We start from the raw sequence: 576,716 nt of genomic DNA, 5'->3' as shown, positions 1-576,716 counted from the left end.
AGCATGAGACAACCACAGAGAAAAAATAAGAGGAAACAGGAAAGGAGAGTGGGAAGAGATGAAGAGAGAGGAAAGTGAAACAGGGTATAGTTATGAAATCAATATTAGCATCCATGTACTTCAAAAGTTTTGTTGTTTAGGTTTAGCAATTGTAGGGTCCTCTGTGTATTCACAGTCTCAGAAAACTGTTTACAAATGATGACAGGCCCTAAGATCTTCCAGAAAGCACCCGTGTCATTTCAAGTTGTCTTGTTTTTTTTTGTTTTTTTTTCTGGAGTACTATTGTTCTTTGCTGTTGAAAGCACAAATGTGAACCTTTAAATGCCATAAGCAACACAGAAAGAAGCCCTGGTTCTCTGCGATTACTGTCTTTCAATCTGTTATTATGTTCGAACAATTGTACCAGGCATTTCTTGAAAGTGGTTTCTTTCTGACAACCTGCAATCTGTGTATCCCACAAAACTTTGGTTTTATCCAATTTCATCCGATGTTTTGGTGTGAAATAATTCTTAAGATCTTCATAAGGCTTTTTGAAACCAATTGGTATGAGTGTGAGAACATATTTGGTATTCAGAATAATTCAATTCAGCATCTTTCTTACAAGTTGCTTTATCATATATGAAGAGTTAATTTGCAAGATAACTCATGTTTTTTCATTGTGTGTTCCGGTTAACCAGTTAAAAACTGCAGTTGGGTTTATTTTTATAATGTAAAAACATAACCAAAACATACTAGCTAACTAACAAAATGAAACACAATAAAAATCTAACAATAAAAATTGATGAACATAAAATAAAAATAATAAAAAATTGAGTTATCTGTTTTTGTACAAATAAACTCCACACACACACACACACACACACACACACATATATATATATAATTTAACACTAACACAGTCCTGCATCATATTTGCTGAATAAAATCCAATACTGGTTTCTTATTAATTTAGGAATGCTGATTCCCAGAATAGTTTTGCTCTAGCATGCCACACTTTGTCACAAAATGTGATGTGCATTTTGTGTCATTTTTGTTTTCAACAAACATTAGCAAGGAAATAATTATTGTAATGTATTATCAATCACCAGAAAAACTTCCACAATCTTCCTCTAAGCATTGAACTTTGAACTGTTTGTTCAATATATTCTCAATCAGTTTTCACATGAATGACACGAATGATTCTGAAGACTTTTCCCTCTCTTTTACAGATTGAAAACTTTTTTGAAACTTTATGGAAACTTTTGTTGTTGCTGTTATTTTGGCTGTTAAAGTGCATTAAAGCTGATACATGTGTATTATAAAAACTGTATTATTTGTTTTTATTTTCTGAAAAATGTTCTGTATGTTATCGATACAATATGTTGAGGTTTGGGTTAGCATGTAAAATGTTAAAGTTTATGCGAGTTAAGATTATGATCAGATTAAGGTTACATGTTTTAATTTAAAGGGACTGGAGATAAGGTTTAGATTTTAGGCTTGGCAGTCAGTAGCAATGACCAACACAGAATGCTGATTCAGTAACTACCTGTATGACTAACTCATAAGCATGGAGAGTACCCACTTCTGTCTGGTAACTGGTAAAAGGTGAATGGGTAGTTAAAGCTTTTCTGTCACCCAGATAGGAACGAGACTGTCTGAGTGATCGCTAGAACCACTGAAACTAATTAAATGTTGTGAGCACCAAAGAGAGGGGTCAATAAAAATAATGAATGTCCTTCACTTCAGAAAAAAGGGTGAACCGATAAAACTATGTTGGTCAGCTCAGATGGTCAGCTCCTCCTGGAGCAGAGACAGGACAGAAATGCACTCATTCGCAGAAGAAAAGAGATCATACGATGCTGGAAACTCTCTTCTCCTCTTTGTGTTGAATCTCACCGGGAGCGATGCTTGAAGTGTCCAAGTAAAAATGATCTATGAGTGCTTTGTCAGAGCAGAGGCCACTGGGACAGACAGCAGAAGACAGTTATCCAGAAAACAAGCTGGAGTAATGTACATGACAGGAGCTTTTCAGCGGCTTGGAAAGCTACATTTCTTTGGCTTCATTTCTCTTTCTCTCACAGTTGGAGTCTTTCACTCTTTCACTTCTTGAAGGTGTTACATTTTAGTGAGTGATATGGATTACTCACAGCGTCATGGCAACAGTTACCGTGGAGAGGAGTGGGAGGGGTTAGGGTTGTCTGAGAAACAGTCCTCTTACCGTAAAGCAATGTGAATGGGAACCAGCGGCAAACTTAGTCAAGGTCACAAACTAGCCAATCAAACTTGATGTTTTAATGCTTCAGGCATTTACTAGTCACACCTCCAACTGTTTGAAGCACTTTGCATTTCTTGTGCGCAAGTTACCGGTTTATTGTGATATACACTCTTCAAAAACCATTGAGGAGAAACCTGCCCTCCTTATTTCTGCTTAACTTTGTACCTCCTTAAATATACACTTACCTAAAAAATAATTTGGCTGTCATTTTAGAATAAACTGCAGATTTGAAAGTGCTTGTTTTGTGGACCAGTTTTGGTGGAGACAAATGTGAATTTTGTTGATGTAAATTTAGGGTTATATTAAATTTAAATTTAATATGTATTTATTTAAATATGGATTATTTATAGACTAAATAATGTACTTAAAATAAGTAAAGTTAAAACATAAAACTACAAAAATTAAGTTACATTTAAAAAAATCTAATTATATTAAAATAAAAAAATTCATTAAAGTCACAATGGTTCAGAATTTTTGGGTGGTGTGTACATTATTATTTTGTTTCAAATCCATCACTGAGATTATAAATGATTTATTTGGGATTCTTAGACAATTCTTCTCATTGTATGTCCCTCTTTTCAGATCTGTAGCCGGTTTTGTCCACAGGATTAGTGGTGCTTGTGTGTATAAATATGTGGATGTATACATCAGTTAAAATAATTCTGTTTTTAATAGTGCCCCAAGTCATTTTCTTAGACGGCAGGCACACACACACACACACACACACACACACAAATGCATTCACATTGGGCCTGTCTCTCTTACTTAAGTGCTTAAAACTACACTACCCCTCTGTGTGGCTTCATAAAAACGCATATTTAAAGAGCACAGCCTGGACATTTAAACCTCCCTAAAGGCTTTAGAACCAAATCAATGGATTCCCACAGACAGAGCTTGTCGTCTTCTCCCCCCTACACACTGCCAGTTAATGGCGGCCAATCTTGAGTCCAAGAGAAGTCAAGGTGAACCCCATCAGACACAGGCTGTGAGTTTAATGCTCTGCTCTGCTCCTGACACACACACAAACACACAAACACACACGCACACACACACAAAGACACACTGATAGAAACGCACTGCGCACAGCTGCACACAGAGATTATAGTTAATGCTCAAGCTACTCTATGGTCAAGCCCGGAGGAGGCTGACAGTTGTTTTGATCAGAGGGAGACTTGGAAGAAAGCGACGGAAGGATGGGGGAATGGAAAAGAGTGAATGAGCAGAAAAAATTGGATGAGCTCAGAGGAGATTTGTGATATGTTGATATGTGATATATTGGCTTCTGAATAATGTTACACAATGCAATATCTACATAATGATATGTTCACAAATATTAAACCAAAATGTCTTTGAAACATGCAAAAAGTGTTATGATGCACTTTGTTTTCCTCTCATCTTCTTATTTGCTCTGTGTGTGTACATATACACAATGTATAAAATGGGGTGATTATTATCCTAAGAATTTATTAGGAGTAATTATTATCCTAATAAATTGGGATAATGTGTGACCCTGGACCACAAAACCAGTCTTAAGTGTCTTTTTTTTAATTGAATATACAATAAAATCGCCTTTGAATTTGTCCAAATGAATTATTAGCAATGTATATTACTGAATTAAAATAAGTTTTTATCTATTTGAAATAAACAAAATAGTTTCATGGAACATAACTTTACTTAATATCCTAATGATTTTTGACATAAAAGAAAAATCTATAATTTTGACCCTTACTATGTTTTTTTGGCTATTGCTAAAAATATACCCCAGTGTCTTAAGAGGTTTGGTGGTCCAGGGTTAAATATTTCAAGCTCTAGTTAAGCACAAATGTTGATGTAGCAATATTGATATAGCATGCACAGCACTTATCTATAAAATATGTTACATGATAAATACATATTTATTATATATTCGAACTTTTCTTTTGTAGTATTATATATTGAGTATATTCTATACGTCACATTTCCTGTAAGTGCAGTGTGTTTCGTTAATATTATGTTAATGCTTGTGCCAATGGTTGATTGTGACTGAAATAGTACAGTGAGATTTCTGACTAGCTGATCCTCCACAGATGCTTTTCATTTGCTTGTGCATCAGGGTGTGTTAGTGAGGCTGTTCTCATAAAAGGCCTGACCTCCACTTTGTCATAGTCCATTATAGAGATATAAACCAAAGCAGAACTCCAAAATACTGCAGACCCTTTTCCTTCCTCTTTGGCCACAGTAATTGTGTTCTTTGCCCTATATTTTTTTTTTTTTTTTTTTTTGCGAGTTCTATTATTTCTGCAGTAATGATAAAACACGTAATTATGGGAAGTGTGACGGTGCTGTCGTGGTAATAATTAGAAGTGTGATTGCTGCACTGCGTGCATATGTAATTTTATCATCTTATACACACACAATGGACAACAAAATCACAGTTGAATTCACACGTGTGAAAGCAGATTTAAAGGTTCAGCACGGATATGTCCATGCTTTTCATTAATATTTTTGAGTATTGTATCAAATTCTTATATTAACTGCACATTGATCTTAAATGCTATTTGTGGAGGAAATTTTATTTTCTGTATTAATTGCTTCTCTGTACTAAAGAGTGTTCTTTAGACTGTCATGTTTCAGTATGCTTTGAGTTTTCGATGAGCTGAGAGATAACAGGAAATCTATTTAATGTGAATGTGCAAGACAAGTGTGTGACAGGAAATGTTATTTTTTTCCTCTTTGTTGCAATCTACATTAAACCTGAATGATTGTATGTATGTAGACCTTTTCCTGCAGGAAAATAAATATTCAAAAGACTTTTGTCTCATACCTGTAATTAAAAATTGCCACGGCACTATTTAATCTAAACAGGCATCCCATGTAAATTATTCTATATAGTAAACACTGGATGGATGGATCACCATTTTCCAGCATGAATAACTTCACAATTATTAACTAATGCATTTAATGGCCATTCTTCATTTAAAGACATTCTTAGACAGCTAATGACATCAGAAAGTATAACCTGAAGGACACATGCTTTAGACAGCAGACAATACTTGACCACGCTGCTCTTCTGAGCCGCTCAATGAAATGTGTTTCACTCAATAAAACCATTACAGACACAGGAAGGGAGAATTCTGCAGGTCTTTGAGAGCGACGGAGAACACATTACAGCAGCTCCTAGTGACACATCCATCATATTTTAAATCTTAAAGGTCACTAGGTTTGGACTCTACGGCTAGATGGAAACTGTTGACCTTGACACATTGAAACTGTAGACACACACACAGGTGATGCATAAACCCATATTATTATTTAAATATGATACAGCCCAGGCCCACTTTGGGTGGTGCTCAGTGAGACACTGAATACATGATTTCACCCCCCCCCCCCCCCCCCCACACACACACACATTCACACTTCCCCCACTCACACACTCCATTCGTGAAATATTACCTAAGCAGGTGATTCAGTATTTTCCAGTGACTAACCGATACTCACATCTTACCTGGCATTTTCCAGTGCTGTGAGAAGGAAACCTGCAGAGCTGTCCAGAACATGGCAGGTGAGACTCATTTCACACACGTTTTACACTCCGACTGTGTGATTTTCCATCAATACAGCAATATTTGCTGCTTCCAGTCAGGCTGTTTCAAGGCCTGAAGAGAATATTATTGTTCGCCATATGGGACAGCATGAAGTTCATTCTCATTTTGCGTCACTGTTCCTATAAAAAAAAAAGAAGAAGAAGAGAGAAGCACCATATTGCTGCACGAATCTTTCTTTCTTGTCTTTTACTGGGTTCATTAAAATGAGCTCGGCTTTGTGTTTCACTGCAGCAGCTGAGCGCTGACTGTGTAACTTCGTTTTCTGCTTCTTTATAACGTCCTTCTCCTTGGCCGCTTTCTCAGTCAGAGAAAAATCAAAGATAAAGCTGAACTCCAAATATGTGGACTCGACTGTATGGTATAAAGTGTTTAAATAGGTATATGTGCGTGTTTCTACTTTTTTGGTCATTTTTTTGTCATTTTTCTACTTTTTTGGTCACAAGTGCCACAGGAAGCTAAATAATAGAAGTGTTAATTTGCTTCAAAATAATAGTTTGATAGTTTGTTAACCCTCATGAGTTTCCAAACTGGCGTGGCTCTTTTTCTCTTCTAGAATGGCAAAGTAGAAAAGCTATGAATTTTCCATGCTCTTTTTCTATACAGTGAAAGTGATTGGTGACTAAGTACTGTCAATCTCAAGCACATAAAATATCATAAAAGTGGCCAATATGACTCATGCACTATATTCTGAAGTCATACAATAACTTTGTGTAGAGAACAGGCTGAAATGTTTCATTATTTAGTAAAATTCTTGTCATAAAGTGAGGTTGACATCTGTGGAAATTCATAATTTTTATTTTGGTGTTCCACTGAAGAATGTAAGTCACACAGAATTCAAAAGACACAGCGATGAGTAAATGATAACACTGTGAACTCCATTTGGCAAACATCCACTTCCTGTCGTGAATATCAATGTGCATATATGAGCGGCGTATGTTGTTTTCACATTTCTGTGACTGCAGAGCGAATAGGAGGGTTTGTAGTAACTAGAAAGGAATGCAATACTCAACTCATTTTAATGAAAGTCTTTCACTAAAATCTTTCCATTAACATAACCTCTCAGTCATGTCTGTTTTGGGCCCTGAAACAACAGCACAGCCCCTAGAAATAACCAAGCAGGTTCTCTGGTGTCCCAATATTAATGTGAATTACTTTGGTTTCTGTGCAACCATGAGCTACATAAAGCTTCTTTTATGCAACTCCAAAATGGAGCAATATTTTGTATTCCTCATTTTTTCTTTTAAACTGTAAAACACACTTCCTCCTCATGACCAGCCCCATATTGTCACAGTAAGCTAATTTCAACAGTTGCTTTACTTCTTGCTCTAGCTCCTTTACTGAAGCTAAAAGCAGTCAAGAGAGGACACAGTTAGCATTTTAAAGTGGAGGGAAGCCCTGTGTGAATAGATTAAAGCAGTGCTGCCTGAGATGTGAAGACAGACACTTTCAGTAAGTCAAGAAACCGCCTCATTCACATCAGCTCTGCTAAACAGTTTAGTGGGTTTTGTAAGACCAAACATTCCAGTGAGACGTTGATAAAAGCTTGACGTTGTACAGTTGCTTGTCAATGGCAGAAAAGTTGGAAATTAGAGATATTGGTTCCATATCAGTTATTGGCCATTATTAGAGTTTTATCCTTTGTTGATATTGGATATTTAATTGCACATGCTTGTTTTCACTATTTTTTACATTAAGATTAGCTTTCACCTAATGATGCCTTAGATTAAATCTTAAAATCACGAATAAATCAATAACGCTTTTAAACATAATCTTTACCTAACTGTATTTTTTACAGGAAAACACTGGCAGATATGGTTTAATTTAGTAAAAATACAGTAAAAATGTCAACAATTACAGAAAAACCTGTAAATATTGTAGTTTAAAACTAATTTATAATTGCTGTCTCGCCAATTCAAATGCATTTTACGACGTGTCTAATTCATACGAATTTGTACAACCACTGCATTTATGTGCAATTTCTGTGAGCAGTAAGTTTAGGGGTGGGGCTAGGGTTGGTCCTTTATATGAATTCTTATGGATTTGCCAACTTGTAAAATACACACATAAATTTTTTTTGACAAATTGTACGAATTGATACGAGTGAGGTCTTACAAATTCATATGAATTAGCCACTTAGCAAAATATGTACGAATTGCCGTGAGATCAGGTTGTTCAAACTGGTAAATCAGTAGCCCTTTTCTGCTGAATTAAGACCATAGTGCTAATAAAACATTTTTGTACCTTCAACAGATTAAAAATGACCACAATAACAGGTGGTGAATATTTAACAGTATTTTTACTGTGTTTTATAGTTAAATTACAGTGATTTTTTTAACAGTATATGGATGGAATATTGAACCATTTTGTAAAACAGTTTACACGAAGAGTGCCATTTTCCAGGCTTTTGAGCAGATGTCTTTTGCCCCCATCTCCCGATGAGAAAGGTGTTGTTTTGATGCTCAGTTGCGTGGTCTGGTCAGCATGGTGCTGTTTCTTCTGAAATCACAGCTGCAGGCGCAAGCTGTGACCTCCTCACTCTCAGTCACAGGGGGCAAAATGTCCATGAGGAAACTTTGATATGTTAGCTCTTCAGAAAACAGATAGTGTCAACAAAGAAAGAGATACTTGCTGTAGAAGTGGCATTGTGTAACCACAACTTTAGTTTCTGTTTTTTACAAAATCCTAACTAGGCAAAAGGTAACTGATGAAACCTTTTTCTAGGGAAAAGGTTAGCTGTTAACTGTTAGCTGTTCACTGGTTTGAGAATTGATTGGCATGAACTGTGATAGTGCAGAGCTGGTGATGAGCTGTGAGCATTGTTATTTCGGCTTGCTCAACTTCTCATTCTGCATATTTTCCAGCTGAGAGTGTGCGTGTCTATGCATGAGAATATGTGCCTGTGTGATTTGTAATATCAGAAGATCTGCTATGCTAATTTTCCATTCCTTTGATCTGATTGGAAGCCACTAAAAACTGTTGAGGACCATCTGGAAAGTACCTGTATTTATGAGAGAATAACAAGAGCTGAAATGTCCATGTGGCGTGCTTTGAACATCAGTTTCTCTGCACACACATTTTTGAGATGTTTGAGTGTTTTTTAATTCATTGCTGAATTCTTAAGCTCAGGGATGCTGTTGGTCAAGACTAGGGAGTGAAGGGGTTGTTTTGGAGAGCACAGTAGTGGAATTCTCTGTCGGCTTGAACCAGTAACAATACAATTTTTTTTTTAAAATGCATACTTTCTAGGCCTAAGTTTGAAGTGAAGTTCTACAGAGATGATGTTAGAGTTAGTGCTGGGATATGCTGCTGGTTATGTGTGAACGGTCGTGGTGCTTCTTGAGTAGTTTTAGGAGTGGTTTTGGTTTAGTGTGGTAATCAGTGTGTGACTTATTCAAAACCTTTCAGGGGTTAATTAAATTACAATTGTTAATTGTAATTTTCTAGGTGCAGTAAAGTGCCACTAGTGCAGTTACTGTAGCTAACATCAACTCACTGACACATTTTAAATTCTAGCCCAAGCGTACGGTCAAATTCATTCAAATTTACACAGACAAAAATGACTATTGTAGATCGTCTACAGTGTAACAATGTATGAAGCACAGGTTACACATAAAGCAGTTTTCAACCCCATCAGTTTTCTGTTGGTCAACATGGCAAATCTACATGACCAACTTCAAGCCATTGGGAAATCTGGGTGTGTGAATTCCTATTGAAATGATGGGATTTTGAACATTCAAAGAAAAACATCTTTGTCATGTTGGTTTTTACTGTTTTGCAAGTTGAGCCTGAGTAACATAATTTCCATTTTTTTATTAACCAACCCTCACAAGAAAGCAAAATGAAAAAATAAAAAAGATCGGCGGATATTATAGACCAAATTGAGAGAAGATAAACATCTGTCATTATTTTATCTTTGTTATTAACATATAAAACAAACGGTGCTTTTTTTTTTAAAGATACAATATGTATATTTAGCAGCTGCATTCAAGAAATTGAATAAACATAAAAATAAAACACTATATACACTTCACTGTGTAAATTATACAATGATTCTTTCTAAAGCAACTGTATTAAAGCTCTTCAGTCAAGGGCAGCAAGTGATTTTGTTGTTTTATTAATATAAAAGACAGAGTTTAATGTGCTCTCAAGTTGTTTTAAATGAGTTTCTTTCTTCTGTTGAACACTGAAGAATGTGGGTAACAGTTGCTGGTCCCTAGTTTTCCTACTATCAAAGTCCCTGTGGACCAGTTAGGATACCCACATTCTTTAAAGTATCTTCTGTTGTTTTCAGCACAATAAATAAATTCATACATGTTTGGGACAACACAAGGGTGAGTAAATAATGATTTTTGAGTAAATTAATGTTTGAATATATTTCACTTTAATGACAAGCGGCAGCAAGTCTAGAACCTAGGGTTGCCACTTACACCCCCCCCCCCCCCATATACTGTAACACATATATGATAATTTACTGTTCTTCTTAAGACTTGTTTTCATAGACTATATATTGAATATTAATGTTTTTAAGTATAAATAAGCAATGTCAAAAGGCCTAATTAAAGTCAAAGAAGATAATTTTTAGATAGTGATACAAATGCACAGGGTTTGAGCAGCCTACTGTTGCTATAGTAACCTCCTCAGATGAACTTTTAGCGGGTTTACCCAAATGTTATTTGTAAACACTGTTAAAACACATACTTGTATCCTAAACAAATATGATAAGACCCCCAAATTTTGAAGGAATTTAAGACTTAATTAGGGGGGTCAGACCTCAAAATAATGAACATTTTGGTAGGAAAATGTTAGAATAGTATTAGAGCTATGCTTTTTCCTCTCAAACACAACTAACATTTCATAAAAAAGCCTATTGCACCTGTATAATCAAAGATTTTACAATGAGAGTTCATTTGATTGACAGGTAAAGAGAGTCTAGCCATGCTTATGCTCATAATCACTATGCTAATGACAGGGTGTTATTCACAAGGAGGTGAAAGCGTAGGCTAGAGTCTCTCTGAAAGAGGCCAACACAGGTTAAGAACAATAACTTGATGCCATTATAACACTCCTGTTAACAGATTTATTCAATGTGTGTCTGCCTTCATTTGTATAAGCACAGAATGTAGACAGTATGTTAAATGAAAGTCTTTGATTTCCATTGAATATCAGCATTAGGCCCTCAGTATGTGTCCAGTCAATTAGAGGTTACCTGACTGAAGCATGCTGGACTAAGCTTTACTTTAGATCATTTTATGTTACAGAAAATCACAAAATAGTATCTTGATATAATGACCCATGGACTCTGCTCACTCTTCATATGATGAGCGATCAAACACAGGCAAATTTTTCCATGAAATGTTCTGGTGAATGTTGCACGTCGTTCAAATGACTCCCTGTGTCGTGCTAAACGAGAGGGTTTCTGATAATTATGGTAATTACCTTTTAAGTAGCCGAGCCCGAGATCATTAAACGTTCTTACGTGAATATGAAACGGTGGTGCAATGTGTGCTGCGGAGCTGACAGCTCCTGTGGTCTTGCATGCCCACTCAAACCTTTCTGCTCAACAACCCCCTGCCCTTTATTCACACAGACACACGCAGACAGTTGCACAGAAATCTGTCCCTTCATCCCATCTTCTTCTCTCCTCTATTCATCTCTGGTCCCTTCTGCACATGACAGACCGCAGCTGGCTTTGAGTTCTGTCCCCATTACTCCCCGTCTTTTCTTTCTTTTTGTTTCGCATGCACATGCTGGCATACACATACACACACACACACACAGCAATTATCAAAGGCAATGAGACTGTTAGGTTGATGGATTGCCTTTTATAAAGTTGCTGGATTAGAAAGACCTGAGTATGGGAGTATTTGCATGAGTGTATATGAGTTTCATCTTCCTGTTTCATCTTTCTGGTCATTGCTGGGTAATGTTAATGGAGTTGTAAACAAATGATTTATTTTTCCATTTAATCCTGCCAATAGCCAAGCAAATCACATCATTTATCTCATTCATGTATTATGTAGATGTTTTTTTCTTTTTTAAGTGGTATTTCATAAATCCCGATAATCAAAATTTTAAGTGTATTAAGCTTTTGATTATTTAAAGGAATTGTTCTGTTTCTTTAATTATTGAACATTTCGATAATATAGTGTAATGTAATGTAACATAATATACATTCTTAAAAATAAAGTGCTTAGGTTCTTCACAGCGATGCCATAGAAGAACACATTTTTGGTTGCACAAAGAAACATTCAGTCAAAGGTTCTTTAAAGGATCATCTCTTTCTAAGCTTTTTAGAATCTGAAGAACCTTCTTTCGCCACAAAGAGCCTGTTGTGAAACAGAAAGGTTCTTCAGATGTTAAAGGTTCTTTATTGGACCATTTAGACAAAAAGGTTCTTCTATGACATCGTGAAGCACCTTTGTAATATAATATTGAAAGAAATGTGATGGAAGTAAGATAAACTGCCACTTACACTAACATTATGCTCAACCAAAGCTACATTTAACTAAAAATACAATAAAAATAGTAATACTGTAACAAATATATAATTACAACTATAACATTCGTTTTATTTAATTTTATTTTTTAATAAAATTTTCAGTAGTCATTACTCCAGTCTTCAGTGTCACTTCTTTTTTTGTGCTTAAGTAACATTTCTTATTATTATATATGATGAAAACATTTAACACTGCTGCTTAATTTTTTTTGTGGGAACCATGTTCCATTTTTGCAGGATTCTTTAAAGAATAGGAAGTTCAAATGAACAATATTTGCAATTGACAGGTCTAGATGGAAAGGTCTCCAACTGATAATATAAATCCAGCTGTTTTATATAAAACTCTATTATTCTTTGAACAAGTGTTGGTTTCACCAACATGGTTTGTATGGTCCTCACAATATAGACCTGCTTTGATGATTACGGTGAAAATGGTATAGTTTTGTTGGGTCATGTGGACTGGAGAAGAGAAAAAAGTATAAAATTATATCAGTAAATACATACAATATAAGTAATGCGCATTTACTTACTACAACAAATTTGCAAAAAGTGATCTGGTTATGTTTAATGCTCTACCATCAACTTTACTGATGGCTAAGGTCAAAAAAGTAAAGTCATGAAATGCACAGACACACTGTTTTTCTCCCACATTCATTGAGTCTGTTTCCTGAGTATGTTATTAGTATTTCTGTCACACAAAGAGGACAGGGAGGTCATCAGTGGTGGCGGAGGTCATGCTGACTCACTCCTGAGGGTCAGTATTTGGCTGGTTAGCATGGCCCAACTAGCCAGAACTATATCATCCAAGCCAAAAGATTCTTTGTGGTGAAAGAAGGTTCTTCAAATTATGAAAAGGTAAAAAAGAGATAATTCTCTAAAGAACCTTTGACTGAATTGTTCTTTTTACTTTGTATTTTTCTTTGTCATTTTCAAGTACAAAATAGCATCTTGAGAAGAAAAAATAAATAAATTTACTTGAGGAGAAAAACGATTACATTTGTTTTTGGAGAATATATCTTGAATTATATTGTTCCCAACACATTGTTTCAAACAAGAAAATACTAATTGTCACTGGGTTAAGAAAAATAAAGTTAACTGAAAACAAGTCTTGATATCTTAAGAATGTTTATCTATTTTTACAGGAAAACAAGCTACTGTAAAGATAAAATTAATAATCAGTTTTGAAGTGTTGGGTTCAGTGCAGGGTTATTAATAGCTGTACAGTACGTCATATTTGTAGCTTCAAATGTTTCACAGATTTGGCCAGAATAATGATCAAATTGCCAGAGATATGAGCATGCCCTTTGGGAACAGATATGGGTGTGTACTGGGAAAAACTATTCTGTAAACACACACATCCAAATTTACATTTAAGCATTTAGCAGACACTTTTATCCAAAGAGACTTACAGTGCATTCAGGCTAAACATGTTTTTTAATCAGTATGTAAATCAGTATCTAATATCGTAGCCAATATGTACAGTGCGTGCCTGCAGAATCTGTTGGACCTGTACTGGATTTGAAATATGATGTTTTCAGTTTAAAATTTTAGCCTGTATGCTTTTTTTGCAGGTTACTTGATGGTAGTAGAAAATACTTGTTTACTCTTCCACAAAAGCCTCAGTGTTGTTTGGGTTTATTAACTGGGTGTTCTGACACTCCAGTACCATCTTGGGGATCATTGCAGTTTTTAAGACATCATACATTTAGTTATGATGATCTGACTCAGTATGTAATAAAAGACATCAGAAGTGATTAATCGCTACTGTTAGTCTTAATGGAACTTATTGGCAGAAAGCCTCACAGTCACAGCAGGGGTTCAAGTACAGATGTTAGACACACACACACACACACACACACACACATACGCACACAATGACCCAGTAATTGGAATAATACTAAATCCCATGACTCCACAGCTGATCTAAGCTCAAATTGCTTGCAGCTGAGTACACTCTTGCTGGATCGGTTTGGTTTGTGTTGCTGGTTTGTCTTTGGGTGTGCTTGAACCAGCTAGTTTCCTTCTCAAATATTGGCAGCTCTCACAGCTAACTTAAAAAATCTGTCACATTTTAATGGAATGGCAGTAAGGAACATTTTATAAACTGTTCGGATGCAAATCGCATGGCATATAATCAAGTTTTTTTTTTCTGGGACGTGGCCATAGATGTTTGTTTCCATTATCTAATTGGCTCTTAAACATGTAAACATTCATACACATGTATGACAACAGACACAGTTTGTGCACACCAATATACAAAACCAATGTCTGGAAAAAAAATTGCAGATATTTAGGCCTCTTTTGATTTTAAATTATAATAATATTCCACTAATATTTACTGTAATAAGATTTTTTTATCAAATAAATGTGGTAGTCAGAAGTGACTTCTTAATAATAAATGAATAGATAAATAATATTGAAATATCTGTCCCCAAACTTTTGAACAGCTGTGTGCACCTTGTTACTGGGGCAGTTCCCTCAAAGATACCTCCACTGTACCATTAAATATTAGTCGTAAAGGTATTTGTGCCAAATCTACCCATAGCCTAGTATTAGTACACCTTAATGTACGGAAGGTTACAGCAGGTGAACCTGTGAATGTCAATGTCAGGTGAGAAGCTCTCATAAATATCCCAGTACTGTAAATTATATCACTAAATGCAAATATATTCGGACCTATACCAGTAAATTTAATTTTGATGGTGTTGTGTGTATGAGCTTTGTGTGCACATGATTCTCTTTTTCATTTTTCAGTAATCTTTCAGATGATTGGTGATTGGGAGAGTAGGATTAGTCAGGGTATAAGAATATAATTTGTGATGTAATTGCAATATAATTAATTTCCTGATTATTTACACATATCTACTGACACACATACGAGTGTGTCCAGAATCAGCAGAACGACTCCAGTGTGGTGACTGCTGTCATGACCTCTGGCGCTCTGTGCTGCTGACACGGTTTGGTCTCAAAAAGAGCAGCACACAACGCCCCTGAAGGCAAAGCCAGACCCACTGAACCTCAAACATGCACACTAACATCTACACTTGTGATTGTAGCAATAGTTGACCCAAAAATGAACATCCTGGCATCATTTACTCACCCTGATGTTTTTCAAAACCTGTATGATTGTTACTGTATACTTCAGAATACAGGAGTTATTTACTTCAATTTCTAGGCGTTTTTTTATTTTATTTTATTTTTTAGTTTTAAGTATTGATGCACCGAAATTTAAATTATTATGGTTTTTTTGCATTTTTTCCTCCATTGTAGGATTATTTTGCCATTTTTTTCACCATTGCATAAATTAAATAACCAAAATGTGTTTTTTTTTCTGCTTTTGTCTTGCTTTAAAAAAAAAATAATAATAATAATTACAAAACAACAATTAAAAAATATTTTCTTAATCCTTTTTTTTTTTTTTTTTTTTTTTTTTACATTCTAGAAGACATTATACCAAAGCATAATTTAACTTATAATTAATAAGTTAGTAAAATAATATTTTTTGGTTATTTTGAGACCTGCATCAAAGACATTTGATGTCTTTGCATGTCTTGCATTTGAGACTTGAGATCATGCATGTATTTTTTTTACTGTACAAATAAAGCCAGCCTTGCTTAGCAGAAGAGAATTCTTTTAAAACATTAGAATATATTACAGATCCCAATTTGAACACTATTTGTGAATGTTATAATGAATGTATTAATAGAACTGTTGTAGAGTAATTATGATTATCATTATTATAGTCCTTTTAATTTTATATTACAGAACAACAGTAAAATTACAATACAAACATTTATGAATTTTGATGAGTTGTTGACTTTTCTGAGCTTTTATTTAGGTAGAAACCCGCAGAAAGATCTCAGTGCTTCTTTTTGTTGACAACAGCATGTCAACATGTCTTTTAAAAAAATTAAGCAACTGAAGAGTAACACAGTTTCAGCAAAGTTTTCCTCATGCTTTGGACTTTGAATTTGAATGCATTAGAAAATATAACACTCTGCTGTTTATTCTGCACTTCAATCATCACATACAGTAGCCTAACCACAAGCAGCAGCCACCTCTTCTTCTCAACGGAGACATGTCATACAACACTAAACCATCTCTCGCTGTCGGTTCTTCGTGTTTGTAATGATTTCTCTGATAGTTTAAAATTTTGCTTATTTTTTATTATTTTGGTGAAAGAAAAACCTCAACATTCTGTCACAACTTAATATGGGTTTGGAATGAGTCAATGATTACAATTTAAATTTTAGTTTAAAAAATCCTGTTTAAACCATAACTTGAGGTTTTACTTATTTCACTGACACATCCTGCTTCGATGACTAACGTCCAGTTGCACTTACTCCTATTCTCATAAGATGCTTTGAATGGCTAGTCATGCACCACATCAAGTCTGCAAACCCCCCTCCCTGGACCCCTTCCAGTTTGCATATCGGTCCAACCGCTCAACTGATGAGGGCATCGCCACTGCCCTGTGCCTTGCGCTGCTTGATTTAACTTTTATATTTTATTTTAATTTTTTTTTTTACATGTCCTTATTTGTATATTTGTATATCTGTATTTATATGCTCCACTGTTAGTGTTATCTGTATGCACCAAGGGTCTGAGAGTAACGCAATTTCAATTTTCTGCATGTATGTGCTGTACATGTGGAAGAATTGACAATAAAGCAGACTTTGACTTTGACATTGAATTTGACAAATGCAATGTAATATAATGTAATGTATAATAATATATGTTCTTGGTTTGGTAATGCTTCAGTGAGTCAGTAGCAAAAATATCAAACACTGCTCAGACATAGAGATTTATACAGGTTTTTCATCCATAAAGAAGAGAAAATGCACATGTACACACACACACAGGACATATTCACTGTCAGCATGTCACCAACAGCGCAGAAGACAAACAGGTTTTGTGTCACATTAGGTCTGAGTGAGATGAAACTGCTGAGTGGAAAAGGTGGGAGAGTAGGACAGCTGAGAGTTATGAGACTTGGCTGACAGGAAGAGCCTGTTAAGTTATCAAATGTTATCAAAGAGAGACAGGAAATATTTTTGTCATGTTAAGAGATTAGAACACCCCCTCCCTGTTTAATTGCAGATCCAAAGAATATGGCCTCATTATATGACTAATAGTGTATGAAAGAGAGAAACAGCTCTGCATTCTGACAGAATCTTTGTATAATGCATTTTTTCAGTTTGTCAACAAAATATTACTCAGTAACTGTAATTATATTCAGTGGTTGGCCTTTTCACCCTTTGTTCAGAATGAGTAAGCTTTCATTTTTGCAAAGTTCCCTGTGGGGCCTATAGAATTATACAATTACAGAATTAGCAAATTATAATGTTATATTCTTATGGAGCTTATAATATGACAAAACAAATATATGTAAATTTGAATTATTGTCTAGACAAAAGCAATCTGTACTGTTTGAATAGCTCATAAAGCATGTTTGACTGTAGATCTAGTAATGTCAACAGGTTTGTGTGAAGGTTGGGTACTGCAAATATCATTGTATTTGTATGAATACTATTAGCTCAATTTGTGTATGTGAAAAAGATAACGGTAGTTTAAACGGGCATTTTTACACATCAGGTTTGAGAGAGACTGTGAGGGCAAATGAGGGATGAGTAGAGAAACTGAGAGGGAAGGAGAGAAAGAGAGAGAAATCTCCCTCTGGCCAAAATGAACAAGAACTAGGCCACGCTGTACCACACCTGAGCAAAGCCAAAACAGCTGATGCTTCTTTTTTTTATTTACCTTTTAGATTTATGGAGAAAAAAAAAAAAACTACTGTAACTTTGTTTTTGCATGGCAAAGCTCAGCGTCCTCTTGTCTGACCATAGTGGTGTCTGAGAAGCAGCAAGAACGTAACTTCTTGTGTATATGGCAGTGTGTTCAGGAGTTTAGGTTGCATCACTGTGGCTGAGCTCCTCTGGGTTTCAGATGTGGCCTTATAAAACACACCTCTGAGCCAAATGCAGATTAATGAAACAAATTGTTTCAAACAAAAGAGCCTGAGCAAATATTTGCACAAGCCTGACATTATTTGCCACACCTGTCTGATTCCACAGAGGAAAAATCATCTTAAAGAAATCACTCTGTTGGATTAAACAAATTTTTATTTTATTTTATTCCATGTATTATTTTGTTTTATTTGACTGTGAAATGAAGGCTTGCTTATTCCTATATAATGATCTAACAGTTTGAGTGCGTGAGAAAAAGAGAGTATCAGTTCACTAAAGACCACCAAAGGTGAATTCTCACCTGTGCTGTAATTCAGAGCTTCATGCCTCTATGGCGCCTCTGTTGACATAATGTGTTATTGCAACCAAACAAAAAAAGCAGGTATGCAGCAGGTAAGCAAGAGACAGATTACTGTAAAATGCTCTCCTTTTTTTATGCAGATATGTAATGATTTGCCTTTTTTTTTATCATGCGCAGTAATATTATAAATATATAAAATTAAATATATATATATATTTTTTTTTTAGATAAATATATATAGGCTATATATAGCTTAAATACCAGATGAATCAGCTTTATACATGTATCAGTCGTGTTGCTCATGGAATTAAAAGCAAAAGGGTTGCGTTTATGAAAGGGTGAAGATCAAAGAAATCTGCTTAGGTTTTAATGAAATGATGCAATTAAGATGTAAATTAGAGATTAAAGTGCATGTGTACGCGCATACATGTGAACTATTAATTTGTTCATACTAATATTTGTTTCGAATTAGTCTAATTGTGCGAAAAGTTAGTTTAACGAAGCTGAAGAAATTCAAAAAAAAAAAAAAAAATCGAATTAAACGTGCTGAACCTAAAAAAAAACTGATTCGAGGAATGAGTGTGATTTCCCTCTTTACTACTTACAGACAACCCCGTTCATCATGGAATAGCGTGGCTTATACAGCCGGCTGGAGAGGTTGCAGTATAGAAAATGAATGAGATGTCGAGTGTGTGATGTATTACACCACTACAAATGAAACCGGTATTGTACCACGTGGTCACCGTGACTGATAATTCATTTATTGATCATCAGTAACGCGGATAAGGGACCGTTTGCGTTCATACATGTGTGTAAGAGAGGGCAACAGCGGGAGAGGAGAAAAAAGATAAACGTTGAAGCATGATCCCTGCTCTCCTCTTTCTCTTCCCGAACGCAGAGCGCGAGGCTCCGCTGCACGCGCGCGCGCACACTCACACACACACTGACGCACCCAGTGACACACACACTGAACCAGCAAAGAGAGGGAAGAATGAGGAAGAACTCGCACGCACATTTCATCTCTCACAGATTTGCAGATAAAGCATCAGATATTTGATCGCTACGGGTCTGTTTGGGGAAAAACACGCGTATATGGAAATCGGAGGGTGCATTTAATACTCGCGTGGTTCTCTAATCTTTCCTGCATCTCCTATATAAAAACCTAAAACTAATGAGAGCTGGGATACTACTGACGGCTTCCTTCACGCACCGTCACCGTTAACACTCCTGCTGCCGTTTTCCCACAGACTGACTACTTCACGGAACACCGTTACGGTAAGAGGACCTTCTTAATATTTATATATTATGGGTTTGCATGTAGCAATGCTGGCGATATCGTTGCACGAGGGTTAATATGGTGCCACCGGCAAACCGAGTATCACATTCACATCATCATTACGGAGAGTGACCCATACAGAGGTGCGCTCTCGTGCCCGTCCGGTGCGGTCCGGTCCGGTCCGCAGTGGCTCGCGGGTGATGCTTTAACCGGCGGTTCGACTTCACCTCGTTTTACGGGATTCTGATGGGCACATGAAAGTTGTATTAAACACTGGTTGCAAGATCCCCCGCGATCTATGAGCACATCACGAAAAAAGCCCTTAAAGCAACCGTGGCCAACGTTTATCCGAACAATAAGAGCACCCAAATAAGAAATGATGCGCGTCCGCATCGCGTACGATGTGGGATAACAGATGTTTCATCAGTGGATGGGGTAGAGGTGCTGAATGAGAGCAGTAGGTTGCGGTAGATGTGAATGAGAGTGAGCGAGTAGATTTGAGCAGTGCTGAATTAAAGCGCTCTGTTTTCGATTCTTTTGCATTCTAGATCGCTAAACTGACCGAGGTTAAACGATCGTTCAAGCTACCGAAATGCGTATGATTACATAATTATGTAGAGGCATCATAAAAGCTTAGTGGTTTTGTTTCATGTGAATGTGTGAGTAATGTATGCAAGCTTTTGCTGTGCACTATGCCCATTGATGACTGCAGATATGAGTGTGTGTGTGTGTGTGTGTGTGTGTGTGTGTGTGTGTGTGTGAGACACTGTGGGTGTGTGCCCATGCATGTGTTTTGCACCATGATAAGTGTTTTTTCTTCTTGCCTCAGAGGCAGACTGCCACCCTTTGTATGATGGTGCATTTTGCAGGCATTGATTTAAGTAAGGTCTGCTTACTTGCAATCAAGCACCATGCAGCATCCCAATCTGAACCAACTGCTCTGGACAAATAGCGAGAAACAACTAGAAGAATGTAACTGAGCACTATAGGCTTAAGGGAGCATGTGGACTTGTTTATGCATTCTTGTTGAAATGAACCTGATGATTGAATTGATAAACAAATTTGACCCTTAGATAATCTAGGACAGATGCTCTAGAATGAGTTTTTTTGTTTGTTTGTTTGTTTTACCTGACATTTTGGGAATGTGCCTTTCAGCAAATGCTGATGAAATGTTCCAAAAATGTCAGCCTTGAATCAGTGGCGTAATAGCGCAACAGTTTTTGAGAACACGTGTGTCGATGTTTGTTATTGATCAATGTCCTGGTTTCATTTCAATAGTTGCTTGATCTTTATTTTCTCTTCATCCCACTTTTCTCTTTCTATTATAGCAGAAGTTTGCCACCGAGTAAGGAATGATGAGGCATCGTGAGACCTCCCCACGCCTCTTCCTGAGCTTTCAGTGTCTAGTCATCATGGTGATACTTCTCTGCAACGTCCACCATGTGACAGCGGAACATGCTTCAGACCACAGCCAAGATCATAGTTCTCCTTCCAACAAGTCTTTGAGCTGTGGTGGGTCAGCTACATGTGCCCCAGGAGTCATCCTTCCGATGTGGGAGCCCCCAAATCCTTCGTTTGGAGACAAGGTAGCCCGAGCCACAGTTTACTTTGTGGCAATGGTATACATGTTTCTAGGAGTATCGATTATTGCTGACCGCTTCATGGCTTCCATCGAGGTCATCACCTCTCAGGAAAAGGAGATCACCATTAAGAAATCCAATGGTGAAACGACCACTACAACTGTACGCGTCTGGAACGAAACTGTGTCCAACCTCACCCTCATGGCTCTGGGGTCTTCAGCTCCTGAGATTCTGCTCTCGGTCATTGAAGTGTGTGGCCATAACTTTGAAGCCGGTGACCTCGGACCCTCTACCATTGTCGGCAGTGCAGCTTTCAACATGTTCGTCATTATTGGAATCTGTGTCTACGTGGTGCCCGATGGAGAGCATCGCAAAGTGAAACACCTGCGTGTCTTCTTTGTCACCGCCACTTGGAGCATCTTCGCTTACTTGTGGCTCTACCTGATCTTGGCTGTTATCTCGCCGGGTGTTGTCCAGGTGTGGGAAGGTCTTCTCACTCTTTTCTTCTTTCCAATTTGTGTGGTCTTTGCCTGGATCGCTGACCGCCGCCTCCTGTTTTACAAGTATGTTTACAAGCGCTACCGAGCTGGCAAGCACCGAGGCATGATCATCGAGACGGAGGGGGACCGTCCCCTGCCATCCAAGGTAGATATCGAGATGGATGGGAAGATGCTGAACTCTCACGCAGTGGACTTCTTGGATGGAACTCTGGCTTTGGAACTGGAGGACAAAGATCTAGATGATGAGGAAGCAAGACGTGAAATGGCGAAGATCCTGAAGGAACTGAAGCAGAAACATCCCGATAAAGAGGTGGAGCAGTTGATTGAACTCGCTAATTACCAGGTGCTCAGCCAGCAGCAGAAGAGCCGTGCATTCTACCGATGCCAAGCCACCCGCTTAATGACCGGAGCAGGTAACATTCTGAAGAAGCATGCGGCGGACCAAGCTCGTAAAGCAGTGAGCATGCAAGAGGTTCGCAGTGACACTGGAGAGAATGACCCGATTTCAAAGATCTTTTTTGACCCTGGCTCTTACCAGTGCCTGGAAAACTGTGGAACCGTGGCAGTGAATGTGATCCGACGTGGAGGCGATCTCAACCAGATGGTGTCTGTGGAATTCCGCACCGAAGATGGAACCGCAAACGCCGGCTCAGATTACGAATTCACAGAAGGCACTGTCGTTTTCAAGTCAGGTGAGACGCAAAAGGAGATCCGAGTTGGAATTATTGACGATGACATCTTTGAAGAGGATGAGAACTTCCTCATCCACCTCAGCAATGTCCGTGTACTTCACGAGGGTGATGAGCCAGAGACCACTGAAGCCAATCACATGGAGACCATCGCAACTCTCGGTGTGCCCTCTACAGCAACAGTCACCATCTTTGACGATGACCATGCTGGAATCTTCACCTTTGAAGAGCCAGTCACCCACATTAGTGAGAGTGTGGGTGTCATGGAAGTGAAGGTACTGCGTACGTCTGGTGCCCGTGGGGTGGTGTCACTGCCATATAAAACCATTGAGGGAACTGCGCGAGGAGGGGGAGAGGACTTTGAAGACTCCCATGGTATTCTGGAGTTCCAAAACGACGAAATCTTGTAAGTCATAATCTCTATTTACAGTAAAATAAATATTATTTATATATATATATATATATATATATATATATATATATATATATATATATGGGTTCCTGTCCTGATGGGTCACTACTAAAATATTATAGTTAAGAAGAACTGTGTAAGACAGTATGAATATAATTTGTGTTAGGATAGTGCCCTGTCAGAGCAGGAATGTAATGCATGTAAGATTTTTTTGAATTGTATGTGCTTGATGGAGCATCATGCTTGATGCTAAGTTTTTTGCTGTGTGACATCAGTGATGTCACCGTGATATCAGAAGCATTATGTGCAAAGAGCAGCCGATAGAGGATGTCATCAAAAAGAAACTCCCCATATCTACTTCTCATCTTCTTTTCTTCTCCATCTTTTTATGTACAGTATCTTTCACAATTCTCTCGCTTTATATTTCAGCCTCAAAGCCTGATTCCTCAGTCAGTGGAAATGATAGTGATTATGATATTCTGTTCGGCAGATGTTTTGCTGTTTTATTTTCTGCTTATTTATTATTTTATCGACTGCTTTGTGTAATCTTCGTAAATGTTTAATGAGTTGTCTTTTTGCTTTTGACTACAGCTTCTGACTCAAGTTTGTTGTTTCTCAAGATTATGCATGAATGCGTGTTGTTGATCTTATGAGTATATTCCCTGTTAAACAGCAAAACATCTTAAACCAGACTGAGCTGGTTAGCTGGTCTTGTTTAGTCCTGGTCAGGCTGGTTTATGGAGGCTTTGGGCACTTTAGGTAAACCACGCTAGGAGACTAACTTAACCCTTTAAGCCCTAAGGCCATTTTTGCCTCACTGAAGTTGTTTTTTTCTAAGATACACAAAAATAATGACTCGAAGACTATAGCAAGGAGAGTCAAAAGGTTGGTATTGTTTGATAGAAAACTTTCTGTACTTTCAGCAGAAAAAAAAATTATTACAATTATTTCATTTGGACATTCTCATGCTGAGAAAAAATGTAAGAAAAATTTGAGTGCTCAAGAGATATTTATCATATCTGTCTTTTTTGACATTCAGTATCTCAGGACAGAAATAAGGTAGGAGAAAAATTATTTTTGATGATGTTCCTCAGCACGTTAGCAGTATCTGTTACATATTTTGTGGTGATAGCATAAAGTATCCAAAAAGTACAGTATCTTGTAACAAAGCAGACCTTTTTGTTTAGCTCTTGATTCATTTTAAAATGAATTTTAAAAACTGTTGTTTTCTGAGTGCCATACACAAAAATAATGAATCATAACTTCAAGACCATAGCAAGGAGAGTCAAAAGGTAGGTTGTATCTGATTATATTTTCTATGCATTTGAATATTCTCATGCTGAGAAATAGGTGATGGAATGTAAGAAAAATTTGTGTGGTCAAGGGAAATTTTCATATCACCCCTATTTGACAATCAATATCTCATTAAAGAAATAAGGTAGGAGAAAATTACATTTTTGGTGATGTTCCCCAACATGCGTGCTGAATGTGGATGACATTTTGTGGTGATATCATGAAGTAATCAAAAATTACAGCAATTACAGCCCTTCTCTTAGCCCTTTAAAGTTTTGAAATTGTTGTTTTGAATTTTAAGTAATGCCTCACTCAAGTTAAGTCAAAGCCCCAAATAATAATAATAATAATTTGTTTTATTCTATGCAAGACCTTTCAAATGACATATGACTATCTGAGCTGTATTTATAAAAAAAAATGTGTAAATTATATACAGGTGCTGGCTCTGTGGGAAGTTGTGGCCTAGTGGTTAGAGAGTTTGACTCCTAACCCTAGGGTTGTGGGTTTGAATCTCGGGCTGGCACTACCACGACTTAGGTGCCCTTGAGCAAGGCATCAAACCCCCAACTGCTCCTTGGGTGCTGCTGCATAAATGGCTGCCCTCTGTGTGTGTGCACTTGCGATGGGTTAAATGCAGAGCATGAATTCTGAGTATGGGTCACCACACTTGGCTGAATGTCATGTCACTTTTTTAAAAATTAGAATATCATAAAAAAGTTGATTTATTTAACTAATTCCATTCAAAAAGTGAAACTTGTACATTATATTCATTCATTACACAGACCGATGTATTTCAAAGGTTTATTTATTTTAATTTTGATGATTATAACTGACAACTAAGGAAAATCCCAAAGTCAATATCTCCGAAATTTTGAATAGTACTTAAGACCAATACAAAGAAAGTATTTTTAGAAATCTTGGCCAACTGAAAAGTATGACACTGAAAAGTATGAGCATGTACAGCACTCAGTACTTAGTTGGGGCTCCTTTTGCCTGAATTACTGCAGTAATGCGGCGTGGCATGGAGTCGATCAGTCTGTGGCACTGCTCAGGTGTTATTAGAGCCCAGGTTGCTCTGACAGTGGCCTTCAGATCTTCTGCATTGTTTGGTCTGGCATATCGCATCTTCCTCTTCACAGTACCCCGTAGATTTTCTATGTGGTTAAGGTCAGGCAAGTTTGCTGGCCAATTAAGAACAGGGATACAATGGTCCTTAAACCAGGTACTGGTAGCTTTGGCACTGTGTGGAGGTGCCAAGTCCTGTTGGAAAATGAAATCTGCATCTCCATAAAGTTGGTCAGCAGCAGTAAGCATGAAGTGCTCTAAAACTTCCTGGTATACAGCTGCGTTGACCTTGGACCTCAGAAAACACAGTGGACCAACACCAGCAGATGACATGACACCCCAAACCATCAATGTCTGTGGAAACTTTACACTGGACCTCAAACAACGTGGATTGTGTGTCTCTCCTCCCTTCCTCCAGACTATGGGACCCTGATTTCCAAAGGAAATGCAAAATGTACTTTCATCAGAGAACATAACTTTGGACCACTCAGCAGCAGTCCAGTCCTTTTTGTCTTTAGCCCAGACGAGACGCTTCTGACGCTGTTATTCAAGAGTGGCCTGACACAAGCAATACGACAGCTGAAACCCATGTCTTGCATACGTCTGTGTGTAGTGGTTCTTGAAGTACTGACTCCAGCTGCAGTCCACTCTTTGTGAATCTGCCCCACATTTTTTAATGGGTTTTGTTTCACAATCCTCTCCAGGGTGCGGTTATCCCTATTGCCTCCTCTCTATTAATGTGCTTGGACACAGAGCTCTGTAAACAGCCAGCCTCTTTTGCCATGACCTTTTGCGTCTTGCCCTCCTTGTGAAAGGTGTCAATGGTCATCTTTTGGACAACTGTCAAGTTTTGAGTTGAATTTTCTGAGATTTAGTTGTCAGTTGTAATCATCAAAATGAATGAACATTTGAAATATATCAGTCTGTGTGTAATGAATGAATATAATATACAAGTTTCACTTTTTGAATGGAATTAGTGAAGTAAATCAACTTTTTGATGATATTCTAATTATATGACCAGCACCTGTATATATTTTTTTCATTTATTAGCAAATAAATCGACACTTTTTTGAAACCTGAGCTTTCAAATGATGTCCAGTTTTTGTTAATCAAGGCAGTGGTTTGGAAAAATATGATTAGTAATATTGATGCAGAGGGGGGGCTCTGGTACACGTCAGTTTAGAGAGACTGCTCAATGCCCATTTAGAGTTGATCAAAAAATTACATTCTTAAAATGATACCTTTTTTTAGTTATTTCATTCATGGGGTTGCTTAGTCATTTTTATTGCCAGCGGGATACCTCTGGTTAAAAGGGTTAAACCAGCCAAGTCCAGTAAGCTAGAATGGTTTAAGCTAAATTGCAAAGGTTCCTTGCCATGTGACCCATGGATTTCTCATGCTGACATTATGACAACATACATTTTCTATGCTACAGATCTTCGTGTGAGTGTGTTTTGTTGTTAGCTGACAAGCTGTTGCTTGACATGAGAGGGAAGCCTCAAAGCTATCTCAAACATATCTCTTGCACCTGAGCAAAGGTTGTTGAAAGTGAATAATCAGCCCATCTGCATAAGACATACGCTAAAACAGAAAATCGTCCATCTGCCCTAGAATGCAGTACAAGGCGTTAGGCAAGCAGATTGACCGATTGTAACAGGCCATGTATATTTTAACCAGATTCAAAGCAGATGTTGACAGTCAGACTTTTAGGGGCCTGTTGGCCAGTTGCATACTTTCCATAGAGCAAAGCTGTGCGTGCCTTTTAAGTGGATTTTAATAACACTCCTGTAACGAAAGGATGAAGGGATAGAGGGTGTGTTGTGCGCTGTACAGGACTATAGACAGAATCGGGTCCGCTTGCAGCTCAATGCTCATTCAAAAACTCTGATGTTTTGATTTCCTTAGGATCTTAAAAATTTCCAGAACATATAATTAGAACATTATCTCAGCATTCTGGAATATGAGTGTGGAACAAGACTGGAATGCAGGGTTACCTCACTGTGCAGGACCATGATTTATTGCACTTTCTGAGTCCTTTTGGAACAGTTTGGACGCTCTGTTTACTAAATACACCCCTGTGAAAGTTATTCACTCCAGAACAGTGTTTGACCATGCTTAGAAACATTCCGGATGTCAGTGAAAGAAGAATGCACTGCCAAAATCTCTCTTTAGTGCCAAACTGTTAACATCACAGATGTGCTTGCAGTCACACAACTTTTAATTTCATCACATGCATGTGTGGTCTCGTCTCACTGTCACACGAAAGATCATCTAGATTCAAACTCATGTGGTAAATATCAGTTCAATGTGCCCTTTATTTTGGTGGCTTCTGGGTGTAATGGTTGTGCTTTGGTGGTGTCATGGGATGTTAAGAATTCCAGGCCAGACCTCATGGAGGGAGACACGGCTGTGAAGCACCATCGTGCTGCGATGCCCTTGAACAAAACCCAGATGCAAGGCAGAATGCATTGCTCTGGAAAATGGAAAAAATGTAATGAGAAAATAGATGATCTACATCCCAGAGCCAGAGGCAAACTCCACCCTAATTTCAGTGTTGCAGTTTGGAAGAGAAAACACAGATCTAAAGTTTGAGCTCCTCACAGGCCTGTGGTTTCTTTGCTCCCATTGGTTTATTCCGAGAGTCAGGAGCACTGGCATTAACTGATAAGCAGATTTCAGCAGAGCTAGAACACCTGTCAGACACAATGTCCCACGCATCCCCTGATCATTGCTTGTTTGCTAATTAAATATTTGGCTTACTGATTATTCTTAGGGCTCACAGTCACAATACATTAAAACATTTTGAGAAAATTCACAGATTCTCCTTGAGTCTGCTGATGAATGTTTTATACGGTATCAGGTTCTGTTGAATTTAATGTCATTCGTGTTTTTGCATTTAATGTCTTTAACTTTCAGATTCAACTCATGAATTTTTATAAATTTAATTTGATGTATCACATATAATAAAGTATTGCAATTTAAAATGTAACAAAATGTAACTCTTAGTCAAGGCAAATTTTGAATATTGACTCAACAAAGGTTTATTTTAAAGTTTTGTATATATATATATTGTATATATAGATTTGTAGACCTTACTGACAGATGGATAGATGTTTTAAAAGTTCACTTTTATGAATGTGTATTTAGTTGATCTATTTAATCCTATGAAATAAATGATCTTTTGTGGATCTGAATGGAAGAACACTTCCAGTTCCAATTCAGCTTTGAGTGATGTGGCTATTAAGTTCAAACTTCAACTCAACACTGAAAGGATGCCAGTTATTCAGTTCTGAATTTTGCTCAACCCTGGTTTATATTCATTTCCGCCAGATCTCACTTTAAAAATATTTGCCAGACATAAAATATAATACACAGGGTCACAGTGTACACAGATTCAGAGAACCGCTGCATTATCAGTTCTAACTGGTATTTTGACATTTGTGTTCATGAAATGCCAGGGCAGTGGGGGAGTCATGCTAAAGCTTGTACATCTGTTATTTGCAGGTTTGCACATGGTCATCCAGGTTTATTTTATGTCATTTTGAAGCAGCCATTGTTAAGATGTCCTTGAGATCAGGTTTAGATCAGATAAAGCAGACAAATTTATGGGATAATGTGTATGAAAAAAAACAAAAAGCATGCAGGTGTAAGTAATAAAACGGTATGACAGATGACATTTGTATCTGTATCAGACAACTTAATCATCAGACCGTCCCGCTGGACAGGCTCAGAATGAGATGAAAGATGGAAGAAATGAAGGCTAAACATAAGGGAGATAGTAATGTGTTGAGAAAAGATAAGTCATTTTTTTCTACTTTTTGTTCTAGAAATACAATAGGTTAATTGTAAATATTTTATAGTTAATATTAATTTAGTAAATATCGAATTGTTTTTCTTGCATATTAGTTCTTGCTCTTCTATTTTATGTCTCCACATTTTGTTAAACAAAACAATGTTGTCATGGATAAACCTCTGAAAATAAAAGTTTTTAGGAGATGCACAAATAACAAATTAAAAAGACGTTTTCTTTTTCTATGTGATTTTATTTAGAAGACTTAACATTTGTGAAAGTCATTCTTGCAGCTTGACTTACTGCCTAAATGGCAAGTGAGTTTAATGACCTGCCAAAGCCAGTTTTTGCTTGGTAATTGTCGATTCTTTTGGCACAAAGTAAAGAAATAGGAAGAGTAAAGAGAGAAAGGGAATGAGAGAGACACAGGGTCAGGTTTGAAGTGTTAATCTGCCTTCTCTTATTAGAGCCAATAACAGCTGCAAGAAAAAGAAAAGAGTATTCACACACACAGAAACACCACATGCAGACACAGGCTCACACACACTGGGAAGCAGCCGATCCTATACAGGGGTCATTCTCACACCATTATGAGTAAGGAGGATTTTGGTTAAATTTGGTTAGATTTTAGATTTAATTAAATTGTGGTGTGTATACCATGTGTTTTATATACACAGTATTTTAACAAGATTTGAGATTGGAATAGATTTTTAGTAATGCAGTGTGTCGGTACTAATAGTAATCACTGAATAATTCTTATGTATATTTTGTTTAATTTTAATAAGTCTTTTATTTATTCATATATATATATATATATATATATAATTTCTTTTTTTCTTTTCTTTTCTTTTCTTTTTTTTTTTTTAGAAATTGACTCAAAATACAAAGCTCATCAGCACTGAACTGCCATATTTGCCCACCAGATTTAACAGTCTTAAAAGATACAAATCTTCAAAATGTAACAGAATATTTTAGCACAGACAAGGCAAAATTAATAGAAATGTTTAAGAGATCACAAGATTAAGTTAATATCACTGACTTTCTACAGTTATAATCAATAACATTTCATAAACACTTTTTTGTGAGCAGGCCATCAAGATTTGCAACGTGCCTCTTGTAACATAGTGCAGTGATCCATTCATTCACACAAACACACACACACACACACACACACTCATAGACATGCTTGCACACTCTTTAAATGCTCATAAAGGCTATTATCTGTCTCATGAATTACAATTAAGAGTGATATTATTCAATTAAACGTTGCAGGAAAAATATTTTTTCATTATTTGCCATAAACTAATGGAGCAAAGAAAATAATCCCACTTCACCTGGAAGTGTCATTCATTCATTTGAAAGCCATTATGGTATTTAAAAGTAATGAGTGCAGTTGATTACTGCTCTTAATGATGTGGAAAGCCTGTAATATGTTACTGTGTATAATAGAACTCCATTAAATGCTAATAATGAAACCAATATTAACCAAGATTTCATATTGGTCTCCTCAGATACTTTCCTATTCTCTCTCCTTCTGTCTGCTAGCGTCTGTCTTTCTGGCCCTGTCTCTTTTTCTCACTCTGACAGTGGCATGAAAAATGTTGCATTCTGGGCAGAGAGTGTGTGTCTGTAATGAGAGGGTTATTAACAGTGATGTTTCGATTAGCACACGAGCTTCCTGTGCAGGTGGGAAGGGAGTGTTTCTGTCAGATGTCCTGAACTCTCACTCACCCCCGAGAGCTGAGTCAAGCCTCACTAATGAACACCCCGACATACTGTCACTGTCACCCGCGCTCCAGTCCCCTTTCAGCTCTATCAGCGCTTTTTTGCCTTCATTTCCTTCTTCCGTACTTGCTTTCTATCACTCTTAAGAACTATAATATTTAGTGCTTAAGGATTTGAACAAACACCTGTCCTTAAGTAATAAATACCACATATGGAGATCAGATACAGTATATAATGTAAGTAAGTTATTTAAATTAACTACTGGTATTGATCATGGATACATGTAAATTAATAAAAGTAATAAAAGCTTTATAGTTTAATAAGAATATATTTCTGAGAATATGTATTAACTTCCCTACTTTTGTGTGTGTATGTGAAAAGGTGAGTGTTTATTGTCTTTCTGGTTCATGTTTCTCTCTCGGTGTGTGTTGGAGCTCACGCGTGTGTGTTTGTTTGTTATGGGTCACTCTGGTGCGAGTCCTTTCTCACATAGGTGGGTGAGAAGGTAATAGGGGATTGGAGAAATGAGAAAGAAATAGAAAATGAGAAGAGGATAAGGCAGTGGATTGTTTGTTGTGTTTCATCTTCCCTGGCAGGTGCTGAGCAAACAGGTGGGGATTACTTCTGCCAAAACACTGCTATTACTATTTACTGTAACTAGAGAACACACACTGTGTGTGCGTGCTTTATTCCCCTTAAGAGTTTCTTCTTTTTGACCTGAAATATTACAGGAGAACACTAACAGTAGTCACACAGATAGACCGGATGCTTCTTTTTAAATCGGCTTCCTGTGCTAGAAGTGAATTGATTTACAGAAGTAGTTTCATAGTAGTTGGACATCACAGAGTAGGACCCTTTACACTGTCTCTGCTTCTCACTTTCTCTTTCCTACCTGGGCCTTGTTCAGATGTTTTATGTTTATACATGACCCACGCAGATTTCCGCATGAATTGAAATGCCCATCATGCATGCATATGCCAGTTCCTTTTTTGCTTGTTTATGAAATAATTTGTTATTTTTTTCAGTTGCCAGTGCAAGTGCAATACTCTCAGCTGTATTCAATGCAATGTTTTAACAACAACCATTTTACAGAGTCCTGCAGATACGTATTTAATAAAATAGGTGCAGAAAAGTTGGGAAAAGTCTGCTGATTTAGTGTGGGCCTGAACATGAAGGGGGAAAAAATCACTCCTTCATCCAGTCACTCGGAATGAATGTGTCTGGATTAAAAAGGAAATGGTTAAAGGGTGCATATCATGGAAAACAGGCTTTTGCTTGCGCTGGTGAAATTGCAGAGTTTGATGTAATGCGTAGAAAATACACTAAAACACTGTTCATACGGGGCCAGTTTTCTTTCCTGAGGAGGTCAGGTAGATTTGTATTGCATGCACACTGTGTGATTTTAATCAAACATGTTGTTTTTTCACCTGCACGACCTGTACAAAAAATTGCTTACTCTTTTTTTATTGATTTATTGTTCTGTTTTTTTTGTTGTTTTTGCTTTCATTACTCAAGAGGAATATCAGTGATAGTAGTCAATTATTTTTTCACAGCATTACTCATTTATTTTGATCGTCATTGAATACTGTCATTAATGCAAATTTTGTCACATTACTGGTGCATCTTCATTACATAATTAAATGCTTTGCAAACTTACTGAGTAAAATGAAATATCTTTATGAATAAATAAATTAATTAAAAGATTGTTCACACTAAAATTTAATTTCTTTCATTGTATAAACATCGTTTTTTTATTTTTTCATGGAAAGACATACAGGTCTGGAATGGCATAAAGGCGTATACATGATGACAGAATTTTAATTCAGAGTGAGCTTTTTGGTTGATCCTATTAATACCAACTCGAATGAATCAGTGCACAAGATGGAAGTTAATAACTTTATTCTTTTCACTTGCTTAGAAGTAAGCCAGTCATAACAGAAGTTCTTTGGAAGTCATAAAGGTACAGCACAAGAAAGAAAAAAAAAAACCTGAGAATGGAAGCGGGTGGAAAATAGTCATCAGAAACTGAATTATGGTGCAAGAAACCTTTTGCAACCAATATAAGTTGACTTCAGAGGAAAAAAAAATAATAAAATGCCACAAAAGTGTGAGATATGACCCCCTTAAATCCAGAGCGGTGCGTAAGGCTCAGTCAGGAGCAGTGAGTTAGTGTGTTTGTCTATATGTATAAAGAAAGAGAGAGAGCTGAACTTACAAAAAGTCATCACTAAGCAACAGACGTGATGGAGTGGCTGCCGTTCTACAGGTTACAAATGAGGAAAAAGAAACGGGGAGAAAATAGCACTGAGAGGGAGGCAAAAAAGGGGTGCTTTTTAAATGAGCAAATGGTGCATGTGGAAACATTGGCATGGTTCTCTTTAAAGATTAGTGGAGCAGGAAAATCCTGCTGCCGGTGGAGACCGATCCCCCTGGATTAGATCAATTTTACACACCTTTACCAGACTTATGACACACACACACTTAAACACACAAAGTCTGAGCTATCATCCTTCTTTCAAGTTGGCCTTTCGCCTTCTGCAGTGGAACTTTTAAGCTGCTGATCTTTCTCCTGTGACGTTTCGAAAGATTAAAACTTCCTGCACTAATCTACGGTGGCCCGCAGGTCCCATTTCTTTCCGAACAAATCCAGGCACAGCTAGATGTGGCACTTTTTACGGTGAAGTTTCCCAAGTTGGGCAGAAAGTGAGGGCGATTCCTCTGGCCGACACAAGTGATTTGCTGAATGTCAGTTCAGACGCTGGCCTGCAGCGAAGGAAGGGGCATTAATGCTTATTAACTCTCTGAAAAGGAGGTTATTAAATGTCCCGGGTTCAGTAATGAGCTCAGCTTTAGATTCATGATGTTGAAACAAGCACAAGAAGAGATCCATCCTCATTATAGAAGAACGAAGGCAGGAGAAGAAAAAAGACAGAGAAGGGAGAGAGAGGCAGTATGTTTAGATTCTTATTCATATGTAATATTACACCTTTTTTGGTTGGATTTCAACTTTTAGTTTCATAAACAAGTATTTTGGCAATGTCAAGAATGCTCACACAGTGCAGCATGTGGGTGATCCTTCAGTTCAGCCACTTTTGACTACTTGAGATGTGGAAAATGTAAGCCTATACTTCTATCTATGTAGAAATCAGGATTTTTGAATTTTATGGTTTTTTTGTTTTTTTTGTCAGTTTTTGTTATGTGAGATTGCAAGGATATTGATGTTGCGTATGTTGGTAATATGTGATAACTTATATTATTATTATGATAAGATTTCTTAATATATTTAAAAAGGCTTAATTTATGTGATCAAAAATACAGTTTTCATAATTGTAATTTATTCCTATCATACTACACTCTTCAGTGTCACATGATTCTTCAGAAATCATCCTTATATGCTGATTTGCTGCCCAAGAAATATTACTTGTTATTATCAAATTATCTTTCTTTAAAAAAATTTTTTGTGTAAACCATGATACATTTGTTAATGATTCTTTGATGAATAGAAAGTTCAAAAGGACAGCATTTATTTATTTATTTTTGTTACAATGTAAATTTCCTGCATTCTTACTGAATATAAATATTAATTTCTTCAGTAAAATCTTATTGATACCAAACTTTTGAAAAATAGAGTTTATCTACAGTATATTTAATTGTACAGGGTCTTAGGACAATGAACAAAATATACATTTCTGCCACTTTTTTATAAAAAATGTTAATAGTGTGAAAGTTAAAAAGTCTGGCAAGGCCCCAATCAGTGGATTTCTGTCTAAGTTAACCTTTTAAAACTTTAATTGTACCTCTTAAAAATGAGGAAAAGGCAATTAAAGTGGAACCGTTATAATATATACTTTATAGCTATAATTATTTTTTTCCCAAAGTTTTGTTCTAGGGGATCCTAGTTCCCTAAGTGAAGAATCAGCCCTCTATAGAAGATTAATCGAGGGAGAGATGAGCCATTGTGAGTGTGTGTGCTTGTGTGTGTGTGTGTTTTATGGGTCACACTGGTACGAGTCCTTTCTCACATACTGTAGGTGGATGAGAAGGTAATAGGGGATTGAAGAAATTAGAAAGAAAGAGAAAACAAGAAGAGTCATGTTTAAACCCTTAACTCTTGTTTATGTCGTTGTGTCACACACACAGTTTAAATTAATCAAACACTTTTCATCTGATGTATTCCATTTTATGGAAAGTCAGTGTTCTTATCTGTGTGCCTATTAGTAGTGTTTTACTGTGGTCAAATAAATCTTCTCTTCTTTTTTTGGTACCTCAATATCTCTCTCTGTGTTTAAAGATGCACTGTGTTGTGTGTACTGGTTTAAAACGGCTATTTTATGTTTGTGTGCATGCACACACTAAAAATACAGACAGGGCAAAATAACCAAATCATTCATATTTTTTGCACGCTGTATTTCAGTGAAATAAACTGCATTTTATTCACTGCAATCTTAGGTTAGCCATGCACTGAATGCACACTGAGTATTTCAGTTAAGTCATTGTAATTCTATAGACTTGATTGCAGGTGTGGACTGATGCTGGGTTGATGCATTCTCCACAAACCAGAACTAATCAGCACAATGTGGACTGGTGCTGTGCATATTGCAGCACTTTTGGGTATGTTTATACTGTTACATAATTTGCATAACTCCCTCATGTTTTTGTGAATTTCCCCAGAATGTGCATAAACACTTGAAAATGCATCTGTGTTTTGTGTACATTTCTCTGGATGGATGATCTGGTAGCACATTACTTGTTGAATGTATTAACATCATTTAATGCATTAGTATTATTAAGTAAGGTTTTTTTGATACTATTATATTTTGAATTATCTTTATATCTTCAGTTTTCATTGTATTTTTAAGTAATTTTGTTATGTGCTTTTGTCATTTTATCAATGTATTACTTTAGTTTAGTAATTTATGAGACAGATAATAGCCTTTATGAGCATTTAAAGTGTGTGCAAGCATGTCTATGAGTGTGTGTGTGTGTGTATTGTGACAGTACATATATTAGTGCTGTCAGTTGATTAAAAAAATAACTAATTAATCACAAAAAAAAAAATTAAATCACCTAACATTAAAGTTTTTAAATACACTTTTATATTGCAATAATTTTAGATTCAGTCTATTAATGTAGAAACAAAATAAATATATTTATAGATTATTATTTTTTGATATTTTTTGTTTTGTTTTAACATTTGATAATCAAAACTGAATATTGTTTTAATATTTGTTTAATGGCATCTTTTTTATGACTGATAAAACTGATGTCTCTAGGAAATAATTTTTCCCCTAACATCTAACCATTGACTAAAGCCATTCAACATATCAGTATATTTGAGAGCTATCAATTCTAACATTTATTAGACATAAAAAAAAAAAACACTTCTAATTTAGGTGAACTTGAAACATTCTTGGCATAAACCCCTTATAATAAATGTCATATTTACCTGTACACCTAAGCAAATAGGAAATAAACAGACATTCTATAAATGTATTAAACGCTAAATTCTTAATTAAATATAGATCATTCCTTAAAGCTACAAAAGTTATTGATTTCCTTTTTTTCTTTTGTTTTTCTTGTTTTTTGATTAATAGACATCACAGCGGCTGGGATGTTAGGTTTTTTGGCTGCTATTACTTTAAGAACTGCCGCTGCTGACCATGATGTGAATCTGACACGCATGATCATATTTTAATACGCAATTTAATATTAAATGATACAGGATACAGCACGTGCCGCTGTATTTGTGTTCATTTGTAGATCATTCACTACAAGCACAGTATAACGGCTGACAGGACAGGAAAATCGTACTGACATGTGGCCTGACAAAACCTCATCTGACTGCTGTTCACTGTTGTTCTACTAAATCTGCCTCATCACCTGAACTGGTTCCACGCTCGTTTGACTTGTGTCTGTCGCTGAGGCAAAGTAGAGTGTGTGTCAGAGATATTGCCTGTGGCTGATGCCTTTGACGATAGCAAGACGATTATTATCATCATCATCATCATCAGAGTAGTAGTACTATCTAATTAATATTAGGGCTTATTTATTCATAATATAGTGTACTGTAGGTTCACTGATTATAACGGGTGTGTTTTTAAAGTGCATAAACGTGCTAGACTGAGCTTGTGATGATGTTCTTTGGTAATGTCATTTTCTTTGCTCGTTTGAAAAAAAAAAAAAAAAGAGCTAAAATCAGTCTTAGCTGGTTTAAGTTGGAAGTAGCTGGTTTTAGCTGGCTGTTCCAACTGGTCTCCCAGACACAGAAATTGCACTTTTTCCCTGTAAAAAAAAAAAAATTAAAGCCTATGATATATCTTTAATTAAATTGTGAGGTTATCGTGTTTGTGTGTGTGTGTACATTTGAGTGTGTGCGCATTCAATCAGTGTTTATACCTTCATTTGATGTCTAGAGGGCTCAAAAGGATGTGCTGTACGACTGCATATTCATCCACCTTTTCTCTGTCTCTTTCTCTCAGTCTCTGTTCTCCATTCACCGCTCATCTGGCTTTAGCAGAGTTTTCTAAAAGGATTAGACAAAAACCGTTCACCCTCTATTGACAGAACATCATTGCACATCTCCCATTGGAAATGTGTGTGTGTGTGTGGATCTCTCTAACACACATACACTCTGGGTAAAAATTCAAATATACGCCCCAGGTATGGTAGGCAGTGACACACAGAACATGTCAGAGATAACTGAATGGCAAATTCTGTCTGTTTTTAACTGTCGTTCTCTCGTGATGTGTCATATTTTGAGTTTGAGTACATCTATGGTAATCAAACGGCAGCAGAGTGGAAAAACATGATAAGGTACTGTCGGTTCACACTGATGTGGGTGGCTTGTTACAGAAGCAGGTAGGTCTCTTATAACACCACTTATTCTGTTGTCTGAAAGGTTAAAATGAAGACACAGCAATCAGCCTGTCCTTTAGTCAACACACACACACACACACAGAGTCGCAATCAGTGAATCGTGGGGTTGAAACATGTCAAGGTGCCACCGAGGTCTGTCTGCTATCCTGTTAGTGTCTCTTGGTACTGACTGTCCAGTAGTGGTGTGAATGAGAGAGAGAGTGTGTGTGTGTGTGTGGGTTAGTTGTTAGTGAATTCTGGGAGCACATGCCCTGATAGTGTCTCATTCTGTTTGGTAATCGTTAAGAGCTTTTTAGCTCCACTGAAATGCCAGCTGTTGTTTCTGCTGCCATTTTTATAAGAGGTTTTGCCTTTGCTTGCAATTTGATCAGGTTGTCTCTATTGGCTTACCCATGTTACAGTACTCACACTTAAGTCATTCAAATGTTTATTTTATTTTATTTTATTTTCCAGAGGAAAAGACAGATAGAAACAGTGTTGGCATAAAGTAAGACTAAAGCTACAACATTTCTAGAATAGAACAGACCAGATAATGAGTCTTCAAATAATCTGATGATCTGAAATGTATGTAGGCTAAAATAGGTACAGTTATTCTTGAAAACTACAGTAAACATGCAGGATGCAGATTAGAATTAGTTTTCTTTTCTTTTTTCTTTTGTTTGTGAAACCTCTATGGACTGAATTAATTGTTATTAATATTTGGTTCATTTGGTCATGCTGACATTGCTGGGTAAGATCTATGAACCTCCCAATCCTGTAAACGAATTAATATTCATAAGCCAACTCTATGCCATGGTAGTATTAGTAGTAGATTTGTGAGATCATTATTTTCCCTCAGTTGAGACGTGCTAATGACCAGCTTAATCTATGAAACTTCCAGAATTCACAAACCTAAATGTAGATTTTAATTTTGATCTAATGTGCTCTATCAGGAAAGCTCAGTAACATGGACAAAAAGAGAGCAGATTTTAGTCATGATTACTTGCAAATCATGAACTTTAAGTTTCATGAAGTTTAAATGAAATTGTCAGGTATTATAGGTATATATTTGCCTTGGAAAATATTCTGTTTCAGAATCATTGTTATAAAGTATAGAGATTCTCCAAAATTATACTTATTTACTTGAATCAGGGGACTAAAATTAGAGGGGCCACGGCCCCATGTTGTCTTTAAGAAAAAATTGCGATATGAAAGACATCTCATTTGTGATGTTTTTGTTTTTGTTTAAATAGATGGCATGTGTTATATAAAACAGTTCATCTCTCTCTCTCTTTTTGTTAGTCTTGTCTTTGTCTTACTCTTTCTTTTCTAGTCCTGGCTCAGTGGAGGTTGTCCTGCTTCATTTCCCTATTTCCGCTCTGGCCTGGTTCACAAACGTATTTATAGATGTCTCCTCAGGCCTCTGGCAACACACACGTGTTCCCCTGGTTTTTGTCTTAGATGCACTATCTCCTGATTCAGTAACGTGTAAAGCAAGGTTGGATCTGTTCACGTCTTGCCATGGCACAATAAATGTTCTCTGCATCAGATCAGATGTTTGTGCACTTTCAGTTGTTTTGCAGTAGGGATGTTGTATCGCACTGTATTGTTATATAAGAGCCCTGACAGGTGCAGCCAAGTTTCTTATATTAGAGTGAGAAAGAAAGAGAGGACGAAAGAGAGCGAGAGAGGATATCATGCTGTGCGCAGAAATGCGATAAATGCCAAACTTTCTGTGATAGAACACAAGCACAAGGTAATTATGAAAGCGAGGAGAGGATGCACTCTATGGGGTGCATGGGCGTGTTTGAGCGCTAACGCAACCATCAAGAGCAAGTTATGGAATAAATCTGATAATGTGTGATTGGTTTTTGTTTAGTAGAGTCTATGGAACACCCAAGTGGTTTGTGTGGAGAGGCAACCACAAGCAAAAAATGCACAAAATAACCCTGTTTTACTGCCTTTCAAAAGTTTGTGGTATGTATGATTTTTATTTTATTATTATTATTATTATTGTTGTTGTTGTTGTTGTTTCAAAAGAAATTAATACTTTTATTGAGCAAGGAATCATTAAAGTGATCAAAATTGAATGTAAAAACATGTATAATATTTGATAAAAGATGTATGTGTCAGATTTTTTGTTTGAATAATTTTTTTCTTTTTTTTTTCCTTTTGTAATCCTAGAAATATGTATCATGGTTTCCATAAAAATATCAGCAGAAATGTGTTTAACTATGATAATAATAAATGTTACTTGAGCACCATATATTATGATCATGTGACACTGATGACTAGAGTAAAGTCTGCTGAAAATTCAGCAATTTAGAAATTGTATAAATCGTTTTATAATATTTCACAATATAACTGCTTTACTGTATTTCTGATTAAATAAATAAGCCTTGGTAACCATAATATACACAGACAGATTTAAAATTTTAAATTCACCAATGTCAAAGTCTTTAACAGCATTGATCTCCGATATTGTTAAATGATAATGTATGCTTAGGCAGAAGCCATAAGTCAGTGTGATTTCAGTTTTATGAAAAAATAGATCAAAGTAACGTATCTGATTTGAATCGAAGAACTACAACTCCCATAATCCTGAAATGGGAAACTCTTTAAATCAAACAATCATAGAAGCTGCTGTTACCATAGAAACAAAAACTGCATTGAGAGCAGTGATCTCCTATGAACAATTGGAAATAACACATAATCATATTTGCTTAATTAATATATTGGTTTTTTTTTACTAATAATCAATCTTTTTTTTTATGTACTATCGATTTTTCTTTGATTATGCCATTCACAGTGCTTAATCGGTTGAGCAATGTTTTACCAAAGATATCAAGTACACATTATTCCCCTTTGTCTTGTCTCTTGATTTTCAAACACTACATAATCTCAAAGCTGATTGATTTGGTTCATGCTTTAGAGCACTAAAAATGAATGGGGATACTTCAGGAATTAAAAAGTGGGCGGTGACTACTGCATTGTAATTTAAATTAAAAATATCTTACGAATGGCTTTTTCTGCAAGTGACAGGCTTATACACAATTCTACCCGGACACGCAATTCGTCTTTTGCTGGAAACATGTCAACATTGTGCCTTGTCACATTAGGAGACCATGTTAGCAAATCATTTATGTCCGAGCTGTGACCTGGAAGTTAGCTTGGCCACATTGAGCCCTGGCACATGCAAATTTACATCCTGTATGAATACTTAAACAGCTTTGCATTTGTAGCCTACAGTATGTGAATTTCTTAATTGAGAATTTGTTTGTGTCAAAGGGTGTTTGCAATTTAAAAAAATAGAAAATCTAGTTGCTGAGTTCAGCTTTCTAGACTTTAGGATTGGTGATGCATGCTGGGAAGCCAGAGGGCAGTTTATTCCTCTTCCACTCTTGAAATGAACGACTGCAAGCTGATATATATCCCAGGGACTCACTCTCTCTCTCACTCACTCTGTCTTTTATTTCTAATATCTGTCTTATATTTTTCACACTTTCATTCATTCACCTTATTCTGCCCATTCTGCTTTTCAGTTTTTAAAGGAGAGAGAGAAACGAGGGAGAACATGTCTTAAATAATGAAACAGGCTGAAGGGTAGACTCGGTTATCTGTGCAGACAACCCGGCCCCTCAGGATTTCAAACACACATGCATGCACTCAAACACACACATATGCTAGTTCACAGAAACATTGACGATGAAAGAGAGAGAGATACTGTAGGTGTTCAGATCTGTTTTATTTAAACTGATTAGACAGTTGATGTTGACTGTATGTACAATATGTACACGAGCAGAATAAATTTCAACGCTGACCGGTGTGTACTAAGTAATGTCTTGAAAATGTAAAAACTACAGGTTTCTATGAAGATTAGATACTGTAGAACTGTATGTACAGTATCTAAGTTTAAAAACTATAAAAGTCAATAGAAAGTTCCCACTGGGATGGAAAAACAAACATGTGTGACTGCATTGAAATCATAGGGACCGATAAGGACATGAAACTATTGTAACCATAAAAGATGAACCATAAAATCTGACTAGCGATGCGTAAGACAGATCCTGATTGAGGAAGTGAAACCCAGCCAGGCGACCCGGCTCTTTTCTACTTCTAGAAGAGCATCAGTTGAGGCGCTAACTGTTGTTTGTCCTGGCTGGTGTTCACATCACTTCTAATTGTCTCATTGACCTTCAGTCATTAGTGTTGGAAGAGACGTTCATCGGATCTTCAGCTGCCCACGGCTAATGTCAATGAATATAATCAATCATATTCTGTCGCAGAGAATAAGCCAGGTGTCAGCTGCGCATCGGTGAGCAAGTGCTCCGCTTGAGCTGTGCATTATCATAGATATGATGGTATTGAATGTGACTATTGCGTGTATGTTGCATAGCTTCCTGCAATTTCCATGAATATTCAAGCAGGTTTAAGATGACTAACTAGCTGGTTTATTTTTGGTGTTAGCTGGGGAACCAGTAGAACTGATGTACAAGATAGTTAGACCAGCAGGGTTTTGTTGGTTAATCAAACTAAATAGCCCATGGGTGATTGTTGTAATAAAAACTGTTAACTATGTGCCTTTTTTGTATTCATTTTCTGTTTTTCAGAAAGAAAACAATAAAAACGCTACTTGCATTTAAAGGAATTGTTTACCCTTAAATGAAAATTCTGTCAAAACCCGTAAAACCCGTAACCCATAAGACCTTCATTCATCTTCGTAACATAAATTAAGATATTTCTGATGAAATCCCAAGAGCTTTCTGACCCTCCATCGATAGAAATGCAACTATCATTTTAAAGGCCCATGAAAGGTAGTAAGGACATCGTTAAAATAGTTAATGTGACATCAGTGGTTCAATTGAATGATATGAAGCTATGAGAATACTTTTTGTAAGTAAAACTTATTTGAGTGTGCATTCAAGATAGCACCATGATGCATGCGCTTGGTGCTGCTGATGCAGGAGTCAGCATTCTGATATAGAACCCAGATATGCTGTGCCTTGTTTACAAGCAGAGGAATGCACATGCATGCATCATTGTACTTCCGTGAATGTGTTTAATAGACACAGAAGAGAAGAATTTGTACAATTTTCACAATGTCCTTACTACCTTTTTGGGCCTTGAACGTGTTAGTCATGTTGCTGTCTATGCAGGGTCAGAAAGCTCTCGGATTTCTTCAAACATATCTTAATTTGTGTTCCGAAGATGAACCAAGGTCTTACATGTTTGAGTTTGGTGAGTAATTAATGACAGTATTTCGTTATAGGCCGAACTATCCCTTTACCTAAATTCAAGTTTACTTTCATCATCCACGTCATTGTCTCATGTTTACTTTATAGAATATGTTTGGGAGTGTTCATTAATCAGCTAGCAAAGCGAAATAAAAAAAACACTTTGCCTATGTTCAACACTAGGGAACCAACAAGCACACCAGCATGCAATGAGAACAAACAATGCTGGTTGTTTTTAGCAGAGCTGGGGCCATTTTGCAGCATTTTATTTTAGGTACAGCTAAAATTGGGTTTTGAATAAGTTGATGAGCACAAACACAGCTACAGCTTTATAATCATTCAGATGCACACACAAGCGTGCAACTAATTTGCAGTGTTTACTCAATCACCTTCTAAAACACGCCCGACTAATACAAACAACCCCTTTACATATACACACAGTCTCCAGATACCGTACATACCTCTCTAGATCTCTAGTAAGACAGTTTTTGAAAAGCTTTATTCTAAAACAAGAACTCTCTGTATCAATAAAGTCTGAGATGCTCCATTAATCAGACTGATTAAGGTCCGGCACTAAATCTTACTTCCATTACTGATTCGAGGCCAGACAACCATCACTGCTGCTGTATAATTACAGCAAAGAGATGCTACGTCCTTTTACTGTTCAATAACGCAATTAGACTGAAAAAGGGCTTTCATTAATTTTAAGCGTCCTCTGGCCGAACTAACTTGCATTGCTTCGCTAAATTCAGCAGTAATACCTCTTATTAAACCTTTGAGTCAAATGTGGATATTCAGTGGCATTGTTTTGAAATTTGATTGTTTGAACAGATTTGTGGAATTTGAAGATTTCATGTGTGAAGTCTAGAGTCATGAGTACATCAGCAGAGATTACAACAGTAGGAGGAAACGTGTCATTTCTTTTGTTGCTCTCTGTCCTTTTAGCAGCCTTGTAATTGCTAATAAAATGCTATCTTTAGCTAGCTAATGTTATCTTGAGTTTCCCTACAATGGCTGCAGTGCTGTTTATGGGTGGAATGAACATTTTGGTGTTAAATTGGATCCTTCTGGTGTGCTGCAGAATAATAACACTAATGTAATGGAAAGATGCTATCAGTATAAGTTAAGTTTATTTTATGCAGTTGACCTTTTATTAAGCTCCTACTGTCTTGGTTTGTGTTGCTAACTCTATAGGAATGTGCCGAAAAGAGGTTCATTTAAATGAGCTCACAAATTAGCGAAGAATATTTGATTACCATTCCTAGACAGGTTGGAAGGAATCATGAAATTGTGAAAGAAGTGGTAAATTAAGCACTCTTAAAAAGCAAAGAGACTGCGAATCTTAGGAAAATGCTTATCACAGCCATTTGAAAGCGATTACAAGTGGTAACATCAGTGTAAGTGAACACAACTTTTTCTAATGTTTCTACAACATACTCACTTAGGATAGGATTGGGGATTACATTAAGGGTTTAGGTGGAGGACAGATTTAAGGTTAGGGTGCTCATTGTGTCATTGTCACCCTGGGGATGGTGTAACACGAAAAGAGCAACACTTGGAGAGCGAGAGACTGTGTTTGCTGTGTGTGTGTGTAGACAGCTCTGCTCCTTTTATAACTCATTCCCTGCAGGGTGTGGCCAGGACAGGCAAGGACGGCCACCCGCCACACACACACACACACACACACATTGTGCTTGGGGTCTTGTGTCTGTGTGATCTGAATATTGTCATGATGTGTTGAGACCTTCAGTCACTCAAACTGCTCTGAGTCAGAAAGCATCCAATGACATAGATCTTCCTCCTCTCTCTCCTTGCTTCATCTCTAGCTGGTTCTCTCTTTCTCTGTTTGCTGAGGGCAGGTTGTCCAATCCACTAAGAGGACAGAGACACTGATAAGTGTGTGTATCTGTGTTTGTGTGTGTCCTTCCCGATGGTTCCTGTAGTCTGAGGTCTATGTCCAGTTCTGTCAGCTGAGGCTTAGACCAGCTTTAGTTTGGTTAAGCTTCAGTCTTGCACTGTGAGTGAAACGTGACTTAACCTTGGATGCTGTAATTATAGAACAAAGGAAATCATTCACTTTGTCTTGGTTTCCAGTAAAAGTAAACATTACATATTTTTTTTTTTTATATATTTCGGTAACGTATTTGCTTATTAGCAGAGATTTCATTAATATATCTGTATTAGTCATACTGGAAATATATCAATTGATTTAGGATATTTAATTGTGCATGCTCATTTCCTTGTTTTCTTCATTTAGATTACCTTTGCCACCATGTAAAAATAGTGTAGAATTGTATTATTGGTAATAATATTAGCAATGGATAACATACAATCCTACATTAATATATAATTCACTCTTTTATCAGACATACTGACATGCTCCTGATGTTATTGTGCAGGATTCATCAGTGTTCATTTATTTCAAGAAACATATAAATTATGATAAATTAACTTGTAATAAAATAAAAATTAACAGTAAAAACTTTTTTTTAATAATAATAAAATCACATCCCACCCTGCATATTTTTCTCAATGAATTTCCACTCGGCTCACTCTGGAAAATGTTGAATTGAAGAAAATCTGTTGAGAATGCTGTTTTGACTTTAAAATGTCGCATTAATTTAGCTGCTTTTCAGATCTGAGCATATTTTCCCATCTGTGGTTACTGGAGTTGACTCAGTCATCAGTCCTTCCATCATTCCTTCTTTTCTGTCTCTCTCTCCCTCCTTGAGTGAGAAAATGGCAAACGGATTTACAGCTCCCACAGTAATGAGTGTGAACTGCCGTAAGAGCGGGCCACAGCAGGGGGGAACTGGGGAGAAGAAAAGAAACTAAGTAGGAGTGAGGGAATTAAAAAAAGAGATGGAGAATTAGCATATCCATCTTCGTTTTTTCTTATTAGTGCTGCTGGTGTTAGTGGGTTTAATGGCCTTGACTCTGAATGTGAGAGACCCCTGCTGTCCATTTCTTTGTTTGACTAATTTTGGCAGGCAGTGAGGAGAACAGCTCTGGTCCTATCCAAAAAGGTCATGAGGGCAGAGTCAGGGCTCACTGTAAAGATAGTCGAGCTGTTTTTGAACATTAGGTTGTCCAGCTCAATCGGGTCTTCGCTGGTTCAGTCAAGGTGTTCTTCCAGCTCTACCTGGAGATAGATTTAGAAGGTCAAATTTTGTTTTAGAACATAGTCCCTATCAGTCTAAGGATAGAGTACACTACACAGATTTTACCCAGAATTTAGCTTCAGTTTGCAGTCTGAACAAGCTAGTTGCTGGACGTAAGCGCAAGTCTAAAGATTTTGACAAGTTGGTTTAAACGATTATATGAGTTCACTTCCAGAATAAAAATTTCCTGATAATTTACTCATCCCCATGTCATCCGCGATGTCCATGTCTTTCTTTCTTTAGTCAAAAAGAAGGTTTTTTAGGAAAACGTTCCAGGATTTTTCTCCATATAGTGGACTTCAATGGGAGCCAATGGGTTTGCTGTTTCAATACAGCCTCAAAGGGCTCTACAAAATCCCAGCTGAAGTATAAGATCTTATAAAGTGAAATGATCAGTCAATTTCTAAAAAAATTAAAATGTATATACCACAAATGCTCACAATACATTGACTCTGCGACTTCACATTTACATGATAATGTTGGAAAGGTCACTTTTATTCATACATACATACATTTATGGTAAAAAAAGTATATACATTTTTACTTTTTCGTTAGAAAATTACCAATGGTTTCACTAGATAAGACCCTTATTCATCTGCTGGGAAAGTGTAGTGCTCTTGGAAGCTGCATTGAAACTGCTACTTGGACCTTCAACCCATTGAGGGGCACTTCAGACTATGATTGCATCCAGTCGGAGGATGTCAAACATGTTGGATATTTTGAGCTGATTTTAGAAAACATTGTTTTAATGTGCCATTTGTCTCCTAGCAGCAGTTTTACAAATCTGTCCAAAGTTGCTTATTGTTTTAAAATCTGTTTAGATTTGAAAAGTTGTGCATATATTTAACCATTTAGTCAATATGGTCTTTAATCAGGTTGACCAAGATGGTCTTTAAAATAAACCATCTGCTATTCCAGTTGATCAATTAAACCAATTTGGGCCGGCTCCAAACCACAAGAAATCATGTAAAACCAGCTACCACTCCTGCATTTTCCACCACAACACTCTTGACATCAGCAGTCAAGGTTGTTAACGTGTTTTGGATGGAGAACAGGGCAATTTAACTCTTCCGTCTGGATCTCCTGATGATATTTGGCTTCTCTTTTTGGATGCCGTTTCACAGAGAAAATGGTTAGGGAGGGCTAGTTAAATGAAAAACAAGAAGGATGACAGATGATGCTGAGGGAGGTGAGCAAGATTGCCGTAAATTGTCAGTACTTGAATCGTTGTTGTCATATTCCAGCCCGTCATCTCCAAATAACCGCTTCTGGTGTGCGTGAGCATGTGTGATCTTTTGGAGTGCGTCATTGCAGCCCTCTGCAATATATTACCCAAGGCACAACTCACATCCCAGAATCCTCTGGTGTTCTGCTTAAAAAAACTGCCTTTTTCTGAGCCCTTACGCACACACATATTTACATACGTGCACATGCCATGTCAGTTTGTGTGAAAATCCCCCGTTTCCGTTTCCTCTCATATTCAGAATCCAATTAAACTGCAGAAGAGCTGTAACCCACTCCACTGAACTGATCCCATAATTCATTTGTATCTTTTAAAAATTAGTCTTTTATTAGTTAACTGTGTCAAACAATCTCTTGACAAAAGACTCGTCCTGGAATTCTGACTACAGCCAAATCAAGAGACGTTCACTGGTGAGACCACAGAGGTGGTTTGGAAATAAGTCAGCCTTAGGTGCATCGGGCTTGGTTAGTCTGATGGACTGACTCAGATCAGTTAAACGCCTCCTCTAAGGCTTCACACATGAAAATGATATGACATGTGACGCTGTGACATGACGCATGGTATGCGGACAGCATTTTGAGTTTTTCAGTGTAAGACATGAGTTCATTAGTAAAAAACGCCCATATTTATTTTTGCACCCTTATTTCTGCTTTGCTCTATGACACACGCCTCGTCCGTCTGTCTCCAGAAGCAAAGCGTTCTGGTGGGTGGGCAGAGAGGCTTTCGTTGCTTTAGAAACGCTGTCTAATTGACAGGAAGTCAGAATGTGAAAGATTGCTGTTGTCCATTCTTTTGGGCTTATTTTGGTAAGCGGTGAGGTGATCAGCCTGGCTTTGCTCAAAGGTGGTCCTGAGAGAAGGATGTTCATGGTGAAGTTTTAAGGTGGTCAAGTTATGTTTGGTTAACATTATTGTTAAGTATGTTAACCAGTTCAGCCATGTCTCCACCACTTTACCAGGTTGACCAAAGGAGTGGTCAAATAGGCACAATTTGGCATGTCGCAGTGTTTGAAACATAGCTAACTCAGAAGTCAGTTTCCAACTTTTCTGTTGGTCATTGTGGCAAATTTTCATGACTAATCTGAATTTGTTACGAAGTTTGCATAGAGAAATATTTCACTCTCATACTCAATTCCCGATGGCATGGATTCCTATTGAAATTACTGGATTTTGCCAAGAAAATTCACCAGTGTTAAATACAACCACATCTTAAGATGGTCTACAAGTCGAGAAGCTGGTAGACCGTTTTAGACATCTGCTAGTGTGCTTAAAGGTACAGGTTGTACCTTCAGGTTGTATGAGTAGATTACATGCAAAGTCAATGCAAAGACGTGATCAGACTATGGATCAGACACGATGCGCCACTCTTTCTAGTTGAAGTTTGTCGCAAATGTTCTCATGATTTACAAGTAGTTGAAAACATTAGAGATATTTTTAGTAATCAGCTGGACAAAATATATAACACTAGCCTAGTGGTTTTTTGATATTTTACTGTAAATATCTTACAAATTGTACCTGTAATGTTTAAATTCACAAATACATTTGTGTGGTTCTGTTATTTTCTATCAAAAACTTGAAATCACACCAACTTAAATGTCAAATTTATAGAATGTAATATATATATATATATATATATATATATATATATATATATATATATATATATATATATATATATATATATATATTTGTTTAATAAATAACAATTAGTGTATTTTATTTATAATATTAAAACTATCAAAAACTAAACTGATCTTTAATGGGTACAAAACTAATACAGCTAATGTGCAACCAGATGTTGTATTCTAGTCACTAATAAATTTATTTGTTCCATAGATTAAAGTAATTCATTGCTTGAAGAATTCTGGTACTGCAACTGATTAATCATCTAAACCAGCTCAGACCCGCTGGAAAATATGTAAAATCTACTGCCACCAGAAGCTTGTTTTTTTCTGGATTTTCCAGCATGGGATTCCAACACTTCTGAGAGCATTAAAGCAGGTCTCAGATCAGAAGTCAAGGTCATAACAGTGTTTTGAATGAAGAACGGAGCAATGTTGGTGGAAAAGATGTTTGATTGTAATGGACAAAAATCCCCCATAGATTGTACATTAGAATGTAACAAATACGCACACACACACTTATCAAAAATGCCATGGTTGTTATGGTGAAGCTTTGATGTGCGCATCACGTTTGGACTCTTTTATGTCTTCCCTCACTCCTTCCCTTTTCCTTTTATCTGCTGTAGTTCTTCTCCAGTTATTCACTCTTTTTCTCCAGTCTGCCTGTAACAATGCTCACACACTGAGACGATAGAATATTGGTGTGACATGAAAGTCATTAAGGGTGTACTCACACTAGGCACGGTTGCCTTGAACCGAGCCCGAGCGTGATTATCCCCACTCCCCCGCTGGCCTGCACTCACACTTGCACTAAACTTTCCGGGCCAGAGCATGCTTACGTCATGTGCGAGATAACGGAGAAACCCACTTTCTCTAATATTCTGCTTAAAAAAAAATAGTGTGAGAACACCTTAAGAAATCTACACCAGTTTGAAACACAAAACACAAAAGTTTTTTTCAACAAATGTTTAGTGAAAAAAAATATATTATATACAGGATATATAGCACAAATATCATATACAGTAAATATATAAATTATACAGTAACAGTGGGACACTGGTAAATATAAATTAAAATTGTAATTGAGTAAATCTAATTGTATATCTACTTATTCTCAACATAATGTGATTCGTGACAGTAACTTAGAAAATTATATTTCAAATAAAAAGCTTTATTTCAACAATTATGTATAATCTTGTATGACTGTGTGTGCATACATTTTGCATATGCTTAAATTACCATCTAATCATCACTGTAAAGTGTCCATTCACTCAGTTGGAACAAAGGGAGGTGGAAATTGAATATTTCTGTCTCTCCACCAGCAGAGTTATGAATCAGATCCTCTCTGATATTCGCTTATCTTCCAGTTTTAAGGCCAGCCCTCAGAGGCACCACAAATTCTATGGGTCAGGCTGTTCTGGCTTTAAGAGGTCAATAAAAATTTGTTTACTTGTTGTTTTGTCTTCTTGCACTGAAGATGTGAACTGAAAAACAAAATGTATATTTATGTGCTTATACGTTCACACATATACATGCATTAAATTGAAGGTGAATTGCACCATGCAAATTGTGTTTATCATGACCTGTTGCCATGTTATCTGATTTGCATAATTAAAACAACGGAGATGGTCTGTGCAAATTAATTTTTAGTGAATCAGCAAGAAGGTCATTTCACCTGACCCCATATAAAATTTTCAACACTTGTCTTTAGAATTCAATTTAAATAATTTAAGTGCCAGAGAATGCACGTGGGCACTCAAATCCCAGTAACTGTTACTCAGTAACATCTCCGTGTGTGGAAAGATTTATTTGATTGCTAAATTCTGTTGATACATTCATTAGACTCATGTTTCAGGGACTGATTACATTTGGGCTGGAATTAGCCGTTGCTCCGGTTTCATGGAAAAGAGTCTGGGATATTTTGAGAGGGAATGGAAAATGTCGGAATCCCCCAGGAATGTCCAGACATCCCCTAAACACACACATACACACATACAGTTCTCACAGAAAAAACAAAGTAAAAAAAAAACAAAAGGGAAACCAAATTGTGTTATGACCATTATATGTTTGTAATTTGTCCATTTCTTGATCGAGTTCTGTGTTGTGTTAATTAAAAAAACTACAAAAGCAGCAAAACAAGCACAGTAATCTTCACCATCATTGGCATTCACCAAATTTACAGAATGTTTAAAGATGACTAACCCTGATTAATCTCTCTCTCTCTCACTCTGTGTCTCTCTGTCTCTTGCTGGCACAGCTTCTTGTTTTGAAAAGCTACATAAACTTCAGCATTTTTTCCATGACTTCAGTCTTTTTTGTACACACACACACACACACTCACTCACTCACACACACACACACACACTCACACACACACACACAGCCCCCCTGTGAAACTTCTTTGTCTGGTGTTGCCCAGAGTGCATGAGTTTAAATAATGGAGCAATGTCACCCGGGCAACAAGACCCCCAGAGCCCATCTCTGTTCGTCCTCTGACCAGTGTTTTTGCCTTGTGGAACATGGAATCCAGTGTGCTTGTATGTATATGTTTGTATCTGTATAGCCATCTATTTACAGACAAAAAAAAATTGTTTATTTAATCAAAAATAATGTCATAAATGTTTGTGTTAAGGTTTTTGAGTACCATCTGCAGTGTATGAACATTCAAAGCACGCAAATGCCTCCTTCGTCTTAAATGTGTTTGAATAGCTAAACCGTTTCTAACCTCATTTCAGTGGTTCCCTAAAATGACATCAATCAAATCACACAGCTCTTACATGCCAATACATGGGACTTCTTGTATGTGTGTCTGTGTGTGTGTGTCACGGGTTTACCGTCTAATTGAATCAGGTGATGTAGAAGCAGGAGGGATTACAAGACTATTAAAATGCAAGGGGGCGAGAGAGAATATCCAGTATAATAGAGAACAGCAGCAGGAGAGGTGGACGGACACAGTGTTATGATGATAAAAGTGGAAAGCATCGAAGCATGTAGACAGATGAGAAGAAAACATGTGTTGTCCTGTAAAATCTGATGCTGTTTGATCCAGATGGTTGTCTCAGAAATGATACCCTGCCGTAGAAGAACAGCAGAGAACACACACACAACTCCTCCACACCACATGAAAATGGGGTCGAGGCACTGCTGTTTCGTTGAAGTCCATATGAGGCAAACTCTCTCTCTCTGTATCCTCCACTTATCTATTTGTAGACTTCATTTCATTCCTCTCCCTCTAGTGAACTTCCAGACTCTCTATGTGGGTCCATGTCAGGAAGATGAGGATTTTGTGTGTGTGTGTGTGTGTGTGATTTTCTGTAAATGCAAACCTGGCAAACTGTCAGAGCAGGTTTTCCTGGGACCGCAAGACAAATCTAACTTTGGGAACTTCAAGAAATCCCCCATGAGAAATGATCAGAATAACTGTTCGCACACACACACAGACAGAGACACCCATATACATTTTGTGGAAATATTGATCATCATGTCTATTTTTCTACTTCATGAACTGTTTATAGTTTTATGAGTTTATCTTGTAGTGTACTCTAGGAGAAGGATGTGGGGAAGGATAGGCGGGTTTGGGTTACTGAAGGTAAAGGAGTTGTTCAGACATGAGACACAACTCAAGACCCTCCAGCTGTCAAAAGGGCTTCTCACAATCTGCACCCATTTATTTTGAAGTGGACTGTAAGTACACTCTTTCTAGATTAGTTTGTGGTCCAACCAAGACATACAATTGCCCAGTGTTGAAATTAGTTGGGAATATTTTTTAAGTAGGGAACAATTGTCACCATTAACTAGCTGCTTATTAGCATGCCTGTTATTAAAATATTGGAAAAATTCAAAACAAGCAGCTGACAAAAGTCACACTAAATGTCAACTATTCAGTCAGTACTGAGATGCCATGGTCAGAACCTTGTTTCCGCCTCTCTTTCGGTCTCGTTACTCTGCCAAACGCCTCTGTAGGCTGTTAATTAAATTAAATTACAGACCTGTTAGCTCAGTTATTCATGAAACCCTAGAACATTGAACACAAGTCCAACCAACACACAATGAAGATGCGGACGTGAGATAGAGAAGCGTAAAGAGAAAGACATGTTGGGGGGGGGGAGTATGTGGATTTTTTGGATAAGTTTGGTCTCTGTTGGGACAGTGCATGTGTGAGTGTTCGGATGTGGGTTTTGTTTTGTGCTATTGGATGTGATTTTTGTTTTGTGTGCCTGGGATTTGGTATTTTTATTATTTAGCAGGGATGATGCATTGCTTTAGAGAGAGCGAGAGCGACAGAGAGAGAGAGAGAGAGAGTAAGAGAGAGACTTAATTTCTTGATGTTGGTTTTTTTTCCATTAAAGAGACTGATGTTCCTGCCTCTGCTCTCAAAAAGTCAATTAACCAGAAAACAGAGCCTATTGACAGTTGCCATGGAGAGAGGAGGCGTGGCTACCGGGAACAGCCCTGATAGGTTGTCCTTTCAACAATATTAGTTAGACAGTGTTTGACTGATCAGTTGGTCATGTTATTAATGTTTCGTGCTGCATGTGCTTTTTTTAGTAATGTCTGAGAAGTTTATCTTTGAATATAAGGAGGAAAGTCCAAGAAACAACAGTCCCTATTTATCAAGGATATTCCATAGATTGTTTTATTTAAAGGTTTACTGCAGACCAAACCTAAACCTAAAATACATTTTTTTAGGATTTAAAATAAACATTTTTCACTTTTTAGCTGTGAAAAATAAACTTTATTTATTTGCAAATTTTTGATTTCTTGCTTATTTGAATGATGCTCACACTTGAAGACGTATCGCACAAGTATGCATACTAGAAGCAAGTGTGCATATTAGCCGAGCGTTTTGGTCACACCTTATTTCCATTCCATTTCTCACTATTAACAAAACACTAACAACAAATTTTGATTATTAATAGTTAGTAAAGTGGTTGTTAAGTTTAGGTACTGGGTAGTATTAGAATGTAGAATATGCAGAATATGTTCTTTATAAGTACTAGTAAACAGCCAATATGTTAATAATAGACATGCTAATAATCATCTAGTTAATAGTGAGAATTGGTCTCTACACTAAAGTGTTACCAGCTTTTTTGAATACTACATCTCAAAAGAATAAACACAGTAACAAGATCGTGAGTTGTGTAGTGTGCATTTGGCTTTGGAAAACTCATGCAGTTGTGTTATGATTCTTTCACAACTGAACAGCTAAATGTCAACATTGATCAGCGTTAAACAACAGAGGGGATACATATAGAGAATACTTACACAAATTTAACAAAACACATAAAAAAAAGTGCCTGATTTGACAGTCGTAGCGCTCTTAGAGCTGTCAGTTGCTGCAGCTGGGCCGTGATTGGCTCAGAGCTGTCATGCAGCATGACAGCTCCTCCCACTCAGCCCCTCCGCTGTCATTGGTGCTGTCACACCGACGAGCCATATGGGAAATCTCCGGATCTGAGGAAGTCTGAGGGGTGGTCGGCAGGGAATGCATCCACGGCGGAATGACGTGCGCAACAGCGATTAACACATCGTCAGTTTGCCGAGTGACATTTGTGGGAATTTTTTTGACCTTGTTTCTTTTTTCTCATATCCACCATGTGTTTTAAATTGACAAGGGTGACTGTGGACTCACACCGGCTGGCGCGTGCGTGAGGCCCTGAGAGAGCAGCGATGCGTCTGGCATCCGGTTTAGTGGAACTTTAAAGTGCCCGACTGCTTGAGGGAATCTGGGATGAAGTTGATCAATGACTTCACACATTAATGTCACACTGACACGCTCACTCACCGAGGTAGACGCTCCGTATCATTCCACAACCATTTCGGTGTTAAATGAGGAAATGTTGAGAGTGTGCGTGTGCGCGTGGGTGTTTGAGATGATATACTGGTTTAATTTCATGGGTTCTCTGTGCCTGGAGCTCCACTGTTAGAGTCAGAGAAGAAAAATAAGAGATGAAATGAAAAGGTCAAAGCAGTGCGTAGAAAGAGAGAGCGAGTTAGCACACAGTCCTGCTAGATAGTATGGGTTACTATGAGAGCATCTTGTCTCTGGTTAATCCTTAATCTGGCTGCACAAGAGCAGAACTCACAGCCACATCTCTATCTGTCATAATCGCACACCAGCTTCATATAATCCCATTATATTGAGCACAATCCAGCTGCCTACCATTATTGAGTCTGAACTGCATGTTCTCAATATACTATGTGTGCCTGTGTGAGTATTTATCTGTTAGTGCAGGAGTTTTTTAAGGTTTTTGATGCCAATATCTAGCAGTATGACTGTTCAACATTGGTAATAATTAGAATTGTTTCCTGAGCACCAAATCAGTATATTAGAATGATTTCTGAAGGGTCATGTGACACTGACAGGAGTAATGACTGCTGAAACTTCAGCTTTACAGAAATTAATTAAAATATATTCATAGAAAACATTATTTTATAAATAGAAAAGTTGTTTAAAATTGTAATAATATTTCACACTATTACTGTTTTTTGATCAAATAAATGCCAAGAAAAACTTTTACAAACATTAAAAAAAAACCTTCCGACCCCAAACTTTTTAACTGTACTTTAACTTCTTTAACACTACTGATTTTATTTGATCCTGATTTTATTTCTGTGCCCCTGGGAGTATGGTCCCACATACGGGATTTAGAACGTTCGGTGACGTCACATAACTGCCAAATTCAAACTGTGCCTTCACACGGTTGGCTGGCGCTGAGCCAGAGACAGACGTGCACTGCTCTTGAAATATTATCACAACTATGCAGTATTATTAACCACAAAATGCATATTTTAGGTTTCAGACATTTAAATACACATAAATACTAGTAAAACAATACATTTAAAGTTTGAAAAATACACGCATATGTCTATGGAAGCAACAATAACAAACAGATGTGCTTTATTCAGATTTTATCAGAGACACATAGTGTAAGTAACTATAAAGTTCACTCATCATCACCCAGTTGCTCTTTCTTTAGGGATAATTGACCTCAGTAACCTCAGTTTCCAGACCAGTTCCCATTTCTCTGTAAAGAATTAAGTCAGACATTCTGCAAAATATTTCCCTTTGTGTTCCATGGAAGAAAAAAAGTGGGTTTTCAAAGGGTGAGTAAATAATGTCAGAAGGTGGATCAGTAAATCAAACCATTGGACCAAATGTCATGAGAGCTGTTCAGCAGTGACTCTAGCTGTTAGTATGTTTTAGACAAATCCACGTCGAAACACAGCAAGTAACTCTTTTTTAGTCTTACTAAATGTTCCTATCATCGTGCTCTGCCTGCACACACATACACTCACGTACTCCATAACTCTCTGTGGTATTGTTCATCGCCGCCTGGTTCAATTAAAACGCTGACAGCAGCCACAAAGGAGTGAATTGAATGTTCCAAAAGGTCTTTTTACCATGCCGCCTGAGACACAGCAAGAGAATGAGAGGGAGAGAGAGTCATCAGAAGAGAACAAATGCAAACAGCGTGATTGTGTTCCTTCACAATCAGCCTGATCTCCACTTCTTATCGCTTGTTGCAGCCATGCTAATGCTAATGCTCTCACAACACTTATTCATGCAGCTCCAAGAATGAAATATTATAAGCTCTGTGATTTGTCAATGTGTGTTGATGTGTTTGTGACATTCCCTCGTTCCTTCCAGTGGCTCTGACTTGAGATTGAAGGTCACTTTGGGACTTTTGACCTTACATTAACCTTTTCTAACATCCAGATGTTCCTCTTCATGCAGAGTTGATAAACACTCTTAAAAATAAAGGCGCTTCCCAATGCCGTAGAAGAACCTTTTTGTCTAAATGGTTCCATAAAGAACCTTTAACATCTAAGAACCTTTCTGTTTCACAAAAGGTTATTTGTGGTGGAAGAAAGTTCTTCAGATTATAAAAAGGTAAGAAAGAAATGGTTCTTTAAAGAACGTTTGACTGAATGGTTCTTTGTGGAACCAAAAATGGTTCTTCTATGGCATCGTTGTGCCTTTTAAACCTTTTAAAGCACCTTTATTTTTAAGAGTACGTCTAATAAATGTGTCACTCTCAGCTGTTAATCGGAGGTGTATAAATGTATGAGAGTAGCTATATGTTTGGTCATCTTCGTGTTGGTGTGTGTGTGTGTGTATGTGTGTGCATTGTCGTGTTCGTTTAAATACACCCAAGAAGCATTGATATGGAAATGCACCACTGTCGGTCTGCTTTGCATCCTCATTCTTTCTCTCTTCATTTTATGTTTTCTACAATAACAATTTGCATGATTAGATCATTCAGATTATTATGCACCAGCACAACATGATAAATAAAAACATGTACATACACCCCTCCCCCTCACAAGCTTGAGTTTTCATGTGTGTGACAGTCGAGCTTCATCTCTTGGTTCCCAGAGAGTCTAGGGGTGTGTATTTACACAGAGCGCACCAGGCAGAGTAGTAGTTATCTTCTTAAAGGCACAGTTCACCGTAAATTGAAATTCTGTAATTCTGTCAAACATATGTCATACTTGTATAACTTTCATTCTTCTAAAGAACACAATAAAAAGGTATTTTGCTGAATGTTGAAATTATGCTTAAAGATCAGCCACTATAATCGCCAGTGCATTATAGGTAGGGAAGGAAACCCAAAAGTTTATAGTCTCCCATCCAAGTACTAACCAGGCCCAAACCTGCTTAGATTCTGAGATCGGGCATTGACTCTTTATTTTTTTTTTTTTTTTGCAAGATTATTAGACAGTTTCCAAAATTTCCAAAAGTACTAACCCGGCCTATTAGATAATTACTGAAAAAAATCTAAAAGTACTAACCTGGCCCAAACCTGCTTAGATTTCGAGATCAGACGAGATCGGGCATAGCCAGGTTGGTATGGCTGAAGCGAAGGAGGCTGCAAAGAGAGGGCATTTAATAACCCAGTACTGTGTAAATTCATATAAATGCCTAAACAGTCCATTCGGCAAACCTAAAGTTATAGTTCACCCAAAAATTAAAATTATGTCATTAATGACTCACCTTCATGTCATTCCAAGATATTTTAGATTTAGTCCGAGAGCTTTCTGTCCCTCCATTGAAAGTGTGTGTATGGTATACTGTCCATGTCCAGAAAGGTAAGAAAAACATTCTCAAAGTAGTCCATGTGACATAAGAGGGTCAGTTAGAATTTGGTGGAGCATCGAAAATACATTTTGGTCCAAAAATAACAAAAATGCCGACTATATTCAGCATAGTCTTCTCTTCCGGATCTATTGTAAGCGCGTTCAAGTGTAGTGATATCCGGTTCCCGAAAGAATCACTCGATGTAACCGGATCTTCTTGAACCAGTTCACCAAATCGAACTGAATCATTTTAAACGGTTCACTTCTCCAATAAGCATTAATCCACAAATGACTTAAGACGTTAACTTTTTTAATGTGGCTGACACTCCCTCTGAGTTAAAACAAACCAATATTCCGGAGTAATGCATTCAATCAAACAGTGCACTGACTGAACTGCTGTGAAGAGAGAACTGAAGATGAACACAGAGCCGAGCCAGATAACGAACAAAATATTGACTTTCTGAAAACTGAAAAAAATGACAGAACTGGGTGAACTATTCCTTGAATGGCTGATAATCTGTACTGCTACAACAACTATTGCAGGTTAACATCCATCTTAGGGTGACAAAGGAAGTGGGTCACCATCTTTCCAAATCATCACTGTGGCTTGGAGCAAGACACTTAGCTAGCTCCAGGGGAATTGAAAGTCCTGTCAATTATGGTACTGTAGGTCTATACGGAATGAAAAAGAGCACAGCAGAAGGGAGAAATAAATAGATATTGACCATAAATGACCATAATGCTGTAAGTGGTGGAGTTCTAAGAGATCTCAAAAAAACAAACAGTAAAACAATGAACAGACTAAAAGGCAACTGGAGGTCAGTTATCATCAACATATTTTTTCAGTAATTATCATTTTCAGATGAGGCCAAAGTTCAACCACATTTCCTTTTTACCGGTGGTAGAATTTCTTTTTACAATAGACACAGTTCATGAAATAGTGTGAATGGGAAGCTTTGATCTTGGGTGCAGAGCTACAAATTGGGATTTTCGTTTGAAGCATAACAGATTCTGCTCTTTCAATGCCCATGTCAAATCAAAAAGTACTGTGGTTTGATGTGTCACCACGGGTGTTTATGATTACAATACAAACCCATCTGCCATAGAGGATAAATAACTAAACGGAGCTATTTCAATTTACATCTTGTTATTAGTTTTTGTCAGCAAAAAAAAAAAAAATGTGTATGCTAGTATGGCAGTGCACTCATTCACCCCCTCTCTCTCTTTCTCTCTCAATAAGGCATCTGTGATGCATATATCCACTGATTAAACTGCACACACACTTCATCTTACATACATACTGCTTCGGTGGCTCATTTTGCAGAAAATAACAGAATGAAGGAGATATGTGGTGGATTGTAAGAACAGATGGAGGAATGAGTGGAGGATAATTGTAGCCTCTGTAACCAAGCGGAAAAGAGAAGCAGTTTGGCCTAACAAAACACACACACACACACACACATATACTGTGTGTTTCTTACTGCTCATCACAGCTGTTTGGAATGTTTGGCCTTTAAAATGCATTTAGTTCGAATATAGCATGAATGAGCATTAGGGCTGTAGGATGTTGAATATTCATGATATTGGCAACAATTTTGCTGGTGATATAAGTTGTATATGTGATGAATCATGAATATCACAGTGTTTTTAATTAAATTTTTTCCTGTTAAAGAATTAACCTCATAATTTTATATTGTGACTTTTGAGAGCTCTAGATGTATTTTTTTAATAGTCATTAATATTTAATAGGCTTTTTTTATATCTCAGCCTGGACATTTGGCTTTTTTGTTTTGTAAAGCATTTGACTGGATGCAAATCAGTGTTGTGTAGGGTTATCATTAAAATTCATCATTAATATGAATGATATAATGGAGTCACATAAACTGATAGAGAGTGGTTAATTTATTACATTTCTGAGAATCTGTTCAAGCTGTCGATTTTAATGATTAATTTACACATGCACGCACATGCATGCTAATGTTTTATTGCTCAAAAATGTTTTCAGGTGTCTCCATGTGGAAATTTGTTTTAGTTAATATATGCATGGAAATATTGTTCTTTTTTTTACTCTAAAATTATATTCTGGTTCACATACACAGCAAAGTATCATTCCTTTATTTAGTTTATATTTATTTTTTTTTTGTGTGTGTGTGTTTTAACTGTATTATTTATTTATTTCAGCCATATTTGAGTCTACTAAAATAGTTGTATGATTCTTCTCATCATCCTTTTTAGACACTTCAAAGCAAATATTAAGATAAAGTGGAAATGTCAAGATATCAAAGTACATCAAAAATGATCAAAAGCCAAAAACAGTATATTTTAGCTTTATTTCAAAGAGTAAATGAGATGCTAAAATCAGAGCTTAAATGCCGTGCATGTTTTTCAATCTTAGATACCTTCATGTGACTTAACAAGACAGCTAACAAATGTTGCTAAAACATTACATTGTATTTATCAAGCGGACTAACAAGCTAGTTTTGAATTAATTAGCCACAGTAAAAAAAAAAAAAGCCAATCCTCGACAAACCTGACAGATGGCACAGTTACATGCTCAGCGTGTGGCTGTAGCATTTCAGGTTTGGTAGGAAGCAGTCTGTGAGTGTGCAGTTGTTCCATGCGCCCCCACAACCAGCTGTCAGAGCTAATTCTCATTCAGACTGGACGGTGGAGGTGAGGAGGTGAATTCACTGCTCGCTGCATCCAAGTGGGATAAGTGCAGTGTTTTCCTCTGTCCGTGAAGCATAATGTTTGTGAATTTGAACATATTCTGCCCTTTAAAAGGGGGCTTTAGGTCTGCATGTAGCTGTCATGTGGGCAGTGGGATTGTGGGCTGCATGCTTACAATTTGCACACTTACTGTTTACTGTGCATCATTATGATTAGTGTGTCCTAGATATTGTGAAAAGGGCCAGATTCTGCAGATTGGAATTTTAAGATATGGATCCATATTTGCTGTTTGGGGTAATTTTTTACACAATTCTTTGTGCTTTGAGAGAGAAGACATTTATAATGGTACTTTTTTCAACATTTTAAATAGTAAAACAAATATATGTTTCAAATTTTGGGGTCAGGTTTATATATATATATATATATATATATATATATATATATATATATATATATATATATATATAGTGCTCACCTAGGAGGCTGGATGTATTTGATCAAAAATAATCAGGAACGGTAATATTGTGGAATACTTTAGCACTTTGAAATAACTGTTTTGCAAACTTGTCTTAAATATATCTTAATATATTTTAAAATATATTAATTAAATAATTTATTAAGTCATGGCAAAGCTGCTTGCTTCAGTGTTCAGTGTCACATGGATCCTTCAGAAATCATTCTATAAAACATTCAAGAAACATTTCATATCATTATCAATGTTAGAAACACTATGCTGCATAATATTTTGTGGAAACCATAATCATTTTTTGGAATTCTTTGATGAATAAAAACTTGAACAGTAGGACATTGTTTATGTAAAATAGACATCTTTTGTAACATTATTTAACACACTTAATCAATTTAATTTATCTTTATGAAACAGAACTAGTCATTTCTTAAAAAAAAAAAAAAAACTTTCTGACCCCAACTTTTGAAAGGTAGCCTATGTTATAAATATGTAATATATCATATTGTATATATTGTACTTTAAGTGCATCTTTTAAATGTAATTTCATGATGTGCCACTATGTTGCAATAGTAATGACCATATTAAAACTACTCAAAATACAAAAATGCTCATGAACTTTCCATTCTCAGAATTCTTAGTACAGTGCACTAGAAGTATATGATTTGGGATGTAGCCTTGGTATTGGGTGAACATGAGGTGAAAGTGACAGCAGCGTGGAAAGAAGCAGAAACTAATGAGTACTCAAGGATGTTTGACTGAGGATAGTAAGATGGACAGAGAGTGAGACACTAATCAGTCCTAAAGAGTTTGTGTGCCAAAATGATGCTCTCACTCATGGACTACAAACACACAGGTTGGCTTATGCAAGTAAGGAGGCAATTTCACCGGAAAGCTGACCGGTGCCATCTGTCAATCAAATGAGTGAAACACTCACCTCACTTCGCTTTATCCCACCCTTTGCCATTTTTCGTTCATTTTAAGTATCTCATTGCTGATTTTGTTTTGTTTTGGCCATGTAGATGGTTGCTGGGATGATGACTGGCCTGTGTTACAACCTGTCATTTGGGGGGTTTTAAGTACTTTCATGTATCTGTGTGTGTGTACGGAAATGTTTAAGCAGTCCTACTTATAGCTGATCAATGGTAACTTATGTAGAGTAGCTGTGCAGTCAACCGGAGAGTGTTTATGTAAATCCAGGTCTGAGTTCAGTTCAAGTGTTAAAAACAGGCACCTTTCTCTTCTGTCATATGATAACATGTTCTAGATGTTACAGGTCCACATGCTAACACACACACACACACACAGACACACACGCTAATGGAAAATGTAGTCTAGTGTGATATATGTGCCCCAAACGGTTCCTGGAGGATTGATTGGACCTTCAGTGGAGCTCTATTGAAAAGTGCCAAACCGCTTCAGAGGTTCCATTTTCATGCAGAGCACCTTCCTTTTACCTTTATTCCTTCTTTCTTCTTTTCTGCCTCTTTGAAAGCCTGCTCCTGTGAAGCCTTCTACCTCCTACAGTTATTACACTACTTTGCTCCCTCCATTTCTTTCTCTCTCTCATCCAGATTTTGGCTTATTCCATGGGCTGGTGTTGCTGGATCAGCCTGTGAATAAAAAGAATTGTCTAAGGTTATGAATTACGTGACTCCTAACAATGTTTGGAGCTGTCATTCATTCTGCATTAGGGAGAGAGAGAAGCATCAGACGGCTGGCACTGGTGTTGATCACTGCAATTTGACCTTTAAGATGGAGGTTTTGAGTAGCACAAAGACACAGTCGTTTAGGAGCTGGATTTAGGTGGTCATTACATAATCAATATTTCAATCTTTTCACTTATCGAACAATAGTCCATCCTTGACCAATCAGCATCTTTGAACCCAGAGTAGGACTGTAGAGTAAACTGTAATTTAATATGTATGTTTGTCATTCCAGAAATGTGCATGATATGAAGACACGTAAGTGTGTGTGAATGTTTGTATATGTGTTCTTGCACAGACACAGTTTAGGAGCCTTGTCTTTTTGCAGTTGTTATTGAAGTACAGGTCTGTTTTTTGTCATCTGTCCTCTCCTGTTGATTTTTTTTTTCTACTAGTCTCTGTCTCCTGATAGCTTCCTTGGCTTTCCAGACAACCTTTTGAAATGAAAAAAAAAAAAAACCCCTGAAAAAAACTGAAGATTTTATAATGCATTGGTGTGTGTGTGAATTTCTCTGAGTAATAGTGTTTTGTGTGTATGTGTGTGTGTGACGGTTTGTGTGTGTGTGTGTGTGTGTGTGTGTGTGTTTGTTGCTCTATGACTAATAGCTCTGTGTGTGTGTGTGTGTGTGTGTGTGTGTGTGTGTGTGTGTGTGTGTGTGTGTGTGTGTGTGTGTGTGTGTGAGTGTGTGTGTGTGTGTGTGTGTGTGTGTGTGTGTGTGTGTGTGTGTGTGTGTGTGTGTGTGTGTGTGTGTGTGGGCAGGTGGTACAGTAACAGATGCAGACTCGAAAGACGCACACACAGTGAAAGAGTGAAGGAGGAAGGAGAAGAAGAGGAAAGAGTTATTGAAACATGCCAGTAGGGAAGGACTAAAGAGGGAGTGATTACAAGTTTTCCATTGAAAACTTGAAGTGGTGAAGTTTTAAAGTTCCCCCGGTGGCCTTGGAAAATGAGTTGCTATGACTTCCCTGAACCTTCAGGAAACAAACAGCTCGATGACATCAACATAATAGAACGGAATCGGATTGGCTTTGATTTGATTGACGTTTGCTAAATCCCACCTCTCATCACAGTTCTTTGATTCACAAAGACCAGTTTTTCAGTCCATGTACCGCATCTTTCTCTAAACGTGATGAGATGGAGGGTGTCAGAGTTCTGCAGCAGGTTAAATTAGTTCAGTGGTCTGTGAAAACAAAAAGACAGTGGGAGGAATGCGGACCTGATTAGCATAACCTATTAATTATGCATTAAATGCTCCAGTATGCACTCCGAAGTACCATTACTTGTCATTTAGGAGATGCTTTTACCAAAAGCACATCACAGTACATTGAGTGCATGGACAGTCTCTAAAGCAGAGCTTCTGCAGTGTGCCCCTGCTGGTAGATGTCGGTATTACACCATCATGTGGAGGAAAAAAACATGTTTTTCCATCAGCCACTGATGAGTAACCATGTATTTAGATGAAATAAAAAATGTGCCATTTTTGCCCAGTAATTCAATCAATGAAGTTAAGTTTTGCTAAATGTCAAATTAACCATTAAATAACTATTTGATATTAGTAATGGGGTTTTGATTCATCTCAGTTACATCTTTTGAGTCCATTCAGTAATAACAAAAATTGCTCTGATTCATTCTGCAATTCATTTAGTTACTTGTTTTGTGAATTACATGATTGTTCGTGACCGGTCTCATGATTTATCATTCTAAGTTGCATGTCAACGTGATCTACTAAGAGACATGAGAAATAGTGTGACGTGTGGATTTTCGAAGCAGATTATTTTTGTCAGCTTCCTGGCATCTAGATGTTTTATCAAGCAAAAGAGAAATTACAGCAATATCCTAAAAATGATTTATGAGTGTCAGTAATGTACTTGAAGCATTTAAAGAGAGCTATTGAGATATTGTATTACATTAGGCACCATAGCAATGCATCTCCAGTAGGCTCCTTGCAAGGAAAATTATGTATGGTCATCCGTTATATTTATACATTCATAAATTGGGGATTATGCTGTGTGTAAACCTATAAAACTCTTTTCATCAGCCGAACTGATTGAACAGCATTCCCCATCCCATTGGTTTATCGTCGGACATATTAATTAACAAAGATGTTTGATTCAACTTGGTTCAGTGAAGCGGCATATTTGTTCAGTAACTTTGACCAATCGAAAAGCTTGCCTATTTGCCTTATCTCTAATGCGTTCGGTTATAGTCGGACTTTAAAGGCAGGAACACAAATATGAATCAGTGCATGACACTGATTTGTTCACTTAAAATATTTGATCAAAAACCATTGTTCAGGGCATATATTATATTATCACAGCCACATACTGAACTGTAAAGCTCTGTCATTGGACAGTCACTAAAGAACAACTTGGAGTCAAGTGTTTTGCTCAAGGGCATGATGATTCAGTATCTCTGAAAATCTCTGGTTCGCAGGTTTAGGTCAATCCCATGAGCCTTTTCCAGAGCCACAGGTATCTCAATTTGATGTCAGACACATATAAATAAGTATATTTTCAACATGATACATTTCCACAAGATTCCTCAGGATCTATAGGTTTTATTCTTCTTGCTTGTTTTTTTTTTCCTCTGTGTTTCTTCATTATTGTAACTCGCCCTTCCTCTGCTCCATATTCCTGCCCAAGCATGACTTCATTATATGGAGATTTTAATTACCTTGTTGCAGGTTATTTGCCTATACAGTGGGGTGATGAGTACGTTCTCCCTCTGCGGCTCTCACTGTATGACCTTTGGCATCAGTCAGGCTGAAAACCCATGAGAGGAGAGGCGTTCTAACGGTTTGTAGATCTCAGCTCTCCTATATTCCAGTTAGAAGCAAGGAGAACAGTCATCTCCAAGCTAAAAACATACACAAAAAAAGTGTATTATCTGCATTTGCTTAAATAAAATAATTAAAATTGCATTTTATATTTAGTTAATAATAATAATAATAATAATAATAATAATAATAATAATAATAATAATATATCCCTCTGGGTATAGGTACTCAGTGCACTACTATATATATATATATATATATATATATATATATATATATATATATATATATATATATATATACCGCTTTACTATTTCAATATACATTAAAAATAATTTATTACATATTTTAAATTAAATTTAAATTAAATTTATGCATTTAGCAGACGCTTTTATCCAAAGCGACATACAGTGCATTCAGGCTATCAGTTTTTACATATCCTGTGTTCCCGGGGAATCGAACCCCCAACCTTGCGCTTGCTTGCTTGCTAGCGCAGTGCTCTACCAGTTGAGCTACAAGAACATATTTTGCATATTTTCAAATGCAATTTATGTCAGTTTCTCTCTTAACCAGTGGCACGGGTTTGAGGCAGAAGTAAAGAACTGTCAGATGGAAAGTGTGATTGGAGCGTTTGTAGAAAGCTGTTTATTCTAGTACTCATTCCTCTCTCAGTTGCATTATTGGCTCTATCAGTAGAACGGTGTGAATGGCCTCAGGGTCTCCAGGCCTGTCAGTCTGTTCCTGTTTGTCATTATTATCACACTAATGAGTCGAATTTTCTCTTAAGCAGTTGTGCTTGCCTTGCACAAGATTCAGCTCATTTATCTTTCCTCCACTTCACAAAGTCATTACTTCCTGTGGCAGAGGTGTTACAGCCACATTTGTCTGATGTTGACATGACTTGAGGTGAGCATGAGGATCATCTTTGGTGCTAACAGGAGCAGCAGGGTGGAACGAGGCCTCATCTCAACGTGACTCGAATCATCTGAGGGGCTGCAGGCCGAAGCTGATGGGCCTCATCTGCTCTCGATCCTTGCTGAATTGTTTGGAAATTAGGTGGGTAATGATCTGGTGGGATGGGACTCTACTCTGTTTGATTTGTGTCTTGTCAGTTTGTCTTGAATTCAGCGTGGTCTGGTTAGCCAAGTCCAGTAGCTGCTGGGGTCTCAGTTAAGTGTGTGTGTGTGTGTGTGTGTGTGTGTGTGTGTGTGTGTGTGTGTGTGTGTGTGTGTGTGTGTGTGTGTGTGTGTGACAGACAGTTATGTGGAATATGCAGCTCCGTAGTAAGTGTAATGCAAGGAAAAGTGGATATCGCTGCTCTTCCCAGAAAAGAAATCCAGAGTGAGTGCTGGAACAAGAGAGAGAGAGTGAGATTGCTGTTATTTGACCTCTAGTAAATATATGATGACTTTTTTTTGGCTAGGATGTAGGAGTATGAGTGTGTGCAATAGAGCAGCAAAACAGAATTGGAAACCTCTGCAAATCCTTCAACAAACTGATCTAGAGACACTTGATAAGGAGGATCAAACACACACACACCCTCTCATACATATCAAGCATCTCCATATGTATGTAGAGCAGCTATTGGAGTCAGTTCTAAAGCTCTTATTCTGGGTGGTGCACACTGTTTCTACAGTGACAGTGGAGCTGATATATGTGGGATCTTTAGAGGAGGAGAGGTCAAGAGGTCAGAGCTGAGAAATGCCTCCTTATATGGGCATCCTGAGAATGCAGAAGAGGAAAAAGTCTACAGCACTATGAGTGTGTGCGATGAATATCTATGCATCTGTCTGTCTGACTGTACTGTGCTGTTAGACATTTATTGGATATATATGTTGGAAATTTTTTAAATCATTATAATTTATATTTCTGTAGCATCTTGCTGAATACGCCATCCATCGTGAAATTTCATGTTGCTCTAAACAAATTAAAATATTTGTGATGAAATCCGAGAGCTTTCTTACCCTCCGTAGACAGCGACGCAACTACCACATTCAAGGCCAAGAAAAGTAGTAAGAACATCATTAAAATAGTCCATGTGTTTCGACCTTAATGTTATGAAGCTACGAGAATACATTTTTTGTACAAAGAAAACAAAAATAACAGTTTCTTGACTTCTGTGTCAGCCTTCGACACACATAAGTCTGTCGTGAATGCGTGTTAAAGACTGAGATGGAAGAGAATAAATTGTTGAACAAAGTTGTCATTTTTGTTTTCTTTGCGCAACAAAAAGTATTCTCGTAACTTCATAAACATAAGGGATAGTAATTAATGTCAGAATTTTCATTTTGGGGCGAACTATCCATTTAATAGAAAATGTAAAACTTTTCTTTCTTTGTTTCCTTCTTTCTGTTTTGTCTGTCGTTTTCTAGACAGGTCTGAATGTCTTGTTGTGAACTAGATTAAAGGCCACTGAAGCTCACTCACAGACACATAGCTTTTGTTCAATAGGGAGAAAAGGCAGACAGGGCCGCTGCAGTTCCAGCAGCCCTTGATTTAAGCTCTTCTGTTAGAGAAAAGTGCACAGAGAGAGATGGAGAGACCTACGCAGGGCTGTAAATGAACAGAGAGAAGACAAGAGACGTTATGAAGGTCACGAAGGCACATTTTATTGCAGCTTTTTGTTCCACTGTCTTGTGTTATCCCCTGTTTGTGTGTGTGTGTGTGTGACATGTACAGGCTTGAAGGCATGGATGAGTGTTGCGCTGCTTGCTGTAAGGACTATCAACACATACTGCCATGCTGAGCTGTGTCTGCACACCCTCCCATCGGAACATACTGCAGCTCTTGCAATTAATACATTATTAATGATCAGCAAAACAAAGCTCATGAATATTGAAATGCTTTTATCACTAAGGAGTTTAAAAAGTTCTTCCACTTTACCAGAACACACATACGCACACACAAGCATACATCAGTCTCCTGAGGCACATAGCCAGTTGCCATTAATCTAATTAACTGTCTCACTTAAGACCTGCCCATCAAAACTCACCCGAGAGAGGACGAGAGAGGAAGACACTGAGAAGAGAGAGAGAGAGCGATAGAGAGGGGCGGGGTGAGCCAGATATCAGTAGACAGAAGCAATGGAGGTTTTGAAGTGCTGTGGCTCTGAAATTGGGTCTTCTTGTCATTTCTGTCTCTTGTGACAGTTCAGACTTGAGAAATCGTGTCAAGAACAAAAATCTTCCATTTAGTTTGGATTCACCTTGACCTGGAACGGAGAACTCGGAGAGCAGAAAAAGTGAACCGAACCAAAGAAAGAAAAGATACAAGATACGTCTTCCAAATTAAGGCCACGGAATGCACACTTTTGCACTTCCATCAAATGATAAAAAAAAAAAAAACACTTTTGAGCTAAAACATTTTTTTACAAATTGAATTGTTATGACGCATTTCATTGTGTGATAATTGCAGTTTGTAAAAGGACAATGAGCAAATAGACCAAATATGTCAGAAGTGGGTGATGCTTCATTGTGCCGTCTGACTTGTTTTGTTAAAGAGCTTGAAAATGTTTTAAACACTCACAAATCAGCTTGTAACATCAACAAATTCGAATCGAATCGGAATGATGTTTGTGCTTCAGCGCCCTGTAATGCTCATATTGAAAGCACATAAGCCCGTCTTCTCAGTTTGCCATCCCGGTTTTTCCCTTCCTCTCTCTTCCCCTCTCTCTCCTTCCATTATTCACTAGCAGGTCTCTGCAGCAAGCTCTCATTTCACCCCACTACACCACAATCAATACCTGCACTGTGTGTGGGGGGTGGGGGGTGGGGGGTGGGGGGTGGATAGGCTTAAGTGAGCATGCAAACAGGTCATACGATTTTTGCATGCACACTTGAACACAAGTACAGAATATATTAAAATGAGAGTTTGTGCATTACCTTGCCCTTAGGGTCACGCTGGAAAGGGTTTCATTTGGCCTTTGAGACACATTTGTGCACAATTTTTGTTTTCATTTTCCATAGTTTAATGGTTTTTATGTTTACTTATCACATACAGTCTGAGTAGAAATGCATGTTCTATTTCAGCTGAATCTTAACCATATCCAATCTAGTTTTTTATTAAATAAAATGTTATTATTTAATTAATAATACTGCTAATATTCATATTATTATATTGGTTTTATAAATTATTAGTATTATTATTGTCTGTTATACAGTTTAACCAGAAGATACCTGCACTGATCCAGGCATATTTAAATTACATTATTATTATACCTTTTACAGTTTGGTTAAAATGAGCCGTTTGTATGCTTTTCTATTGACCATGGCAGCAGTAACTCATCAAATGATGGACAAAAGAGTTCTACAGTATATCCATTTCTAAGGAGCCAGTTCAGGTGTCTATACTGCAGTAGTGATTCTATACGGTCTGTGATTTGCACTGTTACCTGATTTGCATAATTCCTGCAGTGAGTCGGCTGCTAAAACAATATTGTTTATTTGCGCAGCATGTGCAAATAAGCAGCGTTATCAGCGGGCACAAATCGTTCTTAGTGAATCTCCTCCCTCTGTCTCACCATGGCACAGGTAAAAGAGCAATTACCCATATAGTTATTCTATATTAATTTTAAAAATGCTCCCACCCATATCCACTCACACACATACAAAAGTCAGCTCGTATTGATTTGGTGCGACTCCTCCTTGTGTTAAGGAGCAGACATGATTTGAATTTTAAAGAGGTTACATTACCTAGCTCCCTCTTTCTCTCTCTTGCTCACTGTCTCTCTTGGTGTAATGTGGCCTTTGGTAAATCACACTTGAAAAGTGGCTCTATTTTGTCTCTTTCCCTGTTGCTAAGCACGGATCTAATTGCTGGCAAATGTTTCTGGACGCTGTAAGCCAAACTGTGTGTGTATGTGTGGTTTTGGCATATAAATTAAGCTAGTAGGTCTGGATCTCATTCCTGTCCAGTTTCACTGACCTGACCCTGGTAAACCTGATCATGGAGCAGATGATGGAGAGACCCAAAGGTGTGTTCACATCACTGCAGTCGCTAACTCACTGTAATGCAGCAGCAGCAATGGGCGATCAGCTGCAAGCATTGCAGCAAAAGTGTATGAGTCCAAGCTTCCTGACTGTCCCGCAGCTGGTCTATAAAACATGTCTGCACATCCTCTAGAAGCATCGATCCAAAGATCATTTCAAACAGGAAGCGGTTGATGAACTGTATAAGCTATATATATATATATATATATACATATATTTTAAAGAGCAGTTTGAAAGTTAATTTAAATTATGTATGTGTGTCGGGAGCTCTTCCGATCAAGGCTACTGCAATGCAGATATGGTAATGAACAGATAATGTCGTATCATTTGTGTGTGTGTGTGCTGCATTGTTCCTCTCTGTGTCTTTCATAAGCGTGAGCATGTGTGTGATCTCATGTCGCAGTTCCTGGTTTCTGGTCAGGCATGAATTGGAGCAGCTTTATGTAACACTCTGATCAGAGATTCAAGACCCCAAGCATATCCCACAAACCCCTGCCCGTTTGGTTTAATCTAAAGCACGCTTTGATTTCCTGCAGGCTCACATTTGAGCTGCTAAAGAGAGACGGGCACTCTTGGAGGGGAACGTGGTGCACACACATAAAGTCGCTGTCATCTACTGTAATGGAATACAAGGAGAGAAATGCTGTATTGAATTCAAAAGGCTTCAAGGTGGGTGTGTTCATGTCCATCCTGTCAAGTGTACTGGGGGTGTGTGTTTGTGTGTGTCAGGTCACCACATGTGCCCCCATTGTGTGGACAATTCAATGGTTTGCATAAGGCTTGATATACAGTGCTTGGTAAATCATGTCTTAAAATTTTTTGATTGGTTTGTTTGAGAGTTAAATTTAATGACAAAATAAATAAACACATATATAAATAAATTCAGAATTATGAAGGTCCACAATGATAAAACTTTTTAAATTATATAAAAAAAAAATAAAAAAAACTTTACCTACACGCTATTTGAAAAACCTTTATCAATAAAGAAAGAAGAAGATTTTTTTTTATTTCAGTTGTCGAACCATTTATCGGCCAAAAAAACTTATGAATCAACTCACTTGAGTCATTCATTTGTGAATCTCATTGCATTATTTACTTAGGTAAATATGATTTATTTTGCTGTCACACTTGAGATTCACTCTGGTTAGATTGTTCAGCCAGTAAAAAGCAGTTGTGAAACCAACACTAGTTGTGAAAGGTGTGAAAGGATGATCTGACAGAGTGTTTAGCAGGTGCTTGTGTGTGTCACATGGTCACACTTTTTCTCATCCAGAGCACAAACTGTTAACATGTTTTAACTGGGGTTTGATAAGTAGTTGACTGCTTGCGAAACACCCGCTGTTATGTGTTCATTCTTTTAAACGATAAAAAAAGCTCGAGAACACTTCTGATTAACATCTCGTCTACAACACAAACACTTACAAAATCACTTTGTTTTCTGTCAGATTCAATAGCCATTGTCTAATACAATTATAAATGTGATACATCATTTGAAATGAGAGAGGGTGATATTAGAGGAGTAATTAAATAAAGCAAGTGTCCAGTAACTACAGATGACAGATGTAACGACAGATGTCAAAGACAATTGATAAGAACAAAAGGTACGAAGAATAAATAGAAAAACAACCCACACACACACACATACTAAAATGGCATGTGCTGTCATTTTGTGTGCATGTTAAAGCAGCTCTATGACTTATTGATGTAGCGTTAAAGCGCTGCCGTGACCTCAGCTGAACCTAACCCACATTCAGTTGAGAAGTGAAGAGGGTCATTCCCACACACACACACACACACACACACAGCTTCCTGCACCTGACAGTGTGGATCTGGAAATAATCTAACACTGTGTTTCTGACATCCTATGGAATTGAAGGAATATGAAATTGTCTTTGAGAAGCGGAAGATAAAAGAGACAAAGATAGAGGGTGTTTGTGTTTATTAGTCTTCCCTGAAGCATATGCCGGCATTTGATAACTCTTCTGTCTTCTTTATTCTTCCATGCATTTTCTTTCTTGCTGTAGCACCTGTGTCTTAATTGAAGATCGATGACTGTTGGAAGTGCTTGTGCGTTTCTGTAAGACTCGGTGAGTCTGGATATTGTTCAGGTGGCGCTGATGTTTTATAACAAAAACATTTTACTGAGCGAAAATGATTTTTCATAATCAGCCTTCTTTAGTCGCCACAGTTTTCAGAGCTTTATCACATCATTTTTCTTCTAAATATTATTTCATTTGTAAACTACATGTATAGCACAAACAATATTTAATGAAACATTACTACAAAGTCAGCCATGCAGCCATGATACTTGATATTCAGTGAAAGAAAAATCAAATGTAGGCCAAGAGAGTCGATTTAGATTTCCTGTTCATGACATCAGGCCAATCTGATATGGTTGGTTGTGGAGATTTTATCGTGGAAATGTTGTGCACTGCGGTTGCTCTCGGAGAAAGGTCATGCAGACATACTGTAGAGCAGCAAGTGGTCTGAATGTGTGTATGAAGGATTTTGTTTCTAGTTCTGATGATGGTTGATTTTGTTAGCTTGGAGATGGAGGTTTGTATTAAGTGTTCCCTCCAAGCATACATGGCTGCATGTGCAGAATTTAGGTAAAACAAAAAATGTGAGAATAAGCTTGAGAGTTCTTGAGTCAGAGCTATATGAATGGCCATTTAAACTGGAGTCCATCCGCACATGAGGCTGAAGCTGTTATAAATCTTGTAAATATGCAGCGCTGACTAATTCACAAGATACTGATTGCATGTTAGAACAGTACAGATTTTAAATTCATACACAAGCCCACAAAAGCAATGCAAATATTATTTGTATTCTTATATTAACGACATCCTGGAATTTTCTTTTTGTAAATAATATGATGGCCTCTAGATAACTATTAGCTGGATTAGAGATGAATATTTACTGTATTATATATATTATTATTTAACAAAATATTTATTTATTTAATTATAGGGCTGTCGATTTAAATTCAATTTGTGTGATTAATTAAAAATTCTTATTGGCAAACTGGATTGCAAAATGCATTATGTTGGCCGGTGATGTTTAATGAAATGGAAATAAAACAAACAGTATATTGACTCGTAAAAGCACTTTGTGAAGCTTATTCAATTCTTTCATCTACAGTAATGTAATGCCTTTGCATTATGATTTGAATAATCAATTCATTTGGTGCCTTTCCTCAGCATATATTGATGAATTTGCTTATCAAATAAAGGTGCTTATCAAGTAAATAAATATATCATGTAATTAGAATTTTGAATTTAATGAGCCTTTTATATTTAACAAATGTACAAATATGAAAAGATATAATTATTCAAGAAAGGATATTTGTAGTAAAACAGTACATGAGGTTTCTTCTAAATATTTATTGATGTAATGAATTAGGATCTGCCCAACATAAATAGATTTTGTGGAGTGAGTAGAAAAATTAGAGCTACTATAGATTGTATCATTGTTTGTGAATGTGTATTTACAGTCAGACTTGTGAGGCTGCTCTCTCTCTCTCTCTCTCTCTCTCTCTCTCTCTTTCTTTCTCTCTTGCATCATCCTCTTATTCTGATGGTCTGCCTGTGCATGACTGCATGCCATTTATCTTTCTTCGTTTTCCCTGGGCCTGTCTTTTCCTCACTCTTTTCTTCCTCTCCCTCTTTCTCTTTCTCTCCCCCTCTCTCCAGCAAAACAATAAAAGTCAGGATAATTGATGACGAAGAATACGAGAAGAACAAGAGCTTCTTCCTGGAGATCGGAGAACCCCAGCTCGTAGAGACCAATGAGAAGAAAGGTGTGGGGCGTGGCCTGAGCCTTGCAGAGGACATACAAATACAACACAGACACACTAAACAAAACTCCAATCTGAACCTTCTCTGCTCTGGATCATCATCGAGATCAACTACAGGCCAAACTATACCATCGACAGATCTCCGGCCAGGCCCTCGCGTGTGCTTGCTTGTGTGTGTGTGTGTGTGTGTGTGTGTATCATGCATGCATTATTCCAACCCCCCTCCTGTTGTCTTGTTTCTGCAGGAAGACGATATCAGTCAGGGTTCTCAATCGAGAGGAGTACGATAAGCAGTGCAGCTTTTGCGTAGAGCTACAGACGCCAATTTGGAGAAGGAGAGGATGGACAGTATACAGAGGTTTCTCTCCCGCTCACAGTGTCTCCTTTGCTTTTTACTCTTCTCTTCTTCTGGGCAGAGTCTCACCTTCTCTTTTTCTGTCCTGGAGTCGGTGCAATGTCTTACTAATTTAATGACTGAACACACAACTTAGCACATTAACACTTATAACGTACACATACAGTAGGAGCCAGATTCTACTTGTTTGAATGTTTCTCAAGGATAATTGCTCCAAAACTGACATTATCACAGTTTACACTGTTTTGAAGTGGACAGAGCTTAAAGCAAATATAAATAGAGGTAGTTGAAAACCCATGTGGGCATATCGTTTATCGCATATCATATTTTTTTTTTTTTTTTTTTTACAAAAGCCTTGCCAGAATCAGAAGAACGTTTTGCTAGACCTTCTCCATATCTTGCTCTTGTCTTTTAGTTAGACTTTAGTTTAGTTACCCTTTAAAGTAAAGCTGTCTTCTGGTGTTTGGGAGCAATAACATGTATCATAAAAGGCGTTGGTATGTGCAAATTAACAGCTTTATTTTAGTATACACTACCAATTAAAGTTTGGAGTCAGAGTTTATATTTATAATGTTCTTAAAAGATATATATACCTAAACTAAGCTGCATTTTGATGATCAAATATACAGCAAAAACTGTAATATTGTGAAACATTATTACATTTTAAGATTATTGATTTCTAGTTTAAGTGCTGTCAAATGTGATTAATTGCGATTAATCACATCCAAAAGTTTTTGTGTAGATAATATATGTATGTGTACTGTATATATATATATATATATATATATATATATATATATATATATATATATATATATATATATATATATATATATATATATACACATACACACAACTACACACACATGCATGTATTCATTTACATATAAATTTATACACAGAACGCACACACATATTTTAATCATTTGACAGCACTAATTTTCATAAACTTTACAATTTATTCCTGTGATGGCAAAACAGAATTTTCAGCATCTATTACTCCAGTTTTCAGTGACAAGTAACTTTTCGTAATATCCTAAATATTTACAATGTTTTATTATTTTATATGCTTAATAATTTTGTGGAAACCATGATTTTGAAACTTTTTATCAGAATTCTTTGATGAATAGAAAGTTCAGTAGAACAGCATTTATTTGAAACTGAATCATTATAAATGGCTTTATTGTCTTAATAAATGTATTAAAGGATAAGTTCACATCCGTAATAAAAATGTGCTGATAATTTACTCACCCCATGTCATCCGAGATGTTCATGTCTTTCTTTCTTTAGTCGCAAAGAAATGAATGTTTCCGAGGTAAACTTTCCAGGAATTGTCTCTATATAGTGGATTTTAACGGAGACCAGCATGTTGAAGATCCAAACTGCGGTTTCAGTGCAGCTTCAATGGGCTCTACAAAATCTCAGCTGAGGAATAAGTGTCTTCTTTAGCAAAAGATTGGTCATTTTCTTTCTTTAGCTCTAAGATGAGCATCCACGACTTCACACATTATATAGACACATTGAAAAGCTTGCGCATGACGTAGGCAGAAGGAGGACCGAACTCCATCTGTTTTTCTCCTCCAAGTTCAAAATCATCCAACATCGTTATTTTACCTTTTTTGAAAAGGGTGTTTGATTTAGTCTTGGCGCGTTTGCTTTGTTTGTGCCTTTCCGGCGTGATTACATAATGCCTAAAGTTATGGACACACATTGCAGAGCTAGTGCTAGATAAGCATTTGTATGGGGTGCCGTTTGTAAAGCGGCTCATGCTGAAAATAACAGCAACATTTTGCCACATTTAGCTTCAAACAATGTTTAAAAAACTGGTATGAATTTTTGACGGTCACTTTTTAGCACATTTACAACAATATTTGTCAACTCAGAGATATTTTAAATAGTTAAACATAAATATTAAATGTTACACCTAAATGTTAAATGTTAAATCTAAATGCTAAATCTAAATGTTAAATCTAAATCTAAATGTAAAATCTAAATGTTAAATCTAAATGTTAAATCTAAATCTAAATGCTAAAGCTAAATGTTAAATCTAAATATAAATGTTGAATCTAAATGTTTCGGTTGAAACTAAATATTTAGCTAATATGCAAAATGCCAATAACCGGAAGTGCCAAAATAAAAGCTTGATGAGGTCAGTGTGTGTGCATCGCGTCAAATAAGTAACGAATAAAAACCATCTCGTCCGATATGAGTGTGGTTAGAGATTATACATTTTTGTTTTGTTTTTTAGAAAATGACCAATCGTTTTGCTAGATAGTACCCTTACTACTCAGCTGGGATCATCTAGAGCTCTATGAAGCTGCATTGAAACTGCACTTTAGACCTTCAACCTGTTGAATCCACTTTATGGAGAACTGAAGAAGGTAAGACGTGAACATCTTCAATGAATGGGGGTTAGAAAATTCTCAGAAAATTTTCATTTTGGAAGTGAACTAATCCTTTAATTTATTTAAAAAAAAAACAACAACAACACAACAACAAAAAAACATAATGTTTACTGACCCCAATATTTTGGATGGTCTTTTGTCTGAGAGTTCTGAGCTCTGATGCTTGTACACATTGACAAAACACTTTTTTCAAAAGAATGATATGACCCTTTAATTTATTGTCATAATCATCTCTTACGCAGTCTTTTTTCTAGTTTACCATATAGGGTGTGCTCAGGATACTTGCAGGTTGAGAAAGAAAGCTTCAAAGTGAACTGTTTAATTTTGTTTCTTCCCAATAATCTTATACTGTAACTAGACACAAAGGAAACGTCAAGACATGCTAGCAAATGAGTTCAGATGCTGGGCTGTAAATCATGAGGAGAGATTAGGAGGGCTAAAAAAGACTCGAGATTTGAAAGCCTGTGTTGAAAGCCAAGACTGTTCGAGTGTGTTTCATCTCACATTTAGATAAACATTTATTTTCCAGGAAACAAAAAACGTCTCTTTTTCCCAGCACCTCAATGTTTTGATGTGTATAAAATGTTTTATATCATATTTAGATTTACTTCTTGACATTCGGTTGTTTTGATTAATGCTGTGTTTTAGTATGATTAATATAAAAAAACTATAAAAGAGATTGAGAGGTTAAAACCTGGAATACAAAAGAGAGAGGAACATCGGGTAGAGTTCAAATCAAATGCAGCTGGATTTGATTATACATTTTTTGATGATGTTTTGCCACTCATCCATACAGCTTCATCAGTGATTAACAAAAAAGTTGATTAAGACACTCAGATGAGTTGCGAATCGTCTTCAAAATAATGAATAATCAAGTCCAGTTGCCTTTGATTAGCTTTACTTGTAAGACATGTGAAAATACTCTGGATGATTCCAAACCTTCATACTGTAATAAATTGAAAATAGATTGTTTAGCATGAAAGAAAAAAGAAAAGAAGAGACTAGAAATATAAAGGACAGCTGAAGAGATGGTTGGATGAAAATGAAAGGAACGGATGGCTGGATTGACTACGTGAGTGTTTGTGCTTGCGTGTGTGTGTGTGTGTGTGTGTGTGTGTGTGTGTGTGTCTGCTCATTCAAGATGTATAGCACCAAGTGTTCGATAGAAAATGATAGCTCTGTTTTCAAGGACAAAACAAGGAAGAGGGAACTTTAGCCTGTTAAATCAATATCAGTTTACACACGCAGACAGTCTTCATGTTGTGTTTCACATCTACAGACAATAGAAAAAATCTGCAACGTCTCATTTAATTACCAAAACTAATCACGGTAACAAAATATAACCAATTAATTTTTACTTGCCCTTACTTTATTACACTGAAGATATGCCACATTTTTTGTTGGTCTTTCAGTTTACTTCCTATGCATCTTTCAGCTTTTTTCTGTGGATGTATCACACTCGCATCTCAGTGATGCTTGCAAATCTCAGTGGTCCCAAACCCCCAGTACATGTAAGAAATAAAAACAATTATTTTATTTCATTGGATTGAATTATTACTATTTAATCATTGTTCAGACAGGTCCATTACAGTTTGGCCATTAGTTCTTGTTTTTGATTTAGAGATTCCTTTACAAAAATAAACAACATTTTTGTGGATAAAATGCAACCAGAGGGACCGAAAACACAAGTGGTGTGCGAGTACATTGTCACTAACTTGGTCTAACTAACAGATGAACAGATTACCCTGGAAAAGATGAACGTAAAGTATTAAGACAGAGAGAGAGACAGTTGCTCTGCCATCAATCTGAGCTGGAATCCTCCACCAATGCCTCAGGGTTCATTTGTGGCTTGAGATTTATTTGTTCCATTAGATATTTCATTCGTTTATGCAGCCTTTTCTGTCTATGAGGCTCATGTTAGTGTTGAGCTTGGGAATGTAGTCATCATAACATTGTTTTATGGCTATTGCTGTTGTTGGCGTAGCCATTATACCAACTGAGCTCGTGAACTGAGAAGAAATATGAAATAAATGAGACAGAAAGAGAAAGTGGTAGAGAAAATACATGTGATGGGACTCAAAGAATTACATTTCCGCTAAAATCACTATGGTGCTGCCCAAAGGATTTTCATTTTCTCCTTTCCCAGGCCTTCCCTTTTGTCTGTCCACATCAGTGTATGCATGTGTCTCTACTGTAACCTAATTGTTTTCCTTTCCAAACCTCATCATACCTCCTTGCCCTTAGGTCTGCGTCTGCTGCTTTCCTTTGACCCTCTCATTTCATTGTGTGTGTGAATGTGGGTGATTGATTGGGCTAAACCCAGTCACATGGTCAGGGGTTGCTTATATCACACACTTACTTACCCAGAATCCCACTGGGACAATAGAAGCTTCACTGCATGAAAGAAATGAAGGAAAAATCTTGCCCCTGACATATTTCTCATATACAGGGTCATAGTGTGGTCTGTGTGTATTCTATTATAAAAGTATGTTTCATGAAATGGACTCATTTTCTACATTTATCAACTAAGATCTGTGATTTTGACCTTTTATAGGAATTTCCACCAAAGCGCCATATTCTTGTGTTCACAGTAGCATTTTCATGAAATGTATTTACACAATCCACTTTATCCACAGAAGCCCATTGATCCACAAACACACTCTAGATGATCATTTGAAATATAAGGTGGCTGGTTTGGCAAGTTTGTTTTCTACTCTCTGACTGGGCTTTTGTTTTCAGATGAGGAGAAAGAGGCGGGGCTGGAAGAGGCGGAGCCTCTGACAGGAGAAGAGGAAGAGGAACGACGCATCGCTGAAATGGGGAAGCCAATGCTTGGAGATCACCCTAAACTGGAGGTTATCATTGAGGAATCTTATGAATTCAAGGTGTGTTAAGTTAGCTACACATTTCCGATTTATTCATAATCACATTAAAGCAACTTTCACATCACATATACTAACCTCATGCTGTGCTAAACCTGTAAAACACAAAAGAAGATATTTTGAAGAATGTAATATGCACATTTGTCCGTAAAAATGTGTTCAATGTTGTTTTGCACCCCTCTTGGTTTTCATTGCTTGCACACATACACAGTTCTTCCAAATATCTGTTATGTTCCGCTGAGAAAAAAATAAGTTAAACAAGTTTGTAACAACATGAAGTTTAAAGGTGCTGTAGGGAACTTTTGTAAAAAAATATTTTTTTACATATTTATTAAACCTGTCATTATGTCCTGACAGTAGAATATGAGACAGATAATCTGTGAAAAAATCAAGCTCCTCTGGCTCCTCCCAGTGGTCCTATTGCCATTTGCAGAAACTCCATCGCTCCAGGTAAAAAATAACCAATCAGATCTGAGGTCCGTAACTTTGTTTGTGTTCAAAATGTAGAAAAATGTATATAATAAACGAGTACACCATGAATCCATTTTCCAAACCGTGTTTTTAGCTTGTCCTGAATCACTAGGGTACATCTATAATAAGTGTTTATATTCAGAATATTTTAGATTGCTTCGGGGGTACCGCGGCGGAGTAACCCAGTACCTTTGTGATTCTTCATAGACATAAACAGAGAGAAGTAGCTTAGGCTACAATGTTCTTCCGCAAGACGCAAGCAGTTCTGTTTATTAACCACTAGAGTGTCAAAAGTTCCCTACTGCAGCTTTAAGTGAATAATGACAAAATGTTTCATTTTTTAATGAACTATTAATTTCCATGTGTATAGTATAAATTTACCAGTTTAGCCAATTATAATGGCAAATGGTAATTATAAGCTCCCATTAAGTTATTAACTGCAATATACTTTAAAAATGTACTTTTTTTATTATTTATTAAGGATCACTTTCAGTTACGAAAGTTTGTTCATATTTGCATTGCACAAACATGACTCTGGGTTGTTAGATTTAAAAAAACAGATTTTCTGTAGAAAAAGGTTCCTTCTTGTTGCTTATAGAAACACAAGATACTAGGTTTCTGGCAGAAGTCTAAACGTTGGCATCTCATCAATCTCCTCCACACACTTCAGGACGATCCACATACACACGCATGCACTTTAGCCCTCACACACTTGCTGTGCTAAAACATACACACACTCCGATCCCACACACACTTCACAGCAGGGCAGTCCAGAGAGAAGCAGTCAGGAGCACTCGATGAACTGTGGTCCACCACGTCTGAAGTGTGTGTCTGTTTGTTTATTCCTGTTAAGATGCACTGGAATATAATAAAGCAGTCATTCATTTTCCTTGTGTGCCGTCTCTCACGTTTCTCTATAGAACACAGTTGATAAGCTGATCAAAAAGACAAACTTGGCTCTTCTGGTTGGCACCAACAGCTGGAGGGACCAGTTCATCGAGGCCATCACAGTCAGCGCTGGTGAGTGTTTCAGTTTGTGAGGAACATTTGGAGGACTGAATTAGTGATTCATTAAAAAAGAACATCTCGTTCGAGGTGCTAATCACTTGTAAGTGTTGCCAGAAGTGCCAGCAAGACTTTTATGTTATTATTGCTGTTATAAAATACATTTTTAATTAAATACTACTAACTGTTGTTTCGACTGGGTTATCAAGGGTGTCCAATCCTGCTCCTTGGGGCCATCTTCCTGTAGAGTTCAGCTTGCTCTGGATATTTCTATATATGTTTAATAAGTGTTTAATAAGGTTCAAGCTAAACTCTGCTGGAAAGTGGCCCTCCAGGAGTAGGATTAGGCATCCCTGGGTTATATACATTGCATCAAGATGCTGTAGTTTATAGTTTGAAAATGTATGTTGAAATTTCTAAAGCACTGTAAAGCGCCCCCTGGTGGCTGCGGTGTTTCTAAAAAAAAAAATCAGTTTTACAGCTTCACCTCTCTTAGGACTACACAAAGGAGTCTCCATTCTCTGTGCAATGGAGAGAAAGAAATTAGATAGAGGCGGAGAAAGAGAAAAACGAGAGAGGGATTTTTTGGGTTTGTTTTTTCTGAAGTAATTAGCACTCGCAGCATGACCTCACAGAGACTGGGGATCATAGAGGCTGCTTCTCTAGCGGTGTAAGTGTGTTTGTGTGTGTGTGTGTGTGTGTGTGTGTGTGTGTGTGTGTGTGTGTGTGTGTTTGTGTGGATCAGGTGTTGGTGACTTAGTGATTCACACTTGAACACTTCTCAGTGTGCCAATTTGTGCTCTGGGGCAAAGCAAGGTTAAAAGCCATTGTGTGTGTTGTGTGTGTATGTGTGTTGCACGTCTGCTGTCAGAACTGACCTGTAATCACCAGTACTGACCAAGTCTTTTCATAAAGTATCTACAGTGATGTTGGTTGTTTTCAAAATAGGTTTTCGAAAAATGATATTACTTATATCTGAAATATCTGATTTAAGTGGGAATTGTTCTTGATAGCCTTTTCCTTCAAATCTCATTCAGATTTGTTAAGAGATTTTTTGGACTTTGGTAGCCCCTGGTCACCATTTACCTTCATTATGGGAAAAAAGCTGCTTGTACATTCTACCTAACATCAAACATGCATTAATCATTTCCATCATTGACAGATGACAAATGGAAAAATTCATAATTTTTTTATCTACCGCCACTGAGAACGGAACAGAAATTTCACCATGATTTTTTATCAGGACACGCAGATATACACATGCACACATACGCAAATGTACACGGATAGGGACAAAGAAGCATAAAAGGTCTGCAGCTAATGGCAGTAAATTGAAGAGTTTAAAGTTTAAAAGCTTTGCTAAATGTCAGACTCTACAGCACAGCGAGATGATTTATATTGAAAGAAAAGGAGAGAGTAAACACAGCATGAGCACTGAGTGTGTGGGGGTTCACTTATCTATAGATTGGACACAAAATTGTCGCCAGAAGGTACATGTGACGCGGACCTCCTTTTGGAGACATTTGGGGATGTCCTTAATTGGACAAATTATAAATTAAGATAAATTAAATTTTTTCATAAATAATTTATAATAATCAAAAACATTTAAATTAATCTTTGAAGGTTAAGATCAGAGTTGTTGTTAACTAAAGTGTTTAAAAAAATTTCAGTAATTTAAATAAAGCGGAAATAAAATGTAATATAAATTTTAGATTTAAAATGGATAATAAGTAAGCTGAAGTGCTAAAATTACTAATGCTAAAAGTAAAGTTAGCTACTGAGCTATAAAATTACACACACACACACACACACACACAGACAGACAGACAATTCAACTAAAATTCAAATTATTAATATACACTATATTTTAGTATATAAATAACAGGTCTACTAACAATAATAATTTCAAAAGTTTACATTATAAGTCTATAGTACTGTATGTCCTCATTTAGGGAAAAAAACATTATCTACATTTGTAAATAATAATAATAATAATCTGTAAAGAAATCTGTAAAGGTCAGTCTTTATAAACTATATTTAGATAGATAGAACAGTATGTTACACAATTTTGCTTCTCAAGTCAATTGATTTTGTTTAAAATTTTTAATTGCATTGTCAATTGTGTATTTATGTCTGCTGACTATGGTCTGAAAGCAAACCGATGCTTTTACTCCCTTCAGACACCCTGATGGACGGCACATAAAGCATCACGTTGACCTTCTCTGTCTCTGTAGCACAGATGTGTGCATATTTACACACGTGTTGCAGTGTGACAGCAAACATCATCGTGACCTTCAAATACTCCTGAGCTGTGATGAAATAAACATATACACAGGCATAAACACATACACTCGTATCAGCTCACATTTCTGTCTGAATCTTCAATAGCGACTCATAATGATTCAGTCTTTAAATCTTTTTAAATTAGTTTCTGATACAGATCAGTGTGAGTGTTTTGTGAATGTTCTAGCCTAAGCATCTACTTTATCCGTAATCCTTTTAATCACAGTGCGCAATCAGGTTTCTGCCCGTGATCAGAATGAATGTCTGAGTGAAACAATGTCTGAATCCCCAGCCAGAGACTTCAGGTGCTGCTGTGAATACTGGCGAGGTTTCTGAACATCCTGTAGCATCTAATCACACTTTAAAGGAACAGCCATACCTGTCAGATAGCACTGTTGGGTGTCTGGAAGCTGCTCTCTTTACGCTCTCAAGGAAACGCAGCACCAACAGAATATCAAACAGATCACAACCTTCCTGAACACACACACACACACACACGCTGTGTGCTGTACATATCGATAAAGGCTTTGTGTGTCTATGTGAAGGTTTCAGCTATACTGCCACGACAGCTGACCTGGTGTGTGTCTTTAAAGTACAATATATAAGTTTTTTATATTTTCTGAAAAAACTGTGCAAAACTCTCTGATGTATTTTAGGTGCACTTGATGCAGCTTGCAGTTGATAGGATGCTGAACTTCTGGGTGATTGATAGGGGTCATGTGGAGTCATGTGGATGAGTCATGTGCCATATTTCAGCACTTAGGGGTTTATTAACCTTCTATAAAGTCATATTTAATTATTTCTCATTACCTTCTTGCAGGTGAGGATGATGATGAAGAAGAATGCGGAGAGGAGAAGCTCCCGTCCTGCTTCGATTATGTCATGCATTTCCTCACTGTCTTCTGGAAAGTTCTCTTTGCCTTTGTCCCGCCCACTGACTACTGGAACGGGTGGGCGTGTTTCGTGGTGTCAATCATTATGATTGGCGTTCTGACGGCTTTCATTGGAGACCTGGCATCCCACTTCGGCTGCACCATCGGACTCAAGGACTCTGTCACAGCGGTGGTGTTCGTAGCGCTGGGAACTTCAGTGCCAGGTGAGAGAGAAAAAAATCATATGCGCCTCCGATTTTTGTGTTTTAGCCACCCATGTTTGTGTTAACATATAGTCATTTATAATAAAATGAGGATGTCCAAGCACTTGTGTGTGTGTGTGTGTGTGTGTGTGTGCATACGTGCAAGGCTATGATTATGATATATCATATAATTATGCACAGTAAAGCTCCTTGCTACATTGCACCTCCATATATTACCTCCATCAGTCAGGATAACTGTTATTTAAAACAGGAGACACACACACACAGCTATGTTCATGTACAGAACACATACACACACTGGAAGAGCAATGCATGTTCCCCATGTTTAGTATTCCAGACACACTGGACTGCTCATAGAGAAAACGCTGAGAGAGCAGGACGCAGAAGCATTCCCCTCTCTCTCTCTAATGCCGTCCTTCTCCCTCTTTACCTCACTCACCCCATTTCTTTTCTTTTCATCCTCTATTCCTCGCCCTTTTGCTCTTCTCATCTCACTGCAGAAAATCATTTTCTTGCATTTGCGTCTCGCTTTCCAGTAAAAGCCATCATACGTGGACAATGACATGCACACACAAGGACATCATTTTCTTAATTGGTATTTTCTCAAAACATCCTCAAAGGGATAGTGCACCCGGAAATGTTATTATTGTCATTATTTACTCACCCTCATGTCAATCCAAATCTGCTTGACTTCCTTTACTCTGTGGAACACAAAAGAAGTTTTATTTTGAATAATGCTTTTTGTTCCATACATTGAAGGTCCAAAACAACAATGGAATAAAAAGTCATAAAAATATGGATTTATTTTTATTTTTAGGTGAGCTATCTCTTAAACAACATTATAAATTTCCCTAAGAATTTTGTTGGCTCTAAATTGTATTACAATGGAAGAAAAAAAAAGGTCCATACATTAAATATTGATTGAGTAGCACAGTTAAATCCAGTATTGAAGAACTTTAGTAAACAGTGTCCCATTTTTAATTTTTATTTAAATCACTATTAGCTTTTTATAACTCTGTTTTATATTAAATTTTTAATTTGTTCTGGTAACAAAATCTAATTCTCTGCATTTATGCAAAACAATCTGTGGAAGTTGGGAGTGTTGCAATATACCAGTGTTTTAACTGATATTTAAGAAATTAAATATTGATATCATTATAATAGGGATTTTGCAATATATATTGTGTATAGGCAATAAGCGTGGGGTTTATAAAAGGAAATAGGCCTGACATCAAATAGGATATCATGTTAATACTACACATGACTATATATAAAAAAAAGCACTGCTACTTTTTTTAATGTGTTGAAATGTTTTGAAAAATAAACATCTAAAATACATATGATTGCTTTAAATTCAATCATAGCCAATAATGTTGGGTATTGCCATTTGATGTGTATGAGCGGAAGCTAATGAACAGCAGCTTGCTTAAGTGTTTTGCCAGCGAATTAATAACACACAAATGCATCCTGTTTGAGATTAATCAGATATATACTATAAACATATTAGGACCTGCATCTTCACAAAACAATGCAAATGCACAAGTGAACTTAACTGTGCTAGTTAGAATTTTTAATTTATGCTGTGAATGTGCTTTTTTAAAAACACATTCTGTTATAATAGTGTTCTCATTATAATGTTATGTTTTTGACAGAATGGTACTGCACATCTTGCACTTAAATGTCTTTTCATTGTTAAAGTGATTCCAGGCATCACTGCATGCTATTGAAGGCAAATGTTTTTATTCATTTAATTCTTTTATTCGTTGGCCAAAAAAGATAAAACACCAAATCTACTTATCATTGTTATTCAATTTTTTTTCTAGATATAGTGATGATATTATTGTCATGATTTTTTTTGTCCAAGATAATCATGTAGTGAATATCATAGGAGTACTACAGATGTTTAGAAAAGTGCTGCTTTTAGTGTGGCTTTTATCCTAGCAGCCCTTGGAGACATTGTACCTTATCGGATAAAAATAATTTATATTTTACCCTATCAGCTAAAATCATGTGAGAGAGAGCATGTGTATGTGTATGTGTGAGGAAGAAACTATTTAATCTATGAGAAGATGTCTTTTCCTTAGTGTTAGAGAAAAGTTTGTTCAAGGGCCTAAAGCTTAGAAAATCGTAAATTTTTAGTCAAGTTTGATTAATTGTTGAAAACTATTTAAAAGAGTAGTTCAGGAGTTTCCTCTATATAGTGGACTTTAATGGAGGCTAACAGATTGAAGGTCCAAATTTCAGTCTCATTGCAGTTTTAAAAGGCTCTACAAGATCCCAGCAGAGGAATAATGGTCTTATCTAGCGAAATGATCGGCTCCCGTCTCCTGATATCATTGTACCTTTTTCGGGATTGTAAAGCCGTTCTTCTGATGCCAGAAGACGAGGACACAATCACTGCAATCACATGCCTTCTTCACCTCGGGAAGATTTGGTGGATTCCTGCTTGTCCCGTAGATGATCTGCTCGCACGCAGATCGGTTTCTTCACTTGAGAAGCTCTCAGCTTTTCCGCCAACAAACAACCGATTCCAAAAATGCGCCCTGGCAAACGGACCGTTTTTCCGTTGTTAAAATTGCAAAAGTGGATTTGGACACGCCCTGAGTGCACCTGCACCGTGCACTTTACACTGTCTTTAGATCGTTAAAATAGGGCCCAATGTGTTCATTTCTATTAAACAATAAAAAATGTAATAGAATAATTATGTTTTATTTTTTAAGTATTATGTTTGTTTAGATGGTCTTGATAAAGTCACAAAGTCTTCAGGTGCCAAAAACAATGAGGTACTTAAACATTTAACTAGTAACAGGTTAAAAATCAAAGTCATTAGTAAGGTTAATGAAGCAAACACTTCTAGTGAAAGATTTACAACCACATCCATTGACTGGTTTTCTGCTGTTTCTGCACAAATTCAAAATAACAAATGCTGCACATTGCATACTGAACGGAGCGTTATTGAGCAGTTAGCAAATGTGCCAATCTTTAGTGGGAGATGAAAAGTCCTTTACTGAGTCCTTGGAAAACAACTGAACTTCCAATTAGCCAAGTGAGGTGCCAGAAACCAGGCGAAGGAAAACGTACAAGGACTGTGATGAGATGGCGTTCACCAATGCTTTTAAACAGAACACAAAGCCTTTAGATTCAGCACATAGTATCTTGAATGAATAATTTGCTCGATTAATTTAAAATGGAAATGGGTTTAATGACTGAATGCATCTTCTGAATGCAGTGCCACTAAAGTGTGGTAATATAAAAAGTTAATTATAATGATTAAATGTTATTTAGTGCGCTTTGCATTTCCCAGAGCAGACATACATCGGCTGTTTGGCTGAGCCGCAGAGGCATTTGTTGTCAATAAAAAACGATATGTGTGGTCGTTGTTCTAATACAAATTTGCGTCCATGTGCAAACGTAAGCAGTTTGAGGTTTATAACAGTTTCAAAGTCTATAGCAGTCTGGAACGCTGATCCGTTTAAGTCCGTAATGATTAACTGCTCCTGAGCGTCTTTCTGGGATGAAGCTTTTCATTGCCATGACACCCACATTAACGGCAGTTGTCGTCCGCACGCTGCCAGGCTCTTTGGCAGGACTTTACACCAGACTGGGTGTTAGCTGAGCCTTAACTGAGAATTTCCATGGTAATGCTATGGAAACGGCTCCATCCATGCTGTTGTTTACAACAACATAACAGGACAGTGATGAATAACGAGAAGGAAAATGTTATTTCAGAAATAAGTACTTAACAGTAAACCCAGCTTTCACTTTATAATGCTGTGTTGTTGAGTCCATTTTTGTCCTTTAAGCACTTTAATGTCTGATTCTGTCCTCAGATACTTTTCAGTTTTGCCGGGAGAGTCTCTAACCTTCACTTTTAGGCAGATGTTGAGTGCTGCCGTAATTACCGTAAATTACCAGATGACAGTTTTGAGCTGTTCACATCCTTGGACTCAGAAATGATTCATTTCTGTGGGAACGCTGATTGTTGAGTGCGGAAAGATGCCTCATGGTGACATTAAAACACCTCTTTAAGCTCTTGATAAATAGCAAAAACTAAACAGCACTTGGTGACATTATGTATAATAAAATGCCATATTAAACACATCTTGAGTTTTAGTTTCTTAAGCTCACTGAGGCTGTACTTATTTGATCAAAAACATGGTTTAAAGAAAAAATTTGAAATATTATTATGTTTTTAAAATAAATGCTTTTTCACAAGTAAAAATATTCTTACTGAGGTCTCAAGTGTCACATGATCCTTCAGAAATGCTGATTTGATGTTAAGAAACAGTTCTTATTATTATCAATGTTGAACATGTGCTGTTTAATATTTTTGGGCAATCTAAAATGTTTTTAAATCTAGTATATATAGTATATATTCTATCATCTTTTTTGTTGATGTTTGTTAATTTGTTTGATGTTTAGTGATCACATTTTTGGGGATATATTTTCAATAGAGATGCACTGCAGGAACACAAATATGTAAATACGAATGTGTGAATATTGAAGTGTTTATCCGCAGGATAGCAAGACCTTTAAATGAGGATAATGGCTCTTTGTGACCACGGGCTGCAAAGAATAATATCAACATATCCAGTGCACTTTGGCAGGATAATGTGTCATGGACTATATTAGCATAACGAAAGAGAGAGAGGAAGATTAAATGAGACAGAGAGGAAGAAAGAGTTAGAAAGGGAGTGTATGTGCATCTAGGATTATTTAGAGGCCTTTCCAGACAGAATGCACAATCAGCATCCTCACGGTTTCTCAGCTGTCTGCAATAGATCACCCTGTTAGCATGCAGCTGTCTCGGATCGAGAGAAACCACACTGTTTAAACAGCAGACAGCCCTCTGATTTCAACTCAAATCAGAGGTTAACCAGGCTCTTATAACAAAATTATATCCTCACCAAAAAAGGAGAGATGAGCAAGAGAGAGAAGATGAGTACTGAGTGTACATACGTGTATACTTGCGTGTGCACTGCGATAAAAAAACCCCACAACTATTATTTTTGTTTCGTTTTCTGAAGAAAGATCTAAACATATTTAGACAAGCAAAAATTACTTGAAGTAAAACTCTTTTAATTACTCATTTTAATTATTGAATGTTAAATTTATATTTTCAATTACTTGTTTTCATCTTTATTTCCTGTTTTAAACATAAGACTCACTTAATGTTGCATTTATGCATTTTTGTTACATTAATGCTTTTTGTGATTTATGACAAAATAAACAAATACAAGCATAAAAATTCTAAATTTTGCTATATTTTGTTTATTAGATTATTTATTATTAAGTATAATGTTACTATAAACCTGTCACAATAGACAATATAAACTTCCTCAGTATGCGCTTAGTCACTCATCTATGTATTTTTGTTTCATTAATGCTCTTTATGTTATGAGGTTGCACTTTTGGAACATTTTCTTATTACTTTCTTATTTCTTTCATCATTTATTTAACAAGTATAATACTACATTATATTTGTATTATTATTTATTATCATGATAAAAAAAATGACTCTACTAATTCCTCTCTTTCTTTCTCTTTCTCATTTTCCTCTCAGACACCTTCGCCAGTAAAGTGGCAGCGATACAGGATCAGTACGCCGACGCGTCTATTGGAAACGTGACGGGCAGCAACGCCGTGAATGTCTTCTTGGGCATCGGAGTGGCCTGGTCCATCGCCGCCATCTACCATAACTCAAAGGGTCACGAATTCAAGGTGGAGCCGGGTAACCTGGCCTTTTCTGTCACCCTCTTCACCATTTTCGCCTTTATCTGCGTGGCGGTGCTCATGTACCGTCGCCGGCCTGACATCGGTGGTGAGCTGGGGGGTCCACGGACTGCTAAAGGGCTGACCACCATGCTTTTCGTCAGCCTCTGGCTCCTCTACATCCTGTTCTCCTCTCTGGAGGCTTACTGCCACATCAAGGGCTTCTAAACACACGTACACGCACGCACTCACTCACACACGCACATTCACACAGAACTACACACCTTCACACAGTGACACACACCATCATGCATTCTGTGGAAAAATTCGCAAAGACTAAAGACTGCAGAGGAAGGCAACAGCGGCGGACTCGGTACCGGGTTCACGGATAATCGTTTTCCGCAGACCATCGGCCCGTTCTTCTGTTCTCTCAATATGCCATTCCTTCATCCTCATCTTCCTCTGTTTGTTGTGTGACTGCATCTGATTGGACGGGGTTTGACCACAAGGTTCAAACATCAAATCTAGACTATAAAAGCTACTATTGTTACCTTTAACTACTGTAGTTGTGCTTTTTTAACCTAAACCAGTATAAAAGCCACGTGGGACTGTGGAATCTGTAAGCTCCCTTCATAGTGCCATGGAACTCTAGGTAATGAGGCTGTGTGTTAAAGGTCTGTTGTCTTAACTGGGACCGAGCGGTACTGTCATTTTGCTCGGGTGATTTTTTCAGACACACTACTTTGTGTTTACAGATGATGTAATCGGAGTGGTCCTAAACAGCTTTTGTTGTTCTCAAGAGCAGCTTGTAGTTCCTGTGAAGGCCAGTTTTTATCCCTTTCTTGCACTGGTGCAGTTCATTCCAGTTCAGAAAGAAAATAATAATAAAGAGAGTGCAGTACGCCAGTTCTAATATCTCCCAGCGCTGAAGCTTTAGAGACCAGAGATGCACTAGTGCAAGACTTTGATTTAAAAGCCTTGATCTGACACACTCAAAGATCCTAAAGTGCTAGCAAAAGAGCTCAATTTTCTGATACAAACACACTGCGGCTTGTTACTGATTTGATTATTAATTTATGCAATTGATGGACCGTGTATGAGGTCAGCGTAGTGAAGATAATCCAGCATGCGACATGCTTTTGCCAACATCACATCGAGAGTTTACAATTACGACTGTTACTTTCCGTCCAAGCATACATTTACGGACACACACTATGAGAATTACGCAAAACCAGTGGCCATACTTTCAGCGATTTGTTCTCAGACACACAATTTGCAAGCATGTATAATAGGTAGTCTTTTGCTTGATTGACTTGCTCATTCAGGTACAGTCAGTCACTCATCTATGTGGAGTTTACGAGGGCACGCTTTCCCTCCAACCCTGCTGAGATTGCTTCTTTGTACTTTGTAGATTCGCTGCATACTGAGCTGTAAGGTAAATCTCATAGAGTAGTCACAATTTTAGACGTAGGTCGATTTTAAAAGCAGACATTGTAGAACTAATCTGAATTTGACTCTTAACATCTTTAGGTTAGCATGGATTAACACAAACTAACTGAAGAAAAAAAAAATTAGCTCTGTTTTTGAAAATGCAATTCCAGGATTTTTCACTCTCCTTTCCCAAGGTCGATTTTCAGTCTTAGTGGGGCAGTAAATATATAAAATCATGTTTCTGGACTGAGCACAGTAGATCTGACGTAGATGTTTTGAACTTCATCTATTGTGTAGTTTGCGCCAAATTTGCCAAAGGAAAAATCTTTCTAATGGAGAACTGCAGTGTGCCACACAGCCCTTGAAGTGGGTTTTGTATTTCCAATCGTACCTTTTTTTACCCACACCAAAAATGTCCTTGCAAGGATAAAGAGGCCTTGGTGACGTTTGTTATAGGTGTTTGTACTGAAGGGATCCAGCCTACAGCTCTTTTACTGCATCTGAACACCTTTTCTTGTAATGAAAGAGTGTTTTTAAAGGGATTCTGTGTTGGGGTTTGTAGTTTCAGAAGCTTGATTTTGAAAGAGAAGAAAAAGCTGTTTATTCTTTCTTTCTTGTTCTGTTTGTTTTATTTAGTTTTACATTTTGAATGAAGGGAAACTATACTGTACCAGCTTCAGGGCATTTCTGTAGGAAGCCTTTGATGATGACCTTCAGTCCCTGATGAAGATGGTCCGCTGTTGCTTGCTAATTCTAAGATCCACAAGAAAGACACTACAAACAAAGAAAGACAAAACCAACATCAATAAAAGACTTTTCCTGAAGCCTAATATCTATTTAACCAACAAACAAACAGGTGAAGTCGGAGTGAAGTTGGTGAAATCATGTGAATTACAGCCATACAAAGTTCTGCCGAGAAGACTTTCACAGACTATTGCTGTACGTGCTGCTCGCTAGCCGTCACACCACCCGACCGCAGGTGCGCCTCTCCGTACGGGGCGTTCAAACTGTACATGGTCTCTACGGTTTATACTATATATGTATTCGCTTTGGCAGAGCAGGGGTCAGCAATTGAGCGTCTGTGCTCTGTGGTCTGTAAATCAGGGTGTGGCTGCATTGGAACCGCCCCCCTGTGGAACCTAGCCCCTCCCTTTACCCCGCCCCCTTGTTTGCCATGTCCATATTTGGAATGTTAATGTGCTTCGTGTTGACAGTGCATGGATGCTAACCTGTCTGTATATAGTACGCAGAATCCCCTTCATTAATGTAGTTGACAGAAGTTTGAAAGCTGTTTAGATATTGCGATTTTTGTTTTGGTTGCTTGTTCGTTTGATTTTCCTGTCCGTAAATTTCATTTGAATGTTTCGTTTTGTTTCATTTTTTTTGTTGTTTTTTTTACTTGCACATGTATATTAAAAAGGCAGTATCTGTCATTTAGTACAGGAGCACATGTACAAACGAAGGAAGCAATATATCAAGGGCCTTTGCTTGGTTGTTGCAATGGTTATATTATTTAACAATATGAAATATTTCATCACCGAAGCGTTCAGGCGTGTATGTATATACTGTACAGGAGAATGAAGGCAGAGTCACAGCTCGGCCGTTATCAAAGAGAGAATACAACGTATTTATTTGAGACTTCAGAATGACAAATATTGCCTTTTGGATTGATTGTTGCATAGAGCTTGTTTTGTTTCTAGTTTCTTCGCTGAGCAGTGTGAGCGTGTGTGTGTGTATGTGTGTGTGCGAGTCTGTGTGTGTTTGTTTGGTCGGTCTGGAGCAGTCTGTGATATTTGTAAGAATTAAGGGAACATATAGTCCATTATTTATCTGCTCCAAGTCTGTAAACTATCTTGCAAAAATCAGTGAACCATCTGGAAAATGTCTGTAAAACATTAGGAGAATGTGTGTGAAGCGTCAGGGTTTGCCTTGTGTATGTCTTACATTCCTAAATCCCCTCTCTCTTCCTCACTGCTCAGATGGACTCTAGTCTTTCAGGGGTTTAATACTAATCTTTGATAATATTATTTCCTCCTCTTCCCTCTCTCTATTTCACTCTCATTCTCTCTCTCTTATCCAAGGCCTCACTAACATCTTGCATTAATATGTCCAGTGAAATGATGTAGGCTGTATGTTGTAAACAATCGCAGTGTATATGTGTAACGGTGTTCCTGGTATTCCTGAACAGTGAGTATATGTGTGTAAATGTCTACATATCACTTATTTATAATGTATAAATTTATAGCATGTACAAAGGTTTGCAAAACCACTTATACTGCAGAGAATATTGTTCTTAACTAGTAATTTTGTCTTGTTTTCCAGTAAGAAATCTAAAATAATTATTTTTTGTTGTTTCAAGAAAAATAAATTATGCAATTTAATGAGATTTATGCTTAAAAAGAAGAGGGTAAAAATGTAATGTTAAGAAGATAATATTTATTCAGGAAAACAAGACAAAATGCATTTTTTTTGCAGTGTAAACAACATGGCAGAAAACTCTCATGCCAAAGCAGGATTGAATGTATTGTATGTAATGTAATAGCTGGTCTAAATGAAGGCTGTAAGTTTTATTATCTTATCTGTCTTGTACAGATCGAGGGGCTCAAATCATTGTGTGTGTTTGATCGCTGTAAGCTAATGCTAAGAGTCATGTTAATGCAAGAGTGTGTGGCCTTGTGGAATAGTATGTCTTACACAGTCCTCTGTCATGGGCTTATTAAAGCTGACTATTTTCCTCCTCTCTCTCTCTCTCTATCACTTCTTTCTCTCTTGCAATTTTCGCTTTATTTCGCACAGTTTTGTTTTGATCGTTAGGTTGTTTTAATTTCAATTGGAATAAGTAAATATGAGATTTTTTTTCGTTTTTGTTTTGATTTATTTTTGTGTTGCACTCAATCTAATAAGATGGACGTCCACCTAACTGTGATTGCTCCCCTAGTACACCTCTACACAGGAAATAAAGTTTGGAATATCCTGTTTAGAGCCAAGTGGCTGCAGTGTGTCTCTTTTTATGATTGTGGTTCTGAATAAGCACACACACACATACGTTACTGATGTCCAGCAGACAGAAGGTGTCATCTTTAATGGTTTTGTGGAAACTTCTTTACTTGACTGCAACGCTGCATAATTTAAAGGGGTAGATTGCCCAAAAATATAAATTCAGGCAGTAATTACTCACCCTCATGTCGAGGTAAGGGTCGGGGTCAGATTCCAACAAAAATATCTTAATTTGTGTTCCGAAGATGAAGGTCTTTTGGGTTTAGAGCAACATGAGGGTGAGTAATTAATGACAGAATTAAAAGTTTTGGGCAACTGAACACTTAGTAGTTACTAACAAATATTAATTAACTACACTATCTAAAGGTGATCAATATTTTATATAATTATTTTTTTTATTCACAAACTTATGGTTGACAACCTTATGGCCAAATTTTCCTCGGCGGATTTTAGCATGCAAAATGTAGTCATTTCAATAGAAATCCATGCTGTAATGCTTGAGGGATGAAGTCACGCAGATTAGCTTGTGACTTGAGTTGTGATTCATGCATCGCTACTGACAATGGGCCGTTCTTCGAAGAAATTTCACTGCAAGGAAATTAATGTAACCACACATTCATTAATGTAACAATGCACACTCAAGACTGCTTAAATCTTTTCCCTCGTCACTGTTGGACACCCATGGGGCAGTCCATGAGTCAATCCATAATTCTGTTCTGGTGGTTCTGGTGAAACTGAACTTGGACTCACCTTGTCTGTTAAAAATGGACTTCAGGAACAGATAAAATTCAAAAGTTTCACTTGTCAGTTCTTTACAAACAAGAAGGAAACAAGGCTTTACTGACCAAATATAAGAGGGCACACTCACTCGTCCTTCAGTTCTGCATGAACAATATGAGACAAAATATCAACTTATATTGTACTGAATAGCTACATAGAAGGTGGTTTCTTTAACATTTACATTTAGACATTTTGCAGATGCTTTTATCCAAAGCAACTTAGATTTGGGGTAAACATAACGCGATTCTTCTTAAACCGGCGAACAGACACTAGAAGTGCCCGGTAATGCTGTGTTTTACCCATTGTTCAAATAAGTACAAGCTAGAAAGAGAGGGAATAAAAAACACAGAAATACATTTCTTTCTTTTTTTCCGATGAAGTCAAGTAGCTTCGAAAGAGATGAATTTTCAGCTGTCGCTTGAAAATTGTCAGGATTTCAGCATTCCGGATGGTGTGGGATGATCCCTCCACCACCCAGGAATGGTGAACGAGAATGTTCTGGAAAGTGATTTTGAGCCTCTCTGTGATGGTACCACGAGGCGTCAAGGGGTAGTACACTCAGAAAGCCATCCCAGATGTTAAGGAACTTTTTAGTTTTTTCAGGTTTTAGAAAAATATCCCTCTTTGTAAAGTTAATGTAATATAAATGTTTGGTATCCACACTCTTCAGAAACCACACAAAGTAAATATGACGATAATCCATACAAATACAGTTAATTTGTCAATACCTTCTGAAGATAGATAGATAGAAAAATACTAATGTTTCAAAACATAAACTTCCTGCCAGTTGTTATATAGAGATTTATGAGTTCATGATTGACGTAAATGTCAGTGTGTTCTGTAGCTCAATTAAGAAGTGACGCTGAAGAACAGTGACTTATGTGCCTATATTGTGGTTTTGTCTCGGTGTACATGCGACAGGAAGTGCGCAAGACCCCAGGTCTGAACACATACTAAAGCCACACTCTCTAATTTATCTTCAGAGTGCTATTTTTTGCTAAGTGTATTCCATAATTCACGTTTAGGAATTCAGATGCTCTGAAATAGAAATATGTCAAAACTTGTAGTGAAGATAATTTAATTAGATATCACATAGTTTATGTAAAATGTAAAGTGTTGCACTCTTTATTGGTATGGAGATTAGTAGGCCTATGTGTATTTCTTAAAATGTTTGCAGTGTTTTTTTTATTACTTAGAAGCACCATAATTAAATTGTAATTCACAGGGACTACTGGACAGAAATGTATACGTTATTTTAAAGTGCAAAGTAAATGTACTAAATCTGCAAATAAAGCTTTGTAAAACCTTAACTTGCATTTTTAAAACACTATGTTGTTATGTTCCATTGATTAATCAAATGTTCTGTCCAGACTTGCAGTTGTAACGCCCATATGAAACAGGTTAAAAAAAAGTCAAAGTGCAGAAACCACAAGTATGGAAAAGGCCCTCTCACTTCTCCTACAAGTTGCACAACAAACTTGCATCATGCTTCACAAAATGTTTTATGTCATGCATGAGAGTTGGCCTTTGGCAATATAGATAGATAGATAGATAGATAGATAGATAGATAGATAGATAGATAGATAGATAGATAGATAGATAGATAGATAGATAGATAGATAGATAGATAGATAGATAGATAGATAGATATTGAGAATGTTTGTTTTGGGGTGGACTATCCCTTAAAAAGGGTAGCACAGGCATTTGCAACTGGGAGTCAGAATGCTTTAAATATTCATTGTTTATTTGTGATTGAAAAGCACCCTCATTTGAAACGCATAGTGCGTCTGGCCTCATGTGAAAAGCCTGGGAAGCCCACTGCAGTGTAGAATGTGACAGGAGGGCAGATTAAAGACTGTACAACTTCATAATATCCACATAGATTCATCCATCATCCAGAACACACAAGTGTCAGCTGTGTTTCTGCTCGTATGCCTCATATGTATCAAAAACCTACAGAATGTTTATGTTTTTAAGTCATTTAGGCTCAATTCATTTCAATTCATGTTTATTTGTATAGCACTTTTTACGATACAAATCATTGCAAAGCAACTTTACAGAAAATTGAGTTCCTACAATATTTAGTAGTAGCTTATCAGTTGTGACTCAGTTTATGTGCGTATGACAGAAATTTTCAGAAAAATTAAAACAAGACGTAGTCAACTAGACGATGAACACTATTAACAGCAATTAGTATATGATGCTGTATGTATGTTAGTATGTTGTTTCAGGGTTAGGATCATCTGAGGTGCTCTGAGGGGTCAACATCATCTCTTCTCAGGTGTTCTGGATCCAGACTGGAGCTTGTGTAAAAATTAATTAGTTTAACCCAAGCTAATAAAGAATAATGTGCATTTGATCAGATCAGACAACTGCAGTCACAAGTTAAGAGATGCATTATTTGAATGCTTGGTGAAAGAGATGTGTTTTTAATCTAGATTTAAACAGAGAGAGTGTGACTGAACCCCGAACATTATCAGGAAGGCTATTCCAGAGTTTGGGGGCCAAATGCAAAAAAGCTCTACCTCCTTTAGTGGACTTTACTATTGTAGGTACTACCAGAAGTCCAGCATTTTGTCCAACTCTTTCAGTAATTTAGTGGGTACAGGATCTAATAAATTTTTTGTTGGTTTAGATGCAAATACATTTATTTAGCTCTTCCTGTTCTATAGTTGTAAAGCACTGCAGTTTATCTTTGGGTGGGATGGATGAAACTGAAGTGTTAGATGCTGTAGAATTTACATTCACTATTGTATTTCGGATGTTATCTATTTTATCAGTGAAGAAATTCATAAAGTCATTACAATTAAACTGTGAGGGAATATTTAATTCCGGTGGCGTCTGGTTATTTGTTAATCTATACACTGTGCTAAATAAAAACCTTGGATTGTTTTGGTTATTTTCAATTGGTTTGTGGATATGCTCAGCCCTGGCAGTTTTTAGGTCCTGTCTATAGCTGGACATTCTGTTTTTCCACGCAATTCTAAAAACATCCGAGTTAGTTTTTCTCCATTTGCGTTCAAGACTACGAGTTTCTTTCTTGAGAGAATGGGTATTACTGTTATACCATGGCACAGTACGTTTCTCTTTAACCTTTTTCAGTTTGATGGGGGCAAAAGTTTCTAATGTATTAGAGAAAATAGTGCCCATGTTGCCAGTCATTTCATCTAGTTCGTGTGTATTTTTGGCTTCAAATAACAGTTGAGATAGATCAGGCAGGTTATTTGTGAATCTGTCTTTGGTGACTGGAACAATAGTTCTGTCCAGACGGTAACACTGAGCCATTTAGTTAATATCACGATACAAGGAAATAGTCTGTAACATCATCACTTTGAGGTATGATATCTATATCAGTAAGATCGATTCCATGCAATATAATTAAATATAGTGGGCGCGGTGACATTTTGCTTGACTTCAAATAGAGTTTATTAGGTCATTAACAAGTCCTAATGCATCTTTTGTATTATCAAAGTGAATATTAAAATCTCCAACAATTAGCGCTTTATCAACAATAAACAAACGGTCTGCAAATCTGCAAATTCTTTTAGGAATTCTGCATACGGCCCTGGTGGTCTGTACACAGTAGCCAGAGCAAGCGATACATTAGATTTCTTTTGCATATCTGACAGTGTAACATTAAGCAGAAGTATTTCAATGAGTTAAACCTGTATCCTGTTTTCTGGCTAACTTGAGAATATTACTATAAATTGTTGCAACACCTCCTCCACGACCAGTCTGACGGGGCTCATGTTTGTAACAGTAGTTTGGTGGAGCAGACTTATTTAGACCAAAATAATCATTTGGTTTTAGCCAGGTCTCAGTCAAGCAAAGTACGTCAAAACTATTATCTGTGATCATTTCATTTACAATAACTGCTTTTGTTCATTTATTTTACATTTTTCTGGTTTAATCACGAATAGATTATTTCTAGATCCTACATTAAATTTATATTTTTTCCTCATTATTCGGGGAACAGATACAGTCTTCATAGATTGGACAGTGCAAGTACTTTTATCATTTAAGGAGGTAGAACAAAAGTCATCGTAGTAGTTATTTGAGAATTGGCCTGCTAGTCATATGGAGCGAAGTGTCCTGGAGATGTTGATCGACAGGAGTTCTGCTCCGACTCTGCTGGGGTGAAGGCCGTCAGCGCGAAAAAGCCTAGGACTCTCCCAGAAAAGATTCCACTTATTAACAAAGAGCAGTTTCTGTTCTTTACACCATGACAACAAACATTAATTTAAAGCAACAGTGTCCTCGTCAAAACGTGGGCAGTGGTCCGTGAACGTCTCGATCAGGCTCCTGAAGTCCCTCTTCAGTGTCTCCGTCTGCCACAGCGTCGTGTTGTTAAGGCTCTCTTCAGCCTTCAGGATCGCAGGTATCTGCACAGAAACATTGAGAACATGACACTGGCTTGTGTCCTCCGCTGTGGATGCACCGAATGCAGCTCTAACGTGTCCTCACTTGCACTCAAAGGTAGACATACATCCGCCATTAAAGCAAGTAACAGTGGATAAAGCAATGGTAATGTGTGTGAATAGAGTATTAGCAATGCAAGTGGGATTAGCGGCAACCACGCTGGCAATGCTACGGGCTATAAGCTAAGTAGCGGACTCGGAAAATCTAAATAAAACTGGTGATAACAAGGCGCTCTGATTGTTTTTGTTGTAGAATATGATAAAGGATATATTCACACATTATAGAAACGTAAATGATGGTCTATAAAATAGATTTTTAATATAAAAAATAGTCAATAAAAAATTATGTGATGGAGCTCAAACTCAATACACATGGCAGCAACAAACAGGAAGTCATTACTCCAGTCTTTGGTCAAATGCTGCCATTTGAGAGGCAGAATATTCAAAATAATCATAAACACCAGTATGTCTAAATGCTTTTCATTAAAGTTTAAAATGATTTGATGTGAAGCATTTATGTCAGAATCAGACTTAATCAGTTGTTTTCAGATCCAAATGCTCTTTATGAGAGAGCATCTGCTGGCGTCCAGACACATCATTTTATTATAGTCATTCTCTTTTCTCTCTCTATCTCTCATTTACTAGTATTTTGCTGCTTTAAATTGCTTTTTAACTATGATTTTAATGAATTCGCAGAAATGATGTTCATTAATAACACAAGCCATTCAGTATTGTGTGTTGTGCGTGAATGTGTGCATTTCTAAACAGATATCATTCAGATAGGACCATCTTGGACCATGTGAAGAGTTTTAAATGTCAAATAAATGGCAGAGCAGTGGTCCCTGCCCTTTAGAGTGTGTGTGAATGTATCACACGATGTTAGAGGGCCTGCCACGGTGACTTGTGTTTAACCAAATAAATGTTAGCAGCAAAGATGACACATAGAGTCATACGAAAGGCTCATCCTGAATAGCTTAAAACATTCTGGCCTTGTTTTTATGTTACACTGTGTTGTTATATTCTCAAACAGTGTTCATTATGTTTTAAGAGGTATTTGATGAGGTTGTTCTCTTTCTGGGCAATTATTCAGCTTGTTATTGAGACGCTTTTATGCAGTTTGTGGAGGCACCTCAAAGGAATTTTTAAATTGCAAATGGAAGTAATAGAAACCAAGTGTCCTTATCCACATATGCAAATAACAACAGGTTTTATTTCATTCCAGGGGATATCTCAGCTCTGAGTGTGTCTGAAGCTGTTTGAAAATGCAGCAGCTTCTTATGACACTACAACACTATCTCTAAATATAATTATTTTGTGAATTGTTTGTCCAATAATTGTTTCCTTGAATCCCACACAGCAGCATCAAGCAATTTACACACAATTTATTTGAGACACCATGCCCATTCCTGGTTTCAATTTTTTGCCTAGGTGAGTAGATGACATGACTGCAAAAATAAATAAATAAAACACCCCTTTGAACACTTTTTCAAAAACTTTGAACACTTTTACAAGTGTAAGATGTCTAGTGAGGGTCAGTGTTTGGCAGTAAGGCATTACTTAGTAACACGTTACTGTAATTTGATTACTTTTTTAGTAATGGAGAAATCTAATGTGTTATATTTTTTTAAATAGTAATTAGAGTATAGTTACAAGCCGAGGTCTCTATACGCTACTGCAGAGACTCGTGTGTGTGCGGGATTCGGGAGAATAAACGGGACTCTAGTAAAATAGAAATATCAAAACATAAAATATCGCAAATAACAAATAAATTGTTATTCATCTATTGCACGAAAGCGACATGAACTAATATAAAATCTAAACGATTAGCAAGTGCAAGTGTATGCAGAGCTTCTATTTAGACTATAACACGTGTTTGCAGCGTTGAGCAATACAGTGCTGAAATTTGCATGCTCATGTTTCCTCTCATTATAACACATGAATTGTAGACATTATGAAATATTAATTATGCATATATTTATTGTGTTATAACAGAGATTTGTGAGATTGCGATGAACTCAGATGCCTTTTAGAGATTATAAATGCAGCGCTCTTTGCTTGCATTCTGCCAAACCATGCACACAGCAGCCACTTGCTTTAGTTAAATAGAAAGTGTTCTGCAAATGTTGATGCTTTAATAACAAATATTTTCATAGAGAAAAAAAGTAATGTAACTAGTAATGTAACTAATTACTAATTACTTTTGAAATAAAGTAATCAGAAAAGTAATGTGATTACTTTTAAAAGGAGTAATCGGTAATCATTAATTTGATTACATTTTCAGAGTAACTTGCCCAACACTGGTGAGGGTATATATTTGAGTTCAATAAAAAAAGAAAAAAGAAAATGTGAAAGTTTTGATAACCATGAGACAAAAGATTTGTTTACCTAAAGCTTCATTATGGTAAATACTAATTATATTTTAAATATTTTTTATTTTGTGTGTGTGTTTTTTTTATTAAACTCCCACTTGCCTCAAAAACACGAGGCAAGTGGAAACACTCTTACACAATAGTAATGATTAAATACATAAATCACATTTAACAATCTAATCCCTTTTGTTAGTTGACAAATCTGAATTAAAACTGATTAAGCAATTCTGTCTCAATTAACATGATTTTATTATTATCATCCATTATGTCGTTTTACAGTAGTAAAGACCACAAACAAACTTTGATTTCAAATAAAATTAACAATTCAGTTAGATGTGTATTTCACTTCAATGATGTATTGTGCTAATACAGATACTATAGAGGAACTCTCCCTCTCTCATTATTCAATGAATAAAATGATTAAGAAAACCCACATGAGTAAGACATGATTGGAGACGTGTTTATTTTTCAGTAATTAGCCCTAAAGCTGAAGTGCTAAATTTCATTACCACAAGATTAACAGTAGCCACTCGCTATTCATTTAGGATGCCCCTTGTCTCAAACCCTCTGTTGTTTAACAGACCATAACAGGAATGAAAACTGGCCATTGCAAGGCTGCATATCAGACCATGGCCTGCCATTTTAAACAATGGAGCACTTTAGTCCATTGCGAGCAGCTAATTATTAGCTAATTATACTGGTTGCCTCTTTCAAAGAAGTATATCAATGTTCTCTTTCTACATGGATACATTTAATACTGCACCTCAATAAAGTGAGGCCAACATTAAAATATATAGATGGAATAAGCAAACTGTGTTATAAAATGAGCTCGAAAAGGAATAGGGAAGAACGCTTTACTCAATAACACGGAGATCCTCTTTAAGGACATAATGTGGCTTTGCTTTGTCGCTATTCTGGGAATAGAACACCAGTGTGCTCTGACCATTTTCTACATGTAGAACTATTATACACTGTTTCAATTCATATGCTACACTGCTCTGCTCTTTTACTGTTACAGCTTTTTCACTATTCTGTTCTGTCACTATTCTTCACTATTGTGCTCTGTCACTGTTCACAATATACAGTAGAACACTATTCTGCTCTGTCACTATTCTATAGGTAAAGCACTATTCTGCTCTAATTATTCTATAACACTATTCTGCTCTGTCACTATTCTCTAGGTAAAGCACTATTCTGCTCTAATTATTCTATAACACTATTCTGCTCTGTCACTATTCTATAGGTAAAGCACTATTCTGCTCTTATTATTCTATAACACTATTCTGCTCTGTCACTATTCTATAGGTAAAGCACTATTCTGCTCTAATTATTCTATAACACTATTCTGCTCTGTCACTATTCTCTAGGTAAAGCACTATTCTGCTCTAATTATTCTATAACACTATTCTGCTCTGTCACTATTCTATAGGTAAAGCACTATTCTGCTCTAATTATTCTATAACACTATTCTGCTCTGTCACTATTCTATAGGTAAAGCACTATTCTGCTCTAATTATTCTATAACACTATTCTGCTCTGTCACTATTCTCTAGGTAAAGCACTATTCTGCTCTAATTATTCTATAACACTATTCTGCTCTGTCACATGTAAAGCAGTGTGCTCTGTCACTATACACTTCTGCTATTGACACTCTCTGCGTGTGGCCCACTATTTTGCTCTCACACTATTCCCTTTGAACTCTGTCAGTATTCTACAAGTAAAACATGATTGTTCTTTGTGACTGTTCTGCATGTGGAACACTACTGTGTGCACCCAAGCATGTGCTCTTTTCTAAAAGCCTATACTTTTAATAAGATTTAATCTCATTGATTAGTCAAAGCTGTTAAAATGTTATCTTTACAGATAATGCCGCAACCAAGCCAGACCTCGGCAAAACAATTCCTTCTGTTATTCTTTGCAGAATTAATTATTAGGCAAAGCATGTATTTTTTAGACCGTGTGCTTATAGCGACACGCAGTGGTGACATTGTGAAATACAGATCCACTAAATCAATTATTTTAGAGGGAGGTTTTTTTTCCAACCACTTTCTTATAGCTACATAATGGGTCATACGGTTATTTTTAGCAGTACGCCCAGCAAGTTCAATGTAGGTTGCGATTGACGTTCATTGCTGACATTTTTGATTGTAAACATGTAAATTTGTTCACCTTAGGACGCAACAAATAGCCTGCGGTGTCTTATTTGTACAGACGTGGGGCTTAATTAGGCCAAAGTCCAATCAGGACATTTAAGCAATTTTTATTTAACGTGCCTTAGAAAAAAACATTACTGGTGTGCATTTTGAGGCAAAATAAAGGCACTGATATATTTTAAAATCAGTCAGATCGTGTTTCTTTAAGTTGAAACAGCTCAGACTTAGATTTTAGTCGGACATTAGTCTTAAGCCTTGTCTGTGATATATGTTTTAATTTCCAGTAAAATAAAGTAGGCTAATTAAACAAAGCCTAGGCTACTTAGCCGCTTCTTAAAAAGTAAAACAGGCCTGTAGCAGAACAGTTAAAACATATATATTTTTTATATGTTTATATGTTTCAGGAACTCGTCAAGGTACAATGCAAATATTTTATTTTTACTTGATGCATTGATTCATTCATACGTGTAAGTCGAGGTTTATTCACATTACCATATTAAGATATCTTTATCAAGCCTTATCATGTAATTATTAAAGTATTATGTATGCATGTGTTGGTTTTATACAAACCAAGCACAGTGTTTATACATGAGACATTTAACATGTGTAGAAGCAGAGGTGAGAAAATGTGGCATTATCTGTGGCGTAAGCGCTCACGCATCTACGCAATTTCCTTGTGTGGGAGAGAGAAACACAAACCTTAAGTACTCTAGACAGCTCACGTCACACTAGCAGATGTCGGATATTCCGTGCAGGAAAAGTTAGAGCAGGTAGTTTGAAGGTTTTCGTGTAGGCTCTATCTACCGGGACAGCACGCGCTCACCGGCGCCGTCCACGACATTTAAATCCAGCCATCGTGTAAAGGTCCTCAGCGATCATCTCCTATGTTTGGAACAATTGTAGTGAAGATGACGAGTTTGAAGGCGTTCACCGAGCCGTTTGGTAAGTAAATCCGCTTGTTTGTACCTGGAGAATACATGCGCTTTATTACATGACATGAGGGGCAAAACGATGGACGTTTTTTTTTTTTTTTTTCTGGTTTGGTTTGGTTTTGTTCGAAAAATATGTGTGTGTGTGTGTGTGTGTGTGTGTGTGTGAGAGAGACATGGGTATGACACAGGTATTACAAGGAGAGGGTGATAACCCATGTCCCCATTTTTCAAAACGCTTATAAGCCATACAGAATTAGTTTTTTTGAGAAAGTTTCCTGTGAGGGTTAGGGTTAGGTGTAGGGTTGGTGTAGGGCAGGGATCCTCAAATCTGGCCCACAAGATCCATTTACCTGCAGAGTTTAGCTCTAACCATAATCAAACACACCTGAGCATCCTAATCAATGTCTTCAGGCTCATTAGAAAATCACAGGTACAGTAGGTGAGTTTGATCAAGGCTGGAGCTAAACTTCGTGGTGTAGGGCGATAGAATATCCAGTTTGTACAGTGTAAAAACCATTGCGCCTATGGGATGTCCCCACTTTTCATAAAAACAAACGTGTGTGTGTGTGTGTGTGTGTGTGTATATATATATATATATATATATATATATATATATATATATATATATATATATATATATGTATATATGTATGTGTGAATAATGAGGACATAACCCATGTCCCCATTTTTCAAAACGGTTATGAATCATACAGAATGAGTATTTTTTTTTTTTTTTTTTTTGAGAAAGTAAAAATGCACAAAGTTTCCTGTGAGGGTTAGGTTTAGGGGTAGGGTGGTGAAGGGCGATAGAATATACAGTTTGTACAGTATAAAAACCATTACGCCTATGGGATGTCTCCACTTTCCTCAAAAACAAACATGTGTGTGTTTGTAGGTTGAGTTGCATCAAATCAAGTAGACTTTCTCATGCTGTGGTGTAAAAGGATAAAAACCTTTTGGTTTTGCTCTGTTTTTATTTCAAAAGACTTGAGTTATTCTTCTGTAGAGGTGACAGGGTTTATACTGCAGTATTTGTGTGTTGCCTCTGTAAGTGTATGGGTGGCCATGCTGAAGAAGATCTGTGCAGAGGGTTTTGCCCTGCAGGATTATATTATGATGTGGTTTACATTTTATCTCTTCAAGTGCATCCCAAGCAAGCGGCTACATGCTCTCTGCATTCTCTGGCTGAGCAGAAACAGTCATGAATGGATTCAGGCCGCACAGGTTTGAATTCGTCTGCAGTACTGACCAGGGTTAAATGTGGCACATTGATCTGTCCATGAGCTTTAGTTTATAGCTGTACTCCTGTAAAAAAAAAAAAAAAAGAATCATGCTGGATTGTGAAAGTTTTTTCTTTTATTAGTATTGGGTATTTTTGCAGTGGGACAACATAACTTTCCATAGATAACATCAGCTCAAGGTGGCCTTTTCGGTTTGCTTACACAAGAGTGTTTCTTGTTTTTTTTTTCCCTGCCTGTACTTTCAGCAGTCATCATGAATGCAGTGAGAAGGCAACATCCTGTTTCAGTTGATGGTATTTCCTAGAAAATACCCTATATTTTGTTCTCATGCTTTCTTTTTCAAGGAGTGTTTAAGCGAACAAAAATTACTTCGTAATTCCTCTGAATTGTGCCTTTCATGTGAATTAGCCGTGGCATTAAACACAAACATTTCCGGCACAGCCAGAGGTTATGCTGCCTGGTGTGGGTGAGACTCACTGTGGTGATAACCACGCATGATCAGTCTTTCCCCTTACTAAACCTCGAGCAACAGAACAGACAATCCATTTTTCGTTCTTTGCTGAAAAAAAAAGATTGAATATAGTAGCACAACTAGCACATGACCTGCTTAAATGACTGCATGTCTATTTGTGGAAATGTCTCCACAAAATTAATCAGCTCTGATTGTGTTAAAGTGTAACAGAAGTACTGACACAACTTTTTTTCTGCATTGTGTGACTTACAGCTGATTGAAGCAGATTATTCTAAGTAATAAAATAAAACACATTAATGTACAAATCGTTCACATTAAGATCAATGTATTTTGATAATTTAGAAAATAGACAGGTTATTTTTTATTTAATGATGACTTTGGTTTAAAAAAAAAAACACTTTTCCATGACTGTACAAAGCTCATCAATATTTTTCAAGGCAAACACCATTCAATTTATGATTAGTCGTTTGTTGCTAAACAACTCACTGTATAATTCTAGCTTTGCATTAAGTATCGCAAGTTGGATCAGAGAATTATTGAAAAGTAAAGATATCTATATTTGAATCTGCCAGTAATGCCACTGAATTACTTGTGCTGTGTTGTCACGCACAAAACACACAGACACACACACACACACACACCTCACACTTCCTTCCTCTCACAGTCACTTAAGTCATTTTCATTGACAGTCCTCTCTATTTCTTTATGCTACTTGTTGGTTCCGTAATGGTATACAGCTTGAGAAGAGTGTGCCCTTAAAGTGCCTTCATTAGCAGAGGAGACTTTTGACAAATCAATTACAGGTGCCTTTTCTCTTTGAATCTTAGATGTTTAACTGATGGTTTAAACTCATGGATTTAACCTTTTCTTTAAAAAAATAATCATCACACTTCTCATCCTCTTCCTTTTCACGTATATCTCTATATTTATATGTATGCATTACTCTCACAAATCAGAAATAGGTCATTCTGTTTATTGGTTGACATGATGTAGTGTTTCACTTTTGGGGTTTTTTTTTCCAGGGAGAGTGGCTTCTGAACCGGTGGAGGACACTGACCCCAGCAGCTTCATTACAGATATGGTATGGTCTTTTTATTTTTCCTAAACATTGAGTTGGTTCATTTATAAGTTAAAGATGTACTTTACTCAGAAGAGATGTTGCAATGTTATGGATGGATGACGTTGGGTAATACCCACTGACACATCAATTGAATCATAAGTTGATGTTTAGTTTTGGTTTGTTATGACACAGTACATGAGTTGTAAACATTGTTGCCTTTCATATTATGATCAAACATAACAGATTATGTAGGTTAGACATGATTTTCATACATGATATGAAAGTAGCATTGAATGGGAGGAGCAGGTTTTGAAACTCACGCTCTTACGATGTTGTGGGACGCCCTCCCTTAAGTCTGAGAGGTTTGTTCCAGCATGTTCTCCGCTCATATTTCCACACATCTGAAAGTTTAATTTTCCTCGCTTCGCTACACTGTACACACCACCTCTCTTCAAATGTGTCCCAACATGTAAAAAGAGGAACAAAGGTGTATTGTTTTCCATGAGGTCTTGATTCCGATGTGTGTGATGTGATGTTTGACCTCTGGGGGTCTTTACTAATGTGTGTGTGTGCTCTTGTTTTTGTGACATATCAGGACACAACTCTGTATGATGACATGGGTATGACACAGGTATTACAAGGAGAGGGTGACTTATGAGGACATAACCCATGTCCCCATTTTTCAAAACACTTATAAATCATACAGAATTAGTTTTTTTGAGAAAGTAAAAATGCACAGTTTCCTGTGAGGGTTAGGGTTAGGTGTAGGGTTGGTGTAGGGCCACAGAATATACAGTTTGTACAGTGTAAAAACCATTACGCCTATGGGATGTCCCCACTTTTCACAAAAAAAAAAAGAAACGTGTGTGTGTGTGTGTTTCAGTCTCTGAGGTCACATTACCCCATTCAGGACAGTGATCCACGAGCTATCAGAGGTATTTCTATTTTTATTTACATTGTTGCTGCTTGTATTGGTAGTGATAAATGTGTAAAGTCATACAATGAATGATTATTTCCATATTTAATCAGTTCCGCTGATCTCAGGTAACAAGAGTGGTGACCTTTGGGTCAGCCTCCACAATTTCCATATAATCGTGCTCAACAGGACATGAAGACATAAAGTGTTAATTAAAGCTCATGGGGTTTATTCATAGAATCTCTGGTTCTCTACAGCTCCTGTAACCCTACAGCTCAGCTCTGTTTCCCCTGGATATTTGTCATCAGCGGTGGGCAGGATACGACAAGTGAGTCTTCCAATTTGCATCTTCCACTGGAAATGAGTTGGGTCTGATCACTTTTTTAACATTATTTGCGGGAGTCACGTACACATTTCTGACATCATCTTTATTTATAGATTCAGACCACTCACTGTGTGCTATACTGACTCTCAAGGAGTTGTATAGTGGACTGTATAAGAAATATGTGGTTTTCATATTAATGCCATAGCCCCCTGTGCATGTTTGACAAGTTAGGAATTTAATATTAACCATTAAGGAACCTTAACCTAAGTATTTTGCTGACATTTTATGAAGACCCTGAAGAGTCATACCAACTTGTGGGAAATGGGCATCCGATGTTCCCTTTAATGTATTTTTGTGCAATCTGTAATACTTAAGCCTTCTTTGTTAAATCTTTAACCTCAATAATACAATAATAACAAGAACCCTTTTTTGTTTTTTAATCACCAGCCTGTGGAAAATGACGGTAGTGAATTTATTCCATCATCATCTGTTTCATCAGGTATGTGTAAATATTAGAAAACTACCATTGTTACCATACACAACTGTATAAAGACATATTGGACACAATGTTATAAAATGGAGCAATATGGTATTAATACGTTGTACATTGCTTACAATAAATCTATACTTTTTTTAGCACATTCAGTTTTAGAATTAAACAGCGGAAATATATATATATATATATATATATATATATATATATATATATATATATATATATATATATATATATATATATATATATATATATATATATCAGTGTTAATACTTGGGTGAGTGAATCCACTAAATTGTTCCATGAGTCATAGCTTAGCAGGGTTGCCAACTTTTAAGTTCAGTTTGGAGTAAGAAGTGTGGAGGGGTCTGTTTCTTCATTATAAATATATTTGTACTTATAGATCCACAGAAGATATGCTGCCCATACATTTTGGTTAACATATTCTAATCTTTTATGTCAAATTCTTATATGTGACCCTGGACCACTAAAACAGTCATAAGGGTCATTTAAAAAACATCAACTCAAAAATTGGCCAAGATACAACTATTTGAAAATATGGAATCTAAGGGTGTAAAAACCCCAAAACATTAAGAAAATCGTCTTTAAAGTTGTCCAAATGAAGTACTTGATGTTTTGATATATTTAAGGTAGGAAAGGTACAAAAAATCTTCATGAAGCATGATTTTTACGTAATATCCTAATGATTTTTGGCATAAAAGAAAATTTTGACCCATGCAATGCATTTTTGGCTATTGTTGCAAATATACCTGTGCTACTTATGACTGGTTTTGTTCTCCAGGGTCACATATTAGAAACTAAATTCACCAATAGGTGGCAGAAAGTTACTGTCATGAAATGAATAATTCCTTGAATCATTTAATTTGTTAAAAAGGACTGATTCATTCGGGAACAAAACAAGTGACTGATGTCTTTATGAACAGGTCATTTAATAATTTGCTTATCCTGGTCTGATGTTGTGTAACTATATTCTAAATATAAAAACAAGAACTTATACAGACAGACATCACATCAGTAACAGGGTGAGAAAATGGAGAATGGTGTGAGAGCATGAAAACAGTGTGAGTTGTGTGAGGGTTGGATATGACTGACAGTGATCACAACATCTGACAAGCCAGTTAAAAAATAGACCTGTGCATTAAAGGGATAGTTCACCCAGATAGCAAAATTATGTATTTAATAACTTACCCTCATGTTGTTTCAAACCCGTTTATCTTTGGAACACAGTTTAAGATATTTTAGATTTAGTCCGAGAGCTCTCAGTCCCTCCATTGAAGCTGTGTGTACGGTATACTGTCCATGTCCAGAAACGAGTCAAGAACCATTTCTGTCAGACGCGTCCGATTCGAGAACCGAGGAGTTGATGATACTGCGCATGTGTGATTCAGCGTGAAGCAAACCGACACACAGAGTGTCTGAACTGAACTGATTATTTTGTTGATTGATTCTGAACTGATTCTGTGCTAGTCTTATGAGCGCGGGTAAACCGAAGGCTTGAATCAAGGGCAATCATCGCAAATGACGCCATTACAAAGGAGAATTATTAACCAGGATGTTGCTGGGAAGTTTGCTATTTTGTTTGATCCATGCCAGCTAAGGGAAATCAAACACTGTCTCTATTAAAAATCCCTGTCCGTGGATAAATGCATCTATTCAGAGCTGTAGAAGTAAACATTGGAAAATAGAGCGCTTATGGAAAACAACTAAACTTGAAGTTCACAGGCTTTATCTTAGAGGGGGGGTGAAATGCTATTTCATGCATACTGAGTTTTTTACACTGTTAAAGAGTTGGATTCCCATGCTAAACATGGACAAAGTTTCAAAAATTAAGTTGTACGTTTGAAGGAGTATTTCTGTTCCAAAAATACTACTTCCGGTTTGTCACAAGTTTCTGAAAGTTTTTTTAGAGTATGGCTCTGTGTGACGTTAGATGGAGCAGAATTTCCTTATATGGGTCCTGAGGTCACGTCTGCCGGAAGAGTGCATGCTCCCGTATAGCAGAGCAATGAGAGGCTGATCACAGACAATCACTGATCAGAGCGAGAGCGTCGTGAAATGTCACAAAAGGAGTGTGTTTTTGGTTACCAGGGCAAGACAACCCTGCACAGATTACCAAAAGAGAAACAGCATTAAGGGACCAGTGGATGGAGTTTATTTTTATAGAGCATCAACAGAGTTGTGCAAGTGTTTGTTCCCTGCATTTCGAAGATGCTTGTTTTACAAACAAGGCCCAGTTTGACAACGGATTTGCGTATCGTTTATTTTTTAAGGATGATGCAATCCCAACGAAAAAGGGTCACGATCGTGTGTTGGAACCGCAGGCGTTGAGTAAAACTGCTTAAAATATCTCTGCCTCCTTGTTAGTGCGTCCGCCTCCCATGCTGGAGACCCGGGTTCGAGCCCCGCTCGGAGTGAGTCGTTGCTGCTGCTGCTCTCGTTCAGTTTCAGCCTCGGGATCTGATTCTGGATCATAAATAAACGGCTGAATCTGACTGTAACCCATGGTTTGTTTTGGATGATGGTGTTTCCCTCACGGTAATGTCACAGCTTCCACATGCTCTCAACGCAAAAGCCTACTGGCGCTCGTGATTCTTTAGCTCCGCCCACACGTCACACCTCCAGCCGGTCGTGTTTTTCCGGGAAAAATCGGCACAGACTATCTTTCTCTTATGAATATAATAAAACTAAAGACTTTTTGGAGTTATGAAGGATGCAGTACTACTCTATAGGTACTCAAGATTAACAGGATATTGAGTGAAAACGAGCATTTCATCCCCCCTTTAGGGAATTAACTGCTTCTCTAAATGAACTCCTGAAAAGTGCCAGAACTACCTACTTCTCTCAGCTAATATCCTCTAATAAGAAAAACCCAAAATTCTTGTTTGATACCATTAATTATATTGTTTCGCCATCTGTTTCTCCAATTGCGGTGCACTCTCTGCCAAAAAGTAATGTATTCCTTGACTTCTTTGTTGAGAAAATTAAGGATATCAGAGCTAGCATTTTACCTCATCCTGCACACAAGGCTTGCACTTTTTCTCTTTCCCATCCACGTTTCTCCTTTAAACTAGTGAGATTACATGATGTTACCACTCTGCTAGATAAGTTGAAGCCCTCTTATGGCCATAGTGATGTTCTCCCGACTTCGCTGTTTAAGCAGGTTTTTGATAGTATTGGCCCCTGTGTTGTAGAAATGATCAATACTTCTCTTTTAACTGGTGTGGTTCCTGACTTTTTTTAAACATGCTATTGTTGAACCTGTTCTTAAAAAGCCCAGTTTAGACCCATTGCAACCCATAAATTATAGGCCTATATCAAAACTCCCTTTCATGGCTAAGATTCTAGAGAAAGTGGTAGCAGAGCAGCTTACTACTTTCTTAGAGATAAATGATATTTTTGACAAATATCAGTCAGGGTTTCGTAAAAAACATTCTGCGGAAACTGCACTGGTGAAAGTTTCAAGTGATATTTTGATGTCAGCTGATTCTGGGAAGCATACAGTGTTAGTTTTACTGGACCTTACATCTGCCTTTGACACTATTGATCACAATATTATGCTTAATAAGCTTCAGGATCTATTAGGGATATCTAGATCAGTTTTAAAATGGTTCTCATCTTACCTTACCGGTAGAAGTTTTAGGGTTTTTATAAATCAGATCATGTCAGATACTGTAGGTTTGTGGAGTGGTGTTCCTCAGGGTTCTGTCCTGGGACCGATTCTTTTCCTTCTGTATATACTTCCTCTAGGAAAGATAATTAGGCAGTTTCTGGATGTCACTTATCACTTGTATGCAGATGACATTCAGTTATACTGTTATACTGTATAAGATCAAGAAGTGGCTAAATTATAACTTTTTAAAACTGAACTCAGCCAAGACTGAAACCTTAATCATTGCCCCTGAGCAGAGCAACCCTCAGATAAAACAACCTATCGGTGCCTTAGGTTTGTCTGTTCAGCCGAGTCTCAGGAGCTTAGGTGTTGTTTTTGATGCTGCCATGTCTCGAAGCAACTTATTAAAAACTGTTTCTTTCAATTAAGGAACATTTCTAAGATAAGAGCCTTGGTGTCAAAGGCCAAGTTGGAGATGATCATTCATGCTTTTATTTCTTCTCGTTTAGACTATTGTAACAGTCTTTGTATTTGCCTTAATAAGAAGGATCTTTGTCGTCTCCAGACTGTCCAAAATTCTGCTGCTAGGCTTTTAACCCACACGAGTAAAAGGGCACATATTACTCTTATTTTAGCTTCCCTTCATTGGCTACCAGTGAAATTTAGAATGCACTTTAAAATTTGGGTTCTAACTTTTAGAGCCTTACAAGGACATCTCTGACCCGATACAGCTGCGTACGTCCTCACGTAGTCTGAGATCTACAGGCCAGAGATTTTTAGTTGCCCCCCTTACACATTTTAAAACTAGAGGGGACCGTTCGTTTCAAGTTGTGGCACCTCGGTTGTGGAACGCTTTGCCTCCTTCCATACGCTGCTTGGATTTTGTGGAAAATTTTAAAACCCAGTTGAAAATTCTTCTTTTTAAAGAGGCTTTTAACTAGACTGTAGGGTGGCCTTATGTGTACTTCTGTTTATTTTTGATTATGTGCTGGAATGTATTTGTAAGTGTTGTGTATTCTACCTATTGTTGTGAAGCACTTGGTAATTTTTATCTGTGAAATGTGCTATACAAATACATTTTACTTACTTACTTACATTACGTCGAGCGCAAAAGAACCGGTGAACCGTTTTCTTCAACCGGTTTATTGAATCGAACTGTCCCGAAGAAACTACTGGTGATCTGAAAACCGATGCAACCGGTTCTTGACTCGTGAACGAGTCAGTCTATTGTTCGTTATCTGGCTCGGCTCGGTGTTCATCTTCAGTTCTCTCTTCACAGCAGTTCAGTCAGTGTACTGTTTGAGTAAATAAATTACTCCGGGACATTGGTTTGTTTGAACTCAGAGGGAGTGTCAGCCCAAAAAAAAAGTTAACAGCTTAAGTAATTTGTGGATTAATGCGTATTTAGAGATGCGAACCGTTTAAAACGATTCAGTTCAATATGGTGAACTGAATGATTCGTTCACTAACCGGATATCCAGACTGCTTTGTTTTGAACTCTCTCTCACAACAGACACAGAAGAGAAGACAATGCTGAATAAAGTGGTTGTTTTTGCTATTTTTGGACCAAAATGTATTTTCGATGCTTCAAAAAATTCTAACCGACCATCTGATGTCACATGGACTACTTTGATGATGTTTTTCTTACCTTTCTGGACAAGGACAGTATACCGTACACACAGCTTCAATGGAGGGACTGAGAGCTCTCGGTATAAATCTAAAATATCTTAAACTGTGTTCCGAAGATAAACGGAGATCTTACGGGTTTGGAACAACATGAGGGTAAGTTATTAATTACATAATTTTGCTATCTGGGTGAACTAACCCTTTAAGTGATGCAGTGTAAAGAGCAACAAGTCAGGTTGGACAGAAGGCTGTTTAATTGTTACGTGATCTTTCCCAATCATTCTCTAGTTCTTCTCCCGGCCTTTAAGAAGCATGTGTAAATTGGGTTTTGGAGTGCTATTGTTACTGTAAGCATGAATTTTGTAGATATCCCAACTTAATGCACTTTATGCGATGTCTGCTTTTCTTTCCCCACTCTGTAGACTTCGGTAAAGAACATAAGGCTTGTAAGGAGTGTTTATGTTCTGCTCCTCCACCCAAAATCAGTGACCTGATGAATGACGAAGACCTTCTGTACACTCTAAGACTGAAGCTCGATCCGACTCACTGCACTGTCAAAAACTGGAAGAACTTTGCAAGCCGCTGGGGAATGAGCTACGACGAACTCACACTTCTAGAGCAGCGCACACACGGTCCCACCTACCAAAGTCCCACTCAAGAGTTCCTCCTGCGCTACAACCAGAAACCTGTCACGGAGCTCACCGCACTCTGTCAGCTTTACCAGCGCATCGATGTGCTTCGATTGCTCCAGAGATGGATGGAGAACGACTGGCCCTCGCGCTGGCAGCAGGCCCATTAGCTGGTACTTAACAATAACTGGACCTCAAAGGAGAAACGTGTTGCTAGAAACTGAAATTCATGACTGCAGGGATGGACAGCAGGTCAGAACACACATTACTGAATGGGTGGTACAAGGTTATACACTGGACGTAGTTTATTTTTTGGTAACCGTTGGCTGGTTTCATCACTCCATATGTAACCATCTGGTTAGCTGTATTAGCTATGTAGTAAAATCAACAAATATATGCAGTAGCACCCCAGCACTTCAGTAGAAAATTGAAAGACCGCTCAGGTGTGATTACTCATTTTCAGATTCTGTCTGGAAATTCTCTGTGATTCCGGTCATACAGAATTTTATTTATTTTAATACAAACAGTCATCTGCTGGCGGTGTGCCAGTGTTGGTGGTCTTATGAAGTGTCCTTTAATTAGTAACATGTACTATAATGAGTCATTGTTCTCAATATCTAAATGAGTTTAAAGACAACTTTTCACCTTTTTTCTTGCCTGCTTTCTAGTAATAAGGTCATTCTAGAATGAATCACACAAAAACTGCATCTCCTTTCAGTGTATAAAAACTGAATCTCCTTCTATGTTTTACATGAATTTGAGCATATAAAACATTGTGATATATATCAAATTCCCATTGCACTGCTCACTGAGCACTTGAATTTAGTATCATGTTTGGTATGAATGGCACTTATTTTTTTATTTTTATCATGAGACTTTTAGAAAGATTTAGCATGTCTCTTAGAAAGGAGTGGTAAAATAGCAGTTTAACTGCAGAGAACAGTGGATCTGGATGTTGACTGGACTTTATTGAAAACATTAGTTTTAAAAATGCAGTGTGGCTGTTTCAAAATGTTTGCTCTAATGTAAATTACAATGCAGGTAGTAGGATAGAATGTGACAATATTACCTCTTCTAAACAAGACTTTAAAAAGTGTTTGGTTTTTGTGCCATGTACTCTACCTAGCTTTTTATTTCCTGTGTCTAAAAATGAAAGCCTGTTTATGTGCATCAGGGGTTCTCTGTTTAAAAATAAAACTTTTATATGCACAGTATCTGAATATTTGTTATACCTACCATTATAGTGTAAATACAAAGTATTTTTAATCTGCAATATATTATGAACTACTGGCATCACTTGAATGATAAAATTTTAAATGCAATAATCACATCATAAACTTTATTGAATTCTTTAGAAACATTTGTGAGATTCTTGTGAGATTGAGATTTGTTTTCAAGAAACACAGAAAGACACACAATACTTAATAGATGTAAAAAAAAAAGTGGACATTTTTTTTTTTTTTTTTTTTTTGCAATACTGACAAATATAAAGATGTACATAACTGGAATGGAAATACGTATAAACAAAAGACTATATATTAGATATTATTACAAAAAAAAGTGACAAATAAGACAGAATTAAAGATATTTAAAATATATAAAGATATTACAAAGCATATTTTCCTTCATTTTCTTGTCAATGTTTTTAAGAAGATACAGTCATTGCACATTTAAAGAGAACTTTATACAATTATATTTGTAACTGAATATAAAAATATGTACCTCTGTCAAATTCTATAATTCTCCTCAATACTCTTCCGATTTTAAAAGTAAACAGCTGGAGTTGATCTTTTTTTATTTTTTTACATATTATTTTACATATGCTCTTTGCAGTGGGTGTGGAAGTACACTAACAAGGGTCTTGGGTTTTATTTAAGGTTCAATCTGTTGGCAAACCAAGCATGTTGTTCAAGCTGAGGGCAATCTTGGCGTCATCTTCATTGCTAGTTGTATCAATTACTGGGTAGTCCTTATCAGCATCAGGCTTTGTGACTTTAAATGTTCCTCTACTCACTTTTGTAGGGCTGCTTGGTTCTGAATCTGTGCTTGTAGTACGCGCATTAGACAATCTCAGCCTTTCCCGGATATCTACACTAGCTGTCTGTCCATTGATCCCAACAGACGGAGAAATAGCTTTAAGATTTGTCTTGACTGAGGAGACAGAGGTAACTGCGCCATTAGTTGTTTTTGTAGGATCAGTACTGAGGTCAACCGCTCCATTGAGTTTTTGTAAGATACTGTCAATGTTGCTGTCAGGTAGTCGGTGAGACTTGAACAATGGTATATTTTGGGGGAGTTTCATTTCTGCAGTGGTACCATCTACTTCTGGTGCTTTAATGTTAAAATCCACATCCTTTGGTTCAGCAGATTTTCTCCATTTGAAGGGCCATTTTACCTTAAGCTTGGAGCCGTCAGCTTCAGCGTTAATACCTGGATCATCGACATCAACCCCAGCATTTGGGAGACTCACGTCAACATCAGGAGTACCAACCCCAGGTGCAGATAAGTTCAGATCTGGTCCACTTACATCAGCAGCAATGTCAACATCAGGAGATTTGACTTTTGGACTGGACAGGTTAAACTTTTTCATGGTTGGGAATTTCAACTTTCCTTTGGGAGCATTGATGTCAACATCTGCTGTGGGGACATCAACATCAACCCCAGCTTTTGGTAGACTCACATCAAGATTAGGAGTACCAACCTCAGGCGCAGATAGGTTCAGGTCTGGTCCATTTACATCAGCAGCAATGTCAACATCAGGAGATTTGGCTTTTGGACCAGACAGATTAAACTTTTTGAGTGTTGGGAATTTAAACTTTCCTTTAGGAGCATTGATGTCAACATCTGCTGTGGGTACATCTACATCAACTCCAGCTTTTGGAAGACTCACATCAAGGTCAGGAGTACCAACCTCAGGCGAAGATAGGTTAAGGTCTGGTCCATTTACATCAGCAGCAATGTCAACATCAGGAGATTTGACGTTTGGACCAGACAGGTTAAACTTTTTGAGTGTTGGGAATTTCAGCTTTCCTTTGGGAGCATTGATGTCAACATCTGCTTTGGGAAGGTTTATATCAGCATCTGGCACTTTGACATCCGCATTAACTGTTGGAGCTGAGAGGCTGAGATCAGGAGCTTCTGTATCAAAGTCAATCTCTGGTGTCTTCACTTTTGGACCGGAAAGGTCAGCTTTTGGTTTCTTAAACGTAATCATTTTGAGCTTACCAGATGGAGTATCTAAGTCTGGGGATTTAAAATCTACATTGGGAACACTGACCTCAGCTTTTGGTAAAGATGCATTTACATTAGGCACACTGACCTCAGCTTTGGGAAGATTTAAGTCAACACTAGGTGAATTTAATTCTCCTTTGAGTTTGGGAACTGCGCGATCTAGATCTGCATTAGCATCCAGCTTAGGCCCAGTCAAATTCATTTTTGGCAAATTTAAATGTGGCATTTTATATTTTCCAGAACAGTCAACATCTGGGACTTTAAGGGTACCATCAGGTCCTTCAAGCTCTGCTTTAGGCAAGTCTAGGTCTACATCTGGCGTGGAGAGATTGAGATTTTGAGACTTTAGATTTCCCCCAATGTTTGCACTTGGAGCATTTAAGTCGGCTTTTGGTAAACCAAGGTCTAAAGAAGGAGCAGAAATGTCACCTTTAACTTTAGGTGTTGAAACACTAAGATTAGGTGCTTTAACATCTACATTAGGTCCTTTGAGTTCTGCTGTGGGCAAGTTTACATCACCATCAGGTGCATCTAGTTTTGGTGTTTTAACCCGGGGTCCAGAAAGACCAAATTTAGGCATCTTAAAGTGAGGTACCTTGGCTTTGCTAGAGGGGGCATCAATGTAAATGTCTGGGGCTTCAAGGTCTACATTTGGACTTTTGACATTAGCATTGGGCAAGTTCAGATCCAGATCTGGAGCATTAAGTTTGCCATCAACTTTGGGTGCTGAAAGACTGAAATCTGGATCTTTCAGGTCTAAGTCTGGTCCATGGAGATCTGCCTTTGCATTGAGATCTACATCTGGACCTTTCATTTTTGGCCCAGATAGATTTATTTTAGGCAATTTAACATGGGGTTTCTTTAACTTTGCAGATGGAGCTTCTATGCCAATATCTGGTGCCGTCACATCAGCAGCTGGAGTTTTAATGTCTACATTTGGAGCAGAGAGATTGAGGTTTGGTGCCTTGACATCTAGATTTGGTCCTTCCAGTTCAGCTTTTGGCAGATTAATATCTATCCCAGGAGCTGACATGTCCAAGTCTGGTGCATGTGTCCCTGCATTTATATCTGGAGTTTTCAGCTTTGATTTATGTAAGTTTAGCTTTGGCATTTTAAAAGTTGAGAACTTGTGCTTTGCAGTCGGAGCATTAATGTCTGGTGCTTTTACATCAACATCAGTGCACGGTAAATTGACATTTCCTTTTGGGATGCTGATATCTCCATCTATCTTTGGTGCAGAGAGACTTAAATCAGGTGTTGAGACACTGGCATCTAAGCCAGCCTCTGGTGTTTTAACCTTCTTGCCAAATGTGTGTTTCTTAAATTTTGGCCGCTTTGTTTTCCCAGAGGGAGCAATTATATCAACATCAGGAGTTTGAATATCTACATCTGGAGCTTCAAGGTTGGCTCTTGGCAGATCAATGTCAACATTTGGTGCATTGATATCTGCATTTACCTTTGAAGCAGAAAGATTTGCATCAACACTCGCCTGTGGAACTTTCATTTTTGTAGTTTTAGCTTTCTTGAATTTAGGAAATTTTATCTTGCCAGAAGGGGCTTCGATATTAGCTTTTGGTGTTTCGATGTCCAGGTTAGGACTACTGAATTCAGCTTTTGGTGAGGTCATGTCTAATTCAGGGGTCCCAATTTCTCCATTAATCTTTGGGGCTGACAGATTTAGATCAGGGGTTTTTAGGTCCGCATTTACGTTTTGGGTGGTTAGATTCACATCACCATCAACCTTTGGTTTTTTACTATGTATACTGAAGGTGGGCATTTTAAACTTAGGTGTTTTAGTATTCAGTTCAGGTTTGTCCACATTAACAGAAACATCTGGGGTGTTAAGTGCAGGGGTAGAGACACTGACATCAGGTGCTTCGAATGTACCATCCAAACCTGCTCCTTCGAGATTTGGTGCAGACAAGCCAAACGTTGGCTTTTTGAACCCTGGGCTGCTGAAGTTAGGTGTGGCATGCTTTAGCCCAATCTGTGGCATTTCTGTATTTACTGTTGGCGTTGAGATGCCACCCTTAAGGCTTGGGGCATTTATCTGTCCATTTAGCCCATTAACCTGAACACCTGGTGCTCGAAGTCCTGGCTCACTGTTCAGTCGAAGATCACCTAGAGACTAAAGAGGAAGATGAGATGAAGTCATGATGAGACTCAATTATTCTCTATTTTTGCTTTTTCTTTAGTTCTCAAGGTTGCTTACCAGTCCTGCTTTCAGATCTTTTGCCGTCTTTAGTTCAAGGTTCTTGTCATAGGGCTCGAGTATTCTGATCAATTTTAGCACTTCATCTTTACTGAGGTGATCCAGATGAACGGTTGCAGCAACAAGCTGATCTTCTGCAAAGGACAAAAAGAGAAAATAAGGTACGTTACAGAATCTATTACTATCATTACGTATGCTTGTTGTATGATTGAGGCAGCATATAGGATACATTTAAGTTCTTTACCTTCCTTCAGGCTGATTGCTGGATTTGTGATTCCTGAGATGTCAACCCCTCCTTTTTCTTTGTCCTCCAAAGTTAAAGACTCTGAGAGGGCATGAATCTTTGTTTCTCCATTCTGCACATGAACAAGGTGACTTACTACCATACATTAGGGTTTTGTTTGTAATCTCATAAATACATAATATTATTTGCAAAAGTAAAAATTATATGTTATGCCATGGCAAAGATGTAATCAGAGGTATAATGAATGTGTGAAATGCAAGGTGTTGTAAACTATTGTTAACCATGTTGAAACTTTCAGCAGACTTTACCATTGAGTCAGACACGCCCTTCTGATTGGCTAAACAAATCTGACTATGCCTGTCGGGTGTTAGGAATATTTTTTGTGTGCAACTCTGTTAAAAATGTTAAAAAATTACCAGAATCTTTAAATTGTTATTTTGGTGAGAGGGTACCTACCATCATGTCTTCACTTCTGACATGTCATGAATACCAGTTTTCAGGAGGTCTGCCAAAACAAAAAGCAACAAGACTTGAAGTAATCTTTATCATTACATTTTAGAACTCTATTCTGTATTATATTTTCATCTAAAAAAGTAGGCTACATTTAAAATTTCCAAGGAAGATGACTGACCTAAAGCCATTCAACAAAACATTGCATTTTAGTATTTTTAGGAACATACAATGGAAGTACAATGACTAATTGTAATTTGAATGTAAGGCCAGTTTTAGACCTGCTCATGTTTCAAGCAATCGTCATATCATCTTTACTCCATAAAATAAGTGCATGGGTGTGCGGTTACTTCCTTGCTTCCTTTTCAGCTTCTTCCCACTCTCTTTGAGACTCTTGTTACATCTATATTGCATCATTTTAGTAGTATTGTATTGTATTTGCTTGGTAATAAAGCAAATCTAAGCACCACTGTTACATGTTTTTAAAAATGAATAAATTGATAGAATTACTATTTTTAATCAAATCAGTAAATAATACGTAAAAATAACAAATATTGAATGTAAGAACAGAAAAGGGAAGTGGCAAGGAAAAGTCAGGAAACGACTCCAGTTTTTCAAAGACAGATGTAATCGGTTGTAATGCAGTTAATCACATTCACCAGATCTCGTAGTGAGAATGTGTTTGTTAAAAAGTGAAGTAAATAAAATAGCAGGATACTAATTGCAGGAACCATGCACACAGTATGCAAATTACAGCCTCTACATGCCCAATTTTTCAGATTTGAGATTATTAAAAAACCTTCTAGTTTAACTCAAAATAAAATGCTTTTTAACTTGGTATTCTGTCATTGTAACAGATTGTGTATGTGTGGTTTGTGTCAGGAATGTTTTAGGAATGGATGGACTGCGGAGAATGAGGCGAACCAGTTTGTTCAGATGAAAGAAAGATGAGGAGATAAATACAAGATCACTCTGTATATCTCTTGGCTTTTTAACCCTCTATATATGTCTTCCATTTTTGTTCTGTGTGTTCTCTCTAAAGCACATTATTTAGACTGCGATTAGAAGGCTCAGATTGTCTTGACAATAAAGTTAAGTTTTCCCCGTCAAGATCAGAACAATAGAATTACTCTGCTCAGTAAAGCATTAAGTTTAATCAGCAGTGGGAATCATCTAATGTTTCAGTTTTACCCACAATCACAACAGTTTCCCAAAGACTTGCATCATCATCTGATGCTAACAAAGAAAAAACATCACTGCTTTCAAAAGTCATATCGTAAGTTATTCCTCATATTTATAATGTGAACATGATGCATGAAAATTTCAGCTCATCAAAACGTTTTCAATTTACAACTAGTATTAATCACTGAAACCTCAATAGACTCACATTTACAACAACAAAGCGAACATCAAACACAAATATTAAACCAGATATTAAAGGAGCTGTTTCAATGATTTGACATGACAAACCTCTATATTCTACAAGTTAGTGAATTTATCAGTTCCCATTAGATGAGGCAGGATGATAATTTGCACTATGATGTTGTTTCCGATTCTGTGTGATTTATTTAAGCACTAGTCAGAGTGAGTCACTTACCCAATGTGGTTAATGTGAGTGTATCTGTAGCCGTTGATGCTGACACCTCTAAACTCCAGGTGGATATGACTATCATTCTCTCTGTCATGGGGTTTCTGTCAGATAAATACATGTGGAGCCACCAAACAGGTTCTGCAGCAACAGCATGACAACCAACCACACACACACACACACACACACACACAACACACACCGAAACTACAGACACAGAGAGTAGTTTAAAAGTGCCTATACATTTACATGTTACAAGTTACAAGTTAAATGCTTTTTTTTATATATTTTATTTGGATTATGATGTGTTTTTTTATTTGTATGTTTTCTACGTCACAGAGAGCTTCAGTTCAGAATTGCCAAAGCAACAGCGATTTGATCAGTCAGTCCCAAAAACGTTCATTTGTTGGTTTCCACATTATAAAGCGGTCATATTTAAGCTATGCTGAGCTAATTGAGCTCGTTTCTAGTCAAGCATGTGGCCAAATATTTAATATTTGTGGGGAGCAAAGTTGTAATTTTGTGGGAGCCATGATTTTTCCTTAAAAACATCTTATGAGAAAAACTAAAGGGTGTCTTTTTTGTTTTGTTTGCAAGGGTTTGGCCTTACAGTCTTGTGCCACACACCCTTAAGTTTTTTCTGAAACCCATATGAATGCATAGCGCTACAGTAGTGTTTCTCAATGTGGGCATTCAGTGTTCTTGCGGGGTGTTTTTCACAAAATTCTGTTCTTTTAAATGAAAAATAAATACAAAATACTGAAATAAAGGTTTAATAAGCACAGTTTAATATGAATAAATACGAAGGAAATGCTGTAACTTTTCCATTTTTAAATGATTATTCACAGTAGTATGTTAATTTTCTGCACTCTTGAATGTTTCTGTGTGTGCGATCTGTATGTTATTTGCGAGCTTGTGTGTTGTGTGTGTGCATGCTTGTGTAGGAAGTTGTGGCCTAGTGGTTAGAGAGTATGACTCCTTACCCTAGGGTCGTGGGTTCGAATCTTGGGCCGGCGATAACACGACTTATATGCTCTTGAGCAAGGCACTGAACCCCCAACTGCTCCCCGGGTACCGCAGCATAAATGGCTGCCCACTGCTCTGGGTGTGTGTGTGTTCACTGCTCTGTGTGTGTGCACTTTGGATGGGTTAAATGCAGAGCACGAATTCTGAGTATGGGTCCCCATACTTGGCTAAATGTCACGTCACTTTGTTTAAAAACATGAATTCATCCAAGAAATGTCTGAGTATCCACAATGCACCAACAAACAAGCTTGAGATATAATCAAAATCATCAACAAGGATAGAAACTCTGAAAAATGTATGTTATTGTTCTTATTTTCAAATCATTTATTTAAAAAATGTATTATTTTTCGTCAATTTAATGGGCCCTTGAATTAATTTCTTAAAAAAGTAATGACCCCATACATTTCAATGCTACTGTTAATATAATATATAATAATATAATAACAGTCCTCATTATATACACAAAACAATAATCAACTTCAAAAGTCTGTGAAGACAATTAGACTGTTTTATTTGATGGGTGGCGGTGAGGGACCTGAATAATAGGTAGTGGGGGTGCTGGCCAAAAAAGGGGGAGAACGACTGCACTACAGAAAGCTTTCAGCTGGTTGTGTTTTAATAGTTTAAGTAGAGGGATAGTTCACCCAGAAATATGAAATCTGACCTTATTCTATGTATCAAGAAGATACTGTGTTTTGAAAAAAAAAATATTTGCACCTGAGTGACTTTCATTGTACTGCCAAAAAAGTAGATTCTTCGGAATATATTCTTTTGTGTTCCACACAAAGTCACACAGGTTTGGGACGACATGAGTGTGAGAAACATTTTAGGTAAATGATCCCTTTAATGTTAATTCAACACCCACAAATGTATTTCAGAAGTCCTTGTTCATATTTCTCAGCACTACTGAGGCATATTCAGTTAAATTAACCACCAAACGTCCAACAGGAAACTGCTGTCTGGCTGAACAATACTGAAAGTTTGAGTCTATCATGAAGTCATTAAGGTGTAAATGTAAGGTGTTAATTTGTTGTTCTGTAATGATTTGCCATTCTGGTATACAATAAAGACATTACTGTAAGAGTTTTTTTTATTATTATTATTAACTGTAGTGCAGTCACATTTCTTAGTAAAAAGTAATACTATCACCCAGCTTGGAACCTTAAGCTCTTGGCAGCAGTAATGGAGCACTTAGCCAATATTTATGGCAGAAAATAGTTTCTATGAATTGTTACAGTTACAAGAAGAGACTGTCAATGCAAATGAGTAACCACTCACCTTCACAATACAAGGTTAGTTGGTATTTGTTCACAGAGAGAATGTGATTTCACTCCTTGGACACTAATCTGTTCTGCAATTGTTAATGTTTACAGTTCAGTACAAAGGTAAAAGTTTATGAATACATAGAGATTTTACATTGCCACGGGATGTAATTCCCGTGGCAAAACAGAAAAACAAATGGAGACATAATTAGCGTAGCTGCTGTTCCAACCAAGTAAAATTATTTCGTTTTAAACCCAAACTAAAGAATAATATAACTGCAGTCCAAAATTTGGAAATGCATTATTTGAATGCTTGGCAAAAGAGATGTGTTTTTAATCTAGATTTAAACAGAGAGAGTGTGACTGAACCCCAAACATTATCAGGAAGGCTATTCCAGAGTTTGGGAGCCAAATGCAAAAAAGCTGTACCTCCTTTAGTGGACTTTGATATCCTAGGTACGTGATGGATTGTAACATGGTAGAAGGCTAGTCAGGTACAAAGGAGCTAAACCGTTAAGGGACTTATAGGGAAGTAATAATATTTTGTTACTGATACGGAACTTAATAGGTAGCCAGTGCAGAAAGTGTAGAATTGGGGTAATATGATCATATTTTCTTGACCTGGTAAGGACTCTAGCTGCTGCATTTGGCACAACCTGTAGCTTGTTTGAGGATGCAGGACAACCACCTAGAAGTGCATTACATTAGTCCAGTCTAGAGGTCATGAATGCATGAACTAGCTTTTCTGCATCAGAAACAGGTAACTTGTTTCGTAGCTTGGCAATGTTTCTAAGATGGAAGAATGCAGTTTTTGTAATATGGGAAATATGGTTTCCAAATTAGACAAGTTGCTGTCTAATTTAACACCCAGATTTTTGACTGTAGAGGAAGTAACAGTACATCCATCTAGTTGCAAATTGTAATCTATGAGATTCTGTGTACTGTTTATTGATCCATTATCTCTGTCTTATCTGAATTTAATAGGAGAAAATGATTGGTCATCCAATCTTTTACATTTTTATCACGCACTGTTAGCTTAGATAATTTAGAAGTTTCATCTGGTCTCATTAAGATATATAGTTGAGATGACTCCCAATTTAAACAGTCAAAATGGTAGCGATCGGACAGGTAGGATCTAAACCATCTTAAAGCCTGCCCTTGAATACCTGCATAGTTTTGTGATCGCTCTATGAGTATGTCATGATCTATGGTGTCGAACGCAGCACTAAGATCAAGTAAGACTAGAAATGAGATGCAGCCTTGATCTGACGCAAGAAGCAGGTCATTTGTAATTTTAACAAGTGCAGTTTCTGTGCTATGGTGGGGCCTGAAACCTGACTGAAAAGGAAGGAGCAGGAAGGAGCACAACTGAGCAGACACAACTTCTTCAAAAAAATTTGACATAAATGGAAGATTTGAAATAGGGCTATAATTTTCCAGTTCACTGGGATCTAGTTGTGGTTTCTTAATAAGAGGCTTGATAACCACCAGCTTGAATGGCTTTGGGACTTGACCTAAAGATAATGACAAGTTAATATTGAGAAGACTGCAGTTTATCTTTGGGTGCGATGGATGAAACTGAAGTGTTAGACGCTGTAGAATCTAAATCTTATTGTATTTCTGATGTTATCTATTTTATCAGTGAAGAAATTCATAAAGTCATTACTATTAAACTGTGAGGGATTATGTAATTCTGGTGGTGTCTGGTTATTTGTTAATCTAGCCACTGTGCTAAATAAAGACCTTGGATTGTTTTAGTTATTTTCAATTGGTTTGTGGATATGCTCAGACCTGGGAGTTTTTAGGTCCTGTCTATAGCTGGACATACTGTTTTTCCAAGTAATTCTAAAAACATCCGAGTTAGTTTTTCTCCATTTGCGTTCAAGACTACGAGTTTCTTTCTTGAGAGAGGGAGTATTACTATTGTACCATGGCACAGTACGTTTCTCTTTAACCTTTTTCAGTTTGATGGGGGCAAAAGCTTCTAATGTATTAGAGAAAATAGTGCCCATGTTGCCAGTCATTTCATCTAGTTCGTGTGTATTTTTGGCTACACATAGCAGTTGAGATAGATCAGGCAGGTTATTTGTGAATCTGTCTTTAGTGACTGGAACAATAGTTCTGTCCAGACGGTAACACTGAGTCATATAGTTAATATCATGATACAAGGAAATGGTCTGTAACATCATCACTTTGAGGTACGATATCTATCTCAGTAAGATCGATTCCATGTGATATAATTAAATCTAGTGTATGATTAAAACAATGAGTGGGCCCGGTGACATTTTGCTTGACTCTAAATAAAGTATATTAGGTCAGTAAACGCAAGTCCTAAAGCATCATTTGTAATATCAATGTGAATGTTAAAATATCCAACAATTAGCGCTTTATCAATGGTAACCAAACGGTCTGAGAGGAAATCTGCAAATTCTTTTAGGAATTCTGCATACGGCCCTGGTGGTCCGTACACAGTAGCCAATGAGATACAATTGATTTCTTTTGCATATCTGACAGTGTAACATTAAGCAGAAGTATTTCAAATTATTTAAACCTGTATCCTGTTTTCTGGGTAACATTGAGAATATCACTATATATTGTTGCAACACCTCCTCCACGACCAGTCTGACGGGGCTCATGCTTATAACAGTAGTTCTGTGGAGTAGACTCATTTAGACCAAAATAATCATTTGGTTTTAGCCAGGTCTCAGTCAAGCCGAGTACATCAAAACTATTATCTGTGATCATTTCATTTACAATAACTGCTTTGTGTGTGCGTGATCTAATGTTTATGAGCCCAAACTTAAAAAATATTTTTTGTTCATTTATTTTACATTTTTCTGGTTTAATCACGATCAGATTATTTCTAGATCTTACATTAAATTTATATCTTTTCCTCATTATTCGGGGAACAGATAGAGTCTTCATAGATTGGACAGTGCAAGTACTTTTATCATTTAAGCAGGTAGAACAAAAGTCATCGTAGTAGTTATTTGAGAATTGGCCTGCTAGTCATATGGAGCGAAGTGTCCTGGAGATGTTGATCGACAGGAGTTCTGCTCTGACTCTGCTGGGGTGCAAGCCATCAGCACGAAAAAGCCTAGGACGCTCCCAGAAAAGATTCCACTTATTCACAAAGAGAACTTTTACTGTTCATTAATTCTACTTAACTCTTCTGTGTAAAACTTTTATATTTATATGTGAATTTTTTTACATACTGCTAGCATAGCATCACACCAAGCATTTTATATTTTAAAACAGTTTTTTTTTTCATCATGATCTTAGAGAAGATTTGTTAGTTTAATTCATAAATGAATGATTTCTTTTATTTTAATTTCAGTATTTTTCAGCTATGGCTTAGCCAATGTTTTCGCCAAAAACTAAACCATTACACACAAAGTAAAATGTAGTGTCAAGTTTAATTCTTCATCATTTCAAGTAGTCTAGTCAAAAGTGCATCTACCTGAAGAATCACCCATTCTTCATTTATGAAGAATGGGTGATTCACCCATTTATGACCCTCATTTGAGCCATTTTCACTGTGTACTCAGCAAAGCTGCTATTGACTGCACTGTCATGAAATCCACTGATATATTACCAAACCTCAAAAGAAAGTGTTTGAGAGAGGAAAGCACCTTGTGTGCTTAGCATAGTGCATGAAGACTGACTGTGGTATTGAGCTTGTGCACATGTTGGGACAAGAGCAGTGCTTTTGCCTTAAGGGAGAACTTTGGAGTTGAGTCTTTGACTTTTATTTATTCGTGTTACATCTAAGTCTTAGCGTCTGGGCTTCAGGTACGAACTTGTTTCTTTCATTGTATCTCTGTAATGAAATAGTCAACCAGCAACCAGGAAACAAAAGCTCTCCTCTAGCCATAAACATGTTAAGGCCTCATTATTAATTAAGAAAGAACCTCATAGTGGTGGAAGCAAAAACACAGGAATGAAAGTTGTCTTCGTGCTGACAGAGAAACAGGTGTCTAAAGGAGTTCTGCACACTAGAGGAGTGCAAAAAGAGCATTTTTACTCAGGTTGGTCCAAGTTGGGAGGTTTTTAGGTCTTTTGTTTACTGCTGTCGCTGTGGAACTATGCTGTGCTTTGAAATGTGGTTGAGCAACTGCTAGTTTAAATTGTGCAAAACACATTTTTGTCATTGCACACACCACCATCAGCTCAGTACTGAATGCTTCAGATACCACTGATCTGGTTTTGACATACTCATTGTTTTAGAAATACTAACAATAAAGATGCAACAAAAAAAATGCCACGAATAGTTCAGGGTACACAAGTTAATTTCTAAGTAACAAACTGTTTATCCAGTTTACATTATGTTCTGACCCTCAGACGACAATTTAATACATCATACAGATTACAAAAGACTTTAGATAAACAACAATATAAATGCATACTTTTAAATAAAACTGGATTCTATGTCTTCAAATTAAGTTAATTTGAAAGAAATGTGCAACTTTTTGTCAACAGAGTCAGATATTTATAAAAAAATATTTATAAAAACAGGCAGTATCCAAGTCAGTTTTCTTGCTGAAGGTCCTCTTTCCATGTTTCACCTTCTGGGTTTAACAATGCCACCAGCTCTGGTGAGTTTTATAGTTTCTAATTAAATATTAAGTAGACATGACTATATTTTATCTCAGTATCTCACAAAAAAAACAAAACAATTGTTTGTGATTTTGACATAATTTTCATCATTTTAAGCATAAGTCCTTTTGTATAAAAAACAGCAGAAAAAACTAAATGGCTCCTGCATTTACATGGGCGATCTGCAAAACATGATTATTATTTTTTTGTCAACAAATAGACAATAATCTGTCTCCCAGAAATTCAGATTTCACATTTTCATATCTTTATCCTCAAGTGGGATAAAAGTAAACATATTTGACTTGCCATCCCTGAAATTGACTACTTAAAGCAGGTTCATTAAAGTGAGGTAAGTGTTTCGTCCTAGTAATTATAGTTCTTCATAGTCATAGTCTCGTACTGTCTAAACCAATTAATGACTCACTGCAAAAAATAATACAAAGTCTATATGTAGTGACAGCATAAGGTCTTTGTTCTGCCACGGAGACTCAGTGACCGCACAGGGGTCAAGGTCAAATTCAGGGTACTCTGAGGTAGACGAGAATGAACATGTTCTTGACTGCTTTAAGATAAAATGTCTCTGTGTTCCAGATTGTAAACTTATTATTGCTTATAGAGATTTCATATTGTATGTGTGGATTGTTCTAGCATTTTCATGTAGCCAGGACATTCATACATAAACTGAGGCTCTAAAATCAATGTATATCCCATATATATACTTGTGGTTTTAGACATGGCACATAGTATCCTTTTAAACTAGGTGCGGCAGGGATTGAGCGTCGTGAGCACACTTCAAAGAATGCCACCACTCCACCTTCTCATTCAGGTATTTGTATCGCAATAGAACTGCACAGCTCAGGACAAAGAGGACAGAAAAAAAACCCATTGTTTTTTTTCACAGATAGTGCACAAGCATGTGTTAATGATGAAGAGATAGCAGTATTGAACTTTCTTCAGATGTGGTCTCTGTGTATAGTTAAAGGTGTTTAAATTGTACCTCGCATGAAAATTCTTTTGTTGTTGTTTTTTTTTTTTGGGGGGGGGGGGGGGGGATGGGGTTCTTCTTTTTAGATATAAAAAGCAATTGAAATTTACCACCGTATTCAAATTCTGTATTGAGTTTAGAAACATTCTGTGATGGAAATGACTATTTAAATCATTTTAAAATAAAACGCTGATTTTGTCTTGTTAATAAATTATTACAATTTATATAAAAAATAAAAAAAAAGGTTAATTTAATAAATGTCCCAGGGACATAAAGTGCCTGAAGTTGAAGAAACAAGATTCTTATCAAACAAAGTGACAGTGAATGTGTTTTACGCAACGAGTTTGTTCTCTGTACATTCCAATATAATCGGTTTCCTCTGAAACAAATTCACTTTTTATAGAACATGAAAACAATGCAAAATTAAATTTTCTAGGCCTATTTCTAATGTCCAAGTTTAGTGCTGGCCACTAAAAGGACAATTGTACATATAAGGCCAACAAGGAACCTTTAGTATCATACCTTTGTTCCTTTTAACCCAGTTTGCTCCAGTGGGATTGCTCTTGTCTCTTTATGAATCATAAATAACAACTGCATTTTGAGAGCTGTTTCCTTAAGAACACACAAGCAGTTGCAGATCCCTTTGGATATGTTGTGTTTAACATGTCCCAGCATTTCTTAAAGCAGTCGTCCTGCTCGGGGCATCTTATATGCGTTCATTACCTTAAATGTGAGTGAGTTAGATGAATTCGAAACACCCAAATTGAAGAGCCAGAGAACTATTTGTATTGAAAGAAAACAGCACTCGTGCTAATAAGTCTCTTAGACTAGAGTGCTTGTGTTTCTCAATGAGCACATTTTTGTGAAACTGACCTGATAAGGTAAAGCATCTTTGTGAGGCGTCTTCTTATGTCGTAAAGGAGGAGTGAGGCATGAGGCATTGCACCTCAGGCATTTGTTCACTCACATACTACATTCCATAGCCAGCCTTACTGTTCAACCCACACGCAGCACAAACACACTTTGACTTATTTAGGTGGAATTCAGGTAAACTCAAATTCCAAATCTGTAGTGCATTGCACACTGCACGTATGGCACGGCTGCAGGGGAAACTTAAATATTTCCTTAAAGACCGTAAATTATGTTTTGAAAAAAAAATAATAATAATTTGTTTATACTGGCTATATAACAAGGGACATGACATCCACATCCGTAATTTACATTTAAATTGAAAATCCATATCGTAAAGCATTTTAGCGATCTAACTGTAATCAATATTTTGACATAATTGAGATTTACATTTTAATTAAAAATTACAAGGTTAAAACCATTTTAAAAATACATTTCAAAAAGTAAAATAAACTTAATTTTTTTAATGCATCAATAACATGCGAGTCACCATGAAACAGAAACGTCTGGATTTTTCACTAGTGATGTGTTTCTGAATTGGATTGTAGAAAGCGGGCGTTACAAACGAAATGATTGAATGAAACTCATCTGAGAATTGAACAAGCTTTTTGCCAAGCCCTCAAACTGCTTTACATGTCATCAGAGAGAAGTCACAGTGAAGAGGTCAGTTTGTTTATGATGTGTGCAGTGCTAAATCATTTATAATTACACTATATAAATAAATAGATTACATTTCTTTAAAATAATCTGGATTCAGTCTGATTTATTGAATAAGTGTTCGCTACATAAAAGCTTACTTATGATTGTTAGAGCTATCTATACGTTACACAGGCAGGTTCAGTGATCCCACACCATTAAAATATCAAATTCATGCATAGCTTGTTCTTAGGATTAAAAATACACTAAATGATACCAGGAAACATATCAGAAAACAAACATTAGAGAGAACCATGTCTTTATTGACTTGAAATTAAAAAACAAATTCATTATACTAAAATGTTTATTTATCATACAAAAATATGAACATACACAGTATGTTTGAAAGACAGTTACTGTTAAAAGAAACGATGATTTGATTGAAAAGCTGACATTTCATTCTGCGATGATGAGAATCTCTTGCTCTGCTTCGGTCAGTTCTGTCATCACATTCTCCCTGACCGGAGACATGGGCTCTCCTTTCTTGCAAGCGCTCAGCTTAAGATCGTCCCTTTAACAAACACATGTAGAGACATTTCAGTACATTCATATCAAAGCATTTTGGTTGTCATATGGCTTTATATGGCTTTAAAATATAATTAAAATGCCAAAAAGTAGGAGAAAGAAGCAGTAATCAGATACTTCTCTAGTTTCACCTTCAAACTGACTTTACATTTAACTCTTATGTTGATTAGCCCCTCCCTCTTCAATCCTGCACTGACTCAGGCTCTTATTATTCAACTCAGGCCTGATTGCATAATGGGAATGTATTTTTCTTTCATAGAGAGCAGGCACCACCCTTCTCTAAACTATGACAATGACTCTCACTTTACCTAAGCAATTAGTTACACCTTTCGTATTCACATATCATATAGGTAACAGCACCACTCCCATTAGTTTAGTCTCCTTGTGTTAACAGGTTTATCCCACTACTGCCCCTGCTGGCCACAGGTGATACTGACAGCCATAAATAAACAGTAGAAGATGAATTGGACTAGCCATCTGCCATGTTGATTCATTTATTTACATAATCACATACTTACACACAGGCTGACTTACTTCTTGAAGCTGAAGGCCCCCCAGAGGCCGCTGATGGTGGCCTGCAGGCCTGGACTGTTCTCATTGTTGACAGTACACTTTTTCCCACTCGCTTTCTTCCTCAGACCGCTGGGTCTGGCAGGAGCGGTGGTCTCGATTTTACTGCCTTTACCCTGCCCACAAGGCTGTTTCCGAGACAACCCTGAAACCTAAAGCACAGGTGTGGGAAGTCAGACTGAGGGTGGAGGTGTGGGGAAAAATCATATCAATGTTTAATCCCCCCCCCCCCACTCCCACACTCTACGGTGTAAGGAAATGGAAATGCAGAATGCAGAGTGTGGTTTTGGGTCATGATCAGACGGACGTGCCTTTGTTCTGTTCAGAGCAGGTTTCAGCTTGTCTGTGGGAGAACTGCTTGGGCTGCTGGACAAATCTGAATCTCTCTCCTTTTCCTTCGGAAAGAATAAATAATAAATAACTGACAAATGGTCAATCCTAAAATTCAATACGATTTTGCTTCAATAAATTAGAAATAAAACACTGAAAAGTAAATCGATCAATTCAATGCTAAGTAAATGCAGTCATTACCACATTGTAATGTACAGTTTAAAACGGAATTATTTATCGTGATGTGCTAAACACCACATTGAATTATTCTAAACTCTAAGTGAGCATTAGATAACAGAAGTTATCTTAAATATAAAATCTATTAAAACGGAGCAAAGTAGCTTGTTAAACATAGTTAAAAATTCAATCCAATAAACATATATCATGCATCCCTAATATTAGAACTAGGGGTGTCCCCGGCTGAGGATTTGCATAGTCGAATCTTGCCGATATTTGATTGATAGTGGAATCATGTGTGCTGGGGGCAGCAGGTTAAATATATTACCAAGAATCAAGTAGTCAGACATTCAAAATAAAAGTGAAAGTGAAGATAATATCTCTTGTTTTTCTGTGGGTGCTCAGCCATTCTGCGCCTACGTTAACAGCATCCAAAAATCGAAATAAAAACAGGCTGAAATGTTTTTTTTTGTTTTTGTTGATCACCTAGGTTATAAAAAGTAGACTTTCACTCAGCCTGTGTCAATTTGAGTCTTGTAAAGATTTGGATCACGGAGAGTGAAACTTAGATCTGTCACAGGATTGGTTGGATTTATTCATGCACATAAAAAAATAATATTTTTTTTTTACTTATTTCTTTTCACATTCTTATTTACAGCATTAGCGTAATAAACTGTAGATTAACTTATTGGGAGAAAACCGATAGTTGAAATCGGACACTGAACACCCCCATATAGACAAAACAGCATGATCCTCGTTTCGTAACACCTCTGTGAATATTCGACTGTGAGATTGGCAGTCGAATCAGGCTCATTCTATCGAAGCATCGAATCTTCAACTGTTCGAGGTCACCCCTAATTAGAACTAAGTAAATTGTTGTAAATTTCTATACTGTAAATTACTATACTACAATTAAGTCATGCAGCAAGCAACGTAAAGGTATAGTTAACCACAAAATGAAAAATCTTCATCCTTTTCATTATTTTATCTGCAAAACTTGAAATGAAGATGTAATGGTAACCGAACAGGGCTGTGTTTCCCAAAAGCATAGCTGATTGTAGCTCCATTGGTTTCAATGGGTCTATGATGTACTTAAGCTTACGATGCTTTTGGGAAACACAACCCAGTTTGGTTACCATTGATTCAAATGAGGAAATGGGGATTTTTTTGGGTGAAATATTCTTTTGTGGTTGACAGTATCAAATATGAACGAATCAAAGAGCTTTTTCTCACCTTATCGGAGTTGTCCTCTATGACTAGGGCGTCCTCCACACCAGCAGAGATGCTGCTAGACTGAGAGAAATATGCACTGTCTTGAGATGGAGGAGACCCGGGAGATTTCTCTGCATCCTCAGTGCCCTCTACAGGAGAGGACGAGAGAGAAAGCCCTGATCCTACCCCAGTGAAGCTGCTCTTCTTTCTGTGGAACTGCTGCAGGGTGGATAACCCTGAAGGTGTGGAAGAGCGGTGTCTGTCTGTGGTGAAGGTGGGTTGTTGTGAAGCAGATTTATTGATTTCTCTGGTGCTTCCTGACCAACTGAAGACCCCGAGACGGAAACTAGCAGGCCTGGAGGAGTGAGATGGTGATGCAGATGGGCTGGACGACTCATCTTTGGCCTGCTCTCTCTCTGGGTCAGGGTCTTGACGCAATGCTGGTGTGTTTCCTTCAGACTGTGAGACAGAAGTCTCTAGAGACGTCGCTGGATGAGGTGAATCTTGTTTTAGTGCGTCTTCGTGTGTCTCTGCCATATTGGGTTCACCATGGCAGAAGAACCTGATGGAGATTACAGTGAGATACAATTTAACCCTTGATTGAGTGTGTAATGAGAAAATTAAGGTCTAATAGTAACTTGTGATAGCAAACAAACTTGTGATGTACACATTGCTTTAGTAAGTATCCCATCGTGCTCATACCTACTGCGCGTGACCTGCTCTCCAGTGCCCTCTTCTGATTGGTTCCTCCACTGCAACAGTGTTGCAAAGCGATTTCGAGGTTGGCCAACTGTGCTACCACACCCCTTCTTCTCCTTAGAAACAATGCAGTCATTGGTCAGCGGCTCAGTGGTGGGCGGAGTTTCAAGACAGCGTCTCTTTGCACCAGCTGAATACTGCCCTAACAGGTCATCCACAGAAAGACTGCTATCTTTAAAAAAGAAAAGAAAAAACATCACATATAAACATACCCAGTTAGCTGTCTTATCAGAATAATCAGTCCCATTCTTGAGATTTATATTCATTGCACCAAGGCCTGCTTACCTTCACGGGGTCTTTTCACCTGTGACTCTCTTTGGGGCATTTTTAGGCTCTGCACGCTGATGATCTTTTCTTTCCCCCGGGTAGGAGGGGGTCTTTTAGGGGTTGTAGGTTTCGTTGGCTGGGTGCTACCTGGTTCATAGTTCTTGCTCCAAATACTTTTCTGCAATGGGACATTTTTGTCACATCTGTCATTCCATGAACTACTGCGAGCAGCTTTAGAGGGCTGGAAGAGAGGAGAGGGACAGCTTAGGTACTTTGCTTCATTGTTACTATTGTGAGTTACATTTAAAAGTTGTACAAATAATTTTCTGTAAATGTCTATTAAGAATTTTAATGAAAATAAGAAATGCTACCTTGGCTACAAACTGAAATAAAAATCTGAAGTACTAAAATTGCTAAAACAAACGGAATAAAATAAATAAAAGCTTATTATATATATATATATATATATATATATATATATATATATATATATATATATATATATATATATAATATAAGTGCATCTCAGAAAATTTGAATGTTGTGAAAAGGTTTAATCTAGATACTAAATTGGACTTTCATGCGCTGAGCTGTAAACTCTAATCATCAAAATTAAAATGTTTCATTTTACATGTAATGAATCTAGAATATTGACTATTGAAATGAATATTGAATATTATCTAGAAATGTTTGATATTAATTTTTTTTAGATGCACCTGTGTGTGGGTGTATATGTATATATATATATATATATATATATATATATATATATATATATATATATATATAAACTGATAAATGACAAGCCTAATAATAACATAAAAATATTCAAATAAAAGTTGTAAAAATATGAAAAAGTTCTATAGTAGCAAAAAATTGGGCTATTCTGCAAAATGTATCCGTAAGTTCAATCAAATATACATTAAAGATGATTAGGTTACCTGAGTGTAAGGTGCGTCAGGGTTGAAGTCATCTATCCTTTGCATTGTGTTAATGTCCATATTCCCAAGAGCCATTTCCAGCCCTTTCTCATCTCCTACATTACTGCATTTAATCAGTTAAGTTAAATTTTCAATCAGAAAGAGCTTTGCAACACAAACATACATTTACCAAAAGGCTCAACTTTAAAAATAGCATCTGCATCTGTCACATTTTAATTAAGTGAAAATGTAAGATCAGCAGTTCCTTTTTAATCAATATACAATGTGTAAAAGATACGTTCCAGCATAGCTGAGGGAAGCGGGGTCAATGTGATCCGGGTAAGGGTTCAAAGGAACCACCTTCCTCTTCAAGGGGTCAAAGACCAGCTGATACAGAAATGTGTTGTTGGCTTTTGTGAACCCCTCAATGTACTCATCTGGCACAGCGATGTCCATCTTCAGGTACTGACCCATCTTCTTTATCACCTGTATGACAGAGACTAATTACTTGGTTTAATGCTGAATTATACTCTAGTTATGCTCACTGGTTACATTTGTTTTCACAATAAAAAGATTGAATAGGTTCTCCACTAAAATATGTTTTAAATGCACAGAAGGACAACAATTTAATGCAATACACAGAACACAGAAGGCAGTGTGTCTCGTGGGAATCTTACCAGAGCGAGAGGGACGTGATAAAGCATGCCGTTTTAGTAATATGATCAGTTGCATATTAAGTATGAGCACATAATTACCTGTTTGTTGTGGCAGTTTAGCATACTAAATAATTCTAACCAACTCGTTTTATTATCTCACCTTCAGAATATCTGGGTTATTTGCCATCCTGAGCAGCTTGCATGCCTTTCCCAGACCAATGCCATATAGAGATGGCAGATAGTCGCAGCCAGAGAGAATGCACATGTAACGGAACTTCTCCTCTGTGAAGATGTTCCCGAGAGACTTGCAACGGCCCAGGTGACACTGATCAATCTCCAGTCCATTACCTTCTTTATCCATCTTTAAAATCACCTTCAAATAATGCACAACAAATTAAATTCTTAAAATTAAATCAAGTTAGTACCCTCACTGTCCTCCAACATGTCTGTCCGCACCACCCGGAAGTCTTGGTAAATATTTTTAGATGCTTACAAAAACTACACTTCAAAGGTTTGGGGTTGGTAAAATAAAAAATGCTTTTTAAAGAGGTTGCTTATGCTCACCATGGTCATTTATATTTGATCAAAATAAATACAGTAATATATTTTTTCCAATTTTCAATAACAGTCTTCTATTTTCAGTCTCACATGATCATTTTTTTTATATTATTAAAATAATAATTGAACTTATATATATATATATATATATATATATATATATATATATATATATTATTTTTTAAACAATTGTTAATTTTTTTGACAATTTTACATTTATCTTGAAAGGACGTTTAGATACTTTCACTGGAAAACAAGACAAATACAGAAAAAAGTGTTTTTTTTTTCAGTGCAGACTTGCATGACACCAGACTGTGGTCAATACCTGGGCCCATATTCACAAAACAATTTATCTTACCACTAAGAGTTCTCCTAAATAGCAGTAAAAGTATTTTTGTAAAAGAGTTCTCTCTTATAACCTATTCACAAAGCTGCTGAGACAAAATTTTACTATGGAATAGAGAAAAGTCTTAAGCTAAGAGTAAGGGCGGGGTTGACCTCGTTGCTATAGATGATGTCAGCATGCTTACTAACTATGCATACAGTGATTGGCTGATAGTCTCGGTCAGAGATTTCTTTATAGAAATATTGAAGAGCGCAACTTTATGTTGCCATATTCAAATAAAGGTTTAAAATAAAAGTGCTACTTGTCACATTCAAAAAAAGATTTCCAAATGCAGGCTACATCTCACTAATTAAACAAGTATAAGTTCAGCTAAATGTCAGCCTCTTACATTAGTGTTAAAACACGTTGTAAAACAGTCTTAGAGCAAAAATTAATGAGTCCTAAATGTAGGACTCACTTGCCCATTATTTTTAAGGTTCTTTTAGCCTTAAGAGGTTTTGTGAAAACACACCCTGGTTTCTAGGCAATGGTTTTTTCGACTGCACATTGCACTGGTACCTTTTTACATCCAAATGCCAGCAGATCCGAGTCCTCTGTGATCACTGCCTGAGCGATACCAGATTTGTTAAGGAACGCTAACTGGGCATCTGCTTCATATGGAGCAACAACACAGTCCACTCCACGCATCCTGGCAGTCTGAAAACCAGAAAACATGCATAAAGAAAAAGATGCAAAACAGAACAAAAAAGGTAAATCTTGATCAATCCATTTCCAATATTGCATAATAATTAACTATAACATCCACTCTCTACTAAACACATTATAGTATATTCATTTCAATAAATGTTTTTTCACTGATTCCAAAACAAATACTGTTTACAGATATCAGATACAATGGTCTCACCTTAATGACATCATGTGCCATAGATGGGGTGATATTAACACTGCGGGTAAAACATTCTCTGGCTTCTGATATCTTTCCCTCCCGCAACAGCTGTTTGCCTTTCTGCAGATTCGCCTGTCGACGCCTGTTAATGAAATATACATTAAATATTCTTAATTTTTAATTAAACGAACAAACTTTTCCTCCAGTAAATATTCTCCTCTTACTCGCGCCGGGACTTCTCCACTTCCTTTTTGGATGGCAAGTTACGTCCATCAAAAACCAAGATTGGCTTAACACCAAAAGAAAGCAGCATATCCACAAACTTCATACAGTATGACACATACCTGATTGGACACACAATGAACGTGAGCATAAGAAATGCACATTTTAACTGGAAAATTATGTTGGAAATGACTGAACTGCTGAAATACTCAGGATATTGCATGCAAATAAATTAAACGACTCACTGATCTGTAGGTTCTCCTTTTGCAAGTTTCTCTGCACATGAAAATGCCCCCTTATGGAGCCAGCAGTATGTGTCCACCGCCACTGTCTGTCCCCTGTATTTCTTCACATTGATAGGCTCTGAGGCATCTTTGATAAACTGCAACAGGCCTTGAATTCCCATGTTGTCTGTCTGGAAGGACAGACGTCTGAATATGATGATTTATCAGAATCCAGCCCGTGTCACTCGATCAGATGAAAACAAAAGTCCCTGATGATAATACAGGATGCACTGAAGAACATAAAAACATCCTCAAAAATCAACGAAAAACATTCCTTAACCGTCCAATCGCGAGGACGTATGAAAAAAAGACAAAAACTATATACACTAACTCTTAACACATTTAATGTTTGTCATATGTCCACTCCACGGAAGACTTCAACCGCCAAATCCCTCCAAAACCAAGACCAAGCAAACTGACAATTCTCGCGAAACTTGAAATTGAACAGCTGAGATAGACAGAATCGGACCGCCAAAGCAAATACCTTAATCATGTGTAGATTCAACTATTTTGTTTTAGTATTTATAAAAAAACACTTACCGAGAGCTTTTACGTCTGCTTCAGTGTCTGACTCCGACTGATGTTACAGGGGTTCAACTTTAGCGGCAAAAACGTGACATCACTACAGAATAAGCCTATTGGTCTGCCTGACAAAGACAGCCAATCACAGCGCAGAAACGTGGAAAAGGCGGGACAAGGAATTCCACAACCTCGGAAATGTTTTATTTATTTATTTATTAAAAACACAGCATTATCAACAGGACACAGGGTGTTTGATAAAGAGACTGAAGCAGTCATAAAAGCCGATAGATTTGATGTGTTTTTTAAAAGTTTCTTTTATATTCTGACTTTGTTACATATAACACTAAGCATATGAGCATATGTATAACATTACACTAACAGGCTGAATGACTGAAGACATTTTTTAACTATGTATTTTGATTACAGTTCAGTCTCACAAGTTCAATTCTAGGGCAGTGTAATGCATTTAATAGCACAGTCAATAACGCTGTCTAAAATTAAAGCACAATATATATTACATAAGCATTATATTTAATGGACTTTAATTTATTATAATTAATGTTATGTCATGTCATATACATGTAAGCCTTTTTTTTTCAGAACGGTCACGGGGTGGTTCCGTCTCGGTGCATTGTACGTGTGTTGTCGGTGCTCGTTTCTGGCGCTGGGTGGAGCGCGTGCCTCCCCTTTCCACTCTGCTCCAGGATTTGACGTGTCTCGTCTGTGTTTTTTTCTGCACTTCCTGCTTCCTCCATGACTGTTTTGAGCCAGCAGTCCCGTCCGAAAGCTGATCGGTAGGAACGTTAAACGTGGCAATGGTGTGAAGGGTGCGCGATCGGCGGCGGTGTGTGTGATTTTGAGTGAAGCCCGAGCTGTTATTGCTGTCAGCCATGCAGTTCTCTCCCACCAACGGAGATTTTACCTTCGTCTCCTCGACGGACTCTGAAGGTACAGTAGTTAAAGGCCCCAAAGCATCCATACGTCTCTTCTCTGATATGTGAATCTGTTTTATGGAATGCAGTTGGTTGTGTTTGTGTTTGTGTTTATGATGTATGCACACATTAATATGAGAATATATCCAAGTTTGTGAATGATCAAGCCTGTATTATGACATGGGTGTTGTTTGTAGACTCAGAAGGGATGCAGTAGTGAGCTGTATTTATCTAAAAACAACCTCTTACCCACCAGAGCTCAGCGGCACCATCGATGCACCAGATATCACACTAAATATGGGCCCTGATTCCACCAGGGACGCTTACGCCACCACCTTCCTGAGACAGAGAGGCTATGGATGGTTGCTGGAGGTGGAGGAAGAGGATTCTGAGGACACAAAACCGCTCTTGTGAGTTCTTGAGACTCAATTTCTGATGCTTGATGTCACATTTGCGTTTGGTTGTGTTTATTGGTTGTGTTTGTGCAGAGAGGAGTTGGACATTGATTTAAAGGACATCTACTATAAGATCAGGTGTGTGTTGATGCCCATGCCCTCGCTGGGATTTAATAGACAGGTGGTGAGGGACAATCCTGATTTCTGGGGCCCACTGGCTGTTGTCCTGCTCTTCTCCATGATCTCCATCTACGGACAGTTTAGGGTGAGATGTGGATCTTTGTATCTTGACCATGAGCAGTATTTTATATGTATAGTGAAGATGCATGTGCACATAGATCTACCATTAAAATGCAAAATAGATTGCCATGGACTGTAGGCAAATGACAAGGTTATCTTCAGTAACATGGAACTAAAATAAAGGATATTTGTTCTTCTAAAACCACAGTCTATTCATCAAATATTTTTAATTTTTAGAATATTTATAAATATTCAGTCTGCCATAATGAAGGGGAGAAGACATTTTTTATTACTTCTCTGTAATTAGTCATAAGAAAATAAATATAATAGTATTATAGTAGAATAGCAGTATTAATATTATATTAAAAACACCATACTAAAGTGACTTTCAGGAAGGTGTGAAGATCGAAGAGAGTAAATATTTTGAATTTTTTTATTTATTTCAGTTTCCTTGTCACTTGCATGATTTAGTTAGTCAAAACAGAAGCAGAAATGCATCGAATTTGGAATATTTCTTAATATGTTATATGTCTCTTTTTTTTTTAACAATCAGGTTGTTTCCTGGATTATTACGATCTGGATATTTGGATCACTGACTATTTTCCTTCTTGCAAGAGTGCTGGGTGGAGAGGTATTTATATTCTGTAAAGCATCAGATAGCATATTATTTTTATTAGTTGAAAAGGATGCCCACTCATGGTTTTTAATTTTATTTACAGGTGTCTTATGGGCAAGTGCTTGGGGTTATTGGCTATTCTTTGCTCCCACTCATTGTAATAGCGCCTCTTCTCCTGGTCATTGGGGGTTTTGAAGTCGTCTCTACACTCATAAAGGTAAATATGAATTTGTTTTTAAAAAAGAATATGAATTATGTATGATATTGATTATATAATATGTAAATATGGATTCCCCCCCAGCTTTTTGGAGTATTCTGGGCTGCATACAGTGCTGCCTCTTTACTCGTCGGTGATGAATTCAAAACGAAGAAACCCCTTCTCATATATCCCATCTTTCTTTTGTACATCTACTTCCTGTCTCTGTATACTGGAGTCTGAATTGACCACAGGCTTTGATTGGCTCGTTGCTTGGACATTGACAAAGAGCACTGTGGAGAGCTACACAGTGGGGATGTTCCATGAAGACCAAGGAGGAGATTCCTTTTTCTTTTTCCCTGTTCATAATCCTATATGCTTTGGGGAATGAGGTGTACAGACATTGGTGTATTTAACTGCTTCCATTTATTTTGGACACAATAAAAGCTGCATCTTTTACTGTGGAAGCCCTGTTTGCAGAGATCCTTCTGCAACCGAAATCTGGAGCCCTGGTTTTACATGATATTTACAAACCGCAAAAGGGGTTGGGGGGGAGAACTTTATATTTTAAAAGATTATGGAAAGCATGATAGTCATGTAACAGAAATTATGTGTCACCACCCACAATGGTGAAATTTTTTTTGGAGTTAACCAGCTGGTGATAAACCGATTTTGTGTTGTTGTTGTAGACTGATCCAATACATTCAAAGAATTCTTGATCTTATCCGTTTTCATTTTTAATTTATTAGTTCTACATGGAAAAAGAGAGTATGCAGGCAGTACAGCTTAGATTAAAAACGTCTGCTTTATATGGGTGCCTTGAATTGGTTGTTTTATATGGCTGTGGTGTATTTTATTTATGTAGCCAAAAAGGAAAGTAAGTTTTTATTTGTAGAACATGCAATTGAAAACAACTTTCTACCTGGTGATGTATACACTACAGACATATGTTACCATGTTAGTGGAGCTAAAACAATTGAGTATGGAAATTGTTATATGTTCATGAATCAAATTAAAATCTATTGACACTGTAATTACACGTTTTGTTGTGAATCTCGTTAATGTCAGAGAATAATAATACTTATTTGCACAATTTATTTCTTAATGTCATATTCAAATGTTTGGTTACTGGTTGTAACAGTAAACGATCAAAAAAGTGATTAAGTATAATATTTTGAGGATACGAGAGTGTTGTATCTACTGTTAAAAACAAGACGCATATCAAAACACTAAAAATTGTGGTCGGATATTTGCTGTCAAAATTCTTGACAGGTATCATGGCAATTGTAAGTTGGTTACTAACAGAATTTTATCAAAGAAAAAAGATTTTAATAAAAAAAATATTTGTTTGACATAATACTTAATAATTAAATGAGCCTTAAAAGCTGATCTATCTATCTATCTTATCTATCTATCTGTTTGTCTGTCTATCTGTCTGTCTATCTGTTTGTCTGTCTATCTGTCTGTCTGTCTGTCGACAGCGCCCCCTGAGGTGCGGCGGACGATCACACGGTGACTACTACGCCAGTTCCGTTTCCACGCAGAGTGTGTGAGTAGAAGGAGCCGCTGGTTTCCGCTCCGCTGATGGTGAATCGCTGCTCCTGCGGTATCGGGAGGAGGTTCAGAGCCCGCAGTGGAAGCGCAGCGGTACTTCGGGATTCAGCTTTAACGTTTTCTCGTCGAGTCGCGTCCACGGAGGAGCTACTGAAAGAGGTGGGAAGGCAAGAAGGGAAGATAGCAGGAAGATGGCGGCGGCGGCGGCGGCCTCGCCAGGCTCGCCGGACTGGGTCGTGCTCAGGGACGGCTGTCTGCGCTGCGATGAAGAGGGCCTGCGGAGTCTGTCCTACCACCCGGCCCTCAACGCCATACTGGCCGTCACCAGCCGGGGCAGCATCAAAGTCATCGACGGCACCTCCGGGGCTATTTTACAGGCCTCGGCTCTGCACGGTGAGTTTCGGTTTGGACGATTTCAGAGGGATTTAACACCCGGCCGGGATCATAGTGCAGAATCCGGGGCTGGACCTCCTCATAGTGGAGACATATGGGAGATCCTTTCCTCCTGTAGCTTGTGATGGAGAAGGAGAGTGTCAAGATAATCCTGATACATAGTGTCTGATCTTCTGATGGTGCTGTGTTGTGGGAATGACTCTTCTCTGTTTGGACTCCTTATGGAGGACTGTGTCAAAAATATTCTGTCCCTATGCGATATTTTCTTGTATGATGGACTGTCGGAGAGTGATCTTTTACTCCAGGGCCTCTTGATAGATCAGTGCTTAAAGATCGACACCTTACTATTCAGGCTCCTGATGGATCGTCCATCACTTCTGATTGGTGTTTTTGAGTGTAATCGCTCACTCTTAATAGAGTTGTTGTTGTTGTTGTGACAATGATCTCGCAGTCTTTTGGCCTCCGGATGATCCTCAATGTTTAGGGCCTCCTGGATCTGTTGTGCTGCCGGATCACTGTAAACATTGCCACGTTATTTGCGAACACACCGTTTATGTACATATCAGTACTGCTTACTTACATTTCACACCACTCCTTGTCTTTATAAGTCAAATAAAGCTAAACCAAAACTCGACCTAAAATCGAATGCGATATCAGGGTAAAGCGGTACTAAAGCTAATCTAAACCGCAAATATCAGCTCTTATTAGTGTGTCCTTTTCGTACTCGGTGTCAGTGACATTTAACCAGTATCTCAATACATGTCAGTGATATAGAGTCAATCTTAATACAGGTTTTGGCTTTTACAGTAAACTCTTTTTGATTTTTGACTCTAAATTAGCTGACAAGAGGTTTAGCTAATCATGCTAACGTTAGCCTAGCGATAGCCTAGCCTGTCTGCTACGGATCAGTCACACTACTCATGTTTATGCCAACCCTGACAGGTGACAGCTATCTCTACAGTTGCGTAAAGTATACATGTTATATTAATTTGTATACATTTTATGTTACTATATTTGGTTTGGGTGCTTTCTCTGCCGGTTTGCTGTTAAACATGTAATTTTGAATGGAATAATTAGTTTTTGTGGCGGTGTTAATATGTACATTGTTGACCTTGTCAGTCTATGCTGAGTGTTTTTTTATAAATTTTTCTGTATGTTAAAGGCTGGGATATTTTAATGAAAGGCATAAATAATTACACTGGAGTTGTGTATTGTTGCCTGAAGCAGTAATATTCACTATGCAAATGAGTTAAACGGGCACTCTTTTAGACATTTCTTCAGTCTCCTAGTTTGTGTCATTATACTTATGAAACTTCTAGCTCATTAACTGTCATAAAATGACACCGCAAGCCCAAATGCTTTGAAGAAAGGACAACTGGACACTAAAAGATGTAAACAAGTGCCTTTGCACCGCAGTGACATATCTTTGAAGGTCTTCTGTCAAATGTGTGTTAATGAAGGTGTATGAACATTTGTGAATGTAGCTGTAAGCCACTTTCCAGGCAAACTCCAGGACCAGATTGAAAGTATTTAAACTAAATGTTGTGAATTTGAGATATAGTCCAGGAATAATATGAAAGGCCAGTATAAGGAGTTGAATTTCATTCATGTCCTTAGCAAAGCGGCGGTTGGAATTACATTAACGGAGATGTGCTGTTCTGTAACCCTCACCATTTTTGAGTTAAAGCATGCTTGTTTATATGAAATGCAAGGAATGATCGGACTCACACAGTGACACTGTAGCACATATGATTCTTTGTTGAAAATCCCTGTGTGAAGCAAGAAGTCTGTACCTTTGTGAAGATAGTAAGCTAGTGTGGTTGGGTTACGTTTAGAGACTTGTGATAGTTTGATATTGTTGGGTTGCAGATGGCAGGCTTCACTAACTAGTCGGTTTAAAAATGCAATTAGGTTATTTAGCAGTGAGTTGCTGGCGCAAAACAGTCAACTCATGCTTGTTTGGATAATATTGATTGGAGAGGTTTTCTCTTTTTTTTCCCTCCTGTTTGTGTAACACAACTACTTAAGCTGATTTGGAGGGTGGCTGTTGCCCTTTCTTTCTCATGTTAAGAAGCTTGATTTAAAATGCATTCAAATGTATCAAATTTAGGTATAAAATAGGTTTTAACACATTGTATTGTTACTGAACAAATCTGCTTTTAAAATTTGGTTCTGCCAACCAGATTTCAGTCATTTTGCATACATCTTTCATGTTAAATGGTGCTTAGATTTTTTTCTAAAAAGGAACAGAATATTTTGGAATGACATGCTGATGCCAGGAGCATTTCTCACTTTTCTTCAATTGGTGTTGGTGAATGTTCTAGATGTTTGTTTTTCAGTTCTGATTTGTTCAAACGAGGGTGTAGCTCAGAACAAGTTTAGTATCTCTTTATTTGCTCTCACTTGAATTCATTCATCTTTTGTTTATTGTAAGAAACTATTTCAGTTGAACACTCCGCCTGAAAGTTTGTGGTCAGGTTTTTTTGTAGTTTTTTTTTTTTTTAAGAGGCAAGTTACCCTGAAGACATTTATCAAGTTACAAAAGATTTTCATTTTACATAAAGATGTTGTTCTTGAGCAGCAAATCAGCATACTAGAAAGATTTCTGAAGGATCATGTGATCAAAACATCATTGGAATTAATATCATTTTAAAATGAATTAAAATAGAAAATAGTTATTTTATATTGTAATAATTTTTTGCAATAATACTGTATTTTTGATAAACTGCGATTACTTTTTAATAAATAGTTATGCATGGCCTTGGGTGTATTATTGCTTTATATATATATATATATATATATATATATATATATATATATATATATATATATATATAAAGCAATAATACACCCAAGGCCATGCATAAATATATATATATTTTGTATTTTTATAATATCTTAATATATTATAAGTACTGTTTAATAAAATATTATTTAAAATTGATGTAGCAAAGTATCTAAATATTGGCATTGAGCACTAATGGTCACCCTCTCTCCTTCTCTGTGTGTTATGTGACAGCTAAACCTGGGGGACGGGTGAGGTGTCAGTATTTCCCAGCCGTGGATAAAGTGCTGTTTGTGGACGATTACGCCGTCGGCTGTAGGAAGGACTTGAATGGCATCCTTCTTTTGGACACGGCTCTCCAGGCCCCTGTGTCCAAGCCAGAAGACGTGGTGCAGCTGGAGCTGCCCGTTACCGAGGTAAGAATCCCTGCATGCACATTTTGTGTATTGATTGAATATGTACAGCATATTCTTTACCTGACCACTATCTGTAAATAGCTGATGTGGTTGTGGGGTGCAAACCTAAACAGTGATGCTTCCGGCATTTTAAACTGCATAGAACCATTTTCTTTAGAATTTGCAGTTGTGTTAATAAGCAAAAATAAGTTGATCACTGATCTTGTTCTAAGAAATTAAAGGTATGCATATCTAAAATGTGAATGATTTCTGAAATATTTGTTAAAAGTATCATTTGCAAGTCTGTCATGCCAGATGGCAAGTAAGTATAGCATATAACAAGTTTCTGTGGCTCATCCAACACTGCACGGCAGGAATTATTGTCATGCAGTTCCTTAGTGTACGTTGTAGGTTACAACTCTGCAAAATGCTAGTTTTTTGAGTGCTCTTGTTGATATAGAGATCACATAACCAGTCTGACAAAGAGTGCTATGCAGACAGACAGGTCCATTGTGTCCTAGGACACTCTGAAAACAAACCTCCCGGCTCTCACCACTTCCTGGTCACATACGGTTCTCTTATGTGTGAGAACCAATGGATTTTGTAGACTGATGAGCATATAACCTGGGATAGTCTGCAACTCGCATATTACTTTTTTTGTGTCTGTTTTTGTCAAAACAAAGGTCATATCGGACATGTTTGATTAGTCTTTTGACTTGTTGAATTGGATGCAGTTATGGATGTTGAGGCTTGGTATTGACTTGATTTGTCATGCATTTTAGGGTCTGCTTTGTGTTGATCGAACCTTCAGGGCTTGCTCATTAGGTCATCTTTGACTGTTGATATGTAAACACATATAAGCTTTTATGCATTGAACAACGCGATGGTCACGCCAGTGAGACCACTCCAAAAATTTAGTCGGTCGCAGTCTGGACACCTGCAATTAATAGTAAATTGATTTTGTAATTTTCTTTAATTTTGTAGTGCGTATGAAAAGGTGCATTTCTATTAAAGGCACATAGGCCTACATGGAGATGATGAGTCAACCCCGGCATTCTGCAACCTCATGTTTAAACCCGACACTGATTCAGAAAGCACTAGTTTATTAATAAATAATTAAAATGTCTTATTTTCCCCCGAAACATTCATAATCATTTTGCCGGTGCTTTGAGGCAATTGCTTTATGCGCGAGCTTGAGCACGAAATAGGTTCTAGCCTAATACACCTGCCTATATATTAAAGTATGGTTAATATATCATTATATTAACCGATTTAATATAAGGTGTGATTAGTTTCCTAGAAAAATCTATAGTAGAGGGCAGGCCTACTTAGCACAAGGATGCACTCCATTTTTTAAATAAAATGCTATGATGACATCACGAAAAGTGCGACAGCTGCAAATCACATCGTTATTGCACTGCACGAGTTATGCATACTTAAGGTGTCAAATGTTATTTATTTATTATTATATATATATTAAAAAGTAAAAATAAAAGTATGGCAGTGACATGCGTATCATTCTTCTAATGCAAATTCAATTCAATTCTGGTCTACTTGCACATATGTCTTGAAATTATATTTTCCAATACACTATAGAGGCCACTGAGGTCAATTGCAGGCCATGAGCTGTTCCTCGTGGGAGCCCAATCTTTTCTGTTAGGTCACACGAGTTAACTTTAGGAGTTCCCTAGCCTCAGACTGAACGAGTAATGTGACTCAACTTGTTGTTCAGCAAGGCCATTCATAAACATGTACAGTGAAATGTGATAACTGAAGTGTAAACATGAGTCATCACTGCAGTGCTGGAAGTAAACCTGTTTATATAGGATTTTTAATAGCATAATATTGGTCGTGATTAGCTTGTTTTTATGGTACTGATTTGACGTGGTAAAAAGTCTCTTATGAGACTGTTTTATTGAGGCATACCTTTTATATTTGGTCTTTCTAAGCTCTGAAGTGGTGTTTGACATCTGTACTCATGTAAAATTACATTGCTGTCCTGCAATTTTTAAGAGTTGTTACAACTCCATTGTTTTGGCACACAAAAATATCATAAATAGTTTGGAAATCTCTAGGTGGAGCCAAGAGATGCAGTCAGGGCTCCAGACTGCGGCCATTTTTTTTGCCAGTGCGACTAATTTTTGTGAGCATTCGCACTGGTGAGACCACCGCGTTGCCCAACTCATAATCTCTGCCATTCCTGTTGCATTTGAAATTCATCAAACGGCAAACTAAATGAAAGCGAAACACAGACCGTTTATCAGCTTGGACCGTGACACAGACAAACTTGTCCAAGCTCACAACAGCTTTAATCGGGAGCCAAAGTTGATTTCGCAACACTGTTACTGCACAGATGCAACAGTGTTTCGAGATCCAGTGAGAAGCATTTGAATTCACCGCACAATGATAAGGTTACTGAGAGATCTCTGTATAAACAACTCTGACATACGTTTTGAAATTATAAAATCACTATTATAAAATATAAAATGTCAGAATTTTACCACTTTTTTGTGTATGAAGTTAGAAAAGACACAAACTTTTCTTCAATTTGCTACTAAATCACACATAATCACTGAAGAAGGTCAGTTCCATAAGCTAAAAATATAATGGTACATTTAATGAGAGTGGAATGTATACATTTTCTGTATATAAAAACTAGATTTTGCACCTGTTATTGTTGTTAATAAAAGTACATTTTGTATGCATCTTAACTCAAGCTTAGTGCTTTACTGTCAAATCTGTAAAAATAAATGAAATAAACATGAAAATTATTAGTAACTGCACTTATTAATGCAAAACTATTTTATGATTAAATTCTTTATTTTGAAAACACCCACACACCACCCCCAGCGCTACCAAGTACCTCATTTATTTTCTTCTCACCTGAAATTCATGCAATGAACATGCTTTTGACAAAGATTTCAATTAGTTTGTGGTCTATATAGTCTGCATCAAAATGAGGTTTGCAATGATGCACCCGAAGGCACGGGTTAAAGACACATTCAGTGACGTCACGATATGCTAATTTGTTTAAATTCGTACCTACGTAATCACCATCACCAAAATTTTACTTTTTTTTTTTTTTTTTACATTTTAACTTGAAAAAAAATATATATATATATAGACCTACCTACCGACCCTTTTAAAAATATATATATATATTTTAAGGACGGCCTGAATAGAAATTTTAAAGGAATAGTGGTTTTGAAATAGTAATCTTGTGTAACATCTTTACTGTTTTGGTTCTGTAATATGTAATGTTTCCTGCAGAAGAAAGTACAATCACTCTTGTTCTATTGGTCCTTTGAGATCCTTATCCCTTAATAATCTGAAGCATTCTAATGGCTTAACACCTCAACACTATCATTTGATATCCACCTGAGAAAATACAGACTCAATGAGGCCATCACAGTTCAGTTGCTTTAACTATGATGGACTTTTGCTTTTGTGTGCTCTGTGTATATGTTTGCATGTATGTATGGATGACTAATTGCTTTGAGGTTTGAATAGATTGTATACGTGAAATACTATTCCTTGTGTTTCCCTGCAGGCCCAGCAGATGTTGTATGCGTGTATGGAGAAGGTGGATGTTTCCAACACTGAGGGTTATGATCTTTTTCTCACCCAGCTGAAAGAAGGCCTGGAGAATACCTCAGATGAGACGGCGGCCAATCACAAAGTGGCAAAGGTTTGTCTAGCAGGAAGGAAGATGCATCATTCAGAAGTCATCTTACTGTTCTTATCATTATAATGTTTCATGTTTAATGAGTTGCCAAGTGTTGAAATCTAGATAGCGTAATGAATAATCAATCTAGCCTACTAAAGGTTGAATGACTATTTTTTTGTGAGTCATGCCTGTTTATGGCTAAAATGGTTATTGAAGTAATTTAAATGTCATGATTTAATTATGATATTAATAAGAAATTGTATTTCTTGTAATTGTAAATTTACGTATAAGAAATGCAACAATGTGGTTCACAATTGTAATAATTATGGTAATATAGCTCACAGTTGTACCTTAATATCTCACAATTACATCTTCATAGTAGGGGTGCTCCGATCACAATCGGCCTCTACTTCATAGCAACAGTTGAGACTATATTTCTCATAATTGGCTTTATATCTGAAAACTTGCTTAATATCTGTGTTTTTTTTTAAATGTCTAATAATTAGACTTTATAGCTCACAATTAAAACTGTTTTTGTTTTTTTAGTTTACTAGCCAGCCTGATATATATAAAGTAAATATTTGTAAAATGACAGTTTTTGAAATATCTGAAAGTACACTCTTGACATAAGTGTCACTCAGTCAAGCATTATAATAAGCAAGTATTAATAATTTTAAATTAAAAGTAATTAGAAATAAACTTGATAACAATGTTTGAGGGCATATTAGTCATTTAATCCTCTGAGGTCTACGGGTATTTTTGGGGCCTGGAAAAGTTTTGTCATGCACAATTACATTTGTGCTTTTTTCAGTTGCTTATAAACATCTAAATGGCTAAAGTCCAATATCATTGTAATCAGCACAAACATTCCAGGCTTTCTATAAATATCTCTCTCATGTCTCTTCGTTGAGTATTCACTGAGTTAAAGTTAATTTTAATGATGTGTTTGTAAATGAAGATCAGCGCAGACAAAGGCTGCAGACAGCACACCTTGTTTGTTATCTTTGTTTTAGAAATGCACAAAGTTTTGTTATTATTATGTTTATATACAAAAAAAGTAGACCCTTTAAAGATTCGATTGATGTATTGCTCTTATCTGTACGATCAAATCTGAAAGTGTAATTTAAGTTATTTTCTGGGTTATCAGGAGAAAATGCCTCATAACGCGTATATGCTTGAATCAACTCCAGAGGGTTAACTGAACATTTTAACTGGACTGGTGGTGGTGCTTTTTTGGTCATTCAGTGTTTCTGTAAAAAAAAAAAAAAAAAAAATTAATAATAAAAAAAATTAAATAAAACTACTGATTCTACTAATAAGATCTGTTACACACACTGTGGATTAATGAACTGCTGGATTCATGAATTTTAATCAGGTTGTGTGCGTTCGCTCGAACTGATTTGCTGAAATCAAAACAGGGATGATAATAAATGAGCGCCAGCCAATTAATTTGCCTTTTTTTTAACATTAGCTCCGCCCACTACCAGAAAACCCAGCAGTTCTTAAAAGCTGAAGAATTCCAAAGAAATGCCGTTATTTTGACAGGAAAATACAACAAAGAATATTGTTTAAATGTAGCGTGTCAATTCTCTCTCTCTCTCTCTCTCTCTCTGCGTGTGTGTGAAAGAAAGCAATGGCGAGTCGTGCACCCTTCACAGTAGATCTTATGGTACGTCAAATACGGGTGCATTGTACATCCATTCAGATGAACTGAAAAACAGCACAGATCACTTGGAGAGTGAAACTCTGAAGCGCTCCATCAAAGTGTTCGGCGAGTGAACATATATCTGTGCTAAACTTCTACTTAACCTCTTAACTCACACACTGGCGAGTAAAATCTGAGAATTTATTCTACATTGGCTAATTTTAGACATCATTTAGTTGCCCAGAGTGAAGATTTGGTCTCATACGCGAGTGGTTAACTCACAATGTAGAGGGTTGATCTTACAATGCATCTATATACATCTCCGTTACATCTTTATAGCTACAACAGCAATTTTATTTCTCTGAATTCTTTTGATATCTTTGGGGCATTATATTTAGCAATTTTATACATTTGGGAAATCATATTTTACAGTTGTTGTTTTTTTAAAGATATTTAACAATTACAACTTCATATCTTACAATCGTTGCTTAATTTCTAACAATTGTGACTTCATTTCTTAAATGATTTACTTTGAAGCAGAAACAGACTTCCATAGAAAATATATTTTTTCCTATCTAGAATTTTTTAAATGTTTGATAAAATGTATATAATGAAATTTATAGCTGGATCTGATGTGACTTTGGCTTGATTTTGGAATGCGTACTTAAAGTGTTCTTTAATCACAGGACTGGTTCCCCATCTCTCACAAACAAACGCTAGTAGTATAGTATTGCTCATCCATTCTTTGTTGTGCAGTGCTGGGATTTGGCTTCATGTTTCAGTGCTGCAGAGCGTCTGGCAAGCTACTTTTCCTTGAATTTGTGGGTCCCATAATGTTGGATTAAAACCTTGCTGCACAGTGTGTGTGGTGACATGTTTGCTGATGTAATGCAGTCTGACTGAGTGTGCGCGCGTATGTGTGTGTGTGTTTGTTATGAAGCTAGAATAGTTGAGTCCTGTAGCATTACAGCGTATAGATTATTCATGAGACGATAGCTCACAGTGACTTATCTGTGGAGACACACGCAGGCTGTATTGAACAGCATTGCTGCAGTGTTCTGAGGTGTATCTGTAGCCCTGCAGTAACAGGAGGATGATCAAAGACTCCCACTAATGCACCTGTGCTGGTGAAGCCTGTCAGAGGGCACTGAGGTCCTTTTAAAGAATCCCTCTGTCTTTATACATATTCTTTCATGACTGCTACTGTAAGAATGCAGTGTGAAGAGCAGAGAGAAACACTCCGCTTACATTTAGAGTAACACATGATTAGGTGTGACTGTGATTTAGGTTGTGTCAGTAGTACTCTATGCAGCAGAAAGTTACTAAATTGATCACTTTTTTTCCCCCCATTTTTGTTTCCTTGCAAGAATTTTTTGGTCTCAGTATAGTTATTGGCATAACTGTTTTACATACGTTTAAGTAAAACATAAAAAATAAAATGTTGTGCAAGTAATAAAATACCAATAAACAGTGTACAACAAATATCAAAATAATTGTAAAATAAAGACAAAACACAATACGAATAAAGTGGTTATATAATAAAATTATGTACAATAACCAAAATACAACAAATGTAAAAAATTACCAAAAAAAACCCTAAAAGCATAAATTAATATATAAAAAATAAATGAGTAAAATAAATAAAAAATAATACAATGTAATATTAAGATTTTAAAGTCTTACATTTTTGAGCTCTTATTGCTGCAGTCTCTATCAGATGCAAGCATGTGTACAGAAAACACACATTTCTTTAGTCTTTGGTGTATAGTACATACAGATTGCATATTTGTAATGAGAAAACAAGAGCATTGGTTATTGCACTGGGAGTCTGCCGCTCCTGTTTTTAAATGGTGTGTTTATATGGATCCCCCATATAGGCTGATCTAGGAACTGTTTTCCCTCATCTACGCATAAGTCATATTCATCTAGGAGGAGGAAGGGAACTGATCCTAGATCAGCACTTTCTTTCTGAGTCTTAAAATAAATGGGCCTCTGCAGTTAATAATGACGGCATGTTTCTCCCCTGTGTCCTCCAAGCCATCAGCATATTACTGCAGTCCTCTTCATGCAGTTTCGCAGTGGACCACAGTATAAACCTCATGTGGTAAAAAAAAAAAAAAAAAGTAAGTGCAGCGTTACCTTGTGTAGTCATCCAAGCACCCTTTTTTCTGTGATTTGGCGGACATCCAGATCGCACTGCTGTAACAATGAGCGTCAGCTACGGTGATGGATTTCTCACGCCGCTTTCCATTGACCCCTGTCAGGCCACTGCACTGGGTTCTGGAGCTCTCCAGGCCCTTGGTGCCTGGAAAGTGCACAGATTGTGTATCATGTTTTTTCATGTTTGAACACTGGAGCTTTTTCTAGGTTTAAATGAGAGTGAAAGTTCAAATAAGCCAGGATTGTTGTGAACAAGCTTGTTCAGACTTGTTCAGACATCTCAGTTTAGAAATATTTAAACACTTTGTCCTGAAATTAGGCAGATCCTAAAGTCTTTGCAGCTGTTAAAAGCTCCTAAAAAAGATGTAGGCCTATTATATACACCATCTTGCATGTAAATGCTGTTTAAATGTAATGACGCCCTCCATCTTTCTAACTTTCCAGTGGGCGACTGTGACCTTCCATCTCCCTCATCACGTGCTGAAGGTGGTAACCAGTGCCATCGTAAACGAGTTGAAAAAATTGAATCAGAATGTCGCAGCACTGTCGGTCGCCTCTTCAGTCATGGACAGACTCTCCTACCTCTTACCGAGCGGCAGGCCAGAGTTGGGTATCGGACCCGGCCGCTCTGTAGACAGGTAAATGCACAGGATAGGGTCACTTCAGTGTTTGTCAGATTATTTGTGATATCATAAAAGCATTCAGAATTGTAAATGTTTCTCAGCTTGAGAATTGACCCTTCGCAAAGACCCACCCCTTTTAGCTACTATTGCTATGTCCAGAAAGCCATGGTGCAGTGAAAAATACATCACAGAGCAAAGAGGACATTGACAACGGCCTTACTTTTTGTATGAAACAAAGTCAAAGCATAAAAATTTTGTCATTTAAAAAAGAAAAAAATTTTTTTTTCAAACAATACAGTTTTGTGGCTCTTTAATGTGTCTGTTCAAGCGGCATGTGAACTGATCTCTTACTACTAGTTACAGCATGAAATAAATATGAATGAACATTAGAAAGTATGTTGTCTCAACCACAGAAAGATGTCAATGCACCATTTTCAAGTTCAACTCTACTGATGCTAATCTACTAACATTCCTGTCTAGTTTCAGTATAAGCTGGTTTTAGACCAACTTGCTCTGAAACCTCTTAAGGCCAGGACAAACCAAGCCGACTTCAAAGAACTAGTGGTGATGAAAGCCGACTGTGTTGTCACCTTGTGTCGGCAGTGTCGCACATAAAACACACTGGAAACCACCCTGCACACCTTTATATGGTGACAGCATGGACAAGCACCGCTCATATTTCCTACAGAAATAAGTGGATTTGAGGATGTAGAATGATTTAAAGTGCTGTTTGTGCTTCTTCACCACTAAAGATAAATTTTTTTGACTTAAGAGTGTATGTGTGATGTTTACAGGTCTTTGATGTACAGTGAAGCTAACAGGAGAGAGACGTTCACATCCTGGCCTCATACTGGCTACAGGTGGGCTCAGCCTGATCCCATGGCCCAGGCAGGCTTTTATCACCAGGTTTGTGTCATTGCCATGGCAGTGATTCTTTTCAGATTTACTGTCAACTTTCAATTTTTCCCCTGCTCAGGTCCTATTCGTTTTTCTTTTTGTGTGGTATGTATTATCTTTGGTTTCTTTTTTCACTATTTGAATGAGTCCTCTTGATGGTCACTGACTGATTGTGAAAGTCTGCTTGTATCACTATTGAAAGTGAAATCATTTTGAGCACAAAACTAAAACTGGGTCAACAAGTTGAATGAATTGTATTTTCTTATTGTTCAGGGTATATAAAAAGAGATAAATACAGGACAGTACCGTCAGGTAATGTTTGAGGTGTCTATTATGAGTTCAAAGACCATTTTATGAATGTTTTGCTTTCGGTTTTATTGTAAAATCAGGGAATTCCCGATTATGCACTGATACATTGGTGCCAAGGAGGGTTGAGCTGTGCTGGTAACCAAAGAGACCACACTACTTCTCTCACCCATGTTCCCTGTTGTCATGCCAACCGAACGAAATGAAGGGAGAATAGTGCCTCTGTGTTGCAGATGAAAGGGTGATGCCACAGCAAAAGGGACATTCTGTTAGTTAAAGAAATAAAGAGTGAAATGGGAAAACGTGATTAATCATGAACTGAAGTTTCTTTAAGGTTAACAGTCTAGTCTAGTCAGTCTAATTAAATGAAATCATGAAACCTGCTACAATATTAAACAGCAGTTTATAAAACATTTTATAAAAGTAAAATTTTGAAAAGCATGTTTAATCAAAAGAAAAAAATAATAATTGTATATAAAATATATATATATATATATATATATATATATATATATATATATATATATATATATATATATATATATATATATATATATATAATTATATAATATTTATTTAAAATATGCATTTTAAGGTTCACAGGCAGTAGGCTATAATAGCACGCGTGACATGCCATTCCCACATACATGCCCGCTCGCACCTCACCTCATGTTTGCGACTGACTGCAAATGACCATAACTGTACTGACCTACTTTTGATGTATCCATCCAAATTTGGCAAATTACATTTACATTCCGCTTTATACAGTAAATAGATTTTTATGACTGGATTCCGTCCATGTTAACCATGTTGTGGAAATCAAAGGGCCCTACATGCTGAAGAGCAGATCAGATTAGCAGTTATCTTAGGTTATAAATTAGGTTCAAAATGTCACAACATGTTTCCAAAGCACTCATTTTGGTGCTATAATGTGTTGTGTTTGTCCCCTTGTATTAGGTCTTTAAATGTGTCTTTGAACTATTGATGATGCTAACAACGGTCTTCTTCCTTCTAGCCTGCATCCACAGGTGATGACCGGGCAATGTGCTTCACCTGCAGTGTGTGTTTAGTTTGCTGGGAACCTACAGATGAGCCCTGGTGAGAAGCACCCCACTTAAACTACAATGTCACACTCAAACATGAACCATAACAAGGGCCAAGAGCTGAGAAAAATCCTCTTTGTGACCATCCTAATAAAACCTTCGATACCTTTTTAGGTCTGAGCATGAGCGCCATTCTCCCAACTGTCCGTTTGTGAAAGGCGAGCACACACAAAATGTTCCGCTGTCCGTCACTTTGGCCACCAGCCCAGCTCAGTTTCCCAGTGCAGATGGTTCGGATAAAATCGTGTGCTATGGGTTCGGAAGCTGCCCTCATTTCCTTGCTACCGCAACCAAAAGGGGGAAGATTTGCATCTGGGATGTTTCAAAGCTTATGAAGGTTTGTTATTAATCTCTTTTGTTCATTTCTAAAGTGGATGAGAATGGCTCAGTACACCTAAACCTCCATGTTTTTCTCAACTGTTCAGGTGCATTTAAAGTTTGAGGTGAACCCATATGACCCAGCCATCCTGAGGCAGCTGATCCTGTCCGGCAGTGAGCAGCAGAGTCTCACAGGCACAGAATCACGAAGACCCACGCTCTCCTGGCTAGAAGAGGCCACCTGCTGCTCTGACTTACCCAAACTAGAGGGAGACAGGTTTTGAACCTACATTTACATACTTAAGTTTTTTTTTTAAGATGTCTTACTCTGTTGTTATATGTATTGAACATGTCCTGTGTTTTTGTACCTAGTGATGACCAGATAGAGGACTCGGACAGTGAAGAGCATTCCAGATCAGAGTCGGTCACAGGTAAAAGCACTTGGACATTGGTTTTCATGTATTGACAATGTTTTTTCAACATACTGTATCTGCACTCAACGTTGTCACCAAACACCCCCTTTTTTTGTTTTCCTGCTTTCCATTTGTGTAGGCCCATTGGGTCAGAAAGAGACAATGGAGGTGAGTTTGGGAGTCACCGCTCTCAGTGTCCTACAGCAGCCTGAGAAGTTGCAGTGGGAGGTGGTGGCCAGTGTGCTGGAGGACACAGTTAAAGACCTGGAAGAGCTGGGCGCCAACCCTCCGCTCTCACTGGGTCCCCCAAAAGCTGACAAGGCTAAGGAGAGGCTGGCTGAGCACCACAACATTCCCTTCCCCTGTCTGCTGGCCGGAGGACTGCTAAGCTACCGGTCAGCAGCTAGTTCTCCACTAGGTCCCCCTCCATCTCGGCGCTCCATGGATAGCCCAGTAAGGACTGCTGCCTCTGAGGGGCTTGCAACAGACCAGGGTCCCATGGAGATTGAGACCTGTAGTCCCCCCACAGACCTGGGCTCCCCGAACCTACCACTACCTGCCCCTGTGCAAAGGACTATGCCTGTACTACTCCTGTACAGCATCAAGGAAGCAGATGAGAAGTCTTCAGGGAAGGTGTTCACCCAGATGAACAACCTGATGAGCAAAGGGCTTCATGAGGAGGGCTTTACTGTCCCACAGATTATCGAGATGGAGTTTGACACACACGAGCAGCTGCTGCTGCAGGACCCTCCCATCACGTACATCCAGCAGTTCGCGGATGCGGCGTCTGGGCTCGGACCTTTGGATGGGGAAAAGTGGAGCTCTCTGGCTCCGCGGCCGGGCTCTCTGGTGCAGTGCTTGCGGTTGCCAAAAGCATTAGAGGAAGAGAACCTTTACGTTGACTCAATCACGCCCTGCAGTGATGGATTACACTTGTTAGTCGGTCTTCAGCCATGCTCCGTAGAGTCCCTTAGCGCTATCAATCAGGTGGAAGTGTTAAACACCCTCAACCGTCTGCATTCGGCTCTCTGTGGCCATCGCAAAGGACAGACATTGGCCAATGGCCATGATGCCCACTCGGGCACCTCTCCTCCACAGACCCCTCTCATCCTGCCCCCTCATGACCAGCAACAGCCCCATACTTCCAGACCTCTAGGGGGTAGTGGTGGCGGTGGCGGATACCTTGCGCTCTACAAGTTGAATTACTCCACCCGCATCGTAACCCTGGAGGAGGAACCGGTGAAGGTCCAGCAGATTCGTGACCCACGGGATGCCATCACATCTCTCCTCCTCCTGCCGCCAGATGTGCTGGATAGCAGAGAAGATGACGGAGAGGAAACTTCAGAGGAGTCTACACCTTCAGGACTCAAAAATGGCACAGGGACCGTTGCGTCTGCAGTGGCAGCGGGCCCAAGCATGGTAACTGCCATTGGGAAGGAAAAGAGAGGAGAGGTGACTGGACTTGGACACCTGGTGGTGACTACGCAGGCAGGTTACATCATGATTTTAGACTTGTCCACCCTTGAGGTGATGGCCAAGGTGGAGCCACCCAAGAAAGATGGGACAGAGGAGATGGACCCCTTCGTCTCTGTAACCTACTGCTCAGGCACCGACCGGCTATGTGCCTGCACAAAAGGTAAGCAACACAGATGCTTTATAACCGGCTTCTTCGTGTCTTGTTCACTAACAAGGGCATATGAGGTGTGGAAGTCCACCATTTCTTTGACATACAGCAAAGTATGATGACCCATACTCAGAATTCATGCTCTGCATTTAACCCATCCAAAGTGCACACACAGAGCAGTAACCACACACACACACCGTGAACACACACTGCAGCAGTGGGCAGCCGTTTATGCTGCGGCGGCCGGGGAGTAGTTGGGGTTCGGTCAAACTCTCTAACCACTAGACCACGACTTTAAACTCTGTAACCACTAGGGCCACAACTTCTCCAAACCAAGTTGCTTACATTCATGAGAAGTGACCTTGGTGAGTCAAGGGTTGGGTGAATTTTTTGTGCATTGGACTGGTTTAATTATATGTATTGCTCTTTTGATTGGCTGAATTAAACAATTAAGTACAGTTTATAAATCTGTTGCTTTGGTCAGTTAATGCCTGCTTTGCTATTGTGTTTTTGAGTATGCATAAATGTAATATATTCCTATGATGGCAAAGCTGGATTTTCAGCAGCTCTTACCCCGTCTTCAGTGTCACACGATCATTCAGAAATCATTTTAATATGCTGATATGCTCCTCAAGAAGACTTTATCACATCTGTACATGTATTAGAATAAGATAGAACAGGGACTTCCATCCCTGGCTTTCAGTTTCGGTTTTCTTGCTGTCCCTCACTGTATTAATGAGTAGTTTGATTAAAGGGTTCATATGATGTTGCTAAAAAGAACATTATTTGGTGGATTTGATGTAATTAAATGTATTTAAGGTTAAAAAAAAAACATTATATTCCACATACTGTACATCATTGTTTCTCTTATATGCCGCGCCTTTCTGAAACGCGTCAATTTTTACAAAGCTCAACATTCTGAAAAGTGAGAAGGGAAAATTCATCATATGACCCTTTTAAGAATAAAATTACTGTTAGATATACTCGCAGTTAGTTAGTTGAACAAGCCTGTAACCCTATGTATAATCCGCATACCTTCCTTGTATACATATAAATTGTGTGGTTTGTTGAAGAGGTTTGCCAGTACTACTATTTTTTTTTTATATATATATATATATATATATATATATAAAGCTATCTGACTGTTTAGTGTTCACCTGATGGATGATAAAACACTTGCACACTTTCATTGAAGGCAATAACTAATTAATATATAGAATATTCAGATTATCATAGATACTCTATTGACTTCTATCTGACCAGAATATCGTCTAAGAATTTTTGCACAAGAAAACCCCATTTTCCGCAGAAAATTTAGAAAGTGTTATACTTTCTAGTTTAGATTTGATATTTTTACTTGCAGTGAACATTTTACATGCAGTTATGCTATTCATGGTTTACTATAAAAAGCTTGAGCACTTGGTCACACAAGTTTCTTTTTTCCCTGTATGAAGGTGGAGAACTTCATTTCCTTCAAATTGGAGGTGTGTGTGATGATATCGATGACGCCGACATTTTTGTCGACGGCCCCATGTCTAATAGGGCAGAGCAATTACTGGACGGAGCAAAACCCACATCAAATCCTTCGAGCCCAGGTATCCAAGGTGAGTGACACATGGAGGCATATTAAACTTGTGTTTCTCTGTTTAACATGGTGCAGGAGGTTCAGATAGTTTATTTAGTTTGCCCCTTCATCTACCTCACATCAGAAATCAATTTGCCCTGTTGAATTGAAATTTGTCTGTTTAAAGCAGCTAATGCTCAGTGTGCTTTCAGGAAAATTGATCATCTGATGTTGTATTTCTCTCTCTGTGAAAATCAAATGATTGTTGTTTGTATTATAAGCTGTGTGTCTTTTGGCAGGAGTTGACCTCCTGGTGGACCAGCCATTGACCGTAGAGACACTTTCTTCTCTGGTGGAACTAACACGTTTTGAAACGCTGACGCCACGCTTCTCCGCAACAGTGCCCCCTTGCTGGGCGGAGGTGCAGCAGGAACAGCAACAACGGCGGCATCCACAACACCTTCACCAGCAGCACCACGGCGACGCCGCGCAACACACACGCACTTGGAAGCTACAGAGCGACAGGTGTGCATTCACAAACAAACCACACTCTTCCTCATACAACATGCACCTGCCCTCAAAGTACTTTTTTGACCTTAAAACACGTGATTATGTGTATAAGAAAGCATGTGTAGTTAAAATCAGACACATGCACATTTATTTATACAACAGTTCTTTCTGGTCCTCAAATCTGTTTGCCAAAAACGGATTTAAAACTGATGTTTCTGTAGACATTTCCCTCCTTTTTTTCATGTTATGTGTAATATCTTTCTCTCTTAGCTCCAGCTGGGATGAACATGTGTTTGAGCTTGTCTTACCCAAAGCCTGCATGGTTGGACATGTGGACTTCAAGTTTGTGCTAAACAGCAGTATTACTAACATCCCACAAATCCAGGTCACACTGCTGAAGAACAAAGCACCAGGCCTAGGCAAAGTGAACGGTGAGTCTCCAATAACCAGAAAACATGCTGTAGAATAGTTCGATCTTTTAGTTTGATAGTTTGATTTTATTCCCTAAATTAATCTTTTGTTGTGTAAAACTTTGTACCTGCAGAGACAGCAGTGGACAGGCAGATTGTTTTCCCATTGTCTCATGCCTTGCACTCAAATGGAGAGAAGAACGGACAGCCACATCTGCATGATTTCTCAGAGGACATCCAGTTCATGGACATCGAGGAGTCGCCAGGTAAAGAGTCCAGATGATTAAGCCGTCTTGACCACCTGAAAACGTCCACTTGTTATGCTAACGTCTGTCACATGTTCTTTAATATTACATCTGTGTCTGTCTCAGGCTCCAGGCTCTGTCCGTTCCTGCAGGAGCACAAAGATGATATCCTGTGTGGGCCCGTGTGGTTGTCCAGTGGACTGGATCTTTCTGGACACGCAGGGATGCTTAGCCTTACAAGTCCCAAACTCCTCAAAGGTTCGCCCGAAAAGTCATCACAAGCCATTTAAAGCAGCCACTTCCTCCCATCCTGCAATATGCCAGAAGATTTAACAAAAAAAAAAACTGTACAGAACTGCAGTGTTTAACTTGTGTGAATATGCAACACAAATTGTCCTTTCATTCCCCTTTCTAGGCATGGCAGGGGGGAAGTATCGTTCGTTCTTGGTGCACATTAAGGCAGCGAATGACAAGGGTCTGGATGAGAGCTTGAGGCCAGTGGTGAGGATGCCCTCAGCCAAACCTCACAGTAGTAAAGCTCACTCGCTCTCATCCCTGCTGCAGAGGGCTCAGGCCACCAAGGTACAGTACAAACACAATTTTTTTTTAATCCTTTGTGTTCATTCAAGCCGTTTCAAAACTGACCTCATAGCTTTGAATGCTGGTTTGGGGCTGATCTTCAGTTGTCTAACTGCTATACAGACCCCTCTAGTGGCTGTAAAGCTGCATTGCTTCATAAAAGAAAGAACTCTTCACTTGATTTGTTCTCTTTGCATAGAGGTAAAGGCCAAATGATGTCCAACATGGCAGCTTTCATTTTCATAACATCTCGCTGCTTTTCAGGAAAAGGCCTCCACTTCTAAAGCAGACCCTCAGTCTGCCCCTAAAAAGCCTGATAACCTGCGGGGCTGTGACTTGCTCCAGGAAGTGTCTGTCACAATTAGGAGGTTTAAGAAAACGTCTGTACCCAAAGAACGGTAAGAGATAGATGTATGCACTATACACTGCCATTCATATGTTTGGATTTATGCTCCCCAAAGCTGCATTTGTTTAATCAAAAAAAAGTAAAACTGTGAAATTCTGATATATTAAAAATAGCTTTTTATTTTATTTTAATATATATTCATATATAATTCATTACTATGAAGGCTAATCAGAATTTGAACATGATTCTTCAGAAAACATTCTAATATGCTGATTTGATTCAAATGTTTCTTATTGTTATCAATGTTGAAAACAGTTGTGCTGCTTAATATTTTTGTGGTCACTTTTCAGAGTTATTTGATGAATAGAACGTTCAAAAGAACAGAATTTCTTTGAAATGTAATTTTTTTTGTAACAACTATCTCTGTTTTCAGATTTGATCTAGGGCTGCAAAATCATTTAATTGTGATTAATCGCATTCAAACTGAAAGTTTGTTTACATACAATATGTGTGTGTACCGTGTATGTTTATGTACACATACAAGTTAAGGGAACATGTGTCAGATTTTTGTATTAAATATTTGATCATTTAGCAGACGCTTTTATTCAAAGCAACATACAGTGCATTCAGGCTAACAAATTTCTACTATAATGTGTTCCCTGGGATTCGAACCCCCAGCCTTGGGCTTGCTAACGCAATGCTCTACAAGTTGAGCTACAGGAACATATATTATACTATATATATATATATATATATATATATATATATATATATATATATATATATATATATATATATATATATATATATATATATATATATATATATATATATATATATATATATATATATATATATATATATATATATATATATATATATAATATCTGTGTGTGTGTGTGTGTGTGTGTGTGTGTGTGTACAAATCTTAAAAAAGTGTGTATTTATATATACATAATGAATATACACAGTACACACACATGTAATATGTAAACAATTATACACTCAAAAGTTTGAATGGTAGTGTATGCAATGCATGTATTAGGTTCCACATTAAGAAAGGAATCACCTTGTTTTAGTGAGGCATTTTAAAGAATACAATATCCAGTCCATTGTCTGAATGTGCTCTGTCTGCTTTTATTTCCCAGAGTGCAACGCTGTGCAATGCTTCAGTTTCCTGAGCTCCATGAAAAGCTGCTAAGAGGTTTGTGTAAGCACGGAGAAGACGGGCAGAGCTCAGAACACTGTCAGAGTCTTATTTTGGACGTTCTCTGCTGGCTGGCAGGGGTCTACTCCAACGGATCCTGCAGGTGAGGTGCCACAGTGAGCTAGTATTTTTAGTCTCTCGATTTTATCTCTTGCCTCTTTTAATGAATTTTATAATACCTCCTCCTTTAGTTTGAGAGAGGGGAAGGAGGGGCTTTTGACTAAAACTAGGAGACGGCTGACGGAAATCATCAGGGCGTGTTTCTTTGAGGCTGGACGCAGTATAGCTCACAAATGCTCTCGCTTTCTTGCACTTTGTATTAGGTGAGTTTGCAACCTCACTGTATTTTTCTGATCTTCAGTCTTGTAGTCTCATTGCAGAACTAATGAACCAGACGGTCCAGTTAACATGTTCAGATACAGTGATGCCTTGTTCACTAAGTCTAATGGATGTATGTGTGTCTGATGTTTCAGTACCGGTAAAGGAGACCCTGGTCAGCAGGGTTTTGGCCAGGCTCTGTTTAAAGCTCTTCTGGATAATATGCCTTATTTGCCTGCTGCTGCCACAGGAGGTAATTATTATAGTTTTTTTTATTAGAAATGTTGAACATGTATAGTGCCAATTAATTTTGTCATAGTGAAAAGACAGTTTCATTCAAAAACATAAGCTATTTATTAAACTATACTACTGTTCAAAGTTTTTTTTGCAGAAATAAATATGCACTTATTTTATGCCTATGTAACTGTCTTTCTCTGTTTTTCAGGATCTGTCTTCTGGTACTTTGTCCTGTTAAATTATGTGAAAGATGAGGACCTGGCCGGGTGCAGTACCGCTTGCGCCTCTCTGCTCACTGCTGTCTCCCGGCAGCTGCAGGACCGCCTGACTCCACTTGAGGCGCTGTTGCAGACCAGGTCAGCTTTATATACTAGAACAAAAAAGCTTTTTCTAAGCATGTCGAAGTGATCGTTTTAAGGAAGTGAAATGGTTTTGTCATGGTCCTCTCTTTTCAGATATGGTCTGTATGGGTCTCCTTTTGACCCAGTACTGTTTGACCTGGAGGTGAGCGGGTCTTCCTGTAAGAATGCCTTTAGCAGCAGCATTGGGGTCCAGTCGGATGAGATCGACTTGTCCGATATTCTCTCAGGTGTGTAAATACATTCTTCCTCAAGCACTTACATTCATCAGTAAAAATCCAAATAGGAAAGACAAACATGTAATGGTTGTTGTGTCTAATGTCAGGTAATGGAAAGGTGAACAGCAGCGGGGCCGCAGAGGGCAGTTTTACAGCTTTGACCGGCCTGCTGGAGGTCGAACCCCTACACTTTACTTGCATCTCCACCAGTGATGGCACCAGGGTGGAGAGGGATGATGCAAGTATGTTCACCGGTACATAACCTACTTTCCTTTTCCTCTCTTTCGCATCTTGTTTCTTTTGCCACCAACCGCGTCATCGCGGACCTCATCTTTAAGGTGTGGTCACACTACATGAAGTTTTGTCAAAAGTGTAGCATGAGGCACAGCTCACATCGATGTGACTTTCAAACCAAGCAGCCAACCAAGTAACTTCTGACAATTTGTATGAGCAACTGTAACCTTTTGCAAAATCAGCAAAAACTGAGCACTGGTTAAGGTGAACGTATCTTTAGCGCTAAAATCTGTTCTTGTTTCCCTTTACGTTCTTCTACAGTGAGCACCTTTGGGGTGACGCCCACAGTGACCGGGCTGTCTGCTGGGAGCGTTGGTGAGGCTTCTACGGCCCTTAGCTCAGCTGCACAGGTGGCCCTTCAGTCCCTGTCTCATGCAATGGTTTCTGCCGAACAGCAGCTTCAAGTTCTTCAGGAGAAGCAGCAACAGCTTCTAAAACTCCAGCAGCAGGTCATACATGAATGCATTCTTCATTCATTTTAATAATCTCAATGTCTTGATTATTTCAGTACTTTGACCTTATGTAATTTGTTATCTTATGAAACAGAAGGCGAAGCTGGAGGCCAAACTTCACCAGACCACCGCAGCCACTGCAGCATCAGGCGTTGTCAACTCAGTGCCATCCAACCCGTCTTCAGCCCCAGGCTTCTTCATTCACCCCTCTGACGTCATCCCTCCCACCCCTAAAACTACACCGCTGTTCATGACACCGCCTCTCACCCCACCGAATGAGGCAGTGTCTGCGGCTATTAGTGTGGAACTGGCTCAGCTCTTCCCGGGATCCGTCATTGATCCTCCACCTGTGAACCTTTCAGCACAGAACAAAAACACACAGAAAGCCAAACCAGTAAGTTCTGAAAACCTCCTCCTGCTTATATAATGATTATTATTTAGCAGGGTTTCATTTTCTCTCATCAAAAATACTCCAAAATGGATTTAAGGGAACATTTTGCATAATAGCAGAGGCTAATAGGTAAGGTAGCATAACATATATGTTATTTTCCTGCAAGGGGCTGTGCGTTATTTACCTTCTTTAGTTGAACTTGTGGGATGCGTTCAGCTAATGTGTGTGGGTATGTTTTCATTACAGAACCCCATAGGAAGTGGCTTGGCATTGGCAATCTCACAAGCCTCTCACTTTCTTCAGCCTCCACCACATCAGTCCATAATAATTGAACGGATGCACTCAGGTACTTCACATTAGCTCTCACACTAGAACAGTGGATCTCAACCAGGGAGCCAGGGCAAACAATAAAGGGCAGCATGCTGGTAAATATCTCTGTTGCGCCCCCGGTGTCCTTAGTTCTGGTTTTTTGAGTTATCTTGAGGCCCACATAGAAGTCTGCTGAGGCCTCCTAGTGAGTCCTGGCTTCCTGGTTGATAATCACTGCTGTAGAACATACTCTGTTTCTTCCTCATTGCGGATCCTCGATCTGTGCGGTGCATTTGCTGTATGGTTTGGTTTGCCAATATCATTTTGACGTAAAGACTGAATGTCACTTTGTAGGTGCAAGGCGGTTTGTGACTCTAGATTTCGGCCGGCCGGTGTTGCTGACAGATGCACTGATCCCCACATGCGCTGACTTGGCCTCCCTTTCCATCGACATTTGGACTCTCGGGGAGGAGGTGGATGGAAGGCGGCTCGTGGTGGCCACAGATATCAGCACACACTCACTGATTCTTCACGACTTGTTGCCTCCTCCCGTCTGCAGATTCATGAAGGTTTATACACATTTAGCATAATCAGATCTGCACAGGGCTCATAGCAGTCTGCTTTCTATAAACTTTAGCACAGACACTATAATTTTTATGTAGAGACATCACTGTCACTCTGTGCCCTTCTCCCAGATCACTGTGATTGGTCGATACGGCAGCACTAATGCCCGGGCTAAAATCCCATTGGGTTTCTATTACGGCCACACCTATATCCTGCCATGGGAAAGTGAATTGAAGCTGATGCATGATCCTCTGAGGGGAGAGAGCGAAGCTGCCAGTCAGCCAGATCTGGATCAGCATTTGTCAATGATGGTGGCCCTGCAGGAGGACATTCAGTGCAGGTCAGTGAGGCTGAAAAGCTGCCAATGGCGTTCAATATTTTAAATGAGCTGCTACTGCTACCATTCAAAATGTTGGGGTCAGCAAGATTTTTTTTTTATACTCTTATAGGTATAATCTGGCCTGTCATCGACTTGAGACGCTACTTCAGAACATCGATCTGCCACCTCTTAACAGCGCTAACAATGCTCAGTACTTCCTGCGCAAGCCCGATAAAGCAGTTGAAGAGGATTCCCGTGTTTTCTCTGCTTACCAAGACTGCATTCAGCTCCAGCTGCAGCTCAACCTGGCTCACCACGCTGTCCAGAGGTTGCGCGTGTCTCTCGGAGCCGCACGGAAACACCTGCCCGAGAGCTACGACCCCAGAGAGCTGGTCCAGAACTCTTCTACGGAGCAGCTCCGAACTATCATCAGATACTTACTGGACACACTGCTCAGCCTGCTGCACTGCTGTAATGGTGAGGGAGGGAACCTTTCCCAACACCACCTCACTTTTTTTCAAATTACATTACATTTGAAATGCCCTTTTAGCATTTCTTTAGTTTAAATGCCAGAATGAATGGTTTCCCTCTCTCTCTCTCTCTCTCTCTCTCTCACTCGCTCAGGTCACTCTGTGCCCTCAGTGTTGCAGAACACGTTTCACGCCCAGGCGTGTGAGGAGCTCTTTAAGCAGCTGTGCATCAGCGGAACTCCTAAGATCCGTCTGCATGCTGGTCTGCTGCTGGTGCAGCTGTGTGGAGGCGAGAGGTGGTGGGGCCAGTTCCTGTCCAACGTCCTTCAGGAGCTCTACAACTCTGAGCAGTCGCTCATCTTTCCTCAGGACAGGTAACACAAACAACACACTCTTGCAGAAGTTGGATAGCATTATCAGAACTATTCCTAAAGGATACTCGGGCCTCATATGTCCCGTCTTTTCATTTCCTCAGGGTTTTTATGTTGCTGTCCTGTATTGGCCAAAGATCTTTGAGTAACAGTGGGGTTCTGGAGGGTTTGTTGAACCTTCTGGACACACTGTTATCCCCTCTGCAACAAACTAGTGCAGCACAGCACCGCAGGACAGAAGGTGAATGTTTGAGAAAGAGTTTTGTTTGTAATGTGTGTCTATGTGCGTTTATGGTTTTGGTACAGATTTGTATGTGTTTATAGGCGTGTTGGATATCCCCATGATCAGCTGGGTGGTCATGCTGGTCTCTCGACTGCTCGACTATGTGGCCAGTGTTGAAGATGAAGCCTCTGCAGCTAAGAAACCTCTAGGGGTTAAAGACCGAGAAAGATCTTTCACAGGTAAAATGATTAAACTTGGTCAAGTATTACAACTGAAAATTCAGTTTTTGTAGTTAACTTTAAAATGTTTTGTATGTTTCTAAAGTCTTTTATGCTCACCAAGACTCTTTTAACGGTAATGTGCATCCTCTTTCCAATCTACCAGGGAACCAGTGGAGTTTCATAAACAACAGTCTGCAGTCTCAGAACCCAAGCAGATCCGCCAAAGGCAACAACAGCAGTTTAGATCGTCTATATTCACGCAAGATCCGCAAACAGCTAGTCCACCATAAACAGGTACATGTGTCTCGCACAAACATCCTGTGCTCATATAATCTTTTCCTTATCATGTATAGTGTGGGTGTTGATCAGTTCTCCTTTCACTGCAGCAGTTGAATTTATTGAAAGCCAAACAGAAGGCTTTAGTAGAGCAAATCGAGAAAGAGAAAATCCAGAGCAACAAAGGCTCCTCCTACAAGCTGCTGGTGGAGCAGGCCAAACTCAAACAAGCCACGTCCAAGGTGAGAATCCAAACTATTGTTAACTCCTTATCCCTTAGTGCTGGGTGTGGAACAGCATTAAGGGCAGCCTTTGAACAGATTGTGACATTAACCCTGTTGTCCTTGTTTCCCCCAGCACTTTAAAGATCTGATCCGTTTGAGGCGGACAGCCGAATGGCCACGCTCCACCTTGGACTCAGAGGCATCGATGACAAAAGAGACCCCTGAGGTGGAGCTCCTTCCCTTCACGCTGTCTCATGAGCGCTGCATCTGCGTCGTCCAGAAGCTCGCTCTCTTCCTCCTCTCCATGGACTTTACCTGTCACGCAGACCTGCTGCTGTTCGTCTGCAAGGTGCAACATACTTTTCGACTCACAGAAAGGGAAAAAAGTGCTTGTTTTGAAAGCTATTAAATTTTGATCCATTAAAAGGTTTAGTTCCATTAAAAGGTTTTGGGGTCGGTTACATTTGACTTCAAACTTTTGGACGACAGTGTTTGTTATTGACCATATCTATCTCAATTGTTCTAAATGAATCTCCTTCGCCTGCTCAGGTGTTGGCCAGAATAGCAAATGCAACACGACCCACAATCCACCTGTGTGAGGTGGTTTCAGAACAGCAGCTGGAAAGGTTACTGCTGTTACTGGTGGGAACAGACTTTAACCGTGGGGACATCTCATGGGGCGGAGCCTGGGCCCAGTATTCGCTCACCTGCATGCTGCAGGACATCATTGCAGGTGTGTGTGTTTTAGGTTTGAAAAGATTTTCTCAGCGGTCCATTGCCTGTCATACATGTTTTATATTAAGATGTTGTCATCTGTTTGCAGGAGAACTGTTGTCTCCAGTGTGTATGGATGGGATGGAGGGGGCGGGGGCAGATGAGGCCGGTGCCGCCTCTTCCTCTGTAGTATTGGATTCCGATGACTCGCTCCCCCAGCCAACCCCCATCCCACTGGTGGATACCATCGATGAGCCTCTGGGACCCGATATCATCGCAGGTACACCTGGGACATCATCCTCTGTGTTCCAAAGTGCGTTGGTAACCCCGTCCGAATAGCACGTCACCTCACACGGACCCCCACCTTTCTTTTGTTTCTGATGTTTATTTGTTTTTTTTCCTCTCTTAGAATGAGCTGCATGTATATTTGCATTGTGTTTGTAATAGAGGTATAATGCAGTGGACAGAAGGTTGGAACAGTGCAGATGATTTTGACTCTAAATACAAGCAAAACCTGTAGCTGCTGGTGATTTTATCATTGGTTTAAATTTGTCACAACTCATTCAAAATGGGTAGGGATGCACGATCGTGATTTTCAAGGCCGATTCCGATACCGATTTTTTACAAGCAAACTGGCCGATACCGATAAATTTATTATTTTATTTTTTTAAGCAACAAACAAGAAAGAAGGAAAGTGTGCATAAACAAGATGTTTATTTGGCATTTAATAGGCCAAACTGGCTTTTGGCTATTGAAAACAATAACCATAACCATCTGAAATTAACAGCAGTAACTGCACAGTAAGTAGCCTACATTCAATACAAACATAGATGGTACAGACATTAGCATTTTTTTTTTTTTTTTGTATTTTGTAATTGGGTTGAAACCACGTAGAATTGGCATTAAATGAAAAGATTAACTGTAACCATGTGAAATTAAAGGCAATAACTGCATAATTCTACAGTCTAAACACCACAAATAACACACATTCAATAAGATGTTTCTTAATCAGCATTCAGTATTTTAGTTTTTAAATTTGGTTTAAAAAAAAAAAAAAGGTCTTCACCAGTTAGACTAAATAAAAGTATGCTATATAAATACATTATTCCAAAATGTTAAAATCAAAAAATGTTGGTTTAATAAAACAAAGATGCAAAGTGTTTCATTCATCCAATTAAAAAATGATTCACATATTTGTTTCTTGAGCCAATGAAAAATACATAACTATTGTCTCAAGTTAAAAAATAGATGTGAATCATTACCCTAAAAGGTTTTAATTGGATGAATAAAACCCTTTTTTTTTTCATTGTGCTACAGCAGGTGATTTTTAAATCAAATTAAGTCGATGTAATTTTAAGGTAAAATAAAAATAATCATCCTATACAGAACTGACGTTTACATCTAGCTTTTCTAATGTGTATGCAAGTTCTTCTTTACAAAAAAAAATTCAGTTTAGTCCGTTTAATTTCTCATCCAACAAGTGAGAAGTTGTGCTGAACACCCCTTCACCGTCTCCGCTTGGACGGGGCTTGGACAGGTACAGTACGCTCGCGCAGCTTCAGTGTGCGCAGGAAATGGACTCATATTTTGTGCGCCAGTACAACAACGGCTGTTCGCCTGTGCCTCAGCCATGTAGCTCTACTGAATAACTGCCCTAGTCCTGCGCACAGATTTCAAAATACTTTCACACAGGTGACATAGAGAATTATTATAATGTAGTCCGTGCACGCGGGCGCACTTCTGGAAAAATCGTCCGAAAAAGACCAAAAACCAACCGATTGCCGATCACGTTTTTTAAGCAAAAACCGTCAGATTCCGATTTATTGCTGATCAACCGGTGCATCCCTATATCCCTGTCAACGATCCACTGTTCTGGCACCCTGTCTTTCTGAGAGGAGTTTTGATGGCCGGACGTCCTAAAGAAAGGCTGTCTGTGTAGTTGCTTCTCTTGGTACACTGCTCTTGCAATATTAAACATCTTTTCGTTGCCCAAAGGTGCTCCTCAACTGTCATCTTTGGAAAAAGATAAAGACATTGACTTTGACTTGCTACAAGACTTGATGGATGTTGATATTGATCCTTTAGATATTGATTTGGAAAAAGATCCACTCGCCGCCAAGGTTTTTAAGGTATGGACTTTGTTCTCATTATCTTTTCCTTTTTTTTTCTCTTTCAGCATTTGGGGTGTAATGGTTAAAACTTCTCATGGTTCTGTGGTAACTGTTTTATTTTAGTACATTGCTAGAGTATGGGCTGTTTTGACCTGTATGCTCTTGACTTTCTCAAATCCATCCAATTACTCATTTTCTTTTCAAATAAACTTTATGATCACAATTGCTGGAAAATACAGCACACCGTTTACAGACATTTACATTGTGAGATGTCTGAAAGTACAGTGATTTAGTGACAGAAAATAACCGTAATTACTATTGAAAGCAAACACATTATAATTCACACACAACATTTATTTAAACCTGGATTAAGAACCCTGGCAAGTGAACTGTTTCACCCCTATACTGCATGTGTTATGTAATCAAAGATTAGTAGTAAAAGTTTGATTGTATGGTTTACACAAAGCCAATGTTTTAACCCCGTTTCAAGTAAAGTATTTTTCAGTTTTTCTCAGAGATGAGTATCTGAGATTGTTTTTTTGTTGTTGTTGTTCTTTATATTCTCCCTCGCAGCCGATCAGCAGTACCTGGTACGATTACTGGGGTGCTGACTACGGCTCTTACAGTTATAACCCCTACACTGGGGGTGTGGGCATACCCGTGTCCAAACCCCCTGCGGCTGCCACCACAGAGAAGCCTGGATCTCAGAACCTCTCCGTGTCTGTGTCTCAGGGTGAGAAGTAAAAGAAATCAATAAAATAAAAAGTATCTAATAAAAGTATAATAAAATCTGATTGCTGAAATCCTTGAATTTTTCTCCCAGCACTGGACGCTCGACTGGAGGTGGGATTAGAACAGCAGGCAGAGCTCATGCTGAAGATGATGGCAACACTGGAGGCAGATGCAATATTGCAGGCGCTAACATCCACATCTCCATCTGGTACAAACACAAAATCATGTGTACAGGGTTCCTACGGTAAAAGAAAATCAGAAGGAAATTATATTCATTTGTTTGTTATTTATGTATTATTTCCAACATTGTAAAAGTTGTCAATTTATTAATCAAATATTGAATAGTGTATAATGAGCATACATTTTTCAATGTCAGACTCAGTTCTAAAACATTCCTTTTTTGTAGAAATTGATCATTTATGAGGTTTACAATTCATCAAATTCATTTTCTGGTGATTGCAGATAAAATGTTACTGGTGTAAAGGTGTGGGAACCCTGTTTTTAAGTTTTTTTTTTTTTCATGAAATGATTTGACTAGTATCGTCCTTTCTCTTCATTATCATTTGTTCCTCTTCTGTGTCAGTGGCCCAGTCTGCAAATGGGACAGATGACTCTCTTTTGCGTGGGGGGTTCCACAGCTCTCCCCCCAGCAGCTGTCTGATGGTACAACCCTCTTCCATTCCCATGTTGAGCACTTGCTTCAACAAACTTTTCTCTTTATTGCAAGTGCATCATGTTCAGGTACGGGCAACGTCTGGTTTTGTCACTTCTATTAACTGAGTTTCCCCTAAAATCTAACCTTGGCATATTTAATTTATTAATTTCTTTTTTTTTTTACAAAAGGTTATTAGAAGTTACACAATGACAGCATCTTTAACTCTTTGTCTGTCTAGTTGGAGTCTTTGCTGCAGCTGTGGTTGACGCTGAGTTTGAGTTCCTGCTCTGGAGGTTCAGAGGAGAGCGGCTCAGACATCTTTCTCTTTAACTCCAGCAGAGTGCCCACAATCCCCCTTAACCAAGGTGTGACATCCACCAAATGATAGAACACTTTGATCTGTGGAAATTATTAGCGTATTTTTTGAGGAGCTTGTATTGTTGATGGCAGAGTTTCTACATGATCTTAAATTGAACAGTTGGTGTTGTGTGTTGCTACAAATAAGGATCCAACTAGTAACCTGCTGGAATCATTTTTTTAAACTTTAAAAAGTGTCAGTCTCACTAGCTACGGTTACCTACACCCAAATGATCTATGCCTATAATTAACTATAATTCTTGTCTCCGTCAGCCTCCATCACCAGTTTCCTGTCAGTGCTGGCCTGGTACCCCAACACTTCTCTGAGAACGTGGTGTCTTGTCCTGCACAGTCTCACCCTCATGACCAATATGCCTGGTAGTGGTGAGTATCTAAATGGCCAAGCCTGGTATTGTTCCTGAGATGTGTGGGTTTTCCCACAGGAAGACCTGCCTTTCTATACATGTGGGTTTTCTCTTCGGGAATCCCGCCAGCTCAGCAGATCCGTGTTGTGTTGCACCTCTACAACCTTATTATAGAAGCAGACAGTCTGGTGACACACTTTCGGATTAACTCCACCGATAATGTGTTTGTTGCATCTGTAGCCTCCAGCAGTGGGATGGGTGTGCAGGAGAGCACAGCCCAGCAGATGGTGTCTGACCCCACACTTGTGCACGTGCTTGTGCGTTTCCTGTCTGGAGGAAACCCTCACGGCACCAGCCAGCACAGCTCACAGGTATTCAGCTTAATGAAGAGTACACGCATGCCTGGTTTCATGATGATATATTTAAAAAAATGCCTCACGTACTCCTGTCCATCTCTCTTTCCAGGTCGGCCCCACTGCAACACAAGCCTTGCAGGAATTTTTAACCAGGTTGCAGGTGCACCTGTCCTCCACATGTCCACAGATGTTCAGCGAATTTCTGCTTAAACTGTTGCACATCCTGTCTACGGAGAGGTAGATGATTAATTCAACATTTACGTAATTAAACTGGTGCTCGTTTAAAATGATTTTATTTGTTTTTCATCTGCTTCTAGGGGTCCATTCCAGTCTGGTCAGGGTCCATTAGATGCACAGGTGAAGCTTTTGGAGTTCACCCTGGAGCAAAACTTTGAGGTGGTTTCTGTGACCACCATCTTGGCTGTCATCGAATCAATCACTTTTCTGGTTCACCACTACATCACTTGTTCAGATAAGGTGGTCTCACGCAGCGGTTCTGACAGTTCTGTGGGCGCTCGTGCCTGTTTCGGTGGCCTGTTCGCCAATATCATCCGCCCTGGCGATGCTAAGGCTGTGTGTGGTGAGACCACACGAGACCAGCTGATGTTTGACCTTCTAAAGCTAGTCAATGCTTTGGTGATGCTGCCGCTGTCAGGTGATCGGGAGTTCAGTGGGAGGCTGCCTCCAGCCGGTGGTGCCACTGACAGCGTTTCGGATGAAGAAAAAGTGTGTGGAAGCAAAGAGTGTGGGGCGGCGGGCACAGCACAGCACCAGGGACCCGCTGCGGGTGTGGCAGACCTGGTTTTGGCCAATCAGCAGATTATGAGTCAGATCTTGTCGGCATTAGGGCAGTGCAACAGCAGCGCCATGGCCATGATAATTGGTATGGAAATGTATTTTAAATTAATAAAATATTAGTAAAAAGTTATATTATATTACATTTAGTGCTGGGCAATAATTAATCGCATCCAAAACAAAAGTTTTTGTTTATATAATGTATGTGTGTGTGTTTTGTGTATATGTATGTATATATATAAAGACACACACAAACACTATTTAGTTTGATCATATTTATATTATTATATATAAATATATTTAATATATAAGCGAGCACATTCTTCTTAAATCTATACATGCATGCATGTGTATTCATATATACATAATAAATATGCACCATACACACTCATATATTATGTACACAAAAATGTTTGAATGCGATTAATCATTTCCCAGCACTAATTATATTATATAATTCATATACATTATATTAGTGTCCCAAAGATTAAATTCATTTTTTCTCTCTCTCTTTCTAGGTGCTAGTGGGCTTCACTTAACCAAACATGAGAACTTTCATGGTGGGCTGGATGCCATCTCCGTGGGTGATGGCCTCTTCACCATCTTGACTACTTTGAGTAAAAGAGCCACATCCGTGCAGGTCATGCTCCAGCCCATTCTCACCTACATGGCCTGTGGGTATATGGGCCGACAGGTAAGACTCGTCACATACAAAATGGTCAGTGGTATAATCTAGTATGTTATGGACTGGAAAAAAAATAAAAAATGAACACATTAAATAATTTTCACATTCTAGAGAATAGACATGCAGTATAAAAAGAATGTCATTGCACCTTGTCAGTGTTAAGTGTTTTTTTTTTTAAATATATTTTACAGGGATCTCTATCAACTTGTCAGCTCTCTGAGCCTTTACTGTGGTTTATTTTGAGAGTGCTTGACACCAGCGAGGCTTTGAAAGCCTTCCATGACATGGGTATGCCAACACTAACACTTGATAAAGATATACAACTTAGTTTGAGCTGGTCTGTATGTTCTGACTCTGTGTGTGTGTGTGTGTGTGTGTGTGTGTGTGTGCATTTAGGTGGCGTGCAGCTCATCTGTAACAACATGGTCACCAGCACACGAGCCATTGTGAACACTGCACGCAGCATGGTGTCCACTATCATGAAGTTTCTGGACTCTGGGCCTGGTAAAGCAGCAGATGGCAGCTTGAAAGCACGAGTGCTTACCTCAGAACCAGACAATGCAGAAGGATTGCACAACTTCGCCCCTCTTGGTACAGAAAGCATGCTTTGAATAAATAAACGTCTATATAAGTATTCAAATGTATTTATATTAATAGTTTATGCTGTTCTCTTGCAGGCACCATCACCTCTAGCAGTCCCACAGCACAGCCAGCGGAGGTGCTGCTGCAGGCCACCCCCCCACATCGACGGGCCCGTTCTGCCGCTTGGTCCTACATATTCCTTCCTGAAGAGGCCTGGTGCGATCTCACAATCCACCTGCCTGCTGCCGTTCTGCTAAAGGAGATTCACATACAGCCGCACCTGGCATCCCTTGCTAGTGAGTGTGCACACACAGTGCAATATTATTGATCCCCACTTGACACAGCAGTATTTTTTATCTGGCCCATATATTAAACTTTTCATACTATTAAGGACGAGCCTAAAATCATTTTTAAAGTATTATTTTTCTCTTTCTTTCCCAGCATGTCCATCCTCCGTGTCTGTGGAGATCAGTGCAGATGGTGTAAACATGCTTCCCCTGTCAACCCCAGTCATCACTAGTGGTCTCACATACATTAAATTCCAGCTGGTAAAGGCAGAGGTGGCATCTGCCGTGTGTTTGAGGTTGCACCGGCCACGGGACGCCAGCACACTGGGCCTCTCACAGATTAAGCTCTTGGGGCTGACTGCTTTTGGAAACACTTCCTCTGCCACTGTAAACAATCCTTTCCTGCCCTCTGAGGACCAGGTCTCTAAAACCAGGTATAGGAAATCATTTGTGACATCTAGAATGATCGTAGTGGTTTTATTTCCTGTTTCAAGCCTCTGTATGTTATAATATCTAATTTTCCTTTCTTTCTTTCTTTCTCAGCATTGGGTGGTTACGGTTGCTGCACCATTGTTTGACTCATGTTTCTGATCTGGAGGCCATGATGGCCAGCGCTGCTGCTCCAACAGCAAACCTCCTGCAGACCTGCGCCGCCCTCCTCATGTCCCCATACTGCGGGATGCACTCGCCCAACATTGAGGCGGTGCTGGTGAAAATCGGCCTTCAGTCCACACGCATAGGCCTCAAACTCATTGACATCTTGCTACGTAACTGTGCTGCTTCCGGCACTGATTTGGCCAGTAAGACTATAAAGATTGTTTCTCATTAATGCCTGACTGCTATTCGAATGTCAAGCAATATCACACTGATTTGTGTTATGTGTCAATTCGGAGAGTTTCAGTTTGTTCATCCCTTTAATGATCTGACATGATGAATTTGTTGGGCTCTCCTTTTTGTTGTTGTAGATCTAAATAGTCCGCTGCTCTTTGGGAGGTTAAATGGCCTGTCATCAGACTCAACTATAGATATTCTCTACCAGCTAGGCACCACTCAGGACCCCGGTACAAAAGACAGGTCTGTTCTTTACATCATAATGGGAAATTCATTCGTACAGCTATAGTGGTTCGTGATGTCATGGATTATGTTTGTGATTGTGTGATAGGATCCAGGCTCTGCTACAGTGGGTGTGCGATTCGTCCCGGGTTGCTGCCCTGAAGCAGAGTTCTCCGTCGAGCTACATGGGTCCAAGCGCTCCTCCCTCACGGGAATATGGGTTGCTCATGCCATCCCCGTCACATCTGCACTGCGTGGCCTCCGTCTTATGGCACAGTTATGAGCTGCCTGTGGACTACGACTTGCCCGGTCTGCTCAACAGAGAGCTTTTCGAGTGAGTCTGCAAGCACACTATCCTTTTACAGTCTTTCGATTCAAAATGTTCAAGGAAAGTTTTGGATGAATGCATGTTTATGCCCGAGGTGCATTTTGGTGCTCTGCACTGGGAAAGGCTGAAAGTACATATTCCCCGTATTCTTCTATATTTCATTCTCTCTTCAGGTATGAATGCTTAATGCATACCGAGTAGAACAAAGTAAAACAACCTTTGCTGTGTACGTGGAGCAAATAAAACAGTGGCAGCCTTTCCCAATAACAATTCGGTGCATAAGTAAATCATGAGGCTGTTTTTAGGCAAGCTGAATTATTAACTCAAGAGTTTCTTGTCTTTTTCTCTGTCTCTTATAGGTTGTTGTACAACTGGTCAATGTCTTTGTCCTCTAACATGGTTTTAAAGAAGGCTGTGGACAGCCTGCTTTGTTCCATGTGCCATATCCACCCTAGTTACTTTTCTCTGCTCATGTCTTGGATGGGTATTGTGGCTCCCACTGCTGCCCAGACAAATGCACAGAACCGTATGGCCATGACGGACGATGGCAAGAAGCAGCATGATTTAAACAGTGCCGCCTCCCTCACAGATGACTCCAAACATGCAAGGACACCAGTAACTGTGCCCACCTCACTCTCAGAAAGCCAGTTGGTGACCCTGGCAGCTGCATCCCAGTCTCCTGGTGCCATCCAGCAGCTGTTGGACTCTGGTCTGCCTTCCTTGCTTGTTCGCAGCTTAGCCGACCTTTGCTGCAACCTGTTGGTCAACGCAGACCTTCCCTTGCCTGCTGGGTTCTCTGGACAGGCAGAGAGACGCTCATACTCACACAACCAACCCTCGTCATCCTCAGCAAACAGGCCGCCGCTGTCTCCTGAGCTGGCAGCGCCCGTATTGCGGTTTCTAACGGAAGTAGGAAACAGTCACACAATGAAGGACTGGTTGGGTGGGCCAGAAGTGAACCCTCTCTGGACAGCACTGCTGTTTCTCCTGTGTCACTCTAGTTCCAGTGGGGCTGCTAATGCCAGTGCAAACAGTGGCAGCAGCAGAAGTATTTCTGGGCACAGTGCATCACCCAGCACCTCACACGCCAGCGCTGCACCTCACACATCAGGGGCGTCTTACTCACTGGTGTCAACGACCCGCAGCAGTGGACTCACCACCCAGCAGAGGACAGCCATTGAGAATGCCGCAGTGGCTTTTTTCCTGCAGTGCATCTCCTGCCATCCAAACAACCAGAGGCTAATGGCACAGGTGTGTTTGGGGCGCTTTTTTGAGTCTCATTTGATGTTTTTCATAGATAATGAAGTAAATCTAACTATATACACATTATATAAAACACACTAAATATATTTACACATACATACACACACACACACACATATAAATGTATATATTTATTTTACCTCATTTAATTTATATTAAAACCAGAATAAATTATTCCAAGATTAGCATCAAGAAATATATATTCACATTATATGTATTGAACAATAGTATAATTTCTATATTATTAATTCCATAATTTATTTGTATAATGCTTTTTGTGTACTTTCCAGAGCAGCTTTACAGAAAATCATACTGTTATGTCTATAATGCATAACTATAGAGCAAGTTTTAGGGCTGGGTGATATGGTGAAATATAACAGTGATACAAGTGATATCTATTTTTCTTTGTTTGTAAAGGTTCTGTGTGAGCTGTTCCAGTCAGCTCCTCAGAGAGGGAACGTCCCGGTCTCAGGGAACATTTCTGGATTTATACGTCGACTCTTCCTACAACTCATGCTCGAAGACGAGAAAGTTACTGTCTTCCTTCAGTCTCCCTGTCCGGTAGGTGATCACACACACACACACATATACGCACAAAATCTTGCAGCATATGCTTTGAAAATCTATCTAAAGCTGAAACATTGCTGTTCTAAGCTGATATTTCATTTTATATAAAACTTGTTTTGCTTGGTTAGTCTTTAAATGATTTATTACTGTTGCTGTAAAGCTCAGAAAAGCTTCTTCACTTACAAGGAAAATTACCCTGACCTTTACATCATCTCAGAGGGATTTAAACCTCCACTGGCTCTGAGCTGCAGGTCTTTCTTTACAAGGCAGATTGTGCTAGGACACCACTAGAGGGCAGATTTATTCTCAAATCCTTGTCAATCATGCAGGAGTCCACACATTGGTGCATATTAGAAGTTCCTGTTCTAAGTTGTTTAGCTGGGGAAAATGGCTTGCAGAAAACAACAACATTTAGCAAATTCTGTCTGGTGTTACTAGTGGTGCTGCAATTACACATTTCACCTTTTAATATAATCTAAATGTTGGAGGACATTACCAGCTCATCCCTTATGTGACATGTAGAGTTATGCTTCTCCTCCGACTGCCAATCCGGAACGAAGCCAAATCGTAAAGACGTAAGATGTCTTTTTTTAGCCGGAGAGTCATTCAGCAGGTCGTTCCTCCAGTAAATTACGGTGGTACTGTGTGCGTTTCAGGTCAGATTAATCGTCTGGCTTTCACAGAGAGTCCCGACAGAGGAGCTCTTAAAAGTTAATGTGTACACATTAGATCAGGCCAGAGCGGTGTACGATCCAGTGCGTCCTCTCAAAGTCATTTTTCCCTTTTTGATATACCTTTAAGTAGTGGTCAACGACTGACGATGCTGATATCTTGAAAAGTGGGGGGGCCGATACAAAGCCGATATAATTTTTCACAAATAAATAAATATTTAATGGAAATATCATTAAATAAGAATTAAACACTGTAACTAACAGGGCACTCATTATTCTGGGAAGTTTGTGTGCATTGGGAATCACATTTTTCAAATAAAGCCAGGGTAACACTCATTTTACTTACAGCACACAGAGAAAATTACATCAATATGACAGTGGGCAAATGCATAATTTGAAATCACATTTTTAAAGTTAAAAGCATTCAATTAACACAGACCAACCGTCACACAGAGAACACGCGATCATGCAGATCTCACCGCTGGATTCGACTAAGTTTTTCATGGTTTGTGAAATTAAATATTCATTAGTCATTTAAAGAGATGTTGTAATGATATGAATGTGTATTTGCCTAATGCTGACGGCAAACCAGAAAGTATTTTTAATGTTTGCCTTTCTATTACTAATAATATAAAAGCAAGATTAGCATCAAGAAATATATATTCACATTATATGTATTGAACAATAGTATAATTTCTATATTATTAATGCCATAATTTATTTGTATAATGCTTTTTGTGTCCTTTCCAGAGCAGCTTTACAGAAAATCATGCTGTTATGTCTAAAAGCAATAGTTGAAATAACTTTGTATACAATTTAATAATTTTTTTTTAACTGTTCTATCGGATTGTTAGACAGACTTCTATCCATATTAGACAGAACTGTTAACAATGAGAGAGAATGTGAGCACTGTTTACTCAGGCGCTGCCGTTTTTAGCTCCGTCAAAATAAAATTCTGGCATGTCGTCAAATAAAACCCCTCAAACACATGGACCGAGCAGAAAAAATCATCGGCTGATGCCGATATTTAAAAAATACGATATATCGGTTGATCACTACCTTTTAGTCCACCTTCTAGGGAAATTAACTTGTCTGGATTGCCCATGCCCATTTTCCCTATAGCTGTAGTGTTAGAAAAACTGACATCATGATCATTATCACTACACAGTCAAATTAAATTTAAGGCAATTTTAAATAGGGATGCATCGATCCGATACTCAGGATCGGTATCGGCTCCAATACTGAAATTCTACATTGAATATAAAAAAACTGTGCTGGTATCGGATTGGATCAGTATCGGCAGAAACTCAGAAATTATAGGTATCGGATCGGTTCTGAAAAATGGTATCATTGCATCCCTAATTTTAAATAACTTTAAAATACAGATTGTTCACAATGTATGCGGATGCGACATAAATCACTTTTTCTTTTTTTTTATGATAACGTGTGATTAATAGCTTGAACTGGAAATTAAATGAAGAAATCAATGCAGAAATTATTCTATATGTGCATTTTCATGAGGAATTGAAGATCTAACATTTTAAGATCATCTGTTTTTGTTTTTCTGTCTTTCTATGCTTTAGCTGTATAAAGGGCGCATCAATGCCACAAGTCATGTGATCCAGCACCCCATGTACGGAGCAGGGCACAAGTTTCGCAAACTGCATCTGCCCATCTCAACCACACTGTCTGAAGTATTGGACCGCGTCTCGGGTATGAGGATATTGTGTTACAATACCATTCTAGAGATTGGGATTTGTAATCTTAAAGAAGTTAAAGTGTTGCTCCACCCCAAAATGAAAATTTTGTCATTAATCATTTACCCCCATGTCGTTCCAAACTCATAAAAGCTCTGATTGTTTTCTGAAAACCTGGAGGCTTGAGACTGTCCCATAGACTGCAGAGTAAATAAGTGTCAATGTCCATAAAAGTTATGAAAAGTTGTCAGAATCAGAATACTCCATCTGCCATCAGACGTGCAATCTGGGTTATATGAAGTGACGGGAACACTTTTTGTAAGCAAAGAAAACAAAAATTATTATTTTATTCAGTAATTCTTCAACGGTCTCCTCTGTGTAACTCCATATCACGTGCTGCATATGCTATTCTGTGTCCTCCGCGCCACAAGAATGCGCGGCTTTATTTCAAATCAAAGCTAAATAGACATAGAAACATCACGTCCTTGTGTGGCAGATGACACAGAAGAGCAAATGCAGTAACGGTGATATGGAGTGACAGAGGAGACCGTTGACAGGAATTATTGAATAAAGTCGTTATTTTTGTTTTCTTCGCTTACAAAAAGTCTTCATGTCACTTCATATAACCCAGATTGCACATCTGATTGCAGATGGAGTATTCTGACGATGATTTTTATACCTTTTATGGACCTTGACACTGTTATTTACTAAGCCTCCAGGTTTTCATCCAAAATATCTTAAATTGTGTTCAAAAGATTAACAGAGCTTTTACAGGTTTGGAATGACATAGGGTGTTAAGTGATTACTGACAATTTTCATTTTAGGGTGGAGTATCCTTTTAATACTTTTAATCAGCAAAGAGGCATTATGTTAATCGAGAAAGTCATTTATATTGAAAGATTCCTGTTAGAAATAATGCTGTTCATCAAAGTATCCTGAAAAGGTTTTAAACGTTGATGATAATAAGAACTGCAGTAGTCTCTGAGATCTATTAGATCCTGCTTTTGCCACGTCTTCAGACTTTCAAGTTCTGATGCACAAAGCAGGTCTGGATCTACCGTGTGGCATGGCCATCAGCATGTGTTTGTGATGAATGGCTTGTCTCCAGAGACCTTGAGCATGGCAGATATAGTCTTCGTTTTCTCAGAAGACGGCAAAAGTCACATTATATATAGGATGTCCTGTCTCTGAGCAGTTCTCATGCTCACATCACTTCCACTGATGGAAGACCCACACAGGAAGTGTAGCATGTTGTTATTGCTATGAATTGGTGTGTCTTCTCAGGGATATTACATCTTTACCATTAATAATTCAGATTATCAGTTAAGCTGACATGTACATCGATGCATATGCCTCTAAAGGGAAATGTATTTTTAGATTGATTGAAGAATGCATACACACATGCACACACTGTGAAATAACATTCAAAGATCTTGCATTTTTTTTAGACACGCCCAGCATCACGGCCAAACTGATCAATGAACAGAAAGAGGATAAAGAGAAGAAAAACCATGAGGAAAAAGAAAAGATGAAGGCCGATAATGGTTTTCAAGACAACTACAGTGTTGTTGTTGCCTCAGGTGCTGTTTATCCCCGTTTTTATATATTCCCTTGAAGTTATCAATCTAATCAAATACCTTTTATTTAGTTTACCCAAGTGGCATCTCTTCTTCATGCTTTGTTTCAGGTCTGAAGTCTCAGTCGAAGAGGGCCTTGTCCACTCCTCCCCGTCCCCCGTCCCGACGAGGGCGAGTCCTCAGTGACAAGCTGGCAGCTTCCTCAGGAGTCGATCCGTCTGCCAAAACCATCAGCGTGCCTGTCTTCCACCTCTGTCACAAACTACTGCCGGGTACAAACACACACTCTTGTTCTGTCACGCGCTCACATTCTGTCCGGTCTTCTCGCCCACTCTGTACTCTTTGCGTTCCCACTCATCTCCCACCCTTTTCTCTTCCATACAGAATAGGATGAGAGTAAAGGTCACCTCAGTGCCTGTCCCTGTCTGCCTGCCACTTCACCTCACTGCATTTATTCAAAGATGCAGAGAGTCTGATGAATGTCAATTTCAAAGCTTCATTCTATCTCTCTGATCTCTCGTTGTCTCATTCTGTCCCATATAAAAAGCCTTTCAGTACTTCAAAAGTGTTTGATTCTTGCTTCACTAATGTCACAAAATAAAAATGGAACAACCAAAGTGAATCTCACTTGTCTCTCATTTGGTAAAAAAAAAGGCACATATCTGATTAAAAAAGTGATTTATTAATCAGTTGGAAATGTTGTTATAAACTCTGGTTGGAATTATTTTCTCCCCAGGTCAGCCATTGCCACCGGAGATGACCTTAGCTCAGCTGCTGACACTGCTGTACGAGCGTAAACTTCCTCAGGGATACCGCTCCATTGACCTGACGGTCAAACTGGGGTCAAAGGTCATCTCAGACCCTGGCCTCTCCAAGACCGATTCCTTCAAAAGACTCCGTACCGAGAAAGGTATGCAGATATCTCAAGCATAGACACGTACATAGTTTTCATTAATGTAAATTAGGCTGAAATAAAATAGAAATATTAGTGCTTATAAAACTTAGAAAATTTGAAATGCCTCCTTTGCAAATGACTGAAATATGTAAAAAATTACAAACAAAATTATTAAAAGATGAAAATGTAGCAAGCTAATTCAGAGTATTAATAATATAAAAATAGCACTGGTCACAAAATTATGAAATCAGTTCAGTTAGATTTGATGCTGTTTTTCATTTAATTTGATTCCACTTTGACTCTTTTGGGTATGTTACGGATACAGTGTCAATTTTTCTTGCCAATGAAAGAAATTCACTCTGCTATTGTTGTAAATTGTACAGGGCTGACTTATTCAAACCAGCAAGTGAAAAACCGTTAGTCTAAAGAACCTGCTCATAAGAATCATTCATTTGGGAATCAGAATAAACACTGTGTGTTTTTGATGCACTAAAAAGAACAGGCTCTTAAGAGCCATTCATTAAGAACTCAGCAGAAAGTGATTTCTTGCCGTTGTTTCGTGATACTCAGTCGTTGTTCCCATCCGAGGTTCTTCTGCAGTTTTAACTTCCCTCTCCTACATATCCCGTTTTCTGGCAGCCTAGGGTAAAATATCCTGATTGGCCTTGTGTGTTTGTGCTTGCGTGTGTGCCCACACATATTCCCCCCTAGTGTCCTGGACCGTCAGATGTCAAACGATTTTGCTTTGCTCTGTCAATGATGTGTTCATGCTCTTTAAGGGATCAAAAAAAGCCGCCTCCGTCCTGACAATGACAGCTGCCTCCCCAGCAGATTGCCAATATTCTTGATTGATTCTGCCCTGTTGGAATGAGCAAATGTTCATACACACACATATATACAGAGTTCCTGTTAAAGCTGATGATGTCAGCTCAGGTGAATGTGCTAACACAGACAGAGTTCTGGATGTCACCTGTGACGGGAAAGTGTCCTGCCAGTGTCCTAATCAGGCACGATAAAACGTCAAGAGAGGAATCTGACGACAACCCGTGATAATCTGAGGCTTTTTCCTAATCAGCGATGACAAAAGATATGCAACAATCCAAGTCAGTCACTAGGATTTTACATCACTAGCTTTGTTTCCATCCAAAGATGCCAATTGAAATTATGCGCAAAACTGGAAAAACGCATAAAACATTTGCGAATAAAGCACCGTTTCCATCCTCGAATCAAAGATAACGAAATCGTCACTTTCTGATAAACTGGCACTAAATATCTAAGAAAACTAAGAGAAGCCATTGAATATAATAATTTCAATTTGTAATACAATAAATTGTATTACGTTTTCAAACGTAAAACAATAAATGCGGTCATTGCCTTTAGAGGTGGATGCCTGCTGTTTGGGAACACAGTCATGTAAGATAGTAATTATACAGAAATATTTTGACAGACTTTTCTCAGGCATTTCAAAATGACCAAAACATATCGATGATGTGAACGAGTTCGGTCCGCTGGTAAATCAGTATAGTGCAAAGTTACATTATTTTTTCAATGCGCATGGTGGAATTTATTCTGTAAATTTATTTCCATCGTAGTTCATGAAAAATGTTACTTATCAGATAAAAAGTTTATCCTACTCAATTGTGCGCATACATTTTTTATGCACACAATTGTTTTTTTGTTGTTTTTGGGGGGAGGGGGGAGGGGTTATGCGATAATCCAAAATGCACATAAAAATAGGGGGATTGGTAGTTTCATCCAAAATCCATCTTTCCTTGTATTTTGAAGGAAAATTTAAAAGTTTTACTAGTTAAACAAAAACAGCTTGACAATTGAGCTTGCAATTTCCAGGTTTCCACTGTTATTGTTACATTAGCTGTTACCATTTTAAAATTCTTGTTTTTAAAATGTATAAAAAAAAAGTAATACTCTTTGTATTTCTACAGCTGCACATACATGCAATTAAAACGGTATGTTTTAAATTAGCAGGCCAGAAAATATATAATAAAATATGTTTAAAATGCATATGTATATATAATGCGCGTGAGATACTTTATATATATTTAAGATTTATTTAAATTCACTATTTTTTTCTGGTTCCAACAGTCTGATGTAGTGGCAGTGTAACAGTACTGTGCTTTCAGTGAGTACAAAAGTGATTTGACAATGCAAAGGTGCCTTGTCGAGACGCAGGGTATTATACGGGTCTGAACTCTGAGCTCTCAAACTGTTGAATTTTCATCTGGAGCTGAAGATCTGGCACTATTTGTTTACTTCGCTTCACTGGCTTTTCCTGAGCACGCTGCGTTGGTTTGTTTGTTTGGCTCAGTAAGGAGTCTTGGAGCAGCCTGTATTTGAGCAGCCCGTAGAGTCTGGCATCAGAAGTTTTCAGTTTAGTGATGGTGCCTGGGGGACTCACCCCACCCTCCGGCTAATTGGCCGTCTTAGCAGAGTCAAATCACTGTTGGCGTACCCAACTCTGCTTCTTTCCACACACTTTCATCTTGCACCCCTCTGTCGAGGAGCTGAAAGGATGCTCACCGGTCCCGGGCTAATTCTCTCCTCTCTGCCTGGAGTCCATCCATCTCTCTTTGGTGGAAGACACTCCAACCACAGGCGGTGTTCTAAACCATTGCTGCTTGTTTCTCTGACTTGCTATCAACCTGTTGGCAATAAGTTTGTTCATGGACACAGACGCCAGACTTGCAAAGTAGGTTTTCTGAGACTTTCTGGTCTGTTGCAGACTAAGATCAAATATGCCCTACTGATTTCCCTTTGGCAGTTGTGGTGTTAGAGTATTTCACAGCTGCTTTGTTCATCTCTCCAGCAAGAGCTTTTGGCTTCGGGTTTTATATTCATCTGCTGTTTTCCTTGCACTGATCTCAACATCAAATAGACAAAGATGTCTGATTCCCAACCAACTAACTGAAATAACAACAAGAGCTTAAAAGAAAAAAAGACTTGAACTGACCCCAAAGCTTAAATTCATGAGTAGTCTGTAAATACTTGTTCTTTCTCAGTCTCACACTTGTTCTGTTGTTGTCCTTCAGAACGGGATGGGACTGAGCAGACTAATGTCCTCTGTTGGAGTCCGTTTTTAGATTGTTTTTAAAGAAGACTCTTATCTTCAACAAGGGTGCATTTATTTAATCAAAAATACAGTAAAGCAGTATGTTTTGAAATATTAAGATTCAAGAAAACTTTTTTGTATTTTAATAAAGTGAAAAAAAAATATTCCTGTGATGGCAAAGTTGAATTTCTCCAGCCATTATTCCATTCTTCAGTGTCACATGACATTAATATGCTAATTCAGTGCTCAATAATAATTTATTTCTTAAAAATAAAATGAAATAACTCAAAGCTTTCAAAGGATAATGTAGTATTTGATGTTTACTAAGAATTGTAGTAGGAGCTTTTAAGCATTAAACCCTTTTTGTTTTATTGTCGGCTGTATTTGGGTCTCTGTAAAGAAATGTAATTGTCTTAACTTGAGAAATTACGTCAGCCGTAAACTGTAAAGCAGGTTTGCGTTTGAGTGTGGATTCATTTCAATTCGGAGTGTACACAAATATTTAACAGCCAATATTTCCTGTGACTTTCTCTTCATTCTCTCGCTCTGATCCTCAATCTCAGTAAAGAAAAAAACTGATTTACAGGAAAAATCTGATTTATGAGAACAGATATGAGCTCTTGTGCAGTACTGCTCTGTTGGACGTCATGGTTTATGATGTGAACAATTGAGACCACTTTATTTACAGCTAGAAGTTTTATGATTTTATTGATGACAGATTGAATGATGCGTTTCCTTTCTGCTCTTTTCCTGTAGATCACTGTGAGATGCTAAGCGGCTGTCCGGATGATGAACCAATGACCCCGGGTGACGAAGGTTTGGATGCTGCAGTAGATGACACCCTTTTAGAGACCAACCCTATCCAGTCCCCCTTGCAGGTTTTCGCAGGTATAGGCGGCTTGGCGCTCATCGCAGAGAGACTTCCCATGCTGTACCCCGATGTTATCCAGCAGGTCAGTATATCTGCAAGCTTGCTCTCTTTACAAAATCAAATCGTCCCACCTAGGTCATTGTTTAAAATATATATTTCTCTCCATTTCTGCTTCATAAGCCTTTACGCGCTCGCCCGGTGACAGTGAACTCGGGTTAGTCAGCATTTCTGTTCATTTGCGTGCCCTCTGAGTCCATTTGTCCGGATCGTTCTGTGCAGGTCAGTGCCCCAGTGGTGCCGTCCACTACACAGGAGAAGCCAAAGGACAGCGATCAGTTTGAGTGGGTCACCATCGAGCAGTCTGGAGAGCTTGTTTACGAGGCGCCCGAGACCATCGCGGCTGAGCCTCCGCCCATCAAATCCTCCGTTCAGACCATGTCGCCTATCCCTGCCCATTCACTGGCGGCGTTTGGCCTGTTTCTGCGGCTGCCGGGATATGCTGAGGTTCTGCTAAAGGAGAGGAAACATGCGCAGTGTCTGCTCAGACTGGTGCTGGGCGTCACAGACGATGGAGAAGGAAGTAAGTACCACTTAAGTACAAGAAGCACCACTTTTGAATTTGTTTACAATTTAGCAATCAATTTTGTTTATATAAAGTGAATCCAGGTTTTTTTTGGCAATATCATTGACTAATTCATATTCACTGTGTGTTGTTCATGCATCCATTAGCCCTGTCTGTGTGTTTGAGAGAGAGATTATTGATTGAAACAGATCAGACTGATGTGGAATGCTGTTTTTTTGATTCCCTCATCAGCAACCCCTGCATATCTGTGTCAACCGCTTAAGTCACTGTCCCAGACACCTTTAGACTCTTCTCTCATATTAAACAGGCTGTTACTAAAGGATAAAGTGTGTGGAGTGTGTATGATGCATATTTCAGCACCAGAATATTAGCACCATCCGTTTTTTTTTTTTTCCTTTGTACGCATAGATCCCGCATGCGCATTGACTTGGTTATGCACTAATCAGTTGTTCCACAAGGTGGCAACACTGGCTCAAGTTGACACTGGCTGACAACCTGAACAACAATATCGGAGACTAACAACAAAAGATGCACTTGTGTGAGAAGGTTATGAGATTGCAAGACTGCAAAGATGTTTTTATCAGTCATAATTTTTGCGCGGACACTGGACAAAGATGAAGTGTTCTAAAGATCATGTGTTGACGGTCTTTATTTGCGTAAAAAAAAAAAAAAAGAATACTTGCACTTGTACAGTGTTGTTCAAAAGTTTTTTTTTTTTTTTTTTTTTTTATAATTTTTAAACGAAGTCCCATATGGTCACCAAGGCTGCATTTGTTTGATCAAAAAATACAGTAAAATTTAGTAATATTAAAATATTATTGTAATTTACAGTTACAATCTATTTAAAAATAATGTATTCCTGTGATGGCGAAGCTGAATTTATAGCAGCCATTACTCTGTCAGACAAGTGAAGCGGCTCAAATAGAACTACTGCATATATGCAGAACTGATCCATTACTCTATTATCCATCATAAATCCTATCATAACCACTTCTACTAGTTCAAACAAACCTTTAGCTGAGAATCAAACTTCTGTAATGGCCGTTATACCCTACAGACAGATACACACTGCCCTACAGGAAGCATTGATTGGGTTACTGTGTGGTTGCTTCATCGATTGGTTTAATTGAGCCTGGATTGGCTGTCCACTGTGTATTTCTGTCAGTCTGGAATGTTGATTGGTCATCCGATTTCTTGATGCATTGGTGGGCTGAATAAGTTTGTTATTGAGTCCTAGAGAAAATGAGATTTTGATTGTTTAAATCAGGTTTTTCTCATCTAGAGACTCTTCCCATTCTCTCCATCTGTCTTTCTTTTTCAAGGTCACATCCTGCAGTCTCCCTCTGCTAATGTTCTGCCCACGTTGCCCTTTCACGTGCTCCGGTCTTTGTTCAGCTCAACTCCCCTTACCACGGATGACGGGCTGCTGTTGAGGCGTATGGCTCTTGAGATCGGTGCGATCCACCTCATCCTGGCCTGCCTATCTGCCCTCAGCCATCACGCTCCCAGAGTGCCCAACGGCAGTGCCAACTCCAGTGAGGTCGGTGTTAACCCACTCACCGAATATGTGACATTTGGTCCACAACAATCATCTTTCTTGTGACAACCATGAGAACAGTAGAATGTAACCACGCAAATTTACATATCAAAGTATTCGATTGTCACACAGTCGACTAAAGATTGTATGAACTACACTGGTGCACAGATTTAAATGAATCTGAAGAAGTATTTAAGGAGTTCGTTTACCCAAAAGTAAAATTTCTGTCATTAATTACTCACCCTCATGTCGTTCCAAAGCCGTAAGAACTTCATTCATTTTCTGAAAACAAAAATTTTCTAATTCTATATGTTCCTTGTGTTAGTAACAGACCACAATAAAGTAATTACTTGTATATAATATTCCTCTTATTCTTCATGAAAGTGAAAATACTAATGCCTGATTTGTGAGCGAGTCGTTCTTTTGAGTTAAATATTTTCATTGATTCAGTTCACATAACCAGTCTGAATAATTCATTCACAACCTGACTGATCGGTTTCAATGATCCAGACTAAAATTATAAGTGGACTTCAGGGGAAAATATAATGATAAAAAAAGGTATGTAACGGCTGTGTTCTGATCATTCGTGAGTGTGTGCAGGGGAAGGAAAAGACTCCTATAAAGACCTTAATGGAGATGTTTCTCAGACTGAGATATGTCATTTTATTAATGACTGTGATAGCCACTCTTTACAGACTGCTGAAGGGCTCTTTATTCAGAGCCCTTGACTTAATGAGAGGTGTGTGTGTGTGTGTGTGTGTGCAACTCATTCAGGTGTAGTGTACAGTAGTTCTAAAACTGAAGGTATAGAGAGGAGCTGGACAGCTCTTTTAGTCATTACATGATTATGGGCATTTTCACGCAGCTGAAATGAAAGCGTCTTCACAAAGGACAACTGCAGCACAATCATAATGAGAAAATAATGAAGAAAAACGACCATCATCATCAGACCCCCAATACCAAAGCAATGACTTTCATCAAAATCAATATTCAGCCCTCACAGACAGGTTTTATTAAAATCTATTTTTTAAATTCCTGTGTTTAAAGTGGAAAAAAAGCATGTAATGATACTCTGTGCAGGGTGGTGTGTCCGTGTGTGGATTTATAGTTTGGTGAGGGGTGGGTTCAGGGCTCAGGATTTGAACAGTGGCCAGTGGTCTGTCAGAATCATAATGGGCGTCCTTGGGGCAGCAGTATTGGCAGAGCAAATATTAAACCCGCTCGCTCTCAGCCGAAGAAGAGCACTGCGGTCAGTGCATATTTATTCTGCGCTCTCTTTCACTCTCCTATTTGTCCGTCCTTCAGTATTTTCACTATCAAGATACTCAGTTGTGATACTCAAGCTGGTTTGAGTCCAGCCTGCAACCATTCCTCTGTTTTCTTCCATGCTCCCTCCAATAAATATCAAATGGTCTTAAGTAAATTACACAAGATGGGATTATGGGAAATGCACCACTCTTCTTTTTACCGTGCTACTAGCCTATTATTCAGCTGATGCACAGCTTCTGACCTCATTGTTTTCCCCTCATAATGTTGTGACATGCTGTCAGTCTTTAAAGCAAGCAGTAAATTTCAGCAGGGCGTCACGTCTGGAACAATCAATGTCAAAAAGCAGAGTGACAAAGTGTGTGTGGAACACAAAGTCTAGAAAACGCGTCTTCCTTTCCTGTCTTTCAATCTCTTTCATTTGGAAGTAGCTTAAAGGATTTTTTTTAATTATTATTTACTACTTTTATTTAGCACAGATGTTTTACATTGATCAAAACTGACAGTAAAGACATTTGTAGTTACAAAAAATTATATTTCAAATAAATACCGTTCTTTTGATTTAAAAAAAAAAAAAAAAAGAAAGAAAAGAAAAGGGAATCCTGAAAAAGAATGTAGCAGCACCGCTGTTTTCAACCTAATCAATCAAATCAGCATATTAGAATGATTTCTGAAAGATTGTGATACTTAAGTTTGGGATAATGGCTGTTAAAAATTCTGTTTGCCATAACAGAAATAAATTACATTTTAAAATATATTAAAACACAAACTGTCAAATTCTAATACTGTTTCATAATATTTCTATTTTAACTTAGATTTTATTAAAGAAATGCAGCCGTATTGAGCATAGCAGACTTGAAGAGCGAAGAACGATTGGGGAAAATGTTAGCAAATCAGTTCATTAGCATGTTAGCGAGTCTTAAAGATACAGTAGCATGAACTTCCAGTTTAATTCTTGCTCTCATGGCCTTTCAGTTTTCATGTACAACTAAACTGTGGTAGTGAGAAAAAGTGTTAAAGGGTTATAGTAGACTCCATAGTGAAACCTCCAGTTGAGTTTGTGTTTGTGCTGCAGCCCCAGGTCTCCAGTGGACATGTCGGTGGAACCACAGAGGAACAGCAGCTGTACTGGGCCAAAGGAACCGGCTTTGGCACGGGCTCCACTGCGTCAGGCTGGGATGTTGAGCAGGCTTTGACCAAACAGCGTCTGGAGGAGGAGCACGTTACCTGCCTCTTACAGGTGTGTGTTCATCGAAATAATACAAATGAGATTTGGAGTTTACATCAGTTTGGTTGTGTGATGGTACATTCTGTGTCTCTATCAGGTTTTGGCAAGCTATATCAACCCATCAGGCTGCGTGGGATCTGGCGAGACCCTCTCAGGAGAGGTCAGAGGTCACAGCAGCTCACTGCTGCCATCTGTCCTGCAGGAATTGCTGAGCCAGTCCTGTCTCATCCCCGCGATGTCATCATACTTGCGCAATGACTCAGGTAGGACTCGTGCCACTCGTGGGATGTGCTCTGTGCTTTCCTGTTTGCTAAATGAAAATGAACACAACTTTTAAGGTGGTTAAAGAGATTATCCAGTGTATCATTTGCATGTGTGCCTGAGGAAAAGAAAAAAGTTCCACCTTGTGCCTCTTTGTGTATGGAGACAGCAGGTGGAGCCCCTGTCTCTTCTGAGTGTCTCTCTCTCTCTCTCTGTCAAACATGTTTTTGTTCTCAGGTTTGAAAGGTATAATTCACCCATTTGCGACATAATAATGTGAAGAAGAATAACAAAAAAAAATGACCAAAGCATCATTGAAGTATTCGTATGACTCTATACACAATATTCCAAAACTCCTAAAGCCATATTATAGCCTTGTCTGAGAAGCAGACTGAAACTTACGTTGCTCAGTCACTTTACTTTGCATGTTTGTGAGAGAAGTAGCAATGTTTGATTTCTTACAGAGTAGAAGAATGCCATTGAATAAATGGTCTGTTTATCACGTTAAAGTCTTGAATACACTACATGATTATGTCTCAATTTCCAGTCTCAATAAATCAAGACTATTTGCCAAAATTTTGATCTGGTCTGCAGATTTTAAGCAGTCAGAGTTGACAGATTTCAGAAAAAATTCATTTTGACTTTATAATACCTTGAATATTGAACATGGGTCCTACCGACCACAATTACAAATCTTTTTAATGGAGTTTTCTAATGGAAAAGACTGACCAGTTTATTGTTTAAAAAAATAGTAGAATGTAGGGTTTAAGAAGAATTTTCAAAAGTCAAAATATTCCCCATAGTATCTCAATTAATATGAACTAATATTTGTTTTGTATTAATAGCCACTAAAGAACTGCTTTGCTGGTTTAAAGAACAAGAAAGTGGTTAATTGTTTGCGTGTGTGTGTGTGTGTGTGTGTGTGTGTGTGTGTGCGTGCGTGCGTGTGTGACTGTGTGTGTGCTCTGTGAGTGTTTATTTCTCTCTGGCTTAATTAAATAAGCGCCGATAAAACGATGAGTGTAGTAATTAGCTCCAGATATCAGCTGGAAGTTTCAACCCTACATTGGCATAGTGTGTGTGACTCAAATCAACGAAAACAACAACACACACACACACAAATGTTCTCTCTTAACACACTCAACCAACAAGGGGAGCAGCAGTTGGTCAATCTCATGAACAACTGAGCCAATAAAACACACACACCATCTTAAAGAGTGTGTGTGTGTGTGTTTTGTGCCCTGATATCCTTAGCTGTCTCTGTGGCAGTGAAACAGGAAATGAGCGTCTCCGATCACCCCTGCTGTAATAACACCCCATCCAGCTGATGAACAGGAGGGAGAAGAGATGAGAAGAGATGGACTACTGCTTCCAAAAAGCATTAAGAAACAGCCAAGGGGCAAATAACAGAGAGTACAAGATTACAGTGTTGAGTACTTTGTGTAGACAGCAACGAGCACTTTTTTTTCATTGAGGAAGTGAGGTCTGTTCTGGCTCACACAGGTGACAACAGTCTGTCCAACTCTCATTGTCTCTCGCTCCCCATCCGGCACGTTCATTTAATACCTTCTCTCAAAGATTATTATGCTCCTTTCTGTCTCTCCCCCCAGAGGGCTTGTCAAACCTGCTGCTTCTCTCGACTCCATCAGCTCTTCTGTATATTTTTATGTAACCTTCTGGCAATAATGTTGATGAATATTACCATTTATTTTTTTATTTTTTTTATTTTTTTGCATTTGATTTATATGAATATTCTGAGGGTAGAATTGGATAGTACTATGATACATCGGAGGAGAGGTTTTGTGAGGTGCAGGGAGTGTGTGAAATTGAACCTGTACACTTTGGTTTGGAACTAGACAGCAAAAATAGCAATAGGAACTATTTAAGAAAACAGCATTTAATAAAATGCATCTTGCAGGAGACAAAGGAGAAATGAGCAGTCTCTGTCAACTATGCAAAGGTGATTGAAATTTTTTTTTATAATAATAATAAATTAAAAAATAAATTATATATATATAATGACCTTTTCCAGAATCTAACACTCACTTAAATGTAATATTTAACACTAATAATTTAATAACATTGGTAAACATAGTATTTTTTTTCTGCTGACTTTGATTTTACTAATTGACTTTCATTGTATGGGTCCAAATTCATTCTGTACTTTCTAATGTTGTAATGTCTAATTTTTTTTTTTTTAATTGATTAGTGTTTTTCATTTTTAATCTAAATAAACTAGTATAGCATTCAAAAATTGTCTCCGGCCGTGAAATGCAAACTTCAGCTAAAATCTTACTGCTGGTACAGTACATTCCTATTATGTATCCATTCATTTAAAAATGCTAGCTAAGAAATCGTCACTATTTAGCATTATTTTTATGTTCAAAAGATCAAGCGTTTGTTTCAATGTGGGTCTGTAGGACATGCAGTTGCTCACTATGTTGTGTTTATTTCCGTTTACTTCATAGTCCCTTGAAAGCTGTTTTCATTACAGGGATCTCACACTCGCCTACACACGGCACCCCTGACATATGCTGTAAAGCGCGTGTTTGAAACAGTGCTGACGTGGTGCAGTCATTAAGTAGGGCAGGTTTTAGAGGTGCTAGAGTCTTTTCCCTGAGTGTAAACAGAAATTATCACTGTGTTCTCTACATCTCTTCTCCCACCCCTTCAGTATGGCTCTATGTTCTCTCCATCTCTTTATTTATCTAGTGGTCTGCACATGGAGACGTTTTACACATTTAGGTAGGCACTTTAATTATGCCATTGTCGTTTTAGCTAAATCCGAAAGAGCTGTTGATTATACCCTTTGCAGAAAAGGCAGTCCCAGAATGCATTGAGATGCGCCCCAAAAAAAAAATGGATGGTGGGCGAATGAATTATGCTTATTAGAATTTGTTTGAGTTGTAACCTGTGTAGAAGTCAATGAAACATCATGATGGTAAGGATGCTATTTATGTGGGGCGAGAAGCAGTTTACTGGGGTTTGGAACAGCTCCTGTATGAAAGGTGGCGAAGGTAATGTTTTGTGTTTAGTCTGTGTGTCTCTGTGTTGATATATTGGCCTGTGAAGAGCAAATATAAGAATAAAGCAGTGATTCATATGTCTTTGACCATCGTGTCACGTGTAAACCTCACGTGGGCGGCTTACACAGGACTGTTGACCCCAGGAAACACGCACATCCCCCTGCATTACGCCTGCAAGCTCTATCTGATATGAATCATAATTTCCTTATTCATATGTGTGTGTCAGGAGGCCATGTCCATCAAAATGCTGGAAGTGCGTTATTTATATTACTCTGAGGTTTGATTAAGCTCTTAGGATTGGCGAAGATGGCTATACTGGGTGCTTCTTGCAGGTGTAAAGGGTTTCATTTAATCTTGAGAGAGGGTTTACACAGATTTTAGACTTGTTATAAGGTCTCTTCTCTATGGGTGTTTACATGTAGCCTACATTTATAATTAAGCAACAGCAGGTTTTTTTGTGGTCTTTATCTCTTTGTCCAATGCATAACTCAATATTTAAAGAGGTGAATACGTGTCACATCAATCTTTTGGTGCAAAAGGCAATCGTCTGATTAATTTGAAAAACAGATTGGTACAATTTCAGTCAGTCATTTATATGACAAAAAGGCTAATAATTGAGTGAAAATGACCTTTTAAACTGGTTTTAAATGAATCTGAGAGCCGGTGTGAAGTGTTCACACTGATCTGAGTGCAGGTAGAGAGGTTTCCCTCTGGTCTGAGAGCTAGTTTACACAGAGGCGTTGTAGTGGGGATTTGTTTTTGATGATAAGCCCTGCAGGTACATGCTGATTTACAGCGTAGGACTTTATTACAGCAGTGCCCTGTGGCTTTGGAATTTATTGAGGGACCTGAGACTAAGCATAAAGCCCTGCTAACATTTCCGCAGGCAGATATTTTGGAGCACATTTCAGCGTGACGTATCGGAACACTCAGATAGAGGGCAAACACACTCACACAGAGAAACAACCCTTTTTTTGGCCAAAAAAAAATCACATTTTCAGGCTTGTTGGTGTTGGTTGGTGTGTGTGAGTTGTTTAGAGTACATTCACATGCATCAGCCATTTCTAACACTCACTATCTCATGTGACAGGAAACTGACCTCTGCATACTCAAAGGGCTTAAAAACACCTTCATAACCACTGGGAAAGATAGATGAAAATATCGACGCTTAGTAACCATCTCTGCAGCAACCTCCTCCTCCCTTAATAATAAACTGTTTGTTATTTTACCTGACAGTATTTATGGTGCGTTGAGCTCTACTAACACTCAAAAACCCAAATGCATGACTCACACCCAAAGACGTGCAGGACAGCACATACGTGATTGGTCAACTCTAGTCTTGTTGAAACAAGACCATCCGATACACCCAAAGCATTTTTCTCACACATGCATGCCAATCACAACATCCCAATCCATAGAATATCATTTTATTGATTAGATCCCCTATGGCACAGTACATCTAGTATGTATTCATGTATTGATACAAAAGCGTTTTCCATTGCACCGAAACAACGTGTCTGACACTGCACTCAAATCAGACAGAAAACACGCACACTCATATTTGTCTGTTTATCTTCCCGCCACCAGTCAGAAAGGAGGAGGAACTGTAGTGAAAAAGTGTCCAAATGTCACCGAACTGCCTGTTCCCACAAGCTCCAGCTTTTCGAACCTGCAGATGGGTCCCGGAGTGTCTCATTCTCTCTTTTGTTCTCAATAGAAAAATATTTCAGAATTCCAATTTTTCCTTTTTATTGCATGAATCTTTCTATTGGTGGATTAAGTGCTGAAGGAGTCATTCGGTCAGCCTGTGATGTTCTTGTGACCAATAGGTTCTTTCTGCGTACGTGTCTTTGCAATTGAAGACAGGCAGTGCTCGATGTAATTCCCACCACCGGGGAAACTCAAGGTCCCTTGTCCCATGACCACGTCCTGCAAGGGCACAAATCCAAGAATCGCTCTCAGTGTGTCCTAAAATCGGTGTTAAACAGGCGTCCATCACATTGAGATTTATATTTATACGTAAAGGGTCAGAGCTCAAGAGCAAATGTCACTTCCTGAGCGGCCAAGTGTCATCTTCCAAATTCTTCTCTGTGAGGTGTCAACCCTTCTGTCATATCTTTGCCCCTCACCTCCACCTGCTCTCACCCCACGTGGATCCTTCTCACAGAGTAGTGTAGATGTAAACAAACACGATGACGAAGAGGTTCAAAAAGGTGCCAATGATTCCCAGCAGGGCCAAGATGGACTCCTCTCGTTCCTCTTTACCCTCTTGCGCCCGAACCTCCTCTATACTGACTGTGGTTGTCCCCATTCTGACCCCCCCGCCTCTGTCTCCAGGGTGCTTATCTGTGGAGAAACAGGAAAGCAGAATGAGACAAACAATCGACAAGACATGAAAGCCTCTTTTTGGCAGCCACCAGAAGCGCTCATCCAGAGGCCAGACTAAACAGTCGGTTGAGCGGTACGGAGGGTGACATTTCCCTCTCTGCTGATGGCCCAGCTGTGAGTGTGGCATAATGAACACAAAAGAGGATGTCTCCCTCCCCACCTCCGTGATGGATTTCCCCCTCAGAAAATTATATTTCCCGCGGAGCTGCTACAACAGGGCGACTCTCGGCAGCTGAGATGATTTACTGTACGTTTAAACCTTCTCACTTGCTGTTCGCTTCTGCTACGCACACTAAATGATTTCTCTTTTTTCATCCCGTCATGGTTTATGGAGCCACATTCGTTGGAGCAGACGTGGAAGTATATACATCCAGGTTCCTACAGCTAGGTACAAGAACATCAACCTCAATAAGCAGCCTGGGGCCAAACGTACAGCTCCGCAAAGTGGACAAGGAAACAGTAGGACAGGAACAGGAAAATAGAGAATGTATAGCTAGAAAACAGGGAGTCTTACCCTACGGCGTGGGAGATCCTGGGGGAGATCCAGCATGCTGTGGGCTCATCACAGGAGAGGCATATTTGGGCTTGCGGCAACATGAGGGCCAGCTGACCAACCGTCTGACTTCCCCATTACCGTAAATGAGGAGAAAAGAGAAATTGAGAGGTGGAGAGAGAAAAAGGAGGAAGAGCAAGTCTACAACAGCATCTCCTTGAGCCGTGTGCGTTACGCAGACAACAATCTCAGTCCCCAACGTCCCTCCCCTTCGCTCTCGCTCTTTCTCCCTCTCCCTCTGGCTTTCTCTCGCTCTTTCTGTGTCAGTATTCCAGTCTCCGTATGTATCACCAGCCCTTCCTTTTGTCCACGCTCATTCAGATATTTTTTTAAGCTTCTCTCCGTTGTTTATTTTTTTTTATTCTTTGCTTGAATGCCTTACACCTTTCATTCAAGAGATGCTTGGAGAAATCTGCTTCCCCCCTCCCTCTTTCTTGTTCTCTCGCTCTCTCCTTTTACTTAAAAAAAATCACTCTTCAGCTCGGTCTCCCCTCCTTTCTCTCCCCTTCCTCTTGCTGTCCCACACTCTCATTCTGTGCTCTGTCACTCTTGCCTATCCAACCCTTTTAGCATCTGAAATTCGGGACTTCTCTGCGTTGGTACCAAATACCGGCCCCTACCTTCTCTCCTTCGCCTCCTCTGCAATTTCTTTCCCTTCTTCTTTTGCGCTTCTTTTTTTCCGTGGGTGTAGAAGAGCTACAGATGCGCGCAAACTCCTCTGGAGGTTCGGCAGATCGTCGACCTGAGGCTGCGAGCACCCCACCCTGCCGGTCTCTGTCCGTTGCCGATGGCAGTCGTGTGGTTATAGGTCCCGTCTTGGAGCCTGAAAGCGGCGTGCATTGCATAACCAAGCAGAGCGACTGGTAACCGCGGAAACAGAGCGAGCGAGGGAGAACGGGAGGGTGGGCGGCGAGGAGGCTCACACGTCAAATGTCTTTATTGCCAAGAACAATGTAGAGCTACTCAGAGAAGAGGAGAAGGATCCTAATGGAGAGGGGGTGTGGGATTGTGGGCACTAATATATATATGTGGGATTTGATAATCACATATTTTGGATTATTTATCCAGTTTTGTCATTTTCAGAAAGTGTACTCTTATGGAAGAATACCAAGACAATGAAAGCCTATATGCATACACATTTTGTGTCTGTTTTTATTAGTAGTGATAGTATAGGCAGGATATGATAAGACATTAGGGCTAAAAGAATAGGAAATGTTGCGAGCTGGATATGAACTTGTGATGGCTACTTAAACACTAATTCTTAATGTTTTTAGAACTTGTCTGCTAACCTATAGTCCAATGCAAAAAATGTTTTTGTTTGTTTTTGTTTTTTTAAAGAGGAAGTACAGCAGTTTCCTCAAACTATGTTGATTTTACACAATCCTTGAAACAAAATAAATTAACTTAAGTAACACTTCTTATTTTGTCATATTGCACTGTCCATTTTTACCTTTTCATAAAGTATAAACAAATTAAGAACAAGTTGGAAAAAAAAACTACCAGTTTGGTAAAAGTACAAAAAAGTAAATTCAAGGTGTTATCTAACAATAAGTCTTAATATTTTATGCATTATTGGTAAGATTTAAGGATTTCTACATACTTCTACTGTGAAACATCAGCGTGCTGACGACATACAGTGCCATTGCGCTACGAACGTCCCGACTTCAAATCCCGACCCAAGGACCATGTCTGATCCTGCCCCCTTCTCTTTCCCACTTTGCCTTCTGTTAGTTCTAATATCTCCTATCATAATAAAGAAAAAAAGTGTCATTATTGTTAAGAAGATAAAAGAGCATCTTTCATAGGACAGTTTAGAAAAAAAATCACATTGACATGTAAAATTAAGTTTGTCCATGAACTTTTGTTTCATGGGCCCCTCACAGTAAATAAATGTTTTTTAAGTGGTCCTTAATGCTGACAGCTTTGGAGCTGAAGTGTGAAAAATGCCATCTGTTTTCTTGTAATCCTCGTCTACAGCGTCTACTTGAAACTCAAATGCAAGCTACCGTGAACACCGTGCACTGACTCACTCTGACCCTTGAGGAGTATGATTCTTGTTTCCTTACTCACCATCACTGGAAATGAAATACAACACAACCTCCCCTCCTCCTCCTTGTGTACTTCTGACGTGTGTGTTAATAAACCATCAACCTCATTGTCCACATTAACATTTGAATGGACGGAGGCAGAATAGAGGATCTGTATACACTCCTTCCCTGCCAAAACCAGTAAAATAAAATCGATCAATGTTATGTGCTACATAAATAAGTTGGTTTACTTCTAGCAGCCCTCGGACCTCAGCAAAGCCAGTTCAATTCTTTACTCTTTCAATCTGAAAGAATCCTGACCCCTGGTCAGGCACACAGTTACAGGAGGTCAATTAAAGGTTTTACCTTTAGGCATTAGGAGCAAAACTGAGTTGTCTGAGAAAATGTGGTTGACTATAGAATCTTGAAACATCATGTGAAAACCAGTTTACTTCTGTAATGTTATTTATGTGAGGGAAGATGATATTCAAAGAGGAAAAACTTGAAAGATTAAAACTTTGTTTTTGTCATTGGGAATTGATTGAATCTTGAAAAGTGGGCACTTCAAAGCAAACAGGAGCCAAGTGGCTGAAGAGCAAGAGCTGCACTATAATTTTTTAATCTTTGTATTGACTCTTAAACCAATTTCTTGGAACCTAAGGTTTTTTAAAGCAGTTGATCTTGAATTAGAGAATTAGACTCTCATATTTTGGGGCATAGACTATGCCCACATTTTTCTATAAAGTGGCCAGCAGAACAACTGTATTTATTAGAATTTTTTAAAATGCATGTTCTTAGGCCATAAGTGTTAATAAATCAGGTCATAAATGATACATCTCTGCTGTAGAACTTCATTGTCAGTGTTTCATCCTGATGCTTCCAGAGGGGCTGTGTGTGTCATTGACACATTTTTGGATACAAGATTCCATAACCAAAAATGAATGATTATGAACTATTTCCTTCATTAATCTTCATCGTAATTATCAGAGAGCATATCTCATGTCAGAAAAAACACCACCCCCCACAAATCTTTTGTTCGCTCTCCATAGCTCTCTCTCTTTGATAATTAGTATCGGCATATTTCAGTCACCATAATGTGCAGAAATTATTGCACAGGCCAATTAAATGAAATTATCATGTGGGTGAATTCCCTCGGTCCCGGGTTCCCAGCACAGTGCCAGAACATTTAAAACGGATCAGACTGAAACCGGCGGGTTGGAAGCCATAAAGAAAGAGGGAGGATTTTTTTTTTCATCTGCTCTAAGTGGAGTTCCTTGTCAATGAGCCGTTGTTTATATTCATTTATTTGTTTGTAATTTTCTCTCTCTGGAGCTGTGAATCATATAATCATCAAGCTGACAGCCGGTGGTGGGCGATTATGGAGCGATCTCATTACTGTACATGTGTGTGACCATAATATTACGAAGCTCTGCTGACTCGAAGATCTGCTTATGTTCTAATATTGATCTTCTGTTAGTATCGGATTCAAATCGCTTAAGACAGAGCGCTTCCTTTAACCTCTAATACACTACGAAAGCGAGGTAATCTCATCCTTAAATCTACAAAAATAATATGGTTTCTGTATTAAGTTTACTGTGATAAAAGACCTTATTCTTGAAATAAGAGCATTTCGAGTTTGATCATTCAGAATCACTTGTAAAATCATTCATACATAATTATTTGTTCATTCAATTCACCGCGGCAATTTACGCAAAATGGTTTTATGAACAATTTACGATTATACTTTTTAAAATGTTTAATACATGCATATATATATATATATATATATATTTTTTTTTTTATATATATATTTTTGCATCTTAGGTTCCAAATTTTCAGTGCCCATTTTTCAGATGGATCCCTGCTCTTGATTCAAGAAGAGTGTTGTTTATATGTAGCTTTTAAAACAGCAGTGGATGGTGTAAAACAGACCTTGAGCAAGGTTCTGCTGAGACTCTCAGAAATGGACATCAGTGAATTGGGTCAGCGCTGACAAGCTTTTCAAACCCGCCGCAACATCCTGCAGGATGCGTTCAAACTCCCCTCGATCAAACGGCAAAAAACGGAGAGAGTGAGTGATGGCTCGGAAACCTTTTAATGGATGTGTGTGCACTCATCTGACGCACATTCCCATTTTTTTTCCCTCTCTTAATCTCCGCCAGGATCATTATAGAGGACAAACTCTGAACAACGCGCACAATTCATATCTGACAGTCAAAACCTGCGAGACTCATTAATTATTGTTCTCTCGCTGAGTTTTGTTTGAGTGTGTGGTTTCTTTTTCTCATTAAGATGTTTGTAGTGAAGGTGTGAGATAATAAGATTCAGCCTGTTTCTTCGCAGCTGTGATGTATTAATATATCTCTTTCTGCTCATTTGAACAGGTGCCCTTTGTAAAGTCATATTCTCCTCTCTCCAAAGCTTTTTGACCGTATGTGTGTGCCCACACAAAATGTCAAATGCCAGTCAGAGGGCTTGTCAAAATTAATTACGTGCGTGGAGCGAGATAGATACCCCCCTTTTTTACCTGGATGGGTGCACGGGAGCTAAATTGGATAAAGGAATAAGAGTGGAGGAGTGTAAGGAAGATGGGAGGACAGGAATGGTATGGTCATTAAAATGAACCAGTCAGAGAAAGTGACTGGACCACGAGATTATTTTAGCTTCGTTAGCCTTCAGTTGACTTTGGTTTATGGACTGTAGGATGCTGTTTTTAAAACTGTTTTTTTTTTTATAGTTATGCTGGTAATGTGGGCACAATTCTAACCTTGGCTCTACATTAGAAATACACAGTTAAAAAGTTTTAATTCAGTAGGATTTAATTTTTTTATTAAATGGGGGGGTACAATGGTGTTTCGGGTATCCAGAGTTGTTCACAGTGTTAAAAAGATGAATTCTCATGCTAAACATTGCCAAAGTTTGAAAAAATAATTTAGAAGAATGACTGAGAATTTCTGTGCCGAAAATCTTCCTTCCGGGTTGGTACAAGTTTCGGCTGTTTTTTTTTTTCCGATCTAGGATCTAATGACATAGACGAGAACGGAAAGTCCTTATATGAGCATTTCTCCCAGAAAAGCGCGCCCGTGCACACATTTGAATCAGATTTCTGTATTTTTGTTGGAAATCAGCACATAAGTGAATATATGTTAATGGAAACAACACGAAACATCAGTATTATAGCTCCGCTCATGGCGCGCCTCCAGGTGCTCAGCTTTTTCCGGAAAGAATCGGAAAGCTGTATTTTTCTTTTATAAATATGATAAAAAGAAAGACACTTTGGATATATGAAGGATGCAGTACTACTCAATAGGTAATCAAGATTAACATGAGATTAGGTGAAACTGTGTATGTACCCTTTAAAAAGTATTTTTATTCAGCAAGAATGCGTTGAAAAAAGACATTAATGACAGAAATTAAAACATTTATTAAATTAAAAAATATTTTCATTTCAAATAAATGCTGTCCTTGGAAGCTGTCTATTCATTCCAGAATCCTGTATTGGGGTTTTCAGAACAAAATGATTATATACTGTATTTTTGTCATATTTCCCCCGACTTTTTTGGGAAACTTAAAATCATTTATCAGCTGGTCAGCCTGCTGTCCACAATCCTACCCTCAATAGTAGACCGATGCAATGTCATTAGAGTCTTTGAGAAACTGAGTCCTCTTCAGATGAGAGAAACGCTCTGAATGATTTAGTGGCTTTAAATGATGCAGAAAGGGAAGAATATGCTTTGTTATCCTTCTGTTAGCTGAAGGTTTTATAGCAGCTTCGCAGAGGAGGAAAATTACAGCCCTGTGGTCGTCGCCATTAGCTCAATCAAACATCCTTGTGCATAAACAGCCTCTGCTGGCACAGGGTTTCCTCAGATACAAGACCGTTTTCCTGAAAATTACAGCTTTTGTGCCATGCCGACACCTCCTCTAAGCGACTTGTACATAAAAGTCTGGAAGGGTGCCACTTTCTCATGAGGGTGTGGATGTTAATGGCCACAATCAGATTGTGCAGGCACCGAAGTGTCTGCTGGCTGACTCCAGTTGTTTAAATAACTTTGGAAGCCACCACCGTTCATTGTAAACTCTGGGCTCAGCTGGATTTATTCCAAAAAGAGTGGCATTTTGAATCTCGGCTCATTCTTCCAATGCTTTTGGTTTTGGTGCTGTACTGGAACAATGACCTTAAATAGCAGGCCTATCCATTTAGTAGTTATGTATACCACCATTAAAAAAAAAAGAAGAATTATTTGTGCCCCCCCCCCCCCCCCCAGGACTCTTGATGAATACAAAGTTTAAAAAAATATATATATTTAAATTGAAGTCCTTTGTCACCTTATAAATGTGTTCTGTCAAATTTGATCAATTTGATTTGCCCTTTCTGATTAAAAATAATAAATTTTAAAGTAAGGTGTGGTGTTGTCTAATGGAGTGATGGGCATATGAATATGACCTGCATAAAAGCATATGAATATACCCTCCTCCTTTGACTCACTGCTCTCTTTTATTTTGCTCGTGGATTTGGCACATGGATCAGGTGATGTTCTGTTCAGTGTGTCGAGTCAGTGGTCCGGTTGTGCCATCCGTCCGTGTCCTGCGTCTCAGTGTTGTCTGTGCTGGAGAGATGCAGAAGTGTGAAAGGGAGATGCAGCAGCGCTCATCTTGTTTTATTCCTCGTTCTCGTGCATTATTGATGGAGCGCTTCTCTGAGCTTTTGCTGCATGTTGTGTCTTCCTTTCCAGCTTTCCCTCGTGTGAAGGATTCTCGCTCGCTCGCTCACTCACACACTCCAGACAGGCGGAGGACTCTTGTGCCCTGAATGATTTGGGAAGCATGATTTTTGTGTCAGTCATTAGACTCGAGGCCCTGTTCTGCTCTGCAAAGCGGCATTTAAAATCAGACTCCTGTCAGCCTGATTTACTTCAACAAAAGTGTGCTAGTGTAAAAATAAATAAATGTGTGTGCGCACACACAGTGGAGTCATATTAGAAGAGGGTATTTTTGTCTCTCTCTTCGTCTGCGTGTCATGAACAGTTATGCATTTCTGCATGTTGTAAATAACCAGATAAAATTTTAACCAACCCACGAGGCAAAAAGCAAGTGTGCATTTCTGTGCTGCTGCTGGTGTCTTGTCCCGCCTGTCCTCGAGATCATTGTTGTCATGGTGACAAAGAGTTTCTACCACATGCTCAGAGAACGGTGACACACACACACACACACACACACATACAGTGCATCCCTAAGGTTTATTCTGATTTCTACATGTTTCTCATGTGTGAATGGGGCCTGTGAAGTGGGTTGTAGTAAACTACTAAATATTAAGCAGCACAACTTTGATATGAAATGTTTCTTGAGCAGCAAATCAGCTTTCTGAAGGAACATGTGACACTGAAGACTTGAGTAATGGCTTCTTAAAATTCAGATCTGCCATCACCATTTATAATTAAATGTTGAAATATACAAGTATTTTAAATAGTAATATTTCACAATTTTACTGTATTTTTTATTTTAAAAATAAACATACAGCTTTGGTGAGCATATGATACTTACCTAACCCAAATTTGTGAAAGGTAGTTCACAGTTAAATGGAGTACTCACAACCACTGTTGGGAACGTTACTTTAAAAAATAATTAGTTATAGTTACTCACTACTTGTTCCAAAAAGTAACTGAGTTAGTAACTGAATTACTCTATAATAAAAGTAACTCGTTACCAGGGAAAGTAACTATTTGCGTTACTGTAAAAAAAAAAAAGTTGCTATACGTCAAAGAATTTTTTTATTTTTATTTTTTAGCAGTTTTCACAAGTCAGTTGAAATAAGTAGAACAGACAGGTGTTCGTGCATAACTTTCGATATTTATTGCACGTCAAAAGACCGCGACAGACAGAGTTTTATCCTGCACTTCAAGTATTATCTTTGTAAGAAAAGTGTTTTGAGCCACTAGCTTTACATTACATGCACGTTCTTGGCTTTGACCACAATGAATTTGAAGTAGCGCTTATATCTCCACTTTGAAAATGCCAACTTTTCATCGGATTGCTCCTGACTTGCCATTTCTGCTGCTGCTGTGCATCTCTGTGTAGCTGTTGGGTGTGTGTGTGTGTGTGTGTGTGTGTGTGTGTTTGGCGCCGCTGGCGCGTGTGCCGGCATGTGTGTAAAAACACTGGCTCTGATTGGCTACCATGAACACATGACTCTGCCTTAACCATTCATAATCGCTTATCTCGTTTTTAACCCACCTCCACACTCGCTGTGTGAACCAGGGGTGCGTTCAGATTGCATAGTTTATTAAATCAATGCATAGTATCGCACCGCATTTAACATTCAGTAACATTAACGGCGTTGTAACGACGGGAAAAGTAATTAGTTAGATTACCCCGTTACTGAAAAAATAACGTCGTTACCTAACGCCGTTCTTTTAAACGCCGTTATTCCAAACACTGCTCACAACTGAATAGTACTGGTGAGATTCAGCTTGAATCAGTTCAGTAACGCTGTGTCAAAATTCTTTAAATATGAATAAATTAGATTTGGCTGTTAAGCAGCTCTACAGAAGACCATAGTGTCATGTATTCAGCTCAATTCAGTTCAAGTTTTGTTCTCATCCAAAAGCATCAGTGCCATGAAATTAATAATATTAATGAAAGTGTCTTTTAGACCCCAACTAAGCAAGCCAAAGGGAACTGGGACAAGGAGCCCAAACTCCATCAAGTTACAAAAATGGAGGGAAGGAAAAACAAGCATTGAGAATCTCTACGTAGTACTTTAAAAGATCAAGAACTACATCCTGTATTCTATGATCTGCCCATTTGTCTTCAACAATCTTTTGATGCACAGAAATATCTGTTTTTAAGATGTCTCTTGAGTGTTCATGAGGCTCTCTCTCATACAGAGCACAGAGCTTGTGTTTGAGGCTATATTGTTCCTTTTAGACAGTAAGCCGATGGAGGAGAGGTCAGTCATAAAGGTCCTCTGGTCCAAATGGAGAATCGTTTAAAGCAGTGGAGCTGTGGATCAGTCTCAGTTTGAGTCCATATGACCTGTGACCCTCAGAGTCTTTTCCTGGGGAAGAGGGAATGGATGGATGATACTGTAGTGTCTTTAGAGCTGCTGTAAGGGACTTTGACATAAGACTGTAGAATGTAATCTCTTATCTTCTTCTTTTTCCTTCTCCTACTATCTGGGGTTCTTTTCTGAGTTTTGCCTGCTTAAATTGTTTTCTCCTATTATCTAAATGACTCTCCTCCCCTTTGTCTTTCCTTTTCTTCTTTTTTCTTTCTAGTCTCTTCTCCTTTCTCCCATTTTCTCTTCTCCTATTTTGTTTTCTTCCCCTACTCTTTTTTCCTTCTTCTTGTGGTCTCCTTTCCTCTTTTGCCTCTTGTCTAATCTTCTCATCTGCTCTCTCCTTTCTTGTCTTCACCAATCCATCTGGTCTCCTCTCCTGATTACTTCTTTACTCCTTTCCTCTCCAGCTTTCACATCTCACCCTTTTTTATTGACTTCTCTTATCTCCATTATTATTTTGACATCTTTAGTGGCCTTCTTATCTGCTTTCTTCTTTCTTGTCTCCTCCCTTCTCCTTATTTCAGGTCTCCTACTTTCTGTTCTCCTTATTTCTCCTCTCCTTCTGCTTCCCTCTTTCCTCTTGTTCTCCGTTCTCTTCTCCTTACTGGTCACCGTTGCACTTGTCATTCCTCGTCTTCTCCGCTGCTTTGTCCTTCCTCTCCTCCTTTCTGGTTTTGTCTGCCGTCTCTTCTCCTGCGTTCTGTTTGTCCCTCCTCTTTTCTTGTCTCCTCTCCCCTCTCCATGTCTCTTCTCTCCTTCTGTTGTTTCTCCGGTTTTCCCCTCCTCTATCCTCTTGTCCTTCCATGTACACCCTCCTCTCTTCCTCCATCTCCGCTGTTCTCTGCGTACGGTGACGGAGGGCAGGGGAGCTGACGTATGTGTCCTCTCGGCTCTCACTAACATTGTTTATCATCCACCCAATCCAGCATGGAGCTGAATGTCTGATGAGGGAGAGAGAGGGCCAGTAAATCAGTTAGTCTGTAAATGAGATGAGAGTGAAGGAGAAACGGTCTGAACTGAGAAGGGCATGAGGAGAATCTGGAACATAGACTGACATTGAGATGATACAACACACTAACTTAAACGCTCTCTGATCTAATGTTTCCTCAAAGTGGGCGCACACTCAAAAGAAATCCTTTGATGAGGCTCCTTCTATCTTTTGATATTCCTCTTTCTTCTTCGAACCACACACACAAGTCACACAAACATGCACACAGTATTCCTGCTCCTTACATTCACTGCACACTGATAATACGAGCCTGATTAAAGCGTTTTGCTTGAAGACCCTCAGTAATCGCTCTGTCTCGTTCCCCCTCATCCTTTATTCTCTCACTGTCCTCGTTCTTGCTTTAAGACTCCGCTGAGCCACTAAAGGATTATCTTGCCTTCTCCAAACAGGAAATGCATATACAAAGAGCCTTCATGCCTCAAACCTCTGGCATCTCAACGTACTCAGGAGAAGATTGATCAAGGGGTTTTTTTTTTTTTTTTTTTGGTCATGTCTGAATTACAAAAAAAGTTGAATCTGTTGTCTGCCCCCCTAACTTTTCTTTATACAGTCAATGCATCTTTTCTGTGCTGTTATGTTGTTTGAGAGGGACAGTTCACAGAAAAATGAAAATTGTCATTATTGACAAACCTGTATGACTTATTTCTTCTGTGAAGCATAAAATATATTTTATAAAATGTCTTCTTTTCATCCATACAATGGAAGTCAGTGGTAACCAAAACTTTTTGGTTTCCAACATTCTTCAAAGCAGCATCTTTTCTAGTTTGCTAAAGAAAGTAAGTCATATAGGTTTCAAATGACATAAAAAAATTTTTTTTTTGAAATAACGTTCCCTTTAGACAGGCATGACACAAGTTTCCTTGTTTGTCCATCCATAAGATGATCATAAGGTGACTTTTCCACATGATGAAACGGCTTGTATTTCTTGTTCAGGAATTCAAACGGTTTAAATCTTTGAAATCAATGATGTTTCCTAAAAACATCTACATTAAAAACATTATTAACCTTAAGCGACTGAAAGTGTGTGTTTGTATGTGTGGATCGTCCCTTGTGTCCTTCTGTCATTTAAGAGATGTAATCGACTTTGTCTTTTATAAGCGTCCTGTCTCTGTGCGTAATGTCTCCCTCTCTCTCTGTCTCCTGCAGTTTTGGACATGGCGCGTCACGTCCCCCTGTATCGTGCTCTGTTAGAGCTGCTGAGGGCCATCTCCACCTGCACCAGCCTGGTTCCTCTGCTCTTGCCACTATCAGGAGACGCTGCAGAGGAAGAGGAGGATGAAGAACGCACCGAGTGTCAGACCTCCGTCGGCATGTTACTGGCCAAAATGAAGACCTGTGTGGATACCTACACCAACCGCCTCAGGTGAGCTCTTCCTTTTAGACACACACGCACACATTCAGTCCATCGGTCTGTCACGCTAATGGACAGAGGACAGACGGAGTGACTGCTGGTGGGTGGATGGATGCCCACCCTGTGACACGCACTGTCTCTGACCTCCACGGAAAAAAACCTGGTTTATACCCACAAGCTGTAACCTGATGCTATAGCCACAAGTCAAAAGCAGTGTTTCACCAGAGGAGTAACACACAGTGATAAATGACTGCTAGATCAGTCAGTGCTCCTGAGCTGCCCCCGAAAAGCATCTAATCCCCAGTGGCCTTCAGACTGTCCTGAGCTCTCACCGTCCCACGCTAGACCATAATTTAGCTTCGGCTTTTTTAGTCTGTGTTTTTGCCAGGATTTTCGCTGAACCCATCACAAAAAACAAATCATGAACTTGATTTTTAGCAATGTATTGTGTATCAGAAATATTTTCTTTTCCTTTTCTTTTGTTTTTCCATTCGTTGTCTCCCCCCCCCCCCCCCCCCCAAAAAAAAAAAAAAAAATTGTTTAATTTACAAATGTTTTTTTTATTCTTTATTTCTATAATTTGTTTATTTTTATTATTATTATTATTATTAAAAATGAAACTAACTTGTTTTTATAAATATTAATTAAAAATACATAATTATTATTTAATTTTTGATTAATTGATGAATTAATTTCCTTTTTTTAAGATTATATAGCATGTTTTATGTCCCTTCAGTATAAGCCTGTGGATTTATTCCGCCTTTTTCTTTTTTTTTTCATATTCTAGGTAAAGCTTGTGAGTCTGATTGCTTCAAGTAATATCACAGCTGGATATGTAGAGTAGTGAGACTGTGATTTGTTATCAGCTGTCATGTTTTTAATAATGGCTTAGTCTTTATGGGTAGCGTGATGTTTATGGCATTGGCCTGTAAGTCACTAGGCTGGCTCTGTCTGAGTGTCTCTGAGAATGCGTGCACCCTTGAATAAAGGAACCATCTTAATTATTGTCCTATGCGTCACCTACAGGTAAAGGTCATTTTTGCCATGCACCCTTTTTCATTTGTCTGTCTCTTTAATTTTCTCTCCTCCTGCTTAATGAAAGATGCATGTTGTGAGGATGTGTGCTTAGCCACGAGACAGATGGATGTTGTTTTTAATGGTTTATTTTGGGACAGGTCACAATCTGCTGCTCATTTGATGCATCGTGTATACTAGCACCTCTCAGGATGCGAGCCTGTGTGTTTGTTTCAGGGTCTGGACAAGTTCTTGAGGACATGCACTTGTTTGTTTCTCTGCCATTGTTGTGGTCACTAAAAAATGAAACATTTCACGTGTACACATGCCAGATCCATAGTTAATTTGTTGGTGTTTACAGAAATGTGATTTTTTTTTTATGTTTATGTGTCCACCTTAGGTCGAAGAAAGACAAAGGTAAAGGGGTGATGAAGAGTGAGACGTCTGATCCCGAGCCTGAAGGCCTCACCCTGCTAGTTCCTGACATCCAGAAGACTGCAGAGATTGTTTATGCTGCCACCACCAACCTACGACAGGCCAACCACGGTGAGAACATCCACCTTAACAGTCTGCTTTTCCCAAACAAAACATGCTTTCTGTAAGAACTGTTTATTAAATAATACGTGGGAAATTACATTTTTACTAACTTTAATTAAAATGCTTAACAAATTGTTATTTAATGAATTTCTTATTTGGACACATTAACTCTCAATTCTTCAGTGCCACGTTTTAGAGTAACTTCATAAAAAGCTTCCTTTTTAACATTTATAATGAGCTTTTTTTTTTTTTTTTTTTTTCACCGAATCAGCATATTAAAATGATTTCAGCTTTTTCACCACAGGAATAAATTAAATTTTAAATATATAAAAAATAAAAGTTTTTTTTAATTGTGATAATATTCCTTAATATTACTTCTGCTGTATTTTTTATTAAATTAATGCAGCCTCAATGGGTGAGTTTTTTTTTTTTACATGAATCAAGTCAAGTGTGTCCAAACTTGTGACTTTTCTCCATTTAACTAGTCATTTCATAACATTTTATAGATATTGAAATGATCTGACCCATGGATGTTTCTGCGTCATTTGGAGCACATTTCACATTAAATGCCCTTGTACAAAGCTGTCCATGCTCTGTGTGTCTGTAGGGCAGTATTTCTTGAGACTTGACACACAACAGAAGCCAAAGCAGGACAGTGCTGGATCTATAGTGGTCAGTCAGGAGAGGGATGGTGTGTATTTCACAGGCTGAAGACACTCCCTACTTATCCGAGGGCCTCGGGGGGGACATGGAGTGACTGTTTGCTTTGACAAAATAAGCCAAAGAGAAACGGCTCTTCAGCACAGAGCCGCTCTCTAAAGCCTGACCGGAGAGTCAGCTTTACTGGGCACTTTCGTTTGTCAGACTACACTTAATCTATGTTGTGCTAATTCTTTAAGATCTTCCATTTGAACCAGCGGCCCTTAGTCATAGTCAGGGATGTTGTGTGATCAGTCCCTTAGAAAAATGGATGTGACCGTGGCAATTCCTAATCCTGGGATTCAAAGCTCTTGAGATAAGTCACATCCATTTATTAACATTTACAGAGACCTCCGTCTGAGGTCCTCTAGACCAAAGCTAAGAGAGCGTTTGTTCCTAGGCAGAAACCCTTGTGGTCATGAGGAGGTTAGGGTTGGAAATAGCAGGAATTTCCACTGTTACGTTGGAGAACCGCATCAGTACATCCAGATATAATAACCATCACCCTCCCTTGGGTATCTCATGCTCTCATTCTCTCCGGGAAGATGAGTGAAAGAAAGGGGCGTTAAACGTGGTGAAGCTGATCGATGCAGCTGTCACCATCCATAAGAAAAAGTCCATATGATTAGAGCAGTGAGACATTCCACTTACCACCCCGTTTAACTGCTTAATTAGTACTCCGGCGTCTATTCTTAAAAAGTACCAGAGACCGCTCAGTCAGGGTGTCTGATTGGTCGAAAGCAGTTTCCTGTAGTTCAATATCGTGCGCTAGTGTGACGAGGTGAGGGTAAATGGAGCTATCGATGTCGGTGGGGTTTTATGTGGCTCGTATCCAAAGCATAGCCGTTATCAACCCTGTTAAGCACAAAGCTAATTTGATCGGCTGACATGGAACATGGGTGTGCAGGAAGGGACATGTGTCTGCAACCAGTGCAAAATGGGCGGAAATGCCATAAAGCTCCTAAATATAGGGAGTTTAATTGTGTTGTAGCTCTAACGGCCTCCATCCACTGGTGACGGTCTGCTGGTGTCGTTGTCATTAGTCTGACGCTGTCTCGATAAAAATCTGAATTGAGAGAACAGAAACGCAGCGGCTCATTTGTGTAACGACACGACTATTTGCGCTTGGTCTCATTTATCAAAGTAACAAATTTGTAGTCAGACACATCTCAAAGGAAGTCTATCATTTTTGCCGGTTGAGCTGAGCTTGAGCTGTATGTTTTGTTAACTGATAGCACAGCTACATATAGGCATTCAGGTTACTTTTCCGTCTTGTAGGGATGTGTTGGTTTGTCAGGGATGAGAGGATGGAAGATGTGACCTACTCAAACACACCCTCAGGCTACTGTGAAACACACATGCACACACTCTTGAAGGATTTTTTTGATGCATCTGTCTTCTGCTCTTTTTTTTGTTTAGAGAGGAAGATGGCTGAAAGTTCTAAGAAGGCAGCAGTGAGGCCCAAACCACTGTCCATCTTGCGCTCAGTGGAGGAGAAATATACAGCAGCCATGAAAAAACTACAGTTTGGTGAGTCCTGAACTACATATCCCAAGTGTTTGACCCATTTCAGTTTCTACTGGGTGAGAGAGAATATTATAGAATTTAATTATTAACAAGAAATTTACACTCAAGTTCATGGATTTTATACATTTTATTGAATATTTTAAAACCGTATATTTCGCAAAATTTTCAACATTTTAAGGGATGCATAATACATTGCTTATCGGCCGATATATGAATCTATTTATTTTGAATGTATGCAGTTGTTCATGCTAACTTTCTCAGTTTTTATTTAGATTGCCTTTGTGTCTCTTAAATTATCCTTTAACAGTAATAATAATTTAGTAACACTGTTAATAATAGTTAATAGTATTAAAATCTACTTAATCACTGGCCAGATTTATCACATTTTTACTTTAATATTTGTGCATTCACTACTTTACATTGTTTTTTTATGTATAATATATCCATTTGATATATTGTTGTTTTCCATCAGATGTTAAGTTGAGACTTAACAACATATTCATTTTATGTTATTTATTGTTGTTATTTTATTTTTTATGTTGATCACATGGCATACAGGAAAACCTAAAATATTAATAAAAAATGAATAAAAATTTTTGTAGGGGTGCAACAACTAATCGATTGTTTTTGTTAATGAAAATCATTTACAACGATTGTCATCAATTAGTTGGGTCTGTCCAGAGTGCATGTACAACTGCAGCCGCTCGCATCAAATTGCTGAATAAGACTGAATAACGCATTTCTGTGGACAAAATGCATCTACAAATATTGGAGGAAACAGAATGAGCTCCTGCAGGAAAAGCACGTGATCCAAGCTGCCCAAAACATGATAAATCTTTACTTTAAGCTTCAAGCTGATGCATTAGCGTAATCAATGGCTTGCCTGTCAGGCGCTTTACAGATACGTGTGTGCGTCCTCGCGCGCAAAAAACTTTTAGTTAACGGTCATATCCTTATCTGTAAATGTCACAAATTCACGCAAGCCTTTCCATTTTTGCATAAAGGCCCACCCTGACAGTCTGCGTTAAGTTGGAATTTTTACTGAAAGAGCACCGGCACGGAGGATACGTGTGTTAGAGATGGAACACAGAGAGGCGAGGGAGACCATATTCAGCGCAAAAAACATTAATTGTGCTGAAATATCTGTTGTTTAACATTATTTAGGTTTAAAAGTCAATATGCAGTGCGAGTAATTTATGAGAGTAGGAACTGTGAAGGGACAGCAGTGTGTAATTGTGTGAATATTAATATCAGATGCTTTTACAGGATAAAGAGAGGAGACGCGACACGTGTTCTTGCAGAGCATTACTGTGATTTTATTCGTCTTTATTGTTTTCATTTTTGATCTAGAGATTTCAACTATATTCACTATATAGCCTACAGTGATTAACAAATGTATTAAAACAAATGTATGTAAGGTTTTTAACCAGTTTTGTGAGGTTTGTGCCACTGCTGCTCTTAACGAACAGTATTGGTAATTACCAAAATAATTTTTTGGCTTTCTGTATTGGTTAGACCTCCAATATGCCAATTAGTAACAGTAGTAAGCTATTTTTAATGCTATAGTATAATTATTGCTGTCATCTGTGAAAGGCAGAAAAAAAACAAGATACCCATTTAGTCAAAAAGTACACAAACAATGCAGCAAGCATATGAGCTGTTATCAAAGACAAAGGAGGCCATTTTTTGTTATGTGAATAAATACTTTTAGTTGTATTTTTCCAAAAATAACAATAACATTTTTAGAATAAATTTTTTTTGACAGATCCCTAAAATATTTGTGTTTTGTCTTATGACAGGTGTATTATAAATTAAACACTGTATGTTTTTATAGCATTCAGTTGGCACATTTGTTTTAAGGACATTGAGCAGAATGTGGAATATTGTGTTTTTGTCAGTAAAATTAAAATAAAGAAAAATAGGGGGTTTAATCTGATTAATCGATTAATTGAAAAAATAATCATTAGTTGCAGCCCAGAATTTGTATAATATTAATTCTAAATTTGATTTATATTATTTATATCATTATTAGCTTCTCATTAAATCATGAACCCCCAGGGAATTGCGAAACCCAGTTTTTGAAACCATAAAACTATTCTTCTCTTCCCCTTTATTGTTTTTTTTTTTTTTTTTTGCTTTTGTGCCACATACATAGTTGAATGAATGGATAGAAATAGCTGTTTTTCCTTTCAGCTGATTTTGTTTTCTTTAAGTGCACCAAAAAATTGAAGGAGCACAATGAACAAAAATGGGGAAGATTGCGTTATCTTGCTGGGAGAATAGCTTTTCTGGTTGTCATTTCTCATCTGTCTTTGCTCTGATTGATGACAAGAGTTTTGTACTGCCAAAAATTGTTTAACCTAACCTCAGACGAATGAGGTAATCTCAACTGACGTGACTGTAAACAAGTTTGCATTGGCCTACACAAAACAGATCCTTCCGGAATACGCAGTATGGCTTTTTCTGGAGGAGATATGATGAAATGTTTATATTAAAGTGAGTCTGATGTTTATTTTTCATTGTGACTGCTAAAAACGAACTGTGTGTGTGTGTGTCTTCTCTTCCACAGACACGTTTGAGATGGTGTGTGAGGATGAGGACTCTAAGCTGGTGTTTAAGGTGAACTACCATTACCTGTCTCAGGTGAAGAATGCCAGTGACGCCAACAGTGCCGCTCGTGCTCGGCGATTAGCACAGGAGGCCGTCACACTCTCCACCTCCCTCCCTCTCTCCTCATCCTCCAGCGTGTTTGTCCGCTGTGATGAAGAACGTCTTGATATCATGAAGGTATGATTCGATACCTCTGACCCCTCAACTAAAACTCTTATATTTATAAGAGCTTATTGATTATTCGTAAAGCAGAGATCAATTTAAACCACACAATGTACTATAATAATGTGTCATAATATACCTGAAGCGAACGATGTTATTAGATCAATCTAGTTTGTGAACAAATCTTGCTTTTAAACCTATTCTTTCTGACGATTTGCTATTTATAAATCACGCTAAAGTGGAATTATGACTCAAAAATAAATGCAAAATCTAGATGATGAGCATTATTAATTGCATTGCATTTCTAAAAAAAAAAGAAAATATTTGATTGTACTTGAGTGGCAGTTGAAACAAGTTTCTGAATTAATTAATTAAATGAATCAGTCAACAAGAATCTGATATCTCCGTGCTGAATATGAAAGCAGACCATGACTGTCTCGAGCCTTGCTGTTTACTGTGGGTCAACATTAAATGTTCGATCTGTGCTGCATGACAAAACAACTGCAGTGAATCCCAGGAGTCCCTTGCTTGTCTTGCTGTCTTGTGTTCTCTAACACACACATGAGTGCACACACTTCCTTATGGCATTTGAGATGTGCTTTTGACCCAGGCTCCTCTCTGAGTGTGTAAATGTCAGTGTGTCTGGCTTGAGCTTTATATCTCGGTCAGGCCAGACCACAGGCGTAGCCCCAGTCAGACTGGTCACTCACTCGCCCCTTAACAGTGGGCCAGGCCTTTTTATCTTCCTCCACACTTTAGATAATCTTAATGGACATTAATAGTAAACTGAGCTTTCCCGATTTAACCCATACAGAGTGTGTGAGCACAGCTTTTGTGTGTGTGTTTAGTGTTGCGTTTGAATGGTCATGTCAAAACAGTCTTAACGCCTGAGTGCAGCTTTGCCGCCTGCAGTGGAGAGAGATTCACTGGATGGCATTGCAGTCCTCCAATCTTCTTCTCTCTCACTCCTTCTGTGGGAAGTGGGATGCCTCTCTTAGCCTGTATCAGTAAAACTTCCTGTATCGACCTGGTTTAGACATACACAATCATTACGGTGCTGTTTAATACAATGTTTTCTATTTTAATGTGAATGAATGGAGGTTTTCTTGGTTTTTGTGGCAGGTGTTGATAACCGGGCCCGCAGACACACCGTATGCCAATGGCTGTTTCGAATTTGACGTCTACTTTCCTCAAGATTACCCAAACTCCCCTCCTCTGGTTAATCTGGAGACCACCGGTGGCCACAGCGTTCGCTTCAATCCAAACCTCTACAATGATGGCAAGGTTAGTGTCACTTCCTGTTTTCATTTTGGGGAAAATAATCAGGAAATGTTTGGACCAAGACAGTTTTTTTTTTTTTTTTTTTTTTTTTTCAGTGGCTGATGAAAATACTGCAAATTAGACAGTAGATTAGAAATAAAAAAATTAAATAAATTTTATTATTCAATAAAAACGAATATTTTATTGTATAATTTTATTATTATTATTATTTATATATATATATATATATATATATATATATATGTGTGTGTGTGCATACAATAAAAATATATATATTAAATACAATACAATATTTGTAAAAATAACCCTTTTAATGTTATATATGTTCATATGACTTGTTTAGTTTAATTGTTCTGTGTTGTTTTGCTTCTTTATATCCTGATCTCTTCGTATTGTCTCTCATCCATTCTGTAACAACCAGGTGTGTTTAAGTATCCTGAACACCTGGCACGGGCGTCCTGAGGAGAAATGGAACCCTCAGACTTCTAGCTTTCTACAGGTGAGCCAAATCCAATCCCTTTGTAGTTTCTCTTTCTTGTATAATCCTCTATCATTCTCGCAGCTCATTAGGCAGGAAGGATTTCGCTTCTCATACCAATTGCACAAATGGGGATTCTTTCCGGTTTATCCGAAGCAGTGGAATGCTGGAAAAGACCTAGCCTCATTTTATCAATTTCAGAGAATATTTAGTCATATCATATCATTGACTATTAACAAGTTCTCATCCTGGTTTCCCTACAGTAATTATCTTCGCACATCTCAACCCCTTTCCCTCCCTCTCTCCATCATACCTCTCTGAATAATAGGCAGGGGAGCTGTTCCCCCTGTAATATTGATCTGATCAGGCTCTGCTCCTCTCTCTCCTCAAACTCGTGCTCATGTACTGCTGCCAGCAGTTCATAGAAATGTCTCCATTGATTAGTGCTACAGTTAGTGTCCAGCCGATCAATAAATGGAAATCAGGCTCGGGGACAGTAGTGTTACGGTCAGTGAGAGCTAGTGTGCTCTTCGCCTCATCCACTTGATCTGTGTGTCATTCCTCCTAGGCTTTCTAAAACGTGTGTGTATTTGTGTTTTAGGTGCTGGTGTCAGTCCAGTCTCTGATCCTGGTGTCTGAGCCATACTTCAACGAACCAGGTTACGAGCGTTCTCGCGGCACGCCAAGTGGAACGCAGAGCTCCAGAGAGTACGACGGCAACATCCGGCAGGCCACTGTCAAGTGGGCCATGCTAGAACAGATCCGCAACCCTACACCCTGCTTTAAAGAGGTTAGATGTCATCCGTCGCAAACACACAGACTCTTATTGGCTCATGAAAGGTTTCAGGATTCAGAGGTTCATGAGTTCACATATATACAAGAAGAAAAAAAAATCAGAAAACGATATTATGGTTTCCACAAAACCATTTCTTGAGCATCAAATCAACATATTTAAAATTATTTAGAAAGGAAAATTAAGCTCTTTTCCTGATGAAAATTCAGCTTTGCCTTCATAGAAATAAACTATATTCTAATAAAATATATATTAAAATAGAACACTCATTTTAAATTGAAATTGTCAAAATATTGCTGTTTTTACTGTGTTTTTGATCAAATAAATCTAGCCTCGATGAGCATAATAGACTAATCCTATGCTTTTTTTTTCTATCGACCCCAAACTTTTAATAGCCAGAGTATATATGCATGCCCCTGTGGTGATTTTTGTCTCAAGTTGTCCTATTTTACATGCACTTTTTTTTTTTTTTAAATCACTTTCAGATAGATAATGTTTATTTCCACCCCCTCATTTTTTCCCCTCTTTGTTTTTGATTTCCTTTTGTCCTTGATATGGCCCCAACCAGCAGATAACAATCATCCATATACTCTGTGAAAAGAAAGAGAGGAGGAGGAGGATGGGCGGCCTGAATCGGAATATAAATGAGTGGAGACATTGAGTCATTGAACAAGGCATACGAATCATGAATGCCCTGCAATGGTCCAAATATGTGCACTCATCTAATTACCAGACTTACTTGCAATTCCACGATCATACCAAAAACATGCACTAAACTCTGTGTTTAACATGTGTGTGTATTTGTGAGTGTTCACCTCATATAATCTCTGAAGACTCTCAGACTGTCACTAATCAGGAGCTTTTCATTTAGAAGAAGTCAGATCAGACCACCTGGCGTCACACTGGCATCGCTCCATGTCATCTTAGGTCTAGTATGGGCATTTCGGCTGGTATTTGAGTTTGGTGTAAAGCCTAACGGCTGCCACGCCACCTCAGGCAGTTATGAGGCTGGTACATTACCTCTGTATCCCACAGTGGACACTAAACAGGCTGTTGCCATAGCAACCTGAGCATTGTTCACAGGGATAAGAGGCTGTTGTTTGGGCAGAACCGAGCCTGGCCAATCATCGACCAGCTCATACGGGACTCATACTCACTGATGAATTATGTATTGACGCACACGGAATCCGGAATAATTATGCTAACATTATTTGCTGAGAATATATAATGAAACTAGTCCAAATTAACAGTAAGGAGTCAAGGACGTATAAAATGTGTGGATTTGTGTGTAGACTCTCTCGTCTCCTCAGACATTAGCTTTCAGCTGCTGTAGGAGAGACCTGTGACGTCATCTACAGGAGGTGGAAGTTGGTTTTGTCAGACGCAAGTGCAGCAGAATCTTAAACAGCCTCACACATGAACACTTTCGGGGTCTGTGCCAAAACTATGTTAGAATGGCCCTAAAATTCAAGATAAGGGGCAAAAATGAAATAAATAAGTGGAATATCACAAGAGTCCAACTGTGATACTGATCTTGTACAACAGTTCAATAAATAAGAAGTTAATATTGTGTTATTTTAGCCACGATATTGTCTGTTTTGCTCAGTTTTTCCAAAAAATTTTTTTAAAAAAAAACATAACTTCTTGTCTCCTAGCAACAAACAACAGCATTTTATTTCTTAATCTACATTTTGAACAAACCGGGTGAACCATTAGGCTCGTTGGATTCGAAGCGGTGCTGCACAGACATCAAAGAACAGCCAGAGCGATTCAATAGCATGCAGAGTTGTGTGCTCTAATCACGCTCGCGGTACTTTATCACAAACTGATCGATCTGATGGTGATGATCCGCTTCAAGTCGAACAAGCTTAATAATTCAATGGAACATTTATAAAGAGAACCATTTACTTCACTCCTGAATGAATCAGCCATTTGACCGAATCAAATAAATGAAGTGACTCAATCATTAAGAAATTTCCTACCACCTTCTGCCAGTTTTTGTTTCTTATTTGGAGTATAATTTCATTTAATAAATAATTTCATATTTCTATATCAATATTTTCCCATTTAATACTGTAAAGCTTTTTTTGACACAATATGTATTATTTAAAGCGCTATATAAATAAAGGTGACTTGACTTGATATTAATAATAATAATAAAAATTGTTCAAGGTATAGTTCACCCACCCAAAAATGTAAATTTTGTATATGTATATTAAAAAAATGTATGTGTTGAATTGAAAGAGGTGTAACGGTGCACAAACATGACGGTTCGTACGCACCTCTGTTTTGATGTCATATTTCCATACGGTTTCGGTTCGGAGGGGGAAATAACAAAACCTGTTTTTATTATTATTATTATTATTAAACAGTGGTTTACTGGATAAATAGGTAGTTATTTAAATAAATTCAATTATAATACATTTTCTTAGGGATAAAAATCTAAAATTTCTATTTGTTGAAATATTACATTTACACAGTGGCTGTCATAAATTGTTTTGTAAAAGATTTTTTTAAACATTAATAAAAAAAATCACTAACAGGTAAAGTAAAATATCCTTGAAATGCTCTTCTCTGTACTCGGTTCTCTGGCAAACTAACAAGCTGTGGGCACTGTTAACTTACTGTATTTTCCAGACTATAAGTCGCACTTTTTTTCATAGTTTGGCTGGTCCTGCGACTTAATAGTCAGGTGCGACTCATTTATCAAAATTAATTTGACATGAACCAAGAGAAATGAACCAAGAGAAAACATTACCGTCTTACCTGTAGCCTAAATAAGGAGCATAGAGCGCCCTCTGGCTGTAGATGGTAATGTTTTCTCTTGGTTCTCGGTTCTAAATAAATGCGACTTATAGTCCAGTGCGACTTATATATGTTTTTTTTCCTCATCATGACGTATTTTTGGACTAATGCGACTTATACTCAGGAGTGACTTATATTCCGAAAAATACGGTAAATGAAATTCTGCGTGACATTTTGTTTAAGAGCTGTTTTATTGACGTCTTTTCATGGTTAAAACACTGATTGAGCGATTACATGAGGCATGAGATGTTCATTCATGTTTATTTTGCGTTAAAATTAGGAGTAAAGAGGAGGAGATGATCACACTCACTCTCGCTCTGTGCTTCCGTTTGAACTGAGGCGTTTATACAGTGTTCTGTCGGGCCCATTGATCTATATATGAGTGGATTGCTCATCACTTTTTAAACTGCCAACAAGCAGTGAAGCCAACGGAAGTTTTCGATCCGCCACCATTGAGTCACATTCAAACTGCAGACCTAAAATCACCCGATTTGAAGCAAATTAGTCAAATGGGACTCGTTTTTATATTATGTTATCTGCAGTGTTTACAGTCTTAAACCAGGGCAGTATAAGCGATATATCAAAATCATTTAGGTGGGTGTGTCTGCTGCGCACTGACGACACAGGTAACGATACAACACAAAATGTAGCTTATTTATGTACAGGCTAATTATTCAGGAATTATTAAAAATGAACATATTAGTATCAGAAATGGAATTGAATCTATTACAATGACTAATACATTTATGTTGTTAATATTGCTTTATAATGAAATGGAAAGCTTAACTTACTATCTTGAAAATAAAGCTTTATGTGTTTAAATCCGTACTGTATATAGTCAGTTATATCTCTGAATAAATTCAGATTTCAGAATGAGCAATTTGTCATTTGTTATATATGTTGAGGTCTGTTCATCATGTTTGCCGAAAAGTAAAAAAAAATAACTGTTTACATGCCTAGGGTGTTTGCATTGTAATAATGAAGAGAGATACTTCAGATTTATAAATGCTGACTTGTTAGACTGTTTTCTCATTAAAATCATACAATTTCCTATTAATTCAATGGAACATTTATGCACATGAGAAATTACCAATATGGCGGCGCGATAGCTTGACTTTAATGATGTCATGAGCAATCCAGTTCTATATTATAGATCAGTGGTCGCGCCAAAATGGCATTTATTGTTTGAATTTACTGAAACAAAAAATGGACATCATTTGAAAGATGAAAATTTGTTTCTTATCAAAAGTAACAATATGTATAACTGGAAGTTTCAAATGAAGTTCCACTCATGCACTGGTTAAATCAATGCTGTATTTGTTCAGTACATGTGTACCAAATTGAAAGTCCCTTACCGACAATTTATATTTTTATATTTTGGAGTGTAGAACATCCACACAGGTTCACACATGTGATTTAATAAACAGCAGGACAAGTATTTGTCTCTCTCTCTCACACACACACACACACACACACACACACACACACACACACACACACACATCCAGTCATGCAGCGTAATAAATGGTGGGCTATTGACGTCAGAAAAGAGAGGAAACACACACACACTTGCTCCTGCACAACAACCTTACTTGGTAAATGTTTCTCATGTTCATTTTCTTTTAAATGGCATTTCTGTTCCTAACCCTTTTTCATTTCTCTCTGGCTTTCCAATATGATTACAGATGTTCCTTTGGGAACTGAATGAATGAATGAAGCAAATGTGGCGTAATGGGAGAGGCTGTAACAGTCCCATGTCTGGTGGCTGGTGACCTTTGTATGTTTGAGCATAAGATAGATTTATGAAGGATGGATGAAGCGAGACAGCAAACGAGAGAGATATAAGGCCGGTGAGGTTGAGCTCGGAGCCAGCGAGTGATGTGTACTGTAGTGGCCGCCGGGGTTTCCATGGCAACACTGGCAAGACCATCGATCACATGCACTCATTCCTGAATCCCTCTCGTCTGCACTCGGTCTTTTCCCCGCAGAAGTTTGAGCCGTGCAGCGTCTCGCTTTTACAAGCAGGCTAAAGTGCACATCTTATTCCTGAGAGAGATTTTGTGTGTTAGTGAAGACACGACAGGTGGATTTTCCAGAAGCTGTTTGTAAGCGTGATTTCCCACTAGAGCTTCAAGAGGGTTCTGCATTTATTTAGTGCTTAATCTGTTTTTGTTGTTTTCTGCAAATGGTAGCTTGTTAAAATATATAATTATAACTCTATATAACTATATATATATATATATATATATATATATATATATATATATATATATATATATATATATATATAAATAAATATGGTAACACAATTTTTTATTTTTTTATTTTTTTTTTAAATTCAAAATCAATGTCCTAATGTTTTAAGAATAAACAAACCAAACATTAAATATTGTATAAAATATTACATATTCTCAAAACATTATGAAATGATTCCCGTAACATTACGACTTTGTTCAGTGAACATTGCAAATTTATTATTGTAGCATTAGAACTTCTCAAAACATGACCTATTTGTTCTCTTATAAAGAAAAAATTCGTTAAAACATTACTTTATCAAAATATCCTTTTGTGCAAACCATGAATTCTCAGATTCACGGACAACATGGATTCTTGCGATATTGCGACTTTATCCTCAAAAGTTTTGAATCTCAGTCCTATGACTTTATTCTTGCAATTTGGGCTTGCAAATTCGACAAATTCTTGCTTAAATGTTAGAATATTATGACTTTTTTTCTTGACATGGCACTAAAGTGGCATCGTAAATTTAGTATTCTGTAAAATACTTTGGAATGTACTAATAACAACTATCATAACAGATACAATGAAAAGCCATGTAATGACTTAAAGTAGTTCAGAAGTAAAGCTTTCCCAAGTCTGTGGCCTATGGCAATATAATCAAACTTAGCCTACCAATTAAAAAATCATGCCATGTTGTTTTTACTGTATTAAGCACACAGGAGAATCTGGAGAAACTATTCTGGGTGGTATGACAGCTGTTATCAACTCCTCACATCTGTTGTTTAGTACACTGTATGACGTGTTTGGAAAACACATTGAGATTTGAGAATATCTCAGAAACTGATCCGAATCCAGAATGAACACGTGATTCAGCTCTCGCCTTCGGACAGAGTCGGAGTACTACTACGAATTGTGTATTTGTGTGAGCTTCGAGTTCTTCTCTTTCCTGCCTTTGGTCTTTGTCACCGAAAAGGTCACTTAGTTTATTCATATTAACAGGCGCAGACAGGCAATGACTGCTGGTTATCTGGTCTTTTTGAATCAAATAGGTCACTGGAGTCTCAATCTGAAGATCAGCAGATTGTTTTCTAGTGCTACTAAAATAGGATATGAGGTTTGCGGTTGATTTATGGGCTCTGCAGTAAAACTGATACACAATTGCTTTTCCAAGAACACTGAGAGCGACTGTATAGTGCACTAACTGTGTGTGTGTGTGCAGGTGATCCATCGGCACTTCTATCTGAAGCGAGCGGAGATCATGGCCCAGTGCGAGGGCTGGATCTGTGATATTCAGCAGTACAGCAGCGATAAGAGAGTCGGGCGAACCATGTCTCATCACGCAGCTGCTCTAAAGGTACAACACCGTGTGTTCACGGTCATACAACCGGAAATTGTGCCATTTGTTGTGTTTTTCTGAAAGCGATTCCTTGTGTGTTTTTGCAGAGGCACACGGCTCAGCTCAGAGAAGAGTTGTTGAAGCTTCCCTGTCCTGAAGGCCTGGAGCCAGACGGGGAGGAGTTTTCCGAGAAAAGCGCCTCGCTCATGGTGAAAGAGCTGCCCAGTCAGGATACGGAGAAGCAGGCGGACAGCCCAGACGCCCACTGTAGCGACGGCCAGCTATGATCCCCTCTCCCCCGAAGCCCCGCCCAACGCCTTTGACTATCCATTGATATTGAAAAAGGACTGGATGGCTTTGGTGATTAAGCCATCTTTTTGTCAATATTTGTATGTAAGAATCTAATTATGTAATGGCATAAAAAGAGAGGACAGTCAAAACCCGCCGACACACAAGACGAACCGCTGAAGAAAACAAAGGAGACAAGGAAAATCTTTTTGTTTACTTGTAAAAGAGTATAAAGTTTTTTTTTTTTGTGCTTTTTTCTTTTTTTTTTTTTTCGAATTGTTAAATAACCACTGATTGATATGTTATTAAACTTGTGTAAAACAAAAATGAAAGATGAAATCACCGTATATATAAGGGAACTGCCTTTAGTGGAGAATGTTTACCAAATGTTCAATTCTCTTTTTTGTTCAATTCTTTTCTTTTATTTTGGACTCTTAGTGCAAGGACAGTTTGTAAGTGAGAATATACTGGTCATTCTTTAAGCGAACTATTTAAAAGAAGAACGTAACGAACACGCGCCCCATACACACGCTTGAGTTCCCCGATCCTCTGGTGACCCTCTGACAGTGCTTTTGGTTTCTACAGATTTGTGTACACTTCAATAATAAAAGCCTGAAACTGACGTCCAGAAGAGCTCTGAAGACTGGATGCTCTTGTTCAGGCTGATCAATAGCACGTTTTATTTTTGCCCTCTCTCTGCTTTTAAGTGTAAGTTTAATAAATGCAACCTGTTTTACTTTGCTTGGAAATACTAATTAATGTGAGTTTGTAGATGGAAGATTGTGGAGAGTGTGTGTGCGTAAGTAGGGTTTATCTCCTAACAATGAGTTATAATCAGTTTTCAAGTCAGTTACAGGAGTAAGAAATCCTAAAATGTGCCAAGTAATGAGATGAATGAAACATTGCATGCATACAATGCACGTGGCACATTCCATCAATGTGGAAATCTTGACCATCTCAAATGAATCCAACAGTTTGAATCATAGTATCATTTAAGTTTTTAACTTTGTTTAATTGATATTTAATATATTTTAGTAAAATCACTGTTTGTTTTTTTTAAATACCAAAGAAATGCAATATTTAGTTGCCCCAAAGATTTGCTTGAATGTAAAATAAACACTACAATAAAAAAGGGGGGTCAGAAAGATTTTTATTAATACTTTCATTTAGGAAGTATGCATTAAATAAATCAAAAGTGACCGTAAATGCATTTCTAATTCAGTAATGTTCATGTTTTTCTATTTATCAAATCGTCCTGAAATAAACATGTCACGGTTTCTGAAACAATTACAAATTACAAAATTGTCAACATATAAGAATAATAAGATATCTTTTTTAAAGCACCAAATCAGCATATTAGATTAATTACATTAAGGTTGGAGTAATGATGCTGAAAAACCAACTTTGCATCGCTGCAGAAAAACATACATTAAAAGTAAAATCAGCTGAACCCTTTTAGCTACATTTACTCTCAAATTTCATTTTACATTTGATTTTTTAATTTGATCAATTGTTTAGATTTCTGATACTTTTACCCACTTTATATGCCATTATATGTCTGTTTTTGTTCAGGGTTTAAATGTAGGATATTTATTGAATTACGGGGAAAATATTAGAAATTTCAGGCCCTATTTTAAGAAAAGTCTTGTGTCAAAGTGAAGAGATTTCAGAAGCTACTGCAAATTAGTTCCATTGGTATTTAGTTCTGTTTCAGAATGAAAGAAAACGAAATCACTTTTCAGACTGACATCACATTTTGGTCTTGAGAGATAATCTAAAAAAGGATCCATCTTCAATTTTTCATAAAATCTATGTAGTTCAATCTTTAGTAAGAAAAACATGCTGGTGCTGTTGGTCTACATCTCAGCAATTCAGAAGAGATATTGATCAAGCTCTGAGCGCTTCTCTCCCTCGGAGTGGCAGATATGTAGGAATCCCACAGAGAAACACTAAGGAACGAAGGTGTGCATCCATTATTGATCGAGTGTATTTAAACCCAGAGCGTGACTGTGATCCGGTCGTGCCTTGACACGAGCGTGTATTCGCACACGTCGTGTTCACGTTCAGAGATGTTAGATGGATCCTCCCCAGTTGGCTGTAATTGCAAGGTCATGATGTTTTCTTGGGAGCCGTACGTGAGCAGAGGGTCTGTATCTGTCCCCTCTCTTCTGATTTATCACGAGAAAGTGGGACGCACAGCCGCGCTTCAGCGTTTTCCTGCAGCCTGCATTGAAGATTTGATCGTCAAATTGTAGATAGAACAGAGCTGTTGTTCTCAGGGCTGGTATCCATCTTTTAAACTAGCACAGTGACCTGTTTCTGTGTTTAGTGTGCGAGTTCACTGGTAATAAAACGGCTCTGTGACATTTTCTCTAATTGGTCTTGTCCTTTAGCGTGCGTGTGTGTGCGTATTCCTTTGTATTGTTGTGGGCTGATGGTATGTGTGTTTATTTGTGTCATTGCCATGCACTGTATGTGAGAGGAGCTTTACAGCATTTATTTGTTTGTTAGCTGAATTTAAAGATTCAAATGAACATTAATATATTGACAAGAGAATAATGAACTTGACTATGTACAAGATACAGTAAGAGGTCATAAACAGTGTCAGGAAAACAGGCAGGCCTAAAAACCGAGATATCAATTAGAATTTATTATTATTATTTTATTTTATTTGTTTAAATGTGACTGTTATACTAGTGTTGGGTACATGGATTTGTTAACATTTTGATGTAACCAAAACCAGAAAGACCAGACTGAAAGGATTGTTCAATATTTTCAGCTGTGTAGAGTAAGTAAAAAAAATTGTTTAAACTAGCACAGTAATAAAAATTATTGAGTAAAAAAAAATAAAATAAAAAAAGACCAGTGAGCAGACATTTTAAAGCCTGAGGGTTCTACAAATTTAAAGCTTTTTATTTTTTACGTCATTTTTATGCTTAAAAAAGGATCTCTTCTTGGGTCATTTATTGTATTTCTTTTGTAATATTGTGATGTGGTTTTGAGAAAAAGCAAAAGTCACACTCATAGTGATGATGTAAGTGGTTGGCAATTGTGCTGCAAGGTTTCGAGGTCGTTCTGAGTGTTTGTTAAGATTTTGCTGTGTGTTGCTATGGGTTTTCTTATGCGGTCTAGGTTGTTGCTAGGATGCTTCTATGGAATATCTAGTATGATTACCTGGCTGGTTGACAGGCCTTTTCCAGGGCATTTCTAAGGCTGATGATTCAAAGGGCAACTTTTTGAGCAATGTTGCCGTCGACGGGCAACCAGGAGAGACAATAGATCTAAAGTATACAGACAGACATTTGTTACCCATTCTCAATGGGAAATTGTCCCAGCAAAATAGCTCCAAAAAATGTGCCTGGTGTATCATCAGCCTAAGGTGTTACTATGGGTTTTCTCTGGGGGTTGCTAGGGTGTTTCCGTGGGATATCTATGGTCTGGTTTATTGCTAGGGCACTGATATGGAATTTCTTGGATGTTCTAAGTGGTTCCTATAGGCATTGCTATGGGATATTTGGAGCGTTGTCATTTATTTTCTAGAGTGTTCTGGATGCTTTCTAAAGAGTTGCTATGGTGTTTTTGGGGTGTTCTGTGGCTGCTTAGGCTAGTCTTCGCAGCCACTAAGTTTGTCATCCAATTTTTTCTTAAAGACAGCTCACAACTTTTTGAATTCAGTTATGTAAAATGGTATATTGGTCTAATTTGAATCTGAAAAGACTGATTACCCCTTGGTTAACTGCTAGTTAGTTAAAGTAGCTCTTAAGACACAGTCTTAACATTGTCCCGCTGGCCCCTGATATGGCTTGGGCCCCTCCTTCAGTACGTTCAATGTGTTATTGTCCATCAGGCAAAAAAGCCAGATTGCTTATTAAAGTATCAGCACAAGCTGCATTGGTTTGAGGTGTTATTCATGTTTCTAACAAAAACAGGAACTTGCATGACAAAGTTTAACTCATAGTATTAGGGGTTGTTCATTTCCCTAACCATAAATATGTGCAACTGTAATAGTGATGCTTGCCTCAGCAAACGCCATTTTTCAAAAAAAAAAAAAAAGAGAAAGAGTTAAATAAAAGCCTCAGCTCTGATGGAATAGCTGAGAGAGGAATTTTATATAATCTTTTATAAGGGATCAACAACGGATGTTTTGTTTCAGTATTTTTCTACCGAGAGATCTTCTCTCTGCCTTTATCTTTCTGTCTGTTGGAAGCTACTTCCCTCCTCTCCTCCCTAGGGTGCTGTGTTTGTGTTGGAGCACGGCTCTTTGTGCCCTGCAGGTGTTGCCTCTGTTGTGTCAGACCGTTGACACGCTTCCCTTTGTTCCCCAAACAAGCCGCAACAGTCGAAGTCGCGGATTCAAAACCTTGAAAAATGGCTTCAATCATTTGAGAGCCGGTGTGTGGTTGACAGTTCGGTAAATTAGACTCCAGTGGCCACCAAGATAAATCACTGTGAGGGACTAAAGACGTCCTTTTGCGTACTTTTTCATGACTCCAGCAGCTACTCGGAGGTCTGAGCCCATCGATCGCTGGTGTAGAAATCCACACAGTGCTTAAGATTTAAATAATGCAAATTGGGAGGGAATAAGGGAGATGTAGGCAGAAAGAAAGAGCTATGTCCTCAGTTCTCCAAAAATAATAGACTGAGAGAGTCACCCATGCGTACTGTGCTTTCATAAGGCTGTTGAATCATTTCAGTGCTGTTTTCTCTTGTGTTTAATATGAGGCTTAGTCACTGACAGTCTCCAGGAGCTGGAAACTCTACACAACTCTCCGGAAGTTATTATGAAGGAGCTCCTCACCGCTGGCCTTTATTATGAGTGATATGAGACACTGCTGATGTTTTACCTAGTTTCCTCAGTGGACATGGTGTGGTTCAATTCATTTCATGTTGCATTTAACTGTAGACCAAGTAAATTAACTTTTACTGGCTTAGCAATAAGCACACTATACGATGAGAAATTTTTTTGTGTTTTTAAAAGTTACTTATAACCATTCGTAAAAAAACAGGTAGAAAAAAATAGGCTTTCCATAAACATGTAATTTAAAGTGTTAGCACATAGACGCAAACCATCATACACAATATCACAATAAAAGTAAATAACATAAAACGTGCCATATAAACTTCATGCATGATTTATAACAGAAAAAAGGAAGACAGATTGCAAAATATAAATAAAATATTATTGTGATGAATCACAGGGGTTTCTGAAAATTATATAGCCTCTTACCATTATTTTACTATTTCATGTTTTGTTGAATATAATTAGAAATTCCACAGTAAATTGTTAATGTGTGCCCATAACTTACATCTGATTGTGTCCTTATCTGTCAGAGTACTTCGGAATAAAAAATACATATGAAGATTTTGTTGCAGCAATACTGATAGACTTTTTATTTAAAGATAGAGCCAGTGTTGAAGTAATGCCAGTAATGCAGTGTTTATTAATAATAAAAAGCAATCAAATGCATTCTATATATATATATATATATATATATATATATATACAGTCCAGACCAAAAGTTTGGAAACATTAATATTTTTTATGTTTTTGAAAGAAGTTTCTTCTGCTCATCAAGCCTGCATTTATTTGATCAAAAATACTGAAAAAAAATTAATATTGTGATATATTATTACAATTTAAAATAATTGTTTTTAAATGTATTATACTTTAAATTATCATTTATTTCTGTGATGCAAAGCTGAATTTTTAGGATCATTATCACATGATCCTTTAGAAATTATTCTAATATGATGATTCATTATCGAAGTTAGAAACAGTTCTGCTGCTTAATATTTTTTCAGAACATGTGATACCTTTTTAGGATACTTTGGTGAATAAAAGTAATAAAAAAAGAAAAAAAAGAAGCTATGTTTTTAAAATATAAATACTTTGTAATAACAATATGCACTACTGGTCAGTAATTTGGGGTCAGTAATTTATTTTTTCTTTCTTTCATTTTAAATAAAATCAAAAATTTTATTCAGCAAGGATGTGTTAAATTGATAAAAAGTGATAGTAAAGAAATGCAGATCTTTTTAACCTTTTATTCATAATATATATTAGACAGCAGAACTGTTTCCAACACTCATAATAAATCAGAATATTAGAATGATTTCTAAATGATCATGTGATAGACTGGATGTTACATGTGACACTGGAGTAATGATACTGAAAATTCAGCTTTGCATCACAGGAATACATTTTTTTTTAAAAGTATATTCAAATAGAAAACTATTATTTTAAGTTGTAATAATATTTCACAATATTACTGTTTTTTCTGTATTTTTAATAAAATAAATGCAGGCTTGATGAGCAGAAGAAATTTCTTTCAAATACATTAAAAGTAGTAATGTTTCCAAACTTTTGTCATGTTCTGTATATATATATATATATATATATATATATACACACACACACACACACACACACACACACACACACACACACATATATATTGCTGATTGATTATTTGATTAAATTCATTGGAGAACAATCATTCTTTCATCAAACACATTTTTAGGAAAGTACAGTATAATTAGCCGACACATTATAGTAAAATGAAGCAGCTTACACATAAAGAAACCCATGGTTTACATTGCATTCTGGTTCTATAGCCAGACATTTCTCTAGGCTAATGAGTGTTACAACACACCCATATCTTGCCTGTAATTACCTTTCCTCTCTGCTCAAGAGAGAGGAAGAATGATTGAAAACAGCTATAGAATGTAATTAAGTGGAATTGACAAATTGAAGTGCTCAGTGTTAGAATCAGCACAAAAACAGCTTACACCAAAACAACAAACATACAGCAAATTTCCTTCACTAAATGAACGTGATCACAAATGCATTTGACCTTTAATGTCACGTTTGATGTAATGGGTCACAGTTTACATGGCTGTCATTACATGTCTAATATGACATATTATTCTGCATTTGGCTGTGTGAATGTATTTTTGACCTGTCCTCAGGGGTCTCTCCTTATATCTGACACGCATACTCACACAAATACGCGTTACACACTGCCAAACCTTCCGGACTCCAGCGGTCCTCTTCCACTCTGTGTAATCAAGACAAATCATCTGGCTGATTTTTGTAAAGAGAATGACCTTCTACTACCGCCAGAAGCATCAGAGGCATGAGAGAGACAGAACAGGAGGGTCCCAGGAGTCAACGGCCCCCTCAGGTTCCCTTATGCTAACACTCAGTCATTAGCTACAGATATAGTGTTCATCTGCACAGGAAGCTTTCTATTCACAGATCTGTGCCTACTTAAAATAATCCACATTTTATTGGAAAAAAAGGACAGACATAATATCTCAAAGTAAGAATGATGTGAGGAAAAGGGCTCAGTGAATAAAGGTTTCTTAAAAAAAAAAAGAAAGGAGTCATCTCAGAAATGCTGAAACTAGGCATATAGGTCTTTTTCATATGCAAATTTTAGAGTTTTATGGTTGGCACAAACTAGCTAAAAAGTTATTTTTGCTCTGTTAAAAATACAAAAGAGGGCAGCGACTAATTAAAAAAATTAGGGAATCTGAAGTTGTACTAATTGTATTATTATTATACTATCAGGCTATATAATAGTTTATAAAATAAGTAATGAAAGGTCAGAGGTGCAGTAATTTGAAAATATTAGATAGATAGATAGATAGATAGCAAAAGGTTCGTTACTTATATCCTATTCTTTATTCTTTTACAATATAATGGTTAATTATACTTGGAATTTGCATGAAAACCATGTGTTGTTTCATATAATAGAGTAATCCAATACTGATTTTTATGTTGCGTCCATTTGAACGTCTGGTCAAATCTCGACGTTCCCTTAGCGGCGCTGCCTTATTAAGTATCCCATAATGCACCACGTCGCTGTCATGGCTGCTCACTGATGACACTTGCAGCACATGGGCAGAAATCAAACACATCACAGAGAGCACACGAACCCTTCACACCTCACATTTACAGTCGGAGCAGGTCTTGAGCGACGTGACGCGTGTTTCATTTCTAAGCTGAGGGTCGACGAGGATGATGAGGATGAAGATGCTGCAGCTCGAGGCGGCGGTTCTGGGCGGATTGAGTCCGGACTGGAAACAGAGCGGCTTCAGCACCGCAGGTAAGAGACAGCAGCACATCTGCGCTGATGTAGTTTTGTAAAGATGATGATGATGATGAAGATGATGTTGATGGTTTTGTCAAGCCGTCTTTGGATCTGCTCGGGTATGGTTGTGGATGTGTTGCATGCTGGTTGGTGTGCTGGACGCAGCAGTTACACACTCTCACGTGGTTTAACTGTGCCGCATGTGTGTTGAAATCACCGCACCGACGCGCACGGGACTGTCCAGACAGGCGTGAGTTTCCGCTAACTGTGAACTGAGCGGCATTTGACAGCGTTCTAACAGCATGTATAACAACAGTATATGTGTATTAACTGCGCGGAGGGACAGTGTGGGCAGCTTTAGCGCGTCGAGGACAGACGCGTGTGTATCCTGCTGATGTTGAGGTGAGAGAAGATGCGCTGTTATTTAACTCTCAGTTTTAGAACAAAGCCGGGCTGCACCTGCCTGCCTTACCTTGTTACACACTCCTGTGCGTGTTATTTTTAGTGGGCGTTCACACAGGATGCATAATGACAGCTAGAAGGAACGCAACACAGTTAAGATGTTATTATTTATGATGTTATAATATTGGAACTGATTTACTGATTGTCGTGATTGAAGGTTTCATAATTAAATTGTTGTTGTTGTTGTTGTTGCTTTTTATGGTTCTTGAACCTGCTGATGCGGACGGTCACGGAACACCGTGTTAAATACGGTCAGACAGTGTTTTTTGCTCAGCACCGCAACATAGGTAACAGTTCGGTAAAACTGGCAAGATATTCACAGATTCGACTTTTCCGGATCAATAACTCGCGAGCAAAACGTTTTTGGTACACGAATTATGCCTCTTTTTACTCGTAGTGATGTAGTAAACGAGCTACAAGCGAGTTTGCCTGAAAACAAGCTTTCCTCCGCTCTGTACAAAATACGTTGATCTCTATGCGCTGGCGTCTGAGAGACAAGTCCTAAGGGACCGTCTGCAAAGTGCGAAACGCGAAAAAGGTTACTAATAAAATACTCAATAACTTCACAGTAACACACTGTAGTGTCACCAAATTCAGTTCACACATCACTGCTCTCGTGCTGCTTATACTACAATGTTGGTTTTAAAAATAGTTGCTTTTAAACAATTTTTATGATTTTTTTTTTTATTATGAAAACATTAATAACGTTACTGTAACACACTGTACTTTCACCAAATTCAGTTCACACATAACTGCTCTCCTACTGGTTATACTACAACACTTATATTGAAAATAGTTGCTTTTGCACAATTTTTATGATTTTTTTTGTTATGAAAAACAGTTAATAACTTTACTGTAACACACTGTACTTTCACCAAATTCAGTTCACACATCACTGCTCTCCTGCTGGTTATTCTACAACAATCATTTTGAAATTAAATGATGTTGCACATTTTGTATTATGAAAAATAGTTAATAACTTCACCGTTATAGAACATAATAGTTAATAACTTTAATTTAACACACTGCACTTTCACCAAATTCAGCTCAAACATCACTGCTCTCCTGCTGGTTATAGTACAACTTTAATTTTGAAAGTAATTGCTTTGGCACATTTGTTTTGAATTTTTATTATGAAAAATAGTTAATGAATTCACCATTATTGGACATAATAGTTAATAACTTTAATGTAACACACTGTACATTCATCAAAATCAGATCACACATCACTGCTCTCCTGCTGGTTTTACTACAACACTCATTTTGAAATTAATTGCTTTGGCACATTTTTATTATTTTTTATTATGAAAAATAGTTAATAACTGTACTGTTACAAACTGTACTTTCACCAAATTCAGTTCACACATCACTGCTCTCCTGCTGGTTTTACTACAACTTTCATTTTGAAAGTAATTGCTTTGGCAAATGTTTAGAATTTTTATTATGAAAAATAGTTAATGAATTCACCATTATTGGACATAATAGTTAATAACTTTAATATAACACACGGTACTTCCACCAAATGCAGTTCACAAATCACTGCTTTCCTGCTGGTTATACTACAACTTTCATTTTGAATGTAATTGCTTTTGCAAATTTTTTTATGCTTTTTTTATTATTACAAATAGTTAAAAACTTCACTATTATTGAACATAATAGTTAATAACTTTACTGTAAAAGAGTGTACTTCCACCAAATTCAGTTCACACATCACTGCTCTACTGCTGGTTATACTACAACTTTGATTTTAAAAGTAATTGCTTTGGCTCATTTGTTATGATTTGTTTATTAAGAAAAATTGCTAATAACTTTACTGTAACACACTGTACTTTCACCAAATTCAGTTCACACATCACTGCTCTCCTGCTGGTTATACTACAACTTTCCTTTTGAAAGTAATTGCTTTGGCACAGTTTTTATATTTTTTTGTTTTGAAAAATAGTTAATAACTTCACCATTATTGAACATAACAGTTAATAACTTTACTGTAACACACTGTACTTTCACCAAATTCAGTTCATACATCACTGCTCTCCTGCTGGTTATACTACAACTTTCATTTTGAAAGTAATTGCTTTGGCACATTTATTTGAATTTTTATTATGAAAAATAGTTAATGAATTCACCATTATTTGACATAATAGGTAATAACTTTAATGTAACACACTGTACATTCATCAAATTCAGTTCACAAATCACTGCTCTCCTGCATGTTATTCTACAACACTCATTTTGAAATTAATTGATGTTGCACATTTTTTATTACGAAGAAAGTTAATAACTTCACCGTTATAGAACATAATAGTTAATAAGTTTACTGTAACACACTGTAAATGCATCAAATTCAGTTCACACATCTCTGCTCTCCTGCTGGTTATACTACAACTTTCATTTTGTAAGTAATTGCTTTGGCACATTTTTGTTTATTTTTATTAATAAAAATAGTTAATAAATTAATCATTATTGGACATAATATTTAATAACTTTACTGTAACACACTGTACTTTCACCAAATTCAGTTCACACATCACTGCTCTCCTGCTGGTTATACTACAACTTTCATTTTGAAAGAAATTGCTTTGGCACATTTTTTAGAATTTTTATTATGAAAAATAGTTCATAACTTCACCATTATTGAACACAACAGTTAATAACTTTACTGTAACACACTGTACTTTCACCAAATTCAGTTCATACATCACTGCTCTTCTGCTGGATATACTACAACACTCATATTGAAATTAAATGATGTTGCACATTTTTTATTATGAGAAAGTTAATAACTTCACAGTTATAGAACATAATAGTTAATAAGTTTACTGTAACACACTGTACATTCATCAAATTCAGTTCACACGTCACTGCTCTCCTGCTGGTTATACTACAACTTTCATTTTGTAAGTAATTGCTTTGGCACATTTTTTAGAATTTTTATTATGAAAAATAGTTAATGAATTCACCATTATTTGACATAATAGCAAATAACTTTAATGTAACACACTGTACATTCATCAAATTCAGTTCACACATCACTGCTCTCCTGCTTGTTATTCTACAACACTCATTTTGAAATTAATTGATGTTGCACATTTTTTATTATGAAAAAAGTTAATAACTTCACCGTTATAGAACATAATAGTTAATAAGTTTACTGTAACACACTGTACATTCATCAAATTCAGTTCACACATCACTGCTCTCCTGCTGGTTATACTACAACTTTCATTTTGAAAGTAATTGCTTTGGCACATTTTTTATGATTTTTTATTTTGAAAGATAGTTAATACATTTACTGTAACACACTACACTTTCACCAAATTCAGTTCACACATCACTGCTCTCCTGCTGGTTATACTACAACTTTCATTTTGAAAGTAATTGCTTTGGCACATTTTTTTGAATTTTTATTATGAAAAATAGTTAATGAATCCACCATTATTGGACATAATAGTTAATAACTTTACTGTAACACACTGTACTTCCCTCAAATTCAGTTCACACATCACTGCTCTCCTGCTGGTTATACTACAACACTCATATTGAAAATAATTGCTTTGGCACATTTTTTATGATTTTTTTATTATGAACAATAGTTAATAATACTGTAACACACTGTACTTCCATCAAATTCAGTTCAAACATCACTGCTCTCCTGCTGGTTATACTACAACTTTCATTTTGAAAGTAATTGCTTTGGCACATTTATTTGAATTTTTATTATGAAAAAATAGTTAACAACATCACCATTATTGAACATAATAGTTAATAACTGTAATGTAACACACTGTACTTCCACAAAATTCAGTTCTCAAATCACTGCTTTCCTGCTGGTTATACTACAACTTTCATTTTGAAAGTAATTGCTTTGGGACATTTTCTGGAATTTTTATTAAGAAAAATTTCTAATAACTTTAGTGTAACATACTGTACTTTAACCAAATTCAGTTCACACATCACTGCTCTCTTGCTGGTTATACTACAACACTCATTTTGAAATTAATTGCTTTTGCACATTCTTTATGATTTTTATTATGAAAAATAGTTAATAACGTCACCGTTATTGAACATATTAGTTAATAATTTTACTGTAACACAGTGTACTTTCAACCAAATTCAGTTCACACATCACTGCTCTCCTGCTGGTTATACTACAACTTTCATTTTGTAAGAAATTGCTTTTGCAAATATTTTATGATTTTTTATTATTAAAAATAGTTAATAACATCACCATTATTGAACATAATAGTTAATAACTTTACTGTAACACACTGTACTTCCACCAAATTCAGTTCACACATCACTGCTCTACTGCTGGTTATACTACAACTTTCATTTTAAAAGTAATTGCTTTGGCACAATTTTTATGATGTTTTATTTTAAACAATAGTTAATAACTTTACTGTAACACACTGTACTTCCACCAAATTCAGTTCACACATCACTGCTCCCTTGCTGGTTATACTACAACTTTCATTTTGAATGTAATTGCTTTGGCACATTTGTTATGATTTTTTATTATAAAAAATAGTTAAATTCACCATTATTGGACATAATAGTTAATAACTTTACTGTAATGCACTGTACTTTCACCAAATTCAGTTCACACATCACTGCTCTCCAGCTGGTTATACTACAACTTTCATTTGGAATGTAATTGCTTTGGCACATTTGTTATGATTTTTTATTTTGAAAAATAGTTAATAACTATACTGTAACACACTGTACTTTCACCAAATTCAGTTCACACATCACCGCTCTCCTGCTGGTTATACTACAACACTCATATTGAAAATAATTGCTTTGGCACATTTTTTATGAATTTTTTTTATTATGAACAATAGTTAATAACTTTACTGTAACACACTGTACTTTCACCAAATTCTGCTGACACATCACTGCTCTCCTGCTGGTTATACTACAACTTTCATTTTGAATGTAATTGCTTTGGCACATTTGTTATGATTTTTTATTAAGAAAAATTGCTAATAACTTTACTGTAACACACTGTTCTTTCACCAAATTCTGTTCACACATCAGTGCTCACCTGCTGGTTATACTACAACCCTCATATTGAAATAAAAAAAAAATTGCACATTTTTTATGATTTTTTTTATTATGAAAAACAGTTAATAACTTTACTGTAACAGACTGCACTTTCACCAAATTCAGTTCACACATCACTGCCCTCCTGCTGGTTATACTACAACTTTCATTTTGCAAGTAATTCCTTTGGCACATTATTTACCATTTTTTTATCATGAAAAATTGTTAATTACTTCACAGTTATTGGAAATTATAGTAATAACTTTACTGTAACACACTGTACTTCCACCAAATTCAGTTCACACATCACTGCTCTCCTGCTGGTTATACTTCAACATTTATTTTGAAAATAATTGCTTTTGCATATTTCTTTTTTATGATTGTTTATTATGGAAAATAGGTAATAACTTTGTAACTACATAACTTCACGATGTAATAAATTTACTAAATTTATGGACTTTGTTTCTGCACAATACAAACATGTATCTCAACTCAGATACCTAATGCAGTTTACTTTTTAGTTAACTGTAGAATTTAATAGCACATAATGAAAATAAGAATACTTCACGCAAATGATGTTGTTACCCACCTAACATACTAGATACTCTCACAATGTCATTAAGTTTACAGTAACTTATTTTAATAAGAAGAAATATAATCAGAAATATCATAAAAAATGTGCCGGCACAAATATTTTCAATATAAGTGTTGTAGTAAAACCAGCAGGAGAGCAGTGATGTGTGAAATGATTTTAATGAAAGTATAGTGTGTAACAGAAAAGTGATTAACTATTTTTCTTAATATATAATCATAACAAATGTACCAAAGCAATTACATTCAAAATGAACGTTGTAGTATAACCAGCATGAGATCAGTGATGTGTGAACTGAATTTGGTGAAAGTACAGTCTCTTACAGTAAAGTTATTAACTATTATGTTCAATAACGTTGACGTTATTAACTATTTTTCATAATAAAAAAATCCAAAAAAATATGCAAAAAAATTAATTTCAAAATGAGTGTTGTAGGATAACCAGCAAGACAGCAGTGATGTGTGAACTGATTTTGGTGAAAGTACAGTGCATTACAGTAAAGTTATTAAATATTGTTCATAATAAAAAATCATAAAAAATGTGCCAAAGCAATAATTTTCAATATGAGTATTGTAGTAAAACCATAAGGAGAGCAGTGATGTGTGAACTGATTTTGATGAAAGTTCAGTGTGTTAAAGTAAAGTTATTAACTATTTTTCTTGAAAAAAATTCATAACAAATGTGCCAAAGCAATTATTTTCAATATGAGTGTTGTAGTTTAACCAGCAGGAGAGCAGTGATGAGTGAACAGAATTTGGTGGAAGTACAGTGTGTTACAGTAAAGTTATTAACTATTATGTTCACTAAAGGGGACGTTATTAATTATTTTTCATAATAAAAAATAATAAAAAATGTGCCAACGCGATTACTTTCAAAACGAGTGTTGTAGTATAACCAGCAGGAGAGCAGTGATGTGTGAACAGAATTTGGTGAAAGTACAGTGTGTTACAGTAAATTTATTAACTGTTTTTTTCTTATTTAAAATTCATAAAACGTGTAAAAGCAATTATTTTCAAAATGAGTGCTGTAGTATAACCAGCAGGAGAGCCGTTATGTGTGAACTGAATTTGGTGAAAATACAGTGTGTTACAGTAAAGTTATTACCTATTTTGCATAATAAAAATATATAAAGACTGTGCCAAAGCAATTATTTTCAATATGAGTGTTGTAGTAAAAGGAAGTACACTCTTTTACAGTAAAGTTATTAACTATTATGTTCAATAATGGTGAAGTTTTTAACTATTTTTAATAATAAAAAAATCATAAAAAATTTGCAAAAGCAATTACATTCAAAATGAAAGTTGTAGTATAACCAGCAGGAAAGCAGTGATTTGTGAACTGCATTTGGTGGAAGTACCATGTGTTATATTAAAGTTAACTATTATGTTCAATAATTGTGATTTATTACCTATTTTTCTTAATAAAAAAAATCATAACAAATGAGCCAACGCAATTACTTTCAAAATCAAAGTTGTAGTATAACCAGCAGGAGAACAGTGATGTGTGAACTGAATTTGGTGAAAGTACAGTTTGTAACAGTACAGTTATTAACTATTTTTCATAATAAAAAATAATAAAAAATGTGCCGAAGCTATTATTTTCAATATGAGTGTTGTAGTAAAACCAGCAGGAGAGCAGTGATGTGTGAACTGAATTTGGTTGAAAAAACATGTGTTACAGTAAAGTTATTAGCAATTTTTCTTAATAAAAAATCATAACAAATGAGCCAACGCAATTACTTTCACAATCAAAGTTGTAGTATAACCAGCAGGAGAACAGTGATGTGTGAACTGAATTTGATGAAAGTACAGTTTGTAACAGTAAAGTTATTAACTATTTTTCATAATAAAAAATAATAAAAAATGTGCCAAAGCAATTATTTTCAATATGAGTGTTGTAGTAAAACCAGCAGGAGAGCAGTTATATGTGATCTGATTTTGATGAATGTACATTGTGTTACATTAAAGTTATTAACTATTATGTTCAATAATGGTGAATTCATTAACTATTTTTCATAATAAAAATTCTAAAAAAATGTGCCAAAGCAATTACTTTCAAAATGAAAGTTGTAGTAAAACCAGCAGGAGAGCAGTGATGTGTGAACTGAATTTGGTGAAAGTACAGTGTGTTACAGTAAAGTTATTAACTGTTATGTTCAATAATGGTGAAGTTATTAACTATTTTTCAAAATATAAAATGTGCAACATCATTTAATTTCAAAATGATTGTTGTAGAATAACCAGCAGGAGAGCAGTGATGTGTGAACTGAATTTGGTGAAAGTACAGTGTGTTACAGTAAAGTTATTAACTGTTTTTCATAACAAAAAAATCATAAAAATTGTGCAAAAGCAACTATTTTCAATATAAGTGTTGTAGTATAACCAGTAGGAGAGCAGTGATGTGTGAACTGAATTTGATGAATGTACAGTGTGTTACAGTAAAGTTATTAGCTATTATGTCCAATAATAGTGAATTCATTAACTATTTTTCATAATAAAAATTCTAAAAAAATGTGCCAAAGCAATTTCTTTCAAAATGAAAGTTGTAGTATAACCAGCAGGAGAGCAGTGATGTGTGAACTGAATTTGGTGAAAGTACAGTGTGTTACAGTAAAGTTATTAAATATTATGTCCAATAATGATTAATTTATTAACTATTTTTATTAATAAAAATAAAAAATAAAATGTGCCAAAGCAATTACTTACAAAATGAAAGTTGTACTATAACCAGCAGAAGAGCAGAGATGTGTGAACTGAATTTGATGAATGTACAGTGTGTTACAGTAAACTTATTAACTATTATGTTCTATAACGGTGAAGTTATTAACTTTTTCATAATAAAAAATGTGCAACATCAATTAATTTCAAAATGAGTGTTGTAGTAAAACCAGCAGGAGAGCAGTGATGTGTGATCTGATTTTGATGAATGTACAGTGTGTTACATTAAAGTTATTAACTATTATGTCCAATAATGGTGAATTCATTAACTATTTTTCATAATAAAAATGCAAAACAAATGTGCCAAAGCAATTACTTTCAAAATTAAAGTTGTACTATAACCAGCAGGAGAGCAGTGATGTTTGAACTGAATTTGGTGAAAGTACAGTGTGTTAAATTAAAGTTATTAACTATTATGTTCTATAACGGTGAAGTTATTAACTATTTTTCAGAATACAAAATGTGCAACATCATTTAATTTCAAAATGATTGTTGTAGAATAACCAGCAGGAGAGCAGTGATGTGTGAACTGAATTTGGTGAAAGTACAGTGTGTTACAGTAAAGTTATTAACTGTTTTTCATAACAAAAAAATCATAAAAATTGTGCAAAAGCAACTATTTTCAATATAAGTGTTGTAGTATAACCAGTAGGAGAGCAGTGATGTGTGAACTGAATTTGGTGAAAGTACAGTGTGTTACAGTAACGTTATTAATGTTTTCATAATAAAAAAAAATCATAAAAATTGTGCAAAAGCAACTATTTTTAAAACCAACATTGTAGTATAAGCAGCACGAGAGCAGTGATGTGTGAACTGAATTTGGTGACACTACAGTGTGTTACTGTGAAGATATTGAGTATTTTATTAGTAACCTTTTTCGCGTTTCGCACTTTGCAGACGGTCCCTTAGGACTTGTCTCTCAGACGCCAGCGCATTGAGATCAACGTATTTTGTACAGAGCGGAGGAAAGCTTGTTTTCAGGCAAACTCGCTTGTAGCTCGTTTACTACATCACTACGAGTAAAAAGAGGCATAATTCGTGTACCAAAAACGTTTTGCTCGCGAGTTATTGATCCGGAAAAGTCGAATCTGTGAATATCTTGCCAGTTTTACCGAACTATAGGTAACTTACAGGTTCTACGGCGCGATACATACTAAGCTTATCGATTCTCTAACGCATGACTGTAATGACTGACTTTTTTATTGATTCAAAATCATGTTGGTGTAGTTCAATTAAGAATGTTTGTCTCCTAGTTGGTTCTGAGTACAATAAAAAAAAGACATACAGCGTGATAAATGTAGCCCGATTCCGAAACAAAAAAGAGTCTTGAGAGCCGATTCTTTTAGTGAATCCATATAGATTCTGAACAAGTGATTCTTTTATCCGGTTCTTCTTAGTGAATCACAAAACAGCGGAGCATAGTCCGATCCGATTCCTGTACAAAAGACTATTAAGAGCCGATTCTTTTAGTAATGAAGCAAATACAGTGCAGTTCAGATACCGAACAAATTATCTTATCCGGTTCTTTTTAGTGAATCGAATACAGCGCTGCGAATGTAGTGTGATTCCTAGAAAGCCAGATCGTTAAGTGAATCAAGCATATACATTCAAGTTCAGTTCCCGAACAAAGTATGTTTATACGCTTTTTTTTTAGGGAATCAAAATTCAGCACGGCCAAGATAGTCCGATTCTCGAACAAATAAGTTACTCGTATAAAACATATTTTTTTTAACTGACCGGTCTGAACCAATGACTCAAATGAACAACTAACGCCATAGAGCTTGGAATTTATTTGACTGACTTATTAGATCAATCAACCTCACTTGAACCACACGTTATTCATTCATCATGTCTGACTCGAAACTCGGAACTTGTTGTTGGCTTGTAAAAAGTATTTAAAATAGGCTGCTACTTTGGAGTACCCACGTCTTAAATCAACAACATCAATAGTGCATCCCTTCAAGCAAAGTCACACGAGAATGAACGCAGAGGGAATTCGTCCTTGTGTGAACCCCCCCCATTAGGCTAAATTATAGGATTTCATTATTGCTTTATTGCTTGCCTCTTATTTCATACGTTATCTATCTCCCCCATCTTTCTGTCAGTTTAATGTGCTGTTAGTGGCGTGATAAATAGCTGTGCATTTTGAGTATTGTAACTGTTCATTTGTATACATCCGACAATGCATATTTCATATCTCCCACTTATGTCCCTCTCTCTCATGCACATCAACCTCTGGAGTGATTAATGTGTAATTCACAGGATAATTTCTGTGATGTGTCGATCTTATCTTCAGTAAAGCTATTTCAGTCCGTCCTCATTCAGTCACATTTATTCACGCCAGTTTCTCCTCAGAAGAGATCAACGACTGAAGAAGTGACTGGAAGCGAAGTGTTCTTCTAGAAATAGTGCAGCTTTCTTCACTCTTATCAGAGGCGGCACCATTTTATATCTGCAAAGTGATGCACGCAATCCAAGATCTAAATTGAATTTGAGGCTGGTCATAAATATGTAATCAAATTAGATTCCCTTTATTTCAGTGTAGCTGGTCGTATATAATGTACTCATTGGTTTATTGTAGTGGTAGATAAAACTAAAATAACTTTGTTTTTTTTGACCTTTTATAGCTCACACTTTTTCTGGTGAATGCTTCTGCAAATATGCTATGAAGTAACTGCAAGTTTGGTATAAATAAACTGTTTCTCTGAGGGAGAGTCATTTTGTTATGCTTTTTCAGCCTGGTGCTGTGTGTACAATGAACTATTTAATTTCACGGTTCGCACATTTCATGGAGGCGTACTGCTGCTCTTCTCCTTTTTGTTTATGGCTTTCCTTTTTTCCTCTTGTATGCAAGTGAGGGAGTAAATTGCTGAAACTGAATTTGACTTGGATCCTGAGGAGATGATGGTTGGAACTGAATTTCTGTTTCTTTTTGTGTGGTCGACGATGGCCGTTCGTTAACTCATTTGTGAGTAAATGGACATCTTGTTCGTATCAAAAGATGTAACAGAATAATTATATGCAATGGCATGTTTTATGCAGGGATTTATGGAAAGTGCACTCTAAGAAAAGTTAATAAAAATAATGCATTAATGTGAATTAATTTCTGTATTGATTTCACAGGTGTTTTACTTGTATTTTGAATGATGCATTGCAAGTTTTGCACATTTTTGAATAATGTGTCGAAAACAAAAACACTTAAGACTGCAGAGTGTCATCAAAAGTGACACCGTAATCAATTGCAACATTAAAAATTAGGATAATTTATGACACATTTGTGTGAAGTCAACCTTAAGAAAAGTCCAATCTGCTCTCAAAACTGTATTTTTGTGATCTATGGTGTGTGACTTAATCTGAGGCTATTCCCTGTAGTCTAGGAGCCAGTATCATATTTGATACTACGGGGGCCATTAAATACTTGAATCTGATTGGCTGTTGAATGTTCTGAGGTGTGCAATTATTTTCTGGGAAATGCATGTTGTCAGTTATTCCTTACTTAAACCTCTTTGCACACAAACTGTACACCTAATGGTCCTAGTTGAGTTCTTAATAAAGAACTTGAGAACAGCGTGTTCTGCTCCCGTTTCAGTTTTAAAATATGACAGTGAGCTGAGAGTCGTGTTCCTCTGTGCTTGAGGCACTGGGTACTTGAGAAATTTGTGCTAAAAAGCGTCTTTCTGGAACAAACCATAAATGCTTGGGTTTGTTTGAATGTATGTCTTTAGCTACTCTCTCCTTGTGTGTGTGTGTGTGTGTGTGTTCAGATGGAGGGGTGTTGCTGCAGTTGGTGTGTGAGGGTGATTTCGAGGCCGTGCTCTTCAGCGCTGCGGTGCAGGGGCTGCTGGGAGGTGCTCCTAAAGAAGATGACAGTATTGAGGCCTATCTGGAGAGACAGGTGCTGTCTTACCTGAGCAATGCCAATGAAGACCAGAGGAGCGACAGGTAAGGATTTAGAACATATGGGCCATGTCTCATAGACTGGGCTTAGCCTAAACCAGGATTAGACCAGAGTTCAATTAGGACATTTAAGTAAGTTTTATAAACATGCCCTAGAAAAAAGCATTACTGCCGTGCATCTTAAGACAAAATAAAGCAACATTTCTTTCAGTTGAAACAGCTCAGATTTGCATTTTAGTCTTAGACTAGGCTTAAGCTAGGCTGATGGCAGTTTTCTGTTTTTAACTGTGCTTGTATAAAGAACACAGAACATTTAACTCAATGATCTTCACCATAATGAGAAATATGCATTGTACTCTTAAATTCTGAAGGCATATACATGTTCTGTGTTTTAAATGTGAAATTTATGTGAGTTAATTAAATTCATTAGAATCTAAATGCAAATGAGGACTAATTTAATTAGTGAGACTCAAATACTATTCATTTAAATTACACTACTGCCTAAAGATGTCCTCAATTAGATTCGCTCATTGTGACTGTTAAATTAGAAGAGGTTTGGTCTTTTATTGAAGTAGATTTTCAGTTAAATAGCTATTTAAATGAGTTCTGTTTTATGGAGTGAAATGTCTTATTTATTGTGATTAATGGTTTTTATTTGTACTGTCTAATATAATTGGCTATGAATTATTTAACGGGAGTTTAGCTCATATCCCACCCTTGAGATTTTTTAAGTCTGTTTACAGTGTTTCTGTGAAAGAATTAATGGTGGAGATATACTATATATATATATATATATATATATATATAGGACCTCACTGATTTTGCCCAAAAAAAAAAATTGACAATTAAAATATATATATATATAAAATATATCATCTTCTGTATTCTTCAGTAGAAAGACATGCAGTAAATGATGACAGAATGTTTATTCACGCAGAGTGAGAAACACAAAGCTAGAATGCTTCCATTATAATCAAGGAAGCTGACTGCACTGCAAGTGCGTTGTGTAGCGCCACGTAAGGACTTTTAGTGGGTTCATGGTGGCTTCAGCTGAGTGGAGCTTTTTATTGTTGAGAATGAATAAAACCATAAAGAAAAGTTCAAACACTGTCCCCCTCCTTTCAGACATAAATTATTAATTTTCGATAAGCCCACTTTAACATTCTTTCTCTCCAGAGAAAGAATGAGTTGAGGAAAGGGGGGTGCGCTGTGCTGCGCTCATCAGCCGTGTCTTTCTTCAGAACTCTCTTCGGCTTGATAATGCTCCCTCTCGCTTTATTTTTCTTTCTATACAGCCTCTCTCGTTGTGGCTTCTGTTAGTGAGGCAGAGAGTAGTTGTAGATGGGTGGAGGGGCTTGAATAATGAGTAATGCTTTCTGGTGAGAGATTAGATGCAGGTAGATTGATGTTTGTGTGCTGTTGAATGCAGAGAGATGTATGTCATTTGTTTTTAGTTTTTTTTGTCCTCACCTTCTCTTTCTCTTGTGTTCTTCTGAATTCTCATTTATCTATAATGTATTATTTTAAAGTGACTAAAATTTACAATGAGATTCATGACTCGCAGCCATTTCTCTCCTGTGAGAATACATCAACACTGTAGATTGTAGTGAAACATGAATGTGTGGATGTGTGTGCATGTAAATATGTCCTTTCTCAATGGCATCTGGGGACTGACTCCACCGTAGAGCAGAATTACAATCTCAGGTCTTTGATTTCAGAGAGCAGCACATTGTTGCCACCCAATTCATTCTTTCAAGTTTGTACATTTGCATCAGTCGTGTAGTCCAAAGCCACAAAAGTGTGGAGATGTTTTCAGAAATAAACAACATTTACCTGATAGATATTGTGTTGGTAGTCATTGTATGTGTATTTCAGATGAACAAATCCAGTGGCTATAATGACATTACATGTAGCTCTCAAACATGCATGTTTCTGAACCTGGTCTCTTGTCTGCTGTAGAGAAACTGCTCTGTTGGCATTGGCAGTGGGGTGTCTGAACCTTTTTGCTCAGAGTAATTGGACCGGGCCGCCAGTTGAGCTCCACGTCTCTGATTTTCTTCCTGAAGCCTTGCTCCAGAAATTCTCACAGGTACAGTACCAAGATGCACCTCTGATTATACACTACCAGTGTTATTGTCTATAATTGTCAGAAATATTCAATGTGTGCGTGTGTGCGCGTGCATGCATACATGAACAGTATCACATGAGTAGCAGTGCGAAGTCGCTGTATATTGTCAGGACTGAGTGCTGTAGAAAATCACAGCGTGCAGATATACAGTCTTATCACACAGCTAGGAGTGTCATATTGCATTTATACAAGTTTTATGGCACGACTGTGTAAATACATAAAATAACAAAGTGTCTTTAAAAACCCTCTTTTGTACGAATTCCTTCCTTCCACCTCTGATTCAAATCTGAATTTGACAGTTTAACAGCTGAGCCCAAGCCCCTGTTACTAATTAGAAAATGTCCCTTTCGAGCTAGTAACGAAGGAACATTTGAGTTGCTTCATTGAAAGCTTATTGTATTATTCTGTTAAAAGCTCATTGTATTGTGTGAAGTAGAGTATTATGAGAGAGACAGACTGAGTGTGATTATCTACATCTGATACAACATTCATTCTTCAGATAAATCTCATATTCACAATAAAACATAAAAAAGAAAGCTTCTCGGCACTGTGCATTCGTTGGCTCTGTCTTTGAAAGTAAAAACAACTTTCTTGTTTCCAACCCTGTTTCAGTCTCTTTCAATACGTCTTTACACCTGGCTCACTCAAAAATGTCCTTTTGTCGCTATCTAATGGCAGAACAATCTATCTAAAATAGGGGTCGACCGATTATCGGCGTGGCCAATTATCTGCGCCGATATTAAGCATTTTTATTAGGGCTGTCAAAAATAGCGCGTTAACGGCGTCAATTAGTTGTTTGTTGTTAATTACGTCAAATTTTTTAACGCATTTCACGCCTGCGCAGTGTGACAAATTATTCAGGTTAGGAAAGTCTCGTCGATCTCTGAATTCTCAAGATAATAAAAAACAGCGGCGTGACGAAAACACCGAAGAAGCTTAAGGTTTTACCTCAGTTACTCTTAAATACATTCATGCCAAGCTCGATAAACAGAGACGACTTTGGTAGTTGATACGCTGGAGCTTCTTCCTGTTATAGCGTCCTGTGTTTCACACTGCGCATGCGCAGGACGCCTACATGCAATGCAGCGAAAATTACAGCTGTTTGGGAAAGCATATGCATTTTACTTGGTTTTACTCTCACTTGAAGCCTTCAGAATGTGAAAATATCGATCCTAAAGTATTGTGGCAGAGCAAGTGCCCAGACAGAGTGCTGCTTATGTGATGGTGGCGCATGTTTGTGTTTCTGAGTTCATTATTTCGAGTTTCTCTATGCATAATTTCATAGATATGTGGCTATATTTAACCACTGGTTCACCTAAAACTCTTACACTATCTGTAGTTAAATGGCATGGTTTGATATAGTGCTCAGGTAAATTTGATCTAAGTAAATGTTAAACTTTTGAAATTCAGAAAAAAAGAACCACATATTGATGAATCAATACATGAAAATTATGTATCTGTGTCCTGTTATTTATCTTTTGGTATGCATTTCAGAAAAAATGGTTAGGATTCAGGTGTAATTGCAAATAGTGATTAATCCACTGAAAATTCTGATTAATTTGCTAAAAAATTTTAATCATTTGACAGCCCTAATTTTTATTGTTATCGGCATCGGCCATTTTCAAAACCGATTTGCCGATAAAACCATTTTATTTTGAAATGCGCAATCTGGCACTGATCCAGCCACCTCAGTCAGAGCGCACCGCTCTGTGGCCTAGACTAAGCCCCGCCCATCGTTTGTCTGATTTGTTGGGAGTCACGAGCCTGGCCAATCAATACGGCTGGCGTTGCTGGAAAATGTTCCGCTCTCACCCCGAAAGCACAGGAGCTGCTTTTTTGTTCCAAAAATACCTCTTTCGGTTTGTCACAATATTCGGAAAGTTTTTTTCGAGTATGGGTCTCTGTGTTAGATGGAGCAGAATTTCCTTATATGGGTCCTAAGGGCACTTCTCCCGGAAGAGCGTGCGCTCCCGTAGAGCAGAGACATTCACTGATCAGAGCGAGAGACTGAAATGACACAAAAGAAGTGTGTTTTTGGTTGCCAGGGCAAGACAACCCTGCACAGATTACCACAAAAAAAACAGCATTAAGGGACCAGTGGATGGAGTTTATTTTTACAGAGCATCAATGGAGTTGTGCAAGTGTTTTTGTTTGTTTCCTGCATTTCGAAGATGCTTGTTTTACAAACAAGGCCCAGTTTGACGCCGGATTTGCATATCGTTTATTTCTTAAGGATAATGCAGTCCCAACGAAAAAGGGTCACGATCGTGTGTTGGAAACCGCAGGCGGTGAGTAAAACTGCTTCAAATGTCTGTGTTGTTAACTTGGCTATCGGCGCGTAAGCACATCAAGTAAACAACATGCGATGTTGGCATCAAACTGCACTTTCCACATGTACACCTTAACTTAAAAAAAAAAAAAAAAAAAAAGACGACATAAAGTGGAACTTAGTCATTTTCCAAAACCACTAAGCAAATATATACAGTTTCAATACATACCACATAGAGACGTCGTTGCTGCTGCTGCTCTTGTTAAATTTCAGCCTCTGGATCTGATTATGGATCATAAATATACGGCTCAATCTGACTGTTAGCCATGGTTTGTTTTGGATGATGTTTTTTTCCTCACGGTAATGTCACAGCTTCCAAACGCTCTCAACGCAAAAGCCTACTCGCGCTCGTGGTTATTTAGCTCCGCCCACACGTCACGTCTCCAAGTGCTCGTGTTTTTCCTGGAAAAAACGGTAGAGACTATCTTTCTCTTATAAATATAATAAAACTAATGACTTTTTGGAGTTATGAAAGATGCAGTACTACTCTGTAGGTACTCAAGATTAACAGGATATTGAGTGAAAACGAGCATTTCACCCCCCCCCCCCCCTTAACGGATCATCACATCAGTGCTGAGATAGTGAAACTAAAACCTACTTCTCTCACCATTCGGCCAATTTAACGTTATATTGTGAATAGATTATCAACACGAATGAATTCACTCACGTCTGCCGCGTTTTTTTTTTTGTGTGTGTTGTTCACATAGCTTCACTGAACAGCGTCCGTTCCATTTAGTCAAAAAAATTGCGCATATTTGGAGAAATATTGCTTTATTCTAACATGATTGCAAAATAATTTATCATACAGATTCAGAATTACCATTATGCAATTTTGAAGAGCTGAAAGGGCATCAAGCAAGAGCTCTGACGCCCTGAGGCGACGGGAGCTCCCTATTCCCGATTCCGTTATCTCCAAGGCTACGCTCTCTCATTTGACTATTAACCCTATGTTAATAACGTAAATTGTCAATAATCTCACATTGCACGTTTCTGGATGACGCTGTCCTGTATACTTCCTAGTTTGTATCGCCGTGATAAACAGTCAAACAAACATTTAACACATCAAAAAAAAAAAAAAAAACTATTACAATAAGGGTTATGTGTAGGGCTGCACGATATTGGGAAAAAATGACATTGCGATATTTTATTTTTCTGCGATTTATATATTGCAATATTTTTTCTTACAAACAAAAATGGGGTGAGCACACTTACATTCTCATTTTATATGCGCTCGGGTTGTTTGAAGACGGATCGCTCTGTATCTCTCGCACGCGCTCTCTCTCGGTCTCTCTCGCGCGCTCTCTCTCTCTGCCCTGTTAAACTTGCATGTGTTTTCCAGTCCTGTCAATGATAAACGTTCACTCTATGATGGTTAAGCTGTGCAATTAATCCGTGAATCACATTCGGATTAACTAAAAAAGCACGCACACACACACACATACACGCATACATATATATATATATATATGTATATGTGTGTATGTAGTGGAAAAGTTAATTTCTTTCAGTAATTCAACTCAAATTGTGAAACTCGTCTATTAAATTCAGTGCACACAGACTGAAATAGTTTAAGTTTTCGGTTCTTTTAATTGTGATGATTTTGGCTCACATTTAACAAAAATCCACCAATTCACTATATCAACAAATTAGAATATGGTGACATACCAATCAACTAATCAGCTCCACACACCTGGAATAGGCTGGGGTCAAGGCATCAAGAGCCACCACACGCATACGTGTCAAGGAATTTGGTTACAGTTGTCATATTCCTTTTGTTAAGCAACTCCTGAGGCGTCTTACCTGGGCTCAGGAGAAGAAGAACTAGACTGTTTTCCCAGTGGTCCAAAGTCCTCTTTTCAGATGAGAGCAAGTTTTGAATTTCATTTGAAAACCAAGGTCCTAGAGTCTGGAGGAAGGATGGAGAAGCTCATAGCCCAAGTTGCTTGAAGTCCAGTGTTAAGTTTCCACAGTCTGTGATGATTTGGGGTGCAATGGCATCTGCTGGTGTTGTTATATTGTGTTTTTTAAAACCAAATCACTGCACCCATTTACCAAGAAATTTTCACATTCAGCTTTTTGAAGATGCTGATTTCATTTTCCAGCAGTATTTGGCACCTGCCCACACTGCCAAAAGCACCAAAAGTTGGTTAAATGACCATCGTGTTGATGTGCTTGACTGGCCAGCAAACTCACCAGACCTAAACCCCATAGAGAATCTATGGGCTATTGCCAAAAGGAAAATGAGAAACTAGACAAAAAAATGCAGATGAGCTGAAGGCCATTGTCAAAGAATCCTGGGCTTCCATAGCACCTCAGCAGTGCCACAAACTGATCACCTCCATGCCACGCAGAATTGAGGCAATAATTAAAGCAAAAGGAGCCCCTACGAAGTATTGAGTTACATGCACATAAACAGTAAAGTGCGTTCAAGCGCCAGCAAAGACAGTGTAAAGAAATACCCTTTGTGAGAAGCAGTTAAATCAGCGGGAGTTTGTTTGAGCACAGATTGTAAGTGTATTTATTTCTTGTCTCATTAGTGTTTAGTGCAGTTGTCGTTGCTAGGAAACACTTGTTTATTTACTGTGTTGCGACATGCTACGTTTGGTCTCGTACTCTATCGCATACGTTGTCAGTGTTGTGCGCTTGCTTTAGACCTTTGTTGTGATAAACGGTAAAGTGCGTTCAGCTGAATTCAATTTCAGTTTTGTCGGGTATAAAAAGGGGTAGAATACCACGGCAGCCCTCCAGTTTAGCCCTCCTCGTGTGAAGACCGAAGAGTGTAAAGACCATCGACTCTACTGCGCGACTCCACCGGGCAGGGACACTGGCAAGGAATATAAGTATTGTTTTGATTGATCTCTTTTTCTTTCTATTTGTTTCTTTTCGGTTTCAGTTTTTGTTTATAACCAATTCTTACTATGTGTTTCCAGATCCCTACTATCACTACCACTCGCAAACCACGCATCACACAATGTAGACTGCGCAATCTTAATAACCTGCACACTTTGCCTATGTCTGCTAATACACTACTTTCTTTGTCTACAGCAGACTGGTAATTCCAAAGACCAATAAACAAAACATTACTTCTATTATTAGTCATTCAAAGCTTAATCTCATGGCCCTAACAGAGACCTGGATCAAACCACAGGACACTGCTACACCTGCAGCACTCCAATAATTTCTCATTTTCCCACTCCCCCCGTTTGACTGGAAGAGGTGGGGGTACTGGTCTGGTCATCTCTAATGATTGGAAATGTAACCCTTTACCATCTTTGGGTATCAACAGCTCCTTTGAATCTCATTCAGTTACTGTTACCTACCCTCTTAAAATACATTTTGTAGTTGTCTATCGACCCCCAGGACTACTAGGTAACTTTTTGGATGAATTAGATGTGTTGCTCTCAATCCTTCCTAAGGATGATACTCCCCAGTTATGCGTGGAGATTTCAACATCCACCTAGATAAACCTCTGTATGCTGATTTCCACACTCTGCTTGCCTCTTTTGATCTCAATCGAGTATCAACTACTGCTACTCACAAATCAGGCAACCAACTGGATCTTATTTATACACGACATTGCTCTACTGACCATGTACTGACCACTGCACACATCGGATCACTTCCTCCTCACTGCTTAACCTCAACATGGTCCCTGACACATCGCTTACCCCTCCACGTGTCATCTTTCGACGTAACCTATGCTCACTCTCACCCTCCGTTATCTGCAATGGTTTCATCTACACTTCCTTCCCCTAAACTGTTAGCATCCACCCCTTCTGCCCCTTGGTTATCTGATGTTCTACACGAACACCGTTCTAAGCTTAGAGCTGTTGAAAGGGTGTGGTGCAAATCCAAAATCCTACTGACCTTAATGTGTATCACTCACTCCTATTCTCCTCCTCTGCTAATGTCTCCACAGCTAAAATTACATACTACCATAATAAAATCAACAATCCTTCAAACCCTTGCATGCTTTTTAAAACATTTTCCTCACTTCTTTGTTCTCCCCCTCCTGCTTCATCTCTAATAGCTAACGACTTTTTATTAATTTTACTAATTTTATTAACGTGGCAATTTTCCACACCACAAACTCATCCTTTCTAATCATCCTAGTACTTGCCCGTTTGATCCTATTCCATCTCATCTCCTTCAAGCCATTTCTCCAGAAGTTGTACCTGCACTCACTTACATCATTAACACATCCCTCCACAATGGTGTTTTTCCCTCATCATTTAGACATGTTCGTATAGCTCCACTACTTAAGAAACCCAACCTCAACCCATCTCTTTTAGAGAACTACAGACCAGTTTCCCTTCTTCCTTTCATTGCTAAAACACCTGAACAAGCTGTATTCAACCAAGTCTCTGCATTTCTCACACAGAACAAGCTCCTTGACGGCAACCAATCTGGCTTCAGAAGTGTACATTCAATTGAGACTGCCTTGCTCTCAGTTGTTTAAGCCCTAGGACTGGCAAGAGCGGAATCCAAATCTTCAGTACTTATCCTGCTTGATCTGTCCGCTGCTTTTGACCCGTTTAACCACCAGATCTTCCCATCAACCCTACTGGCAAAGGGCATCTCATAGAGCTGCACGATTAATCGTTAAAAGATCGCGATCTCGATTCAGACACCCTCTCGATCTCATTTCTAAAAGACAACGATTCCCCGAGTCTGTTAAACCTTTGACAAAGTCTTACTGGATCATTCAAATCCGTGCGCACACTGCCGCTGACAGAGAGAGCTCTTACCATGTTTGGTTAAGAAACATCTTCACAAACAGTCTTTTCAACTACACAGTATTATATCTGTCTTACAGTCATTTATATTATCACAGAAATACTGGGATAAAGTTTATAGTTTAAATATAAACATTGATGTCTATATGGCAGCGATCAAAATATAACAAATCCCCTTTTGAAAGTACTGCGCTTTAAATAACGTTTGTGTCGATTGCATTGTTTCACCAATAGGTGTCGACAAGTGTCTTAATTTATTTGTCAATGAATTAATTTTTCATTCAAGAGAATCGTTCAAAAACGCTGATTCATCCAGAAATGAAACAAGTGTAGTAGGTTTATGAGTGAGTCGTTGAATCAGTGATCTAAACAACTTTTTCATCATTCTAATATTAAAAAAAACTGGGGTTTTAAAAATATTATATATACACTACCAGTCAAAAGTTTTTGAACCATAAGATGTGTAATGTTTTTTTAAAGTCTCTTCTGCTCACCAAACTATATTTATCTGATCCAAAGTACAGCAAAAACAGTAAAGTTTTGAAATATTTTTACCATTTAAAATAACTGCTTTCACTTGAATGTATTTTAAAATGTAATTTATTTCTGTGGTGTGCAGCTGTATTTTCAGCATCATTACTCCAGTCTTCAGTGTCACATGATCTTCAGAAATCATTCTAATATGCTTTTTTGCCGTTCAAAAAAAAACATTATTATTATTATTATTATTATTATGTTGAAAACAGATGAGTAGATTTTTTTCAGGTTTCTTTGATAGAAAGTTCAGAAGAACAATAATTGTGTGTAATAGAAATATTTTGTTATAAATGTCTTTGTCACACTTGATCAATTTAAAGAATCCTTGCAAAATAAAATAATTAATTTATATACTTGTGATAATGATAATGTTAATAGTAATAATAATAATAAAGAATCGTAGGAGAATCGTGATCTCTATATGAGATCAAAAAATCGTGATTCTCAATTTATCCAGAATCGTGCAGCCCTAGCATATCAGGAACCACACTTCAGTGGTTTGAGTCTTACCTATCAGATAGGTCCTTGAAAGTATCTTTGAGAGGTGAGGTGTCCAAGTCACAACATCTAACTACTGGGGTGCCTCACGGCTCAGTTCTTAGACCACTTCTCTTCTCTGTCTACATGGCATCATTAGGTTCTGTCATTCAGAAACATGGCTTTTCATACCATTGCTATGCAGATGATACTCAGCTCTTCCTCTCATTCCATCCTGATGATCCGACGGTAGCTACTCGAATCTCAGCTTGTCTAACAGGCATTTCTTGCTAGATGATGGACCATCTCCTTCAACTCAACCTTGCCAAGACAGAACTGCTAGTGGTTCCAGAAAACCCATCATTTCATCACAATTTTACCATCAAGTTAGGCACATCACTCATAACTCCTTCAAAAACAGCCAGAAGCCTTGGAGTTATGATTGACGATCAGCTGATTTTATCAGACCACATTGCTAAAACTCTTCGATCCTGCAGATTTGCTTTATTCAACATCAAGAAGATCAGACCCTTTCTTTCGAAACATGCTGCACAATTCCTTGTTCAAGCTCTTGTTCTGTCCAAGCTGGACTATTGCAATGCTCTCTTGGCAGTTCTATCAAACCTTTACAATTAATCCAGAATGCAGCAGCAAGATTAATTTTGAATGAGCCAAAAAAGAATACACGTCACACCTCTGTTTATCTATTTGCACTGGCTAACAATAGCTGCTCACATAAAATTAAAGGCATTGATGTGTACCTACAAAACTACCACTGGCTCTGCACCCATTTACCTAAATGTATTACTTCAGACTTATGTGCCCTCTAGAAGCTTGCGTTCTGCAAGTGAACGTCGCTTGATTGTGCCATCCCAAAGAAGCACAGTCACTTTTACGGACTTTTAATTTAAATGTTCCCTCCTGGTGGAATAACTTCCCCAACTCAATTCGAGCAGTTGAGTCCTTAGCTGTTTTCTAGAATCGGCTTAAAACTCATCTTTGACTCTCTAACTTTAGCACATTCTATTCTTTAAAAAAATATATCTAACTACCTTTCTAATCTTTTTGTATTCTATTTTATTTTAATTTATTTAAAAGCCCTTTCTACGTGTACTGTTAAGCTAACTGAGACTTGTTATAGCACTTGTATATCATTGCTCTTTTTGTTGTTTTTGATTGCTTCCACAGTCCTCATTTGTAAATTGCATTTGATAAAAGCGTCTGCTAAATGAATAAATGTAATGTGCATGTTTTTTTTTTGTTTTTTTTTTGGTCTTATAAAGTATTCTAATTTGTTGAGATGGTAAATTGGTGGGTTCTTGTTAATTGTGAGCCAAAATCATCACAATTAAAAGAACCAAAGACTTAAATTCAATGCACACAGACTGAAGTAGTTCATTTAATACACAAGTTTCACAATTTGAGTTGAATTCCTGAAGTGACTTTTCCACAAGATTCAACATTTTGTTTTACGTGGATATTGGAACACGAGTGTAGTAGGCTACATAATAAATAATTAGGCTTTCAAATACATTGCGAATACGGAAACATTTGATTTTGTGTCTAATGAGAAACCCAATGTTGGTTTCAGTTTCATTTTAGCCTAAATTAATTAGTTTTGGCTTGTTTATAAATTGCTTCTTAAAGGCCTATTTTTAAGTCTTGTTCTTTTCTAAATACTGTTAAATGAAAGGATTTGTTGTGCATTTTGCGTTGGCATTAGGCTTCGAATGAAATAATAAAATATGTCTTATTATACGTTTGCATTTCAGCCAAAAGTACAAAGCAGTGCTCTGATTTACAGCGTTAATATTGCATAAGTAACATGAAGAAATTTTGCCCTCATCCAAAACTATTTGCTCTGAAATAAATAATCGATTAATGAGACCAAATACTGCCCATTTAGATTTACCCAAAACAAATCATCTCATATTTAACCACAATAGAGACATCAGAGCAAGCAGCAAATTCCAGAAAATCTGGCCGGGGTGAGGGTACTTTCGGTGAGTTTGAGCTCTGAACAGCCGCTGACATCCTGGAGCTCATATCTCCAAAAACATCCATGCAAATTTTCATATGGAAATATAGTTTCATATAGTTAATAATCTTTATTAACATTCCACAATGTTAATGTGGTCTAAACAAGTACATCCTTATCTAAAAATCTACTTTATAACGAAAAAACAGTATTATTTATACAATTATAGTGTATCTGGGCATCTGCGGAGCAAGCGGAGTGATGCAAATGGTGAAACACTTGTTGGAGTTCTTTCATCACTAGAATATCGAACCTCCTATCAGCCAATCAGATTTGAGGACCAATAGATCTACATATGAGACTACATATAACTACATATATTCCTTAATTCCGATATTTTCTAGATTTAATTATTTTTAAATTATCTAATTAACTTTAAGAATCATCAAGTGTGTGTATTCTTTAGGTTAAGTAGTATTTTGTTAATATCAGCACATTTAATGAGTGAAAAAAAAACGCTAAAAGATAATGTGATATGTGTGGGGGAAGTATGTATGTGTGTGTGATGGATGGAACGGAAGGAGATGGCGACTCTGGGCAGGTCAGTGCTCTGGATAATGAGTGTGTAGAGGGCTGCAGGGTTGCTAATGAAACCTCTTAGGGCTCCTAATTATGCAGAGGTGAAGAGATTCTTCTCCCTAATGCCCCACGAAGGCCTAGTAGATCCCTGGAGAGGCACTGCGTGTGTGTGTGTGTGTGTGTGACACTTTCTGCTGCCTCACGCCTTTCTGAAGCTGCTGATTTATCAGCCTTGTCCCAGAGAGCACAGGCCCTCTAAATTAGACTGAGAGCAGCACACATGGAGAGAAGATGGATGGACTGAAGGCACTTACCATCAGTAGGGTCTGAATATAAGCCTCATAAAATGAATTCAATAAATAAGGGCCCAAAAATAGGGCCTGCAACTCTTTAAATGAAGTTATTTTGACTTGTTTATTCTGTTGAATTAGTTTAATGTGTGTTAAGGAATTTTATGTGTTTGTGACCCTATTACTAAAATGTGTGGAATGAAGTTTGTGGTTTAATTAGTACTTTATTTACAGTTTAACTCAATACCTTGGTTGTTGCAGTTTTCATTATTATTGTAAAACTATGATAAATTAATATTAGATGTCTCTAATACTTTGAGAAGATTTAATTTTCTCTAATCTGGTTTTGTTTTTCTCTCTCTCACTCTCACTATCTCTCACACACACACACAGCCTGCAGCTCTGAACACGGCTTTGTTGTCCAGTCTTCAGCTGGATGGAGAGTCTGTCTACAGTCTAGTGTCCAACCCCCTCCTGCTGCTGCTGACCAAAGTCATATTTGTCAACTGCGGCGCCAAACTGGAGACCCTTCAGGTGAGATACACAATCACTTTTTGCACCACTGCAGGAATGCAGTAGAATTCACCTTTTGTTTGGAACACAAGACGACACACCAATGCACTGCAATAGCAAGACCGTATCACTTGATGTACCTAGTAGATAATGTATATATTGATTGGAATTAATATTAAAACAAGATAAGGGTAACTGAATATCAGTGTGAAACTGGTGTTAGGAGCAAGGAGTGTTCTGCAGTTTTCTTGAACAGTTACTCAATAAGGCACGGTGTGTGTTGGTAATAAGGAACTGTCACTTTTCAATTTCTCTCTCATATGTTTGAGGTCGTTGCTTCATGCTCCTGTGTGCATTACTGAGAGAGACAATGAAGAATTATGAGGCTGTCAGAAATAAGTTATATTATGACCAAGGTTTCTTTTTGGCTCTGTGTGTGTGTGTCAAGGCTTAACCCATAACACAGCAGTGGATCATTAGACTTTGTGTTACTCAGTCCCACATTTGTTACATGGTCCTCCAACAGCAGCGTGAGTGGTTGTTGGTATTGTGGTTTACAAATTCATATATTTACATGGGGAAAAAAAAAAGTCTACTGCCTGGCTCATGTAAACACAAACAATGACAGTGCAGACCGAAAAAAAATTGACAGTATTTTTTTTATAATTTCAGTGTCACATGATCCTTCAGAAATCATTCTAATATGCTGATATTAAGCTCAAGATTCATTGTGCTTAATATTGTCAATATTATCAAGAAACACGTGCTGCTTAATTTATGTGTGGAAATGTTGATGTTGTCATGATTCTTTTACAAATTAAGTTCAAAAGCACAGCGTTTATTTGAATTATAATTTTTTTAAAACAGTATTAATGTCTTTACGGTCACCTTTTATTAAATGAATGCATCCTTGCTGAATTTAATAGAAAAAGTTCTTACTGACCTCAAACTTTTGAAGAGCACCTTAGATAAGTAAATGTATTGTACTAAAGCCATCAAGCTCCATGCATGACAAAAAAAAGTCATAAAACAGCAAGAATCATCCATACAATTTACATAATTAACATTCTTCACTGGCCCTACAGTTGTTTTGTGTGAAGAACCGACTGCTCTTTAAAATGTTTTTCTCAGATGTCACCTACCATGTGGCAATTAATGATTCAGTTCTGTTCTAAAACCACTGATGGCTCATTACAGCAAGAAAAGTAACATCCCAGATACCATTTTATCGCTGTGCACAGTATAGCCATTAATTGTGTTAATTGTAAAGTCACAGGAGTTCTGCAGCCCACTTCCACAGGAGCAGCCTGTCGATAACGTCAGCCATTGATTTATTATACATTAAATGTGCTTCCCACTTTCGCAGAAACCTTAAAAATCATCATTAGCAGAACTGAAGGTGTAGTTCTTACGGTTTCATCTCGTCAGTCAGAATAGGAATATTTCTGTAGATGTGGCTGTCATGCATTTAAAACCATGAGTCTCACTGTTTTCTCTCTCGATGCAGTATAGTACAGCCTTAGTCTCTTGCAGTTATTTGGATTTGTTAAATTGTAAATATTAAACTGTTTATTTTCCCAGCAGGGCTTGCACTCTCTTACAGTATTATAACTGTGATGAAGCCACGGTGCAGCATGTGTCTTTTTTTCTTTTTGTGAATATTTATGTGGTAAGACAGGCGTTACTAATGCATTTATATATTTATTATTTCTCCTCCTTGTACGACTACAAGCACAGGGATGGAAATCTTTCTGCCGCGATTAGTTGAGGGAGAGGCGCAGCATGTCACAAACCCCCCACTGCTTCATGTTCCAGAACGTTATTTCATTAGAGCAAGAACAAACAAACACAAACTCTGACTCTGCGCATTTACAGGGCAGATACACCAGCATACAGATCGACTGTTTGCGTTGTGTGGAGACAAGTTAGTAAATGCTTCTCTCTGAACATTACAGCTTTGGGAGTTTGTTTGCATGCACAGAATGAAGCCAGGTTTCTCCTGTTTCGTTTCTTTTTAGAAACATAAGTTACAATTTGGATCATTTCATCCTTCACTGAACTTTTCTTTAATTAAAGGATCCTGGAAAAAAAAAAAACACATTATGGTTTCCACATATTAAAACCTTTGCTTGAGCATCAAATCAGGATAATCATGTGACACTGAAGACTGAAGTAATGATGCTGAACATTCAGCTTTGCCATCATAGGAAAAGATTTACATTTTAAAATGTTATTTTAAATTAAAGAGAGACGCCTTTCAAAAAACATGAATATAACCAACTGCAAACTTCTGAACTGCAGTGTAAATGGAACTTGTGTTCTTGTCTCTGTGTTTGCGTGTTTGTAAATAGCTGCTGCCCTGGTGGACCCTGCGATATGTCAGTCTACATCAGCAGATACTAGAGGAGAGATCCCCACAGCTCTTCAGCCTCGTGCTCAGCTGCATCGAGAAAGGCAAGAAAACACGCACGCACCTGTTACAGAGTTCTTGTTAGCTGAGATTGCATTGCTTTACCAAATATAGTGCAGCAAGAGAGTCCTGGAGGTAAAACGAATTAATTCCCTTTTCTTCAAAAAGAAGTAGATTTTTAGAGATAATCTTTTTATCCAAGATAGTTTTTCCAAGATGTACCAGTCAACTACAAAGATTGTGCTTCCGTAGAAGCCTAAAGACAGTGATTTAAATATCCCAAAATAATATACCCTACTAATAATCTCGATGATCCACCAATCAGTGAATTTGTGGTTGCCATGAAACAAAAAAGTTTTTTTTTTTCTCTCTACTTTAAATTTTAAATGCATTTTTGGCATCAAACCAAATGTTGTGATTAATCTCAGGTCAGTTTTTTTTTTTTTTTATGCATGTGAAGAAAATGAATGATAAAAATACTTCCTGAACCCAGGGTGCTGAAAAAGTGAATGCTTATTGTTGTGCTATATGCCAACAAGTTTTAATAAAAATAATATTTTATTGACAAAAATGGTCTTCATTGTTGAAGCTGAAGAAATGATCAAAAAGCATGTATAGGAATAAAAATGTTATTTTCAGTACAATCTTTAAATACAAAGGTGTAATAGCTCAGCACGGCAAAGCAGTCGGCATCAACAATATTTTTGTTGTTTTCATTAGTGGCAGTAAATTTTTTTATTTTTATTTTTTAATTCAACCAATCTTTTTGGTCCTAGTATCTGTTGTAATATATTTTATTAATACTTCAGACTGGGGTGTGGGCTTTTTTTTTTTTTAAAGTCCTTGGAGGGAAATAGGAAATCAGAAGTGTTTAACAGGATTTCAGATCCCTGCACTGCTTCAGATTTCTTCATAGCTCAGATCCTGACGTCACTTCAGCTGCTGAAGGCACATGTCAGCGACGTGAGATGCTCTTTAGTGGAGAGATGACACAGCTGTCAGCTCTTATTAAGCGGGTCATTTTAAAGGAAGCTGATGTCAACTCGTGGGTGATGTGGAGATTCAAGCTCTCTGTGTGTGTGTTTATTTCTCTGCGGTGACAGTAACAGTGTTAGTATGAGCTGATGGTGTCAGCACTTCATGTTTGTTTGTGTGAGAAATAGAGACGCAGTGACACCAAAGGTGGGGTAACTTTGAGGTTTCACAATGCTTGTGATCGGTGTGTTGTTGTTGGTTGTGTTGGATTAGATTTTGCTTTCTGTAGACCATACCTACTCTCAGTGATCGTAAATTGTGTACCTTGTGAAAAAGTGAATGTACGTTAAAGGAGCCTCCCAAGGGTGCCCACGATAACCACTTAAAAATGGCAATGAGGATTAACAACAGAAGAGTTCTTTAGATTGACCTTATGATCCTAAAAATAACAAAAAATAAACATGGAAGAAACCTGATTTTTGGGGGGCCAGTTTTGGGATATTTCAGTATTCCATTGAAAGTTTCATTAAGTGTGTGTTTCTCTTTAGGCTAATTCATTTCTTCTGTTCATTTGTTGTTCGTTTCAGAAGGATTTGGATTTTTAGGAACAGGATTTCACACTCATCAGGATTATGTCAGTTCTGACTTAACATAACATGACACCCTTGTGTCAGACGGCCCTCCTTCAACTCTCACACACAATCAGATCTAATAAAAGTCTTTATTAATTTACACGAGTTCAAAATGTTTGGATCAGTAATAAATTTTTGGTTTGCTTGGCTGTTCCTGTTGCAAATAAACCTTGTTCTTTTGAATATAAAAAAAAAAAAAACATATTAACCATTATACATTTTGTAAAAATTGATATAAATAAGTAATGTTTCTTGAGCACCAAATCAGCATTTTAGAATGATTTTTGAAGGATCACGTGACACTGAATTGCCTCTACATGCCTCTATCTCAAAGAGTTGATTGGTTGCTCAGATAATAAAAAGCCTGGGCAGAGAACAAAGTTTTATGTTGCCGATAAGCTGCTTAGTTTATATTTATTCATCCAAGATTGAAAATGCTATGAATTGCAAATGTATTAAACCATTCACCATCCTGATGAAATTAAAAGGTCTTTGCATCAAACATGAGGCAGCACTTTCCTTTTAATACTTAGTGTGATGTCCTTGAAATGGTGTCTGAAGGAAAAAACGGAGTTTTGCATTGCTTTAGTGGCAGGATATAGTTTTGGATGTTAATGTGGATTCACCAGGGAATCACAGACCAAATGATGAGCTCTGCAGCAAAGCAGCATCTTAATTGGGTTCCTGTGCCTTCGGAATGAGTTTCCTGTGCTGCCTTTTAATCAGACACGCATCAGCTACACCCCAATATAGATAATCAGCAGAGATGTTAAGATGCGATATTTACAAGAGGATACAGGCCATAATTCTGTCTCGTATTGGCGAGTGGATCTGCTGTTTAGAAGACCCCAACATCATGCCTGTCTCTCATGGCATGCAAGGCTGAGTTTGCTGAATGATGTTATATTTGTGAAGCTTTCAAAGCTGGAATAACACCTCGCTGAGGTGTGTTGTCAGTTCCAGTATTGACTGCCAAAAGCATTCACTGTCCTTCACAGAGAGCTGTGGGGAATTTAGGGAATGGCCAGGGATTCAGTTCTGCCGACACTCTGACTGCTGGTCCTCAGAGACATTTTATACCATCTTAAGTGAAAATAACATGCCATTTTTGCAGCAGTTTGATCCATTATTCAGAATGTTCAGGTTCAAAAGTATTGATTAGCATTCATAAAAAAGGGGTCTTATTTTCTAGTCTTCAAGAGGGCTTGAAAAAATACGGAAAAAGCGTCTCTGAAAGAGCATCTCTCTAAACCTGAATGCCTGCAGAGTTGTAAAATTAGCATTGACTAACTGCTAGTTGTTCATGGATTACCAACACTGTGAAGCAGAGTGTATCGACCGGCAGGAACAAACAATATCTAATATTCACTTCACAAATAACAGCAGTCTCGCAAACGAAATGAATTCCTCTCCAACTGCTCGAACGTGACCGTTAACGTGTGCCATGCTTGGCTTTGTGCAATCCATGTCTTGTAGAGATTTGGTCACTTTATATGATGAACATATTTAATCTAGGCTTTTATTTACATCTAAACAATGGTGCACACACAAACATGGAGCACATCATTTGAAATAAACACGGAATGTCAAACGTTAAGCATGAGAGGCAGTGAGGTTTGTTGACACAAGCTTCTGTGTTTACCATATGTGAAGAATTCGATTTGCATTATGCCTAAATTAAATATTTTCGTTATATAAAGTGATTGTATTTCTTCACAAGACTTGGATTAAAAGGGCATTCATTTATTCATTATTCAACTTCATGATCTTGGCCAGCTGGACTTAGCTGCTTAGGTTTCATAAAAAAAATGCCTGAATTTGTGTTTTGAAGATTAACCAATGTTTTATTTGTCTTGTAAATAATGACAGAATGTTTTTCCCTTAAATTTCTGACCAGGTCTGCTTTGTTAACTTCGAATTCATATTTGTGCTATGTTGAAAAAAAAAAACTGTACTAGACAAAAGGTTTTATAGTAGTTCTGTAACTGTTTTTGTGATTTGGATACCCACCTTTACATGCCAGTTTACCTTTCATGCATACACACACACACAATCTTCTGGCCTTCAGGCATCAATTTGCTGCAGGAATGGCTACATCTAAACAATCAACACACCTGCCTCTGAAATCCTCTGGACTGTTAAATTCATTACACAAACAGCTATACAGGTTTGCTTTGTCCTTGATCTGACTGGCTGAGCTGTGTGGAAGGGAATGTCTGAAATGGCTGCATTGCGATTGCTTTCCAAGACTGACCAGCACGGCTGGCTTGTATACTGGGCCAGTGGCACCGGAGCTCTGGGAAATTTGTGTGCTTGAATGCATGTGGATGTTGCCACGTGTGAAATAAACAAAGTGATATATGTTCATAACCCCCCTTTTCAGCATTATTGCAGCTTTGTAGTTGTACTATTCGAGGTATGTTGTTCTCTCTTTCACAATGCTTTCCTCTTATACAACATTATATCTTGCAATTGCTAGTTTATTCGTCATATTTGCTATCTAATCGTATTAGTACGTCTCCCACTGAGGGCCTCACAGAAACATAATCCATCTTTGCTGACCAGATGTCATTATGGAGCTCCTAATGGCAGGAATTGAGACTCCCACAAACAGAATCTGTTACTGAAAGATCTGTTGCGGCTGAAAGCCCACATACATTTGAACTGAAACATGGTTTTATATTCCAGCTAGAAAGTCTTATGATCTTAGTTGCAGACACGAGTGAATCAATGCAACATCACATGCTGATATCTGAAGACCTTTTTAATGCAAGCTCTCAAAGCTTGTACATCGTCTGAATTTTCTTCCAAAATGATTCCGAGTGCATCTGTGAATAAGAAAAGCTGATTTTCTACACAGTTTAATCTTAATAAAAGTACACTGTGTGATATGTTTACCCTAGCAGTCATTATTCGTGCACCCACAGAACATGGATTACTTTTGGATTTCAAAAACGCTCAGAAACACAAAGGATTTCTCCGAATCGCTTCAAGAGCTGTGCTCGGGCATAACCACCAAGATGAGATTTCAGTTTATGTTCGGAGCAAATATGTCCGAGCAGTTTTTTTTTCTTATTTATCTCTGACTTTGAAGTCAATGGAGCATTTTATGAGTTGGTAAATAATAAAGGTGAATTATTTTTTAATCAGCATTACATTCAGTGCGTTACATGGGTGAGTGGATACTGGTCCAGGTCTTTCATCATTGTGGTTAGTAAATGTCAAGCCCATACTGGGATTTCACTGGTCCACTGAAGAAGGTAACACAGCTTTCATGAGGGCATCTGTAGCAAACTGATTTGGTGGGGTTTTTAATATTTAGAGTAGCAAAGGTTTAGGTGTATTTGGTAGGGGTGTCAATCAATTAAAAATTGAGCTGTATGATGTAAATTAATTTAGCCATGGCTACTTTGTCATAGAGTCTACGTATGTTAAATTACTTAATATGTGTCATTGTTACATATTACTTGTACTTACTGTTATAATAACAATTAATTATGCATGATTACAAGTAGTGTTGTCAAAAGACCCGGTACTTCGGTACCAAGTAGGTACTAAAACTTTTTAAATGTGACTGTACCAGGTTTCTTTAAGTACAGGTAGTACCGAGGTCCCGTTCAAACCCGGTTCTGTGCTGTTTTAATTTTAATAGCAAATCCCCTTTATTTACCAAAAATAAAATGTGTTTAAATTTCATAAATTAAGACAAATTAAATTTGGGTGAAACTAGTTTACTGTTTTTCATGATTATATAACTTGTAGAAAAACTTAAAACACAATTGTAAATAAATATAAAGAATGGCATTGGTTTTATTTTTTTGTGCTAAAAAGTTTTTTTTTTTTTTTTTTTAATTAGCATATTTTTGTGTTTTGCTTTGGTACCAAAACTGGTACCGAGAACCGTGGATTTTCACTGGTATCGGTACCGAATACTGAAAATTTGGTACCGTGAAAACACTAATTACAGGCAAGTAAACCGAACCCTAACCATATAGTAAACATACATGTAGTTCATAAACATTACTCAATACTTAAATGTATAATTATAGTGTAACCAGGACACCTTAAAATAAAGTGTAACCTAACTTAATTATAGAAAAAAAGTCCATGTTATTCAGAGCTTCAATCTGAGAACAAGATGATAATAATCAAATTATTATAATTATCTAATTATAATAATAATCTTTTTTTAAATAATATTAATAATAAATGTTCTTGTTGCTGTTATTAACACTAACTCTACTAGTACTGCTACTAATATTAAATATGTGCTCAGTTGTATTCATTAAACATTGTTGAAGAATTTTTGTATTAAGAATTAAGCCCCTACTAGAAATAAAATACGATCACTTATCATGTCTGTACCCAATTAGTCATTGCTTCCCCTTTCTAGAATAAATACCTCAAATAGGGTTGTATTCTTTTTTTCTCCCTCTTAGCCTCCAGGCCGAGATATTTATGCTTTAATAACATTGGCTGACATTTAAAGATTTGAATACATTGAAGGTTGGCTGCATGTATGATGAATTCAAAATTAGAATTTCATCTATTTTAGTCAGCGTACACTTGAGGCTCTTTGTGATATTTTTACGACTGCTTTTCTCACAGATTTCTTTTGTTGCCATGAGGTAATCACTATTTGTGTCCCATCTCTTTGTGAAGGGAAAGAAATGAGCGCTTCTCTTTGTTCTGCACACACAGATACATGTGCGTGACTGGCCCATCAATGATCTGGAGCTGTTAGTGTATGCGAGGAAAGGTGCTGCTTTCCCTTGCTAAGTGAGCTTTAATCTGCAATGAGGGGACTTTAAAACACTCAGATCCTCACGCAGATCACGCTGAAGGTCACAGTGAGCGCACCTGCTCTGCTTTATGAGGGCCTTTAGCATTCACAGTTTCATACAAATACAGTGCCTTGCGAAAATATTCATACTCCTTCATTTTTTTCACGTTTTATGTTGCTGGTTTTTGCTAAGCTGCTTTAAATTACTTTTTCCCCTCATCAATCTACACTCCATACGCCATAATGACAAAGCAAAAACAGAATTGTTACAAATGTTAAATGTATTAAAATAAAAAAAACTGAAGTAAATTACATACGTATTCATAAATATATATTTATACAATATGAATGCTCCTGAGCTTAATTTGTATCTGTCCCAGATAAGGATATGAATACTTATGCAATGGATACTTATACTATGGAATCATTTAAGTGTTTTAATTAAAAACCAGTTTTCTGCTTTGAGATTAATGTGGAAGCAGTTCAACATGAGGCAGCAACATAACAAAAGGGTGGGGGGGGGGTGAAGGGGTGTGAATACTTTCACAAGGGACTGTAATACTGATGAAAGTGGATGTAGAGCTGTGGACTGAGAGAAACTATTGAAATTATCCTTTATTTATTCAGTTGGGTTTCCTTCCTTCCCCTTTCAGTTTTTCTCACTGCCTCCTGTCTCTTTTTGTCCGTCCTTCCTGCCTTTTCATCTTTCTTTTGCCTTTGTCAATTTTCCTTCCTATTTTTATTCCTTCCTTCCATTTTTGTTCTTTCTTCTTTCCATCCTTATTCTTTCTACTCTTCGCCTCCTTTCATTAATTTTTCTCCTTTTCTCTTCCTTCCTCTATCCCTTCTTCCTCCTTTCATTCTTTCCTTCCGTTTCTTTTTTCCTTCCTTCCTTACTTCATTCCTTGCTTCCTTTTTATTCCTTTCTTTGGTTTTCTTTCTTCATCCTTTCTCTTCATTTGTCCATTCTCTCTTTTCCCATTCTTATTCTTTCTACTCTTCTCCTCATTCCCTTCTTACTTTCTCTGTCTTCAATACTACCTTCTTCCTCTTTCATTCTTTCTTCCATTTTTCATCCTTCCTTCATTCCTTCCTTACTTTGCTTTTCTTTCTTTCTTCCTTCCTCTTTTTCAATTGTTTAATGTTTCTTCCTAGATTTCTACTCTTCTCCTCTTTCCTTTTTTCTGACTTTCTCCTTTTTTTCCTCTATCCTAAGTTTCGCTCTCATTTGTTCTTCCTCCTTTTATTCTTTCTTTCTTTTTTCTTCCCTTTTTATATTTCATCCTTCCTCCTTTGTCCTTACTCTTCTTCATTAGCTCATTCTCTCTTCTTTGAATCCTTTTTCTTTCTACTCTTCTCATCCTTCCCTTCTTACTTTCTATTTCCTGTTTCTTTTTCTGCCGCTTCTTCCTTTCTTCCTCAATTTTCTCTACCTTCCATTTTTTTCTTTCATCCTTTCTCCTTGTTCTTCTTTTCTACTAATTTATTCCTTCCTATTTTCTCCATTTCTTCCTAATTCTTCTTCCTCCGTTTATCTTTTGTCCTTCCTTCCTCCTTTCCTTTTTCTTGTTTTCATCATTCATTCTCTATTACTTCCCCTGAAGCACTGTTTGGGCTCCCTGTGGGTATCCAGCCATATCTTAACCATATAGGCAATAGGTTTGTTCCCTTGCATTGCAACCTCATACTGTATCTATGATAATCATAATGATTTTACATCTATAAATGTTCAATGCATTATACATCCATTTAACATTGTCCTCTGGAGATATATGGCAATGTAATAAATGCTGAATATATAGAAGAATGTGTAAAATCTAGATGGTGCCTCTCATGAACTGGTCCTTCCTCTCTTTCTGTAGTGAATAAATGTGAGGAGCTCTTCACCGACACCACACACAGGAACCTGGCCATTCAGTTCCACCTGGAGTGCAGTTATACCTGCCTGACCTACTACGAGTATCGCAGGGCCAAAGAACACCTGCAAACGGCCCGCAATCTGTCAGGACTCGATGTTAACATGATAGGTAAGAAATCTAATGTAATGTCAAGAAAAACGATTCTGTGCAGATGACTGAAGGAGGGATAAACGGCAGTGTGTGACCGAAGTAACTGGAAGATGAAATGAATGAAAGAGAGAAAAATGGATGACCCAGCATTATTGATGGAATGCATGAATGGTTAAGTAATTGTTGTTCTCTCTCAGGTGCTTTAGGAAAGAGAACTCGTTTTCAAGAGAACTTTCTGGCTCAGCTCATCTTAGATGTTAAACGGAAGGACAGTTCACCTGTTCCCAATTCTGAGATTCCCTCCCTCACACCAACACCTAAAGAACTCTTACCAAAGGTACGTTAAGTGTCTAAAATTATCTTCATTTCATTACAATGGCAGGTGAATTAAGATAAATTATAGACTTTCTATTCTATTTGTACGGTTAGTGTTTTTTTTTCAGTTTTGTTTAATTGTATTTGTTCTGTTGCAATAAATGTATTTAGCTTTTGTCACTAGAGCATCATGTGCAAAAGGAGTATGTTTAATACGAGTATTATTTTCTTTATTGTACTTTTCAAATGTAATTTGAATCACTTGCATCACTTAACTGAAAGAGCCTTAATAAAAAATAAAAAAAAATTACAGTTCTTACTCTCATTTGACACTTGAGTAATAATTTTGGCCTCTGGGTACATGAATACCCATCACAGTCCCTGTTGGGGCAAGAACTGTGCAGTACTTATCCCATCCATCAGGGGGCGACATTCATTCTTGTGTTTACAGCAGAAGTGACATTGAGCTGCAGTGAAGGTCGTGAAAAATAAATTTTATACAGATTTCCATCGGTCTCATTCTTTCCTGTCTTCCTCACTCTGTCTCTCTCCTCTCACCCCGAGGCAGTGCTTTACTTTTATTGCACATTTTTGGACGGCGGTTGAGTTTTATCTGGTGTTTGGCTGATCTGTGCAGTGGCATTGCTCTGTCTGGTCTTATCTGCTTTGGCTGCAAATATGACAAATTGGGGACAGACAAAGATTTCACAGAAAATTCCCGAACCTTATCTGTTTCCCTTTAGCTGGCCCCGGTTTCTGTGTTATGGCCCTAAAAAGTGCATTAAATAATTTTTCCAGGATGACTTGAGTTTTTGGATTAACCGTGATAAGATCAGTATTGCTTACAAACTCTGAGCTGATGGCACTCCAGTGGGTCTTAGTTGTCCATGTGAAGGCTTTCAGGTAGAGTGTCCGTGTGTGAGAGCCAGTTAGACTTCATTTCATGGGAATTGAATTTGAACATCAACAAATTAGATTTTAAATAGGCTACAGCAGAGGAACATGTTAATTTGCATATGCCCCGCCCTAGCTAATGAGTATCAATGCTGACTAAGATTGATTTCTTGTTGCATGAGCTAGCATCATTTTCTCATTTGAGGTAATATCTGAGGAAATAACCCTTCTAAAGGCATTAAAGAGCTAAATGCTTGTTTTATGACACTTTAATAATGTAAAGTTTGACAGCAGGATGGGCTATACGTTATAAATGCCGTTCTTAATGCAATAATAATGTCATGTAGCCATAACTGAAAAAAATGGTGTTTGAATTGTTTACTGTCTCCTTTTTCTCTCGTCTAAACTGTAATCTGTGTTTGTCATATACATATTTTAAGGTCTTTTGGGGATCTGCTCTGGTTCTCATGCCTGTGTGTTTCTAGGATCATCAGTTGAGTGATGATACAGTCCTGAACCAGATTAACCTGGCAGAACCATCTGAACATGAACTTCCAGAGCTCAGCGCTGAGGAACAGACCCTTATACTGGCCACATGGTGAGTGTCTCCGTTGATATGGATATGTCCTGTTTCACAGGTCGGTGTAGTAACAGGATGGGCACCAGTACCTAGGTACTCTTAAGTGACAACCGTTGACCGTTCATGTTTTGTTGATTTCAAAACATTGCATACAGATCGAAAAAGCAGTAATGACTATACACAGATTCACAAAAGTGGCCTCTTTTCTAGTTTCTAGTTGTGATTGCTTGCCACTGCATTTTTGGCAGTATGTTACAGCCCAATTCACCAGACAGCGATTTGTATCAGTATTGTTCATGGTGACTTTCGCTCGGATGTGTTATCATCAGGGCTCTATACTAAGACATTTTTCTTTTCAAATGATGGTAGACCATATGTAACATGATGAAAAAACTAAGAGTTTTTCAATTAAAACTACGATTTAAAAAAATTAAAATACATTTATTTATAATATTTATTTGTAATATTTAATACATAAAAGTACAATGTAATGTTTAATATTTAGGTTTTGGTATTTGAGGTAAAATCTGCAAAACAGTAACTGTGTGCTTAACATCTTATTTATATCATATAAATAATATTGATATTTAAATCACCATTCCTCTTTTATTAAAACAATATTTTACATTTATTTTAATTTAATCCACACATGAATTTGTGAGTAGCAAGGATGTTGCTGTGAAGTTAAAAGTTTCACTTTTATAGAAGTTTTCAATTTTGCAGAGGAATTGCATATACTGTCACTGTCAACAGTTAAATGAAACACACATCCCTTTTTGCCACAAGTGTGTGTGTGTGTGTGTGTGTGTATGTCTCTTGGTTTGTGACACTTTATTAAATGACTGTTTTAAGAGTCTACCTTGTGCGTGTGAGATTAAACATACTTCTGAAAATCAGGTTGTCAAAGCCCGAGCCAAACCGTTTTACGAGTATGACTTCAACAGGTCCTCTGGCTGAAATGTGCTTCAAAATTCATAGACGCAAAAATCCAAGGAAAAAATAGTTTCCTCATCCTTCAGATTAGTTTTAGTAGTTGTAGTATTTTAGTTCCTGACTTTTAAAGCCGCAGCTCGTCATTAATCACGTTGGTGACGTGTAAATCATTGTTATTGCTGAGAGTCTTGTTTTATCTTAGCAACTTTGAAGTGCTGCGTCAGGCCTTCATCTTGCAGAATATGGTTTTTGTGCCCAAGTGCACACTGATAACGGTCTTCTCCATCCTGAAAAAAAAAGTGGATGGTCACCCACCCCCATCTCAGCCCTGGGAGGAGGTGCGGGGTTCTCCTACACTGCTCTCTAATTAGCTTTGTTACCAGTTTGTGCGCCCTGTTTGTTGTGGAAAGGTCATCATCCTGCCCGACTGGCTGCTAGGAGACAAATTGCAGGCGTGGAATAATTAGCAGGGTGTAATTATGCAGGCCAGGATCCTTAATTGGGCTGCGTGATGGTTGAAGGTGAATTATGGGCCGTCATTGGTGCAGTCGAGCAAAACCGCACGTACGGTTTAACGGCATTCTGTTGGAATGCGAACAGCCCACCATACATTTATTATCCTCGGCTAATGTAAAGAAATCTGAATTTAAATGAGAAATTCAGACAGTTGCACCTTGAGGAAAGGCGCTGAAGTTACCTAGAATATTGAGTTATGGGTATAATAATAGGATTAAATAATTGAACTAACTGCTGAGTGAGGGTTGAGATGTGCAAGCACATTTTATCCTTTTGACTGTCTGTGACAACTTTGTTTTAATGCCTCTACTGCAATGGATCGGGTGAATTTCATGAGGTGTGGGAGTCATATTTCAACTTTTATGCATTACATTCATGTGTCATTATGCAAATAAATCATAATGGAAGGATTATTTCATAGTTTTTATTTATGAAATGTCTCAATTCTCAAATGTTTAAAAAGCTGAAAGAATTATGGACGAGGCACAAGATCTTGCATGCCATGGGATTTTTTTGAATGATCGTTTTTTGTGTGCTTGACTTGTGAACTAAAAGAAACGCACTTTATTTTTTTTGATTGATCGTGGTTTGTTGTTTTGCAGCATAGACTTTCAGAAGAATAATCCAGTTCATAAACTAAATGATGAGGAACTCCTGGCCTTCACGACGGTAAGACGCATGTTTTTCTGTCTTTCTCTCACTGCCACAGTGCAGTTGACACATCTCTTATCAGTACAGATGGGGTGCATGTAAACGGCTCTCTCTCATTTGGTGACAGTTGTGCACCTAGAATGTGTCTACACTAACAAACAAAGACCAATGAAATGGTCTGTCGCTTCTGTTGCTCTGCTAGGAACCTTTAAAATTAATGAGGTGTCAAGACCTTGTCATTTAAGATGCACTGATCAAATCTAGCACATAAGTTTGGTGAATTTAGTTTCAAAAGTTTACATCAACGCAAGTCACTTTTAAAAAGATTTTTAAATAATAAAACCATAAGTTACAAATAGATAAGAAACTCTGACATGTTTAACAGATATTTACCTTTATATATAAATAATAAATAAATTGACATTGATACTATCAGGTTTAAGATGAATTTATGTAGAATTTGAGAACAAGAAGTAAATGCAAAGAAAATGCAAATAAATTATCCATAATGTGCAAAAAACTATATATAGTGGATGAAAACATGCATAAACGTTCATGAAAGTTGTGGTTTTTGTTCTCTTAAACACATGTGAAGTAAATTCTACTTTTATTTACAATACCAGTATTCATTCATTCATTCATTCATTCATTCATTCATTCATTCATTAAATGTGCAACTTGGGTGGAAACAGCTAATTGACTGCTTGTAGTCTTTAGCAATAATTTTGCATAAGTCTCTGGTTTGCTTCAAGTCCTGTAAATTATTTTAATTTCCCAACATTCTCTGCACATTTGAAATAGTCCCCAGACTTTTGAAAAGTTTGAACAATCTGGAAAATTGAGGGGCCTGTACATAACAAAGCTGTTAGAGACACTTATTTGTGTGGAGACAACGCATAATATTAAAAACCAAGAGCCGATATTTTACCTAAGCTGCAAATTTAAGTTAATGTATTGTAGAATATATGCAAAATCCCTTTTTTTCCAAAAAGAAAACATTAAAAATGCCAAACACATTCTGCAGGGATAGGTAAACATATGTGCTCAGTTGTACAAGTCTTATTGTATGCTGTTAAAGATTTGACTTCCAGACTTTGTAATGTCAGAAAGTATGAGATTTGGTATGTTGACACGTCTTTATATTTTTCCATGTAGCGGTTTATGACAGCTTGGGTGAGAATGATAGACAGATTGAAAACTGCCCATTTCCTTTAAGCTCATTCACTCAAAACTCGCATTACAGAAGAGTGAAAAACCATCGGAAACCTAAACATCTGGTCAGTTATGAGGAGATCAAAACCCACTTACTGAAACTGAGCTAATCAAAACACTTCTCTGCCAGCAGGCCATAGTGTCTTCCTCGATTATCTTTAAGCCACTTCCTGTTAATTTAATTAGTTCAATGTTTCGGCCACAGACAAACAATTTGGAAAGTTACCCTGAGGGTCACTACTTGTAATCTGTAGCGAGCGTCTCCCCATTAAGGTGTTGAACAACAATTTGGTTGTTCTTATTAGCAAACACCCTAAACTGAAGCACTGCATATGTTCTGCTTAATCGATGTGTACCGGTGTACTGCAGATGAAACCCTGCGGCGGAGACGTGCCTGTAAGAACAGTCATATGCTCAACGTGACATTGTCTACATCTGCTGTGAACATCATTTTTAACCAGCATCAAATTAGCATACAAAGAGTTTCTAAATCAGCAACCTGTGCCCACCAACAGCCTCAATTATTTATAGTCTGTTATTGCTGAGGACAGTTGTGTGTGTGATTTATATCCGTTTACAAATGTCTCTGACAGTAAAATCAACCACGTCAAAATCACAGTTGTGCCTCTCACTCTATTGTGGAGGTGCCATGTTAAACCGCTTGTATTCTAAACACATTCCATCTTATTTATGTAGCTAAAAAAAAGCGGTGTCAATATGTGAAAATGTACATTTTTCAAGTAAAATATTAACATGAATAAGAAACAACTGGTCACTAATGCATTTTTCCGTTTCTTATTTTGCATTTTCCTTAACTGGCCTGGAAAATGTTTCATATTCAACTATTTAAGTTGCATTTGTAATAGCATTTCCTGCATTTGAATGCTTTTATAAAAACTAGTTTTATGTAAATGCCGTATTTTTATGTATTTTAGGTTTTGTGCTTTTTTTACCATGTAAGTATTACTGTCAATATTAAAACAATTTAATAAAAGCGTTTATATAAATACTAAAGAAACAAGAAAATGGTTCATAATTATTATAATTAAATGTATTTAATGATAGGTTATCTGTAAACCATTGTATTCTACTTCTTAAAAAAAAAAAAAAAAAAATCTTGGTGCCTTATGTGCTATATTTACTCACAAACGCACACACACGCACACACACACACACAAACACCTTGTATCGTGTGATGTCAGTCGGGTTGAATCTGAATTCTCCTGTTACTTCTTCTGCTTGTGTAACTGTGGCTGATGCTGTTTAACAGTTCTTTATCTCATTTTCAGGGGTGATGTTTCAGCTTGTCCTCCTCCTACTTTGTTTTCTTCTCTTCTAATTTATACTTGGGTTACTGCCCTACCCATCTTCTCAGACTCCGAATCTATTTGCATTCATTAGAAGTTGCCTTTCTCTGGCTCTCGGAGGACCTCGGCTGCTCCGCCTGGCCTCGCTGTTCAAAGCTTGATATCTTTATTTGTACGAGCAATGAAGTGAGTCCTCTGCTCTCGTACATTCGGCTGTGTGCACTGCTCTCTAAAACTCTCCCACGTCTTGGAATGAGGTCAATTCTTTTCAAGTGTTTCTGTGTTATGGCCAATTGCAATTTTCCCTGAAGTATTAAGTGACTTTCCCAGACAACTTTAACCTTGAGAGGACATGTTCCAATGCTTTGACAAATACCCGCACCTGTTTTCATGGCTGTAGCGCTAAGATGTTGGTGGTCTCTCCTTGAAATGAATCCCTCCTAATCAACACCTTTTAAGATCACAGATTGTTGCGGAACCCAATTAGGTGTGGTACTGTGAAATATGGGTTTAAATCGGTGGAAGGTTTGACTGTCTGACAGCTTTTGGCAAACAATTCAAAGCCAACTCCAATGTGTCAACACCCACCCCAGAGACGTCACCGCAAGTCATCAGATATGCCAATCTCAGGTTTGCTTAAGGTACGAGGCTCTGACGGACAGGGCGAAGCAGTGTGATGGATTGGAAATGAGCAGCTAAAAGGGAAAGAGAAGGAAAAATGTGTCTCCAGAGTCTGACCCAGAGGTTTGCATCATATTCGGCAAAAGCTGTTAGAGTCAGGTCCCTCTGGAAAAATAATCTACACTTCGAGCAAAGAGTTCAAACAGCACTTTCCTGTGCCTGATGGAGCTCTGCTTTCTGCATGAACTCTAGAGTCCATATTTTAAGCAGGTTGGAAACAAAATTAATGGGGTAGAATAGGCCTATGAGTCAGTTTGGGATGAGGACATCATCTGCCTCTGGACATAATTCAATAGAAATCACTGTAGTCACTGTAGTTGATGAATTTGTGCTCATAAACACTAGAAAGAGATGAAATGATGATTATTTGGGTGGTTTTTCAGTATGGTTGGGAAGATTGAATCATTTCAATGCTCTACATAATACTTGCCTCATCAGAAAGATTAGCATTTGTTAATGGAATAAAAAATCACCATAAATCCTTATATAAACACCTGTATACATGCAAATGATTATCAAGTCAATTCACCTTTATCTATATAGCGCTTTTAACAATACAGATTGTGTCAAAGCAACTTTACAGTATTAAATAGGAAAGTAGTGTGTCGATAATTCAAAATGACAATAGTAAACACTTTTCTGTTAAAGGCAGTTCACTGTTGAATTCAGTGATGTCGTCATCTGGCTCAGTTCAGTTTAAATAGTATCTGTGCAAGTTGATGATATCGCTTTGGATATTAAGTGTCCCCAACTAAGCAAGCCAGAAGCGACAGGGGCAAGGAACCAAAACTCCATCGGTGAAAGAATTGAGAAAATACCATGGGAGAAGCCAGGCTCAGTTGGGGGCCCAGCTCTCCTCTGGCCAGACGAAACCAGCAGTTCAATTCCAGACTGCAGCAAGTCACAATTGTGCAGAGGACTCATCTGTTTACCGTGGTCTTGTCCAGGTCCAGGATCTGTGTCTGGGGTCTCACATCTAGTTGTCCTTGTCTCTGCTGACATTCAGGGCTGGAGGTCGTCTCTAGGTTGATAGATACTGAATAAATATATATATATTTTAGACTTTATATAAATCTTGATAAGCTATAACATTTGTAAATGTATGTGATTTCTAAAATATAAAAGGAAAGCCTAAGAGAGAATAATTTGTAATTTCTGTATCAGATGGTTTGAATTTGTTTTCCAAAAACAAAATAAATTAAATTTTTTCCCTATAGTTGTATTCTTATCAAAACAAATTGTCCATTTAGACAAGAAGCAGTCATCTAATTGACGTGTAAAACAACAAATCACAGTTAATTAGCATTTTCACCCAATTGTTTGTCGTCATAGGAAGATTAAACTATTTGTGGTGCAGTCACAGGGTATGAAGCCTAAAACTGATATTTAAGCTGTAAGCGTCACTTTCATGGCAATGATAGATGGGTTTACAGACCTCATTGTGATTAGGTTTTGCTCATGAATAATAATTAGATTATGGTTAAGTTAAAAGTACAGTGATTTTCGGGGCTATAATAACCTTGTTCATTAGTAGTCTGGTGTGTGCCAGGCTCTTTCTTTTCCATATTCTGTGCTGTTTAACTCTCTCCTGAATGTCGTTTCTGGATGTTTCGTTTTACTGAGCTTCGTTTTAAAATGCATGAGCTATACAGTGTTTCCTATTTAACCTGCCTTATAGCACTCGAGCCATCCAAGAATAACCAGTGAGATGGAGCGTAACGAAGGGTGGAGACTATCATTTATATGTCAGGATTATTTATTTTCTTCATCCTCAAAATGAAGTCTTTTCAGGGAAGGAAGGGAAGGGGACGTGTTCGTGGCTGAGTTAGCACTTCTGTAGGAACAGCAGGGAATACTTTCATAGCCTAGGCGTTTAACGCTGCAAACACTCTTTCCTCTCATTTAATCATTTCTCGTGAAGGGTGGGAGGATGATAAAAATGTGTGCTGTCAGAAAAAATACATTGACGTACACCCTCAAAAGATGGGGATGTGTTCTTTTTTTATGTCGGAGAGCTCATTGCCGTAACTCATCGCGCAAATGTCCTGTCGCCCAGTGGATGACTTCTGGTGGTGAATTCCTATGGTTTTAATGATCAAGAGTCATCGATTGACCTCAAATACGGTTGCACGTACAGCCGATAATGATTGTATTGAATGGAACGGTCCTATCATTGTCACGCCAAGTGGTAAATCATTTAGGACTTCTTTATCATTGCACATTCACATTACCGGGATCTGTTGGACATCAATAGGCATTTGCTGCATCATACACTGAATCTAGTGCTCCTAGAAATCAATCCAATGCCATGTTTGGCTGCATTCCCAGATGCATATTAAGCCCAGTGTAGGATTACACTGGTAATTGGCAAATCAGGTTTGAAAAACCTTGTTTAGTTGACAGTATGTCCAGGGAAACTAGCTCTTTAGATGATAAGCTTGTTGTGATACTGTTACACACTCCAAGTCAATAAAGCATTTGTTTGTGTTCAGTCCCATTTTTAGCCATTTTTATCATTTTAATAAAGGAGTTTGCTTCGTACTGCTGTCTTATTTCTCTTCTTGATCCTTCCTGTAAACCGCAGGTCTTGGCCTTGGGAAGAGTAACATCATTCGCATTAAAATCCCCCTTGTAAGTGCCAAACCCGCTTCGGTTTCAAAGAGCTCCTCATCTGAGATGAATCATATGGGTTTTGAGGCTGTTCTGGTCTGATCTCTTTGGTTTGTGACGTTAAAATGGAGCCCAGCAGTTGGCAAAACCACCTGGGCGGTTTGTTCTTCCTCTATCTGTCAGTGCTTTCCCGCTGTTTTGGCCACTGGGCCACATGTGGTCACCTCCAGGGTGTGGCATTTGAGCTTGTGTCAGCGGTTTAGTTTCCGTTAGTCATTGAACCCCCATTAGGGATCTCGACCCCTCCTACTCCAAGTCAATGTAGAGATGGTGTTATGGACCGTATGTAATTTGAGCTTGTGTTTGTTTGGTTGGATTGGGTCGTTTCCTCGCTGTTACCCATGAGGCCGATGCTTGTGTTGATCTCACCAATGATCTCTGGCCAAGGGCAGTGCACTATTGGCTGCATTGTGTGCCAAAATCCAGTGCAGCCGAGTGTGAACACATTGGCTCTTCCATGGCAGTGTGACCTGTCAGATCTAAGGTGAACACCTGCAGTTTAACTCATAAATCTTTTGTTCAGTGAGATGGGCGTCTTCATTGGGAAATGGCAGGCCTGCGCATCTTGAGAGTACTTCTGTCAACGGTGGCTAATTTGAGCTCGGATATGGAATGGTTGTGTCGCCTGTTGTACATGATGTCATTTTTGAGGGTGTTTCTTAAACTTTTGGGCACTTTTATGTCCCGGGGGATGATATTTAGTAAAAGCAAGCGGTACAACTTTTTTTTTTCTTTTTTTTTTTTTTGTAATATGATTACCTCTTATAAACCATGCCTTCATTCAGTTTGGGTATTATAAAAATGGGTATAGATTTTAAGTCTTGTCCCAGTCCCATTTCTTAAAATGTGAATTATATAAAGTCTTTTAAATGTTTCAATGTTTGTGTGAACTTGGTTCGTTTTAATAATTGTATACAAAATGTATCGATTTTTAAAACACATCAGTTTTTTATTTACCCTAATAAATGAAATGTACAATACAATAGTGGATTTTACATAAAAATTTTAAGTTTAACCTTAAAATGCTTGCTTTTTATGTACCCTTCTCACTTTAAATACTTTAAGTGTTAATAGTCAGTAATTAAGAGAATATTGAGGCTAAATTCATAGTTAATAGTTAGTTAAATGTGAGAATTGGACTGTTTCATGTCTATCCTTGTATCATTCACTTGTCAAGGTTGATATAGGATTTTGAAAGTAATTACATTAATTTTTGGAGATTAGTCTAATTACACTGTTGAAGATGTATAGTAACTAGTAATTACTTTACTTTTTTTAGAGTTACCCATCACCGGTTAAAAATGCCAGTAGTTGATAAAAACACCCTCCGACAGGTTCGATTTGGAATCCACTTTTTCCTAGTTGCCTAATTCTTTTCTGTCAAAATGAGAGAGCATCTGGTTTTCACCCGCTGTGTTCAGAGAGCATGTTGATGTCAGCTTAGTGCTTTGTAAAACATGCAAACCACAGTTGATATTTTATGTGGAACAGAGGCAGATTTAAAACATTCATGTGCAACTTTCAGTTCCAGCGGGCTGTATATTTGTATAACGCTTCAAAAGTAGTTAATGTGACTTGAATGAGAAGATGCCTTACACTCAGGGCAAAATCAGCTGAAGTTAAATGAAAAACATTACCTAGATCTATGGGTGACTTTCCTCTACTGACCTTTCAGATTTAAGGGTTTGAGGATTAGACGTTAATGAGACGTTTCCTCATTCACTGTTGAAATATGCACCTGACTCGGATCTAATTTGTTTTCCCTCCCTCCGTCATGTCTCTGTGCGGTGAGAGTTTATTTATGAGAAAACAGGGCTGCGTTGTTAGGGAAGTGATGTTTATTTTGACCCCCCACCCCACCGTCTTTGGTGACATGCTCGTGTTAGATGTAACCACAGCCCTTTTGTGTAATTTTCCATAAAGTACACTCTATGTGATTTGTCCTTGTCATTGTGCCTTCCTGAAGGTCAAAAGACAAGCTATGAGGATACAGTGAGAGAACAAACAAGCCCTTTCCTTCCACTTTACAGATTTACTTAATTCTCCGTGACTGATTGATTGCACCGAAGCTCTGTTTGATTTCACATCTGTGTTCCTACAGCCCTTGTTTTTCTCTAAGACATCATAATAGATGTTACCATCAGTTCACTGAGGTGATTTGCCACCAGTCTTTCCATCTTCTGCTGATCTGCAGTCTGCTGTTGCTGGTCTCCACTGGCTGGTTGTGTGTGCAGGCATCTTTCCAGTCTACATGTGGATCCAGGAGTCTGCAGGCTGGTTAGATGGTTGTCACGTACCCAGCAAACATCACAGAGATGTTTTGTCTGCTTTTTATCTTTAAGAGTTAAATAATTTGGTACGAAAGCCTGAATTGAAGTACATTTTCATTTGGCAGGTGGTTTTATCCAAAGCATTGCATTAAAAGTAAACATTTTATCATGCATTTCCTGGCAACCCATGACATTGATAATGCTATGATCTGCTGATTGAGCAACAAAAATATATATTTTTATCTCATGTATTTTTAAATCATGTTTTATTTTCTGCAGTATTTTATTTTATCGTTTTTGGGCGTGGTGTCTACAGTCTATCAGTGTACGTCATAGTAATTATTTTTGTTGCGAATTCAACCCCAAAAATGTTACTTGTTACGTAATCATGTAATTGTTTTTTTTGGGGGATAATCTATTGTAAATGTAAAAGAAAGGGAGCAGATTCAAATACAAATTACTTTGTGACATTTAAGTAAGTTACCTAAAATTTTTATACACGCATACTCTCAACAATGATTTGTTTGATGAATACCAGAGAAATGACTTTCTCTCCCCCGGATCTTTGCTTGTTGGGTGCGTCATTGGTAATATGTCACCTGACAAGCAATTTCAAATAGTTGTAAAGCTGAAACCATGCAGAAGATCATAAATGTCTTTTATATATATATATATATATATATATATAAGAAATAGTTAAATAATAATAGTAAAATAGTAAAAATATAGTTATTTACATTTATTCATTTAGCAGACGCTTATATCCAAAGCGACTTACAGATGAAGACAGTGGAAGCAATCAAAAACAACAAAAAGAGCAATGATATATAAGTGCTATAACAAGTCTCAGTTAGGTTAACACAGTACACGTAGGATGGGTTTTTAATTAATATAATAAATAAAAAGAAAACAGATAGAATAAAAAAAAAAGAATAGAGCAAGCTAGTTAGAGGTCTTTACACACACACATACATATACAATTGCATAATAAATGAAAAGAAGATAGAATACAAAGATTAGAAAAGTAGTTAGATTTTTTTTAAAGAATAGAATTAGAATAGTGAGTGTTAAACTTAGAGGGTCAAATAAAGATGGAAGAGATGGGTTTTAAGTAGGGGTGTCACGATTTCGTGGTAGTGGTAGTTTTGTAGGCAAACATCAATATTTGCGTTTAATATGCAGTTTGTTCTTTGCGTAACTAATTTAATATAACTTTTATGATTTGATTTATATTTAATTGATTTCTGTTTTGTTTTTTTATCTGTATTATATTTAAATGATATTATTATTAAAATAATATAATCAAAGTATAGTTTTTGTACCAGAATTGAACCATTTCTTGGAGTTTCTGCAGTTATTGTGCTTGGATGGATTGGATTTGGATCTGTATAACACAACAATGTTTCTTGCCATTTTCAGCTTCTGTTTATAAGGTGCTAAAATAATATTTGAACCACAAAGGTCTGTCTTTCGTTTTGTTGATCGTTTGGGATCTTCATGTGGCTCTTCATTCCCTGAAAGGTTTATGTTTCTGAAGCACCTGTTGTAATTAGAATGACATCATAGCGGCCCAGAAGCGCTGGCACAAGTCATCTTACTGGCTTCAGAATGGTTTCCAGGAAGAACTGGCCATTTCATTCTGAACTTGAGCTCTCAAATATGTTTGGAAAGTGGAACCGTTCTGATTGAAAGCGGGTCGGCTGCTGGGGTTAATTTATAGCTGTGCCGTTTATGTGGCTGTTTCACCATAAATCTTCTAGTTCCACAAGAGCCTAATGACTTTACCAGAGTCCTTGCTTTCCATGTATATCTCTAAATAAATACATGTAAAATTAGGTCTTTACAAACTTTATTACGGGATTAAGTCATTGTCTGTTAATTATTTTTGTTAGGTTTTTACCCTCAATGTTGAATTTTCCTTTTGGACCTTCAGGGCTTCTCTTGAAAGATTTCCCAAAATAACAAGAAATGGGGCGTACCTTTCATCCAGCTACTAAGAAAATTGAGAAGGACATTGTCCTTCACGTTTACCTGAGTTGTCCTGTCACTGTTGTAGGCTTTTACATGCTTCATTGCTCACCATTCAGCATGTTCCATAGGGGGTAGGACTTCTTTCCTCTTATATGTCTGCTCAACTCTGATCAGCAACTTCAAGACCTCACAACAAATTATCTTTCCTAAGCCAAAACCTTCTTTTTCCCAACTCTGTTCTTTCGCTCAAGGGTACATCTTGGACTAAAGACATATCACACCACCCTATATTGCCAGCACTAGGCTTGTGCACATGTAGAACCTGGCGTATCTGGGATTTCTGTCTTGTTGAATTAGAGCTGTTGTTCACTGTTTAGGGACCCTTGCCATATCCAAACACCTTGAGGTGCTTGAGTCATAGCAAAGCTGGTGCACCTTCAGAGCTGGTTATTCATGTTTTCATCGTCAGCTCAGAGACACTGACATTGGATATCGAATGGTAACCTCACAGGACATCTGCTGTCCACCTTTAGTTTTAGTCATGAGGCTTTATTGTCAACATTGTTCACCAGAACGAATTTTGAAAGATGAGAATTTCATGGTAGATTATACAAGCATTGACACAGGGATGCTTTGACTCTTTAGTAAACTGCATTTAGGTCAAAAAGGATTGCATGTGTTTTACAAATGAGCTAAAGCGATTGTGACATGATAGATTCATTCAGACGCAAGAGGACTTTAGGGAAGCTTCTTTAAACAATGTAGAATCTTGGGACTGTTTCAACAGTCAGAAGTCTTCAGCATTTTCAGTGGATGATGCCTTGACCAGATGTAATCAGATGTGTTTCGAGGTTAGCACTCAAGTGGTTTCAGGAACCGGGTCAAATTGAAGATTTGGCTCCTTTTCTGTTTAGATTAGAATCGAATTGGCTACAAAAAGCAGGAACTTGAATTGGAATGAACAGACCTGGAATTTTAAAAAATAAATATTTATTTTATTTTTTTATTAAAATGTTATTTTATCAAAATAAGCATACTTTTTTTCTATTGGTGAGATTTCAAAAAATATATTTTTGAGGCCTAGAACTTTAGACCTTTTTGAACCTCAAACTTTCAAGAAATGACACTTACCGTTTGAGTTTATTTACATTCTACTTCATTTTGATATTTAGAAATCAAAGTAATTCTAATATCCTAAATTCAAATTCGATTCTGAATAAAATTGTTTCTCTTTAAATCCTCAATTCAAAGTCAGTTTAAATTCAGAAATTATGGACTTCTAAATACCAGCATTCCCCCTTTTGTAAGCCTGCTATTGAAGAGGTATTGCATCAGAACCAATAACGTAGCCACGGATGATAAACTGATTTTATTATTTTTTTCTTTCAGCAGTTTAGTGACGCACCGGTTCCCCATGAAGTCATGGTGTTTCATTACAGCTGTATTTTATTTAGCTGTCATCAACAGGTTTAAATGATATATTGCAAAAAATAATCATTTTTCAGCCTGTGCTGTGCATGGCATCATACTTGGGCCACCTGCTTTAGAATTAATAACATCTGAACTGAAGATAAAGATGTTGACGCTATGAGATCATGTCTGACACTTTGTTATTCAGAGTACCTTAACGCTTCTGTATTGCATTTGTAGCCATCTTTGAGGTTTTAAGCCACACACCTCACAGATTAAAGTAATCTACATGGAAATATTTTGTGGCAGCCAGATTGTGTTACAGTAGCAGCTCTCCTAATAGTGACTGTCTCTTTTTCAATGTTTTTCGCCATAGATATTGTGCAGATACAGATTAGTGATCTGACAGTGAAGGACTATTTACACAGGCTCACAGACAAGCCTTGGCAGTGTAGCGTGCCAGTTGGTGAAAGTTGAAATGGTAGGATATCCTTTTCAACAGATGATCACTTACATCATCTGTTTGGTAGACATCTATACCTATAACCATTTTTTTTTTTTTTTTTTTTTTGAGAAATACATATGTAAAACTAAATGTTAACTGCCTCTGCTTCTAAGTAAACCACGTGTTCAATTGTCACATGGTACTTATAACTGCTTTTTTCTTGGAATTTGAAAAACTGTCAAAATTGTAATCATACGTAAACACAACATACTTATTGCAAAAGGACTTTAACACTAAATTTAACATCTTGTGTAATCCTTGTGCATTTGTGCCCCAAGAGAAATTAATTGTTGACGTTATTTGTCACACAAAATGATCTAATATTCCCTCTATTGCTCAATTGAATGACATCTTAGATTCGGAGTCTCCTGCTCTCCGCTCTTGCCTTGCGCCACTTCAGCAGTATTAATATGAAATATGCAGCCCTTAGTGAATAAGGAACTTTGTATTATATTGCTGGTGGTTTTGTTGTAATTAACCGGTAAAAAGCAAAGACTGTTCAAGGAATTTCACAATAGCGTTTCAGAGTCAGTCATGCCTTCATATTCTACAGAACGTTTTTTATTAGCAGAAATGAGGACATTTTACTCTTTCTTTGTGCAATTAAAGTAATAAAGGTAAAGACTCGGCCCACTGAATACCTCATTTAGGCAGCTCTTAAATTTCCCTCTCCCTCCATCTCTCATGGTGCCTCTCTCTCTTGGAAAGACCACCAAAGAGCTGTGCTGCTACTGCTCACATCTATCGGTCTGTGCCTCGTCTTTGGACGGGTGTCTTTACAGGCAGCTTTAGCTCATTTATTATTCCAGCTGTGCTTTTATTAGTGATGTCAAGCTTCTGAGTCGCTCACAGAGTCGTCCCTCTTTTTCTAGTCTTTTACATTAGGAATCCAGAAGACTGGCAATTAATTTCTTTTTTCCTCATTTAAATTGTACTTTGTTATAATTAAGAGTGTGTGAATTTTGTTGACCCAAGTTCAAAAATTGGTTAATTTGGTTAGTTTGAAAGTTTTAAATTTGAAATGGTACGCTCTAGGGTTCATCAGATGAAAAATACTTTCAAAATTTGTAGTTATTGGTTATGACCCCATAAATATTAATTTCTTCAATTGAAGTTGAAAAACTAGACTGATTTCATCCACAAATTTGTATTTTCATATATCAGTTTCCAGGTGCATAACGTAAAAAAAAAAGCAACATCTATGTCCCCCAGGATAGTGACTGTAGACCCTGCACAAGTCAAAATATTACTTGTGTGTACTGGATGTTCTCACGGTGCTGAGAGAGACCGACCCAAATGAGGTCTGCTTTGAATTCGGGTCTGGAGTGAAGATACACAGTTCCTCAAGAATCAATGTCTTTCATCTGGTCTGGAAGCTTCCTGAAGGATTAAAATCACCAAACTCTTGCAGACATCTTACAGATAACTATTGTGAAAAGAAAATCACTTGCTAAGAGAGGTTATAGGGACTGGTGAAACTTGATTATTGGTGAATGATCAAGGGTTTTGAGCCAGTAATGATGAATGAGAGTTCAGCATTATTATTATTTTTTCCATCTTCTAAATGCGTGTTTTTGATTTTGTGAATAATTCATATATGAATATTTAATTTTTACTTTATTTTCTTGAACTTGTGCTTCAAGTCAAACAATTTCTCTTGCTAGACTTCTTTCGATTGCACTTTATTTTAAAGTACGTGTACTAACATGTACTTATAGTGTACTTACAGTGTATTTATCTAAGAAAGTTCTGGTAATACAAGTACATAGTATGTACATGAGGAACAGGATTGTAAAATAAAGTGCTGCCCTTCTTTCTCTCCACTTAGTCACCATATGCCTTCATCCAATCAATCACCAATGAATAAAACAAAGTGCCCGCCCTGCATTTTTCCTTTTTTGATAATCAGTTTCACTCGTATGTATGTCACACTGCAGAAGAAAATATCCATGGCTGCTATCCACAACATAGAAAGGAGATCTTATTACAACCTTTTTGGTACCATAGTTATGCAAGTTTTCAGTCACGGCACCACCATTGTATTTACACAAGCAACAACAGTGTGCCAGTTCTAATGCCATGGTGAAAGTTTGAGTAAAGCCTGCTGACCGTCTTTGGCTGCACTGACAAGCACACAACACTATATAGTGCTATATAGTGCCTCAATGGAGATGAGAGCAGTGGATTTATTGATTTATTTACTGTACGCTACTGCCACACATATCTAATCTAATATAATCATGCAATTTATTTCCCAGCTGTTTTCCTCCACAGACATAAACAACTGTTTTTGTAACTTGTGTTTTTTAGCATAAACGTGTATGAACTTGACAGTTTAAGTACAATAATACATGAACAAAAGCTTAGTTACTCATGTCATGTGACAGATGCTTTCTGTGCGTGTGCTTTGGATGTGAGAAATGCTTCGGATGAGAAAATTGTACATCAGAAGTTTAAATTATTATGATTTAAAAACTGCACACAAACAGTATGTTTCTGCTTCCACTTAAAAAAAGGCATTTTCAAAATTATATAATAATTGATCTGTGGGGTGTTCCGGGGACACTTGAGACTTATAATACCTATAGTAAAAAGGCACACAATGGGTCTCCTTTAAAGCAAAGTCACCCAAAATAGATTTTTTTTTTTCTGCATAGAAACTAACCATACACTCTCTCAGTCTTGGGCTGGTCTGGTGATTAAAATGCTTTCCCTCCCATTTCCGAGCCCTGATACTGTTACCATAGCAACAGTGGTTTTTCAGAGCAGCAGAAGTGTGCGGAGAGGAACAGAGGTGCCATTCTGGAAGGAGTGGGAGGGGTCAGCAGCTTGAGAAGTTTCTGTTTCTTGGTGGTGTTTCTTCCCCAGGGAAGGAAACAGCTTTGTGATAATCATCTTGTCAGCTTGGCATTGCAGTGAGCAGCGAGACCTCTTGGGGTGGGAATTTGTTTTGTGCAACCCCAAAGTACACACACACACACACACACAATGTATACATGCGTGTACTATATATATATGAATAAGTATATATGTTTACTTTATAATGTTGCATTTCTCCCTCAGTTTTTTGTGTGTGTATTCACATTATAGGACTAAGTATCACCCACCGTGCTGTGCTGAGAACCGTTTCTATTTCCTTTACTTTGTAAGGCTTTGTGCTGGTATCACACACAATCATGTTTGTTAGATTGATATCTATCTTCAAACCAAATGAGAACGCTGACTTATGTCTGGAAGTCCACTTTCTTTTGAACACACCAACATTTCGGGGCTTTTCCTCTCTTTCTGACTGTTTTTGGTTTCAATTTTGTGGATCCCAGTTTAGTTATGGTCTGAGTGAGTTTGGGTTTTGTCTGACCTCGGGTGGTGCTGCGCGTTCTTCGCCCCCTTGGGCATCTTGTGTTATCAGGTTCAGACCTCAGATATGCACCCTGGGTTATGCTCCCCTGAAAGAAAGATAGCACACACTTAGAAGGAACTTGCTGGGGAGAAAGACAAAATAATCCACACATTATCAGCTTGAGTTTCCAAAAGATGGACTGCCAAAATGCTTATGTCACTAACAATTTCTGCCCTTCCATCTGATACACTCGGGCCGTTTAGAGACAGCCGAAGTGTCTCTGTTATTCATTATGTTCATCAGACATAGCCTTCAGAGACATAGCCAGGTTTATTTTATTGAAGAATTGTGCAAAACTGAAAAATGAGATATTTCTGGCTCTGTACCAAACCTTGAACGTTTTGCTCTCTAGTGTATAGAAGATATTTTCTAATATGGCATCCTAACTGAAAAGTGTCTTGGGCTAACATAAACACTGTGTATTTGTACTTATTTTGTCTGAGGACCATTGTTCCTTTTGTAATTAGAAAAATCTGTTTTCTATCAATTCATTTACATTTGTCATTTTTTTTAAATGCTGAGCTAGACACAGTGCATTGAGGCTGCCTTATCTGTGATGATACATGCCATAAGTATCTTATGAGGCAGCATTACTTTTCTGCCTACTGTTTGGAACAACCTTTGCATTGTGAGCTTGCCAAAGATGCATAAAAATGCGATTCAACTTCAGTTCAACTGGCTACCCACACTCTCACTCTGTAGTCTTTCTGGAGCCCTTGTGTCTGTAGACAGAGTTGGGGTAAGGCCTGTTACAGAATGGGTGAATTTAAATATAGATGTTACCACGCAGATAAATATAGACCCCCCACCATACAGTAGGCTAACACACAGTGAGAAAATGGACCACAGACTGGTGTGTTTCTTAAAGAAACATAATTCCTCAGCAGGGCCCACTTTCCTCCTAAAAATAAATCCGCTGCCATTTTGCTGGTCTTGTAAGACAAATACATCAACATTAGCAGCATATTTAAATGTCAGACTACTTAGTTCGAGTTTGTGCTTTGTTGTCTATAAATGATTTAAAATATACTGGCTCGAGGTCCTTTCCCGATTCCACCCACATCTCTCTACATCCACATCTTTCTTTTTTTTTTAAATATATATTTATAATATTAGACAGACAAATAGATGCTGCCTTAATTCTTCATGGCATAGATTCAACAAGGTGTTGGAAAGCTTCCTCAGAGATTTCGGTCCATATTGACATGCTAGCATCACGCAGTTGCAGGCAATTTGTTGGCTGCACATCCATGATGCGAATCTCCTGTTCCACCACGTCCCAAAGCTGCTCTATCGAGTTGAGATCTGGTGACTGTGGAGGCCATTTGAGAAAAGTGAACTCATTGTCATGTTCAAGAAACCAGCATTAACCAGTGAGATGAGGCCGGATGGATCCATGCTTTCATGTTCTTTATACCAAATTCTGACCATCTATATGTCGCAGCAGAAATTGAGACTCATCAGACCAGGCAAAGTTTTTCCAGTCGTCTTTTGTCCAATTTTGGTGAACCTGGGCAAATTGTAGCTTCTGTTTCCTGTTCTTAGCTGACAAGACCCAGTGTGGTCTTCTGCTGCTGTAGCCCATCTGCTTCAGGGTTCAATGTGTTGTGCATTCAGAGATAGTATTCTGCATTCCTTGGTTGTAACGAGTGGTTATTTGAGTTACTGTTGCCTTTCTATCATCTCTAACCAGTCTTCCCATTCTCCTCTGACATCAACAAGGCATTTTCATCTACACAACTGCCGCTAACAGGATATTATCTCTTTTTCAGACCATTCTCTGTAAACCCTAGAGATAGTTGTGTGTGAAAATCCCAGTAGATCAGCAGTTTTTTAAAAACTCAGATCAGCTCGTCTAGCACCAACAACCATTACATGTTCAAAGTCACTTAAATCCCCATTCTGATGCTCAGTCTAAACTTCAGCAAGTCGTCGTCACCACATCTAGATGCCTAAATGCATTGAGTTGCTGCCATGTCTTTGGCTGTTTAGCAATTTGTGTTACCAAGCAATTGAATCAGTGTACCCAATAAAATGGCTGGTGAGTGTGTTAGGGCTGTAAAGTGATTAACATTTTTAATTTAATTAATTACATGATGTGCTGATTAATTAATTGCAAAGCTGAGAAATTACTCCCAAAAGATAATTTAAAGTCATTGTTGTGTAAAGAATCAAACAGCTATTACAAAAAGTAGCTTCAGCAAGAAACTGTTTATTTGATTCAACATAAAATGTAATGGTTCACCCAATTTGTTTAAAACGTAGTTTGAGAAATGAAATGCTGCTGTGTGTTGCTTTGTCTTTATATTTCCGTTGGCTAAATTTAGCAAAACAGGTAACATTGTGTCTAAAATAACACAATTGTTACTTTTCTGTTGTGAAATGGTTTAGAATAGTCAGTAGTTCAAAACTGAAATTGAACAACTGTAATTGGTAGAGTTAATTTGTAAATATAGATTCTCTGTGTTCTCAACAGACTTATATATCCTTATATCCTAAATGGGTGAATATAAAAAAAGCACATTTCTTCTGTGTTGATGTTGTAGTAAATTGTTTTACACAAATTAAATTGCTGTAAAAGCAGGAAGGATAAGGTTGAGCAGAGTGTTTCACAGCATATCTGATCTTTGAAGTTAAAATGGGAGATGGCAAGGCTTTGAAGTGTATGTCGGGTTTAAGAGCAGGAGTTGATGAGTCAGGCTTGAAGTCCTCATAAATCACATGTAAACACTCCTTTGCTTTTTTCCTTTTCCTTTCTTCCCCTGTAGGTCAGGGTAACCCCTTTCCTGTAATAAATGCTTTGAGGGGAGGAGGCCAGATATAGTTCTTGAAATCATGAGGCATATGTATGTATGTGTGTATGTGTACACACCGCAGGCATACTCAGGAACTAACCTTTTGTTCATTGACTACAAATACTCCATTACTCATACTCTTTCTTGCCCTCTAAGAAGACCAGGATCAACCCTTCCTCTCCCTTTCTCTTCTTCCATCTCAGCCCAGTTGGCTACAAAAACAGAGCTGATCCTCACACAGCTGGTGATGGTTGAGTATTTCTTATTGATTTACTGTATTCCTGGTAGACTCACCATAGTCGTACTCTTATTATTGGTGCTGTGATAGCATTATCTGATCTCTGCTTCTGCCACGAATTCATCAGAGCCTCCATTTATGAACCAAATAGCAAATTCAATATCCAATAGCAAATTCTCATTTTTAAAGCCTTTATTTCATCCATGTAATGAATATTTTTGGCATTTCATGTGCTGCCAGTGCCTGTATTAAGTGTACTGTGAGTATCTTAGGATAAAAGCATTTAACTTTTTAAAAATTAATTTAATCTTTTAATGATCCAAAAGCACATATTTGAATTAGATATGACTTGGGTCTATATACAGATCTATTTTTACATTTTAGAGTTGATCTTTAAAAACACAAGTTTAATAACACTGTTATTAAGTTAAGCACCTGTTTAGTTCCTCTTGGTCCAACAGCAGCATGGCACTAGCAAAGAACTGATTTAAAAAAAAATACTACTTTGAATGCATCATAAGTCACTCTCTGCCAAATGTAAATATGTAAAGGTTTGCTCAACCATACTTACCAATTAAAATCCTTCTCCCAGGTACAGATGTATACGTCTTGATTTCTTGAATGCCTTGTGCTGTTTAAATCAGACACCTCATATATTTTATTTTAGTATTGACGTGTCGGTCTTGCTCCAGTTAAGACAGGATGCTTTTCCAGTAACGTGTGTCGGAAAGTATTTCCATCTGAGTCCTCTAACCCTCGCTTACCTGCCGCTGTGCTGCTGTGATACAGGCCAGTGAACGCTCGCGTGTCTCTCTATTCAGGGAGTGGGGTGTGTTGTAGATACCTTTTTAAATGTTTGTAAGTATTTGTATGATTGCTGTCACTGTGGTTGAGAACTTGACAGGAATTTATTTTATTGGTTTATGGTATAGTTGCAGATATGATTTAATACTCATGAAAGTGGGATGAGAAAAAAACTGTATGTCACCATGAGTGATTTCTTCATCTCCCTCTCTCTCTTCCTCAGTGTTTGCTGTCTCAGCCAAAGTTCTGGGCAGTGGAAGTGACATCACTGTGCCTGAGGACTAAGCTGGAAAGAGGAAGCTCACGGAGAGTTGAACGCGCCATGATGCAAACACAGGTAAAGTACAGCTCAGGACACACGTTGGTCAAAGGTGACCATACAAACATTTTTCATATTCCTAAAGAAATGTTTCTATTTCAAATAAATGCTTTTAATCCCAGATTTCCTCCTGTTGTTTTTGTTGCATTTGTGTGTGTGCAAGAGAAATGGACAGATAAGCCCGAGGGAGGAGGATGCTTTAACTTCCCTTTGGCTGCTTCCCGTTTCCTCTGTCATGACCGTTTGTGTCCATGTTTTACTGAGGAAAAGCCAGAACAGTAAAACCAGAGAAGTGCTGATGTGTTCAGTGTGTATTCTTGTGTGTTTGTGTGTGTGTTGGGCATGGGATTTGTCGCCCTGTGCTCTGGAGGAAACAGGACAGCCTGGCTCTTTCCAGTACTTGAATCAAATTGAATTTAAAGGCTTCCAGTGTCTTTCTGACAGAAACTGGTTCATTTGTCTATTATTACGTTGTTGTTTTTACTGTAATTTGTTCACTGTAGGATTGTGAATATAAATGGCTGTTCTTTTTGAAAGGGCTTTACTGCTAAGGTTATGGTTTAAGTTCTAGTCATCAGTCATATTTGAGTGGCAAGGCTTCTTAAAAGGTCATAAATTTAAATCTAGTCAAGGAAAAAATCTATATGTCTGACTAGATCTAGTGTAGTGAGAGACAGTATAATTATTACCTAAATTATAATAATTCTTTCATTTATCCATTTCTTATCATTAAACATCAAAATATAATAGAATTATTATACATGTTATCCATTACTTTTTATGATTATTATTATTATTACTACTAAATTGTCATTATTATAATACATTATTTTGCTAATTGTTTTTTTATGTATCCATTATTTTATTTACTATTATTATTATTATTATTAACAACTCTAGTATGAAAACACCAAATTGTATTAATTATTATACTTTGTTTTCAATCTATTATTCTTATAATTGTTGTTGTTGTTTGTAGAAGTACTAGTAGTGGGAGTAAAAATGTAAATGTAGTCTAGTGAGAAACACTTGAGTTATTTCTTTATTTTACTTACAGTAGTTCCTTTTATTGTTATCACTGTCTGCTCCTAGCTTACAAATCATAGATAAAGTTATGTTGCAGTAGTTAAACTTTGTTCACTTGCTCTGCCTGATGATGACATCCTCATTTTTGAGCTCAAGCGATGCCAATAGACACGGCTGTGAGCGCTGACGGTGATCATCAGTTAAGAGCCGATAGAGCTGAAGGGTGAGATCAGACACTCTCTGTAATAACATACGACTGATGGAAGGTCATTATCGCAACAGAGTTTGCTGTGACACATTGCTCTCTACTCTTTTTTGATTGCTTTCTTCCTTCCTTTAAGTTTTAAGTGTTTGCCCAGTGGAGCTGATCTCTGACATCTCTGAACTCAATGTGACAGAACGTTGGGGGGAGCCTGACTCTAGGAGGCCACCCTGAGGGGCAGGTTTGAGTCCGACAGGAGATCACAGCAAGTCACACAAACACCTGTCCATCACAGAGTTAGAAAAATCCCACTGCTGACACCGGTGAGTTCAGTCACCCTGAGAGCGATCCCGTCTGAGCAGAGCCCCGGAGCGATGACGAGAGAGTGACAGCGCACTCTCAGATGAGTGAAGAAGGACGAAACACTTTAACAAAGTTAGAAAGATGAGGGAGAGAGAGGAAAATGATGTAGAAGGAAAGTCAGGTGGCACTTTGTTGAAGTACAAACCCGCTCATATAGTTTATATAGCCCTTTTATCAAAAGTTAGCATGCCCTTTAGCCAGTTATCGAATTTGTTTAGCACTTTCTTAAGAGTGATTTTAAAAAAAAAGATCATCACAGTTTTTCCGTACTGCCCTGAAGAAGCTATATAACAAAGTTGCATGTATTCTACAAGACAAAATAACTTGATTTGTACAAATTGCTTTCTACAAAGGTTATCTTTACATATCTTTTATTCTTTATATTGTGTGTTGCCTTAAGCAACAGTGACTGTTTGCCGTCATTTTGTTTCGATTCTGTAAATGGTTGACTGGCAATATAACCGCCCTTAGAAAGGAGGTGTTGCATCAAAGAATAGAAAAAAACTGGAAAAAAAAATAATCAGATGAATAATTTATTAATTTATAAATTTTTTAACAAGGTCATCAAACTTGACAGTCAAGCTAAGATTCTTATGTCTATAGTTTGCCTAATTTAATAACTAACATTCAAATTGTCACTATTTAATTTGCTGGTAGCTGGAAAAAGTTAATTAAAATTCTGAATGAAGAGTTCAGAATTTGCAGCGAAAAATTTAATTGAGATGATGGTGGAGCTATAGAGTGTGACGAAGAAATTCAATAATCGATAAAGGCAAATTTTATGCCAAGTTTAGTACAGTCAATGGTCCACTTAAGACATAAGTGGCGGTAATGCACTTATAAGTCTGTGATCCGCCATAAAGCAAGAAGAAGAAGAAGAAGCCTCCTCACGCGCCTGCTTGAAAACGTGCTTTAGAGAATTCAAACAGTTTGCACATTGCATGAATCAGAGATAAAAAAAATAAAAAAAAACATACAAATGCGGTTCAGTTTCTTGCACAGACAGATCATTTTGTGTCTTTACACATCAATGTATCGTAACAAGCTACAGGGTTTAATTAAGTTTTGTTTGTTTCTTTTATTTTTTGTATGTTTTAGCCATGATTGCCATGCACTTACATTATAAGACTTGACAGACCATATACAGCAACACAACCAACACATTTAAGGCCCAGAAAGGTACAGCAGCAATGACATTGTTGAAATAATCCATGTGGCATCAGTTGTTTACCGAAATTTGTAAAATTGTTGAATAAAGTTATTATTTTTGCCTAATTCGTGCTAAAGAAAAATTACATTACAGTTGAAACAACTACAGTTGACTATTTTAACAATGTTCTTTCTTCCTTTCTGGCCCTTGAATGTGTCAGTTATGTAGCTGTCTATGCAGGGTCAGAAAGCTCTTGGATTTCAAAAACTTTTTAATTTGTGTTATGAAGATAAAGGTCTCACAGGTTTGGAAAGCCATGAGGGTGAGTAATTAATGACAGAATTATTATTTTTGGGTGAACTATCCCTTTAATGACATGAATCATTTATCGTCTGCAGACACAAGCCTCGATTGGGTGAATTCCAGGAACATACTGAACATTTTTACACAATCATTCATAAACTTCACATTTGATGTTATCAATCTTTTTTGTCTTCAATATTATTCTCTTTCCATCCTGAACAGTCGTAAAACATTTTGTGAATATCGCACACACAGACTGTTATCACCTCCGTCTCGCTGCGGTTCTAGTTTCACAGCGGTACTTGACAAACTTCATTTCCTCTGCCTCCTCTGGCCTTTCTTCAGAGATCAAGAGCACAGAGTATGTATTCAGAAATGGCAGAAAGGCACTTAGCCTATGTGCTTGGCATTTTTCTCACAGTTTAGAGTGGATGGTATCTAGGCCACGTAGTGGGCCAGGACTTTAGAAAACTTTTTATTCCCTTTGTATATTCAAAATGGCTGAGTCTGTTGCATTGTTGGATTAGAGGCACTCTTTGTGACTGCACAGTTGGCCTGTGCGGGGCTTACACCACGCGCTATCAACTGCCAACTTCTTATTATTCATTTAGGACTCCGATCAGGCCCTAGATGATGTAGATTTCTCTGAACGTAAAATTAAATTTCAGTGCTCAATCAATAATATCCCCGCAAATAGAAGTTGGCAGCTTGGGTATTTGGTATGGATTAAGACTTCTCATGGCAGCTTTGGGGGAAAAAAGAGACATGAGCGCATGTGACTTGAGGTATTTTTGGAGCAGAAACCATTTTGTTTTGAAGTAATTTACTGGAAGAATGCATTAATTTATTTTTAATTTCAAACATATACACACTGGTGTGATTGTATGACGAGCAGCTCTGACTAGACACAAAGCTAAATTTTAGCTGAAAGTCTGTTTTTAGTTTGATTTAGTTTTGGTTATAATCATAAATAGTCCAATGTACTGGGATATGTTGTGTCCATACACCAAAATTATATTTTACAATTACTATATCACATTATGTTGTTTGTACCAGTATATTATATACACTAGCATATTGATTGTCTCAGAGCTACCCAGACATTGACCAAAAATCCTCATAACTCTAATTTGGATTTTAATTGGGTCTTTTAAAAGTACTACTAGACGAGTTTTACTAAAATGAAGTGCTAAAGCAGTTATTGTAGTTCTGCTTAAATGCTATAGATTCCATTTGAATTGCTGTGAATGGATTTGGACTTTCCATAGGGGTTTTTCTTTTCCTCTTTTCTTCAAGTATGCTGAGTCATGAAGTATGCTTGGTGATGTCATTTCCTCCCGTCACTGTATTTGGCTCTTGGATTTCCTCCATGGAAAGGTTTACGTGTAATTCAAACTAAACGGCCAAATTGTCAACCGTGGGGGAGTTTGCTTTGCCCCATTTAGTCAATGGCTTGAACAGAATGAGCTGAAGTGTACCTTTTTTATAGTCATTGCTTAGTCATTTTTGAGTTTTCAGTCATTTAAAATCAATTATAAACCTGTTAGATACAGATATCTATACCTAATCATCCACAGTTTCAGTGGCTTGTTCCAGTCTCTCCAACTCTATTAGTTATTATTGCGTGTTTCAGTTTTTGAGCCCTGTTTGCATGCAGTGCATTACTTATTTAGTTTTTTCCTTTACTTTTCCATGCCAGCACCCACTGACAACTATTTAAAGGTCTTAAAACTCCTCTAAGATGTTTTTAGTTGTTTGTTCTTTCTTTTAAGAAAAGGAATGTGTATACTGGGTACGGCTTAAAAGCACAATCTTGGATATTAGACTGAAATGTTATAAAATGGGTAATTTATATGCATCTTATATCTTTTTATTAATGTTTTTACATCTTGTATATCAAAACCCATTGGCTTACACCAGTAGAATAAAATATTTGATAGATATATTTATATAAAATATTAGATTTTTAAAAGATTTTAAAAAGTAAATTGTGATGCACATTCTTTCTAATAGACATCCGAGTGATGTGCATATTTACTGCGCAGCCACGGTGTCCTTCCACATCAGAATTCAGTTCTCAGCTGCTCCCTCAACCCTTCTTGATCGGTAGATTAGCATTTATTTATCAGAGGCATTTTCCAGCCTTGGAAATGCTAAGTAATTAGTTATCTGCTACCCGCAGACAAGCTTTCGCCATCCTCCATAGAAACTTATCGTATCTACTCATTCGGAAGTTTTATTAAGTGTACCCCCAACTGGAGTAGGAAAATTGCATCTTTATTGCATTTTGTCGTCAGTTTACAAAATGCATTTACTGGGATATGTGACATTTCTTTACTTTAGCTTGATTCTGAAATGTTCTGGAACTCAAATGTTGTGGACAGTTTTCCTCTGATTGAAACATATGGATTGCAACCAGCACCAATATGAATCGAAGAAAGATGTGTAGGGTAATGACCAAAGACAGCATTCTGTGTACGATCGTTTTCAGTCACTTATTCTGCAGACAAGGATGCTTCTAATTTGCATTTGTATACCACTGCTAGGTGTGGTTGTGTTTTATCTTACTTTTTGAAATATTCAAATATGGTTTGTGGACTGAATGAGTTTTGAGCTACTCACTAGAGTCTCAAACAGCAGGCCGGCACATGCTTTAACCAAGCATTAAAAAAAAATTTGAATAAAGATGCTGTCATTTTGGCATGTCCTGGCAGATCTATTAGTTATTGCCATCATTCTTGGAATTTGTGATTTGATTTCTCTTTCTTTTTTTCTTTCTTCTGGATCACTTTTTGCTATATTGTTACGGATTATGGAAATATATTTAAGTCTGTGGTGAGCAGTAAATCAAGGCATAATGAGTCACTGGAATAGTTTTTAAATTGTTTTCCCCACAATGCATCTTAATAGCTTAGGGCTGTTTTTAACATTCTAACATATCACACTAACCTTAAGCACAATAAAAATGCTCTTTATATTAATGTCTGGATGTCTGTAATACCTGGAGAGAGATATGTTAAAATTTGTCTTAAAGGCAGCTGCTGGGCTCTGGAACCTCTGACGTTCATGATTTGAAATCCTCACTCATGGCTGCTCAGTTCTATAAGCTAACTTGTTTTCTTGTTGCAAACTCTGAGGAAAATCTGTGTTATTACTACAAAGAAGAAAAAAATGTCATTAGTAAAATCAACAATGGTTGAAAATGAGACTGGAGTTTTTTGTCATTCTGTCGTTGAATGTCGTTCTGTTCTCTTTCAGACCTTGGTGGATTTCTTTAGTGAGAAGGACTGTCCCGTCACTGAGAGACTCAAGATGTTCTACACCTGCCGGGCACCGCCTCTTTGGGATCTACAGGTGAACTGAATTTCTGTTTTCTTTATATAAAACCTCTGTTTATTTACATTTTTTTCTTTTTTCAAAATGATCATGCTTTAGAAAAGGTCATTATTTTTTACATAACCTTTTATAGCACGTTTTATAGCATATAATAACATGCATTTACACACTGTACCGTTTATCGAATGGGGGTTTTGCATAAACCTCCTTATTTAAAAGCACAAATTTGTTAAGCTAATTGTGTTCTATTTATTTATTTATTAACATATGATATATATTTAGCTATTTTTTTGAAGATGACACAAAAGTACATGTAATACAGTCATGTATTAAATGGCAACCAAGATCCAACATCCTTTGAGCATACAAAATATGTATAATCGGTCTCTCAAAATAATAAATTGACTAAATTTCCAGTGCTAAAATAGGAGGATATGCTTCCTGAGGTCTGGAGAGCTCAATAAAAAGCCTGTACAAATGAAAACACGAATGAATTGATGTGAATGATTAAACAAAACTGTGTGTAGTTGATAGTTTGTGTGTGTGCTTAAAAGTGCTTTAGAGAGTTTTGGTCTGAGAACTCATTTTACCCTTGATTGAGAACCCACCCCACCCCCCGCCGCCCGTAATTCACACATTATTAAGCCAGATTACCTGAGTTGATTTGAAACGGAAATGATTGACTCATTTGTTGGTGCCTAAATTGATTTGCTTGCATATTTTCTCTCATTACCAGGCGCACAAGTGCATTGAGCTAATCACCTCGAATGAGCGTGGGCAGCCGTTATTTATCTATCTAGTTCTCCGAAACCCATTTCAGTAAACACAACAGCTGGGTTATACAGCCAGTGTCGCGTCAATAAGAGCTTTGGCAGATAGAATATGAAATTAATTTCCCCTACACGGCGAGGGCATCCAGGGATATGAGATGACGAGTTCATTTTGACAGTGTTTATCAGGTAATAGAGCAACCCGTAACTCTCCGTTCCTGCCTGATTGGCCAATAATGCAACTAATGAAAAGCAAACAAATGTTTTCTGAAGAGAGAGGTTGTTAAACAAGTGGATAAATCCAAAGAGAAACAAAACGGTGTATGGAGGAGAACGGCAAATTGTAACAGGCCAGCATGGATGAAGGGTTTTGAAAGAAAAGGAATGAAATGACTGAACAGAAAAGGAGTGTGTGGGTGGATGGAGAGATGGATAGATGAAAAGTAGGGAGGGCTGATGTGATCAGTCCTGTGGATGACATTGCTCGCGCTCTGTGTAATAACAGTGAACAGCAATAAAGCTGGAATTGAAGTCGCTTCTATTGCTGGCAGGGGAATAGAATGCTGCAAAACTGCAAGCAAGAGAGAGACGAGAGCAGCATGCAGCCAGAGAAAAGTGTGTGTGTGTGTGTGTGTGTGTGTGTCGGGGTAAAGAGTCGGCAGAGCGTTGGAGGGCATAAAGGTTTTTTTGTTTGTTTTTTTGGGAACAGATTTCAGAAATTGTTGGATTTGCTTTCAGACTGAATCATTTTGGCATGTATATGAATCAGGAAAGCGTTCACTGTGGCAGTTTTGTTGGAGTTGAAATGAGGAAATGAAAAGACAGAAAAGTTGCACAAATGGGCTCCCAACACCTTTCTTTCTCTGTCACTTTTACTTTTATTCTGTCTCTGTATGTCAGTTGTTCCATTTTTTTTATTGCTAAAATATTTGCTGTCATAAAAATGAGAAATTATGCAATGTAAATTAAAATAAGTGAATAAAATAACAGTAGATTAAAATTTAATTGAGTCATTTTAATGATTTAAGAAAATTTAAATAAAATCTAAAACAAAAAATTATAGATTTTGTGCGTAGAGCTCTCGCTCGTGCTCTTTCTCTCTCTCTCTCTCTCTCTCTCTCTCTCTCTGTCTCAAATGTTTGTGTGTATGTATGCGTGTGTTTGTGTGTATATATGTATTCACACACAAACACACACTCGATTAAAATGGCATTCCAAAATCTCTCAATCTCTATTAATTTATGAGGAGCCGTGCAAGCCATAATTCATTCTGGCTCTCATAAACTTACATTCTCCATTCACACATACATTTCTACTCTCACACACTTACATTCTCCTTTCACATACATATATTCTTGCATTCACACACTTAAATTCTCCTTACATATGCATACATTTCTACTCTTACACACACATTCTCCTTTCATATACATATATTTTTGCTTTCACACACATACATGCATACATATACACATATATAGAATGTATGTATTTAAGAGAAGAACGAATGTATGTGCGGGAGAGAGAGAGTATAGTGGAAACGGAAGGCGTTTAGTTGAAACGGAAGACAGGTTAGGCGTGATCAGGCTCAACGGGACAGGTCTTGATCAGCATGGCTGAGGTAGATGAGGCATTCGCAGAAGTATTTCAGCAAGCTATCTGGGTTTAAAATAAAATAAATGAATATTATCATTGTGAAAAGGTTACATGGCCTCGTCCTTTGAGCGAGTGGTTATTGAGAATGCCGGCCGAGCTTCAGTTGTGTTGCCAGATACACGTATAATAAGTGTCCAAGGTTGATGTTGTTTTTTTTGTTTTGTTTTTTTAATTTAGGAAGTTAATTAAGTGGGAGGTTGCAAGTTAGGGACAGCAATATCTTTATATTATTTCAATAACTCAAGACTCATTGCGGTTTATTTGCGGTTTATTTTTTAGATTTTTATTTATTCTATTTTTTATTTAAATTTTTAAATATCTGGCAACTTCAGCATAACGTTAACAGTCGGTAATAAAAAATAAAAATAAAGACAAGGTTCAAAACAGCACGGCCAGGTTATTCCTGAAAATAAACATTTATATAAATGTAAACAAAAAAACAAAAAATAAGAACTAAATAAATTGTTAGAGAATGGGAATCGGCTCATTTGAGTGTAAAATAAATAAAATCCTGATCAGTACATCCTTAACTGGAATAGTTAGGCCTCCTGAAAGACCTGAAAAAGCATGGTTCATTTCAGTTTTATCTTTAACTATACCTATTTGTGCAAAATGGTTATTATTTATTACAATACTATGTTACAGTCAACAGTGAAAACAATAAGTCTTATTGATTGATTGATTGATTAATTGATTGATTGTGGCAAGTCCTGTGAAAATGTTGCCAGGGCAAGTAAAAAAAATTAAACTACTGGCCGAACCGGACCAGTAGAAAATTTCCTTAGCATTATGCCCTGTTAATACCATCAAAATCAGTGTCTTAACACTTGTACACAGATCTGTAAAACACGTAGGTTACATAATGGTATGTTAAATTTAAAAACTTAAAATATGTACTTGAAAAGAAAACAGGAAGACTTTGAATAGCATAACTGTAACATTGTGAGGAAGAGCTGAGCAGGTCTTGCACATGTATTTGCTGGTTTGAGAGTGACTTCCTGCATAAACAGGAAGTAATGGATACCAAAGAAGGTAGAAATATATGTATATAATGAGAATGCATGTGTGTGAAAGCAAAAATATGTATGTATGTATGTATGTATGTGTAAGGAGAATATATGTGTGTGAGAGAGAGTAGAAATGTATGAATGTGAATGGAGAATGTAATTTTGTGAAAGCAAGAATATTTGTATATGAAAGGAGAATGTATGTGTGTGAGAGAGTATAAATGTATGTATGTGAAAGGAGAATGTAAGTGTTTGAAAGCAAGAATATATATATATATATATATATATATATATATATATATATATATATATATATATATATATATATATATATATATATATGTGAAAGGAGAATGTATCTGTGCGTGTGAGAGTAGAAATGTATGTATTTGTAAGGAGAATGTGTATATATATATATAATATATATATATATATATATATCAGTGCTGACAAACAATTAATACGAGGGGCCGTACAAGCCATAATTCATTTATGTACTCTCATACACTTACATTCTAAACTAAATTGTACTACTCTATTTCTTTATATTTACCCACGTTTTTTAAATAACTTTACTTAAAACTACTGATTAACAAGGAAACTAATATATATATATATATATATATATATATATATATATATATATATATATATAAGTTTCCTAGTTAATCAGTAGTTTTAAGTAAAGTTATTTAAATAACGTGGGTAAATATAAAGAAATAGAGTAGTACAATTTAGTTGAGACAAAGTATTTGAATTGATCAGAGCTCTCTCTCTCTATCATATATGTGTGTGTTTGTGTCTGTGCATGGTGTGTTTCTGTTTCCGTCTTTCTCTGTATTAGTTCGTAGCATCACATTTTGTCTTCTGGCTGATAGGTCACATGATCACCGGCAGCCCCACCGGTGTGTATATCTAGATTTACAGGTACCCATAATGCCTGTGGGACGTGATATGCCACTGAAAGCATGTGAGGTGGTGGTGGGGGGGATTTTCATAGGAACCGAAAGGTGAAGGAGAAATTGAGCATTTCCTGGCACTGAACCGCTCGCAGCTACGTGTCTGTGATGTCTTGCTGATATCCGAGGTCGAGGGTGACTTTGGTTCAGTGTGTGTTTACTCTTCACAAATACTGCAGTTTTATACATCGCCATCATAAACTTCAATAGATGATCTCCAGTGGGGGTGGTGCACATCTCCGTATGTTTATTATCAGAAATAAATGGACTTGCAGTGGACACAGCCTACGACTCTTCATCCTTTTTGGCACTTCATCCATCCATTCTCAAATGATCTGTGAATGATAGAAAGAGTTGATAGAGTGTAAACACACGTTTAACCAGTAGCATTCATCAGAGACAGATGAGGGTCATTAATAGCACAGATATATCTATGCATTTAGCATATATATATATATGCTTCCTGTGAAGCATGACATCAGGGTGATCGATGGCCATCCGCGAAATTCATCCTTTCAGAAAGAGGGTAAGAGAGAAAAAAGGGAAAATGAAAGTGAAAATGGGGGGGGGGGGGGGGGGGGTGTGTGTGAGAGAGAGAGAGAGAGAGAGAGCGGCTATGTGTATCCTTGGGAATATGTAGAAAAGTGTAGGTGACCTCGTGAAGTAGGGGTGTGCGATATGACGATTTTTGATCGTGGACTGTTAAAATGTCTCCTCGATCTGCTTTTGAAGAAACATCGTAGTATCATGCTACAACACACATTCTATCAGTTGCTGTTCTGAAACCTCAGGCTACGTTTACACGGCAACGATGTAGTCAAAAACTGAAAAGTTTTTCCCTTGCATTTTTTTTTTTTACGTTTCACGACAACGTTTTCAAAACGATTCGCATTTACACGTCTGCCAGGCCAGTAGTTGGCGCTGTCCCTTGGTAGTAAGCAGTACCTGTCAGGAAGTGACTATTATATGTTGTATATGATGCATCTCTGTTGTTTGTTGTAAAATTGCTGAAGTAAATCCACATTTTGCTGAAGAAGCGTTAGCAAACTCTTGAGCAGCGACAACAGTACCATGTACTCCGCCATTGTTGTGTATGTTTGTTCGTGCTTGCCTTAAAAATCTTTGTCATTATTTTATCTTGGTATGTGTTGAATTTAATCTTCACCCACTTTGTCCTAAATATCTTGGCTCACTGTTTGCGTGTCTCTGTGTGTTTAGAGGCAGTTGGCGAGTCTGTTGACTGATTTGGGCCTGACGAGTTCTGCGCTGCTAATCTACGAACGACTGGAACTCTGGGAGGATGCCGTTGTCTGCTTGGAGCGGATGGGACAGCACGGCAAGGTATGCTACTCAAATGTGTTTTGTTCAAGAACACTTTCAAAGTATTAGTTCAAACAAATGAATGCCAGTGTTGCTGTGGCGGGCTGGTGAGTATCTTCAAATATCGTTTTGATAGTCTTACAGTATTTACCCATCTCTCTGTTTATCTGTCTCTCTCTCTCTCTCGCTGTGTGTGTTAGTGCAGATTTCTGGGAGCCATTTCACAGCTTTATTAAGTTACCGTGCACTTTGTGTACCAATCAGATTATAGGGTACATCTGAGGTCAATAAAACCATCCAATCACCCCCAATCTGAGCTGTAATATTATAAAAATATACTGACATCCACTCCACTGTAGTATCTACCTTTCCCTGCACTCATATTAAAGTTTAAAGCCATAAACTGCAGGTATGTATAGAAAAAGTAAACGACAGAATACCGAGACGGCTGATAGGGAGTGATGCTTCATATGAATGGAACGAAATGAGAAAATCAGTGAAATGTGTGAAGCAGAGAGAAAGTGAGGTGAGAAGAGGGCGCATACACAAATCAGCAAGACTGGAGTGCGGAGAAGTGCTTTGCTGCTGGTTTAATTCGTGAGATTCTGTGTTCGTCTAATGAGGGAACATCTTCAGAGCACGGTGTCCTGATGTTTATTTGATTTGAGTTCAGTTTATTGTCCCGCAAGAGCTTGCATGAGTACTTGTAGATTGCTGTTGGAATTTACTGTTTGGAGGCTCTATCCATGAATACTATTACACTATTTTTACTTTATGATATTATTGCTTTACACTGTTTATTATTTTGCAATACCATTAATGTATCTACAATAAATCTAATTTTTTGGCATTGACCATTGTTAGTTGACTCTCTTATCAAATGTGAAATTGTAATATTTTTTTAGGATGGGGCTTTATTAAGATAGGAAAGTGTAGAGTGAAATGGAAGCAAAGTGGGAGAGAGAAAAGAGGGAAAGATCCTGGAGTCGGGGGTTTTCAAACTTGGGATGCCCACAATGCAATAGGGTTATACATGCAATAGGTCACACTGCCCATTAGGCTATTGGTGCTGACAAGTTTGTAGATTTGAATTATTTTAATCTTATTTTAAATTAAGTTCTCTGTTCAATTTTGATACGAGGAAACAACAGTCACTCAAATCCGAGTAAGAACTGTTTTTGGATACATCCCATATTTTTATAATAGGATGCAAAAATTCCTCTCATGAAAAAATCTCATATGAAATTAATTAAAGATTAAGCAGCATATGTAATATTTAGCTTGATCTCCTGAGGTCTAATATTAATATTTTGGTTACATGACTTTTTTTGAACCCCTACCACAACCACCAACTGTTCTTTTTTGTTTTGTTTGTTTTTTAATCATAGAAAGTGGCAAAAAAAACATTGGTCATTCTAAGTTAAGAAAACAGTTGGTGACAAAACACTTTATATTAGAACTAATGGTTTTCTACTTAAACTAAAGGAATTAGAGGTTTCTTGCTGTGAAACCCAGAGACTTTATCATGGTTAACACTTTCTGGCACCAGATTTTTCAGTTTCCTTTCCGATATTTCCAACCTGTTATTAGCATTGAAACTGATGACCTTGTCCCTGATTAGCATCTGTCAGTCATGAGATCCATCAGAGGAAACCGCAGCCTCACTGTGCCTGACTGGGCTTCACAAACCTTTGCTGGCTTCAGTGGCACCTTGTTGTTTATGGGCAATATGAAATGTTTAGTTTTAATGGCAGCGTGGAACAAAAGAGCATTGAGGTGCTGTCAGACCATGGGGTTCTCTTTCTCTCCAGTGTTACTTCGTCTTATCGGTGTTGTTCTTATTGAACAGTAATATATAATACACAAGTAAATAGCTTATTCATCATCTGTCTGGGCCTTTTGAGCTTTCTTTTTTTATCTAACTATTGTGTTGGGCATGAAGAGCTATTGTTCCCACTTCTCAAATTATGTGTACTCACAAAAATAAATAAATAAGCACCCAAATAGAAGTGCTGGCCAAGCACTGTGAATTTTATTGCCTCCCACCCCCTCTCTCCCACTACAGCTTCAGTTCTGAGCGTTTGCAAAAAGCCCTTTATCTATCCATCCCCATGAGTACCAGCAGGGGTGGAAGGGCAGGAGGCCATGAGAGATGCACTGTAATATAGCACAGCGTCCAGTGACTGAGACTGTAAGGGTATGTGTTAATGGTAGCTGAATTTTCCCCAGCTAGATTTAGAAAAAGAGTTCATGGCTTTTACATTTGGAGAAGCTGTTGATGTCTGTAGCAATAGTACTGCTGAGGACCATGTTTATAATGGTTTGTGGCCATACATACTGAAGATATGTTGATTCTTGTTTCATATTTTGGAGATTGAAGTTTAAGTCTGTTTTCAACACCTCTCCCAAAATAGTTTTCTGTATTCTCTGGTCTTTACCAAAAACTGATGTTTCTTGTTCGAAATTTTTATTTTATTTTAATTTTTGTGTTATATTATTTTTATTTTTATAATTTTATTTTATGTCTATTAAAGGTTGCTAGAAAACACTACTCACTTATCAAATCTATATTTAGATGTAACGTAAATATTGCAGATTTGGCACAAAAAAAGCATATATATATATATATATATATAATCTACTAATCTTATTTATTTATTTGTTTTCATAATTATTTTATCATTTATCAATTTCTTTAGGAATTGTTTTAGTAATGTGGATTTTAATAATATAAAAAGAAAACAAAAACATGTATATCATTAGTTTAATCTCTACTATGCAATGTATGGCCAAAAATACGTGGACATCCAAACACCACACCCAATTTCAAAACCATTGGCATTAATCAAGAGTTGGTCCTCTGGAACAGCTTTCATTCTTTCTTTTCATTCTCCTATTCAAACACAGAATGAACTGAAAGTTTCAATTAATCCCAAGGGTGTTCAGAGGTGTTCAGGTCTAGCTTTGTGCAGGACAGTCCAGTTCTTTCAAGCAAATATTGAGTAAAACAACTTTGCATGTCATTCTGGATTAAAAAAAGAAACCAAGTTTCAGCACATAATTCCCTAGAATGATTTTATATGAAGTGGCATATTAACTGGAATTAAGGGGCCTAGACAAACCCAATAATTAGAAAGAGGTCTCCACATACTTCAGACCATGTGCTTATTTTTCCAATATGAGGATTAAATCTGTCAAAGGTTGTTTTAATCTGGCGGTACTTTTCTTTTTCTCTCTCTCTCAGGCGGAGGAGATTTTGAGACGTGAGCTGGAGAAAAAGGAGACACCATCACTTTACTGTCTGTTAGGCGATGTGCTAAAAGATCCACAGTATTATGACCGAGCATGGGAGCTTTCCAAACACCGCAGTGCACGCGCCCAAAGGTCCAAAGCTCTGCATCACCTGCGCCACAAAGAGTTCCAGCAGTGCGTGGAATGTTTCGAACGCTCACTGCAAATCAATACCATGCAGGTATGACGTGCACTTGTGCATAGCTTTATAGTCCTTACATAAGTGTCCTGTAAATGCTGGTAGACCGCCCATACCCCTTTTTTTACTGAAATGACTCGGGTGTATGCTGGGTACAAACGTTTTGTTAGTACCGGCCAGTGTTTCCTTTGACTTGAGAGCCAAATGATGGCATAACTGTTAAAAAATAGCTTTTACGAATGGTTCAAGTTTTAAAAACATATTACATCCAGTGTGATTTGGGACTGTCTAATTACAGTCCTGCTTTTGATGCCAAAAATGATCAAATTCTTCAATCATTTCACGTATGATATTTGTAAATGATAGCCTAGCTTTTTATTTTAGATGGACAAGGGTAATAAAATGGCTGTAGTTTGAGTATCAACGAATTATGAAAACCTATTTTAACATTCATAGTAATTAGTTTTTTTGTTTTTTGTATTTTTTTATGGTGCTTCTACAATAATGGTAAACTCATTTAATGCAGTAAATAGCCATGAAATTCACATGATATCTGTAAATACATTTTTATTTTATATGAATGTTGACCACACATACACAAGCTCTAGAAGATCAAAAAGATGAATGTACCGAACGCTGACAGAGAACATGAGAAACACTGACATAAGAAAAAAAGATCGCAAGACAGCAGTGTGTGGATGAGTGGCATCAGGTTCATCCACCAAAGAACCAAAAAAAAGTGCACAGCTCTCTCTTTTTTTCCTTCCCTTACTCATTCTTCATTCCGCTCTTCATCCATAATGCAGAAGCACAGGCAGCAATAAGACAGAGTAATTTTCCTGAGGGACTCATTGATGACCCTAGCGTGATCTTTACCACCGCCTCGCAGTACTGCCGCAGGGCCTGACGGAGCTAATTCTGCCTTCAGGCCTAGAACTAAAAGTAAGGACGGAACGAGGGCCTGAGAGATGCAAAGATGAGCACTCAGGAGAAGAAACCGATGATTTAAAACATAAAAAAAGAGACCGACTCTTTGAGGTTCATGGGTTCAAAAGACTGCATACATTTTTAGGGGCAGAATAACACGTTTAAAAGAAGACTGAAGCTCTTGAAGTCTCTCATTAATTTTCTTTTTGCCCTCTTCAGTAATTCTCCATTGTTCTCGCGCTCTCTTCTCCATCTTTTATCTCCTCAGTTGGGTGTATGGTTCTCCCTGGGCTGTGCGTATTTTGCCCTGGAAGGCTACGAAGGGGCCGCCAAAGCTTTTCAGAGATGCGTCGGACTGGAACCAGATGTAAGTCACACGGTCCTTGTAAGGAGATCAGTGTCATATGACCATAAAGAAAGGGCTTGTGCTTAGTTATTCCATACTTGTGCGGTCGTATCTGGTTTATGTCTATTGTAATCAATTGATTGTGTCAGCCTGATTATGAATGCCTCCTTGTTTTTGTTCTTTTAGACTTCTGCTTGCTTTTATACATCTATAAAACAGCATAGACCAAGTATTTCTTTAGATGTAGTACAGGGGCCTCTTATTCTCCTAATGGTGTACTTAAAATTCAAATGTAGTCAAGCGGCAGGCTTAGTTACTCCATCCAGGAAACGAGTAAACAAGCTGTTAGGAAATATTCTGTACATGTCTGGTTTCTTAGCCATTTGTCAAAATAAACCATTATAAATAAATGTCACCCGTGGACCTGACTCTGATCGTTTCTCTCCACCTTACAGAATTCAGAAGCATGGAGCAACCTCTCCACAGCCTACATCAGACTGAGAATGAAGTGAGTATGAGTGTAGGCGCTAAGAATAAAGGCTGCATCAAAGAAGCTTTGTTTTGCTGGTCTTTTAATCCAATAAGAGCATTTACTTTTTTGTTCAGCAGTGGTATTTGCAGTAAAGACACTAGTAAAGCAGCAAGTTAAGCTTTCCTTCAATATTTTGGATTACCTGCAAAAAGCCAGGCACTGATGAAACAAATAGCATGTCAGTATTTTGTCAGAAAACATGGCTAATTTTGAATAATCTATTGCTGGCCTTGTAGCTTTTTTTTTTTTTTTTTATACAGTGCTGTTTAAAAAAAGAACTTTTGTTATAAAAGATTTTTAAAAAATTGTGACATTACAGGAAAAAATTACAATATTACAATTCTAATATTTCACATTTATTCATGATCATATAAATTGATCATGTTGACCATATACAGTAAATGCAGCCTAGGTGAGCTTAAGAAAATATTTAAAACATTTTAAAATATCCCCAAACTTTTTAACGGCAATGTATATAGATAGATTAGTACTGCAGCTATTGATCTTTTTCCCCATCCCATGACAAAGTGTGATGGACTGCTAGACGCATGTGTGAATTTCTGAATAATCGCTAGCATTGCTCACACACACTTATCTTTCTCTGAAATCGCCACCATGTACAAACTGTAGATAAGCCCCTATTCAGGTTCCAGTTGACCTGATTTATGCTGCTTTTCTGCGTTTCCTTCATTCTGCATCCGCTGGGGACCCTCAGAGGCCTCCTTGCTTTTCAATTACTGCAGGAATGACTTTGGCAGCTGTAATTGCAAAGATAAATCTCCTCTGGGCTCTTGCTGTGTCTACCCCAGGAGCCAGCACTTCGGCACCACTACCAACCGGCCAATATTAACCAGATTTGGAAGCTAAATGCCAGTTAGGACATTTGTTGCTTGACATGATTGGAGGTTTTTGATGATTTCCTGCGAGTACCGGAGATGTTTCCTGGAACACCACTGTAACGGAATGTACCTGAGGGATTCTGGGAATGATTTCTCTTCTGCCCCTCGTCCAATTAGTCCGGTGCACTCATCCCTGAGATGAGTCTTGGAATCTTCTATTAAAATCTGATTAACACTCCCAGGGTCCATCCAGAACAGAGGAAGTGTGTGTGTGTGTGTGGGAGAGAGATTGTGGACACACCTGCAAGTGTTCAAAGGAAACTAGGCTTTAGATGTTACAATGAAACCCAGCGCTTGAAAAAATACCAGCTCTGTTCCACACAGTGATCTGTGTTGCTGTCTGCAGTCCTTCCAGCAGCGTGCTAACCTCATACTGTAAGTGCAGGATTTGAGCGCTCTGATAGCAGTCTGTGTGCCACACACAGTGTTTCTCACAAGACTTAAGTCACCGTGGATTCCATGTAGTTGGATTTTAGCATCTTGCTAAGCTAATGGTCCAGAACTCCGTAAACAATTTGTTGAAAAAAAACAATGTTAACTTAGAAGTTGCAAGAAAATTGTACAATTAACATGGATTTTTTTGAAGTAGAAGGACTAAAATTGTATTTTATTATTTAACTATTTCTTTTACTTTATTTTTGCTCTTTCACCTGTTTTTTTTTTTTTCACTTATTTATTTGCCACTTTTGCTTTATTTTTTTCCTGCACTCTTTCGATGTTTTTCTTGTTCTTTCACTCTTTAAGTTTTTTTGTTCTCTTTGGCCCTTTTTTCAGTCTTTCTCTCATTCTTTTTGGTTCTTTGATTCATTTTGCTCATTGGTTTTTCTCATTTCTTTTGCACTCTTCAGCTATTTTGCTCTTTTTCACCTTTTCCCCTCTTTCTTGTGCTTTTTGCGATTACATTCTTTTGCCATTTTGCTAAACACATTTTTCCTTTTCTTTCACCCTTTTTTTTCTATCCTCTTCTGTCTCATTCTTTCACTTTCTTTCCTTTGCTATTTCTAACTGCAAGTGTGCCTAACCAGTTTTTGGAAGGGAGAACATAAAACTACTTTTTGTTTAGCCGTACACCGTTTTAAACTACAGTAAATCCACAAGCAAATTCTATGAACCGTAGTTCTGCTAAACACACTGATCTTCCTGTTTGGTGTGTGTGTGTGTGTGTGTGTGTGGTAGGGAGAAGGCATTCCGCACCCTTCAGGAAGCGCTCAAGTGTAATTATGAGCGCTGGCAGATCTGGGAGAATTTCATCGCTGTGTGTATAGACCTGGGCGAGTTCAGTGAGGCTATCAGAGCCTACCATCGCCTCATGGACCTCAAGGACAAATTCAAGGACGTGGAGGTGAGTCAGCATCACAGTTTTTCTCAGGTTAACGCCAAAATCGTTCTTTTTGCATACTGTACGTTTCCAAAAAGTTTTCATCAGATAAAGTATCTAACAACATAAGCTGGAAGTTTTTTCTGGCTTGTGTAAGCAGTGTAAAGCAGCTGGAGTCTCTTGTGTCTCATGTGCTGCTGTCATCACTGCTCTGACCACACTAACAGCTGCCCGACTGCATGTACAGATGAAACCGTCAAGTGAGAGGCTGTGTCTGAGTGAGATCTGATGACTGAATGTTTGTGTGAGAGAAGCGATGATTTCACCCTGATCTGCCCAAATATGCATGAATATATATACATATGCACAAAGGTATTCTTACCCTAGATGGGCTTCTGTCTGCTCACTTTCATCCAAACAGCTCTGTATTTGTCTCTCTGCATCCATGGCCCCATCACACCTCTCCTCCATCAGCTGTGAATCTAATAGCGATGCTGTCATAACACGCGTCTTAAAGCTATACGCCATTAGACACGTTTGTGCTGTGGCTGGTTGATGCACCAGCTGCTACATCCTATTAAATGCGTCATTTGTTTTATCATTTGGTAGTCAAATCGCCTGGTAGTTGTTTACCTCCTTCACTTTACAGCGGCTCCGGGGTCATCATACTGGCAGTAAATTATATTTTTTCATTTTATTTTCACAGAAATTATGGCTACACCTCAAAAAAAAGAAGCTGTTTAGTGCATCTCTAATTTTTAAACACCCACCTCCTACTTTGGGAACAGTGCAAAATCTCTGAAAGCTCTAGCTGTGTATGAGCCAGTGGCAAATTAGTTTTGAGCTCTAATTTATTTTTCTTAGCAAAAAATGAAAAATTAGTGTAAGCATGCGCAAGGAAACTGAATATTAATCTTTTTCAAAGAAGTCTCTAATTCTGTTGAAACGATAGGTTTTTAGTGTCGTTTAAACAATTTCTCAGATTATTTCTTGCAAAATTACAAACGATCTATTTTATGCATTATGCATTTTTGCAAGAATTACATTCAGATCTTTTAGAAATCATCCTAATATGCTGATTTGGTGCTCAAGAAAATTTCTCATCAGTGTTAAAAGCATTTGTTTTTATGGAAATAGTGATAATTTTTTTCATCTTTAATAAATCGAGATTTCAAAAGAACATAAATTATGATTATTTGTTGCAAAATTTACATTTTTTTCGTTTTACTTTTTATTCCATCTTGTCTTTATTTTTTGCAGTTTGACTTGATTTTGCATCATTGAAACACATTCTTCAATTTCATTCTAATTTTAAACTTCATTTCACAATTACTATTTTTTTTTTCTACTTTGATGCGGAAACAGACATCCATAAAAATCTGATGCTTTAAATGGCAAAGAAGTGTTCATACAGTATGTTTGTAGAGTTTAGATTTACAGTCACAGGGGATAACATATAATCCCATATTCTAGGAAGGCGTCCCACAGCTGTTTTCACAAACACAACCATGTTTTGAAATGATTTGATTGCCTCTTAATATGTTTTAAATTAGAAGGCTGTACACGTAAACATTATTCCTACTTACATTCACTTCCAACTTCATTTCCCATTTTCCCCCTCAGTTTAAATTTTTTTTTTTATTCGTTTACGTCTAGTGAGCAGCTAGTAGCTCATCAATTAAAAGTTGTGATGTGAAAGCACAAAAGTTGATAAGGTCATCGCTAGCGTTCGCCTCCAGCCCCTGCGAGAGTTTCAGACGGTAATTGGGATCTGGGCGCTTGGCTGGACTCAAAATCATCACTCACTCTCTACAGTTAATTTTACTCCCTTCATCATCTCTCTCTTCATACAGAAACCCTTCAGAGTGGGAAATTAGATGAGAGCAGTGGTTAATAAGAGAAAATGCTGTGCATGTGTGCGAACATCTTGGTATACAGTCATAAGACCAGTCTCTGTCATTGATCCCACCCATTAATTCACATTCCACAGAGAAAAGAAAGACCATCCTCCCTCTTCCCAAGCTAAAAAAAGATGGATCAAGTATCCTCCTATCTCTCTCTCTCTCTCTCTCTCTCTCTCTCTCTCTCTCTCTTAGTACCATTCTTCATTCCCTCATTTCTCCCAGGAGAGTTGTACCTCTCTCCTTAATTTCACGCTGTAAGGGGATTGTGCAGGACTTACACCCAGACACCCATTCAATTTCCCCAGTAACGTATCACTTCCCCCATCATGAGGGGGCAGTCTTATCCAGTTATCCTATTTAGTCATTTCACACCAGCAGCAGACAGTCACAGATACCAGACTGACTTTTTTTGGTGTGTGTTTGTGAATAGATGAATTTTGAAATGGATAGATTAATGGGTTCTAAAATGGTAAAATGGGGGTTGGTTTAATTTATTTAATTTATTTAATTTATTTCGATGTTGATGTTATCTAAATATAAGCAATAAAAACAAGCTTGTCTAAAACTTTGCCTGTCCTGAAATGCAAAAATTAATAAATAAAATGCTACCTATGCTTCTCATGCTTACTACTGTAAGGCTAAATTTATTTGATGAAAAATAGTTGAAACGTAAATATTGTGAAATATTATTACAGTTTAAAAAGTACAGTTTTCTGTTTTTATATATTTTATATGTATTCATGTAATATATTAATTTCTAAAAAAAGTGTGTATATATACAGTAGATAGTATAGTCATATACCTCTGTTTAGAAATTTTTTTTTATATTTTACTTAAATTTTTCATCCAAATGATTTTTTTTTTTACATTGTAAACAGAAGTGAATTGATCAGTATAAAAGAGCTCTTATCATGTGGTGTTGAGATGATTGCATGAGATGAGAAATGTGGTTATCAGGATCTCTAGGGTGAAAAATGAGTTTTCAGAGGCTAAGCCTCTGGAGGAGAAGTCTGAGGAGAGTTTACAGATATTACACCACTGACTTGGGTGACAAAGATCTCAGCACATCTGCTGAACAGCCTGAAGCGGTCCAGAGGTGAATGAAAGAATTAGGAGAGATAGTGTTGTGAAGATGAAAAAGTGATAGCTATAAGGAAAGAGAAAGGCGATGACGGATGAACTTTTACTTCAGGATTTTGTGCTGTATATTTTCAGGCTTTCAAGAACGATTTGACCACACAGACACACTGTCATGAGAACATGTGGTTCACATAAAACACACTGGTCTGTGTGTAGGCTGTTTGCTCGGATGAAGTTGCTTTCTATCAGTCTTTGCAGTTAAAGTGGGAACATTAGTCTTGGCTGAGTGTCTTACACACACACACATTGCTGCATGTCTCTCGTTTTCTCTCTCTGTCTGTTCAAGTCCTATCATTGTCACTGCTTCACGCAAGCACACACACACGTGAGGAAATTTGGAGCATGTAAAGTAAATTGGGGTCAGTTTTCCGTCTTTCATCTCGTGAAAACCTGAAGTGTTCTAGAATGCTTAGAATGTGACATCATTCGTCATCTTGGGTGAAGCTGTCAGTCATAACACACAATAATATTTTTATTACTTTTATGGTCTTAGTAAATCATATTAACAGAAGTAACCAGTTTTGTAAATAATGACATCAATAACTTTTCCCACCTCATTTTTCCTGATAATGAGATTTATCATACAACAAAAAAAATCATACTTTTGTTTAGCAAGTATGTATTGAATTGATCAAAAGTGACAGTAAACATTTGTTACAAAATATTTGTATTTCAAATAAAATGTTGTCTTTTGAACTCTGTTGAAAGAATCCTAAAAACGTATCATAGTCATCACAAAAATATTAAGCACAACTATCACATCTGTTTTCAACTCTGATAACGCTGTTTTTTTTTTCTTGAGCAGCAAAGCAGCTGCTGAATGCTGCTGTAATTACCCAGAATTACTCGTTCTAAACCTACTGATAAAATACATACAATAATTTTGCCATTAAAAAGAATAAATTGCATATTAAAATGTTTTCAAATAGGAAATTGTTTTTAAATTGTAATAATAATTTTGAGTATTATTTTTTTTAAAATTAAAAGTAAAGTAAAACATACTTTACTTTTACTAAAAAATAATAATCGTATTGACCCCAAATTTCAAACAGTATACATATAAATCATTGGACACTCTTTATTATTATTTTTGATCATGTTACCTCTAAGTAAAACCAGGCAAACTTGTGCATTAGCAAAAACACCCCTCTCCTTTTCACACACACACAAGTTAATGACCACCAATTCTGGTTCTGCTTTAGTAATTACAGTGCAGTTTGGAGCTTGTTAGTTCCAGAGCATACAGACACACAAACATATGTGGAACACTGTATGAAGGCACTTTCGGTGTCCCCATAATTCAAAAGGCTGTAACAACATACTAAATTGTTGCTTGCTTTCTTTCTTTCTTTCTTTATAATAATGTATTTATTTTTATTACTATAAGGGTATTATTTGGCTTGGGTCCATTGTTTAATATTCATATAATTGCAGTTTGCCTGTTCAAACTAAACTTTAACACACTCACAGGTAATTGTGTGTGCCTTATATTTTATTAAAAGTGTCAGTCAGAGAAGAGGCAGGCAAACAGAAAGACGTGCTTCAGAAACTGTGTGAGCCGACATCTTAGAAGTGTTGGGCTGTCACATGGTCAGGACCGAATAAATGTTTGGGAAAAGAATGTGGAATGAGAGAAAAGCAACATCAACACACGGTTGTTAGACTGTTAATGTAAGAACGTTAAATATAAAGTGATGCACAAGCCAGGGACATCAAAGAATGCAGAGGTCAAGTTTAGGGATTTGGGTTTTGACCTCATAGCTCAAAATAGAGGGTAAAGGTCAACCCTAGATTAGTTTTCAGATTAGATATTCATGTTTGGTTGTTGAGTTTAAACTGCAGTCAGTTTTACACTACTGAAAAGTAAGTTCTTTGGCATTTAGTACATTTCTCTTTGGTTGCACTTTATTTTAAGGGGCCCCTGTTACAGAGTAATTATACATTTACATACTGAGTAATATTAATTAGCTACATGTGCTTACTTTATGGTTAAGGTTAGGATTAGGGATTGGTTTAGGGTTAGTTGCATGTAATTATGCATAATTTATTGTTATTCTAAAAGTAAGTACATGTAACGTGTAACAAGGACACCTTAAAATGAAATGTTACCTTCTCTTTTTTTTTTTTTCCCTTAAGGTACTGGAAATCCTGGTGCGTTCTGTAGTGGATAATCTGACGGATCACCGTGGCGAACAGGCCTCCAATCTTAAAGCCAAACTGCAGGAACTCTTTGGGCGAGTCTCTGCCCGCTGCAGCACAGACGCCCAAATATGGAAGCAGTACGCTCATCTCTATGGCGATGGCAATAGCAGCAATGTAGAAGACAACGAAAAGGTGAATTTTATAAAAAAAAAAAAAAAAAAATATTAAGATTTATTTATTTTTACTTTATTAGTATAAGATAGTGTAGAAATAAAAGCAGTGGGCTTCCTAGCATTGTGCTGCACCTATAGAAAATATATTGATTTACATACTCAAAATAATCTTGACTCAATTTTACATTGAAGACATACAATCGCTTTTATTGGTTGTCATTTTATTACCTTACATCTGGTTTGGTCTTGTAGTCTCTGCATTTTGATGTGTGTGTTTGTAGGCATTGCAGTTTCTGAGTAAAGCGCATCGGTGTGAGACACAGGCAGCTGGCTGGGAGAAAGACATTGGCAGCTTCAGATCTGTGGTGAAAGGTGCCAGAGATATGGCCAATGGTGAGACTTCACAAACACACACACACAGCCATGCTTCCCTTTTCTCTTTCACAAGGCCATTTGCGAGGAACATACAGAATCGTGGTCCTGCACTCATTCAGAGAGTCACTCTATCATGGCTAATGTGGCAGCCCGTAAACGTAGAGAGAGTCTGAAAGGGCTGATGGATTGAGAACAAGGAGCAGGAGCAAGAACGACAAACAAGCCTTTTACCCCTCTGACCTCCACCAGAGACAGACTTCTGTTTGTGTGTGTGGGCACGTGCACCTGTGTGTGTTTACCAGATGGGTTTGCTTTTGTGTGTGTGTGTGTCTGTGTCTGTGTCTCATTAAGAAAGATGTTGAGGGTTTGGTCAGTAAGTGTGTGTTGAATTAAACATCAGTTGGGACAGAACACAGGTTTTTGGGATGAATAGCAATTCTTTCTCCGTTTCTAGCAATCTGAATTTCTGTCTAAAAAATCAAACTGTCACATCATTTTATTCTCGGCTGGCATTGAACATGGAAAAACTTGTCTAACCGAATCATGATCCGGCTCGAATGTTCATTTTCCTTCTTTTTAGCATCTCTCCTCTTATTTCATTTCTCTCTCTCTCTCTCTCTCTCTCTCTCTCTCTCTCTCTCTCCATCGGCTTGTCCTTGAGTATGCAGGCTGTTTGTTGTTGATCCTAATGATTTATAAAGGGGGCGGCTCGGCAAATGTAGCAGAATCCTTCACACGCCTCCATCCCTTCCCACTTTCTCTGGCCTGCTTTCTGTGTGTGTGTGTGTGTGTGTGTGTGTGTGTGTACGCGTGTGTGTTTGGGGAGGATTGATCGATCGATATAAGGGCGAGGTAAGTGTGTTAGCATACGTAAGATCATTCTTCACTGGGTTGTATGGTACATTGTGTATTTGTGGAGATCTTGTATTCATGTATGTGTTGCTATGCATTAATACTGGGTGTGTGTGTGTGTCTGTGTGTTGTGAATGAGCTCAGCACTTATTAATCACACCACTTTTCTGGCTCTTCAGGCAGAAACATGAGGATGAGATGTGTAAAGAGAGAGATGGAGATGGCAAGAATGAAAATCTGATGGATAGATGGACTGACTGGAATTTAGCAAGAAATAATTTAGAAAGGAAATGCAAGAATTTAGTAGGAAATATATTGAGGGAAAGCAAAAAACAAATTGAGAGAGAATTTACAAAGAGAGCAAGAATTTAGAGAGAAAAAAAAAAGAAATTTAAAAAGCATTTAAAAAGGAAAGCAGATATTTTGAAAAAGATTTTAAAAAGAATGAGTATTTATAAAGGAAAAAGGCAGAAGAAAGCAAGAATTGAGGATTTATAAATAATTTTGAAAGAATTGCAGCAAGAATTTACAAAGAAAAATAATTCAGGATAAAGTAAATAAAAAAAATCTAAGAATTGATTAAAATTTATTTAAGAAGCTTTACATTTACATTTGTAGATCCTGAGATCCGTGCAGTTACCGTTGGATCATCTGGTTGAAATGAGATGAGATAGAGCTGTGTGTCATCAGTAGAGCAATGGTAGGAGAAGCCATGTGCCTGTATGATGGGACCCAGTGATGTGGTGTATTTGGAGAAGAGGAGGAGTCCAAGAACTGATCCCTGAGGAACCCCAGTGACCAGTTGATGTGCTTTGGATGCCTCCCCATCCCAGGCCATCCTGAAAGACCTATGAGTGAGATAAAATTCAGACCAGTGAAGTGGAATCCCTGTGATGCCCAGTGATGGCAGACAGGAGGACTGGTGGATCCGATCATTGACCGTGTCAAAAGCGGCAGATAGATCCAGCAGAATAAGAACTGATGATTTGGAATCAGCTTTTTCATTCCGCAAGGCTTCCGTGACTGACAGTCTGACAGAATGGCCATTCCTGAAAATAGCATCCTGTTAGTATTTAGAATGAATTTTGGAATTTATGAAATAAGGGATTTTAGGAAGAATAAAAGAAAACTAGAGGAGAAGGAGAGAATCCAGGAAGGGATGAAATAAATAGGAAGAAGTGAAAGTGATGGAATGAAAGGCAGAAAAAACAGTTGCGCGGAGATGTGAAAGTGAGGGAAAACTAAGAATAGGAGAAATTTTCATTGGGATTAGGTGTGTGTGTGTGTGTTGAATGACAGTTTTAATGGTGTTTGATGTTGCACTAATAGCCGTAGTGATTAAACGTGAGTCGCTCAGAGGTCGTGATCCATCACTTAATGTTAACAGTACTACACACACAAATTAATTAATGACCATCTCTATGTATTAGGCCACAGACCTTGGTATTGCATCACCTGACCTCTAGTGACCTTTGACAGGCTGACACTCACTGTCTCCTCTTACTGGCGGTGCAGCATACAGATGCTTAATGTTCCAGCGCTGCCCTCTGTAACCCGCCGTGACTCTACTGGCGATGAAACTCCTCAATAATTCCTGTCTATGTCTCTCTGTCTCTCAGTCTCTATCAGCTGTAGCAGGTCTAAGCGCAATCCTCAAGAGGCTCTACAGTTGCTGTCTTCAGCTCGACTCAGTTTGAAGAGCCTGGTCACCAAAGCCAAAGTGAGTTTCACACACACTCGGTTCTTAAAGTCTTTAGATTTAAGGCTTTGCTTAAGTCTTTTAAAGCTACCAATAAAAATGGGCCTTTTTATTTGTTTTCTAAAAGTTAGCATTTTTTGGCAATTACTGCCTATTTAATGCTATTACACACATGGTAACACTTTAATATAGGGACCAATTCTCACTAGTAACTAGTTGCTTTTTAGCATAATAAAAAAAGATTGGCTTTTTTTTAGTACTTATAAAGCACATATTCTACATCCCTAATCTTACCCAATACCTAAACTTAACAACTACCTTACTATTAATAAGATGCAAATTAGGAGTTTGAGGCAAAAGTCATAATCAGTGGTTTGTTAATTGTGACAATTGAACCTTAATATAAAGTATGACCAAATATTTAAGTCGATATAAAATAGTTTTCAAAACTCACAAATCCAACAAAACAGAGGATTTTTTTTTTAATGCAATACTGTTAAAAAGTTTGGGGGCATTTTTTTGAAAGAAGTTAATATGTATTCAGAGAGGACACATTAAATTTATCAAGTGAGAGTAAAAACATTTACAATTTTAAAAGATTTGTTGAAAAATAAAAACTGTTCTTTTGAGTCCTGAAAAAAAGTGGGTTTTTACAAAAAAAAAAAAAAAAAAATCTAGCAGCACAATGCTTTTCAACATTTAGCACTATATACAGTAACAATAAGAAATTAGAAACAAATAAGTATATTGTATAATTATATAATCATTTCTGAAGGATCATTTGATACAGAAGAGTTATCAGCAGTAAAGGCTGGTGGAAATTCAGCTTTGCCAATGCCAAAATATATAACCATTTTAAATATTTGAAAATACAAAACAATTATTTTATAATAGTTTCACAATTTTGCTATTTTTATTTTTTTTCGATCGAATAAATGCAGATCTAAAAAAAATGTTTATATATTGAATAACTGCAATTAATCAATAATTTTTCAGTATTTACAATAAGACCAACATTCTAATGTTTTAAGTAAATGGTGTCAATTTTGATTTCATGTTATCTGTAAATATGTAATGTTAAGTTTTTATTATTTTTATTATTTTTGGTAAATTATCTGTCAGATGCCATTTATAGGTCTCACTTTTTTTGTTTTGTTGTCTCTTCACAGCAACTGTACACTGATGTGGCCACAGGTGAACTCCATGATGAGCTCAGAAGTGATGTCACAGAGCTTGAGCAGCTCATCACAGAGCTGCAGGACCTGAGTGCCCAGCTACGCAGCCAATGAGAAGCCATAGCACTGTTTTCTTCCTCCCTTTGATTGGTTTAAACAGTGCATCTTTAAAGTCATGTTTTAAATGAACAAAACTTCCATCAGGAAATCCTCAGAACCTCTGTTGTTTGTTCAATCAACAGGAAAACCTCTAAAAGAAAGACTTAGTGACTGAGTTAAAGATGTCTGTCATCATGTCCTGATCCAGGGTCAGCTGTCTTTGCCCTAATCGGGGCTGCTTTGATCACACAATTTGATTTTTATGGTTCCTTAAGAATGCTATGTTCAACAGTGCCTCATTCCAATAAATAAAATACAGCCTCTTTCTTACATACATAATCTTTATGCTTGTTTTATTTACTTGTATGCATGATGATTTAGTTAATATTAAAGGATTCACAGAGAGTAGATTAAAATGTGATACAGCTGATAGTTAGGTTCACACAAAATCAAATGCATTGTGTCAGTTATGTAGTTGAGATGAGCTCATGAGAGTTTGAATCTAGGCCTAGACTTAAGTAGGTTGAGTCTGAGTTAAGACAACAAAAGGGTCGTGTTTGAGTCAAGATGGAGTGTTAAGGCTCCCGAGACTGACAAGACCAAGATTAGGAAAAATCTTGGACTCAGGACAGACTCACTGATGTGTATTATCCTGTTAACTGGAAGACTTTCGTACAGCTGTCATATTAAGCACAACTCCTCATTGACCCTCCTCACCCTGTCTCTACTGTCTAGTTTGTGCTCTGCCAAAGGGAGTGCTGGGAGATTCATATCTGGATTCCTTGCTGTTTACCTCTGGATATGCGGCTCTGTTGGGCCTGTTGTTTTAGTTAATTTAAAAGATTGTTTACACAAAATGTAAACACTGACTATGTTTGCTATAAATTACTTTAGCAATATTTTTATCCACACTAAACTTAAACTTACTAAACTTAGCCCAAGGTTAATGTATTTAGGGCAACTTTTAACCTGGGGTTAACCAGCTGTTTGCCTTTTGAATTAAAATGTTGCTTATAAAAGCCCATATTTAATTATTCAATAAGAATATTTTAGGTACAAATTACCATTAAAATGTTTTAGTTCTGTAAGATATACGGTACACACACACACACACACACACACACATATATATATATATATATATATATATATATATATATATATATATATATATATATTTATTTATTTATTTATATATTTATATAAAATGTTTTTAAAGAAGTCCCTTATGTTCACCAAGGCTAGTTTATTCCTGTGATGTCAATGTCAAATGTTGATTTGTTGCTCAACAAAACATATGTTGGAAACGGAGACAGTCATTTGAAATAGAAATCGTTTTTAACATTATAGGCCTGGTTTCACAGAAAGGGCTTAGACTAAACCAGGATTAGGCCATAGTTCAATTATAGGACATTTAAGTAATTTTTATAATCGTGCTTTAAAAAAACAGTTCTAGTGTCCATCTGGAGACAAAACAAAGTTGTTGATGTATTTTAAGATCAATCAGTGCACTTTTCTTTCAGTTGAAACTGCTCAATCGTACAGTACATTTTAGTCTGGGACTTGGCTTGACCTTGTCTGTGAAACTGGGGATAATGTTTTTATTCACTTTTGGTCAATGAATGTGTCCTTGCTGAATAAAAGTATTATTTAAAAAACGAAAATCTTACTGAGCAAAAACTTTTAAACAATAGCATGTAAAATATTTATCGGAAAAGGTCATTATGTCATTGAGAGTTTGCAGAGTTGGGCCTTTCTGAGTCTATTGAATTTAGAGAGATTTATATTTACCCATCTGATTTCTCACAAATCTGGACTGTCTTCCTGCCATGACGTCGTCTTGCTTGCACATCTCTCTGCGTCCGTCCTCAGAGAAATGACATCATGTCAGTAATTTTTCAGCATGGTATTTGAGCATTACGGAATATCTGTAAGTAATTAACTTTCATTGTGAGAACATTTCTTTGTTTGCTTGACCGTTACAAGAAACTAGGAAATTGGCAGCGTTCGGTTATTCATCATATTCAGCTATTTATGTAAAAATGATGCAAGAACATTGCCTAGTAAGTTGCCCCAGAGAATCTACAGGATAGCTGAGGGCTAAGAAACATGAATCCGACACAAAGCAAACATCCTGTGTCTATTGTGGGAACCACCAAGTGAACAACTTCCAGAGATTACTCAATGTCAACACACTATAGTACAGCTATTTAATATCAATGTCACATACATGTTTATTACATCATCCAAAAAGTTCTGGTCTGTTCTTCTGAATGAAGTGATGCATCAATGTGTTATTGCAGGCCAATTAACAATTTTTAATGAATTTTGAAGTCAAAGTACAAGGCGTTACTAACATATTTTATGTTGTAGAATAAAATATGAAAATATCTTGATCTTGTGTTAATCACAGACTTTATTTCAGATATTTATCCAAAGCCTCAGTGACTTTGGGATGATAGGACCGGAAATGCTAACTCATTTCCGAGTGTGGTCTATAAAAATGAATCACGTCTGCAGCACTGCTTTTGGAAGCTGTCAGGATGTGCCTAAAATAAATATCAAGCTCTCCTCAGCTGTCCTAAAGCTTGTCTAAATGACAAATGCTGGGGCTCAGAAAGCATCGAAAACCAAAATGTGTTTGAAAACCGTGTATTACAGTAGAGATTTGCTGACAGAAGATATCTGCGTCCCTCCCACCGCGGGGCTGCCCCGCTGGCTGTGACAACAATCGCAAAGCACATTTTTAGCTACATAAACTGTTAATTCCCCAGCACAGCTCTCCTTCCTCCCGCAGGGTTGTGGTGATACCACTGATAAAGTGTGAAGTTCCTGTCCTCCCTCTGTGGGCCGCATATGTGACTGTTGTATCATTTAATTGCGTCCCTGCTGTCTCACACACAAATGAACAACGTGAGAACCCGATGGCCCTGCGTTATGTTCTTTAACAGTTTATATAGCTGTAAAAGTTTGATTGTGTTTGACACAACTGATCTTTTGAATTCCAGCGACTATACTGTTCAAATGGCAAACGATTTGAATATTCCCAAGAGGTGAGTTTACAAAATAAGGATTTTGATCCCTAAAGGGGTCGTTCACCTAAAAATGAAAGCGACTGTTTGTAATACACAAACGAATGATACCTTAAATCATGTGACTGATTAAGGAGAGATGTCATCATTGGAGTCATTTAGGAGTCTGGGTCCATTGCACAGATTTTTTTTTGTGAATCCCATTCACGTTTTTATGCAACTTATATGGAAGACCAAACTAAGATTTCATAGTGTGGTGTAAACTACTTTACAGTATGCAGAAGTCTTGCCATTAATATTGCATTTTCTATCTCATCTGCTCTCCTCTTTTAGTTATGATGGTCATTATTTTTAAACTAAAAATAGCTATGACCCAAGAATAGATTTATGACAGCACTGTCTCTCTCTGTTCCTTAACTGAATCCCCTTTTCAACTCTAGCCATTAGATCTGGCAGATGTAACCCGAACTGCCTTTTTATTCAATTAGAGATCATCAATCGATGAATACATGACTTTAATCTGGCAATATTCTTCACAGAAGAGAGTGTTTGTGCATGTACATTATAAGAATGGACTGTTAAACACCTGTTCGGTTGCATAGAAACAGAACAATTTCTTTTGAGACATTCGGTTCTCCTCAAGGATGATCTAATGCATTTAATAAATCAGCCTGAAATCTCCTTCCAAATACTCCAAAGCTTATGAGGAATGGTATTTCATGTCTGTCTATCTGTCTCTCTGGCCGTCTCACCCACGCATATCCTAAAGTGGGCTGAGCGTAGTCTAGGCCCAAAATGGTCTTGATCCAAGGAAGTTTCTGAGTCACCTTTCAGTAATGCTGTAAAGACGTTCTGGTGATCCAGATAACAAGTGTCTGTAGGAGGACAGCGACTTTCGGCTAAGTTTAGGGAATTGTAAGGGTGTGTGAAAGAATGGAGGCATGTTCATCTATTTGTGTGTCGAAACAGGAGGGTGTGTGCAGATGCTGAATGTATTAATAGGATCCGGTTTTTGACGTGTAGGGAGGCTATAGGGGTCCCTGTTCATGGGCAGAAGGCTCTCAAAGTCAGATTTAGAGCTGGTAAGCAGTCAGGCATGTTGTAGGGAGAAAGTCATTTGGATCACATAACTGCATAGAACATCATGGAAAGCTTTAATTCAGTGTTTCTGAATGGTGTCACTTAATTAAAATCATCAGAATAAGAGAATGGTTCTGATGGCTTTGCAGGTCTGTTACACTAGTGTTGAGAACATCTTAAAAATGGTCTTAGTTGGTTTAAGTTGGTCTCACAGCCTAGTCAACACTCTTAAAAAATAAGGCTCCCAAAATGGGGTTTTCACTGTGATGACAGAACCAATATGAGTTTCCTAAGGAACATTTGAGTGAACAGTTCTTAAAAGTACAATTTTGCTTAGTGTGATAAACATTTTGATAGTATATTGACCCTTTTTACACCTTTTGTGCAATAGGAAGTTTTCATGAATGTTAAAATGTTCTTCTTGGAATTATCTGCCAATAAAGAACTTTATTTTTAAGAGTGAAGCTGGTCAGTTTCTCAGCTTGGTCAGCTAAAAATATTTCCTTCAAAACCATCTAAGGCCAGCCTAAACTGGTTTAAGCATTTGCCTTGTCAATCCGGTGTCCCAATCTGCTTGAAAGTGTCCAATGATTTTCTAAATCCATCCAATAGACTAGACGAAGCTTAGACTACAGTACCTTTCAAGCTGTTTTTATTTTCTAGCTAATATCAAATGCCTGTGTAACCATCAAATCCTATGGTATTTCAAGGGAAATTCAGATTAGATGGAAATATGGGAAGGTTATCCTCAAAAACCAGACTCTATATAGATTTCAAAGGCTATATTTACAATGTATTTTAATAGTCTGATAACTGGCAATTCATATTCATATTCAGTAATCTATTATAATTGTCTACATGCTACTTACCAGTGCCATGTGTTTTTACTGCCATTTTGATGCTGTTGTTGTTTTGCCTTTTTTAAATATGAAATGTTGGCCTGTTCTAGGATACCCAAACATCTGGTCAATTACGTAAGCCACTAAAATGATTCCATCAGTATGTCCTTTGTAAAGCAACGACCATAAGAAAGTGTCAGGGTAAGAACTGAGCTGAATATATCTGAAATGGTAACACTTTTCATTAGATTTCAATTAAATGTAAGTAACCCTGTTTCCAGAGTGCCCCCAGAGTGTGGCTTTTTCTCTTCGGCACATGCACACTTTGATCAGAGTGGAAGAAATGTGGTTAAAGCATAAGCTATACTGTGATTATAGTTACTCTAATTATATGCATAATTATGGTATTCTGTTTATATGAGCTTCAGCTTTAATTCCAGCACTGGCTCGGGGTGCATGCAGGCATAGCCAGAGTTTGATTCTAATGGAATTTCTGGTTACTTTTGTATAAGCAATATTAATATTCAGTCCCCATTTGATTCATATCCTGAGAACCCTGTAGTGGAATAGCTTATTTTTGTGTGGAGTGGAACTGATGCCTGCACTCTATATGACAGGCTTGACTTATGATGGATGCACTTATCTGGCATTTTTACAGACGACCCCCATCATCAAATTCATACGTCTGAATGCAGTTCTTCAGTTTTTTTCTTGCTTTTGGTTTAAGGGTTCAGCCCCACATGTGTGTTCCAATAAGAGCTCCATCCCTGACGTCATGTCTGCAGGAGATTGGCTATATGGAGCTCGAGCACAAACTCCTGCCCTTGCACACACACGCGCTCAAACTTTTCTAAGAGTTTTCCAACTTCTGCTCGAGCTCAAATCGCCAGCACGCGAGCTCTCTCGCCGCCTTGACTCCCGTTTTCCGTTTCGTGCTTTGAAACTTTCTTTCACTCCAAGCATTTGAACCCTCTTTTAAGTTATGTTTGCCTCTACGTGTTTTCTTATTGTAAATAGATGACAGCGCGCGAGGGTTTACAACTGCTTCACACGCGACAGAGTGGAGCTTCACTTCTATAGTAATTTTGTCTCTTTTCTATCTATAGTGTGTGTGTATATACTACAGATTAGTTCTTTCAAACTTTCCCAACACTTTCACTTCCAATGGACATGGCTGTGCTCATGTGGGACATCGTTGTTTCTCTAACGTTATTGATTTCTCCGGCTTCGCTCTCGCCGGATAAGAGCGGCTTCAGGAAACTGTACGTGCTTCAGCCGGGACCGAGCGGGACGGATGGGGTTCACGTGAGCTCTATTTCGTCGCTCGCGGGAGCGTCGGGACAGCCGCACTCCTACAATGTGGAGCTCAAAGCCAGCCTCGGCGGCCAGGTCCGGACCCGCAGAATGGGCCACCAGTCGAACCCGAGCATTCCGATCCGCCAGGACGCGCAGCCTGGCCGACACACATCCAGCCATCATATGAAAATGTCAGGGTAAGAGCAGAGCCAAGTGTATTCATGTCTACATAACATTACATTTCAACCAATAACGTGTAGAGTTTTTTAGTAGAATTATTATTTGTAGGCTATGTACCATACAATGCCTATTAGACAAAGTAATATCTAAATTAGCCATAAGGCAGCTACAACAGTAAAATATAATAATAATAATAATAATAATAATCATTATTATTATATTCATTATGAATATTGTGGTATTGTAGTGTATTTAAAATAATTGATGTTTTTATGCAAAGTTGTTTTGCAGTGTAAATGGCCATAAAGTTCATTATCCAAATCCAAACTAAACACAAATTAATTAGAAATAAAGTTACATTACCCAAGTAACTTTATAAAAAGTAACATTAGAAGTGAATACCGATATTGAATTATTTTTTTAGAGACCCACCAATGGTGCTGATAACGAATAATCGGTAAGTCAAACCGATTATTGAGCTGTAATTCACAGTTTGATAAAGATGAATATAAAAATTAGCCATAAGAAGGAAAAATTGTGTAACCTTTCCCAAAAGTAAAAGTTTAGTATGATTTTAAATACTTCCATTGTAATGTATTACTTGTATTATGCAAGTTGCTAAGGAAAATTGTGTCAGTTTATTACTGTTAAGCAGAAGTAATCTAGAATGTGAGTGTTGTAGTTCCATTAGTTTTAAACTTTCATTTGATTGCCAGATGTCACTAAGGAGTTATACATTTGATAAGGCAACCAGTCTACAGTGATCATATCGTTCTAAAAAGCAAAGTAACATCTGTTGTTTCAAGAAACCATGCAAACCAGACTAAATGTAGGCTAACCAGCTCCCCTACCAATGAACCCGATGCCCCTTAAAAAGTTTCACCAGGCCATTCACAAAGATTTTTCCACATTCCCTACAATCACGAAGAGTACTGAGTGTTTCCCAGCCCTGTATTTCTTCATATTTCCTGTGCTTTGGATCAGTTCCTCTTGCTTTGCTCTAAAGTACAGTATGAATAAGAGGACTGATTATACTGGAGCCTCATTCAGCTTTGGCCCCTGGGCTCCCATGTCACTTCAGCGACAGCAGACATGTATCAGAAACTTCTCTGGGTGGGCGAGGAGATTGACTGGTGGGGGGTGGGGGTTACAGTAAGGTTAGTAGGTCCATTCAGTTTGTGTGTGAGTGTGACTCTTGATGTCATTACAGAGTGAACGTCTGTGGGGGGCAGTGCTGTGTTGGTTGGAGCAAGACCCCGGGATCTCAGCGCTGCACTAAACGTGAGTTATGACTATTCTTTTGAATCATGAATCATGACACCAAACTTGAGCTTCAATCTAAAATCTTGCTTGAACAAGGGAAGTCCTATAATCATCCAGAAAGTCTAGATCTGAATGGTTTCTTTGCTTTAGTGTAACAGTTTTGCTAAAGACTGAGGATGTCACATGAAATCAGTTCTCCAAAGTATGTCAACAAAATTAGCTAATCAGTCTTTAAAACCCATTGGTTTGGAAAAGAGGATTGAGTTTAATTAGAGTATAGGCTGCTAACACAAAAGCTGCAGTACAATCAAATTTAATGATCATCTAGGAGTTAAAAATCCTGCCCAGCAATATTACTGATCACAGACCAAGGGTTTGGATTTACACTTATGCCCCTTTGGCTTCAAATCCTCACTGTATGCTTTTGAGCAAGACCAATATCCATGTTTTGCTCTATAGTCCCATTGGTATAAAATGGTGTCTAGAAGCTCCCTCTGGACACAAATGTGTGCTAAATATAAGTGAGAGGAATTGTCAATATTTAGTCTCTTTGACGTTTTAATTCTTTTTTAAAATGCACAAATAGATCAGAGGGTTCAACATGTTTAACAGAATTTTTTCATTTTGAGTGAACTTACCTTTAATGCCACGAGCAGTTGCTGTGGTTAAAACATGACATATGCTGAGACATTTTATGGTGTCCTTCATAAACAACCAGACAGACAGCTGCAGTGCCCACCTGTGATCAGAGTCAAAATGGTCTCAGTGAGATCTGAAGGAGAGGGATGGGGGTGGTTGAAAGGAGGGTGTGTTTTGTGTCGATTTCGAGTGGGTGGCAGCGTATGGTTCATGATAGCATATATTATCAAACACTCAGGATATCACAACATGCTCAAGTTACAAGCAAATCTAATTGCACACAAAACCCAGAGGACCAACATGGGGTTTATAAAGAGAGGAAATGCAAGACATGACAGAAATGTTTCAGTTAATGCAATGGACAGAAAGTACACAGGAAAAAAATATATAATTTTAGAAACCAAAGAGAGAAGGACACAGTGATGAGGGGGTAAAAGGAGAGGAATTTTGAGGCTACAGAGAGTATGATAACCCAGTGGAAGAGCTGGATCAGTTTCTCCTCATCCTGTGTGTTTCTGCCAGTAAGTTATATAAGAACCCGCCACTGTATGTGTGGAAGTACGTGGAGGCCACGGGGGAAAAACTGGAGTTGCAACTCCACCCGCTGTCTGAGTCTTACCTCCAGCACACATTCCTCTTACCCACCTTTTACACATATCCTAGACAATCAATATTGTGTCTACATCCCCTGTCTCCAGTGACATTCCTTCTTCCTTCCCCTTGTTTTTCAGGAATGACAAATTGACTTTTTTGTTTGTAGGGTCTATGGGGCCTCCAAGATTGTGTCTTGGATGTCTGCTGCATTTTGACAAAGTGTTTTGTCTTGGAGCCTTGTGTTGAACATCAGGTGTACATTTTACTAGTGTACAGTGATTACGCAGGCAATTTCATCCAAGTGATCTTTCTCATACATTAAAGTCAGTCTTGGCTCTGGATGTCTGTATTTGATAGATATGTGTTTGTTTCTCAGGGGCTGGTGTGCAAACTACTAGGCCTAAGCCATAGAGAATCTAAGTTTTTGCAGTGCTTCTTGCATAGCTAAGACTTGTATTGCAAAGAAAGCTTGTTCAATTTTCTATTATAATTTTTCAAATAACTGAGATACTTTTAAACCTTAATATATGGAGACAACTGTATGTAAACCATTCAGTGAGGTTAAAGGGTTAGTTCACCCAAAAATTAAAATGAACCTTTGTTTTACTCGCCCTCAAGCCATCCTAGGTGTATATGACTTTCTTCTTTCAGACAAATCCATTCAGAGTTCACCTTTATTTAAAATTGTCATGGCTCTTCCAAGCGTTATTATTGCAATGGGTAGGTGTTTCTTTTTCACAGTCCAAAACACGTCAAATAAAGCATGCGCATCCATAATAAAATGTGCCTCACATGGCTCCGGGGGCGTGAATAAAGGCCTCATGTAACGATTTAATGTGTTTTTGTAAGAAAAGTGTAGTGTAGTGCAGCTGCTTTATTCATGGGTTTTCTATGGTAAAGGCTGCATTTTCTGCGGTTTAGTGACATCTGCTGTCAGAGAGTGAATCTCTCACTGTTCTCCCCCATGTGCTTCTCATGCGTGCTTGTTTAAATCAGAGTACACACAAGTCTTTCAAGCAGCATACAGCTGTGTTGTGCATATTGACCAGTTGATGGGAAAAGTATTCTTAAAATGCATTCCAAATTCTGAATAATTTTGTAATATATAATTATTCACAGCATTTAGAAGTGCTCACAATAGCGTGCATATTAATTACCCTGATATATCGCATCACCAAATAACGGCACGTCAAATGTTCACACTATTTAAAGTGTTTTGGACTGTTTAACAGAAACACCTGTCCACTGCAATGATAGACCCTAGAAGTGCCAGGACAGTTTTTTTTTTATATATATAACTCCAATTTTTCTGAAAGAAGAAAGTCATATACTTAACACCTGGGATAATTTGAAAACGAGTAAATAACAGGCTAATTTTTATTTTTGGGTGAACTAACCCTTAAAGTCCTTTAAAAAAGTGTAAACATTTAGACACAATAAAAAAAAAAAAAAACTGACTGTATTTGTATGAGCGTGTAACAGGTTCTCTCATTAAACCAATGGCATGAGTTTGGGAGTGTGACTATGGCCCCGTCCACACGAAGACGCGTTTCTGTGAAACCGCTATTTTTGGAAACCGGGTCCCAGAGTGGATAAATTTGAAAACGCCATCTTTGCGTTTTCATCATCTGGACGGCTAATCCGTATATTTTCTGAAACTATGACGTCATCAGCCCACGTCTCCCCCCTAGTCAGACACCTCTACGTCACGTAACAGCAACAAAAACATGAACAAACACTGAACGATTGTCTTTTTATTAACTAACATTAAAGGGGGGGGTGAAATGCTATTTCATGCATACTGAGTTTTTTTCACTGTTAAAGAGTTGGATTCCCATGCTAAACATGGACAAAGTTTCAAAAATTAAGTTGTACGTTTGAAGGAGTATTTTTGTTCCCAAAATACTCCTTTTGGTTTGTCACAAGTTTCGGAAAGCTTTTTTCGAGTATGGTTCTGTGTGACGTTAGATGGAGTGGAATTTCCTTATATGGGTCCTGAGGGCACTTCTGCCGGAAGAGCGCGTGCTCCCGTATAGCACAGCACTGAGAGCACAACAGACTTCACTGATCAGAGCGAGAGCGTCATGAAATGTCACAAAAGGAGTGTGTTTTTGGTTGCCAGGGCAAGACAACCCTGCACAGATTACCAAAAAAAACAGCATTAAGGGACCAGTGGATGGAGTTTATTTTTACAGAGCATCAACGGAGTTGTGCAAGTGTTTTTGTTTGTTCCCTGCATTTCGAAGATGCTTGTTTTACAAACAAGGCCCAGTTTGACGACGGATTTGCGTATAGTTTATTTCTTAAGGATGATGCAATCCCAACGAAAAAGGGTCACGATCGTGTGTTGGAACCGCAGGCGTTGAGTAAAACTGCTTCAAATATCTCTGCCTCCTTGTTAGTGCGTCCGCCTCCCATGCCGGAGACCGGGTTCGAGCCCCGCTCGGAGCGAGTCGTTGCTGCTGCTCTCGTTCAGTTTCAGCCTCGGGATCTGATTCTGGATCATAAATAAACGGCTGAATCTGACTGTAAGCCATGGTTTGTTTTGGATGATGGGTTTTCCCTCACGGTAATGTCACAGCTTCCACATGCTCTCAACACAAAAGCCTATTCGCGCTCGTGATTCTTTAGCTCCGCCCACACGTCACGCCTCCAGACGCTCGTGTTTTTCCGGGAAAAATCGGTACAGACTATCTTTCTCTTATGAATATAATAAAACTAAAGACTTTTTGGAGTTATGAAGGATGCAGTACTACTCTATAGGTACTCAAGATTAACAGGATATTGAGTGAAAACGAGCATTTCACCCCCCCTTTAACACAGATTAATAAATGTATTGTTCCATGTTCGTTTGTGTACCACGCACAAGGTTTATGAGCATAGTCCAAGTCTTCTTCTCTGTTTTAAGTGCATCTCTGTGGCAGAATTACAGCGCCACATACTGGTCTGGCATGTATACTACATTATTTTACGGTTTTGTGTGGACGCGGATATTTCTTGAGATGAGGAAAAAAAAGATTGGATTGGGGTAAGCTCCATCTCCGTGTGGACGGGGCCTATTTGTCAGATTACTCAAACAAACCGGCTGATATTTTGAAAGTGCTGCTCAATCACAGTGATACAGTCTAAAACCTTTCAAATAACAAAATTGCTAGCTACTTAGTATTTCAAATTTTCCAGCAAACAAAAATTCAAACCAAACATTTCTGTACAAAACACAGAATGCATTTACTGATGAGATGCGCATGAAAATCCAATTCGATTTTTTGCACAGCCCTACCATCTAGTTAACAAAGCTAAACAGCGTTGCCCTTTGTGTAATAAGTTACATAAACTGTTAAACACACCAACTTAAATAATAAAATACACACCGGTTGTGGTCCATAAACAACGCCTTCTCCAGACAAAGAGGGAACTGCTCCATCTTTCAAGAATAATCTTTGTGCGAATCAGGCATTAAACTGATTGAGTTTGAGGAGGCTGTCCTCAGCAAAATGTGCTGCACATAGTTTTACATGTGGATTATAATTTTCGGGAACCGAGTTAAACATAAATTGTAACCACTGATCTCTAAGTACCGCATCTTTGGGAAGCCCAAACAAAGATGATTGGACTCCGAGATTAAAATATCAGCGTTTCAACGACATGGCGACAAACACACTCTTCAAACGCAACTCTTCCTCCTTCTCTGTGCGAGTGCATTAAGATTACGCCCCCTTTTGTTGTGTATTCCTGTGGGCAGAGGTTAGTCAAAAAACGGTTTTAGTGATGTCATTACTGCAGGAAGTAGAGAGATGTAGTCCAAACTGGTTGTTCGTTGTAGGCGAATTAAGTTAAATAAAATATTTTGCATGGCATTGAACTTTGAGCTTTAGAATTTTACAGATATTATTTATACTCTAACAACAACCGTACACACAAACAAAAGTTTAAAACATGCAATCACGAAAAACGGGACCTTTTAATAGTGAGAATTGGACCTTAATGTGTGACCAATAAATAATTTATTAAAATGTCTGTCTGTATATATAATAGGAGAAGAAAAAAAAACCCTGTTTACAGAAAGAGGCCCTGTTTCCCTGTTTACACGGGCAGAGGAATCACTTTGCAGGCCATCTGGAGCAAACCCAGAGCACATTCCTGCTTCAGCCATCCCTTTTATTTTCAATGGAAGCATCTATAGTTTGATGTCAGCCACACAGTGAGTGGCCTGAGAGCTCTTAAATTTGAGCTTAAATGTAACAGAAGATTTTTAATTGAAGACCTTGGAGGAATATTGAGTGTGGAAAAGGGAAACAACTTTTAATGCCTTGTATTATGTCTCTACTCTATTAACATTTTCCTGCTGACTCACGAAATCTTGGGTTTATATTGTTTTTATTTGTTATACAGCACCACTATGGTGTCATTAAGCCATTTGTTTTTATGTTTTGCCAGCCTCTGTGTGCTTTTGTGAAAGGTTATTCTCATAAACGTACAGAATCCAGTTTTTCTGCCAGATCACTGGCGTAAACCCATAAACGTGTCGTATGATGGGGTCACCACTGTGTACACATGCTTTCAAGTAAATTAAGAATGAAATATGACCTTTTTCGTTCATCTGAGAGCAGCATTAGATGTTGTAATTTATGGTGACTGGGACATATAGTGACAAGAGATTAATCATGGGTCAACCATTTTTCATTGCTTGTATATTTTTCGATATAGGGGAAAAATGAGAAAGTCCAGATTGTAGTCAGTACCTCCCCTGTCTCTATATATCTTCCTTTCCATTTGTGTTTTAGGATGACTATGTCTCCACTCACCACCTCTCTTGTCTCAGAAGATAGACCTGATTGTAAATTTTCCTGCTAAATGTGTAATGGGGTTCGATTTTTCAGCTTTTAACACTTCCCTCACTCAGAAAGTGCAGACAAAGATAATTGTCTAAATAGAAATGCCTTTTGTTTGTTTTTGTTTTTTGTTCATAGATGAAGTGTTTTCAAAGTTCCTGACATTGAGTCCTATTATTGTACAGTGCAGGGAGATGGTGGGATATCATATTAGCCTTTCTATTTTACCACCAGGATATTGCACTCCAGTTCTTTATTTCTAACAGAACAGGAAGAGTGTTAATCCTGATTCATTTTTGGCCCATCATGTCCTTTAAATAAATGACAATGTAGACCAGGGGCTGGTCGCACCAGCTCCAGCACCAACTTACTTGCACTACTAAATGTTTGAGCATTGCGCCATTAAGCTTAGTTGAAACATAACCCTACATATAACCTAAATATTTACTGAAGCCTTCAACTAGGAGAAATAGTTGGAATAACCTGGAAGACCGATTGGTTTGCATCAATGAGCTCATGTTTGAAAATGACAGATAAATGATGTTGACACTTACACTTGTTTATATTTTTAGAGAGAGAACTTTGTTAATAATTTAGTTCTTAGCAACTCTCTGACATGAAGCCGATCTTAACAGTTAACTTTTAAGGGTGCCTGTCATTTGGTCATGCCAGCGTTTATTAAAAGAAAAGAAACATCAAAATTCCTGGATTGCTTTATTAGTATTTATTTATTTATTTTATTTATTTATTTTTTTAGATACCATTCCAGGACCATTATAATTGATATATTTAATTGAATTCATAAATATATTTAAGTAATATAATTGATTAATTATTTTATGATTTTGTCTCTTTTCAATAGGGAATTTTGATTTAATTAAAACAATTAATTGCGGTTCAACACTTTTTCTTTTAACAAATTTGAAGGTGACTTATTGTACCAGTAATTGTAAACGTCCATATTCTGTTCCTGTTCAACTACACATCACTTCACAGAGAGCTTATGAGCTTCTGGCTAAATCTTGCCTTAACAACAATGGCTTGTTACTGGAATATTTTGGTTAGGATGTAGTTTTAAAATATGGCTTCACTTATTTAACAGACTTCTGAGAAATAGAATGGATGGTGATTGTGAAAAAAAACAGCAGACATGTTTAAAAGTTGTTTGAACAGAGGTTATGTAGTGAGGCTAGGTTCAGTCTGAATGACTGCCGCCTTGTTGTCCTCTCTTCCCTGAGGAGTTTTTGTGCTTGCATTCGCCATGTGATATGCATTCTGAAGCTTCTCAGACTTTCCCAGAGTTCTTTTATTGGATTGAAATCATCAGGAAACATTTAGAGCATTTTTGTTTTTCTCAGACAGTCGTGGGTTGATGGGTGATTTAATTTGTCTGCACAATGGAAGACTGTGTAGCACCGAAGAGCTCGCAGATGGTAAAAACTCTAATAAAGATTTAGGACCAGAGAGCAACTTTTGCATTGATGAAAGCTTCGATTTAATGCCACTACATAATCTACATCTTATTTACAGTTTGTTTTACAAGATTTACAACTTGTAAAATGCAATGAATGCTCATGTCTTCCATCTGAGCCTGGATTTCTCATATTGCTCATCTGAAGTGTTTGAGTGTTTTTCCTGAGCTCAGGCATGTGTGCACATCTCCCCGCTGAAAGACTGCTCAGTCTATTTTGTCCCTCAACTGAACACAGCCCAAGCGTTCAAGTCCCTGGCCAGATAAAACACAACATGAAAATATTTCACCTGGGCTCCACAGCACGGCAGAGAGACGGATACGTTTTTCCTGGCTGTCCATGCTGAAAAAGTGTCCTAGATCTGTAGGAACAGGTGACTAGGTTGAGGAACCTGCTGGGATGAGCCTGAACTAAAGAGAAGAGTTCAATTCTCTTGGTTCCCCTGAATTCACTAGTTGCACCGCTTTTGCATATTAATGTAGTGCAGTCACCCATGTCTTTATTAACCACCTGCAATCCAGCACAAACAATCAATTTTAGATTAGGCTTATTGTATCATAGTTTGTGAAAAAAAGTAGATAAGACCCAATTATTAAGCGCTTATAGTTTTCAGATTGACAGGGTTGGGTAAGGTTTAGTTAGAATGTTCATTCATCAAAGTTTTCCAGTGTGCATGTCCTAGCTGGGATTTCTCAGAGTTTTGGCTTTGTTTTCCTATTGCTCTCAACTGGCCTCATACGTTATATATACCATATTTGTATCGCTTTGACCTTTCTCTGGAGATCCGGCCTTCTTGAACACCAACACCAACATTGGTAGATTGTGTCGAATGCCTACACACTATAGGTCAGTCATTGCCTTCAGCATGTATGAAAACAATAGGAAAACAAATCCAAAACCTGGATGTTTTAGACAATTAGACAAATCCTGGCCAGGACATTTCTGGGAATAAGAGGACATATGGTCATTTTAAGGTCACGTTTAGTACACGTAATCGTGTACTTGCATTCATTTTTAATGACTCATGGCTCTTGGCCCAGTGTCAATTATTCCATTTGCACATGCTCATGTCTTTGTAATTGTTTAGTCCCTATAATGCTCATTTATTTATTTCACAGTTTAAATACCAGTCTTATAACAGCCTAAGCCACATTAAGAGTTTGAAAAGTTCATGACAAAGTGATATAGAACTTTAATCCGGTAAAAAAAAAAAAAAACTACATACCTAATAGTCATGCAACTTAACATCTTGGTATGTCATTCAAACCATTCAAATCTAGCATTCAAAAAAGCAGTATAATTAAAAGTAGTACAGGTTTGAAATGACATGAAGGGAGTAAATGATGACAGAAATATATATATTTTCTTTGGGGGGGTGAACTTTCCCTTTAAGGTTAACATAAATGTTTATTTTTCCAGTTTAATTAAAGCATGGCTTGTTTGAGAGGAGTTTGCTGTGTCAGTATCTCCACAACAACTTGTGAAATGCCTCTCCTGTCTGCTCACACTGCAGGCTTCCAGTCCTCAGCCAGTAGCTTAGCATGCTAACCCACATGTTACTTTCTTGTCCAAGCAAATCCAAGTTGTACCTTTCAGATTCAACACGTCTGAAGACATTAAAGCTGTGGGAGAGCTCTGCAGCATACAGATCCTCTTGAATAAGCTCTTAGATGTGTTACACGTATAAAGCTCAGCGGAGAAATGGCCCAACCACAGCCGCCTTTAATTGGCTCTGTGTCTACTGTGAAATACTAGCAGACTGAAATGGGCTTATCGACCACTCTGTCTGCCGCATTCAGCTGTGCGTGAGCTCTTACACCGCTGAGGGTACAGTGCAACACATTTAACACCGATTTCAATATTGACTTGAGGGTTAAAACTAATAAGAAGTTGGACGTGTTGGAATTACCCAGCACTACTCCCCATAGCCCGGTCATCTGAGTCAGCAACATCGCCCTCTCTTTATCAGTCTTTCTTTCCTTCCTGCTCTGTCTTTGTGAGGCCTAACTTTATCTCTCGCTTTCTTTTTTTGGTGCTGTGAAGTTTAGTCAGCAGGAAGGTTTGTTTGAAGAAGCACTGAGCAGAGCGTTAAACAGTAGCCCACAGAATTAGTCATGAGGAGGGTTGGTTTGACGATCTTACTAATGTTTAATGGTGGCAGGATGTCAGCACAATCTAATGCTTGTGATATACTGACTTACAGATTCACACTGTACAATAGGGCTGCACGATTTTGGGGAAAAAATGACTTTGGGATATTTTATTTTCCTGTGATATATATTGCGATATGAAATCTAATCTAAATTTTTCTTACAAACAAAAATGGGGTGAGCACACTTACATTCTCATTTTAAATGATTTAAACATCGACACCATCGTGTCAATTGATTAATATGCGGGAGGGAGAGAGAGCAAGACAGCGCTCGTGTTGTTTGAAGACGGTGAGCATGTGGCCGGGGCTCGCTCGCTCTCTCGCTCTCTCTCCCTCTGTCACTCTCTCTCTCTCTCTCTCGCCTGCTCTCTCTCTCATGCGTGCGCTCTCTTTCTTGCGCTGTCCACGAATCACATTTGTCAAGGGCCGGGGAGCAGCTGGCCTGTACAGTTAATAAATTAACGGATCGACTATGACAGCCTACATAGCACATCCTGCGATGTGACTATCGTGGGTTCGTACATCGCGATATCAATGCTTAAATAACACATCATGCAACTCTACTGTACAAGGACGTTACAATATTATTTTGTTTAGTTAGTGTTATCAGTGTTCAGAACAGTGGTGATGCTCAGTATTTAGGCTATATCTCCTTTAACTCATATACAGTAGAAGTTTTTCTGTATGTAAATGTGGCATGAGTGAATGAATGATACTCTGTGTACATTTGTGCTCACATGTGTTCATTTTGTGTGTGTATGTGGAAGAGGAGGTGTACACGAGTATGATGTGCACAAGAACAGTGTTCGTGTGTGTACTGCGTTTCTAAGGGCCTTCTCACTTTGTAACCCTGAGCCCCAGAGGACCAATGAGGTACATTGGAAAAGGAGGGAAACCTAGTGAGGGTGGAAAAGAAAACAGAAATCCCCTGCTAAGGGTCATGTCAACTGAAATGAAAAGCTCCAAACAAGGAGTGGTTTATATGATGTCATATTTGATGTAATTGCTCTCACCAATGTCACAAGGCATGTGCATAATAATTTATGGTCAATAAATGCTAATTTTAATCCTGCTTATGTTTTCCGGCAATTCTGTGTGTGCTTGGGTATAGTTTGTGTTCAAAAGTAAGCTAACTTGAATAAAACCTCCCTCAGGAAAAATAATTTATAAATTAAGCACATTATTTTTATTATTAAAATGAAGTTATATTTTGTTATATAGTTTATAACTAAATTAAATTAAATGTATATAAATATTGATTTAAATCTATATAATGTTAATTTCTATACAAGTAAAAAGTGTGTGATTTTGAATATATCATAACATTCACTGTACTCTAAAGTCTGGACCACAAGGTATATATGAAGATGATAAGATGCTTTTCTGAAATAGTTTGTGTAAAGCAGCTGCTGTTCAGTGTGATGTCATAGAAACGGTCAGTGAGATCATCTTTCCTAATATCTGCATTGAGCAGAGGGCACTGATCCATTTCCTATTTAGGAATCACCACAGCATTCAATTGCTTAATATGACTAACTATAAATTAGAATTTGCTGATGAGCAGCAAACTGCCCGGTTTGTGTGTGTGAGAGCAAGATTGTAGATTGGGTTACAGAGGCCGCTAGGCTCTTTGTAGTTGAATGACAGCTTTGTTCCTGCTCCTCAATGATGTAATTCAGACCACAAGTCAACACCCAGTTATCCACTCATTTTCACTCTCTGTTCGTCTGCTTCTCTCTTGCATTCTCTTCGCTCTTTCTCTCATGATCTGTGCAGATAACAGTTCTGACCTTCATATTTATGCTTTGTTCCACATCATATACAAAGTATACTTAACTTTGACCGTATGGACTTTCTACTGTATTAACTATGCTGAGAATATTGTAAATATCTGCCTTTTAAAAGTTGATTCAATGTAAAGCTCGACATGCTGTTGTTTTTACTACAACTATAATAATTTTCAGCAAATAAAATAACATCTACAATAAACTGAAAATAAGAATGTTTCAGTTCAACTCCTACATCAATTCATGTAAAATTGTACAAAATGGAAGTGTGTACAGAAATGCATGTTTGCATTGTCTTCCATTCCACACTTCCCCCATTTATTGTTTTGCTTGGTTTGGTTTTTTGTTTAATTTTTGCTTTGCTTTTAATAATACATACAATTATTATGTTTTACTCGACAGCATGCCAACCCAGAATATTCATTTAAACCACTTGTATTTACATTACTAGACCAGCCTAGAAAACTCTTTTCTTCTCTATTAACTAAATTTCTGATAGCACTTTATAAATAATTAAATGTTATCATATTTTGTTATAAGTTCTAGTATACTAATTGTATTATATGACATTTTTTAATTGTATTACATTTCTTCTCTTTGTTACAGCTAACTGTATGCCCCCATGCAAAAATGGAGGGATGTGTTTGCGGCCCCAAATTTGTGTGTGCAATCCAGGTTCTAAAGGCAAGTCCTGTGAGCAGACCACTCTGCCTCCATCCTCTCATCCAACTGGACCATTAAATGGACACACCAATGGTGGACTTCCGAATGGAGGTCATACGAATGGATATCCCAACGTTCATAATGTAATTCCCCAGCGTCCCATTCCTCAGCAGATCTTCCCACAAGGCCAAGGTAAAGTGCCTTTACCGTTGCCCGGCACCAACATGGGACATCTGACTCTGTCCATGAAGCCATCACCTAACGGACCCATTCCTTATCAACCACAGTGAGTATGATGTCTGGAGACAGTCCTTTATAGCTTCATAATACTGTGTCATGATTCAAGATTTGAGTACATTTTCAATCATAATGCTTGTTTGACATTGTACTTTTTTATTATTTGGTCTTTTAGGTCAGCAAACACATTTCAAACATTTTACATCATGCCTAATTGATTATATCCGTGACCAGATTTGTGACTTTCAGCATGAAGCCTGATTCACGCCATTAATTATTTCATCTAAGAGCAGCAAAAAAACCCAATCATAGTTGAGTAATCAAATAATATACACTTCCAGCTGAAAGCACAGTGGTGTAATGGCATTGTAGGATGCTTTTTTTTTTTTTTTTTTAAAGCTTACCAGATGGCAGAATTTATTGGTGAAACTGATATTTGAGAACCAATTATATAACCTAGAAAGTTTGAATATTGGTAGAAAATAATGTATAATCAGACTGTTTTCTTAAAGAATATATGTTCTAGTTTAGCACATACTGTAGCAAAGACCTGTAGTAGTTGTCTAAATGTTTTTTTGGACTTTTGTGATTCTTTAAGCTCCATAGTTCACCAAACTTGTCATTTTATTACATTTGGAATGAACTCCATAGCTCGGTATCAATGCCAGACATCAGACCCACAGATGTTAACTGTCTCTGCCCCTGTCATGCCCTCCTACTTCACTCTCAGCATGGGTTTGTTTTACAGAAATGCCTACTGTTTTTAGCTGGACTTACTGAAATCTTTTTGCATGACTTACACTTGGGCTTTCACCAGTTTGTGACTCCTGAACTCCTGATGTCAGCCTAGTTTTCATTTTCAGTTTTCATTTTCGTTTGCGTTTTTATGAGAATCCTTTAACGTGACCCTGCAGGCTCTTAAGTGACCTGTTTTTTTTTTTTTTTTTTTTTTGAGAGGGTTCTGTGGGGTATGGCTTGGGTTTGTTTTGACTGCCACAAATATAGACGACTGGAAAGTTCACAATCATATCGGATGTGAAGCTTTCTTTATTCCTTTCTAACAGAGCGAATCGGACTGACTGCACATGCTGAGTCAAAATCTTGAGATGTGGGGGAAAGCCACAGAACTGCCCTCATGTTGGTTCCAGGAAAAGCTGTAAGACTGTGGCAGGGCAGGATATTGATGAATTCTACTTAAAATATTAATGAAAGCAGTTTATGTGCTGGGACTGATGTGCTTTTTCAGTCAGAACTTGGATGTATCTGCTTGGTAATTGCTACCAGACCTGTCCCCGAAAGCTTCTGTGGGTTTCCACAGGGTTTATTGTGTGTGGAGGAGGTAGGCCTCTCTCCAGAACTCCCCTTCCTCTCAGCTGCAGACAAACTTGCTCAGCATTTGAGAGGAATTTCCTGCATTTTAGATATTTGGATTATTTTGAATGTTATCAGTATATATGATCAATATTTAATTATATTATTAGTATAATAATTGGGTTACAAAAGTCAAAAAGACCAGACTCTGAGTTTTACAAGGTAGGGCCGTCAAGATATCTGAATTTATATTCAATTTTCTGTTTGAGTTAATAGCTTGGAAAGACAAATGTTTTGGCAAGAAGTACACAAAGGCTTTATTGCAACCATCAGTCAAGCAGCCATTAGGTAACTGTGCATTATTCATTTCTTTTCTTTCAGTTTTATTTAATTATTTTTTACATTGAAGGTGCAATTGTGTACTAGAAATGACATTTTTTGGGTGACATTTTTTAAAGAATTATACCAGATATTTCATGGTTAACCTGATATTTGAGAACCGAATATGATTTATAAAGGTCTTAAAATCTGAAATACTGATAAAAATAATATTTATGAACTGATAATCAGTCTATAATCGTTCATCCATTGATAATCAGACTATATCTATTCTCTATATGTATGAAACAATAAAGCACACACACCTTTATAGGGATTTCACCCATGTGTGTATTAAAAGATTCTAAGCCCTATTTGGACGGGACTAGTTTTACAGGGGGTCGTTAGAGAAATTTGTGTTTCACAGACATACTTGGTAATTTTAATCCCGTCCAAATCTGCCACTTCTGTGTTTTTCTCACGCAACCTCTGTAATAATTCCAGAGCAAATTACTTACTGTTTTTCAGCAAACTCAGTGATCCTCTGAGAAAACGAAATGCCTAAATGCCCGTCTGAATGCAAATGTCTGTGATTGCCGGTGATATTTTTTTTTCACAATGCATTTCCTTATGTGTTTTGGCCAACGTGAATTACCGTAGATTCTATTACCGCACGCATGGTTGACATATTTGACTCCCGGCAAAGAAATAAAAAAATAACAATAATAAAATCTAGAGCTAGATCACATAAACAGTTAAGACTGGCTATTGTAATATCAGCATAAATCACTCACGTTCATTTTTTTGCACTCAATTACATTGTTTTAATTACATACTGTATGTACCTTTTATTAAAATTAAACATGGGTTTACTACAAATAAAAAATTTTTTTTAAATAGTTAAACTAAAGTAATCAGAAATTAACATGGTTTTGCTACAAGCTTTACCATGCTATTTGTAGAAAAACTGATTATACTAATGGTAATCAATCTGAATAACTATAGCCTGCGCAATGCATACAGACCGTGTGATCTCTGAAACGCCCAGATGTACAAAACCGACCCTCCTACCTCTTTAATAAACATGGAGATGTTAGTCCCGTCCAAATTGGTACATGAAAATCGCAGACGTCAGGTGATAAGAATCAAAACTCAAAAAAACTAGAAACTCAAAACTAGTCCCGTCCGAATAGGGCTTTTGACCGCTTTTTTTAGAGTCTCAGGGTTGCCAGGGTAACATGTGGAAGGAGTAAGTTAAGTATTCATAAATTTTGCATGCAAAAACATTTCACATTATGTTCTTTCACTGTTATTTTACACTTCAAATGGGATATTTGCAACTGTCAAAATGTGACAGTTATTAGGCCACATTTCCCTCCAAAACCGACTGAATGAGTGAAAGGTTTATTGAAGCACAGGTTGAAGGATTTGTTGGTGTTGTGAGTCATCAGTGTGGGTTTAATGTAGTGAAGCTGTGGTTGGGTGTCATCACCGCAGAAACAGGTCAGTGAGATGGTTATTCAGACACTTGGGGAAGGTAAACAGTTTGGTTAATTGTGGACAAGCATCAAGGAATGAATAGATGTAAAATCATTTGACCAATTAGAATTAAGTATGAGCCATTAAACAAATATTTTTGAAGTCTCAATGAAATGAACTCTAACTCTAAGAATAATTTTCAGGCAGGTTTCATGTGCCATGGTTTTACAGGTGTGCAACAGTTTCATTGAAAAAATGTATCTCTGTGATGATAATTTTTAATGTATAGGTTTCAAAATCACAAAGTTTTACAGAGGCCTTGTATTAATATTATAGTGAGAAAAACCTTTAGATTTATAGTTGAATGAGTTTGTGGGTTTGTGTCAAGAAAACCTGATCCATCCTCAGGAACACTGCTGGTCATGGAAAGGATTGAAAGCTTTAGGAGAGATTTTATACAGTGTTTTCTGTTGACGCTTTATTTTCCGAGGCTGGATCAATGGCGGGCATTGTGCTCAAGCTGAGTGGCACACTGTATTTACTCTAAACCTATTGTTTGACTAAAGTGATTTGAGGTGTTTAATGTTGAAGGTTATGATTAAGTCTTGTAGTGTTTGGGCTCTGAGGGTTTTTCTGTGTTGACTTATCCAGATCTCAAGTAAACTTATGAATCCTTTGTTGGCAGTTTAGGTGACTTTTAGGTGAGTTGAACACTGAGTGACTGGTCCTTTTAAATACTCATAAAACCATAAGTTGGAAATGACGTGGCTGGTTTAGTGTATTGTTCACATCAAGAAAATAATAGCGTTAAAATGAATGAAAGAACTTATGATTTATGCAAAAGCAGTAGGGAGCACTGTTCTGTACTTTATGTAAAATAAGAATTAATTGATAATTTCTATTACTTTTCAATACTTCTTCATTTAGAACATTTAATCCTGAAAAAAAATGCATCAACATGTATTTTATTGTTTGCATATTTTTCTAAATAACAAGGTAAATTAAATGCCCCAATAATTTGTACTAATTGATATTGTGGCTATACCTGTGTACAGGTGGTTTGTGTGTTAGTATGCTGGGGTAAACTAATCTGGAGAAGCAAGTAACCTAGGCTCAAAGACATGCCTCTATATACATTTCTAGGTTGGAAGTAAACTGTAAATCAGAGACTAACGAAACAATCCCCTTAATTCCTCTTTCACTTACTATCTTCTTCCCAGTGAGCACAGACTTGTCTTTTTTCTAGATAAACTTTTATCTAACATATACTTCTTGTATATGCCCTGTATACTAAAAGAAAAAACATCCATAAAAAAACAGATTATATCCTGGCAGAACATTACCAGTAAGTTTTGTTATTTTTCTAATTGTTAATTTCGTTCGATCCTAAAACACAGCACAATGCAATGTGTAATTCAAAATACAAGTAAAACACCTGTGAAACATCAGTACAGAAAATACCTTCATATTAACTCGGCGCGTTGGCCCAATTTTACGGACTTATAGCATATATTATCACCCTTTGAGGTGCACATACCGACTCCACCACAGCATGATGTAACCACTAGCCTCCAGCGACAGAAACCCACCCATAATAGAGCAGTACTGTTAACACACACCTGGCTCTGTAACTCCTGTCAGTCAAGAGGTCTGGAGTTCATTGGTGCTGCTTGGTGCTCATGTCTGGCAGGACTTTGAAGTGTCAGTCACATCCAGGTTAGGTGCCACCCTACTCTGTGGAGAAGTGAACTGTCCTGCAGACGGGTAATAAGAAACAAGGGAGAGGTTCCTGGGTTCTTTAAAATCATGGTAGTGGCTGTTACTGTAGCTGAACTCAGTATTCTTAGCATTTTAGGGAAATTATAGAGATTTTCCACATTTTGCCAAAATGTAATTGAAACATGGACAATGAATCTTATTAATATATTGAGTGAAAATCATCAAATAATAATTTATTAATTTTTTGTATTATCATTTTATCATTATAAATAATACCTAAAAAGACATTTGCTGACATTTAATCATCCCCATCGAGGTTTCATAGGACTTTTTTCTTATTATGTATTTAGATATTTATTACAGTGTAAGACGACTGAATTTAGCTTTCTTGAAATGTGTGCAAATATTCCAGTAACCATGTTGTATTTATGTACTGGTGATAATGTATGGCAAAAATACACATTACTTAAATTGTGATCCTGGTCCTCCATGCAAAGGGCAACGGGATAACCAGCATAAATACTCATGCTTGGTTGAAAGTGAAGCTTATATACTTTACTTTTAATGTTGTACAATTTTTATTTATTAAACAATTATATTGTCTATTGTTTTCACGGCATGTGTCTCGGTTTGGAAGTGAACCGATTGAAAAGAAAATAGCCAAGTGAAGGTCATGCATGAATGATTTGGAGCGATCACTTGGAAATATAAAAAAATTACCCTCTCCAGGCCCCTTAAATGGGCTTCATATCGGAAACTTTCTGTCCTTTTCAAACACTTGTATATAACCAGATGTCCTTCTCTGTTCTCTGCTCACTTTACAATGGCATTCACTGCAATACAGGAGCAAGACTGTTACATATTGATTCATTTGTTTGTGGAAATTAGACAAAAACACAATCTGGCACAAAAAACGTGGAGTGTGCTTGATTTTGCATTAAATTCTGTGATCACAGAATGGCGAAATCCTGGAGGGATTGTTTAATGAAGTAATCAAAAAATGGTTATGACACCTGTAGCGATTTTGAGGTAATCACAGCATTAGCATGTAGTCTAGGTGTTATACGTTAGTGATGAAATTGGGTCTGCTGGTGTTTAGGAAGCAAATATCCATCTGCAGACAATAGGTATTGAAGAGAGCAAAAGCATCCTGATGTGGGTCGCTGGGTTCATTAGAAGAGAGAGCTGTGTAGTGTCTCGCCGAGCACGAGGGAGGAACTGCAGCGGATTCCGCCAGATTCTGGGAATAACAAGAGGATAAGTGCGGAAAGAGAAGAATAGACAAAGTGGTCAAAAAAGTGGGAGAAGGAAATGGAAAACCGAGATGGACGAAGTACTGATATTATTAAAAGAGGAGGATGGGCAGAGTGGTACAGAAAGAAACAGAGAAGGGTCAGAGAAAAGAAAGAGGTAGAGAGAGAAATGGACATGTGAAAAATTAAGTTGTTTATGTGAAAATAAGCAACATCACTGGAGTTCAGACCTGTGTAGCTGTTTGGGTTTTATTGAGAAGGAGAGAGAGAGAGTAAAAAAATAACTCCCTGCATCTTTTTTTCGATTTAATTACAGCACGTCTGCCAGCGTACGAGGTCGCGCCAGCTATTTTGTTGAGACTGGAATTGGAGCTAATGTTTATAACTTCTCTCTCTCACTCCCTCTCTCCCTCTCTGCCTCTCTGACATCCCCCCTCTCACTCTCATCTTCTCTCTGATGGAGCTGTGGACTTCCGCAGCAGTAGATGGATGATCCATAAGTATTGATTTCCATGTTAAATGTTCATCCACAAGTTATATTTGAGAACAAAGCTTCATATGGCCTTGTCTCCATATACATCACATTCTCTAGCTATTCCAGTTTAGTGGACTGTAAAAGGAAAAGTTGCTCACTACTCAAAGAGCAAATTGGTTAAAATTGCTTCTTTTGCTCTTATGAAATTGGTTAGATAACACGCATATTAGGCAGCACAATTGTTTTCAACATTGATAATAAGAAGAAATGTTCTTGTGCACCAAATTAGCATATTACAATGATTTCTAAAGGATCATGGGACACTGAAGACTGGAGTAATGACTGCTGAAAATTCAGTTTCGCTATCACAGGAATGCATAAAAAAAAGAAAATCAAATAGAAAACAGTTGTTCACAGTATTACTTCACAATAATACTGATTAACTGAAGTTTTGATAAAAAAATGCAATCATGTTGAGCATAAAAGAATTTCAGAGACATTCATCTTAACCAACCTGGTAATGTAGACTGTGTATGGTTTTTTTTCCTCCATGTGGTACCTTTAATTACCGTGCTCTTTCAGATCATTCAGGCAACCCACTTGCTGGTTGATTTTGAAAATGTCATTTTGCACATTCCAAGTTATTATATTGCTGGGACACATAAGAAGAAGTAAGCAGAGCCGCATCACGTGTGTTCAACCGCTATGCTCCCAAAACCATAATTACAATTCATATTACCAGGATTTACTCTGAATCCCAGCCCAGTGTCGTAAAATTCAATATAAACAGCTCATTATACTTCTGCTCCCCTTGCGCAGAATAATCTTAGGGCAAATAAACATTAGTGAATTAAAAAAAAAAATATGTGGCTTCATGGCCACAGGAGCAGCATTGAGTGCTGACTGGCTCTTTAGAGTTCATTCTGAATCCAGAAGCGAGCGGGTTCAGTTCCAGTCTCAGACAGGTTCCTCTTCATCAGAGACGGCACATGTAAACAGATGTCCCTGCTGATCTAACCTGTCTACCAGAAGAGTCACTTTGGGCAGAAATCAGCTGGGATCACAGTACCTAAATGGATCTGGCTTTGTGCTCTGTAAACTTCTTCTCTTACTGGCCTGCAGTGGTGATGTGTGGAGGCCATAAAAGATCCTGCTGTTCTTTTGTTGTGGTTTTTATTGAGATATTTGAATGCAGACCACACAGTTTGTTCAGTTAACTGATCGTCTGCAAACCTCATTTCATGTTATGATACTATTTAAGTAGCTTCATACTAACATATTAAACTAATTTCTCACAGACACTGTGTTCCTTGGTAAGTACATTTCTGAAAAATGTTAATATTGGTGATGCATCACTTTAATTTGCTGGGGCAAATTAGCTGCATTCTAGATGACAATATATGATCTTTTTCCTTTGACGGGTATTCAGAAATATTCAGTGTGCTCTGTATGATTCATGAAAAGATTGCATAAATCATAAATATTATGCATTTGGCCAATGACTATTTTTATAGTGCCCTTTACAGCATGAAATTGCATGAAAAAGGTCAGTTAGGGTCAAGAAAATAATACTTTTGTTCAGCAAAAACACATTAAACTGCTCAAAAGTAAAGCAGTAAGGACATTCATAATGTTCATGATGTTCTTTTGAACATTCTGTTGATCAAAGATGCCTGTTTTCAACAGTTTTCAACCTTCATAATAATAAGAAATGTTTCTTAAGTATCAAATTAAAATAATTTCTGAAGGATCGTGTGACACTGAACACTGGAGTAATGGATGCTCAAAATTCAGCTTTGCCATTAGAGGAATAAATGACAAAAATTGTAATAATATTTGATTTCACAACATTACTGTATTCAAATTTAGCTTTGGTAAATATAAAAAATATATTTTTAAAATGCATTATTTTGTGTACCACAGTATTAAAAAAGTCAGGTTTGAAACAATAGTATGAATAATAAAAAGCAGAGCCTTAAATTTTTGGGTTAACTGTCCCTTTAAGACTGCTTAGTCAACTAGACAGACTAGACTAACTGATTTATTTTTACGTAGTGTTGAACCCCAATGAAAGCCACATGAAAGTGCACAGCTTTACGGTACAATGAGATATTTGTTCTAGAGTTGATGCTGAAAAGTATTTCAGTTCATCCATCTCCATCCCTTTCGGTGGTCCACAGGAAAACAATTATAACTTGAACAGAGCTTAGTTGTCTGTCCTAAACATACTGAAAAAATGGTCTAGGCCACAGAACACATCTGGGCACAAACCCAATGGTTTCCTTACAATGATTTACAGTACTGCACACGTGTATTCACAGATTTATGTCACCGTCTGCTGAACATTCAATAACAAGTGTAAGAGAATGCTAGATTTCACATGCATACATCAAATGTGCTGCGTACATTTTACACGTGTGTTATGTGGTTTTGAAAGCGTCCAGTCAGCCCTTCAGGGAGGGTTTTCGTCAGGGATAGTCTTGCTAACGCTGTTTGCGGTTGTGGCTGTTTGGGTTTTACGTCACAGCCCTAAGTGTCTTAAGAACTGATATTTTTTGTAAATGTTGTCCTCATTTATATTTGCCTGTGTGTGTAGCCTGTATTTCAATTAGGTCTGGTGTTTTAGGGAGCATCCGTGTGTATGGACAGTATTTTTGTTTGGGTTTAAATATATTTACAGACTGTGTGTGTCTGGGCGTGTGGTTAGCGTGTAGGCATTTAGAAAGAGTGTATGTGTGTGGTTTGTGTGGGTGGGTGTGCGTATGTGGTTTGGCTTGAGTGTGTGTATGTATTTAGAGAGGGTCTGTGTGGTTGGTGTAGTGTGTTTGTGTGTATATGTTTGAACTGTTACAGTGATCCACAGGTGCTGGGCCGGTCAGGTTTCTTGTGTTGTTTGGTTTCAAGCTGAAATGCAGCCTGGCAGTGAACCAGAGTCTGGATTCATGGAGCACCTCGGGTTTAGTGTGGTAGACCTGTCCAGACACCTGTCAGACGAGAAGCCAGGGAGCAATGCATGAGGAAGAGAGACAAAAAAAAGAGATACCTCCTCCCTGTCACTGTCGCCGCCAGCTCGTGCACCTGTTGGGGAAGAGCTATGAGATGCCCGCATAAGAACATGAGAGACAGTTATGGTGTAGTATAGTCATCTTGGAAGAGATTAGAAGCCAGCTGGCCTCCCTCACAAACACAGTCACAAAATTCAGTTTTCCTGTCTACATTTGCAGGAAACCAACAGCTCTTTCCACACCAGGTCTGGTAACGCAGCTTATTAGGAAGTTCATGAGTGCTGGCTTTTTATGCTCTTGGCTTTATTAGTAATAGTGCTTGCTTAGGCAACGGCCAAACAATCACCCAAACACCCAGCTTCACCGCGTTGGGCTGCATTCATTAGTAATTGCGCACAAGTGTTCCTACTTAGATGGGCAGACACAGTTCTCATGCTAAATTCTCATGCATTTAATTTATTAATTCCTTCGTTCTAATGTTTATGAATCTGGATTATTTTGAATGAAGAGCACATACCTGCAGATGCAAATTAGCATAATACATGCCCAATTCATCTCCATATAAGGGATTTTCATACCAGCTCTCCTGTGCAGCAATTCATCACTCTCTGCAGATGCATCTCTTACCTGAGAGTATGTGTGTGTGTTATATGGGAAACTGGTTCTACATTTAAGGTAGAATAAATGGGGTAAATGTCAAACGTCACCTGACCAAAACCGGAAAACAGGTCTCGTCGCATTAGCTTGTCAGAGAATGTGTTAACAGCTGTATGATTTAATGCTGATATCTATGGACTTTGGTAGGAAAGTAATCAGCTAACCTAGCTAGTTGTTTATATTGAATGAATGAATGAATGAACGAATGAACTAACAAATGAATGAATAAATGCATGAGACATTTATATAGCACTTGTGTATTACTGTACTCCCAAAGCACTTTACAGTCATATGAGGGGATCTCTCCTCAAACACCACCAGTGTGAAACTGTGAATAAATGAATTGTACTGTGACGGCAGCCAGTGCCACAATGGCGCCAGTGCTCTCACCACACCCCAGCTACAGAGAGAGAGGAGAGAGTGATAGAGCCAACTGAGTGGATGGGGATTATTAGGAGGCCATGATTGACAAGGGCCAGTGGATGGAATTCTGCATGAATACTGGGGATGCACCCCTACTCTTTACAATAAGTGCCATGGGATTTTTAGTGACCACAGAGAGTCAGGACCACAGTGCTTTTTACAGTATAGTGTCCCTGTCACTATGCTAGGCATTAGGACCCACACAGACCACAGGGTGAGCACTCCCTGCTGGCCTCACTAACACCTCTTCCAGCAGCAACCTAGTTTTCCCAGGAGGTCTCCTATCCGGTGCTGCCCAGGCTCAACCCTGGAAATGCTTGAAACACTGTATTCCACTAGTTCTCTCCACTGTCCAGGAAATGTGATGGTGTTTGTGTGTGTGAGAGAGAGTTTATAAGCTTTTACACAGCTCATTGCTTTTCACCTGTTCAGGAAAGACATGTTATCCTCTCTTTTTATGTGCATGGTCTGCTCTTTGTAAACTGTAATGTTCTGTGTTTGTGGGGTATAACTGGCTTTACTTTTGAAAAGACCAATTTGAATTGTCATGCATGTTCAGGATGGTTTATGCTGGTCTAGCCGTTGAACAAACATGGCCACTTTTCTCTACAGCAAAAACTGTAACAACCATACTATAAACCATACAGTATGTTTGGCAGTTTAGTTTTGTGTTTTTTGCTTATGCTTTTCCTGGACAAATTCATAGGCCTTGCTCAATGCTTGTGTTGTGTGTCTAAATGTGTTGGCATTCACCTCATAACTAGAATACAAAATAGTTGCTAAAACTTTTTTTATATCTGCATGCCTGTTTTTCAACCCCAGAGTTGTTGTTTCAACCCCAATTCACTGAGCCAATTGACTGGTCTTTAAATTGTTTGATCTGCTGGTACATATGCAAGGCACAGAACTTAAGTAAACTATTATATGTAAAGACTGTGAGAAAGGGTGAGAGACTATGCTCTTCAACATTGCATGACAATTAAGAGCAGTACAAACAAACATTTCAAAATGGGACCTCTTTGGAAATATCAAATGAGAGATGAAAGACAGATGGAGCAACAAAGCTGAATAGTGTGAAAGACAAAATGAGAGATCAGTGGGGAAAAGCAACCTCTGTTTACACTCTCCCTGTAAATATTCTCATTTTGTTTGCTGGTTTTTGTGTATCGGCTCCTTCCGTTGCTTTACATTTGATCAGAAATCAGACGCTGTTTATACACTTTGTCCTCACATTCTCGCTTTGTTGTGGGATTGTTGTGGATAAAAAAGCATGTTGTTATGTCTAAAGCCTTGCTTGCATTGAAAGGCGGTGATCACTGCCTGCACTCCCATTGGTAGTTGTCACATCTAGTAAATGCTCATTTGCATAAAGTCGAACTTTGCAGTATTTGTCAGTATCGATGTTACATAATTGATATCTGGTCACTTTTTAATTGCAAGTCAATTTCAGTAAAACTGGACCTTTTATTCTGTCAACATGTCACCCTCATGTCATTCCAAACCTGTATAAATGTTGGTAACCAATAGAAGCAATAGTTTCTATTCCCATTGACTTGCATCATATTTTTGTCTATACAATGGAAGCCCATGTGTACCAAAACTGAAAGAATAGTCAGAAACAGGTTTTGAACAGCATGGTGGTGAATGCATTTTAGGGTGGACTATACCTAAGAGTATAGACACCATACACACTGTAGGTTTGTGATGTTATTCTAAGTTATCGACCCTGATTTAGTCCTGTGCGTCATCGTCTTAGAAAGCTTCCCAGCTGTGATTCTGAGCAACCACATCCCTGTTTTCTTCATCTTAATAGATGTATGAAAGACGATTACATTTCACATCCGTTTCCTCACAGCTGTGTGCTGTGTTTTGTCTCCTTATTAGAAAGATGTTTGATACTTTCACACAGACATAGCTGATAATTATCAGTACCCATAATCCCCTTACAGACTTCTTGTGGGGAATTTGGCTGTATTTGGTTTTTAAATTGTGTTCTTTACTCTGTTCCAAAAGCTAGTGAGCTGACTATCTAAAGAGCATTTAAAGGGACTTTCCAAAAGGTGTCGCTTAAAATGCACATAATGCTGTCTAATGGATGGCTAATTTTGGTCAAATTCTACAGCATCATTGTGTCCTTATTTAAGTATTATTTATACTATTATATTTATTAATATTTTAACTTGGCTTTTTCAATTTTCATTTTAGTTCATCATTTTTGTAAGTTTTCTTTTTTCTCTGTATAAATGTAATATTTAATTGTAGTGCCGTTTCTAGTTTTAGTACTTCAACTTATATTTCAGTTAGCTGCCATGGGTAACAAATTGAAGTTCTTCATGTAATATTTTTATTTTATTTTATTTCAGTTTTATTTCATGTACCAAAATTGCTTTTAATAGTTTAAGTTAACACTGGTGGTGAAGGCAATCCCAGAATGCACTGCAACAAACTGAAGCAGCAGTATTTCACTCATTCATAACTGAGCTCACTTGGCCAGTAAACTCTATTTTGATATACTAAAAGAAAGAAAAATGATTTTGCAGAAAAAATTAATATGGTTATAACAGAAAGAGAGTTTCATGTGCTATGATTGATTTTTGTCTATGTGCTGGCATTCAGCTGTATGTGTGTGATCAACATTATGCCAAACAAATATGAATCATGTGAATACTGATGTGTTTTCTATGTTGCAAGTGGCTGGTTTCATTTACATGTGACTAGAAGCATGCCTGCATGTTCAGGGTACTATGGTTTTCCATATGGCCTTGAGCAGGTAATTTATCAAAATGAAAACCACATAAATTAAAATATGAATACATGAATAATATAAATATATGAATTTTCAATATGGACATAAATCCTTGTGACAGAAATAAATAATAACAATAAAATAAAAATAAGGTGTTGACATTTTTGTTCTTGTTTTTAATGTTTGTATCTTGCAGAGTACAAAACCCAGTAATGACAATGCACCAAAGCAAAACCCAGAAATTCATGGTTCAACAGAAAAACTACCACACTCACACACAGGTGAATGGATTCGGACCCACCCTGAACCGGGCCATACCTCTTCAAGTGGGACACAATCCAATAAATGGTAAGTACAATCTCTCTAGAGCTGGATCCCTTTGAATTCAATGCGTTTTCTTTCACAGTACATGAGCATGTCATTTAAACCACTAAAAAACACTGTAACATTTTTTTTGAAAAACTTTTGCACTATATTCTAAGTCATATGATAGATATGTGTGAGAAGAAATGTAAAAACGAATAATGTTTGGCATTGTTTAACCTAAATTATATTTACTGACATTGAAGACTGCAGCAGTGGCTACTGAAAATTCAGCTTTGCCATCACACGAGTAAATTATATATTCAAATAGAAAACGGTTAAACAGTCATTTCACATTATTACTGTTTGTACTGTATTTTTCATCAAATAAATGCATCCTTGGTGAATATTATAGATGACTATTTCTAAAAAAAAATGTAAATCTTACTCACTCCAAGCTCTTGCACAATAGTGTATGTCTTGGCTTCCATTCTCTATAATTTTGACACATTGATGTAATCCCAAAGCATCTCCTCCTGTTGAAGAAATATGAGAAAGAGTGACATCAGCATCTCAAAATGTTATTTAATGTGTCAGTTTTTATTTTTCACCAAGTCTCACTGACTCTGCATGAAGCCCTGGGTGTTTGACGGAATGACAGATCACACACACAGTGAAACATTCCGTGTGCAGAGTGACAGCATGTCTGGCTCACTTAGAAACGTTTAGCTCCGTGTCTGAAACGCTGTGAAATGACAGTACGATTTTGTTATACAGCTGTAGTATGAAGTTTGAGATGATGATAAAACAGGGTTCCCACAGTCATCAGTATTTAAGATGAATATTAAAACTTCCAAGCCTAGAAGAGTTATTGAAACGAATGAAATATTGAAAAGTCATGGGAACTTCTATAGAAAGTACCCCACCCCCCCAAGAACACACACACAAGCTAATCATACTAAATTTGAGTACAATAGCTACGAAATTAATTTTAAACAACATTATCCATCACAAACCACCAAAATGTCATGGAAAAGTAAGGAAATTCATTGATCAAAAGGTGTGGGAATCCACAGTACAAATTAGTGGTTAGATGGTTCACAACCACAGGCATGTGCGTTTTAGACCCTACTTTCTCGCTTCCCCTCTCTGTACTGCTTGTGTGCTATCATCTCATTTATTGTAATTTTGTATTGCTGCAGGTCGGCCCTTAAGTTATGGCCCTATTGTTTTTTTTCCAAGTGGATCCTCTAGTTGAAATCATATAAAGACTTAAGCATTGCCTTGTGCGCTGCACTGTCTAAAGTGAGTTATTAGCCTCATTTTCTCTGGGTAATTTTAGATAAAAGCCTGGCCATGAGGGAAGGCAAGAACTGGAGAAAAGAGAGAGAAAGAGAGAGAGGAGGAAAATTAAATGACAGAGCATTACGATAAACGGTCATTGAGGGAAGTGCTCTTAGGAAGCAGGTGAGAGGATTAGATACAGTAGTTCTGCATGTCGATGAGGGGACAGTGGAGCGGCAGAACTAATGTGTAGCATGACATCTATTATCCCTTTTCCTGCCCTGCAGACTGGCAGTGTTACACAACTCTGCCGAATACAGCCCGAGCTCTGCTGTAATACTAATGCAAGTAGGAGCCCGTGGGGTATTGGGTAACTGTTTTTGCACGGTGTTGTGGTCTGACATGCCGTTTCTCGCTGCTTTGAAACTCGGCCAAACCGCACTCTGACTGGATGTCGGATCGTACAGAAGTGACCGGGTTCACTCAGAGGGAGACAGACCTTTACATATTACATTACGTTCGTCTGTAGGTCGTAAGAGACAAGCATCTGACTGACTTCCTGTTGACCTCATGTTACATTTGTAGTTTTTGATTGGATTGATGGATTGATGGAAAGAAGGGGGATTGGCTTAGATCTACAGTTTGAACAGAAACTTTTTGGGTTACTGGTGCAACAATGCAAACTTCAGATAAAATGACAGACAAATGCTGTATTCGTGTTTTGGTTCATCTAGATTTACTTTGGGGACTTCAAAAAAGTAATTCACAAATCAGACTACACAGATTGCGCTACATGTTTCTGATTCTCTAAAAAAGAAACAGCTCGTAGGAGAATGGCATTTTATCTCATTACATACAATTTCTGTTTAACTTGACTAAAACATAAATTTGGTTATGTCTTCCAAGGTAGCCTAACTAGCCTAATTTGTTAGCAATAGACATAAAGGGAGCGCAGGGTAAAAATATAAATTTGCCTGTTAATCATATTCTTGATTTGAATTATCAAAATCTTTTTTTTATTATTACCACAGTATTTACAACTTCAGGTGAAGTTTGTGGACTAATTTAAAAGTTAAAAGATAAAAGGGTCTTTACTGCAAAATAATGACAAGACAACACACTTTTCTATTAATGTGTCTAATTCACAAACAAATGACTCTTTATTGAACTGAAAAATAAGCAACCAGTGTCATTTGATTCCTGAACAAATTACTCTCTTGATCCATTTCTTCTCTAATGAATCATTCAAAAAGACTAAATTAACATTTAAATCAGTTTGCCCTATCCTGATATACTGTAAATGATGAAGTACAGACGCTGTATTAATATTAATGTATTTAAAGAAAAGAAAAAAAAAGGAGAAAACTTTGAGCAAGATTAGATTTGCCATCTCGTGCTTGAAAGGCAAGAATTATGCCTCTAAGCCACATTAGCTCATGTCCAGGTATGGGACTGAAATCCTAGCATCAAATCTGAGGTTAGGTTTTATAATCAGTTTTATATAAAAACTAAACAAGTCTGTGGTATTTCCTATGGTAATTTAGATTTTCCAACTAAAAGTGTATTTGTGGTTTATGGTAGTTATAGCAGACTGACTAGTTTCTCAATGTCTCAATGGCGTCTGGCACCCGGTGAGGTCTGTCCAACACGAGAGGCGGCCTGTCAACAGCCCTGTGTGTGTGTGTGTGCGCGTGTGTGCTTGAGGTGCTCTGGTAAAGCCATTCATCTCTTGTTGTCTGTTACTGTACACTCTCAGTGTGTCTTCCTAAATTTACTTTCCGTTCTCACTTCATAACAGCTGTTTGATCTTTGAGAAAAAGTTACGTTAGATTCTAGTTTATGTAATAGTAGTCTTATAAGCATAATACAGATGTTGGTGACTTTTGGTGAAAAAAAATTGTAAAAGCCACAATCACACTAATGCAAGTTCCTCATACAAAGTTATGATGTAACACACAAACTGTATGGATGGTCTGCACAAACCGTATGGACTACTTTTATAAAACCTTTATCGTATAAACCTTTTTTTTAGGTCCCACAGAAGAAAGTCATTGGCAAGTCATGATGTCTAATTGTTCTTTTTTTATTTTTTATTCATAGTATTTTTTTGTGAAATAACCCTTTAACGAGATTTGTTTTAATGGATCGATGGAGGATGAATGACAGTGTAAGGGTCATGAATAGAGACAAAGAAACAACAGAAAACGAAAGCAGACAGAAAAACAGGCAGGTAATCGAGCAGAAAACAGGCCAGGACTATCTCCAGATGTCTGACTGGAAAATATTTAGTGAGACGGTGATGCCAAGAGTATATCAGACTGCAATTTAAATAACATGCTCACTAATACAATGAATGAATTAATTAGACGTGGAGAGGAGAATGTGGGTAGATTCTGTTCCACATGGTTTTGCAGGTGGAGATGACATCATTTCAATTAAAGGAATCAGGACAGACTATTTTAGGAAAATAGTTTTCCTTGCATTTTTCAGATGAAGGTGTGAAAGTCTATTTGTGCTGCTAAGAGATGAAGCTGCTTAAGAGAGACAAAGAGGTTGGAACTGAACTTCAACTAACAACAATTTTATAATCAATTCATCTGATTTTTTTTTTTTTTTTTGCATCTAGCCAAAACTGATTAACATAAAAAACTATACACTTTTCCTAGTTAATATTATAAAAATGTCTGATTATTAGTCATAGCTTTTGCTAGAAATGAGAGTTAGTTGGGAAAACCCGACATTCCCTCTTTTCATCGCTGTATAAGGCTTGGAGATGTGGTCACTTTGTCCGAATCCTGCGAGAAGAACTGGGTCTGGTCCCAGAGTTGTTTGCTAGTCTCTCTCTCTCGCTCTCTCTTTTTCTCTCTCGCTTTTGCTTCTATTTTTTTCTTCAGTCACCTCCTCATGTTCCAGAGACTGAGATATTGGACCAAGGACAGAGAAAAGGAGGGAATGGACGAAAAAGGAATCAGTCACAGGGGAACACGTAAAGGAGACTAAGAAAAGACAAGACAGCAGAAATACTTTTTTCTTTTCTCCAGCCTCTCTCCCTCTCGCTCCCTCTCTCGTTTCACTTTCTTAAAGCTGAACTCCTGAGCTGTTCTGCCAGACACTGCCTACAAAAGTGTGAGAGAGTCGTTCTGAGTTGTTTATGAAAGCCATGCCGTCCAGACTGATGGATTTTTCTCTCTTCTCTCTGTTGATGTCTCTGCTTTGCTGGGCGGCAGTAGGGAACCACACAGGCCGGATCAAGGTGGTCTTCACCCCGACTATCTGCAAGATGACCTGCACCAACGGCCGCTGTCAGAACAGCTGTCAGCAGGGCAACACCACCACTATCATCAGTGAGAATGGGCATGCTACGGACACGCTCACAGCCCCCAACTTCAGAGTCGGTGAGTGGCATCGCCGCCTCTTCTCAATATATTGTGGGAAAAATGGGAATTTTCATTCATCTAGGTCTTGTAGAACATATTATTTCTTTGTTGGCAACCGGACTTTGTTGAGGGTATGTGTGTATGCTTGCGTTTTTCTGTATACTGAACGGAGAACAGCTGGCCGTGGGCCTGTTACATCATGTCCAGCCTTAGACAGGTCTATAATTATGGCTGATGTTTGGATGTGTTTCTAGTCGCAGTTCAGAGGGGAGGTTTCATTTGCCTGGCAGATATTGTGGAAAAGTTAAAGATGCTTTAGACTGTGTCTGAAAAACCTACATAATTGGACCTCAGTTCTTCTAGGTTCCTTTCCAGCAGTGATAATTCACAAAGAGGGCTCAGAATGGATCGAGAGCATGTGGTTATGACACAGCAGAACGTCTTCTGGCCTCCGGCTCAGCCAGTTCATGTTCATTTACTGCCCGGCTCGGGGTTCTTCACGCCCTTCTTAGTTGCGTAATCTGCTGGTTCCCAATCAGGGCATTTGGAAAGAATTTGAATTGGCTATGGTAGAGTCTTTGTTACTTTTTTGTTAACTTTTCATTAATATTTGCCCAAATTATGATGCATTTTCGTATTTTCTCATGGACAATGTTTTTTACTTCTATCATATTTGAATTCCAATATAGAATATGCAAGTTACAGCTGTTAAACATTCCATTTAGATTTTATGTATAAGTAAATTAGACATTTCTCTCAGGGAAAGTGTGATGGCCCCAGAACTGTCAAAACTTATGAAAGACAAACTCTGGTGTCTTAATATAGACCATAGAAGCTACTTGGTGAGCCTTTTTTTTACCAACTATATTTTTATATTAGTTTGGATATTAATGCTAAATAATATGAATTAGTATGAGCACATTTCTAGTTAATGGGGTTTGGGGAGTACAAGACAAAAAAAAGTAAAAAACAAAACAAAAAAAACATCCTTTCTAAGTAAAATCAAAAAGTACATTCACTTCTTGCTCCACTGCTGTATTGGGGCATTGCAAGTAGTTACTTTGTGACTTGCATTAGGGTCAAGAATGAAGCAATAAACACAATTTATACACATAGTTGTTACATAAGAGTTACTTTTGAATCCAATTACTTTGTGGACACAAGGGTAGCATTCATATAGGGGTTTGTTTTCACCAGTGGGTTTTGTAATCAGCACCCGGCAGGTTGAGCGGCTGAAATTGTATTCCATATAAGAGGGTCAGGAAAGCTCAGAGGAGTAAGTGTTCGGACAGATACTCTCAGTATAAGCAGAGTTTGTGCTTGGTGCTAAGATTCTCTCTCTCTCTCCCCGGCAAGCTGTTTGTCTGAATGAGGTGATCGTCTGGAGTGGGTGAGTGTGTGCGGCCTTATAAGGAACACAGAGCGTTCTGTCAGCTCTGATCCAGACGTAGCTGGGAGGAGAGATCCCAGGCCGAGCTCCAGCACTGTGGAGAATGGAGACACACACACATTAGAGCTGGATCAATACCAAGATTTTGGCTTAGGTACTCTGGACCAACCTCTCATACCTCAGCGTTGATGCTAAATCAATACCGTAAACAACAAATAAATGTTAAATTAAACTAGGACTGTCAGTAGATTCAGTAATTTGTCTTATCTCAGAGCAAATGTGCAATAATTAAATATAGCTTTCCCTATACATTACCCTTCAGAAGTTTGGGGAAGGTAAGACTTTTGATGCCATATGATCCTTCAGAAATCCCTCTAATACTCTGATTTGGTGCTCAAGAAACATTTTGTATTAATAATAGATTTTTTTTAATCTGAATAGACAGTTCAAAATAACAGCATTTATATGAAATAGATGTTTGTTTAATAGAATATATAGTCTTTATTGCTGGTTTTCACATGAATGTTTGAAAAAAAAATTATACTTATTGAGCTTTCTGAAAATACAATTCTGCCATTAAGATTTTACGTTTTGTAAATATAGATTTTTCAATGTCAAATTTGTTAAATGCATTAAAAAACATTGAAACTATCACATTATTGCATGAGCATTTATATTTCATATAATACTACATGAACCTGCATTCATGCACTACATGGACATACTGTGCAGTACTGTATAGCATATATTGACAAATCAAGTATCCAAACTGACAGTGTCATGGTCATTTTTTTGAGCAGAACTCCACGAACACATAGAGACTGTCGTACAGACCTGTGAAGTATTGATCAACTCTAAGTTTTGACTGCCACATTGGTCAATAGACCTCATCTCATAGAACTACAAATGCATTATCACAACTGATCGACGTGTAGCTGTATGCTCCTTTATGATTGCACTGGAGAGAGGAATGTATCAGTGCACTTATGAAAATCATTAGTGATGTCCAGACTGCTCTAACTGGAGCTGATTGTTCATCCTGAGTGACTGTGTATGTGTAAATGTCTCACCCAAATGCGTTGTTGGACACAGTTGTGTTAGGTGTTATGACAGTCATCCCCATGGAGCTGCCACTGAACCTGTCTGTACTAGCAGAGGCGTCAGGGTTTACAGGAAAATGTTACTCCGTCTGTTCATGGGCCGTGGGTGGCTGCTCTTTTTGGTATTCCAGGTGGGCTATTGACATCGCAATTACAAAAAGCTCTGATGACTTGCTTTTCTGTTCTCACTTATGTGAAACTCATTTTCCAGTTTTGAAATGCATTTAATGTCTGTGTGTTACATATCATCAGAAAATCTAATCTAATAATTTTTTATTTGTTGTATAGAAAAATAGAATTAGTGTGGATGTGGGACTTTAAGACTGATGTGTGTTTGTGTGTGTGTGTGTGTTTGTGTGTGTGTGTGTGTGTGTGTGTGTGGTGTGTGTGTGTGTGTGTGTGTGTTGTTTTAATTTGTGATTCAGAGTGATCATACACATTTAAAAGTATATTAAAAGTATATAAATTAATACTTTTATTCAGCAAGGGTGCATTAAATTGATCAGAATTGACAGTATAAAGAATTGTTATTGTTATACAATGTAAATGTCAAATAAATGCTGTTTTACTGAACGTATTGTCAAGGTTTCAATACACAGCACAACTGAGTAAGTCATTGATAATAAGAAGAAATGTTTCTTGAACATCAAATCAGCATAATAGAACTGTTTCTGAAGGGTCATGTGACAATGAAGAGTAGAGAAATGACTGCTGAAGATCAGGAATACATTCCATTTTAAAATATATGAAAATAGACAACAGGTGTTTAAAATCATAAAAATATTTCAGAGTAATTATACATGTTTTTATCATCAGATAAATGCAGATCTGAAACTTTTGGAATTATTCATGGAATAAAATACTTCTGTATGGAAAGACAAAACCTGTAAAAAATGCTTCTGATGAAAGCCAACTATATATTAACTATATTATTTAATATTAGCATTCTAAGCCTGTGGTATATTATGCCACCTGGCTAAAATCATGATATGATATCATACATAAGTGAAGTTAGTTGGCATATTTGTTTTTGGGTTGGTTGATGTAGAATATAAACAAAAAAATGAATTGTGAACATCTGGAAAATGTGATAAAAAAAAATACAATAAAATACAAAGTTCATTTTAGAGTTGTGTGGCACACGTGTGCAACATTAAAAAAAGGAAATATTTTATGTATTCAAATTGCATTTTGTTGTTGTTGGTTTTCTCTTTGGGGTTTTGACTTCTTTCATTTGCACCTAGCTGGGTTTTTAAAATGTTTATTCCACCAGAGATATTCTGCTAGTCTCTAGTCGAGTCTGTCCTGCAAGGCCTCTCATTAGAGCTGCTCCTGGCTGTCAGCTCATCTGAAAGTCATTGTGTATGTGTGAGGACCTCTGTAGTAGTCATCTTGCTATAGATAAAGCCAGCTCTGACAATAAAAATGGTCTAAGCACCAGATCAGCAGTGTTTATATCTCATAAAAATATAAATACCTCTTTTATATAATAAACCATGTTATAGTCATTAATGTGTGAAAGAGTGAAAGTTTATGATTGTGTGGTCTGTCATTCTTCTTCTGCTTGTTGTCTTGCCATTTCTGCCGCATTAAATTGGTTTACTATCATACAGCTCTATTTCCTTCTGTCCGGGAGATAGTGGTGCTGTGTAGTATACTAGTTAGGCAGGATGTGTATAAATGTGTGTGTATGTGTGCGTGATTCAATGTTGATACATGAGTGTGTCAAGTTATTGCCTGTGGTTCACTGTTGGCACTGTGGAATAGTCCTAGATTTCCCACTAGAGCAGAAATAATGAAAGTGTGTGTGCGCATGTTGTGTATAAATCATGCTTTGTCAGAGTGAATGTAAATATTAATATAAATACACCAATGTATTGGAGAAAATATATGTATTTGTTTGTGTGTGAGTGTGGGATTGTTTAGCTATACCTTGGGGACGAAATTGTCCCTGGAAGACTGTTAAATATGACAAAACCTCTCTTTGGGGACATTTGGGGTTACCCTCATTTGGAAAAATGAATGAAATAATGCTTCATGAATAAAAAACGTTTGTGAAAATGTATATAAAAATAAGACTGTTATAAGTCAAATGTTCGAAATAATGTCCGATTCCACAACACGTATATATTGCCGTAAAAAAACCTCAATCCCCAAAACATTTATTTACCTCAGCTGTGGGATAATTAAATACATTCATCATGTTGCTAGTATTATTACTGAGCTGAACGTGATCTAAAAGCTCAAGTGAGATTTTAAGCAGTGTGAAAAATGGCTAAATGCGAGCGAGGCAGAGAGAAAGTCGAAGATGTTTCACGGAAGAATGGTCCGTCACCATAATGGCATGTTTCAGTGGAAATGTGTCACGTAGAACTCTCATTACACGCCACCACAAAAGTTCCTAAACAGCTTTTGTGTAAAGCATTTAAACACCTACACACACGCACACAACAGCCCACAAGCAAACACTTGCTCAAACATGGGACGAAACTAAAGTTTGATGATAATTTTGTTGGTTCATCTGTGTATATGTTTGTCAGTCTCTTAAATGTGATGGGTCTCTGAAAGGGAAGCTGTCACTAAACTAAACATTGCTCTGATTAACCATGCTTTGCTCTGTTTGTGTATGTGTGTGTTTTAGTTGTTTGCCATTTGCCCTGCATGAATGGAGGAAAATGCAGCGCTCGGGACAAGTGCCAGTGCCCACCAAACTTTACTGGAAAATTCTGCCAAATGGTGAATCCCAACGGTCACCAGGGTCAACATACTGTTGTAAACGGACAGAAGACACATGTACACTCAACGCACACGTTACCCCTCACCTACGGCACTGGGCAAAACCAGGGTAACACTTTTATTTCTGTGTTTTTACCTGCAGAAAATCTGTCTGACACTTGTTATTCAGAAATACATGGCTTTGCTGTTATTAAAGAAATAATCAGAGCTCAGAATTCCCCAAAAAATCAATTGTCAATTGTCCTTTGTTTTCTTAAATAATAATAATAATATAAGTCTAGGTTACAGTGAGACACTTATAATGGAAGTCAATGGGGCTGAGCCATAAACATTTAAATACTCAGTATAGCTACAATATCTAAACAAAATGTGTTAGCATGAGTTTAATGTGAGGAATTTCTTAATTACCTGAAAAAAAAAGATTTCTCTAAAAAAGAGCAAAAATTAAGGGAACAATGATCCATGTACAAGTGATTGGGGTCAATCCCTGGTGGAAGTAAATGCCGTAAAATGTGATAATTTTATAAAAGCTATTGCATTAATTATTCTATCAAAAACTTGAGATTTCTACAGTCATTTTAGAGTTTTAGGGTTTATGGCGTTGTGTTATATTGACAATGAAGTTGTAAAACTGGATATTATACAAGGAATCAGTTATCATTACACCACAAATTCTGTTGACTAAGCTCAACTTTGTATTGAAACCACATGAATCCCCTTTAAAGTGTAACTTTTCTGCAGGTTTGGTGAATGTCCATGTGAAACATCCTCCAGAAGCCTCTGTCCAGATCCATCAGGTGTCTCCGGTGGACAATAACGGGCAGGTCAAAAACACACAGTCCAGCCGCACCTTCACCTACCACAGCAGCAGCCAGAGCATCCAACACGGACAGACTCACAGCGGCGTCATTTACCCCAACCAGCAAACATACCCCCAATACCAGCCGGTGACTTCCAAGAACCAGCTGGGACGCTGCTTCCAGGAGACTGCTGGAATGCAGGTCAGAGATACAAATAGTGTTTGCTTGTGAACTCATGTATAAAGCTTTGGTTGCACTTTATTTTACAGTACGTGTACTAAAATGTACTTATAGTGTACTTACAGTGTATTTATCCAAGAAAGTTCTGGTAATACAAGGTAACTACATGGGGTAGGGTTAGGTTTAGGGGTAAGTTCAGGGTTAGTACCTAGTTATTACATAGTTATTGTAATTACTATAATAAGTACATAGTATGTACATGAGGAACAGGACTGTAAAATAAAGGGCTACCAAAGCTTTTATGTGAGCAAATGCAATATTTACACTATATTTCGATATTTCACCCCAAAAATGAACTTTCTGTCATCATTTGCTCACCTACATGTCATTCCAAATCTCTAAGGCTCTTTGTTATTCTTTCTTCAAAAGGAGATATTTTGAAAGATGTCTCTGTGTTTTTATCCATACAATGAAAGCCAATGGGTTCTCATTTAACTTTATTGAATGGACAAAAACACTCGACAAAAAAAAGTGTCTTCTCTACCTTTACCTTTCTATTCTTCTGTATCTCTGTCTGTGTCACCATTGCTTTGAGCTGTGAATCATTCATCCACTATTACTCTCAGTCTCTCACTTTTAATGTCTTTTAAACGAACTCATTTTCAGCTATCATCAGATGATCAAGAAGTAGAGTGAAAGACAAAATGAATAGTGAGATTGCACTCCCACCAGAACATTGTGGTGCTCAAGGGAACATCTGTCTCTTAAGAAGAGCACTGCAGATGAAATACAAAAGAATGATTCTCAAAAGAGTACCTGTCTCCAGATTAAATGAACATCCAGTTGTCTTCTACACCTATAGTTGCTAGTCTGTCAAGTTATTATTATAAAGTTGACCCAAGTCTTGTATGTTTACTCTAATCGTAAAGTGATGTGACCCTTTTTGAAACCATTTGGACTTAATTTGCAACTTTTTCTTTTCGTGTCAGCAGAGAGGAGGGTGTTATCAAGTCGTTTGAGTTGTGTATCATTGCTGTCTCCTACATTGTTGTTCACTTCCTGCCTGGTTTAGGAGATTAGATTGAGTCAGGGGAGGGATATCCGAGTGTTGATCAGAAAGAACAGGGATCAAGAGCTGTGTGTGAGCAGAATTATGTATGAGTGTGTGGAAAATGGTCTAGATGAGTATCTCTGTTTTTCTGTCTTGTTCTTGAAATCTTTTGTTAACTTACTGGATTTGATTTGTAGTGTGGGAAAGCTCTGCCTGGCCTGTCTAAACAAGATGCCTGTTGTGGGACGGTGGGGACATCATGGGGATTCCACAAATGCCAAAAATGCCCCAAGAAAACATGTAAGTTACTGCCTCGCTCACAGAAACAAAAACTTTGGTCTTGCACAATTATCTGCCACATTTTTACAAAGAAAAACAACCATTAAGACAATCATCTACCTAGCTTTCACAAACATAAACACTCATCTCACACACATAAATTGTCTCAAGACATTCTTCTTGCTTCCTGCTCCTAGCACACAACTGACCCTTCACAGAATCTGACATTTTTGTCCAACCACCAAAACAGGGGTGTAGATTAATGCAAATGAACTTGAAAAATGTGTGTTTTGACATATTTCCATGGTTGAAACAACATACCCATTGATGTGCATTCATGTTTATTTTCATGCTATAACTAGTAAAGAGGAAAAAATGATTAGTTAGCATGCCACTTGAACTGAGGCACTACAGCAATCTGTCACTCACATTAAAGAGACACAAAATGGTATTTATTGTTTAAATTTCTTAAAAAATGTGAAGGCTTAGGCCTTTTTTTCCTCATACCTAAAATAACTGCTCTGTCTTGTCTAACGAATGAAGTGGGACTTTATGAATGGTTAATTGAGCATACAAGTTAAAATATACTTTATTGACCCCGACTGAGGATGGACATGTTCTGCATGTGTGCACTATTTGTTTTGGATCAAGTGCTCAAATAACTTGCTTAAGTTGCTAATGTGCACAAAAATCGCAATGTGCGCAGACATCCTTGAACCAAAGTGGAATGTGGACAATAGAAGTATACTTTCCACTTTTACACAGACAAACATCCTTCTCTTTTCATGACCAAAAATACATACCTCACTTACACATGAAAACATCTTTCTCGCATAGCCAAACATCTGACACATTTTCACAAACAAAAATACCCATTTCTACCTCACACACAAAAACAACAGTCTCTTCATCATGTAGAAAATCATCTACCTCGTTTTCATTAGAAAAAACACCTTTCTCACCCTCATACCCTCTCTTTCTTTCAAACATCTGTTTTACCTTACCACACACGAACATCTGTCTGTCCCTCACACACAAACTCAAGCATATGTCTTAAATTTTCACTTTTAGTCTGTTAATTGAAAAACCAGAATGACTGAAACTAACTATTGTATGATCAGAGTGAAACACACGTTAAACATTAGCATGTCTGGGCCTCTTTTGAGATGAAACACTTTCAGAATGATTGTGCACAGTATTCCACAGTAGTGCGGTCCGAAATGAGCGGGAAAGCAATGATTCATCAAGAGGCCCAGCACTGATTTCTCACTAACTAAAAGAAACTATGAGGAGTTCTTTTGAAAACCATTTGATGTCAAATCTCCAAGTGGCTGTGACTCAACAGACACATGGTCCTAATATCACAGCGAGAACAAGAGGGAAGGGGTGCATTCCGCAGAGAAAAGGCAAGTGTGTAATGAATGGGCAAAGGAAAGAGAAAGCTGTAAAGTATTTGGTTACACGTGCTATGTTGAACTTACTGACATGCTGACTCACCTGGCACATAGTCCCTTATATACACACACACACACATACACAGATTTACTCATGCAGTCGTGATTCCTTCATGCTTAGTCACCTCTCTGAAGTCACTCCATACAGAAAACCGTTAGCTTTCCACCCCTCGCACTCTCTTTCCCTCTGCTGTATGTCCGTAGATGTTTCTGAAATTCTCTGTCCATATATGGGCATCACTGCATTCTGTGCATTCTCAGACATAACACTGATTTAAACCTTATGGACGTCACCAAAACAAACGTTCACGAGTTTATAACTTTTTTAAGGATTGTTTTTCAATCTTCAGATGCCAATTGAAATGTTATTCCTTTTCTTGAAAAGTGTGGTATATTCATCTCACACATTTTCATCTCATTTTCACGTAGATGTTTACTCTATTTTGGAGGCACGGCGATTCAATATAGCCATGAGAGGTGTGAAGTTGATGTGACATTACCGTTGTCTCCGAGCTCTGTTTACAGCAGCTGTAGGCAAGCACTTACTAGGACATCAGCTGGCACTGAACGGAAATAGAAGTGCATGGCAGAAACTGAACGCAAGTGTTGGGGTAATGAAGATGTAAACAAGTCTGAAGTTCAGCCCCCTTTATGTCTGAAGCAGGCTCAAAATATGACCCCTGGAAGTGCCGATGCCATTCTGTTCTCTTCCAAATGAGTCATTCTGTCTCACTCTCTCTATGTTCTATTTCTGTAATTTATTACGGTCATTACCCATGAGAATGAGAGGGAAGTAAACCCTGTTCCTGCTACGAGTTCCCAGTCGCAAGGCCTCCCCTGAGACACACAGCTACAGAACTATGTACAATGTTCTTGCTGGCTTCTTATTTTTTTTTAATCTATGAGCTCAGAGACGATGGTGCGTTTAACAACAGACTATATAGAGTGATTCATGATCTGTGTTTGGATGTGTGTTAGTGTAGAACATGTAAGAACAGTGTTCCCTCTGAATCCTGAGTGACTGCGTTTTGCTTCCCTTTATATCCCGTTGGTTTCCTGTGGAAATTGATTTAAGAAATTTAAAGATATTATGAAATTAAAACTCAGAAAGGATACATTAAATTAAACTATATCTAAATTGTTCTTTTAAACTTTCGATTTTTCAGAGAATCCTGGCAAAGACGCACACATTTTTTTTACCATTACTGATAATAAGAAATGTTTCTTGAGCACCAGATCAGCATATTAAATGATTTCTGAAGAATCATGTGATTCTTCGCTGAAGACTGAATAAATGGCTGCTGAAAATTCAGTTTGCTATCACAGAAATAAGTTATTTAAAAAATATATATATTAAATATGTTATTTCTAAATATTACTGTAAATAAATGCAATCATGGTGAGCATAAGTTACTTTTTAGAAACAAACAAAAAATACTTTTTTGTGCGTGTTCTTACTACATCAAAAAGTTTTCTTAAATTTGCTGTAAGAGTAGGCTTGTCTTTAGAGCTGTATCTAAATGTGCTGTTTTTTTATCCTCCACCTCCTCATTCTCTCTCTCTTTTTTCTCCATAGCGATTCCTTTGATTGAATGTCCTCAAGGCTATAAGAGGCTGAATGCCACTCGCTGTATCGGTAAGATCCATGGCTTGTTTCTGCTTGTATTACTTTATTGCTCATGCATGCGTATGTGTATGTATTTTTATTTTTTTTTGTTCTTGCAGTGGGCATGTTTGTTGTGCAAAAAATGTTCATGCTTGTGTAGTTATGCATAGATTGTGATGATTTTTTATAAGATGCATGAGTAAATATATCATTGTCACATACTTATAATTCAGTTCGCCCCCCACTGGCCTTTGCATGTCACAGCTGGCCACAAACACCATATACGGTTCCTTTCATTACATTGCCATTTTAAAACGGTGTCCCAGATCCATCACAGACAAGACTTTCTTTCACCGTTACGAGGAGAGACAGGTGGCATCTTTGATAGATCTTTCTAATCTATGTTGAAGTTGGATGTAATAGCAAGCGATCCAACACATCAGGGCCAGCAGCCAGAAAGACTTCAGGGCTTTTCCTCAGCCTGACTCAAAATTAAGTAACGCTCATGCTGTCACATGCTGTTAATGTATGCCTTGGCAATGTAAACTCTTGTTTAGCATGCTAATAAGACAGATTTGGGATTGGGACGCCAATATTGTTTAATTACAAATAAAAACAGTATTCTAGTTAGTAACTATAAAATTGCTGAATCTGCTCTTAATTACTCAACCAATCAAAAGTTTGGGGTTGGTAAGATTTTTTAATCCTATAAGAAGATTTAAAAAAATATATAATATTGTGAAAAATAACTATTTTTATTAATTTTTTATTATAATTAAAAATAACTGTTTTTATTTGAGTATATATTCAAATGTAATTCATTTCTGTTATGGCAAAACTGAATTTTCAGCAGCTATTAATCAAGTCTTTTATTAGTATTATCAATGTTGAAAAGAGTTGTGCTGCTTAGTATTTTGTGGAATATGAGATATTTTGTTTTTTTAGGATTCTATGAATAGAAAGCTTGAAAGAACAGCATTTATTTGAAACAGAATTTCCTTAAAACATTATAAATATCTATTATGTCTCTTTTGATCAGTCTCTATGACCCCAAGCTTTTGAGCATTTTGAGCATAGTGCGGTCTATGCATCCACATTATTCTATATCAAGGCTTTGCAACCTTTGGTACCTATTTGTCTTTCTGACTCTATTTCTCCACACACCTCCAGCCAAACACATCTGCTGCTAGCAGCCACCAAAAGCCACCTCAGTCTGCCAAACCCAGAGCTGAACCGCAGCTAAAAGTGAAGCAGGCTGTGTTAAGGGGAAGTGCCCAGCGTGTGTCCTAGCCGCAGGCACTCTGGGTCGGGAGAGACTGGTAGATCTGGGCAACATTGAGACATATATAGAAATGCATAGAAAATAATAGTAATAAGAAGTTATTTAGTCTCCAGTAAACTCTGAAACAAACCAAAAATAGATTTTATGTTAGGGGTTGTCATTATTAATAAACCTTAAAAGTTATTTTTTTTTTATGGTATGCAAACATAGTAGCTGATCATGTGATCATTATGGGTGCCATGTTTATTTCCCTACAGAGCACTATATTTCTCAAAAGTACTATTGAATTTGGAAAGTCTAGTGCACCTTTAATTTCTTCACCGCATGAGGAGGCGTGAGGAGGTATGAAGAACAAGCCCCGTTTTGATGATTCAAATGTATCTTAGATTTAATAAACAGGCCTCAAAGCACAAAGGGGGTTACCTCCATATCTTAATGAATATTTGAGCATGGTTAGTTTAGAGCACTTCCTAGTGCTCAGAGTGCCTTTAAGTTTGAACGTAATCACTGTCCTGATAACACGGACTGAGAGTCCCAAACCTTTGACGCTTTCCTGCGTCAGGCCAGAGTTTTACTGCGTAAGTGAACGTGTCTCTTGTGGTTTGGGTGTTCTGCCAGGCTCTGATGCTCCCACTTCTCTCTTCCTGTCATTAGTCATATTTCTGTCCTCATTGGCAGGTTTTTGCTTTCATAAACATGCCTGACAAAGAATAATCAGCCTCGTCTCCACACTTTTTAATCATTTAACTTATGTCTAAATTACTTTAACTGTTTCTTATTATTTTCACTTTTATTAATTTGTAACTTTTTTTCTGTATAAATTATTTTGCTTTTTTTTTTTTTTTTTTTATATTATGCTTTGAAAGTGTAATCATTGTGTAATTTTTTGCAACTAAGTGAAAGCTTGGTAAGCTTGGTAACATTTTACAATAAGGTCCCATTAGTTAACATTAATGTGTTAACTAACAATGAGCAATATATATTTTTTTACAATATTTGTTCATCTTTATTAATGTTAGTTAATATAAATACAGCTGTTCATTGTTAGTTCATGGTCCATTAATATATTATAGTATATATATATGCAAAAAATCTGTAATTGTGGAAATTAACATAAATTAAGATAAATAAATGCTTTAGAAGTTGAATTCATTGTTAGTTCATGCTTATGTTGTTAACTAATATTGACAAATGGAACATTATTAAGTGTTGACACAAATATATTAATAAGCATAATCTAAATAAGCATAGTTTACACAAAAAGGAGACATTTGAAGTAAAAAAAAAAGAAAATTAAATAAATGAATGCTCAGTGTGTAGCACTATATCAGCACATGTAGTGCCAAGTTAACCTGGTTTGTGGGTGGTTAGTGAATAAGATGCAGGTAGCTGAATTAATATGTCCAAAAGTGGTTTAGATTTTGTAAATACACCCCACAGGAGATCTTTAAGAATCTGCTAACAAGCAGATTCTTTAGTTGTATTTTGTATAGAGATGTGGGGTTTCAATGGGGACATTATGATGTCATGGCTTTAAGTGACAGCTCCTCTGGGCCAGTCTGTATTCTGGTGCAGATGTTTGGATGCTTGAGGGATTGAGTGTGTGCCCTCTCTCCATGAACATCACTCTCATCATGAACACATTAGCATTGCATTAGGAAATGTGTTGGATCTGTGTCTCACTCTAAGTGACTGGGAATGATGGCTGCCCACGCCCTTAACTTGCACTCAATGGCCTCTTGGAGGGATATTAGTGCTCTCTCTCTCTCTCTCTCTCTCTCTGTGTGTGTGTGTGTGTGTGTGTATCACACCATATGGGTTTATATTAGCTGTGGAAAAAAATCACATGCATTCGTTGTGCCTGTGCATGCACATATACTGCAAAATGTAATTTTATTCATTAGTAATATTATGTTTTTTTTAAGAAACATCTCTGAGAAGATCATTTACTTGAGAGGCAAAAGTGCATAATATATTTAGGGCCCGAGCACCGAGGTGCTCCGTTTCTTATAAAACTTGAATCTGAAAATTATCTCTATTTTCCCAACACCACTGGCAAATAGTTTTTAATGTTTTAAGCATTTATCTGTCTATTTATTTATGTTCTAAAACCAATCCCAAAAAAAAAATTTTCTTCACAAGTAAATTTATCTATGGAGTGTTTTAAGCATTTTAGATTTTAATGCCAGAAAACAAGATGAAACTATACAATGTGTGCATAAAGCCTTTTCTTGAATTCTCAGTGTAAAACTGTTATCATATCCTTGTCCTCATGTTGTTCCACACTGTATTAACATTCTTTCTTCTGAAGAGTACATAATAAGATTGAAAAATGCTTCATTGTCTATACAATGAAGGTCACCGTAGTTTTGACTCTCGGTGGACAAAATAATTCTTGTTTTGACTTGAATCTTTCTTCAAAAATATAGAATTTTGTGTTCCACAGAAAAAAATATGAAAATTCCTTATTTCTGTTATTTCCCTCAGATATTGATGAGTGCCAGATTCAAGGAGTTTGTCCTAATGGAAACTGCATAAACACCATGGGCAGCTACAGATGTATCTGCAACCCAGGCTTTGTGGCTGATCACAGCCTGACCACCTGCTTCCGTAAGTCTCTTCTCTTCTCTTCTCTTCTCTTCTCTTCTCTTCTCTTCTCTTCTCTTCTCTTCTCTTCTCTTCTCTTCTCTTCTCTTCTCTTCTCTTCTCTTCTCAAATCCAGTGTAACTTGGTTGGCTGATGTGTTTGGCATATCCCTGCTGTCTCCCTGTTTACCTACTCAAAGAAATCTACGAATGTAAATAGATTGAGTGCAGCTAATCACTTCAGCTTGACTTCAGTCTAATCAGACTGGCTGATTAGTCTAGCTAGCAGCATGATTTAACATGGCTTCTAACACTACCCGAGGCTGTCCCGTGAACAGAGTGTTCTCTGAACATGTAACAGCAAGGTTGAAATGTGCTGGCAACATTTGTGCAGTCGGTCAATGGGGCACAAATACGCTCAAGCTTTCTCTGTGATTTAGCGAGGTAACCTAAGTGTACTGTCTGTGTTATTGTGATAAATATAGTGGCTGATCCTTCTCCTGGAAGCCAACGTTTGCCAAATTACACTTCTGGTACACACCGTCATGTCCTTTTGTTCAGAGAAGATCGCAGTTCTTTTAATCCTCCTTTTAGCCTTTGGTTTTTTTGCTCATGTATACACAGTATGTTTTGGCTGATAGTATACGTAAGGTCTATCAACACAAATCTGCTGTTATCCGCTATATAAAAATGTTGAATTGTACATCTCTATAAAAAAAACTTGGCTTGAAATTGGCTCTTTATTAAAGTGGGTTAGGAATTAATATGCGAGAAAGCACATAGACAATTCTTTTATACTGTATATCTACACATTTACCTGATAGCACTGATCCATATTGCCACATTACAAACAAAGTGTCAAAAAAGTAAGTGGCAGTGTTTTCATTATTTAACACTGGGTCCCATTTACTACTAATTCAACACATAACATACAAATACTATATGTGACCCTGGACCACAGTGATATAAGGGTACATTTTTCGAAATAGGGATTTATACATCATCCGTAAGCTGAAGCTTTCCATTAATGTATGGTTTGTTAGGATAGGATATTATTTGGCCGAGATACAACTATTTGAAAATCTGGAATTTGAGGATTTAAAAAAATCTAAATATTGAGAAAATCACCTATAAAGTTCTCCAAATTAAGTTCTTAGTAATGCATATTGCTTACCAAAAATTAAGTTTAAAAATATTTATGTTAGGAAATTTACTAAATATTTTCATAGGATATAAATATGATTTTTACTTAATATCCTAATGATTTTTTAAAGATAAAAGTTAAAAATAGTTTTTTTTTATAATGTAAAAGTCTCAATCAAGAGGTCACTTTTGAACAGTTTAATCTGTCATTACTGTACAACCCCGCCCCCCAAACTTCTGAACTGTCATATTTGTATTCAAACATACATATTTAAGAAGGTATCTGATAAGTGATTCCTTATGTACTAACCCCCTGTATATAACATTTCTCACATGCTTTATGCTTAACTGACTTCTTTGCACTTACTGTAGTTGTATTCTTGTCCCGTGTTCTTTTCTATCTTGCGTTAAAATACAAAATCACTCTTTTCATTCACAGTCTGTCATGCTTTCCCCTACACTCTGTTTTAATGTGGTTATAGAGGCAGTTGTTCTTTGTTATGGCATTGTAGTCATGCATAGATGGAACACAAGGTGAAGGGAATCTCTTTTCTCTTCTGTTTTTCTTTATCTCTCTTCCATGTTTGTGTCATACACCGTGCACACTCCTCCCCTCCCTCCCTCCTTCCATCTCCACGGTAACCAGCTGAAACACCTGCTCTTCGTGAGGAAAAAGGTGCTTGCTTCCGATTGGTCAGTTCGGGGAAGCAGTGCTTGCACCCTGTGCCCACTCAACTGAGTAAACAGATATGCTGTTGTAGTGTGGGCAAGGCCTGGGGTCCTCATTGTGACCACTGCCCCCTACCTGGGACAGGTAAGCTACATGAGAAACACCCCCTGTCAGCCCCACCTGTTCTACTGGCATCATTCCCTCTCTGTCCTACACTTCAGTGTGGTTTGCATGTGTGTTCCACAGCTCGGCTATTAAGATGCTTTTACACGCCATCTCTCTGTTTTTGTTAATTCTGCTGTAGAATTTTGCGTTTTCATATACACTTGTTACCTTACATTTGTATTTGCCTCCATGTGAGGCCTACAAAATTTCTTGATTTTTGCCTTTAGTGCTATCAGACCATCAGATAGATATATAAAGGATAGTTGGATTGAAAGATTAAATGGATGGATGGATGGATGGATGGATAGATAGATAGATAGAATTGTTCTTGTGAATATGTCGTTGAGAATTTTTTCCTTCTCTCATAGCTGCGTTTAAAGAAATCTGTCCAGGAGGAATGGGTTATCATGTCACCACACCGTACATTTACAAGCCCAAACCTCCTAATGGACACATCCAGACAGACGTTCACAGGCAGAACAAGCCCACCATCAGACACCAAGCGCCTGTGGATCCTCCCATGCCCTTCCCCACCCTACAGCAGCCCGTGGAAGCTCTCAGCATCACAGAGAGGCAGCTACCTGGTGAGTCACACAGGACAGAAACTGTGAATGGCTTTAAGCTTCTCTATTTATCCATCAGGCTGAATTAGGTATGTGAGTATACAGACATTGTGTTTTGTTTGTTTTATATATGCCTCATGCTGGATATTCCAAACGTGTTAAGGAAACCTGACAGATTCGGGTTTGTGATGCAAAGTTTATTTACATTATGGTCTGCCTGGATGCATTTTATGAAGGAGAGACACATACACACACTATAACCACACCAGCAAGAACTCTTTCACCCTCTTCCCTGTCCTTCTTTCCTTCTCTTTTAAATGTCATCACATGCACGCTTGGCACCAGGCAATGGAATGAGACTTGGCACCAGTCTGGAGAAGACTGAGATCCAAAATGTAGCCAAGCTTCTGTTGTTCCTATAGAAAGTGAACACAGGATTGTTCTCTCTTTGGCAGAGACAGAAAGTCATTAGTATTGCTTCCACCTTGCAAAACCAATGTCAAAGCTGATGAAGGATTCCAGAAGATCAGTGCATCGCATCATATTTTCTCCTTTCACTACTCTCACACAAAATGAACTGCACAGATTTTTATAGCCTCTCTGCAAAAGCAGCTCATAAAAGCATTGCACAGCTGAAAAGTGTGGTGGAGGTGGGCCAGGTTCAGAGAGAAAGTATTTGTCCTTGGGCTTTATTAAGTTTTGTCCTGTTGCTGGGAGACCGTGTTTCAAAGTTGCTCTGGAACTAAAATTGATCCACTGAAGTTCACCCTTTTATAAATTACATGACGAAATGTATGGTTTTTATTTTATTTTTCTTAAAATTAAGATGCATAGCTGGAAGCACTATTTTACTGAATTTACAAATGTGTGAGTATTTGTTTTCTAGCTTTGTGTGACAATTAATTTCTGTGTTTTTATATGACATAATGATCTGCTATAGTGCCCACAGTTCCCCGGCAGGTAGGTTGGGTTTGATTCAGCAGTAAGATCTGCTAAATACGCAGCACAGCTGATGCTTTCATGCACACATCAATGCAGCACTGCAAAATAGCAGCAGTCTTGCGTGCAGGAACTGCAAACATACAAAGCATGACATCATCATGTCATCACTACTGCATGGCCGCTGTGCGCTCAGCATTCTGCTCTACAAATGCGCGTGTATGTGTCAGTGTGCGTCCTTTGCTTTGTAAATGATTGTGTATGTTTTTTTAATTGGCCTTTATTAACATTTACAAAAGAGCAGTTTTAAGTGGAGGTTTTTAAGATTTAAAGTTTAAGGTTTAGGCTTTGGTTGTTTAAAACGGTAAAAACTTATTACGCTCAAGATGGGTCTAGACATGCAGTGTTTAGCTGGTTTGAAGCTTAATGTCTCTTCAGTTTATGAAGGATAGAGACTAAAAGTCACTGTATTATTTCAAGAGCACTCTCGAATAATTTAATTAGGCAAGATGTTTCTATGTGATCAACTCTTTGAGACCCTTTAACAGCTCAGTTTAGGAAAGCATGGCTTTCAAGTGAGATAAGCAGGCTTATTCAAGTGTTTTTGGTCTCTCTGTGGAACAAAATGGATTTGATTTCACCCTTTTTTTTTTTTTTTAAGCTTGGTTCCTCAGATTGTCACACTGGTGGAATCCTATGAAGAACTTCTAGGCACCTATTAAGTTCTCTGATGATTGTACAAAGTGTAGCCTAGAAGTTCCTTCATGTTCCTCCAGTAACCCAGTGAGGTTTTGATTCATTTCTAATGAAAAATATATATACTAAAGGATATTTGAGGGACCTCCAAAAGATGCCTAGAAGTTCTCTGAAGGATTCTGCCAGCGTAGCAATCTGAGGAACCCCATTTTGTTTCACAATTATTTATATTTTTATGGTTTAACTTTCTCATCCCAGAGCTACTGTAAATTAAGAGGTTATTCATTGTTTAGTACACGTGAGTGTGTGTGTATGAGAGAGAGGGTAAAGGGCAGGGTTGGAGAGATTGCATCTCGCTTTCTTCCACACAACTTTAGAGACTCTGTCCCAATTGCCACCTTTAGCCTTTGCAATCTATTTTCACACTTTGTTTACATAATTCTGAAAGCCTCTCAGATAGTATGCTGCATCAGTTCCAGCTTGTCTCAGTGGCCCTCTTCTCTCTGAAACCTAAAGTGATAAAGAGTATCATGGACTTTGCATGACCGCAAAGCATCAAATGTGCCATTTGGGACAGGGCCCAAAATATTTATAGCTCCGCCCACTTTAACCCCCAATGCTGTCAGAGCAGAAGCAGACTGAATTGCTTATTCCTTTGCTTAAGTTACCAATACATTTGCTGTATCTCTTTGTGGATCAGTCGATTACTATGTGTGTCATTTGTTTCTTATCTGTTTGAAGGAGCTTTATATCCACATGAGTGTTGATAGGTCAGTAGTACAGCCCGGACAGGCCCAGCTGTCACCAGGGGTATCTACAATCAGGATGGAGCCTGCCCTCCCAGGTCTCAATCCCACTTGTACTTGCACATCCCCATAATAACCTCTTCACCTCTTTTGTGACTGGATTAAATTGGAATAAATCGATTCATTTCAGATGTGTCTAAGTGGCCTAAACAAACACATCCAGATGGTGACAACAATGGGTTGATCTGTTATATGCACCTGTGGTGGTAGATGTTGGACATATTTAGTTTTTGTTTGTCATATTGAGAGAGATCATGCAATACATTTTTTCTTTTGTAAAAAATCTTGTCCATGGCATTTCGTAGGACTTCTTGGTAGACGGTTGAATGTCCTGAATCTATTTTCTTTCTCTTCCTATGTTGCCCCATTCCCTGTCACTCTTCAGAGGTAGTGGAGAAGGTGTCACCACCCGCTCCTGTGGCACTTCCACCCTCCAAAGAAAGTCAGGACATCTCCCCAACACAGCTGGCTGGTGAGTCCATCCTTTTATGTAATGTATATTTGGAATGCACATTATTACTGATTAGTCTATAGTCATGTTTTGGCTGGAAAATTACTGTTTTGTATAAATATTGTAATACTGATATACCAAAAGTAAGAATCAGTCATTTAAATCCATCTCTATTCGGCTCAGTCCTCTTGTTTTCCTATGGGCATATTTCAAGATCATGTTTTTAAAGGAAGGAAGCTCCAAACAATTTTTCTTTTAAAACGTAACAAACTCGGAATTAAAAACTGAACAGACTGCTCAGTGAAACCTAATTAGGTCTTTTGTGCTCTTTCACCTCTTGTTGATTCTTCTTCTTAACTTAATTTTTTATTATTAATCCAGGAAGTGGTAAGCAGAATGTTCAACTTTCATAGGTCAGAACAGGCCACAGCAAGCAAGGGATTAATTAGGAAGTTGCAAAGATATTTTGTTCTTTGTTTCTGAGCAGATATCTATCACAAACCCTAACATATGTAACCTTAACATTGTGTATTTTATTATCTTTGTTAACAGCAAGTCACCTAACTGTTGGCACAGAGTTAATAAACCAACTTATGCAATTCACATTCTCCAGATACGTGGTCAGCCATTCTTTCCTTCCCTCAGAGAAAGAAAAATTCATACCAAAGCCAATAAATGTCTGCTTCCAATAAGTGATGGAATGCATTACTTTTTTGTTGATTCATGTTGTCTCTGATGTTTATTTAATGCATTGCCTTTACTGTGAAAACACAAAAAATAACTTTGTTCTTTATTTTCCTCTCTCCCTCTCTCTCTCTCTCTCTCTCTCTTTATCTCTCTATTCACAGAGATTGATGAGTGTCAAGTGACACCTGATATCTGTGGTGCAGGAATCTGTTATAACACTGATGACAGCTACAAGTGCATCTGTGATGAGGGCTATAGAATAGACAGTGAGGGCATCACATGTGTAGGTGAGGGTTCAAAGGTTAAACTACTGATATTGTAGATCTCAACAGCCATTACCGTTTATAAAAACTGGTTCTCTAATTCATTCCTTTGAATTATGTAATGCATCCGTAAATCTATCATACATCCATTTGATATAGTCAGTCATTGATTAAACGGACAGTGTTTGTCAAGGAACCTCTTAAAAGGATAGTTCACCCTAAAATGAAAATCCAGTTTTAGTTCAAAACATGTATTACTTTCTTACTTTCTATCCTCTCTGGAACACAAAAAAGTAAACTCTAACTCTAGCACTCTCTATTCTAATTCTATTCTTTAAATAGTGTCATTAGACTTGCAGTCTTTTCATTTACTAACTGCTTTTTTACTAACACTAGCTTTTGTAATCTTTTTGTATTCTATTCGTTTTCTTTTTACTGATTAACAATAAAATAAATAAATTAACAATAAATAAATAAATGTAAAAAAAAACTTGCTAAGTGCACTGCGTTAAGCTAACTGAGATTTGTAATCGCACTTGCATGTCATTGCTTTTTTGTTGTTTTTGACTGCTTCCATTGTTTTCAACTGTAAGTCGCTTTGGACAAAAGCGTATGCTCTACTAAATGTAAATGTAGGTATTTTGAAAATATTTTTGCCCACACAATGAAAGCCAATGGGGTCCAAAACAAAATTAAATAATGACAACAAAATGTTTTATTTGATATTCCAACAAAGAATGCAAAATTATTCTTTTGGGTGAACTTTTCATTTAAGAAAACATCATTTTAGTCACTATAATATCTAATGATCTAAAACAGAACCAAACATTGATTACAATGCGCGTTTCTCTGTAGAAATAGTCATATTTATATTTAATTTTACTAATCTTCACTTCATTTTTAGACACAATTTTAAGTATATGCCTGATTTTGTAAGACGTCTATGCTTCTAAATCCAGGTGATGAAATCTTAGTAGGTTATATGCTATGAAAACACTAGATTCAAGTTTGTGTCTTAAACTGCCTGCAAAGACAGATCTATCAATTACATAATGATTATTTTTGACAGATGTCGACGAGTGTGCAGAGAGCCCAAGTTTGTGTGCTAATGGTCACTGTCAGAACACTCCAGGCGGATTCCTGTGTGCGTGTGAGCCTGGCTTCATGCCTAACGAGAAGGGCACCAGCTGCTCTGGTAATTACGAGACTGTCCCATTTAAACTCACTGGTGTACACAAACACACAGAGTAGGGTTCACAATCTTTGAGTGGACATAGATTTACCATTGAATTATTTATTTTGTGGACAGGAGAAGAAACATGTCCCGTTTGGAAGTTTGAAGGTCTGTATTTTTCCTCGTGTGCCATTAGCAGTCCTCTCCTTCCACTTTCTTGGCCCTTATTTTGATCCAGACAGGTCAGCACTCATATGAAGTCTGCTTTTGGTCTTGAACCGCGATGTGGTTGTCTAAATACAGGCACAGCTCTGTCTCTTTCTCAACTCCAAATACATCCTGTGTGTGTGTGTGTGTGTGTGTCATTAGCTGGTTTTCAGGGTTTGCAGACGAGGTAGAAACCACCTCCCTGTGACACACTTTGAGGTTTGTGGAGGAAGAAGAGGGGTATTATCGTACCCTCAACCGAGTCACCCAAATACCTCAGCACTGCTGCAGATGAGAAAATGTTCACGATACTTGGAAAACACATCTTCTCATATTAGGAAATCCAGAGTACAAGACATCTGGAAACTCCTGCCCAGAGTTACTCATTACATCCATTTAAACTGATATGGCCAGCTCATTGGTTTCTCTGGTTAACTGGTTTAACAGTTCCAGTAATATCCTCTTTTAGTTTCATAGCAGTTACACATTTAGGAATGTGTCCCACCTTTATTCCACAATCCGCATTTGTGAAACTCCTACGGAATGGGGAGCGTCAGCCCTTTAATGCATTTGTTTGTTTGCTCAATCCCAGTCTATGAGACAGATATTATTTCATTTTTGATCTGGGAGATTGATTTTTACTATTTGATTATGCACAATAATGGTGTTTTCTTCATTTCACTCATTTGTGCACTTCATTGTGCTCATAGCACCGCTAAACCTCAGCTCCAGCATTATTTGTAAATTCGGGGTTACTGAATTCAAGTTCTAGGTAGGTTGGAGATTTGTTATGGGATTTTATACCTCAATATGTGACCTTGTAATTCAAAGAACATTGCAAAACATTGTTTTAAGTGTTAAAAATGTGTCCTCATAAATACAGCTGTCTGCTTTAATGTAAAGCTCTTTAAAAATCTGTTGTGGTGGTGATTAGGTGATGTGTTTTCACACTCTAACTGCTTTAATGTAACACATCCATTCAGTGTAGAGATGAAGTATCGTTGGCAGCCGCTGGAAGCAATGAGAAAGGCGAATGGATGGTTGAGCATGTAGAAGTTAGAAGGCATGGTGCCATAGTACATCACAGTTCCACAGTTAAGAGGTTTTTCTTGGAGTAACTTCATTAATAAAGGTGTAGCAGGGAGATGGAGAACAAAATTAGCTTTCCTGCACATCTTGAGTCAATGGTTTCCTTTTCTCCTCACAGCAGGACAGCAATAGCTCCCACCAATAACAACAGACCTTTCTATCAAACCTTCACAGCTTGTACATGCAGACTCTCCACTGGCTGGATGGATATCATGAACTTGTATATGATTTTGAATAAGTCTGTTCATCTCTGCTTGTGTTTATGTAGATATCGATGAATGTCAGGATGGAAGAGCATGTCCGTCCGGTCTCTGCTATAACACTCTGGGCTCTTTCATGTGTTCTCCTTGTCCGGATGGATTTGAAGGGAGAAATGGCCAGTGTGTTGGTAATAAGCCTTTTTTTTTTTTTTTGTATGTTAGCACAGCTACTTTTTGACTAATGAGGGGGCCTTTATAAATGTCTTTCTTCAAATGTATTGTGTGCATGACCTTCTCTTTGCAGATATAAATGAGTGTCTGGATGAAAAAGTATGCGCTCATGGTCAGTGCTTCAATCGGGAGGGCTATTTTGTTTGTACATGTGATGAAGGATTCTCGCTCACTCCTGATGGCAAGGCCTGCATAGGTACTACCCTTCCACAGTTCAGCAGCCTTTAGTATTTTTCAAAGATTCGGTTTGTCTTTATCTTGTCTAACAAATGACAGATAAGCCTCTCCAACAGCTAAAAACAGATAAAATGCAAGTGAGCAAACTGCAAATTTGTGTGCATCACAGACATTGACGAATGCCAGGATGACAGCGTGTGCATCCAAGGTCACTGTCAGAACACAGAGGGGTCATTTATCTGCAACTGTGAACCTGGCTTTATATTGTCGTCCACAGGAGACCAATGTAACGGTAAGAGGGTGCATGTGTGTGATATGTAGTCATGTATTCATTTTAAGGGCATCTGGGATTGATTCTATGTGCAATGTTGAAATATTTTGATGTTTACAGATGTGGATGAGTGTTTGGAGTTATCTCAGACCTGTGATGGTGTGGGGCAGTGCATCAATATCTTGGGATCTTACCAGTGCAACTGTCCACATGGATATAGACAAGTTAACGGCACAAGCTGCCAAGGTGATAATGTACTATATATAAAATGCATTTTTTATTTAAGTGTGCTTAAAGCACATGGATGAGCAATTTGATACAATTAAAAAGTCCTGCTGAAATAGATTATACAATATTTTGGGAACTTTTTAGATGATAAGGATAGAAAACCAGTTGGCTGCCCAGATTAAAGCAAACTTGCTAGGAGTCTAGCTAGACCAGCTTGGCCATTCTGGGTGATCATCTTAAACCAGCTAAGACCAGAAAACCAATTTAGGAATACTGTTACTGATTTCATCCCTCAATTCTTATAGATGTTGATGAGTGTGAGGATGAGACACAGCTGTGCGTCCCCAACGGAGAGTGTTTGAACACAGAGGGTTCGTTCCTGTGTGTGTGTGATGCCGGCTTTGTGTCCACTTGGGATCCACCAGGCTGTGAGGGTACGTACACACACATTCTCTCATCAATGCATCCTGCTGTGGTTTGTCCTGATTCTCAGCAGTGCTGTGTTGATATTTATCTGATGTTTAGGCAAAATTAATCTGTTGCTTTGTTGAAAAGTCCCAGTGTTTGGCAGCACAAGAGAGAGTGAGAGAAAGAAAGGGATTGTGTGTCTAACAGTGTTGTGGGTAACGCGTTACAAAGTAACGCGTTAGAGTACTCTAATTACTTTTTTCCTGAAATTTGTAACTTAACGCGTTAGTTCCGTGCGTAAGTAATCAGTAACTTCGTTATTTTTTTAAAAAAAGTAATCCGTTATTTTAAGGAAAGGAAAATCCCGTCTGCAGCCTGCTTTTTGTCAGAAAGTAGTCCTAGGTCTACTGTGCCACCTGCGGATGTATCAGCGGAGCCGAAGCTCTGTGATCGTAAAGTCAATGGCTGTGATGCGTCTGTGCCCTGCGCCTGACCCTGTGTGTGTGTGTGGGTTTTTTTTTTTTTTTTTTCGAACTCCCGGCAAGATAGCAGAGAGGACAGCGTTTGGTTTATGGAAGTACGCACATTATTTTCAATTTGTCAACGAAAAAGAAAAGAACATAACGGTAAAATGCACACTCTGCTTTGGTGAAAAGCTTCTGTCGACCGCCAAAAATTCTACCTCAAATTTAACGCTACGTTTTAATCACTACTTTGAAGAGTAAATGTAAGAGGACTGTGTTAAAGCGAATTTAGGCTTGTGACTGTGAGTGACACTTTAATAATAATTAGTTCGGCTATTAAGCGATTTGTCATTTGCCTGTGTGGCAGTGAAGGATTTAATTCGGTTTGTTATCATTTTTGTTTGACAGGCAGCTGTTAATTTCTGTTAGATCTTTGGCTGGCTGGTTGTTCATCATTTCTAAATGGATTTAAATCTGCAAGCCTGTTTAAGGTTGTGTTTACAAGTAAGCATACTTGTACTTTGATAACTGCATTATTTAAAGTTAAAGAAAAATCAGGAGTTATCTTGTGGTGCTCATAATATACAGTAGCCTAGGCTACCCGGGCTGGGTTACGTTAGGTGCGAATTTTGATTAATAATATGTTCTGTGATAATAAATAAATAAAACGCCATGTGGAATAGCCGATTGCTGACTGTCTTTCCTGTTATTGTTATCCTGCAGTGTTAATTTAGTCGGATGACTGACGTTATTCATTGTCGGGAGTCACGACTTCTAGGTGCATTTAAAGGGGCCGGGGGCTCTGTCTGTCGTGTGTGAGCCGCTGCAAACGGCTTTTAATTTTTGGTAACGCATGAGTACTCTAACGCGTTACTTTTATGAATAGGTAACGCTGTATCATAACTGATTACTTTTAATTGATGGTAACGTTGTAACCTAACTAACTACTTTCCAAAGTAACTATACCCAACACTGGTGTCTAATGGGTTTCACATATGAGCCAATGTTATTTTTCCTCTGGTGGGACGTGTGTATGTGTTCCTGGGGCCCAGTGAGGTGCCAGAGTTGTTTTAAATGCCCCGTCCAGCAGTAAAATGGGGAGAAGGAAGCATTTGAGCTGAATGTCTAGACAAAGCGAAATATATTACATAAAATGACCTACTCAAAACCCCAATGTGTGTGTGCCTGCTTTTTCAGATGTAGATGAATGTGGGGATGGCAGCAGATGTGTAAATGGTACCTGTTCAAACACAGAGGGCTCATATCTCTGCCATTGTGAAGCAGGCTACCGCCTGGAGCCAACCAATCAGACGTGCCAGGGTAAAAATCTAGAATCAAAATCATTTTGCTTTTTCTGTATCATCCTCCACCCAGAAGCTCTTTGTTGATTGGCTTATTAGTGTGCTGATTGGTTGGTTATGCTGTCTGTTAGATATTGATGAGTGTGCTGACTTGGGGACGTCTATTTGTGGGGTTTGGGCCTGTCAGAACACACTGGGCTCTTACCGATGTGAGGCACCCTGCCCACCTGGCCTTTCTCGAGGCGAACATGGCGTCTGCAATGGTGAGCACCCATGGGCACCAGCTTCAGCCGTGACGTCACCGCCATTGCTCCACCCAGCTCACATTGTTGTACTGCACATCTCCATATTCTGTTCCTGTTCAGAGCTGTTTGTTTTGTCTCTTGTGGCTTAATCGTTTGCTAATTAACACTGCAGACTGCAATTATGTTTTCAATCAGACATACTCATTGTGGCGAGTGGGGCGAGGCCGAGAGGCGTGGGAACGAGGAGTGAGGCCAGGTGTAGTGATTGGAGATGAGCTACACCTGCGCCCCACCGCCAGTATCGAGTCCCACGTAGGAGATGGAAGGATATAAAACTGGAGTGACAACCGTGAAGGACGAGAGAGGACCAGGCCTGGGACATTATTTTATGTTTTGGCTTTTATTTGTGCGCGTCAGTCGCCGTGAGGGGCTGACATGCTGTTTTGTTTATTTTTGAATATTAAAGTCTTTATTTGATTGTGAAAAAATAAACAAAACAGCGCGTCAGCCCCTCACGGCGACTGACGCGCACAAATAAAAGCCAAAACATAAAATAATGTCCCAGGCCTGGTCCTCTCTCGTCCTTCACGGTTGTCACTCCAGTTTTATATCCTTCCATCTCCTACGTGGGACTCGATACTGGCGGTGGGGCGCAGGTGTAGCTCATCTCCAATCACTACACCTGGCCTCACTCCTCGTTTCCACGCCTCTCGGCCCCGCCCCACTCGCCACACTCATCCTCATTCCATTTCCATTCAAGTATTGTTTTTGTTCATATACACACTACTGTTTGTAAGTTAGGGGTCAGGAAAGGAATTAATACTTTTAATCAGAACGAATGCATTTAATTGCACATTTTAATGTCATAAAGGATTTCTATATCAAATAATAGATTTATATATCTATTGAACTTTCTATTCATCAAAGCAAGCCTGGAAAAAACTGTATCACGGTTTCCAGAAAAGCAGCACATCAGCATATTAGAATGATTTCTGAAGAATCATGTGACACTGAAACCTTTTCCAAGAACTTTAAACCGATCTTACTTCACTTATCCTAAACTTCTTCAATAGTAGTGTGTGTAATTTAATACCTATACTATTTTGTTCTTTCTCTCATCGCTTCATCTCTGCCCAGTCCAGCACACAAAAAGCTCTAATATCTCCCGTTTTCTGTCTTATTGTCTCTCTCTCTCTCTCTCTCTCTCTCTCGTTCTAGATGTGGATGAGTGTACTCTGAATGAGAATACCTGTGGAAGTCATGGTGTTTGTCAGAATACAATAGGCTCCTTCAGCTGCCAGTGCGACCCAGGATTCAAGGACTCTCAGGATGGGCAGGGTTGTGTGGGTACGTTCTTTCCAACCTTCCTAGTTGCTGTTATTTTAATTCCATAGTTAAAAAAAATATGCTAAAATTTACACTATTCAATGAATTATCACTATTAGAAAGCTTACTGGAACTTGACAGCTAAAGTGTTGTCGTTGCTTCTTGTTAAAGGGATAGTTCATCCAAAAATGAAAAATCTATCATTTATCTTCATGTAGTTTAAAACCTGCATGACTTTCTTTTCCCCATCAACCACAAATAAAAAAACTTCTGGCAGTTAATCCTGCTGCAGTATGTCTTTAAGTGTAAATGTGTGCAGAGGAAGGAATGATTTATATGATAATATTGTGGTCTATTCCTCACAGAATGCTAATGTGTGACTTTAAAAGACTGATAAACAATGGCACACAAGATATGTGGAGTACATTTCTGGTGATTCGACCAACAAAGTAGAATAAAAATGCTTTTTTAGACCATGGATTAGACTGGAGTCTTCATCTCAGTCAAGGATACATTATTTTAAACATTTGTCAAAATACTGTTCAATTCTTTCTTGTCCTCTTGGAGACAAGAATTGAACTGACAGACGTCACGTGTGCTATGGTGTGTTTGTAAAGCTCTTGTCCTGACAGACATGTAAACCAGAGCTGGAGAGGCCAGCACTCGCTGAGATTTTTTGCCACTTCCCCTCAGACAACATAAAAAAGATGGCAGACGCTTTGCTAGAGCCATGATTGATGTGAGTGTTTAGTTTCCTCCAGTCTGAGGGTGGACGGCTCAGACCCCGGTAATGTTTAAAACACAGCAACCGGGGTGAAACACATCAGTGGTCCCCACATACACACATAGACACATTAATACGCTGACACAGAGTCAAGTCCTATTAAAGTGATGGAGCCACATGTATTTATGTGGCCTGGTGTTTAGAGGTCTGGAGCTGGTGGCTGTATTAAAATAACACAGTGTTCTTGTGCAGCCCACCTTCTGAAAGAGAGTAAGAGCAGAGACAAAGTTTCACTTTTAGTATGCGAGTAGGGATGGGTGGTACGTGCAAAAATAATTTATGGATAATCATAATTAGATTATCGTTAAATGAGATGGAAAGATGGATAATTTTTAATCTTTAATTTTACATTCAATTATACATTAAATTATCCCACATGTCTATTTAATGTGTGTATATATATGTATGTATAGAATATGTAAAGAGAAAGAAATGTTAAAATTATTATTGTTGCAGTCTTCAGTGTCCCATGATCCTTTAGAAATCATTCTTATATGCTAATATTCTAATATTTCTTATTATTTTCACCTTTGAAAACAGTATCTAAACATTTTTTACGTTTTTCTTTTTAATTTTATTTTAGGATTTGTTGATTCATTAAAGTTACAATTTTTCAAAGTTAAAAGTAAAAATTATTAAATTTGTATCAATTATTTTTGCTCAATTTAAATCATCCTCGCTGAATAAATTTTTAATTTCTTTCAAAAACATAACATAATATTAAATTATTAGATTTATACTGCTATATACAGTATATGCCTATAATTCTTCTGACATGTGCTCAGTTTGTGATTAGTTTGAGCAGAGAATTATTCATACAAACCCGCACTCTCTCTTCAGTCTCTGAACAGAGGTTGTTTGTCTTGCCGGCTTATGTAACTGGCCACAAACAGCCTCCATCGTTTCTGGTTTCCCACGGCAATAACACACACTACACACAAACGCTAATACACACAGGACATGCATTCCTCTTTTCCTCCCACTTCTCTCTATTCTCTTTCTACTCTTATCCATTCTTCCATCTCCCTCCTCAGTTTCTCTCCTTACCACATCCCTTACTCTTTCTCTTCCTCTCCTATCCCTTTGTCCTCCAATTATCTAGAAAGACATAGATCTCAGACTTAATAAAATGCTTCGCGACACGATTCCAGCAACAAGAACTTTTTCTTTTTATAGTGAAACCGAGCATTTTATGTAACAACATCACAACATGCTTTTCTGTCCCATTAGTGAAAGTAATAGTTGAGAAAGCCGCTAAATGCGAACCTGTATCACCCTTGTGAGCACCTAAGTCTAATATGTCTTAAGAATCCACTAGGTCAGCTTTCCTTGCCCCATGCAGTCGCCGAACAAAATCAATGATATATGATCTATAGACATTTCTAAATATAATTTTTAGCCCTTTCTGTACAAGCCAGCTTCCCTGTGTGTCTTGGGCTGTTTTAATAAAGCAAAATGATAACATCTAATAATTTTCCAGAGACTGAACATCTTAACTCCTTATGTAACTGAAAAAAAAATAATAAACTAAAGCATTATGGAAAACCTATTCTGAATTAATTTCTTGGTTCCAGTTGTTGCTTAAAAAAAGTAAATTGCATCTTTATAAACTTTACAGAGACTGAGTTTTTCTTTCCTCCATACACATCCACCTATAAATACAGAACATTTAATTACCACCTATAAATAGATGTTTTGATGGTTTACAAATTTAAATTAAAATACAAAAAATATATCTGCATACTGTATAAAAAGTTTTTTTTTCTTTTTTTTCAAAGAAATTTTAAGAAAAGGTACGTTTCATCAGGGAAAGATAAGATTGAAGCACTTCAAAGATTCAAAGTTCGTGAACCTTAGGTACATGAAACTGATTCATTTCAAGGAGTAGGAAAGGATTGCCGTTTAGTAAGTGTGTCACGTGTTGATTCTGTAGCTGCTCTGACAAGATTCAGTGAAGGATTTGTCAGACTGATTTAAAATGGTAATCTCTGTGTTTGTGAGTTTTCTTAGGGAATCATTTGTTGATCCAGTTCATAAGAACGCTTTGATTGTAACTCAAAAATGCGCTCACTGTATGTTTTTCTTCTGAGAAAATCACAGTTAAAGTATAATTTCTTTTGTCGTGACGCTGTATATTAAGCAACAGTGCAGAAAGCACCCAAACTCTTTTGTGTGTAGAAAATGATCCAGTCAAACCCTACTCTAATCTGGAGTGCATGGAAAAATGCTAGTATATATCAGTACAGTAATACATCAGATCGTATCTGTCTTTTAAATTGTTTATCTGGCACTGACGTCCATTTCCAACTTTTTATCATTCCCTAGTGGTGCAGCACCCACGCTGCTGCTGACTTCAGACGACCGTTTAACACTCCCAGGCTCATTGACGAGCTGGCCCACCATCACTGAGCGGGTCTGGAGTGTGTACGTGTGTGCGTTTGGCGGGATGGCTCCATTAGAGCATTCAGAGTCTATTGCACATAAAGGCTCTCCACACAAGTTGATTTATTGCATCCTTTTGTATGTGGTTCTCTGAGATGATTGATAAAAGCAAGGGAATGAGAGTCACAGATGTGTGGAGCATTGAGAAGAAAAGAGAAAGAACAGAGTAGACAGGAGGAGAAAGCCTTGTTGCAGGAAGTAGACACTTGCATTATAGTGCTACTTTGGTCATCATAAATTCAAGCTGTCAGAGGCAATCGGCAGAAAAATGGGGCTGTTTTATTTACTGAAGTCAGCTGTGTACATTGTTTGTCATTGCTTTATGAGGTTCCCAAAAGCCACAGTTTTGATAAGGAAAATGAATGAAAACTGTGCAGAAGGCTCTGAGCCAATCAGAAATGATCAACTATGACTAGATAATGACCAGTGTTTCACAAACTTTAGAGTTGACGTAAGTTTGTGGTTGTAGAACGTCTGGTCAGAAATCTGGTGAAACGGCGTCTTGTGTACTTTTTGTATTTGCTATTTTTGTACTTGTAGAATTATCGTTGTTATTAAGTATCATACTTGTAGTCCATAGAACTTTTGTGCTATATTTTTCGAATCTTTAAAAAACATCATATAAAACATATAATGCGAGCAACAGATCAAAAGTTATTCACTGATCCTCCACTCCAGTGAGCTGTTATCTCAAGAACCACTTGCGACCAGATTGAGTGAGTGAAATGAATTTTTCAACTGAAATTCTTTTTAATGAACCGGTCGAAATGGAGTGAACTATTCCTTTTAAACTAGAAGCCTGTTAATGGTATTCAGCAATATTGAACTGACTGTAACACTATTAGATGAGGACTGAACTGACTTCATTTTCTACGGGGCTGCTTTACCATTAAACTGAACTACTTTCATAAAATGATGAACTGAATCAACACTGAACTGACCTCCCTAAATAATGACACTTGTTTTTTAGATCTGCTTTACGTCAGAATTCATATCTGCATCATTGAATAATTATTCTCCTGTTTATCCCTGCAAAGCTGCTTTGAAACAATCTGTATTGTATAAAACGCAATATAAATAAAGGTGACTTGACTTTTGTAGAAAAGCAAATGATCTCATCCAGCACAAAACAGACTCCTGCAGATCAGATTGTATCTTCGGTTCAATGATAAAACACATTTTCTTGCCTGCAGATGTGAACGAGTGTGAGCTGCTCGGGAATGTGTGTGGTGAGGCCACCTGTGAGAATCGTGAAGGCACCTTCCTGTGTTTGTGTCCCGATGAGATGCAAGAATTTGATTCGAACTCGGCCAAATGCTTCTCTACACCACCAGGTAAAGTTGTAGCCTACTGTAAACCACCACCACAATGTGATCAACTAATTCATTGTCCTACAGAAATCCCACAAACAGTTAACCCAAACCTACAAGACCTACAGGTGGCCATAGATTGCCTTTTATCTGGACAGATGACCCCTGTCCTCCTCCTACGAAACATCTTATCTTCACTGTATACCTGAAACGATTCTGAGGCTCACGTTTTAATCTCAGTGTTAGAGATCCTCTAGTGCAACAGGACATTAACTTCATATCATCAGGGGCCAGCTCTGAGTCGACCAGAAGGAGGCAAGGCATGATGAATGGGGTTCTAAATGATCTGGCAGGAGAGAAATGAGATTCAGTCTGAGGATAACAGAGGGACCAAAGCACTATGGGGCCCAAAGCACGTAAGAGCCAAAAAGAAGCTCCCACGCTCAGATAAAAAAAGACCAGTACAGAGAGATGTACAAGACGACCCATCAGAATGAGATCACTGCTTTTGAAAGTCTAGACAACTCTTAAAGATTTCCTGATTGGATTTGTGATAGTTTCTTTTATTGTTTGTCCACTTTAGACATTCTACTATCTATAAGTCAACTAACTCTCCTTAAAGTATTTGTGGACTGTTAGATGACATGTACTTATTATTACTTTAGTCAGTAGAATGTGTGTTGGAGGGCCATCAACAAAGTTTTAGCAGTCTACTAATACTTGCAAAGTTACTTACAGTTAGTCTGAAGTGGGGTATCAAAATAAACAGTAACTTATTGTTATTACTCTTTTCATAACACAACTAGTTATTAGCATGCCTATTTTTAATACATTCTGCATGTCCCTGTTCTATAGCCATAATCTTAACCAATACTTAAACGTAACAGCTACCTTACGAACTATCAATAAGCACAAATTACTGGGGCAAAAGTTGTAGTTAATGGTTTGTTAACAGTGAGAATTGGACCTTAAAATAAAGTGTGACCCTGTTTCACTATAAAATTATTCTGTCTGTTCTTAGCATTTATTTGCATATGGTTAATGTTGTTTTGGCAACATAATTACTAAATGAATTATGCCAATCAGGAAGTAACAATGAAATACAACCAAAAATTTGCACCAAGTGCAATTTACATACTCGATTCAGAGTCTTGTAGTTTGCAAAACTAGTTTTTTATAAATTGGGTGATCTGGGACAGGTTTTGTTTACAACTAAAGATCAGGTGTGGTTGATAAAATAGCTTAAGGTTTAAGGGTTGGCACTGGCTAGATTGGAATCAATTTGTTCCTCTAGTGGTGAGGAACATGAAGGTCAATGTTGATTGTGTGTGTGTGTGTGTGAGAGAGAGAGAGAGAGAGAGAGAGAGAGAGAGAGAGAGAGAGAGTGAGTGAGTGGCTACACACCAGCTGTGCCTGGAAGATCAAGTAACAGGAAGCTTTTTTTTTTTTTTAGATGTTAGCCAAGTGTTTTATTTAAGGACTTTTGTCCAAATCCCCCCACCTAATCCTCCTCCCCTCATAAAACCACACTGTCTCCTGAGTTGAAACAATTTTTTTTTAACAAGAAGTACCCTGCTATGTCTTACCAGAGCTGTAAATCATGCTTTTTACATATAAGGAGGACACTGATAGAACACCATAAATCTATAATCACAATATATTGGAATATGAATTATGTTGAAACAATAAAAAGGATTACCCAGTGATTAAAAAAGCCAAGGATGAACTGCTTCTCTCTGATATAGTACACAATTTCTGCTGTGTACCTGACCTTTGTTCTTTAGGTGTTCTTCATTTGTGGATTACTGTATTGCACTGAAATATTGCAGTTGAAATCATTGATAGATTTTTTTCCCCCCTCCCCTTTATTTTTCTGTTCTTTGTGACAAATCATGCTTGAAAATTTTATCTGAATATTTTAAAAGGACAACACATCCGTTCTGAGTTATCTGTGTTGTGTTGTTGTCTTGTTCCCCACAGTCACACCAGTGGAGAGGAAAGAGTGTTATTTCAACTTAAATGATGAGAACCTGTGTGATAATGTGCTGGCCAGCAGCGTGACTAAAGAGGAGTGCTGCTGTACGCTAGGAGCCGGCTGGGGGGACAACTGTGAGGTCCATCCCTGCCCCATACAAGGAACAGGTGCTCAGTTACATCACGCACAATGACAAATCTAAGAAGTGCAGTACTAAGAACTGCAAGAACCTGAGGATAGTGAATGAATCATTCTTTTGAGAGGATTCTTTGCAGTGAATTTGTTGACTTGGCTCATTTTATGTAAACAATTATTTTTAACATTTTTTAACATTTTTTTAACATTAAAAATCTCAGCGTAGGAAAAAGTAATAAGAAAAAGTTTTAAAGCCATTATCATTTAAGACTGTAATGATTCCTACAACATTTTGTACTTCAATCTTCCTACAAATTGGTTGAAGAGGATGTGTCCTGGGAAGTTTTGTGCATTAGTGCTTATAAATCTGTCTGTGCTCATTTCTTAATTTCAGACAGGTATATCAGATAGGACTGAAAATTGCTGTAAGTTTAAATGCAAAACAATATCAATCTTTCTGCAGATGATGCCTGCTGAAAGGTGTTCAATACATGTAAAAGCTTGTCTGTCCTATGATGACCTAAATGACTGAGATACTTCAGACAAGCCAATTGTAAATCATGTCTGGAGCTCATATAAATGTGAAACAATCACACTCATCTCTGTTTTGCTTTACCAGCTTATAACTAAAAATCAATCTTCAACTTATATCCAAAAATCATCATTCTTTAAGTAAATACAGCAGACGGTTTCCTTTATGAACTGCTGACACTCTCCTTTGCAGATCAGTTCTCCCAGATGTGTCTGGCAGGCCAGGGTTACATTCCTCCTGGAGATCCCATGATTCCTACAACCAGCTTAGCAGAAAGCTTCAAAGGTATCTATGTGTCTATGTATTTTTAAAGGGGTAGTACACCCAAAAATAAGCAATCTGTCATTAGTTACTATATCACACTATTTCAAAAACCTGTATGACTAACTGACTCTGTAGAACACTAAAGAAAGTTTTTGTACATACAATGAAATCCAGTGGGGTCCAAAACAACACCGGACCCCAATGACTTTCATTAGATGGACAAAAAATAACATTGTTTTCCTTTTTGGATGAACTGTCCCTTCAATGTCTGTTTGTTTACGTGTGCTTATCTGGTTTTACGTTTAAGCTCTGATGTGTCTTGCACTTTTACCCCTATTTTATGCACATATTTTTGACTTTGTAATGAGTAGAAGCGGCCGCAGACATTGCTTAGCATCTGACCTACATATGCTGAAACACACACACTCAGCAGCCTGCTCCCCAGTGTGGGGAAACCTCAGTCGCAGGGCCAGTCTAATGCTCTGATTTAATTTATGAATGCAGCGAGAGTGTGGTTTGGCTGGTGGCAGCACGAGTGAATGCGATGTGGTCGGGATGTGTGTCTGTGTCAGAGTACGCTTGAATGGAATGCTTATGGATGGTAAGGATATTTCCTCCCTGTCAGTCTCCAGTCAAATGACATTTCTGCATGTAGCAGATCCCTAAATAAGAACACTAACCAGAGCAACGCGTCCAGATGCATGCTGATCTGTAGGTGTGGTCCAAGGTTTCAGGTTTATACTGACCCGTCTGTTTGTTTAATGATGAAATAATGCAAATGTGTTTATGTATGTGATTTGCAGATGCAGATGAATGCAAGCTTTTTGAAAATGAGATCTGCAAAGATGGCTTTTGCCTCAATACCCACGGTGGGTATGAGTGTTACTGCAAGGCCGGACTCTACTATGATGAGAACAAACTGCAGTGTGTTGGTAAGGGCCAAAATCACAATCTGCATGTAATCTCCGAACAACTGTGGATTACCCTGTCTCATCTGTCTTTTGAGTTGTAGACGATTACCTCATGTTGTTCCAAAGTCTTCTGCAGAGCACAAAAGAAGATATTTCAACAAAAACAAATCAAATCCGACCTATTGAAAACGGTTATTGTTATGGCCAAATATTTTCAGATCCTAATAAACCATACATCAATGGAAAGCTTATTTATCAATTTCAAAAAATGACACTTAAGACTGGTTTTGTGGTCCAGGGTTACACACACACACACACACACACACACACACACACACACACACACACACATATATATATATATATATATATATATATATTTATTGCTACCTATTTGAACAAGGTGTTTAAACACAAAAAAACTAATATGCTGTAATACACAAAAAGTAATGAAAACATTGTTTTTCATTTTTTTCAAAACAGTATGTGCATGTCATCACTCCTTTCTCGGATATACACAGATTAAAGCAGCTTGTTGCAGTTTAATGAAATATTTTCAGAAATATAAAAAGTTACATGAAAGTGTTTTATTTTAGTCTAAGTATTCTTAGAAAGGTTTGTTGTTCATAACATCCTGCTGTAGCTGTTTATTGCCTGTGATGTTTGGCCTTGAATTGTCTCTGTGTTCTTTAGTTGGTTTGGAATGACAGACTTGTGTGTGTTTTTGCGTGGGTGCATGCGAGTTTACATGCTGAAAAGATGTGTGTATGGGTGTAAGTGTTGGCCCAGTTTGGCTCACCGTAACGGCAACACATTTAAATTGGATTTAAATTTAAAGTTTAAACCTGCTGCAGCTGCCAGCTTGTGGCTTGCGGCCACATTATGCATGCAGCGTGATAGCAGGTTATATGTATGTGTAAGCTTGGGTCAAAGGGCTACATCTTGCGACCGGTCAGGGCGGCACAATCATTATGATCCAGGCCACAGCTCTATGGTGCACCGCAGGCTGTCTGGCTGCCTAAACACACATGCACACACTCACACAAACCACAGACCCACGGCAATGGATTCTTGCCCGGCCGCACTGCCTTAAAGCTGCCACACCCCTGACTGCTTTACACACACATATTCAGTGTAGCCACAGACATTTGACTTCCTACACCCACACTGATATACACAAATGTGAGCAACCACTCACTCTTCACACACACAAGTATGTCTCTCTCGTCTCTACATGTGTCAGTCTTTTTGACACCAGGTCTGTGGTTGCAGGTTCTGGAGGAGGCCGCAAACTTTACATACTCACTGTGGGCTCCTCTGGTTTTATGCAAAAAAACACTTAAGAACAAACAATAAGAAACGGAGCAATTCCAAGAGGGGTCCTTGCACCGTGGTGCTTGGGCCATAAAAATTGTTATATGGCAGATTGCTGTCGTGCTGAATGCTGTTGAAACTGTTGTTCTTTTTGCATCTCTGTTGTACACATTGGACTTGCTCATGGTCTCTGTTAATTTTCTGTTTCTCTCTCCGTCTCTGGACTCTGCAGACACTGATGAATGTGAAGATGAATCAAACTGTATAGAAGGTAAATGTATGAACACATATGGGTCATATCTGTGTTTCTGCACTCCGCCCCTGGTTCTTGCACCGGACAGCACTCACTGCATTTTACCCCACTTGGCAGGTAAAGTCTTACATCAGCTGTAACAAAGTACAATGCACCTGAATCCCTACATCACACTGTACAATCCCTATTCTAAGTCCTTCACTCCAAAAACCCTCACCTTAAAGCCTCTAAAATCACTCTTCAAAACTCACACCCTAAACTGGTCTAAATCAGTGTTTCCCAATCCTGGAGGTTTCCAGAACTGCACATCTTCTATCACATCTCCTCCTTATTCATCTTCTAAGATCATTAGCAAAGTTCTCCATGACCTGAATACAGTGTGTCAGATTAGTGAGACACCTCAAATCTGCATCGTTGGAGTTCCACAAGGAGCTGGATTGAGACACAATGCTCTAAATCCTTTCATCTAAACCCTAAATTCTCTCAAACCTATATTCTCTCCGCGGAAACCCTACATTTTACATTTGATACACTACAGACTATTATTATTATTAATTATTTGTTCTTATCTGACTTGCTCGTCTTGAGCTCAAAGCTATTCTAAATAGTGTCATACTGCCATCTAGAGGATGGTCAGAATAGGACACATTACTTTTTTCATATAGATTTTTCACATACATGGCATTGTTTTTTTATTCTAAGGTTGAATGGAATGTCTGAATGGAATTTATTTTATTTTTTTTAGCTTTTCATAAACAGGAAAACATTAATAATCACAATGTTCAATATGTGTCAGAAACAAAATCTCCCCCCACCCTCATTCGTAGATGTTATAAGTACAAGTCATACGGATTGTACTCCAAAAAAAACTAAATGAGTATGTGATTGACTTTGTAAATACATGAATATATAAACATAAAAATAAAAAACAAAAATTAATATATAAAATTACTTTGATAATTTATACAAATAATATATATCTGAAAGTGACGTGACATTCAGCCAAGTATGGTGACCAATACTCAGAATTTGTGCTCTGCATTTAACCCATGCAAAGTACGCACACACACAGAGCAGTGAACACACACACACACACACTGTGAGCACACACCCGGAGCAGTGGGCAGCCATTTATGCTGCGGCGCCCGGGGAGCAGTTGGGGGTTCGATGCCTTGCTCAAGGGCACCTAAATCATGGTATTGAAGGTGGAGATATCTACATATCTACATATGTCATACCTGTATATACTCTTATATTTAAAGAAAACTGTATATACCTACATAATTATACATACAGTATTTGTGCATTACATTTACACACCACATATACCCATGCAAACACATTTATACTTATACACCTGTATGTGTCCACGCGCACTTGCATACTCATACCATATGCATTCCTATTTGTAACAACACACATACATCTATGCACATGCGCATCAATAAAAAAAAAAAGTTAACAGTGAGTAAAAAGAATATATGAATGGAAGAAGATTGCAAATGACACTTAACTACTATCTCTAAGGATGATACTTTTTTTTTGCCAGTATCATTCATAATGAAATGGCCTGTGATAAGTATTTATTTCCTATACTAGAAGTATCCCCAAAAATGCCCACTTTTGGTGCCAAGTCAATTTTATATGCTTCTGAGAGGAATTCAAATATATGCTGCCAGCAAGGCCAGATTTGATGACATGACCAGAAAGCATGAGATACCTTCTGCGATTTTACATGTGTTACATGTAGAGGATACGATTTACCCGAAATCCTATGTAGTTTGGTCCTTGAATAATGAAGTCTGCGGATAATTTTAAATTGGATCACAGCATGTCTAGCATTAATAGAACAATCATGAATTTTATTAAGACAACCTTCCCATGAATCACTAGACAAGTTTCGAGAGTTTGATGTATTGATATATTTTCAAAGCCTGTGAAATGTTTCCTTGTAAAATCTCTCATTTGTAAATACCAGAAAAAATCTGTAGATAAAAGATCATACAGTATTTTAATTTAAGTTGTGTAAATGAACCAAATGTAGTGTTTTATGCAGATTTTAAGCATATTTCAGTACTCAAGTTTCATTTGGTTGAAACTTATAAATGCTATTTACTGTGTTTGTGTATTTACAGGACAAAGAGAACCTGATGTGTACCCAGGTATTTGCTGGGAGACTGTCACGGAAAGGATGACCTGCACAAAGCCCATTCCCAATCTACAGACCACGTTCACAGAATGCTGCTGTTTACACGGAGATGCCTGGGGCATAGATTGTGCTCTCTGCCCACTAAAAAATACAGGTATAAAAACACAACTTCACACCAAAACACAGAGCATAAAAATCTGGAGCAGCTTTGTTTTTTGGAGCTCATTTGTAAAACATCAAGACGTGTGCTCTTTCTTAAAATTATTGCAGACACAAAGAACCTGCAAACACAAAAAAAAACAAAGAAAGCAAATCAAAACAAAACTCTTTTTTACTCTCATCCAGAGGCCTATGCCACTATGTGTAATATCCGTCATTTTGGTGGACCCCGTCAGCCGTATGGTCAGGATGCTTTAGTCGCTGGCCCAGTCACTGAATACGGCCCTGAATATGACTCTCAACCTCTGAACCCCGACGGCACGCTGCCCCTCTTTGAGGATTATGAAGGACCTAGACGTGAGTACAAATATACAGTTGAAATGATTATTGATAGCCATTATTTACTCATATTCATGTTTTCTCAACCTCTCTCTCTCAGATCCATATGATGCGTTTGAAGGACTGCGAGCTGAGGAATGCGGCGTGCTGAACGGATGTGAGAATGGACGGTGTGTGCGCGTGCAGGAGGGATACACCTGTGACTGCTTCGATGGGTACACACTCGACATGTCCCGCATGGCCTGCGTGGGTGAGCAACAGCAGAGTGTCACATGATGAGGGGATCAGCATGTGGGTGGGATTAGCTCAGGGTGACATTTCGGTTTGTTTCAACTCTAAAGATTGTTTTTATTGATATTTTATTTACATATTTTATTAATATGAGATTGGATTTACTTTGTGTTATCAGAGCTTAAACCTCTGAAGGTTGGAAGTGATTCAAAACCTTGTCTGTAATGTAACTTTAAAATTCTCCTTACTAGCGAATGGGTGTGTTTTTCTTACATTGTCACGGATCGTGATCATCATGACTAATCTCCTGAAATGAGGCATGACTGAGCAGATGATATACGCCCAGACACCGAGTGGCTATTAGGGTTGGGAACGAGTAGAGGTTCTTATTCAGAACCAGTACACATTTTTCTTTCGTAATAATGGAATGACATTTGGTTTGCATTAATGGTTCTCCAACAGGTGAATGTTTTTTTTTTTTTAGTGAATCAAAAACATCCAACCAGTGTAGTTTGATTCTCAAATGAATGACTCTTATACATTTATTATTTAGTGAAACAAAAACTGCGAGGTTTAGATCGGTGTACTGTCCTTTCTAACTGGTTTATATAACAATCTGTAGTTAAGGCTGAAGCTGTGTCCTATACAAGACATGAGTAATTAACTCTCTACTTCTCTGACAACTTTTGTTTTGTGTTCCAGATATAAATGAATGCTCAGAGCTGAACACAAAGATGTCTCTTTGCAAGAACGGCAAGTGCATCAACACACAAGGCTCATTTAAGTGTGTGTGTCTGCCAGGATTTGTCCACTCTGCCCAGCACAACTACTGTGTGTCCCAAAGACAGAATGCAACCAGTACGAGCACGGAGTGACCAACAGGGGGCGCAAGATACACTAAAAACACTCTTATTTAATCAAGGCCCATATATTCTGCACTGTATAAAACAAACACCCAAAAATTGACCCTAGAAAAAAAAGTCCTACTTGAGATGAAGAGTTTAATGTGCTATCTTATGGTGTCTATGAGAGAACTGTATAAAATATTTGTTTTATTGGTCTATGTAAGTTTATTATTTTTTACTGTATTAGGAAGTAGAAAGGTGTGAACATAGCAGAGGTGATATTTCAGCAAATTGACAAACCCTATGACCTTAAGCTGGGGGACTGCTTTATTTTAACCCAGTCAGAGACACCGAGCGTGTGGATATTTTACTAATGCAAAAGCCAGACTCTTTCTTTCCAGTTTTCTTTTTGATTTTTTTTAGTGTCTTCTCCCTTCTTTCTGTTTTGAATTCATTTATTGGCTGATTTTTCTTTCTCTCATCCTTTTCTTTTCTATTCATATTTCAAATTTTTTCTTATGGCCTTAGCGAGGCAGATCACACCACAAACACATAAACCTTCAGTACATAGATTCATAGGAAACATACAGAGCACAAACTGTTTTCAGTGTCGTCTTTAAAATAAGCTTTTTATATGAGCTGCTTTGTATTAATGACAGACACCAGCTAATTTTCTATGTCTGGGACATTAGTCCACTGCAGATGTCTGCCCTGTGGAGCAGGCATGACCTTTAACCTCGCCTATCTTCTAGAAATTGTTTCTTTGAAAAGAAAATAATAAAAATGAAGTGCCTTTATGTATTTTTTTCAGATATTTTTAACAGAAATCTTTTACTGCGTTTGATGGTGAAATGTCTTGCCAGGTTGCAAAGCTGCTAATAAACAGCCGTGGGATTTTTTTCTTTTTTTTTTACTCTTTCTGAATTCTTTTTTTTTCTTTTTTTCTTTTTTTTGACATTTAAACTGAAGAGCTGATTAAAAACGATGTATTTGTAATTTGTACATGAATAAATATCTTCTGAATATCCATATAATGTATTAGAAGTCTTGAAATAAATCAGAGATGGTGATGTTTATACACCTTTATCTATGCTGTGTTGTCTACATTAAATATCAGTGCCTCTTAACTGGGTTATGACCCAAAAAAGGGTTGTCTGACCGAGACAGAAAAGAATAAACAATGTTTAATACAATTGATGGAATCTGACACACACCAGAATAACATTACATCACCTTAAATAATTGAAAATAATAGTTTTAAATAACAAATACTGTGTATTTACAGTAAATTCTGTTCTCACAATGGGTCCCATAGAAATCATGGCCTTTGACTCACCTGTTTATCTTAAGCCATAATCTTGTGTTGAGAAGTCAGGTGATTTATGATTCACATCGATTGTTTCTCAATGAAAAAAACAATGGCACAAACTTAACAAATGGCTTTTGATATCAAACGGGCTGTTATGACTTATTGTACAGTTCTCTGGAATGCTGCATTCAGGTTGGTAAATCGCGTCATTCAGTTGATACACACTGAAGATCGTTCATCCGGGTAAGTGAAACGGACAGTACTTTCATTCTACGGATTGTATTAAAAATAATTTAGAGAACTTCTAAAGCTTAAAGGGTTAGTTCACAAATAACTGAAAATTAAAATCTGAGAGCTCTCTGATCCAGCATAGACAGCAAAGAAACTGAAATATTCCCGGTCCCAGAAACATAACATTTACATCAATAAAACAATCCACGTGACATCAGTGGTGTAACGTGTGTAGCGTTTGTATCAGTGTGTAGCGGTCTATACAGGGTCACATATTTGATCAAAAATATCTTAATTCGTGTTCTGAATATGTCTTGGTTTGGAAAATTGCCACAAATATCTCCTGTCAGCCATTGGTCGAACAAACAGATAGCCACGCCCACAGCCCACGCCATTGGTCAAATAAAAGTTGTCAGCTGGTAGCTCAAAACAAATGGTGAAACTTTTACAGTAGCCGAGACATGTTGATAGTTTTCGTAAAAGTAAACTTTTTAATTGCTTGCTCGTTGTCTCTGCGTATTAATCTGCAATAAGAGTATTTTCCCACCGAAAACGCTACATACTTTGACTTTTAGTTTTGTCACTGTGTTGATCTTTTACTTTGTTGATAGTTTTATACATTGTAATTGATCACGAAATCAATATTTAATGTCCACTGATCTATTTGCATGTCTTAAGAATATTTTAGTATTTATTATATAATATTTAAGATTTGTGTGCTTTATTTGCATTTCTTTACTCATGTTTCCTGTAAATATTTTTTTCTTCAAAGCACACAAAAGCAAGGCAGAAAGAAACTGACCTGAAAAGGCAACTAGAGATCATCTAACAAAACAGGTGAGCAGAGATAAACATTTATTAATTTTGTACATAGTATATGAGTACATAGTATATTTTGTACTATAGTATATGAGTATAGTACTTATATAGTATATATAAATATATTTATCAAATGACCAAGCTATCATAATCTAATACCATTACTATACAGTAACCTACTTCTCACTAAAGATTATTTGTTAAGACTAATTTAAGGACAATTGCCTTTACTTTCTGCTTGTTAATGTCAAATTTATGTACTGGAACTGTGTGTGTGCGTGCGTTTGTGTGTGTGTGTGTGTGTGTGTGTGTGTGTGTGTGTGTGCGTGTGTGTTACAGAGGGAGAGAGAGAGAGGGGGGTGGAGGGGGAAGAAAGGTATGATTGATTGATGGAGCGAAAAGAGACAGAGCAAAGGGAAGTGAGGGGTGGGACCGAGTAAAGAGCAGTGGAAGTGAAGGGGGAGGGCCAGAGAAAGCAAAGGGAGGAGAGAGGCAGCGTGCATCTGTGTGGGGTCAGTATCACATGCTTGGCTCTTGCACTCCACACTGTTGCTGATTGTGTGCGCTTTGATCTGAGTGCATTTGACATGCAGTACTTATTTTCTTTCTTTCTTGTGAAGGGAGACATGAACTTGCAGAGAGATTCGCTGGATGATTCACACCTATGCTGAGTCAAAAGAGCTCCAGTGATCTGCACAGGCAGGTAAGATCTCTTTCATTTGATCACATAACAGACTGTCGCTCCTTTTTAAAGCCTCTGATTCAGTGGTTAAACACAAACTAATGGTAAACCGTGGCATGTTGGACATTAGTTCACACACTCTGAACAATCAAAATGTGTGTAGTCTGTAGTCAGGTGTTTTTACTGCGATCTGAAGAGTACAGAAGGCAACTTTACACTCTTAACGCAAACATGTTGCAGCAAGAGAGATTTGACAGAGGAATTCCAAGGTCACAAACTTTTCTGGTGGTGTATCATGTTGTGTCGTGTTTGTGTGATAATCGGAGCCAGTTTGGGAAACACTGATATTTATTTGTCAGTCCAGATGATCACAGGGCTGGTCAGTGTCTGTAGATAATAGGTCAGTCTGAAAATCATGTTGTGCAGAGAGTGTGTGTATTGTATGCAGGTTTGATTTTGTGCATATATTCTTTTAAATTTATTAGCAATATGTTTGAGAAAAAAGTTTTGGTGATAAGGTTATATATATTATTTTTTCATTCTATAAATTATATATATCATAAAGTAGATACAGTAAAAAAAAAATCGTAATTTTATGTACGTAGTTATTCATAGTTAAATATATATATATTTTATTTTAAATATTTGTATTATTTATGTTGAGACATTTTATGTGTACGTGTGTGTGTGTGTGTGTGTGTGTGTATATATATATATATATATATATATGGATTAATTAATAATATAATTTTTTTAGGGTTACAGTTTGGGTTAGTCTGTTGTAATAATGAACTTATATTACCACGTCTGTAAGAGTGTAGCTCCTTAAAACATAATGATTTAAATTTATTGATGCGTGTATTAACATTAACAAAAAACACACAATTTCCTGCAAAGCACTGTGGGGACATGATGCTGATTTTGAGTCAGTCCACATTGCAGTCTGCTCAGATGTTGCATTGCAAGTGTTGTTGTAGTTTCAACTTTTGTTCATAAGTCACAGGGACGATCGTGGCCCAAGGACATCTAAGTTCTCTTAGAATCCCACTCGCACACATGGATACACACTGACTCTTTCTTTCCAACAAATGCATGCAAGTTTATCTCAGCAGCTCACTCTCACTGGTTTTATTAACCATGTCCGTGTTTCAAGTTAATGCATTAATGGAAAAATCACAGTTAATTATCATCGTCTCATAAAGTTTTCCATAAAGCAAACAGCAAATAGAAGAGGTCATGTATACTGCAGCATTAACCTCTGACTTATAAGGACCTTATTTAGAGCTGGCCACAAGCCTAGTGTCTCTAAACAGTTCTTGTATGAATTCCTGTGCAGTAATAACTCATTACATGCACACGTGAACATCTAAATTTGGATTACAGGATGTTGAATTACTGTTGTACAACAGCTTCTCTCTTTGAATCAATGACTATGCTTGTCAAATAAGGTACTCAGACGTCTAAATTATGCATTTTTAACATTGATAAGTACAGTAAATAATGGAGTTTTTTTAGGATTATAATTTGCATGTAGTTATTGAACTTCCTATGCAAACAATAGAAGTCAGTTTTTAGTTGGCTTGGTAATCAGGTGTAAATAATAACCTTCTCTGGTCTTTTTCCATCTCTTTGCTCAGTGTGCTGAAAAATCTGCGGGTCGGATCAGCGGCCAGTAATATTTAAACTCTTTTAACACATAAGCACTCATGTATTCGCTGAACACGCACTCATTCTCAGAGCTGTCTATGACGGCAAGTGCAGGCAGGTGTCTGTAACATGGATGGTTCTTCCTCACTGTCTCACTCCACTAAATACTATCCCTCATATGCTGTCTCATTTCTTTTTTTTTTCATAGTGTCTTTTTACTTCCTATTTCTATTTCTTAACCATCTTTCTCTTATCTGTGTTATTTGCAGTACAGTTGTGAGCCAGTAAAATGACGGACTATTTATAGAACAAGCGTGTCGATGTGTTTTTGCACCCTGCTGCGTATGTGTTCACATGTCTCTTCTTCTTTTTTCTTCACATCTTCTGTCCATATAAGAGTGATTCTTTAACTAGCCTTTCGAAAGTATATGCACAAAGTTTTGCTTTGCTGATACGGTCAAGACATGTGTACGTAAGTCTGGATTGCATCGTTTGTTCACCAATGAACCAGATCCTCTGCAATGAATGGGTGCCATCAGAATGAGAGTCCAAGTAGCTGATAAAAACAAACCAACAATAGACGTAAAGTCCATCAATTAACGTCCTGTGAAGTTTGTAAGTAACAGCGTTTTCCTTGTAAACTGTCGCTTCTGTTTATAAGCCATTATAACTCTTTCTCCAGTGAAAAAGTCCATCCTTGTGGTCCTCTCACATCAAAATCCACTGACATATTTGTTTTGAAACCTTTTCACTTTTAAACAATATTTGATCTGTGCATATTTTTCTCCCGATACAGGCAAGACAACTTATTAACAGGAGAACGTATTTAGGATAAGGGTTTGAAGTCTTGACGGATTTGTTTATCACAAACACACAGCTTTCCGCTTTACAAAATGTTCATTTTTGACTATGATTCATGCTTTCATCAGCTGTTTGGACTTTCATTCTGACAGCACTTCTTCACTGCAGAAGACCCATTAGTAAGCAAGTGATGTAATGGTAAATTTTACAAAATCTGTTCCATTTTTGGATGAACTACTGAACTGCAACCCATTTTCTTTCAGCAATTTGACATATTTCTTCTTTTTCACGAGGAAAAAAAGTGTAATTACTTGATTCTGTCCATAAGGAATTTATATGATGGGTAAAAGTGGAAGGAAGATAAGCCGTATTCAAGTTTGTTTAAATAGTAGTTATCCAATTGCCTATGTGATGTCAGCAGAAAAAGGAAAATTGTTTCATTAAAAAAGGAAGTTATTATATTTTAATTAAAGGTAGTGGTGGTGAAGAAAACCTTTCTTTTTTTTTTAAATGACATGCACCAATGAATCATTAACAATATGAGGAAATGGTGTTAATTTTAATTTCCTCAATCTTTTACTCTAGTCTTCCTCTTTCGAACTATAAATAAGATACAGAAATTCTCACACTTTCTACAGTGGAACCAGATGGCAGAGAACTACAGCAAAAAGCACTTAACTCCCGTCAGAAATGTTTGATCCCTGATCCTGGATCAGTCTTTCAGTAGCGTAATTTAAATGTCAAAAGTTACTTCTTGTGTCATTCAGTGCACGCATAATGCAGGGTCATATGAATGTAAAGTACACCTGTAACATTTCCTCATATTCAGACAGCACGCATGAATTCACTCAGTCACACATTAGCTACAGCTTTTAATGAGAGCCACAAAATCAACCTCCACGAAAAGACACAACGTTTTTATCAGGTCTTTACAATGTGTAATATTATCCAAGACTTCCATAGTATTAGATAAAAGTTACATGTTAGTAGTTTGTAAGTGTGAAGTCTGGATAAATGTCTTAGTCGTGATTACTGAACAGCAAAATCTGGTTCTGAGCAGTTCAACATTTTAGTTAGATGTTTCAAGGAATTTCTAAGAATGTTTCTGCGAAATCCAAGTAAATGTTTGGTAAACTGGATGCTTAGACAAGAGAGGCATGGTTTCATCAAAGATATGACCTCAAATCTTCCACAGCTTTTCATGTGACACAAACCTCAGCCACATAACAATTAGTGAAAGAGGTCGTTCACAATCGCCCAAAACATCTGGGATTTTTTTTTTCTACAGTCGCCATTTATTGTGTGTATTTTTGTTTTAAAGCCCTGGGAGTTCTTTTTTTTCTTAATCCCGCTCATACTGAATTTCTAACCATGATTTTGTGTGTCCAGTGATCCTGCAAACATTCTAATATTGCATTTATTTTTCACGCAATAGGGATCCGCTATTAATATTTAAATCTCTTTTGAATGAGCGCCCGCACTTCACTTTCGATTTTGCAGTCACGTGCGCCCTGTGAAAAGGAAGATCAGATATTTGTCATTGAGCTCAGGATCTGTAGAGCAGCAAATCGTCCAGCATGATCTGTCAGCCATCTCTCCTCTCATCCCGTGATCAGTCAAATCTGACTCCTGCAGCTTTTAAACTGTTGCCATGGGTTGATTTTCCCCATGGGTTTGAAATGTTGCATAAATGACATTTGACTGAAATGCTTGTATTGAAACATTTTTGGGCCTTTGCTAGTATAGTGGTGGTGACGAATACGAACTTGAAAAAATTAAACATTGTTTAATTTCTATCTTTGTTCTATTTATTTATTTGTGCTATTTACACGATTACAAACAGGGCCCATGGGTACAACCTGCACCGGGGTCCTGCAAACCCCAGCTATGGCCCTGATTTGATGAAAATGTGCTAGATGTTAAGTTATGTGAAGGAGGGCTACTGGTAGGAAGCTTTTTAGCTATGTTTATGATCGATATGCATAACAGTGACAGTAAAATATTATGCATAACAGTTACTGTAAAATATGTATTTTGAGTTCTGATATTTGGGATTGTGCTTTCGTCAATACTTTAACCACCAACCAACCACATCTCAACCCCCCGCCACACCCACACCCACAGTTCGGAAAACTAAAATATGGTTACCCTAACTTAAATATGAATCAGTCTTTTCACATTTATTAATCTGAAACAGCTTTTTCAGAAGGGTGATGGACTGTCAGTACTTTATAAAGAGGTTTCATATGCATTGTTCTTGTCTTCTGTCGGGCCCTATGATTTTCGCGATGTGGAAAGCGTGGACGGAATCGAAGAATCCAGTCATAAAAACAGAATTCACAGTTTAACACAGAATGTAATGGAATTTGTCAAAATTTGAATGAATTATTCAAAAGTAGGTCATTACACTTAAACAAAGTCCAATATGGACTACTTTCTGTAACTATTAAGACGCACGCAAAAGTCGGTATAAATATGAATCCTGCATGTTCTGCGTGTCTCTGTTAATGAATGCCGCAGACAAGTACTGTACTTTAGTTTACTACACACTGAAGCACTTGTTAAAAAACATAATCCAGAAAAATTTAAATGGAGATAAAACTGAATTTGGGGGAAACATTTACAGAATTTAGGAAAAAATAAACCAGATTTCATAGACACAGCACACATCAGTAAAAATAGCCCAATACTAATGTTCTTGTATCTGTTTAAAACAAACACTGTTAGAGTGTGGCGGAGCAGGATATGTGCTCATTGTTTGTGTTTAGCTGGTTCTTTTTTAGACTCAATGAGGCGAAAGAAGATGATCTGCAACCCTTTTGAATGAACAGGAAGGAGGACAGAGAAACAGCTGCTGGTGTTACACACATACAGTACACACATAATGCACATTTAGAGAAAAAAAGAGATGGAGGTGTCCTTCAAGGTTGCTATGGCCTATGTCGTCATTTAATGATGATTCAGTGAACTGTTCACACATTACGATGTGAGGTCAGTGCTGCGTTCTTTAAAATGTTGGAATTTATGCTGTAATACAGTTAGGCCGATGATACACAGGGCAACTTTTTTTGAACAATGGACACTTTCCCACTGAGAATGGGTAAAAAAAAATTCTATCTAGATGCTTTGTCTCGGTCGTGGGCCCTGTGTCTCATTTGGTTGATGTCTCATTGATGTCAACATTAATCAACCATTAACATTTTTGTGTGCTGCCGCTCATCCCTGTGTGTGTAATAAACAAAGTGTATGTGCACCCACCTATAGGCGCATTTTACTAACGCGCTCTTTAAATAACAAGCAAAAAGTTGGTCAACGGAGCACACTATTTTCAGTTTTTCAAAATAGCAACGTGTCAACAATGCGCCTTAACACACCTCTTTTTTAGACCAGCACGCCCATAGGCGCAAATCCATTTGCTATTTAAACAACACGGCGGAGGATGGGAAAATGAGAACTGCGTCGGGCTGAAACTAGCATAAACACTTTGGTGAATGATGGGACCCTTTGTTGATTATTAACAAAAAAGTACAGATAAGTCTGCCTTCAAATGAACTAGGTTGCTCTTTCATAGCAGTAATAATAAGATACTTAATGAAGTTATCAGATGTGATTCATACATGTTTCTGCTAAAATATCCTTTAGAAAAATTAATTTAAGTGCCATATCAATAATCTGGTATATGGAAAATACATTTGGCACCTTGGCATATGCCAAAGCTCCATAAAATGCAACTATAATACTTCTCTAATGGATTGCAAGTGCCTATAGTATTGGTGCATTAGATGAGAAGGAGTTCTTCACAAAACAGGTGTCCTGAACAGGTGAGAGTTGTAAATATGTCTCGCTGTATTGCAGTCCTGAGGGAAGATCTTGGATCATTCAGTGGTTCTGCGAGACTCACCTGAAACTGGAGTTAAATTCAGCTGTTGCATGTTTAGTGTTACCAAGCCATTACTTGTGCAAAGCTCTTCCGTTCTGAAACCTGTCTTCACCCCTGTACTGCGTATACAAACCACAGACAGATCGAAGAGCTTGTACCTCAACCAGTCCCACTAAAACAGACCAAAACAGATAGATGGGAAAATGCAAGCTTTCGTAGGGCATACTTGGGGGCCCTGAGGGTGGGTGATCCTATCTGTGAGTAATCCCTGCCCGTAAATATCGGCAGTTGAATGACACCCCGCTGGGTGGGAAGTCCTGTTGTCTCTGAATAAATTCTCCTCACTATGGTAACCAGAGAATGGAAGAATGGAAGCTGGAAAAATAGGCTCTGAATTTCTATACATGGTAGTCATATTAATTATATCTGGCACTAGTTTGAATAGAGGGCCTTTGAAACAAAAGAGAAAGTTGAAAATTGGGGTTGTCCATTGTTTGAACATGCTGTTAATGTCCCTCGCTGTTGTTCGGTCTTAGAGTTTGATGTATTTGCAATTGGTTTGTCGCTCTCATTTGAGAACAGATCAAGGTCATGCTGTTTATTGAAGCTATAGTTACTCTGGCTTGATTATTTTGGGGGAGGCGGAAACCACGTGACGCAGATCCACTCCGTGTCTATGACATCCTGTTCAAAAGCCACTGACTGGAAAAAAACAACCTGCCTTTATTTAACCCGCATTGGTGAGGAGAAAGAAAAAGACAGCAATGCTTACACTCCTGACTATTGTCTTGCACTCATTATCTTTTTCTTTCCCTCACACCCCCTTTTGCACACACAAAAGGACAGATTGCTGGTCGCCGCCACCCCTCCCGCGTGTGTATTGTGACGTGGTTCCTGTGTGCCGGGCTTCAGTTTACGGTGTGTTTTGGAGTATTTTTAGCCTGGCACAGGAACGCCTGCTACACAGACAGGAAAAGGGCCAGAATAGAAGGAAGTCCATTCGCCTTTTAGACAAACAATCCCTTCATCTGCATCAGTGAACTGTGGGAGAAAGAGAGCGAGAGAACCAGAATGAATATTTCTCACATTCACTAGTGCCACATGGTGTTCACAGGCCTTCTTGTTGAATTTCACAATGTTGGGGTCCAGAGATCTAACTCATTATATTCACTGTCAAATTTTTACAGACAGCATTCACTTCCCCTTTCTCTCTGCATATAACGTTAAACATTTCAATGGTTTAATAATGTTAAATATATATTTTTCTTTTAATTTTTTTCTCTAAATATTTTCTTTTCTTTTAATTGAAAAAGCATGATATTTTATAATATATTGTTACTGTATTTGAAGCCAAATAAATAATTTAAATATTATCAGAAAAATATTTTTTATCAAGTGTGTCTTTACAGCATGCTATAATATTAGATGTGTAAATCAACATTTAGAGTAACATTTTCAATTAAAAGCAAATACATTTGTAGTGTTTTTATTTATTTATTTATTTTTAAATAAAAACTATTGTTCCAAAATATGTTTTCCAGTAAACTCTGAGAATCTTAAAAATATGTTTTAAAACATTTATTTATTTCCTTTCAAATTATCCATCTCGATTCTCAATGAGTTTCTAAACCCAAAAGTGTTTGCCGTAACTTATGCATCTTCGTTAAGATTTTCAGTGAATAAATGCTGAAACGATTTTCATTTTTGGTTGCACAGTTCCTTTAAATGAAAGTGTAAAACTGTTTTTAATAACCCTCTGTCATGTGTTGCAATTGCCAAAAGCTGTATATTCAGTAACAGATTCCTCCCTTTCATCCAGATTTCTGATCGTGAGGTAAAGCAGTTGCTCTCTAAGGCCAGATGCGTCCCAGACTTTAGAGTGAGTTATCATTTTTGTGCTTTTCCAATGTGTCATGAAATATCTGAACTTATCCAGGTCCTCATCAGTCAGATCATCGTCTAGTTTCAACTCTTGGTCTAGATGTCCGAATGAACAACAGACCAGTCAAGTTAAGATCAAACTTTTAAGTAGGTTAGCATTAGCATGTCTCTTTAAAAATGCATGGTGTCGGGGAAGTTTCAGCTCAGTGTGAGGAACAAGCGACAGCCACTGCTTTATGAATTATACACCTCTTTTGTTCCTCCGGATAATTACTTTGTTTTAGCCTTTTCTATATGGCAATTTCACACAGACTCTAGTTCCTGCTCTGTCCCTTTGCAGTGTGTGGCAGGATGTTAGCAGCTCTGTTTCAGAGAGAAACGTTACCCAAAGTTGTGTTGTTCCTTTTTCATTTGCACGGATGCTGTACCCTTCAGTGTTAGAGAGTACCTGACTCAAAGCAGCAGTGATACTACCTTTTTCAGTAGCGTGAAAGTGGATACACTGGTTTCAAAATATTTTATTTGGAGGTTCCTGTAGCTCAAACAGTAGAGCACTGCACAAGGTTATGATTACGTCAGTTTACTTATACAGTTGAATGCAATGTTGCTTTGGATAAAAACATCTTCAAGATGCATAGATATAAAAATAAAGGTCTTGATTTTCCAGTTACAAGCTACTTTTCCAAAATTCCAGTTCATTTTAGTGAATTGATTTGTTCAAGCAGTTGTAAATGTACAACTTCAAATGATTCACTGATTTATTTCCCTGCACAGGAAGTCCTTGTGCAGCATGCTACGTCTTTTGTGTAGCAAAATATTTTGTACATTTTTGGGTTTTCGTTTATGACACACAGCTACAGCTGACATGATATCCACACTATTTTTTGCCAGATAAATACTGCTGTGGTTGCAGTCAGGGGTAACCAAAACTGTTCAGTTAATAACATTCTTTAAAAAAAAAAAAAACTTCTTGTGTTCCAGGTCATTCGGGTTTAGAGCAAAATGATGGTGAATAAATGATGGCAAAATTATATCAACTTTGGGTGAACTGTCCATTTAACTACTTTATGAGTAGCTTGTAGTTTGGGAAGTCAAGTTGCTAGTTCTAGACTAAATCCTATAATTGATGTACTGACAGGATGATTCATGGTTCATAATTTGACTGAAAGATGTAAATCTCAAAAGTACACAGGCTGGGGCCCTGATCTGATTTAGAACTGCTGGTGGTGTTGTGTTTTGGGTTTGCTAGGTTCATCTGTAGTAAATCAGGCTTTATAGAGCGACTGTCAGAGATAATCGGCTGTTGTCTCTGTGGGCTGAAGCTTTAGATGACTTTTTGATAATGAGGTTGTGGGGAGGTAACTCATTTACTGATTGCATGTCTCTGGCGTTGTGTGAATGGTTCAATGGAGCAAGATGAGTTTGCGTCTTTGTGTTTGTGTTCATGAGCATATGAGAGCTTTCTGTCTGCGAGTGTGAATGTTCTTGTGTGCGTGCATCCATGCATGCTCATTTCTATCTTGTCTGTATAAGCAGTGGAAACTCTGTGTGTGAATATTGTGATGTGGTCCTCATCACAATTGCTGTCTACGAAAAGAGACAGATCTAATTCTTACTGTAGTTTAATGTTGCTCAGGTTACTAAATGTTTTGTAAGGGCGCATTGTACATGTGAATTAAACTTGATAATCAGCCCATAACAAGGTCGTTCAAAACATTTACAGTAATAAGGAGGAAATATACAGATCGAGGAGAAGGAAACATGACTGTGGTTTCAACATTTTTTTTTTCTTTAAACCATTGCTCAACTAATAACAGGCAGCAAGACAGACATAGACCATCAATATTTTTCTTTAATTTCCATAATATTCATTAGCCATTCAAAATTTTCAAGAAAATGCGAAATGTTACTCAAGCAACAAATCAGCATATTAGAATAATTTCTGAAGGATCATGTAACCATTTTCCTTCGCCATCACAGGAATGAATTTTACATTTAAAGATATATTCAGATATGTAGCACTGTAATAACATTCAATTCATAATAATATTTCACCTTACTTTTTTCTCTGTATTTTTAATTAAAGAAATGTAGCCTTGGTGCGTATAAGACACTTCTCTTAAAAATACAACACTCTTACTGTTTTTGTAGACTGCATTTTTCTCCAAACAACAACATCAACAAAAAACTGGTGACACAAAGCAGAATTATATCACCAAATGGTTGCAAACTTGAAAATTGACAATTAATTTCCCTGAAATTCCACAGCCATACAACATATGGACTAATGCACATGTAAGCTATGATTGTCAGGAAATTGGGAAAGACATACTGTATGTCTGGAAAAATAAATAGTAAAATGGACAAAAAATATAGTAAAAATGAATGCTGTTGGAAAATACCTGCACTACAATAACTGCAGGTGAAATGGCCTACATCAGTCTTAAGTCATACAGAAATGCTGATATGCTTGACTTCTGTGACCTTTCTTGAGGGTCAGCAGGAGTGTGGGTTTTGAACAGCTGCAGTGCAGTTCACTGAGAACCCAGTGACTTCATCTCACTACACACACACACACACACACACACACACAGATGTAGAGGGCAGCTGTTCCTCTCTCGCTGCCAGACAAACAGACATCTGCTACATCTGCTTTTCACCCAGACACTCTGTCCTGCTCGCCCTGCCTTATTTCACATCACATGAAGTGTTTTTGTCTATAGTGTAGTGCCAATAAGAAATATCCAACTTAATTTCTATGGCTGTATCTTTTTGGGTTTTCATTTTCTTTTTCACTTAATTTATTATTATTCATTTTATGTCTCTTCTAGCTTGATTGTCACATGTCTACTTCACTGTCTCTTTCTTATCATCTCTTCCTTTCCCTTTTGAATTCATCTTGTCCCCTGTTCATGTTCTGAGCCCTTCTGTCACTCTGATTGGCTGTGATGATCTGTCATATGGCCGTCTGATGTGCGTTGGTGTTTACAAACAGCCGTGGAGGACAGTGGGATAGTGTCAGTCAGCTGATCGCAATCTGTTCTGTTGGAGAGGAGTGCTCCTGTCCTCAAACCACAGACACTTTTGGCAGTTACACTTGACTCTGTCCTCAATGTGGAGATTTTGGGGTAGTGAATGAGGGAAATGTGAATCTTTGGCTCTTGTGTGAGACTTAGGAAAAGCATCTTCGATCTGTGCTCACTCTTTATGTTATTGACATCATCACATTCAAGTTCTGAGTCCTTGAATTTTCTCAGTGAGTAATTCTTTCGCTCTCTCTGTTTTGCTCTGATTTTCGAGAGCTTTTTTGGCGCTCTTGCATTTATGAGAATATTAAATGCTATTTAGGTCTTGTCTGAGGCAGTGTATTCCATTATCTATTAAAAGTAGCACTCCTGCTGTTCGAACCTCACATTTAAAGACAGCATTAAATAGCTTGATGAGTGCAATATTCTTTCCTGAGTTGATGTGTTTCCTTTTGAAATTAGACATTTGGGTGAGGCATATAGGGTGTCTTTTCCCCCTTTAAAAAAGTAGTTCAGGTTATAAGCATAATTTGTTACAAGCTAGTAAGAGGCAGGTGGAATTCAAGGGCGGGGCATTCTCATTCTAGAGAGCATGTGATTGGATAACAATCTGTGTAGAGCAGGATGAGTCACCATTTTTTAGAGAGAGATAGACTACATTTTAAATGCATACATTTGTGATTTTAGGAGTGTACTAGCATATACACTACCCCTAAAATGATATTTGATGATATTGTAAAATATTATTATAACTTTAGAATTTCTGTATATTTTTGAATATACTTGAATTTATTTTTTAAGCATCTATTAATCCGCTCCTTTTTAAATCATTCTAAATAAGTGCTCAAGATTTTCTTTTTCTTATTACTAATACTGTTAAAAGCAGTTAGGCTGCTTAATATTTTTATGGAAAAAAAGATATTTTTTACACTGTAATTATATTTACTGTCACTAATTCATAACTTTTGTACAGTAGTGCATGTACCAAAAGAAATCTGTTTTGTATATGCCTTCTCTATGCTGTCCGAACTGAAAGAAGCCGGTTTGTCTAACATTGTTACAAAGAAAAACATCGACATTTCCAACAAGGTCAAAATCTATTTATAAAAGCATTTCACAGAAATATACGAAATAATTCAGCAGGGAAAAAGTCTGAGTCTTGAAATATTGAGTCAGGTTGGCAACTAAAGGAGGGTATGAGAAAGATTTGACATGCATTTTCTCACAGGAACACAGTAATGCAGCTAGTCTAACATTTAAGAGTGTAATTTCTTCATTTATGGAATTTAGAAACTGAAGCATATACAGTTTTGTTCAAAATAATAGCAGTACAATGTGACTAACCAGAATAATCAAGGTTTTTAGTATATTTTTTATTGCTACGTGGCAAACAAGTTGCCAGTAGGTTCAGTAGATTGTCAGAAAACAAACAAGACCCAGCATTCATGATATGCACGATCTTAAGGCTGTGCAATTGGGCAATTAGTTGAAAGGGGTGTGTTCAAAAAAATAGCAGTGTCTACCTTTGACTGTACAAACTCAAAACTATTTTGTACAAACATTTTTTTTTCTGGGATTTAGCAATCCTGTGAATCACTAAACTAATATTTAGTTGTATGACCACAGTTTTTTAAAACTGCTTGACATCTGTGTGGCATGGAGTCAACCAACTTGTGGCACCTCTCAGCTGTTATTCCACTCCATGATTCTTTAACAACATTCCACAATTCATTCACATTTCTTGGTTTTGCTTCAGAAACAGCATTTTTGATATCACCCCACAAGTTCTCAATTGGATTAAGGTCTGGAGATTGGGCTGGCCACTCCATAACATTAATTTTGTTGGTTTGGAACCAAGACTTTGCCCGTTTACTAGTGTGTTTTGGGTCATTGTCTTGTTGAAACAACCATTTCAAGGGCATGTCCTCTTCAGCATAGGGCAACATGACCTCTTCAAGTATTTTAACATATGCAAACTGATCCATGATCCCTGGTATGCGATAAATAGGCCCAACACCATAGTAGGAGAAACATGCCCATATCATGATGCTTGCACCTCCATGCTTCACTGTCTTCACGGTGTACTGTGGCTTGAATTCAGAGTTTGGGGGTCGTCTCACAAACTGCCTGTGGCCCTTGGACCCAAAAAGAACAATTTTACTCTCATCAGTCCACAAAATGTTCCTCCATTTCTCTTTAGGCCAGTTGATGTGTTCTTTGGCAAATTGTAACCTCTTCTGCACATGCCTTTTTTTTAACAAAGGGACTTTGCGGGGGATTCTTGAAAATAGATTAGCTTCACACAGATGTCTTCTAACTGTCACAGTACTTACAGGTAACTCCAGACTGTCTTTGATCATCCTGGAGGTGATCATTGGCTGAGCCTTTGCCATTCTGGTTATTCTTCTATCCATTTTGATGGTTGTCTTCCGTTTTCTTCCACGTCTCTCTGGTTTTGCTCTCCATTTTAAGGCATTGGAGATCATTTTAGCTGAACAGCCTATCATTTTTTGCACCTCTTTATAGGTTTTCCCCTCTCTAATCAACTTTTTAATCAAAGTACGCTGTTCTTCTGAACAATGTCTTGAACGACCCATTTTCCTCAGCTTTCAAATGCATGTTCAACAAGTGTTGGCTTCATCCTTAAATAGGGGCCACCTGATTCACACCTGTTTCTTCACAAAATTGATGACCTCAGTGATTGAATGCCACACTGCTATTTTTTTGAACACACCCCTTTCAACTAATTCAACTAATTGCCCAATTGCACAGCCTTAAGAGCGTGCATATCATGAATGCTGGGTCTCATTTGTTTTCTGAGAATCTACTGAACCTACTGGTAACTTGTTTGCCACGTAGCAATAAAAAAATATACGAAAAACCTTGATTATTCTGGTTAGTCACATTGTACTGCTATTATTTTGAACAATACTGTATGTAGGATCTAAATGTTGCTGACATTGTTTAATAGTGATTCACCTTAAATCGTTATTATTAACTAGCATCACACTGCATTTTAGATCATGCAGGATTTTATAGAGCTTTAGTCATACATTTCTCATATATTTGGTTTCATGTGATGGTTGTGTAACTGATGTCTCTGCGTGTGCTGGTCTGGATGGGGCGAGTCAGGACAGGTTCCCGCTGTCAGCACACAAACTCACAGATGAGTGAGGTGAAAATTAGCCTGAGATATTTATAACCACGGCGCTGGTCCCTTCATCTCTGTGGTCAGGGATCTGTTTTGGGTGCAGGTGTACTTTAAAATGCATTTAATTTAGATCAGGATGGAAATGTCGGATGGTTTTGCAGTTATTTTGCACGTCTCTCGCATAGATTCCTTCATCTCTTCCATCACCTCACTTGCTGGGGTCATTTATGACATCATGAAAGGGCGTCTCCAAGACAACGGCAATGAATTCCGAACAGAGTTATTGACAGTAGCGCAGGTACCTCATTTGCCCTTGTATCTCACACATGACTTCACACAGGGACTGTTTTACTTCAAAGACCAGGATACTGACTGAAGGTCCCACAAGATTGATCCGAACCTTCTCCGTCGCAAGCAGCTGCTTAACCTCTGTGTACATCTGTTGTTGTTGTTGTTGTTATGGCTAGATTTGATTTCCAGTGTCTGTATTTTTTTGTTGATCCTTCAGATTGCACTTTTTCTGATCCTCATTGCAACAAAAATAAACCCAAATCTAAAATTAATCTATTAGCTATTTGTGCACAGGAACACACACTTACCCTGCCCGTTTTGATAACATAGATAAAGGATTCAGGAAAAAACACACGTCATCCGGAAAACTGAGGTACACATCACAGCGTAAGACAGAAATAAAACAAAGCAACACAAGAGGAGCAAGATTTAGTGGCAGTTTGAAGGGCTAGTTATCCGTTTCGTGTGGGCACGCACACGTTCAGAAGTGATAATGAGTTAAGACACTATTATTATCTAATCAGGTAGTGTATGTCCAGCTCACTGGGCCAGAATGATGTCATGCCATCCGTGTGGAATCGTGATGTGTGATGTAGCGTCATGCAAACAGAGCTCCCGCCAGAGAGATGAAATATTGATAGCTGCGATAGGGAGTTCATAGAAGAATAAAGGAGTCAAACCATTCCACTTTAACGCAGGTCTGTCTGCTGATGTGGTTTGGAGAGAAGGGTTAGGGCGAAATACAAAAGGCACTTTATGGATACCATTAGTTTATTTTGTAAGGCATTTGAGGCACAAACCCCATGTTATTTTGTTTGTTTGCCTTTTGTAGGATCTATTAAATGTGTTAGATAAACTATTTTTATACATGAAATTAGCCTAGTAATTTAGGCACAATCTGTCAAATTGATATGCAAATGATTTTTGTAAAAAATACATTTGTCTTTATTTTTATTACTTAACACTCATATATTTATCTATTTTTATGCACATCCTTCTTAATGCAAAAAGCACGGGAAAAAAAACAATTTTGGGAGCATAATGGGAAGACAATAATCTATCAGTTTTCATATTTTAAATCTATTTTGATATTTTTTTACTGACTGCATTTTTTGTTATGGCTCAAATATTTCAGCTCTTCCTAAGTGATAGCTTCTGCCATACATTCATGGTTTGGATATTTAGCAAAAATGACTAGCCTTGATATAAAATGAAATAGCTAATTTAGTTTGACCACCTGAGGTTGACGATGAACATTCTTGAAGGTTAGGCACTTCCTTTCCTTTTTAAAAGGAATTTCAGGGCCTATTTTGTACTGCATTCATCAAAAGTGTGAAAAAGACGGAGATCAGCTTACAAACTTTATAGCGAGAGGTGATTACTTAACAGCATCAGTTCATTCATTATAAAGCCTCATCAGTTCATTCACTAAAAAGCCCCTCGGTGCAAGCATGTGGAAGGCTTTATAAAATATTTCTTTAACTTTTTTTTTTTTTAATAATTGACACTGTTTTGTTTGTTTCTGCAGTGAGGCACAAGTCAACCATTGTTTTGCTGAGCACACTGAGCACATTTAAAGGAGAAGAGACGTGGAAGAGAAGAGAAAAGAAGAGAGAAAGAGGGTGACTTGCCTAATGGCAGAGAGCTGGATGTCCCGGTGAGGTCAGGTCGGACGGGAGGTCATGGGTTCATTTACGCTGGGGAAAGCTGCTTCTCTGGAGCTACTGCTGGAAGCCTGCATTCATGCGTTTGGTGAGTGAACACTAAAATGATTCACTTTTTTTTTTTAACAGATTCACACACCAATCTCAGACTAGCTCAGTTGCTAGAACTCATGTTGGTTCATATTCATTAATTGACTAATAATCAAAGTAATTGACCACTTTTATTGGTTATGGTCGATGCCATTATGGATTGCTGTGATTGCATATGATTAATTACCTCTGTTGTGCTTTATCATAGTTGCCAATAACCATAAATGATCATACTCAAAATTCCTGATTTTATTGATCAGTATAATCACTGATCAGTGTTATTGACCCATGTTATTGATTGTTTACTGTTATCCTCCATTAGATCTTTATATCAGTTTTCATATATGTATCTCATATCTCTGTTTTTGAGCTGCTATTCATATTAAAATGTGGGTTGCACTTTATTTTACAGTACGTGTACTAACATGTACTTATAGTGCACTTAAAGTGTATTTATCTAAGAAAGTTCTGGTAATACAAGGTAACTACATGGGGTAGGGTTAGGTTTAGGAGTAGGTTCAGGGTTAGTACATAGTTATTACATAGTTATTGTAATTACTATAATAAGTACATAATATGTACATGAGGAACAGGACTGTAAAATAAAGTGCTACCAAAATGTGTAATCCTCTCTTTCTCCATTACTTATGCTCTATTTTTTTCTTATATTATAAGTTAACACTTTAGTACGGACCAAGTCTCTCTTTTAACTAGTTGCTTATCTCTATTAACTAGTTGCTTATCTAACCATCGTGGCCTAATGGTTAGAGGGTTGGACTCCCAATCGAAGGGTTGTGAGTTCTAGTCTCGGGCCGGACGGAATTGTGGGTGGGGGGAGTGCATGAACAGCTCTCTCTCCACCTTCAATACCACGACTTAGGTGCCCTTGAGCAAGGCATCAAACCCCCAACTGCTCCCCGGGCGCCGCAGCATAAATGGCTGCCCACTGCTCCGGGTGTGTGCTCACAGTGTGTGTGTGTGTGTGTGTGTGTTCACTGCTCTGTGTGTGTGCATTTCGGATGGGTTATATGCAGAGCACAAATTCTGAGTATAGGTCACCATACTTGGCTGAATGTCACTTCACTTTTATTAGAATGCCTGTTTATTAGTACTTATAAAACACATATTCTGCATGACCATATTCTACATCCCTAATCCTACCAAAACCTAAACTTAACTACTTTACTAACTAATAATAAGCAGCAAATCAGGAGTTTATTTAGGCAAATGTCACAGTTAATGGTTTGTTAATAGCAAGAACTGTACCTTAAAATACAGTGTGACCTATTATGTTTTTTCTTTTATTATTTATATTATGGTTATATTATATTATATCTGATGTTCTAGTATTCCTCCCTCTTTCTGTTCTAGATGATGAAGGAGAACTGCATGAAAATCAGCTTCCCCGAACCCTTCTGCTGATGCATCGCTGGTATGTGTCCTCCGCCGAGCTCGCTGGGAAACTTCTGATTATATATCCTGTGGCAGTCAAGTATGAATGATACTACCTTACATTTCTTAGCCGTTAATGCAAAAACTTCTTTTTGTGAAATGTTTTACTTGAAAGTGTGCTTCTGCTATCCTTCTTTTATATAAATTGAATTGAAACTTGAATTAATATGTTGTTTAATGCAATGCCATTCCTTCACTGCATACTCTATGTGCATATACTGTACATCCATTCATTCTCCAGCATGTTTAATGCTCCTTGACTCTCTGTCACGTATCGTGACTGTCGGGGAGATGACTGCCAGCGGACACGACTGAAGATCTGCTATTTAATGAGGTAAATAAAAACAGCTTCCGTTTAACAAGATAAACAAGCCATTTATTCCCCATGAGTTTCCTCTTCTGAATGATTTAAGGTGTTTATTTGCATTGCTAGGCAACAACAGAACATGTCGTGAGGAGGCTATTATATAGTGTTTTTTTTTTCTTTTTCTGTTCTTCCTCTTTTTCTCCGGGGACTGCGTGACTGTCACCTTCGCTCAGAATGAGGAGTGATGATGTCACAAGGACAGCAATCGCTCCTTCAGATCAACATTTGTCCACAGTGGACACTTTGTGTTTTAGTGCATAGCAAAGAATGATTCAGCGATTCATCCATCTATTATTCACAAAGCATGTCTCCTCAGGCAACCTTTCCTTTCTTCTCTGTTCACATCTGCCTGCCAGTTTTCAGATAAATCACTCCACCGAAACCACAGGCTTTTATTCAGGATTTCAGGATTTGTTTTGAGAATAAATACAAGACTATGTAATGATGTGGGAATTAACATTTAAAGGCTGGAATAGACTACTCTGCTTACGAAACGTATACTGATTTAAAAATTCTAGACATCATAGACTTCATTTTATAAACAGTCACTAAGGGCAAAATGGGCGACATAAACAACGACTGAGGGTCTTACACAACCAGAATTTAAAGTCTTTCCGATCACGAAAAACTCACACAGAAACATATTTTTTGGGATAAACGCCTCGAGATGCATCATCTCATTTTCTCGTCACACTAGGAGACGCGTCAACATTACATGCTCTAAAATTAGCTGAAAATGTCAAACATGTTTTCCTCCAAATGGATGGAATCATAGTCTGAAGCTTTAAAAAATTGGAGACTGTTATTATAATACACTAAATCATTTTCTAAGAAATCCATAAACTCAAATCTACAGACTGGCTCTGACTTTCAGCAACTAGTGTCAACTATAGATCAGGAGGAAATCTGGGCACAACTGAGAGAGTTTATTTTCCTTTTAGGCCAAAAATGCTTCCAATGTTGTCGCATTGGTCTTAAACTTACTTACCTACTTTTAGTTTTTTTCCCATGGCTTGTTACACTTGTGGTGTTCCCGGGCATTGTGATGTTCCTTGTGATGGACCAACCTGCAAAGAATTTCACTAAAGTGAAAATCAGGTTAATAAGCTCAGATCATTGAGGCCTACAATCAACAGAACTGCAAAACCTGTGCTAATACAATAAAAAATTATAAAGATTTTTAAGATTTGTTAATAATATAGCATAGCAAGAAATTTGTGAGCAATTTTTGTAGGTTGGTCAGTTTGACTGGGAACACCGCAAGTGATCAGTAAGCTAATAAAAAGAAAAAGTTGGAAATAAACAGCTTTTTAGAATAATAATAATAAACATCTGACAAAGAAATGTAAAAGGAATAAGAATATCTAAGATTTCAGCCCTGTTTCTAGATCACTGATAAATTTGACCATGACCATGCAAAGTCTTGTAGATATGATTAGATTTCTACTTTTCATCAAAGCACAAAGTTCTCTGTGGATCATGAGAAACAGAGAACAGTCGTGGGGTTTTACACAAACTTATGGCATTTATGCAGCTTGTCATTTAAGCAAAAGGGAAAAAACCTAAGACATTCATAAAATGCATGTTGATTTATGGGTTTTGACTATCAAAATATGTTAATATGTAATGCATTTAAAGGTGCTGTAGGGAACTTTTGTAAAAATATATTTTTTACATATTTATTAAACCTGTCATTATGTCCTGACAGTAGAATATGAGACAGATATCTGTGGAAAAAAATCAAGCTCCTCTGGCTCCTCCCAGTGGTCTTATTGCCATTTGCAGAAACTCCATCGCTCCCGGTAAAAAACAACCAATCAGAGCTGCGGTCCGTAACTTTGTTTGTGTTCAAAATGTAGAAAATGTATATAATAAGCGAGAACACCATGAATCCGTTTTCCAAACCGTGTTTTTAGCTTGTCCTGAATCACTAGGGTGCACCTATAATAAGTGTTTATATTCTGACTATTTTAGATTGCTTCGGGGGTACCGCGGCGGAGTAACCCAGTACCTTTGTGATTCTTCATAGACATAAACAGAGAGAAGTAGTTCCGGCTACGATGTTCTTCCGCAAGACGCAAGCAGTTCTGTTTATTAACCGCTAGAGCATCAAAAGTTCCCTACCGCAGCTTTAATACACAATGTAATTAGCTATTTAAATCTTATTAAGTTTGAAAAGTCTAAAATAGGTTTATCCTATTTGATATAAAAAAGACACACACACTTTCAAATGTGCACACACCTGTGGTTAGCATAACTTATCAGTTATCAGTTTATATTGAGGTGTTGTGTAAAAGTTGTTTGATGAACTTTTGACTCCTGCTCTCATTAGTCTCACTAATATGCACAGTTACACAATGCAATACTTGGGTTGTAACCTCCTAACTGCATGATGTTACTCTGACTCATGCTGGGCATACATTCCAGTTGATGTTTATGTCTCAAAAAAAGAAGAACTGAAAAACAAGAAAGAATGTGTTTTTGTGTCTCAGTGCCCTTAGTGAGTCCGACAGTCAAAAACATCTACATAATTAATGATAAAAGGCATGCATCTGACATAAATACGCTTCATCCGTTCCATTCTCCAGGGATGTGGTGCGAGTCACCAAAACAAAAACATCACAAAATGAAGGAGGTCAGTGTTTTGTAGAACTGCATCCTGCTGTGGGAAAAGTAACCTTGCTCGATTTAAAACGTAGCCTTGATATTTACTGGAAGCATCCAATCAGGCTAGATTTGTTGCTGTTTTTCAGGAGGTCCACAGGAAATCAACTCTGCATGTCTGATAGAACTACAAGAAGTATTACAATAATACCATTGTTTTTTTATAATCATGTCATGTTTTTGGACGTGTACCATCTTAGACTTATTTATACCCACTTATTAATGTTTTCAAAAGCAGATTTTTATGCTCACCAGGGCTAGATTTATTTGATCAGTCCACAGTATAAACTTTGATATTGCGAAATAATATTACAATTTTAAATGTTTTTTTTTTTCTGAATTTTTAGCAGCCATTTTTCCAGTCTTCTGTGTCACATGATCCTGCAGAAATTAAATTTGCAGAAATTTTTCTACAAGCAGAAAATTGCTCATTTTGTGCTCAAGAAATATTAATATTTTGTTATATAACATAATATAAGTTTTCTAAATTTGCAGGATTATACAGTTAGTTTTTTTATTATTATTATTTTACTTTTGTGTTTATTTACAGTTTTTTCCCCTTGTCGTCTGTCCCCAGAACAGACCTGCAAATCTTTTTGGGGTTACAACATGTCAGTTAAGAACCACAGCTTTAAAATACCATGAAATCCCATCTAAACACTGTTTTGCTGCATATAAATATGGTAATTCTTGCTTCAAAGAATTAACTTGTACCATCACCGTACCACGGTGCAACCATAATTCTTTTTTGAAGGATGAGATGAGTTTAATTAGCACACCAGCAAACCAACTAACCAAATGTTTGCAGAGTTGTGAGCTGTTTCTGTCTCTTGCGTTTGTGGTCTAGACAGACTATGCTTCAAGGTTATAGTTCCCCACAAGTAAGTACAGTGATGATGGGTTTGAATATTTTCTCAAGGCTGTTGCCTGACAACAAGCAGCATTGAGCATGGCAGCTGGAGCAGTACTGAGAGGAAACTGATATATACAATGGGATTGCAGTTACTACATTTAGGTTTCTGTTATTTTGTTGAAATCGAAATGATCTGGGGCAGAAAATAAATACATGTAAACGTTTTCTTTTTTTGTACACTTTAAAAGTCACTTTGTGTTTAGCCACCACAATAAAAGTTCAATGTAATTTACAGTTTAAAAAAACCCTGTGTGTGTGTGTGTGTGTGTGTGTGTGTGTGTGTGTGTGTGTGTAGGTACTGGATAGCTGAATTCCCTGCAGAGTTTGATCTGGATCTAGGTTTGATCCGTCTTACAGAAGAATTTCGAGATGCAGCCGCTCAGCTGGGTGGTGATGAGCACATTAAACTACTTGACATTTCTACAATGTGAGTGTTGTTACAAAACACAAACCCTCACTCAGGTTCTGAAGGTTGTGTATCTGCTCACAGCGTGCCAATCATTGACTGTGTCATTACTATTGACCTATTTGGCTTAATCATGAGCACCTTTTTGATTGAATTGAAAACACTTTGTTGTAAATTTAAATGTTGCTCTTTTATGGCATAACTTGACACTAATGAGCATGTGTTTTAATCACTGATTCAGATTATGTGGCGATGATTGCAGAGAGCATTGTGCACCTGTCACTAACTAACACTAAATTGCATCTTACGTTTTGCACATTATAATTCATGAGATCATTTCATGATTATGAGATTTTAGCAGATGTCGTGTCATAATGAGCCTAAACTACATTTTTGTTTGTGCTGTGAGATAACAGTGTGACATTATATAGAGGAAGATCTATTTTCTAAATATTATGCTGAGCTAATATTGTTATATTGTTGGAGAATAACCCCCTAACTACATGTAATAACTCTGGATTGGGATTGAACATAACACAGTGAAAACATCTTTGTCTTTTCAGCCCCTCGTATGACTGGATGCGTAAACTGACTCAGCGAAAGAAGCAGGTGAAGAAGGGTAAAGCGTCTCTGCTGTTTGATCATCTGGAACCCATTGAGTTGGCCGAACACCTCACCTTCTTAGAGTACAAGTCCATCAGGAGGATATCGGTTAGTGTGCGAAAAATAGAGTGTTTCCTTCACCTGGGAAGGCCAGCAGCTGTAGTGGACTTACGTCAGTGAAGATAATGCATGTGTGTTTGTTTTTGTGATATCGAAAGAAAAAAGGATTACGCATATGAGAACACACTTCAGTTCACTTATCAGCTCTGCTGATTTTTTCCATCGGCCTCCATTGTTATTCTTAGCAGCTAACAGTATTTTTTTAGTTAACAAACATCCTTCCTTTATCCATTCCTCCCTTCTAAATCAGTGCTAAGCTTTGGAAAAAGTAATGTGATAGAAACCATGACATTTAAAGGGGTCGTATGATGTTGCTAAAAAGAACATTATTTGTGTATTTGGTGTAATTAATTGTGCTTATGCGGTTTAAGGTTCAAAAAACACATTATTTTCTACATACTGTACAGTATTCTTTCTCCTCTATGCCCCGCCTTTCTGAAATGCGTCGTTTTTTTACAAAGCTCATCGTTCTGATTAGCCAGCCATCCAGTGCTTTGTGATTGGCCGAATGCCTCAAGCGTGTGATGGAAATATTACGCCCCTTAACATACTGTAATGCGTGTTCTGGTCAGAACACCAGCGAGACAAGACAAAAACAATAAAACACATTACAAACAAGCTATTTGTTGCATCCATTGGAGACATAATTATGGATTATAATGACTTATACTGTGTTTTTACGTGTTGCGTTTTGTAGTTTGCACTCACATTTATTGGTGAGCAAGTGATGTAATGCTAAATTTCTCCAAATCTGTTCCAAGAAAGAAAGAAAACAATCTATATCTTGGATGGCCTAAGTGTAAATGAACAGCAAATTTTCATTTTTGGGTGAAATTGAAATGTGTGTGTCAGTCAAATTACAAACTGGACTCTTTAGAAGCTGCATATGAGAGACTTTAGGGCGATCTGATTCACCAGAATGAATCCGTCTGTATATTCACAGTAACCATCTAAATGAACCTATTCACTAGAATGAAGACTGGCTATTTAATTTAGCATGCTAATTCACAAGTATCAAAATTTGAGTTTGTTATTGGAAAAGGTTTGTTACTTTGAAAACAGCTGTACTACTTTGTTTCTTTCTGAAACTAGTATGAATGTGTCTCTGTTTATGTCCTCAGTTCACAGATTACCAGAGTTACGTGATTCATGGCTGTCTAGTAGATAACCCCACATTAGAGCGCTCCATCGCTCTGTTTAACGGGATCTCCCAGTGGGTTCAGCTGATGGTTCTCAGTAAACTTACCCCTCAGCACAGAGCAGAGGTCATCAACAAATACATCCATGTTGCACAGGTAAGAACATACATTTATCTTCAGCTTGTCTAACAGGATCGGAGGATTCCTGAAGAATGTTATATAATATATAATAATACAGGGGTAAGAAATAAAGGAACAGGAAATGTAGCTTCAAGGTAATGAAGTCCATAAAATGATCGAATTACTCATTATGAAAGACTAAGTTTGGTAAAAAGCCAGGATTGTGAAAAATAAATGTGCATTCTGAGTAGTGCACTAAAGCGACACGCTGTCGAACTGTACCGTTGATTACGCAAATGCGAGACCCTTCACCCAGCGAACCAGTTTCTGCATTCTGAAAGCAGCCAGATGACATTTCCAGGCCCTTTGATATGTAAATGTCTGCCAGCGAAAGAGTTTCGAGGGAGCCGCCTGCCTGCTCTCACGCCGCCGGGGGTGTATGAAACGCCTCTATTATGAAGAGCATCCAGGCATCCCTTTAGTACAAAGCCTGTGCTTTTAGTATCTGTTTTAAGGCCTGCTGGGCATGGTCTGTGTCAGCTAATAGATGTTAAGTGTTGAGCTGTCGAGTTGCTGGAGCTCCAGTAATAAAGGAGTGCGCTGCTTTCATGAGATCAATTATGCTGCAAATGAAAAGCCCTAGATTATATGTGAACTAATGAACTATCTATCTATCTATTTATCTGTCCTATGTCTGTATATCCTATCAGATATCCCATTTATCGATCTATCTGACAGTCTATATGATTCTTCTGTCTCTTTCAGAAACTGCTCCACCTGCAGAACTTTAACACGTTGATGGCTGTAGTCGGGGGTCTGAGTCACAGCTCTATTTCCCGGCTGAAGGAAACTCATTCTCACCTCAGTCCAGAGGTCACCAAGGTGCATAAGTCATTGCAAAAACAGCTGTTTGGTTTCCTCTAAGAATTATTAGGAAACGATTCACTCCCTTGTCCGTAAAATCAAGCTGTCATTGGAGGCCAACTCCCAGTGCTGAAGCAGTGCATGTGATGTTACATTTAGGAAACATTCTATGAGGCATAATCACAGTCAAAAGTATTTAAAAAAAAATGGTTTAGAAAAGTAAGGCAAGTGAATACGTTTAGGATGAATTTAAGTGTCTATATACAATTTCAGAGACCTGTAAAGGAGAAAGTAGTCAGACATGTGATATCTAGAACATATGAAAGAAAGAGGTGATTAATTTCACTAACTTGTCTGTCCAGATCTGGAATGAAATGACAGAGCTGGTTTCGTCAAAAGGCAATTACTGTGCTTACCGCAAAGCCTTCAGTGACAGCGAAGGGTTTAAGATCCCAATCCTAGGTGTTCACCTGAAGGACCTGATCGCCGTGCACGTGGTCTTCCCAGACTGGGTGGAGGATGGGAAAGTGAACATTGTTAAGATGCAGCAGCTGTATCTCACCTTTAATGAGCTGGTGTCCCTGCAGAGCGCTGTGGCTCAGGTGGAGCCCAACATGGACCTGATCTACCTGCTCACCGTGAGTTCTACTCGCACGTCTGTGCTCGTCAACCTCCACATTCAATCAAAGCCTCACCGCAGCACTGAATCACAGTGCTTTTCATCTATTCATTATTTGTATTTATGTCTGTTTGTGTAAAGCTGTCCTTGGATCTGTACTACACAGAAGATGAAATTTATGAGCTGTCCCTTCTTAGAGAACCACGTAACCCCAAATCTCAGGTATTTTAAAAGTATTCAAATAAAAATTGTTTATAAAATATTACAGTTTTAATGTATTTTTGATCAAATAAATGCAGCCTTGATGAACATAAGAATCTTTTAAAAAATATAAAAAATACATTCATTTAAGTGAAAATTTAATAAAGTTATCCCATCTTTAACTCTAACTCATTTGATATTGTGTTTCTGGAAAGAGTTTCTTTTGAAAAAATGAGCGCAGAAGAGAATTAATTTCATGACATCCATGATTTGTTCTGCAGCCCACCTCACCCACAACGCCCAACAAACCTATGGCTCCGCTGGACTGGGCCTCTGGGGTCACCACCAAACCAGATCCCTCGGTGGTCAACAAACACATCAGGAAAGTGGTGGATGTAAGATGGTGTCAACATCAATACTCACAGACATTTATGCTATTAATAACATTATAGCTCATGTTTTATATAAATCGAAATGATTTTCATATTTGTTCAAATACATAAATGGCACCAGTTACTTTGCAGTTGTATAAAGCCAGAATATAAAGGCCCTGATTATGTCAAACATATTTCAGTGGCTCCAAACATCCTGAATGGTTTAATCATATGAATTTGATTATATGGTACATTATATCAGTGCACATTTTTATGCCACATGCAGAGAACAGTCCGGTCATTTAACAGATGTATGTTTTTTAACTTTTGCTCAATGCAACACATTCACTAAACTTGCGTATTCCTGTTTTTCATTGCATGTGAAGTCTGTCTTTCGTAACTATGACCATGACCATGACGGATACATATCTCAGGAAGACTTTGAGAGTATTGCTGCAAATTTCCCTTTCCTCGATTCCTTCTGTGTGCTTGATAAAGACCAGTAAGTAGGAAACACACGCACTCAAAATGTGTGATTCTTGTAAAAGGCCCCTGCAGTGCCAAACTGCTAATAGCATTTCTTTTGTGTGTCAAAGATCCTATATAAGTTTGGGCAATAGATTCAGAAGTGCTCGATGATATGTGAAGGGACACATTTTCAGTACATCATTTTATTTCTGACAGGGTCAATTTAGTGTCTGGAAATTCCTCAAAGGGTTCTTTCCAACCCGTGCTAAACTCGTAAGCATGCTGACTAAACATCACAGTTATGTACTATTTAAACAACAATAATAAATTATTAAATTGCAGTGTTTTCTTTTTAGTTTTGGGAAAATACAGCATATTTTTAAGCCTGAGACTTTCATTACCACTAGATGAACAGATAAAAGTTTATTAATGTATTTAATTTTAATGATCAGAGAAGATGCATCATGTGTAATGCAGCATTAGTGACTTGAGGCCAAGCAGCTGCTCAGTGTGGGTTACCTGCTGCGCTGTTAAAAGGCTGAAGGTCATGACTCCCGGTGAAGGATGCACAGCATCAGACACGTACAGACTCTCTCACACACTCACAAATTCCCCAGGCATCCTCTGTGGTTCGTCTTAGCAGTCAGTGCTCAAAGTGCATTACTGGCGTGTGACTGCATGCATTTCTTCTGAGCTCTTGCGCTCGCACTCATGACTCTGTTCAGATATTATACCTGTTTTGACACAGGAAGCAAATGCTTTATGAGCTGGAGGCTATCATGATGATCTCTCTCTTTTTATGCAGGGATGGATTGATCAGTAAGGATGAGATGATGGCGTATTTCCTGCGTGCCAACCCGCTGCTGCAGTGTAAGATGGGGCCTGGTTTTATTCACAACTTCCAGGAGATGACTTACCTGAAGCCAACATTCTGTGAACACTGCGCTGGATTTGTAAGAGCTGATTTTATTTGGCTCATACTAAATTGAGTCTTTCCTTTCACATCAGCACAATTGATAATGTATTTTTGGAGGTTCCTGCTGTGCAACGCTTATGCAAAGATACTCTCTATGACCAAAGTGCAGAAGACTTGAGGGTGTGTGTGTGCAAACAAGCATACCTAGCAAGATCTGAGTTTACCACAACATCACTTAACCAATGCAGACAGCGTTTAAAGGTTAAATCCAACCTTAAAACCACAGTCCCTAGCTGTTTTTCACTCCCAAGATGTCTGGCTAGTTGAGTTACGCATTTTATTGCTGTTCTTCTCATTTACAGGCCAAGTGGCTGACTGTAAAAAATAATGAAATACACAACTGTTCATAACTTTGGGGTCAGTAACATTTTACTTTTTAACATTTATTTAGCAAGGATGCTTTAAATGAATCAAAACTGACAATAAAAATGCTGTTCTTATTTACTTTCTATTCACCACAGTTTCTACAAAAATACGTGCACTGTTTTAACATTGATAATAAGAAATGTTTATGAGCAGCATATTAGAATGATTTCTAAACAATCATGCGACCGTGAAGTAATGGCATCTAAAAATTCAGCATTTGTAATTACATTAAAAAATTAAAATTTTTACATTTTAAATGATAATAATATTTCACAATAGTACTCTTTCGACTGCATTTTTTATAAAAAATAAATAAAATAAAGCAGCCTTGATGAGCATTAAAGACGTCTTTCGAAAATGTAAAAAATTATTACTGACCCCAAACATTTCAACAAGTTACAGTAAATAATGATTTTGGATTATTTAACAAACTATAAAACAGCACTGGAAATTTTTGTACAGTGCATGACAGAAAACAACAAACATACATATAATATAATACAGACATTTTCGGACATTTTTAAGTGTCCACATACTTTTGAGTGTCATTGTTTGCAAAAAATCTCCGGCTTTAGACACACAGAAGTTGTCTTTCCTAGTAAATGCAACACATTTCCTGTTTCCACTGAAGTGAATATTCTGACCTGATGAACTATAGAATGAATGTATACACTACACTGAGTGTTTAGTCAAAGTCACTGCTGCTCAAATTGTTCTGTATTTACACAGATGGTTAGACAGGAATCCGCTGAGTTAACACACACATTCTTTAAAACAGATTTTCAGACACACACACACACACACACATGCACAAAGATCCACCTTGACACACTGTATTGCACAGGAAGGGTGCAGTGTGTGGAAGTATCCTGTTTATTACTCATGGGTCTGTGTACAGAAAACTGTAAACTCAAATGGCATGAACTTGCTGCTTCTGTCCCCAATTCATAATTACTCTCATGCTTCTCTCTCTCCATTTTGTTCTCTTCATGCCCTTCCTCTTCACCCCTTCGTCCATGTTTTCAGCTCTGGGGAATTATTAAACAAGGATACAAGTGCAAAGGTAAGAAATAAATAAATAGAGCAAACCACAATCGATGCTTGAACAGGGCACTGATTTTCTAAATTCACTATTAGTTTCTTTTTTTCTGTTTATTTAGTTGTTAATAGTGGGTTGTTACGTCCCATGCATATGTGCTTAATATATATTTGTAAAGATTAGTAAAAAAATGTTTACTTTCTTTGTATACTATTGCCATTTATAAATCCAGATAAATGCACACTTTCTGTTGTCTGTTTTCAGACTGTGGTGTGAACTGCCATAAACAGTGTCGTGAGCTGCTGGTTTTGGCGTGTCGGCGTCTCCCTCGGTCCACGTCACTGGGAAATGTGTCTCCTGGAGGGCTCACACACAGCTCTTTACCCAGCAGCCCCAGCCTGCCCACGAGTAAAGGTGAAAACACACCTGTACAGTACATCACCATCTGCTTAAAAATATCTAATCCTTTAAATTAAGCTCAATTTATCTGAGAAGCAAAATTTGAATTTTATATATATCAATATGAATATATATATATATATATATATATATAGTATATGAATATTGAAGAAATATTCCCTTTGCTCACATTCTCTCGTGCTGTTATTGCGCAGATGATGATGAGGTGTTTACGTTTCCTGCCGTATCGTCGTCATCAGGCTCTGATCTGGAGGGAAAGTCCATCACCCTGATGACTGGTTCAGCCCAGCGCATCTCAGTGCGGCTCCAGAGAGCCACCACCAGTCAGGCCACGCAGACAGAACCCCTGTGGCCCGAAAACGGCTGGGTGGCCGTCGCAGACAGCGGGTCACATACCTTCCCCAAAATGAGATACAGGCCTCACCGCAAAGCGTCCAAGAGCAAAGGCTTTGCCCGCTGGGAGAACGACACGCAGAGTTCAGCGGCGACAAGGAGCAACAGGAACTCACAGGAGCACAGCGAAGAGTCACAGCAGAACGGACTCGCAGAACAACATATGAACAAAACCAGGACCTCTGAGGTACGACTGAGAGAAAAGCATCTCATTTGAGTTCTGAAGAAATAATTCTTTAACTACTTTAAAGCTGCAGGACTGGTGACCGCCTTCTTGTTTCATGATCTTTTAATTCCCATATCTCTTCCAAGGCCCTAAAAAATAATTTTTATGAAACGTAAAAAAAAAAAAAAAGTTGCTCCCCTGTTGACATGGAAATGCCAAGGTTTTGCGGTCTGGTGTTTCGTTGCTCTAGAGATAATCTTCATCAGCGGCCACAGAGCCGAGAGCGCCACAGTACTCACACTGATGGGCCTAAATATGGAGTAGCACTAACCCGAGTAGGGCTCTAGGCTGTTATTTTAGGACCTGGCAGACACTTTGTTTTGGGTTAATAAAATGCAGAGCATACGTCTGACCAGGATTGTGTTGCTGTGTTTGTTAAATTCAGATCTCAGATGTGTTATTTGTAGAACAGGCTTTAAAAAGCAGGGTCACTTGACACACAGGGATTAGACTGCTGCTGCACCTGTCAGCGTTACAATGCAGAATTCGTTTTTAGGTGAGCAGTTCATGAATATGCATGTTTAGACTAACTGAAATTTTTTTTTTACCTTTACCTTTTTAGACAGACAAACAAAACAACAATACTACAGTCAAACTATTTTATAAAAATAAGTATATTCATATTTATTTTCATAACTTCTTCTAAATATAAATATGCATGCATATATAATAAATATTAATATAAAAAATGTACTTGATAATATATTTTCAAATGTCATTTATTAATATTAATCTTGTTAATATTATTAATATTAATCAATGTTGAAAACAGTTGTGCAGTTTAATATTTTTGTGGAAATCATGATATATTTAATGTCAATACTAAATAGAACAGTATTGATTTTTGAAATGTCTTTGCTGTCTTACTTTTGATCAGTTCTATGTATGTTTGCTGAATAAAAGTATTATTTATTATTTATTTTTTCAAATCTGTACTGATATAAATGTTTGCCAGACAATATAAAATATAAAACACACACACACACACACACACACACACACACACACACACATATATATATATATATATATATATATATATATATATATATATATATATATATATATATATATATATATATATTGCTTACTTCCCCACAAAATCCCAAAACTGAAATTGTCCTGAGTAGGCAGCACTAATTATTTCCCCAGAACAAATGAGTCATGCGTCCTCATGATGTTCCACTGTGTGTTTTCAGATCAGCTGACTTGACTGCTCTGTGGGCCCATGCAGGACACCCTGGAGCCTGTCAGGACCACGGCCCAGAGGGCTGTCCGCTCTAGGGGGCATGCTGGGGTGCCTCATGCCTTCAGTGGATCAGGAATAGGGCCACTTTTCCACAGCCACAGTAAAAGAGGGGTGGCTAGCCACCCGCTGACTGAACTGGGGGAAGGGCTGCATCAAAGGAAAGGTCTCGGACTAAACAGCGAGTGACTGCGCTGTGCTGTCCTGGTTGAAAATCGAACTGAGAATCACTGGAAGCTGATGTGACGGATACATATAAAAGATGAGTGAGCAAGAGTATTTATGTTGATGTATATGCGACGCACGCTCTGATTTTCATTCTCCAAAAACACTACTCTGAAAGGACACAGTGGATGTGAAGGTTATATTCAGGTTGTCTGAAGTCGAAAGTGGAACTGGGAAAGTATGTATGATCGAACATTGAAACACTAACTTCATTTATGTGTTCCCCATCAACACATTATTATCTGAAATGGAAGGTACGTAGATTTTTAAAACCCTTTACCCCCAATATAATTATAAAAACCACCTACACGGTTTTACAGATTGTTTCTCCAATAGTTTGAACCATAGTTGTGTCTCCTGTGCTTGCAGACAGGTGACCTCTGACCTTATGCATCATTACATCAGCACTGCTTAGCAACATTGATAGCTATGTAAGGTTGAAAAGATACATGAATTCAAAGACTTTAATTCTGCCGACACAGGTGTGCTGTCAGCCAGGTGTTTATATGACCTCTGTTGCTAAGCGCCAGATTAGTGCATCTATAGTCTGTTGTGCAGAGTTCCTTCAGCACCATTTGTTCTGAAATAAGTTTGACACCTGACAGCCTCAGATGGGACAACCCTCATTAGACAATTTTTGCAGACAGTGTGTGTGAGAGAGACCACGCAGGTGGATCAACAGATGAACTGAGACAAACAGTGATTATAGTGAGACTTTGAGCCTATAGGATTAGATGCTCTTCTGGAACAGCATTTGCAGATTTAAAGAAACAGTTCCCCCAAAAAAATTAACATTCTGTCACTATTTACTCACCCTCGTGGCTTTGTAACTAAAATGAGTTTATTTCTTATATTTATTATGGAAAACAAAAGGATTTTTATCTGATAGTCTGCCCAACTTTGATACAAAGAAAGTTAAAATACTGAAAGAGATAGTTCACCCAAAAATTCAGATTCTGTTATCGTTTAATCACCTTACAACAATAATATATAGAAGTTCATACAATGAAAGTCAATGGATACCAAGACTGTTTGGTTACCAACATACTTCAAAATATCATCTTTTACTTTGTGTGTGTGTGTGTGTGTGTGTGTGTGTGTGTGTTACCCTGTGGGATATTTCTAATACATCTGTTGTCTTTCACTCATTGATAAGTGAGAATTACTGCTGAAGTGTTGAGCACCCATTTGACATAAGAGCAGCAGCAGCCATATCAACACAATTTCTTGTGCAAACATCTTTATGTAATATAAGCTTTGTGAAATCAAGAGATGTGTATTGAAAAACTGATGACTCTTGCCACTTCTGGGCCATCAGACGATATGGTCAGTAATAGCTGCTGTAAATTGACCAACCTTGTCATTGCTGTATTGACTATAGTCTTATGAATGTTTCTGGTTGATGCCAGGTTTACATGAGGGAAAGATGTGCATTTACTACATTTTGAACATCAAGCATACAGACATGTTTATTCCCAAGGTTATTTCTGCACTTTTTCCTCATTACATTTCGGAGCTTCGCTATATATGTAAACCAATCTAATTATTGTTAGGATTTTACCCATGTTGAAAGAAGGTTGTGCAGAGAGCAGGTCATCTCAGCATCTCAGGGTTGCCAGTGAAATAAGCTTGACCTGTAAAACTGAATATTAAACACCAAGGGAATTTTACCATCTTGACTGGAATATTTGGAGACCATTTATATACATTTAGCTGGAAAAGACATTATAAAGGTATTACATTAAAAGTATTTATAGTGTATTTAAAAAAGAAAAAAAAAAACTGGAGTTAGATTTGAACAGTCTGCTTTAACTAGAATGAGTGTAATAACTGTGTATGTCATATGTAGAAATGTTCTGTGATTCCTTCAGTGCACTGTTACAATTCACTTGCTGTTCATGGAAAACATCAATAAATACACTACTCTAACACAGACTAATCAACTATTCAAACATTCTGTAGCTTTTAGGAAATATTCTAAGTTGTGTTTAATGTTTCCTAATGACTGGTTTAAAACTGTGATTAAGTGACTTTGAATGTTTAGAAATTAGTTTAGGCCATTTTGCAGGTATTAAACTAAAATAAATAGCTGTCTATCACCCCCATGTGGCCACTGTATTTCTAAGCATGTCACAATCACACTGCAGTTTCTGTAGAACTCTTGTATTTCATTTAGTAAAGTTGTTTCTATCAACTATATGTAACCTCTGGTATTTTATTGCCACTATAAACATGCTAGAATTTTTTTTTATCAGTTTTCTGTGATTAAAAAATAAATTAAAAAAATACACCAAATACACCATTTCACAAGTTCTTTTTCTTTACAGTTTAATCATTCCAAAACCTTTAAACATCAGAAAGGTGAACTGTATCCACTCTTTCCCAAACCAGCAGAAAGCTCAAAAAGCAATTTAATCAATCTCGGGTTTTTCTACACAGTCAGCAAACGAACATTCACACGTGAGCGTCGAGAACTCAGCTGACCTTTGTTCATACGTTAACAAAATCTCACTGATGGAGATGGGGGAAAAAAAAAAATTCAAGTGCTGACCGTTGAAATTACAGGATGGACATTGAGAACTAATGAATTCAAAGTAACATTTCCTTAAAAAAAAAAAAAAGGAGAATAACAAAAGTTTGAACACTTCCTAGTATAAGGCTTTATCAGATTCCGAGTCGGGGCAGCGAGATCAGGCAGTAGACTGGACCGATGTCAATCATCAAAGAGGAAGGAAGAACAAAACAAACCCAGCATCGCACCAGAGTTCATCCTAGGAGATTTTGGCAACCTAACCTCACACTTCCAAATAACCTATTAGCTTAAATTGTCTGCAGGAAGCAGATTTGTTTAAACCAACCATACAGATGAAGAAGCGCATTGTTCATTCAGAGGAGATCTCTGTAAAACTCCAGAGGCACCATGGGATTGATGAGATGTAATGCCTGTCTGCTCATTCAGAGGCCTGCGTCTCTCTTGGTTTCCCACCCTCAGAGAATTTTGGGTCCTTTTTTGAAGCTGTAGATCGCAGTCTGTTTTCAGCTAGTAAACTGTCTTCCCTGCCCAAAACCGGCCTGGTTATACTGTTGCCCACCTTGCTGAAAGAATTGCTCAAATTGACCCCCTTGGTTATAATTCTGCCCTCCTCTTCCACCCCATCCTCCTCCCTGCCCACTTCCCCTTCCTCTTCCTCTACCCCCGCGCCCACCCCTTCCTCCTCTCTCCTGGTGTCGTCCTCCATCCTGATAGTAGCTCTCATGCTGGTATCCTCCTCCTTGATATCCCGGTCCCTGCTGGCCTCCTTGGTAGCCTCCTCCTTGGTATCCCGATCCCTGCTGGCCTCCTTGGTAGCCTCCTCCTCCTCCTCGATATCCGCTATCCTGGTAATGACCCTGGTATCCACCTCCACCAGAGCCGTCCTGCCAGTTCCCCTGCGCTTTACCTCCACGGTAGTCTCCTCTTCCTCCTCTGCCTCCTCCACCTCCTCTCTCATGACCTCCACGACCGCCCTGCTGCTGATCGTAGCCACCTCTTCCACCACCTCTTCCTCCTCCGCCACCGGAGTAGTACTGTCCTCCGCCGCCCCCTTGTGGACCATCCTGCCGTTTCTGCCATGTGGGCATCTCTGGAGGTGGGGCTTCGATCTCATTGGGTCTCCCTCCTCGATCAGGAACACGACCCATCCGGACCTAATAAACACAAGAATAGTAAATTCTCTGGGATGTACCGCTTAGCCTTTTATCGTAAGAATATATGACTTTTTTTTTTGACAATCTCAATTTTTTTTTACTGTATTAACACAGTATAATTGTTTTTATTTTTTTTTATCAAATTAGTGAGCATTAGAGACTACTTTTAAAAGCATTTGAAAATCTTATCAAGCCCTAACTTCTGAAATAGTGCAGCTACAAAAGAATTGGTAATAACATACATTCAGTAAGAGAAAGTTTATTCAAAACTAACCCACCTTGTTAATGGCACAGGCTGTTTTCTCCCTGATGTGACCACTGCTGGTTCTCAAGATCTTTGATAAATCTGCTCTAGCAGCAAACAGGTGGGCCACAGACACTCTGGTATTGGTGGCCAGCGCCGCTCGAAGAGGCTGGTACACTTTTGAAAGTTTATCAGCATGCGTCTGTATAATATTTACAAAGGAAAGTGATTTTAAATTTAATTCACATCACATTTTTGATCATTCTACAAGTTGAAGCAGTGTTTTATGACAGAGATTCTTGTACCTTGGCTCTTTCTGACCAGCCAAAAGACTGCACGGTCACATCCAGTCGTTTCAGCAACATCTTCCTTCTGACGTCATACTCATTCACAAGTGCTTGGTTTATTGCTTCAATTTTCTCCTGGAGGTTTAAGAGAAAAAAAAAATACATGCTTTCAATTCAATTTTCCAAATTTAAGTCAATTTTCAATTTTCAAATGGTCAGTTTAGTCCTTTTAGAGAATATCAATCAAAATCAGAGCTAACCCAATGTACAGGGCCCAGTGGTTTCTTCAGCAGAGGTTCTCCTATATGAGCTGGAGGGACCTTGGACAAAGCCTCCTTCAGCTGTGGGAAAATTGCATTTGATTAGAACATACAAACAAACAATGATTCTCACTCAACAAATAAACATGTACATGCATTCTTATGTGAGCAGAAACTATTTTTATGCAGTATTACATCAGCTTTAGAACAGGTGCATCATTCTAATGTTGATAAATCTGGATTATTCTAAATTAAATGTGTAGCTTCAGTTAATAATTAGAACTGTCTCTAAATAGGATCATAAAAATTATTAACAAATCATGATTTGAAAGTGTAAAACTGTTATTATAGTGTTATTTTTATCTAATATTTATATACTAAAACGATTAAAACATCTTGTCATTAATTTAAAATAAAGCTGACATAAAATAAAATATTAGATAAAACACTTAAACGCAAACAAAAGTCAAAAAGTGTTTTCTTACTGAAATGAGGTAAGTTTAAGATGATGTACTAAACTTAAAAAATAATCTAAAAAAATAAAAATAAAAATGACTAAAACTAAAATGAATAAAACTAAATCTCATATGAAAATTAAAACTAACTTTTTCTACACTTTATTAATATCTACAGATACAATGTACTTAACTCTGGTTAAGCAATGGGAAAAGGATCTAAACACAATCACAGACAATACTTTTTGGAGACAAATTTGTATCAGCACATTCTGATAAATGCACTCAATGCACAATCAATATTTGAGATGAATATCTGCACACACTTTTGGTCCTGTCCATCAATTATTCCATTTTAGAAAGATGTTACTACTAAACTATCTGTCTATTTTAACTGTGAAATCCCGACGACAACTTCACTATGTCTACTAGGTGATCATTCTCAAATAAACCCCCCACTGGAGTAAGTCACCACAAGACTTTTGTCTCTATTTATCACCAAGAAAACATTAATTTTAATAAATTGGAAAAAATGAAAACTCTTGTACAATTATTAAGAGATAACATTAATAAAGAAAAACAGACAGCCATATTCAAACACAAGACTTCCGAATTTAAACAACTATATGGCTCTCCTTTCCTAGATATCAAGTTACCCTGATTTGTGAATTATTGCCCCCACACTAAATTAAAATATATACCTGCATTATGTAGAAAGAGGGGAGACGGGAGAGAGTTTTTGAATCCATTCAGTCGATCTCTGGGTCTGGTGGTAGCGCTTTAGCTTAGCATAGATCATTGAATCTGATTAGACCGTTACCATCTTCCTAAAAAATGACCAAAGAGTTTTTATATTTTTCCTATTTAAAACATGGCTTTTCTGTAACATAGTGTACAAAGACCAAACGGAAAATGAAAAGTTGCAATTTTCTAGGCCGATATGGCTGGGAACTATACTATTCTGCTATTGCTGCAACTACACAAACTAGCTGGGGACTATTTTCAGGCACTGCTTAATATCACTGCACCTGCTGCACCCGTGGTATGGCGTGTTTAAGGCGGGACATTTCTGCCGTCGGCACTGTTTTCTCAGTATGCACGCATGCACTTTGTAGTCCTGTTTAGTCTGTGCTAAACGTTAATGGTTCATATTTTAAAGTCAGCTCTTTTTTCTGTCTTCTTAGTCCTATTTTACTCTTCTTGTCTTATTTAATATAACTTAATAATGTCCAGTTTAGATTCTTTGCAATCCTGTGTTTTTGTCTTTGTAGCACCGTCCTTGATCCTGGAGAAAAGCTAACTCAAAATATTAATAAATACTATAACAGCATATAAATAATATTAAAATAACACACAGAGGTTTTCTGTATGAATCCATTAGTGATCCCAATGTGTGTGCACATTTAATATACATTCATATAAATTGCCTGTAATTAAACCCCACCTTCTTCTCAATACCACTGAAGAACTGGAACATGGTGATGTTAGGAGGAGGTTTGGACATGCCCAGAGCCATACAGATGCCCTTCAGCTCCATGAAGACTTTACTGCCGCCGGTCTCCTGCCCCTTCTTCTGGGGGTGGTTCACCAAAATCATCCTAGCCGCCTCAAGCTCGGAGATCAAGAAGCCTAGACGAATGGTATGAATATGAATAATTTTTTGAAAATCTTGAACCTGTTCTTTTAATATCATTGAGATATTAAAGTAGTTTTTTTTTATCATATTCAGAATTTTTATCTGTGCCATATTCATTTTAGTTAGGCGTTTTGTTGTGTTCTCTATATAGTTCATATGAATTTTTATCAATTTTTTTGTAAATCAAGTTAAAAGAAAATAAAAATGAGAACTGCTGCCTTGGCAACTAGCCGAAAAAAGTTGAAATTAATATTTTTATTTATAGTTAACTTGTTTTTAGTTAACTATTTCAAGTAACAAAATTCAAAAAGCTTCATAGGAATGAGCAAATGATTTTGTTTACATACTCAGCAGTAACAGGCAGTTGTTTGCATTCAGCAGACGTTTGGTGACCTCTCCAGTGATGAGAGCAGGATATGGACAGCACAGCTCAGCTAAAAGACCACTCATCTCCAGCTGAAACCCCTCAGCCTCGCTCGGACCTGCACAAGCCACACACAAAACCAATGATTCACATTCTGACTGACACTTTCTTCGTCTCGTAGATCAGTGGTTCCCAACCACATGACTGGAGGCCCCCGAACACAGCACATTTTGCATCTCTCCTGTGTTTGACACTCCCAATTCAGGACTTGGAGTCTCTACTAATGAGGTGTGTTTGATTAAGGACAGACTGAAAACATGTAGTGTTTGGGGGCTTCCAGGAACGGGGTTGGGAACCACTGTCGTAGATGATATCATATATGCGGGATCACACTCACAGTTGGTCGCCTGCACATTCTCCTCTAGTCTGCAGTAGAGCTTCAGCTCAGAGACAAGCCAGGCACACAGTTTAGTGTACTCTGGAGATGCAGCACCACCAGTCACAGCCATCTCAAGAGCTCCATCCTCTAGGAGTGGACCCTGGTATCTGCAAACACACACACACTTTTTATTTGCTTATGTTTGCATTTCAAGATGGTCCTGAGTCATTCTGCACTTTCCCTGCTATTCAGGAGGATGTGAAGTGACCCACTGATGTTTCAACCTTTGTTTATCTGTTATATATTTTGAAAAAGCTAGATGCATTAAATTAAGAAAATGAGACTTCATACATAAGTTAGTTCTGATCCTCAAATGACATTACTAATAATTTACCTATTACATCTAAAGGCTTTTGATCTTGCACAAATACGACTCATACCTACCAGTTCTTCACTGATTCTAAAACAGTCTACGGACTGACAGATCTGGAGCTGGGAATGTGGTGGCAGAGGTGTGTTCATTTAGGCTATGATGATTCAGACTATTTAAGGCAGTGGAGATATTTGAGATATCTGAAGCACTGACTGCTGACGCAGCACGGCCCAATCACTTCATTGATTACGTAAATCATGCTGTCAAATACATGTGCCAAAATCTCAGCTTTAATATATTATGACAGACAACAAATCACGGCTGTTGATGGATACAAAAAAATATTTGAAATTAATAGTTATTCGCCTCAAGTTGATACAATCAACAGCAGTTCAGAATAGGGAAAGCGGTTCTATGTCTCAGATCGTGCAGAACACCGGTATGCCGGGACATGTGTGCACGAGCTCAGATTTACGCCGTTAAACCGAAAATCAAAACGTCTGATAAAGCAATAAAATATATGCCAACGAAAGATTTGATTCACCTACCCTAGGTCCTCCAATGAATCAAGAATATCAGTGAACTCCATCGCAAATTACTCCCTCTAGCAGCCGTAATGACTGCACTGCTGGGTTGGCATAATGGGGTCCTTACAGCTCCTGTAGGCGACCAGACACATTGCCGGATACGTTTTATCGGTTCTTGCGTTCCCCCGTAAAGAAAATAAACAACAGTATTTTTTAAATAAGTATTAATTAAATCATAAAATGAATCATTTATTTCATTTTATCATTCATGTATTCATTTTTATAACTTATTTTTGCATTTATTAATGATTTGCTACATTTCATATGCACACATTAAATTTTACTTCGTTTACGAATATTGAAAATACCGGGTCTATAACTTTTTTTAATTATAATATATATATTAAATATATTAATATATTAAATATATATTAAATACATATAACGTTTTATATATATATATATATATATATATATATATATATATATATATATATATATATATATATATATATATATATATATATATATATATATATATATATATATATATATATATATATATCGTCGTTTGGACAGGCGTCTTTGAGCGTCGCTGTGGCTCCAGTCCTGCAGGCGGCGCTGTGGCCGCGCTCGGTCTCATGCAGACACACCGGAGCTCAGATAGTGAATGAAAAAATTAACTCGTTGAAACCATACATGAATTGATTCGATATTTATGCACAAACATGTACCGAGGTACGTCAAACCCGGACTATGGCCGACTACCGGTACCCCCTTCAGGGTTCGGACACCCCGCAGCATCTTTTGGACCTCCGCCGTTCTGCCCTCCTTTTGGGGTTCCTCCAGGGCCTCCATACTGCGTTCCTCCGCCCGCTCCTCCTCCGGGACGCCCGTACGGAGCAGGGAACGAAAACTACAACAGAGAATCGTTTTACGAGGTGCGTGTTTGTCGGTCCAGTCATAAACCCAATCCGCATCTTCTTGTCGCAGGTTTGGCTGCATCCACTTGGTGAAAATGCTAAATTTATATATTTAATATAATATTTAATATATTGTGTATATATCTTTGGATTCGTTACAAAATGCATTTTCGGAGCAGTGCGTGAAAGTATGGTGAATTAATATTATATGTGGTTACTGAAAGGCAATCTCAAGCAGTCGCCTGCAGTTTACAATGACACTCGTTTGTTAGATTGATTAGTGGCCTGCAGATATTTACATACTTTGTCATTTAACGTCATACTTTCTTTTTTATGTTGGTTTAAAACGTATTCTTTCTAGGTCTAAATGGCAGAAATCTCATATTTTCATTGTGATCTAAGATTTTGTATTGGAAATGATTTGTGTCTTATATCTGTATATGAATATAGACATTTTATTTGCCGGTGTGTAGTGATATTTCTGTTTTTCCTTCATTCCTTTCTATCCCCTGCAGAACCGACCCTTCGCCAGCCACACTGCTGACCAAAGTGGATCCACACTGATCAACTCTCTGCTTAAGTCTGCAAATCAGCTTCAGCTTGGTCACACCTCAAACAATTGGTCAACCCAAAGTCTAGATGAACAAAACCAAGAAGTTAGGTATAAAGAACTATAGTTTAAAATTCCTGTGATGCAAAGCTGAACTTTCAGCAGCCATTTCTCCAGTCTTCAGTGTGCACTTGATCTTCTAGAAATCATTCTAATATGCTGATTTGATACTCAAGTAACATTTATTATATTCAGTATCGTGTGTACATATAAAAGTGGTAATTCTGAATCCATTTCCATGCGTTTCAATAAAGGAAAAAGGCAGAAGAGTTTCTCCGAATCCTGGAGGCAAGTGACCGGATTGAGCTGCCAGGAGATAAAAATGACAGTGGCACAGGAGACAAGCATCCCAGCCAAACACGCAGTCGGAGCAGAGGGAGGAGCCGTCCACGCAGTCGCAGCAGGAGCCGTGGAAAGAGCCGGGGTCGTAGTCAAGCTCGGATTCGTGGAAAGAGTCGCGCTCGCAGCAAAACACGCAGCCGCAGTCGCACTCGAGGTAAAAGCCACACAAGGGCCAAAAGCCGTGTGAGGAGTCGTAGCCGCAGTCGCAGTCATGGGAAGAGTGGAACACGCAGTAAGAGTCAGTCCCGCCCGAGCCCCAACCAAACAAAACAGTCATCCAGAGGAACCGCTGAAGGCAATCACAACTCTAGCAGCGCCAGCAGCGGAATCAGCCTTGCCAGTAGTGCCATGCCTGATCTATTTCATGGACTAAAACAGATCCTACAAAACAAAGATCTAGACAAACACCTGCCTTTGGTCAAGAATGCCCTCCTTAGAAGCCAGGTACGCCACACTAATTTGTCATGTTTTGAGTTTCTTTATTTTTTGGTTTGTGGGTCAATGACACAACGTTTTATTAAAGCACACCAAGTCTTTTTTTTTTTTATTGTAATTTTTATTTTTATAAAAGTTAAAATTATTATTAATGAGACCATTAAAAAATCCCCCTTCTAAACAAATTTAACCACTTTGATGAACCTGTAATAATATTAATTAATGTAATAAGAATATTTGAAAGCCGTCAGGATGATTTTGCAGGAAATTGCATAAATACGTCATTCCCACTTGCTTGTAATGTCATTTCCACACGCAGAGAAATGTAGCTCAAATGTCTTTCAAATGGCAAATCTTTGGGAAATCGCCAGTTGTGAAAACAAAAACTATACAGACACATAGTGTAGTTTAAAGGAACAGTTTTTTAATATTCCACTATGTTCTTCCCGTAATTTAGACGAGTTGATATGTACCTCTCCTGTATCAGTGCGTGCACTCGATCACTGTAGGTGCAGTAATATCATCACTCCTGAAAATATCACCCTCTCCCTCTAATTTCCGTAAATACAACTAACATGAGGAGTTTTCAGGAGTGATGATATTACTGCGCCGGGGTCGAAGTGCTCTTCCTTCTTGAATGATGTTAAAGGATTAGTTCACCCAATAATCAAAATGATGTCATTAATAACTTGTCATGTCGTTCCAAACCTGTGAGACCTCCATTCATCTTCGGAACACAGTTTAAGATATTTTAGATTTAGTCCGAGAGCTCTCAGTGCCTCCATTGAAGCTGTGTGTACGGTATACTGTCCTTGTCCAGAAAGGTAAGAAAAACATCATCAAAGTAGTCCATGTGACATCAGAGGGTCCGTTAGAATTTTTTGAAGCATCGAAAATACATTTTGGTCCAATAATAGCAAAAACTATGACTTTATTCAGCATTGTCTTCTCTTCCATGTCAACGAGACGGGAGAGGTACGTACCAAATCATCTAAGCTGAGGGAAGAACATATGAAAAACCGTGGCATTTTCCTTTAAGAAAAACACATTAAAATGCCATTCATACAGATGTAAATATGAGTAAATAAACTTTAGTTCATTAGTTTGACATAACCTTTTATTATTGTAAATTTATAATGAATTTATAATGCACGATTTAAAAAAAAAATACTTTCAAAAATAAATTTCACAACATTTTAAGATGGTTAAGATGTGTTCAAGGTAAAATTGTAGAGGCAATAAATTTGAACTTTAAATCAATTTGAAAGAGTATTTTTTTTAGGAACCTGGTCCAATCCTAGACACCTGTCTTTTTTTTTGCTGCTAATACTTGACATTGATATTTATTTTGTCTTGTTGACTTTCATACCCATCATTTTCTCTACAAGGAATGTGAAATGTTTTCTAAACAGAACACTGAAGACACAAGGGGAATGTTTCCAGCAAATCAGTATGCAGGCTTCCAGAACCTAGAACCTGAAGCCTCTGCTGAACTGCGTTATGGTTCCATGCTTCCTCACGAGAGGGCTGGCGGAGACGGCGGCAGCTTTTCCAATATCTTATCCTGGAACACACCCAACCAGCAGCCTGAAACCAAGCCTGCGTTTCAGACTGTTGAAGATGAAGAGAAATTCCTTTATGGAGAGGAAGAGGAGCGATCCAAACCTCAGGCTGTGACCGTTCCTTTGGCCCAGACGAGGTCTGTGAGGTCTCCGGTTCATCATCTCAGTAAAGAACACCAGACTCACAGTCTCCAGGAACCCAAAGCACATGCCGTGTCTGCTAGCGTGCCACCCGCTGCTTCTGGCACACCGAAAGTCACTCCAGAGGAATGCGAGAAGGTGAGAACCCTCCTGAGGACCATCGGCCTGAATCCAGGTATGGCTGACATCTGTAAAATGGCTGCCAGGCTAAAGGAGAAAAATGGAGAACAAGGAACACCTGCTTCGCTCTCGATGCTCAAACCAACCCTGGAGGCACTGCAAGCACTGTCCAGAGGTCAGAACTGGCATGCTTTATGCTTTTTAGTTGTCACGTTTACCCAAACTTTAATAAAGCCCAAGCAGCATTCAGCACCAGAGTTAGAGAACATGCGATCCATGCCAGATGGAGGTTTTCAAACTATTTTGAAAGTCTTTTCAAAAGAAAGTAGGCCTATGTATAAAACTAAAAAGGCTGAAATGATCTAAAATCTGTTCTACAGTTGTTTGGGATTGCATTAACTGGTCTTTTAAGTTTCAGAATTGTGTCTGGAGATTCATGAAAGTGCATTTTAAGAGGCTGCATTGCATCATAGCTGTTGTTTTGTTCTTGATGTCTGTCAGCTATTTGAAGAAATTATAAAAAGACCAAGAAGACTTCATAAGGACCTTGTGCTTGTAATGCAATCAACTTTTGTCTGTTTTCAGTGACCAAAACCGATGACAGTAGGAGTAATCGCTCTGGAAGCAGCCATTCTAATCATGATTCCAAGCGTGAGGGAAAGGTATGGAGAGTTTGGAAACCTTAACATCTTTAACACTGTCAGGTCAGTATTATGTCATACTCCCAAGAGTCTAACTGTGAACAACTTTGACTGTTTTAGAAGACGAATGAGAAGGAGAGAGACAGACGAGAGAAACAGATTCAAAAGAAAAGGAAAGAGTACCTGGTGAAGGAACTGGAGGGTCTCCTGAAACAGGAAGGTATTAAATGAGCACTTCAACTTGAGCAATGTGTCTTATTAAAGATGCTGTTAGTGATTTCAGCTGCCTTGCATTAAATAAGTAAACACTGGATTATAATACTTACATTTTATTTAAGAATTATAGCCCATTTTATCAGTAATTATCATAATCCATATCTTTAAAATGTCACATAATGCTAATTTTTCTTTTGGTTCAGTTCAACTTTTTATTTATTTGTTTGTTTGTTTGAAATATGAACCATATAATACTATCATTACCGTCATATAGTTATTCAGTAAATAACTATATATATATTTTTTAAATATTGTTTATCTTGTGGTTCAATTCAACAAATTATTTCAATCATGAACTGTGTGTGAAATTTAAAAAAAATATATATTTTAACCATGAGCCATACAGCAATAAAGTTTTTATTTGTTCAATAACTAATTTTCTTTTTTGAATCATGAACCTTGCTGTTATTTTGTACTGCATTTAATTGAACCACAATCCACAATACTGTTTTGTTATTTGTTCAATACATTTATTGTATTTATTGATAAGCCTTATTATATTGTTTTCATTTGGGTTCAATTCATAAATTAGATTATTCCATTTACTTTAACCATGAACCATATATTTTTTTTCAATGCAACTATTTATTGATTGTATTGTATTAAATCCGTTGATCATTATTGAAAAGTTAAGTTTAAATATGCATCTTTGCAAATATACGTTTATGTATCAACAACATGCATCTTGATTGTAGGTGAGGGTGATTTGATCCCAGTGATGGGTTTTTTCTGCCAGCGTTGTGAGGAGTTCTTTGGTGATATGAACAGCGCAGAGAGACATGTAGAAAGTCACAGCCACAAGGACAGGAACAAGGTGACATTATAAATGCCTTTTTTACCGCGGATCACTAACTCTAAATTATATTACACTGCATCTGTAATGTTGGGAAAGAAACAAAAGCTTTCTCTGTTGTCTTTGCAGACATCTGGGTCACAGGAGCAGCACAGGGATGCGAAGAGACATGAAGATCAGCATCACACATCATCTCACAGACGAGAGAGCCCACACAATAGGTCCTCAAGGGTCTACCAGGACCACAAGGAACGCAGTCCTGACAGAAAGCGCACCAGAGACGAAAGAAGCCCTCATTCTACAGATATCAAAGTCAAAAAAGAGCCAGAGGGCAAAGACAGTAAAGATGAGAGTAAAGACAAATACAAGGAGAAAAGGGATAAACCTGATGACGACGATGATGCAGAATCAACAAAGAGTGAGAAAAAGAAAAAGAAGAAGGAGAAGAAAATGAAGAAAAAAGAAAAGAAGAAGAAAAAGGACAAGGAGAAGAAAAAAGCAGAAAAGGATTCACCTTAGTGTTAAAGATCTTTCTTCTAAAAGCGTCAGCTGTGTTTGAGCTACACATCAGTCAGCAGTCATTGGTGAGTCTTCTCTGGTTGAAGGCCTCACAATGCCCAGACCTGATTGTTAATATGTTAATGCATCCTGTAGGTGACACTCCAACCGCATACAGTGTAGTACAGGGATGCTTCAGACTCTTTCAGCCTGTTAGATTTAAATGTGAACAACCAGAGAAGATGTCAAACTAAGGCCAGAACTTACTATAAATGTGCAGACATTCTGGTTGTATTTCCAGCCCCACCTTGAAGTTTGTCTCATTCGTCATTGCCATATGAACAGTGTTCCACAAACCAAACACGCTCTAAAATATATAAACAATAATACTTTGCTTGAAAAATGTGTGTGCAGGAATAAAAGGTTTTTAGATTAGAGGTTGGTGGTCAGTGTTTTCTATTTGCTTTATAACCCTCAGGTTAATGCCAGGTTGATATTGAAATTGGACCTTTTTGTAATAATTATAGTTTGTTGAATTGGCTTGATGTCCAGTGTTTGATTAATTTTTGTGGCTTTAAGACGATATATGCAAACAAAAATAATTTTCAGCTGCTATCAGTTTAAAATAGTTTTTTTCTCTTCTGAAAAAAAAGACCAAAAACTGATGACTCTCTACATGATCCAATTTTCTAAAATGTTATCTAGAGTAATACCTCCCCCTTCCCTTAATACCATAACAGCTAGTAGCAAATCAAGACTCACGCCTGCGACTTTAACTAAAGGCTAACTTTGTAAAAGTAATAAAAAACCACACAACTCCGGTCCATCATTTAACATCTTGTGAAGCAAAAAGCTTGTTAGAAACAAATCCATCAAGATGCTTTAACTTCAAACCAATGCTGTATGACAGTCCTCTATCCAGAATATTTAAAGTTAAGGTTCAAAGTTAAAACACCTTAATTATGGATTTGTTTCTTACAACCACTGCTTTTCCTTAACTAATAGATTTAATAACTCAAATTATTGTGATTCTTTTATCAGCTGTTTTGACTCATTTTGATGGCACCCATTCACTGCAGAGGATCCATTAGTGAGGCAGTGATGTAATCCAACTCTTTAAAAATGCTATCATCTTTTTCAAAAGATGCTAGACATGAAAAAAAAAAAAACATGTCCAGTGCAAGTTTTCATTAGCAGTATTTCATTATATTTAATGTTTAAAACAATAACTTTGGGGCACAGTGGTCCATAAACATCCCCTCAAGCAGCAAACTTTAAAATACATTTTCCAATGATCTGCAAATGGCACTCTTCAAAGACATACTGACCCCAGGTCTGGTTTGCACCTTCTAATAAACTTCTAAGCAACATTACATTTTACAAGATGTTGTAAAAAAAAGAAAGGAAGACAGCAGAGCAGGTCTCCAAATACTGGTATTTTTCCACATCTACGCTAGAGCCCTCACGCCAGAAACATACATTAACAGCTGTCACATAAGAAAACCGTTCCAAGAGTGAGGAAGATAAAAAAAAAAAATGATGTAAGGGAAACTAACCTTAAATAAAATAAAACAGACATTAAATAAAAACAACAACAGGAAATGTCAAAGTTCATTCATTTGGAGTGTAGTAGAAGGTGCAAAAGCTAAAAGCTGAACTCTTGTTTGCCGCTGGCTGGTTAGTGTGTGTACATGTGTTATAGTGTGTGTACATGTGTTATATAAGTGTGTTCAAACCTAATCAAATTAATATAGCCAATTATAGCGAAGCATAAATTTCCCAACAGCACCTGTTTATAGAAACTGTTATCTGTTCTTTTATGTATTTTGGCTCTAGGTCTGTGTGTTTCTGGGACATACTGATGGTCACAGAGTTCAATGGCTCTATACCTGCTGTCAGTGATGTGTTAGCAAACAGGCTGAATTCAGATAAATGGAGAAAAACTGCTTAAACACATTAACAACAGATTTGGTATGTGCTAATGAAAGGCTATTTGTGTGTGTTTGTGTGTGTGTGTGTGTGTGTGTGTGACAGAGGGCCTACCGCTGGTTCACGTCAACCAAATGAGTGGTCAAATAATGTGGCACTGACCTCTGAATGTGTGTGTGTGTGAACAATTATGATTAATTTGTTTTCTTATAGTCACAACATTACAAAAGTAACATTGACAAAGTTGGCACATTATACAGTCACCTGACTCACATTTCTCTTATTTTCGGGCTCATTCTTACACAAACACACGCATAAACACGCTTGCGAGCGCAAGTGTAGAAATGTCACTTCCACATAACACGGGTTCATTAGGAGATCCTTCAAAAAGGACAATCAGCACACCAAGGCTGATTCGGAGCTTCCCTCAGGCACACTGCAGAGGTCAAAGTGCTGAGTGATGACCGCCATCACTTCCTCTGGGACAGAGTCACAGCTGTTAGCTTCTTAAGGCAGGACTGTTGCTGCTGCTTTTCTCAGTTTCTCTGAGTCCATCTTTCATCAGAGCAGAAAAGACCTGCAGGAGGGGGGAAAAAAAAGAGGAAGTTTAGACTGCTTTATGTCATTCATTTGGATTAAAACAAGCATTTTCTTTATGAAGATCACATTAAAACAGACTTGGATCATTTTTAACATGCCTTAACAAAACCTTTAACATGTTTTATTTGTTTACCATTGACCAAATGATCATTTAAATTTCAATTACTTTTCAATTACTTTTCAATCTCAATATTTATATTTAATAGGGCTGCAACTAACGATTATTTTGATAATTGATTAGTTGGCTGAATAATTTTTTTTCGATTAATCAGATTAAACCCCCTATTTTAATTTTTCTGTCAAAAACACACTATTTCGTATTCTGCCCAATGTCCTTAAAACAAAGGTGCCAACTGAATGCTATGAAAACATACAGTGGTTAATTTATAATACACCTGTCATAAGACAAAACACAAATATTTTATTAAACAGTCAAAAAAATTTAATTCTAAAACCTTAAATTCATTTGTTTTAATACATTTGTTAATCACTGTAGGCTACATAGTGAATATAGTTTCAATCTCTAGATCAAAAATGAAAATAAAGATACTAAAGACGAATAAAATCACAGTAATGCTCTGCAGGAACACGTGTCGCATGCACTTTGATCACTCCTCTTACTGCAGTCGCCTAGGGTGCAAACTGACTGGGGGGTGCCACAGGAAGGGTTTTTTTTTGTCTCGTGACCATCATGCACTCCTACACCCTGTGTAATCCCACCAGTCACAATAGTGACATTAAAAAAAGATTTTCACTTATAAAGCTCTAAAAACCTTACTGACCGATGTTTTAATGCACAAAAAATAAAGGGTCTCATTTAAATATGTGCACTTTCACATGATAAGTGCAAATTGTCACATGACCAGAGCAGCTTATTTCCTGTTTGCACCTTGAGAAGATGACGGCTGCATCAAAGCTCCAAAACTAAAGGCTAGTAAAGTGTCTTAACATAAATATATGACAAAGATTTTCGGTAAACATGATCTTTAGGGTGTCTAGTATTAATATATGCATTCACATATATTTAATAAAAATGTACTCATATACGAGTAAACATGTTGATGGTCACAATAGTGACCGTGGGATAACAGTGAACTTAGGTACGGTGTACAATATAAATCCAATTGCAGGTGATAGTGAAAATGACAATAAAATATGTTGCAATGACAAAATAGAACACTAAATTAAAAATTCAAATGTTACAAAAAAATTACAAAAATGATGTTGTAATACTCTAAGCATTAATATAAAATTTTATGTTATATTTTACACACAAAAAATAATATTTTCTATTTTTTTTATCTCAGTGTTCCTAGCAATGTTGGAGTAGTTTTTTTTTAGCATAATAGAATATGAACAAACAGTTTAAAATAGCTGGGCTAAGAATATCGAACAATTGTTTTGACCGCAAAAATATATGTTATTTCAGTACACACATTATCCCACCGGTCAACACTTGTGACCTAACATAAAACAATATTTCACACACTTTTCCAAAACAAAACAAAACAATTATTGATTATTTCAAAGGGTTACTAATGACACAACATTTGGATATACTGGGGAAAATTTGTGATTAAATGGGTTAAGCAAAATAATTTCTGACAGTTAACAATTTTATCGATTAGTTTTTGCAGCCCTAATATTTGATTAAATATCAACTGTCTCACAGTTGTAAATGTGTGAATTTCTGACCTGGTTCCACCGGCGGTTGTTACTGATCATCTGTGTGTTTGCGATGCAGGAGAAGAGTGTGTGTGCAGGAGTGTTTTCAGGCAGCCGGGAAAGGAACTGTGCACTATGGATGAAATCCATCTGCAGTAGAACATCCTGGTACAGCCTCAGAATTCCCAGTCCTGTCCGGAATAACGCCTCCTCTCCATCTCGGCAAAACACATCCCAAACACGACATGCCACGTCCAGCGGTAATGACTTGCTGTACAGAGTGAAGATCCTGAGAGAAGGACAGAAATAAGTCGCAAGAGAGAAGTTTGCTCAGATGCTCTGTGTTTCTGCAGGTGGGAACTTAATTATTATTAAAAGGTTCCATTAACCATTCACAGTTTTGAGGAAGAAATATTGGAAAACAAGATATTACATTTTGAGAAAAGATTCACACTTTTTAAATTAATTTTTAAATTACTTGTTTGAATGTCTTTTTAAAGACAGAATGTAATAAAATAAAACAGAACATAAAAGCAGCCCTAGAGGGCGATAAAGAGCTACTGCAGGAAAACAATGCTAATGAAGTGCTCCTCTCTGATTTCAAAACAAGGAAAAGAAACACAGAGGAGAGGAACGACCGAACAGCAGGAAAAGAGATATTTAGAGCAGATTTACCAGTCTATGAGGTAAAAGTCAGGCGTCAAGCTGTTGTTCTGAAAGTGCTGGAATAGTTTGGGAAGGTTCTCCTCAAAAAACACCTCAAACGCTGCAAAATACTTCAGCATCTAAGAAAAAAAAATAGGACTTCGGTACAAAGTATAACTCCAACTTAAACAAGCACGATCAAAAGCACACTGAGTGTGTAAGACTAAAGGAATGTTCGGCAGCAGACAAGACTTTTGAGTTCTTTTTCTCAGAGTTTTCCTGGCAAACGAAATCTCTATAAGTGGGTCAACAGATGGTTGGAATAAATGCTGATTGCAAACGCAGACACAACGCTCTCTCTCTTTTAAGAGGAAATGTAAGTTTTGTACAAGGTCTACTATAATAAGTGTTTATTGAAGAGAGAGAGAGTGTGTGTGTGTGTGTGTGTGTGTACTTGTTTTTCTATTCTGGTGGAGACTTAAACCTGAATACACACAGACTCATGGGGACTCGTGTCACGGTGGGGACCTAAATTGAGGTCCTCACGGGTAAACAAGCTAATAAATGACACAATGAAGTTTCTTAAAAGTCTAAAAATGCAGAAAGTTTCCTGTGATGGTTAGGTTTCGGTGTAGGGTTGGTGTAGGGCCATAGAATATACAGTTTGTACAGTATAAAAACCATTACATCTATGAAGAGCCCCCACAAGGATAGCTGACCAGACGTGTGTGTGTGTGTGTGTGTGTGTGTGTGTGTACCAGGTCATGGTCCACTCTGAAGAAGGCCATCTGGCATGGTTTGTTAAGGAGGTTGGCAAAGGCAATGAAGGCATCGGCTGCCTCCAAATTCAGAATTAGAACAGCAGCAATGAACGACATCCCCTGAACCTAAAACACGCCACATACACATCAAACTCTCGATGAAGAACATCTCTGAACTGATATGATCCAGGATGGTACTTACATAGCCTACATCAGGTCTGTAACAGGTGTACGCCCCCAACACACTGTGCAATATATCATGATAAGGTCCATCCTGAGGGAAAGAGAGAGAGAGAGAGGAACAAATTAGTCATGATGGAAACAAAACTAAAATAGCCAAAAAATAAATAATAATAATGGCAGTACCAAAGCACCTGTTCTTACCTTCTGGAATATGTAGAGAGAGGGGAAAGTTCTGGAAATATCCAGCTTGATTAAATCCAGACTCGACTCTCTGTCTGCCAGTGACACTCCACAATCTAATCAATTAAAACCAGATGAAGTCATTAGTCAGGCTACAGCTGGCTGACAGAGCTAAAAAAAATCTAATTTTATGGATTTGCTCTGAAATAGCTTAAAGAATGTTTTTTTTTTTTTTTTTTTTTGCTTTAGGAAAAAAAAGCACCTGCTAAAGGAATAAATGTAAGGGGAATAAATCATTTTTTTCTCCCAGCCAGAGAAAAAAAAATAGCCAATGTGATTTGTATTATCAAGGTTGAAAACAGTGCTGTTTAATATTTTTGTGGAAGTATTTTAAAGTGATGATGCAAATGAATCGTTGAATTAAGAGTTTTGACTGGTTTTCTAAAGCACTTTAAATAGTCTAAACTGCTACTAAATGTTAAATCAGAGACATTATTAAAACTGTCTGTTATGAGAAAGGATGCAAAATATTGTAATGGCTCTCAAAGAGCATATTAAAATCTCTACAGTATTCACTTAGTTTACAGCAGAATTATCATGGATAGGTTGTAAATATTCTTCGTATCTTCCTGTCACATGTCAGAGTAGATAAGTCAAGTTCTTATCTGGTTTATTGATTTCATGTGATGCAATTCAGGAAGCTGTTGATGGAAGCCATGTATTTGACACCATCGACACATACTGACAATGTAAACACTCTCGATCTCTCCTCACTTTCACTTTCAAAGACAGAATTGTTTAGTTACGTCATTCTTTAATGTAGTTTAGTTTGCAGATAGGTCAAAAAGAACAAACAGACCTTCATTTTCATTGACTGAACTCGTCTCACTGAAACTCCTCCACTTCTCTTTGGCTCTGGACAGGAAGATCTCATACAGTTCTAAAACACACACACACACACACACAATTGCTGTGACAAAGGCAACAGCTGCTTCTTTGTCAACACAGTTCATCTGGACACATTCTGTGTTTGCTTGTGTCAGATTGATGGTACGCAGAGGGCCATAGATGATCGAGCCTAACCAAATGTGAGGAGTGCAGCAGTTGTCAGTTACCTGGGGTGATGTTAAGCTCATTCCCGATGGCGAGGCTCCAGACCTTCCCACGGACACTGGGCGGGACGCCCTGCCACCAAAGTTCTCGTACACGCCGTGTGTTACGCCTTTGTCATGGCAACAGAACCCATCATTACAGGGCATTAAAAGACATCAATAAAAAAAAAAAACACTTTTTCTGCACATATGGATGGGGACACTTACATGCTTTCCCAATTAGGCAGGACTTCAGTGTTCCAGATCACCATGGCATTGGCGATGATGTCCTCCTGTCGGTATCGCTCCTTCATTTGACGTTTTTTCTTCTGTGCCTCTTTCATCTCTAATCAAAAGAAGATAAATAGTTTGTGTGTGTTTGGATTGGCAGTTAGAGGGTTAGCTGTGCTGAAATACAGGGGTGTACGGTCATCAGTTCAAGTGTTAAACATCATTATCATTGCAAATGCTCAAACTGTGTGTTGCACAAATAGACACGTTACTCACCCCTTCTCTTGGCCCCTGCAACCATCTCACTGTACTCCTGTCTGTGTCTCTGAGATTCCTCTTCTGATTTAGCAGGCAGGTTCCTAAAAACACAAGAACTCTTTAAAACTGCACAAACATTAAAACCCTTCACCCAAATATACACGACTGTTAAAGTTTGGGGTCAGGGAGATTTTTTCATGTGTTATTGAAAGAAGTCTCTTATGCCCACCGAGGCTGCTTTTATTTGACCAAACAAATTAAAATAATAATTTAAAAATGTAATTTACTGCTGTGATGGCCAAGCTGAATTTCCATTACTCCTGGCATCAGTGTTGAATGATTTCTAATTATTATCAATGTAAAAAACAAAAAAAACAGCATTTATTTGAAACAGAAAGTGTGTAATTTCTGTACGCCTAGCATGACTAAACAAAATTACACAAATAATGATTTGTAATATTGAGTTTTATGAACACTTTCTGTCTGCCGTTATTAGAGCAAATCAATATCCCTGCCCCAAACTTTGAGCCAATGTTGATGTATCACTCATTAAAGTATTTTAACAAAATAAAATACCTCAGCTTCAACCTAATCACAAAACCAAATGTGCTGCATGAAGCTAAAAGGGATAATCTCTGCTTTACAGATTAACAAACTGACCGTCTGTTATAAATAACTACACATTTCTGCTACACTTTCAAGATTTCAGAAAGGATTTATCCATGTTTTCATTGGTACAACTCCAGAATGTTTGTTGTTTTGGGGTTTTAAATTTAGGCCAAATCCTTAAATCAGAGGAATGATATGAAGACTAAAGCAGACATGGTTCATGAGGAAAGTGTATGGTCCTTCAGAGGACTGAATTCACTCTGTGGATAAAGTTCTTTGTACTTTTCTTTGGACAGTGCCTTCAGAGCAGGGACATAACCACCATTAAAGGTGCTGTATGTAAGTTTTTCACTCTACTAAAACATAAAAATACCATTGTATGCTGAAACATGTTAAGTTAAGATACTTGTTTATCTGATAAACAATGCTACATTCATTCTCCTTTGAAAATGTGCATCCCGGGGCGGAATGTCAGCCTCTGTTTTGGTTTGTGAAACCCGCCCACTGCCAGTTTACTCAATTATATTTTGGCACCATGGGTTGCCAGTTGGCGGAAAACACTCCGTATTTCATTTAATTAATCGTCAAGTGCGCTCATTCCTGTTGGTTTAGACAATCTGGCAACCTGCATGCATCAAGTCTGAGGAGGAGGGGCTTTGTGAAAAAAACCCTCTCAATATTTTGAATTTGGACTGCAATACCTAGTTCAACCACTTGGTGTCAAGAATACATACAGGACCTTCAAGTCAATATTCGGAATAGTGATGTTGGCTTTTCGATTGTTAACCAAAACATTTTTATTTCTATTATTAATAAAATTATTACATGTTCAATCCTGAACATGTGGTACATATTTGGTTTAGAACCCCAGTTTTCAATTATTAACAAATAAGCAAAGCATATACTTTTCTGCTACACATTATAAGAATTTTGTAACAACAAAATCTGCCCTTCAGGTTTATATGCACACATTTGGTATGACGGCTTGTGTTTCACCTGCAGTGCCCAGGGAATTTGGGTAAATATTTGATTAAATGGAAGCTTGCGCAGCACTTGAGGAGCTGTAGTTCATGTTTCACACTTACGCAGGTCTGTCTTCCAGAATGAGAGCAGTGGTGGATAAAGGCTCAAACTCCAAATTTTTGCGTCTCGTCGGCTGAGGGTGAGGGGGTGGTCCTGTGGCGGGTCCCACCCTGGACTCATACTCCTTAAAAAAACGAAAGAAGAGAAGTCATTACAGCAGATCTGGGTCTACAATTTCTCAGCTGCCACATGTATCCGGAGGAGAAAGAATTCCATCATGAGATTCCCACATGCTATGAGTGAAAGGCCAAAAGACACTGTTGTGTCAACAGTCTTAATGCTAAACCCATATAACAACTGAAGAACAAACAGCATGACTCCAATCCAAGGTCAAGCAGAGAAATAACACATTTACATTCAAAGAGCAATTGCTCAAACACAAAGTCATTATCTTGGTCTATCAGTCAGACTTTGCAAAAAAAAAAATTTTAACATGGGGAGTCTATGGGAGTGACTCCCTTTTGATGACGAAGAATTTTCAGTTTTAGTCACTTCCTTCTTGGCCTCACGAGAGAGAGAGCGGGCGGTTGGCGCTCGGGCGTGACGTGTAATGTACGAGTCGAAAACGCTAGGCACGTTATACTTTCAATAAAGCAACCAAACGATCTCGGCGTCAGCGGGCAAAGTGAGGAACTAACTGATCTCTGCTTTATTACAGTTCGCACATATTTTTTTGTCGCGAATGTTGATCTTTCTTCTAAACAGCTGGTAAAAGAGTCGTGCGATAACTCGCATCATCACTTCGACACGGCATTAGATCTGGCTTTTGTTCACACAGCGCTCGTTTACTAGGTCCCCGACCCGGGTTCAATGCCGGAATCAATCCCGGGACGTGGTTGCTTTCACACAGAAGGCGACCCGGCAATGTTCCGGCAATATGTCAGGTCAGACGTGCAGTGTGAAAGGGGCTTATGTGAAGTATTGCCAGATTTATGTGGCCATGATGTTAAAAGGTAAAATTATATAATAATTACACAGAGAAGGTCAATAAGAATGCTGTTAACTGAATGTTTTTTTTATATGTACTTTTGAAACAAGTAAAAAAAAAAACATTCCTTTAAGGATAGTAGTATCTGAAAAAAGCTTTAAGATTTGTAAGACACAAGCCTTCATGTGTGAGTTTATCGGAGGTGTCTCTCTCACTGGAATACAGAGAGACACCTGCAGAGTGTGGAGGGTGAATAGAGCTGAGAACAACACGGGCTCAGTCATCACTTACCAAAGGGGAAGAGTAAAGACAGCTGCATGCACGCACACGCACACACACACACACACACACAAAGCCCACGCTTGCCCCACACACACTTGTCTCTTCTGGCTGACACACAAGATGACGCAGAGTTTCCAGCAGTAATCTCAATCCTTCTTTATTTCACTTACTCTGCCATTCTTGGTTTCTCTTCCTCCTCTTTCTTTTTTGCTTTCTCGCTCTCTTACTAACTCTCTTCTGCCTTCCCTTGCTATCTTTTCATTGCACAAATAAGGGTATGAACTTCAGTGTTTCTAGTCATGGAAATAGCAGTACTGTTTCTTGGGTTATACATACTCTAACCACATTATAAATGCCCACCCAAATAGGAAAACGATGTCAATTTATATCTATGTTTGCATGTGTGTAATAAGTATGTACAGGTTTGGGGTCAGTACAATTTTGTAAATAAAACAAATATATACTTTTATTTAACTAAGATACAATATAGTGATGAACAAGTGACAGTAGAAACATTCATAACATTACAATTTTTTTATTTCAAATAAATGTTGTTCTTTTAAACTTTATATTTTCATAACCAATATATTACTGTTTCCTATTAACCAGAAGCAAACCATTAGACTATATTAAGTAGACACAACATATGAAACTATTTTCAACATTCATAATATATTATATATATTAATAATATATTTGAGTATCAAATGAACAAATTGCAATGATTTCTGAAGGATCCTGTGTCAATGAAAACTAGAGTAATGGCTGCTGAAATGTTACTAGATATTACTTTATTTTAATCTACTTCTATCAATTTAGGCATCACAACACCATAATGTTCAGTAAATAAGCACAAAGAGTTAAAAATATCCAATACTGTGATTTTTTTTATTTTTTATTCCGTCTTTATGTTCCACAGAAATGCAAATCAGAGTGGTCTGAAACAAGAGAGTGATTAAATAAAAACATGATTCAGGATTTAAAAACAGGATTTTTGGGAAATGCCATTCCTTTAAACCACCACTCTTACCTGCTGTATGGTTTTACAGTCTTTAGGAGGGATGTCCCGCAGTGGAATTTTCCCAAACAGCTTCCATCCTGGAGTACTGTGGGATGCTGCTGCCCTTGACTCTTTGGTCTTCCAGGAAAACAAATTCCTTTGAAGACAGAAGACAGATAGGAAGAGAGACCATAATAGTCACTATTTAAAAACATACTCCACATAATCTAATATCATTAGAATAAAAAAGAGAGAGATTCACAAACAGTTCAATGAGTCCTTGTAGCCTTTGATATAAAGACGCCAAAATACGACAAGCATTAAACTCATTAAGTTCAGACTATGTCTATAGGGAATTAAGATCTTGGACGGCTCGGCCAAGTTAATACACTAAATAAAGTAGATTTTAAAGTGTTCTTGGTGATACGGCAACACCAGCATCCTGCAAATAAACCGTGAGTCACAGTCACAGATGCCATTTACACAAACACACAGATAATGAGCAGACCCTGCTGTGGAGATGAGCACATTAAATCTCTGAACATGCTTTCTGAGGAGACAATCGATCTTATGCCGTTTTAATTACATAATTAAGCCATTGAGGCAGGTCAATACTGTCCTGAGAGAGATGGATAGGATGACAGACATAACAGTGAGGGAGATGGACAAAGAGAAAGTGTGACAAAGGATGATATGGCATGGTACAGCTGGAAAGGAGAAGTTAGTTCCCGTAAAAAAAAAAAAAAAGGGGAACTGAAGATACGGAGTGAGCAGAAACAAGGTCTCAGCAGCAGAACACCATGAAGCCCAACTCATAAAAGCTGACATTAAAATTCCTCAGAGAGTGTGTGTGGGTTTTTTTCCATACTAAAGTCTATGAAGGTCTTTGTAGAGACCAAAGCTCCTGGGAAGAGGACTTGCTCTGAACTCTGACATTACATTACTGGTGCAATAAGGCAAATTTCAACCCAAACCTAACGGAAACAAGTCAGATATGCAGTCTGATGTCATGCAGTTTGGTTCCGATGCAACATTTTGTCTTCATGTAAGTCTGAAATGACAAAAAGTCATTTGACTTTGATAAAGCAAAGCGGCTTCTTTTCATCAAACATCTGAAAACATAACACAAGGAGTGTGTTCAAAGTAAACGGCACACTTAAGACCTGCTGTGAAGCATGTCTATGAAGAAAGAAGGCACAAGTGAGTGGCGGTCAAAGCACCTGTTGTTACTCATCATTCATTACCTGATCATGCGAGCAACAGTGTGACTTTTGCTCTAAAACAGTAAAGCACTCCCTCACAGATAACAACACTTCAAAAAACACATATAGGCAATATCTGAAAATAAAATGCAATGATGATTCAAGCAAAAAGTTTTAAGGAATTAGTCGGTGATTGTGTAAATCTGTGGGGTTACAATTTTCTCTCTCTCACATATATTTGTATTAAGGATGCATCTGTAAGAATGCACCAATATTGAGTAGCCACAATAATTGATGTTATGGCTGGTAACATAACAAATTTTCAACCAATTTTCAACATTGACAACAATAAGAAATGTTTTTTGAGCATCAAATCAGCATATGAAAATAATTTCTGAAGGATTATGTGACACTGAAGACTGGCATAATTGCTGCTGAAAATAACAGGAATAAATAATAAAAATATATGTATTCGAAAATAAAACCGTTATTTTTAATTGTAATAATATTTTGCAATATTGTTGTTTTTAATGTTTTTTTGGTCAAATAAATGCAGCCTTGGTGAACATAAGAGACTTTATCGAAAACAATTAAAAAAAATCCTACCAATGATAATGTATATAAAAAATTTTTTTTAAAAACCCGGAGAGCTGAAACTGTTTGTAGATATCTGAATGGGGCAAATGTAAAAAGGTTGCACTCATCAGGCTTTACCTGGTCAGAAACTCAGCAATACCGTGTCTCTTAGTGCCAAGTGTCTCGTCAGATGAGGGATCAGTGTCAGCTGCGACCCTGTCTGGAGCACTCTGCCTCCGGCCGCCCTTGAATGCCTTCACAGAGCTGAGACATTCATCCACACCGCCCTCTGCTCCAAAATACCCATCATCCCCGGGGCTCAGAGGAGTGGCACCACAGCTGAGGGATACTGTGTGACCGGGGTTAGTCCGGAGGTTCTGGGGCCTGAGTGGAGGAGGGCCTGTGTCGCTGAAATCCTCCTCTGGGCTCGGGTCGGTCTCTGTGTAATCGCTGGTGTTTTCTGGCAGGGGGGACAGGGACAGCTTGGCACTGAGGTCTGACAGCGTGTCTGCGGGATCCTGGTCACAAGGCCGGGCCTCCTCTGAGCTCTCAGCGCTAGCACGACTGATCCTTTCACATGACCTCCCCGTGGAGAGGACACCGTCGCTTTGTTGAACAAAGACACGGCTTTCTGGCGCAGGACGGCCACCCAAGGCTCTGAAGGGGACTTGAGACAGGGTGTCATAACTGTTCACAATCAAAAAACCCCCATTACCCACTTTCACCCCTCTGTCCAAACCAGGCACCTTCCTGTTGAATCCTTCTGCATAATCCAAACACCTTAAATGAGTCTGATCGTGATCCATGTGCTCAAGGGTAACATCTCCATTAGGCATCTTCATATCCGGCGAGTTTTTACCAATAATTGACACTGCAGACCTCAGTTGTGAATTTAAATAGCCTTTGTCGGGTTTATTTAAGCTCTCGGCTTCGGAAGTCCCTGTAACTCGATCCGGACCGGACCGGGTTCCCCCCTCTCCATCCTGACACACCATATCCACCTCCAGCTTCCCGGGAAACCCGTTTAATACTCCGGCTCTGCACCCCACCACCACCTCCGGGGTGAGAGACGGCAGTCTAGCACCGCCCGGATTCGCATAAACCGAACAGTAAACAGAACCTTCCCGGGCGCTTTCGGTGTCTGAACTACAAATGCGTGCTTTGTACTCCTCCCGGTTGTCGTTGACATCGATGGACGGTGCGAGTCCCGGCTCATCAGCAGCATCCTCCACTCTTTCCATCTCACTGGAGTTGTCGACGGTTCAGCTGTCTGCAAAACAAGCTCTCATCTTATGTTCCCCGCTGATTCTGCCAGTCCAGTACATTCATGACATCGCACCTCCGAAGCCTGTAAGCATTGAGGACAGAGGGTAAAGCCACGGCTCGGTGTTGTTTATGCATATTTTGATCCACGTCCAGCCCAGTTGCTTATAGAGGCCATTTTGAATGTGGTGTCGGCGTGTCTCTTCCAAGCAAAAGGTTGGAAGTGGAAGTGGAACTTGATTTCCAGGAGTTTACGCGACATCCACCGGACAGTTGGAGCTACTGCAGGGACTCTGCGTTTACAAAGCAGCACATAAACGATTGATTATTATTTTGATTATTTTATAAACTCTTTTAATATATATATTTCCATTATTCGTCTTGTCATCTTCTATTATTTGTATAACCAAAATCGCTAGCCCGACGTCCCGAGGCTATTGTGTTTTCCAGTCGGGCTACCAACATTTTTTCCAAAAATGTTCCACCACAGTATCCAGATGTCATTAAATAAATATGAGCGCTGCACGTTTCAAGTCAAAAAGCGACGCGGATGTCTCTGGTGGGAACTGACTGTCCTCAGAAATGTGTCGTTGCCATTTGCGGATCTGCTTTGTGTACAGCCGTTACCAGGGAAACCGCAATATTTCATCGCTCCTAAAGCGCCACCTCGTGGCAGAGAATGAATGTGCATTTCCAAAAAGCCTTTCTTGCTGTTTATGGTCAGACCAGTGCAAATTTCAACTCATGTTTTTACGCAGCAAACACATAGAAGTTAACGCCTTCAAAAAATCGAAACAAATAAGACTAATAATATTTATTATTTATAGTCATGTTTATATGTTTTAAATTTATACGCTTAATTTATCTTTTTTCATAAAAAATGGTCTAAAGGCTAAAATGCTGTTGTGTAATTTTTTTGTTTTTGTGAAAATCTGTATCTGAACTGTAAATCATGTGATTTTATGGCTCAGTACTGTATGCTACCATAAACACTGTCCAACACCATTGTTCATTTTACTTTAGCAGCTCTTAAAATGGGTCATAAATTGCCTTAAATTATTTTTTCTAAATCCTGCAGATACCCTTTAAATAGTTAAATAAAATTCCTTCATTCATATTTGTTGATATTTGTGTATTCAAAATATTTTTTACATTTAAACTCCTATTCACTTCTCTCTCTTTCTCTCTCTCTCTCTCTCTGTGTGTGTGTATATATATATACTCTCTCTCTGTGTGTGTATATATATATATTTTTCGGGAGCTGAACTCAAAGATCTAAGACTAAAACAGCACTCCAAAGTGCCAGACCCCCTCGAATGTGAGCATTTCACCACTCAAGTCGGTTACAATGACGAACTGCAGTCAGGTTAAGACCCCGATGAGGACGACAAGCATGCAGATGAGCTTCCCTGAGATGGTTTCTGACAGTTGTTCTGTCAAAATTCTTTGGTTATGCAAACCGATTGTTGCAGCAGTTGTCTGGGTGGCTGGTCTCAGACGATCCTGGAGGTGAAGATGCTGGATGTGGAGGAGGCTGGTGTGGTTACACGTGGTCTGTGGTTGGGATGTACTGCCAAATGCCTTTGGAGATAAAACTGCACATTTTAGAGTTGCATTTTATTGTGTCCAGCCTAAGACACACCTGTGCAATAATCATGCTGTCTAATAAGCATCTTGATATAACACACCTGTGAGGTGGATGGATTATCTCAGCAAAGGAGAAGTGCTTACTAACACAGATTTAGACAGATTTGTGAAAAATATTTGAGAGAAATAGGTATTTTTTGTACACAGAAAAAGTGTTAGATCTTTGAGTTCAGCTCTTGAAAAAAAAAGTGTTGCGTTTATAATTTTGTTCAGTTTATATGTATATGTATATAGGTCTTTTTTTTTATTTGGCTAGTTACATTTTTGGCCTACCAAAATCTATTTATCGATCTAAAGGCCAAAATGGCCACAAGAGGGCGGCAATACACAAGTCTTTATGGGTTTAAGCCAGGACATGTAACAAGAATAAATCAAGTTTGATAACTGCTAAACTTTTTATGTATGCTTGGAAATTCAATAATTTTATATAAATTCTGAGTATCCACATGTTTTTTTTTTTTTTTTTAAGAAAAAATGAAGGAAAAAAAGTTTTTTAGGTTGCTGGATTTTCCCTAAATTTACTCAATGAAATATGACACTAGTCTATGGCCCGTTGTTATTTAAAATCCAAACAAGACCTGGCCTTTCATATCTCAGCATTTATAATTTAAAAATGTCTGCTGTGTTATTTCCTGAGTATAACATGAAGGCCAGATTTTATTCATTATGATGCATTATTCTTAGTCATTGCATTAAAATTAATGAGCTCAATTCTCTCAATGTCCAAGTAATGAAATGGAACACATTTGGGAGAAAAGTTAATTATTAACCACACTCTTCAAATACATATAAAACAAATGATGTGCTCATGGGTTCCTGAAAAAAATGGAAACCTGCTTGTGCCTTTCTCTCTCTCTCTCTCTCTCTCTCTCTCTCTCTCTCTCTCTCTTTAATACTTTGAACCATCGCGGAGCTTTTAAGTGCACTATACCATTACTGCAGGAAAAAAAATTGTGGTATCTAGTAACATGTGTGACAGTTGAATAAAGAGGAGTTCTTTAGTGAATAGACTGTGAAACCTAAAACCAAAACCAGAAAAAATTCAGCTTGACACGTATGCAGCAGCCATTCACAAACACTGTATGTTTCTCTATGACAGAATAGCGCAGACTTTTAAGCCTCTTTAAAATAGTAAACTACAAGACCTATAAAGTCTCGCACTGCAAATCATTTTGCACTATAAGACACAGGTTAAAATGATTTCTAACATTAAATGGTACATTTCATAAAATCATAATTAATATTTTCAACAAAAAAAAAAATATATATATAAAATGTGTATTTATTGTTTGCAGTGTTTAGGTTAACAACAACAACAAACAATCAATCAGTTAGTCATGCCTTAATCACTTCAACCATCAAATACAACTGACTTGACAGATTAATTTCATTAAAAATGTCACTGAATTCGTAATGTAATCTGTGGTCATTTGGATGATTCAAGAGCATGCAGAACTTTGCAACTTGAACATAAATGATTATATTTGATTATTAATGTGTAATTGTTACAGATATATTGTTGTTGTTGCAAAATCTGTTTGCACTGTTAGTTGTTCCCAAAATGTGATATGCGTGTTTACTTGTCCTTTGTAAAATGTTATTGTTGACAGGGTTTTCTGTCTGTAATTTCTGCAGACCTGGTCAAATTAAGATTTCAGTTTAATTGGCAAGTCATTCGGAGGGAAAGAATGTTGGTATGGACATAAACCAATCACAAAGCAAGAACTTCTCGAGCGAGACGCACCAGCGCATGAATGTGGGTCATTCCACGCGCTCAGCACCGGGAACGGACGCAGTTTTCCCAACTCGCCAACATGGGACAGTGCTGGAGATCGGACCGATCACTCAAAAAGAGTATCCTAAAACAAGGTAACTGGACATTATGAAACGCCTTGTTCAGATGCGATATTAACGGATATGATTTTAGAGATGGAAAACGGCACAAACCACACGCAGGACCGCGCGCACGGAGCACAGGAGCGAGAGGATGGAGACGGACAGAACAGCGTGCGGGCACTGCTGGGTTTCGTGCTCTTCCTCCTCATCGTCTCCACGCTGCTCGGAAACACGCTCGTGTGCGCCGCCGTGGTCAAATTCAGACACCTGCGCTCCAAAGTGACTAACTTTTTCGTAATTTCTCTGGCCGTTTCGGATCTCTTCGTAGCCGTCCTGGTGATGCCGTGGGAGGCGATATCCGCGGTGGCGGGCACTTGGCTCTTCGGCCGGTTTTGCGGCATCTGGATCGCCTTTGACATCATGTGCTCCACTGCGTCCATCCTCAACCTGTGCATCATCAGTGTGGACCGCTACTGGGCCATCGCGAGCCCGTTCCGCTACGAGCGCAAGATGACCCACCGGGTGGCTTTTATGATGATTGGAGTTGCGTGGACCCTGTCCATCCTCATCTCTTTTATCCCGGTCCAGCTCAACTGGCACATGGCTGAGGAAGATGAGGATGGCGCAGCGGGCAACGGCACCGATTACAGCGACAACTGCAAAGCCAACCTGAACCGGACGTATGCCATCTCATCTTCGCTGATAAGTTTCTACATCCCCGTGATCATCATGATCGCCACGTACACGAGGATATTTCGTATTGCGCAAACACAGATCCGCAGGATCTCCTCTTTGGAAAGGGCAGCGGAGCACGCGCAAAACCACCACCAGCCCAACGATTGCTCCAACGAGAGCTCACTGAAAACCACTTTCAAGAAAGAGACCAAAGTTTTAAAAACACTCTCGATCATTATGGGGGTGTTTGTGTTCTGCTGGCTACCGTTTTTCGTGCTTAATTGCATGGTGCCCTTCTGCCAGTGCGTGAGTGACACTACCTTCACCATCTTCGTGTGGTTCGGATGGGCCAATTCCTCCCTCAATCCCGTCATTTACGCGTTTAACGCGGATTTCAGGAAGGCGTTCTCCTCGATTTTGGGTTGCAACAAAATTTTCCCCAGCACCACAGTGGAGACGGTGAATTTCAGTAACGAGCTGGTGTCGTATCATCACGACACGACGCTTCAGAAGGAGGCGCAACCGCTGGTCGTTCAGATGCCGAATCCTCCGGAGGAGCCGAGTCTCCCGTTCGATAAGGCCTCGGTTACTTCGAACATGTCCCGGAATCACACAAACATGCTCTTACCCAACATCGGACTGTTTGAGTGCGACGGGGAGATTTCTCTGGACACTATCACGCCATTTACCTCCACGGGACTCATGGAGTGCGAGGGAATCCCAGGACAAATCATTAGTGAATGACTCAGGGGGGTTAGGGGTCGCCAAGGCTTTTACCTCCTCAAATGAAGGCCAAAATATTATTAGACTAGTGGTATCACAAAGCAGGCGAACAGGTTTAATTCTACATATCAAAAAGGTTAACAAAAAGTATCGCATTTTCGTCTGGCAAAAAAAATAAATAAAAAAAACTAAAAAAAAAAAAAAAACTTTTGCGGATACCAACAGTACGCCTCTCGAACGCTTACAGTATATTATTCAAAGTTACACAGGCAAAACATAAATACTGTTTTCTTCATAACACTTTTTTAAAAGGTAAAACGAGGATTTGCGCCAGACACTCATAAATAACCCTACAAATGATCTTTCTGAAAGTCAATGTAAGCACACTAAATACTTTTAAAGTGAACTTATTCACTCTTCGACTGATGCTGGAGGAATAATAAACTAAAATCATCACCAATGCATAAAATGAGCTCATGCCTCTTTTTGACCCCTGTGGTTTTCTTAAAATAAAGTGCATCCTACTTTTACCGTTATTTTAAGCATAATTAACTTAATTTGTTCAAATTAAGTTGTTCACTTGCCTTGTACATGTACAGTAAAATATGACATTCATTATAGATAATTGTATATGTGTTTTAATGTGAGAAATGTCCATTTGCTGACAACTTTTGCAAATCATGTAGCTATAATCCTTGCAGACATAAGCACATTCTCTTTGAACCTTTCTGTCCACAGCTTTTACATGAAAATCTCCTAAACTCTAAAAAGTAGCCAACTTTCCTTAGATCACAGCTCTGCACACTATTGGCTTTCTCTCATGAGGTGCCACCTGGCCTTTGAATTGAGATGCTAGACATTTCTTGTCTCCTTTTGCTTCTCTCTCCAGTCCATATGCTTAATTCATATTTATACAAGCATTAGAACACAGGAGAAACATTATTTCAGTCAAATGTCTAATCCTCTTTATGCATTCTTGTTAAAGATTACACACACATCATTAGATTTTATATTCATATATCAAAAAGTTGTATCAAAAACCCCTTTGGATTTTCAAATTCTTTCTAATTTCTAAGAATATTTGTCTTCATGAAGTACATTTAGAGGTGATATATTCTGAGGTCATGTAATAAGATATTACACTGGCTGAATTGTTAACAGGACAACCAGGTCATTCCTTCCAGAGGTAGAATGATTTATGTCTCAACTCCTCCCTGTTTGTAACCTACTTTATGCCGGATTGCATTATGTGTTGAATAGGCACAGGTTTCTTGTGGTAAAATGCGAGGAATCTGGTAGCAGCTGAAATCTCATCCTTAAATCCTGCTGTGTAAAACTGATCATGTTGTATAATCATTGCATGGAGTTATTATGCTGATTTTATTTTATTTTCTGGTCCATTCAGCACAGCCTCCTTGAACAAACGAGGAAATAAAGAGAAAAGGATCATTAAATGTCCTGTATAGGCAGCTCAGAAATTACATTTAAAAAGTGAGCAACATCAGCATATCAATAAGTAATAAAATCTATGATGAATATTTATTTTGGACACTTATCGGTACAGTTAATAACATGTTTTATTATAGACATTTTAAAATTTGTAAGAAAAATTAAATATCCCAAGAAGAGGATGTGCTTTGTTTCTTTTATTCCTTGATTTATAGTACAACATGACTTTTTCATCACAGACTAAAACGGTTGCACATGGTCACTCACATGGTACAGTGAACTAAAGGAAGATATCAGACCCATGGTAATACCTGACTTTTAGCAGTTTTCCAGCAGCTTATATATTGTTAGAGTGAGAGAGTGAACATGTCCAGAGATGAAGCCGTTTCTGTTGATTTGCTTTCCACTGTCATCCTGCTTTCACTCAGAAATTCTTCAGCCTTGTGAGAGCATTCAAAAGCTCTTCAAAACAAATTGAAAAGACAGAAAAAAATATATTGATAAAAAGATGCTTCTCTGAGTGTCACCTGGCTCAGGAAGTGTTTCATCTTCTCAGAACAAAGGCTTTGAGTTGCACTGCAACCTCAGTTCGGCCTGACCTACAGAGACCCCTAAAAAAACCAATGACCCTACCAACCAGCCAGAACACACAGCTGTGTATTGAAAGCAATAACATTTCATTCTAATGCTTTTCACAGACACTTAATTAATCTTTGAACTATTTAAAATCAGGGGCGCCGGACTGGGGGTAAAATCAGTACTGATTACCAGGGCATTAGGACTTTCTATGCATAGGGCCCGGGATCTTGTGCAGCGCCCCTGTTTAGAATCCTCATCAAAATATCTCAGAAGAACCATATACTCCAAAAACCGCCTAACAGAGTTGTTTGAATGAACTTTTTCATACTGAATGATGCTACTTTCAAAAAAAAAAAAAAAAAAACTTCAAATAAGCTCCCAGCATGCATTGCAGCAAGTAAATTAAAAAGTAAACTACTTAGCAATTTCTGCGTTATAATTATTGTTCTGTTGTTTGTTGCACTTTAACCATAAATCTCAACAACTCTCCTTAAAATGACTGTGTATGGATATCTTTGATTTAAAATATATTTTCTCCTTCAGAAACCAAATTGACAGTTTAATGTATACATTTACATGAAATTATTGTAAGTTACTATTTCTAGAATCCATATTTGGTAAAATGTATTAAGTTGATTTGATACGAATTAAATAACTAAATAACACATTTTGAATTTACAGTAATGAGCCAAAATATGCAAATTGCCTGATCAAGAATAGTAATTATAATTATTAGTATTTATATATCATTTTAATAATAATTGCCTTTTTTACCATGTGTTTTAGAATGAGAGGAGTGTTTGTGAAAATGAAAGTGTGTGAATCTGACCAAACTAACCTCCTTTTGGGGATGCCCTCATTTGTAAAAACATTCATCATTTACAAAAAATGTGTAAATGATAAATGTTGAAAAATGTCTATTAGGGTTAGTTAGTATTCATGAGCTGTATACAAAACCGTCTAGATATGGAACTGTGCTATGTAAATGTGTTACCTACAGTAAATACTGGCAAACACCTGCTTTTGATGAACACCAATTCTAAGAAAGATGTTATGAAAATGTTATGATCTTAATGATCTACATTGCATTCCTGATCCGTCATTAGTGCAGGAGTACACTGCATTCTCTAGTAGTGCTCCCAATTAGAGTGTACAAGCTATCATGCACAGACCACTCGGACATGCAGGAACAGCAGATGAAATGAATAAGTGGAGAAAAGGCAGGTGAATAATGAGAAGTTAAAATGCCACATGAATCATAGACAGGCTCATGAAGGTAGAGGTTGCAGGTTGGAAAAAGAAAATAGTACGAGAGACAGAATCCTAATATACTTTCATTAAATGTGATTTGCTTGTCACATTCCTTCACAAAACATAAAAATAAAAATGTTAATGTAACAAAAATAAAGATATGTAGTGACAGTGTGATTTCTTTTTGCAGTTGTAGTCCCAAACTGCTCGTTACAAATGTAGATGTGGTGTCAAATCAGGAAAAAGAGGAAAGAGACAGATTCTGCTCTAGCAATTTCATGTGAGAGACTCTTCTGAAAATGAAGACAGAGAAGAAATCTGCCGAATGATGATGACAACAATCACCAAGGATTCTTATGTAAAACAGCTTTTGTCAGTTCTTGAGAAAAACTAATGTCAGACATCAATATCTGAATAGGAAACCTACCAAAATTAGGGATGCATGATATTAGATTTTTGCAGATATCCAATATGCCAAAATTTTTCTAATCTTTTTGGCCAATAGCCGATGCTGATTTCCATTTGTTTTCAAACAACGCCAAGTCTCTCCTTTGCGGAAATTATAGACATATTATTTTTTTATTTTGGTAAGTAAAACATTTTTTTAACTAAGAACATGATTTAATTTCTTTTTGTAATGAAAGTACATTGAATGCTTTGAAAATAACTATAATAAAATCAATCTCTGCTGTTTTTTTTTTTTTTCTCAGACAGATGCAGTGGATTTATTAACAAAGTTCTGGAGGAGCATGATCAGATAATCATCCAATTTGGCACAGGTGCAACTCGTTTAGCTAATCATCTTAAGGAGCACACAAGTGGTATGTATGTATGTATATATATATATATATATATATATATATATATATATATATATATATATATATATATATATATATATATATATATATATATATATATATAGTTTTTCGGCATCCCTCCTCCACCCCAACTCCTCACTTCTAATCTATTTATCCCAAATTAGGGATAGGGGGAGTTATTTGGGTTTGGGCTATGCTCTGGGCCCAGACCCCTCCCCCAGGACAGCACGCCAAAATATGCCTTCTATTCACCTTCAGATAAGATGTAAGGGTGAACGAGTGAATAGATGGTCTAAAGCAAATAAGCTATAAAAATTCCTCCTTGTATAGCTCCTTGTATTTAAGTTTCTATAATCCATTTGAAAAAAGTATTACATACTAATGAATAAAGCTGTATATATTAAATTATTTAATTTCTAACCTTAGAATCAAAACAGACTTGTGATTGTATGACTTCAATTACTGCTTTACTTATTCAGAAACACAAGTATGCTAATGTTATTTGTGTATATTTTGCTGCTGCACGCACTGGTAACAGTTTATGGCAAACAGCGTGCATCATTCTCTACTTGTATTCTCAAATTAAATGCGTCAATCCAAAACAGTGAATCTAATCACCAAAAGTTTGATTATTGCTATCACACCATAAGCATATGTGAGATATTTGTCTTATGGGCAAGGCATTTGTGCATTGTTTATAAAAAAAAAAATTCAAATCTGTGTGATTTTAAATTTTTACATTTTAAGCTTTTATCGGCTGATAACATTCTGATAATATTGTGCATCCATACTAAAAATAAAAGGTGAAGTGTTGCATTCTAAGGAAGTCTTGTGGCTGTAAAGGGGAAAACCAGGGTCACTAAAACATAACCTGATACAACTGACCTATAAAATATAAATAATGTATTTATGCTGCTTATGAATTCACGCTGAAACAGTTTTTGACACATTCCCACAGCCTGTTTTGAAATCGATTAAGACCAGCACACAGTGGTGTTATTAATATTGAATGTGACTTTATGAATGAAAGACGAGTAGCACAGATAGTCAAACCACTCACTGTGTTTATGCTGCAAATAGAAGAGTTTGATTTGAAATTCAATATCATGCCCCATTTCATTCAGTTTCTCTGCAAGAGGCCACTATCAGCCAGATGAGAATTAAAAGAGCGATTATTTCCTCAAGTGGGTTTGGGAAAAATATGTAAACATTGAAACAATCATGATTCCGAAACAAAACGGCCTTATACCTGTTGTAGGCTGTGTGAAAAGCCTCCTTACATGTGTGAAAACAATGGCTGTAATGACCAACTTGCTCTTTTCCCTATGGTAAAGACACCCTTACCATTCATTTAACTCAAAATGTATTGCATGTGAAACACACACACACACACACACACACACACACACACACAAAACACACAAAGCCCCAAACCACCTTTTCTTTTTCCAGCTTATGTTTGATTGAGCAAAGTAAATCCCATGTTTATTGTCTTATTGTCTTAAGGAATTTTTTAATCAAGCTGTCAAACAATTCCAGTCCTGGGACACATTTCTGATTGGTGCCCCATTTTCAATGAATTTAGCCAAACACTGCATCTGTATTTTTTGGAGGCGTGCAATGTGCAGAATGTCTGCATATAGGGTCAGAGTGCTTCAGGAAACAGCATGATATTGCGGCTGCATTACTTAAGAATGGCAGAAAACACATTTAAAAGTTCCTTTAAAACACTGAAGAAAGAAATCTCATTCAGTGTAGCAAATGGTTTTTCTAAAAACAGAAAATACATAAAAATCTGAGAGTAAAATAGAAAACTGCACTGGACTCAGTACAGCGATGAACAGATGGCAAGTGCGATCTTATGCAGAGCTATCACAGAACTATTTTATGAGAAACAACTGATGGAAGTGCAATAATATTAGTGGTGTCATATTACATTGACCCTGTTTATTTAATATAATGCTGCAAGAAAAAATATTTGTAATACTTTAGTATTAATGATATTATTTGAATACTGGATAAACTGCAGGTGAATTATATATATGTATATATATATATATATATATATATATATATATATATATATATATATATATATATATATATATATATATATATATATTTTTTTTTTTTTTTTTTTGGAGGGGGTAACTTATAATTTATATTAATGTTACATCACATTTAGGAATAGAATAATATAATTTAAACGAGATAAACAAGATTAATTGCTTTGAAACCATACTTGTAGGTACATTCCTTCCTATATTAATATTTAATATTAGAATAAGTTTTATTAATAACAATTCCTACTCACTAAAACACTCCTTTCTCCTATAGGAGTGGAAAATTCAATTACTAACACAAACAAGCACACTCACACACACAAAATGAAGTAATTTATTTTTTTTTATGCTTGTGAAATAAAGAGATGTTGTAAGTTATAAATCAATTACAAAAGCAAATTTTTATATTTGTATAACATTATGACCATTATAACTAACTTCATGAAAGTTTAGACTCAAAAAATACTATTGAGATAAAGATGGCAATTCAGGCCAGGTAGGGTTATGTTACTGACATGAGTAAAAGGGAGAGTGGAAGGTTGTGGAGCAGGCTTTAGATAGCCGGGAGGCTTTGGTTTGCTCTTCTCAAGAGCCTCATCAAAATTGCAATCACCCAGCGGTGTGTGAATCAGGCCTCAGAAAGGAAAATCTGTCTCTTAGTTCAATTTAAATGTCTTAATTATGATGTCACATTATTTCCAAGGCTTTAAAATGGGTAGCAAGTGCAGTGGGCACTTTTTAAAAAAATGGGATGAGAAAATAATTGACAGGATGGAAATGAACATTTACACAGTTTGGACATGATATGGCATCTTCATTGTCCCACAAGATAAAAATGAATATAATTAATATTGTCGTTATTTAAAATGCAATAAATTGTTAAACTTTTTGTTTGTCCCACATAGACCTGTTGTCATAAACGCTGCAGTGTTAGTCAATTACAAGCCAAATCTCAAAACTGCATATTTCTAAGGATTAAATTTCAACTTTTTATCACACTGGTAAGATAGCATTTGGTAATTGTTTCAACACTTTTTACATCCAGATTTTACGATGATTCAGAAGAGCCAGATGTTGATTCATCAGTTGCCCTTTTGACAGTTGTTCAAGAACTCCCAGACACTGCTCTTCAGTACAAACCAGAAAGATCTTTATCATCCTTGAGAATTAAGTTGTCTTATCAAACCTGCAGAGACTCCCTGATATTGATGTTTGGCTTAATCAGTTGCCTCAAATTTTTTGAGTTAGTAGAACTTATCCGGGTTTACAGTGGACAAGCTGTCCATCACACTGCTCTGATATTATCATTCCGTTTGTATTATTTTATTGGCTCTTATCGCCTTTGACAGAACAGCTAATCACAATGATTTGATATCTGATATCTCGAAACATCCTACAAAAGAAAAAAAGCATGTTTTTTACGGCCTAGCCTATTTGTCAACTACTTTATATATATATATATATATATATATATATATATATATATATAGGTGAAAAGTCAAGTGACGTAGGCAGTGCCTACAAAAGAAAAAAAACCATCAAACTGGTAGAAATGGACACAAAAAAAAAAAAAAAAACATTACAAAGTAAACAACTCATCCAATCAGACTTGCTCTTTTAATAACTTAAAATTTGTCAACTATGCATCAGCTGTTTTTGTGCTTACTCTGAGTGGTTACCATAACCCTGCTCCACCATTTTGCGTGTGCACTTTTCATGTGGACATCTTTTCACAGTTCTAGTTTCATAGTGCAGAAGTAAGAGCAGAATAAATGCCTTTTGAAATTCTCAGGACTATGTAGATAATATTATTTTTGCCTTTCTGCTTTCCTTAACCAAAACTCTTTCATTTCTATTGCCAAATGAGGGAGGAAAAAACAGCTGTATTAGAAACCCCATAGTGTTGACTAGTCGTATTAAATAATATCTATAAAATATCTATAATTACGCTGTTAATTAACACACAGCTGCTTCATCAGAAAAATCAGGCTACCTTTAACCCAGAAACCATGTTTTGTGTGTGTTTTGTGAGTGTGTTTCTTACCTGTTTTTCCAACTCAAAAGTAAATGCATGTAAGTATTTTAATCAATTTTGCATTGTTTTTTGTAAATACATTAATACAGTCTCATTTAATCATATGTTTTCAGTAAAATCTACTCAATATAAAGTGTTTGTGCATCAGGACATTGTGTGTTTAACTTTGTTCAGTGGATTAACATTTTGCTACATTATTTGTTTAATAACAGCATACTTTGAGATTGAGTTAACAGACTTTTATAATGCATTATTTTCAATTAATTTATTGCTAAGTTTAGTGCCGCAAAATAGACATAGAGCAGCCCTTACAAGTAGTTGCATGTAATGAATCATGAATCTCACAGACCTGCTGCTGATCTGTAATCATAGTAAATTCACTTGATTTTGTAAGTTGTAGCTGAAGCTAAATCATGACTGACCAAATCAACTGGCTCAGTTTGAAATCTATGTTCCACTAATTCGAGAAACTGCTTCATCAGAACTTCTCGCACCTGAACTGATTGGCAGACACTTCAGGTTTCTTCCTACACTTTCAAGATAATGCCTGTTATTTTTGAAACTTTGAGGGGGTGTCTGAATTCCACCCTACACAGGAGAAATCCTAGCCAATTGGCCAGTAGTGTTGTTATTATCTGAACACACACTGTGAGAAAAGTGATTGTGTTCCACATGTAATTTTAACTTATTACACTGCCTGGAAGTGTTACAGAAAAACTGGATCTACAGTTTGTTTGATTATAAAGGCTTTTCCACATTTAATCAACCTGCCATGTGGTCAAATCAGACTGGCAGTTCAAGTTTCATACACTCAAGAAACATGATAAAAGCCAGGCTTGAAAGTCATATCATACTGCGATTAAATTGTGTCCTGTGTCCTGTCTAATTAAAAACTGGATTTAAAACTCTACCGCATTTTTTTCCCTAAAATACATTTTAGAAAAAAAAATATTTGCATCATTGCATTTTTAATGTTGTTGATATTATTATTATGAAGTGTGAAAGAATGTAAAGGAGTAGGCTGGTTAAAAAACTAAGAAATATCATTCAAGTGATTAGATATGGTAAGGTTGTAATTGAATAATGAATACACTTGAGCCAGATTATGTATAATACAAAATATTTTTAGCTTATTTCAGGTCGGTTGAGTGCTGGCCAGTCAAGCACATCAACACCATGGTCATTTAACCAACTTTTGGTGCCTTTGGCAATGTGGGTAGGTGCCAAATCCTGCTGGAAAATGAAATCAGCATCTTCAAAAAGCTGGTCAGCAGAAGGAAGCAAGTGCTCTAAAATTTCTTGGTAAATGGGTGCACTGACTGGTTTTCAAAAAACACAATGGACCAACACCAGCAGATAACATTGCACCCCAAATCATCCCAGACTGTGGAAATGTAACACTGGACTTCAATCAACTTGAGCTATGAGCTTCTCCATCTTTGATCCAGACTCAAGGACCTTGGTTTCCATATGAAATACAAACTTGCTCTCATCTGAAAAGAGGACTTTGGACCACTGGGAAACAGTCCAGTTCTTCTTCTCTTTAGCCCAGGTAAGACGGCTCAGGAGTGGTTTAACATGAGGGATACAACAACTGTAGCCAAATTCTTTGACATGTCTATATGCCTTGATCCCAGCCTCAGTCCATTCCTTGTGAAGTTCAATCAAATCTTGAATCAATTATGCTTGACAATCCTCATAAGGCTGTGGTTCTCTCGGTTGTTTGTGCATCTTTTTCTTCCACACTTTTTCCTTCCACTCAACTTACTGTTAACATGCTTGGATACAGCACTCTGTGAACAACCAGTCTCTTTGGCAATGAATGTTTGTGGCTTACCCTCCTTGTGTAGGGCGTCAATGATTGTCTTCTGGACAACTGTCAGATCAGCAGTCTTCCCCATGATTGTGTAGCCTAGTGAACCAAACAGAGACCATTTTGAAGGCTCAGGAAAACTTTGCAGGTGTTTTGAGTTGATAAGCTGATTGGCATGTTACCGTATTCTAATTTGTTGATATAGTGAATTGGTGGGTTTTTATTAAACGTGAGCCAAAATCATAAAATTAAAAGAACCAAAGAGTTAAAACTTCTTTAGTCTGTGTGTATTGAATTTAATACACAAGTTTCACAATTTGAATTACAGAAATGAATGAAATTTTCCACGACATTCTAACTTATTGAGATGCACCTGTATCTTATAGAAGGACTACAGCAGGTTTTTTTTTAAATGACTAAAAACCACACCAAGGGTGTTGAAAGCTTAGTCTGAACAATATTTCCCAGGTGATTAATAAAGAATTCACTCAAGGTTATTCCTTACATTCTGTGATTTTAAGGAGAAATTCTTTATAAAACATTTTAAATGGTAGTCTGTAAACTTCTACACTGGCATTGAATTTTTTTTTTTTTTAAATATGGCACGGGATCTGCATTGTTAATTTGGTAAAAAGGTTTTGCTCTGAAAAACAAGCTTCTTGTCCTCAATTTAACTTGATATTGCAGTGTGTCATGCTGAGACTTTTTCACATTATCCTTGGGTCACTCATGCACTAGAACCAGAGGCATGTCTCTCTGTGTTAATACAAGGTCATTTCAACAACCCTAATGACCCTCTCTCCTTTGAGACACATCATTATGTGGCTGTCTGAGAGAACAAGTAACTCAATCACTCAGTCACAACAGCCTGAAGGGGGGGCTCTCAACAAATCAATCTAGCTGCCCTCTTATATCCACAAATGATCGATATGGCACAATGACCATGTCACAGAAAGCATGAGTGTTAGCCTGCACACATTAAGAAAGCTGTTATTCTGTTAAATATACTTGAAGGTATACAGTAATACAACCAAATGTGTATCGCAAGTCTCCGAGCACCTACAGCTTTATTCACTAATTAGCTGTGTAGCCATGACAACAGCAGTGTTGGTCCCAGTGGACTGTTGTTGCCGTATTAAATCGAGTCATGTTTGTGTGTGTGTGTTGGTGTAATTATCACCATTTGACTTTTCTTAGCAACACTCTCGCTCTTGCTCTCTTTACGCTTTAATTAGTCATCAGTTTGGCAGTCAAGTTTCTTCAGGTGCATTGTAGAGAAATCTGCAGAAAAACATTCTTAACCTCATCAGACTTTGCATTCAAAAATGTTTTATTTGACATCTGCTAGTTTTCTGCATTTCACTTCTGGCCAACTTCATAATCTAGTTTGTACTTGAAACTTGGCATTTTCGCCTCTTATGATAAATTAATTGTGATGTTCCTAATTCGTAAGATGCTTTGGATAAAAGTATCTACTAAATGAATAAATGGAAATGGCCACCACAATGTGTGCAAAAAAACTAATGTAAATGCACAAAAAGTTCAAATATGCATGAGCTTGAAAAAAAGATAATACATTTTAAATGTTCTTTCTGTAACAAGTAGATATATTAAAGCAAGACATCAAATCTCAAAACTGACCAGTGCATGAAAAAACTATGGTTTAGCCTGTAGTGTCTTGTCCTAAAAAGTAACTAGTTTGGTACTCTGATTTAAAAATCTTATTATAAATATTTCCTATAAGAATCAAAGAAGACTACAGAAGATGTAGCTTTGCTCTTCTGAACAAGATTGTTTTTTATCTCCTCTGCAAGACAATTTATAAAATTTCTATTACATTCTTTGTATGGAGCTTGTATCATCGTGCCAGTGACTGTTCCAAAAGCTGAGTAAGCATTTTGCTTGACTTCCTCTTGTTGTTTAAGGATGAGATTTTTAAGTATACTGTAAATAAGATGCAGCATTTTTTGGCCCTTGTTGTTTTCATCTTGCTTAGTCTCTGGAACAACATCTTAAAAATCCAGTTTGGTGGCTATATTGCATAATGTGCCATATACAAAGTTTTGAGGAAAGCCACAAAACAGTTTATTATTTAGAAAAAATATGTAAATAATAAATCACAAAACAAGAAGAAAAAAAAAGAAAATAAAAGCTTGAAATATACAAGGAATATATTACCTTACTTTTGCCTTTAGAAACTTACTGCAGGTTTGGGCAGCGGATGCTACGTGAAACTCAGTTTTTTATCCAGGATAACATTTACATTTAGTCATTTAGCAGATGCATTTATCCAAAGCCACTTACAAATGAGCACAATAGAAGCAATTAAAACTAACAAAAGAGCAACAATATGTAAGTGCAAATGACAAGTTTTATAACTTTAAACAAGATAACTTTTCACATACCAGGAGACAATGATCATTTGACCTTCACTTCAGTGGACAGTGGGGGAGGCTTTGGCACTGATGAAAAGGAACTCAGTTTTGTCAAGGTTCATGACAATCAAATGATGAGGAGCCGTTCACAGTATTTTTGAGTGGTAGCCTGACATCTTTTTTATACTGAGACTGAAAGAGACCGAAATGGAAAAGGGGGCTTAAAAGTTAGTTAGCGTTTGACAATTTGACAATGAGGTCTTCTAGGCACAGAAAAATACTAGTATTCAGTATTGAAAACACATGAAAGACATTTTTTATAACTTATTTTTATATAACTACATGGTTTATGGTGACTTTTAAAACTATCTTCTAGAAAATGTGGTTTCAGAGGCAAGTGTCTGCAAGCAAATCAATTATTTTAACTGAGCCAGTCAATAATTCCTCCCAGTATTGATCTGACATTCAAGAGACTGATTACAGTTGAGTTCCATCAACCGCTAAACTAATACCGATTTTGGCATTTTGGTGTACAATGCATTTATCATTATTCCCTTAAAATATCTCACCTAAAAAACCCACACTTCCTATTTAACTGTGTACTTAGGTGAATAATGTGTAGAATGATGCCTGTTTCAAATTCAAGTTTAGGCCTGTATTTAGGGGTTCATTTTATTTTTACTATAGTTTGAAATAATCACCAGATGATCACTCTTGACTTAAACATTTGAACATTTTGTTTCTTAACATTTGGCTATTCAAAAACGTGAATACTGATTTCCATAAAATTAATGGATTGTCCTGGCTGACAATTATGAGTACATCTTCCTTTTTTTTCTTTTCATAGTGCACTAAAATTTACAAAACAGCCAAACAACAAGAAAAAAAAAAATATTAACACTAATATTAAAACCAAAATCCCCTGAGGTAATGTCCACTATAATCCATAACTGAGACGTAAGATCATGTTCTAAAACCCATATGATGTTATTTGAAATTACATCGTGACCTTTTTAAATTAACTGTTACAATATATGGTAACACTTTAAAATGACCTTCACTAAGAATATTTGCAATATATATTGCTCAACAGATGAAATAGTTGAAATACCGTAAAACTAAATATATTTGTATATCAATATGTAGATACATGTACATGTGTATAGATGTGTTAATATCTTCTAAATTAGAGTTATGAAGTGTTACACGTCATTAATTAGAAAATAATAGTCAGAAGAGTACACACTCGTTGCACTTCAGCCCTGAAGTTTTTCCTGTTGATCACTTGGAGTTTTCAGTGCTTGCTGTTGTTTTTCTTTAATCATAAAATCTTCAGTCCCCTATTTGAGTAGAGAGGAAGTCATATCTGTTAGTTTGTGGAAAGTAAAGTAAAATGCTTCTTTTTTTCCCCTCAGAAGTGATAAAGGACCTTGTTTACCTCTGAGTCAGAAAGAGGACCAGAACAAATCAAAGACATTCAAAGAGATGAATGCACTCTGTTGCAGTGTTTAGAACTCAATAAACCCACACAGAGAATGTAGAATATTTTGTATCTTATTCTATCAATGTGCCAGCTGATTACAGAAAATCAATCTCAACAATGCTTAATTGTCATAGATATTTATTTTCTGTCAAGCTGAAAATTAAAAATATTCACACCAATTTACAAAGACAGTAGCGAAGGGCACAAGATGAAAAAGAGGGCAACACAAAAATATTTGGTAACACTTTATAATAACTACACACTATTAATCATTAATTAAGCATTAGTAAACAGATAATTCATAATTTATAAAGCATTAATAGACAGTAATAAGCAGTTTATAAATACAGATATAAATGCTTTATTCTTGATTTAAAAGCACATCTATAATGTGTAATTTCATACTTTATTCATGATCAATTTATCATTTCTCAATGAAGTATAGCATTATTTACAAACCAGTTATTTAGGAGTTGCCAGTGATTCATAAGATCACAAGAAATGTAGTAAATTCAGGTAGTTATAAAGCATTTAGTAGTGGTCAGTTAACTATTTATGTGAGCTCATCTAAAGTGAGGACTAGTTATGCCTTGTAAAGCATTTATAAAGGATATTTAAAGGCTCAGTTATCTTCTAAACAAAAAACAGAAACAAACACAACACAGTGATACAGAACATAGAAATATTAACAGCCTTTAAATCTAATTTGTAAAAGCTTTACAAGGCATAAATAGTCCTCCCTTTAGATGAGCTCACAAAATAGTTAACTAACAACTACATATGTTTTATAACTACCTGAATTAACCCTGAATAACAGTAGAAATACATGTTAATAAACCATTTATTAACACTATAAGTAACGATTACTATATGTCTGAATAAAAAGATGTATGAATGCACATTTAAATAGTTTATTAATCATTTACTTACAATTTCTAAGTGATCTTATGAACCACTGACAACTGCTTAATAACTGGTGTGTAAATAATGCTATACTTAATTTAGAAATGATAAATTGATCATTAATAAAGTATGAAAAACAATTATTAAATACATTATAGATATGCTTTTAAATCAGGTATAAAGCATTTATATCTGTATTTATAAACTGCTTATAAATGTCTATTAATGCTTTATAAAGGATGAATCAACTGTTTCCTAATGCTTAACTAATGATTAATAGCATGCAGTTATTATAAAGTGTTACCAAATATTAATTCTATCAGTTTCCTTGTTTTTCTCAAAAGCAATAAACTTTCAATAAAGGTAATGTAAAATTAGCAGGTATTCAAGGTTAAGTTGAAACGTCTTGGTTATGTATGTAACCCTTGTTCACTGAAGGAGGGAACGGAGACATCACGTCGATGACCAACAATTTGGGATCTCGCTGGAGAGACTGTAAGGATTCACCCGCCGGCCCAAATAGCAGAATCCAGCGGCCTGGACAAAGGTTCAATGCATATTCGGTTTTTTACTTGCGCTTCTGAATTTATCAGGAGTAAATGTATTTTACTCCGTGTTCAATCTGACTCCAGTTTTAAGTGATCACTGAATTTAGACAATGTTTCTATTTAAAAACTGATCACAAAGGTTGATTATGTATCAATTTTGATATTTGATTATTCCAGACACACTATACTTCACATTTATACCCGTTCACTGGGTACCTAATGTCTCTTTTAAGTCTCACGCTAGCTTCATGTGGATCTTCATGTGGATCACAAACTCAGTCTGATGTTAGTCAGAGGATGTAGGTAGACTAATACATGTTTTGCTTGCCGCCTACTGCTTGCTTATGACAAAAGTGTAGTTTGTTTAGTCTTTTCCCATACAGCTTGCTAACAGCAGCAATAGACAGAAATCAGAAGGCCAAGATGACGTGCCTACTGCTCCTATCATTCTCGAGCCTTCAGTTTGACCTATCCTAGCCATAGATTTGCGGTAACAAAAGGCTCCTCACAGTTTATTAGTCATAATGATTTCAGAAGAGTTTAGGATAAATCAAATATAACATTTTATTATTAGTCAGGTAAAATTGGATTATGTCAATTACATAATGAAACAATTAGAAGCCAATTTAGAAAGGATAGTGCAATTGTGAATCACATTGTAACCACGTGGCAACCTTGCTCCTGCACAGACACTGTAGCCATATGGGGAATGGCCAAGTGATCCACACAGGAGACAAACAAATTTAGCATAGTCACACATGTAACAGTTACCCTAATTTAAGACACATGGTCTAAAATGTATAGAAAAGCATTCAGGTGTTTTAGAGAATAAACTTAACTAGATAATGTGCACAGGTAGTAGCACAAACAACTATATAGTCTGCTCTATGGGCACAATGTGTTCAACACAATTACATTTTTGAATAAATAATAATATAGCTAACTTCAGAAAGATACATAGTATGGAACATATGAGATACACTCCACACTATGGGCTGATCTGACTACAGAATCGCCCAGAATTGTTTTGTCATTTCCCTTAAATACTCAGACCAGACAACAAAGAAATCTTCAAATCTGTTGTAAAAACATAAAGGTCATTTTGGTTCAATAGGTTCCCGTGGTCACATCTGGGTCACACCTGGCTGGAAGTTAAACATTCTCAAAGACCCCTAAAGGGGGACACACCCCCTCCTCAACAGAACACAATTCTACAAAAGTACTTAATCTTTCTCATAGACTATTGTGAAATTGAGACCATTTTACCATTTGCAGAGACATTTAAAATGATACTAAATATGAAGTGGAAAAAACTACATTTCCACAATATATAACATGGCACTTGGATATTCTTGCTTTTGGGGGAGAAGAGTGAGAGTCAGAGGCAAGGAGGGGAGAGGAGAGGGAGGAAGGAGGTCGTAATTGAGCAAGGAAATAGGTGTTGTTTGTTCTCCTTGAATATCTCTTTTCCAGAACAGTTTTATTGTTTTATTGTATGGCAGAATGGTATCTGTTTGCTGTGAGTTCCTGAGTTTTGGCTTGAGGAGTTAATTTTGAAAGGAAATAATTTAATTCCTTTCAAGACCAATCTACTTTGAATTTAAACTAAACGAGCCAATGCACATTTGTATGCAACATTTGCAACCAGCTGCCGCTGATCGCAGCGCAAGTATAAATCGGCAGTAGGTGCAGTGCATACTCAGGTTTTCACTGAGGAGCTGAGCCGGTAACCCGACCGCTCAGCGATGATACAGCAGCCGTGGTGACGCGACGTGAAATCTCAGTTCCCTCCTTTAGACCTCTCAGTGCCTCAACCCATTTGAGGTGAGAACACAGGCCCGCAGCTCTACAAATATCAGTCAGCGAGGCGCCACAAGCCAGCGCCCAAGAGGATGCAACACTCCTAGTAAAGTAGATCATAACCTGAGCAGGCAGAGCACACCCTGTGCCTGATACGCCAGGGTGATGGCAAAAGCTCCATAATGCCGCTTTTCCACTGAATGGTACAGCATGTTACAGTTCGGTACGTTTCACTTTTGTTTTTTTTCCACTGCGTACAGTACCTGGAACCTGGTACATTTTTAGTACCACCTTGGTTGAGATTCCAAGTGGACCGTACTGTCACCAAAACATGACATGTAAACTCTGCTCATCACTGATTGGCCAGAGAGAATTGTCACTACCTGCGTCACTGAACTTGTGACACAAACACAACTGAACCCATAGATTTAAATCTGCACAGACAGTGAAGAATTGAACGCAACTGCTTTGAACAAGCACACCTTTTTTTAACAACCAAAAATGACTTTTTTGTGATCTGTCGAGGAAGTATAGACATTCCTCTCATTGATAGCAGAGGAGCGGATCAACACTTTTTAATGAATGCTACAACACACTGTAGTATTAATGATAGTGAACTGATAAACTGCGACACTGTAGTATACTTACATTTTTACTACAGTAAACTGCAGTGTATTGTTGAATAACATAATATATAAACTTATACATTTTAATTTAATTGTTTTTGAATGAATAAGTGGGGAAAAAAACTGTTTAGGGGAAAAAAGCCTATAAAAGGAGCCACTTACGATAAATGAAAATATAATTTTCTTGTACCCCACACTGCTACAACAAAAGCACTATTTGGAGTCAGTTTAGCAACACTATATTCTGTTGCTCCCGGCACCTGTCAACAGACACATCACTCAAAAGTAGCAATTCAGCCACTCTGCCTTTTTCATTTTAATGACATTCAGACACTTTTCTCCTCTCTCCTGTAATGCAGAAGTCCTTGCGTCTCTTATTCTCTCCTAACGACTGATGATATGTGAGATTATCTTCTTCAGTGAGCGGCTGATGACACTACACGAGTCCTTGATGAGGAACAGCGTTTCTTCAACACCCAGTCCCAGTTAATCTGCTGAGCAGTTCTGCAATCAGTGAGCACAGTGGCCATCCAGGACCATCGACGGTGATTACCGAGCTGGCGAGATGCACCCCGTGTCGACCTTGCGGGCTGCTAATGACGGGGGAGAATCTAATTGTGAATCAGACAAAGGCCAAGGCACTCTGGACAGCTGCAGGCCCATCAAACGAGATATGAATTCGTGGAATTCAGATTTCTTCAACCAGCCTATGTTATGTAAATCAGCAAACGATCACCCTACGAATGTGGTCACCATGACAACCCCCCACTTTTGACCACTTCACTCGGAATCACCTAGCCAAGATACAGTAGTGATTATTGTTTTGTGTTGGACAAACTGTGCTCCGCACACCCCTTCCGCCCCAAAGAGAAGCTCAGAACCTCTGGCAGAAATTGTCGCATGCCTCCTCTGACCTCTGATGGATCTCTAATTAATTTCTGTTGACTGTCTGTTTGGAATTCCTTTTCAAGCAGATGTTTGATATACTATAAAGAGAGGGTTATATTATAGGGTTATAAAGAGAGTTTATAAGTGGCCTCAAGCATATTAAGCTATACATAACTACATATCTTTGTCTTTAATACACATCAATCAATTGAATCAATATATTATCACTATATAACAATGTATATTGTAATTAATATTATAATTACATAATAAAACTTTATTATTATTATTATAATTATTATATTATAAGAGGTTTTTAATATTTAGGAAATGTTTTTGCCAGTGGCCCCTTAAATGCACCTTACTTTAACATAAGAGCATATGTGGACATTGGTCATTTGAATATGGTAAGATTCTGGTGTCAATGGCTTTCACTTATTTTACCTTTGCAAAATATTATATTGTGCTGCTTCATGTTGCAAATTTTTATCTTTTATCATATCATAATCACACTTACTTTATTATCATAATCAAAATCACTATTTGTAGCACCAACAGGTTTCCTGGACTTTGTCATTATTCTAGTTATTTACCTATAAAAAAAAAAAGCTAATACTTCCATTGCAAAATAAGGCGGATAACTCCTGTAGATGCCTAAATCCAAACACATCTCCACCACCAGCAGAGGGAGATGTTGCTGCTGTCATCTGCTGAGAATCCACTGCAGAGATTCTTTCTGAATCTAAACAAGAGTACAGTCTTTGAGCTGAAAACCCTCACACACGCCACACATTCTTCTCATGGTGAATTCAAACCATTGTATTAATCTTCAAAATGAAGAACTATGCAGAGCATCTCAGGGCCATATTTAATACCCAAATTGTTGCTTTTTTTTCTCAGTGGTTTTTTTTGGTCAATGTTAGAGTCACTAGATAAAAAGACTAGGAAATGCAGATAGCAAAAACATGACGTAGTATTCATTTATCTTTTTAAATACTGAACAAAAAAAATATATATAATTACCCCCCCCCCCCAAAATGCAGTTAATTCATGCAAAAAACACAAAAGAACAGCAAAAAACATGTGACTTTAAAGCAGTGAGTAGAAACAGGCTCTATTAGTTCATTTGATTCCCGCAATCTCCTCACTCATGAGATGCTCATAACTGTTCATATGTCCATCATAGTTCAACATGTAATTCCCAAAAGCACATTCAGGGTTTGGAATGAATCCAAAGCGCCTGTGAGGCACTGAGCAAGACAACAGCCATGTGTGACCTTACCAGCGTCTGCTGTGGGTCAGCAGCTAGGGTTCGGTTGGTATGGATACAAAACTGACTATCAAGAATCTGCATTAACTGAGCGGAAAAAGAGCAGAGCATGACCCAGCCACAGGGATGGTTTAGGATTAGAAAGTGTTGCCAAATACGTAAGCATTGACCCAAATGCAAACACACACAAACTCTTTCAGACTATAAACACAAAATCACAGGCAAACACATAAGAGTTTTTCCAAGTCTGCAGCTTTTAACTGGAAAAATGTTTACAAAAAAAAAAAAAGAGAGAGAGAGAGAGAGTTTCCCTTAGGGAAATTTAGGTTGCTCGTTGATCCAAGGTTAAGTAAATTTGAAAAGAAACATGCCCAAACAACAAGGAAATGTTGTTTGATGCTTTTTAACTTTAAAGTAATTAGCAGTCTCCCTTTTGAAATGGTTCCAATTATTTTTGTTTATTAAGTCAAAGACAAATAAATATTTTTCTGTTTATTCATGTGGTAAGACACCAAGCGCTCAGGAAGTGAGGATAAGCGAGAGAGAAACTGAAAAAAATGTGTGTGAAAGGAGACAAAGCAGTGGAGAGAAGGGATGGGGTGAGGGGTGTCCATTTGTCTTCAGATGAGGAGGGAGATGCCAGATTTGGGAGGTTTGGATACCCTATTGATGCCCCCAAAAAGCACCCCCCCCCCCCCCCCTTTTTTTTTCTTTATCCCTCGATTGCATCCTTTATTTCTCCCCCCTGCTTTCTTATCCTCAGACAAGCCTCTCTAACTCACAGTCCTGAAGGAACACTCAGCTCGGTAAGTAAAACAGCACTGAGAGAAACAAGTATATGTCATTTTTCAGCTGTTTTTTAAATGCAGGTGCCTGAGTGGCATAAAGGGGGAAATATCATATCTGTGCTAGTTTTGTTCATGAGGATGACGATGGTGGGATGTGATTTGATTTTGTGATTTTTTTTTATTATTATATCCATTTAAAACATTTGAAGACTTAAACATGTAGTCTGCATCATGTCAGTGTTATTTTATTAGTATCAAACTTTTATAAATTATTATTTTTATTAATATGTTGAATAAGTTCTTTTTATCTATTTATTTAAATATGCCTGTATTTGCTCATTATTTTCATTTTTTTGTTTGTTTTATTTTAGTTATTTTAGTACAGTTTAACTAAATGAAAATGAGAAATGTTATCTCAAAGTTATATATTTTTTATTGTTTTTATTAGTTTTATTTTAGTTAACATCTCTGTTATTTCATGTAACACGTGTATTTATGGATTCAGCTTTAGTTAACTATAATAAGCCAGCATATTTTTTTCCTCTGTTTTGCAGGTGCTGTGATTTTGTCTCCATTCTGAGGGTTCTGTGTGTACTCTAAACTAGGGATTCCTCCCATTCTTTAACGTGCATTCACACAGCCATGCGAGGGCAGAGTCTTCTCTTCATCTTTTCCCTCCTCTTCCTCATCCTGTCATTCTCTGAGGCAAAAAAGAAGTCCAAGCAGCCATCAGATGCAGTGACTGGATCAGAGAGTACGGCAGTAAATCCCTCGCTGGGGTCAGGTCAACTAAGCACTAAGGATGGGCACAGCTGCACCTGGGAGACGCTAGAGAGAGGAGCTAACATCCTGCTCCAGGTGAGTTGCACCGTCCCAAGTGAGGAGGGGCTCGGACCTCACTACACATGCCAGTTTGCAGGAAAACCTCAGGAATGCTCCATCTACAACACTCAGTCCTCCCAGTACTGGAAACAGGTGGTGAGCAAACTGAAGAAACGAAAGAATGCTTGTGAGGGGGAGAAAGTCCTGAAAACACGCCTGTGTAAAAAAGCACCCAGTGCATCTCACATGAAACTCACGGAGAGAAGCAGAGAAGAGACCACCACACACATGAGCAAGGGAATACCACGGAAAACAGAGGCACCTGTGAGGAAAGAAAAAGAAGTACAGAAAGAGAAGGAAAGGGAGGTGAAGAAAGAAGAGGATGAGGGCTTCGGAGAAGTAGTGAATGATGGATTCTCAGACATGGAGCCCGCTGTGAGCTACTGCGGAGATGGATGGCAATCTGTCTGCAACTTCTTTGTCAAATTTTTTGATGGTTAAAAAGAGAAACATCTGCTATCATTGCTTTCTCGGACCCAGGGGAGGATAAGAATGTTGTTGCATGTGAAAATGACAGAAAAACAAACATGTCGGGTGTCAAAAATACGACTAATCAAAAGTTCATCATCTAGTTCGACATCACGGATTAAAAAAATCCTGTTGAGAAGAGGAAGACAAATAGGCAAAGTAGTTTATGTATAATATTTAACAATCACACTAATCAAAATAACTATGATCTTACAATTAATTACTTGTGTATATTCTAACTAAACCTGATTGAACTTTTCGTAGATATTAATAATTGTATTTTGTATTCGACAGATGACCTTTTACTTGACTCATTATGAAAATTGTTGTATATGACTATTGCAAATAATATTCAGATCAATTAAAAAAATAGATTTAATGAACTAAATATGTATATATTTTTAAAAGCAAAATTTTATAAATATATGACAAAAGAAATAATTCCATCATTCATCACTTATAGATGGAAGTGCTTATAGGTGTTTGTCAGTGTATGTTGTATTCAGACAGCAGTGGCTGTATCTGTTGTGCACTCAGCATCAGTAGTCAGCCATATCAGTGGTCTAAAATGACGGTCACAGGAAAAAGAGGATCTCATGCGATAGTTCAAATCGATGAAATGTACTATTCAAGAATTTCACTTTACCCCTGGTGAGCCAATTGGACAAGAAGAGGAAAATATTGTGGGGAGAATATGGCCTTTTGTTCAGGCTTTTCTGTAGTCTCACAACTGCCTGGTGACACATTTAATAAACAAGCTGTGCAGCTAAATTGTTGGACAAAGAAGCTAGATTTAAAGTCATCTATTGAAGGCTTGAGCATTCTGAGTCAGCCAAGCGATCAGAGATAGATTACAATATTTTGCTCATAGTCACAAAAGGATTTCATCAATAGACTCAGTGGCAGGGTTAATACAGCAGATTCATCTTTTCAACTAAATGTTTGAGGAACGATATTACATAGATATCTAAAGCCCTCTGGAGTGTAGGTGTTTTAAGGATAAATGGAATCCTACTGATTTTGCTTTGTTAAAATCAACTCATCTGTAAAAGCGACTGTCATGTGTGCCACATTGGTATCTGGCATAAAGAACGTCTGTAGTGCATGATCTGATCACCCAGAAATACACAATTTGAAATTTGCCATCTTTGCTCCTGGCACCAATGTTGTCTCAATGTTTAGAGACAATTGGAAAATATTATATGACTTTATGACTGTCCTAACAGCAATATTGAATAATGCTTAATATACATATAATAGGACCCTATAAAATAGATAAAATTTTTCTCCCCAAATTCTGTTTTATTATTTTTTTTCCAGTTTTAATTTCTCCAGACTATGTTTTAATGTTTCAATAAAAAAAATTTAAAGCATGCACAATGAAACAGCAATTAAAAAAAAAAATTTAAAAAATGAAGGCCCAATAAAATGTAAATAAAAAAAAAACAAATTCTGTTTTCCATTCTTTTTCTGGATTCCATTTTAAAAATAATACAAAATATTCTGGTGAATATTTTCTTCTGGTAATATTCCTTAAATATAATGTTTTAATAATAATTTTATTAGTAGTAGAAGGCTTAGCATTACATGAAGTAATATACCTCCGTCACAGTTTCTTCAAGTTAAACCAAACAAATTTTGATGGATTCCTGTGAAGACCTTTAAGTTCCTGTTTGTATATGCTATGATGACAAAAAAAATTGTAATGCTCATGAAGTGACTCTTGTTTTAACAATGCACTTAAAAATACTGAATGGAGTCATTAAGTAAAACTGAAAAGAATTTGAACAAATTTCTTTGTGAATCGAATCGATTAGTTCTGAATTTGTAAAAAACATTCCTGAGTCAATACACTGTCTTCTCAAAGATCTTGCTCTGAGTCTGAACTAGCAACAATGAAGTGCATTTACTGTCAAGGCCAACATGATAGACGTTTAGAGAAAGACCCTTCAGTTATTCTCTTTTCTCACTACAAAAACGGCTGTCTCACCAAGAGAGAGAGAGAGAAAAAAACATATTTATTTAAAAGAACTAATCCCCCCTTTTTCTCAGCCATGAAAAAGCACTAAATATTGTGTGGGTTCTGTTGTGTGTATGTGTGTGTTTGCCTCTGCAGGGGGTTTGGACATAATATTTGTTTGAGATTATTGGTAAACAGCTAGGTTGATCTCATGTGTGAATGGTAAATGACTTTAAATTCCACAATATTAATCAGTCTTCAGACAAGCATTATGAACAAGCATTATGTATGTGAGAGGGATACCTGAGTCAAGACCTTCAGTCTCCTACAATCCTCTTTTTAGATATTATCTTACTGTTTCGACTTTAGATTAAACCATGTAGACCACTGTTTGTTTGGTTAATTTACTACATGCAGAACATGACACTTTGGGTTAAAAGTGGCCATCAAACTCTCTCCAGAGAAAAGAGAGAAGAGGAAAGCAGTGTCTGAGTTTAAAGTAAAAAAAGTAGCAGACCTAACCTTTTCCACATGAGACGGAAATCGTTAGATTGAGTCCCTGGCATTATGAAAGCACCTAACTTGCTGTAACTAGATCAGTAGCATGAGATTCTCATAGTAGTCAAGATTTTACAGGAACAAACTAAAGTCTCCGACCAATACAATTTTAATATCCAAACTCTGTATTAATAACGGAGCAAAAGAAACAAACAAGCTTACCTGAACGGTCCTCTCTCGAATAGCATAAGCGTTGAAAGGTCATTCTCGGTTCATCCTTCTTTTTGATTTCTTTTTCTTCTTTTTAATTCGAATCACCCTGTATTTACCTTTCTCAAATGAACAGAGAGACACATTCAGTTCAAGTATTTTAACATTCAACAAGGACGGTTAAAAAAGGATTGAAAATAGTTAATTTACTTACTAAGAGCAAATGTCTCTGAGAGCAAAAAAGTAAACAGAATTAAACACAATAAAACATGGTTTTATGCCCATCATCTCAGAAACCCGAAATATATATGCTGCATAAATTATGCTCTCAGTAGCCTACTTTATTAAGTACACTCAAATGTACACTGTAAAAAATTTCTTGTTGTTTTTACAAAAACTTTTTGGCAGCTGTGGTTGCCAGAATAATTTTGTAAAAATACAGAAAACTGTAAACACATTTACGTCAAAAACTGTTAATTTTACAATATAAAACTGTAATTTACAAACAAGAAAATGTGAATATAAACCAGTAAATTCAACAACACACAAAATTAAATCTGTTTTGTACCTTGAAAATACTGACAACCACCATAATAATAAAGATGGTACTGTATAAGAGAAAGCCACATGAAGTATCAAAGCTCATCACAAGTAGCTTCACCACAAACAGAAGTATATATTAACATATAGAAGGTGCACATTTATGGAAACACAAAACACCATCATGGTAACACACGTGATACTTAAATAATGCAAAAAACTTTCATTAAGCAACAGAAGATGTAACATAAAGCTCAAATGTACATAACTGATAACAAGAACTATTTAAAAACATGATTATTTAAACAAAATACTTTCAAACGTGGAGTGTCACGCAGGGAATTCTGGGAATATCAGTTTACAGTTTTAGACTGTAAATTATACATTGATTTGTTCTTTTTTTACTTCTAAAAGCTGTATAATTAACAGAATTTTACTGTAAATTTACATTAAATGCTTTGTTAGATCTTTTACAGTTTTTCCCTGTATATAGTACGGGAACTTACTGTTAACCTATTATCAGTTTTTTTCCGTAGCGTTTTTACAAAATTTTACAGTTAAAATTACACTTATTTTTTACAGTGTATCTTTTTTTGTGAAAGACATCTGAAATGCTTAGTCAAATTACAATGTTTTTGAATCTTACTAAATACTAAATACTGAACTATTGTTCATTACACACTGTTTTTTGAGACAGAATCTCAATGTGCTGCAGGTCTTCAGCAGTCAATCGAACAAATACACACTCAAACACACACACACACTCTTTCTTTCTAACAAAGACACATTCCTTACTAAACAGACTGGCTCTTAGCCGGTGTACATAAATCAAATGTTTAAAACAGGCATTCATCCACAGGCCCCATTTAAGGCACCCTTTCCCATCCCAATCCACAGGGAAACAACACCATCCTCCCCAAAACCTAGTTGGGACCCCTGAGAATCATACAAAGGGGCTCAAATGCTTCCCACATCAGAACCGTATTGTACAAAGTAGAGAAGTGACCCATTCGGATAGCCTTGCAATGTTCTAATCTCCAGCCTGGCCTCATGCCACATTCACCCTCTTGAGCCTTACAACGATCCAATGGAAAACTCCAAAGAGTGATACAATGCACAATAAATTAGTTCTGACATAGTAGAGGTTAGAAACTGTGCCGTGTGGAAACACAGGGCTCATGGGTTATTTGCCCAATAAGAAAATAACAAGACATCAGTGACTGTTTGTGAAGGATTAATTTGTTCATGGTCTCAGAATTTCTGCTGCCTCATGGAATTCAGCTTTTAAAAAGCATGGGGAAAAACTTTACAAAGATTAAAACACACAAGTTTTTTTGCAGGCTCTGCATCTTGTGTCAGTCTGCATCTTCGCACACATCTCCATTGCTTCATTAGTGGAAGCAGTGAGGTTATTTTTTAAAGATGATTTATGGTAACGGATAGAGCAGCCAATGATTATGATTTATGATTATGACCAAGGGGTCATTGGTTATGATTTCGCCTTTTTTAACTTTAGCTAGTGTATAATCTTGATGTTAGAGCATAACAACTGAAAACGTACAATGCTGAAAGTTCAAGTTTGTATACAAATGGAGATATTGTTTTATATATATATATATATATATATATATATATATATATATATATATATATTTTACAAAAAATAAATGAATAAAATAAATTAAAATTAAAAATTTGCGAAAAACTCATCACTTAATTTATTTAGAATATAATTATTTAATTATTAATTAAATTATTAAATGAAACACATAAATTATGAAATAACTAAAATACAAAAAAATGAAATAATTATAAATAGTAAGTATTTAATTATTAATTGTGGATACATTTCTGTGGGTTTGGGTCAGCTCTAGGCTATTATTTGTTCTGTAAAAATTTTTCACTGTGGCCTCCAAACAGAGAAACGAGACATTTACACCAGTAAAACATCATAACTCCTGAACTTGCATTCAGTGGTCAGTAGAAGTCTACCAAAGCTATTAATAACACGTTATTTGCATTTGTCTCTTTTCTAAATTTGTGAAGTTGCAAGTTTGCAACATGTCAAATAACCCTCTATGCCAGGCTTTTTTTAGACTGTTGGTTGGTGTGTTGCATCGACCCAAACCTAGGTAGTCAGGAGATCATCTGGCTGACTGATTGGCTGATTTGTGTCATGTGTTTGTAAATCTGGCTGACAAGATTTGAAACAGTCTGTCAATACTTGAGGGTGTTGAAATATTTGTGACTTACCATACTGTTTTATATTACACAACTGTTCTCCTTCTGTAATGATCTATCTATCTATCTATCTATCTATCTATCTATCTATCTATCTATCTATCTATCTATCTATCTATCTATCTATCTATCTATGTCTGCCTGTCTCTAAAATAAGATTTTAGTAACCAGGACTCGTGTATTTTATTAGACATGACAGCCCAGCAAAAGTATAAGTGAGGCAGGTGTCGATTAGATTTAAGACTCTAAATTTAAAATGAATATGTTCTTTATAGTGTCCACTAGATGCCTCTCTCCACCATTGTATATTCCAGTTGGTAACATTTGCACCGAATAAGACATGGGAATTTCGTGACACAGTCAAGTTCTCGTTTTATTTCAGGCTCGTGTAGTGCCATGGTCGGGTTTGGCAGCATGACTCGAGGCTTATTATGCAATTGTAAGGCTATCTTCATGCCACAGAAGCAATGTTTTGGAATAAGGTCAATGTGGATCCTTGCAGATGTTATTCTCCCACAAATGCCACGAAAATGACTATGTTTAAGTCAAAGTAGGCTATATTAAATGCTTTTTGTGGGCGCAAAAGTTTGTGATCAAATGAAACGTTTTGCTAGCAAATATTTGGTAAAACGCAGAAGTTTTGCGCGCGAACGCAGTTTCTCGGGGGAAGGCGAAGTTTATGAATTTAATTTCCCTTCCTATCTCATATTTTCGCATAACATCTCCGTTCCCTGGGAGTCAAAACCTTGGTCTTGGTGTTGCTACTTTCAGAGAGGAGAGTTTTTGCACGTTCGGATCCTTTGCTAGTTTTCGTGCCCCATTGGGCCGATAACCGCTAATCACCAAAACATACAGTCGAAACAGCTTCAGCATTTGCACATCAATAAGAAAGGTGCTAAGGTATTGATCACTGAGGTGGACATCTGGCCATTAATATCAGTCAATCAGAGTGTGTCGTCACTAAATCGTTAATCAAATAATGATGGTGATATAATCATGAAATAATGAGAGAAATATGGAAGATCGATTGAGAGAGGAAATATGTCAGTTTTTAATGAGTATTTATGTAACTTGCATTAAGGACTCTGACATGGATTGGATGGCCGAGATTTTGTGAAAGCAGATTATTCTATCATGCTCTAAAGTCATGTAGGCTATGGGATGGGACTAAAGAGCCATTTGGACCATGGTCAACACACCAGACGCTGTTGGAACTTAATGGTAGTGTTATATACATTTGTATAAGTTGTTAGTGTCAGTGCTAAGTTTAGATTCATGGTTTATTACAATCTTTAGAAAATAAAGATTAACTTTACCCCATGACCTACATTCACAGGGCAAACTACCACACTCAGTAGATTAAAGATTACCCTGATGCGTTACCTCCAGCTGAATGAAGAAAGCCTTACATTTACAGATCTTAAAATAAAAGTGAATATAAACTTCAACAATTACTACACCCAAGGAGGATGTCAGTTTAACAAAACCACGATAATTGAGTAGATATTCACACGCGAGTGCGATATAATATGCACCGACAGGGGTCCACGGTACTAAATCTATTCTAGTGCTGATTGGTCGACTCAAAAGTGTCCTGCTCTGTTATTGGTTGGGGTGTGGAATATGCAAATAAGTAGCACCGGGCTTTATTAAAGGACTCGCAGTGTGTGCTCAGCGTGGAGTGGGAGTGTCGGCAAAGAACAGGCTCCGGGGTGAACCCCTGAAATCACGAATATTTACTTTAAATTCAGCGCTCTTGAGTTGCTTATAAATCCTGTTTCCTCTGCTGTGTGCTTTGCTGAAGAGCCCACTTTATACTGAAACACTTTCTCCACGAGTTCCTCAAGGTAAGAACTTATTTAAACCAGTTAGGTTAAGTAAAAAAAATGCAAAATTGTTTTCTTGTGCTTCTAGTACAGTTTGCGGCACATGGACTATAGTAATTATTTGTTTAAAACAAAAACCATTTTGTCATATATATTTTTAATTATTTTTTTAATTAAAGTAATTTTTTTATATATATAACAAAAAGTGTTATGGTTACCTGCTTGGGCAACTCGAAGTTCTCAAATCTCTTTTCCCAAAACTTTCGTAGTTACTCAAATGTTTGAAACCCTAAGTGAAGCACATATATTTACATCTGAAATCAAAGTGTATACATATATTTGCAGGTAAAATCAAAATACTTTTAAGAGCCCTTCGCCTTTTTGTTTTGACTTCCTGTGGGGGGCTCAAGGGCTGCTCTCACAATCTTGTCATTTACACTCATGTCTAATTTGTGTTGTGCTGCTTCATAAAGGCAAACCGCTTCCTCCTAGAGTATCATTTTGCTGCAGAATATTTTGAGAAACATTTTAAAGACATTGTACTCACACATCTGGGTTGTCTTTTGTCTGTATGTGTTTAGAGTTCTTCATCTCCTAGGTTCACTAATGCCGGGTCCAGTTATGCCCGTGGATGTGGCTATGCAGCTGTACATCACCCATTCTCCCCCACTGCACAGCTTCCTGAGCTCTTATGAAGACTACAGGACACGCAACCTGGTCAACACCTGCTACAAACCCCTGCGGCCCTGCTTGAGCTCCAGAGCCCACCTGGAGCCTCCTTTTCTTGATTGGCAGACCCCAAAATCCAAGACCAAAAAGAAGGTTGTGTTTGCCGACTCAAAGGGTATGTCATTAACCGTGGTTCATGTCTTCTCAATTTTCGAAAACAGAGAACCTGTTACATCCAAACTGCAGTATGACCTGGAAGACCTAGAGGACGTCAGAGGAACTCTCCATATAAATTCAGTCCAGAGCAGAATTCTAGACTTTCCACAGCCAGCAGCAGACTACCTAGATTTCCGTAGTCGGTTGCTGAAGAACTTGGTTTGTTTGGAGAGCTGTACCCTACAGGAGCGAGCCCTCACCGGCACCATCAAAGTGTGTAACCTGGCCTACGAGAAGTTGGTTCATGTGCGAATCACTTTCGACACCTGGAAGAGCTTTCAGGATGTGGAATGCACATTTATGAATAATGTCTATGGTTGTCAGGATACAGACATATTCTCGTTTGGCATTGAACTGCCTGGTTATGTGCCCCCTCAGAATAAGGTTGAATTTTGCATTAGCTACAGAACTGGAGAGCAGACCTACTGGGACAACAACGATGGCAGAAACTATGGACTGGTTTCAACATCTTGGCAACAAAACAATACATGGAATTCCACAAACCAGGGAAGGAAACCCAATGAATCCCGAAAGTTAGGCAAGAAAACACAGGACAAGGAGGTTTTTAAATGTAAAAATCCTCTCCAATCCAATGTAATTTTCCCAAACTGGCAGAGTTGGGGGCACATTGCAACCAGTGGGCCCTATTGGTGACTTGAGCTCACATAATTAACTATCCACATTTTTGTTGAAAGCTTTTAGCACCAATACATCTCTCGGTATAACAACAGATTAACATTTTGTTAAGAGCTCTTAATATGATTTACCTGCTGATTACTTTACAAGCAGACTTAAATCAGCTGTCTATTAGCAGATTAAAGAGGGAACATGGACTTGTTGATATGGTCACATAGAGTGAACCTTGTTTTTGAGTGAATTTTGCCTCTGCAATACAGCATGTTTTATTATTTTAAGTAAAACTTGTGATGACCCCTTTCATGAAGCGCTAGACCACTAGGGGTTCTCAAGCAAACACTATAACATCTTTGTTAGTTCATTTTATAAAACGTGCCTTTGTCATAAGTTTGCTAAGAGAATGTTTTGTTATATATTGTTGCCATGGTGTGCCACATCTGCAGACTGTGCACTATAAAAAAATGATACCTTGTGAAAATCATTTCTGATAATTTGAAGAGGATATATGTTTGGCCATTTTCAGCAGATATCCAGTTGAAGATTCTATTATAAGAGATGAACAGTTGGTATGCAACCAGTGAGATTGTCCTTCATATTGAAGGGGTAACCTTAACTGGCTACAAACTTTCAGAAGGGAAAAACAAAGAAATATTAATATTTATCATATTTAATATGTGCTCCATGAATAAATCAGACTTGAAATAGATTTGGTTATATTTGATCAAATTTTAATCTGCAAGATGCACGTATGTTTAGGTGCCTCCTTTTTTTTATTCATTTTTGTGTTGGATGTGTTAGAAATTAAATTCAACTGTACACAATAAGCTAAACAAATGGCCTGATAATGGTTTATGTGCATTAGGATCTGCTCAGCAAATGCAATTGTAAAGCAAGTAGTGTCTTTTGCTAGGTAATTTTTATGTTTTAAGTGCAATACAGTGAAAATGAGTTGAATTGGTTGTGATGTCATGTTCGAATCAGATGTGAAAGAATGGCTGCATTTTTTGAAAGAAATAATGGCTGTCTTGGTAAATGAGTGTGTATTTGGTGTGATTTTTCTAAAATAAAAATTTCACATTTTCAGCTTCTGTTTCTCAGTAACTGTAGTCAGAATGAGTGGGAATATGTCTGATCTGTCCAGTTTAGACTTCATACTTACTTTCCAAAGTCAAAGTGATAACAATATGGTTTTGGTGGCAATTAAGCAGTTCACATAAAAAGCATTTATAGGACAAACCACAAGTTATACTGAGAGCTGAGTTCATTTAGAGTTTATAAGCAAACTGAGTGCTACTTTGATTAAGTTTTAAAGTTAAACCCCTCAAACACCTTAAAAGAATAGAATAATAATAATACAGATTTCTGAGGAGAAGAGACTCAAGTTGATGTGGAAGCTTGACACCTGGGCTTTATGAATATATACATATAAATCAAGGCATATGAATTGCTTTTATCTGCATAAAGCTCTCTTTAAAATCATAGTAAGTAGATTCATTCGAAGCAGCCAGAGGTTCATTGTTAGCTCATGGTCTTCTCCACTCAATGAGGAATGCAGAGAATGTAGAGAGCTCCATTTTCCTCTTGAAATGTTTAAAAGCACTCACACACTTATAAGAAACAACTCTTTTACACAGTGAAAAGGGAAGCAGTTTTAGATACCAGACCTCTGACAACTCTGGATATGAACACCCTCTTCCTGATCATGTACTGAACACACAGTTCAAAAATACCTACTCTGATGCCAAGCCTATTTTAGCTGATCACCTTATATTATGCCAGTGAACAGAGGAACATCATGTTGATATTAGAGGTTCTTTCAGGTTACTCCAATTTCAGTTGTAGTGTACACACTGTGAAAAACCAAATAGCCAGTTATACATTGAAGTGAGTCCATGAACTATGCTGTTTATTTTAAAGGAAAGTCTGGAAATTAGTCTCTTTATATCTTAACAGAGCATAACAAGGTGCATCAGGAAAAATGGTAAAAAGTCACACAGGCCTTTTAATGTGTGGTATAAGCTATGTACATCTCTTTACACAAACACATCTATTCAAATTGCATATCAAGTTGCCGACAGGTATCTTACTTATTCTTTTGTGCCCATTCTCAATGGAAACCCAAAGAGAGGCCCAAATATATAATTTTTTATTTGTTTGTCTCTGTCATTTTGGACACCATGACCTCAGAAATAGGCTGAGCCGGATGATATTTCAACTATGTGAAATACTGTTGTGATAATGACTCAGCTCTTTCAGACAACAGGCTTGCAGTTGCTTACAAAGATAATGGTTTCTTTTAGCAGAGAAGTTTGTCATTGCAAAAACGTTCATGATTTATAAATCCCTATGTGTAAAAAAAAAAAAGTAGTATGTGGATTAGTTTTGTAATTACCATGTTATTTTTTAACTTGATTGTGAGCTTTATAAGTATCACGCAGAGTCTCATGACTAGCTCATCCTGTCTCTGCAATCTTTTTGTCTCCAAACCTTCAGGCGAAGCATGGCATTCGCATCCATTTTTCATGATTCTAAAACTGAAACTATGCAAACATTAGAGGGCTGAGAGAGAGTTTGTCTGGGGCAGGAGCCATAAACAGGCCTCAGAGATGGCAGAAGAACAGTGCAGCATTCACAATCAATCAAGAACAAGGGCTCTCTTACTGACTGAGAAGGGAACTGGAGCGAAGTATGGAGTGGATTTGTCCACACAGCTGTGATTTCCTGCTCTGCAAAGCACTCTGTAACCATAAAGGGCACCGAAAATGTGTTTTTCCTCAGGTGTTGGCTTTACCAACTCAAAGGTTTCATTTGCTTTCTTATTTCCTGTGCACGAATTGCAAACATGTGGGTGAGGATGCATGCATGCACTCCATTTGCTTGATTCATTTTGTCTGTGGAAAAATACACATCCTTTTAAGCTGCTTTTCACTGTTTCATTGCTATCCTGCTATTCTGGCATAGCAGTTTACATAATGCAATATCTGATACAGTACTTTAGGCATATACTGCAGCTGTTGAATCCACTGGTCACCAGTACCAGCAGTCCATAGAAACCCATGACACAGATTTAAGACTACTCTCCTTCAAAAATGGATTCTGAATGTGCATTCACTCAGACTGTAACAACGCTTTCATTAATTCTAGCTCAGTTGAGGACACCACCCTGTTTACAGTTTGCTTTTGCCAGTACTTGGTCAATGAGCCATTGTTTGAGTCTGGTATGAAGTCATCCAGCAGCAGAAATGGATTGAAGACTGTGAGTTTGGTCTCTGGCAATTTACATCTAATTTTATAAGGTGCTGGTTCTGGAAAATATTATTTATTTTCTTCCATTTAGCTGAATAAAGTCCTTTGTTGCTGAAACTCCCAGTCAGAGCTTGTGTACATAACACTGAACTTTGCTTTCAAGTATAGAAAATATGGATGAGTCACAATTTTAATGGTGTATCTCAGGCATCTGAGAAATCTGTTTTTTTATAATAATTGACTATATAAGCATGTTTCCATAAACCAATGACGAACATAAAATGTAAAACAGAAATGAAGAAGAAACTTAACGTGTGAAGAGTTTATCTTTGTGAACTGAATCTGATTGAGCAGTAAAGAACACGTTTTGTCCTGTGGACTGAAGTGAGGCCAACAGAAATAGAAGAAAATCTTATCTTTAAACACTTCAGAGATGTGCAATCTCAGAGTTACAGTCACACACACACACACACACACACACACACACATGGGGGTAATGGGTTTCTTTCCACCCCCTCAAGTCCTTCAGGGTCCTGCAATCCTTCACTGCATTACAGCCATATACCCAGTGAACTTAACATACAGATGATATATTTAACCAAAGTCCCATTAAGGTATTCTATATAGTTTTTAATTTAACCCACAGACCACAGTTTGGTTTGACCCAGGTTTGTACATACACATGCATATAGCTAGTCAAGCCAAGTCTAAACCTTAACCCCAAAATACTCTAAAAACAGATATTAATTCTGATAGTTCTTATATAAAACATTTTTACATTTAATCATTTATCAGATCAGAAATGTTTATTTATTTTTATTTTATTTTATTTTATTTTTTGAGGGAATGCCCCCACAAGCTGTTCTTTGGGTTTCCTATTCCTCTGAGGGCATTTTCAGTAATTTATCTAAGCAAACATAACAAAACCTGCCCACACACAATTCCACTCTTGCAGAAGATAAGCAGAGATTGCATACTGTCATGAAGCAATAAGCCCAAGACTTGCACATGCTATTTAAAAGTACTAAAGCTCTTTAAATTACATCATTAAACTCAACACCACTCTTTTATTTCTACTGATAATACTAAATAGCCTACAATACACATACTGTACATCATTTATTAACAAGTGTAATATTTTTGAAGGCCTGTATTATATTTATTTGAATATATAACATTAAGAAATAATTATATTCCAAAGCGTTAAGTCTGTATTTTGATTGTATGTACATATGTATAAATCTCACTTTGATGGTTTTTGAATTTTTTCTTTTTTTGTAAGCTGGTTGTGGCCAGTTAGGGTCATCCTCTCAGTGTCACTCACGTGACAAGGGCATATCTGTTTCCACCCTATCTTCACGACTACACACCGTGATCACTAGAAGTGCACTGGTTGCCAGGTCATATGACCAAATATTTCACTGCTTACAGGGTCGCCAGCACACATAGTGACAGAAATAGCCGTGTTGTGACATAGATGTGTCTTGGCAGTGTGGCTACACTCCCTGGGAAATGCCTAAATAAGATATTTGATGAGAATTTTGATATTGTTACAAGTATTGGATTAAACAACTGAACCCTATAATGTTTTATTGTATATTCAATTTTTTTTTTTTAATTAATGTTGCTTTTGGGCTGATACATGAGTCATCTTGAACTTCTAGCATTGTAAATAGCATAACACAAAATTTAATGCTTTCAGCAACTCATAATTCATTTACTTCACATGCTCAAATGTCTACAATGGAAGGTTGGCAAGGTACAGTAAGAAGTATTTGGCTGGTCATGTGATATTCACGTGGTGGCTACCGTAAAGCTCCATTAAAACCAAACATCTTTATTTACACTTTTTTTCTTTTTTGAATGTATGCCATTTCTTAAAAGTACAATTTCTTGTTTATATGTGGCTTTAACAGAGTAAAAGTGTATTTTTTTTGTACCAGGGCATTTCACACTAGCAATATGCCAGTGATACAGGATATGAATGTCTTAGCTTCTTTTTTTTCTTTCTTACTCTTAAGCTGGTATCACCTTTAAATGTTGGCATAGAACTGCACATATCTATATCTCATGAGAGGTCATTCAACAGATACTAGAAATTTATGCTCACACATGTGAATATACAAATATACACTGAGCCTTATAATAGCAATGAAACATGTAAACAGGGGGTCAAAGTAAAGAGAATGATTGTTCCACACCACTCTGGACATGACCTGGATATTGACAGAGCGCTCGACCAGTAATCACAGTAGCAGAGGACTTTGGTACACCATGTACAGAGGTGCAGAGAATTGGAAGGACTTGTGTTGTGCATGAATGTGAAGACTGACTTTTGCCAGGGAATAAACTAATTAGAAAATGTTAACCTATAATCTAATTATATTTTTCATAAATAGAACTTTATAACAAATGATGCCCGAAAAACTTAATTACATCTTAAAACTTGTAATTCCAACTGTCTGACAAAACAAGGAATCTTATTTGCTCACATTCAAGCACTTTTATATCTAACAAGTTTACATTTGCAGAGGCTTGTTTTCAGTTGTCAGTCAAATGCAGTTTTTTCTGCCTGAGGCCTTAAGCAGCTACGTCATAATTCATGATGGCCTATTGAAACCTTATTTCCTCAATTAATAAAAAGAAGTGTTGTTTGAACTGATTGATTTATGTACAGTATGATCGCCAGTTATTTTAATTCAAGTTTTACATTGTAAACAAACTTATCAGAACTAACTCAGGAGAAAGAAAGTGATACAGGTTTGGAACAACATTAGTAAATTAGGACCGTTTTAATTTTTGGGTGGTGAAAATAAGATATATAAATACCACCCAAAAAGAAAAAAGAAAAAAAAAAAGATTAAAAAAAAGATAGTTTCATCCTAAAGCCTGCAGTCTTTTTTTAATTTTATTAAGTATTGTAAAATAAAAGTGTGAAGCTTCCTGTGATTTTTGATTGGACTTCTGTCTTGCATTTAATTGCATGTTGTCAACCGTACATCTATTTAAATATTTATTGTTATCTTTGTGTGATTTAATTTGTAGATTCTCACAGCGGAAAATAAGGACTAATTCATCTTTCATTTTCATAGAAGCAAAGCATAAAATCTGAACTTACTTAAAACTTCAATACCAAACCTGTGTTTCCGTTTTTATTATTTTTTTATTATTTTATTTTTGAGAATATATATAAAATGTTCATAAAAGGAAATAGGATGACTACCTGAAGAACGGAATGGGGTGTAGGTGCACACAGCTAGGACACTAGCTAAAACATGAATTTTTGCTAAATAAAATCTCATGTTTTCTGTCTGTATATTTTGATTATTATAGCATTCTCTGTGCAGGATGCTTTAAAGGGACACTCCACTATTTTTGAAAATAGGCTCATTTTCCAACTCCCCTGATGTTAAACAGTTGAGTTTTAATGTTTTCTAATTCATTCAGCCGATCTCCAGGTCTGGCTGTAGTTTAGAATACATCATTGAATCTGAGAAGACCATTAGCATCTCGCTCAAAAATGACAAAAAAAAAAATAGTTTTGTTATTTTTCCTGTTTAAAACTTGACTCTTCTGTACTTACATCATGTAGCAGTGCCTAAAAATAGTCCCCAGCTAACTTCCAACGGTCGCCTATTTTTAGGCGCTGCGTAATATCATTGTGCCTGCTGCACCCATGGTACACAACTTTTCATTTTCCGTCTGTCTTAGCACACGATCTAACTACAGAAGGGTCAAGTTTTAAATAGAAAAAATATCAAAACTCTTTGGTATTTTTTGAGCAAGATACTGACGGTCTAATCAGATTCAATGATCTATGCTAAGCTAGAGCTAAAGTGCTAACACCAGATCTAACTATGCTGAATCAGCTGGATGGATTCAAAACTGGTAAAACACAACTGTTCAACTCTAGGGGAGTTGGGAAATGAGCCTATTTTTTAAAAAATATATTGGAATGTTCCTTTAAGTACAGTGTTTGATTTAGATTGTGAAGATGGTTCACTAAGTGTTTATTCACTGAGAGCAATTTTAGAGTTTTTTGAGGCAATTATTTTTCTACAGAATGCAGAATTTTTTTTTTTTTACATTTCCCTGTAGTTTTTGACTATACACATCACGTACAGTGTTAGAAATATCCCACACGTGCAGAAAAAACTTTGATGCTACATACCATACACTAAAAAAATAAATGATCAGCAAGACCGTGTGTGAGCAGACTAAGTGTGAGCATATTTTATCTCTGATCCTTCTGTCAGCAACAACCCCCCCCCCCCCCCCTCCCCCTTAATGACATGCAGATCAAAGAAGAAGCTGTGATCTTATGGTAATGGCTCTTATGTGCATGTTGAGTGTATGTGTGAGGAATACACAGGCACCAGTTTATTATTTTATTTCCAGACATGACCCCAGCAGACTAATGTAACGTACGCATAATGTCTGTTTACAAGTTTTTACTCAATGATTGCAGACTGCTAATCTGCAGATCGATTTTCAGTTTGGTAAATAAATATAAGATTAATCTGAGAATTAGTCTATCTGTGTTAAGCTGTATTGGTTGTATAAGAGTTTTTTATATTAAATCAATTATTTTATATTAAATCATATTTAAAATCTTTATAAAGTTTTTACTGTTTTAGATTTCAGTTTTAGCTATTTTAATAATCAAGTTAAACTATAAAAGAAAGAAAGAAATACACACAATGGGAATTTATCATTCAATTCAATTGAGTGTAGAACGGCCAGTATGGAGAAGAATCGGGTCATGACCCATCAGACTCAAACCTGAATTCCCTTGAGCTCATTTGTGCTCAAACCATGTGCATAGTCCAAGAAACCACAGCTCTGACAACAACCAGGTTAATTATAACACATGTGGTGTCTGTAATGGAAACTCAGGCCTTCATGGTCTCACTTTCTGCCACAGACCCACAAACCTAGCAGTGCACCCAGCTATTATGTAAGATTGACAAAAAGTGCCACCTCATATGTGTCAAGGTTCTGTTGTGTGTTTGCATTTGTGTTTGTGTGTTTGCCAATGTGTGCAAGTGACGAAAAGAGCAAAAGACAAAACATTAAATATGTTATAGAGCAAGCAAGAGAGAGAGTGTTTATGTGACAGAGGCAGCATAGCGGGGAAAGGTCAGTGGTGGTTTGTTAAATGCAAAGCATCTGCTTCCACAACATTTGGCTTCGTCCCTCAGTTTAATGACCCACATACACTCCATTAGCCAATAGACAACCAGCTGCCCCATACAAATTTACCAACAAGGGTCTTATGTTTACATAGACTTTGCTTTGCTTCATAACCAGTTCCAAATCTGCAAACTGCCCCCCATTTAGCATGTCTTTCCTTGCTTTCCCTTCTTTCTTAGCATTTATTTTGCACAAAGACTTGTTTTAAATTGAGAGTGATGAAGCTTATTCCACAATGTATTTCTGTGAAACTGTATAGAGACTTTAACACACCCTCTTAATAATCCTTATCACAGGTCTTGTTCCATGCAATCATTTATGATGAAAAAAAACATTGTATAATTTGCCAATTTCAATCAATTAATTGCATGACAGAATGGATTTGTGTCATTATTTATAGAGCTATATGGACAGAGCAGGTCATTGAGAATGGGGTCATGGATGCCCACTGAGGCATGAGCAATTCATTATCCACCACTTACAGACTCAATTGGTTCTTTGCTTGAATAGTCTCACACAGAGCAACAAACTCACACAGACTCACAGACACCTATTTCTGAAAACGTGTATGCTTGCACAAAAACTGACTGAGCAGTTGTTAAATACAGGCCGCCATGGTCCTGAAATCAATAGAAAACTTATCAACTACTCCATAAATTGACACACACAGCCAGACTCTGTCTATCAGGTGAGCGTGTGACTTTAGCTGCAAGAGCAGCTGTTACTCACGGGCTGACCCACACGAACAAATGTCAATGAAATGTCATTAAGAGTTGCCATACTAACCCACATGATAGCCTATAATTATGGGGGGGGGGGGGTTAATTTGTTTGTTTTTGCCAATATCTTTTCCTGTCACAGTAGGCTATTAATTTGGCCTCTTTTCAGTTTAATAACAATATGTAGGGTGACCAGTCCTGTTTTTCAGCTCTATTTTTAGTGTCCCAACTTATTACGAAAATATCATGTTTTGTCCTATATATCAACATTTCTTTATGACTAGGTGATCAGAGCATTCTGTCACATGAGAACAACCTAATCAAAGGTTACCAAGCTCGTCATAGAACAAAATTACAATCCAATCACAACTCGTTTACTTGGGTGAAAACCAGGTGTGTCAGTGGCTGCATCCGAAAACTGAAAAATGCTGCTTTCGGAGGTCGCATTCCAAGGTAGGAAGGCATCAAGGCACGTCCGAATTCAATGTTAGCTTCAGTTCCTGTCTCCTGAGGTGCCTTCATCTGGCCGATTTTTGAAGGCAGCATAGATGTATCCTTCGCTGCCTTTGATATCCCACAATCCTGTGCGTTCCATTCTGTGAGAGTTAAGCCAAAAAATAAAGATGGCGTCTGAAAGTTATGGTCGGTGGTCAGTTTGTGTTTAAATGTATGTTTCTGAACAACCTTTTCCACTTTTTATGTAACTTCTAGCGAGAAATTAATATAGCAGTAATGAAATATCCACTCAGTTATCACCAAAGTTCTCTATATTTTGCTGTACATCATTAAACCATTACTCCGCCTCAGAAGCCTGTCCGAAATCCTTTTCATGAGGTGCCTTCGGGCAAAAACGCTGCCTGCAAAGTCATTGCCTGATTAGACAGCAAGGCAGCAAGTCATTTGCCTAAGTTTTCGGATGCAGCCAGTAATACATCTATGCATTCGGTCTTAAAGGAACAGCAGCCGAGTTACCTGTCTGTGTCATAAATATTAAATAAACAACAAAAGATGTTAAAGGGTTAATATGATGTTGTTAAAAAGAACATTATTTTGTGTATTTGGTTTAATGAAATGTGTTTATGCGGTTTAAGGTTAAAAAACATATTATTTTCCACATAATGTACATTATTGTTTCTTCTCTATGCCCAGCCTTTCTGAAACGTGTCAATTTTTACCAAGCTAATCGGTCTGAAAAGTGAGGTGTGCTTTGATTGGCCAGCTATCCAGTGCATTGTTATTGGCCAAATGTTTCAAGCGTCTGATGGAAATGTTACGCCCCTCAACATATACTGTTATGGTGTGTCCCGGTCAGAACACCAGCATGACAGGACAAAAACAATAAAACCTATTACAAACGAGGCATACTGTCTTTTTACGCTTTGCATTGCAAAATGCACTGTGTAAACAAAAAACCATGTATGAATTTGTGACTTACTTACATACTGTGAGTCAGAAGTGGCAGATTTCCCACATAGTGACGTAGATGTGGGGGCATGTTAAAACAAGCCTTTTCAGGGGGCGTGGACAAGTCTTACATTTTATAAAGAATATCTCTTTGGATTTAAGACTTTAGTCTTTGCAACTATACAAATCTTCTTTATGCACCAGGAGAAAGGAAAAATTGTAATCGCATCATATGACCCATTTAAATAAATACATGTTAAATAAATCCACTGCATTTAAAAACGAAGTGTATTTCATTTGTATCTCTGTCATAATTATCTTACGGTTTGTGATTTGCTTCTGTTCTTTTTTTGTATAACAAAAATAATTATTTGAATATCATATGAAATAAATTGTCTCATATCGTGATCATATTTCCCACCCATCCCATTTTCCACCATGAGAAATCTAGTCACCCTAACTGCAAGGCTTATGATAGGCTATAAAAGCATGCATGTTCATAACTCTGAGGTAATCATGGAGATTTTTCTTGTTTTGTTTTTGATACTACTCAAGTAAGAGCAGCCTAATGGCTGTTTAAATACATTGATTCATTAGACATTTTGACAGATTTGTTTATTCAGTGAAGGATTCATCACATTTTTTATACATATTTTTTGTAATGGATGAGGCAATATTTTCACACTTTTAACAATGAATTAAGGTGCAGTCACATTTACAATTGTTTGTCAAATGTTCAATGGTCATAGTCATTCCATACAAACTGAAAATTCATATGAGGTTAAAAACTTCCCCACACAGATTTCACAAGTTAGCTATGCCAGTTTGGAGTATTGACCAACAGTTCTGAAAGTGACCTCTGTGTGACCTATACCTAATACATGGCTAATTTGCTTCACTACTGTCAATAGACCATGGACATTTTGTGCATGCAAAATGTTGCCAAAATGCCACTAATGTGGCCACACTTTAGTTAGTCATGAGTCTGAAAACCACTCAGCAATTGACTACTTAAACTAAACATTGTTAAAAGAAAAAAATTCATTGTGTAATTTGATTTTAATAATTTGCTACCAGGTTTTATTATAAGCTACTGTATGTGACCTGAAAAAGGCATTGTGTGATTAACTAACACTCTTGTTGACTGTAACTGAGTGTGGTACTCTACTGGGGTGACCTAGAAACAGGACAGAGTGTGCTAGACTATTCTACAACTCTCCACTCTTAGCATAATGTCACTGAGAAATATATCTTACTTTAGTATCAGAGGGACTGTTCGCATTAGTGTACTGAAAGTTGTTTTAGATGCAACTGGGGCTAGGATGATAGATAGAACATCATGTTACACGTTACAGGAAACTTTTTTTCAATAGAGGAAAAGGGCAGATTTAATGTGGACTGTTCAGGTAGATGCACTAAAATGTATATCTTTACAAGCATTAATATTTTATAATCTTAATTAATTAAAAAAATTTGACTTTAAAGATCCCACAGCAGAACATAAAGTATCTTAATTAAAGGCCTAACACCAGTTATGCAATATAGCAGCCTGAGTTGTGTGTGATAATGTAACTCATAAAAACAACGTGTGTGTGTATGTGTGTGTGTGTGAAGTTTTTTATGGAAAAAGTAATGTGCATGGGCATGAGGAAGAAACCCTGATGTGTCATGGGTATTGTTGATAAATGCAGTTGTGGATGGAAAGAAACTGTTTTTGTGGTGTGAGGTCCTGGTCCTGATGGACTGCAGTCTTCTGCCAGATGGGAGTGCTTCAAAAAGTTTGTGTCCAGTGTGAGAAGCATTCCGATTACCTTTTCAGCAGAACAGATGACACGTTGCAGTTGGCCTTTGTCCTTGGCAGTGGCAGCAGCATTCCAGATGGAAGTGTAGAAGTGGACCATCAATGTCTTTGGCAAGTTAAACTTCTTCAGCTGCCTCGGAAAGTACAACCTTTGCTGTGCTTTTGTGCTGGCAAGCTATTTCTTCCAAACCAAACTCATCCTGCAATGTTTTTATAGGCCTTGCTTTGTGCACAGGGGCACAGTCATGCTGGAATAGAAAATGGCCTTCTCCAAACTGTTTCCCACAAATTTGGAATTTGGAAACATAGCATTGTCCAAAAATGTCCTGGTATGCATTAAAATTTCCCTTCACTTGAAGTAAGGGACCTATCCCAAACCCTGAGAAATAACCAAAAATATCATTATCCCTCCTCCACCAAAGGAGGGACAGTTGGCACTTGGCACAATGCAGTCAGGCAGGTAATGTTCTCCTGGCCTCCACCAAACCCAGACTTGCCCATAAGACTGTTAACCAGAGACAGGACAAGGGCATCGCAAGGGATTCTGGTCCTATTGCATAGAATTTGCCATGGGGCCGTCTCAAAATCACATTCAGAGCCAAAGGACATCGTAGTGGCCCCCCTCAGCCTCTGGGTCTCTGGTGAAGGCACCCTTGTGGGGTTCACAGCAAGTTTCTGAAACATCCACAAAAACAGGACAACAAAATGCCAAAAACACACATAGGCCTGCACAAACTCAAGCAGATTATATAACATGTGGAAAAGAACAGATGCCAATTTAGGTCAAATAACTGCTGTGTCCGGTATGTTTGAACTTTAATATGTGAGTGGTTTTGTTGGTTTTGGCTGCTTCAAGTGGATCAGTCAGATTTGTACGAACTTAAAGTGCCCCTGTTATGCAATTTCCAGTATTGCCTTTCATGCAGTATGTATCGTAGTTGTATTTGAATCTAAACAGTCTGTAAAGTTGAAAAGCTGAAAGTGCACGATAAATAAAGTCTCACCAAAATAGATAATTGACTCTGAACAGCTGAAACGAGTCGTTAGTAATTCAAATCCCACTTCTGTGATGGCTACACACTGGGTAACAGATATGCATATTTCGCTCCTATTTTCTACGTTGGCCGACCGCGAACAACTTGACCACACCCACAATCACGTAATTTTTTTTGTTTAGTTCCCGCCAAAATCAGTATTGTATCTGGTCAGTATTGAAAAGTACATTTTTAATTTTACACAAAATGTGATATCCGCCGTGTTATTCTGTTTCTACCTTTCTGTCTAAAACCGTGACAAAATGCAATCTCCTTTCTCTACAGAATGCCATACATCCACTCAGCCAATCACAGCCCTCGCTTGGAGACTTACTCTAATCACAGAACCGGTGTTCTGACGATTTGTGCTACCTGCTCAGATTTAGTCTCAGCCTCAGATGTCACTGGAATGGACTGTTGGCTAAACGTCTGATACGTGGGACATAAAAGTGGAAACACTTCAGTAGTTTCGAAGTCGTCATCAGATTGGTTGAATTCTACAGGATTTCCAGGAGACATGGGTGTCGCATTTTTTAATGTTCAGCTTAAGAAGAAGTTATGATGCCAAACCCTTACGAAAGAAGAAAGCCGTTGTGTTTTTACAATTGTGACAATGAGTGCTTATCAGGATCAACTAAATGCTGGATTTTCAAAAGTATGTGAAATATTTAGTTCAAATAATTTTTTTAATACGTCCTTGAGTTTTACACACTAGTCTGTTATTGTCTCGACATTTCCACGCCCTGAAACGTGACACTGAATGTTGCAAATTGTGATTGTTGTTTTGACATGTCGGTCAAAAAGCTTCATTGAGCGGGCTTTGGCCAATGAAAGCTACCATGGATTCCAGACCTACAGCCGTCAGTCTAAAGTTCTGGATACGCAAAACTAGCTCAGATTGTGCTACCTCCCATTAAAAGACAGGTAGCACAAATCGATAGTGAAAAATGCTATCAGATTGCACCACCAGCATCTTATTCATGTGGTTTGAGGGATTTTTAAATGTCTGTACCTACCCCTACCATAAACCTACCCGTCCATATATACCCTTACCATAAACCTACCCTTTCCTGGCTTTACTGACGAGTTATGCAGGACAATCACATGCGATTTATTGTGCAGTCCTAAAAAAAAAGAAAACAAATTGACATTCATGAACCTGTGGTGGGGAAGAAAAGTAAGCTATTAATAAGAATAAGTACTGGCCAAGTTCAGAGGCTGTCATATGTGGATCAACTTACTTTATTGGGTATTTTCAACAGTTTCACTATGATAAATAACTTCCATTTAGATTTATTGGATTTGTTGCATTTTTTTTTGGGGGGGGGGGGGTCAGTTTTTATAATAAATCTTTGAAAATCTAAATCTGGCTTTTGAAATGTTATGTTATTATAACCTAAAGATGTTATGTGAAAGTTTGCCATCTTGCCACTTTATGTAAACACATTTTTACTCAAATTAATCAAAATTGATTTAGAACTAAAGTCTTCATATATAGGCTACATTACACACACAGTTTAGCAAAAGAAAGAAAATGGATAGATCAAACCTCACAAAAACTGAGCCAGTCAAGTCTTTCATGGTTTATTAAACACTCTGGTAAAAGCTGGATTTTGTCGCCCCCTTATGGGATGTAACAGAAGGCGAAGGGGGCTATGATTAGTGATATGATCGTCTCGTATGTAGTATCCGTTATGAAACAAAAATATATTGCAGCATATTGGAAAATATCATGTAATATATTAGGCATATATTATAATATATATTTATTTTTACCAATATATTGCAATATATTGAAAGTGGCAATCATTTGTATATTTTGCAATATATTATATAATATATGTATCATTAATATATTATTAAATGTATTCAAATATATAATATATTAGAAAATATAAAGGGAAAATAATATATTACAATATATGACAATATATTTTAAGAAATATATTGGTAAATATATTTTCCTTTCGTATGGGATCTTATGTAGTATCTATTTTACACCAGGGTTACACCCATAGTCTATCTGGGACAGACCCTGCGGTTTATAGGGTGACCACACTTGCGGGTGTAGTAGTTGTTTTGAGGGTGATTAAATTAGCCCCCAAAATAGCCTTCACAAAACTTTACATCTAACACAGTTGTATCATCGGTAGAATGCAAAATGTTTCAATACAAGCATTTCGGTCAAATGTCATTTATACAATATTTCAAACCTTAACACCAGGGAGAAAATCAACCCGCCTCAACAGTTTAAAATCAACCCAATTCCGTGCAAAAAAGAAAAAATAGATAAATTGCAAATTTGGCAACCCTGCAAGCTGCACCCAACAAGAGTTGCATCCAAAGTTATTTAAATAGGCTACTCTGCATATTGATAGCGGCTCGATCCCTTACGCGCAGAAATTATATTCAGTAGCCTATTAAAATGATGGCGGGAAACAGAAATTCAGCGGGAGCGAGATTAGGAGAACTTTAGCGCAGGGCTTTAATAAACACACACACAATGAATGTCGACTGTAGAAAGCAAAAGCCGAATCCCAGACATTTTGGGCGATTTCGAAATCCCCTTTAGATTCAAAAAGATAACAACATGTCTGGGGAAAAAGATAACTAACAGTCACCCTAAATAAGTCCTATTTCAAACAGCAGAGAGCGCCACATATCACCCCATCGGCTGAAAAAAACAAAACCAAAAGACACCATCACAAAATGTGTGATGTTTTTACTGGTTATAACTGTAATGATGCTTGTTGGTCTCTACTGGTAATTGGTCGCCTTCTATTGGTGGCTTGTCCCAAAACACACTACAGAAAACCATTTTTTAAAGGTTTTAATGGTTAAAAGTTGTGCAGTACAACTCCAAAACCTTTTTATGAGTAAAAAAGTACAGTTTGTTAGCAGTGCTGTGACGATGAACAGGGTTCAGATGCTGGTTTTGGCAGGGAATGAGCTCTGGTCAGGCTCAGTTTTTAAGAACTGTGAAGTGAGATGACCTGGACAAGTGGCATTCATTTATTAGAATTAATCTCTTTGACGTGAATTATTATAATAAAAAGTGTCTTCAATGTTTTTTGAGAAGGGACTCCCTGTTATATGGTATCTATTATTATAATGGATGTTGCATTTAAGCCTGGACTAAAATAATTTGAGCATAGTACCTTATTAATGAATATAGATTGTTCCGGTCCTCAGTGTCACATGATCCTTTAGAAATCAATGCTGATTTGGTGCTCAAGAAACATTTCTTGTCATTATCAATGCTGACAACTGCTTCATATTTTTGTGGAAACCATAATGTTTTGTTGTTCAGGATTCTTTGATGAACAAGTTTAAAAGAAAACTTTATCTGAAAACATAATATTTTGTAACATTATAATTACATGTAAACCAGTTCATTTAGATTGTTAACCCACAAGCATAAACACACATGTGCACATGCATGACTTTGCTGTATAAATATGTTCTAGTCTTGACCTTTGGCACAGTGGTGATGTCATCAGGAGATGTCAACACTGTCACGTCATTTCCAAAGAATAAACTCTGTGGTGATGTCACTCCAATATATGATCCTACTGGTGCCATGTGGCTTGTTCTTTAGGTCTAAATATGGAATATCATGAGATCTCTTCATGTGAGGAAAAGGTTAGAGAAGTAGAGAAAGAAGATGACTGACAGCAGCCTCCTGGATTAGAGAGGTTCTAATTACAGTAGATCATCCATGATAACAAGATCCAAATGAACACAGTGCTACCAGAATACACCCAGCCATAAGCTCCAGTATCTGGCCAGTGACAGGCCTATAAGAGAACAGTTGTGTCACTGAGTCATTGGACAGGATTCAAGAGGGAATATGAAAGTGACTTTCATGAATGATGTAATTAACCTATGGATACTAAAAGGTTAAAACACAGCAACTGTATGATGCAACAAAGCAGCAATGAGTGGAGAGGATAACAGATCAAACACCAGTTTGTTCCTCTCACCCTCTCCTTAATCTGTTTCTAAACATTTCAATTTAGACAGCATTTTTTTTATTTTTTTTTTGCACTGATGAAGCTAATGGTGACCATAAAATAATGAAAATGGATATGGGAAAAAAAGCCCTTTCAATATATGGAACTAGCATTTGTGTGATACGAGTACTGACATTAAAATTGTAATGTATATTCTATATTTGCTCCCCAAATGACATATTATACACTATGCACTTATATGTACTCAACCATATAATGTATGAATTATATAAGGTTATTTTTGTCATTCATAATCAGAGTCTGATAACCCCTCCCCCTTCACAATTAAAGCACTGTGAACGCACTTCTTGCACTATTTATACTACAGAACGTTATTGACTTGTAAGTAAGTACACGATATAGGACACACCTTATCTCTAGATTGGAGGCTGCCCTATGCCAACATCAGCCAATGGTGTGAGTTTAGGGGCAGGACTATGAGGTCAAGTCGGGGCTGTGTCAACCTGTTTGTAAACAGCAATGTCTTCCAATTCTATTTATTTCTTCTAATAACAAACAATGACTTGCTAAAGCTTTAAACACTAAATATTCCCTTGAGGATGAAATTGAATTCCTGCTTTAATTCATTGTAAATAAGAGAAAAACACCCAGCATTTGTGCATGTGTTTCCTTTTTTATTCAGCAATGGTTTAATGTTGGAGTGTTAGCAGGGGGTGGATGGATTTAGTCTCACTTTCTCTACTTAACAAATGAGCTGTGAATTCTCCAACTCATCCTGACTGAAAATAGAGTTGTTGTGACATGCAAGAGGACACTAAAGAGAGAGAGAGAAAGAGGCAGGCTTTCTTTGTTTATTTTCATTTGAGTGATGAACGTGAGTGTTTTGGACATTTATATTCTGAACTATTGTTGATTACATAAATTTCCCATTTAAAGTATTTTTGGGAACTGCTTCCTTTCACAGTTGACAAAATCTGCATACACATGCAATGTACCCTTAAACATCCAAACAAATTATTGCTGACATGGTTCTTCTAAAATCCTCAATCATATATTTTAAACACCGAAGTTTTTAACTACAGCAAGTGCCATTGGGCATTTACAAATTTGTGGTTAAGTGTGTTTTGCCTTTGCCCTACATTAAGTATTTTTGACCTTCTCTTTTGTAAGTTGAACAGCATGGCCAACAGACAGCTGAACAAGTGATGCAAAGAGTAAGAGTAATGCATGTCACATTCCACTTCCTTGTGCATGAGTGGGGGAGAAAAATAGTGAGGGAAAGAGAGGCAGGGTGCAGTGCATAGAAACAGTCTAAAAGAAGGCACATTCCTGCCTTTGTTTTCACTGTCAGATTTAAACTCACACTAATATCATCACATACTTGAAACAGGTTTTAGCCCATAAGCCTATATTAATATGAACATATAACAAAAAGACTTCTTAAATCCTTCAATCTAGGACTTGTAATAGATCCTATGGCAATACTGTCATGCAAGTAAAATTTACTCCAGAACGTTTTCAGCTAAATAATGTTTCTGGATTAAAGTCAAAGAAATTAGATAAAAAAAACACTATTTTTCATATTTTAATGTTCATTAATTAAATAACAATAGGTCATGAACAGCATTATAAAGATTTTCATGAACAGTACGAACATTTACATGGGGAACACATATAGCAGGCAGTGGGACGTATAAAAAAAAGAATAAATTACCCCAAGCAGCATCATCTATTAGGAAAAGACAAGCATTGACATAAAATCTTTTGATTATAGGTTCAAATATACATAAGTGCTTCAACATACAAAAATACATTATATTTATTATCAGAGCTCAAAGACACTTCATATTTGATTTGCATGTTTTCTTAGTGGGGAGGAAATTGGATTTTGGAGAGCAGCCAGTGGCCTTTGTCCTAAACAACAACATCAAGATTTCTACTGAACTGACAGAGTGCTGTTGATTTTTAAGATTCAGTACAATAGATCATGTTGGTATAACATGAAGGTTTAGCTTATCATAAGAAGCATTTGGACAACTTTATTTCCACTATTGGTACATATGGGTACAACCCCATGAAAACGATGTAGCCGAGAAATTCAAATGTCATTTTTATTCTATATGCATCTTTTGATTAACCGTATTGAGCACTGCAGTGACTTTCTAAAACCCATTGTTATGATTCCTTGATTCCAAAGCTGAAGTGGAGAACAACGAACAACAAACCCTCATTTCACCAATTGTCATCCCCTGAGATGATCCAAAACAAATAATGATTAATCACATAATGATTCCTGCAATCATGTTCTACATTAAGTACCTTCACATAAGATTTTCAATGGAATATAATCTGGATTGGCAAAACTCCATGTTTTGAACCCTTAATTCTCAAAAAGCATTCTGGGAATGTGCATAAAATAGTTTTGGCAACTTTTTTGCAGTTTGGTGTTCACTTATTTCTTGTGTAATTATGAGTTCAAATGGAATATTCCTTTCATAGGCTACTACACATACATTAAAGATTAACATTGTCATGTAAACGAACTTAACCTATGACCTTATCTGAGCTAATTCTCCAAAATATCACTCTTAACTACAGTATTTAAAACAATGTGATGATTGAATCTCAAACTCTCCTCACAAACATGTCCATGACTTGATAAATGCTGCGTAGTAGAGAAGCACATAGAGAAATACCAGATTTGGACTTTTCTTACATTTTGTGAAAGTAGGGTTAACCAAATGTATTATTGGTTGTCCCTTGCACACTTGTTTTTCCACACGACACTCAAAATACACTGTAAAGCGTGTATTATTAACAATCTGGATGTTTCTTTTAAAATTCAGGTCCCACTTTAGGTGGCCTTAAGGGTGGGTTAAGGTATAAGGGTTGTTCAATGATGTAATTATAAATGTAATTACAGATGTAATTACATGCAGGTAATTTGTTTAAATATAAGTACAACGTAAAAACTTACAAAATAAGTGCATTTTATCAAATGATTAATTAAAATTTAAAGTACAGTTAAGGCCACCGAATATAAAGTGGGACCAAAATTCAAACATTTGTTGATGTCAATTTGATTGTTTGATCTCAATTAAATATATTTCTGATTAAACAGAATGTTTACAACCAACAGCCTGTGAGCCAAAGCTGCTCTTAGAGAGATGCAGCTGGCACACGTCAGTCATTCCCCATTCAACTGTTTTTTTTAAGATGAGATTTCTCAGTCAATTACGGCATTAAGCATATCTGGCGTCAGTTAATGTTAGATCAATTCTATTAAGATAATGATCTGGTTTGGACGAATATAAGATTTGGCCTTAGCTCGATGTGAAAGAAAAACGCTTACCCAGAGTGCCTTTCAGTGCTGTTATTTTGGGACATCTACAGCGCTCTCATTCAATTCCAACTGAATGAGATCCATCAATACTTCAGACCAGAGCCAAAAACACCATTGGAGAAAAATGAGAGAGTGTGAGGGAAGATGGAAAGAGAGAGCGAGTTTGTGTGAGCGAATGAAAGGGAGAGAGAATGATGACATGAAAAAGAGTCGCTGAATTTATGAGGGACAATGTGGGCGGTGAGAGCAAGAGAGAAAAGTAACTAAAAGAAAAGAGAGAGAGAGAGAGAGTCTAAGTGAAAAACACAGAACAGCAATAGTATAGTGAGACATTTGGATTTGCCTCTAGTGCAAAATCTTAGATAAAAACACCTAATAAAATGATCTAAAATCTAGAGAGACTTCTTCTTAAAAATGTCTCCATTTCCCCTCACTCCTGTCACCTGGCCGGGCGCAGTTTTTGCTTACTGTCTGTGCTAGATTGCTATCAGATAATCCCAATGGGCCGCTCTACGCTAAGGCGTCGTCATAGAGACAACATGCAGTGAAAGCTTTGGAAGAATATAATCATCAAACTTGATACAGTGCCAGTGGGCGGAGCCACAACTGTCAAACAGGAACATGAAGGAGGGAGGAATGGAGGAGTAGAGGCTGAAGCAGTGCACAGGAAGAGGAGAGCAGTCCTGTCAGTCATGGGGCTTTGTGTTGTTGTCTTTCAACGGAGGCACAATCATTCAGTTTTTCTGCTTTTTGTTCATCTCTTGACATCAGTCTGCATGAGATTTCCGCAAAGCTGTAAGTGCTGTTTAACCAAAGTCGATCCTTGGACGGTACTCGAGAACCATAGGATAAGCCTGGGGTAAAAGCGAAAGTAAAGAATGACTTCAGCTTTGAATATTCTGATTTAAGCAGGGTATCATTTTCATTATATTGTCAGTTTTCTATCTTACTTTATTATGGTGTAAAAGGAAAGGACACAAACGAAGGGGCATTAATGTGTCCTTTTTTTGTGTCAACCTCTAGTGTGTGTGTAACTGGAGAAATATGACTCATAGATCTGTCAGTAGGTGTGAACTGTTTTTTTTTGCTCCTGCCCCCCACAAACCACCAACTCAGCGACAGCTGTTCACACTTCTGCTCATGAGCGCACACACTAACACAGTTTCAAATACACCCACGTATTCAGGGTCAAACTAACTTTTTAATATTTCCTCTGTCAAAGTTCTAGTCCAGAGGTGATGCCAAATTTGTGATGCAAATGATGCTTAATTATGGTGATTCCCTTGGGAGGGACCCCCTTCCTAAAATAAGCAATTATTTATAAAAACCTATTCATACTGTGTGAAAGTAAAAATATTAAGAGTGATATTATAAAAACAACATGTTTTCAAAATTAAGGAATACGCTTTGATATTGTCATTGACTAAAGGAAATTGTCAAAGATTCATTGGAACAGAAGTATCAGATCTTTTATTCCATATTGTGATGTACATTCAAGTGAAATGGATTATTGATAAAAAAAAAATTAAGGCAGGGTTGTGGTTCATTACTTGGTTGTTGATTAAATGAAGGCAAATCTGAATACAAGCTTACAGTCGACTGTAAGAAAGTGGACTAAATGATTGGACACTTCTGCATATTTTATCAGAGGGAATTCTGTTTTATGGGAAGATCATTTATGGGTTTTGATTAAAAATGACAAGTTTAGAAAAAGTTAACATTTAACATTCATGAATGAATCATTTAAAATAAGATTATCAGATCAGAAGAAAACTGATTATGCATTTTATACTGCGTTTTAAATATAATCTGGGAAAATACAAACTTTTTGAAAGGTTTTTTTAATACAAACCTATATGCCGATTTGTTTTTTATTTATTATTTTTTTGATATATGACCAGTATTAAGACAGCAGAATAATACCAGTCAAGATGCAATATTCTGAAGGTGACTGTAAATGTTAACAAAATGTGTACATTTTCAAAAAGTTTCACCTTCACCTTTAGACACAGGTCTATGTTCCAAACACACACAAACACAAAAACACTTTGTTTTTCAATAATGGTGGTAATGTTGTAATAACTTCTGTTGTTTTTATACTGAGATTTGAACATGATATAATGATATTTCTCATCCTCAAATCCTAAAGTTATCATCAAATTATTAATAAGGATTAAGCATCCTCCTAGGGATGGTGGGATGGTCCATACAGTGTAGATGATTTTACGTTTTACTATACTTGTAGGGACATTCATGGTCAACAATATTGGCAAATTTTACCCCAGACATACACACTTACGCTGTCACCCTGAAGTCTCCAGCGAGTGCGGTAGATGAATTCCAGGGTGTGGTCTTTGCCCATGATCTCTCCATTACACAAAACATCGAGCTGTAAGAAACAGGTGCAGTCTCAACACAGCAGGCAAATTACATTTCATGAAGTTAAATAATAGGCACATAAAGAGTATGGCATGTTGTGTGTTACATACAAATATAGTGAACAACCCTAGAAACATTAGACTGTCAAGTTTCACAGTTGATGGGTAAGAGCTCATTTATAAATATCTGAAGCATTTGTCTGTGTTGACAGCCCTTTGAGACTGTTACAACACAGTATTTTACCTCATAAGAGCTTGGCAGCTTCAGTTTTACACAAAGGAACTTCTTAATGGTTCCCACCGTAACACGGGTGGAGCAACGGATGAATTTCTTCATTAAACCCTGTTGCAGAGAGAAAAGAAGTGCATATTATAAACACACACACACACACACACACACCACACACATCTTTTGAATACATATACGTACTTTGAACTATACGGTCTATATGTACCTTAACTATGCTTTCTCCTGATTGGCCATTGTTTCGTAGACAGTCCAGACAAATAGCGATCTGAGGATCACTCCTGTGATAGTCTCCACCTTTCCCATCATCGTCCTCTTCATCACTCAGGCGAGCTTTCTTAGCCCTAGGGCCATCTAGAAGATAGACAAAGGAAATCTGGTCTTTAACCTTGTGTACGTGAGAGGTTATGGGTTTTGTGTGAGGAGTAGCTAAGCATTACCTTCTCCATTTGATTTGATCTTATTTTTTCTCCAGAAATCACTTTCCTGTTGTTCCTCCTCTAGTAAATAAACACAATCATTTAAAGAAAGAAGCAGATTAAAGATATAGAAATCCTTAGTAACCAAAACACAACCACATAAACTACAGAGTGCATCTCAGATGTGCATTATAGAGGATAAATTGTTTATGTATGTGTATATACACACTCACTCTCTCTTAGTCCAGGCACCAACTTGAAGATGATCTCCTCCAGGGTCTTATCTAGCCTGGAAAAAGAAAGGCCAAGATACCATATAAAACACAGGAGGACTTGTGTGTGTACTTAATCAGTGCATTTGAGAAATGAGTGTGGGTGAGTTTGGGTACCTCAGCATCTCTAAAGGGTTGGTTTCATGGACTTGTATCCCACATTCCGGACACTCATTACTCTCCTCAAAGTGCTGAACGATACAACTCTTACAAACTGGAGGAGAGTGAAAAAAGAAGATGAGAAGAAGAGAATGAGTGGATCAGGTCACATACTTTTTGATGGCTCATACATGACACACGGTCATTGAAGTTAAAATAGTTAAAAACAATATATTACGCAACTACATAACTATCAGATTACTTTTTTAAATCAGAACAATGAGTGTACCAATAAAAATGACAGCATTTAAGAGATAAATGCCACCAATACACAATTATACTCATAAAGCCACTAATAAACTAGAAAATACCGTAAATTACAGTAACCAACTACAGCATTAAATAAACAATTTTTATTTTTGTCATTTTAGTACTATTTATACACAAAGTAATACTTTTTTTAATTTCTTTTTTATCATCTTATATTATTTTTATTTTTTAATATAGGCTAAATTTGAATTTACGTTTTGACTTATTTTATTTCAAGGTCACTACAAGGTTTTTTTAGAGGTGAATAAGTCATTTTAATGACCCTCTGCTCTGAAACAAACCCTCACCGCTGTATCTACCAAACATTAGGAGACTTTCAGGTGGGTTACACAAAGAATTTAAATGTTAAGCATGCTAAGTGTGGAACATTTATAAATATATGAGGCAGGTCAGATAAGCAAGTATGGGCAGGCCATTTTTCCATTACATAATAATGACATAACATTTTGCAGGTGCTATAGCTGAATAATACAAAAGTCTTTAATAAACTTCTCATGGAAAACAAAACAATTCTATAAATATGCCAGTTTACTCTGACACATTTCTAATAATACAGATTTCAAAAATATCCTGTTTGTTTTTATTCTCAGAAAGAGTTAAAAAAATTTGCGCAGAGGACATAAAGACAATGTGTGAGACATGGATGACTTACAAGTGTGCAGGCATTCTGTGACAGCAGTGGGCTTTATCAGGTACCCACGGCAAATTGAGCAGGTGATGTATCGGTTGAATTCTCGGACCAGGTGCTTTCGGTGGGTCGCCATCTTGACTCAAAGGTCACAGAGGTCAGGAGATCGTAAGCTAGAGTCACAGCTCTTCATGTGCACCAGCACAGGGTTGCCAATGTGATTTTGTCATCGCCTCGGTTTTGAGGCAGCTGTAACTCCGATCTGAAGACATTACTGTTGATAGAGTCACCCTAGTTTAAAAATCACAAATAAAAGTTAATTTTAGGAACACTTGTTACCTGCATTTAGTGACTTACTTTATGTATCCATATGACAAGCAAAGACTCAAAACTGTTCACGCCACACCGACTGTTTGGAAACCAATCCAACTCAAATCAGACTTGAGCTGAGCCTTATTAGTCAAAGTGTTTCAGAGTTCAGGACTCCTTTCAGTCTGAAAACTCTTAGGAAAGTCCCTGTCAGGAGAGACGGGAAAAGCTAAGGGTGTGTCATTTCAAAAGTTCTTTTGAGTTTTCATTGGCTTGATGTTAAGTTCATGCAACCGCAATATAACCACCAGATTCAGCAGAAATATTGAGGCCCTTATTCTTTTTGCATCCAATGCACACACAACAAAGAAAAAAATCAAGTGCATGATTTCAGAACTGACCAAAGTCTCCCAAAAAGTAGGATATCAAACAATATTTTTAGTGGGTGAGTACTAAATGTGGTAGTTTTACCATTATTTAAATCAAATAGAGATTATTAGAAGTCTCTATTTTTCTTCGTCTTTTTTCAAGCAAGTATTTCTTTCATTAATTCCCAGTTTAACCACTGAAAAAAATGGCAAATCATAGATAAACTACTCTAAATTGTTTGTAAAGTCAGTAAAGGCTGCTAAACATAAGGTACTTGTGTGAAAGGTGTATGAAATATACCAGGATCTACTCTGATATTATTGTATGTCTTTGAACACATTGATCTTTTTGTGACAACATGCCCCAATAGCATGATACTATGCAAGTCGTCACAACCCGCCTATGATGGTAAACAGTTGTGAAAGTCCAACATTTCTGCAATATCCAAATCCAGCAGGGAAAAAATACAAAATGAATAACACTTCTAACTAAAAGCTTTCTAAACGCACCTTCAAGAAAAAAAAGAGAAAATATATAACATATGTAAATGGTTCTCTTAGGAAGAAAGTTTTTTAAACTGATTTACACATGTGCATGCGATGTAACAGTAATTCAGAAAAACAACGTCATCGTCCAATCATTTCTCAGGACGACGTAGTCCTTGCGATGCTCTCAGCCTTTTATGTAATACATATACAGGAGAACAGCAACTCACAGGCTACTACGTAATAACTGAGGAGAATGGACTGTGAACGTCTCTTTAAAACGCACTATAAACCAATGACCTGTTCCTATGTAGCTTTTAGTGTGCGTACGAAACGCGCAGTATGTCACAGTCCCGTTATCTCATCAGCGCGAGCGTCAAGGTCTGCGTGACGTCATCCCCATGGAAATTATAACACATGGCAAGTTAAGCTCGTCTCTCGACGTCGTTTTTACATTCTGTAATTATGTATCTATCTGCTCCAGCGGAGCGGACTGACGGGCACACAGCTTCTGCCGTACCACATGACACAATTTCTCCCCTCCCCAAACTTTACACACATTCGGTACCCCCAAACCGATAACGTAGCGCAGATTCCCACGTTCCGTAGCCATCCGAAATACACTCACCGTTACTAATCGCCTCGCCTCGTTTTGTGCTGGGCCGTTAATGGAGACTGGAAAAAGGGGTTTCCAAAAGCCAGAGAGAGTCAGATCGTTGCAGCCCGACGGCGGATTGAGCGCGTGCAGGCAGTACGTGGCTAGTAAACTCGCGGCCGACACGGAACTGGCAGCAGCTCGCGCAGAGAAGGGGCGGGGGACTCACGCGCTTGTTTACGCGCTGCTGTGGATTGATACCAGCGGAGGGAGAGAGCAGTGTGGAACAGTTTCTCACCATCTTAATTTTTAACATGATTAAGTGAATCTCTGAAAGTCAACGGGCCACAGAGAGATGGAATTGGAAAAAATCTATTAAATTATGTTATAATCTTGGAAACGATGACACACGAAGTTTTTTTTTCAAGTGAGTCTGAAAATAAATGTAAGGGAAATCTGGGTTAGCTTGTCACAGATTGTAATATTTATTATTTGTTAAATAATATTTTAAGTTCATTTCTATACAATTACCTTGACGTGCTGCCAGTGCAAAAGGGTACAAAAACATTATATGCCTAGAAAAAAGTAGTTAAAAAACAATTATGAAGCATAAAAAACTTTTTAAAAATGGACTAAATCAAATTTAATAGAATTTGCAGAGGACATAAACATGTATGCAAATATAATGTATTATATATTTTTAATAAATAAATGAAACACTATTTACATAAAATAGTTTATTACAATTTGGTTAAATATTTATATTTATTGTAATTTTAAGAAATAAAATCTTTAAAAAATCTTCCTTCATTATATAGTTAATTCTTGAATGGTCGAATTTATAGTGTTCACTTGCTTACCCAAGCACGGATTTGTGTATTCAGTATTTGCACTTTATTCAAATGTGTTTATGGGATTTATTTTTGTTTGTTTGTTGTTGTTTTTTTATAATGAGACTAAAAATGTTTGTTTGTACTGTTGGACAAATGACAATTCATTCATTCATTCATTCAATCATTCATTCAAGAGTTATTGTGAAATCTGTGATTAGAATTTATTGAGCTGTATTGATATACAATAATTTAAGACAGTAAATTAAGACAGAAGGCTGTCATCTCAGTTATCAGCCTATGCACACTAAAACGGTTTAAGATGCTGCAACCTTTCTAGCAATTGTCAATATTATACAGGATACTAATACTAAAAGGCCCTCAAACTCTTCCCTTCACTCCTAAGTGTGTGGTTGAGTCCTTTGTGTGGGGGTAAGAGCACACACTCTTCTAGGTGAATGGTGATACATGTAGATTTCTTAATGAGATACAAATCTCTGTTTTATAGCTTTGAATAATGTAAACACTCCCCATTACTGTGTTACCATAGCAACAGAACATACAGTGGGGAAAATATTTATTTGATCCCCTGCTGATTTTGTAAGTTTGCCCACTTACAAAGAAATGAAAGATCTGTCATTTTTATGGTAGGTTTATTTTAACGGTGATAGAATATCAAACAAAAAATCCATAAAAAAACACATTATATAAAGGTTAGAAATTGATTTCCATTTCAGTGAGTGCAATAACTATTTGATCCACTACCAACCAGCAAGAATTCTGGCTCCCACAGATTGGTTATGTATCCATGTCGAACACAGATTCGTCCTGCCACTTTAAGAAGTTACTCCTAATGTCAGCTCGTTAGGTGTACAAGACATCTGTCCACACAATCTATATCTCTCATATCTTCCATTCCATCCTGCAGCTCCAGCAAAGTGAAGGCAAATGTACAGACCCGTTTAAAGTTTGCCAAAGAACATCTAAATGATTCAGAGAAGGCTTGGGAAAAAGTGCTATGGTCCGATGAGACAAAAACGTAGCTCTTTGGCATTGACTTGACTCGCCATGTTTAGAGGGAGAGACATGCTGATTATCACCCCAATAACACCATCCCTACAGTCAAGCACGGAGGTGGAAACATTATGCTTTGGGGCTGTTTTTCTGCTAAGGGTATAGGACAACTTCACCACATTGAGGGGTAAATAAATGTACTGTACATTTTTGGATGAGAACCTCCTTCCCTCAGCCGGAACACTGAAGATGGGTCATGGATGGGTCTTCCAGCAACAAAGTAGTGGCTCAAGAAGAAGCACATTAAGGTCATGGAGTCTCCACACCTCAGTCCTATAGAAAGCTGTTACCTTATAGGAGCTGAAACTTTGAGTTGCCAAACGACAGCCAAGAAACCTTAAGGATTTAGACAGGATCTGTAAAAATCTAAATCTCTCCTGAGATGTGCGCAAACCTGGTGACCAACTACAAAAAATATCTTACCTCTGTGCTTGCCAACAAGGGTTTCTGAATAGAGTACTATGTTTTGTTTGGGGATCTAATTTCACTTACTGAAATGCAAATCAACTTCTAACCTTTATACCATGTGTTTCTTTCTGGATATTTTGGATGGTATTCTGTCTCTATACGTCAAAATAAACCTACCATAAAAATTACAGACCCTTCATTTCTTTGTAAGTGAGCAAACATTTTCCCCACTAAGTGCAGTGCCATTTGAATTGAATATCCAGAATATCCAATCTGACATCTCTGCTCCCTCATGCATTGTGATGTCTTTTTTCAGATCTGTATCTATTCATCAACACATTGTTAGTCGGGTGCTAAAATTGTGGCATCCGTGTACATACAGAGCGATACTATGTCATTTTCTTTTCATTCTCTTTATGAGCAAACAAACAGCGAATGTTTACATACAGTTGAAAAAAAATGGTTTTTAGTTATATTTTCTTTTTATACCTCTGGGTGTCCTTCAAACTCTTGTGATGTCACTTGCCATTAGATAGCACTATTTATAGAAAAAACTACAATAGCAAAAAACATGAAGACAGTGAGATGCAGGAAAACAAAAAAAGAAGTGATCTCCTGTCATTTCAAAGGCATGTAATGTGTACTACTCAAAAAGCAGGAATTATTAATGTGCAAACAACATTTTCAAGACCAGCTAGAACTTCAAAGCATTGTACTGATACATTGCTACAACATCAGAGATGTGTCTCAATAACTGATGCATAACGTTTCAACTTACCATGTCTGTTGAATTACACTGACTTCTGGTTGTTTGCTTGTCAAATATAACCTGTTATGAAGAGAAATGTATAACCTGGCAATCAATCAATAATAAATAAATATACACTTTGGATCACTTCAAGAACCCTTACATATCTATAAAAACATTTTACATGGTCAATAATAGATATTACTTATTAAAGCTTTTCTTGCACATAAATGTATAGTCTATAACATATATTAGACATGACAGACATGAAAAATAAAGAAACAGACAGAAAAATGCACACAAAAATATTAAATAAAATATTTGTTATGAATGTATTGATTATTTATTTACGCACAAGCATCTACTGCCACACATGAAACATGACTGAATTTCATTAAACGTCATGGTTGTCTTGCTTTTTAAAAATACAGTCTCCAGTCAATGTTTTAATTATACAAGATTTTCATGCCAATGAAGCAATAGAAACATTTCTAAAAACATAGAATCATTAACTTGGCACAGGCTATTTTATACTGAGAGATAGCTTTTACCTTAACAAAGATATTCTGTGCTCCTTCCTGCTCGTCTTGCTCTCTCACATCTTTTTTTCTTCCTCTCGCTCTCATCCTCTCACACAAAGACTGCAGAAGCAGATAAGATTCGATGAACAATGAACTCTTTGCTTCCCACTGACTGTGATGACATGAAATAGATGAATAAAAGAGGAGAAAGTAAGAGAGAGAAAGTGGTAGCTAAGCAATAGTGCTTGCATAACACTACTAACAAAGGCAAAGCTCAAAACACACATTCTCAAGTCATAACACAAACTCATAACAGACATATTTGAATTTCAAAGAATCATTTCAGCTAAAAGCGAACAGCTGTGAGGAACCTGTGTACCAGGTGATCATCACATTATGGCTGTATGTGAATGAGTGCTCAAGTTTGGCACAAAAAAGGGAAACAGAATACAGGCCCATGAAGAAATGTATGTGTATGTCTATGTAATTTATAACACTTCAGCAGCTGCAAGAAAGGCCATAAGAGTAAAATCTTAAATCTCAAAACCAACTGTTCATACCAGTGTATGTCTGCATTCTCAAATGTCTGTACTGTAGGTGCACACACAATCTCTTTTCCCTCTAGCGTTTGTGGCTGCTTTAGAGCTTAAACAAAGCATAAGTCAATCCATGTAGACTCTCAAAAACCTTAACCAAACCACTTTCTATAATGTCTTGCATTATCCCCAAAAAATGGACCTACTCGATGTTAATGCTACTATAAATTCACCTCCAGTTTTAACTAGATTTCATTTTGGCCTATTTAGTTTGAGGTGAGCGTAATCCTGGAACTATTAACCTCATTAAAAGTCATTAAATGTGTCAATTCATTAACCAACGCAAATATGAGCTGCATTCTCAGTGCTACTGCAAGGGGCACTATAACAGGAATTAGTGCGTGTTATAAAATGTGTCTGTTGTGAAAAATCACGTTCTCCTTTGAAATTGGGTTCTCCATAGACCTTAGTTCATTTCTGACAGGAATGAAAATCAGGCTGTGAGGGATTGAAGTACAGTGCATTCCACAACATATCATTGTTCAACTGACAAAACAAAATCTTATAACAACAATAACGACAACATCCACAAAAAACAAAAAGTTGTGAGCCGTAAAGTACTGAACAGAATACTCAAATTTCTGCCCTTTCGGTCCCAGTGAACATTAGCTTATCTACAAAAGGAAAAATGTTTTAATAATGAATCAATTCAAATAGAAAACAAATATTCTCAGATTATGTAATCCATTGCCTATAATGTTTATATTGCGTGTCCACCACAGAGATGATGATTAATCATCATTAACTTCATCACAATCTATCAGAGTAATAAGTAATCAGAAATTTACCCCATCCCCCCCGCCCCCCCGCCCCAAACTCCATCGTGGCTATGCCACTGGTTTCCACATACTATTATGATAAAAATTCATACAAACTCACGAGCACCTAATAATTATATTTTCTAATGAGACTTGGTTGTTGATATGTTTTTGACTGAGTTAATTAATTGATGTGGTTTTCAAAATCCCTCAGGTTACAATAAAATAGATGTTAATTAACAAATTAATGACAACAGAACCTGACCAGAACATGTTTTGTTTTATTGTTTAACTGTGCCCTTTCATCACTAAGACCTAAATGTGGAAGCATTCCAATACAAGTATTGTATTGTAAGTCACCGGTAAAATATGTTATCTTGTCACAGAAGCTTTCCAAGTGCTCTTGGGATGATCAGGTGACGAGGAAATATGTGTGTTGTGGACACATCGATGGGATCAAGTGGTCCGCATGTGAGCTGTCATGCAAAAAGATATATTATCTTAAAACATCACATGAGCCATGGCCACAGCTGAGGACATAGAATTCCCATAACTGGCAGTTCCTTAATCCCCTTACCATTCCTAAAACTTCACAGCACTTCCGAATCCCTGTAGCATTCCAAGCCCCTGCCATTGTGAGAACATGATTCCACATTCTTATGTTTGATTTGCTGATGTTCTACTGCCCCTATAAGCCTCTCCAGTATGGACTGGGGCCCCCAACCAGTCTGTTTTTCAGCTCTGGGGTTAAATCAGAATTACAAATAGCCATTTGTATTTGAATCATTTATTTTTGTAAAACTTGTAATGCTATAAAATAACAAATTGACAAATAGATTAGTCAAATAACATTTAATCAATACATGATTTTTTTCCATACTCTACTTGTGTTTCTATACATGTTTGTATGTATGCACGTGAGTGGGCTGCAAAGAGTGGGTTGTCTGTGTATATCCTGCTTATTTAGGCCATTTATTCTGGTGCCTGTTTGGATCCACAAAAATAAAAAATCATCACTATATCAATAATAACTAAGGCAGCTGTTGCATGTGCTGCACACTTGCAATCATTTGCCAGAGAAGCCATTTGCCAAGGTTAGTGGGTTAGAGCTCTGAATCCTTACAAGCCTTCTATGATACTGTCACATATACACTTGGTAGCACCCTGTAAATAACCCTTATTAGAGCCACTCACAAAGCCAATGGGTAAATTTAACTACACCTAAGACCTGTCAATACAAACACACATACACACATGCGCAACTATGTATGAAAACTCAAATGGGGCAATGCCTGTAAAACACAGCTGATTGACAGATATCATTCAAGAAGCAATTCAACATGAAAGTGTTGATGGCTGGTGTTCATTTAAAAACAAAAGTTTTTTTCTTTCCCTGCAGTCTGATTTTGGATGATCACTGCTATCTTTTATTAAAACTCTAGCATCCAGGAGATTGACAAAAATGCTGCATTGCAGAGAATTTTTTTGCATCTGATGGAACAATAGGAGCTATTAGTTATATAGTATTTACACAAAGTATGAGAGTCAGTCACTGATTTAAGTATTTATATTATTATTATTATTATTATTATTATTATTATTATTATTCCTAGTTGTTTTTGTTTTATTTTTTAATCATGAACAGCTGTTTCATAAAAGAGTTTAACACCAGCATTGGATTTATACTGCTATTAATAAGCATAAGTGTCATATTTTGGGGGCTGCTGTCTCAAATAATGTGAGAGGACTCCACTTTATCCGTGACTTAACAGCCTACAGCCCAGCTACTGCTGTACCCTGTCCAAATCTCCCACACCCTACAGAGAGCTAAACCTGATCTTTGGCTGACTCCTGATTTCCCTCTCTACTCTTCAATCCAGACTCACCAGAATAACCCAACTATGTATTTTAAATAACTGTTTATAATATTTAATATTCAAAAATATCTTAGTGGTATTAAAAGACATTTCAAAAGTTTAAATATTCTTAAAGATACTTGTCTATCTATCAGTCTTCGATTATGAAAAACAAAGTAAACATTCATACACTACATGGTTGAGTACACAGCGCATATATAAGTGCATAGTGTAAGTGCATCATTTGGGATGCAGCTTATATACATTTCTGAAAACTGCATATTACATATGGAGAAATAAATAACAGAAAGAAAAAGATGGAATTGGAAAAATATGTCTTTAAGCTACATTCGTAGACAAATTATGGAAATATGCAATTTCCTGGGAGATCCATCCAGAGAACTCCAAAACTGAAATAATTTTACATAAAAAAAAAGTGTATACAGTATGTTATTCACTGAAAACTATAAATTGTAGATCTATGTTGTGATGAACGGTGTCACATGCATTTTTTTTTGCATTCCAATTAGCTCAAATATCAAAAGAGAAAACTTGACAATATTATTTACACAAATTTCCAAAAGAGGAAAATAGAGACAGAGATTGGTAATGACAGCCAGAAGACAGAATGATGTCAAATTGACAATCACTCACACACAAGCTGTATTAGAAACACCTCACAGCTGCATTAGCTACTTTTTCATAATTTGATGGAAAGGTAATATAACACAAAATAAAGTGTATAATTATACATACATTTTAAAACTTAAAATAATGAATATAAATTTACAAATTGTAGGTTGTTAAAAAGGTGTAAACCCCACATACAGGCTTGTGTAAGACTCTAGAATGAACTGAAAGCTCCTCTCATTAGTCACTCTTTCTGCATCTTGAGTCATGTCCTTTGGCAACTCTCAGATATAAGTCTAGACAGTGGCCAAAGTCTCTCCTTTTAAGTAAAACATCATGATGAATAATCTTGTGATTGATTTTGATTTATGGCTGATGGACCGGGTGAGCTTCTCACTCTTTACAGTAAACGTTAGATGTATCACTAACTGATCGTATGAGCGATCACCCTTGTATGCAATTCTGCACCTGTTCAGCTTGTGGTTGAAGGGGTATGAGCGCCTTGTAGAAACAGGCACCTGCAAAACACAGCCCCTGATGGATGACATCAGCTCATATTTATCTTTACGTATTGCTCTGTCCATAAGAGGTGAGAACGTGTCTCAAACTTGTCACTCCGTCATCACCACGAGGCTATTTAAAGCCTATGTTACTGACTCTCATCAGACAGTTTTGTCGTGTGCAAGGACGTTCACAGACATCATTCCATACCTGTCATGCTCATGCCAGACTTGCGCAACTTGACAGGCTGGTGTGTTATTTAAGAACATTTGTTACAATGGAAGCTTGAATTAAATCAATCATTAAATATAGTGAGTGTTAACAGCTCTTGATTGCCTCATGCATAAGGCTGCATGGTGACGTGAACACTAAAACTGCACAATGAAGTACAAGAATAAATAAATGTCCTTGAATATAAATGTAATTCTCATAAACAAATATACTTATATATAGCATACAGTATATATACTGTTCTATACTAGCCTGTATAATGAATTATGGCTAGCTGACAATTTTTGCAAGGTTGTTTGATATATGTTTTTCATATATTATTTTTCACATGGTCCCTAGAAGCTTGTTTCCCCAAAAAGTTTGACTTTTTATTTCACAATTCTGCCTTTTTTTCCTTATCAAAATGGTGAAATATATAAACACAGAATAGCGAAATTCTGAGAAACAACATCATAATTGTGAGACACAGAATCTCAGTTACAAGAATAGAAAAATAAAACAGACAGACTTCCATTGATATTTTTGTGTTATACTTTCTATTTTTGCATTTTTAAATGATTTCATTTGTATTTTTTGTAATTGTTTCAATATCAATGTTTACCAGAAAAAAGAAAAAAAAACTATATATATATATATATATATAAACTATACTAGGACTAGCTATAGTAGGAATTAATAGGCCTAATGGAAGTGATACCAGTTTGAGAAAACTATAGTTTGGCACACTTTACAAGGGCAATAATGGTGGACTTATAAAGAACATGTTTTTATTTATTTATTTTGTAAGCAAGACTTTAGTACATGTATATGAGCCTGAATAAAAAATATATAAAAACAAAAATACTTACCCTACGACATTTTCACTGGAGTAGCCCTAAAAAGTCTTACAAGTAGTCTCCCTTACTATAATTGACAAAAAGGACACTTCACACTGCTTTATTGCTTTTCTCACACGCTGAACAGATTATGCAGTCATGCAGTCGTGCACCTGTTGCCCACCCGCGGTGTCAGTGGTCTCAGGTCAGGCCTGGGAGTCTGGAGCTACTGGCGAGCCGCGCCATCCATTCCAGAGCGGAAGCCGCGCGTTCCTGCCTCGTGCAGTCATCATTTGCTCAGGATTCAGTAGATGATCGGGAGGAATGAATGAAGGTGTCTCGCGCCATTGGAATTTTGTGGGCGGTGACAGAGTGGAAGAGAAAGTAAGGAACATGATCTAACTTTTTTATGGTCCGCGCCAGACTCTGGAACCGTGCAGCCTATATATAAGGGAGGTGATGGAGAGATGATGCACAGATCATCAGGGAGCTGAGCAGGCAACACCGATCGCGTTGGGACTCTAATTAACCACAGAGACAACTACACATCAGCACTGACAACCTTACAGCAAAACGCACAACCGACGAGAAGACGCAAACTTTCAGATCACAGACATCATGGGACTGCTGCTTGTTGAAGAGCTGGTAAGTTTTGTGCTGATGCATGCAGTGCTTTCTGGGAGTCGCATCTGAATGTTGACATGTTATGAGCTAACTTCAAGATTTCAATTGTTAGAATTTTGTGCAAGATAAACGTGCAAATGCGTGTTTACTTAGAAAAACACCTACACATATTTAGCAAAGATGTTAATGCTGAAATCATAACGAATAATAAGGAAAATTGGGTTGCACTATATTTTAAGGTGTCCTTGTTACACTGTAACTATACATTTAAGTACTGAGTAATGTTAATTAACTACACATAGTCTACTTGCTATATGGTTAGGGTTAGAATTACTTGCATGTATAATGCATTATTTGTTTATTTTATAGGAATAGTAAGTACATGTAACTGGTGTAGGACTCCTTAAAATAAAGTGTTATCAAAAATTGTTTACTAAAATTATAGGCTACAGTTGTAATAAATGTTTTATAAAAAATAAAAAAAATAAAGAATTACTCATACTGAAATAAATTAAACAAATACAAAGCTAGAAAAAAATAATAAAACTAAAACTTAGCTTTCATACTAAAATTACACTGTTTATTTTTACAGTTTACTACAACTGTAGCATTTACTATGAAAAGAATTGAAAGACATGAGAAAAAGAAAGCCAGTAATAAAGAGAGAAGTTACAATAAGGAAAGACCACAAGAGAAAATGTATAAAATAAAATGTACTAAATAAAAATATATGAGTGTGAGAGTGGGATGGAGCAGTGTGATGTTATTAAATATCTGTCAGCGATTAAGAAGGATCCAGGGTGTCTAGAATGACCCAACTGCACAGGCCTGTCCTCCTATTTTAAACAACTGAAATGACACAAATGTTTGTAATTATTTTTTTAGGTTCTCAAAACAGCTGAACACTCTCTCTACCCCACCCACACAATCTCTAAATTAAACTACATCTGTTTTAAACTGCACACTTGTTCTTTCCCTTGAAGCGGTTCAGTCCTTGGAACTGAGTATGTTAATGCTGCAGTCACACTAGACCACAGTTGCTTGTGCTCCATTGACTTTAATTCATATGTATATGAAATCCAAGAGTGATGAGTGTAATGTCCAATCTCAGGTCACTGGGAAGAGAGGCGAGGGAAAGGTGTCAGGAGGTGCCTGTGCAGAGGTGTTTGGTGCAGGAGAATATGAAACTAGCATCATCCAGGAGAAACAGGATGGACTTCATACACAACAGGACCTGAATGACACCACTCAGAATGACATCAAACCATGTGAAGAGAACTTCAAACTCAATGTAAGAATGAATACAACTTGATAGAAGTGAACATGGCTACATTTCATATAGTAAACATAGTCATTTTTTTAGGTTGACCAATCAGGACAGCTGAAACTAGAAACTGTAGAAGACCTCTTCAATATTTTGCAGCTGAGGAAGAGGAGAAAGGAAAGGAAGATTCAAATGCCAAAGAAAGAGCCAGAGCCTGATATCCTGGTGAGGAACGCCTTCCATAATGCATTACAAAAATGGCTATATCATTTTAATACGGCTATATCATAAAGATTTAATTAGAACGTCATATTATTTCAGCCTGAAACAGTGGACCAGGCTTTGTTCCTAAAGGCTGTCACAGAGAATAAAATGCCTGTTGTTGAGAAATATTTAGCAGATGGTGGAGACCCCAATGCCTGCGATCATGTGAGTGTATAACACAAGAACACACACATCTTACACTTTCCTTTCCTTGTGCTGTTCAGTCCTGCAGAAATAAAGGGATAGTTCACCAAGAAATGAAAAAAAGACATTGAAATTATTAATAAACAAAACTGTTTGGTTAAAAAACTGACTCTCTCTTGTTCTCTCTTTCAGTTTAAGCGCTCAGCTCTGCATAAAGCCAGTGCCCAAGGTCACATAGAGATCATGCAGAAGCTCCTGGAGAGTGGAGCATCCATGGATCAAAAAGACAAGGTAGCACAGATGGTGGATATGACTGTTACACCAGTGCTGCAAGAATATTATCTCACATTTATTTTTTATTAGAATTCTGAGATGCAATTTCTTTATCGCATGTTCATAGCTGGATGCCACAGCTGTGCACTGGGCCTGTAGAGGTGGAAGCCTGCCTGCCCTGGAGCTGCTACTCAATAAAGGAGCCAAATTCAGCCCCAGAGACAAGGTAGAAAGAAAGATCCTGCAAACATATGTCACAATATGGATCTTTGGACAGTGATAATAACATTCCCAAACCATTCTCATGCTTTTCATACTAAAGTTTTTAAAGCTAACGATGATGAAGCAATTTTTATCCTTCTTGTTTTTATTGTTTTAAGTGTGCCTCTGGCAGCACTGAATTCTCCCCTCTTAGCACAAAATGTACAAACCAAAACTCTTGTTGTGTATCTTCAGCTATGCAGCACACCCCTCCATGTTGCAGTTCGGACGGGACATTACGAATGTGCTGAGCATCTCATTCACTGTGGAGCTGATGTAAATGCGAAAGACAGGGTAAGTATTCTTTAATCGCTCTTTTCAAATATTTTCCAAAACACTGAGAATTTTTAATATGGTAACATTCATATAATATATTATTTGATATGTAATATATCGTAATCTAATTTTAAATGGACTATGTTTGTGAAGTTTTGAACAGCAAATTTAAGATATTAATGCATTTTCCCACATTTAGTTCTGCTTCTCTAATCTCATTGCATTTTGTTTGTGTAGGAGGGAGACACACCGATGCACGACGCAGTGAGGATAAACAGATTTAAAATGATAAAACTGCTGATGATGTATGGAGCCAGTCTAAATGCTAAAAACAATGTAAGTTCAATTAGAGTCCTTACCATAGGACCTTGAAGTTTACATGGTGCCCTCTAGAGACAGATTGAGGCACTACAGGATACAATATCAAAAATATAAGAGAAAAGATTTATATTGCTTGATTCTTTTATAAGTAAGTAACAATGCAAATAGCCAGTGCAAAAAAAGAGTTGTCTCATACCTGTTTTTCAGAAGTCTTAGTTAGTAAATCTGATTAAATGGATGTTTTAGTGAAAATATTTTAAAATTGTCTGTTATTTACAGGATGGAAAGACACCAATGGAGACTCTGCTTTCATGGCAAAAAGGTGTGAAAAACATCCTGAATAACTTTAATGAAGAGGAAGCACCTAATCCAAATGAATTGTTTTAACATCCCTCACAATGCTGAATTGTTATAACATACAGTTTCTTTCTTTCTTTCTATTTCTTCTTTCTTTCTTTCTTTCATATTAAATGTGAAATTGAACAGTACTTTGCATTTTACATAATGATGACGCTAATTGCTGGCAATAGAGTGTCTGAAATATTGATGAGGTTATTTGTAAATATTATTTTCTCACTTGTCTCATTTGATTTTGAGAGCAAATAATCTTTGGTGAGTGTTACAATGCATTACCATGTGGGAGTGGTTGTTTGTTTGCTTGTTCAGGGTAATTTTTTTTTTTATATTTTAATTTTGTAACTTGTGACTGCATTTTAAAAATGTCCACAGCAGTTTGAGCAAATGAAAAAATGTCGACAGACTAGTTGCAGAACTAAAAGTATTCAGAAATGGAACAGAATGTGAATGCTGGTCTGAGAATGTTTATTATGATGGAAATTGTTGTAATTGTTATGTAATTATGGACTGGATTTGAGAAAGACTTTGGCACTGGGTACATGGACATCCCTTATGAAATTTGCATTGGTATATGTGTTTTGTAAATCTTTATTATAAATGCTTAAATGTAATTGTGAATCACTTGAAACATATGTGAATACAGTGTTTTGGTATGAACCACCAAGTGTTTCCTGACAGTTATGTGACTTCTTTATATTAGACATTACACACATACATTACTTTTACTAGGGTTACTTTTCAAAAGTATTCCATTGCAGTTACAAATTACTTCATTACAAAAAAGTATTCAGTAACATAATCCAAGTACCACAATATAAAAGTAATGTAATCTGATTACTTTTGGATTACTTTAAATTACATATGTAAATAAAGTCAAAAAGCAATATCTAAGTACTTTTATTTAACTAGGACTTTAAAATTAAAACTAATAAAAACTAGAGCAAAAACTATTTTAAACTTACATATATATATATATAGGCTATGCAGACAACTGGTTATACAGTTTAGTATACAGTTTTATTTTTTATTTAACATGTACAAGTAAAAATAAATAGTTAATACTCAAACTACCATATACATATTAGTGTATTTTAAAATAAACCTACATGTCGAAATGCTTGTTAAATGCCATGATCTTTCTTTATTGCATTGACTGATTGGGGGGGGGCGGTGAACTCTCGTGTTAATTTCTACATTTTACAGCTCATTTTCCGCTGAAAAAACACTTAGACACAGCTGCAGTCATGCACACTATGGAATTTTAAACCACTAACAAACACTATATTTTAGCTAACAATCAAGACTTCCATGATAGTCGTACATGCGAATGTTCAAATTGATTGAGTAGCCTTTGTTAAAACAAGTCTTCATGCATAGTTTACGCTGTACAACTATGTTATTTCCTTTATCCTTTTTGAAGACAAAATAACTGTGAAATTTCAGACATGAAAACGTTTTTCCAAGCAGGAAGCATCATAATTATTTAAACTCAGTGTCTCATCCCGTGTTTGAGGAGAATAATTGACGATGGGTGTTATTTGCGCACGCACCAGCAGGTGGCTCACGTGAGTCAACTGTAATGACAAAAATATGGACAGTACGCCAATAAACTTATTTTTGTTTATTGTTAAGATTTACATTCTTTATATACACAAACTGTAAATGCCAACTTTAATGTCCCCAAGCAGAAACTTAAATTATATTTAGGCCTCAACGTCTAATAAAAATGACATCTAGTCAAGAATAGCTAGTTTGATATTGCTTGTTAATGTTCTACTGAGCCTCTTCTGTTTTTTCTTATTATGGTAAATTTATATCTTCTTGTTCGCTTATTATTACTTGCTGATGTAATAACTCTGCAGTGTACTTTGGTTTGGTATTTTACTGTAGGAATACCAAAAATGTTGTGGTCATTTAGCTTATTCTTGTATTTTGAAGTTGCATTATCTAAAAAAAAACGTATTTCTACGAATTACACAAATTACACTTAAAGCAAAACAATTTAATAAATCAAATAACAAATCAAAAAAGCACACAAAACAACTGTGTACAAACCACAGACTGTATAAAAACAGGTACAAACCATAGACTGTGGGTACAAACAAGCAGCAATCTGGTTTATGAGAAATGCGCAGTTCACCTTCTGCGCATATGGCACGTCATGCGCTCCCAGCAGTCTTTGCGGTTGCTGTCGATTGGTGGAATTTGAAATATAAGCGACGGTTTGGATGACGGGGCGGCACGAATAAACACAGCCGCGGAGTTTAAACCAATATAATACACATTATCCACTCACAGCCCTGTAAGTCAACCAAATTTACTAGTTTTAATGAGCATGTTTTACTGTCCTGTTCTTGTTTGTATGTTTGTCAGTTCGGGTGGGTGTTAATGTCATTTATTTGTGTGTCAGATCGACTTATGAATCATGTAAAATTGTGTAACGTAATTGTCATTTCAAACGAACACAGGATTATACTATTGACAAAATGCTCAAATATATAGGACCTGTATTATTACCATCAGATGTGATTAAAGGGTTGTTATAGTTATTCTCGGTAAATCAGAGGCTGTTATTTCATCCAGCTTTTTTATGTCTTCGGGTTAGTGTCTTCTCATTTGTTTTTATTTATTTATTTTTTAGAGCAGTATGATGGAGTCAGGGCTAAAGGATGATACGGCAAGACTAGAAACGATAGCCGTGGAAGATTTAAGAAGAAATCTGTCCTCAGATTTCAGTGATTGTTCAGATTTCCAGGTAAGATGACAGCGGACCATGAAGAATGCTACAGGAAAAAGTGTGATTTTAACATTGTGATCAATGAAATAATCAACAGAAATGTTTTGGGCCCTGATGTTTCTCTTTGAAGGACCCGTCTGACCTGGAGAAGGAACACCTGAAGGTGTATCTTAGGATAAGACCATTTTCATCATCTGAGATTGAGAATGGAGAATCACAGGTAAAAAGAATGAATTAATAGTTCAGGGATTCTGCACACATTGAAGCACCCTAAAATACAGACTCTCATGTAGAACTTCTTTGTATAGGGTCAGGAAAAAATATTTTAAAGGGAAAATGCCCATGAAAATCAGCTTCAAATATTGTCTCTAAATAAAATAAGTGTGTGCCATCTCTCTGTGTTTTTGAAGGACTGTGTGGCCATTCAGCCTCCAGAGACTGTGCTTCTCAAAGCTCCACGATCATCTCTTTCTGCCAGGCTCAGTGATAAATCAGTGCCAGTTACAGCCCAACGTTTCCAGTTCTCTCAGGCAAGCAGACCCATCAGCACAAACCAAATAGATTGTGACTGATTACGTGAGCCAGTAATTTTTCCTATCTAATCATTCTGAAGAATCTTCAAATTTGTCTTTGGAAATACTGTTTGAGGTCAAATGTTGTGCTCTGTCTTGAGTCATGCACACAGCCCTGTCACGATAACAACTTTTTGCTTTGCGATATATTGCCCCAGAAATAATTGCGATAAGCGATAATACAGTCATTTTAAAGACCATTTTATGCCACTAAATATATAATCATAATGTAACAGCATAATAATGCAAGAAGGCCTAAATACTTCCAAATGACTGCAAGATTTTACATTTTTAAGAATATTAGATCATGGAATTTAAGTATCAAAATACTAGATACCTTTAAAAACCTAAATAAATAGTAAATGAAAAATTTCTAACAAAAAGCCCAAAGTAACAAGTAGAAAAAAGAAAAATGCACAAAGAACATTGTTTTACCCTGTCCTTCTTTTCTCTTTAAATTAAGGGTGCACACTATTGCTGAAAAACACAATCACTACTCAGCAGTCAGATGTCCATATGCACAAAGGCACAGGTCCCTAAACAAGATCATATCCGCAGATTAATTTTTTTTTTTTTTTTTTTTTTTGAATTAGCACCTCATGACTATACCATGTTGTGTACAAGAAGATGCAAAAGACATAGGCGCAAGTGGAATGTACAAAACATAGTGATATTAATTAATAAATGTAAAATGAATTAGTAAAATGTGTAATGTAAATATAATAATTGGCGATATATTGCATCACCAAAAATTATTGACATCCATATCATGTACATATATTGCACGGTAAGTCGATATATTGATTATTGTGACAGGCCTACATGCACATATCTTGGTTTTGTATGAAAGATTATTCACAAAGTGATATTAACATTGTGGTATTTTTAGGTTTATGGTCCAGACACTACCCAGAAGGAGATGTTTGATGGCACAGTGAAGGGTCTTGTGAGGGATGTGCTAGAGGGACAGAACTCTCTGGTCTTTACATACGGTATCACCAATGCAGGGAAGACCTTCACTTTTTTAGGTTTGGATATTTGGTTTTTCTTATTGTATTGATGGACTGGATTATTTTCTGCTGTAATTGACATAATGCCACAAATGTTGTCAATAGAGCTTAAAAGTCAATGTGTTAATACGGTACTCCAAAAGACCAAAATGCATTTTAATTTGAGCAAGAAGCAAAAGTTGTTTCCGAAGCAAAAAGATTTTATGTTTCAAGGTAAGTAAATTCATAATTAAGATGTATTTACAAAATACAAAGCTTGAAAATCCATACTGTGGCGACTTTAACAGTGACTGGCTTTTTTGTAAATACTCATTCAAGAATTATATCCTGATGGTGTTTTGATGTATTAGGTTCGGATACTGATCCAGGCATCTTGCCTCGTTCCCTCAACATGATCTTCAGTAGTCTGGATGGTCGCATCTTCACCCAGATGTGCCTAAAACCACAGAGGTGCCGGGATTTCATCCGGCTCACCAAAGATCAGCAAATTGAGGAAGCAGCTGGCAAACGCAACCTGCTAAAGCTTTTTAAAGAGGTACTGTAGGTCCAGAGCTGGGTTTATTAATTTTACAAATTGTGGTCCGTCATGGATTCCAAATAACATGACAAAATTGAAGTTAGTAACATAATCCATTATATTACACATTTAAGGTAATATAATAAGACCACTTTTTGATTACTTTTTGACCTATCTTTTTTTTCTTTTCTTTTTTTTTTTTTTACATTTGATTTAAATAGGATAATATGTACCATATATTATATTACATCAAGGTTTTCCAAACTGGGTTTGTGAAGGAACTGCAGGGGGTTTATGAGTTTAAACGTACAGTATGGGATTCTTGGCTACCAGGGGTCACTCAATCAAAATAATAACATAAGACGTACTTTGATGATGTCGGGAAAGAGCGTAGGCTCATGGGAGTTGTTATTCATTGGAACACGTGCTCTGTCGCTCCCTATCATTCCTCACTCATTCTAACCTAGTTTTTTTGACAATCACGTCTTTTCGAACGGAGAGATATATTAATTATGAGACCCCTATCAAATCAATATTCCATCTAGCTAGTAGTAAAATATGTAAAAAAAAAAAAAAAAAAACACGGTCGCCTTTCGTTAATAATTACGTGAACTGCATTTGAAGCTACTTTATCCAGCTAGATATAGAACAAATGTAGATTTGCATTATACTATACATGAGAGCTAGTCCATCTGCGTTTTACACAAGACATCATCGTTTCACAAAATATACGGATAGATACAGTTAGCTGAATGGATGCATACCTGTTTATCAGAATGCAAGCGAGTTCGGCATCTCTCTGTAGTCTCAGCTTGTCACGAAACTGTATTTTGGAAATGCAGCTCCAATATTTACCCGTGTCTTGTTTCTTATCTTGTCCCAAAACCTTCTCGGGTCATTTATTCCACCCGTACGTTTGTGCTTCACAGAACGTGCAGGCAAAGCATAATCATGATCCATAACGAAGTTATTGATTGAGGTATAAATATTCTTCTTAGTCTCGTCTTTGCTTCTGTTCACATAATGTAAGTACACAACTAAAATATATATATAACATAGATATAGTGATTTCTGCTATTTTTAAAGAAAAAAAAGCTAATAATTTATTAAATCATAAAAATGTTTTATTTATTTATTTTTTACTAATCAAAATTAAACACTTAAAACAATGAAATATTTGCTTACCTACATGAACCAACATGAGAGAACCATTGACATGCAAATGTGCTACTTTATTATTTAAAATATTTATTTTAAAATCTCAGGGGTACTTCAAATAAAAATTTAATGGGTGAAAGAGGATCAGATAACAAAAAAAAATGAATGGTTAATTTGTGCATTTTAATGTGTTTGAAAGACAAATGTCTTCCAAAGTAATACATGGTTAACCAATAGAATGATCATTCAAATAAAAAAAAATGTCTTTATCAGCAGTTGATGCAATGTTGAAACTCTTCTTAAACCTGAAGTGATTTTTGTAAATCCAGTGGTCAAAGGCAGTGTTGCCACCAGAACAAAACTACGACTTTCTGAATGTATATAAGCAGTAGGCTATTTTAGAAAGAACCATTTAAAAGATGAAAAAGAAGAGTTAGGGAGAATGTAATTTAATCTAATTACGGTACAAATATATACAATTTTTGTAATCAGTGTATGTCATGATTTGAAAAACTTCTGTTTTCAGGGGTGCTTCATATGACTCAATCTTTACTTTTTGTCTTCTCTTTAGACTGATGCACAGAAGAGTACATCTTGCCATAGCTCAAAGTCTGATCTTGAAGGTAAAGAGATTTATTTTTTTTATTTATTTTTTTTTTTTTTAATGAATTTGTTACACCTTTTGCTTGGCAGTCTGCTTATAAATTGTCTAGCTGACCCATAACTTTCTGGTTGCCTCTTAGATGGTTCCACTCTAAGTGATATAAGCTCTGCAGTGAATGAGAGGAGCTTAGCTGTGGATCTGGATATACACACCAAGTTTTCTATTTGGGTCTCATTTTGTGAGATCTACAATGAGAACATCCACGACTTGCTAGAACAGCATTCAAACAGTGCTTCAAGGAGAACAAACCTCCGTCTTTGTCAGGATGTCAAAGGAAACTCATTCATCAAAGGTAAGTGATCATCTGTTCCTGTAACTTACTATTTATTCTGTTATTAAACTGTTACAATGTGTTCATGAACCTGATAACAGATTATTTTATCTAAAGTGACTTCAAGTTATATATTTGATCAGTTCAGGCATTCGCTGAGAACCAAACCCATGACCTTGGTGTTGCTAGAACCATATGCCATTTGGGCTGGAAGAATTAGATTACACTGCAGTGTTTCTTCATTAAATAATTCAGAAGAGCATGTATTTAATTTGTAAATATTAAAGTGACTTCTGTCTTTTTTTTTATTTTTTGGGCTAATGTGTAGTAGCTAAAACTGGCCAGGTGCTGGTGCTACAGCAACAAGTAAAAATGTAGCAATGAGAGCATTTCCATGTGTTAAGAGCGATTCCATCAGTTAATATAAGGTGCTGAATCAGACTGTCTTTTGCTCATAAGTTTTTGTTTTCTAGATCTGAGATGGGTGCAGGTGAGCAGTGCTGATGAAGCCTTAAAAGTGATGAAACTGGGCAAAAGGAACCAGAGCATCTCCAGCACTAAACTCAACCTGCTCTCCAGCCGGAGGTACACTATATAAATTCTATAACTTCATGCTGCTTATCCATTTTAACACCGTGGGTGTTGTATGAATATATTATTCTTACTTGTCATCTTTGCCTGATTTTTAGCCACAGTATTTTCTCCATCCGGATCTTGAAGGTGGAAGATGTAGGAATACCCAGAGTGGAGTCAGTTAGCGAGTGAGTCTGTGTATCCTTATATGAGCTCTCTACAGGTTGTGTTGTGTTTCAGAATGGTTTGTAAAAGTATGTTCTCTGGTTCAAGGCTGGCGCTGTGTGATCTGGCCGGATCAGAGCGATGTGCTAAAACACAAAATATAGGTGAACGGCTGAAAGAGGCAGGAAACATCAACACCTCTCTACTCAGTCTGGGAAAATGCATCAATGCACTCAGAAATAACCAGCAGGCAAGGTATACAATATCTTTTTTTCTTTTCTATTAATTTTTCTGTTTATTTTTTTTTACTTTGTCCTCTAAACCCTTATTTTGTCCTTTCAGACAGCACGTTCCATTTAGAGAGAGTAAACTCACTCACTATCTGCAGGGATACTTTACCGGCCGGAGCAAAGCCTGTATGATTGTAAACATTAACCAGTGTGCCTCCATGTATGATGAGACGCTCAACGTGCTTAAGTTCTCTGCTGTAGCTCAAAAGGTGTGTAACCTCCTTATAAGTCTATGTCTCACTCCTAAAAGGGTAAGATCACTCAATAATGAAAATTGTCATCAATTACTCAACCTCATGCCATTCGTCTTTAAATATTTAATGTTACCTGAGATATTTTTAATGAAAGCGGAGTGATTTCTGTCCCTTGATTTGAAAATCTATTCCACCAAAACTTGATTAGCAGATATTCAGGTTGTACTATATATTCTAAATACTTTACTAAACACTTTCTTTAAAAGGTGCTCTTATGTGTTTTTGTTAATGCTCAACTGTAGTGGTAATTTTGTGGGTATGTGGGAAGAGAAATGCAAAATGTTTTTTTTTTTTTTTAAGCTGTGTTATGGAAAGTTCTGTGTTTTTCAGGTGGTGGTTCTCACCACTAAGAGCGTTCCAGTGGTGGTGAAAAGGAGTGCCAGAGAGGTTTCCTTCATTATCAACAACGTTGATCGACGAGAAATGCGGCGCAGCTCGCTGGTGCGATGGGATCCCAGCCTTGATGATGTCCAGGAAGATTCTGACACTGAGGAGGATGAAGAGGACAGTGAAATGGAGGACACCATTCTGGATGCTGAGGAAGAGGGGAAAGAGACTGTGCTGCTCGATAGAGGGGTTTATGAGGTGAGATCTGGCACCTTACACCAGAAGTCACATCTATAGTAATTTAAATTTTTGTCCTTATCCAAAGCTTTAAGTGTCAGACAACACACATTTTAGCTGTTTTACTGGTTTTTCATCCACTTAGGACACACATATATTGATGTGTGTTAATATTTTTATATCGTTACTGCATGTTTTTGTTTGCATAACACTGAGGTTTCTGCGTCAGCATGGCTGTTTTGTGTTTGTATGTAAAGGCCCAGCTGCAGTTTATAGAGGAGATTCAGCAGCAGTTGAGGAAGGAGAAAGCTGAACACTTAGCTCTCGAGGCACGTGTTCGAGATGAAGTTACAAAAGAATTCTCTGAGCTGATTTCGCAGATGCATGAAGATTACAGGTCAGAGATCACAGGCCCCGGTACTTAATTATGTGTAATTTAAGCAAATTACAGGTCATGCTATATGATGACCCAGACTGCTTTTCTTTTTGTTTTTCTATTTTAGTGAGCGCATATCTAGAGAGAGGGAACTGATTGAGGAACGCTGTGAAAGGAGACTGGAGATTCTTAAAAACCTGGTGGGAAAGACAGCTGTGGAGGACGACAGCATGAATTTGGCTGCGACCAAATCAGAGGTACAGATATACTCTAATTTTCAGAGCAGACATTCAGGTTGAACTATACTTTCTAAATAATTTTACTAAACATGTTCTTTAAAGGGTGATCTTATGTGCTTTTTTTTTTTTTTGTTAATGCTCAATTGTTGTGTGTGTGTGTGTGTGTGTGTGTGTGTGTAGGAAGAAAATAATGTCTTTCTAGACAGCATTCTTGACTCTATGAGCAGTAACCTGGCTGGAATCAAACAGGATGCCCAGACTGCCCAGTCCTGCTTGGTGACCTCTGATCCTGAAGTCTCCGTGACACTGCTAGACCTTGAGAAAAAGGTCACAGATCTTTCAGAACTGCTCCGTGAAACTCAGAATAAGCTGTCACTCAAGACAGAGGGTGAGAAACAGTAGCAGATTAGCAGACCCACAACAAATGTGAGCTTGGACCACAAAACCAGTCATAAGGGTCAATTTTTTTTTTTTTTTTTTAAATAGAGATTTATACATCATCTGAAAGCTGAGTAGATAAGCTTTCCATTGATGTATGGTTTATGATATGACAATATTTGGTCAAGATACAACTATTTGAAAATCTGGAATCTATGGGTGCAAAATAAAATTAGAATACTGAGAAAATTGCCTTTAAAGTTGTCCAAATGAAGTTATAAGAAATGCATATTATTAATCGAAGACCCAAGACCCGTTGTCCACTGAAGCTAAGCAGGGTTGAGTCTGGGCAGCACCTGGGTGGTAGACCTCCTGAGCTCCTGAACTAGTTTGAAAGAGGTGCTAGTGAGGCCCGCAGGGGGTGCTCACCCTGTGATCTGTGTGGGTCCTAGCGCTCCAGTGTAGTTATGGGGACTTTATACTGTCAACAAGCACCGTCCATCGGATGAGATGTTAAACCGAGGTCCTGACACTCTGTGGTCATTAAAAATCCCGGGATGTCTTTCGAAAAGAGCAGAGGTGTGACCTCAGCATCCTGGCTAAATTCGCCCATTGGCCTCTGACCATCATGGGCTCCCAACAATCCCCATATCCGCTGATTGGCTTCATCACGCTGTCTCCTCTCCACCAGTAAGCTGGTGTGTGGTGGGCGTTCTGGCGCACCATCACATCATCCAGGTGGATGCTGCACACTGGTGGTGGATGAGGAGATACCCCCTCACAATGTAAAGTGCTTTGAGAGCATAGAAAAGTGCTATATAAATGTAAGGAATTAATTAATTAATATCCCTAATGATTCTTGGCATAAAAGAATAATCTATTATTTTGACCCATGCACTGTTTTTTTTTTTTTTTGGCAATTTCTAAAAATATACCAAGTGACTTAAAACTGGTTTTGTGGTCAAGTTTCACAAATATTCAATAGCACATAAAAGTTTTGTGCATCCCCTCTCCCTTTGTTAATTTTATATACCCCCCGCCCCCCCAGTCTTAAAAGGTCATTTATTTTAGTTAATTTATTGGAGTTTTTTTATTTATATATAAGCATTAAAAATAGCAAAAATTAAACGGTAGAAAACAGTACACTGTTTAACCCCACTACACCCACCCCGGCCACCACACTAATGGTTCTCAAAAAAAAAAAAAAAACTCCAAAGTTGGCAGGTCTATTTCTTTAGCAAAAGAAAATGCTTTTTGTGAGACCAAAACATTTCCATGCAAAAGTCATGGAAATTCATTGGCCAGAAAATGTGGGAACCCCGTATTATGAGAGACCTATCCTTTTGCATTAGGACTATAACCACATATACTTAGTGCTCACACTCCACCTTACCAGGCTGCCTAATTGCTTTATCTAACACCAAGCCCCATACTCCCTCACAGAGCTGGAAACCCAGAGCAGACTGTCACATGAACTGGAGGAGGTGAAGAAGGTAAAACAGCCACTGTAAAAGGCTTCTGCTATTTTAACACACAGTATGAGGACCAGACTTACAGCATTTCTGCATAGGCAAGCTCCACTTTTGTTTTTTGTTTTCTTCAGAAACTAAAAATGTAGTTGAAGTTGTGGCTTATTCTTTTGACTATAGGCTCTGGAGAGCCACAAGCAAAGGGAATGGGAGCTGAGTGAAATGTGCAGACAAAAGGACGAGATGGTTTCCAAACTCCAGACAGCTCTTGACCAACATGTAGAAAACACAGCTCAGGATGTGAGTGTGAACAGAGAGAGATTTGATTTCAAATATGCATAATAATTGGATGGTCTCTGTTAGATTGTTGTTTTTTTTATGTTTAAGGCTGCATTTATTTGATCAAATAATCAGTAAAACAGTAATCTTGTAAAATATTACTATATAATCATTTTTGTCTTTAGTTTCACGTGATTCTTCAGAAATCATTCCAATACACTGATTCGGTACTAAAGAAACATTTCTGCACAGGTGTGCTGCTTAATATTTTTTTGTGGACTTTGATGCAGTCTTTGTTGGATAGAAATTATAAATGTATAACAGTCAGTTAATTTATGAATGAAAAAAAATGAACAATAGTGTAACAGTATTTTAACTGGTTATGGAAAATAATAATTTGCCTGTCATTGTAATCCTTTTTTAATCTATTTGGAGCTTGCTCATTGTCACTATAAACTCTTGTGTAGAAAAGATCTGTGTTCAAATTAAATTATTTTTTACACAAAACAAATAACATGACAGAATTATCTTTTGGGTGAACCTTGACCCTTTTTGTTCTTTTGTTTGGATTTCCAGAGGAATCAAATTGACTTCATCAAAAAGGAGATCATCCAGTTTAAATGCGATTGTACCTGCTCAGTGCAACAGCCTGACACCCGGACTGAAACCAGAAAGCGGCGTCAGGAAAGGGAGGAGCTTGATGGACAGCCCCCTCTCAAGAAAGGTACAGACTCCGCCCCAGGTGCTGAAAAGCTCCCAGCTTTTGTCACAACCAGAGGAGCTGGCCGAGAGAATCGGGTCAAAGGACGACGATACCTTCATGGTCGAAAAAGGCTCTCAAACATGAAGAAGTGATCGTTTTAAATATGTTTTTAAAAAAAAGTTGCCACTGTGCATACCACCTGTATCTCAAAGTACTTCTGTGAAGTGTACTGTTTTTATGAGCTCAACTGAATAAAGAAGTGTATTTATTTTACACATGGAGAACACTGCACACAATTAAACCAACTATAAGCTATAAAAGAATAAAAAAGGATGCTTGATTAAAGTATTAAAGCAGCCACCACACACAAGGTGCTTCACGAGTATGAATAGGAGGCTTTCAGGCTTAGTGATCCAAAAGTTAAATGCCCCTCTTTCATCTTCAGAATGAAATCAAATTGAAATACATTTGAAATTTGCCTGGTTGTACTGAACTAATTTAAATGTTGAAGCAATTTTTTAATTAAATCAATTGATATCAAACAAACACTCATAAATACTGTGTTATTGCATGTCGCACCGACAGATTATCAATATATAAAATCTATATATATCTGTTACATGTTTCTGAAGTTCTCCATTCTTTATAGGTCCTCTGGGGGACTCAAAAGATCAAGATGATGTTCCAGATAATGGATGTCAAGACTCCGCCCATCTTGAGGTCAAAGGTCAGCTGGAGTGTTGCCTTGCTGAATCCAAACAAAAAGACAAGCAGATCACAGATCTAGAGCAGGAGTGCCACACTTTAAAGATTTACATTCAGGATCTGAAGTCTAAACTGGAAGAAAGAGTTTCACAGGAACAAATTCTGCTAGAGAAGGTGCATCAGACATCCTTGGAAACTAAATCATTGGTAACGGCAGTGGATTGCAGCAACTTGAAGGTAGAAGCTGTGTCCAATTATAGCAACACTACAGATCATTTAAAAGTTTCTTCTCTAGAACTGGCTGCTGCCAAGTCACTAATGGCTAAGCAAGACCACGAACTTGGAGAGAAGAACAAACACATCTTGACTCTTGAACAGGAAATTACACTACTGCACCGGGAAGCAGAAACCTCCAGAAACACATTAGCTGACTATGATGACCTCAAAAAAGCCCACTCTGACCTGCAGACTGAGGTGACAACCCTTCGTGGGATCAAAGCTGAGCTAGAAGAGAAGGTCAGATGCCTTGAGAATGAGAAGAAAGAGAGAAACACAGCACAACTGTCTAAAGAGGAGGGACTTGAAGACAGAGAGGTTGGGCTGACAAACCCTAACACTCTTGAATCTAAAAACAGGGAGACCCAGAGCTCTGAAAAGGAAGCTGAACTGGCACAGAGGGAGAATGCCTTAGCATCAAAGGAGGCTCAGCTCTTAGTGCTTCAGAAGAAGCTGAAGGAAGCGCAGGAGTGTCTGGAGGAGGAGGAGACACAAGCTGTGCAGGAGGTGCGCAGGAGGGAAGCGGAGAGGAGGAGAGAGCTGCTGGCTGTGGCAGAGGAGGCCATCGCTCAGAAGGATGAAGAGCTACAGAAGAGACAAGAAGAGATCAACCGGTCAGTTATATTCCTCCTCAATTACATGACAGTTTCCTAAAACACAAGTTACATTAAACCACCAGCAAAAATCAGTTCAGTTTATTTTTGCATCATTGTCGTCACACACGTCAAACACATTCAATAATTTATTTTTTCATGTGTTTATATACACTATCATTCAGTGGTTGAAATAAATTAATACTTTTATTCAGCAAGTATACATTAAATTGATCAAAAGTGACATTATTTCAAGTAAAATTCGATGCATGGATTCCACAACAACATTAAGCAGCACAACTGTTTTCAACAGTAATAATGGTACATGTTTCTTGAGGGTTTTGACCCTTGATTTCTGAAGGGTCATTGTGACACTGACGACTGGAGTAATGGCTGGTGAAAATTAAACTATCGCAGGAACAAATTTCAATACATTTTCAAATATATTAAAATAGAAAACTGTTTTAATTGATAATAATATTTTGCAGTTTTACTGTTTTTAAATGGCTTGATGAGCATAAGGAACTTCTTAAATCTTAACCAACCCCAAACTTTAGAACATTAATGTATAAAATGTGTGTGAAATGGAAAAATGTACTATGTATTATCATTTTGTGTTTAGTCCATTCATTTGTACTTGAATGGCTGTTTAATGTTGATTCTTTGAAAAACAAAGCTTGTTTTTGGTCTTTGAAACTGACTTTAATGGTGTGAACAGGAGTATTGGCAACTTCACTATAAGCATTAATGATTTTCATGAAAGCATCAAACAGCTTGCAAAGTTTTATTACTTATTCACTGAAAGGAATTTTCTTGCTTTATTTCAAAGATATTGCACAAGATGACTGCTTTTGTTGGATTAATGATTATTCCACACAGAAAGACATTGATTTATTTTAGCAGCCTGGAAGGCGTTTTATTGTCTCTTCTTACTAAATAAGATATTAAAAATATCTGTAACTGAAATTGTGTGTAGTGCATTTTGTCAGAATAATGGGCTTTTAGCTAGTGGTTGACAAACATGGATTTGAAAATGAAGTGCATATTTGCTGAAGTGAAAAGAAAACTCATTTTATACACCATGTACTCAAACATCACTGGAAAAAGATCAATTTGGAACTGACAAAAGGTAAAGCTAAACACTTCTCTTAATTAACCAGGCAGACATGGTTTAATGTTGCAGATAATCTCAAATTTGCCCAAATACTGCCCAATTAATCAAACACCATTTATCAATACTTTTGCATCAGATTTACGGTTTCTTTATTTCCTTGGTATTCATTCTATGTGCATGTGATTTGTCATCACTCAGGTTAAAGGAGGAGATTAAAACTAGTGAGTGTAAGTTGAACAGTTTGACTGTTGATCTGCGCAGAAGGGAAGATGATTCATCTGATCTTCGGGAAAAACTCGGTGACTCAAAGAAACAGATTCAGCAGGTCCAGAAAGAGGTGAGAACTCACTCTGTTTCACACATTTACATTTATGCATTTAGCAGACGTTTTTATCCAAAGGGACTTACAGTGCATTGAGGCTATACAATTATTTTTTTTTACGAGTATGTGTGTTTCCTTGGAATTAAATTGAACTCGCAACCTTTTGTGATGCTGACGCAATGCTCTACCACTGAGCCACAGGAAAACTATACTCTATTGAGTCTGACTGCTGTTGACTTGTGCTAAAACTCCTTATGGCTTAGATCTCCTCCATGCGGGAATCTGAGAAATCTCTACGAATGAAGCTCAGTGATCTAGAAAAGACTAAAGCACAGCTCCAGAATGAGATCGCTAACAGGGACCGCGCCATCAACCAGCTGAAAGCTGTAAGCACCACCTAGCGATCAATAGCTAAAACCACAAAGAATGTGAACTAACCATTCATGTGATCTATTTATTTCCTCTATGTGTCTAAAACAGGAACGGTCTTCTGAATCGAAGTCAGATGAGAATCTGCTGCTGTATCAGAAAGCATGTAAAGGTAGACCGTATGTTGTTTAATTGTCTGCGTCTGCAAAAGCGTGTGCAGTAATGGGTGTCATTTATTGTCAAGTGTTTAATTAAATGCGTGGCAACAAACAGTAAAGCATGTTAATGTTTGTTGATGGTTTCCGTAGATTTGCAGGTCCGCGAGCGTGTTATTGAAGACATGCGTTTGGCTCTGACAGAACAGGAGGAAACACAGGCAGAGCTGGACCTGGAGCTGGACAACAGAGAGGCTCAGATAAATGAGCTCACTCAGGGTACAAGAGAATATTGCATTCATAATACTTTAATGTACTGTTTAGCATTTAATAGTAATAAAATGTGTGTGTGTAATGTGTGTGTGTGTGTGTGTATATATATATATATATATATATATATATATATATATATATATATATATATATATATATTTCCTGAAAGTGTTGCAGGGTGTTGCTGTCTAACATAATATAAATTGAAAAAAAATAATGCAAAATACGGTGTGTAACCAGTTTAAGTTTATTAGAAAAAACAATATTTGGTATCTCCCCATTATGCTTTATTCACTTTGTTCTGCAGCATGATTTGAGGGGATTTTTAAATATCATCTTGTTCTTTAAAGGGAATTTTTAAAAAATACTGTAAGATGGAGTTATTATTATTATTACTATTATTATTATTATTATTATTATTATTATTATAGTCACATATGTATTTATTTCTTAGTGACTTAATATAAGCACAGAATTTTGTGTTTCTTATTATTAAATCAACATTTTTTTGTTTTGTTTTAAAACCTTTAAAATTCCAAATCTTTATATTTGTGTTATTTATTACTTCTCCCTATTTATTTCCAGAATTGATGAGGTTGAGAGAATTGCAACCTGAACAGAAGAACAGAAGAGATTCCAGATCAATCTCTGATGACGTTTTTCAGGCCAGACAACAGATCACTCAGGCCCAGGAGAGCTTAAAGGTCTGTTGGCCATATGTATTCTTTCTTTATTTTCAACTGGATAAGAAATGCATGTTCACTGTCTTTGTTTGGTTCTTCGGGGTTCATGTTTGTAGCTGGCCAATGAAAAGCACCAGGCAGAGCGTAAGAAGTGGATGGAGGATAAGTTGGTTCTGATTGGTCAGGCTAAAGAGGCTGAGGAGAGAAGGAACCAGGATATGAGGCGATATGCTGATGATCGAGAACGGCATGCTCGCCAACAGGCCGAAATGGTAAATAGCAGCGTGTTTTCAGACACTAAATATATTTTTAGTTAAAGAGAGTATGACTGTTGATTTGTGTCAATTAGGAGTCTCTTACTGCACGTCTTGCTGCTCGTGAGGAAGAGATGGAAAGCTGGAGAAAAGAGAGAGACACACTTGTCTCTGCTCTGGAGGTTCAGCTGAAAAAGCTTATCATGTCCAATACAGAGAAAGACCAACAGATCAAGATCCTACAGTCCAGAAATACATCCCAAACACCAGAGGTCAGTCTAGTGTCTGTCACAAACTCTTTCTGTTCATGCTACACTACCTTCTAGAAAATACCATTTTAATGATCAAGTGACAGTAAAGCCATTTAAAAATTGTCAAATAAATGCTGTTCTTTTGAACTTTCTATTTATCAAAGTATCGTGAAAAAAAAGTATCACTGTTTCCACAAAAATATTAAGGAGGACAACCATTTTCAACATTCATGCAACCATTGATCATAGTAAGAAATGTTTCTTGACCATTAAATCATGATCAGGTAATCAGATTCAAACCTAACTGAATCCAGTAGATGCATCAACCAATCATTGCACGGGGTAGGCAATAAACAAGATATATCAATTTTGGTTGATAACTATTATCATAATATTAATGTAATAATGCAACTTTCATATATCTGTTCAGTGTGTATTTTTTTTAAATGTGTAAGATTATTTGAGATTAAAGCATTTTTAATTCACTCAGTGGGAGTACAGGTGCATTTTGGAAAGTGTGATACCAGTGTCGTCATTGTTCAGTGGCAGTGAATATTTGATTCTGATTGGTTGACAGACATTCTAAGGGTTAATTTCATCTTAAATTGTTTACTGCATTAGTGTCAAATTAGCAGACCTTCAAAGAGCCATACAGCTCCTTTGAAGCCAAGTAAATCTAATAAAAAGGACATAGAATTCAGTAATTGCTTTTAGCTGACTGGGACCACTGTCCAGCTGAAAAATATATTATAGTGATGGAGATCTAGTAATGTTGCCGGTGTGACTAGAAGACATATGTGTCACGTATACACGCAGATTCCTATTGTCAACAATAGTCTTGTTTATGCAAATATACATTAATTTTAAACCATGCACATTAAATAGCTGTATTACCACCTGGTGGTTTGTTGTGTTGTTCTACTCCTTCCTTCATCAATCTTACCCTACATGAACATTTTGTCCCTGTCTCAGGAGGTCACTGAGGACAGCAGGACCGAGGCACTGCAGGCAGAGCTGGCTGCAAAGGAGACAGAGATCCAGAAACTAAATGAACAGCTCCGTGTCAGCATCATGGATAGCAGCCTTCTCAGAAACTCATCTACCCAGGTTTGACAAACATGTTTTATTACTGCCATTCACCCGTTAACTTTGATGATTCATTAGAATCCACATATGACAAATAATCGCTGTCAAAAGAAAAATATCATAATTTGAAATCCCTTTACTCTGAATGTTCTCAAAAAGCTTTTTGGCATTTGTCCTAAACTCACTGCTGAGCGGCCTTGTCCTTCAAACGGTTTTTAAAAAATGTATATATATATCTCATTTTATATATACCTGAGCTGAGTTCTCTGTATACTAGGAGAAACTGCTAGTCCTGAATGGAGCTTTTATATAGATTCTATTATATTTGGTAGAATAGCCATTTATTTATTTCCAAAGAATTCCCCACACTGCCTGTTTTGTACACATGCATTCATTCAGTTCTTATTATTTATTTGTACCAACCTGATGTGATGTGTGTTGTTCATTAAATTGAGTTTCTAATTAGATGTTGCGTGAGGAATGTTGATTGACTGTCTCTAAATTGCTGTGCTAGACAATGGAAGCAGAAATATCTGACATGAAGCCTCTGAACACCAGTACACTTAAACGCACAAGCAGAGCCAGAGGATCTGTCACCAGTCAGGTAAAACAGAAATGCGTATTATTTATTTATCATTTAATTGTAAAAATGTCAATTAATTTCTGTTGGTTGCTTATAATTATATTATTTTAGTTTTGTGCACTAGTAGATTCAACACATGAGTGCATATTCGTCTCTCTTAGTTTTGAACGATCTGTCAGTAACAATAGAAAACAACACAAGGGAAAGTTGTTATGCTGACACTAATGGTATAATGAATTAATGATTTAGATGATTATTAATGTATTAATATATTATCGTTCATGGTTGATTCATTTTAATTCCTATTACATTAATGTTTGTTTAGACCACAGTAATTTAAAATTGATTAATTATATATATTAGTATGTGAAAGAATGTTTATATACTAGAAGTGTAATGGTACATGTACATAATGGTACGTACTGAAATTCTTCATTTTTTTTAAGGTTCGATATGAACAAATACAACATTGTTTCAGTGTTAATTTCATTAATGAAGACGACGACGAAAAATATTCGTTAACGAAATGTTTTATGTGACGGAGACGAGACATTGACGAGCTAAAAATAAAATCTGATGACAAAATTATGACAAAATTTATGCCGCATTTTCGTTAACTAGATGAGACTGGACTCTAATGTTATTTGAGGACTACCGGACATTCAAAATGCATCCTATAAGCCAGGGTTATTTAAATCTTTCCCTGGAGGGCCAATGCACTGCAGAGTTTAGCTCCAACCCGAAAAAGCCATTTGTTCAGAATACCACTGTTTTATAAAAACGAAAAAGTAGTCCCACCCCCCGAGCTGTACCGAAACCATACTGAACCAACATGTTTACAGTTTAAAATGTTGGGGTCAGTAGGATTGCTTCTGTCTAATCTCTAGTATTTTACAGTTGTGGAACCTCTTGACTATGAGAAGGATTTGTTGCATTTGCTGATTTTTTTTTTTTTATCTACTTTATGAATATATGCACATTATTTCTCAGTCCACTGATTATCATAATCACATTAATAATAATTATCTTCATATCACAGATTTCATCCGGTAGTTTTCCGCTGGTGCTAGATTCGTCAGAGATCTCCACGGAAACAGGCAGACGTTCCAGATTTCCACGGCCCGAGCTGGAAATTTCCTTCAGCCCTCTGCAGCCGGATCGGTTCGCTCTAAAGCGGCAGGGTGAAGACTCTGCCGTTACTGTAAAAATCTCCCGACCCACACGCAAGAGGAAGAGCGGAGAGATGGAGAAGGTGAGAAATGAAATGAATGGAGGGGGGTTTAGAAGATGGTTCTCAATTCACACAAGTTCGAATCGAGTGCTGTGACTGGAATGACCTTCAGTCATCTTGTGCTTGAACTGTTTGTCTAATATTTTCCATTTCTAGCCTTAGAATCATGGGAAATTGAGTAGAATGTTAGTTCAGATTAATCACACAGTGTTCAGTCCTTTTCCTCCCCTTTAGTTGATTAATAAAAAAAATATTATTGATATTCCTCATAAAACCAGCAGACCATCTGCTGCTGACCTAATCTGCACAGCCAGCAGCCCTTTAATTGTTCTCATTAGGCATTAACAAGGCTCTAATTTTCTTCACTTATGCTTAACGATCAGTGTTATTTGTGCAAAAATAGCAGTCCTATTAAGCATGTAGTTCTGTGTGTGAGAATAAGTGTGTGTGTGTGTGTGGTTAAGCATCCCTTGGCCTAACACACTCTTCTCCAGGCAACATAAAAACTTGTGCACACTTGTTTTGGGAGCAATAACAATAATTTTAGAATACACAGTGACAGTAGGTTTATAGATTTCTTAAACCTGTCTATGGAAATTTAATCAAAGGGATGCACAAATTCAAATCTACCATAAATGCAGACTACATAGGGTGTTAACATTTTAATCTTTTACGCTTTATAAAGGTAGCTATGCACTTAAAGAGTCTCTAGTCGGGGTAGGTCATGCTATTCTCTCCAAACAGCAGCACTGTGAAGGTGTTATTTTGCACACCAAAAAAATGCTTTCCACTAAGTGCTCTTTATTGACAAAGAATCGTGTGCTCTCTTGCTGGTTGTCCCTGGCAACAGAGTCACGCTTCCACATGCTTTGTAGCTGCTAATTGTTGGAGACTTTTGTAATTGAATGAATGCAACAAACTATTTTTAATGGCACTTCTGTTCGCTTGAAGAGGAAAGGAGGCAGGAGCAGCGTGGTGAAAAAGAAAGCTTTCTCTGAACCCAGTGCTCAGGTACCCTCTTCCTGTCTAATCCTCCCACAGCTCTTCCACGTTCAGGACTCCTAATGGTCTGGACTCTCAGACACTCAGGGTCATGACTTCATTTCCTGAAGTTATCCCACTGAGCTGGATATTGGATGCATAAATCCATAAATTGTGAAATTACTTTTTTTTTTTTTGGCCCCCTCTGTTTTTTTTTATTTCACACTAAATCAATTAAATGTTCCATTAATTAAGTTAATGGCAAAGTTTGTCCTTAAAATCAACATGAAACCCAAATGGACTCTTTACTTTCTTAAAGAAATAGAAGTTTTAATTTCTTACTTAATTTCTTACCAAACTTTCACAGCAATCACAGCAATACTAAATAACAAGAGATGTGAGTTTTGAGTTTAACCCTTGGGATACATCATGATGCTCTCCTCAAAAGGTGGACGCAGTTTTCAGACGGGAAGTCCTTCACAATCCATTGCGAACTGAAATTAGGACTGGCTCTATCCTAAATCTAAATTTCCCACTTATTTGCAATCCAGTTTATTCCTTTTGGGTAAAATCTATTTCATTCTAATTGAAAATTCTTTTTTACTCTGAAATGTGTCCCATTACGAAAGGAAATGCATATGCTGTTTCATGTTGACTTTAAAGGCTCTTTTTTAGCTTCCAAACTCATTTACTAAAAGCAGAACATGACCTAGCCTAGGCCTCTTTGATCAAAGTAACTTTAAAGTCTAAAAATAAAGAAATAAAATCCTACAAATTGGCTTATTAACCCTTTAAAGTCCCTAATAAAGTTTTGGTGACCATTTCATCCAGGCCATTTGTTTAGAGTTCCTGATGGTGGAAATACAGCTCATAAGCATTATCCCACAAGCCTTTGATGCATCAAAGAAATAATAACCTTTCTATCAAGGTGGGTGTGTAAATGGAATGGGTTTTTCTATATGTTTTTACAGATCCATTAGGGTGATATTTCATGTAAGAGCCATCCATGCCCTCAGTGCCAGGGCATTTATTTTTACATGATGCATAAACGACAAAGGCTTTGGGAAATAATGCTCTGTAGAATTTAAAATACACCCATAATTCATCATTCACTCATCAAATCCTCAAGATCACGACTTTTCACATTTAATTGGAGGAAATTATTGTGATCCTGCAATCCATTCACCCTCAACACCTCTGAGTTATTGTAATTACACTTTCCCATTTCATGGCAGGGAAACACCAGCACCTGATTGCAGAACAAGCCATCATTCTTGATCTCTCATGCGTACGATTGAACGGTGAACGATTTGGCAGTTTCCTGGAAGCCAGGGCATTAGTCTTCCTTTAATGCGAGCTTGCAAGTCAGAGAGTGGCATAGTATCTCACCTCCCAACACTGGAAACAGCAGGTGACAGGTGTGACAGACAGAGATCCGCCCCTGTCCACCCTGTTTAGACTGGCGGGGGTTACGAGTGTGGCATTGGCTGTCACATGCAATGTCACAGATGTGATCTTGTTGTCTAGAGAGAGAGATCGCGACAGGAAGGGAGTGATAGAGTGAAAACACAGACAGGTTGGTGAGAGAGAGACAAGAAGAAACTGAAAATGATGAGTCACTGGAGAGACTAAGAACTCTTTCAGACTGAATCATTTATTTATTCTGCAGATTTGATTTTTTTTTTCATGTATTATTTGTTTGTGTGTGTGTGTGTGTGTGTGTGTGTATAGAGAGAGAGCGATTGAGAGGGATATGGCAGATGCTCTGTTGTCTTATTAATGATGATTTAATGTACTGCACTAGATCTGTCAACTAATCCTCAGGGGTTTGTGCTCTCTTGAGTGTCAAGAAATGAACCAGCACTGTTTTCAGCTGACCTGAAACCGATTTATGTTTTGTTCGGATTAAAGATTCAGATCAGAGAGTCAGACACTCAGTACTGCTGTCAGTGTTTCTTCTTCATATGCATTTAACATATAATTAGCAATTCTACGATTGCTTGTTGGTCAGAATGAAAGCAGATTTTCTGTTAACCACTGCGTCTGGGTAACTGTTCTTTTCCTTTTCTAGTTGATCATCATAAAATCCATCACATCTTATCTGACCAATCACAGCAAAGCATTCAGATTCTACAAAGGCCTGTTTCACTGTCTGCAGTGTGTGAACTGCATATGTTCATTTTTGGCAACCATATTATTACTTGGTTATAGCATTCATGCTAAACTCTTATTTACATGCAGCAATTGGCATACAAATCCTTTTATTCAGTAAATCTGAATGAATTAAAACAATTTAAGCACTTTATAGCTACACTTTGGTGTTTAGGTCCAAAGTAGACTTGTTACCATACAAAAGTTTGGGGATTGGTTAGATTTTTTTATTTTTTTATATATATAAAGAAGTATCTTACGCTAACAAAGGCTGCATGTAAAATGCAATTTGTTTGTCATTTGTGTCACATTATCTTCAGAAATCATTGTAATAAGCTGATTAGATACTCAAAAAAACATTAATTTGAATTATCAATGTTGAAAACATTTGTGAAACATTGCGAGAGGTTTTTCTGGGTAATGGAAAGAAAAGCATTTATTTACAAACATTGGTAACATTATAAATGTCTTTACTGTCACTTTTTGACAGTTTAATTATTCTCTGCTGAATGAAAGTATTAATTTCTTTTTTTTTTTTTAAATGACCCCAAACATTTAGATTTCATGCTAGTCAATTTGTTTTGCATTCTATATGCCTCAATTCCAATAACAATTTTTTTACATAAAATAATAGGCTTTTAGATACATTTTCAATATTGATGTAGGTCTGTTACACTACAGTAGGACTGTTAGTATGAAAGCACAATGCAAACCTGTTGTTGTAGCTGTTGCTTTGCACACACTTTGCAGAAAGAAACAGGCCTAAAAGAAACCAAAGCATTAATGTTAGCCTTCTGATTTTCTGAAATATTTGTTTACTCTTGCACTTTGTCATTCCTCAGGAAGGGGTGGAAAGTGAGAACGTCAGGAATACAAGGAGTAGAATGACTCCTCGTCTAACGCCTCATCAGGAAGAGGTGAGTATAACCACATTCTAATACTCAAGTAAATGTATTTAAAAAAAAATCATAAGGAAATCGATCTCACAGGTTGATACTGAAATTCAGGTTTAGATTAATTAAGAGATACAATAAGTTAGAAATGAGGTGGAAGAAGGAGGTATAGACAGCGGAGGAATTAAGCAAGAGAAAATGGCTCACTGAGTCACTGCATCTCTCACACACACACACACACACACTAAAAGACTGTGATTGAGAGAGTTGTAAATCCTGATCGTAGCAGTGAGTGATGAGCACTGTTCTCATTCCTCTCAGCCCTCTTATGCCCAGGAGTCAAACCAAAAAGGAAAAAAAGACAAAACCATCCAGAAGATTGGAGACTTTCTTCAGGGCTCTCCTACCTTCCTTGGAAGTAAAGGTCTGGGGGAAAAAAAAACATTTCCATCATTACCCTTTTGCTAATTCCTAGACTTTTTTCAGATTTGGCCATCTTATTTCGGACAATCACATGCTTTCTCTGTTTCAGCAAAGAGGATCATGGGATTGATGAGCAGAAAGTCCCCTGATGGTGGGTCTCTAAAACTCAAATCCAAACGTGACAAACAAAAACATGACAGACCAGATATCTCCTCCCCATTGGACATACCAGCCCATCAGGTACTGTACTGCTTAACTTACACTCTTGTTCAAAATCTTGTGGTCTGTACAAGGCTGCATTTATTTTTTGAAAAAAAAAACAATAATGTGAAATATTACAATTCAAAATAAGTGTTTTGTATTGTAATATATTTAACAATTATTTATTCCTGTGATTGCAAAGGTTACATTTTCAGCAGCCATTACTCCAGTCTTCGTTAACATGATTCTGATGTGTTGATTGGGTGCTTAAGAAACATTTCTTCTTATTATCAATGTGGAACAGGGTTTTTCTTTTTTTTTCTTTTTTTCTTTTTTAGGATTCTTTGATAAATAAAAGTTCAAAAGAACAGCATTTATTCAAAGCAGTTTCCAAACACTCAATTTAATCCTTATTAAAGGATTCTGGTCTTTAAAAGAAAAAAAACTCTTACTGACCCCAGACTTTTGAAAAGTAGTCTACTTTACGCTGTCAGTCTGTACAATGAACTTCATCCTAAAATGACATTTAACATTCTTAGTGACAGTTGACATTTGACATTTCTTGTAGATCATTGGCCGGAATCCAGAGGAGAAAGAAAGTGAAAACCTTACCAAGAAACGTCTTCGCACCAGAATTGTGAAATAAGCTGGAGGGAAATGTATTTTGTATTCTGTATTTTATGTTTTGTTTTTTTTTCTTTTTGTATTTTAAATCAACTGCATTTTTTTTATTTTAATTTTAATCTGATGCACATTTAAAATATCTATTATGTATTAGTTAAATTCTCTTTTTACTTTTTAGCAAATATAGCACATAATATATTATCCTGCAAGTGAACTTACACTATAGGGCAAGTTGAGATGATGGACAGTTTTCATAACTCATGTATGGAAGAATGAACATTTTAGCTGCTCAAGTTAGAATATAAATTCATAAATCACTACTGCACATTTCTGACACAAGCTGTACATTTAAATGACGGTTATTCGTTTACATTGTGCTTATGCTGCCCTGTATTTAAACACAGATCTGTTGTGTCCCACTAACCACTTTCTACTTTTCAAGATATAAAAATGCGCGCACACAAATATAGCACAAATTAAAAGTTTATGGGTTATTGTGATTTGTAATTTTTCTTCCCACTCGTCAGCGTTCTTTTGTTCCTGTGTGTATCACCCTGTCACAAAACATTAATGTGTGCCATTCACATGATAAAGACTCTCCATTACCACGTCAGTAAAACTGTGTGCCAGATGCCAAATGACACCCAAAGGACTATTCATTTTAATTACTGAACAAATGCTTATGTAACAGAAGGGTAATTGAATTTCCCAATTGCAGTGCGTGGCCTTGTGTCCTTATCGAAGATTGCATAAAAAAAGCGAGGGGAAGGGTGAAGAACTGGGAACAGGTCTATGTCTTTGTTGGCACTGAATGACAGGATGTGAACGGGGTGGTTGCTTGCAATGATGAATCACAGTTTTGATAGTGTTGAAAGTGTGGGAGCATGTGGTAAAGACAAAATGGAGGAGTGAAAACCAACTGTGTGACGAGGAAGAATAAGGAGAGTTGAAAAAAGAAAAAAAACATACAAAGTGAACCACTTGGAGCCCAGCTGTGCTTGTGCAGGTCTTTGTAGTTCAATTTTCCTCTGATTTTATAATTGTGAATGTTAGAAATGGAGTGTGAAAAACATGCCTTTATATGTATTTCCTTCCAGTCCATTTCCGCAGACATGTTTGATGGACATGGATGTTTATGTGCATCCCAATTAATGTAGGGTCATGAGACAGACTGTAATCATGCGTTTTGTTTGTACGTGTAATGTCACTTTTTTTATTTTTTGAGACAAGTTGAGTCATTGTCTGTGTCATATGATTGCGTCACTTCATTGACGCATTGACACAAAGTCCAGTCTAGTCTTTTTGTATTTTGTTCCAATTTCTTTTTGTCTCGTTCCTCTGCATGCAGAAAATGTCAGGGAGGTATGTAAGCATCGGCTTGATCCGAGGCGTCCAGGCCTAGTAAACAATGCAGTAATAATCATCTGCCGTACCTATAATTTAGGGCAGAAAATTACCACATCATTTGAAATGATAAACAGGCAGAGTGCAGCTTTCGTGTGCTGAAGAGACGGAAGAATTGAGAGCCTGTGGGGATGGGTCTAATTGCTTGGCCTCATCAGGAGATGTGCTTTTAAATAGGTTAGAAACAAAGTAGTGCGTCCGTCAAGAGGAATGCTGGGTGAAGATTTCCACTTTGTGTATCTGATTGCTTTAATCCAACCAATTTGTTCAGACTGAGAAAATTGATGCTCTATAGTCACATGCTTCATCTTGCCCCATTTGTGCCAGGGTTAGGATGAGTGACTGATTTGTAGTGTTTCACAGAGTTCACAAACACATTATTGTATTTAAAGGTGTATGAGGTATAACAAAAAAAATATATATACATTCATAAAAGGCCTTAACTTAAAATGTTTTTTTAAATTGTATATTCAGTTTACATCAAACAATTTTAAACTTAATGTGATGCATCTTTGTCAGTCAGATAAAGGAGCAGATAGATAGATTATAAATAAATCTAATTTACCTACTTTTAACTTGACGTCATGTTCTTGGTGTTAGTCAAAACCCGTCCATATTACACCTATAGAAAAATAATGAATTCTTTGTGAATGAATTTACTGTATTGTAACTTCACATAAGTGGACCTCAACTTATTTTTATATAAAAGCATATGTGAGCATTTCTTCAGCAGGCACGGTTGGTCACAGCTGCTGAGGTTAGGCTGCTTTAATTTTTTTCTCACATCGAAAACAACAGTGACACATTTGTGTGTATGTGTGTTCAAAAGCATTTAGCGCCTGCTGTTACATACCTTTCACACCTCCAGCACCCTGCAGTTCAGAGTGATTCTGGACATTGTGTATTTATTGTCTACAAACATAATGGATTTATCATGTAGGGTGTTGTGAGTTTGGTCTAATAAGCAAGCTGGGCCTTTTTTTAATCACAGAAGCAATTCACCATATCAATCTTTATTAGAACTGCATAATGATTTTAACCCTTTGATGAACATCATGGGTCTAAAGGGATCTGACTTAATTTTCTTCTATATCTTTGCAAAAAAAAAAAAGTATTTCATCAGTATAAACTGTATTATTCCAGTATAAATTAAAGTAATTAGATTAAGTGTGCGATTGTGCTATTAACTAATAGCTTAAATTAATGACTTTTAGTTGACTAGGGTACTCATTACCTTTTTGTCATATCTGTAACCTGCTCTTAATGTTTACGTACACTGATAGAATGTCACTCATAGAATAGTGTTTTTCAGTATATCTTTGATACAGTCAGAACTTAATGAATTAATAATTCAGTTTTTTTTTTCACATTTGTGATGTTTAGGACAAGGAGAAGTTGAAATAGACAAATCACAAGAATAAACTATATTTGTCTTTAACATAATAATGTTCCATGAGGGCGGGGATCATAATCATCATATAAATATTTATAGTCAAAATCTGCCAGTAGGTTAGTTGTGCAGAGGCATGACAATAAAGCGCAACTTGACTTGACTTGATCATCAGTGATCACATCTTCAGCTTCAATTATGTCATCATTGGCAAAGCACATGTTGTGAAGGGTGATCCAGCATGTCACAACAGTAGAAACAAAGTTGGGATTCACCTCCAGAGCTTTAAAATGCATGCAAAAATCCCACTCAACAACACACCTTGCCCTGGAGTGATGCCTGTTGTAGTGCGCTTCAACAGGGGTAGCAACAGGTTCACGATAGGGAGTCATAATGCAGGGGATGTAGCATATATAGTTAGGCAAGGATAACCTTATTTTCATAATAAATTGCACTGTGTTTCAGGACCCTTGCATCATGCACAGAACCAGGAAAGCCTTCCCAGACATCCAGGAATTTTCAGTGGTCACACACAGCCTGGAACTGTACTGAAAAGAACAGTTTCCTGTTGAAGTTACAGGCAGCGTTGACTGATGGGGGCTTTATATGACCATAGCATTCAGCATTCACTACAGTTGCACAACAGACATGTTATGCAGTTATGAAGGAGGCATTCCTGAAGGCACAGAGGTGCTGATATTGATCAAGGCTTGTAGGTCAACATGTGTATACACTGGGGGTCTTCTAATTGTCACGCCTGTTGCCCAGTGGGTGAAGCTGTAACCTAGTCAGTTTGAATGTCTCGCATTTGATTTTAGTCACATGAAGGGATAAAAGAAGACTAACTGTTGCTCTGTCTCTTTTCTTTGCTGGAGCTCTCCTTGGGACTCTGCCCTTTCCCCCTCTTTCCTCCCCCCAAACCCCCCATCTCTTTCTCCCAGGTAATATTTTGGATAAATGCTGGGTACCTTTATCTGTATATGTTTTACCACCCTTCATCTATTTTGTAACCAATTCAAGTGTAACCATAACAAAATACTGTTATTAAACCACTTAGTTCATAAATGATGTGCTAATTAGTCTCGATTCAACATTAACATTGAAGTGTGACCTATTGTAATATAATATAGTCTCACAATAGCAAGGCTCTCCCACATATTTAGCTCTTCTAACTGTGCTTATTTCTGTCGTTGGTATAAGTGGCAGTGGGTGGTAATAGACAAGAAATGTTGAGTTTTATACCATCGTGCTGATAATATTTCTGTAGTAATTTGGCAATCCTAAAGATAGATAGATAGATTAAAGGGGGTTTGCATGACCTCAGCTGACTGTACGAAGTGTAGTCACTGTGAAGATGACCCAGAAGGACAACAAACTCTGTGTCAACTTTCATTTTCCCCCTCACTTCATTCAGATGTTCAATAACTCTCCCTCCCCCATCATTTTCTTCTTTCTTGTCTTCCATCTTCCCTGCTGTGGTTTGTATGGTTCAGTAGTTAAGGTAAATGAATTTGCTACCACTGTTTTAAGACTCTGGAGTCTGAAGAGAAGTCATTTAGAAATTGTATTTATTTGCTCAGAAATACACTAAAAAGGTAATATTGTAAATTATTATTACATTTCCAAATAATTGTTTTCTGTTATATTTTGAAAATGTTTCAATGATCCCAAAGTTGTTTTTTCAGCAGTCATTACTTCAGTCTTCAGTGTCACGTAATTCTTCATTTTAATATGCTGATATGGTGCTTGAAACAATTCTGTTGACATTTAGGTGTGCTGCTTAATGTTTTTGCGGAAACTATGATACTTTTTTTTTTGGAAAT

General features: G+C 37.4%; 18 protein-coding genes across 53 annotated transcripts; 13 read left to right on the top strand and 5 right to left on the bottom strand.

Annotated features, from left to right (window-relative positions):
* The first annotated feature begins 5,720 nt into the window (after positions 1-5,720).
* slc8a1b (solute carrier family 8 member 1b) lies at positions 5,721-95,156 on the top strand. 6 transcript variants are annotated; one of them, XM_052580630.1, is made up of 7 exons: positions 5,721-5,795; positions 21,209-23,052; positions 74,775-74,887; positions 80,029-80,174; positions 81,563-81,662; positions 84,751-85,026; positions 90,590-95,156. In XM_052580630.1, the coding sequence occupies exons 2-7, from the start codon at positions 21,230-21,232 to the stop codon at positions 90,964-90,966; spliced, it is 2,835 nt and encodes a 944-aa protein (XP_052436590.1). In that variant the 5' UTR covers positions 5,721-5,795; positions 21,209-21,229; the 3' UTR covers positions 90,967-95,156. The 6 variants fall into 6 exon arrangements, with proteins under 6 accessions (XP_052436590.1, XP_052436589.1, XP_052436588.1 ...); XM_052580629.1 differs by having other exon boundaries at positions 21,206-23,052; XM_052580628.1 differs by lacking the exon at positions 5,721-5,795 and adding an exon at positions 6,818-7,287 and having other exon boundaries at positions 21,206-23,052.
* A 10,441-nt stretch (positions 95,157-105,597) lies between these two features.
* On the top strand, positions 105,598-117,428 carry edaradd (EDAR-associated death domain). Of its 2 annotated transcripts, none has more exons than XM_052580953.1 (6): positions 105,598-105,828; positions 108,554-108,612; positions 109,475-109,526; positions 109,765-109,835; positions 110,280-110,331; positions 116,008-117,428. In XM_052580953.1, exons 1-6 carry the CDS (start codon positions 105,771-105,773, stop codon positions 116,382-116,384), a joined length of 669 nt encoding a protein of 222 aa, XP_052436913.1. In that variant the 5' UTR covers positions 105,598-105,770; the 3' UTR covers positions 116,385-117,428. The 2 variants fall into 2 exon arrangements, with proteins under 2 accessions (XP_052436913.1, XP_052436914.1); XM_052580954.1 differs by lacking the exon at positions 105,598-105,828 and adding an exon at positions 107,117-108,334.
* Positions 117,429-117,547: 119 nt separating this feature from the next.
* si:ch211-125o16.4 (neuroblast differentiation-associated protein AHNAK) lies at positions 117,548-124,272 on the bottom strand. Its single transcript, XM_052580952.1, has 5 exons — positions 123,949-124,272; positions 122,358-122,406; positions 121,902-122,013; positions 121,658-121,791; positions 117,548-121,573 (listed from the first exon to the last, which is right to left on the bottom strand). Exons 2-5 carry the CDS (start codon positions 122,361-122,363, stop codon positions 118,094-118,096), a joined length of 3,732 nt encoding a protein of 1,243 aa, XP_052436912.1. The 5' UTR covers positions 122,364-122,406; positions 123,949-124,272; the 3' UTR covers positions 117,548-118,093.
* A 9,383-nt stretch (positions 124,273-133,655) lies between these two features.
* Positions 133,656-141,802, bottom strand: exo1 (exonuclease 1). 4 transcript variants are annotated; one of them, XM_052580946.1, is made up of 14 exons: positions 141,666-141,802; positions 141,087-141,355; positions 140,844-140,963; positions 140,638-140,761; positions 140,292-140,429; positions 138,990-139,202; positions 138,472-138,659; positions 138,195-138,297; positions 137,272-137,494; positions 136,930-137,158; positions 136,249-136,789; positions 134,820-134,903; positions 134,473-134,660; positions 133,656-133,924 (listed from the first exon to the last, which is right to left on the bottom strand). In XM_052580946.1, exons 2-14 carry the CDS (start codon positions 141,245-141,247, stop codon positions 133,810-133,812), a joined length of 2,427 nt encoding a protein of 808 aa, XP_052436906.1. In that variant the 5' UTR covers positions 141,248-141,355; positions 141,666-141,802; the 3' UTR covers positions 133,656-133,809. The 4 variants fall into 4 exon arrangements, with proteins under 4 accessions (XP_052436906.1, XP_052436905.1, XP_052436908.1 ...); XM_052580945.1 differs by having other exon boundaries at positions 141,087-141,334; positions 141,666-141,790; XM_052580948.1 differs by having other exon boundaries at positions 141,087-141,256; positions 141,666-141,745.
* A 490-nt stretch (positions 141,803-142,292) lies between these two features.
* On the top strand, positions 142,293-145,060 carry yipf4 (Yip1 domain family, member 4). Its single transcript, XM_052580949.1, has 6 exons — positions 142,293-142,595; positions 142,836-142,989; positions 143,068-143,239; positions 143,768-143,845; positions 143,934-144,047; positions 144,132-145,060. The coding sequence occupies exons 1-6, from the start codon at positions 142,538-142,540 to the stop codon at positions 144,267-144,269; spliced, it is 714 nt and encodes a 237-aa protein (XP_052436909.1). The 5' UTR covers positions 142,293-142,537; the 3' UTR covers positions 144,270-145,060.
* Positions 145,061-145,562: 502 nt separating this feature from the next.
* birc6 (baculoviral IAP repeat containing 6) lies at positions 145,563-230,437 on the top strand. 5 transcript variants are annotated; one of them, XM_052581364.1, is made up of 74 exons: positions 145,563-145,973; positions 148,993-149,174; positions 152,704-152,841; positions 157,070-157,263; positions 158,043-158,154; positions 159,467-159,549; positions 159,669-159,891; positions 159,980-160,149; positions 160,245-160,303; positions 160,425-161,921; positions 163,364-163,513; positions 163,773-163,998; positions 164,254-164,414; positions 164,528-164,659; positions 164,765-164,896; positions 165,054-165,220; positions 165,482-165,615; positions 166,712-166,873; positions 166,962-167,093; positions 167,244-167,341; positions 167,534-167,681; positions 167,781-167,914; positions 168,010-168,144; positions 168,458-168,645; positions 168,743-169,042; positions 169,286-169,385; positions 169,703-169,917; positions 170,044-170,252; positions 170,362-170,708; positions 170,856-171,075; positions 171,177-171,313; positions 171,397-171,534; positions 171,680-171,810; positions 171,903-172,034; positions 172,150-172,365; positions 172,566-172,749; positions 172,840-173,010; positions 174,726-174,859; positions 175,415-175,574; positions 175,665-175,781; positions 176,157-176,314; positions 176,467-176,593; positions 176,859-176,969; positions 177,191-177,321; positions 177,416-177,543; positions 177,624-178,189; positions 178,620-178,795; positions 178,978-179,074; positions 179,183-179,377; positions 179,464-179,664; positions 179,810-180,089; positions 180,199-180,455; positions 180,621-180,729; positions 180,818-181,042; positions 181,396-182,287; positions 182,717-182,860; positions 185,121-185,250; positions 186,683-186,814; positions 186,922-187,083; positions 187,548-187,721; positions 191,530-191,726; positions 191,924-192,224; positions 193,550-193,767; positions 196,106-196,270; positions 196,356-196,521; positions 213,729-213,945; positions 215,348-215,493; positions 217,603-217,713; positions 220,280-220,497; positions 221,605-221,766; positions 222,185-222,262; positions 222,843-223,031; positions 229,297-229,431; positions 229,521-230,437. In XM_052581364.1, the coding sequence occupies exons 1-74, from the start codon at positions 145,772-145,774 to the stop codon at positions 229,698-229,700; spliced, it is 14,748 nt and encodes a 4,915-aa protein (XP_052437324.1). In that variant the 5' UTR covers positions 145,563-145,771; the 3' UTR covers positions 229,701-230,437. The 5 variants fall into 5 exon arrangements, with proteins under 5 accessions (XP_052437324.1, XP_052437321.1, XP_052437320.1 ...); XM_052581361.1 differs by having other exon boundaries at positions 172,840-173,043; XM_052581360.1 differs by having other exon boundaries at positions 168,010-168,156; positions 171,906-172,034; positions 172,840-173,043.
* Positions 230,438-237,544: 7,107 nt separating this feature from the next.
* ttc27 (tetratricopeptide repeat domain 27) lies at positions 237,545-327,797 on the top strand. Its single transcript, XM_052580578.1, has 20 exons — positions 237,545-237,812; positions 250,376-250,553; positions 252,468-252,597; positions 263,956-264,096; positions 266,427-266,529; positions 274,738-274,902; positions 275,082-275,221; positions 276,579-276,691; positions 278,725-278,791; positions 298,260-298,373; positions 304,658-304,753; positions 310,346-310,468; positions 313,692-313,919; positions 315,073-315,171; positions 315,606-315,658; positions 317,758-317,923; positions 323,080-323,277; positions 323,540-323,651; positions 326,105-326,205; positions 327,354-327,797. Exons 1-20 carry the CDS (start codon positions 237,725-237,727, stop codon positions 327,471-327,473), a joined length of 2,535 nt encoding a protein of 844 aa, XP_052436538.1. The 5' UTR covers positions 237,545-237,724; the 3' UTR covers positions 327,474-327,797.
* A 5,426-nt stretch (positions 327,798-333,223) lies between these two features.
* On the top strand, positions 333,224-408,770 carry LOC127976137 (latent-transforming growth factor beta-binding protein 1). Of its 16 annotated transcripts, none has more exons than XM_052580322.1 (34): positions 333,224-333,902; positions 335,096-335,166; positions 347,231-347,573; positions 361,107-361,258; positions 365,725-365,892; positions 371,006-371,209; positions 371,842-372,101; positions 373,329-373,431; positions 376,441-376,500; positions 380,240-380,362; positions 382,127-382,294; positions 382,684-382,899; positions 383,819-383,838; positions 385,255-385,357; positions 385,705-385,791; positions 386,619-386,744; positions 387,790-387,915; positions 389,459-389,578; positions 389,695-389,817; positions 389,968-390,090; positions 390,190-390,315; positions 390,603-390,731; positions 392,367-392,489; positions 392,602-392,733; positions 393,934-394,062; positions 398,461-398,601; positions 400,558-400,719; positions 401,412-401,504; positions 402,287-402,415; positions 403,941-404,078; positions 406,097-406,264; positions 406,456-406,626; positions 406,709-406,858; positions 407,542-408,770. In XM_052580322.1, the coding sequence occupies exons 1-34, from the start codon at positions 333,574-333,576 to the stop codon at positions 407,712-407,714; spliced, it is 4,989 nt and encodes a 1,662-aa protein (XP_052436282.1). In that variant the 5' UTR covers positions 333,224-333,573; the 3' UTR covers positions 407,715-408,770. The 16 variants fall into 16 exon arrangements, with proteins under 16 accessions (XP_052436282.1, XP_052436284.1, XP_052436291.1 ...); XM_052580321.1 differs by having other exon boundaries at positions 333,248-333,902; positions 365,728-365,892; XM_052580323.1 differs by having other exon boundaries at positions 333,248-333,902; positions 403,941-403,979.
* Positions 408,771-410,042: 1,272 nt separating this feature from the next.
* LOC127976175 (ras guanyl-releasing protein 3) lies at positions 410,043-444,286 on the top strand. Of its 4 annotated transcripts, none has more exons than XM_052580414.1 (19): positions 410,043-410,061; positions 410,664-410,746; positions 418,873-418,932; positions 426,931-427,154; positions 428,528-428,630; positions 428,880-428,942; positions 432,848-432,979; positions 433,522-433,669; positions 434,803-434,976; positions 435,706-435,822; positions 436,167-436,442; positions 436,565-436,645; positions 436,906-437,019; positions 437,385-437,500; positions 438,272-438,419; positions 439,835-439,871; positions 440,112-440,261; positions 440,462-440,847; positions 442,086-444,286. In XM_052580414.1, the coding sequence occupies exons 4-19, from the start codon at positions 427,085-427,087 to the stop codon at positions 442,092-442,094; spliced, it is 2,124 nt and encodes a 707-aa protein (XP_052436374.1). In that variant the 5' UTR covers positions 410,043-410,061; positions 410,664-410,746; positions 418,873-418,932; positions 426,931-427,084; the 3' UTR covers positions 442,095-444,286. The 4 variants fall into 4 exon arrangements, with proteins under 4 accessions (XP_052436374.1, XP_052436373.1, XP_052436375.1 ...); XM_052580413.1 differs by lacking the exon at positions 410,043-410,061 and adding an exon at positions 410,521-410,555; XM_052580415.1 differs by lacking the exons at positions 410,043-410,061; positions 418,873-418,932 and adding an exon at positions 410,524-410,555.
* A 382-nt stretch (positions 444,287-444,668) lies between these two features.
* Positions 444,669-450,729, bottom strand: LOC127976176 (protein FAM98A). Of its 2 annotated transcripts, XM_052580417.1 has the most exons (9): positions 450,591-450,729; positions 449,688-449,836; positions 449,274-449,408; positions 448,735-448,919; positions 446,836-446,916; positions 446,594-446,710; positions 446,323-446,490; positions 445,708-446,044; positions 444,669-445,665 (listed from the first exon to the last, which is right to left on the bottom strand). In XM_052580417.1, exons 1-9 carry the CDS (start codon positions 450,629-450,631, stop codon positions 445,394-445,396), a joined length of 1,485 nt encoding a protein of 494 aa, XP_052436377.1. In that variant the 5' UTR covers positions 450,632-450,729; the 3' UTR covers positions 444,669-445,393. The 2 variants fall into 2 exon arrangements, with proteins under 2 accessions (XP_052436377.1, XP_052436376.1); XM_052580416.1 differs by having other exon boundaries at positions 444,669-446,044.
* Positions 450,730-451,175: 446 nt separating this feature from the next.
* On the top strand, positions 451,176-457,347 carry LOC127976209 (serine/arginine repetitive matrix protein 2-like). Of its 2 annotated transcripts, none has more exons than XM_052580476.1 (8): positions 451,176-451,510; positions 452,008-452,153; positions 452,357-452,888; positions 454,292-454,877; positions 455,288-455,364; positions 455,464-455,563; positions 456,315-456,433; positions 456,542-457,347. In XM_052580476.1, exons 1-8 carry the CDS (start codon positions 451,298-451,300, stop codon positions 456,929-456,931), a joined length of 2,163 nt encoding a protein of 720 aa, XP_052436436.1. In that variant the 5' UTR covers positions 451,176-451,297; the 3' UTR covers positions 456,932-457,347. The 2 variants fall into 2 exon arrangements, with proteins under 2 accessions (XP_052436436.1, XP_052436435.1); XM_052580475.1 differs by having other exon boundaries at positions 454,268-454,877.
* Positions 457,348-458,094: 747 nt separating this feature from the next.
* LOC127976208 (TBC1 domain family member 12-like) lies at positions 458,095-471,621 on the bottom strand. The gene is made up of 13 exons (XM_052580474.1): positions 470,272-471,621; positions 468,386-468,512; positions 466,148-466,269; positions 464,472-464,554; positions 464,193-464,310; positions 463,989-464,095; positions 463,733-463,813; positions 462,895-462,989; positions 462,713-462,784; positions 462,508-462,636; positions 461,780-461,889; positions 461,135-461,393; positions 458,095-459,416 (listed from the first exon to the last, which is right to left on the bottom strand). Exons 1-13 carry the CDS (start codon positions 471,372-471,374, stop codon positions 459,339-459,341), a joined length of 2,484 nt encoding a protein of 827 aa, XP_052436434.1. The 5' UTR covers positions 471,375-471,621; the 3' UTR covers positions 458,095-459,338.
* A 2,748-nt stretch (positions 471,622-474,369) lies between these two features.
* On the top strand, positions 474,370-477,037 carry LOC127976571 (D(1)-like dopamine receptor). The gene has a single exon (XM_052581104.1). It carries the CDS (start codon positions 474,961-474,963, stop codon positions 476,296-476,298), a length of 1,338 nt encoding a protein of 445 aa, XP_052437064.1. The 5' UTR covers positions 474,370-474,960; the 3' UTR covers positions 476,299-477,037.
* Positions 477,038-496,877: 19,840 nt separating this feature from the next.
* On the top strand, positions 496,878-499,645 carry LOC127976608 (fibroblast growth factor-binding protein 1-like). Its single transcript, XM_052581153.1, has 2 exons — positions 496,878-496,987; positions 497,524-499,645. Exon 2 carries the CDS (start codon positions 497,612-497,614, stop codon positions 498,290-498,292), a length of 681 nt encoding a protein of 226 aa, XP_052437113.1. The 5' UTR covers positions 496,878-496,987; positions 497,524-497,611; the 3' UTR covers positions 498,293-499,645.
* Positions 499,646-505,430: 5,785 nt separating this feature from the next.
* On the top strand, positions 505,431-508,198 carry LOC127976803 (protein phosphatase 1 regulatory subunit 3C-B). Its single transcript, XM_052581475.1, has 2 exons — positions 505,431-505,615; positions 506,176-508,198. Exon 2 carries the CDS (start codon positions 506,201-506,203, stop codon positions 507,131-507,133), a length of 933 nt encoding a protein of 310 aa, XP_052437435.1. The 5' UTR covers positions 505,431-505,615; positions 506,176-506,200; the 3' UTR covers positions 507,134-508,198.
* A 17,860-nt stretch (positions 508,199-526,058) lies between these two features.
* Positions 526,059-534,178, bottom strand: pcgf5a (polycomb group ring finger 5a). Its single transcript, XM_052580955.1, has 9 exons — positions 533,994-534,178; positions 532,227-532,493; positions 531,263-531,359; positions 531,107-531,162; positions 530,895-530,954; positions 530,663-530,808; positions 530,452-530,550; positions 530,129-530,218; positions 526,059-528,683 (listed from the first exon to the last, which is right to left on the bottom strand). Exons 2-9 carry the CDS (start codon positions 532,336-532,338, stop codon positions 528,636-528,638), a joined length of 708 nt encoding a protein of 235 aa, XP_052436915.1. The 5' UTR covers positions 532,339-532,493; positions 533,994-534,178; the 3' UTR covers positions 526,059-528,635.
* Positions 534,179-543,218: 9,040 nt separating this feature from the next.
* Positions 543,219-547,376, top strand: ankrd1a (ankyrin repeat domain 1a (cardiac muscle)). The gene is made up of 9 exons (XM_052580889.1): positions 543,219-543,573; positions 544,664-544,843; positions 544,916-545,041; positions 545,138-545,245; positions 545,417-545,515; positions 545,625-545,723; positions 545,954-546,052; positions 546,272-546,370; positions 546,635-547,376. Exons 1-9 carry the CDS (start codon positions 543,547-543,549, stop codon positions 546,740-546,742), a joined length of 945 nt encoding a protein of 314 aa, XP_052436849.1. The 5' UTR covers positions 543,219-543,546; the 3' UTR covers positions 546,743-547,376.
* A 1,473-nt stretch (positions 547,377-548,849) lies between these two features.
* Positions 548,850-572,599, top strand: LOC127976458 (kinesin-like protein KIF20B). 3 transcript variants are annotated; one of them, XM_052580886.1, is made up of 35 exons: positions 548,850-549,014; positions 549,354-549,467; positions 549,580-549,669; positions 549,860-549,979; positions 550,911-551,049; positions 551,382-551,566; positions 553,278-553,329; positions 553,450-553,662; positions 554,115-554,226; positions 554,331-554,402; positions 554,488-554,634; positions 554,722-554,878; positions 555,254-555,508; positions 555,745-555,884; positions 555,991-556,120; positions 556,283-556,490; positions 557,924-557,973; positions 558,130-558,249; positions 558,805-558,952; positions 559,581-560,526; positions 561,818-561,956; positions 562,205-562,327; positions 562,422-562,482; positions 562,619-562,744; positions 563,324-563,442; positions 563,538-563,693; positions 563,771-563,947; positions 564,899-565,033; positions 565,527-565,616; positions 566,635-566,847; positions 567,778-567,837; positions 570,801-570,875; positions 571,173-571,275; positions 571,384-571,514; positions 572,044-572,599. In XM_052580886.1, exons 2-35 carry the CDS (start codon positions 549,360-549,362, stop codon positions 572,119-572,121), a joined length of 5,178 nt encoding a protein of 1,725 aa, XP_052436846.1. In that variant the 5' UTR covers positions 548,850-549,014; positions 549,354-549,359; the 3' UTR covers positions 572,122-572,599. The 3 variants fall into 3 exon arrangements, with proteins under 3 accessions (XP_052436846.1, XP_052436848.1, XP_052436847.1); XM_052580887.1 differs by lacking the exon at positions 548,850-549,014 and adding an exon at positions 549,046-549,090; XM_052580888.1 differs by lacking the exon at positions 567,778-567,837.
* Positions 572,600-576,716: the final 4,117 nt, after the last annotated feature.

This window comes from Carassius gibelio, chromosome B17 (assembly GCF_023724105.1).
Source record: "Carassius gibelio isolate Cgi1373 ecotype wild population from Czech Republic chromosome B17, carGib1.2-hapl.c, whole genome shotgun sequence".
Taxonomy (NCBI): Eukaryota; Metazoa; Chordata; class Actinopteri; order Cypriniformes; family Cyprinidae; genus Carassius; species Carassius gibelio.
The sequence above is the reverse complement of the archived record's forward strand: the minus strand, read 5'-3'. Positions and strand labels throughout refer to the sequence as shown.

Excerpts from the sequence above, each read along its gene's own strand:
- slc8a1b (XM_052580630.1), top strand. The coding sequence starts at position 21,230 with ATGATGAGGCATCGTGAGACCTCCCCACGCCTCTTCCTGAGCTTTCAG. Across the intron at positions 74,888-80,028 it reads AGGATGGACAGTATACAGAG|ATGAGGAGAAAGAGGCGGGG; the intron begins GTTTCTCTCCCG and ends TTTTGTTTTCAG. Across the intron at positions 81,663-84,750 it reads GGCCATCACAGTCAGCGCTG|GTGAGGATGATGATGAAGAA; the intron begins GTGAGTGTTTCA and ends ACCTTCTTGCAG.
- edaradd (XM_052580953.1), top strand. The coding sequence starts at position 105,771 with ATGTTTGGAACAATTGTAGTGAAGATGACGAGTTTGAAGGCGTTCACC. Across the intron at positions 109,836-110,279 it reads CGGTGGGCAGGATACGACAA|CCTGTGGAAAATGACGGTAG; the intron begins GTGAGTCTTCCA and ends TTTAATCACCAG. Across the intron at positions 110,332-116,007 it reads ATCATCATCTGTTTCATCAG|ACTTCGGTAAAGAACATAAG; the intron begins GTATGTGTAAAT and ends CCCACTCTGTAG.
- si:ch211-125o16.4 (XM_052580952.1), bottom strand. Across the intron at positions 121,792-121,901 it reads AGCAATCAGCCTGAAGGAAG|AAGATCAGCTTGTTGCTGCA; the intron begins GTAAAGAACTTA and ends TGTCCTTTGCAG. Across the intron at positions 121,574-121,657 it reads AAGATCTGAAAGCAGGACTG|TCTCTAGGTGATCTTCGACT; the intron begins GTAAGCAACCTT and ends CTTCCTCTTTAG.
- exo1 (XM_052580946.1), bottom strand. The coding sequence starts at position 141,247 with ATGGGAATTCAAGGCCTGTTGCAGTTTATCAAAGATGCCTCAGAGCCT. Across the intron at positions 140,430-140,637 it reads TGGCACATGATGTCATTAAG|ACTGCCAGGATGCGTGGAGT; the intron begins GTGAGACCATTG and ends TCTGGTTTTCAG. Across the intron at positions 139,203-140,291 it reads TGGCATTTGGATGTAAAAAG|GTGATTTTAAAGATGGATAA; the intron begins GTACCAGTGCAA and ends CATTATTTGAAG.
- yipf4 (XM_052580949.1), top strand. The coding sequence starts at position 142,538 with ATGCAGTTCTCTCCCACCAACGGAGATTTTACCTTCGTCTCCTCGACG. Across the intron at positions 142,990-143,067 it reads GAGGACACAAAACCGCTCTT|AGAGGAGTTGGACATTGATT; the intron begins GTGAGTTCTTGA and ends GTGTTTGTGCAG. Across the intron at positions 144,048-144,131 it reads TCGTCTCTACACTCATAAAG|CTTTTTGGAGTATTCTGGGC; the intron begins GTAAATATGAAT and ends ATTCCCCCCCAG.
- birc6 (XM_052581359.1), top strand. The coding sequence starts at position 145,772 with ATGGCGGCGGCGGCGGCGGCCTCGCCAGGCTCGCCGGACTGGGTCGTG. Across the intron at positions 164,415-164,527 it reads AGGCCTAGGCAAAGTGAACG|AGACAGCAGTGGACAGGCAG; the intron begins GTGAGTCTCCAA and ends TTGTACCTGCAG. Across the intron at positions 177,544-177,623 it reads CACATCCTGTCTACGGAGAG|GGGTCCATTCCAGTCTGGTC; the intron begins GTAGATGATTAA and ends ATCTGCTTCTAG.
- ttc27 (XM_052580578.1), top strand. The coding sequence starts at position 237,725 with ATGATGAGGATGAAGATGCTGCAGCTCGAGGCGGCGGTTCTGGGCGGA. Across the intron at positions 310,469-313,691 it reads GGATGGGACAGCACGGCAAG|GCGGAGGAGATTTTGAGACG; the intron begins GTATGCTACTCA and ends TCTCTCTCTCAG. Across the intron at positions 323,278-323,539 it reads ATGTAGAAGACAACGAAAAG|GCATTGCAGTTTCTGAGTAA; the intron begins GTGAATTTTATA and ends GTGTGTTTGTAG.
- LOC127976137 (XM_052580322.1), top strand. The coding sequence starts at position 333,574 with ATGGACATGGCTGTGCTCATGTGGGACATCGTTGTTTCTCTAACGTTA. Across the intron at positions 371,210-371,841 it reads CGGCACTGGGCAAAACCAGG|GTTTGGTGAATGTCCATGTG; the intron begins GTAACACTTTTA and ends ACTTTTCTGCAG. Across the intron at positions 376,501-380,239 it reads GAATGCCACTCGCTGTATCG|ATATTGATGAGTGCCAGATT; the intron begins GTAAGATCCATG and ends TATTTCCCTCAG.
- LOC127976175 (XM_052580414.1), top strand. The coding sequence starts at position 427,085 with ATGGGTTCATTTACGCTGGGGAAAGCTGCTTCTCTGGAGCTACTGCTG. Across the intron at positions 434,977-435,705 it reads AATACATCCATGTTGCACAG|AAACTGCTCCACCTGCAGAA; the intron begins GTAAGAACATAC and ends TGTCTCTTTCAG. Across the intron at positions 437,020-437,384 it reads ACATCAGGAAAGTGGTGGAT|TCTGTCTTTCGTAACTATGA; the intron begins GTAAGATGGTGT and ends TTGCATGTGAAG.
- LOC127976176 (XM_052580416.1), bottom strand. The coding sequence starts at position 450,631 with ATGGAGTTCACTGATATTCTTGATTCATTGGAGGACCTAGG. Across the intron at positions 446,491-446,593 it reads GCTGGTCAGAAAGAGCCAAG|ACGCATGCTGATAAACTTTC; the intron begins GTACAAGAATCT and ends AATATTATACAG. Across the intron at positions 446,045-446,322 it reads CAGCCTGTGCCATTAACAAG|GTCCGGATGGGTCGTGTTCC; the intron begins GTGGGTTAGTTT and ends TGTGTTTATTAG.
- LOC127976209 (XM_052580475.1), top strand. The coding sequence starts at position 451,298 with ATGTACCGAGGTACGTCAAACCCGGACTATGGCCGACTACCGGTACCC. Across the intron at positions 451,511-452,007 it reads ACAGAGAATCGTTTTACGAG|AACCGACCCTTCGCCAGCCA; the intron begins GTGCGTGTTTGT and ends TATCCCCTGCAG. Across the intron at positions 452,889-454,267 it reads ATGCCCTCCTTAGAAGCCAG|GAATGTGAAATGTTTTCTAA; the intron begins GTACGCCACACT and ends TTTCTCTACAAG.
- LOC127976208 (XM_052580474.1), bottom strand. The coding sequence starts at position 471,374 with ATGGAAAGAGTGGAGGATGCTGCTGATGAGCCGGGACTCGCACCGTCC. Across the intron at positions 462,990-463,732 it reads TTCAGTCAATGAAAATGAAG|ATTGTGGAGTGTCACTGGCA; the intron begins GTCTGTTTGTTC and ends TTAATTGATTAG. Across the intron at positions 462,637-462,712 it reads ACAGACCTGATGTAGGCTAT|GTTCAGGGGATGTCGTTCAT; the intron begins GTAAGTACCATC and ends GGCGTGTTTTAG.
- LOC127976571 (XM_052581104.1), top strand. The coding sequence starts at position 474,961 with ATGATTTTAGAGATGGAAAACGGCACAAACCACACGCAGGACCGCGCG.
- LOC127976608 (XM_052581153.1), top strand. The coding sequence starts at position 497,612 with ATGCGAGGGCAGAGTCTTCTCTTCATCTTTTCCCTCCTCTTCCTCATC.
- LOC127976803 (XM_052581475.1), top strand. The coding sequence starts at position 506,201 with ATGCCGGGTCCAGTTATGCCCGTGGATGTGGCTATGCAGCTGTACATC.
- pcgf5a (XM_052580955.1), bottom strand. The coding sequence starts at position 532,338 with ATGGCGACCCACCGAAAGCACCTGGTCCGAGAATTCAACCGATACATC. Across the intron at positions 530,955-531,106 it reads GGTGCCTGGACTAAGAGAGA|AGGAGGAACAACAGGAAAGT; the intron begins GTGAGTGTGTAT and ends TTTATTTACTAG. Across the intron at positions 528,684-530,128 it reads GGAGACTTCAGGGTGACAGC|GCTTATCCTATGGTTCTCGA; the intron begins GTAAGTGTGTAT and ends CTTTTACCCCAG.
- ankrd1a (XM_052580889.1), top strand. The coding sequence starts at position 543,547 with ATGGGACTGCTGCTTGTTGAAGAGCTG. Across the intron at positions 545,042-545,137 it reads AGCCAGAGCCTGATATCCTG|CCTGAAACAGTGGACCAGGC; the intron begins GTGAGGAACGCC and ends ATATTATTTCAG. Across the intron at positions 545,724-545,953 it reads AATTCAGCCCCAGAGACAAG|CTATGCAGCACACCCCTCCA; the intron begins GTAGAAAGAAAG and ends GTGTATCTTCAG.
- LOC127976458 (XM_052580886.1), top strand. The coding sequence starts at position 549,360 with ATGATGGAGTCAGGGCTAAAGGATGATACGGCAAGACTAGAAACGATA. Across the intron at positions 553,330-553,449 it reads CTCAAAGTCTGATCTTGAAG|ATGGTTCCACTCTAAGTGAT; the intron begins GTAAAGAGATTT and ends GTTGCCTCTTAG. Across the intron at positions 554,227-554,330 it reads AACCTGCTCTCCAGCCGGAG|CCACAGTATTTTCTCCATCC; the intron begins GTACACTATATA and ends CCTGATTTTTAG.